Genomic DNA, 490,192 nt, shown 5'->3' with positions numbered 1-490,192 from the left:
CGATAACACTTTGTGGTCCTCGAGGTGTTATATAGATTAAGGTAGGTATTTTTAGTGTCCAGCATATCGCGGCTTACTGAATCCGGCTAGGATTGCGAGATGTACCGGAAAGATAGGGTGCTTCGTGCTGGGATTCGCCTATGTTAATATCCGGGTACTAGAACGATAAGAATTGCTCTATAAAGAGTCATAAATCAGCAATATTGTACAACGCGAATTAATATGATCGAATTCAAAGAATTCATTTTTTTTTTTGAAGAAAATCCATTATCTTTTTTCAGGAAATCTACGGAAAGTTATCGGTAATTTTGGTTTTAGGTTTGCTTCCATAAAGGCCTGAGCAACACCTACCTTTCTAGAATAATCTCTCTTAAGCAATCAATCATAAGGTTTTATATTCGATGGAACTTCTAATCCGCACGCGCCGTCCCTGACATGTAGAACAGACGCATACGGAGCCCCCTATCTCAATTAACATGCGACCAAAGTTTCCACTGGGGTTGGGTCCCGATCTTTGCTAAGATTGCTCGCACCACAGCCAGCACCACGGGGAGGTTGAGAATCGTAGTTGAAAGATAACAGGTGTTTTGACCACTACCCGAAGGTTGGGTGTATGAGGTCTCGAGTTGCTCATTATCTACCATTTGTCAGCCAAATTGAAACCTGAACGCTCATAAGACCGCTACGGGCAGGAGACGTGGACGTTGGTCGAGGAGGACCTGCGTGCACTTGGAAAAATTCGAGCGACGAGTGTCAAGAACCATTTTTTGGCGACGTGCAGGAGAACGAAGTGTGGAGGCGAAGGATGAACCACCAGCTCGCGCGACACTAGCACGAACCCAGTATCCAGAAGGTGGTGAAGGCTGGCCGGATACGCTGGGCAAGACATGCTGCCGAGAATACCGGTCGATGGTCTTGCAAAACAGGTGTTCGCTGTGAATTCGGTAGAAACGAGACGAGCAGGGGCGCAACGAGCGATGTGCTTAGATCAAGTGGAGTATGATCTGACGATTGTTGAGTGAATTTTAGGAATTGTAAATAAAATAAAAATAACGTTCTGAATCAACCTGAATTCAACTTGAACTAACAGATAGTAGTTTCTTCCATACAGTTGCACTTTTTGACACGGTTTTCAAAACTATTTTTAAAAAGACTATTGTCGACTTCTCCATAAAGAAATAACGTACCAAATTGGTTCAAATATGTTTTTGTAGGCTATAAGGGAAAAATACAGAAGAATTTTTTTTTTGCTGTTTTGATGAATTTTCGAAATTTTCGTTGAATACTTCCCATTAATTTTTCCACAGTTTTTAAATAAACCATCTTGGCCCATCTTGATATCGATTTTATCCAACGTTACAATCCTTATGGGATCATCATGAGGGACTGTAATTTTATTATATGTTGACACATTTTTATAAATCAGTTCACTAATTATGAAATTGCTTAACGCAAAAATATAGTCTTTTTGTTTTGGATTGATTCGGCTAATCAGATAAAGCTGTCTTGAATCGGCACCAGCAGGCACTATGGGGCATCTCCATGAAAACTGGTTGGCATAAATGGCCGGCTTTCGACCAGACCGAACTGAGCGCCATTAGAAAATTTAAAAACAACAGGAACTAAATCTCGAGTTATTCATATCTTAGATCGCAAAACCGAATACGAATAATTAAAATGAATTCTTTTAATTGAAAAATATTGATTCTAGCTCATAAACATCAAAGATTTTGTTTCTAGAAGAAAATATTTGCACATGAAGTTCAATTGTATCGAAAAAATGCTGATGGCGTTCAGTTTGGTCTGGTCAAATCCCGACCAAATATAACTCCGCCAATTGAAGTCCTAGAGGGTTACTGTCTTCGGAAAAGTTGCTCGGGATGTCGAATACTATCTGATGTCTGTGGCACAATGATTTTTCATCACAGACGGCTGAATCTAGGTTTGAATTCTCTGGCTATCAAATGGTATACACGACACGTCATTCAAAGGAAGTGAATTTTTAGATTTTTGGCCACCACTTTCCCCATAGTGATATCGGCAGCAGGCAGTTGTTCGTCGACCATTGGTGCACAGTAGTCTGAAAATTGAAAAGCCAGTCGGAAGTAAAATGAATGCTTGAAATAATTTAAAAAATCATGAGTGTATTATTGGTAAAAATTCATTTTATATATCTCTCAAGCGCATTTGTCATCTTTCTTGGATTCTGCTTTTTGATGGTAATCAAATCATTTAAACAAGGTCGTAAACTATAAAATTTATCAGAACTCACTGTGAACGGGAGGATAAACATTTTAAAATCTTCTTAAAGAATGATTACTCCGGAATAGGACAGCTCTCCTAGGCCTAAAATATATAATAACAAACCTATTTTGTATGAGAAGGTAAGTGATCTGACTCTTCGTTCGTACCGTTATAATGTTGAGTTGTAAATTCATATGAGAATGGGGCCCACTTCCTCACGGAAGACCACCCACCAAGTCTTGGTTTGCCCAGCTCAATGAGACTCGGACGTAAGTTCCTTTTTTGGTTCCCTATTTCGGGAAAGAAGCAGAAGGGTCTTTGAAAAGGGATCCGTACTTCGGCTTCGAATTCGAATCCGCCCCGAAGACGAGAACAGCCCGCAAAATCACGGAAAGGGATGTAATTCGTTGTTCAGTAAAAAGTTAAACTAGAGAAGTCTGAAAACTAACGGACGAATTGCCATCCTCTTAACTTGCTCAGGAATGGGAAAAGACCGTGATTGGATTCGCAGACCCCCTTACCAATGCCCTAATTATGTCATCATCCCCACGTTAGTGTTTCCGGCTAAAATACCTGAGACGATTTGAGTTAGGTACGTACATTGGATCCTCTTTATTCTGGCCTCTACTGTCGTGTGTTTGTGTTACAATTTTGTGTGTGTTTCGATTTTGAACTGCTAGTGCTGGTGGAGACGCATGGTATTTCGTTCCTTAGACGGTGTGCTCGATCTTGATTTTCCCTTACTTACTTACTTAATGATCCCGCGCCGATCCTCCGGCGCATAGGGCCGTGGTAAAAAACCTCCACTGTTGACGATCCGGAGCCAGCGTCTTCACCTGGTCCCAGTCAAGATTCTCGTCGACAGTTCGGATTTCAGCGGCTAGGCTTCGCCGCCACGAGTTTCTGGGTCTGCCTCTTCTTCGATGTCCTTCTGGATTCCAATCTAGCGCCTCTCTGCAAATCTCGTTTTCATCTTTTCGCAGCGTGTGCCCAATCCATCTCCACGTACGTTCCCGAATCTCGATTTCTAGCTCCCTTTGATGACACCGGCGATGCAGTTCCTCATTCGAGATCCAGTTGCCAGGCCACTAAGTACGGATGATATTCCGCAGGCAGCGGTTTACAAATACTTGCAGTTTTCGCGTCGTCACCGCATATGTGCACCAAGTTTCGCACCCGTACAACAATACAGATTTGACGTTTGAGTTGAAGATTCGGATTTTTGTTCGTAGAGAGATCTGGCGTGACCGTCAGATGTTTCGGAGACTCGCAAACGCAAATCGGGCTTTTCTGATCTGGGTTTCGATGTCTTTCCTGGTACCACCATCAGACGTTATCTGGCTACCAAGATACTGGAAGCACTCCACTTTCTCGACTTGTTGCCCAGCTACCATGAAACTGGAGGGAATTGCTGTGTTGATCTCCATCGACTTGGTTTTTCCGACATTGACTTTGAGACCTGCTGCTTTGGAACTTTCGGTGAGATCGTCGAGTTTGCTCTGCATGTCCGGTTGTGTTTGGGCGAGCAAAACAATATCGTCAGCCAGGTCAAGGTCGTTAAGTTGCTCCATTGTTGAAGGATTTCACGGCAATCCTCGGTTCGGTGCACAGTCGATCGATCCATTCAGAATTCATCCATTACGATGAGAAAAAGTAGCGGTGATAAGATACATCCTTGTCTCACTCCAGCAGTTACCGGGATTGGTTCGGACAAGACACCATCGTGCAAAACCTTGCACGAAAATGCCTCGTATTGTGCTTCGATGAGATGGACTAGTTTCTCTGAGACCCCTCGTCGCCTTAGAGCCGCCCAGATGTTTTCATGGTTAAGTCATTCGTAGCGTTGTGATGTGGTCCACACATGATCGTCCGGATCGGAATCCAGCTTGTTGCCGTCGGAGTGTAGCGTCGATTTTCTCCTGGATCCTGTACAGGATCACTTTGCAGAGTACTTTAATGGTTGTACAGATCAGGGTAATGCCTCGTCAGTTACCGCATTCTGTCAGGTCTCCTTTCTTCGGGACCTTTCAAGGATACCCTGCATCCAGTCGGCCGGGAATGTTGCAGTATCCCAGATGTCAGCGAAAAAACGGTGCAACATTTGTGCTGACAGGGCAGGGTCGGCTTTCAGCATTTCAGCAGGGATGCAATCGATCCCAGGTGCTTTGTTGGATTTCATGTTTTTGATTGCCGCTTCTATTTCAGCCAGCGAAGGCGCTTCCGAGTTGACGCCAATAATGCGGATTACTGCTGGCGCTTCGAGCTGCGGGTTCTGTTGGCCATCGCTATTCGTGACTCGGAAGAGTTGTTCGAAGTGTTCAGTCCATCGTTTGAGCTGATCTGTTCGATCGGTCAATAACTGACCTGCTCGGTCTTTTAGCGGCATTCTTGCATTAGTCCTTGCACCACTGAGGCGGCGAAAAATTTCATAAAGCAATCGGATATCTCCATTGGCGGCGGCTCTTTCTCCCTCTGCGGCTAGGATGTTTGTCCAGGCTCTCTTGTCTCGTCTACAAGCTCGTTTAATTCCTTTTCCAGCTCCGCATATCGTAAGCGGGTGGCTGCTTTGGCTGACCCGGTACATGCCTGCTCAATACCGACTTTCGCCTTTCTCCGATCATCGATCATCCTCCAGGTTTCATCCGACATCCATTCACTTCTTCTTCCACAAACTTTACCGAGAGTACCATGGCTCGTCGTGATAAAGGCATTCTTGATTCCACACCACTGTTCTTCGACTGTTCCGTCTGTCGGCAGCTCCGAGGCTCGGGATTCTAGCTGTTCAACGTATGCCCTTTTCACCTCTGGGTTCTCCAACCGGCGGACGTCGTATCGACATCCGACTTTCTCCTCGCGCCGTTGGACACGCGCAACTCTTAGTCAAAGATTTGCAATATAGGCATTGGACTTTTGCATCCTATTCTATGGCTATATATTGGAGTTCCCATAATTTGATTTTATTTCTCAATATGACCAACCTACTCTAATTTTGAAAATTTTCCACTCAACAATTTTCACCACATTCATCCTAGGCAGACAATTTCTACTCGCAGAGAAAAATCCCCTACTGCAAACTTCAATAACATTTTCAAGTGGCCGGGAAACGGGAACCGTTATCGATCAATATGGCGAAGGATTAGTTTCGCAAAGTGACATCCGGCCGTAGTTTGATAACCGTCGATTGGTACTCTGGTGGTGTTTATTCATACTCCGCCAGGAGTCGGGAATGACCTTTGGGAGTGGTCCAACGAATCTAATCTAGCATCCATTAGTCGTCGTCGATGGTTGATGATGATGATGATTATGGCGCGGGTGCTTTCAATCGAGATAGCAAAACCGCCCTTGTCGTTGTTCGTTGTCGATGATGTTGCTGTGATGTGTATGGTTGCAAAACTTTATCAGCACGCAAACAAACCGTCAGAATTCGAAATAAAGCCGTTTGTAACAAGCAATTTTGAGGGGCATGGCTGTCGGAATATGTAGTTCAAGCTCATAATGTCAACTTCAATCGGTCTTATCTTGTCTGAGACTTTCACGTTGCAACACAAAAAATAGCGAGGGAAATTAAAATTACTCACGTTTTTTTGTGATTGTGATTTCTATTCAAAACGATTTTTTATCATGCGTATTTGAACAGTACGTTTCATTAACACGGAGCACAATGTCAGGGGTGAAGATTAATCTTTACGATTTCAGAGTTGATAAGTACCAGGAAACGTTAACATTTGCCATTGATTTTTATTGCTTGAGAATTCGAAGTGTGAACAGCAAGTAAAAATTATTACAAACTTCCTATGAACAGTTATTAAACATGTCGAAAAACATAACTTATCATTTATTTTTAAGTGAACAAATTATTTACATGCTGGGTCAAGCCTTTTATTGCCGAACAACGATAGGTAAGGGAGCATAATAAATACTCCTTTTTTCCAAGGAAGTACGAATTTTCTCAAATAAATTTTCATGAGGAACAGTTTCGTAGTTCCTATAGTATACATTTTTGCTTAAAAATGAAGTCTCCTTATCATCTTTACAGAAATATAAAAAAAAACAACAACAAGGTTCTCAAGTGACAAAAATATTATAGTTTTTGACTACCGAAAATAAGCTTTTTTTAAATGACATTTATTAGTCTTTTAATCATTACATTTAATCAATCCGATGAAGATCTTCGGTGCTGTGTGAACGTGGAAGCCGCAAAATCCTTTTCAGAATTTTTTTGTTTTGAATCCTCTGGATGGCTTTTTTCCTCGTCGTGCAGCAGCTAGACCAAATCGGAACTGCATACATTATCGCTGGTCGGAACACTTGTTTGTATATAGCATCTTATTCTTCAGGCACAATTTGGATATCCTGTTTGTGTGAACGGATTAAATCAAAATCGCGGCATTTGCCATTTAGCGTGCAGGAAGTCAGTCAGTCAGCCGGTAATCAAGCGAGCGTGTGTGTGTTCCCCTGGTAGTTCGTGATACGGCAGTTCACCGGTTTTGCATCTGAGCTTCGGAGCTCTGGACAGGTCTGCACATTTGGCAACCATGACAGGTGATTTCTTCGTTAAACGAGAATCTTAGTTAAACGAGAAATTATAAGGAAAATCGAACCAAAAAAAGAAAACAAACGATTCACGTTGAGAAAATGATAATCAAAGCAGCTTAGAAATCAAACACTTTTATAATAACCCTTTACGCAAAAAACGTAATAAAATGAGTAATTCAAAAACTCCTTAAGCGAGAAGTAGTTGAAGGAAAAATTCGGTGCTATATGTGATAAATAACATTATTATTTATTGAAAAATGAGCGGCTAATGAAATAATGCTGAAATAAGAATAAAAATGAAATATAGAACTAGTCGTAAGGACAGCTTGATCATGTTCAAAATTTCAAGCGAGTTGAGAGGACAGCTTGAAATTGGGAGGCGAGTTGAGAGGATAGCCTGAACGTTTTAGAAACAATTATGCGAGTTGAAAAGATAGCAGAAAATTTGAAGGCTAGTTGAGAGGACAGCCTGAGTTATTGATGGAAAAGACAAGCGTGTTGAAAGGACAGCTTGAAATTGGAAGGCGAGTTGAGAGGACAGCCTGAGTTATTGTTGAAAAAACACCACGAAGTACAACTTTAAAAGGACAATCACTTTTAGTGTCGTACGTAAAAAATTGGTGTTTTTTATTATTCAAATATATTAAAAAAAATTCGAAAGGCATTAAAGTCAGGAATCGTGACCGTAATTGATTGAACCTTTTCGTTTTTAAGAATATAAGAAGAAGGTACTCTTATCAGAATTAATATGAATATTTGCTCATTACCGATGTTATGAAGGACATCGAATGAATTGGAAATTTCAACTTTTTTGGGCGATGGACCTGAATTAGGCTCGGCAATCCGTTTTCTTCCGGCTCTTGAGCCGGTCGATGACTTCTCCATGCTGGAAAGAAAAGAGAAATTAGAATAAAAGAAAATAAAAATAATTTTAGCTCTGAAAAGTGCTGATTGAAAAACAGGTAAGGATAAAATAAATAATGTAAAATGTTCCTGCAGATACACAGCAACGATACGATGCTCCGGCGTACGTGTCGACGGCTCAACGGTACAGATGGAAGTGACTGGTACCGTTGATAATATACTCGTAGCAGACATTGGGCTGAGGGCGACTAAAAATTATCGACTTGCATTTTTTTTATGTTCAACTGCATCCTATTTTCGGAGCACCACAGGAGAAGCTCGTCGATGTCAGATTGAAGAGCGTGGCAATCTAGAACCGATGAGATTATTTTGTAGATCTTAAGATCATCAGCATATAGCAGCTTACAGGATTTCAGACGGAAAGCCAGGTCCTTAACGAAAAGAACAAATATCAAAGGGCCTAGAATACTGGCTTGCGGGACACCTGAGGTCAAACCATAAATACGTGATGTATTGATCTTGACAGACGCTCTTCGATCGGTCAAATACGATTGAAGCCTTTCGGTCATTCAAGGAGGGAGACCCATGTGGCCCAGCTTTTCAATGGCAAGTCGATGAGGAACTTTGTCGAAAGCCTTACTAAAGTCAAAGTAGACTGCATCCACTTGTCGACGCTTCTCGATTTCGGTCGATAGGAAGTTGGTGAAATACATCAGGTTTGACACTGTGGATCGCTTCTTAACGAATCCGTGTTGATAGTCAGAGATCAAGTGACGAGTGGCGTTATAGAGCACCGAGTGAACCATGCTCACAAAAAGTTTGGCTATGCAACACAGATTGGTGGTCTTCCATACCGCAGGAAACTTCCGTTCGTGAAGAGAGCGATTGAAAAGCAGACAGATAGGCAGCTTTAATGATTCTGTACATTCCCTCAAGAATACTGGTGAAAGAAGATGATCTCCAGGACCTTTTTTGACGTTCAGCTTTTCCAGCTCAGATAGGACATCACGTTGCGTAAAGTTAAAGGATGGTAGCGTAATGTAATGCGTAGGAATACCCTGTCTACTTGCATCAGAAAGTTCAGGTGAATTGGGATTGCTCACGTATTCTTCAATAAAATCTGCGGACACTGCGGTATTTTAAATTTTCTTTATGCTGTTGGGACTTGGAACGTAGAAAACGCTTTAGAGCCTTGCGTACAATATTTCGAAGATGCCGAAGTTCAGAAGGCCACCACGGAAGTTTGGTTGTGTTGAGACGTCTCCGCTTACGTGGAATGCTATTCATGACGTCGAAAAGCTTTTCGTAAAACAGCACCGTTGCGTCATCCGTTGATTTATCACCGAGTTACTCAAGCCCGTTGATCAAAGACAGCCTTTGATTCAACACAGTATAGTCACAACTTGCAAAGTCGAGCTCTAATTCACCGTAGTTTGTTGGAGAGTGTGCGTCACAGTTATTATTAATGGTAACACAGAGCACGAAAGGCTTGTGGTGTGCATCTGGTCTCCTAAGACTTTAATGGAGTTCAGTCACTTCAACGTCACAAGTGTCACTTACAAAAGCGAGATCAAGAATACGGTCATTTGCGTTCCGTAGAGAGTTAACTTGACTAAGTCCAGTAACCAACATCGATTCGTTGAATGTTGACTCTGCTTCGGTCGATGCATTAGGTCGGTATATAGGTAGGTATATAACAGTTTAGTTCCGTGTCATAAACCCAAACAAGTCCCGGTAGATTATAATTCCCCAGAACAACGACTGTGTCGTTTTCAGAAGAAAGCCTGAACAGCCGAAGCGTGCAACGAGTAAACTTCAGCAGGAGAAGATGGCCGTATGTAGATACCACAAAGATGAATCGTGGACTCCGGGAGTTTCAAAGTGGTAGCCACTAGTTCCAAGGGGCTAGAATCACTCAGCGTGACCGATGAACAATGCAAAGACGACTTAACAGCATAAGCACACCTCCACTCCGAAGAATGAAACTAGGTTGAACGTTACGGTCACATCGAAATACTGAATAGAGCGAAGTGAGCTTGGAAATAATAACGTCATGGCATAACCAAGTTTCCGTTAGAACGATTATGTCGTAATCGCAAGCAGCCGCGCTGAGATAGAAGTCGTTCGTTTTCGTTCTCATACCTCGGACGTTCTGGTAGTAGATTGTCAATTGACGCCGGGAAAGGCTGGAGCCAGATGCACGATGCTTTCTGTGTGTTCTAGAGAAGCAGTTGGTGTGAGTCAGACAATGGTAGTACACCCGCCAGGCTTTTTTTTTATTAGTTGATCACCCAGGTGGTAAATCCTTTTTACGGATTGCATTCCAAGGCACAGCGAGCCACCGCGTCCCCTCAGTTTGCTACTCTGGGTCCATGGGTGCAATTGGACGACTCATGATACTATATACCCCTACGCCATAAAGTCCACCTGGGGCCTCTGGCCATAATTCCCATCCGGACCTGCAACGAAGGCTATACCCGAGATTGGAGACCATACTTGCGCAATGCGCTCCACGGCAAATACTCGTTTATACGTGCTACACCAGCAATCGTCATCCACTCATCCTTTCACGACTCACGGGTTGGCAGTCCGTCTGCCGCTACTCGTGACTCGAGTCCCACATACGGCCTCTTGTCACAATTCGAGACGTCTTGACCCGTCTCTCCTCGTGACTCGAGACCTTCTCACGCTCAACCTCTTGACACAATTCGAGGCGACTTTACTCACCTCTCCTCGTATCTTGAGGGTCCTCACTCAAATCGTCTCTTGACCCAATTCGAAACGAGAACAACTCGCCTCTCCTTGGGTCTGGAGATATCCACACATCCTACTGTTTCTCCGTCTCGACTCTTCGAGACTCAACCTGAGACCCATCCACTGGGTGCCACATGTTACGGCACAAGGCCCCTCTATCTGTCGTGAGTCAATCGTATCCGCAAATCGGGGCCAGGAACCTCCCCAAAAGGCAGATCGATCGAAACCCGCTCAAACATTTGGTCGTCCCGCATATCGGGGTCGCGACTACCCGATACACGTTCCGACCCTCCCTCTTGCAACTGAGCACTGGTACCGAGGGGCCCAGTTGCACCACGTGTTTGCCACACTCGGCACGCAGCTCGTCGGCGGGCTGGCTGCACCAACTGTGACGTGTAGTTCTCTCGGCCGTACGCCCACAGGTGACAAGTCTGTAGACACGTTTCCACTCTGCACCACGGGGAGGTGGAACTACGTCGCAGAGCTCGCAGAGCAGGCTGCGTCGAGTTTCCGGTATAGGTGTCTCTTTCGGCGCTGGATTCTCGGATGCGAGCGATGGACTCGAATTGTTCCACGTAAGTGCTGCGAGAAGAGAAATCATCAAGAGAGAACGTCGCTCTACAACCATCAAACTCACCTGATAAAGGAGCTTGGGAGATCCCTAGACCAGGTCCACACGCAGGAGCGGGGTGACTTTGATGGCTGGAACCAGATGCGTGATTCTTAAAAAGACCGGGTACAAGCTCGACTGCGGTGGAGGGCCCAGAGACTCCCATAATACTCGGCTGCAGGCACCCCGCTGATGTTGAGCACGAAAAAGTATTTGTTGGATTGGCAAAGTCGTCTGTGGTATGCATGCTGAAGCCCGGAAATACTTGAGGCAGGCGATTGAGATGATAGTTTGGATACATGCCTGCGGGTGGGATCCGGAAGACCCTTTCTCGTTCCACAAAGACAGGATCGGGATGAAAGCGGCTGTTGATGATGGACGGCACGACTGTTTTGGGTGGTTAAGGGTCTTCCTTATGACTTCCGCAGGTGCATTCCGGTAGAGGTTCGGAGCAGGTAGGGCTGGTATTTACTTTCATTATCATGAACATTCCCAAGTAACCAAAAGTTCCAAAAAACAGGCTCTTAAAAGCTTACTCAGCTTTGTACAACGAATGAGTAGCATCCTACTCAGCTTCAAATTTTAGTTCTTATCGATACTTTTAAAGTTCATAATAGACCCTAAGTAGAAGGTTATTCAGCCTCCACATGAGACTTCGAAAAAAAAAAAAGATTAATGAAAAAAGAAAAAACCTTTTCTTGCTATGGATTTTTAAAACCTTTTAATTTTTAACCTGATGTTTGCTTTAACTGTGAATGAGTTTCATACTTACTTTAAAAATTTGCATGCTTGAAGATTTGAACCTGAACCAACGAGGTGAACACTGAACACGCTACCTCTGTACCATGGCCAATGCTTAGATTGCTGTTATTTTAAACATGAATATGAAATAAGCTAGGAATTATAGACTTTTCAAAGCAGGCGATATTAAAAAAATGTAAACATTCGTACTTGATTACCAAAGGATGTATAAACTTTTTTCAAAGCAAACTAGGAGGAATTGAAATTGAACGTGAGTGTTTTTATGTTTTAAGTTGTTTTTCGTGGTTCATTTTCTTTCTATCTGTTTTTTTAAATTTTAGTTTCAAAAATGGAGAGCGCTTAATTCCTCATCAAGGGTTCTCCCAACCGCGATTATGGAAATTTGCGGACCTTGTTCAACTATAAAAAAGGCAAAGAGAAATTTCGAACCCAGCTTATTCTATTGAAGAATGAATTGCCACTAGTTGCGAGAAGTTACTGTCGATACAAGCCGGTATCTACGTTGCTCTAGTGCAAGAAAATCGAATTGGAAACGAAAAGATGTGTTTTTTTCGGTTATGAATATTGTTTGAAATGCAAAACAATGTGAAAATTTTTTTATATTTATGTCATTTTTTCATTTTGATTTATTTGTGGGTTTAATTCGTTGTTCTTGTAGAGACGAACCAGCTAAAGGCTTAAAGTCTCTCTAATAAAAACAAAAAAATCGGTGCTCGTATATTCGAAGTTCTGATATTCTGTTCTTGACTCTTGTGAAAAATCGAAACGCTAACGTTTGTATTGAAGTTCTATAGAAGTTCCTCATGGAACCAAAAAGTTCGTAACAGGTTCTGTTTGGAACCAAAAAGTACGTAATAGGTTCTGCATTGAACCAACAAATTCGTAAGAAGTTTGTAACGAAGCACGATAAGCCTAATTGAAATCTGGATTTTTTAAGGTACTTGGAACGCACAAAAATGTTCTATGCTACTTGTTTAGACTTTTTATGTTCGGCCAGAAGTCCAAATCAAGCACCTATTTTCATTTCTGTCGAGTACCTTTTATTCAGCCAATGTGAACTTCTAATGCACAGGATTAAGTATCTACATATGTGACTTTTGGTTACTTGGGTTGCTGGCATCGTGATACGACGATGAACATTCGCTGCAATCCGAAAGAGCATCAGGGTCATTAGATGTTGATACTTGCCTGCGAGGAGAGTTCAAAAGACCCCATCCATTTCCACGAAAACAGGGCCGAAGAATTAATCTATTAATCTGTATTACTTGGAATATCATCAAGTTCCAGGAAATTTGAGCGTCAATTGGACTCTCAACGTTAAAATTAAAATAATGGGCAGACTAAAATTGTTAGGTTAATTTTTGAGCTTTTTCTGCGTTAGTTAAAAGAAGTTTAGTTTAGTTGTATTCTGTCCTGTAATGTTGACTAACTTTTCAATTTGATTTTTGTTTGCTTTTTTTTTATCTAAATTTAATTAGTGTTTAATTTTGACATGAATCAGCACGTTCTGTTTTGTATTATCATAATCTACCTTGATTCATCGTCAGTTATTTGTCTTAATTTTAATAATTTATGGCTCTGTCTTGTCTCTGTCTCTGTCTGGCTTTTCTTGTTTGAAGTTTTATCTTGGTTTATTTAGTTTAGTAAAGTTGTACCTTTTTCATATATTTTATTTAATTTCTTATTCGTTCTTTTATTGTTTCTAACTTTAAGCAGTAATGTCTTGTTGCATCTTGTTTTATTTTTATTATGATTTTGAAATCTTGCTCAGTCTTGTTGTATCTTGTTTCATGAAGTTTTTTTTTCTTATATCGCGTTAATTGCAAAAAAGACCTTGTAAACACTTAAATAGTCATCAGTGTCACAGTCGTTCTTCCTTTACTGCCGAAATCTTTAAAGTAACTTCCTACAAGAATATTAGTCGTCATAGTTGTAAGATGAATAAGAGAAAATGAAAAATACGAATTAAAATATTAATTTAGATACTTCTCAACACGTGCTAATGAATGGCGTGCATGCTATTAAAATGCGAGCATGGAAAAAAACCCGGCTTCTTCGATGGCAAAACATCTTTATGTAGCGCGATATATTTTACCTATAATAGCAAGTTCACTGGTGTTGGGAAAAAGTGGTAGAAATTTTGACTTTTGAAAATTTTACCATGCAAGAATGGTTTCAAGATCCTGGGGCGTTGTATTTTTTTACAACACTGTTTCTATTTCAGCCGTATGTGATAGAAATATTGCTATTTTTGCATCACAGCATGCGAAAATGCAACACTTGTTGTAAAAAAAAACTAGAAGGCCACAGATCTTGAAAATGTTTTTGCATGGCAAAATTTTCAAAATGTACCGTAAGTGTCAAAATTTCTACCACTTTTTCCCAACACCAGTGAACTTGCTCTAAATAGAACGACACTTGTGCAAATCTGGTCATTCTAAATTCGGATGCTGTAGTGCGAGCATCACAGAAACGGAACTTCGAGAAGACGGCCAACAGGAGAAGGAAAACCTCGGTTTACGACAATAGTTATTTGAAAACTTGTGTAGCATTTTGAACAGACCCCCAATTATGAAATAGTTCTCAATTGAAACACCCCTGGTTCGGAAAAAGTGGGAAATTTCCCGAACCCATTCGGTTCTTTTAGAAAAATCCCATTTTCCCCGAATCATGCGCACTTCTTCGGACAGAAATCGCACCATGTCAGAATGAAGTTTCCTCCATCACGTCACGATGACAAAACAATAACAAACTCGTAAAAACAATCCCCTTCCACCAAAATTCCGTCTCTCTCAGTTTTTGTCTTCCCTTCAAATGGTGGGAAGGTTTGGTTTGACAGTTTTTCCACTAACAAGCTTTTCCTCGGTTGTTTTTTCTCTTTCTTCTATCTCTTGAACCTGCAATGACACCAACACACACACAGGGACAGCAACTTTTCTCCGAAACGTAAGCTTTCGCTCCCTTCCTTGCTGCTGGCAAGAGCGTAAGGCTGCCAAAAATTTTCCCATCAGGTCGGCCATCATGGAAAAGTTCTCCGGAAAAATCAGTTCGAGGTGAATTGTCCTGCGGAAAAGGACGACTGTGCGCGCTTTGAGAAATAGTTGAAACAAGTTTGCTGGTGCTTTCCAGGAGTTTTTGGTGGAAATAGTTTTCTGGGAAAAGTGGCAGATTTTTATCTGCAGAGTTTAGCGGCGTTCAAAATGGGCCTGGATTCTGGATGAAGATTGGTTTCCGAGACGGATTAGTTTGCAGGAATCTGGATTTGGAGCAGAATGTTCCATAGCAGGAAAAATTTTTGAATTAGGGCTTAGATTTTTTCTTACCAAGCACCGTCTGGTTGTGGTGGAAAATGTCAAGGACCGCTCCCTTGAAACTGGAGCGGATGAAATTTGTGCTGAACAACGGTTGGTTTCCTGTGTGAAAGTTTGGCCAATCCGAATCTTCGGATGTCCGGAATGACTTCGAACAATCACGGGATTGAGTTCTTGATCTTGAGTTTCATCTGAGGACGCCCCTAGGTCTCCAGAGCTCGTGCGACCCATTGGGGGTTCCAGAAAACGAGGTTAATTAGATTAAAGTAAAACAAGAATCTCACACAATCGTTCACGGTCGATGAAGAGCTGCTGCCTGTTTTCGAGTGTTCGAGTGTTTGTATTTGGCGGTGGCGCTCTGTGAGGGTGTTGTATAAGATTTACTTAATCCTGTGAGTCCCCTCCTCAAGAGAGTGTACTTCAAGTGGACCTACCACCCTCTAGAAAAACCACCCTGTCACAACTCCCTCATCCACTATTTTCCAACAAACTCACACACAGGCTCCAAGAGCAATTTTTCAATTCAACGAGGAGCAGAAGAAAAAAAAAGTGTGGAAGCAGAAGTGTCAAGTGATTGAACCGCGTGCTTCGAGTGTTCATCACATCGTGTTTCTTGTGGGAAGCAGAAGAAGAAAAAAAGTTGAAAGGAAAATCCTGCGGAAAGCCGAAGGAATTTTCGTGGTTGCGTTCCATGGAAATGAGCAGTAGAAGAAAAGGCAAATAGAAAACCGTGCAACAACCAACGGAAGCAAGAAAGAGAGGGAGAAAAAAGAGGGGGATCAAGTACCGAGGCGGGGGTCGAGAGGAAGAGCAAAAAGTGAATGAATTACGAGCGCTAACTAAGCCTTAATGCTGCGGGAAGGACGACCCGTCAAAGTGGGATTGTGTCAGGACCATATTTATTAGCGGGCGTCCTGTCTGTGGAGTATCTACCGAATGACAACACAGCCCAGTAACAAAAAAAAAGGTCAAGTGGGAGCAGAAGCAACGATATTAACACCGCAACTGAAGAAGCTGGGAATCAAATAAAAAAAACGTCGGCTACTGTTGGCAGGATCAAGGAATCGAGTAGAAGAATCAAGTGAAGAAGGTGAGAATCAGTGTGTGAGGCGTAGATTACCAGTACCTACCTACCTATCTTGTTGTTATGATTATTTCTTTTTCGAGCGAAGTTTCTTTCTGTTGCTATGAAATGAACTTTTTTTTTCTGGTGGGGAAGAAGATGATTCCGGGTTGGAGGTTGCAAGGTAATCTTATCACTATGAGAGCAGGAATTATCGTTATAAATGCAAATTGAGCGAACTTTTGATGGCCGAGAATTATGCCTGGTTCAGGATGAAGGATCTGGAACGTTTTCGGGGAGCTAATTTTCTTGTTACAAGACGACAGAAAAATTCTCACTCAAAATTTTATAATACCAAACACGACTCAAAATTATTTGATTTTTTTAGCTTGGTAAAATGCATTTCCGTTGACCTGACTTGACATCCGTTTGATTATTTTTTGCGGTTTAATGTAATTTAACGTTTTCATAAACAAATTGGTTGGGCTTGTGATATAGCTTAGTTGGAAAGTCCTGAGCCTCCTGAGCCGATGTCCGCGGGTTCGAGCCCTAGAGTGAACATCGAACTCAGTTGTACTAGATAAGTTTTCCAGTAACTGTCCGCAACTGCAACGTTGATATAAAATTGCGAAGGCAACAAAGATGGTGTAACGATTTATAATCGAAACAAAAAATAAGCAAATTGTGACGATCTGTCAAGTGATTTTTGAAAAACCGTCCAATAAAGAAGTGCATCGACTTTGATTTATGGGCGGCACCTGAATCGTAGAGGGGAGATAATGGCATAATGGCCATCTTAAGGAAAACGCTTATTAAACCATAGAAAACAGCTATAATATGAGAATAACATCATTGTTTCGTGTTCGAACACTAAAATAGTTTATTTTTTAGTTGGCTTAAACTTGAAAAACTAGATAAAAACGTTTACAACAGCATTTTAAATTTTTTTGCCAAAAGCTGAAAACCAGTCACTGTAGGGGCTGGGCTAATGAGAGCTCACCCTGGAGCAGTATAAGCACCATTAATTGGGGCACGATGAGCGTTTTCTGCCGGGGAATCTAGTAGCGAATTCAACTTGATGACGTCAGGTGAGCCGTAGATTCATCAAACAAAGCAATAACAAAATAATCTAGGTCTGTTTGTAGAATAAAAACAATTCACACACGCTAATACATCATGTTTCTGATGCTTTGTTTGACGGATGATGCTACTAGCCGTAAACAATTAAAAAAAAATCAATCATGAATGGTAAATGGATCATCTCGAACAGGAATCGAACTCTAGTCTTTTGATTACCTCTCCGACACCTTACCAATAGGCCACGTCGTCAGATGTAAACTATAATTCAGTTGACTACATCGAATTGAGTTCGCTGCTAGATTATATGACAGAAAACGCTCATTGTGCCCCGAATAATAGTGCTCTGTTCGCCCCGGGCCAACAATTTCAAGTAAAAACTTGTTTAAAAATTGATTAAAGTGAAAAATCAATAATTTTATGATGGCGAAAATTGAGAGACAATATGTACGTACATCATGTTGCAGTGCGTATATTATAGATCAAGATGATTTAAAACTTATTTCGTGGTGCTAAAAAATTTAATATTTTCGTCACTTGAGAACCTAGTTGGTTGTTTTTAATATCTCTGTAAATACGATGAAGAGATTCCTTTTTTGTGAAAAATTAATACTATCCTCAACAAATCCTCGTGATTTTTTTTTTAAGAGAATACATTCTTTTATAAAAAGAGGAGTGCTTATTATGCCCCTGATGCTCGTTATGCCCTCATCTCCCTTACATTTCCCTTAACTAAATCAAATAAACTCTAATTTTCGATCTCTCTCTTCGTTTAGCAGTCAATTTCATTTTTTTCCTCACCGATAATATTCCCTTTTCGATAGTTAAAATTAATATGCCCATTTATTGTTCAACCGATCACACTCATTTCAAATAAATTAATTCATACAAAATATTTTCTAGTGAATGGAAAAAAATAGATTATTCATTAGATCGGACATTTTTACCCGTTAGAGTTCCTGAGGTGTCAGTTTGAAACTCCTGACTGAAACTGCTATACCTCTCTTGTTTCTCAACCGACAACCGATTTGTATGAAATTTATTGTAAACCTCGTGATGATCTCAAATATGTTTCTCAGACAATATTCTTCTACAAAACCTCAGTTTCGCGTTATTAATAGTCTAAGAAAATTAATACAAAAACAAGCATCGGAAAAAAACTGTAGAAAAACTACGAAATGCTCAAAACAATTTTCACTAAGTGGTCAAGAAAGCCTCAGTTCGAAGCAGTTGCGCTTTAGAATATATTTTTTTGAATTTTTTATTCACAAAAATGCAGAAAAAATTAATGTGAAAACCGCACATTTTAATCAATGAACCGACAAATTTATTTAAGTCCCATTTTGAAAAGAGAATTAGAAAATTGACGTTATTTGGCTTCATTAGATTTTCAAGATATAAAACAGAGATTTTTATGAAATTTAAATGGTTGCTGTTTTTTAAACTATTCGTCAATTTGTAATTTCTCAAATTTTAAAATATGATAAATAAAAATGTTAAATACTTCCTAAATATTCATTAGTCAGTACAAACTACGGCTAGCAACTGCTGATTTGTTTTCAAAAGTAGGGAAACTGGGCGGATAAAACGGGTTTGTCGTACCAATAGAATATTTTGGCGTGAAACGTTGCCCACACGCAAAATAATCTGCACGTAATGGCTTCGTGAAAAAGTGTATAATTTTTATCCAATACATTTTCACGTAGATGCTATCAAATCAATTTGTAAAAACGCCCCGATAAGAATTTGCCCTTCATGGAAATCACCTACAAATTACGTGAATTTTTAGTGAGTTCAATGCGTCACGTTAATGAAAGCTACGGAAAGTATTTTTTCGCCTCTTAATGAAATTTGGGTAGTTTTGTATTGCTTTGTATTTTTGTTGTTGTTTATAGCGATGAAAATTAAATAAAATTTTATTGTGAATAATTTAACTTTATTGACATAATATTTTGGTAGAATCACTAGCACTATACACTTCAGCTCCTGGAGCATTTCCAACGCAGTGAAATCCTGTAAAAATTGGAAAGTATTTACTAATGAACAATAAAAACTAAAACGAGAGTTGTTCTGCAGAACATTTTAATCGGACAGTTCCCCAAAACTAAGTGACCGCAACCAGTTCCAACGGAAGGACACTCGCATCCAGAGCCATTATTATCAAAAGATGAAATCCGAAAATTAATTTGTTTTTATTAAGAATCATTATCACTTACCAAAAAGTTTAATACAATTCGAATAGCCAAAAATCCTCTTTGTCAATATACAGTTCCTCTTCCAGGAACGATGATGAATGAGTGAAAACAATTCTATTAATCTTTACTACAGCAAAGTCAGCAGATTACAATTCCATTTTCTGATTAGAATTTACCTCTACGCGCTTGAGGAAAATGCAAAAAAGCGGACTTCAAATTATCCACTTAGACTTTACGTGATACTCATGAGTCAGTTATGTGGAAATAAAATGGTTACTACAACTCTTACGTAGGATCGATGTGATGCAACGAACGCTTAGTTTACGTGAAAAATCCCGTAAAATTAATTTCTAAATTATTTGGCGTGTATACACTCATTTCTAGAGTTCGTTTTGATTAGGTTGTATGAACCACTTAAGGCGTTTCGAAAAAAATGCTTTGGAAATTTGGAAACACCTTTTTAATTCTAGTTTTGAAGAGGCGCCGATGTGGTCTAGCGGATAGGCTGGCGCAAGTCTGATTTGAGTATACCAGGCGTACTGGTTCGTTTCCCGGTATCGGCAAGAAAACTTTTGGGTTCGATTAGTGGCCGACAAGTATGATGTGTTCCCCCTTATAACTGACTGTTGTTCAATCAGTTGCCAGTTGGCCAGGTATATACACGGATGCCGGAATACCTGTAAGTAAACTAGCCCACCTGAATGACTCGTTCTTCCAAAATATACCTACATCAACACACGCAATACATTCGCTCCATAACAGTTTCTACAAAGCCATGGGGTCCGTTGCATTGGATATTTGTCGAACTTAATAATCTAAGAATGCATGTGAGCACTTAGATAGGCAGAAATTGCGGTGAAACCGGGTACGCATGGTGGAAATCCAACATACATACAATTACTTTTGAATTCTAGTTTTGAAACCTTCGTTCGGAATTGTCCGAAAATCTGGTATTTAATGTATAAATTGATAAAGAATATGCCTTCGTATTCGATACGTGCATTAATTTTGTTCTTAATAGTCAATGTGTACTTCAAACTTTTGCATTGATTGTTTGACTCACACGTCTTTTTGCAAATTTATGAATCCCATCTTGATGAATGATGCATTTGTTCAATACTTCGATATTCCGTTGGAAGTTGTATGATGTTAAGTTTGACACTGGGAACACTGGGAACCGTTAATTTAACATGGATGTGCTCACTTAAAGGTTTTTTTTTAAATTAGTGGTCAAACCAGGTGGTAAATCATATTTACGGATCGCATTCTAAGGCAAGGCAAGCCACCGCATTAATGAGTCCAATTAGTGACTCATGATGATGCAATGCAAGTAACAAGTAACAAGCAACAAGTAACATTGTACCCCCTACGCCATAAAGTCCACCTGGGACCACACAAGCCTTGAATTCCCATCTCGAATGATCCTTTTATAGTATGAGGTCTATTCGCGCTAGTACGCTCCAAGGCAATGCTCATTAACGAAACCACTTCCAGTAATGCCTGAGAACCGACATCTCCTCGCAATGACTCGAAGTTCCATCACAAACCGCTCCTCTTGGCGACTCGAAGCCTGATCTCTTCTCTAACGACTCGAGATTCGACCCCTCCCCGCAATGACTCGAGGTTAAAGTACAAATACCTCTCCTTAGCACGACTCAAGACCCGATCTCTCTTCTATCGACTCGAGATCATGCTTGTCAGCGTAATGGATCGAAGTAAACACGTATTACCCTTCCTCTTGTCTTCTTGCGACTCGAGATCCGACCTCTTATCGTGAAGACTAGGGGCTAACCATACAAACCTCTCCCTATGAGAAGGTCTGGCCTCTCCTCTAACGAGCCAAGGCTAGGCCTTTTATCCCCAAGATTCGAGGTTCGCCACCTTTTGCTTGTCGCGTGCTAATCAAGAGCAGCGTATCCTAGACTCGCGCCTGTTACAGCACTAGCGCGGGAATGCAAATACTCGGATCCTACTCCTATTCGAACGACTCGCCCGGCGTCGAGAGCCACTCTACTCGAGAGTATTCCCCGATCGTAGAATAACCCTTTACTAACAGTTTCTACTGCGAAGAAGGTAAATCTTACATTCCTACATTACATACATCTTACATTCTTTTGGCCTGCAACCCTAGGATTTTTGGCCCCGCGGCTTTTTCTGTCCGTTGTGTGCCAGATCGAGAGCAGCTTGTCCTAGACTCGCGCCTGCCATGGCACACTTTCGGGACTTTCAACGACAGTGACGACATCCTACAATGACTTGAGAAGCTCCCTCGGCATCGACAACCTCTCTACCCGTGGGTATCCTCCGACACTGATTTACCCCCTTCCTAAGAGGTTCACTGCGAGTAAGGTATTGTCTGATGCCCGCAGTTTCCTCGGAAGGAAACGGCATTACTCGGATACTCCCTGACGGTAGGGTATTCTACATCTGTTCGCGAAACACCCATAAACTTCACTCCGCAGAAGATGATGATTCGATCAAGAGATCGGACGCACCTAACTCAGATGCTCTCTGATGATGGAGTAATCCTACTCCGTTCGCGGACTGCCGAACTCCCCTGCAGTTCAGTCATGATCCGGGTGAACCCATCGCCCATCATACACATTCTCTGCACCACGTTGTCCCCACACCACACTATCGTGTGGGGCCCACATACGGCAAGCATGTTGGCCTCAAACCTCGAACAGGCAAACACCAAATGTTCGGGTGTCTCCTCTTTATCACCACAAGATGGGCAATATGGTTAAGCCACATGTCCATACCGGTAGTGATACTCCATGATCAGTTAGAAATTGCGTCATATGGAAGTCCCCTGATCAAGCTCCCGATGTGCGAGATATGACAATGGGTTCACCTTCCTTTCGCTGAGCTGTCCCACAGTTGTTACCAGTTGGATATCGAGTCCTCATTGGCGAGATCTCGTACGTTAGACGTGCTTTTGTTGTCGTAACAATAGACATCTTCCTCTAACAAAACCGAGACGGGTATGACGCCCGCCATTACGCAAGCAACTTTGGGCGGGGTAGGTTGCACTGTCTTCTCAAGGCCGGCACTTCGTGCACAAGTTGAGTCTGTCGTCGATCATCACTCTTAGGTACTTAATTGCGCATTTGGACACGATATCATACGGACCAACTGCAATGGTGCCTGTTTGGGGTGAGATCAGGTTAGTGATCAGCATGATCTCGGTTTTGTGGTGAGCTCTACTTAGGCACTTGGAGTGCTTCTAGCTTTCCACTTCCTGGATTGCTACTGTGGCAAGTAACTGTAACTCCACTGTTGATGAGCTGTTGATGGGCTGTTGAGGAGTTCAGCTCCCGATGGGAGGCCAAATGGCGCTGTTGATGGCATTCTTCACGTCCAGAGTGATCTCCGAGAGAGTCCATCTTCACTTTCAGTGTATCGCTAGAGTCGGTTCTGAATCATCTCCTCCAGGACCTTAATCGATGTGTCCAATAAACAGATCGACCTGTACGCCGTAGGGTCTCCTGGAGGCTTACCCGGTTTTGGCAGAATGACTAATTTCTGCCGCTTTCACGTATCACGGAACACCCATTCCGTCACGCATCGTTGCAATAATGACCGGAACATTTCAGGAAACTCCCTGATCGCGGCCCTCACTGCGACGTTCGGAATGCCGTCCGGTCCAAGGGCCTTTCTTGGTTGAAATCAAAGGTAAATTTATTGCAGTGTTGTTTTTGCTGTTTTTGTATAAGTATTGGGGATTGAAAGGAGGCTGACAGGGGTTCTACAACGAATGACTATAAATGAATCCAAACAGGGGTTTCATCGGGGGCAGATTGGACTACGGCATGCTCTGATACAGCTAAATTAGAGGACTAAATCTTAAGGCTAAATTCTTACGAATGGTTGATTAAACTTAAAAAAGCCAAAAAAAATCTCAATATTCTAGGGCAAATAAAAAACGCAAAAACCTTGCTTAAAATGACTTTCAGTTATTAAAACAAACATAACGAAATCGAACGCATGCCGTTTGGCAGAAAAAGTGCACCCCATCTTTTCAAAGATTGATGGATGGTCTGCAGTCTTTAAGGGTATATATGGACGATAGTATAGACGAAAAATTGGCCTCAACCATAACCTCAAATTTTTATTTGCTGGCGGCCTCACCAGTGATGCTAGGTGCTTTACTAAAATCAGCATTTGTTTGTTTTAAATTAATTATAATATTTCGCCTACATGTTCAGATTATTTGAAAAATATCCACATAATTCGCTACATCGTTTAAGTGTGCGATACAGACAGTTATTATTTAGTTCAGAAAAAGGATGCTTTTAATTTCACATTCAAATAGAAATCTACGGGAAGTTGCAAATTTCTCAGTACTCATGAAAAGGTTTTTCAATAACAATGCGATTGAGAAAACAAAATCATTTTCCATGTATCAATGCACTTGGCACCCCTGAACACCCAAAAAAATCAAAACACGAACATCTGTGTATCGCTTTTCCACAGGGCGAATTTGTCGATATTAGTACCGGAAAATTGCGTGTATCATGGCCCTTCCCAAAAATCGATTCTGTTATCCCATGGTTAAATGTTAAGGCTAAGGCCTCCTGCTAAAGTGGTGTTTGTGTAGAACTGTCAATATGTCCTAATATGAGTCGATGTAACTTAGTTTGGGTAAAATAGTAAAAAAGAATTTTTATTATTTCTTTAAGACAACCGAATAACGAAGAAACATTCAGTCTCCAAATCAAACGTCATGAATTCAAACGCCGTTCGGCATAAGAAACACGCCTCTTTTTTTTAAAGTGTGATGAGTGGTCTTTTTTCTTTATGCAAAGGTTTACTATCACTCCGTGATGTGCTAGCAGTAGGTTCAGTCACGTAGCATGAATTGAGACTATCCAATCAATCTACTGTAGATCTACTTGATTCTATAATAACCTTAAATATAATCTCTCAACGCTAGATCTAGTTCAATAGCTTCAAAACAAAGGTAAACTATACGTTAATGTCGAAAGTCAAGAAGTGCTCGATCAAGAACATTTGTTTTACCACGTCATCGTAGCGCAAAATACGGCGACTTTTATGCAAGAAGTGTAGCGGTACCGAAATCATTACCAAATGATTTGACCATAAAAAACTGAATTAGTGTTTAGAAGAAGATATCTTGAGCACTTTAGTTTTAGTTAAGTGAAAAATTGCAAATCTGAAATATTAGTATCATATCCGATAGACCTTGTTCTGTTGGACTGCCTTCTTTTGGGGTCATTTTAAAATTTCACAAACCCTGAGGTCTGAAAATCATTGTTTTGGTTCAAAACTCTTCCATGATTTTTTGCAGGATTTTTAGAGTAACGATTACTTGAGTTAATTTAAACTTTAAGGTTTGTATGGCACAATTGAAAATTTTGGACTGAAAAATGAACATAATTTTTATTTCTTCTGTGTAATCAAGCTTGCTAGTAGTTTTTTCTTCCAATTTATAAACTCTCTAAAGAATATTTTCCGCTTAACAACTTTGTCGAAGACCGTAACTTCTTATCTTATTATACAAACAAATTATCAGGTGTCGAATGGGGGCATGTCTTTTGGCATTGAAAAACAATAATTTTAATCGAAATCACTACTGGGTGCCTAGCGAGGTATTGCATAACTACTTTTCGTGCAATAATTTGCGGGGCACCAACAGAGATGTCCATTGAATAATTGTTTTTCAATGCCAAAAGATGCACCTATGTTTTACAGCTAATTACTTTTTTGCCTAATAAGATACGAAGTAACGTAGACAAATTTGTTCAGCGAAAAATTTCCTTTGAAAAATCTATAAATTGGCAGAAAAACCATAAGCTGGCTCGGCTCCACAGAATAAACAAAAATGATGTCGATTTTTCAGTAAAAAATGTTCAATTTTCCCAAACAAACATAAAAGTTCAAATTTTCTCATGTAAACATTACTTAAAAATTCTTCAAAAGATCATGGATGAGTTTTGAACCAAAGTAAAGCTTTTAAGACCTCAGAGTTTAGGAAATTCAAAAATGACCCCAAATCGAATCAGTCAAACAGAACGAGGTCTATTGGATATTATACTTTTATTTTTTTGATCTCTTTGTACTATTGCTAAGTAGTTTTACTTAAAATTTCATCAATTTCAATCTTTGCATACCAAAGTTATTCTCAAAACAAATGTCGCATTTTTGTCGAACACATTACTTTAAATTGCCAATGTTAAAAAATGAATAACTCAACACAAAAAGATAGCAGTTTTTTTTTAGTTCTTTTCTTTAATTCGGAGGGTATCCATTCTATCTCAAACACTGTGTGTTTTAAAATAAATCTTTAACGATCAACTGGGGAAACCCAACTGTCAAACCATCAAACGCCAAGCGTGAGTCACTCAGAGATAAGACTCTCTCTGGATTTATTTGTTCTTGAGATGTTGTTAAGGTTTTATTATACTGACTTAGTTATCTAGAACAAATTTAGCGAGATTTATTTAGCCACCTAAGTTTCATAAGTGCAACAAATAGTGACTTTTGACTGTAGTAAAAATAATCAAATAATTTCACCACAATCAGATCCTTTGGTTTGCGAAGTTTATCAGGTCGAATGTCGGACTCTTTCCGATTAAATTTCTTTGCAGTGCACATGAAGGTTGCCTAAAATAATTGTGTAATTATTATTTCTCGAGTTTTGTGAATTGAACCTTAAATTATGTGATGCTATTGCTAAAACATCAACGAATTGTAACATTTGAACAGTTTCATCTAAAAAAAACAGCAGTTTTCATTTTCAATGTCTAAACAATTTCAGAAGCCCAAAATCAAGACATGAATCAAAGCAATCGTAAGTTTCCGTTTAATCGATTGCTTTGATTCAGTAAAATTATTCAACCAAGTAGGCTCACAACGCATATTAGAACAAGGACATCCAAATGAATAATTTTGAAAACCTGCACAAAATTTTAAAAAAATATGTAAAATCTGTGAAAATTTTTTTTTTGTAGAGAAATGAATCCAACTTAGATGAAATTTCAGGGACTAGATAAGAGAAAATCGATGTTGAAAAACATGCGAAAAAAATTCGCCTTGTCTCCCGGTGAGACTTGAACCCACATCTTGCGCCTCTCCGGGGCCCATGTATTAACATTCTACTACAGGAGACCAACCTGGCGTATGAATATTATACTGGTTGAGTGTCGATGTCTATCGGAATGAAGGGAATAGTTCTCCCATGTGATCATAATCATTTTTCTTGGTCTATTTCTATTCCCATCATTTCATCTTACGGTAGTTGGAATCAAGTTTGGACATTTTTAAGCACGGCAAGATTTGCATTGAGTCAAGACCCATCTCTGGGTCGCAATTTAAAAATCTGTGAAAATTTTGAAAAATTGTTATCTCTGTGTGTGACGATATGTTGCTTAAAATTGTGTGAAATTGAGGATTTCTCTGATTTCGGCAACCATGGACCAATTATTCATAACAACTAAGACAACTTATAATTCATAAAGATGAGATAGAAGATGGAATTATGAATACAAAATAAAACTATTTTACTCGATGGTTGAAATGAAAGTAACAACAGTAAGATTGATTCGTGTATTGGTATTTTGGTTCCCTCAAGCGAATGTTACTTGAACTGGGTACTCACCTAAAATCAATGCTCAGAGTATACCAGCTCTAGGAAGAATAGTTATGTGTCCCTTTTTCTATGAGTTTATTTTTATTTGCTTCACAACAGTTTGAAACGTTCGATATTTTTTCTAATGAAAAATAAGCATTCATAAATGCTAGAAAAACCATTCCTTAAAAATATTCTTTAACAGCAAAATTGAGAAATCCTCAAACTAAGTGCGAAAAAATCAACAAATTATGATTAATTTGTCCAGGAAGTTTGTTCCTCAACGAAAAGAGATCCATCTTCGTAAAACATCCCTCGAAACCCTTTCGACAAATATGGTAATATGTTAGAAAAGAAGTCGAACCGGAAAACCCAATTCCGAGTGTGCTTTTCATCAGCAGCGTGGGGCCTCCATCATTCGTTTTTCTTCTCCTTTTTTTAGCAAACATCTCAGCATCATCAAAATTCCGGCTCCCTTCCAAGATCCTCTTCTTTCACATACTCGAACCTTCATATATGGGAAATTCTCCAGAGACTTCATCCCGATTCTATTGTACCTACTGTGTGCATGGGTAAATCTGATATTGGGAGCTGCCTTTGTCGGATGCAAAAACAACAACAACAACAACGGCAGTAAAAAAAAGGAAATACACAAAACGGAAGTAGAAGACCTTTTTCTTGGGCACAGAAAAGAAACCCTGAACCCTGTCTCTGGTTCAGCATCCTTATCACAGCAGCATCCATTTGTTCTCGCGCCCAAGTAAAGTGTGTGTTTCTGTGTGTGTGTTCGATTCGAAGATGCCTTTTCTGGAAACCAATATCGTTCGTACGATATCAAGAAACCCGATGCGAGAGATCTTGTGTGCCGATTTCGTTCAAGTTCACTCCCCAGAATGGTCCGGAATATGGATGTAGAAGGTCCCATCGGGGTGCATGAATTTCCATTCATCGCTGCAAGGCTTTTCCCGTGGAAACCTCTTTTCATCATCCTTGTTAGGAGTAGGTGCTACGAAGAAAAGCGATAAATTCACTATCGCAATTCAATAGAGACATTAGCAGGGGTTTCTTTCCAAGATTTTTTTTTTTCATTTTTGTATTCTAGCAAGAGGCTCTGGTTAAGATACTGAACCACTTGTGGAAATTTCAATTTAGCTCTGTGACTAGGATCGATTCATTGGTACCGTTCTCTTGGCCAAGGTTAAAGATTAAAAATTGTAAACCCAGTGACACACCACACCCATAGTAGAGGTTACAAAAATCAAATGCCGATTTTGCAAAAATCCAGCCGAAAATGCGCTGTAAAGTTTGCTGTTCCAAAGATGATATGATTGGAAAACCACTACTGATGAGGACTCGAGCTCCCAAGCAAAAGGATGCATAACCACTACATTTAAGCGAAACAATAAAAACATCTTTATGGGTTTTTCCTCCTATTGGATAATTTATCCCAAAATAAAAAATATAGTGAGAATCAAACTCACTGCAACATTCTCATCTCGGCTTGCCAGTCCGAGTCTCCTCCACCTGAGTCGGTTAGCACGCAAAAGTTACCTATCATAGTGCTTGCCACTGCCGATTACCAAAAATCGCACTGCATTGGTCGCCCGCCGTTTGGCCGATGTTTTTTCAACCTCCTTTGTCTTTGATGAGAAAGAAATGGGAATTGGAGGGGAATGGGGTGGTAATGGAAACTAAAAACTGTTTTCTATTGCCGGCCGGTTTTTTACATACACACGCACAGCTTATCTTGGCTGGTGGTTGGAATTCCGGTTCACATACACAAAAAGCGCATTCGACAATATCCTTGGTGTCTGATTGTTTCCATTCTGCTTTTTCTTGTGATGGGATATGTTTTATTTGGTTTCTTTTAGATATGTACAATGCGTTTGTACTGGGAGAACAATACCAGTTATTAGAAAGCTTTTTAATGCCTGTCCGGCATAGAATCTCATACCGATAATTCCACTTCCAAGGAAGTTCATAATTGGGGTAGAGTCTGATTTATGGGTGGACACATATGTATGTGTTTGCTTGCGTTATTTTGATTAAATTTTGATTAATCTGTCAACGTCGACAACACTGGGAACTTGTTTAAGATGGTGTGAACTGACCGCTAAGGTGATATGATGATGATATGATATGTGTGTCTAAATTCTTGGAATATTGTTTTTATTATTTCTTTCCTATAATGTTTGCTGTAAACTCAAACTCAACCAGAAACTAACTGCTCAGAAATTATTTGAAATCATTTTCAGCAGTTGCAATTACAAATTACAACAGTGCCAGTGGTGATTTTAAGACTGATTTATTGAAAAATCTCAAAAGGATCAAACAGCTCAAATACCAGTGTTCGGCACAAAAGCACTAATACGCTATTCGCTAGTTAGTCCGCTAACTTTTTGTTAGCGGTTTAATTTTGCCGCTAAGTTTGGATTGATTTAGCGAATTGAAAAGTTCCGCTATTGTTTGGTTCCACTAATTGAAGATCGCTAACTCCCATAGATTTGTATCAATCTTTCGAATTCTTAGTGATAGAATAAACTTTTTTTCAATAATCAAGTCTAAGTCACATTGTGCATCATTCTGATTGCTTAATTGGATTCATTGGAGAAATGCGTACTAGAGTTAGAGAAAAGATGTTTTTAGTGTCATTTTTCTCTCTTTAAGCACTTTATTAACAACTTTTACAGAAGAAGATAACAATAAAAAGTGTTAAACAATATAAAACGTTTTTCAACATCTCTTCATCAGCATTTGTTTTCAACTGGTTGAGCTATTTACTTTCAACAATACAGTTTTCTAGAGATTTTACAGATCAGTTCATATAAAAATAAGATAAAGATAAGATAAGATAAAGATTTTAGATGAGGATTATGAAAAATAATGCCAAAACAAAAAAAAAAAAACAATGAATTGCACAAAAGATTATTTGCAACAAAATTGCATAGTATCTACCTTGCACAAAACCAATTAATCGAGTAAATTTTTAACCAAAATTGAAATAAAAAAAGAGATATAGCTCCCATTTTCCACATTCTGTTCTTTTGCTCTTTCTTTAACTGTTCGAAAATCGTTTGTTTTAATTTATAGAGCACAGAAACTCGTTAAAACTCCTATCTTTGACGGTTTTGGTGTTGCTACGATCAATTTTTTTAATTTTAAATTAAATACTTGAAACTTCATTAATTCTCTCTTGGGCAGTTGGAAAAATCGAAAAGGGGAAGTGCGTGCCTAAAGACAAATTTAATATTTGTTCTGGCCTTAATGTTGGTAAACAGTTAGCGATTAGCGCTTTAAGCTTAAAGCGATAACTTTTTTGGCACATTTAGCGTATTTAATTAGCGATCGCTAACTTTGTATGAGTTAGCGATTTAATTAGCGGCGCTTATTTTTCAGTTAGCGATGCCGAACACTGTCAAATACACTTGCATATTTTAAAACTGCCTAGAGCAGTTTATCGGTTCAACCAAATTTCTGTACCAGAAATTCTAAAGATGATCTGATATTTGCTTCGTTGAACTTTTAAAGGACTCCAGAATGTGAGAGTTTTGGCACCGTGATTATACTTATTTTAACAACGAATTTTTTAACTGTTTCCAAAACGTACATATATTGGTCGCCGTTTTTTAGCATTAATAGTTCCGAAGTTTTTCTTGAAATATTAAAAAAAAATTAACCAAATTGAATGAATCTTTTTTCGTGATAAATATATTCAAGTTAAAAAAAATGTATGGTTTACTCAAGAAATTTAAACAGCTATTGATAATTTAACTTATAGAGCTTGAAAACGATCTTGAGCCTCTTGAAAATTGAAACAATTTCAGAGTTCTAAGAAATCGAGTTACCTATATGTTTCAAAAAACTAAAACTAAAAATTATCGAAAGCAACTATTCGTTTTTTCCACCAATGAAATTTTGACAAAACATTAAAGGTTACGGCTTATCTAAAAATCAAATCAACTCTTTTTACCCTAGCAGCTCAGCCACAGAAGAAAATTTTACTCGGAGAGATTCAAAAGAGCGTTTTCTTAATTGAAGCTCTAATGGTTTTGGGTTCAGAACAGCTTTTAACTTCGAAATAATCGATGCAGTTTCCTGAATCCGTTCCAATGCTGTTGAACTTGATAATATTTTCATCAAATTGGTAAAAAATGATTTTACAATTTTTCTTTGCCTTGTTTGCCACACCGTTTCACCACAATTATCGATACTTCTAAATATCTAGATAAGTGGAAAAAATTAAGGTTATTCCTATTCCAATGAAAAGTAACTCCACTAATATTACAAAAGTTAGACCCTTCAGCATTTCAGGTTCGATTCCTAAAATTTTCGAAAAGTTATCAAAACAGCAAGTTAAGCTAAATTTAAATGAAAACAATGAAGAAAGAATGATCTAAAACCTGATTAAAAATGTGTCAGGATACATTTTTAATCAGGTTTTAGATCATTCTACGGTACCGAGACTGCGCTAATGAAGATACACATTGCCATCGCTTAATCGATTGATCAAAAAGGTATTACCTTATGTTTGAAATGCTTGAGGTTGCAAGAATCATTTAAGCATAAATCCAGACCAGAGAAATCCTGGCTATTTTATCTTGAAACCTGACAAAATCTGAACATTTGATTTCAAGATTATCGACAAAAATCCGAGCCTTAACTGGGAAAATTTGGTCAAAACCTAGGAAATAGGAAGTTAAAAAAAAACATTTAAAAAAAATTTCTAATTAGCAGAATTTAAATTGTATTTTAGGTTTTCTTAAAACGTTTTATGATAAATTTTATGAAACTTTCTCAAAAAATTCCGTTTTGGACGCATAAAAAAACAAGATGTGTGGTTAAAACATCTTGTTTTTTTAAATTTTATTTAAAAATGAAAATGACAGAAAAACCAGGCAAAATCCGGGGTTTTCCGATGAAATCCGGGCAGTCGGGCCTGACCGAACTTTTCCTTCATTTTAAATTGTAAAACCCTGTCAAACCCGGATAAAATCGGACAATCTGGCAAGCCTAATAATGTTGCTGATTTTAATTGTTCACCCTAGTCTGATTAACAAGTTCATAACACAGTTTTACTTCTCAAAGACTGCTGCTGTTCTTCTGAAATCCTATTTGCAAGGATGGTTCCAAGCTGTATCAATGGATAATGATTTTTCATATTTTTTCTTGGTCCTATATTGTATTCACTTTTTATCAACGACTTACCATCGGTGCTAGAATGTATATTTAGAGTCTGAAAGCGACTTTTGAGTTTCGAAATTAGACAGAAAGATGAACTATGGTGAGGAAAGTAATCTTTCTTGGGACCGTTTTATTCTAGCTCAGTGTGGAAAAGTCTATGGCTCTTTGAAGAAACAAAATTCAGCTACTAAATTTTAAGATGTGCATCCGAAACTAAAACTTTTCAAACATTATGTGATTTACGTATGTTCATTAGACTGCCCCAAATTTGTATGGGAAATTCAAAACCTGTGAAATGTTATGCGCTGCAGGTTAAAATTGATCCTAGGCCTAGTACAAGATCTCATGCCAAATTTGGGCCAGATCGGATCACGTTTAGGGGTCGCTCAACGAGCCTGAAGTTTGTATGGGATTTTGAGACATTTTGTTCGGGTTAAACATGAAAAACCAGTTTTTCATCAATAACTTTGGTTCCCGTCGGCCGATTTCTTTCAAAAACGGGTTTTCTAAAAGCCTAAATTATGAAAAATATTTCATCCGAAAACTGGATTTCAATTAGAGTTAAGATAAAAAAGTTATAAGGCTTCAAAAATGGTTGAACTTTTTTAAGAATGGTATTCATCACTGTTAATGAGTCGAGGCGGTCGAACAAATTGACGCCTCATTAACAGTGCTGAATACCACCGTTAAAAAAGTAAGCCCATTTTTGAAGCCTTATAACTTTTTTATCTTAACTTTTATCGAAATGCAGTCTTCGCATGAAATATTTTTCATAATTTAGGCTTTAAGAAAACTCGTTTTTAAAAGAAATCGGCCGACGGGAACCAAAGTTATTGATGAAAAACTGGTTTTTCATGTTTAACCCGAACAAAATGTCTCAAAATCCCATACAAACTTCAGGCTCGTTGAGCGACCCCTAAACGTGATCCGATCTGGCCCAAATTTGGCATGAGATCTTGTACTAGGCCAAGGATCAATATTAGCCTGCAGCGTATAACTTTTTCGAAAGTCGGGTTATTTGGGGCACTCTAATGTACATTTATTTATTTATGGTTTATTTACTTATTCTAATGCATTGGTATATTGTACATTGGTAATTTCACACCAATACATGTTTTTTGGATTCTCATCTTCTCTCTCTTCACTTTTTCTTGAGAACGAACGACAGGAGAGAATTTCGTCCTTATTTGACCCAATCGAAAAAAATGAGATATAATTAAATTGACAAAAATGACAAAAATGACAAAAATGACAAAAATGACAAAAATGACAAAAATGACAAAAATGACAAAAATGACAAAAATGACAAAAATGACAAAAATGACAAAAATGACAAAAATGACAAAAATGACAAAAATGACAAAAATGACAAAAATGACAAAAATGACAAAAATGACAAAAATGACAAAAATGACAAAAATGACAAAAATGACAAAAATGACAAAAATGACAAAAATGACAAAAATGACAAAAATTACAAAAATTACAAAAATTACAAAAATTACAAAAATGACAAAAATGACAAAAATGACAAAAATGACAAAAATGACAAAAATGACAAAAATGACAAAAATGACAAAAATGACAAAAATGACAAAAATGACAAAAATGACAAAAATGACAAAAATGACAAAAATGACAAAAATGACAAAAATGACAAAAATGACAAAAATGACAAAAATGACAAAAATGACAAAAATGACAAAAATGACAAAAATGACAAAAATGACAAAAATGACAAAAATGACAAAAATGACAAAAATGACAAAAATGACAAAAATGACAAAAATGACAAAAATGACAAAAATGACAAAAATGACAAAAATGACAAAAATGACAAAAATGACAAAAATGACAAAAATGACAAAAATGACAAAAATGACAAAAATGACAAAAATGACAAAAATGACAAAAATGACAAAAATGACAAAAATGACAAAAATGACAAAAATGACAAAAATGACAAAAATGACAAAAATGACAAAAATGACAAAAATGACAAAAATGACAAAAATGACAAAAATGACAAAAATGACAAAAATGACAAAAATGACAAAAATGACAAAAATGACAAAAATGACAAAAATGACAAAAATGACAAAAATGACAAAAATGACAAAAATGACAAAAATGACAAAAATGACAAAAATGACAAAAATGACAAAAATGACAAAAATGACAAAAATGACAAAAATGACAAAAATGACAAAAATGACAAAAATGACAAAAATGACAAAAATGACAAAAATGACAAAAATGACAAAAATGACAAAAATGACAAAAATGACAAAAATGACAAAAATGACAAAAATGACAAAAATGACAAAAATGACAAAAATGACAAAAATGACAAAAATGACAAAAATGACAAAAATGACAAAAATTACAAAAATGACAAAAATGACAAAAATGACAAAAATGACAAAAATGACAAAAATGACAAAAATGACAAAAATGACAAAAATGACAATTTTTGTTGTTTGCAATTAAATACATTAAAATTTTTGTAATCGCGAAATCAAAAGCCGGAAGTACGTATGTTCGCTAAAAAGCAAAAATCTTAGCTGGACAATCCTTAAACATTTTGAATCCTTCCTGATTGCATAAGGAGATCAACATTTATATTAATTCATGAGAAATTCATGAAGGATAGACTCATTCCCCATCTCCATGCCTGATGCGATCATTTTTTATAAAATTTATATCCTTAACAGTTTCATTAAGCCATGTCTCGGTCATTCAAACTATGGGTGGTATGAAAAAAACCTAGTCATTGCTTTTGCTAAACTAAATCGAGCAGTCGAGCAGTCGCTTAAAGCAATTGCTTCGGTTGTTATGAATAAAGTTTTTTTGACAGCTGTTTTCTCAGTCAGGAGCTTTTACTTTTAGAACAAGCTAGTTTGGTATGAATAAAGCTCAAATCTGAAGCAATTGCTCGACAAATCTCCTAGCAATTGCTTTATTTTTTAAGCATGCTCGGTAGCAGACTTTTCCAATAAAAAATTCTTTAATAACGTCATGAATTTATCTAATTAGCAATATTTCACTACAAAACAATTCAAAATGGCATTTTCAACATGGATAAAGAAAATTCGAAGTGATAACCCAACTTTTTTCATATTCCTGTCGTTGTATAAAATCATTCGTCTAAGATAAAATTAAACAAATCAATTAGTAAATATTTCAAATTAAAAAAAAATCCGGCTATAGCGGAAAAAGTCCCAATTGGCTCAAAGTAAGAAATAAATTGTAATAATTTAAAATATTATACAGATCTATCATTTTTATATAATTTTGTTATAATCCTAAGATATAAAAAAAATCTAAATTAAAATGCGCGCCTATTGCTATTTTTTTATACATCGGATTATCCCGATCCGAATACATGTGGAAGAGCTTATGATAAATATTAAAGTTAGGCTATTTTTTGTTTGACAATATTCGAATATGTTTTCATTTTTCTTTAAACATCAATATACGAGCACGCATTTACCAAAAAAATTTCGGTCGTTCTTACACCCACCAACCGCTTCGTCGACTTCAAGGCTACTTTAGCCGGACTTTTAAATTTCCTGATCGTCTTCTTTCATTTTACTTTAGAAAACTTCAGATTCAGCTGGTTCAATAGCTGTATTTTTCGAAGCAAAAGCTATGTTCTAAGACTTTAGTACACATCCGTTAAGCAAATGTTTATTCATACCAAACTAAGCAAATGCTTTGGACTTTTGCTTTGATTGATTTCGAGCTAAGTAAAAGCTATCGAAGCAATTGCTAAATCTTATTCATACCACTATATGTCTTTCGCAAACTGACGAGCACATAGGTTTTGCACATTTATGAGACATATATTGAGCATTCATAATCCGTCAATAACAAAAATTTTCACATTTAAAAGTTAAATCAATGATGTATTTATTTTAACCGTCGATGAATTCCATTGTAAATATCAGAACTGATATAACTTTTTCGTCTAATGAAAAACGAAGGTACGGTTATCGACAAAGTTGTTCAGCGAAAAAAAATCACAATTGGCACAAAATCATAAACAGGCTCGGTTCCACAGAACAAACAAAAATGATGTTGATTTTTCAGTAGGGGAGAGTGGGTTACTTTCAATATCTCAGATGTGTGTTGAGATAAAAATCTCAATCCAAGTGCCAACGTCGTCGCTTTGCGTAAGCAAATTTTTCTCTATGATGTTAACTTAAATAAGCACCATATGCTTCTTTTATTTAGCAAGCTTGAAAAACAAAAAAAAATTAACTTTATTTTGCTGTTTTTAGACACATTCAGAACTTAAAATACGTTTTTACTATCTGTAAAGTTTTCTTATGCCAAATGAAGGGTTATGAAAAATATTTTGTCCATCCTATATGATGAATTTTTCCGAATCTATTACGAGCCAGGTTTTTGAAATTATAAGATCATATACAACCCTCTTTTTAATTTCATCATCTAAAATTACTTTAAAACAACGAAATGAATTATGAAATTACAGTTTTGGGTCAACTCATAAACTTTGCATGTTATTTGGTCAATTTGGATTTGGTGGACCACGATTTCCCACCATTTTTCAAAATCCTAAAAATATTTCTTTTCTAAAACAGTAAGAACTTGGGGAAAATATCTTATTAAAAACTTTAAAAATGATGCTTTATTAAACGTTAGAAATGTAAAACCATACCATTTACTTTTTTCATTTTATCTTAATATATAAAGATGAGTTGGGCAATATATGTTTGTATATATATATGCACCTAATTCAAATCCACACCGCTTAACCGATCAGCTTGAAATTTGGTACAGTGATGTAAACGGACATGAGAAAGGTCGAGGAAATAGTTTTGAGCCCCTCCCACATAAGAAAAGGGACCCTCCCATACAACTTACGTTTTTTTCCCACAAACCAAAAGTCATGGCACCCATTTTGTTAACCGATTTACGTTTCATTTGGCGGGATGGTTTTCACCATCACCATGGGCCAGGCATTAGAACGACCATCCGAAGTTCACGTGTACTGGAAAATAAATCAAAGCTTGCTCAGCATAAAAAATTTAAAAGAAGAAATTTTGGCGGGTGTTTTTTTCCTTTTACTGTTCAAAGCACGTGGTACCGGTGCGAGGCATTTGATTGCAATAATGAGCCTTCATTTGGGATAAAAAAAAACTACTCGCCTGTTAGAAATATATTGAGAAAAAAAGCGGTTGAGAATCTACTAGAATATGCAGTGTGTAAAGTATGGATACATTAATTCATGTTCATTATGAATCGACTTCTTCAGTTGAATAACTATTTGGACTGAAATCTAATGTTCCAGCTTTTAGGAACCATCCATTTGCTTATTTTCGGAACTCCTAATAGGGAAACAATTTATAAAACTGAGGGTTGTAAGTTCAAGGCTGCGATCTCAACACTTTGATTGCCGTGTAGGAATTGAATTTTTAATAGGAATTAAACAATTAAACGTTCAATTTATGCAAAAAATTAAAACCAAATCCAACGCACGAGTCTTTTAGTAATTTAATCTGCAGTTTTTAGTTTTGTACAATTCAATTTGATTTGTAAATTTTTTGATTTTAAATTATTATTGATCACCGATGTGTTCAATTCTACCATCCAATTATAAGAAAACTTGAAAAGCACATTGAAAACATGCAGAGGAAGTCACAAGGTTTCAGCGGAAATGTATTTAGAAATTTTCAAGTACAAAATAAAACTTTAATGGGTATTCCTTTCTACGGGGAGATCTTGAAAAGAGGTCGCTAACATTTGTTTACAAGCTTAATACATACAGCATGTGATTTTCACTAGATAACCCATGGAAAAGATAAAAAAAAATGTTATCATTTAATAAAATAAAAATGGTAATTCAATTCAAGCTTCCTAAAAAATGGAGGGTATAAAATAAGGTTGTCAGAATTGCTGTATCGGGACTAGAAATTCCAGCCAATTTTATCGATAAACCTGGCCAAATCCCGCATTTGATTTCAAAATGTTCAAGCCGATATCCTGGCAATATCCGGGCAAACTTGGTCAAAACCGCGGAATTATTCAGTAAAAATAATGAAAAATATACTTGCAATATTTTTTTTTTCAACAAACCATATCAGCAGATTTTAAATTGTATATCAAGCTTCCAAACACGAGTCATGATTATTTCTAAAACTTGCCATTTAACTTCTTTTGGAACGTAAAAATTAAAAATTATAATAATAATTATAAAATCTTTTATGTTACGTTTTAAAAATGGTGTGAATAAATTTAGACAAAATCCGGGCTTTTTGCAACAAAATCCGGGAAACAGGGCCAGACAGGACCTACCTTAAATTTTGATTCAAATGTTTTAGCAAATCTGGATAAATCCGGGCAACCTTGCAACCTTAGATTGCAATGTTTTTCGTGATAAATAGAATGGATAAGGACAAGGGAAATTATTTCAAATTTCTATTAGCAAACCTAAAAACTATTAGTTATTCAATAATATGAAAACGATAAACTTTGCTTATAATCCCAATTAAAATTTTAAGAAGACTAACAAAACTTACAAAGCTCACATGGCCAAACATGGTCCAATTTGTTATGATGATGAACAAAAAGCTTTCAAAATTTCAAAAAGTCAAACGACTCATTTCGATTTATATTTTATGTGAACCCGAGCAATGCCGGGTAAAATCAGCTAGTCGTTTATAATAAAGAAGTTATGGAGCATAGAAAAAACGTGTTCCATGATTCTCCACTCTCCCATACAAAATATTCAAATTCTCATACAAATCTGAAAGCTTAAATTTACACATGTAAACGTTACTTAGAAGTTTTGCAAAAAAAACACGGATGTGCATTGAATCAAAACTAAGCTTTTTGGAGCCCAGTTTTAAAGAAATTCAAAAATAACACAAATCGACTTACATGCATAATGTCTGGTCAACAAACGTAAACTCAACTCTCTCAGAAAGTCAGCAAAAGCTTTTTGATGCTATCAGACCCAGGAAATTGCATGTTACAGTTGATTAGTTCAATGTCCCACTTTTTTTCGACCATGTGTTTTTAAGTGTCAAAATATTGTATTTATTTATAACTCGTTTACTTGTTCATTTCTAATGTAGAAGCTTGTTAGTTTCTTAGTTATCAATGATTGATATCACTTAAAAGAAAGAATAGTAGAATAAAATTTTGACGACAGTGAATTCTTTGACAGGCATTTTTTTTTCAAAAGCACGTCAAATTAGGCACATAGTTGTAACAACATTCGGATGATGATTTTTACCATTTTTATCATTTAGAAAAACCCACTAAGCTGGTTTCTTAATTTTTTTTAGCATTTTTTTTAGAATGATAATATCATGTTCAGTTTTTTTACTTATTTTTCTTTAATCGTGTTCGGAGTCCTTCGGACATGTTTTTGTCTTTTTTGTGAGTAATCGACTGAACTAAAGAAATGTATCGAACAAAGATTTCCCCCATTGATGAAAACCTCACCCTGGTCTTTTCGATCCCCGGTATTAGATCTAATCCATCGAAAATGGTTCAGTGATAGCTTCTTGTGGTTGTAGTTTCTCCGACAGACAAAATCCAACAAACAACCATAACAACAAAGACCAAACCACACACTGAGTCCTTGTCTGTAGGACCAGAGTTTATTCGACACTTGGCCTCTGGCAGCTTTCTCTCTGATGGTGGTGAATTTCCCGCATCACATGGGATAACAGGAAGCTTCTCCTGCTTCCTAGCTCATCGTAGAAGACAGGACGACAGAGCCGAAAATTGGCCCCAAAAAACTCCAAAAGCAATCACATATCCTCGATTGGGGGACAGGAAGGATGAAGGGGACACTTGTAGAAGCTTTTGCTGCAGAAAATAGTGCCGAGGGTTGGAGACGGCCGAGAAAATATTTTGTCGGCTATAGCCATATTTTTTCTTCTCAATGGCGCGTACGGTATTATCCCTAGGAAGGTGTTGAAATTTTGAACGAAACGTCCATAACCTAACAGAATCATTTTAGATTTGAGTAAACACTTTTTAAAAACCAGTTAATTCAAACTAGTTGAAAAAAAAGTACTTCAATGAATATTGAACCAATTTAAGAAACACACAAAACGTGTGAATAAGCAGAAAGTTCGCGAATGACAGACGATGCCTCGTCGACCAGTCGGGATGACACCACCGGAAGCAAAACCGCCTACGCAATACAACCTGGCAGAGACAGCAGCAACAGCAGATAAATAGGATGAAAAGTTTTTCCGTTTTCCGGGGATAGTGTATGCGATATCCCAGGCCCCCGAATGGGACATGCCACATGATCAAAGGCAAGCGGACGAACGAAGGAACGAACGAAATAGCTTAGTACAACACAGCTCAGCAGCAGAGAGAATGGGGTGATTGGAAGCGAAAAAATTGGAACAAACAACCCCCCATTCCTCGATTCCTCCATCCAGGCTAAACTTCTTTCCTAGTCATATTCCTCAAACCCCATCCCTCCCTTTGCGATCCAGTCGGGGATGAATAATGTGCACCAGGCTTTTAAAGACTTTTATCTAGTTGCTTTTATTAGTTTTCTACTTTTTTTTCTGCTACTGCTGCTGCCGCCAGTCGCTTGATCCTTTATTTTCTGTGTTGGTTAGTTTTTTTTTCTGTACATCGTTATTTATGATTGCCTGGTAGATTTAAAAGCATTTGCTTTACGGTGTGTTTGCGTTAACTTATCCTGTCGAGAAGCAGTTAATAACACCAGAGTTCCTTTGAACTTTAAGTTGAAAAAAAGATGAGTGTTTTCAGAAAAAACACGGTCAAAATAACAAAACTGTCTAGAAATTATTGATATGCCGACTTTCACGAGAAAATGAGTACCTTCAAGAAAATTTCGTCTTTTAAGGAACTAAGATTACCAACTGGAGTTTAACCTCACTTTAGGAAATTTGAATCAACAGTCCCTTTTAAGAACAAGAAAGTCATCTCAGAAATACAAGATTTCCTTCAAACACCTAGCTAAGATTTTTTTAAGGAGCTGAATAGTCCTTTCAGAATCTCAAAAGTCTCTCCAGAAATAGAAGAAGAGTTCGATCTTCAGTTTCTGAAATGACTTCTGAGATCCTAAAGAAAATATCAAGCTCATAAAAGGATTGTTGAGAGAAATTTAAGGTAGCTAAAGGAACATTTGAATTATCTGAAATGATTTTTTTGGTCCTTAAAGGAACGTTAAAAAACATTACCGATCGTCAGATAGTGAGGTGACCCATTAGGAACTTAAAATAAAGAAGCACTTCAGGAACTTCAAAGTCCCTTCAAAAATTAGAAGTCTCTCCAAGATCCTGGATCTCAACCTTGAACGTGAGATTCCCTTCTGAGAACGCAAGAATACTTCAATCCAAGAACTATACATACCTCAGGAACTCAAAAGTCCCAACAAGAACTTATGATCCCTACCAAACATTTAAGGCCGTTAAAAATTCCGTTAGGAACTCAAGATTATCTTCAAACATTTAAATTAAAATAGCCTCAAGAGCTCAACAAGTTTTTTTCGCACTTCAAAGTCTTCGGTTGAATGTTTGAGTCTTGCTAGTTTGAGAACTCTTTCAGGAACTCAGAAATCCTTCTCAAAAGAAGTCCTTTAGTTTAAGGGAAATTCTGACAAATCATCAATAGAGAATATCAAGTTTTTTATGAGAACCTCGAAGATAAGTTTTTTCTTTTAATCAAGTCTACCCTTCAAAAAAAAGTTTGAAATCTCTTCACTACTTCCACTATCTAAGAATAAATCTTTCAACAACTTATCTATTCTGTAAGAATACGTTGATCTTTCATAAGATATTTTGAGATAAATGTAAAAACATCTAAGTTCACTAAGCTGTTCTTTTAATTTTCATAAACAAACAAATCTCATTATCTATCATCTATCTTTTCTTCAAAAAGCGAACTAGATATAAGCACAACTGTAATCAAACAAAACGAGATTGGCTCCTTAAAGCCTAAAACTATGAGCCGTTTCAAATAAAGAATTTACATAAAAAACAAATATCATTAAAAGAGCACAATTTCTTCGGAATATAGTTTTTCAAAAGTGAAAAAATAAGAAAAATGATAAAAATTTCAAATATGACAAAAATGACAAAAATGACAAAAATGAGAAAAATGACAAAAATGACAAAAACGACAAAAATGACAAAAATGACAAAAATGACAAAAATGACAAAAATGACAAAAATGACAAAAATGACAAAAATGACAAAAATGACAAAAATGACAAAAATGACAAAAATGACAAAAATGACAAAAATGACAAAAATGACAAAAATGACAAAAATGACAAAAATGACAAAAATGACAAAAATGACAAAAATGACAAAAATGACAAAAATGACAAAAATGACAAAAATGACAAAAATGACAAAAATGACAAAAATGACAAAAATGACAAAAATGACAAAAATGACAAAAATGACAAAAATGACAAAAATGACAAAAATTACAAAAATGACAAAAATGACAAAAATGACAAAAATGACAAATATGACAAAAATGACAAAAATGACAAAAATGACAAAAATGACAAAAATGACAAAAATGACAAAAATGACAAAAATGACAAAAATGACAAAAATGACAAAAATGACAAAAATGACAAAAATGACAAAAATGACAAAAATGACAAAAATGACAAAAATGACAAAAATGACAAAAATGACAAAAATGACAAAAATGACAAAAATAACAAAAATGACAAAAATGACAAAAATGACAAAAATGACAAAAATGACAAAAATGACAAAAATGACAAAATTGACAAAAATGACAAAAATGACAAAAATGACAAAAATGACAAAAATGACAAAAATGACAAAAATGACAAAAATGACAAAAATGACAAAAGTGACAAAAATGACAAAAATGACAAAAATGACAAAAATGACAAAAATGACAAAAATGACAAAAATGACAAAAATGACAAAAATGACAAAAATGACAAAAATGACAAAAATGACAAAAATGACAAAAATGACAAAAATGACAAAAATGACAAAAATGACAAAAATGACAAAAATGACAAAAATGACAAAAATGACAAAAATGACAAAAATGACAAAAATGACAAAAATGACAAAAATGACAAAAATGACAAAAATGACAAAAATGACAAAAATGACAAAAATGACAAAAATGACAAAAATGACAAAAATGACAAAAATGACAAAAATGACAAAAATGACAAAAATGACAAAAATGAAAAAAATGACAAAAATGACAAAAATGACAAAAATGACAAAAATGACAAAAATGACAAAAATGACAAAAATGACAAAAATGACAAAAATGACAAAAATGACAAAAATGACAAAAATGACAAAAATGACAAAAATGACAAAAATGACAAAAATGACAAAAATGACAAAAATGACAAAAATAACGAAAATGACAAAAATGACAAAAATGACAAAAATGACAAAAATGACAAAAATGACAAAAATGACAAAAATGACAAAAATGACAAAAATGACAAAAATGACAAAAATGACAAAAATGACAAAAATGACAAAAATGACAAAAATGACAAAAATGACAAAAATGACAAAAATGACAAAAATGACAAAAATGACAAAAATGACAAAAATGACAAAAATGACAAAAATGACAAAAATGACAAAAATGACAAAAATGACAAAAATGACAAAAATGACAAAAATGACAAAAATGACAAAAATGACAAAAATGACAAAAATGACAAAATTGACAAAATTGACAAAAATGACAAAAATGACAAAAATGACAAAAATGACAAAAATGACAAAAATGACAAAAATGACAAAAATGCCAAAAATGACAAAATTGACGAAAATGACAAAATTGACGAAATTTATAAAAAAAATGACTTGTCTGACACAAGTTTGGTCATTCTTGTAATTTTTGCCATTTAATTTATTTTTGTCATTTTTGTCTTTTTTGTCATTTTTGTCATTTTTGTCATTTTTGTCATTTTTGTCAATTATTTCATTTTTGTCATTTTTGTCATTTTTGTCATTTTTGTCATTTTTGTCATTTTTGTCATTTTTGTCATTTTTGTCATTTTTGTCATTTTTGTCATTTTTGTCATTTTTGTCATTTTTGTCATTTTTGTCATTTTTGTCATTTTTGTCGTTTTTGTCATTTTTGTCATTTTTGTCATTTTCGTTATTTTTGTCATTTTTGTCATTTCTGTAATTTTTGTCATTTTTGTCATTTTTGTCATTTTTGTCATTTTTGTCATTTTTGTCATTTTTGTCATTTTTGTCATTTTTGTCATTTTTGTCATTTTTGTCATTTTTGTCATTTTTGTCATTTTTGTCATTTTTGTCATTTTTGTCATTTTTGTAATTTTTGTCATTTTTTGTCATTTTTGTCATTTTTGTCATTTTTGTCATTTTTGTCATTTTTGTCATTTTTGTCATTTTTGTCATTTTTGTCATTTTTGTCATTTTTGTCATTTTTGTCATTTTTGTCAGTTTTGTCATTTTTGTCATTTTTGTCATTTTTGTCATTTTTGTCATTTTTGTCATTTTTGTCATTTTTGTCATTTTTGTCATTTTTGTCATTTTTGTCATTTTTGTCATTTTTGTCATTTTTGTCATTTTTGTCATTTTTGTCATTTTTGTCGTTTTTGTCATTTTTGTCATTTTTGTCATTTTCGTTATTTTTGTCATTTTTGTCATTTTTGTCATTTCTGTCATTTTTGTCATTTTTGTCATTTTTGTCATTTTTGTCATTTTTGTCATTTTTGTCATTTTTGTCATTTTTGTCATTTTTGTCATTTTTGTCATTTTTGTCATTTTTGTCATTTTTGTCATTTTTGTCATTCTTGTAATTTTTGTCATTTTTGTCATTTTTGTAATTTTTGTAATTTTTGTCATTTTTGTCATTTTTGTCATTTTTGTCATTTTTGTCATTTTTGTCATTTTTGTCATTTTTGTCATTTTTGTCATTTTTGTCATTTTAGTCATTTTTGTCATTTTTGTCATTTTTGGCATTTTTGTCATTTTTGTCATTTTTGTCATTTTTGTCATTTTTGTAATTTTTGTAATTTTTGTAATTTATGTCATTTTTGTCATTTTTGTCATTTTTGTCATTTTTGTCATTTTTGTCATTTTTGTCATTTTTGTCATTTTTGTCATTTTTGTCATTTTTGTCATTTTTGTCATTTTTGTCATTTTTGTCATTTTTGTCATTTTTGTCATTTTTGTCATTTTTGTCATTTTTGTCATTTTTGTCATTTTTGTCATTTTTGTCATTTTTGTCATTTTTGTCATTTTTGTCAGTTTTGTCATTTTTGTCATTTTTGTCATTTCTGTCATTTTTGTCATTTTTGTCATTTTTGTCATTTTTGTCATTTTTGTCATTTTTGTCATTTTTGTCATTTTTGTCATTTTTGTCATTTTTGTCATTTTTGTCATTTTTGTCATTTTTGTCATTTTTGTCATTTTTGTCATTTTTGTCATTTTTGTCATTTTTGTCATTTTTGTCATTTTTGTCATTTTTGTCATTTTTGTCATTTTTGTCATTTTTGTCATTTTTGTCATTTTTGTCATTTTTGTCATTTTTGTCATTTTTGTCATTTTTGTCATTTTTGTCATTTTTGTCATTTTTGTCATTTTTGTCATTTTTGTCATTTTTGTCATTTTTGTCATTTTTGTCATTTTTGTCATTTTTGTCATTTTTGTCATTTTTGTCATTTTTGTCATTTTTGTCATTTTTGTCATTTTTGTCATTTTTGTCATTTTTGTCATTTTTGTCATTTTTGTTATTTTTGTTATTTTTGTCATTTTTGTCATTTTTGTCATTTTTGTCATTTTTGTTATTTTTGTCATTTTTGTCATTTTTGTCATTTTTGTCATTTTTGTCATTTTTGTCATTTTTGTCATTTTTGTCATTTTTGTCATTTTTGTCATTTTTGTCATTTTTGTCATTTTTGTCATTTTTGTCATTTTTGTCATTTTTGTCATTTTGGTCATTTTTGTCATTTTTGTCATTTTTGTCATTTTTGTCATTTTTGTCATTTTTGTCATTTTTGTCATTTTTTTTCATTTTTGTCACTTTTGTCATTTTTGTCATTTTTGTCATTTTTGTCATTTTTGTCATTTTTGTCATTTTTGTCATTTTTGTCATTTTTGTCATTTTTGTCATTTTTGTCTATTTTGTCATTTTTGTCATTTTCGTCATTTTTGTCATTTTTGTCATTTTTGTCATTTGTGTCATTTCTGTCAATTTTGTCATTTTTGTCATTTTTGTCAATTTTGTCAATTTTGTCAATTTTGTCAATTTTGTCAATTTTGTCAATTTTGTCAATTTTGTCAATTTTGTCAATTTTGTCAATTTTGTCAATTGTGTCAATTTTGTCAATTTTGTCAATTTTGTCAATTTTGTCAATTTTGTCAATTTTGTCAATTTTGTCAATTTTGTCAATTTTGTCAATTTTGTCAATTTTGTCAATTTTGTCAATTTTGTCAATTTTGTCAATTTTGTCAATTTTGTCAATTTTGTCAGTTTTGTCAATTTTGTCAATTTTGTCAATTTTGTCAATTTTGTCAATTTTGTCAATTTTGTCAATTTTGTCAATTTTGTCAATTTTGTCAATTTTGTCAATTTTGTCAATTTTGTTAATTTTGTCAATTTTGTCAATTTTGTCAATTTTGTCAATTTTGTCAATTTTGTCAATTTTTTCAATTTTGTTAATTTTGTCAATTTTGTCAATTCTGTCAATGTTGTCAATTTTGTCAATTTTGTCAATTTTGTCAATTATGTCAATTTTGTCAATTTTGTCAAATTTGTCAATTTTGTCAATTTTGTCAATTTTGCCAATTTTGTCAATTTTGTCAATTTTGTCAAGTTAGTCGATTTTGTCAATTGTGTCAATTTTCTCTTCCTACTAAATCAACAAAATTTTGAACAACGGAAATAATACTTTTCGAAATTTGTTGGATGTCACAAAATGAATTGCAGCCAACCCCCAATAAGATACCCAAGTATCGATTTGCATTCCGCTTCCAGGTCAGGTAGGAACTGGCATCATCAGGATTTCGAGATCCTCTGAGGTCCTCACCCTCAGCTCAGAGCTCGTTTCCCAATGTCCTGGATCAGGAAAAGCAGGAAATCCCCAAAAGGTATCCTTTTACCGCATCGGTTTTTCCGAACGAAAGTCACGTCCTCCACGGTTCGTGCCTGAGAACTTCAACATCACATAAATATTCGAAACGTCAGGCACAATCATTTTCTGGTGTGTCTCGATATTTATGGATGATCATAAATTTTAATTATTGTTGAGATACCTACTTTTGGAAGGGAAATTCTTTGGTGCAAGTTTGTCGAAAGAAAAGATTTTCAGCTAACAGATTCCATGCGAAGATATTAATTTTTTTTACAAGAGATTCCTACAATGCAAAAAGCATCCTATTTTACAATCTAACAAATGTGAGTATTTGAATAGATGGGAAAAACCATTCGAATCAAACTTATCTGAATGTTTTACGTCTTGCAAAAAACGAGTGTATGCATCCAATGAGAAATGACCCATATGGAGTTTGAACTTAAATTTTATTCGGGTCTTCTATTCCCTATCCAGTAGAAACGGTAACAAAAAAAAAACTGGTGACTTCTTTCAGAACATGATGCTACCTTGTAGCTTTTTCTGATGTTCAGAGAGTGTGGAAACTGGCAAAAAATAAATTTCTCTGTTGTTTCCCATTTCCATCGGTTTTTCCAACGATGCAAATCCTCACAATGGAGGAAAATCTTTCATCAAAGAACATACATAGGTACATATCTCACCACTCATAAATCCCGGTATCAACAAGACTCTGGCAATTGACAATTTATTGCAGAGAAAGGGCATTGTGAATTGGTATAAACAAGCTTTGTGTTTTTAATCGATTTAGCAGTATATCTATATGAAACTTGTAGAAATATATTTAGAGCTTTTAGAGTATACATTTTAGAAAAGTTCCTTTTTATACGTTTTTTTCAAGTATTTTATTTCTTAATTTTTAAAATTCTCGATAACATAATTTTGAAGAGTTCCTCAAACCCAAAACAAGCAAAAATATTGCTAAGGCATCTTTCCCGAAGAAAGTCTGCATCGAAAAAACCTTTCCGAGGACTCAACATTCGTGGCTTTTCTTAAATATTCATATTGATATGTATCTTCCAACACCCACCATCCTCCTTCCCATTTCCCATTTCCAATTTCACGTTCGTTTCGAGGCAGCCTCGAAGTTGTCAATAAAAATACTGGCTGGCAATGGAAAATGGGCCGATTTCAATGTAAAACCTTCTCCGGTCTTTTGCTCTGTTGATGTTGGGCTGCCTGGTGCTATTTTTTTGATGGAAAAAGAAAGGCGACTCGAAAGGATTCAAACCCCGAATGAAAGGGCTCAGCAAATGGAAAAGGAAATTGTATCGATATTTTTAGCGAACGAACGACGTTCTCGTCCTTTTCCCTTATTCTTGCCCACCTACCGCAGCTATTTAATTTCACAAGTTCGACCAACTCACGGCCATTAAAGTCATATCTTTGTATGCTAGTGAAGTTAGTTTTATTTTCTATCTTGGCTTTCGTCTTTCATTTTTTTTTTTGTGGAAAATGTGTCCTGTATCAGTTTTCCCGTGATATTCTCAAATGGTTTTTTTCTCCTTATTCTCCCCACTCAAATGAATAGATGTCCACAAAATGTTGCCATTTGGTTCAGTTCGAAAAATCTTCTTTTATTCCATCTTCTCCTGTTTTGGAAGTTTCGTTAACATTTTACAGTGTTTCGTCGATGTAGGACAAGTTTTGGAGAGGAATCACGTGGCGGCACTTCGAAAACTAGTAATGACCTAACTTCGGGAGTATTTCTTTCGCAGAATTTTAGTCACTTAGGACTATCAATTGAATGAAGGTTAATATCGTTTTTAATTGGTGGATAAAAAACTAATCGAAATGCTGAGACATTTTTTTAAATATTTCCCAAATTTACATTTTTGAAAAAAAAAAAACAAAATACTGACAGTAACTGTAGAAAAATCTATTTTCGCTTCGGGGACCTGAAAATTATTATCACAGACAAATACAGACATGACTTTTCATACAATAATCGGTTCAATTTTCCGCAAAAGTGATGGCACTGCCATCTGGTATCGACATAGCCCCTAGTTTGTGAATTACACGGAATTAACCAGGCAGCCATGAAATCTTGACATTCATATTCAGTCGTAAATAAACATTCAATGATTGCATCGGTTCCTAGAAATTTACTCAACTTCCACTTGTGAAAAGTCTGTCAAATCCCCCGGGCTCGCATACGATAACAGCCAAGGCTATATCGATTGGATCATTTTATTGGAAATTCTGATTAAACTTTGTTCATTGGTACTTCTGCTGATATAATTCGCCGCCGGATCTCACGGTTGGTGTCATTGTCTGCGGTCACATCTTCCCAAATTTTGCATTAGTTGATGAAAATTGGAAAAAGAAAAAAATCGTAACAATTCCTTTCAAGAATATTTAAGCGTTGCTGAGGCCATTTTACTTGTGTGATTAAAAAAACACTATTCAGTACTTGTTTGTCAATCGAACGTTTTTTAATTTTACACGCTTGGACGGAAATTAATACATACTCAATAATTATAAGTTTTGTCGATATAATTTAAAAAATTCACGTTTTTTTTTTTTTTGTATATTTTTTCATCAAGCGATGTTTTTTTTGTGCTCGAATACGTTATAAGGCAATACACTTGTTTTCGAATTTTTGCTATCAAATGTTCGTACTGCTCAAAACTGATTCAATTCAGTTTTTCACACTTTTTATTACTTTACTATTAACATTATATTAATTACCATCATGAAAAATTGGGGTTTGAGTCAAAATTTTTGACTAAAATTATATTTCTGTAAGACATTCTCGGTAATCGGTCGCTTTCGGTAGTCGGACGTGTGGTGACTTTTATTCTCAAAAGTCCTATTTGCTTCCAAACTTACCATTTTCACTAAATACTCCACCACCGTACACAGGTCTAAATTTAATGTTTTGCTTTCTTCAACTACACAACTTTTCTTTTCGAAATTGGAATACAGAATGCTCATAACATCCAATTCATTCACCAACCTTCACTCACACAGCTGATTCATTCTTCTCCGCTCTGTATTCATTCAACTTAATTTCTCTTAAGCGTCACTCAATGTTCATCCTTTTCCATGAGAAATGTACACTCTTCGATCAATTTAACTAATTATCCTATCCTTTTCAACCATTCTCTTGTTTTAAATATAAATCGATAATTATCAAAATCCCTGTTAACAGTCAACAATATTCAACTTGATACGACCTATAGAGAGTGCATTCATAGTATTATTCAATATTTGTTATGAAACTGTCAATTTATAATTAAAATGAAACATAAATATTTTCTCCAGGCTATATCTACCACATTCGCCTTCTTCTCTACTCTAAGAACGAGCATATATATACATATATACATTTTTTTTTGCGGTCACGTGATTTATTACGGATTATTTATTCTGATTTTGTAATCGATATTATGTACATGTTAAAACTATTAATGTGATCCAAAATTATTTCAAAAAGCTTGTCTTGGCTTCTTTTTTTTAACGGGATCCAATATTATACAACATAGTAAAGCTTGTTTTGGCTTCTTCTGTAAAGATCTTTAACATATATGTAATAAAACAATGTCCACAAAAATCTGTTCATCGAAACTAAGAAAAAGGTAGTAGGTAGGTAGGTTCTGTACAGTGTATATAGGGTAAATGATCTTGAGCGGAACTAGTCAAAATCTGATCTTGAGCGGAACCATTTACTTTTCCTAAGATCTAGGCAATGATTGTTTATGAATCTTATCAAATTGTTGAAAAAACACTTTTTCAAGATCTTTTCATACAAGCATTGACATTTTTGCTTAAATTTATTAACTGAATTAATGATATTAGAAGATTTAAAAAAATACCCATTTCTGCTGCAATTTCCATCAATCTACGCTGACTTTGAACGTCAATTTATGTCATCCTTGACCGTTGAAAACTGATTCTCAATTAATAAAACGGTAGAAAAACTCATAAAAAAAGCATTATTCGGATTTTTGTTACAAGTTTTCCATCAAAATATCAGATAATGGCGTAGCTTTTAAAAGTAAAATATGATCTTGAGTGGAACCATCTTTGATCTTGAGTGGAACTACTAGCTTCCGAAATATACCGCTAGGTGCGCTGCCTTATGCCTTATGTCTCACACGCGGTTTTTTACCCCTGAATGTATGCAGCACCTTTGTATTTTTCTTATAACATCAGTTTTAGGGACAGAAAAGAAGTAAAATTAAGCTCGAATAGAACAAAAACTAATTAATTGATGTAACAGCGTACCAAAATAGGCACACAAAAAGTTTAATTTCTTGGGGTACAAGAAATGTGTTTTTGATTCTTTTTTTCAGAGTGACGACGGGAAGAAGGTGGAAGGCTTTCATACATATTTTTTGGCATAATTCGAGAACTAATGAAGCCAATAAATTTAAGTCATTATTTCAGAATAAGAATCAATCTTCATTGCCATTACTATTCGTAACTTTAAGAAGTAGCTTTCTTTTAAAGAGGTTGTTTAAATGTTCACATTCCAATTGAAAACGATATACTATCTTGTAAACAAAAGTTCAAATTGTTTTACACACATTCCTTCTGTTTTACAAAGTGTAGCAAAGCTCACCGGGTTAGCTATTTTATAATACTCCACGATTCAATTGGTGGCATGGTATTGAAAACCTATCCGATTCCCTTGTGTTTGACTTTACACTTGAGCTTGAACTAGAAATCGGTTTGAGAAATAATTATTTTATCAGTTGAGCTAAATATTTAATGTTTCCATAAATGTTTAATATAAATAAATATTAACGTGATTCATAAGAAACTGAAATTTATTATAAACTTTATGCTATGAATGAGTTGCTTAGAGCAAAGTTGCCGAAATCACAGAAAAGTCTATTATTTCACAAAATTTTGAGGAAACTTTTCAAAACCAATCTTATGATTTGTCTTGGTACATCTTTGTACCGGAGATTGCGGGTTCAAGTCCTGTCGGTGAGCCTTTGTATCTTCTTCGAAAGTTTCATGATATTTACGGCTTGTGTTCTTCCATTCTTTGATACCTCATGTTTCTCTAATACTTTCCATCACCTACGAAATTTAGGAAACTTTTATCACAGCATCTGTGTCACAGAACACGAGATTTTGAAATATTTACAGAGTTCACAGAATTTTAGAATTCCGAATGGATTTCCATAATTGTATTTTTTTTTTGGTCAATACAAAATTTAGGTTTCTTACTTTGAATTAGAAAAGTATGAAAAGATTTTCAACGTTAACTGATTTTCCCAACTAAAATATAAAAGAAAAATTATGAAAAGATTTTCAACGTAAACTGATTTTTCCCAACTAAAATATAAAATTGACCCAATTTATCATGAGTTTCCAATAAAATTAAAGGAAGAAATAATAAAAATCAGATTTTTTTCTAAAAAAACATTGATTTAGAGCAATGTACATTTTGTTTTGCAAAATCTGTAATTAAAGGCATCTTCTTTTGTATTACTCACTTTGTCGTTACCTTCAAAAGTTTTTCGGGGCAATATGACCCTAAACACGCACATTCCAAAAATTAATCAAATCTACTAACGAATTTAATTTGTGAGATAAAAAAACTAAAACTTGAGTTTAGAGAATCGATTCTTTCAAAAAAGGATACAGTGAATCAAAGTGAAAATTTGACTTTTTTCAAGCAAGAAACAAATATGAACAGATATTTTGAGAACAACTTTGGAAACGCTAAATTTCTTTTTTTTTTCGTAAAAACATTAATTTTTGAACTTTAAAATCTTCAAAGATGAAATTTAATTGAAGTTTTCACAGTTACACATGTATTAGGAATAAGAGATATTAAAGATGTTGACAGAAGGAAATGGTTCCGCTCAAGATCATATTATAGTTCCGCTCAAGATCAGCGTGGTTCCGCTCAAGATCAGAATTCTTACTTCAGTAAAACAGCTCTAGAGTTATAAGGATTTACTCTAAAATATTCTAAAAATCATCATTAAAAAGTAGAAACCAAGATCTATCCGCTGAACTGAAAAAAATTTTGTTCGGGTATAACCCAAACCCATACCGCTTCATCAACTGTTCCGAGTTGCGTCGAATTAAGCTAATTAGTTCCGCTCAAGATCATTTACCCTATGTATATATTTTTATTTTACTGCTGTATATTGTGGAATCTCATTTTGATTTTTATCAACGCATTCAATGAATTGTTTGAAGCTATGGACATTAAACAGTATAATCAATAATTCTTTATATCTTCTGAATGACAATCTATTTCAAAGCATATTAGCATAAATTTATTTTTAAAACCCTATCAGAATAAGCAACACGATAAAACTAATTGATTTTTTTAAATTAAATAGGCACACATTTTTCATTTGTCCATCTTCTTTGAAAGCTTTTTTTCCATTTTGTGCAGTGTGATATCAACAAAGTTCTTCTTAAAACAATGTAACACATATTAGTTTAGTGATACCATAAATAGGTAGATCTTATTTTTCAACATTTAAACGTTACCCACAACTGTATGAATTCAATTTTACGTGTATGTAGACCGGCAAGCCAGTTTGGCTTCATTGAAGTTCCATTTTCTTATTGGAATGGCTATGTTCATTACCTTTGAGTTCCACGATTTGTCAATTATCAAGTCACTCACTTGATTGACAGATTGATTGTGTACATCGGATTTTTGTTTTGGTTTTCCGATCTTCGCAGGATCCAGAAAAAGAAAGAATTAAGAAAATTTAAATAGTTATCCATTGTGAAGAATCTTCGCGAGTAGCTGCACCGCCACAACTCCATCACGGCAGAAAAATGAAGGCTCGAGGAACTAGGAATCGAAGTACAGAATTGGAAAGAAATTCAGATTCTAGGGAAAATTTCACAGGACAGAAAGCACCGCAGCAATCTAACGGGAATGTATACGCAAAACCAGGAGTGCATTGACATCTAAATCAAGCCTGAGCTCAGTCAACGAACAACATCGAACAGAAGAGTGTTTCGATTTGACAACGCATGCATACTCTTGAGAATCGGATCGGACTCTTTCCAGCTGTTGATAATTGGTTTGGGAGTTAGATTAATAACATGAAGTTCATTATTAATATTTAATTTAATATTTTAAGCGTAGATTACTGCTATACTGAAAAGTAAGGTGGTATCTACACACTGCCACTCAGGAAAGCTCGATGAAGGTTCAATCACTGTAGACACCATGCTCCATGCTACGCAAAGATATTGAATGAAATTGCGGTGAGCTAAAATTTGAACGCAGCATTCAAGGTGTAGGAATGAATCCTTTCGGCAAATCTAGGGACATGCCTTCGTTGATTAAACCGTCTAGGAACAATGTCGCACTAATATTTAACGGAATTGAGCCGATGAGGCCGTCGCGATTCAATCTAAATTGATTCTCCACATTTTGTAACAAAATGCATTGTTATTCCTGATAAACACTACGATCAACAACCGAGCTATAAGTTAAGAACACAAACCTATTGTTTCTCACCTGATTAATTCAAGTCTCAACCCTCGTTAGATACCTAAATGAAGTGACATACATGGGACTGACTGAATCACTGGAACCGTAAAACAATGACACCACGACCATTCAATATGGATTGTAAGCTCAGTAAGAGTGCTGTTCCGTCATCTAATGTGATTTCAAATCTATGCTGCTTCACTTGAACCAACTCATAAATAATTTTTCAATACTGATCAGGTCAACATATGAACAATTTTTAGTTTTATGGTAGCTGAAATCGTTAGAAAGCATATTGCTGAAATACTGACACCTCTTTATGAAGCCCGAATCAAGGTGTAACATTATTTGAGTACTACTTATTCTTACTATTCGCGCTATTCTCACTACTACTTCCATTGAAAAGACGAAGTGTCTTGATGACTCGGGAAGGCTTTTCGACTTTTTTTATGGTAATACATTTATTTAGAAATTCCAAAAAATGTCCATTGAAACATATTATTTGATAAAAAGTATTATTTTACTACTCGGCAACTTCAATCGAACTACAACCTAGAACTAAAATCTGTTGAACTATAGCTGTTGTTGCCCAATTCCATCCAAAATACCTTTTTTTTTTAACCATACCATTTGGGCTAAATCTGTACCAACAAAATCAAAGACCTCAAACGAGAAGTCGAATGAATATCTTAGTTAGTCTGTGCCTTTCAAAGCTTGTTTGTTTCAATATATATGGTACATCCAAATGTGTTCTTTTCTATTTCACACTGCTAAAAATTATTTGTTTTGTTAGGCTATTGTTATTTTTTTTAATTATAAGGTTTTTTATTATTTTTTTTATTTGTTAACTTTTAACACATACTATAAACTCTTCAAAAATCGATTTTTTTTTATTATATGGTCCTTTGATTTGGTTTCAAAACTTTAAAACATACTTCAAACTCTACTGAACTAGTTTTGACGTACAATGATGAAAGACTACTATGAGAATGCACCAAATCTTAAGAATTTGGCTCAGCTCAAGCATTTTTATGAAATATAGGCGGTTTCAGCAAAGCTTTTTGACAAAAACACTAACTGTTGGTATGTACATTATTTACATCATGATGAAAAAAAAAACCCCTGAATGACCATTAGCTGTCACAAAAAACACTTGTTTACATTGGTCGGTTTAAGATTATTGATTACCTTATATATAGTCCAATTATTTTTGAAGCAATCGCATATTTAACAAAAGCATTCCTAATTAACGATTTCTATTGTTACTAATGTTACCTGTAGGAGGTTTTAAGAGATGAATTTATTAGATTTTGAACTGTTTATTAGTTCATTCAAGCCTCATATCTCGAAAGTCGTCATTTATAGTTTCCTTTGTTTTCTATTACATATAACGTTTCATATTGTTTGATGTGTGCGTTCTCGCACCAAATCGTGAGAATTAATTGAAATATTATTTTTCTCTGTTCGTTTGGAAATCAACGGGACTTAACATGTCGCTTTATAAAGTTGATTAGGACTTTACCTCTCGCAAGTCATTATTTATCGAATCTTTTCATAATATTATCATTAAGACTTGACCTCTCGCCAGTCATATTTGCCGATTCATTTCATACAATAATTCATACAAAAATTCATACAATAATGCAACGATTCCATCTCATTTGATTTGTGACCTCTCGCACAAACCAAATGGGGCTTGACCTCTCGCAAGCCTTCTTTTGATGAATTGATTTGGACTTGACCTCTCGCAAGTCGTCTTTTATTGTTTTTATGTTTTTATCTTGTACATGTTATTATTCATCTCATTTGATATGTGACCTCTCGCACAATCAAACGGGACTTGACCTCTCGCAAGCCATCTTTTGATGAAATGATTAACTAGGACTTGACCTCTCGCAAGTCGTCTTTTCATACTATTCTTTTGTAACATGTAACGATTTCATCTTATTTAATTTGTGACCTCTCGCACAAACCAAACGGGGCTTGACCTCTCGCAAGCCATCTTTTGATGATTTGATTTGGACTTGACCTCTCGCAAGTCGTCTTTTACTGTTTTCATATTTAATACAACATGTTCTTATTCATCTCATTTGATATGTGACCTCTCGCACAAATCAAACGGAGCTTGACCTCTCGCAAGCCATCTTTTGATGATATGATTTGAACTTGACCTCTCGCAAGTCGTTTTTTTTACTAGATTTCTGTTTTCGGATTTAAATATTGATATTCAATCTATTATTATTTCATCTCATTTGATATGTGACCTCGCGCACAACTCAAACAGGACTGACGCAAGCCATTTTTTGATGAATTGTTTTGGACTTGACCTCTCGCAAATCATCTTTTATCGATTCTTATTTTCACTTTGTAATTTTAGTTATTCACAACTATTAAGTCTCAAATGATTACCAAACGGTTGCACACATAACAGAAAAGTTAGTCTCTGGTTTTTTTCGTCGTATCAGTGAGTGTCATATTCTTTAAGAAACTCAAAGCAATTATTGTTAACAATATGGCCAATTTTTTTTTTTTTTTAGAGATTAATCAAGTTAATAAAACAACTTAGAATATTCCATTTCCAAATCTTTCCCTTTTATTGTTTTAAACACCACGAGAAAGACACACTACTGCTATAAGACAACCTTTACGTTAGTTTATCTTTTAGAACACATCATAAAACATCCAGTAAGTTTAAAATATAATGATTGATAAATTTTGGATTCCAAAGGAGTGGCATTACTGTCAATAGAACAAATGAAACATAAGGAAATTCATTATGCAACCCAATTTAATTCAAAATGCAATAGAATACTAGTTCCAGTCCATCCACAGATACAATTTTGAAGCCGATATAATGATCTTTGCTACAAAGCCTTAGTGTTCAGAAGTATTTGATCATTGCCCAAACTCAATGAGGATATTCTGAATTAAATGGAAATAAAACTCTAGATAGTAAATGCTGTTAGGCTCATATCAACACATTTCATCAACATGTAAACATGTTGGTTTGGCTTTTGTTACTGAAATCAATGTTCAATCTCATTACTGATTTTTTTTAACTCAAATTTATTTTTGAAAATTATTTCTAATTGTAGGTCGTGACGTAATACCACAAAACCCATTTGATTTAGACGATTCCGAAAAACATGGAAAAACATTTCCATTTTCCCTTCCTCCCATAGCACATTATTGAGGGAAACTATTTTCCATTCATAGATGATTTTTCCTTCGGCTGGAGTACGTTCAGATTAGTATAATTTTTAATCGTTACTGAGCAATATTATATCTAATTTTCACAATTAAACGATTAACTGCCATAATCTTAAATATTGATGGCTTAGTCTTTCTCGGTTAAATATTCTCCAATTATTAGGATTTTTTTTTTAACAGAGGGCAAATGCCCACGAAGGCCAACTCCTCTTTTAACAAATAAAAATAAATAGAATAGACATTTATTTTTGTGATTTTTTTTTTAATTAAAAAAATGTTTTAATGCTATTCATGCAAATCAAAACATAGTTTCATCAATCATCTTTTTTTTTAGAATTAGAATTTCAAACTTTACAGACCTTAGTATAACCAATTATTTAAATCACTTTACATCAACGAGACTCTTCAGAGGCAATAATTTACTCTAGCATTACATTGTCCCAAACAGCACCAGATTGAAACTTCGAAACAACTTTCTCAAAAAAAATTAATATGAAACCAATTGATTAAATACCAGCACTTTTCGTCCAATGTGCCATGTATGTGGCGATTGTCAACTGAAGGTCATCAAATAGAAAAATGATGGACGAGCAATAAATAACTATCATTACCCCAAATCGACTTGAGAATCTTTGAAGCAGTTCCAATTGAAACTACGTTTTCTAAACTACTTTGCAAAGTTGATAGTTAATACACATGGCAACACTGCAGTACGACTTCGCATGATGGAATTGTATCTCGACCATTCAACAATCAACGCCATTTTGATTTAAAAAATAAATTACCAATACTCACGTTTGAGAGCGTTAACTGCGCCATTGTGGTGACTTTTATTCTCAAAAGTCCTATTTGCTTCCAAACTTACCATTTTCACTAAATACTCCACCACCGTACACAGGTCTAAATTTAATGTTTTGCTTTCTTCAACTACACAACTTTTCTTTTCGAAATTGGAATACAGAATGCTCATAACATCCAATTCATTCACCAACCTTCACTCACACAGCTGATTCATTCTTCTCCGCTCTGTATTCATTCAACTTAATTTCTCTTAAGCGTCACTCAATGTTCATCCTTTTCCATGAGAAATGTACACTCTTCGATCAATTTAACTAATTATCCTATCCTTTTCAACCATTCTCTTGTTTTAAATATAAATCGATAATTATCAAAATCCCTGTTAACAGTCAACAATATTCAACTTGATACGACCTATAGAGAGTGCATTCATAGTATTATTCAATATTTGTTATGAAACTGTCAATTTATAATTAAAATGAAACATAAATATTTTCTCCAGGCTATATCTACCACAGGACGCACTCTTGGGTCACAAGAGGGTCCGATTAACCAGCGAGTATTGTATATTAAAGAGTCAGGTCAGAGAATATTTATGAATTTTGGTTTGAGCGAATCATGAATAATCATCATGAGAATGAATCAAATTTGTATTTTTCATAGTTTCACATCTACCGTTTATGTTTGGAATTCTCTGATAGAATAGGGTTACCAAATCCTACTAAGTCAAAAAGAGTTCATTGAAATTAACTAAGAGAGTAAGACACTGACAATAATAATGGATTAACATTAATGGATTTTCTTTGAAAAATACTCTTAAGTTACTAAAAAACATAAATATCTATAAGCTATTAATAATTTGTTAGAAAATTTTCAGTGATTTTCAATAATGATTTACCGAAACAAGAATAAGACTCTACTCCAAAAATGACCACCCTTGGAAGTGGAATTATCGGCATAAGATTCTATGCCGAATCGGCACTGACAAGCTTTCTCATCGCTGGCATATGTCTGAAAAAGGCCAAACGAAAAATATTTTCTGACTGACTCAGTTAGTGCACTGGTTAACTTATCGGACTGGCAAGTCGAAATAAGAATGTTGCGTTGGGTTTGATGCTCCCTTATCCCTTCGTTTCAGAAAGTAACAAATTTGCAACAATTAATGTATGGAAAAAATGAAAAATCGGATTTTATTTTAGTTTTTTTTCTTGATGTACTCACCATCTCCAACTGTCAAACATGATTTTTAAGGAAAAATAAAAATTCATGAAATGAAGGGATATATGTTTATTTTTTTAATGTTTTTCTGGTTTCGCTTGAATGCTGTGGTTGGGTCATTTTGCCTGAGAATTAGAGTCTTTGTGCCAGTAGTGCATTTCCATCCATATGATTTTAGTACACCCATAGAAGAGGTTGCAAAAATCCAATGCCTACTTAGCAAATCTCTGTGCCTAAAATGCGCTGAAAAATGTACTGTACTGTACCAAAGATGATATGATAAAGACTCGAGCTCCCAAGCAAAATGACACATGACCATTAGGGGGAAGTCGTCTACTACCGGACACTTAAGGTTTTTAAGCAATAACTGCAAAAATAAATTTTAGTAAATATTTGTTCCTCTTCTGATTTGAAGGGTATCAATATTATGATCACTTAACTATATTAGAAAAAAATTAATTTACAACATATTCATATGGAAAGAGAAATCATTTCATGTTAGTTTTCGCTCATTTCCAAAAGTGTTGTCTATGGCCGGACACTACGAATTACTTCACCAAAGTTGTCACCAATGGCACAAAAACGTAGCAAAATGACTGAAATCACTTGCGCAGATCTTGTGAGTATGTGTTTTCCAATACTAAACGTTCTATGAAGCCAGTCATAAAAGTTTTTTTTTGACAAACCAGAATTGAACATTTGTTTCGAAAAAACTAGAGAAAAATTCTCTATGGCCGGACAGCAAAATCTAAAGGTTCTCAGAGGACCAAAATAGTTTCGTTATTGAATCCTTATCTTCTGCTAACCATTTGAGGGTGCTATAGAGATGAAAAAATGAAAGTTTCAAGTTAAAATCATCTATAATTTTGAATATTTTCTTGTCCGGTAATAGACAACAACTTGGTGTCCGGTCATAGACAAATCGCATTTTTTTTTAATTTTCCTAATATTTTGTTTGAATTTCCGTTTTGTTATCTCATATCTACTGTAGTCGAAAGATAACCAATCAACGATGTCGTTCATGTGCAATTCAAATTTAACAAGCCGAAAAAACTGACCACAATACAAATGCAAAGTTTAGGCGATCCTCTCCGTACTACTAGGCAAAAGCTTTAGATGCCTATCATTGGTTTACCTTTTCAGATTGGATTACCATATTTCAAACACCATATCAGGCTACTATTTACTTTATTTTCTTGGTGTTAAAACATTATAAGGATATTGTGTTTTCGAAAAATCTATGTTGTCCGGCCATAGACGATGTCCGGCCATAGACGACTTCCCCCTACATTTAAGCGAAAACAGTTAAACATTTATGGGATATTCATCCTATTTGATAAAGTAACTCAAAAAATTTATAGTGAGCATTGAACTCACCGCATTCTCTCATCTTGGTTTGCCAGTCCGATATCTTACCCAGTGCACCATCTGAGTCGGTTGTATAATTTCATCCTCCAAAGAAGTTCGTTATTGGAGTAGAGTCTGATTTTGGCATAGTACTCTTTTAAAGAGTTAGCGCCAAGGTGCATTGAAATTTTGCAACCTCTTCATTGGGTGTCCTGAAGTATTCAAGAAACCTGTTGAATATTGTCTATTGTTTGGGAGTTTAATGCGTAGTCAAAGGCGCGGTATTGCCTTCACAGTTAATTTCGACTTCTGCAAGCTGCATTTCTGCAAACAGGATTTTGAAGTAAATTGTTGGAGTTTACACAAAAAAGTATCATCAATCAAATAGGGAAAATCCGTTATATTTGTGATCCCAAAAAATGGTGTCTGATTTTGATCCATCCAAAAATATAGGCAAAACTGAAATGCCGTTCAATGAATGCGTAGAGAGTTGGATTTCTTTTGATTTCTTGTAAAAGAAGAGAACACAAACTGCATGAACCGGACGACATAAGACTGGTCTTTTAAAAAATAAATATCTTAAATAAGTAAATTCCTGAAAATTACACCAAAAGAAAAGTAAGCTCTAATATCGATCTTAAAAGAGTATACGTGCTCTTGAAAATGTACGTGTGATATGCTAGGACAAACAGTGGAGGAGTGACTGCAGTTTCAATGAACTTAACAGGATGTGGCACTATCGCAAGCCTCCAAAACAAGACAAACGGAATCGAAACGAAACACAACATCAGCTAGCAGCTGTCAAAACGTGAATACCAGAGATTGCGCATATCCTACGTTTTCAGTTTCTTTCTCTCGAGCCTCACAGAATCGAATCACTTCCACTTCCAAAGGACAAATTCTCTCTATGAATCCGCATAAAGCTCTCATTTTTTTCGTATCCTTAAAGCAAGTAACATAACATTGGGCAATCGAAACAGCACAACGTTTTCCGTTTTTGTTTGCTGCTTCAGGGAAAGTTGTGAAAACCGAAAAGTCGAAGCAAAAGGAAAACAACACAAACTCAACCGGGCAGGAAAATTGTTCCAAGCGACCGAGTCATTGCTGCTGACTGAACGCAGGAGGAGCGCTAATAAAGAAAAACGAGGGACTTTTATTTTCCCCGAGTGCGGGAAGGGAAATTTTCAGCATTGTCCTCCCTGCCCTGATGCCAGTAATAAGTCGCAGGAAAAATGAAAGTTTGTGCGAGTCACGTACCGGCAAAGTTTCACCGAAGCGATTGACTTTTATTTAACTTGTGTAAAGTTACGAGCTAGAACAGAGTAAGTAGAAGCTTCTCCTGGAAGAAAGTAGCTACGGGGACAATTGATTTACCGAGTTAAAAGCTCCGAAGTTGGAACTTCAATGGAGGTTGGTAACTGAGAAGATAAGTCGTTAAACCGACGGTACCTGACGTGAAGATACTTGCTAAAAAATTATCTTCGAGGGAAATGGAACTTTGATAGACGTTTTTAAACGAACAACATACATTTTGAAACCCGAAATTAATGAAAAACGGAAATTAATCTATGTCGGGATGATGGAATTTAAAATGAATCTGATTAAACAGTGAAAGAACAAATTTTTGCCACAATTAGCTTAAAGTTAATAACAAATTCTACAAAAAAGAAAGCTGAGGGCTTCAAATTTCAACAAGTTTTATTATTAAAAAAATACTGCAAATCAAAATTGCAAGCAAAGATTAAGAACATTCTGAGTAATTGAGAGAAAACTATTTAAATAGAGCACAAAAATTACTGAAATATCTGGTAAAACGTGGTTGGATATTCATTATTTAATGAAAAGAGACAATAAAATGATGTACAATAATAGAGCAATTGTTAAGAGCGAATCAACTGATGTATGATCCAAAACATTCTAAAGTTATGTTTAAATCATATCATTTTCGAATTCATGGTGTAAAAATTGTTCATCTAATTCAGTTGAATCCCAAGTGCAGGATTTGTCCTTTTTATTTTTACTTCAATTTTGCTTGATTTTTATCATTTTTTTTTAGTTTTATTGTAAATTTTGCCAATTTTTGTAATTTTTGTCACCTTTTTCATTTTCGTCATTTTTGTATTTTTTCTAATTTTCGTAATTTTTGTATTTTTTGTATTTTTTGTAATTTTTGTAATTTTTGTAATTTTTGTAATTTTTGTAATTTTTGTAATTTTTGTAATTTTTGTCATTTTTGTAATTTTTGTAATTTTTGTAATTTTTGTAATTTTTGTAATTTTTGTAATTTTTGTAATTTTTGTAATTTTTGTAATTTTTGTAATTTTTGTAATTTTTGTAATTTTTGTAATTTTTGTAATTTTTGTTATTTTGGTAATTTTTGTAATTTTTGTAATTTTTGTAATTTTTGTAGTTTTTGTAATTTTTGTAATTTTTGTAATTTTTGTAATTTTTGTAATTTTTGTAATTCTTGTAATTTGTGTAATTTTTGTAATTTTTGTAATTTTTGTAATTTTTGTAATTTTTGTAATTTTTGTAATTTTTGTCATATTTGTCATTTTTGTAATTTTGTAATTGTAGTATTTTTTGTAATTTTTGTCATATCTGTCTTTTTTGTCACTTTTGTCATTTTTGTCATTTTTGTCATTTTTGTCATTTTTGTCATTTTTGTCATTTTTGTCATTTTTGTCATTTTTGTCATTTTTGTCATTTTTGTCATTTTTGTCATTTTTGTCATTTTTGTCATTTTTGTCATTTTTGTCATTTTTGTCATTTTTGTCATTTTTGTCATTTTTGTCATTTTTGTCATTTTTGTCATTTTTGTCATTTTTGTCATTTTTGTCATTTTTGTCATTTTTGTCATTTTTGTCATTTTTGTCATTTTTGTCATTTTTGTCATTTTTGTCATTTTTGTCATTTTTGTCATTTTTGTCATTTTTGTCATTTTTGTCATTTTTGTCATTTTTGTCATTTTTGTCATTTTTGTCATTTTTGTCATTTTTGTCATTTTTGTCATTTTTGTCATTTTTGTCATTTTTGTCATTTTTGTCATTTTTGTCATTTTTGTCATTTTTGTCATTTTTGTCATTTTTGTCATTTTTGTCATTTTTGTCATTTTTGTCATTTTTGTCATTTTTGTCATTTTTGTCATTTTTGTCATTTTTGTCATTTTTGTCATTTTTGTCATTTTTGTCATTTTTGTCATTTTTGTCATTTTTGTCATTTTTGTCATTTTTGTCATTTTTGTCATTTTTGTCATTTTTGTCATTTTTGTCATTTTTGTCATTTTTGTCATTTTTGTCATTTCTGTCATTTTTGTTACTGGTCATTTGTGTTCTTATCTGGTGTAGTTTATCATTTAAATTTAATTTTTCCATATTATCTAAGGGTTTTTAAATCATTTTTTTTTCAATGAAAAATTTAGTCAGATTTATTTAGATCATTCCAATGGGGGTTGCATAATAAGGGTTTTGTGATTTGTTTTTTTTTTTATTTTTTTCATGCTTCAGCGCATGCTATACATCACCAGAACTATCATTAAGCTAAAATCTAGCTATTTTGCCCTGTTTATTTTGTTCAGTTGAGTCTCGGTTTTGATCAAATTTGCCCGGATGTTGACTGGATTTTTGGTTGTCAATTTTTTATCCAATGCTCGGATTATGCCAGATTTTTGAATGAAGTAGCTCCGTTTTTCCAACCGGATATGTGCTGGAAATTTTTTTAAACCTTGCTCATACCCATATTTTGGGGATTTCATGAGATTTCCAATAATTTACAGCATTTTCAAGTTGAGCTGTAATTCACAGCTTCGAGGAGAAAAGCGGATGCCGCCTTGTTGGATTAATCATGGCAATGGCGTCAACAAAATTTTTGTCCTACTAGTTGAGCCCTTTCACTCCATACTCATATTGTAGAGACCACTTCCAGTGATTTGAAGTATTTCAAACATTTTTGTATATTTTTTTCTCTTACTCAAAAACAACACATATGACTTATCAAAATGTGTTGAAATAGGAATTCCAATTCAAATATGTCTAAAATAGCCTGAGCGTGTTCAGTTTTGACATCTTGGTCGAGAACCATCACCTCGCTTTATCACGGTTTTTCAAAACCAAGCGCTGCGTGCTTTTGTAAAACATGTCAAAAAAATCTTGCAACAACCTTCAAAAATTAGTTTTATTGGAGTTTTAATAAAACATTCAGAACTCTTTTTCAACAACTTAAATAGTATATTTAGTAAAAGCTTTCTTGGCGTTTTCAGATCTACCTAAAAACAAATGGTTGAATCCTGAATCTTGGAATTTTCCATGACCATAGTAAAACAGTTACTAGCTGCATATTAAATGCCATAATAAAATCATAATAAAACATTCAAAAGCTAGTGGAACAAAATTGAGTTTGGTTTCTTGTAGGAATAAAACGAAATTTTAAAAAATCGTTTGTTTGTGATGAAAATTTATTACGTACTTAATCGACAAATGATTTACTTCTTGATCACACAATGTTTAAATTTTTCTCGATTACAAATTAAATATGTAGGACCCCACGGGTCAAAGACACTTCCGAGATCTTTCTTTCAAATAAACCTAGTTGGCTTTACCTGTTTTACTTGGGATGGGAGATATACAGAGAGTGTATCGATAGAAAATCCCGAAGTCGACCGATAGAGCTCGACGTGTACGCATGCTGGAGCCTATTTTGTCACGTTCACCGTGGTGTAATTGGCTAACGCGCCGTTGTACTCAAGAGGAAATCGTGGGTTCAAGTCCCGTCAGTGAGCCATTGTATCTTTTTCAAAAAAAAAATCATTATATTTACGGCTTATTTTCTTTCTTCCTTTGATATCTGAAATTCCTCTTATCCTTCTATATAATCTTTTTCATTATAATAAAATCCTACTTAGTGTCTAAACATTTGCCAAAATGCCAATTGAGATTAAATTAATATCTTATCCTTCCCAAAAAGTCGATTTTCGCCAGAGATATCACTAGATCTCAACGGTTCTTAAAATTCTGAGTTATTTGACATCTAAATCAAGACTTTGATTTTCCTGATTTTCTTTGGTATTTTTTAGGATAAAAAAAATTGTCCCAAATTATTAAATTCATTACGAAACCAACGTGTAAGTTATATTCCTGTCCGATCTTTCAAACCAGTGGCGAAAGCTCATGTAACACCACGCCCCTGTTATTTAAGAAAATTTTCAAACAAAATCATAAAAGTTAACCTCACAGAGATGAAATTTCCATTGAACATTTCTTATCAGATCATAACAGTTTACTCACGGTATAAAGCCAGTAAAGACCCTCTGGAGCTATTTAAGATAATGGCGGACAAAGTGGAACAAAATTGAGTTTGGTTTCTTGTAGGAATTAAAAGAAATTTAAAAAAATCGTTTGTTTGTGATGAAAATTTATCACGTACTTGAGCGACAGTTGATTTACTTCTTGATCACACAATGTTTAAATTTTTCTCGATTTCATATTAAATATGTAGAACCCCACGGGTCAAAGACACTTCCGAGATCTTTCTTTCAAATAAACCCGTGAAAGACTGGGTCAATAAGGCGCAGCACCTCCATTCGGTTTATCCAGCAGAGACTCCACGTGTCGTCAACAAGGCGAGACTCTCTACATATACCTAACTTACCTAGGTAGCATCGTTCGGGAAAATCTTGCTCCTGCCTCGCCTTACACAATCTATTATCCAAATTCGACATTTGTTTGGTCACGCTATTCCCCTGAATTGACTGTGTAGAGGCCTACCTCGCAACACGATCGCTGGCTACTGGCTGGCATCTTGCCCGTGTTCCTTCTGCTTTTGTTCTGCTTGCTGCTGCTTGCTGCTGCTCACACAGTTCGTTCGGTCTCATTAGCATAAAACTTAACGAGATACTCTCGTTTGCCGAGTAAATTTCGGGAGCCTTTCTTTTCCGTTCCTTTCCGTGGTCCTTAGTGAACCGAACCAACTTCGAAGGGACGTACGTACAGAAGAAAACTCGGTAAGATGACTACGCTTTGGAAAATTGGCAATGGCGACGAGAAACGGCGGAAAGAAAGCGTCGCCCACATTTGCCAAATTTATTGCATAAATTTAGGAGTCGCCTGTTTGGCAAACCCCATAAGATAGTGGAAGGACGAAGAAGAAAAAAAAGTTGAGGGAACAAGGCTGGAACTGGAGCGCTTTCCACCTTTCCTATGAGCAGTCCTGTGAGCCCACCCAGTCCCAAGACCGGGCACAACCGATGCCAATTTTGTATGAACAATGAATGAATGGGAAGGTGGCGATGCGATGCCCCTGCTTTCGCGTCTCGTGTCAATCGATTTCTGAGCTGGGTGGGAATTTGGAAGGGCTATTCTCGAGGGCTGCCCGACCGGTGTCAGTTGGGAAATTGGGAAAAACGATGATTTGCTTGAAAACGTGTCAAATAACGCGCCCTGTGCTTTCAGTACCTTCGATGTGATCTGGAGAACTGATTGCTTTGGATGGGTTTTCTTTCTCTTGGAGGAAAATTGGAGCTCAACTCTTGTACAGTTTTTGAAACTTAAAAAAAGCATTTTAAAAATATTTTATACAATTTTTATGTAAAGTACAAAAAAATCCAAGTTTGATTGTAAAATGGCAAATTAATTTCAAAGTCGTATTTTTCGTGTGCTATTCACGTATCTGTGGTTTTTTGGACAAAGATATTACCAATTAAGTAAGACAAGTTTTTTTTTTTAATATTCTTAACTTCTTGAAATTGCTGTTAGTGGTGTTAGTTAGTTAGTTGATGTCATTTTTGGTACAAAATAGGTGAACTAGAAAAAAAATTCAACACTTTGTTTTGTGAATAACTTTTAAATGGATGGATAGAAGATGATGAAATTTCTTTTTGGAATGATTACTTGTACAAAATTGGATGACAATATGTCAAATGGTTTCTGAGATAGCGAAGCTCATTGACAAATTTTTGGTAAAGATCAAGAAAGATCCAGGAAAGTTTCAGCGGAAAACCCTCAAACAGCTGGAAATAAACTATTCGACCAAAGTCTGACTTCATTTCTACAAGGTAGAAAGGTTGCCTGGGATAAAATCATCAAAATACGGTGGTCAAATTGTGCGAAAAATATTTATACCGCTAGTGGGGAGTTATTCTGAAAAAGTAATGGACAGCAAAACGAACTCTTCAGCTGGCAGCTGGCAGGTTTTCACCCCGAATCTTATCATTGACAAGTCTTGCCTGTATTTGATAGCTTAAGCTCTCTCAGTCTATCTCTGTCTGTTGAGATAAAGATTTAAATCTAACAGGTATTGTTGTAGCTGTGAAGAAGCTTATTCCTACATAAGTTGTTGACCTGTGTAAGCATTTATACCTGATTTTATTACCCCTATAAAAAAACATGTACAGACTCCGTTCGTATTGGGCAACATTCGATTTTGGCAACGGTTTTTAGAAACAACATTACGTAATCAATGACGCCATAACAGGACCAAAATAATTGAGACAAACTTAATAAATGCGCATTGATGTTCTTTAATGGTGGTAAAATAGAACAATAAAGAAGAAAATTGAAAAAGTAGGGGAGAGTGGGCCACTTTTTATTGCTCCATAAATTATTAAAGACAAAAGATAAAATGAATAATATAAATGGTATGGTTATCTACATTCCTTACGTAGCTTTAGGAATTATTTTTATAAATTTTCAATACGTTAATTTCCCCAAATTCTGATTTGTTTAAAAAAGCAATGATTTTTGCATTTTGGAAAATGGTGGAAAACTGTGGGCCACTAAATTTAAATTGACCAAATAACATGCAAAATTTATGAGTTCCCAAAACTGTAATTTCGTAATCCATTTTGTTATTCTAAAGTTATTTCAGATGATGAAATAAAAAAAAAAAGTAATGTATGATCGAAAAGTTTCAAATACCTTCCTCGTGAACGTTTTGGAAAAAAAAATTATATAAGAAATCTTTACAGATAGGATATTGAGTTATGAATATTCATTAAAACACCAAAATGAAGGTGGCCCAGAATACCCCACATTATGTGGCTCATGATTCCCCAAAATAAATGATTTGGAAATTGGTTGCGTTTGAGTGACTTGTTGTTTAATTATGAAAAAATTCTTTTCCATGTAAAAAAGCAAGACAAAACTGAGATTATAAGGTAGAATGAAAAAAATAAATGGTATGGTTCCCTACATTCCTAATGTATAATTTGGTAATAATATATATTTTTTTTAAATAAATTTTCTCAAGTTCTGACTGTTTTCGAGAAAGTTGATTTTTGGATTTAAAAAAAATTGTGGGAAATTGTGGGCCACCAAATATAAAATGATCATATAACATGCATAGTTTATGAGTTCACCCAAAACTGTATAATTTAGAAAAAATCCGTCAAGCTAGCTCAGTAGCAAGAAACTCGAGTTCGGTCTCAGAGCTGGCTCACGGCTTCGTGAAAAAACTTCACACAAAACACTATCACAATTCTTTCACATAAATTAAGAGAAAATTTTATTTTCAGAGCCAAACGACATAACTTGATGAACCTTGACGATGAAAACCGCATGATGTTTCTCAAATCAGACAAATTTCAGACGTATACATTTTTAATTGAAGTTTTCAGCGATGAATTTAATGAATATGATATTTTTGAAACACAAAAATAAATAATCACAAATCCCGAAAATAAATTGTATCAGCCCTTTTTTATGATATCTGGAAGAATTCAACAGTAAAAAAAATCATTGAAAGCTCTGTCCTTTTTTTTTATCACAAATTAAATTCAATTACAAACTTTGTGCTTGGTATTTTTTTTGAAATACAAAGTAATTTAAAATTTGTTTATCTTATCAAGAATTCTCCCTTCAATTCATGATTTAACGTTTAATCTTCAAAATACCAAATCTTTACCACATAGAATTTTGGTTATAATGATAATCAACAATACTAATGATTTTTTTTTAAAAATCGTTGATTATACATCTTATTTTTTTTCTGACTTAGTATTTGGACCAAACCAAGGACTTTATTTTCTGAAAAAGAAATATTTATTTTTAATCTCTATAACTCCGATTTATTTGTTCTTTATCTATTTTATTTCTGTGCACTGATTTTTGTGATTTAAATTTTCCTTGTGGTAAGCATGAAATTGAAATTCAGAAAATAATTTGGAATTCATTTTCTTGTATTCCCAAAATATTGAGCTGTGTGCTGTCTATAATACATTTTTAAAGCAGTTTACTTTCTTAAAAATAGAAACATTATTTAGAAAAGTTTCAAATAATTAGACAAAAATTTAACATTAACTTGAAACATGAATTTTGTTTTTTATGTATTCTGTACCTACTTGTTAATTTACTTACTTTTTTGTGAAATTATTTTTAAATGGTATTGATTTTTTACGGCCTTAGCGGTGAATACTATGTTTTTTTCAGTAAGAACATTTAAGAGGGGGGGGGGGGGGGTAGGGTCTAACGGGTATAAAAAAACACCATTTTCACGATTTTTTTCTAGAGCTATCGTTCAAACAAATGTATTCTAATTTTTTGCATTATACAAAGCATTGTTAAAAGAACATTTAGTAATTTTTGCGTAGAAAAATATTGAAAAATGAGTCGGTGACGGAGCACTTTCGAGGATGCCTTTTAGAAAACAGGATTTGCGGTGGACACTGTATCTCAGCACAGAATTATCTGAAGTCAAAAAATCAGAGCAAAATATGTTTAATAGATGTTTTTCTGGACCCCAAAGTTTTTATTTAACTTAAAAAAATTTTCATGAAATTTTTGTGGCTGTTTGAAGTAAAAACTACGATTTTTCACGAAAAAATCCGCCATTTTTCACCTGTAAAATCTCCCCAAAGTAAAAAAAAAAAACAAAAAAAACGTTGGGGTCTGGTATTTTATATGTAGAAAATATGTTCCAAATTTTAAAAGAATCGGATAAGTAGTTTTCAAATGACGATGTCCACGGACTATAAAAATGTGCTTTCGAGAAAAACGCGTTTGAAGTTTCTGCTCTTGCTTTCTTGCAGTATTAGATAGGAGGAGATAAAGGCCAATAATTTCTACAGTTTTGCTTCAATTGACTTGAAAATTTGATACAACATTCTTGAAATGTTTTACAATAAGAAAATAAAAAAAATAAAAATCGATTTTTTGTAAGTGTTAGACCCTACTTCCCCCCCCCCCCCCCCCCCCCCCCTTAATAGAGGTACGTTATCCAATAAACGGAAAAATTGTGCCTAAACTTTACAGATAGGAAAAACATATTTTAAGTTCTGAATGTGTATAAAAACATAAAATTATCGATGGCCCAAGATACCCTTCAAAATGTGACCCACGATTCCCCACAAGCTATGAATTGACAAAAAAGTTATTAGCCGTTTAACAGGGGTATGTCTTTTGGCATTGATAAACAATAAATTCAATTGACACCACTGCTTGTGCTCCCCAAAGTATTGCTTGGAAAGTAGTCAAGCAATACCTTCCAAGGCACCTGGCAGTGGTGTCAATTGAATTTATTGTTTATCAATGCCAAAAGACATACCCCTGTTAAACAGCTAATCACTTTTTTCGGGATGAATAAGCCAGTGATGCTTAAAATCCCTTGAGAAAAAAAAAACTAATCACTTTTTTTCAATTAGATACGAAGCTACGGTCTTCGACATGTTCAATGGAAAATTTCCTTTGAAGAATTTATAAATTGGTACAAAAACCATTAGCAGGCTCGGTTGCACAAAAGAAACAAAAACGATGTTGAGTTTTCAGTTCAAAATATTCAATTTTCCCATACAAACCTAAAAGTTGAAATTTACTCATGTAAACGTTACTTAAAAATTCTGGACCAAGACGAAGCTTTTTAGACCCCAGGGTTTGAGAAATTCAAAAATGACCCCAAATCGACTCAGTCTACTGACCCATGCAGCCCATGGCGATGATGAAAACAAACTCGCCTAAAGAAACGAAAATCGGCTGACTTGGTTTGTGCTTTTGGTTTGTGTGAATAAAACCGAAAGTTGTATGGGAGGGTTCCTTTTCTTAGGTGGGAGGGGATGAAAACTATTACTAAAACCTTACCATGGTCCAAACACATAACTGTACCAAATTTCTGGCTATTTGGTTAAGCGGTGTGGATTTATAGCTGCATACAAACAGACAAGCATATATTAAAGCATGGATCATTACAAATCTGGACGCACTGTTTATTATACCATAGCGCTTCTAGTTGTCGGATCTAGATTTTTTTTTTTACAATACTTTGTTCGGAAATGTTTCCTCTATCAGTGCTGAAAATTTCATTACGATTCGTTTTGTTCCAAAAAAGTTACACGTGATGGAAGCCGCGAGACGAAAATAAATCGCAATAATCGCAAAATCGTTAAAAATTGTCAAATCAACCGTGTGCAGCGTTCTCAAACGTTTCAGTGAGATGCACACTATCAATCGGTAGGTTCATACGAAGCGTTATAGTGGACCTAAGAATCAGAAACTGCATTTGAAGGTGTTGAGAACGATCAAGGAAAACACAGGGTAGTCGGACTATGACATTGCCAAGAAATTCAACGCCGACCGGTGCACCGTCAGCAGAATTCGTCTACGCGAAGGAATACGATCCTATCGGACCAGTAAGCAACCAAACCGGACATTAAAGCAGAATTTAGTAGCCAAAGGACGTGCCCGCAAGTTATACAAGAAGATTCCAACGAAGTTCGATGGATGCATCCTCATGGATGACGAAACGTACGTGAAGATGGATTTTGGGCAGCTTTCTGGCCAAAAATAATGTAAAGCCACTGCAGTGGTGCACTAGACTGAGTCGATTTGGGGTCATTTTTGAATTTCTCAAACCCTGGGGTCTTAAAAGCTTTGTTTTGGTCCAAAACTCATCCATGATTTTTTGCAGAATTTTTAAGTAACGTTTACATGAGTAAATTTGAACTTTTAGGTTTGTATGGGAAAATTGGATATTTTGTACTGAAAAATCAACATCATTTTTGTTTCTTCTGTGGAACCGAGCCTGCTTATGGTTTTTTTGCCAATTTATAAATTCCTTCAAGGAAATTTTCCGCTGAACAACTATGTCCAATATCATAACTTCGTATCTTTTTAGACAAAAAAATTATTAGCTGTTTAACAGGTGTATGTCTTTTTGGATTGATAAACCATGGATTCAATTGACACCACTGCTGGGTGCCTAGCGAAGTATTGCAAGACCACTTTTCATGCCATATTTCGTGTGGCATAAGCAGTGGTGTCAATTGAATTCATGGTTTATCAATCCAAAAAGACAAACACCTGTTGAACAGCTAATAACTTTTTAGTCTCAAAAGATACGAAGTAATAACATTCGACAAAGTTGTTCAGCGGAAAATTTCCTTGAAGGAATTTATAAATTGGCACAAAAACCATAAGCAGGCTCGGTTCCACAGAAGAAACAAAAATGATGTCGATTTTTCAGTACAAAATATCCAATTTTCCCATACAAACCTAAAAGTTCAAATTTACTCATGTAAACGTTACTTAAAAATTCTGCAAAAAATCATGGATGAGTTTTGGACCAAAACGAAGCTTTTAAGACCCCAGGGTTTGAGAAATTCAAAAATGACCCCAAATCGACTCAGTCTAGTGGTGCACTGCACTGGTCATGGTGATGTCCCCGGCAACTTCAAATTCGTTTTTGCTGATAAGTGTGCAAGAAAGTGTTTGATCTGGCAAGGTATTTGTAGCTGCGGACGAAAAATTCCGGTTTTTGTGAAAAACTCCGAAATTTACAAGGAGGAATGCCTGAAAAACTTTTTTTTTTCGTACATTAGATCTCACAAAGGACAGTTAAGTTTTCGCCAGATGTGGCAAGCTGCCACTACAGCTAGGAGGTTCTACAGTGGTATTGGGCCAATGCAACGGGTGGATTTTGTCGAAAAGGACATCAACCCACCCAACTGCCCTCAGATCCGCTCTATCGAAAAAATTGGGGTAATTGTCAAGCAGAAGATGAAGAAGAATGGTAGGACGACTCGGGATGGACCAGAGATGAAGAGATTGTGGAACAAAATGGCCGCTGAGGTCAGCGAATAGGGTGTTCAAACTATAATGAGTGATACTCAACCAAAAGTTCGAAAATTCATCAAAACAACATCGGAATAATTTTTTTATCATTTTTCCTTTAAAGTGCAATAGAAACCCTACATTTCAAGTACAAAACATTTTTATTTCGTTTACATAGCTCCAGTGATCCATGCTTTAGTCCAACTCATCTTAAAATATTAGATTATCTTATTATTTTTTATAGGATTCTATACCCCACTCCCGGGTTAGAGGTCCCGGAGTTTAGATTTCATGAAAACTAACAATGTTAGTGACAGTGGTGTGATGATGTGACGATTATAAAAATATTGTTTTTTACGATTGAATTGAATTTATTTTTTTCAATTTTTAATTACCGAAAGTAAGAACGAAAAAAAAAATAAAAAAAAAATTCAAATATAATTTTTATACTAAACACATTCCAAATAGTCTTCATCATCACCCCGCGTTGAACTTACTAGAACTTCACGCAAGTTGCACGTGATGTTCACCAAGCAAAAATTCCTTTTATGGAAGCGTTTACTTATTTCATTCATACATGGTACATGAAAATCAACTGAATAAAAATAATGGAGTCTTTCACGTAGCAGCTACGTGCAGATTATTTTTGGTGTAGATTTATGAAACACTCATAACAGAAAATACGCTCTGCAATAAGAGTTCCCTCAGTTATCCCTCAGTACATCCCTCAGTTACTATAATGGTTGTAAAATGGTGGCCAACGTGATTTGCGCTTTTTAGCTCAACAATCACTGAGAGAATCTTCCATTAAACCATCAAGGGTCTTCAAGTCAAAATATTGCATTCGTAGAAAAGACTGCGACAAGAAATTGTTGACAGTCGTATAACAGATTCTGGTATTATAGCTGTTTTTGAAAAAATTTCTACAATGCACAATGGGGAAAAATGTATATACCGTGTATATTCAATTTCTACCCTTTTTCACGAACCAAATCAATGAAAATATTTATACTTTCCTTAGTGAAAGTGTCCGGATAACCGATTGAACATAGTTTAAGACGCTGCACAAGCTTACGAACCGAGATGAAGTGCTTTTATAACCCTTAATTCCCCTACATACACATTGTAAACTATCCAGAAAAACACTGGTAAGGAATAAAAAATTTCGAACAAACACAGACCTATATTGTGTATTTTTTTTTCGAGGAATTGAATGAAGGTTATTTGACCAACAGCACGCAGTGTAAATTGGAGTTGTGGCTAATTTTACCCTCAATTTCGCTATATTTACCAATTTAATATGAACAAAGTTAGTTCGGGCTTGAGAATTTTTAACCAAAGGAGACTTATGTTATTTGATATTTAAAAAAAACGAAAGAAGATTATTTGAGCCACCGCACGTATCGGAGAATGAAGTTTTGACTGGTTTTCCTTGAATACCTTAACATTTTTCAAATATTTCTTAAAAAATGCCCGTTTGGAAATGGAAACTTTGAACCAAACGATCTTATGTGATTTTTTTTTCACGAGAAATCGAGCAAAGGCTTTTGGAGCCACCGCACGCATTGTAAATAACTCCAATGTACGATGCGTGCGGTGGCTGAAATTAATTCAATTTCTCGAAAAAAAAAAACACACAAATATGGTCTCACTTGGTTAAACATTTTCTAGTTCGAACTTACTTTTGTCATAATTAATTGAAAAATAAAGAGAATTGAGGGTAGAATCAGCCATAAATCCATCTTCTGAAGCGAGTGGTTGCTCATATAGTATTCAATCGATTTCATGGTAAAAAATTAAACAAGATTTTTATATTTTTGTTTAAAATTTTCAAGTCTAAATCATTGCTTTTCAGAATTGTTTACAATATAGAAAAGAATAAGAGGTTAAAAAGGCACTATATCTCCGTTCGTAAGCTTGTGCAGCGTCTGCAACTATGTCCAATAGATTTTCCTGACATTTTCACGAAGGAAAGTATATTTTCATAGATTTGGTTTATGTAGGAGGCCCGTTGTGCAATGGTTTTCTAAAGACAAGCTTCGGAATTTTCGAAGTTGATTACTAACCTATATCAACCCTTAACTCCATATGAAACCATTAAAATAAGGTGAATTTCTACATCCAGCCATTGAAAAGTGCCCTTTTCAAAACGTAGTTTCATGTTACAAATGAATCTTCCTAAATCTTGAGAACCACCGCTCAGAAAAGCGAAAAATTCCTTCTTAGAGTAAAATGAAAACATTGCTCCCCAAAACAACTTTGCTCTCGAATAGGTCCTTTGCTCTCTTCTACTCTCTCCATCCAAATCCATTTAACGTGAGTTGGAGGTTTTCCCTCGCTTCTCACCGAGGAAAAACTGGAAACGTCATTCGATTTTCGCGACGTCAGGCTGGCCACAAACACATTCAGTCAGTCAGTCAGCAGCAGCAACGAACTAGCAAGGCAGCCAACAATCCAGTCAGTCAGTCAGGCAGGCAGTCAGCAATATCCTTTTCTGACTGAGTGGTGGTTCCACTTTTTTTTTTTAGAAAGTTACAAGGAACAAGAAACGTTTCATCGGGTGCCAATTGTGGGTGAAAGAATTTCGTTCTGTCAAGTGGAAATTCGGACCATTTTCCCAGTTTGGTTTTTTCGAGAAGGTTTCCGGAAGTTTGGAAAGTTTTACTGTGAATCTCGATGAGAGCTCCAGTTGGGGGTGGGAATCCCAGCGTAACAATTAGCTCCAGCCTCGATATGGGGCATCCTGGCGGCGGCCCCAGGATTCAAGGCCTCGGAAAAGTCGAAGGACGTGTCACACTGAACACTGGTTTTCCGCAAAAGCGGTTGATACCGAGAGATTGAATGTTTGTGAGTGTTTTTTTTTAGTTTCGGATGGGTTTTTGGGGTCTTTGCAAAATATCGATGTTAGATTTAGAAGCTTAGAATTCTGGTTTTGATCATACAATTTTAACGAAATGTTTTCTCTTTTCTCACCTTGTAAGGTCACTGGGGACTTAAAGTTCCAAACGGAAGGATCCTGTTCGAGGAAGGTGGAATCGTGGAACATCGGAAGCGCCTATAAGGATTTTCACTGAAGGTGTTGAAGGATTAAAGGAAAAAATTGAAAATGGAACAAGAGTGTAAGATAGTGCAATGAATTGATGTGTAAGCTTTAAGTGTTCATCTACTTGATAATTGTGCTATGAGGCAATGGAACATTGTTCATCGGAAGTTGTGAAATTTAAACGTTACGGATCGACCATAAGGAATCGATAGATTTTATCTGCAAAATGTGCGAAAATTCAAAGTGTGTCAAAATCTAGCGAATCGTAGAGGAAGAAAAGTGTCTTTCCATCATATTTCACCTCGACCTCACATACTCGAAAGCAATTTTCTCATCGGAAAAAGTTCAACCTTCACCCACCCCCACTTGCTCTCTCTGGAAACGGATCCCGCATGGAATCAGAATGCTGCTCCGGAAAATCTGCTCGTTTGCGGTTTCCCTGTATTGGTGATGTCCGGTCAAAAGAAGCGAGCGCGAGCGAGCAGGGAGAGAGGGAGTGCGAACACTCGACAAAACATTCCTCAGCTCACGACACCACGGTTGGCCACAGTATCACTTCCGCTTGAGGTCGCGTAACTTCCACGAATCCGTCAACGAGTTGGATGACAACACAGAGAGAGAACAAAAACGCGCTCTCGCAGCCAGAAGGAATTCCGAAACAGTCGGGGGCGAAAGTGAATAATCATCACGATGAGCTTCGGCCGCTCACGACTCATTGCCGAAAGTTTCATCTCAACATCAACAACAACCCACGATTGTCTCGCCGCTCACCGGACACCCAATCGGAATACACTTAGTCGTCGTCCTTGGTGGTCCTCGGCTGCTGGTAGTTGTGTGCGCCAGTTCGGTTCACGAAATTTGTTCCACTTTCGGTGCGGCGGAGAGGTTCAGTGTCACTGTCACTGACCGCGTTCAGTAAACGAAACAACGTGAATCATTTCGAGTGAGATTGTATGCGTAAACAACAAAACCTGCGAACGGAACAATGCTAAGGAATTCCACGTCAAATTCTAAATATGTTCAATAGACCACTAATGCTACAAAACAGAAGTCCTATAAAAAGTAGTAGGCGAATGCAATTCAAATTCTGATGACAAAACAAATCTTCTTAAACAAAAGAAAAGATTCCAATTTGGATTCGAGATTGATAAAGTCTTAATAGAAGAAAAGTGTAAACGAAGGCAGAATAGTAAACGAAGGGAAAGATTAGTCAAAAAATATCACTAAAGAAGTAGGGGTGCGAATTGTGCTGAAAAGAATCCTATATTCGATGTGGGGGGCAAATACAAAAATAGTGAATCGATATAAATACAGTGTGGTGGGGAAACACAGCAAAAAGTGTGTAACGTATTCGATTGCTTCAAAGTTGGAGAGTTGGCCGACTAAGGGAGTGAGAAAAATCCGAAAAGTGTGAGAGCACGCTAAGAAAAGCCAAAAAGAGAGAGTGTGGTAACGAATTGCGGGTGCAAACCGAAGTGAAGGCTAATCGTGAGCTTGTAGAAAAGCTCATCCAAGTGAGTAGCAGCAAGCAGTTGGGGGTAAATAGGGCAGGATTTATCGTTGGAGGAAACGTAAAGCGAAGGATAAGAAAGCAAAAGAAAAACTTCGAGTGTGTGTGCAAACAGAAGAAGGAAATTTTCGTGCCGTCTGAAACAAAACAGTGCTGTGAGCGAGTGTGGTGCAACTAGAAGGAGGGAAAACCAAATTCATAAAAGAAGAATCACATAAAAAAGTGAAGCTGTAACTGTGTGTTACCTTCCAACTGGTTTTTTTTTCTCTCAACTTCAACGGGTGCAATTTATGAGGATCATCGTTGGAAAGCTGCAAATACACCTGGCCGCCGTCGAGGAGCGATATGTGCTAATGTATGAGGATGAGTGATGGATTTTCCGCTCGTTGAGGATAATAGTTTACATTTGGGATAACGCTAGCGGAAAAGGTGAGTGAACATTACTGTGTTGCAATTGCTGCTTCGACAAGATTTTCGTTTTATATGAAGGTTTAACTATGCTCAATGAACATACATATCTATAAAAAAGTTTAACCATTTTCATCATTTCAAGATTAAAAGAAGATAAGCTCTTTTTATTGTAATACAGAACTAGTGCAGACCCTTTTTTTCATAAAATTTTACAAACGTTACATTCAGTTTTCTTAATGCGTGTTTCACGTTGTTTTACAAATTAAATTTGTTATTTCAACCACACCTTAACTCTAAACGATGGATAAGGAAAAACTTCAACTAACTTTAAAAAAATACGGTGAATAATCATTTTATGGCAATCCTTACGTCAATCAATTTTCTGCAAGTTTCTAACAAATTCAATTCTAGACAGACAAACAGACAGACATATAACTTGACGTTGCTCGTAGCCAGGGTAACGCATTTTGAAGGATCGTAAAATCCTTTGAATGCCGAGTACTTAGGAATACACATTTGAATATCGTCGGCATTTACCAGCACGAATACATAACTCTAGGAATCTGGTGCATAAGAGTGAAGAAAAAAGGGGGTCCCAAGTGACTCCCTTGCGGCATTCGATATTGATGACCGAAAAAGTTGTGCATCTCTCGACATATAGCTTTCCAAAAGACCGGAACAAATACCTACAAATTTTTTATAAATTCTTCGAAAATAAAAACAGTTGAAAGATCTAAAACCTAGTTCTAGAAGATGGAAATTGTATCACCATTGTATTTTAGATTTTTTTTATAATATGATCTAATAGCGTTTTCGTTTCTCCAAAGGCACGGGTGTAAATTTTTTTTTAATAAACAAACAAAATCGTCACCCGAGATGTTGCAAATATATGGTTGCTATATTCATCCTCACGCTCACCCTCAAAACTGACAACTTTTATAGATCGTAACCGCCTACTTAAGGGTCAAAACTCGGGCAAAATTGGTGAACTTCTGAATGAATAAACAAACACAATGACAACAGTTAGAGCGAAATTTACATTGGACCAGGAGAATCAACATGAAGAGTGTTCTGAAGGATCACTTTATGAATTTGCGTTGGATCGGGAAAACCGACTTGAAGAGTGTTCTGAAGTTTCACTTCAAGAATTTACGTTGGATCGGGAGGACCAACTTGAAGAGTTTTCTTAGGGTTCACTTTATGAATTTGCGTTGGATTGGAACGATCAAGATTAGTAGTGTGCTCAAGGTTCATTTTATGAATTTGCGTTGGATCGGGAGGGCCAACTTGAAGAGTATCCTGAAGGTTTATTTTATGAATTTACGTTCGATCGGGAGGACCTTCATGAAGAGTGTTCTGAAGGTTCGCTTTATGAATTTGCGTTTTTTCGGGATGACCAATATGAAGAGTCTTTTGAATGTTTACTTTATGACTTTGCGTTGGATTGGGAGGACCAACATGAAGAGTGTTCTGAATGTTCACTTAATAAATTTTCGTTGGTTCGGAAGCACCAACATGAAGAGTGTTCTGAATGTTCACTTTATAAATTTTCGTTGAATTGGGAGGACCAACATGAAGAGTGTTCTGAATTTTTAGAGCGAAATTTACATTGGACCAGGAGAATCAACTCGAAGAGTGTTCTGAATGTTCACTTTATAAATTTACGTTGGATCGGGAGGACCAACATGAAAAGTTTTTCTGTAGATTCATTTTGTGAATTTCCGTTAGACTTCACAAGTGTTCTGAATGTTCATTTTATGTATTTGCGTTGGATCGAAAGGACCAACATGAAGAGTGTTCAGAATGTTCACTTCATGAATTATATTTTGACCGGGAACCAACTTGAAGAGTGTTCTGAAGGTTCTCTCTATGAATTTTTGTTCGATCGGAAGGACCGTCATAAAAAATGTTCTGAAGGTTCACTTTATAAATTTGGGTTGGACCGGGAAGACTAACATGAAGAGTGTTCTGAATGGTATTTTAAGTTCTGAATGTGTATAAAAACATAAAAATATAGGTGGTTCAAGATGTGTGGCCCACGATTCCCCACAAGCTATGATTTGCAAATTGGTTGCGTTTGTGTGACTTGTTGATGTTTCATCAAAAATTCCTTTTCCACGTGAAAGATCATGACAAAACTAAGATCATAAGCGTATGAGCATATTTTTGTTATGCACTTTAGGTTCCCCATCGATGAAATTAGCGGGTGTATTTTTAATTATGAAAGTAAATTTTTCTAACTTTTTTTAGCTTGATAAATAAAAGAAGCATATGATGCGTATTTAAGTAAACAACATATAGAAATATATGCCCACGCAAAGCGGAGACGATGACAGTTGGTTCGAGATTTTTATCTCAACACACATTTGTGATGTTAAAAGAGGCCCACGTTTCCCCATGGCCCACGATACCCCACTCTCCCCTACATGAATAAGCATAAGAAAATGTAAATTGCGCTTACAGATATTGTTTGTTAAAAGATCGAAAAAAAGAAATGTTACATATAGCAGTTTGCATATACTCAGCTTGAAATTTTGTAAATAATTTTGTTTTTGTGAGAAGGGGGGAGATGTGTAGTCGATATTTGCTTGCACGACATTCTCTCGGCTGATACCTAGGCCTTTCCGGGTAGGAAATCTCTCTCCATCGTCCTAACAACACGCAAACACATGATGGCTGAGCTGTCGTGTCGTGAGAGGTCGTCAGTCAACGAACGATCTTCAGTGAGGCAGGACGTGTGTTTCCCGCTCAAACGACTATTGCTAAGCAGAAGCTTCACAATATTCAGCTATAACAATAAATTTTTAAGCTGTACAATTACATTTGATACACTTGATGATACATCGCGAAGAAATCTGAAACGGAAATTACCACACGAATTCTTACAAATATTGCATCTCTGAGTAACTGAAATTCTGTTACTGTGTTCATTGAATAATTTTTAATTATTTAACTCATAACATTTCATAGCGGCAAGCGAGATACCTCAGATACGATAAATACACCTAAGCTAATCTAGGCTGACTGTGAAGAGGAGCTGCGACTGTTTTGCCTCCTCTACATAATCAGTCAGTGAACCTAGCAAAAGTTTATCTGATCAGTTTTGAGCTTCCTACATAAATTGCCCTCCGCTTATATTTTACACTATCTTTTCACTTCTTCTATCAAGCGCACTCGCTTCATCTATCCAGCTATATTCTACCTATTGTCTTGAAAAATTCAAACTTAGAATGGATTTTTAAAAAGCGTTACCAGATTCACCCAGTAAAAAACAGAACAATAAGCCGGTTAGGGTCACATTGACTCGGATAATTGTTTTGGTTATAAAATTAAACTGAACCGACTTTCATAAACACTATCATTTTGAAATTGTCTTAATGTATGCTATCATACGCTTTTTGAAAATTCGAGTGTTCACGGTCTTCATAAAACGGCCTTAAAACTTAAAAGGTCCAAAAAAAAAAAATGGGTGTTTTTAAAGATAACTCATTTGGTTAAAGTCGTTTTAAAAATTCTTAATTGATGTGAGTTCAGTTCGATTAAGAGATTGAAATAATAAAAGTGCTTGGTTTTTTGACCACAGCTGGTTGTTTGAAAAGTTCATTAAACCAATTTTTCAAAGATTTTGTAACTATATTTCAATGAAGATCAAGTAATTTTCTTAAGAAAAAAATAACCGTTCTGTTCAATTATATTCAATTCCAACCGATAGTGATGAAGAAATAATGAAGAGACTGATAGAGTAACCGATTCATGTTAAATCATAGATTTTCATTGACTTTTACTTTACGCTTTTTGCTACCCTGAGAACAACTACTCTGAAGTTTTAAATTTCATTTTTGAGTAATATTATAAGAAATCAAATACGATACTTCAATTAACTCAGGAATTTAAAATCTGCACATTTAATCCATTTTAAGTTGAAACACGGCTCAGCGAATTTCTGGAATCTCTTGTTGTATGTTTTTCGCAATTCTAAATATGATCAAAATACCACAAAAATATTAAAATTTAGTCAGTTTTCGTTGGTTTCATGATGTCATATATTAAACAATTAACTTTTAAGCACAGTTTTATAAATATAAACTAATTATTCAATAAAAAAAACAATGGCTTTCAAGAAGAAAATTAACGATTTTTTATTTTTTTTTCCATTATTTCCATTTATGATATACGACATCAGAAAACAAAGCCTTTTTTTACTTTAAATGAATCTTTAAATCAGCCAAAGTTTAGCTGACAGCTGTGAAATTTCATTATTTCAACTAGGATGGTCACGATCTTTGATTCCAAACGCTATCTTTCTGGCCATTCGGGTTTCGGCTCAATTTTCAGACACCAAAAAAATTTTAATGTTATAATTACTTCCAAATAGATAGTGAACATGTAGCTGATACCTAAATGATATTTTTTCATGAAAATTGGTTCAGTAGTTTTGAAGATACAGCCAATAGTAATCCGGGTCTTAACCGACAAGTTGTCCCCTTTTTTAACGTCAAAACAAACGTTACAATGTTTTATTGAAATATTCTTGAAAATTGATACTTATATTCTTTTTTCAACTAACATAGGATTCAGACCCTTTGTAATAAATATCCAATTAAGATTTAATGTATCACTGATGGGTTTTAATTAAAGTTTTTTAAACAGAGGCACAAATCACCCTTTAGAAAACAAGACACCTGCTCTTTTGAAATCCAAAAAGTGTATTCTTATAATCCTGAAACAAAGATGCTTCAATCAAGCCTTTCTGGAGCTCGAAATATAACAGTTTTGCATTCTGCAGATATTAAAAAAAAAACACTGTGTCTCATCACTATTTCGTCAACCACTATCTTGTACATCATGCTTAGGGAAAAGTGTTCCTAAATGCGCCTAGCGGGTTAAGTGCGCCTACAGCTGTTTAACGGAACACTATATCTAATCAATGCATTTTGAGGGTAATACGCTTTGAACATAAGGCATGAAAGAATTTTACTAATTCACAAACTAAATTTTTCTTAATCTATACAAGGTTTTGATAACTTTTGATGTAATATTTTGACTTTAAAAATTTATACCTAAAGAAGAAGGTTAATGGTTTTTGAGAATTATTTATATGATCATCAAAAATACAACAAATTTTAATTTTTATGAAGGTTTAACCCCTCTGTGCTCTATGCAAGTTTTTAAAATGCCTCTATATTTTAAAAACTAGTAAAATCTAAGAAATTTCTGAATTTTGTTATTAAAACTTAGAATGCAAGCATCTTAAGAGAGAATTTAAGATCTCTAAATATATTCGATAATGTTTTTCTTGTGGGTTTCCGTAGTATTGTAGGGATGAGATGAAGGATATGCAGAAAATAAATCAAATTTAATTAAAAAGAAAATAAAATAATACACAGTATTAAATAATCTTGTACACTTACATGTTTTAGCCTGCAAATAATTGGGACAAGTTATTTCTACTAAATTTACATGACTTTAAACGTAATGTAAATTCCCGATAAGAAATAAAGCCATTGTGAATTAACATGACCATAACAATGAAACCGTTCCGATTCATTATTCCTTTTAAGTTTTTGAATCATTATTTTATCAACTTCTAGCCATCAGCCTTATAACAAAGCAAGCTTTTGAAAAGTAATGAAAAATTGTTTTCAACATCATCCATCCAAAAAGTATTAACGAAACTGAAAAGAGCATTCAGATACACCCTATATCAGGATCGTTTCACAAACACACACCGAACGGCTGACCGGTAGGCAGAAAGTTCGATTTGCGCCAATAAAAGCTTTTTCAAATCTGGAGCTCGTGGATTTCAAGTAAACATTAACATTTCGAATATCTTTTTAATCATTGTCAAGTTTCGTTAAAAGGCTGAGTGCAAGAAGTTGATGAATAATGAGCCGGAACGGTTTCATTGTTTTGGTCATGTAAATTCACAATGGTATTTTTTTTCTTTTCGGGAATTTACATTAATTTCATTAATGTAATTGCAGACTTCCAACAGCTTTTTGGAACACTTAAATATTTAAAGGTTTATAAAAGTAAATCAGCGAATTATTTGAAACAACCGTTGAAAACTTCCATACCGATAATCGATTTTGCTGAAACGTACTCAAAAACTTTGATTTTTTTTGGTTTCTTTGTGAAAATTGTTAAAAAATCCGGGCAATATCCGGACTTTTTTCGCGATATCCGGGCAACCGGGCCGGACCGGACTTTCTCGAAATTTTGCATCAAATATCCGAGCAAACCCGGATAAAACCGGGCAATCTGGCAAGCTTAGTTTAAAGTCATGTAAATTTAGTAGACATAACTTGTTCCAATTATATGCAGGTCAAAACATGTAACTGTACAGGATTATTTAGTACTGTGTGAAGATAAATAAATTAAAGCTAATGACTATGCCAACGTTTGTTATTTTGGCAACTAGGCGAAACACACATAACAAAGTGAGTCATGAATCTATTCTTGTGAGTTAAAGACGTGCCTAAGTGAATCTCTGAATTGAGATTCATAAGAATCGTGAAATCACAAAAATGGCGTGGTTGTTTGAATAAGCGCAGATTGTCAAGACTGCTGCTAATGAAAATTTATTTCTGATTCGGCCTTCGGTAGATAGACGGATTGGCACAGGGAGCACAGATTTTAATTTTTTTTTGTTTGTTTTGGTTTGACTTTCCGGTGGAAAAGATGGAAATGGCTAAAGAAGCGCAGATTTCTAAGGCTACTACTGCTGATTGTTATTATTTGGCCTTCCGGTAGATAATAACGGAATTGGCTTAGGAAGTGCAGACTTTTAAGGCTGCTGCTGCTGATTGTTTGTTATGATTTTGCTTTCCGGTGGAAAAAGACGGAATGGCTTTGGAAGCGCAGATTTTTATAACTGTTGCTGCTGATTGTTGTTTGTTTTTAGCTTCCCGGTGGAAAAAGACGGAAATGGCTGCGGAAGTAAAGGTTTTTAAGGCTGCTGTTGCTGATTGTTTGTTTTGATTTGCCCTTCTTGTGGGAAAAGACAGAATTGGCTTAGAAAGCGCAAATTTTTATTGTTTGTTTTGATTTGCCCTTCTTGTGGGAAAAGACAGAATTGGCTTAGAAAGCGCAAATTTTTAAGGCTGCTGCCTCTAATTTGTTATTTTGATTTGGATTTTAAGGCTACTACTGCTGAATTGGCCTTCTGGTTTGGAAGGCTGTATCTAAGAACACTATCGAATTATTCCGGATATCATAAACAGACAGAGTGAAAAAAAAACACAGTTCAAGAAAGCTGTTGCTAAGAATGTGAATTGAGATCCATAAGAATCGTGAAATCACGCCAAGTATGGCAAATATTACTTTTGTTTAATTCCATAAAATTAAAAAAGACATGGAATTTGATAGAATTAGAGCTTTGTCGTGTGCTAGTTATAAGTGTCAAGCATTTTTAATATTTTTTTTTGGAAAATATTGCAGAAGAAAATCTAATTTTGCATAATACATAAATAGGCGCATTTAGAACACACAGTTTCAGATTCGAAAATTTTGACAACTGTTATAATAAAATCGTTTTCTCGAAAACTAAAGGAGATGGAGAAAATAACTCTAATGTGTAAAAAAACAGATGTCTGTTCAGGTCTATATAGATGTTATAAACAAATTTGATGGAATATTAGAATTAGAATTAGAATGTATCTCAGCCCTATGCGCCGGTCAATCGGCGCTGGACCCTTAGAATAATCAATGGATGGATTAGATAAAATCAGTATTTTGCATAATAGGTTTATGTGTCAACTTATGAATTTTCTAAAGGAAATTTTCCGCTGTATTTACAACTTTGTCGATGGCCGTAACTTCGTTCCTTATCAGAGAAAAAAAAGTTATTAGCTGTTTAACAGGAGTATATCTTCTGGCATCGAAAAACAATAAATTGAACTGACATCACTGCTGAGTGCCTACACACAAAAAAAAAAGCATAGTAAAATTACTAAATCCGTGGTTTAAACGAACAACAGGCGACCATATTTTTGAGTCAAATATGTTTTGTTGTTTATAATACCTTACGCATAGCTCTTTTACCATGTGCTCAATTTGGCTGCGCATAGTAAATTCGACTGCGTTTTAGTAAAATTGTCAATGAAATGATGCATTGTTTTACTTCGTCCCTAGTAAAATTAATATGTTTCATGATGAAACTAGTATGTGTTATGATAAAGATTAGGAGGAGCAAGGAGCTTGATTTAAATAGTAAAATTACTATGTATGTTTGTTTGTTTATTTGCATGCATGCATTATGGCATTATTTGAAACATGAAAACTCACACTTCCGACACACGTCGGTCAATGTTAGTGTGTTCTCCCGATGCTCTGGAATGATTTTCAAAGTTATGTAACTATAAAGCAGCTCAAAATAAGTTTTTTTTACAAACGGGTTTGATGATTAATGATCCTGAATTAGTGTAAACAACAAGAATGTTTACCATCGTAAAATTATCATACGCACTTATGTTTTTGAGTCAAATATGTTTTGTTCTCAAAAGTACGATGTGCGTAGTATTTTGTTGATATGAATTGGTGCCACAATGTCAAAATTACTATGCGGACGGTAGTTGTGATAGAAATTATGATGAAATTATCATGACCATAGTATTTTCGACAACAAACATTGAGAGTTATCGAAAATTACCAGGTACATAGTAATTTCAATATTGTTTCATGCGCACTTTCACAAAATCGATGTTAAACTTTTCGTGGTTGAAAATACTATAGCGCTGAAATGGTAAAATTATCATGACAGCGTCTTTGGGATGACCACTCAATTTTTTTCCGTGTAGCGAGATAATGCATAAAAAGTAGTCAGGCATTACATCACTAGGCACCTAGCAGTGATGTCAATTGAATTTATTATTTTTCAATGCCAAAAAACATACCCTCTAACATAAACCTCTAATAACTTTTTTGTCTAATTAGATACGAAGTTACGGTCTTCGACAAAGTTGTTCAGCAAAAAATTGCCTTTAAAGTTGGCACCAAAATCATAAGCAAGCTCGGTTCCACACAAAAAAACAAAAATGATGTTGATTTCTCAGCACAAAGTATTCAGTTTTTCCATTCAAACCTAAAAGGTCAAATTTACTCATGTAAACGTTACTTAAAAATTCTGCCAAAAATCGTGGATGAGTTTTGAACCAAAATAAAGCTTTTAAGACCCCAGGTTTTGAAAAATTCAAAAATTACCCCAAATTGACTCTGGCTAATACCACTCTACCGTCGAAGAATACTTTAAGCAAATTCTTGTTGCTTGTTTTGATCAAAGTATTTTTCGTAGAGCTCAATTATTGTTGATACCAATTTCGCAAATGTAATACAAAATGCAAAACTAAAATCTTTGTCGCTCACCGGTCTCTGGAGCCACCCAACTTTATTTACATTCCGATTACATAAACCAAATGTTACAATTACACATGCGAAACGTGACAACGGCCGTCGATGTCATCATTTAATGGCAACATCATCACCGTGTGGTACTACGAACGAATATCGACCTTCTTTTCTCGAGGGTAGGAATTTTAAACTGTCACGATTCCGCTCTCCCACCCTTGGTTTTACTCAAAGCTCGTTGATAAGGTAGGCACCTAGAACGTCGTCAGCGACAACTCTTTCATTGGCACCTCTCGCTCTTTCTGTCAAGCTCCATTTCAAGCCATATGTGCCAGCAATGGGATCACGTTTTGGTGGGTTTGAATTTTACGCCCACCTATGACGAAAAGCGGGTCACAAATTAGTCTCGCCGTCATCCTGTGCCGGGTATATGAGTGGCTGTTTATACGTAGAGATATGTATAACCAAAACGGATTCCTGGGGGCTTGTAGCCTTCTTGTTTGTCCGGAGAAGGCCCGAGATTCACAGGAAGCTATAGACATATATATATATATACGAACCATAGGATTACAAAAGCACAGCCTAATCCTGTGTTTATGTACACAACATATTGTGTGGACCTACATGCGTGTTTATATACCTGAATGTATACATGCGTTTGTGTCATCGAGCGAGTGATTCATTGCCCTGTGATGTGGCGTTTAAAGTTTAATTAAATTTATTCAACAACGAATTTTGGCAAAGGACACACACAGATCGGCCAAACAACCGGCTGGCGTTGGTTCATCGTTCGTTCCCATGGGTCGACCCATTTTTGTGATGACAATTTCCCTTTGGGGGCCGAAAATCGTTGGTTACAACATCTAGACTTAGTTATGTAGGTATATATGTTCTGGTGATGTGCTCATTGAATCTACCAGCCAAACGACTAAACACCAGGCAGCAGACAGCAGCAGTATGAGATATACTTTTAAATGTCATGCGATGGCCCCTCAAAAAACGAGCTGTGCTGGAGCTTAGGTTAACCAACACCTATATTTAGTAGTAGGATGGTGAAGATACGCCACATCCCCATATCGCTATAGCCTATTTGCCAGTGTGTTGTGAGTTTTGTTTATCGACCGTTCACAGACTACATGATTAACTAATGAAAACCGCGGGGAAATTTGGCTAATACCAATGTTTGACTGTGTCATGCAATCGGTTTGGTTCCCGACCCGGATCGAAATACGCAGTAGGGTGGCGCAAGACCGAACTTTCTAAATCAGAATTTCTCTGGGCTAAGCAGCTTAAACAACACGGTCAGAAAATTATTGAAGTTGATTTTGTGAACGGAAGTAATTTTAAGGTTTTGTTTCAGTTTTTCATTTTTCGGTCAAGCTTTTTTGAATGTTCAAAGAGCTCGGAACCCTTCGATTCAGTCGCGCTGAATCCAGCCAGACGGCAGCAATCGTCCTGGCCTTGAGTTCGATTGTGGCAATGAGGTTCTTCAACCTGCACTGACAGGCAATTATTCAAATCTCGTCGATCTTCCTCTTCGTGATGAATTTCTCAGCTCCAATGACAGAACGCACTCTATGGAGTGTCCTATTATGTCTAATAACGATTTAAAATGAACAGTTTTAACAAGAGTCAATCTAGTATTTATTTTTCAATTTTATGTTCTCTATAGTCTTCTTTAACAAAGAATAAATATTAAAAATAATTGCAGTCAATCGTAAAGGCCAGAGATCGAATTTTTTATCGAAGACTGCTCATTAGCTTCAGCACAGACTGATAAGCGATTTATGCCACTTTTTTCCAGTCTTTTGTTAAGTTTTCGATGGAATCTGAAGGCTTCACATATTCTCTCAAATACGATTTGGTAAGGGCAAAAAATTTCAATCATCGGTCTTGATGAACTGATGCCAAATCCTACCAAAGCAGTACTGGGTGTTCATGCTTGGTTATCATGAGGAGCAGGCGACGGTTCAAGCACTCTCGGACGTAAGGGGAGATCCACGTTTATGGTCACATCCTTAACTGAGGCAGTTTTCTTACTAATGTAAGCATGCATGACTTTCCGGTCCAAAGTTTTGTCCACCGAACCCGGTTTTCGTCCAATTTTGTTTTTTTTTTTCATAAAGCTTACAAAAGTACTAATAAACAAACGGCGGAGTCTTGATTGTCATCCGACACGGTCTTTCAGCCACTCCAATTGACGACTAATCATGGAACGATCAGGAATTAGAGTAGATCCGAATCGATCTGGGTACTCAGAAGCTCTACGTTGGGGTTTTGTACCTATCCCTTGATCGTGCCAAAAACGCGACCTTCGCAGAATCGTTTTCCCGCGGCCTTTCCCGATCATGTTCCCTAGCCATTCCTGAAGACGACATTCTAATTATTGGCGACTTCAACATGCCTGGACTAAAATGGTGTCCCTCCCGGGCACCTAGAGGTACTCGAAATGTGTTACATACTGTACACTCCGAATACTGTCAACATCCAGAACAACACAGATGAGAGAGCAATCTCGTACGGCGGAGTGTTTCACTCTCTACCAAACACTAGAAAGCGCTCATGGATGCTGGGTTCGGGCTGTAAAGAAAACCCCATGAAAACCCAAACAATAATAGCAAATTGTGAGTTTGTGCAGCGGGCTTGGCTTAGAAGTTAGAGCTTAAGTCTTCTAAGCCAGAAGTCATGAGATCGATTCTCGGACATGGCAAAGATCTAACAACTGGTCGCAGTGGTCTCTCCTAAAGATACTAAAGTACCATCAAGACGCCATTCACCGCCCAGTTAAGCGGTTTTTCAACTTCAAACATGTGTAATAAAAAAACGACGGCAGATTTTTATTCGCTTTCTTTTCCAATACATCCCAAAACTGCTCTACTTTAAATAAAAAAAATTGTGGAATGCGAAAAATGTACGCTTTTCAAAATAATTAACTAAACTTTGGGGTGTTCAACTGGCCCTATTACCGCCCACTCGACTTTTCCGGGTATCGATAATGTTTTCTCAAGGAAAAACTATCTAAACAACACGGAAACTGTTCTTTTTAGTATTTTCCATACAACGAGCTGTCAAAACCATTTTTTGGCTTTTTAGAGAATACATTTTGTGATAGTTTTTCCGCAAATTTAGTACAAATTTTAACAAAGTGCGTTGACTGACAAAATGATGATTCCCGGCAAACAACCTCAAGTAACCGGTTACTTTCAGCGATAAAACATCATTTTCTAACATAATCAAACTAAATGCTTCTTACAATTTACACATTTTACACAATACATGCGTTAAAAACAAAGAAATTGTGCGTGACCGGTCATTAGGAACCCACACTTTTTTTTATACACCAATTATCGCCCATCACTAAACGCCTCAAAAAACAACAACTATTGAAAAAATCGAAAATTTTTTGATGCAAATCTATTCTACGAAAATAAAACTATCGTTTCAAGTCGATTTTAGGTCCAATAGGTACTATCTAGTAAACAAAAACCCTTTTTGCCCTAGGAGTACAGTAATGCTTAGTTCGCTAACAGGCGTCGAATTCAATAATTTGACCGGAAACGAAAAACCAAATATTTTATTTCTGGCTATAGTTAGCATAATTAAGTGATGTTTTTTCAATGAAATGGTCGAACAATGACGCCGACACAGAACACAGGTCTTATATTTGGAGAAAACATCCCAGTTTTTTCAAAATACACACAAAAGGGTGATTTTGGGCGGTAAATGGTGTCTGGGCGGTGAATGGCGTCTTGATGGTAAATACAAAGAGGCGCCATCCAATCCGTTAGAAAAAAAAATACATATAAAGCAAGCCTGCGGACAAATCTGTCAGACGCAAGTAACACTGTTACTTTCGTTCTAAATCTCTAGCGTAACTACCAAATGTAAACAAATCGAGTTGAACGCATTTTACTTAATTATCGCGGTTTCATCTTAAACCCACATAAAACTTTTAAAAAATTGACGAAATTCAATTGGGCTAAACTGCCTGTTTATGCATTTCCGTTGTAACATGAAAATGCGCCTTTTCAAATGGACGAAACTTCTAGGCGTAACTAAAGTCGAATAGGAAAAAAAGGCAAAACTCGACAATCTCTGGAGTTATTGAAAAATGTGGAAAACACTGGATCCTTTTTTTAAACGATATAACTTTATACGGTTTCATTTTAAAAGATTTGCTTGATGTTCATGTCAAAAATTCTGAGTTTAGTATTTCAAGAATCTAAAGATGCAAAAATGTATCAAATTCCGTCGCCTTTTTAATCCAGTTTACAATTTTTTTTAACGTGACTGAAACACTTCTGATGCTTCATTGTTTGAAAAGTACGGTTTTAACACCACTTTTAGCTTTCTTTATGGTCAAGATCTAAAAATTAAAAAAACAACTATTCCTATCAACCTTAAAGCTTCCAATATCAGCTTTCTTGGAGCTTCTTCTAAGTGATTTTTTGGGAGCACTTGTGTATTGTCTCTCTTCCGAAGTATGTTTTTGCTGAATATTGTCGTAGAAGCATATTTGGGTTTCTCCAACTATAAATGCTGCTGCAAGGGCAGGAATAATCAATTTGAAGTTTTTCTCTCATTATAGTATTAAGCATATGACATTAACTGGAAGAAAAAAGAAAGTCAGAATTGTTACGATTATTTTCTCGGCGTGTTTGCTACCACCTATTACCAGATAGTTGTAGTATCCAGTGCGTTATTGAATAATGAAAATCAAGATCAGTTAAACATAAAAAATAACCAGTTTCTCGCAGATTCGATCAATCCTTCTATTTCTAAAAAATCAAATCGTTTCAGTGAACTTTTCATCTAGGCCAGGATAAAAACGCTTGTTTGCCTCATTAAAAATGATGAAGGACATCAATCGAAGCCATAGCTTAGCGTATTTTCAAGAAATAATGGTATGGGCCATTAGACCGCTGCAAAAAATTACTTTTTGCGCCCATATCTTTCTTCGATGCCTTCTTGGTCACCAAGCATTAGTTTAAAATTTGATTGATTCCTGAATCAATCAAACACGTTGAAATTTTGTATAGAAATTTGTATGGAACATGAAATGTTTGCATTTTAAGTCGCCCAGAAAACTCAAATAAAAGTGAAAAGTGATGTCCTTTTTAGTAGGGACATCTAAAGAATTTTTATATAGATGGATAGCTCGTGCTCGTGATAGGCATGAGCGGAACGAAAATTTGAAATGTGAAGATAATGCTTCTTTATGAATGGAACGACTGTTTTGGTTGATTTTTTTTAGGGATTTTTAACGGCTATCAGTCTCGGATTTTTAAGTAAAAACGACTGTTTTTTACTCCAACGTTTCGATCCTTATTGGATCTTCATCAGGGGCTACAATTTATTGTTAATTTAATGAAAATCGACTTTGAATTTTGTTGGTGCTTACCGATAAAGTGTCGTTTTCTTGTTAAGTTTGATTCGGCTTATCTTGAACTGCTGTCATTGGGTTTCTGTGTTGGATTATGTTGGTTATAATTTTGTGTTTCATGTATTTTAAAGTTTGGTGAGACTTACTGCTGACGAATTTTTCGTAGAATATTCGTTTTTCTATTGAATTTTGGGAGTTTTAAAATTTTCTGCATCCGAACTTTGCACTGTGGACTGTTTTGGTTTTCGAGTTGTTTTTAAATATGGCGTTCATTAATTTGTGTTGGTGTAATTTAATGTTTGTGATGTTGTGTTTTGATCCTTGGTATTGTGTTTTGCTTCTTGGGTTTTGATTTTTTCCAAACACTGAAAAATATTTGTGTATGTTGAGTGTAAAATATCTGTATCCTTTTTAATGTTAACTGATGATGATGTTGTTTTTATGTGGCAGCTTTCCAGCATCATGAGTTTGTTTTGATTGTCTCCCCTGTCGATGATTTTGGCCTTATCGATGTTGAACAGGTGGTGCATAGCTGCTTCATGTTCCAATAATGCTGTTTGCTGCCTCAAAGTTGTTATCTCGTAATCCTGGTCGGTGCATCCTCTGTCCCACAGTCGTTTTAGCTCGTTCGTTTGTGTTCTATGTTGTGACATCCGTTGTTTCAGTTTTGCTATAGTACATCCAATATAGCAGGCGTTACATTTCCGTTCGGAGCTGTTTGAATTTTCGGTTTGGTCTGGATTACCATTGCATTCAATCTTGTACACAACATTAGTATGCTCGTCGTGCGGAGTTTTGTCTTTCACGACCGGTAGAAGTGATCCGATCGTTTTACTTTGTTTGGTTGCGATTTTAATATGTTTAAAACCTGGACCTAATGTTTTTGTTATTTGTGCTGTTAAGCCATCAATATATGTGAGAGATTTATAACATTTTATTTCGTTCTCTTCCATAGCTGTCGGTTCAATTATTTTTTCTCCTAATTTGTTAATGATTCCATTGATAAGTGTGATTGGGTAATCATTCATTTTGAGGTGTGTTTGTATAACTTTTTTTGCGTTAGTTTTATCTGTATTGGATGTGAAATCGAAAACTCTTTTCGCAAAATTATATGCTACGTTAATTTTTTGATGTAGTGGTTGAAACGACAAAAAGTTCAAAAATCTTCCGGAAGCGATTGGTTTCATGTACCATTCCGTAGATATCTTACCATTTGTGTTTCGGTGCAGCATTAGGTCCAAAAACGGTAGGTGATCATTCATCTCCATTTCGACGGTGAATTGGATGTTTGGATGTTGTGAGTTGAACGTGTTTCTGATTGCATCTACTTGTGTTGGTTCTAGTACGAGGAATAAATCGTCTACGTACTTTTTGATGTGTTGGGGTGGCACTGCGCAGGCTTCAATTGCGTCGTCGAGTAAGTCATCCAGCACCAACTCGGTGACAGGCGAAGCAATTGGGCTTCCCATAGCGAGGCCTGAGATTTGTTTGTAGTACACGTTGCCGAAACAGAAGTAGCAGCTGTCCATGCATAACTCGACCATCTCCCAGAAGAATTGCTAGTGAAAACGACAGCAGCAACAAAAACAAACAATCTCCACCTCGGCTGGGGCTGAATAAAGCCGGCCATAGACACCAGATTTGCACAAATGCGATGGAATTCTGTCACTGTGAATACGATTTGCATCGTGTATTGCGCTGTTTGAATGATTGCGCAAACAGTTTGAGTAAAATTGGTCGGGATCGAAATATTTTGTACAAATCATCCTCTGTGGCATGGTGTATGATGCTGTTTGCACAAACTTTAGGCGATTGTACAAATGTGGTGTAGTCCCGTGGTGGCCCGTTTTACTCAAACACAATGCAAATAGTATTCAGAGCGACTGAATCTCATCTAATTTTATCGCATTTATACAAATGTGGTGTAGTCTATGGTCCACTTAAAGCGGGTTGGCTTGTGCAATTTCGATGATTCCACGACGATTGTTTGATTCTATGCCTGCCCCGACACACGATACAAACATTTTTCGTGCGAACACAAACGATTGCTGGCGAAAACAACAACAGCAACAAAAAAAAACATCTCCACCCCGGCTGGAGCTGAGTAAATGGCCTGGATTTGGTACAAACAGCACCATGCACCATGTCACAGAGGGTTGTTTGTACAAAATATTTCCATCCGGACCGATTTTACTCAAACCGTTTGCGCGATCATTCAAGCTGTGCCATACACGATGCAAATTACAGCGACAAAATTTCATCGAATTTAATCGCATTTGTACAAATGTTGTGTAGTCTATGGCCGGATTAAAAAACGCTGGTAAACGCCGGCTGGCGTATAGCAACAATTGTATGCTGTTGCGCACACAGATGTTTGTGTGCGTGTGAATGAAGCCCATTCATTCATTCATTCAAGCAGTCGGCGTGTTCGCCATTCCATTCAGATCCATTCCATCCGTCGACAAGTTAAGACGTCAATTTGAAGTTAAGCCAAGTGTGTTCCATTCTAGAAGTTTTTTCTTCCATCGACCGATGCGTCAAGTATAAGATTCCTCTCCATTTAAGTCATTTAAGATTGTGTTAAGATTCCTTCCTTCCATCCTATATTAGGAGTTAAGTTTCAAAGTTTGGTATAAATAGTATAAATACATGTAAATAGAAAACATTTAACATTAACACTGATATTTAGAAAATCACAGTCAATATCATCGGTGCTTTCAGAAAATTTGCAGCACTGATTGTTATTTTCAAAGGTTGCAAGGAATAGTGTTATTCACGAAGAAACATACACTGTAGATTATTAACAAGCAAGTTCACTAAATTGTTAGTAACTAACCTCATACTTCTATTGTACTTCTAAATGATTAAAGAATTTTCCCTTATCAAATATTATAGCTTTTAAGTTTCTGTCAACACATACTTAACTTCCATACTAAGTTCCGGCTTTTTCTTCTTTGAGCGCCAAAAATAATTTAAGTTAAAATCGGGAGAGAAACAAGAGAGGTACAGTGATTTAAACCGAGAAGTGTCAAATCGACACTCAATGTCTGTTTCAAGAGTTTTTTTTCTAGTCTTTCAAGGTGCGTCCAATAATAAAACTGATGAAGAAACTTTAAAAATGAAGAATGAAAATCATTGCAGTAAAAAGTTATGGAAGAATAAAGTTAATGACGCACGCACACTAAAAATATAGTACGTTAAAACTGAAAAAAACTTTATTACTTTCAACTGATGTTAATATTTTATCTAGTCGTTAGAGTGATTTTGTTGAGGCTGGCACTTATGCAACAAATCCAGCAGAAATCTAATAGAATCAATCATATTTGCTTTCGTTTGGAATTAGTTCAGTCATCAATTAGCATTCAGTCGGATTCGACCCCACCGACTGCTGGTCAACTGAGCCAATTCCTAGCAATATGATTCTCTTGCCTGGCTTCTTTGGACCGAGAAATAGGAATGTCAATAGAAACTGACATCCTACAATTGCAATGATTCTCACCGGCCTTCCGGAAGTAGTCGATGCGACCCCGGTCTTCGAAACCTGAAGGCATGCAATAATAGACTTTCAATCGATTTGCGGTTTCCACGCCTCCAGGTGCTGCACTTCAAATTGCTCACCGGATTGCACATGGTTTGGTCCCCAACGATTGGTCGTGATTTAGCACTTTACTGCTGCTGCCTTCTAATCCCCTATGAAAGTGGCCAAGAAATATGACCAACCCTGGAATGGGTGTGGGTGGTGAAAGGTCATTCTGTCATTTTCCCAACCCAAAGTCAGTTGAACCAACCCTCGACGAGGGATGGAAAATTAAATCGTACACACCAGAAACATTTGTTTCACTAAAAGTCGTGTCTGGTTGCACCGAATGGTCAAGACATTCGGATCCATTTGGGTGTGTGTCCGGGACCGATGATTGGCATTGGCAAATTGTAGGCTAAAACCGGACCAAAACCGAACCACAAAAGCACAGACCCGGAGTCACTTTGCTCCTGGAAACGGAAGCAACAATTTGCATTTTCGGCCAAACAACTAAAACCCCATCCATTCATTGTGGTGGATTCGGATTTCAAAGGCTGTTCCCTGCTGTTCGGGGAGGATTTGTTCCCGAGTCCGGGGCTTCGGGAAGGATGTTGTCAGTTTTGTTGCTCATTTTGGTTTTCTCTGTCCTGACTTTGTGTGTATGTGTCTGTATGTGCGTTGCTATTTATGTTGCTCTATCGGATTCAGATCTGATTTCAAATTGCACGCAACCGTTCAGTGCATCCTTTCCGAGACAGGTAAGACATCGGTTAAGAATCGAACGTTCTCCTTTCTTCGTGAAATGGAAGAACAAGGAACATCCGGCGATAAGCGAAGGCCGGATCCTGGTGGGTGGATGGACGTTGGCGGGATGTTCAAGCAGTTGACGTTTTGATTTTGATGCATTGCATTGCATTCATTGGTTGGTTGAAGTTGGCAGGCATAAAGATGATGATTGTCCTTGTTGAAAACGATCAGCACTGAATTGTTTCGAAGCTTGATTGACAGACTCGCTGCATGGAATATGATTAATGGGGATGAAGGAACATCTTGTTTTCTTCATTCGCTTTTCTTCATCGAATATGGAATATACGATTTGTAGCAGTGATAGACACGTTCATTAAAATATACGACAAAAATTAAGATTAAATTGCAGCTAAAATCGAAATTTTAAGATTGTTTCCTTGGTCAAAACAGAAAAAAATGTCATGTCAGATCGTTTGTTTTGATGTTAAATTTTTGCTGAAGCTTCAAGATAAAAAAATCGGTCAAATGAGAGTTCGAGTAGGCGTTAACTCACGCGGACATTTTTGGAACACTCAACATTTCCCGGAGAAGCTTGTAAAATACCACTTCAGTTGTTCAAAAAAACAAACCACCTGCATAAAGTCAATTTAATAAAACAATCAAGCCCGTTTAAATCACTTCCACTGGTCAGTGTTTCAGTTGTCCATATTCAGCGTTTGGTAAGAAACTCTACGCTTTATTCTTCCCTTTGATCCAGTATGTTTTGCGGCCTTTACCACATGTTTGGCCTGGCCGTACTTATCTCTGCAATGCATACACGCTAGAAATTATTGAACCATTTACGGTTCAAAAATAACCATTTTTGACCTTTTCCCGGGAAATGCCATTTTGTGAGTTTTCCATGAGAAGGCATAAAATGACTTCTGGGGGAGAAGTTCGAATATAGTTAATTTTCAACCGAATGGGGTTCTGGAAGAGAAGCTAAAAAATGGTTATGTTTCAACCGTTTCAAATTATCGAATAAGGAAAATACGGATTTTCGTGTTTGTTTGTTTATTCTTGTAAATAATACTGCTCTCCATTTTAATAAAAAGATATTTTTACCGAAGTAAATAAAAAATTTGAATTTTCAAGCGGGAGCAGAAAACTTCAGGATATGATCGAACAACAACAACAGCCTTAACATCCACAGTAGCAGAAGTTCTCCCGTGATGGAAGTGGTGATCTCGTGTACCTTGGTGAGTGAGCCGTAGCCCTAGCGGAAAGGCTGTTCCAATATGCTGTTATTTAAGGAGGTTCATCTTCGACCAGCAGGTGATGTGTTTCCAAAAGTGATGGCCCGTTTAAGCTCCTTCCGGATAGTAAAAGAAGTTCGTAAGAGAAAAACTTTTCTATCACCTGCTGCTGCCGGAGGAAGGGTCGGAGGATCTGTGCTGTTGGATTGCCCTAATGGAAGCAGCTTAGTAGGAGCGTTTTGATTGTGTCATTCAATCTTCCAGTAGACAATTAGTTTGTTGAGATTAAAGTCATCTGGCGCTACTGACGTGTTCTGAAAAACAAAAAAAAAATCATTAAGTAACCAACCTTCCCAGACAACCATTTGGTGGGTATATCAAATTTGCAACACAAATATACGTGTAAACATATCGTATATAATGCAGCAAAACCAGTATATACGTATCATTTTTGAGGCCATATAGGTACATTAGCACACCTATTCTTGATTTGGATTGTTTTGTCGTAATAAAATCATGCAATGCATTTAAATACGATAAAGGATATGCATGGGCCGCACATTGTAGGTGCAGATATATGAAAATGAGTTTAAATAACATTCAAATGATATGATCTGTAAAATAATATACGACTTCTGGTTGTTTGGGTTGGTAATTCTGGGGAAGAGCTATTACCTTTGCAAAAATAATGGGAATAGTTATCATCGGAAGTATCTTCCAGTTCTTGATTTCGTAAGGTACCTAAAATCTTTCACATAGAGTGATTAATATGATTTTTCTTCTTTTGTCTGCTGCTGCTGATGCCAGGTAACGTTTGCGAGTCCTCGCAATCTGATTGTTTCGATGCAATTAGTCCACCTGAAGCGCTATCTATTGGACCTGAAGCGATGTCCATTCGGTGCCCTAAAATTGTTTTTTTTATTATTAAGATTATTGTTATGACGAAAATTTACAGCAAATCACTTACTTTTCATGATCTCCTAAGGATTCGATATGATTAACTCGCAAACTTGATTGAGTTACGAAGGAAAATAGATTTTCATAAACGCGTTCGGCTGCACCTTTGTTCGCTTCCAAAATGGCGATGATAAGACGTCAAGTTATTCAACCATTTTGTGGTTTATACTCGAGAAGTTTCAAAATGGTTGAAATTTATTACGGAAAAATTCAAAAAAAATAACCATATTTGAAGTTTTGAGGCAAATGTCATAAAATGGTTATTTTTGAACCAAATATGGTTAGATAAAAACGAGCGTGTATTTGAATGTAACAGAGATTACGTTGAAAAGAAAATGAAGGACGCAAGTCTTTCATTTTCCAGGATGCTGTGCTGGTAAAAGAAAAAGAGGAAGAAGTCACAAGGTCAAATCAAAAGAGAAGTAGATTCACAAGTAATCTTTCGTGAATCGTAATGCGTACATGAATCTCGTAATGCGTAATTGGCTCTATTTTGTCAACACATTGTTTCAAAGCGTCTTATTTGTTTCGAAACCGATCCCATTATCGATAGGGGTTTGTAAAACGTGCAAATTGAAAGGTAATGCAGGGGGATGACATCCTGGTTTTTCTTGCGAGCAAGAATCTTTTTCTTCTTTCTATCCATCGGGAAAGACGTTAATGGTTTTATCCTCTCAAAGCAGTACACAGTTGAAAAAGTCAAAATTTCAACTAATGAGGAAACAGAAAGATTGATGTGTTATTGTGTTATCAACATACTTCTCTATCATATGACATTCAGTTCAGGTCCTTGACTGTCAAATGTCAGGTTTGTGTATTGCCCAAAAAATGTTGGGCCTCAAACATTGATGGTTGTCAAATTGAATGACAAAGGATAGGAATGGCATCCCCTGATGCCAAAAAAGCTTGATTTTTTTTTTAATTCACAAAATCTTCTTTCTACCCATATATTTAAAGATGCTTCTATTCAAGATTGCTTTTTTTAGAAAACGTTATTCTACGAATCAGATTCATTTTGTTAATACTGACCAAAGGAGCATTCATTTGAACGGGATTTTCCAATTTCAAAAAAGGTGAATGACCCTACTTTGGACTGAAAGCCTACTCTGGTCCCAAAAGGCTTAAAAATTGAAAATAATTCAGATTAGATTTATGATAAAGCTAAGTTCGTTTAGAAATGGGACAGCTAAGAATGCGTGTAGCTCAAAAACCATTCATTTGATCGAAATACTTTCTATGAAGGAAATGAAGATAATCTTATGATAATTTATTAAAAAATTTGGAAAAAATATTTATTGTTTTTTGTAAGAAAAATTTCTACTTTATTCTTATCTAACTTAAATTTTAGGTGGCTGTATCCTCTTCCTTCAATTTCTGCTATTATTTATTTGAGTCTTTGACTACTGCCATACAGACTTAATATAAAAAACTAACTTATGAATAAGATTACAATACTATTAAAAATAAGTTAAAAATTAGTTCACATCACGGATTGCACTTTTAAACGAAGATTTAGATAAATGAAAGTCAAATAAGTGCGAGACAACATTAAAAGCTTGACAACATCGGTGTAAGGGGTGATTTTGTCCAAATACTGTTCTGCTTATTGGCAACCAAAAAATCAACTGGTTGCGAAGTTGTCGAGCTGGAGCGTAGAGGTTTAAACTCTGGAGCAGTTGGAGACAGTCAATAGCGTTGGTCAAAATATCGTAGATGAAGATTCGTTGCAGATAGTTTCTTCTTTGACTCAAAGGCGTCATTGATAGTAGGCCACACCTCTCAGAGTAAGGAGGTAGCCGTACGGGATCTTGCCAGGGCAGACGGCGTAATGCGTACCGCAGAAATTTTTTCTGGATTCTTTCAATCCTGTCGCTGTGGACGGAGTGGTAGGGTGCCCAAACTGGAACTGCATATTCTAAGACGCTGCGTACTAGCGAGCAGAATAAAGTTTTCAATGCGTACGGGTCTTCAAAACTTGACGTATTCCGACGAAGAAAACCGAGCAAAGCAAAGCCTTTGGCTGTAGTCGTCGCGACATGCTGGGAAAAAGTGAGCTTTTGATCAAAAGTAACCCCAAGATCTTTTATGGAGGTTACCCTTTCGAGTGAGCTTCCACTTAAAGCGTAGTCGTAAACGATTGAGGATCTACTTCTAAAGAAGCTTATACACTTACACTTACCGCCATTGACTTCCATTCCATGTATATTGCACCACGCCAGTAATCTGTCGATATCATCTTGAAGCGCAGCGCAATCTACTATTGAATCTATGATTCGATAGATTTTCAAGTCATCAGCAAACAGTAGTTTCGGTGATTGAAGGCATGATGCTAAATCGTTTATAAACAGCACGAAAATAAGCGGTCCTAAGTGGCTGCCCTGCGGTACACCAGACGGCATGTTGAACACAGTAGAGTGAGTACCACGAATGTTGATAAAACCTCGACGGTTAAGCAGGTACGACGACAACCATTTTGTTACCCATACAGGAAAGCCGTAGCGAGTAAGTTTTTCTATGACGATTCTGTGTGGAACTTTATCGAAGGCCTTGGCGAAGTCAATGTATATTGAGTCCACTTGCAGTTTCTTATATGTTGCGGTATGCAGTTCGCTGGCATAGCACATTAAATTTGTCAACGTTGACCTTTTCTTGACAAAGCCGTGCTGGACCTCCGTGAGTAACGGGACAGCTGCAGTATACAACCTTTCGTACATCAGCACTTCAAAAACTTTAGAGAAGCAGCAAAGAATTGATATTGGTCGGTAATTTTCTACACGATGAGCGTTTCCAGACTTATGAATTGGAGAAATAGATGCCATTTTCCAAAGAGCAGGAAAGACACCTTCCGATATCGATAGATTGAAAATCATGCTAAGTGGCGTGGCAAGTGGTACAGCAATTCTGGAGACCAACGACGTTGGGATGCCATCAGGCCCCGAACCTTTCGAAGAATCCATAGATACCAATACTTTTAGAACCTCCTGGTCTGAAAATACGGGCTGTGGGAGTCTAATGTCACGGTTTTGCAGTGTTCCAAAGTAATCGTTAGTGCAGTCTGGAGACATGAAGACAGTGCTAGAGAAAACTCATTCGTCTTGGTGCGCAAACCGCCTGCATTCTGGTAGTACAACGTGAGTTTAGCGTTCGGTTTCTTTGTGGGGAGTTGTGTAAGAGCAGATGCATCGAAAGAAGCTGGTACTAGCGGGGGTTGAGTATCAGTTACGGAAGTTTCATAGCGCAATTGAAAATCAACGTAGGTAGGTCCAATTAGATTGGAGTCGCGAACGGTGTTAATTGTTTCGGTTTGAAATCCATTCGGGGCTGCTTCGGGTTCGGGAAAAAACGATCGGAGGTACTATCAACGAACTCGCGGAAACGGATACCTGCAGGCCATGTTTCTGACGACAGAGCTTTTTCTTTCAAATCCAGTGAAATGCCAACTTTGAAAGAAACGAAAGACAAAGTGCTGACCTCTTTGCCCTTGGGAACCAACTTTTTCAGCTGAACTTCCTCAGTACCAAGTTGCGAACGCACAAATTGCAAAACGATTTCCTCAGATGCATTCGGAACAATGCCCGATAAATAGAGCCAAAATGACGGAGGTGTAGAAAATAAATTATTTTGAGTAGCAATTTCGTTGTTGGCTGCACCAGTACCTACAGCGCACAGTAGATTTGGCTGACGAGTGCTGATACGGTCAAATACTGGAGGTCTTTCCCGACGACGCTTAAGGTGCGCGGATGAAATTACAGCAGACCGCACTGATGACTCAGTCCTTGGATTGAGATTTGGTGTGGTACAGACGTTCACCGGAAGAGGATTGGCTCGTAACTCAATTCGAACTTCTTGAAGTATACTCTCACGAATTTCAGTCTTTAGAGATTCTTTCAAGGAGTCGATGAGCGTGTTGTTGGCAACGTTAGTAGACACCAGAGCATTAGAAAAGCGTACTTTGGCAACCATAACTTTACAGCTGTTGCACATCCATACCAGATGCTCATTTTTACGAAGGTCCGCTCGAGAGTTATCATGTAGCCCAGAGCATTTTAAACAAACAACAAGAGAACAAAAAACTCCACACTTCACAAATTCCCCGTCGAAGGTGATAGCACACTTCGCACAAAGATTCGTCATTGTGAAAAAGTAGACTTGTTAAGTTGGTGGTTAACGAACCTGACGTTTAGATGGCGCTGCTATGTGACGTTTGATGTAGTCTCTGCTAACGGTCCAAAAATGACGTTGACTTGCCTTGTTGTTGTTGGTGGTGTGAGTAGAACGTTGTTTGTTGTTGGTTGGCTGTCTCGCTGCACTTATTTACCTTCTGCGGGAGCTCGGGCAAAGTGTAGATGCCACACCAAAGTGGGAATGCGACGGATGATTGTTTACAGTCGAGAGAGATGTCCTTGTCTCGCCGGCCGGGGATATCGGATGATCAATAAAAAGAGCAGCAGAAATTGGTGATTTATTGATGAATGCGGTGGTTACAGGAGATTACAATTTCGGATAAACGGTAGTTTTCTGTTTTTTTTTATGTTTTTACGGTTGTGTCGAGCAGGACTTCGGGTGGGTATCGCACTTTAGGGTGTTGAGCTCAGATCGATCCACGGCCTCGGGTAGGCGAAAGGTGGGATTGGTGGGACACGGTGGGAGAGCAAGTGGCGGCGACACTATGGCTCGATCATCCACAATAGAGCCAGCATAATCTTAAATAATTCAAGCCTTTACCTGCGAGAACCGTGGAGATCGTTATGCTGGTGGGTAGCCGGTAGTATCGGAGAATCGGTCAGACGGTATTTGGAGCAGCTTGGAACGAATTGCTTAGCAAAATATTGTTTTTAAAACGGAGCGAAACGGTGATGTAAACAGAAGAAACAGTGCTGCTAGTTCAGAAGAAAAACCTACTTTTCTCTTTTAAAAGAAACTTAGGGCAATTTGGTGGATTCAGCTGTTTCGCCACTGAAAACTGTTTTTACTGAAATGTGTGCTGGAAAAATCTGACAAAAACGAAGTAAAACCATCATGAGATTGAACTTGCGAAGTGCACTACTTTTTTAAGTTTTTAAAAACAGCGAAAACCAAAGTTTTCGTTTTGAAAATTGTTGTTTGTTTTCCTCAGAAGCAGAATCGTGGCAAATCATTATATTTTTTTACGAAACAACCAGCAAATACATACTTGAATGTGATAGGGACCTGACCTGAAATGTTTTAGGATTTAAACGCTGGAATTTGTATGAAAAAGCGTTTTTCAAAAGTTTTGTTGTCCATCAGAAATCATCTGTCTCATTGCTCGATACCGGCGATGTAGCTTACGAGCTCTGGAACCAGCAAAAATTTGTTGTATGAGGTTTGGTTTAAATGACTCATAACTAAACAACACTTTTAGCTATTCAGAGAAAAAAAAATTGAGATATTTCAGTGATCTACCAAAGTGTTTTTTGCTTATTAAAAATTAAAAATTCTGGTATGAGACTTGACTTTCCTGATGGCCTTTAACCGAAGTTGCTGATCATGAGCTTCACTCCAATTTATGAACATTTTTGACAGTATTAACAGACTTTTCCATCACTCACTCACAGTAATTTTCTTAATAACAACGGTTTTTTCAGCTATCGATTTGATAATGATGGATTTTGACGGAAACTGTGCATTTTTTTTTCTTTTATTCTTACATCGTAAATATCTCAAAAACGCGGAGATAAAAAATTTTTGAAAAAAGGTCGAATAGTTCATTTTACAGGCAACCAAATTCAGTCAAAATTTTGAATGTCCGACTACAAGGAAATAAGCTATCAGCAAAAGAAAGTGTCCAATTTCTAAAAGAACTAAGCTTTATTCTTATGAAAACAATCAAGTTTTAATCTTCCTACATGCTCTCATACCGCTATTTGACTATTCTATAAAACTCTACAAAAAAAATTATTCACTTATCAAGAGTTCTACTTACCTTCTTGAAGATTTGAACTACGGTTCTTGGAATTGACAATTGGATACTCCTCCACGAAGTCACAATCGATTCGATAATTGGAGGATTTTAAAATCTGAATGTACAGATAGTCGAAATAATCAAAACTAACGTAAATTTCCAATTTCAAAAATACATTCATCAAAATTTTGAAAATAACGAATGAAATTCAAAAGGAAATTCCTACAAAAAGCTCCTGTTTGAATTCAATAATCCCACCGGAGCCTCATCAACGATCAATTCAATATGTCCCATCCCATTCGTGAAGCTAATCTTCATCGACGGCTCGCTTGTTCGGGTTTTTCCAATATATGTGGAATTGTGGAATGAAAGTAGCTAGTCCATTTGCCCCACATATTCTGCTCGGCTGCACTATTTCATCTTCATAAAGTTGTGTGTTCCAGTTTTGCCCGTTTCTCCGGTTGCCGGTCTTGTATGGATGTTTGGACCAATAATGCTCTGAAAGAGAGATTCAGGAAAGTTTCAGGGACACGGACCTAGTTTTCACCTTTTCCGCAGAATGGTTTCTTGGAAGGTTACTCTTACTTTATTCAGTTTCTCAGATGTGTTCCAGAAACTTCCGCAATATCTTCGAAGTAGAGATGAAATGAAAATGCAGGCTATTACCCCAGTTCGGATGTGAGAACCTAATCCTTGTTGCAGCCCACAAGACCATTGCTCATACGTATATCCAACTGCTACCCCTGAAAGAGGCTAGAATGTGGGAAACTTGGTAATCCCTACATGGTTTCTATGGGGGTTCATCTTGTTTTTCATCTGCTGCCGTAATATTTCCACCATACAGTTGGTCGAAAGGGATGCTTTGCTGATACCTTCATACATATGCGGTTCTTTGGTGACCATGGAACTCGGGCAGATGTGGCCCACTTTTCTCGGATATCGGCAACTAGCTATGGCAATGGTTGTTTGGTGGAAAAGATGGTGGCAAAGGTTGTTTCCTCTTCTTTTTTTCTACTAGCTTTAATATGCGATTTGGGATGAAACTTCCCCCAGTGGAACACTCTTGAGAAAAATATAACCCAAGTTTTACGTTTAATGATAAACTTCAGCTCGGTAGTTTGTTTACTCACAATAAAAATAATTTATTGCCACAAACTACAGTTTTTAAAGTGTTGAATATTAAAATTGATAACATTTTTAGTAAATATTTTTCGATATAGTTGGACAAACAAATAAGGTACACTTTTGTTTAGAAATAAGGCCTTTCGAAAATGTAGACTATATGTTGAAAAGTTGTCTATCGACAGTTCTAATTCTAGATTTTCTAGTTTCACGAAAACAAAGTTGTGGTGTTCGTGTCACGCTCGCGTGCATCCTGCATGAATGTTTATTTTATTCAACAATATTTATCACATCACGTGATGATGAAGCTTTCTAGAAAGGTTATTCTTTCCACATTTTCCCCAATGGTATGATAATTATCACTAGACCCTAGGCTTGGGGCTAGCTCAACATTTCCACAGCGAATGCAACCGATCCAAAAGCCGCTCCCCAGCTGCCTGTCGTTGATGTTGTTTTTTATTCATTCGTTTCCCTTCAAACAATTAATGTTTTCTTCAAATACACACACATATGTTCACATTCTCAGATCCCGGTAAGCCCCCCCAGAGCTCAACACAGCGCCATCTCTCGGCGACTTACTTGTCAAAACCTATACCTATAGTATAAGCGGAGAAAAAAAAACTCTCAATGAATGAAACCCGCTGCTGTCACGAACCGAAAGTGGAATCCTGTGAGCGAAGTAGTATTTATGGAAAAATCGATACCAATTTCCCTTCCTTTTTTCCATACACTGAACTGCATTTCCCTCTCCACCGACTTTCGTCTCTGACAAAGTTGAATGGTGTATCTCTCAGGCTGGATGTTTTTAGATGACTTAAAATTTAAGAGGACTAAAAAATGGGATTTGTTGTCTTTTTTACGTGACTGAATGACTGAGTTGGATGTCAGATGACAAACCAACGACAGGGAGGGAGATTGATTTTACAGTAAATTTTCCAACTCGAGGATGATGGAGGTTTATTCTTGTATTCTGCGTTACGCAAGTCGACTGCCTGTCGGGGGAGCACGTTTGCGTTAATTTGTTTTAGCGAATATGGGGATCAATTTAACGCCTCGGTGTTTATGACAATTCAATTACCAGGATAAATTTTTGCATTGAAACATTTGGATACAGATTTGGAGGAAGAATAGTTCAAGAACCAATGTATGTACTGCAAGCAATGTCACATGACAATTTGGTCTTGTTAAAAAAGTAACAAATTCGTGCAAAATAGCATTAAGGACTTCATACAGCTAATGAGTGAAAACACAGAAATTCAGTCTATTAACCATGTTGGATTTTGGTAGATAATTACTAGAATGATCGTTCTGCAGGTTGGAATGATCTAAAAGAGCTCAATTTCTATGAATTATCGTTGAAAAAGCAGGTTTCAGTGGTGGAATAGAGTTATCTTTATTCATGTTTCGTCTGTGAGGTCAGTAGAATCTTCTATTATATAAAATTCTCTTGTAACGGTGTTTGTAGTACTACTCCTCCGAAATGACCCAAACGATTCGAATGAAATTATTTTTAGAATATTCTGTAGCCATGCGAATCGGTTTATATCGAATAAAAACAACACAAAGTCGCATCAGTTGTCCGTAATAATTAAATTTGTAGTTTTTTGAATGAAATAAAAGTCATGGCTTCCATTTTTATGAGTTTTTTTTCCTTTGGGCGGTTTGTTTTTCGTCTCCAAGGTCGAGGCGTCGCGAGCAGACGTCGTTAAAAGATAGTAACCATGGCATAGCATACTGATCAGTGAGAATATTTTGGCGCGTATTTCTCAACCAAGCATATTTTCAATGCAAATGGTGGCGATATGAAGCCTTGATGTGATTTTTTTGTTCTTGATTCCTAGCTCATTTCTACAGCACATGGTTATGAATGACGCCAAGATGTGACTCAGGTTGACATTTTGCTGATCGAATAAAACATATAATATTTGTTTTGCCAAAATCTGAAATTGAAAAGTCGGGCATCCATTTTTAGAGATTTTCTTTTCTTCGAGGGGTTTGTTTTTCGTCTGCATGGGCGAGGCGTCGCTAGCAAACGTCGTAGTAACCAAAGCATACTGTTCATTGATCGCTGGACAAATTAAAAAAATAGGCGCCTATTTCTCAACCAAATACCTATATTTCTCACGCACGTGGGGGCGATATGCAACCTAGATGTGTTTTTTTCTTGCTTATTTTATTTGTACACAGCACATGGTAATAAATGACGCCTAGATGTGACATGGATTGATATTTTATCGATCAAATCAAAACCATATAAAGGATTTCAAATATCAAAACCATTTTTAATTCGTGTTAATTTAAGTAGTAAATTGTTGCCAAAAAATATGAACTTGGTAAAGATAAATATGAAATAATGTTATGACACTTTGAGGACGTTTGAAAATAAGAAATTGGGAAGCTTTACATTCAATTTCGTATAATCCAATACGCGTAGAATGCTAGACACATTAACTGAACAAGAGTCTATTCTCTTCTAATTTGTTTAATTATAGAGGATTTTAACCAACTTGGCCATTCGTCCTCTCAACAAGAGTCTGTTCTTTGAAATAGATTAGATAGAATTGAAGTTTTAAAAGGTCGAGTGAACTATTTGATTTTTTGCCAACGTAAATTGAAGTTATCAATAAAATAATCTAATTTTTAATAACAAAAAGTGAGGATATGCATTTTCCGGAAGAACTTCTAACTATCAACTTCATGAACTGGATGAATTTGAATTTATGATTTTTGAAATAGCATCCAATAAAGAAATGCATCGACTTTGATTTATGGGCGGCACCTGAATCGTATAGGGGAGATAAGGGCATAATGGCCACCTTAAGGAAAACGCTTATTTAATCATAGAAAATAGCTATAATATGTGAATTACATAATTGTTTCGTGTTCGAACTCTAAAAAAATCTATTTCCTAGTTGGCTGAAACTTGAACAACTAGATTAAAACGTTTACAAAAGCATTTTAAAATTTTTTGCCAAAAGCTGAAAAACAATCACTGAAGGGGCATAATGAGAGCCCCCCCTGGGGCAGTATAAGCACCATTAGTCGGAGCACAATGAGCGTTTTCTGCCAGGGAATCTAACAGCGAATTCAACTCGATGAAGTAACAAAATAATCCAGGTCGGTTTGTAGAATACAAACAATTCACACACGCTAATGCATCATGTTTCTGGTACTTTGTTTGGCGGATGATGCTACTAGCCGTAGAATGTAACAATAAAAAAAATCGTTCATGAATGGTAAATGGAAAAAATCATCTCGAACAGGAATCGAACTCTAGTCGTTTGATTACCTCTCCGACACCTTACCAATAGGCCACATCGTCAGATGTAAACTATAATTCTATTGTCTTCATCGAGATGAATTCGCTGCTAGATTCTACGGCCGAAAACGCTCATCGTGCCCCGATTAATAGTGCTCTGTTCGCCCCGAGCCAACAACTTCAAGTAAAAACTTGTGTAAAAATTGATAAAAGTGAAAAATCAATAATTTTATGATGGTGAAAATTGAGAAACAATATGTACATCATGTTGCCGTGCGTACATCATCGATCAAGTTGATTTATAGATCATAAGAGATTATTTCGTGGTGTTAAAAATTTAGAATATTTTCGTCACTACAGAACCTAGTTGGTTTTTTTATCTCTGTAAATTTGATAAGGAGATTCCTTTTTTGTGAAAAATTAATACTATTGGAAAAACGAAACAAATCCCCATGAAATTTTATTTAAGAGAATACGTTCTTCTATAGAAAACAGGAGTGCTTATTATGCCCCTGATGCTCGTTATGCCCTTATCTTAGGGTTGCCATCCGTACCGCAAAAGCGGGACATGTCCCGCTTTTTTAGAAAATGTCCCGCCGTCCCGCTTTTTTCTCAAAATGTCCCGCTTTTTTTCTGAGAACACTTTTGTCGTAGACTCAACCCTCTCCGATTCTACCACTTTAAAATAGTTGTTCCAGGCTTGTGAAAAGGCTTCTTAAAAATATCTCTTCGATCATTTTCAACTTCTGTCATTTTTTTCTAGTCTTCTTTTATTTATCTTTAATTTTCAAAATTAGAAATGTTTTACTTGAGGAAAATGACATTCATCGATAAGGCTGAAAATTAAATAACACCTTTATGATATTTTACTGACTTACACTGGAAGAACCTAAATATAGCCTGAATTTAAACTCATGGGTTCAACACAGAAAACCATTCAAATATAATGTTTTTGTGTTTTCCTTTCTCAAAATAAGCAGCATTTTTTTTAAAGTTTATGAATGACAAGATAAGATAACTCGTTTAGTTCTTATCATTTATGGTTGCCAAAATATTTTCCGGACATATCCGAATCGAGAGAATCCGCATGCAGCAAAAAAGTTTTTTAGAACAAAGGAATTTTCCTTTGTTAAGTGACCAAACAAAGGAAAATTACTTTGATTCTGGGACAAAATCATTGTTTCTAATCTGTTTTCCTTTCTTCTTTTTTTTTTAATTTTCAACCTTAAATCTGGGCACATCCGGCATATTTGATCAAAATCTTGGGATTTTTCAATAATCAACAAAAAGAACACACTTGAAAATATTATTTCTCACGCACGTGGGGGCGATATGCAACCTAGATGTGTTTTTTTCTTGCTTATTTTATTTGTACACAGCACATGGTAATAAATGACGCCTAGATGTGACATGGATTGATATTTTATCGATCAAATCAAAACCATATAAAGGATTTCAAATATCAAAACCATTTTTAATTCGTGTTAATTTAAGTAGTAAATTGTTGCCAAAAAATATGAACTTGGTAAAGATAAATATGAAATAATGTTATGACACTTTGAGGACGTTTGAAAATAAGAAATTGGGAAGCTTTACATTCAATTTCGTATAATCCAATACGCGTAGAATGCTAGACACATTAACTGAACAAGAGTCTATTCTCTTCTAATTTGTTTAATTATAGAGGATTTTAACCAACTTGGCCATTCGTCCTCTCAACAAGAGTCTGTTCTTTGAAATAGATTAGATAGAATTGAAGTTTTAAAAGGTCGAGTGAACTATTTGATTTTTTGCCAACGTAAATTGAAGTTATCAATAAAATAATCTAATTTTTAATAACAAAAAGTGAGGATATGCATTTTCCGGAAGAACTTCTAACTATCAACTTTCAAACTAATTAAGCAAACTATCAACTTTTACAAAAAATGTATACATTATTTCTTCATCTAAAAATTGTTGGGCCCAAAAAAAATTTTGATTAAATAAACTTAACTTTTTTTTAAATCATTCACCAAAACTGTGTACACGTTTACTGTTTATTTACACCCAATTCAAGTACAAACTTAACATGAAAAGTGTGTTTTTGTTTTACATATTTTGGCTATATAGAAGAGATTTTTGATTCACTTTTTTGTTGAAAAGTTTTTTTGTGATTAATATTCCAGGGGCAGCAGATTTTTATGATGAACTTTTAATATGACCTGATAGTGTTAACAATAATATGAATTCCTGTAATTTCTTAGGTGGAATAAGTGAAAACGCGCAATTTAGCTATGAAACATCTACAATTTAAGAATTTAACCTTCAAAATGGCCAGAAAGGATATCCCGAGTGCTGAATCTGAAGCTGATATTCTAAATTATTATAAAGGTCTTTGTAAATCAAGGTCTTTTGGTTGAACAGCATTCAGTGAAATTAAGTGAAAAGCATTAATTTATTCCGGAGAAAAACTTAGGATATAGCAATGAAAGTTGATAAAACAGACAAACTAGAACAAGTATTAAACTAATTTTAAAGTTTTTTCACTGACGCATCTAAAAAGACCTATGTGTTTTCACTTGCCCCAATAAATGGGACAAATATATACTTCGATATTGCTTTTTGTCAACATAACTAATTTTTTTTTTTGAAAATATTACTTTTTCCAGAGCATATGAAAGTTGAACTGTGGTGATATTCGTAAGGATTTGACCGGTGTTTCATTTTTGAAAATTAAGATTTAAAGTAAAAAAGACACATAATTTTTATTAAGGTTTTGTTTATATGATAATTTCTAGGAAATAAAATAAACTCATGAAACCATCGTAGCCTGAACCGATTATTTATTTTCAATCTATTAAATTTTTAAAAAAATCTGCTTATCAATTAAATGTTATTAAATCTTAAAAATATAACGTAATCCTGAATGAAATCGCAGATCACTACCAACAATGTTCAGGAAATTTAGAAATCAGAACTGCTTGAATTAAAATCTTTAAAATAATGGGTGAATATATCTATACATATGTTTTCTTTTTTTCAAAACCAATCGTTTCTTTGATTCATTGGGTTAAAGTTCAAAGGAATTAATTTGCATTTTTGCTTGAATAAAAAAAAGGAATTAGCAATACACAAAATCACCAGATTTAATGCCATGACAAGTGCTGTTGGGAACACTTTAAGTTGAAATGTCTAAAGTCTATAACTTAAGTATCAGGCAAAACTTTTTGGAAATGATTTGGTGAAATAATGGATTTTAATTCAAACTGCTTCGAAGCATGTGAATGGTGAATAATAAGCTGTTTGAAAATGGTTAGTAAAAAATCTTTTCTTCCGTGTTTCATTTCTACAGCTCAAAAAAATACACCATCCAAAGCTTATTGGGAGCTGAAAGCGCTACGTTAGGCAAAATATTCGGCAAATACTCCAAAAATTGTCCCGATATTAAAAACAATACAACAAAACGAAATAAATCTACTGAATAGAATACAGCAAATGAAACGTACATATTACCAACATACAGTTATTGAACAAGTTACAAAAATTGGATTTTAAAAGACCCGTTGAGTTTAAATTCTTTGGTTCAATTTTGATAGAATTGAGCGGGACGATTCGAGTAAAGGGAAAGAAGGGAAATGTAAAGAAAACTAGGAAAAATAGAAAATGGACGCCAAATTGAACATGGTAAGACGAAGTTTACCGGGCCTGCTAGTAAATTCATAAAATTCTTTCTTACCTTATGTTCTAAGCGTATCACCCTCAAAATGCATTGGTCAGATAAGCTGTCTAGTCAGCCATTTCATCAAACAGCCGGAGGGTCATTTAACCCGATAGGCCCATTTAGGAAACCTTTCCCCTAAGTAAGGAGTTGGATATCGTCCTATTTGTATTTTTCTTATCGTTTAAGCCAGAAGTTAAAAATATTTATTGTCATTGCTTTCACTTTGGTAGGTAAATGCAGTTTTTTCGAGTTTTTTACGATGATTCTATGATGCATATGAAACGTAGAACAAAGTTTGTTGAGAAATATACCTGCAAAAATGTTTGCTGGGTAGGAAAACCTTTGTCCATTGATCGAAAAAAAACTCAAACTCGGAAGAAATGAATAAAACTTTTTATGTGAATCTGTGCTCTATGAAAAATGGTAATTAATGGTTACAATTCTAAACTAACCTATAAAATCCTCTACCAATATCTGGATGAATGCACTTTATAGCACTTTTTAACCCGTTAACGTTCCAATTTCTGCGTAATAAAAGCCGGAAAATTCCAAAACCATTCGGATCCGACCGTTTTTTTACTCTCCATCGCTCAAGTGTGCGAGTAGCACAAAAAAAAAGGTAAAGGGCAATACACGATTGATTGGATTTACTGCATTTTTTGCCGGGGTTACTCGAAAACCCTTGATCCAAAAACTTGCCCAGCACGCCCATCGTCAAAGTAGTAGCAGCAGTAAGAGTTCGATTTTTTTGCAAGCCCACTTCAGGTCCACTCGGAAGCACTCATTTGAATTTATGATGTGTGGAAATTGGTCCCGGAAATTCAATAACTGCTTCCCAGAGTTCGAGGCGTTTTTTTTTTTCGGCTAGGACACCTGACCCACTGAAATTGGAACTCGGCGAATCCATTCGTTTTTTTTTGGCTAAAGAAGGAAATGGAAGCGTTGGTTTTTTTTTCTCTCTGATGAAGCTCAAGTTTTTTGCCTTGACATTTGCCGTCCTATATTTTACGATGCCGTTAAATGTTCTGCGACTAATGGGTGAGATTTGGGCAGTCGATCTGTGTTTCTGTTAATATGGTTCCGAATGTATATTCTCCGGCTCCATCTGATTGTGTCATCAACAGTTATGCCATCATAAATTTGCCGGATTGATTTGACTTGTTTTCGATGAGCTGGCGCTAATTGAGTTGGCAAGAAGGGAGGAAGATTGTTCCGGTGGTCAGTGATTGGCGATAGCAGCTGGAATTCTGCGAATCATGAGATTTTATGGCATTAGTACGTACATATAAAGGTACGTACGAACTGGAATTAATAACTTTATTAAAAAAAAACTCCCGAAGAAGTTCTTCCCAAAATCGAAATTTTGAATAAACTTTACACACATTTACAAAGCACGACCACAAGCTTGTTAATGAATTTCTTGTAAAAAAAGGGCATAGGTATTCCATTACCTTTGAAAACTTTCCAAATATGGAAAATTTCAGTTTGAATTTCACTTCAACCTTGTGATTGTGTATTACAACTTCCTGACGCTGAGCCAAAGCGAAGTCTTGATACTGATCCTATACCGGAGCCCCGATTCTGATTTTAATCCCGATCCAAAATCTACTCTTGACTCTGATGTGAAACTAAATACAACTATAGACTGAGTCGATACGGGGTTATTTTGGAATATCTCAAACCTGGAAACTATAAACCTTCGTTTTTGTTCAAAACCCATCCATGATTTTTTGCAGAATTTTTAAGGAACGCTTACATGAGCAAATTAGAACCTTTAAGTTTGAATGGGAAAATTGAATATTTTCTTCTGGAAAATTAACATAATTTTTGATTCTTCTATAGAATCGAGGCTTCTTATGGATCTGACTCTAATTTATTAATTCTTTAAAAGAAATTTTCCGTTGAACAATCATATCAAAGATCGTAACTTTGATTCTTATTAAACAAAAAAGATATAATCTGTTTCATAGGCCTTTGACAAAGTTGTCTGGCAGAAAATTTTCATTTAAGAATTTATAAATAGGCTCCAGAACCATTGGCTCGATTCCAAATAAGAAATTAAAATGTTGTGGAGTTTTCAAAACAAAATATTCAATTTTCCTATGCAAACTTATAAGTTCAAATTTACTCATGTAAACGTTGCTTAGAAATTCGGCAAAAAATCATGGAAGAGATTAGGATCAAAACAAAGCTTTTTTACCCCAGTGATTGAAAAATTCCAAAGTGACCCCGAATCGACACAGTCTAATAGATCCATGTTCTGATCCGGAACCTGATCCTCATCTCGATCCCAGTTCTTATCCTGACTGTGGATCCTGTTTCCAGATTATGATTATAGATCTCAAACCTGGACTCTGACCGTGAACCTGAATTTGGATCCTGATCTTATCTATCTGATCTTAATTTTTAAGGTAATATTTCTTACGTAAGATTTTTGGAACCCCCCCCTACCCCCCTAGTAAGAGATCGTAAGCAAATGTGAAACCCCCCTCACCCCCCCTATGTGCTTACGTAATTAGTGAACAGCCCCTAATCAAGACAAAAAACTTTTTGAACAATCTTACTCTGAATCCCCTGGAAAACCTGAAACCGTACGTAATCTGAAGAAATGTGTAGAAAAAGCTTATTACATCGAATTTATCGTGAAATCAACGGGATTTGTTTGATGCTCAATGAATGAATCACGTTCACTAGATTTTGCTTGGATTCGATTGCCTTCATCTAATGATATTGTGTGCTTAAGGAACTTTTCCGAGTTTGCTTCCAAGGGGCCCTACAAAAACATTTTATTGATCAAATCAATCAATCAGCCAAAATCAAACCAATTCGGAATGGGATCGAAACTCACCGAAAAAAGCGTTTTGTTGTTGGGGACCGCTGACTTGTTCGTTAGAGTCCAACAAACTTCCTCGTCTCGTAGCTGGCGGATGCAGACATCAGGTACGCTTCATTTTTCTGATGTTTTCCTCCAGCGGTGGAAGAACAACAAGAACCTTCTTCAGCTTAAGGTTTTGTCCTTGCGATGCCGAAGCTAACAGAAGAATTTCTTGTCCATGGATTTTGCTGGCGCATAATCGCTGTCGTTTTCGAAATTTTTGCTCGCGTTTTTTCTTCTTTTTTCCACTGCTGCTGCTGAACTACACGCTTACGCACAAATACCTTTTTTTTTTATTAAAGTCTAGCTTGCTGGACAAATATTTTTCATCAATCATAAAAGTATGGTAGAATAAATGATATCTAGCGTTGAATATTTGAAATGAAACATACAATTGTAGTTGAAGCTATCATATTTACAGTTGCTTCAATTAAACCATTAAAGATGAATGTATAATATTTATAGTGAAATGTGAAAGGTCAACCGGAAATGTATAGTTGAATCTATTATATTTATGGTTGAATTCACAAAATAAATAATAAAATTGTAGTTGCATCTGTCATATTCACAGTTGAATCAATTATAATATTACTGTTGAATTTATCATATTTATTGTTGATTGCGTAAGGTCAAGTTTATAGTTAAATCTATTATATTTATGGTTGAATGAACATAATCAATCATACAATTGTAGTCGGATCCATCATATTTACAGTTGAATCAAATATACCATTACAATTGAATCCATTTTATGTATAGTTGATTGCGTAAGGTAAATCAACTGATTACAGTTGAGTCTGTTATATTTCTTGTTGAATGCGAAAAATCAACTACACTTTGATGATTGGTATAATAAGCTGAAATAATTGAAACAACAGTTGTAGATCTGGAATCCTGATCTGATATTATGACCCCTAGTTCTGAACCGCAGTCTGATTAGGAACTTTAATTTTCAGATCATAAATGTGATTACATATTTTGTTTTTGACCCTGAATCCCGGGCCATAATATGCGATCGTTGCATATTCTGGATCTTAAATTTTGATTCTAAACCTGGATCCTTATCTTCGCTTTCGGAGTCTGATTCTGAATCCTTATTCCTAATCTGGAATCTTGTATCCTTATCGCAAAATCTGTCGTGATTCCCGATGTTGGATTATGATCCCGATTTTTGATTATTTACTCTTGCCTGATAACAGATTATGAGTATGTGATACTGAACCTCAATCTTTTGTTCTGATCACGGATCCTGATCGTAGATGTTGATTTTGGAATCAAATACTGTTCTAGTATGGCGGATTCTGTTCCCGGATTCTTATTTATTTTGAGCTAGTTCTGAAACCTGATGATTTTTTTCCATTTTTTGTTTAGGCAATGCAAAAATACAGAATAGAAAATGTGGAGGTACTCCAATGAAATTAATTCGCTCAAAGTTATTTCACATAGAACGTTATTTATTTAAAATCATAAAATCCGAAAAAAAGTCCTAGGAGCAAATTTTGTTCATGAAGATTGAACAAAGTCTGTTGCCTCCTGAGTTGATCTCCGTGAGTTTGAGCTCAAGAGTTAACATCGAACCCAGCTGTACCGGATTAGTTTTTTTTATGATTGTTCGCAAAATGCATCATTGAGAAAAGTGATGACACAAAAATGTTAAATCGAGTATAATAATAAAAAAATAGAACAATTAAATTTGGATTTTGGATGCTTCATTTGAAATAACAACTTTTTGTACTAACCTAAATAAGCAAGCATTTTTTTAACCACAAGCATAACCATTTTAAGTATTAGTGAAAATGTATCAAAGATCCAGAAATAAGAGTACCAAATAAGATTTACGGTTCAATTAAGGATTATGTTCTACTCTTGTAAACTCGAATAATATTTCGGATATAAGTTTGATTTTTTTTAAGAATCTGCAATACGAATAATGATAAGTATTAAATTAAATTTCCAGCTGAATTGCAATGAAAAACTAAATTTTGAATCAAGAATCAAAGTTACGAGACCGATTTCCTTCAATTTGAATCCCTAGTGAAATTCTCATATTGATATTTTAATCTTGATTATAAAACTTAACGAGTTGAATCTAAATACGAATTTAAAATTTTAATTCCAAGACTGAATTCTACATTTTGAACCTTATTTCAAAATGTGAATCTAATTCCAGATAAAGAAAATCTTTCAATTTCAATCCAAAACGCGAAATTTGACCTAAATGCTCTACCAGAAATTTCTTACCTCATTCTTAATTTATGGGTCTCAATATAGATTGTTTTCAATTATTTTCCTGTAATTGAAGTTGTAAATTGAAACGAAAATTTCTTATGGTGTGATTGTTTCAGATTTTTCAATTCTGGACTCATTAAACTTTCTTATGATTCAATTCTGCATATGAGTTGAGGATTCAAATTTCAAGTCTCAATCTAAGGGTTTAGTTTAAAATATTTTCTTTTCATTTTCCAAAATGATGAGTTTCGATTATGAAAAATCCATCTTATTTTAATTTGAGATGCAAAACAAAATTCGAATCAGGATTTTATCCCTAAGATGGTCCACACTGAAAATCAAGAACAAAAAACTGGCTAATTTCTACAATTTTTTCATTTTTGTTCAAACCTTGTATAAACCAGGCATATTTTATCAAAATTTTCTCCAGAATCCAGCCAATACCTAGGCAAATTTCAGAATTATTAAAGTCAAGAAGAAAAGCACTTGAAAAATTGATTTTTTCATCGAATCAAATCTGCCGATTTAGAAACATATTTAAGGCTTTCAAAAATTCGTTCTTGTTTATTTTGATAAAATTTGTCTAAAAACTTTTTTGGACGCAAAAAACATAATTCCAATGACTTAATTTCGATTTTTGTTTGATTTTGCAAATAAAGAGAAAAAATCTATGCCAAATCTGGGAAATCTGGCAAGCTTTGTCTGACTTTTTGAAGTCTGTTAGACTTTTTGAAGTCTTACTTTTAGAATTAAATATTCGGGACTAATTTACTATCAACAAGTAAGATTTTTTTTTGAAAAATTGTTGTAAAACTAAGGACCTGAGATGAAGTTTAAGGTTTTTTATGAAGTTCTGAATCAAGATTGTAGCTATAGACTCATTTAATTTGTTCATCGAAATAATCGACCTGGAAGATGTTTTTAGCTTATGATTGGCTTTTTACGGTCTGAGATTTTAATCAAACAACATTTAATTTGAAATTTCCGACGTGTCAACCATTTTTTGTGGTCTTTCTTAAAGGAATTTACAGCAGACAGATAATTTCCTTGAAAAAGAACACCAAAAATGGTTGAAACGATGGGTTTTTTCAAATGAAAAGTTGTTTGATTTTAATCTCAGACCGTAAAAAGCAAAAAATTTCAAGCTTAAATTTTATGTTTCGCGAAAAACATTTCACTCGGTTGTTTTCAACCCTCATGAAGATGGGGGGTAGTTTTAACCCCAAACCCCCTCCCCCTGTTCCTACGACCATGTTCCGGGTTCTGATGCTGATTCTAATCTCGGATACTTAAAATAATCCAGTATTTTAGATGTTTTTTCTTATACTAAATCCTGGATCTTAAATGATGGTACTAGAACTACACCCAGCAACGTGACCCTGAATCCTGATCAAGATCTTTGATCCTGTATTTTGATCTTGGATTTTGATCTCGGATTCTGGTCTTGATTCCAGATTTTGATCCTGAACCCTAATATTGATCCTATTCATGTGTTTTATTTTCTAATTCCGGACTTTTTCCCGAATCTTGATTTTGGCTGAACTGACATTATGATACCGGGTCCGTATCATAGATTTTAACCTCGGATTCTGAACTGCCTTGATCCCGGATTTTCAAACTTCATTGCGGATTTTGATCCTAATATCCAAATATTGGATACTTGACCCCACTACTGAATGCTGTTCAGGATCTTGAATCCCTTTTCCACAATCTACCGATTCTGAAATCAGATGACAATCCTGAACCAGGATCCGATTTACGGCTTCTTATCCTGATCTCGGATTTTAAACTGACTCCAAATCTTTATCTTGGTGGGAATAGTTAATCTTGATCCTGGATACTGATGTTGGAATTTAAATCTTTCCTGAGATTATCTTATAATACTGGATTAATATCCTAAATTCTGATTCCGGGTACTGATATCGGAATATATTTCTGCAAGATCAGTTTCAGGGTTTTTATTATATTCAGGAAAATGTTTCACAAGTATCCTTATAAATTTAAATTGGCTTGGATACAATGTCTTTGATTCAGGGTGTCTTTCAAGTAACAATTTTTGTGACTCGAAATTTATTCGAAAATATTTTCTTTGAGCCCCCTCTTATGTAAGACGTTATTCTACGTGGTATTATTTTTTCTTTTAATAAATTCAAAGTTTCATCCAATGAATGCCAACTCGGAATGCAAACTTTTCAAGAAACTTTCCGAAAGTCTGCATCGTCAGGCGAAGGTCAGGAAACGCTCCCAAGAAACCCTAACAGTAAAGTTTCAAAACTTCCTGAAGCCAAATGGTCCTAAAACAACCAACCAGCTCAAACTACCGGTTTCACCAATACAAATAATTGATGTCGAAATTCGATTTACACATTTCCGAACAGTGTTCACCTTCCGGTCGGCTTCAAGGTATGATGCATTGTAAGTTGTACTAGGTATCACCCACCAAAAACCACCCCCATCCTACAATTTGCCGAAATATAAAGAGGAAATCCCTTCCAAATCGACCATTCGCCCCCCCCCCCCTCTTTTTCACCGACTAATTCAAAGAAAACCTCACATTTGAATTGCGTGTAGCTGCCTTTTGATGTGGCAGCTCTCTTTCACCTCACACGGAGCGATTTCGATTTTTCCTCAAAGGAAATCGATACTATCGATTGTGACCCAAAGGCGTTTTTTTTTCTGGGTGTTTGCCTTCACAATTCGGATTTCAAACTAACTAAACACGCAATCCCGGACTACGATGAAGACGACGATGGATTGCTGCTGTAAGACGGGAATTGAATGACAAGGATCGAATCGGACGGAGGTGGTGTGGGAGGAGTAAGATTCTGAGAAAAGTGTACTGCTGTAGACCTTTAGAAGAAATGTTTTTCATTCTGACCTAACAAGATTCATTAATGTATCATTTTTTTGGATTCTTCTTTACTTTGTTGTCTTTCCTTACTGCTACTGAAGTAACTGATCCTTGACCCGTGGTAGTCAATCAATCAAACTATGATTGGTTTCGATGTTACTTTATTTCGAATCTGTCAGTGTGAAAATTGGGGGGAAATTCTTATTTTTTCAATAATAAAAGGATTTACCTCCAGTTTGTTTTCATTATGCTCCAGAACTTATTCATGGACTTAATGAATTCATTTTTCTTTTCTTAGATCAGACATAATCCCAATTAAAATCGAAGCGGAATAATTAGGGGGATGAAAATGATCAGTTTGTTTGATTGTTGACACTTTAAACCAAGTATGAACTGGTCTGGTGTCCCCGTTTTAGAGACTAACTGATTTCTAATTGAAATTTTCAATGCTTTCAGCAACATCCAATTTAAGCGAATTGCTATTTGAAGACCAAATCAGCGAAACATTTTCTCGAACAATAGAGTGGCCAGATTCTTGCATGTGTAATGCTACTGCAGATCTAGGATTCTGTAGGTAGGATTTTCTTCTTTGAGTCAGTTCTAGCTATAGCCATGTGTTCCTCGAAACTATCTATCAGTTTCCTTTTAGTTTGTCCAATGTACACCTTATCATAGTCGGAACCATGATTCATCTAGGATGGTGATCTCAGATTGGCAAAAAGTAGACTAGTGTTGGGTGCGGAGGAAGGGGTGGAAAACAGCCGAAATTTCGACAGCTAGCTGTAGGCTTATTGCTGGCTGGCTGGGATGCCAGGTGTCCAAATTTGTTTGTAAAACACGGACTTTTGCCATTTGTTGAGATATTGCTCAGACAAAGATTTTGCCTTGTTTTTTTGCTAATTTAATCCACTGAAACGAAAAAAATCTTCCGGCTGTGTTTCGGCCAGTTTAGCTAAGTTGGACGAGGTTAGATCGATAGACTGCTTAGCCACCTTGGCCAGGGGTTGGCCTTCCTTCAGGAACATCCGATCTTCATCAGGATGAAACTGTTGCTTGAGGAGGACCACCGTCTATTGCCATCGTTTCTCCAGAAGATCCAGTCGAGCAATCCGGACTGATGCGTATCATTTCGGAGAACCAGATGGAGCTTTTGGCCCTATTTGGTCTTCAATAAGCTTGTGCACAGACATATGTACACAGACTTTTTTTCCCAAATTTCTGATTTTTTATCTCAAATACCTGGCATCCCTGAATCCCCTTTTTTGTAAACACTTCAGCCAGCTGTCAAAACTTTTTTCAATATGACTAAAGGTGCAATTAGATATTTGAGATCACCTTACTAGATTCATCTTGGTCGGAACCGCTGATTTTGTAAACACCAGATTTATGAAGGAAATATACTGGACCTTTAGTCAATCCTAAGAAGGATTCCAGTTGATTATTTAACCAAGTGAACACTAGCTCAATACCAAACTTTGATAACTTTTGTCGCAAGTCAAGTGCGTTGAAACGGTTAAATTCCATGGATCTTCGTTGAAACTCCTTCTGAATGGAAGTTAGAGTAGTGAAAGATTTCTAATGAAGCAGGATGGCTTAGGATAACAGGATTCATTAGGATGGCTTAAATGGATCTACTTTGGTATCCATTTTTAATAGCCGTCTGGAAAATATATTGAAGCTCCTTTTCTCTTCCTTCAGTTGAGAGAGGAATGGAGTTTATTCAATGGATCATGTGATGAAACGCCGCCATTTTATGCTGGAACGAGTGGCTGGAGGTTCTCGGTATGACCCTCTTGAAATTCGTCGGCTTCAAAGCCGTATGAAAGTAGGGGGGGGGGGGGGGGGGGGAGGGGGAGGAATTCGAGACAATCCCCGACTTAGAGGGGCCCCCGAGTAAAAAAAAATATCATTACTTCAAATCTACCAAGTACTAGGAATCTACGAAAGGAGATTAAAACTATAAAACCGGAATTAAAACGTCAATTATAACAGCTAAGAGAGCCCCCTTGAAATGAAATCTCGAATAATTTCAAACGAATATAAGCTAAGAGGACCCCTAGAGTGAGTATTGCAGAGTTTTTCGGCATTAATAAAGGATGAACTAATCAGGACCAATATTTGCAAAACTTGGTATAATATAAGCATATGATCTAGATTTTTTTTAAACAAAATCCGGAAAAAATTAGGCAGAATTCAGTGACTATCTGAAAAAAAAAATCAAGAAAGAAGTGAGGAATAATACTACAAATTTTATTTTTTTACCGGAACTCGTCAGCAACGTTAATATCATTTTCCAAACTTCCAAAAAAAAAAACAAATTAAGATAAGCTAGCTCATAAAATTTTGCCCTAATTTAATCTTTTTCTTGTGTAAAAATCCAGCAAAATATGGACTTGTTTTTTTATTATTTTGGCAACCTGTCAGACCATAGTTTGCTTTACTTGTTCACTTTACAATGAAAACTTGTGTATTTATGTCCGAAAAAAATCTTGAATGTCTACATTCCACAACAAACAACAATCACTTTCTCTTATTTATTGAATTAAGAATATATTTATGGAACTTACAACGAATGAAGCGTTATGTTTTGAATATGAAATATTTCTCAACAGTAAAAAAAATGTTAAGGCTTTTCGGCGACTGGAATTACTTTTTATTGTTTGTTGAATGTTGAACAATAAACAGTACCTAATTTTCAGTTTTTGAATGAAGTCTTACAGTACAGAAAAGATAAAGCAAAGAAAAACATCCCCCGTTTTAATTAAATTCGAATATCTTGCACATTCGCAAGGTATATTGCTTTTAATTTAAACATCAATTATAACGGTATTGCTGGGGAATTTATAATTGATATTTTCATAAATGGATTTGAAGATTTAAAAAAAAATCCTGATCTAAATCCGGACAATATCAGAATAAAGGTTGGCAATAACTGAAATTCAAAAATATTTATAAAGAACTTGACGAGAAACATTGAAAATCAATGGGATTTAAAGTTATAAAACCGGGCAATCTAGAATGCTCACTTTATAAGCATAAGTATGGCATGGCCGTAGGAACTAAGGGAACTATGGGGGTTAAACACCCCCCCCCCCTCCCATGAGGATTCAAAAAAGCAAGTTCAGATCAACACTCAAAATTTTGAATTCATAATCAAAATTGTTATAATCGAGTAAGGTTTTCCAAGAGCAACAATCTAGACTAAAAACTAGTTCCCAAACCTCAAAAACACCTTTCAAGTTCAAAATTCTGTTCAGTTTTTCGAAATTTTCTCACTTGTTCATAAAAATTCAGATCTGAATATAAACTTTAAATTTAAATTAAATCCATTTCAGATGTTCTGGTTCAATATAACCATAAACAAAATTGTATTTATAAGTCGTATTTTGGATTCTGTATCCAGTTTAGGATACTTGATTTTCAGTTCGAATAATCATCAAGAATTAGAAATGAAAAGCTGCTTTTAAATTCTGGATCTCATTTGTTTTTGCATTTCATATCAAATTTGAATCGTGTTTTTTGAAAATAAAATGCATTTTCAATATTTTGATAATAGTTTTCCGCATATGAAAAAAAAATTGTTTCATATTAAAATTTGAATTTCCAAATGGCGACCCAAAATTGAAAACTCAGATTCAAATCCATCATTTGAAATTCAGATTCACAAAACAGATCAAAAATAAATAGTTTAAATAGTGAATTGTGATTAAACAATCAACATAAAATTTTTGAGGAATTCAAGAGATCATGAACTTAAAAATATGCTTGTCCATGCAATTTCCAGATTTTTTTCTATCCAAATAGGTTTGTACAGTACACACAATTCAGTTGAAAAAAACTTATAAAAAGTAGAATTTGAGTTATTTTTTTAAGTTTTGTTTCATGATAAATCCCTTATATTGTAAAAAAAAATATCCACAGGATTTTCATTATGCAATTGATTCTTTATGAAAAATATTTGCTGTTAAAAAAACATGTACCTGATCTTCACTTGAAAAATCTGCATAAAATTCTATATTTTCACGGTGTAGCGTTTAACATTATTAACATTGCAGTTTCAAATTTCAAACTAAAATAAAAAATTTGGTTCAAGTTTGCATCAAGCAAGTTTGACACGAAAATCTTCTATCTCTTACTTTTATTTTTAAAAACTTTATTTATTTTCATCGATGGTTAAAATCTTTGAATTTGCAAAAGAGTTTGGAACATTAAGCTAGTTTAATTTGGGCATACATTTAGTTTTTTTAAAAAGAAATTAAAGGATCTCCTTAACAAATATTTTATGCTCTAATCAAACAAGTTTGATCTATCAAACTCTTAAATAAATTTATAGATTTTAACCATCGATGAAATCGAATTCCCTATTTTGTTACATAAGGTTTCATTATAAAAAAATTTGCTTCAATCATAATTTCGTTTTGAGTTTTTTAATTCGTATATTGTTGGGCAAAAAATCAACGGTAAAAATCAGTCACCAAATCCCCCCCATGAGTCAGTTCTTCCTACGGCCCTGAAGTATGAGTATGAATAATGCAAAACTATTGTTAGCTCATTGATCATTATTGAAGTTTGCAAAAAAAAAAGTTTTGTTGATTACATTTGGAAATACTGAAATTTTTTAATTTCATTTCTATTCCAATTTCTATTTTAGATAAGGAATTGAAATTGAAACTTCTTCAACTGAAGTTTTCCACAACTGATTCTGATGATTGATTCTTTCATTTTAAAATTTTCTTACTAAAGTAAACATCCCTAATTCAGCATATCATTTTCCAATTGATAATTCTCAAATTGTTTTAAAAACAGATAAAGATTCAGTTTATTGATATTGTCAAGTCTTGTGTTGTTTTTTTGAGTTTCATGGTTTTCTAAATTTTGGGAACTGGAAATCATTGTTGAAACTTCTAAACTCATTTGTTTTTAATGATTTCTGATTATGTGTCTTTAACATCTTTTCTACATTCAGGTTTTGTGTTTTTAAATTTAATTTTTTGTCCCGATTAGAATAACTATTTAACAAATTTTTCTGTTTCCAATATTTGACATGAAATTTAAAACAGTAATCCGTACAAAATTTTTAAACTTTCAACACATTAGATTATAACGATTTTTTTCTGTTCATGAATAATTGAAAGAAAATTTATATTTTTAATGATAAGTTTAATTATTCTTCTTTGCGCTCATTGTAACTTTGTTTCTCAAGTTTTTACAAGAATAAAGTTTATAATTTGTTTCTAGAATATTTATTTGAAGATATTTTTTTTAATTTGAGACACTGAATTGTGGTTCTTGATGAATTCTGATTTCATGGCTGGAATTTCACATTTGAATTCTTATACGGAATTCACGAAGATACGAATATTTTTTTATTTTTGCAAATTTTGTACTCGTAGTCTAAAATCTAATGTAACTTTCCAATTGTAATGAAGGAAATATTTATCCTGTTTTCGATGAACACATACCAAGCTCGCAACGATGAAATAAAATTATTTTAATATCTATCTTTGCTTTTTCCTCAATTAGAAAATTTTAATTACTGTAAGAGTTATCATATAAATTACGCATCGAACTTTGAAATTTAAAGCTCTTAAACGAGTTTTCCTTTTCGGTTAGTTATCATAATATAAAAAAAAATGATTCGTTGCCCCCTCCCTCTGGAGAAAAATTGCCCCGGACACTCCTATCGCTTAAACCAGCTTTCTATAAATTTTTAATTGGAATTGGCCTTCATTTCTTCATATCAGAACGTCCAGGGAAGGTAATTTCCTTTCTTCTTTTATTTCGCAAACGTATTTGATATTCTCATGCTAACCGTTTATGGATGTTAGAAGTTTTTCAAGAAAACATTTGGTTACTATACTACACACAGATACCATCGACGAATCTCCACCATTTTTCGGGTAAATAATTTTGATTTTCAAGAGTAATATTCCCAGAAAAATTCGGTGGTAACTAGATTTATGAAGACTAAGCTATCAAGCTTGAACTGAAATCAAAGCTTAAAATTTCAAATTTTCTTATTTTGTTTTGATCGGAAAGATAAGACTAGCGCGCTTTGGACAGATGAGACATTATAAAAGGTGTCCTACATCAAACAGCATCACTTTGCAAAAGCTGTAGGAAATATTCAAATATATCATACTTTTGCTTGAAAATTTTCATGAAGTTATTCAGCTTACTTCATGAAAGTTTTCAAGCAAAATGTATTGTTTACACTTTACAGCATATATTTAATTTTTTCTAAATTTTATAAGTTGAAAAAATTAGAGTACCTCAAAGATAAATGGCTCAATTAAGTCTAAAACTGCAATAAAAATTCAGATTCAAATTCTTGTTTTATTTTTTTTTTTCAGAATCAGAAATAAAAAATAGAAATTCAGGAAAATTGAATTTCCAAGTTCAGATTCAGATTGATATTACTAATGCACATATAGTGTTTGAAATTCGAAATATAAAATAAATGAAAACTTTGAAGCAAACATCAAAAATAGGATTAATACATTATCAACACTCGCTTCATTAACCAATCCTTTCATTGTCATTAGTCTTTATAGTCTTGCACTAGCCAGATTAGAAATACGAAGTAAATCCAACTCAACTTGTTTTGAGAATAAGCACGCTTCCTGAGAAGTTTGTATACATCTTGAAGCAATTTTTTTTATAGTAGGGGAGAGTGGGGATACTTGATCCCCTTTTCTTATTTTCACCATATCTTTTTGGAAAAATTTAGCAACTCGTCGTCTTTGACATTTTCTGACAGCTTGTAAATTCAAGTTTCTATACTCCAAAAATTAGAACGATACTTGAATCCGTTGATGAACAAGAAGCATTTTCGTGGGAGTAAAAAAGTTGCGATATTTCTGAAGTTAGGGGAGACTTGATCTTTTATTCAGGAAGCCCTAATCCTTGTATAAAAATCTAACAAAACCCCAAAATAGAATGTTAATTGACTATTTTGATCATGTTTGTTCTCATTTCACAATTTATAGCAGACATAAGAAGAAAATTCTATCACTTTGTCTCAACGCTAATAACATTGCATACTTAAAGACGCTATTTTTTATAATTAATAGAAAATTAATTATTTTTGCTCTTTTCTTCAGACAATTGTTTGATCAATATTAGTTTTTGGATAAATATTAGTAATTTCGTAATCAGCAATCATAACGATCAATTCAGAAGAAGAATATGCCGTTTGGAAGGGGGATAAATTGTACCCAACTCTAGGGGATCAATTGTACCCATAATCAACATTTTAGAAAACTTTTTCTGAAAAAAGTTGAGAGTTTTCCATTGCTTTGAAAATATGGCATTATGAAGTTCATTATACGCTCGAACGATTGATACATTGAAACAAATACTTTTTTCATAATTTTCTATTAAAGGAACATTTTAAAGTGATGAAAAAAGATCTGCAAGTTAAATTTTGTGAAATTTTTCGAACAAAGTTCAAACAAACACTTTACAACAAACAATTATTTTGTTAAAATTTTTTAAACTACAAACATTGTTATTTTGCTCATTTTGGCACATTTTTCTAGAACATTTGATCTTTGTAAGACATTCCAGTTTCGAGATATAGCTAAGGAATCACGTATCCCCAGGGATCAAGTATCCTCATTCTCCCCTACATATTTCATCACCAGTGAAGTTCACAAGCCTCTCATCTCTTACAAAAATTTAGGCCAACTTCAATCTTGAACACCATATCAATTGTTTCTAACATCTTTTCTGGAATTATGTAAGTTTTAATGTTGTTTTTAACAAATTTCTACAGATCTGCACATGCAAAGAATCAAAGAGTTTTCAAAAAGGCAATATTCATAGAAAAACAAATTGGAAAAATTTGTGTCATTTTAAGTTGCTTTCATTCTCTAACCATTAAAGCCCTTCTGCAAACTCTTTGTTTCAACAGGGATTACGGTTAGGAAAACGAGCTAGTTTATTAAGGAAGAAATTTGGAGGGTATTGATTTGCCTTCAATATTTTACTCGATCCATTTTTATTGGACCTTTATCAAATGCCTCATAGAAATAGGAGTTTCCTTAGGAAATGTCTAGGAGCATAGGAGGTGTAGGAAACTCATGATCGCACCATTTACCAAAATGGATCCTGATCTCTACCTTTCACCAACTAACACAACCCATCCTTGGATACTTGAATATGGATTCGCAGACGTATAGACGGTTTCCATAGTTGGTGATACTAGCTTATATCTGGTTCTGACTATTTCAAAAAAAATTTTTTTTTGAGTGCAGTAGCGAGAGGTTGCTAGTTGAACTTAAAGAGTATCTTACTAATAATCCTTCCTTTTTCCCCATTGACTACTAGGACGTGGCCGGCGCCGTTATTAATCATTTCAAAAAACGGAGAGCATGAGTTTTGTACATTGAGAATGAACTGCTAATCCCAAGCACCATTCTTTTGGACTTTGTGCAAAATTGATGGCCTCGATTAATCACGGAGTAGCAACCATTGGCGACGTGGAACTTGTTCTGCTTAGCCACGCCAGCGATCATGGAATTCGAAATGTAAAGTTTGAAAACAAATGTAAAAAATACGAAGTGCCTCTAGAATCAATTTAAAAAAAACTGTAAGTGAAGCATTTCGAGTTCAATGATTTAAGGTGGATATGAGTAGTCAACCAAGCTAAGCTAAGCTAAGCTAATTTCTACAGATCTGCACATGATAATCCAAGAAATAATTCAAGTTTTTCAAACGAAACAGTTACCTGATTCAGGGTCGACAAAAAGCGTCAATGAACATACTCAATTCGGCCTTATTTTTTTAAATGATTCCGTTGATTTCCATGAACCGGAGCACCCATATGAATATTAATAATTTTAATTGCTGGGAATCGATCTAATTGGTTGCTGAAGGCACGTAACGCAGCAATTCATGTTCTTGGGAGCGATATGATATTGGTTCGAGCAATCAATACTAGGAAATATGTATGCGCTATACTTATAAGTTTCCTTCAATAAAATTAAATTTGCATCCAACTGAGGAAATTCGAAGCCAGAATTCTGAAAAACAAATTTACCAATTTGATTTTTTTTTATTTCACCTCAAGTTGCCGCAAGCACTACTAGAATGGGATCAAACTTCGAACGGATGAACTATTGGAAGCACCATCCCCGTCACTTCCGGAAGCAGCTGCACTGTATCCAGCAAGGTTGCAAACATTTTCCGGAATCCATCCCTGCACGACATTCTTCAACCAGTTGAGGAATCCGCTGTCTTCATCCTGGCGGGCACACCACCACGGCAAAGTCCAGGGAATCTGAGGAGCAGCCAGGGTCACCCCGAGGACCAACGTCAACGAAACTAAGAGCACCAACCAGTTCATGGTTTCAAACTTGCCGGAACCTTGGAACAGGCGCGATCTTAAATAGCCGGAAAATCTTCCAATTTCTTGCAACGCAAATGAGTTCAAGATCAAAAGGCAGTACCCGGGTTCGTCACTTGTTGATGTTTGGCAAACGACTGGGCCGAGTTGCGTCTCATCGTCGCCGTTTGCTCAGCTGGGTGAGGAAGCCGCCACTTGATTCCCGATTCCCCATGAATTTATGGATGAGCTAAGGGGGATCAAAATTGATCTTCAACACGTATCGGCTCGAAACTTAAAACTAATTGCCTACTAACAACCGGGAATGCTGGAACAGCACCCGCATCTCACATGCATACAGCAAATGCAACGACGGCTGATGCGTCTACAGATCAATCGCGCTGCCTGCTTGCGCATGGGTGCTGAGGCGTAGTTGATCTTGATTAGAGGGTGTTGCGCAGCTGCTTCCGATTGCAGTGAGAAATCTTTAACACGCGTTAGTTTGCGATGATTCACCATCAGCTAAATTGCTGGTTGAACTCTCCAGGGCAGGTATCGCACTGCAAATCATTGCTTTTTGAGCAATGAAATGCGTCAAATAGGCGGTGCAATACTATGTTATTAAAAAAAAAGGGAAAATGTGCTGTTCGAGAAGCGTGTTACGGAATTGGGGACCTAAGTGCAATTTCATGCGAGTTAACCAAATTTATCAGAGCTTCTAAGATCATTGACTTCATTTTGTGTATAGAAGAACTCATTAGCGGTTTTCGAAAAAAAAAAAACATTTTTCAGCTAGATTTTTACGATGACTTGAGTACTTATTTTTTTTAGAAGAAGCATTGGGTTGATTTTAAAGTTGGATAAATAGTATCGGAGAACTCGTACAAAATTATTTAAAAAGTTTCTTTTGTACATCAGATAAGCAAAAGTATTTACAGCGGAGCTTAAGAACAAATCATTTCTAAATTTTTTCCCCTTTTGGATTCCACTTTTTGATTTATGAGATTAAAAATAATTCTAATATTCATAAAAGAAGATTTCCAAAAATGTTTAAAAAAAATGATCAAAAGAACTAACAGGTTGTTTTTTTCCTCATTTGAAGAGATAAAGTGAAATATATTTTTTAAAATCTTCATATAAACCAGTGGTTTTCAAAGTTGTCCCTTCCAGGGCTTCCAGGGGGATGGTTAGCTCAATTTTGAAATTTGGGTGGGAGGGGGGGCGTTGGAAGGTTTGATATTTGTTTCAATGTATTTTCTTAAAAAAACTAACATTTCTGTTTATCAACCATCGAAAAAATCTGTGACTACCCTTTTACATCTGTGATTAGAAATAGCTTTTTGGAAAGAAAATTTGAAAGAATGTTTTTAAGTAAGAGAATTTTTATTTTAAGTTCTTACTTGTTCGTCTTCATTCCAATTGGGCCATTTGCATTCGATAAACTTTTAATCTTTTCGGTTATTACTGACATTGCCGGAATTCAGTTATTAAAATCTAATTTAAACTTTACGACCCGTAAATGCTCCAAAACTTTGAACAGGACTCAAATTCAGATAACAAGAATTAAAACTATTTTTTATGTTATTCCACCAATATGACAGTAATAATTCGTGTTTTATAGAAGCTTAGATGAAAATTTGAGTCTTAGTTATTGTGCTGGAACCGTCCGAACCGTAGGAACCATCTGAACCGTAGGAACCGTCTGACTTATGCAAACCGTCTAAATCGTTTCAATTAACCCAGAAACTAAGAAATCTTGACACTTGATGCCTCATAATGCTATCTTCGTGTTTTATAGTTTGTATTCAATAATGCAAATTTATGGTTTTTTTTATTTACGACACTTTACCATCCCTGTGGCATTCGTGTCTGCGCAAATTTATGGTGAATATAGGATTTTGTTTGCCAAAATTTAAGATACATATATGGTTTTATATCAAAACAAACTATTAATTCAGTTTAATTAATTATTCAGCAAATTTTACATAGAATTAAGTGTTTGCTGGAGGAGTGAATGTTTTGTGTTTGGTAATTTTTCATACATTTTTCGAAAATTTGCATTTTTCTTTCGGACGAAATAGTATTTAAATAAAATTCTAAAACTCTGGAAAATGGCTTGGAAATATAGTTTGAAATATGAAGAATCGTTTTATTTTATTTATTTGTAAATTTATGCAACTTAAGATTACAAATCTTTGATTTGTAACATTTTGTATGATAATTTGTTTAATGATTTTTCTATTACCGTTTCTGAAAATGTGCCTACTTCCAATGGACTTGTGTACTATTTTGAATTGTTTAGTTTTGCCAATAAACTCTCCCTGAATCCTCTTCCTTAGCTGATTCCAGTTAACGATACCTCGAACAACAAAAGAACTATTATAGTTAAAAGAATTGTGGATTGGAATTTGAGTATTGTAAGAATCGTTTGACATTTTAAAATTTAAATCGACCATTTACACTTACAATACTTCTTACCCCTTTGGATCTGAGGGCCTCACATAGATTTTAAGGAATTTTGAGTTAAGTCTTCCAACAACATGTAGCCAAAAGCTTATGGTTTTCAACGATCCAGTTTATCTTTATTTTAAAATTTTCTGAAAATTTGTCCATAAGGGCGTTGAGCTCAAAAATTTTGCAAAAGGGGGCGGTGAGTGAAAAAAGTTTGAAAACCACTGGTCTAGAACATATTACCCTTTCAATACTCAGCAAACCCAAGAAAATTTGTTGCTTCACTCCCATTTCAAGTGGATACATTTATTGAAACAATTTCACAACAATTATATAATTTGTTAAAAATTTTCATCTCAGCAAATTCTTGCCATTTGTTGCACTTCATTCTAATTCTCAAAAAAGAAAATGATAATTTTATAGAAAGTCAAAAAAATTGTATTTCCTACACCCTTCTCTAGCATGGACTTGAACAACGAATGGCAAGTTCATTGATTACATATTCAAATATCAAAAATATTTCAATTGTTTTCAAGCTAGAGTCTTCTGTCAGGAGATTTTCGCATACATTTTCTGAGTCTTAAAGGCAGTTTTTGAAGATAAAGATATTCTGGAATCATCCAGAGAAATCTCTCACGAGAAAGAAGAAACATTCTAGAAATAGGCGATGCATTTTGACCAACCAACAAAGCTTTTTGACCCTCCCCAGGTGCTCTTTAAAGATTCAAATGCCTTGAATATGTAAGGCTATTGCTTTTTTTTCTCCCATAAGTAAGGCTGGATTTACCCGGATATTTAATACACAATTTGGGAACAGTCCGGTCCGGCCTGGTGACCTGGATTTCATTGATAAAAAGCGCGACTTTTGCCCGGATTTATTCACTTTATTTCTCATATCAAACAAAATAAAACAAATTTAGTTTAATTTTTTTTTATTTATGCCTCCAAATCGAAATTTTCTGAGCGAGTTTTATAAAAATAATCATGAAAGGTTTTTTGGAAGCCAACAATAAAATTTAGAATCTGCCAATGAGTTTTGATAAAATTTTGTTTTAAATTTTTTATTCATGATTTTTGTTGAGTCATTTTTGGGTTTAACAAAATTTGTCCGAATATTACCCGGCTTTATGGTCGTCGATTTTGGAATCCGATGACCATATTTCGCTAGGTTTTTATTTAAAATTGCCTGGATTTGTCCAGCCCGGAGACATGCCGAAAATATTCTGCCAACCTTACCCATGAGGGTACCGTAGAGCGCGTTATTTTAAATCCAGATCACTCCTGCATCAAAATATTAAAAAGGCTCAATGAAAGGAAAAAAATGCAAATCTACTTACGTTATCTGGCCAGGGGGTATTGATTTTTTTGCAATAATTTTCGCTCGTACACTTTTCTATTGGATTATATTATGAATACAATCATGTCCGTAGCCGTAGGAACGGGAAAGGAAGGAGGGGAGGATTTAGGGGTTAAACACCCCATGACGTTCCAAAAAGCCAAGCGAAATGATCTTCTCTTAACTCAAAATTTTTAATTCTTAATCAAATTTTAAGAAATGACTAAAATGATTCAAGTGTAATAATCTCGACTAAGAACTAAAGCCAGGTCTTATTCTAATTCCAGGTCCGCAATTCTACTACAGTTTTTCGGAAAATTTCTCACTTGTTGGAAGAAATTGAGTCCCAAATATCGAATTTGAATATAATAAGACTAAGCTTGCCTGATTGTCCAGATGTTTTCCGCCTTTGTTAATTTATTAGCAAAATCAAACGAATATTTGAAATGATTCTTTTGGATATAAATCTGTATTTCGCGTCCAATTTTTTTGAGCCAATTCTATCAAAATTAACACGAAAATTTTTTTAGAAACTTATAATATTATTTAAAATTGATTGATGTGTTTTTATATAAAATCAGGTGAAAATAAACATTTGTTTGGATGTTTGTGATCAGATTTATAATTCTTTATTCAGTTTTTTTGCTTTTGAAATCCAGTTTGAATCATCGTTGGGAAAAGAAACCTGATTCAAATCTTTGTTTTATATTTGAAACCTCAACGAGAGGCATTTTGCAGAGTTGAAACTTTCGAAAGTTTCATAATGGTGATCCAGAATTGAAAAACTCGAAACAGTTTCTATTTATATTTGCAAATTTAATTTCTAATAAATAACTGAAGAAAGAATTCATAAAAAATATGGCAAAAATTCAGAATTCAAATAAAAGATTTCTGGTTGAAGGTTTTGATACAAATTTCGATTGTTGGTTTATAATTAAAAGAAATTATTATCCGGATCTTGGATAAAAAATTCGTTGTCAGATTTTAAACTCAGGCTTCAATAAACATATCAATGTGAGAATTTCATTAAGGATTCAAATTGTAGGAGATCACAGTTTCATTTAATATTTTATCAGAGTCAGTTTGGAAACACAAACCAAATAAACCACAAATATAAAATAAAATTAGGACTTATTTGGAAGATTTCTTCCATTAAAATATAAAGATGTTAGTTTTGAAAAATTATTCTCAGGATTTTTATTATAAAATGAATTATTTATGAATTTCTATTGGTCCAGGCACTTGTATTTTATCTTGGAGTGAAAATAAGCCTGTAAATTTACTTTATTGCAAATAAAAGACATTCCTTGTCTTTGTCGGCTAAGGCTTTACAGATTGAATCAATTATTCAAAAATATAGTTTCTAATTATAATTTTAAATTTGAATCGAGTTAACAAGAGTAGAAAATGAATCTGACTTAAACTGCAAATATTTTGGGGTTGAATGGAATAAGGTTATTATTGCTTTTTTAAGAAGATACTAAAAGCTGTTCTCTAACATGAAACCTTGACAATTTATTATATTTATTTTTTAAATCTTTATAAAAAAAATTGCATTTTTAGGACTTCATTTCGAAAGTTAGGATTTAAAATGAGAACCTAACTACCTAAGGAGTGTATTCGAAAAAAAATGCAGCACTTTATTTTGTGAGTAACTTTTGAAGGCATAAATGAATATTTATAAAAATTTCAATGAAGCTACCTTGTAAAGTAATGTGCACGTAAACAAAATTTAGTGACAATCTGTCAAGTGGTTTTTGAGAAAACGTCCAATACTAATTTCTATGGACAATGTTGGGCTATATCGAGAAAAAATCCAGAGAATTTCCAGTGGGAGACACAAAAACGGCTGGAAATTAACTATTGGACCAAAGTTCACATGCTAAATTGTTTAAGAAGTCTTATAGGATCCATCAATGAGCTAAAATTTTAATAAAAGTAAAGATAATTGATTCCATGAAGTGAAGGGAATGTGAGAGGTTTTTTCAACCTCAATCCGGAAATATGAATAGAGGAAGTGGTAAAAAAAAGTCAAATTTCTGACAGGTCTGTCTACCTGACTCATAAATAGGCCTGACTACATTCTACAAGGAAGAAAAGCTGCCCGCCGCCGGTAAAAATAAACAACATACGATGTTCAAATCGTGAGCAAAATATTTGGACTTCTTGTGGGGAAATATTTTTAAAAGTTTCGTAATGGACAGCAAAACGAACTCTTTAGCGGTCCCCGGGCAGGATTCCAACCAAAAGCTTTTCGTTAACGAGTCTCGCCTGTATTTTCCAGAGATAAACAAAGAGAAAAAATTGAAAGATTTGATGTCTAGTACTTGAAGAGGCTAACGAGCTGTGGAAACTGCAAATAACTCAGTCTTTCATAACGATTACCACGATGAATGGCTCAAAATACAAAGAAAAATGCCTCCAAATGCAACCATTTGCTCTTTTTTTTTTTTTTAAATATGTCTTTATTTGTATCAAATCATGATAACACTTATATAACATTATTGCATTAAACTAGGTGTTCAGCTCAATAATGAACTGTTCATAGCCCTATAAGTAACTAGATTATAAAAATTTATTTATAAGTTTTATGAAATGAATTTGCGGCTTTATCGGTGAGGGTTAAAGAGTTGAAATGAAAGACGGATAGAAGAACAGAAGAAAATTCTAAGGTGGTGAAAAGAGCGAAGAGCATTTGAAATAGAAGCTTGACCACATGCTAAATTCTTTGTCCCACATCAATTAACTGTATTGAAGAAGTAGTACCCAATAGAGAAGGCACTACATTTTTCGATACAGTTAATTATGGATGGTTCGACCGCCATGTGAGTGTGCACATGTGCCGAACGGACAAAAAATTTAGCATGTGGTTGCTCTGTTAAGTCTTCTATTGTGCGATATCGTTCCATCGATGGCTAGGTAGATTTCTTATTTTCGTTTTGTGCGGATGTTCCAACTGGATTGAGTTGTCGCATACGGTCAACGGTCAGAAATCTTGGCCTAACTATTTTCGATTATCGGAACGATGTTTTGTAATTGATTTTTATAGCCGAATTATTTTTTTTATTATTTAAGAGGAGAGATCACCGTGAATTTGTTTTATGAAATGAATTTGCGGCTTTATCGGTGAGGGTTAAAGAGTTGAAATGAAAGACGGATAGAAGAACAGAAGAAAATTCTAAGGTGGTGAAAAGAGCGAAGAGCATTTGAAATAGAAGCTTGACCACATGCTAAATTCTTTGTCCCACATCAATTAACTGTATTGAAGAAGTAGTACCCAATAGAGAAGGCACTACATTTTTCGATACAGTTAATTATGGATGGTTCGACCGCCATGTGAGTGTGCCATGTGAGTTAGGCCAAGATTTCTGACCGTTGACCGTATGCGACAACTCAATCCAGTTGGAACATCCGCACAAAACGAAAATAAGAAATCTACCTAGCCATCGATGGAACGATATCGCACAATAGAAGACTTAACAGAGCAACCACATGCTAAATTTTTTGTCCGTTCGGCACATGTGCACACTCACATGGCGGTCGAACCATCCATAATTAACTGTATCGAAAAATGTAGTGCCTTCTCTATTGGGTACTACTTCTTCAATACAGTTAATTGATGTGGGACAAAGAATTTAGCATGTGGTCAAGCTTCTATTTCAAATGCTCTTCGCTCTTTTCACCACCTTAGAATTTTCTTCTGTTCTTCTATCCGTCTTTCATTTCAACTCTTTAACCCTCACCGATAAAGCCGTAAATTCATTTCATAAAACAAATTCACGGTGATCTCTCCTCTTAAATAATAAAAAAATAATTCGGCTATAAAAATTTATTTATAAGATTTAAATTTGCTGAGCGCAATCAAGTTTTTAATGTAGGAGAACATCCTGTAATAGCAAAAATATTTTATACTTAAAACTAAACACTATCTTAAAATTAAACTAAACATAAAGAGAACGAATCTCTGCGATGGAAGACTGCATCGATTTGCCTCTGCAGTTGGAGATGATTTTGTTGGCCATCTCTTCGATAGATTCAATGCCTGCAATCCGATGAAGATCTTCGGTGCTGTGCCAAGGTGGAAGCCGCAAAATCATTTTCAGAACTTTGTTCTGAATCCTCTGGATGGCTTTCTTCCTCGTCGCGCAGCAGCTAGACCAAATCGGAACTGCATACATGATCGCTGGTCGGAAAACTTGTTTGTAGATGAGCATCTTATTTCGCAGACACAACCGGGATTTCCTGTTGATGAGAGAATAAAGAGATTTAGTGTATTTATTACATTTAGATTGAATATCTTCAATGTGATTTTTAAAAAAAAGATTCCGATCAAGTGTGAGTCCCAAGTACTTCACGTGATCAGACCATTCTAATGAAACCCCATTAAAAGTTATGGAATGATTTTCATTAGGTTTTAAAAAATTTGCTCTTGGCTTATGGGGAAATAAAATAAGTTGAGTTTTGGAAGCGTTAGGAGAAATTTTCCACATTTTCAAGTAATTCAAAAAGGAATTTAAATTTTGTTGCAATCTACTGCGTACCACCCGTAAATTTCGACCTTTTGCTGAAAGCAAAGTATCATCAGCAAATAATCTTCTACCTTTTCCTTCTGGTACATCAGGAAGATCAGAAGTAAAAATATTGTATAAAATTGGCCCAAGTATACTGCCCTGAGGGACACCAGCTCTAATGGGTGTCCTTTCAGAGCATGAATTTTGATAGCTTACTTGTAAGGTTCGGCTAGTCAAATAATTTTGAATAATTTTGGTGAGATATACAGGAAAATCAAATCGAGCTAATTTAGCTACTAAACCTTTGTGCCAAACACTGTCAAAAGCTTTTTCAATATCAAGAAGAGCAACACCAGTTGAATAACCTTCAGATTTGCTAGCGTTAATCATATTAGTTACACTCAAAAGTTGATGTGTAGTAGAATGTCCATGACGAAAACCAAATTGTTCATCAGGGAAAATAGAATTCTGATTAATGTGAATCATCATTCTATTCAAAATAACTCTCTCAAATAGTTTACTTAAAGAAGGAAGCAAACTAATTGGTCGATAACTTGAAGGCTCTGAAGCACTTTTTCCAGGTTTCAAAATTGGAGTTACTTTGGCATTTTTCCATTTATTGGGAAAATAGGCCAAGTGAAAACATTTGTTGAAAATTTTAACTAAAAAATTTAAAGTGCTTCCAGGCAACTTTTTAAGAAGAATATAGAAAATCCCATCTTCCCCTGGAGCTTTCATATTTTTAAATTTTTTGAAAATCGATTTAAGTTCATCAATATTTGTCTCACCAAAACTTTCAAACACATTTTGCTTAGAAAGAATATCATCAAATTCTAGGGAAATTTGAGCATCAATTGGACTTACAACGTTTAAATTAAAATCATGAGCAGACTCAAATTGTTGGGCTAATTTTTGAGCCTTTTCTGAATTAGTTAAAATAAGTTTATCCCCATCTTTCAAAGTAGGAATTGGCTTCTGGGGCTTTTTCAAAATTTTAGTTAATTTCCAAAATGGCTTTGAGTAGGGTTTTATGTCCTCTACTGCTTTAGCAAAATTTTCATTACGAATGAAATTTAAACGACGTTTGATCTCTTTTTGAAGGTCGCAATAAATTAATTTCAAATAAGGATCTCTAGTACGTTGATATTGGCGTCGACGAATGTTTTTCAGTCGTATCAAAAACTGAAGATCATCATCAATTAAAGGTTGATTGAATTTATGTTTAACTTTAGGTATTGAAGCGGCTTTAGCATTGACTATTGCAGTTGTCAAATTTTCTACAGCCAAATCAATATCTTCTATTGAATTCAGTGGAACGTTTACATCTAAATTACGTTCAATAAAATTCATATATCGCTCCCAGTTAGCCTTTTGAAAGTTAAAAGTTGATTTTAAAGGGTTTTCAATGGGACTTTGGGATAAAGAAAATGTTACTGGAAGGTGGTCTGAATCGAGGTCCGCATTAGTAACTAATTGACTACAATGCTCGCCTAAATCCGTTAGAACCAAATCAATTGTGGAGGGATTTCTAATTGAAGAAAAACAAGTATGCCCATCAGGATATTCAACAGTATAATAACCTGCAGAGCAGTCATTAAACAAAATATTCCCATTTGAATTTGATGAAATATTATTCCAAGATCGGTGTTTTGCATTAAAGTCACCAATAATAAAAAATTTAGATTTATTTCTGGTGAGTTTTTGTAAATCTCCCTTCAAAAAATTTTTCTGTTCACCGCTACATTGAAAAGGCAAATATGCGGCAACAATTATAATTTTCCCTATAGAAGTTTCTAATTCAATTCCAATTGTTTCTAAGACTTTTGTATTGAAAGAAGGAAGAAGTCTAAATTTGAGACGACTATTGATGACAATAGCTACACCCCCACCTTGTCGATCAAGTCGATCATTTCGTAAAATTTTAAAGAAAGCATTGCTTTTCAAGTTATTGTCTGGCTTTAAAAAAGTTTCAGTGATGGCAGCAATATGTATGTTTTGAGTTTTCAAAAATAAAAAGAACTCGTCTTGGTTAGCCAGCAAAGATCTAGCGTTCCAATTCATAATATTTAAACATCTATTTGGATCCATGAGGGAATCGTAAAGTCATAATAATTTTGTTAGCATAATTAAAAGAAGTTTGGAAAGCTTCAAACATTGAATTTGCTTTCAACATAAGTTGCATCATTTCCATTAAATTTTGATGCAAAAATTTTAATTTTTCCTCAGTAATCTCACCCAAATCAACAAAATTGTTAGAATCAGAAGAGGAAGGAGAAGAAAAAGTATTTGAATTTCGGGGATTTTCCCAAGCCTTCGCATGAACGTTGAGACTTGGTTTTTTCCCATTTTTATTAGTTAAACCTGAAGAGGGCAACCCATTTTCAACCACCTCTGAGAACGATAAACAACGAGTCTGGGGCGCAGAATCAGCACAGGTAACATTAAAATCACTTCGGGTATTACCCAGCCGTGATTCCAATGTAGACCGAGGCTGAATGCGAACAGGCAGGTTGTTTGCCGGCCCGACGTGTGAAGACGAAAAAGAGGAAGGAGGAGAAGAAACTTTTCTGGAAACTTTGGGATTTTTCCTAGAAGCAATAATTTTTGCCCTGATGGGACAATCTAGCGAACTCGAGGAATGATTACCTGCGCAATTTGCACACTTAAAAAATTCTGTTTTTGGCTTATCACCACCAAAAAGGCATTTAGATTTTTCATGATCGAATGAGCCGCAAAACATGCATCTGGCATTCATTCTACAATTTTTAGTGCCATGACAAAAAGCTTGACAACGACGACATTGCGTAATATTTTGAAGAAAATTGGTAGAAGATTTACGAAAAGGTTCGAATTTGACTCGACAATGAAACATAAGACGAGCCTTTTCAAGAATTTGCAAATTATTAACCTGATCCTTTTTAAAATGGATCAAATAAAGTTCAGGAGCAAAACCAACACTACTGATATTATTCGTGTTGGTTCTTTTCCTCATTTGAATTACTTGAATTGGAGAAAAACCTAACAAAGAATTTAATTCAGCTGTGATCTCATCCGGTGTCTGATCGCCAGTGAGACCACGAAGTACAACTTTAAATGGACGATCACTTCTAGTGTCGTACGTAAAAAATTGGTGTTTTTTATTATTCAAATAATTTAAAACCTTTTGAAAATCATTAAAAGATTCCGCCAATATACGAGCAGTTCCCCTTCGACCGATCTGAAAAGAAATCTTCACATCCTTGACGGAAGTGACGAGTTCTTTTCGAAAGGCATTGAAGTCAGGAATCGTGACCGTTATTGGTGGAATCTTTTCGTTTTTAAGAGTATAAGAAGAAGAAGAAGGTTTCTTAGTACTCTTATCAGAATTAAATATGAATATTTCCTCATCACCGATGTTATGAAGGACATCGAATGAATTGGAAATTTCAACTTTTTTGGCAGATGGCCCTGGATTAGGTTCAGCAATCCGTTTTCTTCCGGCCCTTGAGCCGGCCGAAGACTTCCCCATGCTGGAAAGAAAAGAGAAAATATGAATAAAAGAAAATGAAAATAATTTTAGCACTGAAAAGTGCTGATTGAAATACAGGTAAGGAAAAAATAAATAATGTAAAATGTTCCTGCAGGTACACAGCAACGATACGATGCTCCGGCGTACGTGTTGACGGCTCAACGGTACAGATGGAAGTGCAACCATTTGCTCTGAAAAGCACTTTAACAGGTTCTACAAAGTTTAAGCTGTGTTTTGGTTGGTTCTGGAATCATGCTTTTAAGCGAAAACTGAGGTGGAGTGATAAAAAGTCAAAAACGTTGTTTTTGTGCCGAAAGAGGACCATCGGCTAAATTTGTCGTAACTTCATCTAAATTCAAAATTTTGAAGGTCAATGAAGCTACAGAAAAAGCAATCAAAAAAGTCTTGATTTGGAAAAAGGGTTGTTCATTGTATACGTTATAGATCGCGCGTCGTCTAAAAACTCTTCATAGGACGCTATTTCAAAAAACCACATGATGAAACGTCACAAAAGTTAACACATGTAAACATTACATTATATACTAAGTCAGCTTCGGTGAAAATTTCATCAAATTCCATTTATGCATTCAAAAGTTATTCACAAAACAAAGTGTTGCATTTTATTGTCGAATACACACCTTATTAGCCTATCTTAATCTTACAACGTTACTTGATCAGGAAAATAAAACTTGAAAAACCTTAAACACTGCAGGCTTGTATTAATCATTGAGTATCAGACGATTTCTTTTAAAATGTGCAAATGGACAACAAGACTCGGTGCGTAACGAAGTTGGAGTTTGAATGAGAAGTGTGTCAGTATCGACTGTCTTCTTTGAAATAAGCCTCTGAAATCTTATAATATAGAAATCATTTCACTTACTTCCGGTGTGCCCCAAGGTAGTCACTTAGGACCGATTATCTTCTTAATCTATTTTAACGATGTGCTCACACTCTTCGACGGCCCGAAACTTTGTTATGCTGATGATCTTAAACTGTTCTACGCCATAAACGGTCAGGACAACTCTCGCAGATGGCAGCCTTTTTGCGCGAAGTATTTCTTAGGAGATGCATCCATTGCGCGGGTAGACCACATCAATGATTTGGGCGTTATACTTGACCGTAAGCTGGAAATCAAAACACATTCGAACTACGTCGTCGATAAAGCTTCTAGAAGCCTCGGAGATATTACAGCGATTCCTCGATACGGTTGTAAATTGGTGTGGCCTTAAGCGTCTCAAAGAGCTGTATTATAACATTTGGACGCAAGAAATTTCCATTTTGGTACGACTACAATATCCAGGGTGAATTTCTACATCGTGTTGATCAAATAATGGACCTTGGCGTTGTTTTGGATAGTCATATGACATTTAAGCGTCACTGTGCTACACTTGAAAGGGCTAACCGAATGCTGGGATTTGTCATACGTTTGAGTAAAGAATTTACAGATCGTGTTTGTCTACGAACTCTGTATTGCTGCCTGGTCCGTTCAATATTAGAATCTGCAAATCTGGTGTGGTGGCCATTTGAAGCTACATGGGTATCGCGTTTTGAAGAGATTCAACGAAAATTCGTTTCTTATGCTCTGCGTGATCTACCTTGGAATAATCCTCGAAACCTGCCACCTCATACACAACGTTGCGCTTTGCTTGGCCTTCCCAAGCTGTCGAATCGCCGTTCCATCGGTAAATCACTGTTTGTGGCGAAAATTCTCAGAAACGATATCAACTGTTCTTGGATACTCTCCCGCTGTTATATTTATGCCCCAAAAAGAGCTCTACGAAATCGTGACTGGCTTTAACTGAAATCGAGAATACACGCTATGGCAGCAACGACCCCTTACGTTCTGCAAAAATTAGCTTCCTACGCCATTATGCTCTTTTTGATTTTAATGTCTCGACTGCTACATTTAAACGCTTGATCGAATCTAACATAAGTGACCAGTTAAGAAACAACTTATTAGAAAATTCATAATGTACGTTTAGGTTGATTTAGTTTTAAGTAAACCATTTAGACACTTACGTCAGCTGGTTTTTTATAAGCAATTAACAATAAACAATAATATACCTTTTAAGTTACATGCTCAGATAGCTATTTGAGAAAAGTTGCAGATGCTTTTGACGAATTTCGCGCCAACTCGACACAGTACCTGGCATGACCCTCTCAGAATTGAATGAAAATTTGTGAATATATTTAGCCCTCACCCAATTAAGGTACTTGGCATACTTAGTTTTCCCTAATAAGATCATAACTAACATGTGAAAAGAACCAAACTTCTCAGGCTAATTTTTTTTATTAAAGTTTTTTGCTCGAAAATTAAAATTTCTTTACAAATGTGGTTCACGTGAAAGTTTTTGAACTATAATTGTATTTTATTAACAAAAAATCCTACACTGAAAATTGCCCTGAAAATTATTCTCCACCACAAAAAAAAAACCTGGAGTTCCGAGATGACCATTTTTTTGAATCGACTTTCAATTTTTAGTTTACATTTTTTTTCAATGCAGGATTTTAAATTATATTTTCTTTCAGTTATTATAATCGAAGCTTTTATTTCTTAGAAATCAGTACAATCAATTTAACGAAGAAGTTTTTGAATTAATGGTTGGAACTCTACACTGAAAAAATAAATCACATGATTTTTGTTAGCAAAACTTTTTTTCCCTTAAATATACACAAGTTGCAATGCTTGGACGAATTGTAAGCTTTGTTATTACCGAACTTAGAAAGAAAATTTCATCAAATTCTGAGATGGCATTTTTTGGTAAATTGAGTTTCAGGTTTTAAAATGCATTTTTCTCAGTCTAGGATTCAAAAAAAAAAAAAAAAAATTTTATTTTTCTTACAATTCAATCATTTGTTCTAAACACTCTCATGAACCCCATTTGTGTAGGAATTGCAATTTTCGAGCTAAAAATGTTTATAAAATTTTTATCTGAAAAGTTTGGCTTTTTTCAAATATTAGTCTACATAACTAATGAAAAAATTAAGTATGCCATGTTGCTTTACTAGGAAAGATCTTTATGCTCATTAAGTTTCATTAAGTTTTGAGAGGGTCATGCCAACTTCGTGTCGATTTGGCGTGAATTCCGTCTTTTGTTTAGTTATTGATTTCTCATATATCCCCATACAAATAGTATGGAAAAATATAAATAAAAAAGATAAAATTTTTTCTTCGCTTAGTCCAAAATCACTTGTTGTCCGTAGGATGAAAATATTCACTTCAATAATTTTAGGAATATTACAGTGTTGCCAAAATTATTTATAATTTTTAATGGAAATTTTTACCATTTTTTCAGAAATTTTTCAATTTAAGGCGTTTTAGGGTCACTTTAGAGTTGTCATATCAAAGCGAAATTTTTTACAGTTTGTTACCTTGATAGAAGGATTATTTTTAGGGGGAGGGGAGCAGTGAAATTTAGACTTTTAAAAGCTTTCAAATAGCTAAGGGCCACCCTACTGGTCGTATCAAATACATACACATCAAATCAGTTTGTTTTAATATTTTTTTGACTTCTCTGACAATCTTACCTTCTCTAATTCATTTCCAATAGAAAAATACTAGGACTTAAATTAAAGTCGTTAAAAGATAAAGAGGAATCTATAAAATGTGAGGAATATTTTCAACAGTAATTCTCATAATTTTCTTTCGTACCATTCTTGAGCACGAGCTGATCATTTAAATTTTAACGGTCGCCATTGGAAGAGAAGAATCAGCAAAAATTGCATAAAAATGCTTTAGAGATCCTAGATAAAGTCCTGGGCTATTTGCTTTCGCTTTTATTTAAAAAGCTGTCCTGGTGATCGTTCGTTATCTTTCCTCTTTTCTTAGATCAGACAAATAATCACTAAACGTTTGTTAAGAAACGGAACGTGTATCGAAATTTCATTCTGTGAATCACAAAATATACCTCTTGTAATTGGCTGTGATGCCAATGCCCATCATTTTGTATGGGGTAGCTCAGATATCAATCTGAGAGGCTTAAATTTAATGGAATATTTAAGCAGCACTGATTTAGTAATTCTAAATGTAGGAAATAAACCAACTTTTGTTAGGTGTGACAGAGAAGAGGTGATTGACATCACACTTTGTTCTAGAACAATTTCTCAGGAAATTTCAAATTGGCATGTGCCTAACGAAGAATCGATTTCTGACCACAGGTTTATCTATTTTGATCACTCAGTTGAGTTTTTAGAAACAATTACATTCAGAAACCCAAGAACAACTAATTGGGACCTATATTTGGAGCATCTTGCTACTAAATTTCATGGATATACACCTGAAATTACTACTCCTTCTGAGTTGGATGAAGTGGTTGCAAAAACCACCGAAATTATTTTAAATTCTTATGAAGAAGCGTGTCCCTTACGAACGTTGAAATTCAACAAAAACAGTACACCATGGTGGAATTCAAATCTCAGTAAATTACGAAAAAACTGCAGACGCTCTTGGAACCGAAGGCGCACGGAAGGTTTTGATGCTTTCAAGTTGGCTCGCAGAGCTTACCGGAAAGCAACAAGAGCTGCCGAACGCTCAAGTTGGCAGAGCTACTGCACAAACATTTCAGGCTTGCACGAAGCAAGTAGGTTAAATAAAGTCTTAGCCAAATCAAAAGATCATCAGGTTTCATACCTTAAAACCCCTAGTGGTGATTATAGATCAAACGACGAAGAAACATTAAGTTGTCTATTCAATACTCACTTTCCAGGATGTGTTGATAAAGATTCATCGATAGAGCCTGAGTTCTTTTCTGGAAGTCTAGATTCCTTGCATTTTGCTCGGAAAATAGTTACTACAGAATCGATCAAATGGGCAATCGATGGTTTTGCTCAATACAAATCTCCTGGAAGTGACGGATTATTTCCAGTTTTGCTTCAAAAAGGTTTCGATCATTTCAAACACATATTAAGAAAAATAATGATAAGCAGTTTTGCTCATGGATATATTCCTAAACTTTGGCGGCAGATAGCCGTGAAATTCATCCCTAAAGGGGGACGATCATCATACGACGAAGCCAAAAGCTTTCGTCCTATTAGTCTAAGTTCATTTCTATTAAAAGCACTTGAACGTTTAATTGATCATCATATCAGGCAAGAATACCTTGTCCAACATCCGCTTAATGTGACCCAACATGCATACCAAACAGGAAAATCAACATTAACTCTTCTGCACAACGTAGTACATAATATTGAAAATAGTTTTTCACAGAAAGAATCATGTCTAGGAGCATTTCTAGACATAGAAGGAGCATTTGATAATGTCTCGTTTACATCAATAATGGATGCGGCACTACTTCATGGAGTGCCTAGTGTTATAACTAACTGGATTAGCGCAATGTTAAGTAACAGGAATCTTCATTCGTCTTTAAGACAGGCTTCAATAACAAAAGTTAGCACACGTGGTTGCCCACAGGGAGGTGTACTATCACCCCTTTTGTGGAACCTAGTTGCAGACGGCTTGTTGAGAAAACTCAATGACCGTGGAATACCAACCTATGGATTCGCAGATGATTATCTTCTGCTGGTAAGAGGTTTGTGCATAAGCACATTATTTGATATAATGCAACAAGCTCTTCGCTCTGTTGAACGATGGTGTTCTCATGTAGAACTGTCAGTTAATCCTCTAAAAACTAATATTGTATTATTTACTAAAAAACGCATCACCCGCGGGGTGCGCCCTCTGCTGTTTTATGGTTCCGAAATCACCGTGTCTGATCAAGTTAAATATTTGGGTGTCATTCTTGACTCCAAATTAAACTGGTCAGATCACATCGAATTCAGAATCAAAAAAGCATGCATGGCCTTCGGACAATGCCGACGTGCAATCGGGAAAAACTGGGGACTCAAACCCAAACATATTCACTGGATTTACTCCACAATAGTAAGACCAATTCTGGCCTATGGGTGTCTAGTGTGGTGGCAGAAAGGAGAAGTTGCAACAGTTCGGACTAAACTAAATCACCTTCAAAGAATGTGTCTCTTAGGGATGTCCGGATCGTTCACAACAACTCCTACTGCAGCACTAAAAGCTCTGTTTTCTATCAAACCTCTACACTTGTTCCTAAAACAGGAAGCCTTTTCATGTGCTTTTCGTCTACAGGCAGTTGGTCTCTGGCTGTCAGGAAATATCGAAAGATCATCGAGTCATACAAATGTGTGGTCTGAATTAGTTAGATTAAACAAGTTTAATCTAGCGCCAAACGATTTAACACTCTCGAGTAGTTTTCCCTACATGGGGTTTAAAGTCAAATTTCCTTCTCCTCAAGAATGGTTATCAGGTTTCGTAGAGGACCAAATGTCCTCTCATATTGTATTCTATACTGGCGGTTCATTATCAAACGGCCGTGCAGGTGCAGGAATTTACTGTCACGAGTTGAACATAGAATATGCTCAACCTCTAGGAAAATATTGTACAGTCTTTCAGGCTGAGCTATATGCTATTATGTATGGAGTGCAAATTGCACTTCAAAAGAAAATTATGTTCAGAACAATTTATTTCTGTTCAGATAGCCAAGCAGCTATCAAATCACTCAGTGCTTCCAGTTCTAGATCAAAACTGGTTATCGAATGCCGGAAAGCAATCGAAGAACTTGCTGAAGGCAATGGATTAAACCTTCTATGGGTACCCGGACATAAGGGAATTTTTGGAAACGAATGCGCCGACGAACTCGCTAGAGCTGGGTCGGAAAAGGAATTTTACGGACCAGAGCCGGCTGTCCCAATATCACCATGTTGGTTCAGAAACCAAATTCAAACTTGGTCCTCTAACCAGCATGAACGATACTGGGAAGAGTTGGACACTTGTCGTCAAACTAAATTATTTTTAGGAAAACCATCTCCAATCATATCGAGTTACTTATTAACTCTAAATAAATTTCATTGCAGCATCTTGATCAGAGCACTCTCCGGTCATTGTAAACTCAACTATCACATGCACAACATTCAGCGTGCTGAATCTCCAGTATGTGGTAGTTGTGAATCAGATGTGGAAGATCCCTTCCATCTTATATGTAACTGTCCCTCATTTGCCAGACTACGTTTTTGTACTCTGGGATCTTACGCTTTAAGCGAATCTGAGTTTAAGAAATTAAACTTAAAAAACATTTTATCATTCCTTACCGAATGTAGAAAAGAGCTTTAATGCTAATAATCCCAAGTGGAAAGGCTTTATGCCATCTTAAATAGATTGAATTTATTTCTTCCTTTTATAGGTTTTTCAGGTTTCTCAGGTAAATGATGAAACCTTGGATAAAAAAAAGGCTAGGCACAATTTTCCCGTATGTTTGGATAACGTGCCGCTATTAAGCCTACCCCCATTCTGATACCTGATACCTTGATAGAAGGATTATTTTTAGGGGGAGGGGAGCAGTGAAATTTAGACTTTTAAAAGCTTTCAAATAGCTAAGGGCCACCCTACTGGTCGTATCAAATACATACACATCAAATCAGTTTGTTTTAATATTTTTTTGACTTCTCTGACAATCTTACCTTCTCTAATTCATTTCCAATAGAAAAATACTAGGACTTAAATTAAAGTCGTTAAAAGATAAAGAGGAATCTATAAAATGTGAGGAATATTTTCAACAGTAATTCTCATAATTTTCTTTCGTACCATTCTTGAGCACGAGCTGATCATTTAAATTTTAACGGTCGCCATTGGAAGAGAAGAATCAGCAAAAATTGCATAAAAAATGCTTTAGAGATCCTAGATAAATTCCTGGGCTATTTGCTTTCGCTTTTATTTAAAAAGCTGTCCTGGTGATCGTTCGTTATCTTTCCTCTTTTCTTAGATCAGACAAATAATCACTAAACGTTTGTTAAGAAACGGAACGTGTATCGAAATTTTCAAAATTAACTCCCAATCAGATTGTTGTTCGGGTAGAGTTGCTAAAAGCATTGTCCCGCAAAACCTGACAAGCCTAACTGACAGAACAGAAGCAATCCACACAAGAAAAAACGACGTTCTAACGTAACAATAACCGACTTGAAGAGAGCAAATCTGTTTTGAATGGAGCCCAAAAGTTGACGAAAACAGACTGGATGGATGGAAAGCTGAATTATGGTAACAAAATAAGAGCCTAGGTGGGTGATTGGTGGGAGGAAAAAGCAACTAAACACCTTGGGGCCACACGGAGTCGAGCACTTGGAGTATGCTTCATTTCGCTCCGAAGCGAGGGAAAACTCCTGGAGGTAAGATTTTTTTTTGCCGTTTCTGAAGTCGTGGGGGGATGTTGCTTTTATGATGGAATGGGGGGATGCTGTCAACTTGTTGTGTATAGACACACGTCTTTGTGTTGTTTGCTTAGAGTGAACCGGTGTGGCTCCTTTCAGCTTCCGGTGGCTCGAGTGAGTCTCGGAAAGAGGCCACTTGTCACACTTTATTCTGCCTGGTTGATCGTTGTACCGAAACAAATGGAAAAGCTTTTCACTCCCGGATCCCGTTTTTGTACACCTTCGGACGGTCTTTTCCGCCATGAAGTCTGTGTTAATATTGAAGCTAGTTCAGCATAATGTTTGCCATTTTGCAGCTAGCCGGTCAGGTTGAAGGATGTTCAAGAAGTTTTCGTTCTTCATTGAGAATTTTGTGCAGAGGATGAATATGTTCAAATAAGGGTATTCAATGGAACTCTCAGAAAAATAGAAAATCAATTTTCCCCTTTAAGATTGGAAAATTAAAATTATTATTTAATATCAATCTTAGGTTTCTGAGTTGAGGAATTTTGACATTTACTTAAAAAACAAATTAGTTGATGTGATTACCATTTTTTTGTGTTCATTCTAAATTCTCTTAGCATTATTTTTTCATTCAGTATTCTTCCAAGAGGCCAAACTGTTTTTTTCAGTTCTTTGTGAATGTTATAAATTCAATGTCAAAATTGTTTAAATGACGCCCTGATTAGAAGGCTATAACGCTTAATTTTAATCTCAAATACGAACACTTGTCCCAAAAAAAAACATTAGACCACTTTCAAAACTGACACCGTTTGTGCCAGCTCAAAAGAGGAAGCAGGAACAAGCGGAAAGCACAGAACCCCTCCTAGCGATGCGCTGCCATTACGTGTTTCCGGAACTTTTGGATGGAAACCATCTCACGTGTCTTTTGGCACTTTTCTCTCGACGGTGTGTAGTGGCGTTCTATGGCGTTTTGTGCAGCAAACCAGCAAGCAAAGAAGCAAGCAGCATTTCATTTCAGGATATGTCAGAATCGCTTGACGGATGATGCCATAAAAAGTATATTAAAACAACTATACACACTTATTTTATCTGGTACGGTGTTCTTTTTTATTCGCTCATTCGCACGACGGCTTCCAATTGGTGAGGAGGTGAGAAGCCATTTGGAGTGATGCCAGGATTTTGGGGCAATCCGGAATGGGGAATTCATAGCTGCTCGAAGCAAGACATCAGAAGGAATATCAGTTAAAACAACCGCTGACAGCTATTAATTTACGGGTGAGAGATAAGCTTTTGTTTCGCGAAGTTCAGTCATGGATGGTCAAATAATTGTTTATGGCATGTCTAAGGATTTTGCTTTGAATAATCAACTTTTTGAAAAACCCCCATTTCATCTAGTCACATCGAATGTTTAGCGAAAAAACAGATCTTTTTGAAGGTACGCAAAAAAATTATAAAAGTAGTCCTGAAGATGTGTTCTGAAATCTACCCCTAACTATGTCAGCTTTAATTGTATGAGCATGGAGTATGAAGTTGTTCAACTTTTCATCTGGATTATTATTAAATTAGTATCTATATGTTTCAGGGATTCAATTTTCTAGAAAGCTGCGGATACTGTTATATAAAGGGTGATCGGAACAAAAGTGGTCAAACTATATTGCTTTTAAATCGATTTTTTTATTTAAAAAAATCACAGTAGGTATCTCTTTTTTGGAGTTCAACATGTATAAAAGACGGAAAAATACTCTGTTAAGATTCTTGTCTACCTAGTCCAAATTGGAAAGCCTATCAATTGACGCCTGCCATCAGATTTTGTACAGATTTCTTTCTTCGCCGCAAAATTCCAGTTTGCTTTAAACTGTTTTTCGATGCCAACAGTTTTTTTTGGGTCTTCTGAAGGTTCTGCTTAACTATCAACAAATATTTTAGATTTGGCGAAGTTTTGGAATGTTGGGAGGCTTCTTATCCTTGGGCACAACCTGAATGTTGTTAGCGCCATACCACTCCATGGCCTTTTCCCATTATGGAAAGATGCCAAATCCGGCCAAAACAGCACTGAAAAGCCACGGTCCTTCAGGAAAGGCAGCATACGATTTTGAAGACACTCTTTCACGTAAATTTTCTAGTTGACGGTCCCGGTTGCAACGAAAATGTCACTTTTCAAATCACAGGTACAGATAGCTTGCCAAACGAAATATTTCTTGGCAATATTTGATAGTTTAATATGCTTGAAAATGTCTGCCACCTTTGCCTTTCCGATTGCTGTGTAATATTCTTGTCCCGAAAGCTGTCTAAAGTCTGCCTTGGGGTAGGTTTCGTCGTCCACTATCACGCAATCAAATTTTTTATTCAAATCTGTTTTTGCCATTAAGTTTTGCTTATCGTTGCGATTCGCAATTAATACCTCCATATAAGTCGATAGTCCGAATCGTTTTTTAGCTTCATGCATGGTTGTAGACTATATTGGTTATTGGCGGTATCTCAAAAAGATAACAATTTGAATGGTTTTTGAGCAACTGCAACTGCAAATAAGTGAAGTGCATTTTCAATGAAGTTACAGATATATAATTTTTTTTTTGGAATTGGTATGAACCAGTATCTAATGATTATTTACAATCCATCGTAAAAACAAGTAATACAAATTTCATTTGTGAATGTTCCGTGGGCTGCACACGGAAGGCCTCGAGCTGCGCTTTGCTCATCCCTGTTTTAAATTATTTGAATTTTCGAAGAATTTATCAAATTAAAAAAAAATGTCTCAAACTTCATTTATTTACCATTTCTGGATTTTCGTCGAAAAATCGAAGGGGGGAGGAGGTGACAAACAAAGAATTTGATATTTGTTCCAGCCTTATAAAAGATATAAATTACAAAATCTAATTATTGGACTTCTAAAAAGAATGTGTTGTCCATGCAAACATCCAGTGAAAATAAAACATTTCAATAAAATAGCATTACATTTTCACAGAAAAAAAAACAAATCTATAGAAACGTATTTCCATGGAAATGTTTTTCCAATTAGCGGTTTGTCTCTCAGAAAGCCATTCTGCTTACTCGGAGAAATGTAAGCAAAAACAATTATCAAATTCTTTCCCACACGGTGATAATCATACTAATGTATAGGGGAGAGTGGGGATACTTGATCCCCTTTTCTTTTTTTCACCATATTTTTTTGGAAAAAATTAGCAACTCGCCGTCTTTGACATTTTCTGACAGCTTGTAACTTCAAGTTTCTATGCTCCAAAAATTTCAACGAAACTTGAACCCGTTGATGAACTAGAAGCATTTTCGTGGGAGTAAAAAAATTGCGATTTTTTTGAAGTTAGGGGAAACTTGATCCCCTATTGAAGGAGACTTGATCTTTTCTTCAGGAACCCCTAATCCATGTATAAAAATCAACCAAAACCCCAAGATAGAATGTTAATTGACAATTTTGGTCATGTTTGTTCTCATTTCACAGTTTATAGCAGACATAAGAAGAAAATTCTATAACTTTGTCTCAACGCTAATAACATTGCATACTCAAAGGCGCTGTTTTTATATAATTAAGAGAAAATTAATTATTTTTGCTCTTTTCTTCAGACAATTGTTTGATAAATATTAGTTTTTGGATAAATATTAGTAATTTCGTAATCAGCAATCATAACGATCAATTCAGAAGAAGAATATGCCGTTTGGAAGGGGGATCAATTGTACCCAACTCTAGGGGATCAATTGTACCCATAATCAACACTTTAGAAAACTTTTTCTGAAAAAAGTTGAGAGTTTTCCATTACTTTGAAAATATGGCATTGTGAAGTTCATTTTACGCTCGAGCGATTGATACATTGGAACAAATATTTTTTTCATAATTTTCCCAAGTAAGGAACATTTTAAAGTGATGAAAAAAGATCTTCAATTTGCATTTTGTAAAATTTTTCAAACAAAGTTCAATTACTCAAACATTTATTTTGTTAAAAATTTTTAAACTACAAACATTGTTGTTTTGCTCATTTTGGCACATTTTTCTAGAACATTTGATCTTTGTAAGACATTCCAGTTTCGAGATATAGCTAAGGAATCAAGTATCCCCAGGGATCAAGTATCCTCATTCTCCCCTACATTTTTTCAACACTTTTTCGCATTAGCTGTGCATTTAGTAACTTTCTTTGAGCGCAGCGATTGTTTAGTATTACTGTTACAATTCTATCTTTAATATATGAGGAATAAATTTCTTGAAAACCACAAATTTCAAGACAACTTATTTGTCTCTGCATTAGTACAAAACCACACAAGATCTTCCTACTTGAATAATATCTGATTTCGATCACCAGCAGCCATCAGTCTGGGGCTTAAAAAAAATTCCTTCACAATTTTACTTCAAGACGGCCCACGGCCTTCCGGTGATCACTTCCATGAATTACCGTAAACTGTAGGAACTTTGATTACCTGGGTAACTTTTATCAACATGAAATTTTTGCAGATAATCATCATTAATTAAGTCTGAAGTTAAAATATCTGAAAACTATTTTCTACGCTTCAAAGCCTATAAATTGAGTTTCAAATAGCCTTAATTTGGATTGTAGTTGGAGAGTTTTTATGTTACTTAAAATGTAGCTGTGAAGTTTTAAGATATCTGTTTTTTTTTAAGACTCACATACAAACACCTCTCTTGATAAAATGATAGCATTTAGAAACAAATGGGTTGTTTCATGTGAAAGTTTATTTTTTTTTTCGTTGTATGTCTATAGTTTTAGGGTTATTTTTATGGTCATTATGTGATAATTTTGGATATAAGGAAACGGACATTCTATATGAGAAAGCCTGTATAGAACAACTGGCTTAAAACCCTATCAAATGGTTAAGTTTGAATAAAAAAAGAACATAGGAACAGTGGAAGAACCTAGGACAAAAAATATGGACGGAGAAAAAACGCGTGTTGTTCGCATGAGAACGTATGGTATGCTTAAGGTTAACGAAAGATCATCGTTCTTTTTAACAATTAATTTGAAGATATCTTGCCCAAATTTGACTTCGTCGGCTCGTCGTAGTTAGGGAAACACTTACTCACCTGTTCGACCTTGATTCCTCTAACCCAGTTATAACCCGTATTTTAGATGCTATTTCGGTGCACGCAATAAAGTTAACCAAATTTTTATAGAACAGCGAAAGAGGTATATTGAACAATATTCAAGAGTCTAACTAACTTTAATTGAAAGTATTGAGATGGAAAGCTTATATTTATTAAAAAAGCACTTTATGACTTACTACCCAGCAAACATTTTTGTAGGTATATTTCTCAACAACTTTGTTATACGTCTCATATACATTATAGAATGATCGTATGAAACTCGAAAAAACAGCATTTACCTACCAAAGTGGAGGCAATATACATAGCTATTTTCAAATTCTGGCTTAAGCGATAAGAGTATACGATTTGGACGATATTCGACACCATATACATACATACTGAAAGAATTCAAGAGAGCACAAGTTTTTCTCTCTCAACGCATGTGAACCGTTGCCAGCGACAATATTTGCTGCCTCTGTCATTGGGCAATTCTTGCAAATACACAAATGATTTTTAGCAATCTGGTTGCACTGATGGTCGCAGAGAGTAAAACAAAGCTTGACCCACGCGGGAGAAATCAAAGGAATGGAATTCTCTTCAAAATCTGCAAACATGGCGGACTTTTTATCATATCCGATTTACCCCATTTAATAGGACTTCGAGTAACGATTGTTACGACCTTTTACTTGCGTTAGTCTGAATTACGATTCGTAGTAACGTTTTTAATGACTTGAGTCATCATTTTAATGCGATTTCATGTTTGCTGGGTACTTGCTGCTTCTGGACTCGTCAATGCTGCCGGACATCCTGCTGGAACTCGTTGCCGTGGTACCATGTGTCTGGATTTTGACTAGGACTTTACCAACAACCTGGCGTGTTGTCAGGGTTCCTTTCTTGGCCTCCGATTCCCTTAGAATGGTCAGTCAGACGCGCTCGACCCAGGCCTACTTCCGAGATTGAGATGGTGGATGAAAACCGCGGTTTTTGTGGTTAGTCCTTGGCCGTATGTTGACGGACGGCTTATCGACCCCCTTGGGAAGCACTAGGCACTTATTTAGCTACGGTGCCTTAGTCAAATTGCACTTATTGAGTTAACAACCACCAAGGTCTCAACTTGGGCATATAGTCCAAGTCACTGGCCCTCCTATAGGAGCCCTTTCGCTCCAAACCAGAAGAAGAAGAAGAAGAAGAAGGTCTCAACTTTCACTACCTTGGATGGTGGATAGTTAGTTGGTGGTCGAACGACAATTAGCGGACTCGCGTTGGTGCGTCGGCTTTATCACCTCTTCCGGTACGACCAATCGGTGATGTCGACGATCCTAATTGGACCACGTCATCCCCTTGGTGTTTCCGCACGTGGCTCGGATTTCGTATGTCGCAGATGGTGTATCGGCTAGTCGTGTTGGCATAACAGTAGAGTCGCCCTGATCTGCAGTACTGAGAAAAAAAGACTGCTATTTTCCAATTTTCCAATACAAATTTCCCAAATCATACTTATATATAGGGCTTGTGATATAGCTCAGTTGGCAAGTCTGATGTCTCCTGAGCCAATGTCCGCGAGTTCAAGCCCAAGAGTAAACATCGAACACAGTTTGTACGGATAAATTTTCAATAACGATCCGCCAACTGCACCGTTGATAAAGTCGCGAATGCCATAAAGATGCCGACTTTAATCGAAACAAAAAAAAACTTATATATCTAAATGTATATGTTGTGATATCAATATGCCGTAATACTATTTTGTATCGGAAACTGATAACATAATCATCTTTATTCTCGTCAAGTCATTTGATCAAGTAAGGTTACATCAGTGATTGATATGTCGGATTAACCATCCGTCATAGTGGCAACACTTCTATTATGATTTCCTAACTGTTCACCTTGCATCTATTCCAGTGAACACTGCAAATTCGCTCTTCATCGATTCTTAGAACAATAGCGAATTGACGTTCTCTCTCACTTGCGCCTCTCTGTTATTGTTATTGTTTACATTTGCCACGTGGTTCGTCAGTTTATATAAACCGCCGCGGAGTAAACATCACCGGTCGTCGCGAGTGAGTTTAAACAGTATATTATCACTTGAATATGTATATTTACCAATATTTTATCATTGTTCAGGGCAAAACTTCCACCGAAATGCATTAAATGCAGGTTGTAGGAGGTTACGAGCTAGGATCTACAGAAGAAACAAAAATTTTTAGAACTTTCAGTGCAAAATATTTAATTTTTCCAAATAAAGCTAAAAGTTCAAATTTGCTCATGTAAGCGTTACTTAAAAAAATTGAAAAAAAAAAATCATGGATGAGTATGTACCAAAGCGAAGCTTTTAAGACCTCAGAGTTTAAAAAATTCAAAAATGACCCCGGATAGATTCAGTCTAATGTAAACCTCAACGTCCAAGGTCGACCAAGCCCGCTTGTCCAGTAGTAATAACAAAGTCACGATCGACGGCGACGAGCTGGAGTTAGTCGAAGACTTTGTCTATCTCGGCTCACTAGTGGCCGAAGACAATGACACCAGCCGTGAGATCCGGAAGAGGATGATCAGCGGAATTCGTGCCTGCTATAGACACCATAAAAAACTGAGGTCGAGAAGACTGAGCCTTCGCATGCACATGCTGCTCATTAGACCGGTTGTCTTATACGGGCACGAAACATGGATATTGTTCGAGGAGGGCTTGCGTACACTCGGAGTATTCGAGCGATGAATGTTAAGAACCATTTTTGGCGACGTGCAGGATAACGGAGTGTCGCGGCGAAGGATGAACCACGAGCTCGTGCGACTCTACTGCGAACGTAGTATCCAGGAGGCGGCGAAGGCTAGAAGAATACGTAGGGCAAGATATATTGCGAGAATACCGAACCAGCGCCCTGCAAAACAGGTCCGGTAGGAACAAGAGGAGCAGGGGCGCAACGAGCGAGGTGGTTAGATCAAGTGGAGCGTGGTCTGGCGAATGTGGGATGTCCTAGAAATTGGAGAATGATAGCCATGAACCGAGTGAATTTTAGGAATTATGTGCATCAAGCTATGTCATGTCGTGAGGCAGAAAACTATGGAAATAATAATTAAAAAAAAAACATAACCGAACGTGGTTTTAAAGCTCGTATTTTTAGTAGGTTAAAGTTCTTAAAACCCTAAATTTTGGCTTGAATACAACTGCATATTAATGCTAGTGCTGATTCTAATTTTGAACCACAATTTTCTCTCTACGTAGCTCATCATCAAATATGAGTTTGAATCGTGGAAATGAATCTTATTTCAATGATTCAAGACATATTTTTGTTTGGATTTTGAAATTGAAATTGAAATTTGAAATTTTGAATACTGTTTTCAACCTGAATTCCAAACTTGTATCATGAATGTGAAGTTGGATTCGGAAATGAATTCCCATTGGTGCCATTTTCCATGAGGTCATGCCCTCACAGTGGCTTCTTAGAGAACACAAACTACTCAAACATCACTTTTCACTCGAAACTCATCGACAGAGACGGCATGCAGCGGAATTTCCATTTAAAAAGTTTAAAATTGAAAAAAGAAATCCCTCCAGGCAGCGGCCGCCGCACCGATTGGCATCGAGCCAGCTGATTTATATTCAAGCTCTCTATATCTGGAAGCTGGCTGATCTCGGCATCGATGTCGCCAGCATCTTTCTGCGAGCCCTTTTTCGATCCACTGCTCGATAGAAAGCTGTTGTTATTTAATGCACACACATCATCAGCCAGCATCGTTCTGTCAGCAGCTCTTGGAACAAACCAGCTTCTAGCTGAACGTTTTCCGACGACAACGCTGGGAAAGCTAATTACTTTTTGGTCCACCAGTTGGCATCGAAACAGCTGCAGTTGGCAAACTCAAATCCACCCACACACACATTCAACCTAACAAAGTTATTCAGAGCTGCCACAAATCCCTGTTTATGTCATGGACCCGGAGCTAGAAAAGAGTTCAAAGTTCATCACGGGTTATGCACTTTTCTTCCATGTTTGTAGCTTATAGCTTGGCTTAGCTCTGATGGAGAAAACTTGTTGTGGGCAGCAGATAGAAAATGCAAATTGGTACTTCTGTATGGCATACGGGATGAGAACTTTTCATCTAGGCCTTACCTAGAGTTGAGTAGCTAAAACTAAGACAATCTGTTGTCTCCAAGTTGGCAAAGATGTTGAACCTATTAATAGCTTAGATTAGATTTGACGTTGGCCAACATATTACAGGCAGCAAAGTTACTCTCATTAAATGCCCGATTATCATTCTAACGAAAGAGCATGCAAATTTGCATAAAGTGTGTGTAGGTGTAGATGAAATCAAAGAGTTTGCAACTTTCAACTGCATCCGTTCCGAAAGACTTTATCAAGATCACTTACAGCTCGTTAGTCTTGTTAGTTTTCCGAACCGACTGCCAATCGTAAGTAGTGAGTGCTTTCTTGCGAGAGTTTTCCCAGCAATTTTCCAACCCAAACGCCCTTCAAAAGGCGTCTGAAGCAATGAAGGCACTTGGAAACTCGCTTCATTAGCTCTCATTTTCCGGTGCTCATTCCACCAAATGAGGTTTTTCCTTCGATTCGATGGGATATCGGACCACCTTTGATTTCGAATTGCGAACCCGGCGAAGAAGTTGCATCCGGTTGTTGGTGGGCTGATGAATGAATGCGAAATTTACTACTTACTTGGAATGTTGATTTTGTTTCATCTTCCTTCTTTTTTAAGGGGCAATCGAAAGGGAAGGGCCCAGCTGGGAAGATTGTAATCACTCTTTGAGAGGAAAAGGAAAATCAACGGAAGAATAGCAAGGAAGATTGATTGTTTTCTGTTTGTTGGATTTTTTGATAATGGAAAAAATGTTTAAAAAAAAGTGAGTCTTTTCTAAGACCACGGATAACTTTGATTGTTGGAAAAATTGTTATTAAACATTCTATACATTTTTTCAAATTTTGTCCAGCATTTTCAGGCTACATGAAACCCTAGAAATTGATAGTCGAAACTTTATCCGTTTGGCAGTTCTAAATTAAATGCTTAGGAAAATTTTGACATTCGTTGGAAATTTTAAGATGATTTTATTAAATTTTATAATTTTTTTATGAGCTTTTTCCTCTAAAACAGAGAAAATTGAGGGGTTTTTGTCTTCGAATTATATGTGTTTCTAGAGGAAAAAGCGCATTATTGATTTCTAGTTTGTAGAAAATCTATTCAAAACTAATGTTGAATTTATATATTAGTGGAAAGCCAATAATTTGACCTACAAAACCCACTAAAATAATGATACGATTTCGTCCGAACTCTTAAGGTTATACTTTACTGAAAAAAGGCATTATTTTGAATACTTTGTAGTATATCTCCTTTCTTAGTTGAAATATGTATTTGAAATGTTCCACAAAATTGTGTGTTTCAACAATTTGAACAACTTTCTCAAATATATCAAGTTTGTAAATCGTATACTTAAAAAGGTATTAAATAAAAACTCAAAATTACTTTTTAAAATGCTCGTAACTTTTATGATTTCCATGCGATCTTGATGGTGTCTACAACAAAGTTTCTTAAAATAAAAAGATCAACAACTTTTGTGGAGACATAAAGTCTCTAAACTCATTATTTCAAGAAATAATTTTTTTTTATTTCCCTTCCAGGTGGAAAAATCACTTTTTTCTTTCAAGAGTTTGATAGATCATCAAAAAATATAAAAAATTTGCGAAGACATCAAATGTCTACCGTTTACCGATTGTTCGCAAATGCAAATAATTTGGATCGCTTATTAGGTGCATTTACCCCTGTGTGCGCCGCTGGCGTTTACATCTCATGCCAATGACGTTGAAATATTGAAAACTAATGATTGGAGTAAAGGTTGAACTTTGGGTGTATCTAAAGAAAAATCGGTTTTTTGAATGAAGTCGAAATTTGTTTTATGGATTCTTTTTGCAAAAAAAAACAATATTTTTTTAAGTATTTTTTTAACCCGAGTTTAAAAAATCCACAATACTTAATTTGAATTTGGATAAATTTCAGGACTTCAATATATTGCAAATTGGGTTGCCTTTATTTGCCATTTCGGAGAACATTTTCGAAGATGGGAAACACATTTATTTCAAATTTGACTTCTAAAGTAAAAATCTATAGGTTTATGAAGTTTTTTAATATCTCATTGAAACTTGAAGCTCGAAGCTTTCGAATATAAAAAAAAAGCTTTCAATTTCTAGGAATTGCTCCAAAACATGATTAAATCTAGTTTTTTTTAGTTATCCTTCTAACGTAAGGTTGCCAGATTGCCCGGTTTTATCCGAGTTTGTCCGGATATTTGAAACAAAATTTCAGAACAGTTCGGCCCGGCCTGGTTGCGCGGATTTCATTGAAAAATTCCCGTATTTTACCCGGATTTTTCCACTTTATTTGTCAATTAAAAAAAAATTAAAATATGTTGTAAATTTGTTTTATTTAGCCACCAAAACAAAAAATTTTAAGCAAATTTGTTTTTAAATTTTGACGAAAAAAATGTTTTTCTTTCAACTCTTTTATTTTAACTTTTTTTGAGTAATTTCAGGGTTTTGACAAAATTTGAGCGGATATTGCTCGGATTTTTGGTCTCGATTAAGAAATAAAATGCCCAGATTTTGCCAGGTTTTTTTTTTAAATAAAATTGCCCGGATTGTCCGGCCCGGATTGTCCGGCCCGGATACGTGTTGAAAAAATTCTAGCAACCTAATTCTAACTACAGATCCATTGGTAGAGTTCATAAACAACCGTTTTATTCTTCTGTTGTTATAAGAAAAAACACGATTAAATACATTTGACGGTGGATAGTGGCCTTTCTTAAATTCTGTAAAGTATTACATGAGACCCAAAATAATAAACAAATGATACAGTTTTAAATTATGAATCAATTACTTATGATGCTGAAAATCCACAATGAATCAATAATGAATTCTTAATTTTGGATAATTTGGAACCAATTGATGATTTTTGAATGGCTAGATCCTGGAAAATCCTATATGATCTCGTTCCTTACCAATTTTTTTTAAATAAGTATTATCTTAATGTGGAATAACAGCGAATGGCAATTTTTTTTATAAATAATAGAAATTTGAAAAAAATTTATACAATTTTAAAATGATGCTCAACCATGTGTTTCAAATTACTCATCATTTGCACTGAGTAATCACTAAAGTGAAGAATAATATTGAAAAGTTTGACAACAATAAAAATATACACAAAAATGCAAAATTAACAAAATTTAAATAAGACAAATTTTTGAAAATGGACTGAAATTACAAAATTGTCTTAATGCCAAATTTGTCAATTTTGTTATAGGTATGTGTCCATTTTTTGAAATTTTGTCTTTTGTTACTAGACCAAATTGAAAAAAATTAAACAAAAATATTAAAAAATGTGAAAAATAACAAAATTTGCAAACTTGACAAAATAAACAAAATTAGCATAATTTGAAAATTGACAAATTTGACAAAAATGAAAAGTAAAAAATAAAACAGACAAATAAGCTAAATGGACAGACTGACGAAATTAACGAAATCGACAAAAGTGATAAAACTCCTCCTATAATCATTTTGATCAATTTTGTAATTTTTTTTTGAATTTGGTGATTTTTTTTTCAATTTTTTCGTTATTGTCATTTTTGCCATATTTCTCAATTTTGTATTTTTTGTCAAATTGGAATTTTTGTCAATTTTGTCATTTTTTAATTTTTTTCTCATTTTTTGTCATTTCTGTTATTAAATTTTTTTCATCCGAAGTTCAACTTGATCAATTTTAGAATTTGTCAATTTTTTATAATGTTTGTCTTTCTTGCCAATCAAAATTTTGCCAATATTGCCAATTTTTAATTTTGTATTTTTTTCGATTCTCCAAATTCTGTCTATTCAGTTTATTTTGTTAATTTTAGCAAATCTTGTCATTTTTTTTTCCAATTTTCGAACATTCTTGCAATTTTTTAATTTTTGCAGTTGCGTTAGTTTCGACAATTCTATAGATTTCGGTAATTTATCATTTTTGTCATTTTTTTTTTAAATTTATTATTGCATATCATAAAACTTAATATACTGCGAACCAATTCAACAATTTAGTTATTGAGTCATTCTTCGTTCTTGAGCATTAACGACCCAAGCAACCAAAAGTCTCGTTAAAAAGGTCGAACAGAGCTTAATCAGCATAACCAATGTGCTGAAGTTCCTTTTATTCAGCCCAAAATTTAAGTTCTTATTGAAACTTTGAAGTTCCATTACAGATTTGAACGGCCTTCTATTCAGCCCACAAGTAAACGTTTAATTAGCGAAAACAAAAAAAAATAATTTTCCTCTCCTCTCTTACTATGGTAAGCCCATGTAGTGCTGCCGGTTTCTCGGCATCCATCTTTATTCCTCCCATCACCTCCCCCAATTGATCTGATTTAATTGCTTTGTTTTTAACTTTGAGCGATACATGCCGGCACGCACGCCAGTTCTGCTACACAATTATTTGATTCGCTTACTCAAGCAATCAAACAACCTAATGGAAAAAATTAGTTCTGGTACCAGATTTGAACCCGATCCTCCGAGATGATAGCCGAACACGCTGCCACGACGCCATGCCTGGATATTGCCTTGCCGGCAGCTGAAATTTGAAGTGGTTGTAAGTTTCCTAAAATACCCGCAAGGGCAGCCAGCGGCCAGCAGCAAAGATGCATCATGCAAGATGCATAAATCAATCATCCGTTAAAATAATATCGGTTTAAAAAAATGAAATTCCATGTTTATAACTGTTAACCATAAAATTATACAATTTCTTCTTTCTTCTTTCTTCTTCAAATTTTATTAATGAATATCTTCAACTGACTTTCAATGTGTGATAAATTCATGGTAAGTTAATACAGTTGGACGAAAATTTATAAAGTCAAAGTATTTATTCTTTTCAAAAACAATCATTTGCGAGTTAGCTTTAAGTTGTTCTGAGTTGAAATTTCAATCAAAATTATACATTTCAACAATTTCCGAGCTCCAAAAAATGATTTATTTATTATATGCCCTTTTGTGATGTTCGTTCACATTACATATTCATGTAATGGCGGACATGTCTCAAAAAGGCTATTTGAGGAACTTTTTGGAACTTCGAGTCCTTAGAAGGCCATTTGAGACCCAATATGTAACTTTTATTCCGAATGATGCGATTGTCATGTCACAAAAAAGGCTATTTGAGAAACTTCTTGGAACTTCAAGTTCACAGAAGGCTATTTGAGGAACTTCTTAGAACTTGAAGTTTACAGAAGGCTATTTGAGACCTAATTTGTAACTTTGATACTGTGTTGGTGCGTTTGACATGTCACAAAAAAGCTATTTGAGGAACTTTTTGGAACTTCAAGTCCATAGAAGGCTATTTGAGACCTAATTTGTAACTTTTATACTGTGTGGGTGCGTTTGACATGTCACAAAAAAGCTATTTGAGGAACTTTTTGGAACTTCAAGTCCATAGAAGGCTATTTGAGACCTAATTTGTAACTTTTATACTGTGTGGGTGCGTTTGACATGTCACAAAAAAGCTATTTGAGGAACTTTTTGGAACTTCAAGTCCATAGAAGGCTATTTGAGAAACATTTTGTAACTTTCATGCTCACATTAGAGAAAAATCGGTACCAATTCCCTTTGAAACCTTTGTTCAGCGAAATTCGAACTTTGGAGGAACGAGTTTAAGTAGATATGAGACTTTTGGTTGCTTGGGGAAGAATGCTCGATTGGCAACAACAAGATCAGAACATTCTACTGGATAGCCTCTACTGGATGTACGGTGTACAACGTGGGAAGAGTGGGAAGAGAAAAAGTATCGGAAAAAATGAGTCTCTTTCGAAATAAGTATATCTCGGGTAACAAGCCTCAAGTCAAACGACTTGTATTGTCGACCTTTTTTTTTAAAAAAAAAATAAAAACAATAATCGAAATTTCAAACGATTTTGTTTTTTTTTTTTCATTCTTTTATAGATTGAACAGGAAAAAACCATTTTTTTAGTTAAAAATCATTTTAATTGTTTTGCCAAGTTTCGGAAAAACGCAAAGAAAAAGAAGTACAAAAACTCACACTTTTACGCACAAATATATAGACATCGTCTTTTTTTTCTTTTCTTTTTTTTTATAATAGCGGCCCACCACACTCCCCCTTCACCAAAAGTCTCAATTGAGCCTCCTGGTAATGGACGCTACTGTTCTCAGCATGTCTGGCAGCAAAAGGCATTAAAAAGTTATATGCGAGCAAAATTTAATTCATGCTGAGAACGCATTAATAGGTTATTTAATGCGGGGAAATGTGACGATACTAATTAAACTAACTGACACCATGAATCTCAATGGAAAGAGATTTCCTTTTAAGAAATTCATGTTAAAATTAAATTTTACTATTCTTTACAACAACAATAAAACAAATTTACAAAAAAAAAATAAAATTAATAAGATTTTAAATGTTATACTAAATTTTACATAAATTATTGCTACAAAAATTTAAAAATAGGTACTTAAGACTAACTTTGTTCGACTTTTTTTTAACGACTTAATTTAGTTTTGAATATTTGGAGTAACTTGTTTTTGAACATGGAACGAGAATTGGTTTCTTTTAATTCGTTAGGTAAGGAGTTATATTTTGTAGGACCAATGAAAGAAATTCGTTTCTGACCTAAACTAGTAGATGATCGACATCGTTGTAATTGATTTAAATGGCGAGTATTATGTGTTCTTATTGCAGTCGAGAAATGAATATTTCGGATGATCGTTGTTGAGTGTAAACTATCAAAGACGTACATTATAGTTTGAAAGTCACAAATGTCTACTAGAGGTAAAATATTATGGGATGTAGTTGAGTAAATGAGTCTAGTTGGATAAAGCAAAGGAAGCTTGTAGATATTTTTTAAACACCGATTTTGTAACGTTTGAAGTTTTTGGAGATTTGATTGTGATGCGCGTCCCCAAACTAGTATAAGATAATTTAACAAAGAGTGAATGTGTGCATAGTAAAATTTGAGCAGAACATGTTGAGGTATGAAGTTTCTTAATCTCCAAAGTACACCACAGAGGGGGGAAATTTTTTTCTCTAAATTTTGTATGTGGCAATTCCAAGAAAGAGTTTCATCTAAGTGTAACCCGAGATATTTAAAGTTCTTGACCTTGAGTATCACAAACTCGTTAAGGTGTGGGTCCCGGTGGGGAGGTAAAATTTTTCTAATAGAATGAAATAACATGTACTTTGTTTTTTTGTAGTTTAATGAAAGAAGATTACTGTTAAAATACATGGATAACAATTTAAGATCATGTTCTAAATTGTCTATGATTGTGATTGGGGATTTCCCTGTATAGAAAAGAGCTGTATCATCAGCGAATAACCTTGCTGTCCCTATTAGTGGAGACATCGTCTGAACTCGTCGACCTGATTTGATAGGGACCTATGAAGGTAGGTTTACGACCCATGATTAATGATCTCCAAAATTAACCGATAACTCAACCTTTCTGTAAGAAAGACAAAACATGGAAAAACTTAAAAAAAAATGATTTAAACTCAAGAAAATACACAGGATAAAATTTCTTGCTCACAGCTAATATTAAAGTAAAATGTTCAATGTTATCAATAACAATAAAATAACTTATAGTTTCTCGATTTTCGGTTGATTTTTCTCGGTGATTCTAAAATAACTTCCATTTAGTTAACGTTTCTTTTTACTTTATTAAAAAAAATTAACCAGAACTGTTTCTGGTGGGGGGGGGGGGTCTGATGGGGTAATAAAAAATAATGCAAAAAATAATAAAGTGGAATAAACTGCATGGAAGCTTGCATGCAATGCAATTGCATGCTATATCATTGCACAAAACCTACAAATCAAGTACTTTTTTATCGAAAAATTCGAAAAATTCGGAAAATTCAAATATACAAAAGAGGATAAGACACCCATCTTCCACAACTTGTTATTTGCTTTCGTTATCTTTCGAATATTTATTCATTCCCCCCTTCTTGTTTTTTGGAAATTTCGAAGGGGGGGGGGACAAAAGAAGAAATTGATATTTGTTCCAGCCTTATGCTGGTTGTTTCACCAACACTTTTCAGTTTTGGGAAAATAACAAAAACGACCATGTTTTTCGACAGGCTACCCGTTTTTGTACCGAGGAAAATTCAAATTTTCAAGCTATCTACGCTTTAAGGCAAAGAAATTTAGGAAAAATATGAAAACTAAATGTTATTTTTACTGAGTCAATTATTATTACCATTTTAAGTACGTTTCTGAGCTAAAAATTTTGCAAACATACTTTTTGTTGGGTTTTTTTTCGGATTTGAACTACTTGTAAAACTGCTGCAGAAATCGGCAGCATCGATATAAAAAAAAAGCGTCATTACAATCATAAACATGGTTGTTACGAGGCCCCTCGTTTGACAACCAACCTCGACCATTAGTTTGACAGCAATAGTAGTAGGATAGATTAGTTCATTCCGAAATCTGTTAAACTTTTAAAGTTAGGACTGGGATAAGCTCTGACACATGAGACATTAAAAGACGCGAGATAAGTATACCTCAGGAAACAAGTCTCAAGTAAAACGACTTGTATTGTCGACCTTTTTTTGAAAAAAAAAATGTTATAAGCTTATAAGAAATTGTTGGGATAATTCCGGTATCATTATCTTTACAAGTGTGCCTTCTCATAATTCCTTTCCTTTACTTGCAACAGTTACCAGAGTTTAGTAAATGTAAGATAGATTTTCATTATGAACCAAACAAAATCATTATTGAAATTAATGATTAAATTAAAAGATATCTTATTGAAAAGTTTAATATAAGTTTCATCGAAATATGCTTGTTGAATAACAGACAATTAAAAAACATTATATTGATTACATTGTTGTCGTCAGCTTTTAATGCTCATATTGGCAGTGTTATTATTTCTGGACAGCAATGCATTCATCTACCAGTTATCCTTTTTCATTGGAAGCCAATCATTCACATTTTCCTCTGTTCTCAGTGATATATTATCGCCACCTGTTCATTGAATTGATTGTTTCGTAAAACCTTTTTCGGTGATCCATTTCAGCCAGCAGCTGACGCCATTTTAATTGCCAGCAAGTTTAACAAAAGGAGGAAATCGAGTAACGACACAGAAATATGAAAAAAAATCTTAATTCGTCAAATGCTCTCATTCAATAACGTTGAATGAAGATAAAATTTTAATCTCCTGACCTCGATTCCGAGCGCATTCAATCCATTCATGTTCCAACTTCTCTTCACATTTGTTCAGTCTGCCGCCCCATTCTCACGTGACGAACAAATCAACTTTTGCTCCATCATTCTGGCTGGGATGGACCTACCCTCGGGATGGAATCATTTCGATTTCTGGTTCGATGATCCGGGAAACCCACCTATCGGTCAGGAAGCTGTGCTGTGATACCACCCCCGCTTTTGATGTTATCGGGATGATTGTTTCTCCCTCAACGAAAAAGGCAATGGTCCTGATGATGGCACTGCTGGTTGGCTGTTTTATGGGCAAATCGTGGATGTACTGCTTGGTTTGAATCGATCGATTGGCTTCTGATGGAGCTTGTCTGCAGTCTGCAGCAGCAGTCGTCGATGAAAATTTTATCCTCCCCCCTTCAAAACCCCAAATTGCTTTGAGGAAAAATAGTGAAATAAAAAAGCTACTACGGATATCATGGGAAATCGATTTCGGTCGAACCATAAATAAGCGTTTTGTATCGTAAAGTTTTGGCAATCATGTTTTGGTGTTTTGTTGCTTCGTTCAAATTCGGTTTATTTTTACAGTTAAATGCATTAGCGAATTATTTATGTTCTAACTCATTAGGAAGAAGGTAAAATCGAAATAAATTGGAAAATTGTCAATATTGACTAAATTGACATAATTGACAAAATTGACAAAATTGACAAAATTGACAAAATTGACAAAATTGACAAAATTGACAAAATTGACAAAATTGACAAAATTGACAAAATTGACAAAATTGACAAAATTGACAAAATTGACAAAATTTACAAAATGGACAAAATTATCAAAAATAAAAAAATTGACAAAATTGACAAAATTGACAAAATTTACAAAATTGACAAAATTCACAAAATTTACAAAATTTACAAAATTTACAAAATTGACAAAATTTACAAAATTAACAAAAATTACAAAATTTACAAAATTTACGAAATATTCAAAATTTACAAAATTTACAAATTGATTAAAATTGACAAAATTGACAAAATTTAGAAAATTGACAAAATGTACAAAATTAACAAAATTTACAAAATTTACCAAATTGACAAAATTGACAAAATTGACAAAATTGACAAAATTGACAAAATTGACAAAATTGACAAAATTGACAAAATTGACAAAATTGACAAAATTGACAAAATTGACAAAATTGACAAAATTCACAAAATTGACAAAATTTACAAAATTGACAAAATTGACAAAATTTACAAAATTTACCAAATTGACAAAATTGACAAAATTGACAAAATTGACAAAATTGACAAAATTGACAAAATTGACAAAATTGACAAAATTGACAAAATTGACAAAATTGACAAAATTGACAAAATTGACAAAATTGACAAAATTGACAAAATTGACAAAATTGACAAAATTGACAAAATTGACAAAATTGACAAAATTGACAAAATTGACAAAATTGACAAAATTGACAAAATTGACATAATTGACAAAATTGACAAAATTGACAAAATTGACAAAATTGACAAAATTGACAAAATTGACAAAATTGACAAAATTGACAAAATTGACAAAATTGACAAAATTGACAAAATTGACAAAATTGACAAAATTGACAAAATTGACAAAATTGACAAATTTGACAAATTTGACAAAATTGACAAAATTGACAAAATTGACAAAATTGACAAAATTGACAAAATTGACAAAATTTGACAAAATTGACAAAATTGACAAAATTGACAAAATTGACGAAAGTGACAAATTTCACAAAATTGATAAAAAATGGACAAAATTGACCAGATTGACAAAATTGACAAAATTGACAAAATTGACAAAATTGACAAAATTGACAAAATTGACAAAATTGACAAAATTGACAAAATTGACCAAATTGACAAAATTTACAAAATTGACAAAATTAACAAAAATAAAAAAATTGACAAAATTGACAAAATTGACAAAATTTACAAAATTGACAAAATTCACAAAATTTACAAAATTTACAAAATTTACAAAATTGACAAAATTTACAAAATTAACAAAAATTACAAAATTTACAAAATTTACGAAATATTCAAAATTTACAAAATTTACAAATTGATTAAAATTGACAAAATTGACAAAATTTAGAAAATTGACAAAATGTACAAAATTTACAAAATTTACAAAATTTACCAAATTGACAAAATTGACAAAATTGACAAAATTGACAAAATTGACAAAATTGACAAAATTGACAAAATTGACAAAATTGACAAAATTGACAAAATTGACAAAATTGACAAAATTGACAAAATTGACAAAATTGACAAAATTGACAAAATTGACAAAATTTACAAAATTGACAAAATTGACAAAATTGACAAAATTTACAAAATTTACAAAATTTACAAAATTTACAAAATTTACAAAATTAACAACATTTACAAAATTTACAAAATTTACAAAATTTACAAAATTTACAAAATTTACAAAATTTACAAAATTTACAAAATTTACAAAATTTACAAAATTTACAAAATTTACAAAATTTACAAAATTTACAAAATTTACAAAATTTACAAAATTTACAAAATTTACAAAATTTACAAAATTTACAAAATTTACAAAATTTACAAAATTTACAAAATTTACAAAATTTACAAAATTCACAAAATTTACAAAATTTACAAAATTTACAAAATTTACAAAATTTACAAAATTTACAAAATTTACAAAATTTACAAAATTAACAAAATTAACAAAATTTACAAAATTTACAAAATTTACAAAATTTACAAAATTTACAAAATTTACAAAATTTACAAAATTTACAAAATTTACAAAATTGACAAAATTGACAAAATTTACAAAATTTACAAAATTTACAAAATTTACAAAATTTACAAAATTTACAAAATTTACAAAATTTACAAAATTTACAAAATTTACAAAATTTACAAAATTTACAAAATTTACAAAATTTACAAAATTTACAAAATTTACAAAATTTACAAAATTTACAAAATTTACAAAATTTACAAAATTTACAAAATTGACAAAATTTACAAAATTTACAAAATTTACAAAATTTACAAAATTTACAAAATTTACAAAATTTACAAAATTTACAAAATTTACAAAATTTACAAAATTTACAAAATTGACAAAATTTACAAAATTTACAAAATTTACAAAATTTACAAAATTTACAAAATTTACAAAATTTACAAAATTTACAAAATTTACAAAATTTACAAAATTTACAAAATTTACAAAATTTACAAAATTTACAAAATTTACAAAATTTACAAAATTTACAAAATTTACAAAATTTACAAAATTTACAAAATTTACAAAATTTACAAAATTTACAAAATTTACAAAATTTACAAAATTTACAAAATTTACAAAATTTACAAAATTACCAAAATTACCAAAATTTACAAAATTTACAAATTAAACAAAGTTTACAAAGTTTACAAAATTGACAAAATTGACATAATTGACAAAGTTGGCCTTAAGAAGAAATTGACATTTTTTTTTTTCAAAATATCTCAATTGGTAAATTAAATTGTCACAACTATGGAAAAGGCTTGAAATGTAACGAAATTGACAAAAAAGAAATGTGAAATTTTCTTTGTTCGTTCAGAATTTATGAAACTTTGCAACAAAATTGGCTCGTATTGACCACAAACTTTCAAAACACTGATAGAAAAATAACGCTTGCAAAATGAAAATAAGCAAATAGTCACATAGAAGCCAAATTCATTAGAGGCAAATTCATAATTTTCACAAAATTTGTTCAAAATTCACATGAAACGATGCAAAAATAGATAAAAAGTCGATATAATTGATTTTTTTTATTTTGTTGGAAGTTACTTCACCCATCATCAACATAGAACATATTAAAAATCAATTGAAATCATATTGACTAGAATAAAAAATTAATAAAACATCAATTTATCATTTCACATTCAAATAAACATTAAAGTTGTCATAAAACTGATGTAAAATTAAAATAAATTGACGAAAAATTAACTCATAATTGTATTGTGTTTCAAATAGTTCAAACAAAAGTGAAAAAGAAATCATAAAAATGTTTGTCATAAAATGGTAAAAAATATATAATAAAAAGTATAAAGGACAGGTCAGGTCACTTTTATTCTTTGCTCCACATCTTCTTTATCACAAAAGATTAAATGAAAATAGGATTTGGTACATTTTTATCGTATCATCGGGCAATATTTTTTTACGATAAATTGTTTTAAATAAAGTATTATTTTTCAAATGACTTTTATCGCAACACACATCCGAGATATTGAGAGAGGCCCACGTTTCCCCATGGTCCACGATATCTCCTTATCAAATTGACACAAAAAAAATACATGAAACTGGAATACAATTTATCTGGAGAATATAAAACCTTGAAATAATTAACACAAAACTTATCAACCAATAACATTAGATAAATTTCAGGTAATTAGATAATTTACAATAAATACACATAAAACAAAAACACTTCGAGCTCCTTTAAAAAAATGAAAAAGTGATAAAAATTGTCAAAAAGTGAACATAAAATTGACACAGAACAGAGAAAAAACAAAGATAAAACTGGGAATATTTGAAACTAGTAGGTATATTAAACAAATTGAAACGAAATTAACGAAAACACTGATCTCGTAAATGAAGAGATATCATTATGAAATAAAATAAAATTGACAACAAATTTTCATACTTAGTTGGTGAATACTCAATTTAAGCTGATAATATCTATTTGATTTTCAGACGAGTTCAGACAAAATAGACTCATACGATGGAATTCCATTTTTTACTGATAGATGGGTGTAGATTTTTGAGACCATCAAATTAAGAGTAAATAATTTTAAACTTCAGTCCTTCTATTGATTTTGCAAGATGATTTTTATGCTTATTTGACTGTATTTCTATGTTATTGATTGAAGATGAAACATATCATCAAATTAATTAGAACTCTTATACAATTCAATGATTTAAGAATTTCATTACCTCAACGTTTTTTTTTTGCTAATTTCAATCTTTGATGTAGAAAATGTCCACCTCCCGTTTCTAAGTTATTCAACCCAACGTCCTAATACAATAATTAATAGCCCCATTATCGATGCGACAATCGAGTCATCAAATTCGGAAATTTAACCAATAAAAAAGAAAAGCCACCCGTTTGATGGACAGGACAACATTATTGATCCAACAATTATCATACGGTTTCAGGGGGCGGTTTTCCCCCGAATCTGGGTTGATTTCCACAGACAGAAATCCCGTCTCGACCCGACCCAAAAATGGATAAACCTCTGGCCGGGAGACGTCATGTGGGTTCGTTGTGATTTATTAATGACCTATCTGTCTCTATTGGTTTCTATCTGTGTATGTATATGCATGGAGCCACCCTCACCCAAACCAGCTTTCTTCCAGCTCTGATCCTTTCATCCTGGCCATTACAAAACCCAATGTTTGGTCAGCGCAACCGCAACTCGCGAGGATGATTATCAATTTTTGGTTTTATCGATGTTTACCGATCCGGGATTGATAGTTTGCAGTTGGGGAAAAAGGTAGAAATTGGAAGAAAAGGGTATGAATAAAGAAATTTACCAATTTTTGGAAGGAATAAGAGCGGATTTGATGATTTAAAATACGAATTTTTTAACCTAATAAATATCGGAACTGAAAACAAGTGAGAAAATTTAAAAAAATATAACGTTGTGTGATTATTTCTCGAACGGATTAATTCGGTCAACCTGATGGCTTTTCACTCAATGCACAACAACCCATCTCTGCAGGTGGTTCGGTATTTATATAATTTTCGATACCCTGCTAGGAAATCCCAGCTCTGGGAGTTCGATTTCAAAGCCTTATAGGTTAGCAAAGTACCGGTTGCTAGAAGGTAACAGATTGATTTGTAAATAAGTAATATCCGGGGACCGTTTTGATGGCGAGTCTGACCACACATTTATTCAACACGTGGAGCAGTATTAATTTTTTTTTTGAACATACATTTTGAGTAAGTATATCAAAATGACATTCCAAGCCATCGACGACATACAAGTGGATTGGATAATAACCTGAAACCGGAACCAATATCGTAATTGAATGACGCAGGAATTCCATCGTACGCATGAAGCGTCTTCCGTTTTTATTTGTCTGTCTGTATCAACGAGCTACCCACAACATAGGAACATGAAACGAGTCCACGTTTTTTTTTTTACAAACGAACAAGACACGCGGAAAGCTCAACAGATACGTATCCAAAAGCTTCCTCCGGCTTCCGATATGTGTCAAATTCAGATGGGACCCTTGAGGCGGAGTACGTTTGTTGTTGTATGGCTGTCTCATGTGGAGGGGCTTGGGTCTCGGTCACGTAATGCCAACGTGTGGAAATGACGGATCCTTCTGGAAATGGATTCGTCATCATTATCATCGGAAGAGAAAAAATACATAATTTCAAATGAAGGTTTTCCGTTTGGCGAGTTTTATCGGCCTTGTATAATGTGCTGATTTGAACCGGGAAGCTGATGATAATGAAATAGATGTTATTAAAATGTTTTTATTAATTTTTTTTTTCAAAAACAGCATAATTAATTTCAAACTCTATCAATTGATGATGAGATGACTCAACTGATGCCCTCTGATCTGAATCTACTGCAATCATGGCATGTTGGCATTTTTGTTACATGTAGAGGAGAGCTCGCTGCGATCATTAGTTGATCTTAAGAACAATATTCCTCCCATTCACTCGGTCCATGGCAGCCGTGTTCCAATTTCTTCAGCATCTCACATTCTCCGAATCACGCTTCACTTGGTCTAACCACCTCGCTCGTTGCGCCCCTGCTCGTCTCGTTGCGTCGCGCGAGCTCTTGGATCATCTTTCGACTCCACACTTCGTTCTCCTGCACGCCGCCAAAGATGTTTCTGATCTATCGTCGCTCGAATACTCCAAGTGTGCGTTCCTGCATTCCATCCATCGTCGCCTTGATCAGTCTTGTCAGCTTCCCGAATAAATCGTTCTCGTCCATGGTTTTTCACAGCTCGTCACGGTCAATCGTGTCGTATACGGCTTTGAAGTCGATGAATAGATTATGTGTAGGGACTTGGTGTTCGAGGCATTTTTGGAAGATTTGCCGTAATGTGACGATTTGGTCCGTCGAAGACCGTCTCTCCATAAAACCGGCCTAATGACTTCGCATGAATCTGTTTTCATGTGGCGTTAGGCGGCGGAGTTGGATTCGGGACAGCACTTTGTAGGTGGCATTTGGGACAGTGATCGCTCGTTAGTTCTCACCGTACAATTTGTCGCCCTTCTTGTAGACGGGGCATATTACCTTTTCCTTCAACTCCTACGGTAGCTGTTCTGTGGCTCCAACTCGTCATTGGCAACGCCGGCGATGTAGCTTTCTCCCATCGTCTTGGTCTTCAGCATGTACGCCGTTCATCTTTTGATCACCTTACGTTTGTCCGTCAGGATGCCCCCGTCCTTATCTAGGCACATTTAGGCTTGCGAAACAAAGCCTTTGCGGGATGCGTTGAGTATCCGATGGAACTTTCGTATTTCTTGGCAACAATGCAGCTGCACCAGCTTCTCGAGCTCATTCTACTCCAGGGGGCATTTTTTCTCCTGGAAAATTCGGACTAGCTGCCTCTTCCTCTGTCGGTGATTTTCCACGTTTTGACGATTTGACGGTTTGAGGCCCGTGCGGCACCCTATTCATCGAACACCCTCCTACACTCCTCGTAGAACCATCTGCCGCGACCTCAGGTTGCTTCATTCGTGCGATATTTTACCAAGGCGGGCGTCGGTTTCATGTGTTGTTCACTACGGAGAGTTTTGGGTGCATCTTCACCATCACCAGATAATGGTCTGACTCGATGTTTGGCGCCTCGACAGGATCTGACGTCGATGATGTCTGAGATGTGCCGACTGTCTATCAAAACGTGGTCGATCTGTGATTGCGTTTATTATGGTGCTAGAAAAAAGTACTACGTGCGGCCATTCGTTTATAGGCGGCGAAATCTATGGGTCTGAAAATTAAAACCGTAATTAAAAATTCTATAAAAATCATAAATCATTAAGTGAAATTTCATAAGAAAAGCTAAAACCTGTGCAGCGGAATGACACAATAAAATAAAATACACAATACACTGAACAGGAATTACCATACCATACAACCATACAACACTTACAAAACACACACCTGAACACTCCAGGACTCGTATTAATCACTAAAAACAATTTAGACGAGCCTGGAGGAAAATCCAAGAGGAGGGAAAACTACGACCAACAACTTCCTCCTCCACTTGGATCGAGTGTATCTGTAGTGAATCAAAGTAGACTTCCGCAAGTGTCTTGCGCGTTTACTACGGGATATCATTACCCCACGCGTTGATCCGAGTAAAGGAAACGGAAGGCTGTAGCCACGATAGCGCCGATATCTATCGGGCTCAGCTAGGAATAACGGAAGAATTGACCGTATCGGAGTTAGGCGTCTCCACGATACTCTGACCACACTCAGCCGCATCGCTCCTTGAGCCAGGTCAACAACGGGGCTAGAATCACGATAACGCCGAATTATTTCGAGTCCAGGAGCGTAGACGGTTCCGACTGGTTTCTTGATATTGTTAAGCAATATCGGGCACAGTCGAGTAGCGAGCTGTAGGCCGTCAGTAAACCCAGGCGGCATCCCTTAATCCGGTGCAGGTGCACGAATATTGTTCCGGAATCTGAAGTCTGGCATCGAGGTACCGATTTCCCCTGGAAAGCGTTTGCGGTCTTTCATGCGGTGCCGCAGAAGGCAGTACAGGACCTAGAATCGGGAAAACTCACACGACACACCACACACTAAACCAAAAGTTGATTGTTGGAAAACAAGATAAGGACAAAGATCAGGTTAGAGAACAAGGGAACATGCCGAAAAATTATTAAGAATAATAAATTGATCTATTTTCGGCACTCTTACCCTTGAATTCTTTATTGAGCTAGAAAGCCAAGTTAGAGAGTCTTTAGAGAGTCCATGTGGCTGAACGGGCTGTGGCCGTAACACAAGAGCTTGCTACAAGGATAAGAATCGGAATTGCAAAGACAAGAAATGATATGACCACTTTTTTTTAGTTTTTAAGCCAGGTGGTAAATCCATTTTACGGCTTGCATTCTAAGGTACGGCGAGCCACCGCGTCCCCCTCGTTTGATACTCTGGGTCCATGGGAGCACTTGGACGACTCATGATACAATGCTAAGGAACACTGTACCCCCTGCGCCATAAAGTCCACCTGGGGCCACTGATCTTTGTTCCCACCTCGAACTGTTTGACATACTTTGCTTCAAAGGTGGAAGGTCAATTCGCGCTAGTGCGCTCCAAGGCAATACTGGTTTCCGAATTCTCTGTCAGCAATACCTCATTCTAACACAACTCGATGCGCAACCCCTCCTCTGACGAGTTAAAACCCGACAGCTCATCGTGTGAAAGACGTTCCCATGTAGCGCAACTACTAACTTTTTGGATCTAGTCCAGGAAGTCCAGAAAAACAAAGCGAGTTGTCGACGACACTTCCTCTGTTCGAACACGCGGATCAGGAGACCAGCCTCCTAAAACACGTGTAGGACTCAGACTCCTCCGAACTTTCTAGTATTGACTTAAGTCACCACTCAGCGCGACTACTCGATTTTCAAATCGGGTGCTTTACTCCCCGAAGCGCAAATCGAGCTGTAGAACTCATCAGGTCGCACTCGCGGTTCGGGCGCATCAATTCCGGAAACGCGTGTGGAACCCAGACACCTCCGGCATAAAACTGTGTCTCACTAACACTGACGTGTAAAACACGTCTCCAAGTGATCGGCCCACCATTCACCACCACTTTGCGCATCTACTCGTTTTTTGAGCCGGGTCTTTACCCACCAAAAAGCAAAACGAGTTGGCGATCGCTCTCCCTCCGTTCACGTCAGCATTTCAGGGCCAGACCCCCCAAACGCGTTTTGGACCCTTACCCTCACACCCGAGTACTGATACCTAAGTACCCGGGTGCACCACTTCTTCCGCGCAGGTTTGGCAGACCCGTCGACGGCCTCTAGTGGGTTTAGTGATAGATCTCTTGGCCGTACATCTGCAATACGCCGGACTTACAGACACGTTTCCGCCCTGGACCACGAGAAGGTTAAACTACCAGCCCAGAGCAATGAATGATATGACCACTAATCGAAGGTTGGGTGTATGGGGTCTCGAGTTGCCCATTGTCTACCATTTGCCAGCCACAGTTGATCTACATATTCGGGTGATTACTCGGCGTTACTATTCTATCAGGCTCACCTGCACTATTGATTTGAGTAACAGTTGATTGCTGATTAAGCATTTTGTCCCGATCAGGTGTGATATCAAAGATGATATGATCTTCTTAGCACTTATATGCAACCATAAGTCTTGTGAGCTTATTAACTTTCACCAAAGTAGAGTCCCGTTTGCCGCTCGTAGTGTTGGTGATGTTTGCTAACACCTTTCAGTTTTGAGATCAATAACTTCAGAAAACGACCATGTTTGTCGGCCGGCTGCCCGATTTTTTGTTTTTGAGTATATTTTTACCGTCTGATCTGTACATGCGATAAGTAAGTACAGAGTGTGCGTGAAAAATGTCAAAAACAGTTTCAGATGCTCATTTTTTAGAATCTTCAGAACCGACAGTCACTGTTTAGCCTTTTGAAATGCTATTTTGTTGAACAATGGCCGGTTAAGAAACCGGTTTAAAAGGAGGGTGTCCCACATCGAATTGCATTACTTTGCAAACGCTTTAGGAAATCAACCATTGTAAATTTTTGCTTGAAAATTTTCATGATCAAAGCTGGGAATGTATTGTTTACAATGTATTTTTTTGAATTTTCTGTATTTTCAAATTTGAAAAAAATGAAAGTTTTCAAAAAGCAACAGTATAAATTTATATTGCGGAAACTTCAGAAAAAAAAACTACAATCTTTCAACGGGGCGTGAGAAAAAAAACTTGAAGTTCTGTGAGCATCTCAAAAAGGACAATTTTGAGGAAAAACCAAGAAAAGATAGATTTTGTATAGAAGAAGCTGTTTCCAGATGTTGTACTAAATTTTACAATTTAACTGACAGTATTCACGCGCAGATCTGAAAAATAATCTGAAAACCATTCTTCTGTCTGCCTTCTGAGTTTGAGAAGATGTCTTACCATTTTAACTTTGATGTCAGCAAAACATTTTTGCAATCTTTCAAAAACAAACTTACCTCAAAAAAACTTTCTTATTTAATTCTTCTGTTGTTTTCCTATATTGCAAGCTTTTAATCGAATGATGACATTAATTGTCTCGCTCAACACGTTTGTTGCCAATTGTATTGCCGGGCCCGAACAAATTCCCGGAGCGTGAAAGTTCAAAGACAAACTCCAAGATTTCCAAGCTCCGGCGTCGTTATTGGTTCATTTGAAAGAAGGAGATACTCAAAACTGTACATGGAGATAATGTTGCTAGTTCCCAGCAATCTTTCATTTATTTCATTGTGCAATGTTGATTACCTCGAACCAATCACGCAACCATTATTTCATAGGCAAGAAGGGGCCACAGGTGGACTGTTCTTGAGCTCAAACTCAAGAACTCCGAGATTTTCAAACTGTGTGGCTTAAGTCACAGTCCGTGGCGAAAAGGATAGCCTTCATGTCTTCTAAACCAACGGTCATGAAATCGAATCCCGGTCACGGCATACATAGTACATTTTCTGAGGGTTGGTGGATTTAGTATTAGAAAGATGCTAGCCATCATATCCTCGAAATATGTACGCTTAGAGTTAAGTTAAAGAAATCTCTTCGAGGAAACATCAAGTTCCATTGAGATCCTGTATGTGTTAACTTAAGTTAGATATCGTCACCCGTTCTTTACGTGACGGGCCCACCCCGTCTGATCTGGCGGTGTATGTGTCATAAGCATAGATATGCAACCCATGAAGAGTATTCAAACTTGTTGAAAACGCAGGTTATGGTGGTGGAATAGAGTTATCTTTATTCAGTTTCGTCAGTGAGGTCATTAGAATACAACCATATTAATTAGCGATAGCTAATTGTCACTTCCCAAGTAACAATTTTAGCTTTATTATGGTCAGCAAAATATCGTTTGGACTATCGCATTAATCTTCATAAAAAGCTAAAACGCATTCTATAACATCACCTGGACTCTAATAAAGCCAAAATCAGGCTATTTGGCCCTACCCTAGAAACGTCATCAAGACATATAATTGTAAGTCATAAATGTTGGTCACCAAAGCTTTTAAAAAGCTATTATAAAACATGTTAGAAATTTTTGTTTTTTTCGGTTCTGTCAGTTCTCGGAGTTTTTTTTTTATTTTTTCCAGCAACCATAATGGTTGATGAATGATGATTGCATTATTCAGATATGATCTGGTAAAATTAATAGCTAAAAAAAACCAATGTTTTAACCATATATTGAGCTTCTTTTCTACTGCCAGTCAAGATTTTAGGTAAAATGTATATGAAATAGTATCTTAAAATAAATGCGCCTCGTCAAATCTGATGGTCAATCATGATGGAATTGATGGAAAAAGGCCTGAAAATTTTTTTTCCAATGCTTGCATTGTGAATCCATCAACATGGCGTCATTTTGTGCCCTTCGATTTTGCAACCAACATGGCGTGAGTCAATTCATAGTTTTATTATGGTTTAATGATGACCCCAAAAAAAGCTACGATTTGACGTTTCTCTCGCAAGCCAACCAATTACACGCTAAGGTTGAGTTCCTCATTTCTGAGTTGTTAATCATTAGTACAGTAAATGAGGACAGACTTTTTGAATGAAAAGGGATTGGTTTTGAATGACCCGTGGAATAAATCATGAGTTGAAGTCAAATTTCGTTGTATGGCGCCATCTTGAAATCCAAGATGGCGGCTTCCGCTTAACTTTAAAATGGTGTAAATGACTTGAAATCGCATGAAATCCCCAACAAAATGGGTATCGGGTGAAAGGGCTAAACGAGTAGAAGTTGAATTTCGCTATCAGACGCCATCTTGAAATCCTTAATGCTGACAAAAAGTCGCATTAAACCACCACTACACGGGTATTGGGTGAAAGGGCTAAACTAAAAGTCGATTTTTTTCTTTCCGACGCCATCTTGAAATCCAAGATGGCAGCTTCCACTGAATTTAAAATACTGTTAATCAATGGAAATCGCTTGAACACAACTTTTTTCACGTAATACTACATTAAAACTACTATTTTAAGACAATTTAGATCATTTTAAATCGCTTTTATTATTTTTTCATCATGTTTCTAATGCATTTAGCACTTTTCTTGTTTTGTTTATAGTTTTTGTTTTTTTTTTGCCATTTATGTAATTCTATTATTCCTATCATGCTATTATGTTTAAATTGTATTGGTCTTATTCTAGCGAAAACTATAAGGTTATGTTGTTTCTGTTAACCGTCTGATTTAGGCACATGTGCCAAATTCGATGTTGCGAAAATCGAATGTTGCCAAAAACGAACGGGGTCTGTATTGTGGTGGTTTTTGTGGGATTTTCAGTCACTTACAGATTTTCAGAGAAACGCGAAAACAGATATTTGACTTCTATCATTTTGCCTATTTGGGAGTTTCATGCTATTTTCATTCATTTACAGCATTTTTAAGTTTAGCTGAAGCCACCATCCTGGATTTCAAGATAGCGTCAGAATGCAATAATAAACTTTTTATAGCTTATCCCAATTGACAAACATCCATATTTTGCAGGTTTCAAGCGATATTCAATGATTTAGAGCATTTTTAAAGTTTATAGAAAGCTGCCATCTTGGATTTCAAGATGGCGTAAGATAGCAATATTCGACTTATACTCGTTAAGCCCTTCCACCCACTACCACCTGGGTTTCATGTCATTTTAAGTCATTTATTACATTTTAAAGTTTAGCGGAAGCCGCCATCTTGGATTTCAAGATGGCGTCAGATAGCGAAATTCAACTTCTACCGGTTGATTTCTTTCAACTTATACCCCTATAATATAGGTTTAATGCGATTTTCAGTCATTTACAGTATTTTCAAGTTGAGTGGTAGCCGCCATCTTGGATTTAAGATGGCGACGGGCAACGAAATTTGACTTCTACTCTTTTTCTACTCTCTTATTACTTTAACCTAATAACCATATTGTGAAGGTTTCACGATATTTTCAGTAATTTACAGCTTTGAAAATAAAAGCGGAAGCCGCCATCTTGAATTAATGATGGCGTCAAGCAACAATTTTTTTTTCCTACTAATTGGGTCCTTTCACTCAATACTCATATTGTAAAGATATTCATAATCCAAACATTTTTTTTTATTATTCACTTTTCTTAGACTTGCTTTGACCTCAAACTAATAAGGTATCTTTCTCTACCATTCTTGCAGGTGTGCGGAAATGCGCTTAGGGGGCGCCCCCGGTGGCGGAGACCCCCTAGCGATGGGTGCCGGGAACGATTACGCCGAGCTGTGCGACCTGGGCCCGTCCCGCTGGAGCTCCAGGAGCGGCTACCAGCAGGTGAACTCGCCGCCGGTCAACTCGATCTACCACCACACTGGCGGCGGCGGGGGCGGCAGTCTAGCTGGGGTCGGCATTGGTGGCGTTGGCGGCGTCGGCGTCGGCCCTGGCACTGGTGGCGGATCCATCTCCGGATCCATGCCCGGTGGCGGCGTCGTCGGGAGCACCATAGGCGGCGCCGTCGGCTCCAGCTCCGGGGCCACGATCCGGTCCAACAGCTTCGAAGCCGAGGACGTCATCGGCCCCTACGGGAGCACCCGGATCGGGAACAGCACAAGCTCCCTGCGCGGACGATCAGGTTTATATTACTCACCACCCGGTACTTCATATACAATAGTAGAAAGAGAAAGACCACACTCTCCTCATTATTATTATAACACAGCCGGTGTCCCTTCCAAAGGAGGTTCATTGCCAAGTAGAAGTAGTTATTTAGAGTCAGCTAGCTTAGGTGTTTCAACTGGTGCAGGTAAACTTTAGTCGACTCGAGACAATATTAATAATACGTTTTCTCTCGTTACTCGTTATTTCTTCTCCCCTGCCCTCTCTTTTTCATTACCTCAAACCTATAGTGTATTCTTAGTCACTCTCCCCAAGTTGCTGCTGGCATTTTTTCACTCCCCCTTTTAATCCCTACTTAAAACCATATGTTACCCAACCATCTTATATAACTGTTGTTACTCGTTACATTTCCCAGTTTACGGAATGCGATACATTATAAATCACTTTATTTAAACCTGTATTGTCACCTTCGATCGTGTACTTTTGATCTTGCATCCGTTCATCTATTTATAGCTGATGAAATCAGTTTCACTCTCCCTACGCATACTATCGTGTACTGTTCCCCTGTAATGTCGTTCGGTATGATAACTTTCTATCTCTTCCTCCTCGTTCATTCCTTCGCACGGTTGTTTTGTGGTTCCGTACTCTAGTTATCGAACAGTAAACGATGCGTTGTATTGGTTTTAAGCTCCCGGTTATAACGTATCGTTTACCGCTATTTTGAAGCTGTTGAACTAGATCTAGCGTTGATAGATCATTTAGGGTTATTATAGGAACTAGTAGATCTACAGTAGATTGATTGGATAGTCTGAACTCATGCGATGTCACCGTACTGTTCATACATCATCGAGTTTTAGTATACCATTGGATATAGAAAGCAGACCGTCCATCACTCTTTGAAAAGATAAGGGGTGTTTCTAGTGCCGAACAGCATGCGTTTGAATTCATAATGTATGGTTTGAAGAATGAATGTCATTCCTTGTCAGTTTTTTCATCTTTATATGGTAAAACAACAAAATTGTTTTCCGATGAGCTCTTTTATTCGTTACAAACCCGGTTGTCTTCGATAAATTGTAAAAATTTTGATGTTTTATAGTTTACCCGAACTACGTCAAATAATATAGACAGCAAACCACTCATCGCTCTTTGAAAAGATAAGGCGAACTTTTTGTTCCAAACGGCATGCGTTCGATTTCGTAAAGGATGTCATTTCAAGCCATGTTTTTGTCGGTTTGCTCTAGAATACTGAAATTTTTGTCTGTTGACCTTTTTTTTGAAAAAGTTTTAAAAAATCATTAAATATTTGAAATTTAACTCAAATTACGTTTACCATTCGTATGAGTTCAGCCTTGAGTTTCTAGTCCTCTAGTTCAGCAGCACCTGAGCATGTCGTAGTCCCATCTGCCCCCGTTGAAACCCTTGTTTTTTGGGTTCGTTGAAAGTCCATCGTTGTAGAACCGCTGCGCACTAAACAGCTGTCGGCCTCCTTTCAAACCCCAATACACATACAAGAACAACAACAACACTGCAACAATTAACCTCCCAACTTCTTCTTCCATGCACATAGCTAACAGTTTGTCTTAAATTTGTTGACCCCTTATGCTCATTTCTATAGTTTTACGAGAGCAACTGGAACATCCGCAGTGATGAGTCCGAATAACGTTGAAATTTTTGTTTTCATAGAAACTAGTGAAACATCCAGTTGTAATCGTAATAAAGCAAATACCATGGCATTTATTACTGCTCAATCTATTTTCTGAACGCAATCCTAGTATGGTGCCTAGAATAGCTCGTTACTCTATCTAGTTCTTTCATACCCCAATCCAGATGTACAAGTTCTTCTCAAGATTCGTGAACTACTTGTAGATTATTTCTACAAGAATTTTAATCTTGGGCAGACTTTTTCATCTAGTATAGAATCTACAGTTTCAAACTATCCTCTTAGTATCATTATCCACATAGACTATTACACTGAAGAAAAAAATCTGGTAAAATTACACTGCTTGCCATTATGTCTTGATAAAGTTTTCGATAAGCCTCTAATGAAAAAGGAAATTTAAGTCGATTAAAATTCGTATTCGAGAAAACACATCCTATCCTTTATTTACACGCCCCAACACCCAATACTCTACAACCTTTTCCTATAACGATAATATTAATTGAAATAATAAAAATCAATAACCAAAAGTCAATTGGTTTCCCTAAAGTGCGCGGTTTCCTGTAAAGAATCTATGTTCATTCGATGTTGCCTGAACCGTTGTGATAAAAAGGAAAAAAAATCTCTCTTCTTATGTAGTGTGCAAGTGAATTCGACCTGACGTTCATCTTTCTTCCGATGGACGACAACGGTGATCTTCAAACCTGTTCTCGTAGAAATCGTAGCTCGTACCTTCAGCGGCAATCTTCGGTTTTTCGTTTTCCCCTGTGTGCTCCATGGAATCGTTGTTGATAGCGACGTTCTTCGTAGTGATGCCCGTGTTGATAATTGTTGATTGATTGATTGATTGACCCGTCCTCTTCGAAGCTAGACGAAGATCTCCAAAGAAGTTTTGTTCGACTATTTCTATCAGCCCTCTTCTACTTCTTACAACCCCGACTGTATGTAGGTTTTTTCTTTCTAATATTAAGACAACGAAAAACATTTTGAAACGATCTGTTAACTTGAAACAACGCCTTTCCGCTTCTCTTCTTCTTCTTTCTCTTTCTTAACAAATATAAAAAAAACAATCTTCCGGAACCAAAAACCCAATCTCCTTTTTAAACCCTTAAAAATTCTTCATAACATTGCAAAAACAATCTTAATGAACTCCAAAAAAAAACAAAACTCGAACCAAAACACCAAATTCAGGAACAGTTCCAAATTCTACCAGACATAATGGTAAAAAGCGGCCTATCTCGCCAGAGCAGGTCATAAGATTGTTTAACACAGCTAGTTCGTCTTCTTCAGTTCCTACTAGTTATCATAGCAATGGCACGCGGCACGATCGAGGCCGCCGCAGTCCTGCCAGCAGTCCGCCTTCTACCACCCACCAGGTAAGAGATTCCTCAAAAATATTATTATTTGATTCCAAAAACTTAACTTGTTCGTTTTCGTTTAACAACTCATTGAACAACAGATCTACCGAGATCGGGAACGGGATCGAAGCATTCCGAACATCCACCAGCTGACGACGCGGACGGTCAACATGTCCCGGGACCAGCAGACGGATGCCAGCCATGGTTTTGGCATCTGCGTCAAGGGGGGCAAGGATTCCGGTGAGTAGATTTTTTTTAAATGGTTCTTCCGGTCTATTTTCCTTTAAGTTTCTTCACAAACCTTAAAAAGTTTATTGTTTTTGGAAGTTTGAAAAAAATCTATTCATGTAATTTTCATTCGACCAAAACTTGGATCGGAAACTGTGTATAACTAAGGTAGAGGGCTTTTATCCTGACTTTTCATGAGAACGATTCAAATATTTGACTGACTTTCTGAGAATAACTCTTTTATACCTCAACCCACACTTTGCCGCTCGTAAAAATAAAAAAAACTTATAATTCCGTGTTTCAACTTACAAGTAGCAACATGGAAACTTAGCCAAATGGAATACTATGGAGTTCAAAACTATGGACTTGCCTTTGTCACGGCAGACATTCGGGACTTTGAACGCTTCAACTCGGATGATTCCTGACAGTCACGACATGATCGAGACCGAATCGAGAAGCTTTCTACCCGTGGGTATCACCCAACAGTGCGTGTGGGTACGACGGATTCTCCGGACGATGTCACCGAGATCGACGAGGTTTTCGTCGGTACGCATCTTTTTATTTGTTAGTTGATCACCCAGAGGGTAAATTTTGCAATTCTGCATTGCATTTCAAGGCACGGTGAGCCACCGCTACTCTGGATCCATGGGTGCAATTGGTCAACTCATGATACTAAGCACTCCTACGCCATAAAGTCAATCTGGGCCCTCCGCTCATAATTCCCATCCGGACCTGCATCGAAGGCTGTACCCGAGATGTGAGACCAAGTTCGTGCTTAAGCGCTCATCGGCTAACTCAATTTCAAGTCAAAACTCCAGCATATACGATGTTCAATCCAAGACTAACGTCTGGCCTTTACTCATAACTCGAGGCTTGCTTGGTTCCCACGACTATCGTGCACTCCGCCTCTGTTCGAGACCACTGCAAGAGGCCAATGATCTCTCCTCTAACGACTCGAGATCTTGGCTCCGCTTGGTTTGGCTCGAGGCCCTCTCCATTATGCCCGTCCGTGTTCCGAATCGAGAGCAGCTTATCCTGGACACGCGCCTGTCACAGCACACGTCCGGGGATTTACGAAAAACTACTGCGATGATTCCCGGCAAAAACGTCATCCCACACCGACTCGAGTGACTCACCCGCCGACGACGTGAAGTCACCCTACCCAAGAGTATTTCGCGGCGAAAATACTCTTCCCCCTACGAGTTTAACTGCGAAGAAGGTCAAGTCTTATCCCCGCAGCTTCCCTCGTAGGGAGCGCGTTCTACTCAGATACTCCGCGGCGGTGGAGGTATCCTACACAAGGTTCGCAAAGTACCTTACAGTAAAGTCTTATCTTTGTATGCTTTACTGAAAGGATCGGACGCACACTACTCAGGTGCTTCTGACGAAGGAGTCACCCTACACCGGTCGCGGACTGGTGCTGCAATTCCAAATCCTCTGCAGGGTAGTAATGATCCGGGTGAACCCATCGCTGACCACGCGCCAAATATTGGCATCCTCACACATCATCCGCACGATGTTGTCGGCTTTCGTGTCTGGCCCGCAGGCAGCAAGCATGTTAGCACGTACCCCTTCGAACCTCAGACAGTTGAACACTACGTACTCATGTGTCTCTACTGTGTCACCGCAGGTTGTGCAGAATGGCGAGGCCACATGTCTAAACCGATGCATGGTGGTACTGCTTAAAGTATACGTGACCAGTCAAGGACTATGTCATGCAGAAATCCACATCTCCATGTCTCCAGTCCATCCAGGATCCGATGTTAGGGATCAAGTGCTGGGTCCACTGTCCACGTTCCGAGCTGTCCCACTGGTGTTACTAGTTGGACATCGAGGCCTCTCTGGCATGTTTCCGCACATCAGGCATGTGCCTGTGCTCGCAGCAGAAGATATCTTCCTCTTGCAAGACCGAGATGGGCATGACCCCCGCCACAACATCAACAGCCACATTACTCACAAGTTCATCAGCCGCTGCACACTGCAGAGATTTTGCAGGTTACATTGCCTGCTTATAGCTGCCGCTCCGTACCGCAAAATGGACGAGGTCACACTCGCCAGGACTTTCCTTCAGCTGCAGCGGATCGCCAAGTTATTTGACATGGCCCGTGAGAGGGCTGCCATTGCCGCTCTTTTACAGGCGTAGTCGACGTGGTCCGTAAAGTTCAGCCAGTCGTCGATCATCACCCCCAGGTACTTGATCGCACGCTTGGATTCGATTGCGCACGGTCCACCTGCAATCGTCCCTGATTGTACTGAAATCAGGTTGATGATCAGCACCATCTCGGTCTTGTGGTGAGCCAGACGAAAGCTCTTGGAGCGCATCCAACTTTCCACCTTCTCAATAGCTACTGTGGCGAGTAGCTAGACTTCTCCGGTTGATGGGCCCGATGCCAGGAGAACCACGTCATCGGCGAATCTCACAAATCTCTTTTCCGTGGGGAGAAGCAGTCTCAGCAGTTCGTCGTAGACAATGTTGCACAATACTGTGCCAAGTATCGATCCTTGTGGAACTCCTGTCGAGACACTAACTGTTTCCAGTCCCTCGCTGGTCATATCCTGTAGTTGGCGGTGACGGAAGTAACACTTCACCATCCTATAGATATATGCCGGAATCCTCATATGAATGAGAGACGACGCAATCACTGCCCAACTGACGCTGTTGAAGGCGTTCTTCACGTCAAGGGTGACCACTGCGCAAAACCGGTCTCCTCTCCTTTTCTTCAGTCTGGCTTCATCTGCCCCTTCGACGACACGTCGAATGGCATCCACCGTACTGCGGCCTTTTCGAAAACCGAACTGTTTATCTGATAGGCCGTTCGCACTTTCGGCGTAGAGCTGGATCCTGCTCTGTACCACCTTCTCTAACACCTTTCCAGCAGTATCCAGAAGACATATCGGGCTTGTCCGGTTTTGGCAGGAGCACCAATCGCAGCCGCTTCCACACGTCTGGGAAAACCCTATCATCCACGTACTGTTGCAGTGAAGACCGGAATGTTTCAGGATGTTACATGAGCGCGGCCTTCACTGCTACATTAGGGATGCCATCCGGTCCCGGGGCTTTGTTCAACTGAAGGGACTTAGCGATGACGTGCAGTTCCTCCAGCGAAATCTGCTGCTCCTCACTTATATCCCTGTCGTATGGGACCCTCGGCCATGTTACTTTTCCGTGCTGCGGGAACAGCTCGTTTACGATCTCTCGCAGTTTGTTCGGACACGATTCCTGTGGCACAACACCGCTCCGCGTTTTGGCCATGACAATCAAGTAAGCGTCGCCCCAGGGGTTGTCATTGGCGTCCTCGCAGAGATCCCTGAATCATGCCTTTTTGCTCACCTTGATTGCCCTGCAGAGGGCAGACCTGGCAACTGCGTAGGGCACTCTTCGAGGCACTGTCATACCTCTTCTACCTGCCCGCGTACGTGTGTCCACTCGATACCGGACCGCAATAGGTGAGCGCATTGTTTACCGTCCAGTTGCTCGTCCTGCCCGGACTACTGAAGGTGACGTCATTGATGGACTCGCTCCCATTCCTGTGGTAGGTCCTTGTATCACCTACATTCCCCAGGTCTACGTTCACCCTATCCAGATGATGTACCCTGGAGCTTGTAAGGTGACTACTCCATTCGGTGGCCCACGCGTTGAAGTTTCCGAACACAACCCACAAGGTCGTACATACCCGCCATTGTCACCGCTAGCTCCGCAGGGGTCTAAAGGTCCTGAAGCTCCGGGAAGCTTAGGAGTTCCTCGACTTGAGCGAAAGAATCTCCGCTGTCTACAGGCGTCCTCACCGGCTCGGCGAGTTGCCTAGCCGGCGAGCGCCTTAGCCCTCTCCTGATTAACGGATATGGACAATCGTACTTCTCCGCCAAATTTGCTTCCATCCGCTTTTTATTTTTGTTGATGTTAGAGTTCATATTTGATGTCACGAGTCGCGAAGTAAATATACAGTCGACTGCGTCAGTGACCTGCTTATCGCAGGAAGGACTGGAATACTGAGTGGGGTGTGTCCTGGTGCCCCACAGGAAACCGTTTGGGACTGGCGTGACTTAACGACCCACCAGCCTTCCAGGTACATCGGCACGGTTCAGCGTTATACCTTCACCAAATGGAGTCTGTTTCTAATAGTTGTTCCATGTTTTTAGTCCGAATTCATATGCAAGGGTCATCATGAGAGGGGGAGGGGGGTGGGGTTGTGTAGTTCCCTCGGCCGTTCATCTGCAATAATGCAAACACGTATTCACTCTGCACCACGGGGAGGTGGAACTACTTTACGGTCTTACTTTTTTTTTTTTAGTTAGTAACCACGCACAGGTGGTAAATCCCGGTTTACGGATTGTATTCCAAGGCACGGCGAGCCACCGCGTCCCCCAAGTTTGCTACTCTGGGTCCTTGGGTAAAATGGGAAGACTTTTGATATATTCCGTGTATACCCCCTACTCCCTAAACTCCACCTGGGGCCGCAGACCTGGTTCCCACCTCGAACTGTTTAGTACACTATGCTTCAATAGTGGGAGGACTATTCGCGCTAATGCGCTCCAAGGCAATACTCATTAACGAGACCACTTTAAGCAAAACCTCTCCTCCTTACGACTCGACGCCTGAACTCTCCTCTAACGACTTGAGAACCGACATCTCCTCGCAGTGACTCGAGATTCCCACACAAACCTCTCCTCTCCGCGACTTGAGGCCTGATCTCTCCTCTAACGACTCGAGATCCGACCCCTCCTCGCATCGACTCGAGGCTACCTCTCCTCTGCACGATTCAAGGCCCGATCTCTCCTTTAACGACTTGAAATCTGACTTCTCCTCGCAATGATTCGAGGTGACCACTTGTACCCCTCCTCTTGTTGATAAGGGGCCTGATCCCTCCTCTTACGACTCGAGACCCGACCCCTTATCATAAAGACTCGGGGTTGACCACACAAACCTCTCTGCCTGAAGGTTTGAGACCTGACCTCTCCTCTAACGACTCAAGTCCCGACCTTTTATCTTCATGGTTCGAAGTTTGCCACATTGCCCGTCGTGTGCCTGATCGAGAGCAGCTTATCCTAGACTCGCGCCTGTCACGGCACACGCGCGGGACTTAACGCAACGACTCGGATGGTTCCCGACGAAGACGTCATCCTAATCCGACTCGAAAGGCTAACCCGGCGTCGAGAGCCACTCTATTCGTGGGTATTACCCGAACGTGGAATAACCATTTCCCAACGATTTCCACTGCGAAGAAGGTCATGTCTTATCCCCGCAGCTTCTGTCGTTGAGAACCGCTCTACTCGGATACTCCCCGAAGGTGGAGCATCCTACGCACGAACGCGGCGCACCCACGGCATCCGCTACGCAGAAGTTATTGTCTTATCTTTGTAACTTCAAGCCGTGGGGTGGGACGCACTCAACTCAACAGCCCCCCGTCGATGGGGTCAGTCTACTCCGACCGTTGTCCGGTCTTCTTTATCCCCCTTGGCTGGCAACCCTAGGATTTTTGGCCCGCGGAGTTTCCTGCCCGTTGTGTGCCAGATCCAGAGCAGCTTATCCTAGACTCGCGCCTGTCACGGCACACATTCGGGACTTGGAACGCTACGACTCGGATGTTTCCCGACGGTGACGACATCCTACACTGACTCGAGAGGCTCGCCCGGCATCGAGAGCCTCTCTACCCGTGGGTATCCCCCGACAGTGGTTAACCCTCTTACCTCGAGATCCACTACGAAGAAGGTAAAGTCTTATCCCCGTAGTTTCCCTCTTAGGAAGCGGCACTTCTCGGATACCCCCCGACGTTGGGGTATCCTACACACGTTCGTGGCGCACCCCTGACCTCCACTACGCAGAAGATGATGCCTTATCTTTGTAGCTTCGATCAAGGGATCGGACGCACACTACTCAGATGCTCCCCGTCGATGGAGTCATCCTACACCGTTCGCGGACTGCCGTTGGTTCCAGCTTCTCTGCAGGGCAGTCATGATCCGGGTGAACCCATTGCTGACCGCATGCCAAGTGTTGGAATCCACACACATCCTCTGTACAACGTTATCTGCTGTCTTGTCAGGTCCACAGGCGGCAAATATGGAAGTACGTACCGCCGCAAACCTCGGACAGACAAACACCGCATGCTCGGGTGTTTCCTCTTCATCACCACAATCTGGGCAATATGGCGAAGCCACATGTCCAAACCGGTAGTGGTACTTCATGAAGCATCCATGACCAGTCAGGAATTGCGTCATATAGAAGTCCACTTCACCGTGCCTTCTCCGATCCAGCTTCCGATGTGCGGGATCAGACGATGGGTCCACAATCCTCTCGTTGAGCTGTCCCACAGATGCTGCCAGTTGGACATCGAGTCCTCATTGGCGAGATCTCGTACATTGGGCGTGTCTTTGTTGTCGTAGCAATAGACATCCTCCTCAAGCAAAACCGAGATGGGCATAACACCCGCTACTACACAGGCGGCTTCGGACGACATGGTCCGGTATCTGCTGATAACCCGCAGGTTCATCCGCCGCTGAACGCTGCTTAGTCGCTGCAGGTTACAGCTTCTTCCCAAGGCCTGCCTCCAGGCCGCTGCTCGTACCGCAAGATCGATGTGGTCACACTTCCCAGGATCCGCCTTTTGCTGCTTTGGATGGCCGAGGAGTTCGGCATTATCCGTGTGAGTGCGGCCGTGGCCATTGCCGCTCTCTTGCACACGTTACCGACATGGCTCGTAAAGCTGAGCCTGTCGTCAAACATCACCCCTAGGTACTTGATTTTGCGTTTGGACACGATATTACACGGGCCAACGGCAATGGTACCTGTTTGGGGTGAGATCAGGTTGGTGATAAGCACTGTGAGATATAAGAGGAAGAATCATGGCAAATGTTTAATAAAGTCAACCAATGCAACTGGCACCACTATTTGCCAGCGTTGTTAGACCTGTCATGATTGATATCTTTCTCGCTCGAATCCTCTCCCTCCCACCAATGGGCATTCGCCACAAGCCCATCGTTCATCAGTCTCCTCGTGTGTTGTGCGCCAGAACGGTCGTGCGCTCTCGCCGCACTGCCAGAAACCGAAAAGACATCGATCGGATAAAGCAATTCCGGGTCGAAGTGCTGGTGCTCCGGAACGAGCCCCACAAGCACCATCTCGGTTTTGTGGTGGGCTAGACGCAGGCACTTGGAGTGCATCCAGCTTTCCACTGCCTGGATAGCTACCGTGGCCAGTAGCTCAACCTTTGCTGTTGAGGAGCCTCTCGCCAAGAGGACTACATCATCCGCAAATCCTACGAGTTCAGCTCCCGATGGGAGGCTCGTTCGAAGAAGTTCGTCGTAAGTGATGTTCCACAGAACCGGGCCGAGTATTGACCCCTGTGGAACACCCGCCGAAACCTCTCGTGTTCGCAAACCCTCGCCGGTCATATACTGCAGTTGGCGATTGTGGAAGTAACTTTCCACAAGCCTATACAGGTATGCCGGGATCTTCATTTGGATGAGCGACGACGGAATCGCTGTCCAACTGACACTGTTGAAGGCGTTCTTCACATCCAGAGTGACCACCGCGCAAAAGCGGAGCCCTCTCCTCTTGGTCAGCCTGGCTCTGTCCGCTACTTCGATGACTGAGCGGATGGCATCTACAGTGCTGCGACCTCGATGGAAACCAAACTGTTTCTCCGAGAGTTCGCCCTCGCTTTCCGTGTATCTCTGAAGTCGGTTCTGAATCACCTTCTCCAGGATCTTACCCGCTGTATCCAGTAGACAGATCGGCTGATAAAGTCTGTTTCATTTAATATTGGAACACAAACAATTGCGTGTAGTTCAGTCATTTATTAACGAATTCATAATTTGTTTTTCATACAAGTGTAGCATTTTCTTTACTCTTTCATAAAAAAAAATTAAAAAAATTATTCATTGCTGTTTCGAAGAAATTCTCGTACTTTTCCCGTAATACGGCACATTAGGCGGCGCACACCCTTTTCGTCCACCGTTTTGGCGATTTGATTCCACCAGTTCTTCATTTGAGTCATGTTCCTAACAAGTTTTCCCTTTGCCTTAAGCCTCCGCTTCGTGATTGCCCAGTATTTCTCTATCGGCCGGAACTGGGGGCAGTTTGGGGGGTTGAGGTCCTTCGGTATTACGCTGACCCCGTTCGTTGTGTACCATTCCATAACCGTTTTGCTGTAATGGCAGCTTGCGAGGTCCGGCCAAAACATTACTGGACGGTCGTGGGCACGAATAAACGGCAGAATCCGTTTCTGTAGGCACTCTTTTTTGTAGACTTCTGATGTCATTGTCTTGTCAGTGAGAAAGACTTTGGTTTTCTGTCCACAACTGCATATCCCCTGCCAAATCATGTACTTGCGGGCGAATTTATCCGCAAACACGAACTTAAATTTTGCAGGTACATCCCCCCGAGCCGTCGCCAAATAAAATTTTTGACCTGGGATTTGCCCAAAGTCCGCCTTCACGTAGGTCTCATCGTCCATCAGAATACATCCGTCGAACTTGGTCAGCACTTGGTCGTACAGCTTTCGAGCACGGATTCTGGCCACATTGTTCTGCTTCAACGTCCGATTTGGCTGTTTGCTGGCTCGGAATGACCTTATTCCTTCCCGGAGACGAATTTGTCGCACCGTACTGTGAGCGGCCTGGAGCTTATTGGCCAAATCGCGGTCTGAAAGATTGGGATTCCTCTTGCCGGCCTTGATGACTTTCCCACGCAGTTTCCGGTCGACAGTTCCACTCCGACGCTTCGAATGCGGCTTCCGAGCCGTCGTCAATGTTTCCTTGTACTGCTTGATAACACGCCATACGGTATTTCTGGGCATTTTAAGCTGTTTAGCTAGCTTCGATGCCGACAACAATGGATTTTCAAGAAAACTGTGCACAATTTGATCTCTCCGTTCGGCTTCCATGGCGGTTGTTTACAAAATGCTATCGTTTGGTGTCAGACATAAATACATGGTGAAAGGTAATGAATTTCTCGACACGTGGGTGAAAAAAGTTTCCAAATCCGTCCACTAGGAGCGCCACAATGAGCAAAAGAATTTATTCCAATATTAAATGAAGCAGACTTTACGCCGATGGGTCTCCTGGACGCTTACCTGGCTTTGGCAGAAGGACGAGTTTCTGCCGTTTCCACGTGTCAGGGAACACCCGTTCCGTCACGTATTCGTTGCAACGATGTTCGGAACATATCGGGCAACTCCCTGATCGCGGCCGTCACTGCGACGTTCGGAATGCCGCTCGGTCCGGGGGCCTTCCTCGGTTGGAGAGACTTGGCGATCTCGCGAAGTTTTTCCACCGTTATCCGCTCTTCGGCGCTGGTGTCCCAGTCATACGGGACTGTTGGCCAGCGGGTAACATCGTGCTGTGGGAACAGCTCATTGATGATGACTCTCAGTTTATCGGGCCACGTTTCAGGTGGTGCACCCCCACTTTCGCGGTCTGACTGCACCAAGTATGACGTGTAGTTCTCTTGGCCGTACGCCTGTAGGTGTCGAGTCTGTAGACACGATTCCACTCTGCGCCACGGGGAAATCCCTAGAGATCTGGGGAAGATGGGGGGGGGGGGGGGAGGGGGTGAATCCAAACGAATTGACATCTGGTCCGAGCGTCCAGGTTTTTAATCCGGATCGTCACCTCTTTACAGATGACACGTGCCTCAACCTTTTCATCAAAAACTTTGGCCGCTTTGGCCATGAAGATTCAACTGGAGTTTCCCGTGCCGGTGCGGGTTCGACGGATTCTCCGAACGTTATCACCGAGATCGGCGAGGTTCTTGCCGGTACGCATCTGTCTTAAGACAGTTTGGCTTTTTTTTCGTCTCCGCGTCCCTGCGCCTCCCATTTTTACGCGACAGAGACAGTACAGTCATCTAGACTGTACTGACTCAGACGTGGGGTAGGGGGTATCTCACAGGCGCTTCCCTCTTGACTCAATCGACCTATCCAGGCTTATCTGATTGGTCGAGAAGGGTCTTCCTAGGGAATTTGGATCGGGTCTTCCTCGACCCAAGAAAAAAACCTCCTCAACCTCCTCCTCAAAATCGCAGACCAGAGGAGCTTTTACGGATTACACAATTGTGGGTTAACTGGTCACTATCTCCTTTGTGTATATCTTAACGATATATCGTTCACTGAACTACTGCATTGTTTACGTCAATTGACAGATGAAGGTGAGAGCTAATGTATCCACAAAAAATCTACTCAAAAATCGTCAAAAACAACCCGACATACTCTGAAATTTTTTGCATTTTTTATGGGTCATACTGTAGATTGTTGGTCTGGAGTGCTTAATTTGTGCTAAAAGGTTTTTTTTCTGTGACTTTTGAGTACGTCTGTAAAGAAGTATTGCTGCAACTTAATATTTTTTCAACTCGCTAGAGGTTCAAAAAGAAATAACCTTTTTTTTAAAGTCACTTTCAAAAGCAACAAAACTTCAAACTTCCAAATATGTTAGGTGTACTCTAAAAACTAGATGATGGTTAAAATATAAACTTAAGCTTGAAACGAGTACATTTTGAACCGTAATAACAAGTACTTGCCACGCAACAAGCCGGCAACACGTGTTGGTATGAATAAAATTATTGAACTATTTTGGTACAATTGAAAATTGCTGAGCACAGTAAATAGATTAAAAATAACATTGCTCGCTGATTGCATCACGCAGAATTGTCTCTGGTCTGAAATCGCTAGATTCCAACAGTATGGAACCGGTACCACATTGTTCAACAGGTCATCGGAAGTGGAATTCCGTGACCGCAGAGTGGGCCCGATAAAAATTCCGTCAACCTAGGAAGGAAGGACACCCTCTGGTGGTTGTGGAGGAATGAGTTGAAGGGAAAAAGCAATTGTACAATATAATGTAACTGACACCCTTCCATGGCTTCCTGGCCTAATCCGGTCCGGTGTGGAACGTTTTACTTTTAGCTATTCAAACTATTTTGATGACTTTTACACCGACGCTCGGGCGGGGACAATCGCTGCCCCGCAGTTGCAATCACTAGAATGGTTCAGAATTGTAGGGTATCGCTATTAAAATGACGATAGGCTGAATCGTTTGGATGTAAACCGAAGTTTCGGATAAGATTTGTTTTCCGATATGAAACTGCTGCTATCGGCAGCAGTCAGAAGTCTACATCCGATGTCAAACGACAACACATTTGAACTCACGCCTAGTAAAATTTGGTGGAGCCAGCCTATCGGTGCCTATCAGTCGAAAGCAATCAGCGTGAATCGGCGTCGTAAAAAACCCAAAAAACTATTCCGCAAACTCAAACGTCCTATACACGAAACGAACTAAATATACGGCTGTATATTTAGTCAAAGAGGTAGGATACCAGACCGGTTGAAGACAAGGACAACTCAGGGCGATAACGAAAATTTCCGTTCCTAGGGCCTACGCGATAGGAATGACGACAACGATGAGGCGCTTTGGTTGAATTTAAGGGATCAGAAGGGTGGTAGAAAAAAAACTAGAACCAAACAAAACTGTGACACTGGTGACTGGTCTTGGCCAATAAAATCGGATTAGGGTTAGGCTTATGGGTTGGTCCGGGTTGGGGATCATCAAAGGACGAAGACAAAGACCAATGTCAGTTGAGGGTGGTTTGTTTTTCTTTTCTCCATTTCAAATTTGGAATGGGCCGAACATCTAAGCTCAATGGGAAGATTTGTGCCAGATAGATAAGCAGATAAATTGAAACGTCATCACTATTGGCAAAATGAAACTTGTGTAACAGAAAATTTCATCACGTATGGCGACCGTCAAAAATATTTTAAGCAGATGAACTTGGAAGTCATTATTTTTTTCTAAATAATAAGTGTTAACAACAGAAATTCTTCACGTATGGCGACCGTCAAAAATTTGTTTGTTAAGCTTCATCATGGCTTATTATTAGTTTTGAAGTCGGAACCTGAGTTTGAAGTCTCAGTTTGAAGTCAAGGTCGATAATCAAAAATTGAAAATATTTTGCATTTCTATAAATTATGCCATGAACATTTTTGTTTTCTGTTAAAAATTTGAATCACAAAAATTTCGAAATAAAAATAAAACAATTTATTCTTTATCATTTAAATTGAAAATCTTCATGAAGACTATTTCTCCTCTTCTTTCTCATTTCCCCCCGAAACGCATTCGTTCCCAGTAACAGGTGTGTACATATCGCGCATCGAGGAAGGTTCGTTGGCCGAGCGGGCTGGCCTGAGGCCCGGGGATTCAATTCTGGAAGTCAACGGAACGCCCTTCACCTCCATCAACCACGAGGAGGCGCTCAAGGTAAGTAGCGGATCGCGCGGACCGTGTACGTCAATCGATTTAAATTGTTTTTCGTTCACAAATATTACGAATTACTTACTAATTACGTTTCATTTCTCACCAAGCGCGTGTTGGCACTGAAGAGTGTTTTGATTTGTAAATGTATCTCTAATTGGTTCACAAATCAGATGAGTTTTGTCTTTCTGTTTTCTATGAGTTTCGAAACACACAACGTTTTTTTCTGGATTTTTTTCAAATGCATTTGCATGAAAGCGAACTTCAATTGCCAAGATTTCCTCCCATTATCGGGAAGCTTTTCCAACTCTGATTGTTTGCTTATGCTGAGTGTTATTTTGTTCGATTGAAGCAATCAGTGTTTGAAGAGTTAAATGACTTTGATATTTTTCTGTACATGTACCATCGATATTCCTCATTAGAATAAACCTGTTCTAGGATGAGGAATACGTTTCAAGACTAATTAAAAACAAAAGAAAAAGAAGAAGGAAAACCTTTGGCAATAGAATGATTCTTTACTATTTTCCCAGTAGAATTTGCTACACTTATTCAACCTTTTATCTACATGCACTTTCAAGCACTTTTTTCCTTGAATATTCACAGTTTCTATTAAAACTTTTTTGTGTGAACTAATCATTTTATTTTTTTTTATGAATTTTCAAATATCGCTTGAAAAGAAGAGCAGAGTGAGATATCTCTTATCAAACGCAAATCAAAAATAATCATGGACAAATACTTCAAATAAACAGATTCAATTTCTTCCAGTTCAATAGGCTTGTCAGTCTGTGTCGACGAACTGAAAAACTGACAGACAAGCTGACAAGCTGACAGACAGACAGACTGACTTACAGACTGACTGACGGACTGACTGACAGACTGACTGACAGACTGACTGACAGACTGACTGACAGACTGGCTGACAGACTGACTGACAGACTGACTGACAGACTGACTGACAGACTGACTGACAGACTGACTGACAGACTGACTGACAGACTGACTGACAGACTGACTGACAGACTGACTGACAGACTGACTGACAGACTGACTGACAGACTGACTGACAGACTGACTGACAGACTGACTGACAGACTGACTGACAGACTGACTGACAGACTGACTGACAGACTGACTGACAGACTGACTGACAGACTGACTGACAGACTGACTGACAGACTGACTGACAGACTGACTGACAGACTGACTGACAGACTGACTGACAGACTGACTGACAGACTGACTGACAGACTGACTGACAGACTGACTGACAGACTGACTGACAGACTGACTGACAGACTGACTGACAGACTGACTGACAGACTGACTGACAGACTGACTGACAGACTGACTGACAGACTGACTGACAGACTGACTGACAGACTGACTGACAGACTGACTGACAGACTGGCTGACAGACTGACTGACAGACTGACTGACAGACTGACTGACAGACTGACTGACAGACTGACTGACAGACTGACTGACAGACTGACTGACAGACTGACTGACAGACTGACTGACAGACTGACTGACAGACTGACTGACAGACTGACTGACAGACTGACTGACAGACTGACTGACAGACTGACTGACAGACTGACTGACAGACTGACTGACAGACTGACTGACAGACTGACTGACAGACTGACTGACAGACTGACTGACAGACTGACTGACAGACTGACTGACAGACTGATTGACAGACTGACTGACAGACTGACTGACAGACTGACTGACAGACTGACTGACAGACTGAGTGACAGACTGACTGACAGACTGACTGACAGACTGACTGACAGACTGACAGACTGACTGACAGACTGACTGACAGACTGACTGACAGACTGACTGACAGACTGACTGACAGACTGACTGACAGACTGACTGACAGACTGACTGACAGACTGACTGACAGACTGACTGACAGACTGACTGACAGACTGACTGACAGACTGACTGATAGACTGACTGACAGACTGACTGACAGACTGACTGACAGACTGACTGACAGACTGACTGACAGACTGACTGACAGACTGACTGACAGACTGACTGACAGACTGACTGACAGACTGACTGACAGACTGACTGACAGACTGACTGACAGACTGACTGACAGACTGACTGACAGACTGACTGACAGACTGACTGACAGACTGACTGACAGACTTACTGACAGACTGACTGACAGACTGACTGACAGACTGACTGACAGACTGACTGACAGACTGACTGACAGACTGACTGACAGACTGACTGACAGACTGACTGACAGACTGACTGACAGACTGACTGACAGACTGACTGACAGACAGACTGACTGACTGACTGACAGACTGACTGACAGACTGACTGACAGACTGACTGACAGACTGACTGACAGACTGACTGACAGACTGACTGACAGACTGACTGACAGACTGACTGACAGACTGACTGACAGACTGACTGACAGACTGACTGACAGACTGACTGACAGACTGACTGACAGACTGACTGACAGACTGACTGACAGACTGACTGACAGACTGACTGACAGACTGACTGACAGACTGACTGACAGACTGACTGACAGACTGACTGACAGACTGACTGACAGACTGACTGACAGACTGACTGACAGACTGACTGACAGACTGACTGACAGACTGACTGACAGACTGACTGACAGACTGACTGACAGACTGACTGACAGACTGACTGACAGACTGACTGACAGACTGACTGACAGACTGACTGACAGACTGACTGACAGACTGACTGACAGACTGACTGACAGACTGACTGACAGACTGACTGACAGACTGACTGACAGACTGACTGACAGACTGACTGACAGACTGACTGACAGACTGACTGACAGACTGACTGACAGACTGACTGACAGACTGACTGACAGACTGACTGACAGACTGACTGACAGACTGACTGACAGACTGACTGACAGACTGACTGACAGACTGACTGACAGACTGATTGACAGACTGACTGACAGACTGACTGACAGACTGACTGACAGACTGACTGACAGACTGACTGACAGACTGACTGACAGACTGATTGACAGACTGACTGACAGACTGACTGACAGACTGACTGACAGACTGACTGACAGACTGACTGACAGACTGACTGACAGACTGACTGACAGACTGACTGACAGACTGACTGACAGACTGACTGACAGACTGACTGACAGACTGACTGACAGACTGACTGACAGACTGACTGACAGACTGACTGACAGACTGACTGACAGACTGACTGACAGACTGACTGACAGACTGACTGACAGACTGACTGACAGACTGACTGACAGACTGACTGACAGACTGACTGACAGACTGACTGACAGACTGACTGACAGACTGACTGACAGACTGACTGACAGACTGACTGACAGACTGACTGACAGACTGACTGACAGACTGACTGACAGACTGACTGACAGACTGACTGACAGACTGACTGACAGACTGACTGACAGACTGACTGACAGACTGACTGACAGACTGACTGACAGACTGACTGACAGACTGACTGACAGACTGACTGACAGACTGACTGACAGACTGACTGACAGACTGACTGACAGACTGACTGACAGACTGGCTGACAGACTGACTGACAGACTGACTGACAGACTGACTGACAGACTGACTGACAGACTGACTGACAGACTGACTGACAGACTGACTGACAGACTGACTGACAGACTGACTGACAGACTGACTGACAGACTGACTGACAGACTGACTGACAGACTGACTGACAGACTGACTGACAGACTGACTGACAGACTGACTGACAGACTGACTGACAGACTGACTGACAGACTGACTGACAGACTGACTGACAGACTGACTGACAGACTGACTGACAGACTGACTGACAGACTGACTGACAGACTGACTGACAGACTGACTGACAGACTGACTGACAGACTGACTGACAGACTGACTGACAGACTGACTGACAGACTGACTGACAGACTGACTGACAGACTGACTGACAGACTGACAGACTGACTGACAGACTGACTGACAGACTGACTGACAGACTGACTAACAGACTGACTGACAGACTGACTGACAGACTGACTGACAGACTGACTGACAGACTGACTGACAGACTGACTGACAGACTGACTGACAGACTGACTGACAGACTGACTGACAGACTGACTGACAGACTGACTGACAGACTGACTGACAGACTGACTGACAGACTGACTGACAGACTGACTGATAGACTGACTGACAGACTGACTGACAGACTGACTGACAGACTGACTGACAGACTGACTGACAGACTGACTGACAGACAGACTGACTGACAGACTGACTGACAGACTGACTGACAGACTGACTGACAGACTGACTGACAGACTGACTGACAGACTGACTGACAGACTGACTGACAGACTGACTGACAGACTGACTGACAGACTGACTGACAGACTGACTGACAGACTGACTGACAGACTGACTGACAGACTGACTGACAGACTGACTGACAGACTGACTGACAGACTGACTGACAGACTGACTGACAGACTGACTGACAGACTGACTGACAGACTGACTGACAGACTGACTGACAGACTGACTGACAGACTGACTGACAGACTGACTGACAGACTGACTGACAGACTGACTGACAGACTGACTGACAGACTGACTGACAGACTGACTGACAGACTGACTGACAGACTGACTGACAGACTGACTGACAGACTGACTGACAGACTGACTGACAGACTGACTGACAGACTGACTGACAGACTGACTGACAGACTGACTGACAGACTGACTGACAGACTGACTGACAGACTGACTGACAGACTGACTGACAGACTGACTGACAGACTGACTGACAGACTGACTGACAGACTGACTGACAGACTGACTGACAGACTGACTGACAGACTGACTGACAGACTGACTGACAGACTGACTGACAGACTGACTGACAGACTGACTGACAGACTGACTGACAGACTGACTGACAGACTGACTGACAGACTGACTGACAGACTGACTGACAGACTGACTGACAGACTGACTGACAGACTGACTGACAGACTGACTAACAGACTGACTGACAGACTGACTGACAGACTGACTGACAGACTGACTGACAGACTGACTGACAGACTGACTGACAGACTGACTGACAGACTGACTGACAGACTGACTGACAGACTGACTGACAGACTGACTGACAGACTGACTGACAGACTGACTGACAGACTGACTGACAGACTGACTGACAGACTGACTGACAGACTGACTGACAGACTGACTGACAGACTGACTGAGAGACTGACTGACAGACTGACTGACAGACTGACAGACTGACTGACAGACTGACTGACAGACTGACAGACTGACTGACAGACTGACTGACAGACTGACTGACAGACTGACTGACAGACTGACTGACAGACTGACTGACAGACTGACTGACAGACTGACTGACAGACTGACTGACAGACTGACTGACAGACTGACTGACAGACTGACTGACAGACTGACTGACAGACTGACTGAGAGACTGACTGACAGACTGACTGACAGACTGACTGACAGACTGACTGACAGACTGACTGACAGACTGACTGACAGACTGACTGACAGACTGACTGACAGACTGACTGACAGACTGACTGACAGACTGACTGACAGACTGACTGACAGACTGACTGACAGACTGACTGACAGACTGACTGACAGACTGACTGACAGACTGACTGACAGACTGACTGACAGACTGACTGACAGACTGACTGACAGACTGACTGATAGACTGACTGACTGACAGACTGACTGACAGACTGACTGACAGACTGACTGACAGACTGACTGACAGACTGACTGACAGACTGACTGACAGACTGACTGACAGACTGACTGGCAGACTGACTGACAGACTGACTGACAGACTGACAGACTGACTGACAGACTGACTGACAGACTGACTGATAGACTGACTGACAGACTGACTGACAGACTGACTGACAGACTGACTGACAGACTGACTGACAGACTGACTGACAGACTGACTGACAGACTGACTGACAGACTGACTGACAGACTGACTGACAGACTGACTGACAGACTGACTGACAGACTGACTGACAGACTGACTGACAGACTGACTGACAGACTGACTGACAGACTGACTGACAGACTGACTGACAGACTGACTGACAGACTGACTGACAGACTGACTGACAGACTGACTGACAGACTGACTGACAGACTGACTGACAGACTGACTGACAGACTGACTGACAGACTGACTGACAGACTGACTGACAGACTGACTGACAGACTGACTGACAGACTGACTGACAGACTGACTGACAGACTGACTGACAGACTGACTGACAGACTGACTGACAGACTGACTGACAGACTGACTGACAGACTGACTGACAGACTGACTGACAGACTGACTGACAGACTGACTGACAGACTGACTGACAGACTGACTGACAGACTGACTGACAGACTGACTGACAGACTGACTGACAGACTGACTGACAGACTAACTGACAGACTGACTGACAGACTGACTGACAGACTGACTGACAGACTGACTTACAGACTGACTGACAGACTGACTGACTGACAGACTGACTGACAGACTGACTGACAGACTGACTGACAGACTGACTGATATATTGTCTGGTTCTTCGGCAAAGTGTCAGCTTGAAGATTTTTTAGTTTTTATTTAACTTCAATGTGTTTGATGCTTTGTTTTAAGAAATTCCGAACTGAAACTGACTCTTTTTTCCACAATCGTGTGAAAATTTTTGATTCGCATTTGATGCCTTCAACCTTTCCAAAAAAAAACAAATTCGTTTGCCTTTCTCCATTTTAAGTTTTTACAAACAAACAGATTTCAGATTTCACAGATTTCACCGAGATTAAGTGTGAGTTGGGCGGCTACTGCTTTAGGAGGAACTTTACATCCACATTCATTTGCATTTCAAATTGCTTCATTTTCTCACACTTCCTCTCCAAAAGGATTTCTTAAGCCTCGAAGGACTTTTCAAACCCAAAGGTTTATCCAAATGGATTGTGTGTGTGTGTTTGGGGATGTTTGTGGATCTACATAGCTGTGGCATTGCTGAGTTGCTGATAGTGACACTCTTTTATTGGAAACTTTAAAAAAGATGGTGCTCTAGGGTGGAAGTTTTTCTAAAATGTACTTTCTTGGTGTAAAAACAAACATTTGGATTCAAGATTTTTTTTTAATTTGATTAACGTTCAGCGAAAAAAAAAACATTTTTTAAACTTTAGTTTTAAAATTTTCAAGCTTCCTTTCATAAAACTAAGTAAATCCTATGACACCCTAAACTGATGGAAAAAAAACAAACGACAAATTTCCAGCTTCTCGGCAATTCCCTTTGCTGCAAAACACACTCTCTTACTTGGCGATGCAATTGACGTGTCGTCGTCTCGGTCGATGGAAGTGAAAAGTATTCTTTGAGTCTCGAGGCACCAATTTTCCCGAGGCCTGGGAGCTGTGGTGGGCTCTATGTAGGAAGACTTTGCTTTGCCGGAAGTTGAGTAGACCACCAGACTTCCCCGGCCTCAAATAGTGGAACAACCGGATTCCGCAAAACATTCTCCGGCATCAAAGTTTACCGGATGGGAAGAGAACCATCATCTCCCTGTCAAGCCCACCCGGATTGGGAGCAAAATGTTCAAGCCCACCAGGAAAATCTTCCCCGGCATTATGTGCAGATTATTGCCGAAGACGACGACATTTCCTCGGGATGAAAATTTGCAGCGGTTTGTGTTTGGCGCTCCCTGGTAAGAAAGCTATTTTATGATAATCTTGGCCTCAGACGGAATTTTCTGCGGTAGGCAAAGAAAAACTGTGGTGGAAAAAGAGAGAGAGAGAATGCACTTTAAATAGGACGGATAATACTTATTCCAGTGCAGTAGTAGGACGGTGGCTTATGAATGCTATTATGCTAATTTTGTGTTTATTTCTTTAGACATGGGAACTGAAATCGCGGAGAAAAACTAAGTAACTCAAAGGTGCTATAACCTTTTTCAAACTAATTTGAATACCAAATTAAAGTAATAAAGAAGCTCAAAAGATCAGAAGACAATTCCAGTAAATTCGTAATGAATTAGACTTAAAAAATGTAATGCAAAAGTCTCTCAGTATTTTCAATCTATTCTTAAATCAGTCTGTTATTTAGGCTGTCAATCAGTCAGTCTGTCAATTAGTCTGGTAAAAAATCTATCAGTCTGTCAGTCAGTCTGTCAGTCAGTCTGTCAGTCAGTCTGTCAGTCAGTCTGTCAGTCAGTCTGTCAGTCAGTCTGTCAGTCAGTCTGTCAGTCAGTCTGTCAGTCAGTCTGTCAGTCAGTCTGTCAGTCAGTCTGTCAGTCAGTCTGTCAGTCAGTCTGTCAGTCAGTCTGTCAGTCAGTCTGTCAGTCAGTCTGTCAGTCAGTCTGTCAGTCAGTCTGTCAGTCAGTCTGTCAGTCAGTCTGTCAGTCAGTCTGTCAGTCAGTCTGTCAGTCAGTCTGTCAGTCAGTCTGTCAGTCAGTCTGTCAGTCAGTCTGTCAGTCAGTCTGTCAGTCAGTCTGTCAGTCAGTCTGTCAGTCAGTCTGTCAGTCAGTCTGTCAGTCAGTCTGTCAGTCAGTCTGTCAGTCAGTCTGTCAGTCAGTCTGTCAGTCAGTCTGTCAGTCAGTCTGTCAGTCAGTCTGTCAGTCAGTCTGTCAGTCAGTCTGTCAGTCAGTCTGTCAGTCAGTCTGTCAGTCAGTCTGTCAGTCAGTCTGTCAGTCAGTCTGTCAGTCAGTCTGTCAGTCAGTCTGTCAGTCAGTCTGTCAGTCAGTCTGTCAGTCAGTCTGTCAGTCAGTCTGTCAGTCAGTCTGTCAGTCAGTCTGTCAGTCAGTCTGTCAGTCAGTCTGTCAGTCAGTCTGTCAGTCAGTCTGTCAGTCAGTCTGTCAGTCAGTCTGTCAGTCAGTCTGTCAGTCAGTCTGTCAGTCAGTCTGTCAGTCAGTCTGTCAGTCAGTCTGTCAGTCAGTCTGTCAGTCAGTCTGTCAGTCAGTCTGTCAGTCAGTCTGTCAGTCAGTCTGTCAGTCAGTCTGTCAGTCAGTCTGTCAGTCAGTCTGTCAGTGAATCTGTCAGTGAATCTGTCAGTCAGTTTGTTAGTCAGTCTGTCAGTCAGTCTGTCAGTCAGTCTGTCAGTCAGTCTGTCAGTCAGTCTGTCAGTCAGTCTGTCAGTCAGTCTGTCAGTCAGTCTGTCAGTCAGTCTGTCAGTCAGTCTGTCAGTCAGTCTGTCAGTCAGTCTGTCAGTCAGTCTGTCAGTCAGTCTGTCAGTCAGTCTGTCAGTCAGTCTGTCAGTCAGTCTGTCAGTCAGTCTGTCAGTCAGTCTGTCAGTCAGTCTGTCAGTCAGTCTGTCAGTCAGTCTGTCAGTCAGTCTGTCAGTCAGTCTGTCAGTCAGTCTGTCAGTCAGTCTGTCAGTCAGTCTGTCAGTCTGTCATTCAGTCTGTCAGTCTGTCAGTCAGTCTGTCAGTCAGTCTGTCAGTCAGTCTGTCAGTCAGTCTGTCAGTCAGTCTGTCAGTCAGTCTGTCAGTCAGTCTGTCAGTCAGTCTGTCAGTCAGTCTGTCAGTCAGTCTATCAGTCAGTCTGTCAGTCAGTCTGTCAGTCAGTCTGTCAGTCAGTCTGTCAGTCAGTCTGTCAGTCAGTCTGTCAGTCAGTCAGTCAGTCAGTCTGTCAGTCTGTCAGACAGTCTTTCAGTCAGTCTGTCAGTCAGTCTGTCAGTCAGTCTCTTAGTCTGTCAGTTTGTCAGTCAGTCGGTTTGTCATTCAGCCTGTTATTCTATCTGTCAGTCTGTCAGTCTACCAGTTGGTTAATCAAAAAATAATGCTGTCAGTTGAACTTTAAGTCGGTTTAAGATAGTCCGTTTTGCTATTCCTTATAAATTGATGGATTATTTTAATTAAAATCAAATTAAAGCCTGCAACTTCCAATCGGCTTTCAATTGATAGCAAAACGAAAGGAAAAACCATCGACATAAATCACAGCATGACCTCCGTTCGGTACAAAATCGGTTAGTGTTTCCGTTAGCTTTGTACAAGCATCTACGCCCATTGGCCTCCGTCCGCCTTCGACAACATTGAAAGACTTTTTTTTGCTTCTTACCAGTCCCCAAAATTCCAGCTCGAGCATCGAAACCGGAACAAACATAATCCATTTAGTGTCGGAACAATTACATACAGAATTAAACTCCCTTTCTCATCCGGTGGGAAAAGAGAACTTACTGGCGACAAGTCGCCGGAGGAAATGGTAAAGTTTTTTTCCCCATTATTGGTGGAGTAAAAGAATCGGGGAAGGAAGGGGAGCTTTTGCTTGTTGCACTTAACGAGTAGGTACCTACTTTCTCTATTTGCTTCTCTGTCTCCGGTGTCCTTTTTCCGGAGCTGCTCCTGTTATTTGATACCATTTTGGCAACGTGCTCTGGGACCTTGGTCTAGGTCCAGCCAAACATTTGCCATAGAAGCAGGGATTTGTCAAATACTTGGTTTGGCCGTAAATCTTCTATTTTTTCTGCTTTCGTTTTTTCGTTCCGTTTTCCCAATCCTGTTGGGGGAGAAACCAAAACTTAGTCCAATCCCCGAGGAGTTAAAACGTATGCAAAGTAATTACGAATTGTTTCTTGTCACTGCGGAATGCTCGATAAAATTGGTTCAAAGATTCGATTGAAATGAAATTTTGTTTTCCGCATTGCAGAATGAGATTATCAGTTTTTCACTAATGTTACTTAAGCCTGTACTTCGAAAGGACAGTTTCATTTAATTTCTAATTTTACATTTGTTGAGTTTCTTGGTCTTAAATTCGTAGTTTTTGAGTCCTTTTAGTTTGTTTTGTAGAAATCTGCTTTTCTTCAACATTTTCAAATTTCGGCACCTCAAATCACCTTTTATTCTTCGAAATTTCTTCGTGTATTCTGCCAGTTTTCTTCCACTCGGAACTCGGTCTTCCCTCCAAACCTATCTCTATCTATTTCTGTCCTAGTTCTATTGCCATGTTTGCTTTTTCTTGTTTCTTTTTCCACCGTGTAAAAAACCCCGGTGGTAATCACTGTAGAGATGTGTGCAGATCCTGAAATCGTCGCGGCAGATCAGCATGACGGTCCGAGCGCCTCCCGGTTCAGCGAGTTCGATCATGAACAGTTCGGCGGCTCCGCTTCATGGCTTTGGGCCGCCTCCGAGTGTTGTGGGCAGCACCAGTCGACTGGCGGCAGCCGTGGCCGATCCGTTGGGGACCTCGCTGGTCGGCGGAGTCATCGGAGGTCCAGCATCGGCTGTGATGGCAGCTGGGGGAGGTCCCGTCTATCCGCCGCCCCCGAACCGGCAAACCTGTTCCTGGATGGACCGACAAGGGAGGCCGGCCTCGCCCCCCTACGAGTACGGCGGGCGGAGGCCGGAACGGAGGGATCGGTGAGTACATTACAGTTAGCGTTGATTTTGTTTCTTCAAAACTATTTATCAAAATTTGTTGGAGTCATTTGGTGTTTATAATCTTTGAACTTTTATTAACATATCGTCAAGCTTGTCAGAACTTTTCTTCCACGTACCCGGCCGGGCCGTGCAAATCGAGCTATTTTATCTTAAAACTTGGTTAAATTCGGGTATTTGAACTCAAAATTTTCAAGCAAAAATAAAGGCAACATCCGGACTTATCTAACACAACATACATCTAAAGAGTGGTTTTGACCGTATTGAGTCCGAAGATGAGAGAGTCTCAGCCTTTCCTGGGATCGGATAGTTCTTAGAGGAGCATTAAACGGTAGAAGTGATAACAGTTCTGGACAATCCACGTTATTCTGCGAGATGTCGAAAATGGAGAGTCGTTGTAAGAATACGCGCCTTGATGCCAGGCAGCGTCGGTAGATTAAGTAGCGAGCAACGTTTTTCCTAAGCGGAAGTTCAAGGGCGTCGTTCCAAGGTAGCTGGCGTAGAGCGCATCTGACGAAGCATCGTTGTACTCTCTCTATTTTTTCGATTATACCGCCTGATATGGTGCCCAAATTTGCTCTCCAAATTCGAGAATGCTACGCACAAGGGCACAATACAGTGATTTCAGACTGTAGAAGTCACTAAAAAACTGCGTGTTCCGTCGTATGAAGTCAAGAACTGCGAAATTTTTGGCTATTGACCTGAAAATATGCTGGGAGAAGCTGAGCTTGTTGTCTAAAGTGATACCAAGGTCTTTGAGGACCGATGTGCGATTCAAGTTAATCGTTGACATTTTGTACTCGGAAGTGATGGGACTTTGTTGTCGAGTGAACGAGATGGTGATACAGTTGGCAGTATTCGGAGTCATGTCGTTTTGATGGCACCAATCTAGCAGACTGTCAATGTCCTTTTGGAGAGCGCAGCAGTCGACTAACGAAGAAATTGTTCGGAAAATTTTGAGGTCGTCGGCGTACAGCGGTTTTCTGACTTAAGAGTAGCATTCAAATCGTAGATTAAGAGGAGCAATATCAGTGGTCCCAGGTGACTTCCCTGAGAAAATCCCAAGGTAATTTTGAAAGGTGTCGAGTAAACAGAGCCAAGTCGAACGAAAGCAGCTCGGCCTACATGATATGAGGTTATCCAAATGCAGAGCCAATCATTAAGATCCAATCGCCGCAATTTTTTAACAGCCAAAACATGCGGTACCTTGTCGAAAGCCTTACTCAGATCTACGTACACGGCGTCAACTTGTTTATGTTTATCAAGCCTGTCAACTAATTTCGATACGCACGTCATGAGTTTAGTGGTAGTCGATCTTCTTTTCATGAACCCATATTTATCTTCAGAGATTGTATGTCGCACAGTTTGGTACAGCACATCATAAACGAGAAACTCAAAATTTTTCGGAAAACAGCTCAGAATCGATATTTCGCGATAATTTTCCGCTCGGTGTATGTTTCCAGCTTTATGAATTGGAGTAATTGAAGCAGTCTTCCACATCCTGGGAAATACAGCCTCCTCTAGCGATTTGTTGAAGATTATCGAGAGTGGAAAGGCTCGATTTTCCCTAAAAAGACGATGTCTAAATTTTGAATTCTACACGGGTGACGGAAAGTGCTAAGTTTTAACAGATTAGTTGGACGTTGTTGGCCGCTAACCACTTCAGGGCTTTTTTCCGCAGTGGCTTGAGATGAAACCTGGCCGAAAACATCTCGGAACCTATCGTTGACATCAACTTCCTGATAGATAGTGCCGGTTGTGACTAAAATTCTACCTTTATCTGCACATCAGAATATCGCCTGCCCAACTAGATTTTTTGTCAGATCGCTTCTCCTTCTTGTCGCCTCGTTAAGATCTTGAATTTAGACATCGTCTTAAGCGATTTGAGACTCCCTTAATGTTTTTTTTTTTTGTAAATTCTTTATTTGAAACGGCTCGTACCTTTAGGCTTTAAGCCAAACTCGTTTTGTTTGATTACAATTGTGCTTATAGCTAGTTCACTTTTAAAGCAAAAAGAAGATAGATAGGGAAATATGAAAATAAAAAGAATTATAGACGAAGATCAATAGCTTTTAGGAAAAGGTATATTTCAAACATATAGTCCAAGTCTATGACAGCCAGCATATCTCTCACTGGAACATAGGGTGGTTTTCCTCGGGCCCGAAGGGAGTCTATCAAATTTGTTCTAGCGACAAGATGGACCTCGCACGACCAAACAATATGCTCGATGTCATGGTAACCTTGGCCGCAACTACACAAATTGCTGCCAGCAATATCAAAACGATAGAGTACCGCGTCTAAGGAATAATGATTGGACATGAGACGGGAAAATATACGAATAAAATCTCGACTCAGGTCCAATCTATTAAACCATGGTTTAAGGCTTACCCTTGGGATAATCGAGTGCAGCCACCGACCCAACTCATCGTCGTCCCATATGCGCTGCCAGTTGACAAGAGAGTTTCTTTGAACTAAAAAGTAAAATTCGTTGAAGGCGATTTCACGCTGATACGTGTCGCCTTCCATCGCCCCCACCTTTGCCAGAGAGTCTGCCTTCTCATTACCCTCTATCGAGCAATGGGAGGGAACCCAAACAAAGGTGATGGTAAAGCGACGTTTTGATAAAGCACTCAAACTATCCTGTATCTTCTCGAAGAACAGAACTCAGACTATCCGTTACAATAAAGTAGTGCCCAACTGGCCTTGAAGCGATACTGTCCAAAGCCCAATGAATTGCTGCTAACTCTGCTATATACACAGAGCATGGTGACTCGAGGCTGTAAGAGGCGCTAGATATTTCGTTGAACACTCCAAATCCTGTTGATTCCTCTATAAGTGATGCATCAGTAAAGTACATTTTATCAGCATCGACGTGTCTATATTAAGCTTCGAAAATTCTTGGAATCAGAAGTGGACGATGCGGATCCGGGATTCCACGAATTTCCTGCTGCATGGACAAATCAAACTGGACAGAAGAATCCTCGTAGTCTGGGATACAAACACGAGCGGAAGAATACGAAGAAGGGTTTACCTGCATTGTCATGAGGACATGGTATATAGACATAAATCTGGTTTGAAAATTTTGCTCAAGAAGCCTTTCAAAATTTACAATAACCAATTGGTTCATGACCTCACACCTGATGAGGAAACTCCCTTAATGTTAATTTGTGGTAAAATTCAGCAAAAAAAGAGCAAAGATATTTAAACTGGGGATCGTTTTGAAAGATATGCCATACGAAGCTTCGAGGAATTATTTTAGCTGCCCTGCAGGTGTGTAAATGAATTATTTGTTTGAAAAATCATTGTAGGCATCTTTCTGTTTTAAAGTGTATTTATGTGTGAAAGTCACAAAATAAAACTCAGTTAAGATTCCAGTCGACCAAGTCAAAATTGGCGAGCCTTTCATTTGACCCCTGCCATCAGATTTTGTACAGGCACCTTATCCACTTTCATCGCCGCAGATCACCAGTTTGCTTTAAGGTGCTCTTCGCTGCTAACATTTTTTGGGTCTTGTTAATTTTTGCTAAACTAATGTCCAATATTTTTCGATTGGGCGAAGTTCTGGCATGTTGGCAAGGTTCTTATCCTTGGGCACATCCTGAATGTTGTTAGCGGCATACCACTCCATGGTTTCTTTTCATAATGGCAGGATGCCAAATCCGGCCAAAACAGTATAGACAAGTCATGTTTCTTCAGAAAAGACAGCCAACGCTTTTGAAGACACTCTTTCACGTAAATTTTCCCGGTTGCAACGAAAATGTCGCTTTCCAAGCCGCAGATACCCAGCCAAAAATTTGGTAGGTACATCCTATGATATACGTACATCTATGTCGACACTAATCATCGTATATGACGTAAGAAAAAATCAAACACCTACCAAAAGTGGAGGCGATATTAGGAGTGTATTCGAAAAAAGTGGAACACTTTTTTGTGAAAAATAGCTGTTTTTCTACTGGTTTTGTGTCTCCTGGAACTTTCCTGATTTTTCTTGATCTTGCCCAAAAAATTTGTCATTAAGTTTTTGTATTGAACGCTATCTCAAAAACCGCTTGACAGATTGTCACTATTTTTTTCATACGTACACATTATATTACTAGGTAGCTTAATTGAAGTGTTGCAATTTTTTTCGAATAAACTCCTAACGTACATGTTTTCGTTATTCAATGATTAACGATTTTGATAACATCATATGTGATGATACTTACGATGTACAAAATATTTTGGTACTTTATGTCGCATTGGCGGCATGTTGTATGTTACATTCATGCACATTGACGATGATGGGATGTGTCGCGTCTCTACTAAAGCACTTTAGCTCGGGGAACTAAATGACAGTCGACATTCTGAGAAGGCGCAATTGTTGGCGTAGAATAATGAGATCATCATAGCATTGCTCAAGAAAAATTGATAGTAGCCATTGAAAATTATCAATACGTTGTGCTAAGTGCAAGAAGTTTGTAAATCTTATTATATTTAGGCCTGAATCGATTGTACACGGAAAATAAAAAAAAGGTAAAATTTACCTTTTTGCGAGGTGAATTTTTTCCACCCCTCTTTCGAGGTAAATTTTACCTTTTTTCAATTCACCTAGCAAAAAGGTAAATTCTACCTTTTTCGCATTCACCTAGCAAAATAGTAAATAATACTGTTTTCCCATTTACTGATTTAAAAGGTAGATGCTGGTTGGTTTGATTGCAATGGTTTCTTCAATAAGGATAAAAAAAAATACAAAATTAATTCAAAAATTATATTTATTGAAGATAAATAAGGACTGGTAATTCGGCTTCGCGTTCTTCTGAGCCGCCATGGCCGCTGAATCCTCCTGCGTTGCGTACATTCATGATCTCCTCCGTTCGCCTAATCCGGTCAGGTTCGGCTTTTCCGGCTGGAGGATGACGTGGAATACACCGTCATCCGGTGCCGATCTGGAACAAAAGCAATATATTATGACGACAACCAGCACAACTAAATGATATCTAAGAAAACACTTACCATTCTATTCCGATTTTCACATATAAGGCACACAACAAAACTTGTTCCTGAATGACAAAACAACTTAACCTCAATAAACGGGTTCGGCAAATTGTTACCTTTTTTCGAGAAGAATTGTACCGTTTTGTTTAGCTCAAACCAGGTCAACTTAACCTCGCTACGAGGTAAGTTTTACCTTATTTGGATTTACCTTTTTTTCTAGGTGAATTATACTTTTTTATTCAGCTCAATTCAGGTGAACTTCACCTCGCAACGAGGTAAGATTTACCTTTTGTGGATTCACTTTTTTTCTCGGTGAATTGAACCTTTTTTTCCAGTTCAATTCAGGTAAACTTTACCTCGCTGTGAGGTGAGTTTCACCTCGAAGAGGTAGAAGTTACCTTTTTGGCTTTCACGAGCGTTCACCTTTTTATCTCGGTAAATTTTACCTTTTTATTATTTTCCGTGTAGTCCGCCGGTGAAACACACAGTGTGTAAATGAAATAGTGCCAATACCACAAGATCGCTTAGCGTTTAAAACCAGTTGATGAAAGCACAAATCAATTGCCACAAACATACTTACCCGTGAAATCTGAAATCATATTGCCCGTGAGGGAGAATACTTACCGTAAATACTTACCTGGAACACACCACCTGTAAGAACAACCTAGAAAGAAGAAGTAATTATACTATCACTAAATCAACTTCATTACCTTCAGATACTGCTGCTTGCAAACTAATGAGCAGCCAGAAAGAGTTGAGAAGTTGACCCAGCAAACATTTTTGTAGGTATATTTCTCAACAAACTTTGCTATACGTTTCATATACATTATAAAATCATCTTATATAACTCGAAAAAACAGCATTTACGTACTAAAGTGGAGGCAATATACATACATATTTTCAACTTCTGGCTTAAGCGATAAGATTTGTAAAAATTGGACGATATACAACACCTTTTACCGTACATCCTGACAGTATGCGAGAGAGCGCAAATTTTGCACTCATTGCATGCAAACCGTTGCCAGCGACAATATTTGCTGCTTCTCTCATTGGCCAGTTTATCCAAATGGACCCTCTGATTTTTAGAAATCTGGTTGCACTGCTTATCGCAAAGAGAACAACAAGGTTGTTTTCTCATTTGAATCCTGCACGCGGGAGACAAATTTGCAAACATGGCGGACTTTCGTCATATACGAGTCGGTAGACTTTAACCAACCATTTTTACGATCATTTACTTGGTTTGGTAGGAATTACGATTCGCATTAACATTGTTAACGAGTTGAGCTGACACTTCTAATGCGATGTTATGTTTGCTGGGGAATGAGATAAGAAGAGCAGGAAAATCAATAAACGTAAGTTATTATTAAGATTATGTAAACACAATTAGTAACACACAAATGAATTGTAATTCTAGGATTTTTTTAATACATCTACTATTAATCAAACGGAATCGTCTGTTGCCTCACTCAACGTCACAAACTCACAGGATGATTGACAGTTCCAACAACACTTTATGCGATGTGTGTTTTACCGTTTTACGACTTTAAGCGATCTCTTGATAAATTGACGATTAAAGTCATCCTTTATGCGAGGTGTGTTGCAATCTTATACGATGTTCAGAGATTTGTGATGTAGTCTTGTACTATTTGTACTATTAACCGATTTCGTGATTTCTTTAAGTAACACTTTGTGTGTATTATTGTGATTGATATACGACTAAGAAATAATAATTTACATGGAAATAAAATAAACTGTTGAATTTATTTTTATTAACCTTTTTATTCCAAAATTCTTCTCACTGATATTCTTGTCCTTCTCCTTTGACTGCTCTAGATGACGGATTTATTCGAAAAGTTTTCAGTTTCATTCAGCTTTCATTTACGACACCTTTTCAGCTTTGTTCAGGTTGGGTTGCTCATCAATTTTCTTTCGATTAACCGGCGGGATTTTTGTTGTAGCCTAGTAGGGCAGAGCAGATATATATGAAAAAAAAAATATCAGTGAAGTTTTGTTTTCAACGATTTTTTTTTCTCTAAAACTTACCTTTAGTTGTCAATTCACACAAAATTATAATCCAGAAAGAAAATTGCTAGCACGATCGCAAAAATGCACATCTGCATGACACGCGAAGTTTTGATATGACATGATATGATGATGAGATATGGGCGAACCCTAGGTATCTGCTTAGAAGAATTTGACCGATTATACGATAGTTATTATACTTGTTATAATACTTGTAGCTACAGTTGCGTTCAAAAAAGAATGAAATCGCATTAAGCTGCGCATCCCCTTTCCAAATTTGACAAGCTGCCATTTCTCTCTCGGTTTATATTTTTTCATGAAAATTTCACACAATTTAGTTCAACTATCCAACTAACACTCCACACAATTTGAAGTCTTTTCAATGACGAGAAACAAAGATACAGCTTTTCCCGTAAAAAAGGGAAATTTGGAATTTCTTCACTAAATTAGCTGTATCTTTGACAATTTTCATCGAAAAATCTTGAAATTTGGTCTAAAGGTGTAAAAATGTTTGACCTAATATTAGGCCAAGTTTCGTCAACATCGATGAACGTGATCAAAAATGGTGCCGGATTGAAAATGAGGTTCATTATCGCTCAGCAGACGATTTCATTCTTTTTTGGACGGATGTTTGTATAGAAAACATCGTAATCCATGTATTCTTGGTTTTATCTTTCTCAAAACCAAAAGTTATCAAAAAGAATGTTGTAAATTGCTAAAAACTTAATTCGTACTTTGTTTCGAAAGAGAGAATGTTTCAACAGGGTTTCAAAATAAGAAAAACAGAGTTTTAGAAATGACCTGCTAATTATACCGATACATAAATTTGATCCACAATTAAAGCGAATATTCAATTCGCTCTTTTGTTTCAATACCAGCTCTGTTGGAACAATTTCTATTTCTTAACAAAGCAAGGATGAAGTTCATATCCATTTACAACATTCTTTGTAATGAATGTTGGTTTTGTGGAAGAAAAAACCAAGAATACTTAGATTACGATTGTTCCATACAAACATCCGTCCAAAAAAGAATGAAATCGTCTGCTGAGCGATAATGAACCTCATTTTCAATCCGGCACCATTTTTGATCACGTTCATCGATGTTGACGAAACTTGGCCTAATATTAGGTCAAACATTTTTACACCTTTAGACCAAATTTCAAGATTTTTCGATGAAAATTGTCAAAGATACAGCTAATTTAGTGAAGAAATTCCAAATTTCCCTTTTTTACGGGAAAAGCTGTATCTTTGTTTCTCGTCATTGAAAAGACTTCAAATTGTGTGGAGTGTTAGTTGGATAGTAGAACTGGATTGTGTGAAATTTTCATGAAAAAATATAAACCGAGAGAGAAATAGCAGCTTGTCAAAGTTGGAAGTGGGTGCGCAGCTTAATGCGATTTCATTCTTTTTTGAACGCAACTGTATATCGGAAAGACACGGTGCTAATTTGCCTAGAAATTGATACGCGAGACGATGCTTATGTGGTATTCCTTACAAATTTATCAGGAGTCATTTATGATTTCGATTCAAAAAATTATTTGTGAACCCTACTTAAGAAATCTTAAACGACCGTTATAAGATTTCATTTGATTATTTGACATCGGTAGAACTAAATACTCTTCATCCAACATATCGTAACTCAGTCGTATTTCATTTGGATGTTACATAAGGTTGCCAGATTGCCTGGTTTTATCCGGGTTTGCCCGGATATTTAATACAAAATTTGGGAACAGTCCGGCCCGGTCCGTTTGCCCGGATTTCATTGGAAAATGCCCGGATGTTGCCCGGATTTATTCTAAACTTGCCAGATTGCCCGGTTTTATCCGGGTTTGCCCGGATATTTGATGCACAATTTTGAGAAAGTCCGGTCCGGCCCGGTTGCCCGGATATCGTGGAAAAAGTCCGGATATTGCCCGGCTTATTTCACAATTTTTACAAAGAAACCAAAAAAAAATCAAAGTTTTTGAGTAAGTTTCAGCAAAATCGATTGACGGCATGGAAATTTTCAACGGTTGTTTCAAATAATTTCGCTGATTTACTTCTATAAACCTTTAAATATTTAATTGTTCCAAAAAGTTGTTGGAAGTCTGCAATTACATTAATAAAATATTATTTAATTTTTTTTTGCATTTTTTCTTTGCTTTTATATATAATAACATCTCAATTTTGCCCGGTTTTTGCCCGGTTTTTGGATTTGAAAAATTGAAATCCATGCCCGGATTTTGCCAGGTTTTTTTGAAAAAATGCCCGGAATTGCTAGGCCCGGATGGGAGTGGAAAAAATTCTGGCAACCTTAATTTATTCACTTTATTTGGCAAATAAAACAAACAAAAAAAAACTAATTGTGTTGTAAAAATTGAAAACTTATGCCTCCAAAACGAAATTTTTGAGCAAGATTTATAAAAAATAATCATGAAAGGTTTTTTGGAAGCCTTTAATACGATATAAAATCTGTTGATGTACTTTAATGAAAAAAATTTTTTTTTAGTATTTTTTTCTTGATATTTGTTGACAAATTTTTGGGTTTTGACAAAATTTGCCCGGATATTGCCCGGATTTCGGTCGTCAATTTTAAAATCTGATGCTCAGATTTTGCCAAGTTTTTATAAAAAATTGCCCGGATTTGTCCGGCCCGGATAGGTACTGAAAAAATTCTGGCAACCTTAATGTAACATCTTCTACGATGAATATACGAAATGGTCAAATGGTAAGTGTACATATTTACGATTCCGTTTTGGTTTGCATCCATATATGAGTTCGGCGATGAATTCATTTACGATTTCATGTTGGCTGGGTACAGACAGCTTGCCGGACAAGATATTTTTTGGCAAATTTCGATAGCTTAAAATGCTTGAAAATGTCTGCCACCTTTCCCCTTCCGGTTGCTGTATACTTTTTACTTTGTACTTTTGTCCAGCAAGCTGTCTGAAGTCTGCCTTGGCGTAGGTTTCGTCGTCCATTACCACGCGTTCAAACTTTTTCAACAATGTCGTATAGGGGAGATGGGGGCATAATGGCCACCTTAAGGAAAACGGTTATTTAACCAAAGAAAATAGCTATAATATGGAGGTTACATTATTGTTTCGTGTTCAGACACTTGAAAAGCCTATTCCCTAACGGGCTGAAACGTGAAAAACTAAATGAAAACGTTAAAAAATGCATTTTTAAAAATTTTGCCAAATGCTGAAAACCAGCCACTGTGGAGGCATAATGAGAACCCCCCCTGAGGCAGTATGAGCACCATTAATCAGAGCAAGATGTGCGTTTTTGCCGGGGAATTTAGCAGCGAATTCAATTCGACGAAGTCAGGTGAGTCGTAGATTCATCAAACAAAGCAATAACAAAATAATCTAGGTCTGTTTGTAGAATACAAACAATTCACGCACGCTCATACATTAAGTGCTTTGTTAGGAGGATGATGCTACTAGCCGTATAATGTAACAATAAAAAAATCGATTATGAATTGTGAATGGAAAAAAATCACCTCGAACAGAAATCTAACTCTAGTCTTTTGATTACCTCTCCGACACCTTACCAATAGGCTAAATTGTCGGATGAAAACTAGTCAAGGTGTGGCGCTATAAATCAATTTTAATTCGCTGCTAGATTCTACTGGTGCTCTATATGCCCCTAGTCAACAAATTTAAGTAAAAACGTGTTTTAAAATTGAAAAAAGTGAAAAATCAAAAAATTTTTGATGGTAAAAATTGAGAAACAATGTGCACATCATGTTGCAGTGCGTACATTATAGATCAAGGTTATTTTAAGATCATAAGAGCTTATTTCGTGGTGCTCAAAAATTATAATATTTTCGTAACTTGAGAACCAAGCTAGTTTTTTTTAAATATCTCTGTAAAGATGATAAGGAGATTCCATTTTTTGTGAAAAATTAATACTATAGGAAGTACGAAACAAATCCTCATGAAAATTTATTTAAGAAAATACGCACTTTCGTAGAAAAGCGTAGTTCTCATTATGCCTCGGGTGCTCGTTATGCCCTCATCTCCCCTACTGCTTCTTCAGCTTCTCTTTTTACTTGCCGATGATATTTTAAGCACGACTTGGAACTGTTTTATCGACTAGCTCCCAATATGGGCCAGTTACAGATTACTGGTCATAGGTATCCGTTTATATTCCGTAGAGTTAACAATTTGTACGAAGTTATTTTGTATTCTTTCAAACTCCGTAGAATTTACAAATTCCGTTTTCTTTGTTCAAATACCTGATACATTGTCTTGATGTATCAGGCTGTTTGAAACCGTTTAATACTTTTTGTATCGCTAATGCAAATGAGCCGAATTTCCTAAAAAATATAAAAAATCATAAATTTATCGCCAAAGTTATAGGTTTGCTAAAATTTCAATTAAATTTTGGTAGTACTTACAAGACAAACGAATACCGCTGAGATCCGTAATCCGTTGCTTACTTTTTAAAACGAATACAATTTTAACGTTAATCGAAGAAAACAGATGTATTATTGCAATAGAAATACCTAAACCTACATAATCTCCAGAAATTACATCTTCCATCGTAACATATTTTTTTGCTGTGTTACATTGTTTCATTTTTTTGCATGTGTGTTCGTTTTACGTCGGAAAACTTATAGAATCTCGTTAACCTATGTTTTAGGGTGACGGAATTCGATCCCTTGACCCTTTGGCTAAAGACACGTTCGCAATCAGGCCACAGCTTCCGAAATCATATTTTTGTCTTAAGGTTTTGCTTGACGTTTCTATATGGAATCATTACCTTCTTATAAGTCGATAGTCCGGATTGTTTTTGAGCTTGCATTTAAAACACTTCATTGAAACTATTTCTTGGTAAACCGTTATTTATATTCAATTTTTAGATTTTGCTAGCGGATTTCTTCAGAGTATTTTAAACAATTATTTTTTTAAGGTGAAGTTTAAACTTTCAAAGATATTATGGAACGTACCATTTACAATTTTAATATTTTAGTATATCAACCATCATATTTTGAAGCTGTTGTATGACCGCAGTTCAGCAAACTTATATTGTAATTTCTTAATTTTCACGTCGAAATAGAGCTGCTTGGTTGAATTTATTTAGATTCCGTGCTTTGCATTGGCCTCACGAATCCTTCTTTCTCAGCCAGTGAAAAAAACCGAAAAGGTAAATAAGTTCCACTCAGTGGTCCTTGGAGTGAATAAAAAATTAACCTCCTGCAAAAGTGTGCTAGCACATCTACCTACCTACCTAAGGGTCCAGCGCCGATTGACCGGCGCATAGGGCTGAGATAAAAGATCTCCACTGCTGGCGATCCGGAGCCAGCGTCTTCACTTGCTGCCAGCCAAGGTTCTCGTCAACTGTGCGGATTTCAGCGGCTAGACTTCGCCGCCACGAGCTTTTGGGCCTGCCTCTTCTTCGATGCCCATCTGGATTCCAGTCAAGCGCCTCTCTGCAAATCTCGTTTTCATCTCTTCGCAGCGTGTGCCCAATCCATCTCCACTTACGTTCCCGAATCTCGATTTCTAGCGCCTTTTGATGACACCGGCGATGAAGTTCAACGTTTGAGATCCAGTTGCCAGGCCACCAAGCGCGGATGATGTTCCGCAGGCACCGATTCACAAAAACTTGCAGTTTTCGCGTCGTCACCGCATATGTGCACCAAGTCTCACACCCGTACAGCAATACGGATTTGACGTTTGAGTTGAAGATTCGGATCTTAGTTCGTAGAGAGATCTGGCGTGACCGCCAGATGTTTCGGAGACTCGCAAACGCAAATCGGGCTTTTCTGATCCGGGTTTCGATGTCCTTCTTGGTACCACCATCAGGCGTAATCTGGCTACCAAGATACTGGAAGCACTCCACTGTCTCAACCTGTTGTCCAGCTACCACGAAATTGGAACGATTTTCTGTATTGATTTCCATCGACTTGGTCTTTCCGACATTGATTTTGAGACCTGCTGCCTTGGAGCTTTCGGTGAGGTCGTCGAGTTTGCTCTGCATGTCTTGTTGTGTTTGGGCGAGCAAAACAATATCGTCTGCCAGGTCAAGGTCGTTCAGTTGCTCCATGGTTGAAGGATTCCACGGCAATCCTCGGTTTGGTCTACAGTCAATCGATCCAGTCAAGATCTCATCCATTACGATGAGAAAAAGCAGCGGTGACAAAATACATCCTTGTCTCACTCCAGCAGTTACCGGGATTGGTTCGGACAAGACACCGTCGTGTAAGACCTTGCACGAAAATGCCTCGTACTGTGCTTCGATGAGATGGACTAGTTTCTCTGGGACCCCTCGTCGTCTAAGAGCAGCCCAGATGTTTTCGTGGTTCAGTCGGTCAAATGCTTTTTCGAAATCAACGAACACCAGCAGAAGAGAGTCCTGGAATTCGTTGATTTGTTCCAGTATTATTCGTAGCGTTGTGATGTGGTCCACACATGATCGTCCGGATCGGAATCCAGCTTGTTGCCGTCGGAGTGTAGCGTCGATTTTCTCCTGGATCCTGTTCAGGATCACTTTGCAGAGTACTTTAAGGGTTGTACAGATCAAAGTTATGCCACGCCAGTTACCGCACTCTGTTAGGTCTCCTTTCTTTGGGACCTTTACGAGGATACCCTGCATCCAGTCGGCCGGGAATGTTGCAGTATCCCAAATGTCAGCGAAAAGACGGTGCAACATTTGTGCTGACAAGGCAGGGTCGGCTTTGAGCATTTCAGCAGGAATGCAATCGATTCCAGGCGCTTTGTTGGATTTCATGTCCTTGATTGCCGCTTCTATTTCAGCCAGCGTGGGCGCTTCCGAGTTGACGCCATTAATGCGACTTACTGTGGGCGCCTCGAGCTGCGGGTTCTGTTGGCCATTGCTATTTGTAACTCGGAAAAGTTGATCAAAATGCTCAGTCCAACGCTTGAGCTGATCTGTTCGATCTGTCAGCAGCTGACCTGCTCGGTTTTTCAGCGGCATTCTTGCATTAGTCCTTGCACCACTAAGGCGGCGAGAAATATCATATAATAATCGGATATCTCCAATGGCGGCGGCTCTTTCTCCCTCTTCGGCTAGGGAGTTTGTCCAGGCTCTCTTGTCTCGTCTACAAGCTCGTTTAACTGCCTTTTCCAGCTCCGCATATCGTAAGCGGGCGGCTGCTTTGGCTGACCCGGTACATGCCTGCTCAATTCCGACTTTCGCCTTTCTCCGATCATCGATCATCCTCCAGGTTTCATCCGACATCCATTCACTTCGTCTTCCACAAACTTTACCGAGAGTACCATGGCTCGTCGTGATAAAGGCATTCTTGATTCCACACCACTGTTCTTCGACTGTTCCGTCTGTCGGCAGTTCCGAGGCTCGGGATTCTAGCTGTTCAACGTATGCCCTTTTCACCCCTGGATTCTCCAACCGGCGGACGTCGTATCGACACCCGACTTTCTCCTCGCGCCGTTGGACACGCGCAACCCTCAGTCGTATCTCGCCAAGGACGAGGTGATGGTCGGATGCAATGTCTGCGCTTCGTTTGTTGCGGACATCAAGAAGGCTCCTTCTCCATTTTCGACTGATGCAGATGTGGTCAATTTGATTTTCTGTTCGGCCATCTCGGGATACCCAAGTGACCTTATGTGCTGGTCGATGGGGGAAGAGCGATCCACCGATCACCATGTTGTTGTTGCCACAAAATTCTACAAACAGCTCTCCGTTTTCGCTCATCTGTCCTAGACCATGGCGCCCCATGATGCGCTCAAAGTCCTGATTATCGGAGCCAATCTTTGCGTTGAAGTCGCCTAAGTGGATTTGAATGTCACCCTTCGGAATTCTCTCAACCACGCTGTTCAATTGACTGTAAAACTGCTCTTTCTCCTGCAAATCGGCAACGTCAGTTGGCGCATAACACTGGACCATTGTAAGGTTTCTAACCCGTGTTCTGAATCTGGCTACGATTATTCTTTCGTTTATCGGTTCCCATCTTATGAGGGCCGCATGGGCCTGCGGGCTTAACAGGAAACCAACTCCTCGTTCCCGAGTAGCATGTTCTCCTCGTATGCCAGAGTAAAGCAGTACTTGCCCGGACTGTGTCTTGTGTTCTCCAGTGTTAGGCCAACGGACTTCGCTCAGTCCCAATATCTCTAGCTTGAGGCGGCTAGCTTCTCTAGCAAGTTGAGCCAGCTTTCCTGGCTGGGCAAGGGTCAAAACATTCCAAGTTCCAATTCTAGTCCGTGTTTTCATGCTAAAAGTCGTTGCCAAAGTTCCAATTCGGTTATTTCTTCTCTCAGTTTCTGTAACAATATAAGGTATCAGGAGCAGTAGGTTGTTAGCCTAAAGTCCCTATCCCGCGATGGGGCTGCCATCTTGGACTTAGCTGGCGGGAGCTGCATTTCATAAATTCAGCCGCTTGCTGCAAGACAGACGCTGTTTGAGCCGCCCCTGACCTGGAGAACAGACGCTCGGTTGTTGTTGCACGCCGCCCCTGACCTGGGGAACAGACGCGTGCGGCCACCTTCTCAGTCTGCATGCGACCAAAGCATCCACCGGGGTTGGGTACCCGATCTCCGCTTAGGTTACTCGCACCCCAGCCGGCACCGCGGGGAGGTAGAGATAGGAGTTGTGAATAAGAGGTGATATGACCACTATGGGGTCTCGTGTTGCACATTATCCACCGTTTACCAGCCGCTAGCACATCTGCAGTACAGTTTCATTCCGGCCTTATATGTTGTGTTTTTTTTTATCGAAAGAAAAAACAGCAAATGCAACCTGGATTTTGAAATACTTTGTATTCTATTTGATTTAAGAAAACAAGTTTCCATCATTGTAGCAGCTACAGTGTTGCAACATTTGGCCCATTACTGTAAGCCAGGTCAGCACTAAGCCTGCATCTGCACCTCAGGAGGTTATAACTTTATAAGATGGTCAGCAACCATCCAAGACTTACGACGAGTCCCAGATAACGGGCAAAGCTACCAAAATGTGCATGTCCTGTGGCCGAGTGGCCTCATCCGGAAGTCCACACCGGCATTAGTCTAAAAGAAAACAAACCATCCATGGCCAGGGTCTGGGTGACGGCAGCCAGGAGCGGAAATGGCCTCCAGCTAAGTTTGTGTCCGTGTTGTCGAGCCCATCAATTACGGCAACAGCTGCAGAACGTCCTGTGATGCGACTGTCCAGCCGAGGAACATGGGCAACTTTATGCCTCACACTGCAGAAACCAGGTTAAATTTACGACCTACCTCCATGCTAAAGTGTAGACTAGTAGGACTAGTGTGTTTTATTTCTATTTTTTTTCTCATCTTCCGCCAATAACTCCAACAAATTTAACTACCGACTTGTACCAACGTTTTCGCACTAAAGCAAGGTTATGTCTTTCATTTTTTTTGTTCATTAAAAAAAAAATCTAGAGTCCGACGGGTCGAATTGCTAATAGAGCCGGGTCAATCCCTGGGACTGATGATTCGGGGCGGCGTCGAGTATGGATTAGGGATTTTCATTACCGGCGTCGATAAGGATAGCGTCGCGGACCGGGCAGGACTGATGGTAAGATTAAGAGAAAAAAATGGGGAAAATGGTGACAACCCTTTAAACTTCATCTTCATCCCTCGAAACAGGTCGGCGATCAGATCCTGGAGGTCAACGGGCAGTCCTTCATGGAGGTGACCCACGACGAGGCCGTGAGCCAGTTCAAGTTCCACAAACGGATGTCGCTGCTGGTTCGGGACGTCGGGAAAGTGCCACACTCTTGTACCACCGTTGAGCCGGAACCGTGGGACGCCTACAGCCCGACCGGTGTGAGGTAAGGACTGTTAGGATAAATATTAAGCCATCAATAACTAATTCTGGTAAATTTCTCAAATATTTAAAAAATTAAAAAAAACATTTTTGTTGGTGTCGATCAATACCATCATCAGGGTCAAAATTGTCGTTTATGAATCTCCAGTAAACATAAAATCGCATAAGGGATGATAACTCAAATCGTAAACAAAGTTACGAAGCGTAATTCCTACCAAATTAGTAATCCTAAAAATGATTACTAGATGTCGATATAAATCTCATATGATCCACCATGTGTGTAGATTCTAAAGACAATTTCGCTCAGTTTGTTCGAGCGCGTGGGCTTCAAGTGAGAAGATTGCTAAAAATCAGATGGTGTATTTAAAAGAATTGTCCAGTGAGAGATGCAGCAAATAGGCAACGGTTCGCATGCGTTGAGAGCAAAAACTTACGCTCTCTTGCATTCTATAAGTTTGTACGAATAAGGTGTAAAATATTGTCCAATTCGTACTTGAAATTCACATCACTGTCGTGATTTTACGAATCTCAATTCAGAGATTCACATTGTCGTGATTTTACGAATTTCAATTCAGAGATACACCTAAACACGTCTGTCACTCGCAGGAATAGATCAATGACTGACTTTGTTTTGTTTGTTTGTCAAGTGCTGCCAAAATAGCAAATGTTCTCATAGAAATTTATTTTATTTTATTCATCTACAGGGTTGCCGAATACAACTATTATTTTATTTTATTCCTTATTAAATTTGATTTATTTTCTGTATATTCTTCATCTCATCTCTACAATTACTTTAGCCAGAAGTGCCTCCACTTTGGTAGGTAAATGCTCTTTTTATGATTCTCATACGATCATCCTACAATGTATATTAAAGGTATAACAAAGTTGTTAAGAAATATCCTACCTTCCAAAATATTTTAAGTTTTATTTTTATTTTATTTTATTTTTTTTAACAGAACAAATGCATTACATACATGAGATTTGTTTCAAAACTCCGATAGCATTGGCCTTTAAGGAGTTGTATGGTGGATACAAAGTGAACTGCGTATACAAATTTTGGGAACTAAATTAATATCTAACTTTATATGTATATCTGAGTGATAATTTATAACAAAATAATTGTTTTGTCAAATTAAAATGTTTTTTAATTGAGTTAGAGCGAGAAAATATTACATGACTTTGATAGTATTAATGATACTTCTTGATTCAGTAAAAAAAATGACTGATTTTTTAAAATAAGTATTATTATTGAAAGGCCTACGTGTCTTTTAAGAAAATTAAACAACTTTACCTTTACCTTTACCTTTACCTCTGAAGGCTAAGGAACGATCTCCAATCGAAGAACATATTGAAGAGTGAAGTAACATATTTCTTTTACGCGTTGAATATTGATGATTAATACGATTTAATGATATATTACAGTGAGTACTATTTGTCATGCTTAAAGAAATGAAACTAAATATATGCAGAATATACAGGCCTCTGGCAGGAATAATGTCATTTTTGGTCATTTATTAATAATGCGTAGCATTTTGTTTTGAGCAATTTGAAGTTGAAGATAGGTTAGTAGAGAATGGTATGGAAAAGGGAGTAGTAAATAATTTGAATAATAAAAGGCGGAATTCTATGTTTACCTTTATAAACTACTAGCTGACCCGGTAATCTTCGTTTTACCTTCTAAAGAATAAATCGAAATAAATGTTTAATTTCATCTACACGTCCTTAACTGCACCGTGCTCGCGAATAGATTCTTATGGAAATTATAACAAATAAAGTTGAATTTGTATGGGCACCCCCTTTCATAAAAAGTGAGATTCTTGAAACTATTATACAAACCATCTCTGACCCAAAAAACTGTCGGATACCGAATTTCACTTCATTCCGACCGACCATTCATACGTGATGTTGTTCAAAGAAAACGCATCCATTTTTATATATAAGAAGATGTGAGAGATAACTTTGTATGGGGACCCCTCTTTCATAAAATGTGAGATTCTTGAAACTATTATACAAACCATCTCTGATCCAAAAAACCCTCGGATACCAAATTTCACTTCATTCTGACCGACCATTCATACGTGATGTTGTTACAAAGAAAACGCCTCCATTTTTATATATAAGAAGATGTGAAGAGATAATTTTGTATGGGGACCCCCCTTTCATAAAAAGTGAGATTCTTGAAACTATTATACAAACCATCTCTGATCCAAAAAACCCTCGGATACCAAATTTCACTTCATTCTGACCGACCATTCATACGTGATGTTGTTACAAAGAAAACGCCTCCATTTTTATATATAAGACTAGCTACCCGGTAAACTTCGTCAAACCTTTTACTTAAGGGGGGGGTAGGGTCTAACGTAAGGTTGCCAGAATTTTTTCCACTCCCATCCGGGCCTAGCAATACCGGGCATTTTTTCAAAAAAACCTGGCAAAATCCGGGCATGGATTTCAATTTTTCAAATCCAAAAACCGGGCAATAACCGGGCAAAATTTAGGTGTTATTATGTATAACAGCAAAGGAAAAATGCAAAAAAAAATTAAATTAATATTTTATTAATGTAATTGCAGACTTCCAAAAACTTTTTGGAACACTTAAATATTTAAAGGTTTATAAAAGTAAATCAGCGAAATTATTTGAAACAACCGTTGAAAATGTCCATACCGTTAATCGATTTTGCTGAAACTTACTCAAAAACTTTGATTTTTTTTTGGTTTTTTTGTGAAAATTGTGAAAAAATCCGGGCAATATCCGGACTTTTTTCACGATATCCGGGCAACCGGGCCGGACCGGACTTTCTCGAAATTTTGCATCAAATATCCGGGCAAACCCGGATAAAACCGGGCAATCTGGCAAGCTTAGTCTAACGGGTATAAAAAAACACCATTTTCACGATTTTTTTTCTAGAGCTATCGTTCAAACAAATGTATTAAAAGTTTTTGCGTTATACAAAGCATTGTTAAAAGAACATTTAGTAATTTTTTCGTAGAAAAATATTGAAAAATGAGCCGGTGACGGAGCACTTTCGAGGATGCCTTTTAGAAAACAGGATTTGCGGTGGACACTGTATCTCAGCACAGAATCATCTGAAGTCAAAAAATCAGAGCAAAATATTTTTAATAGATGTTTTTCTGGACCCCAACGTTTTTATTTAACTTAAAAATATTTTTATGAAATTTTTGTGGCTGTTTGAAGTAAAAACTACAATTTTTCACTTAAAAATCCGCCATTTTTCACCTGTAAAATCTCCCCAAAGTAAAAAAATCAAAAAAGAAAAACGTTGGGGTCTGGTATTTTATATGTAGAAAATATGTTCCAAATTTGAAAAGAATCGGATAGGCCATTTTCAAATGACGATGTCCACGGACTTTAAAAAAGTGCTTTCGAGAAAAACGCGTTTGAAGTTTCTGCTCTTGCTTTCTTGCAGTATTAGATAAGAGGAGATAAAGGCCTATAACTTCTACAGTTTTGCTTCAATTGACTTGAAAATTTGACACAACATTCTTGAAATGTTTTACAATAAGAAAATAAAAAAATAAAAAAATCGATTTTTTGAAAGTGTTAGACCCTACCCCCCCCTTAATAAATCGTTAGGAAATTTTTAATTTGATCTACCCGTCTTTAACTTCTTGGTGCTCGTGAATTAATTTTCATGAAAATCGTCTTATACTTGATTGAGTTAGGCCCATTTCAAGTTGATATTGTATGGGAGTTCCCCTTCCATCAAAATTGAAATTCTCGAAACTATTATTCATGCCATCTCTGACCCAAAAAACCCTCGGATACAAAATTTCACTTTATTTCGACCGTCAGTTTGTGTGATGTCAGGACACTTTATTTTCATTTTTCGCAAAACCATAAATGGTAGGCAATGTCTCCACCAGATAGCGCTAATTCACATATTTTAAACATCCAACTTTTATCATACGATTCTGTTTGTTTATAATTTCGTGACAACAAGAAACTATATCTAGAATAAAATCCACGAGAAAAGTGTACGAGCGGAAGTTTTTGCAGCAAAACAATATCCTTATCAAAAATTATAAGTCTATTTGTATTTTCACCTATCGTTTTGCTAAAGGTATAAATCTTTTGTTTCAGAACAGATCTAAATTTGTAATTACGTGCTCTGCAGTACCCTCATGAGAGAAAAATGAAGCAATGACCTTACATAACCAGGGCAGTTGAATTTGTTTTGATGGTTTCGAAGCTGTAAGGATTTAATCCAGACTTTGTTGATTGGCCAAAATACATCTTCAGCATTTAGAAGATACACCGAGAATCTACTAACCGCCTTAGAATATTTTATCTTTTTGTGAAAGATTTCTTTGGATGATTTCAGTATACAAACTTTCAAAATCTGCCTTAAAGCAACAAAAAGTGAAGACTAGCTTTAAGACTATTGAAATATTTTTGTATTTATGAATTTGTCGTTGGTCTTAAAAATACATGCTAGAAAATGGGGGAATGAAATAATTTTCGATTTTCGATTTTCGATATAAGATCAAACTTGAAAATTTTAAACCAAAATGGCAGAATTTGTCTAGGACGAGAAAAATTACCAAATAATTGTTCCTAAATTGCTCCAAAAATATATTCACTTGAAATGGAAATGAAACAACAAGTTTTCTTGGGTTTGCCGAGTGTTGGAACGTTAATATGTTTAAGAATTAGGAAAACGAAATCATCCGGACAATGCGTGGTTTTATACATGCGTAAAGTTAGGCCAGAACAAATATCAATTTCTATTCTTTTGTCAACCTCCCCCCCCCCCTCCTTCCACCCCCACTTTAGGGGAGGAATATATAAAGTCTGAAGTATTTTATGGAAATTTCAAAATTTTATGTGCAAAAAACAAATCGTGGAAGATGTATGTTTGATTTTATTGAACTTGTTTCGATAAAAATACTTCATTTATAGGTTTATCTGCAACTGAAAAATCTAATGATGAAATAAGATGTCTTCACTGTGAATTTGCGAACTTCTGAAAACGTTTTTGAATCTTTCCCGAAACTTTAGTCGAATGGCATCATTTTTGTTCTTTTTCATGCTGCCATTAATTACACATTCTGATCTCCGTAGCCTTCAGACCCAATCCTCCTTCAACTTTGAGCCCGACTAATTTTTTCGCTAACATTGTTTTTATTACACCAAAATGTCATAGGCATCATAGATCATTTGATAAAAAACAAAACGGTGGCAATGTTGACCCTAGATTACAATGTAATCACTTTGCAAAAAATCAACCAATTTTTCTTCTGAGTGTCCTGGCTGTTTGTCTGTGCTATACCTATTGTTTTATTTAGTTCATGTAGAAGGCTATCTGTATGCGTGTAAATAAAAAGATCGTCCAGAATGACTCTTAAAATCTTACATTAGGTCACAACTCTATAACTAGGGAAAGTTTTGATGATTTCTAAGTGATTAGGAGTGCATCTTTGAGAGCTTTTGAAAATTACTAAGTTTAATTTGTCTAAGTTCAAAGTCAACTTATTTATGCGATAATAGTCTTTCAATAATGTAAGGTCAGATTAAAAGTTATTGTCGTTTTTTTCAGAGCTAGTTTTATTGTAGAAGAACACAGAATTCTCAACAAATGATCGATGAATACCTTTAAGAAGTATTGCAGCAATATCATTTCAATAAATAGTAAAAAAAAACAGAGGTCCGAGAACAGATCCCTGGGGAACGTCAATATCGATTGATGTTAAATAACTACGGTAGCCATCAAAGTTGACAAATTGAGATCTTTCTGAGAAATTGCTTTCGATCATGTCTGAAAGAGCACCACATATTCCAACAACACTGGTATATCAAGTAATGGGCCGTCGTGAAATAATATCTCGAATAGTTTAACTCTTGTTTAAGTTAAAGGGGCTCAGGATCGCTCCTGATGGCATGGATCGATAGCATCAGATATTCCGAGATTAAAAAAAACCGCACACATTCCGAAACATTACAAAACATAGTTAACCGTCTCTGCTGGTGGTTGGTTAAAAAAAGAGGCCGAACCTAGAGCTAAATTTGTCTTGACGCTTTGGAAAACCCGAATGTTTTTGGCGCGCATTACATCCGTTAATGCGCGCAGCATCGCCATGTTGCTACTGGGTCTTTTTCGCATATTAGGGTGGTTCAGTGGCTCGTTCGTTCCAGAACAGGGGCACCTACAGTAAGCTTTGCAGATTTTTTCGTAATGATCTGAAAAAATCTAGGCATTTGATTTCGAATTTTATTTGCACAAAATCCAAAGAAATCTAAGCAGAATCCAATAATTTTTCGAAAGAAAAATTTAAAAGTAAATGAAAAAAAATAACACCAAGAATTATTAAAAATTTTTCGTCAAAACTCGTCAGCTGTGTTCAATTTTTTTTTTATAAAAAAAATCAATTTAGATAAAGCTAGCTCAAAAAATTGAGCCCAATTTGAGTTTCCTTTATTTTAGGTAATAGAAATAAATCTAGAAAAAAAAACTGACTTGTTTTTACAATATTCTGCTTGCTTCACTTGCGCACTTTACTTTAATGACCCGGGTATGTCCATAAATTCCGGGTAGTTCGGAATGCTTGCCCTACAATAAAAAGCACAAGCCAACAAAATTAACATTTTTGTGATGTGCAAAGAATTAAAGAGCCTATTTTAACTAATTTTAGGACGCTGATTCCAAATCTGCCATATTCTAGCAGCTCTTTTTCTCGTGAATACTTGAAAATAGGTAAAGATTCAATAAAGAAATTTGTGAAATTTTGACAAATCTCCCAAAATCAGATATTCGAACATAGGCACCAAAAATTTCCTATAAAGTCTTAAATTTCTCAATTTTGTATTTGAATTTCATTTGTATTTTTTTCTAATCTTGTTCACAAAATATGATTTTAATAAAATACGAGACACTGAATTGTGGTTCTGAGAAAAATCTGATTTTAGGTTTAAAATCATGAACTTGTATATCTGTAGCTCCATGGAATGAAAATTTGTTTCTTTGGAAATATTTTTTCTGACTTTGTATTATTAGAGATCTTTATGTTACTTTCCAATTTTCATAAAAAAGTGTATTTTGATTTCGATAAAAGACATAAAAAACATTATTGAGAAAATGAAAAATATTTTCATTTTTTTCTAAACTAGCGGATTTAAATTTACGATAGAGCTTTTAAATAATTTGCGAATAGAATTTTGCTTTTAACAGCTCTAATAAGAGTTTTTATTTTCGATAAGTTTATTAACTCTTCTACAATGTTTGCTTGTAATGTATTAACAATTATTGCTTGAAGAAGTAGATACATACCATAAATTACCTTCCATGCAGTTATAATGAAAAGTGGAAGTCAATATACTGAACTTATTTCCTGTTCTTCTGAATGGTAAATATATTATATGAAAACAAAAAGTCAATTCAATCAAATTTGCCCCGGGCCCACGATGGCTTATTTCGATCCTGCGATATATAGAACATATTATTTTTGTTGAAATTACGACAATTTTTAAAAATGGCAAAACAAAGATGACGCTGTATGAAAACTCTCGGCTTGGTTTGATTATCGAAATGCGTTAACAGAGAATTTGACTTCAAATCACTGTATTTCGTGTTTTTTGTTCATCTGTGTTTTTCTCCGATTTTTTTTAAATAAATTTCGTCAACTTGGATGCTTTTACGCAATTTTTTTTATTGAAAAAAATACATCTCGTCACAAAAACTAATCCAAATTGGATACTTATACTGTATTTGTTTATGCCGAGTGTTGCACTAGTGTTGCACTAGTGCACACCTAGGTGCTGTCAAACTGTTTGTTTATTCGGACGGTGTTGCACTGGTTTTGACCTGGTGTTGCACTGCCATCGGGCGGTGTTGCCCCGAAAATTTTGTCAGTGTTGCGAGAGAGTGTGTGAGTGAGCGAGGTAGCAATACACTGGCGACGATTTGTGTTTGTTTTTATCGGGTACGGTGGAACACTCCACGAGTGGAGAAAACAAATACAGTATTAGTCATGCAAGACAAAACACGATTTGTTCAATTTTCTTCTTTTTCAGACATATACATGAATTTCTCTCTGTCTGTACTCTATAGAATCGAAAACTACTAAACCGATTTACGTGAAACTTGGCAGGAAGAAGCTTCTTAGAAGGTTCTTATAATAGTTTGACACCCCTCCCTCTTACTGGAGGGGGAGGGGGGGTCTCTCGAGCAAAAGTAACAAGTCTTCATAACTCGAAAATCGCTCATTTTAGTGCTAAAAATTACTTAATCTCAAAGCTGATAATTGATTTAACCAGCATCCAGGAAAATTTAAAGAAGGTAGAAGGCTGCCCTGCTCTAGTATTGGTACAGACTGTGTCGTCACAATCAGGAAAAATCTATTAATTTACTAGGAAATTTGACTTTTTCGTTGATAATTCGAAGAATTTGCTGGAAATTTCCCACTTTTAAATCATGACTCTAGAAGGATTCTTGCACTTGATGATCGGTACAAAAAAAGTTGGATTTTCGAGTAATTTTTATATAAAATAGGCCATCGAACTTCGAAAAATTGGTGAATTATTTCTACTCAAATTTGCAAAACTTTAAAATTAGTTCAAAGTCTTCCATGCAATGCTCAAGTTTGCGAAGTTTAAGATCCTTATTACAATAAAGTAATCAAAACACAAACTTTTATAAAAACCATAATTATTTATTGACATTTTAGTAAATTGCGTTAACCATCGTTAATTGATGTTAATTGTTCTACATAAGAATTGAAAATGGTAAACCGATTAGATAAAAATCATGACATCAGTTGACCACTCAAAAACTACCAGCTAGACCTTTTAAAAGCTGATTTTTTTTTCATTTTTGCATGTTTGCAAGCCCAATCAAAATTAAATTGAAATTCATTTTTGTTCTAAACCGTATTTTTCTTTGAAATTTCTGCCATTCCCATATCAATTTTCGATACATTCGTTTTTGTGACGTCCAATATGGCTCGCGACCCTACCTTATTTGAATATTTCTTGAACCAGAATCGAATATCATAAGATTTTATGAAAATTATTAATTTAACCCTCTATTCACTCTACTGTATACTATTTATTAAGTACCTACTTAAGAATTCAAACAATTTTAATGCATGAAAGGTTGAATAAGCAACATTTTAAACCTGAAAAATTTAAAAATAACCTCATTTTTTACACTATTTAAACATTGCAAACTTTTGAAAAAAAAACACAAATTTATTTTTTTAATAAAAATTGCTGAATAAGAGGTTAACAAATTAGACAAAAATTTGTTTTCTAAATGATTTATTTACTACAAACTTGAAAAAGTTATTTCTTGGTTATAGGAAAGAACAGCTCATATAACTTTCAATAAACTTATGAAATATTAAGATATACAATAATATCTATTTCAAGATGATAATTTTTACATTCGCGGTATCTAGAGTTCAGCCCCCAGAATGGCATTAGATCAGTCTAGCATTTTTTAGATTATTTGATTTGAAATGATTTCATATGTAAGAGCTTTTTTCAATAAATCTTTGGTTGTTTCTCAGAAACAGTTTATCACAAAACAAACTTAAATCATAACCCTGTTTTCAGCACTTTCAATGTACTTTCGATTCACATTTTACATTCATCAAAATTCTTCTATTTTCTTTCAGAACCCGGCGGAAATGTCCCGTGTCGGCGATGGTGGAGGAGAAAGCCAGATCCTTATTACCTCGTCATCATTTTGCTAACTTATCATATTATATAGCGGAATATGGTGCTAGAGGAATGACCATAGAGGCCTTCGTATCTGTTTTATTAGAAATGTTAGATACACCCGAAAAGGTATGAAATGAAATTTGGTGTAGCTGTTGGATGATTCTTAAATTTTATTTTGTTTTTTTTTTTTACAGCATACTTTAGTAACAGAAATAAGAGAACTAATTTTTCCTGAGGATAGAACGCGATATGACGAACTTGTATATAGGAGAGGGAGAGACATTTACGGTGATCCACTAGATAGGCATAGGGTGAGTAGAAAGTCGCAAATTTCTTTTTCCCACAGCAATTACCAGCCAGTAATTATGTTGTCAACGGTGGAAAATCCTGCTGAAAAATAACCTCGACCTCGATGCCGTACCGGGGTTCAACTTTTATTCTAACTAACGGCCGAGCTGTGGCAATGCGTGATAAATTTTCCTAGCCCATAAATAAAAAAAAATGGAGAAGGTATGATGGTTGAAGGCAAAGCACCTCATTAGACATCAATTAATTTTCCCATCAGACCTATCCTTCCGGTTGGGCTTTCGGGAGGAACCTTCGAGACGATGCGCCCGGTGTGTCGAGAAACTAGAAAAGGAAAAAATGACACGAGAATACTAAATCGTTCGTTAGTAGTCCGTAGTCTTGGGGCGCAAAAAAGTGAGAATGCTTACTGGAAAGGACCAGAACTTTTCGGGCCAAACGAACCCATTTTCGCGTGACTGAATTATTAAAATACTTTTTTTTTCGATACAGCAGCAGCAATTTCTCGAACTGACCACCGCCACCGGGATTAATGCGAAGAAATAACTACTCAAAAAAGAATGAGTCATTTTGGGGAGGCGAATACTTTTTGTTGTGTTCTGAAGTCAATTCTCAGGGACATTTTACAGCAAAAAACCTTCTTTGTTATATCAAATTCAATAAAAGTATTAAAAATCAAACCAATTTGATTTTTTTACAAATGTGTGCTGAAAGGATGTGGTATGAGGTTCCAAACTGATCAAATATTGGTCCGAAGAACTGATGATGATCTAATGATAGTATTTTTGAACTGATCTTCACCCAGGTGGTTATTTTATCTCTAGTTATGAAGGACCACGCCTCTCCCGTATCCTGATTCCATAAATACGATAGATTGCCTCATGGTCACAAAAATCCGATGTGTTTAAGTATCAAAATTTTTAGGTTTAAAATTGTTCCTTGCACTGTCAGAAGACTGCATGTCAGTTAAAGTTTATTTGATCAACTCTAAAGCTTCCTTCATTGGAACAATTTTTTGCCCATATTGTGGCGCTCCAAGTGAACGGTTTTTGAAGCTCTTGGCGCCCACGTGTCGGGAGTTGTGTCAGCCTCACGTATGTATTTTTGAAAAAATTGTGCACAGTTCTTTGGAAAATTCATTGTGGTCTGCATCTAGGCTAGCTAAACAGCTGAAATTGCCCAGAAATACCGTATGGCGCGTTATCAAACGGTATACGGAAACATTCACGACGATTTGGAAGCCTCAAGCCAATCGTCAGAGTGGAACTTTCGACCGGAAACTGCGTGGTAAAATTTTAGAGACGAATATAAGGAATTCCAATCTGTCAGACCGTGGTTTGGCCAGTAAATTTGGTGCTGCCCATAGTACCGTGAGGAGAATTCGACTCCGGGAAGGAATCAAGTCGTATCGAGCTAGCAAACAGACAAATCTGAATATAAAAAAGAATAGTGTGACCAAAATTCGTGCTCGGAAGCTAAAAACCAGGTCCTACTGACCAAGTTCGACGGATGTCTTCTGATGGAGGATGAAACCTATGTCAATGATGTCTTCGGGCAAATCCCAGATCAAAAATTTTACTTGCCAACGGCGCGGGGGGATGTTACAGCCAAATTTAAATGTGTTTTTGTAGACCAATTTGTACGGAATTTTATGATTTGGCAGGGCATTTGCAGCTAAGGCAAAAAAAAAAACAGTTTTCGGTACTAACAAGACAGTGGCTTCGGAACTATACCAAAAACAGTGTCTCCAAAAACGATATTTGCCGTTCATTCGATCCGATCGTCGTCCAAGAATAGTATGCACAGAAAGGGGTCGTTTCGAAAAACCTTAACCCACCCAACTGCCCCCAAATCCGCCCTATTGAGAAATACTGGGCCATCATGAAGAGGAGACTCAAGGCAAAGGGAAAGGTTGTTAAATCCATCAATCAGATGAAGACCTGGTGGAATAAGATAGCTAAAACGATGGACGAAGAAGGTGGAAAAAATCGGGAATTCCATCAAAATAGTGACGATCAATTTTATCCGTATTTTTTTCTTAAAAGTATGAAGAAAACGCTACATTTGTATAAAAAAAAACTTGAAATCAATAATAAATAACTGAAATACAGAAAATTGTTTGTGTTCCAATTCGAGCGTATCGAAAATAAGTTATAAACACATTTTTTTTTTTTTCATTAAATTGATTTTATTGATGATTCAAACAAAGAAACAGTGCGGAAGTGTTTTAAAAAGCTTATTCATACAGTTTATGAAGAAATACAGTTTCAATAGGTTTTGTACAGCTGATTGATCACACTTCTTGACCGCAGCATTCCAATTTTTCTTGAAAAACCGCCATGGAGCTGTTGGCCTTACCATCCTTCTTGAAAACTCTCTTGAAGATAGCCCAATTTCGTTCTATGGGGGGAAGCTGGGGGCAGTTTGGTGTGTTAATATCTTTCTCAACGAAATCTACATCGTTATGCTCAAACCATCTAAGAGTAGATTTAGCGCAGTGGGATGACGCCAAATCCGGCCAGAACAATGGTGGAGTCGTATGTTTCTTATATAGTGGCAGCAACCTTTTCTGCAAACACTCCTTTTGGTAGATATCGGCATTTATTGTTACTTTTGTAAAGAAACTCGCCGACTTCAATCCGCAGGAGCAAATGGCCTGCTACACAAGCACTTTCTGACCAAAATTTTTCACCTCAATCGACTTCTGGTGGTCACTCACATCCTTCCCAATAGCTGCAGTGTAGAATTGCGGTCCCGGAAGAGTACTGGAATCCTCTTTTACATAAGTTTCATCGTCCATGAGAATGCATGTTTGGGTCAGATGGTCCTGGTTTTCTGCCTCTTCCTGGCAAATCATCAAACGTATAGTGTGAAACTAGGCCTTCGACTAGCTCAGGACTCCAGCCAATCTCAGGGTCGGCTCGTCGTAGCTAGGAAATACTTATAAACCTGTTCGATGTCGTTACCTCCCACCCAGTTATAACCCGTATTTAAGGCTTTTCGGTGCACGCAATAAAGTACCAAAATCTTTAAGGGGCAATTAAAATTATTTGTATTGAGCAAAAGCAAGAAAACTTAGAAAAAATACAAATCTAATTTATTATAAAAAAAAACCCTTTTTTGACTCACTGCTCATCTCTGCTGCTTCTGGACACTTCGTTGCCCCGGGAATCGCTGCCGTGGTACCACGTGGGATCGCTGTCCGTGAACTTGGCCCAGTTCACCAACGATCGGTGATGTCGTTTGGCCCTCTGCCTGCCTCCGGCGTTATGGCGGAAGTTGCCTTGACCTCGAATCGTTATCCGGTAACTGTTGTAGCTAACCAAAAACCGCAGTTCTTTTTCCCGAGCCGTAGGTTGTCGTACGGCCGGGAATGTCCTGCCGTATGTAGACGGACGGCGTGTACTGAGCCGTATGGTAACGGACTGCGGTCCAATCTTCTTGGAGTCGCGGGCACTTAACTTTGGTTGCACCGTGCCTTTCGCTTAACAAAACTGAGCACTCAAACAATAACCAAGGTCCCAAATCGGAAACGACACTTGGTTGGCGGAAACGGATGTTGGCGGGATAAAATGCGCGCACAACGATTGGACGACACTTCGGACGCGAACTCCAAGGTATCAAAGAGGCCGGCCAATGGTGCTTAGGCCTTATATAAACTCCGCCTGAATTGGAGATCGGCAAAGCCGATGCATCTGATTGGGCCACGCCATCTGAGGCGATGTAGCCATCTCGCTCTTTTGTTGTGACATGTGTCAGGAAGTTTGATGTTCTAGCAGTTGAGTCATCCTGAACTGCTACATGGAAAAGAAACTGATATTCTCCTAACTTTTATTCAAATGCCCAAAATTATTTCATTTAAATTTAATGTTTATAATAATAATTCTTTACAGCGTGAATATTTACATTTAATTACATTTTATGTTTATCAGGGCAAAACTGCCACCAAAATGCATAAAATGCAGGTTGTAACCGAGTAGGAGGTTACAAGTGCTCCCCGAACTTGTGAATGATGGATTTTACGCTCGCCGGATGAATGCCGAAACGTTTCGCCACTTCATTCATCGAGATGCCCTTCTCTCGCATCCAAGTGTCCAACACATGAATTTTAACTTCTTTTTTAGTTCGCGACGTTTTGGGAGAAACGAATGTTTAAACGTAAACAAAGCACTTGTTCACTCTACACATACAGGTGAGGTGAGCACAGTTGTGCGCATTCACGCGTTAGTAAGTAGAAGGCCCAAATATGTTTAAAGTGAATTTTCGATACACTCCTTATCCCTGTTAAAATCCCTACGTTTGGAATCACCCTATTCTCTTAGCCCCACCACTGCAGCTGATTGGCCATCGAAGTCTCTCATGCTTTGTTCGTCATATTTCCCTCGTCACTATTGCAAATAATCTAGCGTAACATTTCATAAGAGCGAAACTAACAGTTGACTCGAAACGAGAAAAATGCGTTTGACATTTTTGAACATCTTATCAAATCCTGTTCAAAGAATCGACCACTTTTTGTTCAAGAAAATCAAAAATGTGCATTATACTCACTTATTGTTCGTTGGTTATCAAGAACTTTAACTTTTTTCACTAAATTTCAGATGTTTTCGAGTTTCGCGTTTTTTTTGTTTTCGATTCCAGTTACGCCTGCAAGTTGGTTTCGAAGTTACGCTCTTTGGTCCTACACGAAAAAACTAACTAGGCCGTTTTGTCACACACGGTCAACTCAGTTACGCCTATTGGTCCTACACGAATAGAAAAATTAACCCCATTATGAATAGGCGTTACTTCACGTTCCAACGAAAATGCATCAACAGGAAGTTTCGCCGCCCAATAGGCGATGGAAGCGCTGACGAATTTGGGTGATGGTTTTGTATTAGTGCAAGTGGGATGCAGCTATAATTTCACCCAACTTTTGACAGTTCTAAAGGGTTTTTCTTAAGGAGAGAAAGAATAATTTTTCGATTCCTTCGCCCATTGAATTTTATCAATTTTTTGAAAGTTTTAAGTGATTTTAAATTTAAACCGCGTTTATTAGGTAAACCCGAGCAAACTTTGATGCCCAAATTGATAGCAAGCTGAGACCTTAAGAAGGTGTCAACAGCGAACTGATAGCATCCTCTGGTGTTGAATTTTGAGCGAGAGCTAAATGAGGCATAAGTAAGGTTTCAAAAATGTTTTCCTGATAGCAAATTAAGACCAAAACGAGGTATGAACTGCGAACAGGAAACAAACTTTAATGTAGAATTCATACTGATAGCAAAATAAGCCATCATTAAGGTATCCGGTTTTTAATAAATTATAAACCTGGACCAAAATTAATATAAAGCATCATTTGCTATAGCTAAATATGGCATCGTTGTGGTATCCCTGATTCATCCGTACTTGAAAATGAATCTGTTACACGCTCCCGTTTACAAACTTTAAATTAGGTGTTATAGCTTATAATGGTAGTTCTTTGGATCCCCTTGACTTTTAATGTGAATTCTTAAAACTAAGTTTTTTAAATGAAAAAATAAACAATTTTGAGCTTATAATGCCAAAATTTTGTATACATTTTAAATACAATTTGGTAAAAATTTTAGATGTTTCGAATTTTATTTTATACTGTTTTGTTCCAATGAAAACTTAAAATTAAAAAAAAGATTTTCTGTCATATGCTCCTTTGTTTCTGAGGACTAAATTTTTTTTTTTCGTTTTGAATAGTTGAATAAATATATAAAATCTCTTTCATTAATAATTAAAAATCAACTATTTATATAAATTAAGGACAAACTTACACGTGATCGAAGTTTGTATTGGGAAAAAATAATAAAATAGCAACGAATAATACTATAAACAGTTTCACATCAACAGTTCCCGAAAGAGTATTATCTCTGTAGTTATTGTTATACCAAACTTTGTTTCAAGTTTATTTTTTTTAATTTTAAAGTGCATTTAACAATCAATTTCAAACAAAATGAAAATAGATCGAGAATAATTGAATGCGCTGGTTACTTATGTTTAAAAATTCGCAGCTTTAATCCGATATAAAACCTTTCAAATTAACCTAACTTTTTTATAATTCTCACTTACACATAGTTTTTTTTGGTCGCCATTCTGTAAAGCTGGCATCACAGCTTGTTTTGACCAAAACATGTTTACGTTTCAAAACGTTAAACTGCGCGCGCGGAACGGAAAACAGATTTAAATAGAAATTTAAAATAAAGCGCTATAACTATAAAGTTAAGTCCATCATTTGTGACAGAGTGCGAACGTGAAGTGGCCTTTTCTAAATAACCAGATTCGATCCGGTGTTTATTTTCGATGGAGACGGAAGCGAAGCGATGATTCCGTCCGGTGGAGAAACGCAAGAAGGAGGTTATTGTAGCATGCGGATCAGAACCATCGAATTTTTTTCTCCGTTTGAGACGGACTTTAGCAACAAAAAATGGCCATCTAAGTAATCCAATCCGGCTCAGAAGCGTACTCCTGGAGGAGATGGAAGCGTTGACTTTCCGGTGGAGGAACGCCGGAAGTAGGAATTTTGGATGTTTGAATCACCATATCCGGTTTTTGTTCTCCGTTTGCAACATGAAGTTAGCACCTAAATAACCAGATCCGGCTAAGAAACGTTTATTTCCGAAGGATATTGCAGAAAAACTGCCGGAAGAAAATTTAAGCATGAAGACTAGCAAGGCTGGATGCTGGCGCCAGGTAAGCGATGATCACAATGCGATTGCGACTAATTTCATCGTTCGCATTTGTCCATAAGGTTAGTTGACCTAAGAAATGAATAGCGAAAAGGTACTTATGGAATTTTACATCGGGCAAACGTTTCACGGAACTAAACGTTTGCACAGAGGTAGGAAAAGGTTTTGATCTGACGGCAGCGTTCACATAGATATGAAAAAAAATTTAAAACATCAACAATTTTTCGGCTGAATTAAAAGTGCTCGATATCGTAAAATATATGAAAAATCGAACACCTAGACAACTTTGAAACGCGTATTCTCAGAACTATAATTTGGGCTCTAACACCTTTCTTCCATTATAACCCTAAAACAGTTTTTTTTTTGCATTTTATCAGGCAGTAAATTAAAAGCATTCGATTGTGGTATGCCCTGTATTCTTCGATCCGTTTTTTTTTCAAGGAATTTAACAGAATTAAGCGTTAGTGTTGATGATTGTTGTTTATTCTGGAGATTTTTAATTTTCACTTTATTCGTCCATTAGCGTTCGGGTTTATCAATAACTTATTAAAAACATCTAGTGATACTTTATATCACTTCAAATTTGGAAGCACATTTCGAACGCCTTTCATAGGCAACGCTTGAAACTTGGATTTTTTTTTACAAATTTTTGTTTTTTTTTTTCAATTAGCAATGAATTGTCTTTTCTTTTCAATTAACAGAATTGTGTACACAAAGACGTAAGTGTTATCTGATTTCTTATTCATGAATTATTTTTGACATAGTGTGGATAATATAAATTCAGGCGTTTTGTGAAATACACCACAAGGCATTTGAAGCGCTTGGGATCAGAAGTGTGCAAGTGCATAAACGATAGTTTCGAGAAAACGCGCTTAAAGTTGTGGAGGTGCTCGATATATCATGCTTTTTCGAATTCGAGCAGTTTTTATTTAATCAAAAAAGTGTTCAAAAAAATTTGAAAAAAATTGAGTTTTGCATGTACATTGAAACATGAAAAATCGTTAGGTATTCTTAACTCAAAATTAATAATAATGCTGAGAGCCTGAAATTTAAACCAATATTAGAATTGAAGCTCTCAGGATCAGAAGGGTGCAAGTCCAGAATTATCAATTCTGAGTTAAGTATACCTAAAGATTCTTCTTGTTTCAATGTACATTGATGTAAAACCCGATTTTTTAATAATTATTTTGAACATTTTTTCGATTGAATTAAAACTGCTCGAATTCGAAAGATATATCGAGCACCTTCACAACTTTGAAGCGCGTTTCCTCGAAACTATCATAAAGGCACTTGCACCACTCTAAACCCATGCGTCTCAATTATTCACCTCAATTGCTAAGACGTAGCATAACTTTAGGCGATAAGGTTACTCGAGCAAACTTCTGTATCGGAAAAGTGATCAAATATTGCTATCACGTCCTGAATTTTGCTCTTATTATGGATGACTTAAGGTGGTTGACACAGCAAAAATAATTGCAAAATTTTAAACACGAATGAAGAAATAATCTCAAATTTTATTGTATCGAGACCTTTACTTTACCTCGATTTGGTGTTGTTTTCTAAAAGTTTTGAAAGCATAATGATGCTTAATTTTGCTGTAATGGAAAATTATGTGATTCCTTATATTGGCATTATTATGCTCTCCAAGCTCTCGAAAAATGAGCTGTAGTTAAGGTCTCACTTTTAGCTAAATTTGGTATCAATTTGCTAACCATGTATGGAAAGTTTTGCTCTCATTTTTGCTGTGTACCACCTTATGTCAAGCAAAATGAGAGCAAACTCGGCTCTCAGGGCGTGATAGCACAATTTGCTATAATTTTGACATAAAAGTCTGCTCGGGAAGTGGAACCGCATACATCCGGAATGACCGTTATCTCGATTCGTTTACTTTTGCAGTTTATCCTTTTCACATGTTACGCTAGAAATGACCTACTCTTGCAGAAGCAAGATCTTCCTCGCCAGTAGACAGCTTTCTGCTGTGGAATCTTGAGCGATTGATTGCCAGCCAGATGCTGGAACGGTCAGTTGTGCTAGCGATGGCTCAACGTCGCTTGTCTATCATACATGTCTCATTTTCGATTGTATTGTCGTAATAAAATCATGCAATGTATTTAAATACGATAAAGAATATGCATGGGCCTCACATTGTAGGTGCAGATATACGAAAATGAGTTTAAATAACATTCTATATGATATAATCTGTTAAATAAAATACGACTTCTGGTCAGTGAATCAAAAATCGCCTACTGTCGAATGATAATGACAATGTCCCAACTTAAACTTTTCGTGACAAAAAAAATTAAATCTTTGTGATTTTCATACGCTCGGAACGATAAAGACATATTTCTTTGCTGATGGATTCCGATAATATTTTTTCAGAACATTCGTTTGTGCTATTGAAAAATATAAGGATAAGCGGTTCCGAAAATACCAACTAAAAGGTATCGGATCATAGCTTGCGAGATAATGAAAGAAAGCTCGGCCTCAGCATGACGGATATTGATATTATAAGCGGTTCGGAGACACTGGGTCGTGGCCATGGCCGATCTGGCCGGTTCTGGAACGAAATATGTCAAATTTATCGGATCGGGACTTGCGACATATTGATAGAAAGCTCTTGGCCTCTTCATAAACGACATCGATAGGAGAAGCGATTTGAAGAGAAAAACAAAACTATATCAAGATGAGATATTTGATATTAAATGTTTTCCTATCAACATGAGATATAATTAGGTACTCGTTAGATGTATAAATATCTCAAATTATAACAAAAAGTTCATGCATGAATAACTAAATTCTATTAACCCTTGATAGCATCATATCAAGATTATATCTCAATCAGATAGGATTTAGATCACCAAAAATGCAAAAATATGAGTCTTGTATACAAGTATGCAATCTTTGTCTTAAAAGTTTTCAGAAGTATGCAATTTTTGACTTGTACGAACATTTTTATGCATTGTTTCCAATTTGAACAAATCATGAAAAGTTCGGATACTAGCCAGGAGATTCGAATCTGGATCAGCAGGTTGAGAGGCTTGCACCATGGCTGGTGCAATGGAGTGAGACCTTCAAACTTCCAATAAAAGTTTTCGAAGTATTTTGTTGCTCGGCAGAAAAAAACAACTTATTGTATCAAAAGAGATATAATAATTTTTTTCGAAGCGACCAAAACGAAGATTTTTATATCATAGATATATCTGGATAAGTTAAGAATATCTCGTTTCGATGGGTTTGTGTAGTAATTTTGATATGCTCTTCTTATCGGGAAATGGGAATCGGAAGTAGGGAGTAAGAAGCAATGGAAGCCGAATAGAAGTCAAAATCAAGCTGCTTACGCCAAACCAAAAACTCGAAAATTATATGAAACTGCTGTGTGGAGAATCGGTGGGGGTTATCATCGACAACAAAACCTGTAGCAAATTTGATTATTTACAAAACGCTTCCGATTGACCAGTATTACACTTTTCGGGATGGCCAAAGTATTGAAGAGACGGAGAAATCAATTTTGTTCCAAAAATTACGGTAAAATGGCAATATTTTGTCCTCAAACATATGAAATGGCCCTCAAACGTATGAAATTGTCCTGAAACGTGAAATTTTTTGGGTCCATATAAAATCATTTTTGAGAAACATGTGTAGCCTACAGATTCTATCGCAAGCTTCGCAAAAGACTGAAAAGAGTCTGTGCAGAAGCTAATGAGCAGTGTCCGATCAAAAACTCAAACACTGGCCTACGATTTACTGGAATCTAATTCTTGAATGATTCACTGTAAAAACAAGAGTGCAGAGAACACAAAAGTTAAAGAAAATTGGATTTGTTCCTAAACTGTGTCTATACTGCTCATTTTGAATCGTGCTTTGACATAATGAAACACTTTATTATCTAATATGATGAATTTTTGAAGTTGAACAGCATTTTCCCAAAGCAGTTACTGATTCTAGCTGGTAATTGAATCCAAGTAGATGAAAGCCTGACTCGAATGTCTATAATAATTTTACTTCTTCTTCCATCCACAGAGAAAAGATCATTTACCTCATTCGCACGATTTGCCGGTAAGTAATTGCAAAACCTTACTCGAAACATCCGTTTATTTTTCTTAATTCATGCAATCATATTTCAAAGAAACTATTTTCAACCTTGATGCGATATCTTCACTCACACAAAGGGTTTTGTTTACTTTACTCGTTTTTTTTTTAGTTTTCACAATTTTTATTGAACCACCACCACAAAACACACACTTTCACTTTTTTTTAAAGGTTTAGCGCAAAACAGTTGCTGTTTCATACAATTCGATCGATGATTGAAAAAAACTGTTAGAAATAGATTTTATTCAAAATTTTAGAAACGTTGTTTTGGTTTTTCGGAAGCATAGTAAGGACGGAAGCATTGGTCAAAAGTCGAACATTTAACGTTTGGACTGAACAAGTTTGAAGCAGTAAATGTCTAACACCATGCTCTGATATGCTGCTAACTTTTTATTCAATTTTAAAAACTTACTTAAATTTTTTTATTGCTTTGTTTAATGTTGAAATCGATTTTTGAATCAAAACTTTGCTTCAAGCTGTCACTTTACGCTTGTTTGTTATTCTTATAAATAATTTCGATCGACTGTAGTTGTTTTTGAACTTTTAAAATGCCAAGCATGACAATCTGAAGCTTAAATTAAAAAAAAAATATATCAACTTTTGAAAAAAAAACTTTTTGGCTCCAGAGGGAGCCATCTGATGACAACAACATTGATGACAAATCGCATTGGTCAAGTGTTGGGATTATGAAAGAAAAACGAACGATAAGCTGAAAAATCCGCAGATTAAAATATCACACTATTTGATGACAAAACCACCAGTGGAGAAAGTTCAAGAACAGTCATCTTTCTGGAGTACTGGCTTAAGACTTGTTTGATTATTACACTTGAACGCTTAATGGGTTAAACAAAATCAATTGGCCTGTTTATCTATAAAAGAACTAGACAAGTATCTGGTTGTTGACCATCTCTTAAGATGGTCAGTGACTTATTTGATAAAAGATGAGTGTTTCATAAGCTAGAAATTAGAAAACGGTTTCCATGGACCGAGTGAGTTGGAGGAATATTTTTCATCAGGTTATGTCGTGAGACAATTCATAATCTTGAAGAAGTCACATCAACTTGATTGTTACAGTAGACTAAGTCGATTTGGGTTCTTTTTTTAATTTTTCAAACTCTGGGGTCTAAAAAGCTTCGTTTTGGATTAAAACTCGCCCATGATTTTTTTGCCCAATTTTTTAGTGACTTTTACATGAGTTAATTTAAAATTTTAGGTTTGTATGGAAAAATCGAATATTTTGTTCTTGAAAATCAACATCATTATTGTTTCTTCTGTGGAAACGATCCTGCCTATGTAAAAGTTCAAATTTACTCATGTAAACGTTATTTAAAAATTGTGAAAAAATTCATGGATGAGTTTTTATCCAAAACGAAGCTTTTTTTACCCCAGAGTTTGAAAAATTCAAAATAAAAGCCAAATCGACCCAGTCTTTTGTTACATTAGAACTAACAGAAGGTAGAGTGAGAGCCTATAGAGGGAAATTTAACAAAATATTTAGGTATACACCAAGCTGAAAGTTTTAAAGTCCTTTCAGAAATCCAGAATCGTTTCCAATTTTAGTAGAAAGCTTGTCGAAAAAATGTGCATTTTTTTTTTCAAATAAAAAGCTTCTGTCATCACGTAACCATGATGGTACTCTAAAAGTGTGTCCAATTATACTTTTATTGACACATTTATATGCAGAAGACTCTCGAACTCTCGATAAAAAAAAAAACGACAGTTGTAATCATCGTCTGTTCAGCGATTATTTTTGAGCACAACCTCTTCAAATCAATCAAACAAGTATGATTCACAAACAAACAGTCATGTAACAAGTTTCTCAAGGACTTGAGACACTTGAAAGTATTATTTTATTGAATGAAACTACACAATGAAATTGGCACAAACGGATGGGTTGGATATTTTTTCTCCTAATTAGCTATCGAGATATAATCGTTTCCGTTTGAGAAATATTTGAAGTCGATTTGATAAGAAAATGACCCATTTGATGTTTTTGATTTGTTTATGGTAAACCAAACAAAGAAAGTCTCGGTTTTCGAGCATCATTTGACAAGTTTAGAATTTCGATTAGCACATGAGTTTATTTTTATTTTCTGGTTTTCAAAGGCTAAACAATATCTCTTGTCTGAAGATATGTGTTTTTAAGGCTTTATCATTTTCGAAAATCTGTTACAGCATCGAGAAAGGACTTTAGTTTTGGCAAACTGAAGCTTGAACTGAATTTTCCTAAAGGAAACGAAAAAATGATTCCCAGAACGTCTCGAAACCATAATCTGCTTGATTCTTCTGTTTGAAGTAGGAGAAAAACTAGTACTCTCTTTTGCCAATCGATTGTGTTACTACGTATACTATCACCATAAATTTGAGTGATAATGTTACTCGTAAAAAGACGCATGTGGAAGCGCCAAACTTTCTCGTTGCTAACGCGAAAAAGTTTTATCACTCTCCTAGTTGAGTTCAAGATCTTACAAATGAAATTTCAGCTCTTCTTCTTTGACGATATTAATGTTAGTTATGGTTGTTTTTGGTTGTTTTTTCTTGTTCGATCATCGAATAGAGTTTTCTCTATTTTGAAGTTTATTAATTCTGAAGGCTGATTCTGTATTACGAATTTTTAGATCAAAGTTCTGATTATGCATAAATTTTTCGAATGTATTTCTGAATTGAGATATTAAAATCGAATGCCTAATTTTGATAATATATTCTGATTCAGAATGCTAATTCTGAAATCTGATTCTAAGATGTGATTCCAAATCTAAAACAACTCTAACATCTAAACTCAAGTGCTACAAGTCAGACACCGCGAAACAGATTTTCAATTTTTCACGTGTTCGACGCCATGGCACGTTCTGATGTGTGCCATGTGCCAAGCTGATTGAAATCCATCGTTCTGCCGTGCCGACACCTAGACACTACTTCTAAGCTGTCTTTAACTAGGTGTGTCGTTTCGTATTTCATCATGTGAGATAGTGCTTTTCCTCAATTGGCGCGACGATTTTCTATGGAAGTTTTACCCTCAAACAACAACGTGGAGGGTAAGACGATGGGAAGCCGGCTGGCTGGCTGTTAATGCATCTTCAAATGCATTCATATGGCTGATTGAATTATCTTATCTTGCGTTATATAGGGTAGGTATTTGGTTTTTTTGCGTTTCTGAAATATTAAAAGGGTTAAACTACGAGTGAATACATAAATAGTTATTAGCTTGACCTTATTCGAGTAAGGGCTCCGAATATCAGAAATTCAAGTTCATGAACATTTTTTAAATTCTCAGTCTCGGTTTATCATAATTCGGAATCAGAGATCATAGTTCAGGTACCTATGCCAGGAGATAATACATACTTTTTCTTTCGCTTTCAAAAATTTTCCGGCTTAAATTAAGATTGATTATTTCAACAAAACCGTTTGAATTTTTCGAATGCTAACAAAGAATCTCGTTAGAATTATGTATTCAAAATTATAACCATAGACCGTGCATGTCTTTTCATATGAGTATTCATCGAATGCGTCTTTGATGCTTCTAGGCTTTCAGCGCTAGTTGATCTAGTGCCCGCTAGGTGTCATGCAGATGAGTAAAAATGGTTTATGCTGTTGACCGTACCTTGTCTCTGGTTTGTAAGCACGTTGGATTTGGTCTTTTTACGACATCATTCATTTTCCGTCTTTAGCGATCAGGAAGGTATGAAAAATATTTCGTATTTCGATTTTTCATCAAAGAAAATGTTAGAAGTTTACACTATCGTTATTTCATAAACAAGCGTTTTGGATATTTCTCGTGTACTTGTTTGCTTAACTGTTGACCACTTTCACAAAATAATGAATTCAAATATATGGATTTATTTGATTTGGAAAAATTTTAATTTTCAGAAGTTGGTTATATCCAATGAGGTTGTTTCAAAAAGCGAAAATGAGTGAATTCACGTCACAAAAATAGGACACTTTTGAATTTTACGAGAAAACTTTGACATTTCTAACAAAAAAAAATGTTCTTTGAAAATGATGAGACGATTCTGAAACACCAAATTTTAAAGAATGAGTGAATTAACGTCACATAATTTGTTTTTTTTTGTTAAGTTTTCAAGGGAAATGTGGTTTGAAAGATTTTGACCCTCCAGATGGGCGGATTTTTAAAAATTAAACATAATTAAGTTAATTTTAGTTTAAGTTCGTTATTTAAAAAAAATGGAATAAAAAAACTTGAATTTGGTGCCAGTTAAAATTAGGAAAAAGTGAGGAAAACATACTGAAAATTTATCATAGTACAAGAAAAAATAACAAAATAACACTTTTAAAAGTGTACTTAATATTTGAAGGCTCTAAAGAATGGTTCAGAATAACTTGAAATTACGTGACGTTAATTCAGTTCACTACCCTGTTCTGTTGAAACCGAGTGAATTCACGTCACAACTTTAAAGAAGCATAATTTTGTTTGTTGTAGTTCAATCGAGAAGCTACGCACATCATTTTGTAGAAAATTAATTTCACTACAACTTGTTCGAAGACACCGATATCCTATTCTCAAAGAGAGAACAGGAATTCAAAGAGTTATGTACTGAAGTCAAATATGGTCAATTCTAGCGCGGATTCACGTCTCAAAGTTATCAATCACAACACAAACAACTCAAAAAATTGTAATGCGAAAATCATATTCATTTTGAAGAAAATTCAATTTGTGGCCATTTTCTACAGTTTTTTTTTTCATTTTCAAGTGAATCGGTGATTTCTACAATGATAACAGTTCAGAAAAGTCCGGAAAAGTGATTTCACATCACGGTGGAATGTGTCTTAAGCTATTCTTCTTTATTTTAATTGGTTATGTCAAGGCCTTTGGATGAAAGATGTAGATTATATAATCCATGAAAGGTTAGTTTTGTGAATTTGTTTGTAATTTTTCTTAAACAACCTGTGAATAAAAAAAATTATACGTAGAACATTTTTTCGATCACAAAAACGTTAATAACGGACACTTTTTAAGTTAAAATGACAGCAAAATATCATTTTGTGCATCAATGCGTCAACTTTTTATGGTTTACATATACTCGTTCATAGGAAATGATTAATTTGAGTCGGTAAGTCCTCAAAATAATACCAAATATTTGTCCGTGCCACTGGTGCTCAATTTACATAAACAGTGGATTGCCAGGAAGCATGTTCAAAATTAATTGAGAAAAAAAATCACAAAAACCCATCCCACATTAGCAGGAATCATTCGATTTAGCAAAAATTCGGCATGAATCATAGAAAGGGCAGAATAAAAAATTCCTTCAAATTTGGTTGAACAAAAATGCAGATGTTCAATTAATCTAAGCACCAGTGTACAGATTTTTTTTTTACAATATTTCAAAAACTTGTATTAAGGACCTTTCTTATGAACGTATATACGTTTTAATGACCAGAAGGATTGGTGTTGAAACTAGTGCTGTCGGTACGAACTTTTATTTACCCACAGTACAAAATGAATCAAAAATGGTCATTTATTTTTACCAAACTCTAAAATCACTTTTGATTTAAAAATCTGTCACAATCTTTGATAGCATTCTTCTGTACTTTCAATTTCCAATTTGCATTGAACGATTCAAAAGCTGTGTCATAAACAACAACAATAGAATTTTATATTCTAGAAAACCCCGATTTTTGGAAAAATCCGCAAAAAATTTCCGCTTTATAAACGGACGAGTTAGATATCGGTAAAATTCTTAAGGAATTTTGAGACTCTCCAGCGATGATCGGTACGATGGATAAAAAACTACCAAAAGACGAAATCTCATTCCGGATTCCCAATTTCATGAGATTGAAGTATGCAAATTGAAGTTGCCTTTATGTGATTATTATGTTTTTATCAAGAAATTGAAACCTGTTGAGGGAAAGATAAGGTTTTTATAGAAGAACCGGGGTGAATTCCATAAAACGCTTGCTTATGACTATCACATTGCTGATACAATGAAATGTGTTTTCTGAATTCCTGAGTTTGGATTTAATTTCTTTTAATTTATTCTGGGGGATGATTTGAAATTCAGGCTTGTGCTGAAAGTTTGATTGCAAAACAATGCATTATTTGAAAGTTCATCTCAAGTTTAAATAATAAATCAATTACCTGTAAATAAAAAAAAAAAAAAAGTTTTTCCATCAAGTTTCAAAAAGTCAATAAAAATTCAGATTTTCAACCAAATTTGTAAACTTTCTTTGTTTCAATAAATTTTTTTCGGTAAAACTAAAAATTAGGATTGTATGATAATATTTAAGCAAAAAAGAGAATTTTAGAATTAAATAGAAGTCGTTTAAATATTGATTTTCATAATTTAGCTTCACGAGGGAAAATAATCGCAAATATATTTTGGAAAATCATAAACTCTGAATTTTAAATTAAGAGTACCTATTAAAGTTGATAATCTGAATTTTCCTGAAATCCTTTTTCCTGAACTCCTTTTTTATCTGTCCTTTCCAATTCCTTATTAATTCTCAATTTCAAGCTCGAAAGTTATGCTTGTGATATAGCTCAGTTGGCAAGTCAGTTGCTTCCTAATATTTTTTTTCAATAACTGTCCGCCAAATGCATATATAAAGTCGCAATGATATAAAGTCGCGAATGCCATAAAGATGGTAAAACGACTATAATCGAAAATAAAATAAAATACTTTCACAATTGCAAATCTGAAAGTTAATTTAATAGGTACATCATGTGTATAACCATAATTAATAGAAATTTAAATCGAGAAATTCAAATTTTGAGTTCAGCCAAACGCTGCTTATAATAATGGTAAGCTGTTGTCGATCCTTTGTTCAAATTAAATTTCAACTAACATTGTATTTATTTTTCTAACGGTTTGCGAAAGAAAACAAATTTTTATATTGAATCTGGGGAAGATGGCAAAAAAAAGGAGGAGAATTTTGATGAAGGTTGAGTGTTTGATGAAGTTGAGTTGAATTTGTTTAAATGTTTTCTCAAATATTAAAAATAATTAAAATAAAAACCTACAGGACGTAATTTCTGATCAATATCAAATGAGAAACTAAATTTGATTATTTTTGTTTTATTGTATTTAATCGTGAATCTAGATAGAATCGTGATTATATTAAATCGTGAATAAATGGTTCAGATGAACAAAATTTCAAAATTTTCTACAATTTTTACCGAAAACACTGAAACGTTCAGTAATTTCAGCGAATGAACAGCGTATTACGCGCGATGATTCGAAACTCGCATCATCTCGCGTAGTACACAGTGTATCTTCAGCTGAAATCACCGAACGTTTAAAGGCTTTCGGTAAAAATTTTCGAAAATTTTACAGTTTTTGATAAATATTACTAACATTTCTATTAATCCACAAATTTCCGGTTCATCGGTAAATTATCGAGCTTTTTCAATTTTTTCAGAAACATTTACTGGTATTCCGGTAAAATTTATTGGTGTTTTGGTGGAAATTACAGGAATAACGGTAAAATTTACCGGTTTTTCAGTAAATATTACCGAACTTTTATAGCTTTCCTGTTGAAAAAGTCAAGCTATTAGTAACAGATGTTTCGATAATAATAACTGGTAATAATAATTACGTGGCGTAGAGGATAGCCTTCAAGTCTTCTAAGCCAGCAGGTATGAGAACGAATCCCGGTCACGGCATACATAGTAAATTTGCTGTGGATTCGTGGTTTTAGCATTTGTAAGATGCTAGCCATCATACCTTTGAAAGATGAACGCTTAAAGTTAAGAAAAAGGAACTTCTTCGAGGAAACATTAATTTCATTGAGATCCTGACAGTTTGCTTTTCAGGCCCGTCACTGAGAAGAATAGCTCAAATGTTATGAACCTTGTAATAAAATTTGATTCTACAAAATCAAACACAACACTTTCAGTAGCTAAAATATACTAAATTTGATGAATTTGGTACAGGGATATAAATTGTCGAATTTTTGTGTTTCCCGGCTTCGATATCTTCGCGGTCCTTAGTGTGATCAATTTGAAAACTAGTGATGTTAAAGGATTCATTCAGGGGAAAAATAGTTTTTTATTTTCGGTTTCAAATTGACAGATTGAATTTTCTGAAGTCAAGACGAATATGTATTTAATTTTTTCGACTTGGTTACAATGGTTGTACGAGCTGCTGGTAAACATGTGTTTTATTTTCGTCAAGAAAGTCTTGTTGTTATTGCTTGAAATTATATTAATAATTAACATTTTGTCCCGATAATTCTTGATTGGTCCCGAAATCGGAGAATTTTAGGAACAAGTTATATACTTCTTCTAACTGCTTATGAAAGAATTCGATCAACAGGATACCCAGCGAGAATATCATGCAAAATTTTTACGCAACATTTTTATCTAAAACCAAAACTCATTCCAGAAAAGGAATTTTCCATTTATTAGCCTCTAATCCCAACTAATTAATGTCGATTGTCCACAGCACCGAAACTCCGGGTGAGACTTCAAATCAGATTACCATCATCAGTGCTGGACACAAATTCCGTGCAAAACAGCAAGGATTACAACCAACCTCAGGCCGAATACGTGCGTTCGTTTGAATAGTGCGCGCGTTAAATCGTTACGCTTCCATACGCAAGAAGCATGGACTTCCGGTGTCCGAAGGATTTCCCGCCATTTTGGAACAATTGAAATGTGTAACTCGGAACCAATGGGCAGCTATAAAAACACAATCCATTTCCAACGGTTTCTCTGCAATTGCAGTTTTTGATAAACGACCCAGAAAATTAAATGCGATTTTTGAGGCCGCTCAATAATGACCGATCGCGCTTTGGGTGACCTTTTCTTTTTTTTTTGTTCTCCTGAGAAACCGAACGGCTGTCATCAAAGTGTTATTTATTCCGGAAAATCGTCCCGTTATGAATACATAGAACGACGTTGATGTTTTTGGCAAAAGTTTGGCCGACCCCTCGACCCCTGGGTTAGAGTTTTAAAATTTCCATCCGAAGGGTCAACCGATTTCCCCTTTCTTTTTTTTTTGCCGTTCTCACGTTGCTCCGGGATCAAAACTTTGGGAAAATGGTCAAAATTGCGTATTGTCTTTGCACGCCGGCGCCGCTGTGAGATCAACCATTTGACCCTCGCCTTGCCACATTGACCGACCTTTTGTCAACGCCTGAACTTCTTCCGGATGTTCTTCTTCCTCTGGTGACCCATTTCGAGCGACCTTTTCCACCAATTTACAGATCAATCAACGGGTCCTGGTCAGCTAGCTAGCGCAGCTTCTCCGGATTCGAAACAGAAAATCCTCCACGAAAAGGGGAATTTACGTTTGCGCACACCAAATATCCTTACAACAATGGGAACCGTGAGCATTGGCCTTAATTATGCCCGAATTCAGAACGGATTTTATGCTACAGATCTTTAGAAAAGCCGAAAATTTGAAATCGATGCCGAGAAATTCCGCAACATCTCACAAAGAAAAACTTTTCATCCGGGGAGGGGTCAAATGGCGTGAAAAGCTGCTGTCAATTAAAATTTATTGCCCAGCGCAAACTTTTATGGGGCACTGTGATTTTTTTTTTGTTTCCAAAAATAGGAGATTTTTGAAAAAGGAGTTTTATAACAAATGGTAATGCAACAATAATCGCTTGACCCCTCGCGTTGAATTTTGGGCCGGGCTTTCGATTGATATTGAGATGCGAAAGGAGGTCAAATTTTAAGCGGGTCGGGGCAGCTGGACTTCTAACGGTCTGTCCAAAAATTGGCGGAAAGTTTTTGATAGCGTTCGAGGTTTTAGTCAATTTCGCAAATTTTACCTAGGTATGAATAATTTCAGATTAAGATAAGATTTAATTAATATTTCACGAACTAACTTTTGCCCTTGTAATCTTCAAATCGTTTGGACTTGATTAAAATTATTAAAAGGAATTCTAAAACTAAAAAAAATATAATAACCAGAAAATAAAATAAAACTGCTGTAGCAATTATGTGAATATAGGAAGAATTGAGATAGAGTAATGCTGAAATAAGGCATAAACCAAACCAAAATCAAAACTGAATTGAAAAGTAAGAACCACATTATGTTGTATCAAAACAACACGAGAAACATAAAGTAAGAAATACAGAGTGACATTGAAGTTCCTGTAATTTTCTATATACACTGCCGGCCAAAAGTTTGGGATCATCCCCTCAATTTCATGAAAATTTCTATCGGCCATATCTCAGCCATTTTATTACATATAGAAATTCTTTTGATCTCATTCAAAAGATCGTGAGAAAAAACTTCTTTAAATGTATTTGACAAAGTGCAAATATTGAGTTTATATGACTTTAATTTAGCTTAAAGTTGGAAAATGTATTAAAACCGAATATAAATTCAAACCCGATCATCTCAGGGTGGAGTGGACCAAATTTCAAAATTCAAGTTGCATTCGGATCCTTTTTTCATACTTATTAAAATTAATTTGTTTGATTTTGTGCAAAAAAATTGCAATGTGCTTAAAATATATAAAAAAGCTACTTAAGTGATCGTCCAAAAGTTTGGGATCATCCCATAGTGTAGTGTAACGGTCTAATATTTGAGATCAGTTTTCTTAAACAAGCACTTTTATTTCACGCATATATCTGTTATCAAACAACGTATTCTTCATCTGGTTAGCTGATTTGGAAGCTAATGAGTTGAACTTGCTTTATGAATATTTAGTTGAAATATTTTTAAAGACTAACTTCTTTAGAAATTAAGCTAAAGTTTCATCATTTTCTGATGATTTTCACAAAATAGTCCGACCGTTAAATAAAATATGCAAATTTGTTTTGACCAGTTATTAGAAGTAACAATCTTAAAATCATATGATTTATGTTATCACTATTTGATGAAAATCATCAGAAAATGATGAAACTTTAGCTTAGGTTCTAAAGAAGTCTTCAAAAATATGTCATATCCTAAAAGCAAGTTCAACTCATTAGCTTTCAAATAAGCTTACCCAATGAAGAATGCGTTGTTTGATAATAGAGATTCACTTGAAATAAAAGTGCATGTTTTAGAAGACTGATCCCAAACTTTTAGCCTTTACACCATACTATGAGGTGATCCCAAAATTTTGGACGATGACTTAAGTAGCTATTTTATATATTTTAAGTACATTAAAAACTTTTCGAATAAAATTAACCAAATGTATTTTAATAAGTATGAAAAAAGGATTCGAATGCATTGCACGCAAATTTAATTCATATAAACTCAATATTTACACTTTGTCAAATACATTCAAAGAACGTATGGCTTACGCTCTTTTGAATGAGATCAAAATAGTTCTAATATGTATCAAAATGGCTAGATATGGCCGATAAAAATTTTCATGTTTTTGAGGAGGTGATCCCAAAATTTTAGCGGGCAGTGTATACTTCAACAACCTTAAACTTTTTTAACATACAATCGAATGGGATCTACCAAATAATAGTAACATCCATGGGAATCTTGGTTATCAGGTTGCAAGAATAGCTCAAAATACCTTCCTAAGACCTCCACACATTTTTCAGAAGTTGAGAATGGGGATACTTGATCCTTTTTTTTATTTGTATCATATCTTTTTGGAAAAATTTTGCAGATCACCATCTTTTGCATTTTCTGACAGCATGTTATTTCTTATTTATTTTCTGCAAAAGTTATATCGATACATGAACCCGTATATGAACAAGAAGTGTTTTCGTGGGACTAAAAAATTGTGATAATTTGAAAGTTATAGAAGACTTGATCCTTTATTTAGGAGACTTGATACTTTAATCCGAGAGTCCTTAGTTTTGGAAAAAGTCATGCAAAATCTAAAGATTAAAGTTCAGGTGACTTTACGGCTATATTAGTATTTATTTCACAGTTTCAAGTGTAAGACAAAAAGAATTCTAAAAGTTTGTCTACTACCCTTCATTCATTGCATACTTAAAGGCGCAATTTTCTTATTTTTAGATAACAGCATTTTTTTATTCCTTTTTATCAGGAATTTATTGAATAAATAATAGTAATTGAATGGATATTAAAAATTTTGTGATAAGCATTGATCAACATCCATTCAGAAGAAAACTTTAACTTCAAGGACCTCAGGAATGAACTGAACCCATAACATACATTTGGGAAGACTTTTTCTGAAAAAAATTGCGAGTTTACTATTGCTTTGAAAATATGACATTAAGATGGTTATATGATACTCTAACGATTGACATATCCAAATGAATATTTTTATGATAACTTTTTCGTTTGGGAACATTTAAAAGTGATAAAAAAGATCTTCAAGTCACATTTTGTTAGATTTTTCAAACAAAGTGCAAACGCAAACAATAAAAAAATTTGAAATTGTTTGAGTAACAAGATTGTTGTTTTGTTCTAGTTGGCAAGTTTTTCTAAAACATTTGATCTATTTAAAACATTCCAGTTTCGAGATAAAGCTGAGGAATCAAGTATTCTCATTCTCCCTTACCTATTTACACCGCCAGTGGTCAAATAACCTCTAACAGTCTTTCCTCTAAAAAACTCTTGTTGTTTAACCGATTTTTACAAAATTTAAAGTTTTGGAAAGCTTATAAAATATGTTTTCCAGACAATATTCAATCACAATCATTTATTTTAAAGTTATTCAAAGTCAAAGATTTTTATTTAAACCAGCTTCGGAAAAAAGCTGTAAGTCAGCAATTGAGAAAAAAATGTAAATGAATGTAAATACATAAGTGCTAATAATCATACTAAATTTCCGTTATAAGCTTTCAAAAAGTTAAATTTTGTAAAAACCGGTTCAGAAATAAGACAGTTTTAGAGGAAAAGTGTAAAGGGTCATTTGATCCCCGCTTCGGCTTACCGGTTTAAATATGTAGAGCACATACTTTTTACAAAAAAATGTGTATTTTGAAAAAAAAAATCATGTAGAAAACTTGCGAAAAATACAATTAGGTATAATAGAAGTTATAGTCGATTGAAGTTCAAAAAATTTCATTTGACCCCCTCCGGTACGTTTAGTTATAGAACGGAAAAAAAATGAAAAAAAAAAAACTTAGGGGAATGACGTTGCTTAGACTTCTTATTAACATTGATAGCAAACCCAAGGTGGATTCATATATACATACATACATTTTTTTATTAACATTGATAGCATTACACGAAAAAACACACAACCCAAAACCATAGCACCACTTCGAGTTTTAGTCTCAGCTAGAACTATATCTAGGCTTGACCTTCTGATAACGTGTTCGATTGTCACCACGAAGGTCGAGGTTCGATCTCGAGGACGGGCAAGTTTTTTCCAAAAAGTAATTGGATTACTTGAGTTACCATTTTGATGTATAATGTAGGAAAGAAGCAATCGAGCAGCAAATTGAACAAATCCCGGCAAACCAAAATTTGTCGAGTTTGGGATACGGCGCGTGGCGTCATGGCGGCACCATTAATTGAATATTGTAAATAATCAAAATAAGCAAATGATATAAACTGATGTGTAGGGTAAAATTGACATAGAAAGAGATTTTTCCCCCTCGTTTTACGATTTTTGGAAGCTGAATAAAAAAGCCGCTGGAAGCTGAATAGAAGGTCATTTAAACTTATTTTGGAACTTTAAGGTATCAATAATAACTTAAATTTAGAGCTGCATAGAACGTACTTCAGATTAATGATGGGGCTGAGTAAGCTGTTTCGTACCTGTTTTATGGGACTTTTGGTTACTTGGGTATTTGCTATGATACATGGTACTTTGAAATATATACCTACCTAATAATAGTTAAAATGGAACAAAGTTATGTAAATAACTGACAATTGTATAAAAATTTTCAGACAATAGCATTTTTCTTTGAATTGATAACACTAGTTTACAAAATTTTAAAAAAATCGTGAACTTGATTAACTGACCAACATTTTTAATGTAAAATCGGGCGCTGAATCCGAAAATGAAATTCAAAAAAATCTCAGTAGAACCGTTTTTGAGTTATGCTTCAAATATGAAATTTCGGAAAAATTAAAAAAGTTCTTGTACTTAGATTAAAATATCTCGGACGGCACAACAGTAATTCGAAATCCCTCTTTTGTATATTGAAGGTGAACAAATTTGCTATCGATTATCTGAACACTGTTTTTGCGTTTGACCAACAGTATTGTTGATATTAGTGACTTTATGAGAGAAAAATTTATAAAAAACGCATATTTTTAGAGAAAATTTTGTTTCAACGAAAGTTTTAGACTCAATGGTAACATTTAAAAAATCTGATTTTCTTCTGCCCTTAAATGTTAATTCTTAACAAGGATTTCAAGTGGTTGTTTATCAAAATCGGTTGAAAATTGAAGAAGTTATGGCTACTTTACCATAACTGTATTTTTTGCAATTTTTAATAATTTAACAAACCGCAGTACACTTATAATAGTATAGGAAGAATAACACATGGTAAATCTCACTCGCTCCAAGTCAAAATTATTTATTAGCTTACCAGAAGGTCACATGCCAAGTTTCAGGAAGATCTGACCATAGGGAGGGGTTGCTAAGTCTCAAACGTGAATAAAATTTTGAGGTATTTTGCCCGGAAGGAACGAAAAATACTGGTTTTTCATCAATAACTTTTTTCATCACTGGCCGATTGTTTTTTATGGTTGATTTTCTTAAAGCCTAGGTTGAGACAATTATTTCACCCGAAGATTGCAACACAATTGGACTTGAAGTAAAAAAGTTATTGAAGTTCAAAGGCCGCAAATTTTGTCCAACACGCAATGAGTACTTTTTACGCATTGCGTTTTATACGAGAATTTTTGACCAAAATACAATCTTTGAACCGCAATAACTTTTCTGTTTCAAATCCAATCGAGTTACAGTCTTCGGGTGAAATATTTGTCTCAACTTAGACTTTAAGAAAATTAACCATAAAAAACAATCAGATAGTGATGAAAGAAGTTATTGTTGAAAAACCAGTGTTTTTCGTTCCTTCCGAGCAAAATACCTCAAAATTTGATTCACGTTTGAGAATCAAGCAACCCCTTCCTATGGTCAGATCTTCCTGAAACTTGGCATGTGACCTTCTGACAAGCTAATAAATAATTTAGACTTGAAGCGGGTGAAATTTATCATGTTTCATTCTTCCTATACTATGATAAGTGTACTGCGTTTCTTTAAATTATGAAAAACTACAAAAAATACTATTATAGTAAAGTAGCCATAACTTCTTCAATTTTCAACCGATTTTGATAAATAACCACTTGAAATCTTTGTTTTAAATTGACAATCAAGCGCAAAAGAAAATCATATTTTTCAAATGCTACCGTCGAGTCTAAAACTTTCGTTGAAACAAAATTTTCTCTAAAAATATGCGTTTTTTATAAATTTTTCTCTCATAAAGTCACTAATATCAACGATACTGTTGGTCTAACGCAAAAACAGTGTTCAGATGATCGATAGCAAATTTATTCACCTTCAATATGCAAAAGAGGGGTTTCAAATTACTGTTATGCCGTCCGAGATATTTTAATCTAAGTTCATGAACTTTTTTATTTTTTTCGAAATTTCATATTTGGAGCATAACTCAAAAACGGTTCTACTGAGATTTTTTTGAATTTCATTTTCGGATTCAGCGTCCGATTTCACATTAGAAATGACCTTCAGTTTACTGAGTTCAAAAATGCTGTAAACTAGTGTAATTAACAAAATTATGAGAGAAATATACACTGCTGTATTAATGTAAATTACTATATTTGGCTTTTCATCATATCTAGAGGTAATATACAATGGGCAGTTTTAACGATTTAAAATCAAAATTGGATGATATTTTTGCTTTGTGTGACCTTGTTTTGTGCAATTCGAACAAAAATCCAAACAATATGACTTGTCACCACAAAAATATGAAGTCTGTTAAATTATTTATTAATTGTTTAACGTAAGTAAAGAAAATATTACATTGTTTGCTTTCCACAAAAAGGATCGATGAAAATTGTTATTCAATGCTCATTATTTATGGTCCAGATCAAAAAATCCAAGGCAAAAATTTGTTTCGTATGAACCCGAAGAATCGATCTTCAATCTAAAGCACTTTTTTAATAAAAAATAAATGGTAAACATCGAACAAATTAATGGTTTTAAATACCATTCTATATAATACTGCCAAATTTTCATAACTTTTTTAGTATGCAAGCATCCTGTGTACGTACATACACGGAGCTTTTTTAGTGAGGTTAAGCGCAATAGCCTACCTGTTATTCTCCTTGTTCTATGGTTGTGATCAAGGTTTCAGATATTCGTTCAGAAATCAGAATGGTTTTTCAAATCCGATCCTAGTCAACAAAGAATTCATTCCACTACATAGAAAATTCGCAAATTCGCAAACAAATTGATTCGGGGTAAAGCCAGAGTAACCAATTACTGAAAACCGGGAGGAAAAAAATCAACAAGGAACGCTAGGCACCATAAACAGGACGGAAAATCATAAAGCATATAAAGTTAACTAAGAAGGCGCCCTTCAGTTGCATGTCTTGATTCGTTCGATTATATATTCTGTGGTCTGTCACACCGCTTCTGTGACGAAACTTTGCTCAAAATTCTATATTAATTTACAGATTTTTTTTTTGTGATTTTGGCAACCTTGATTGTGGTATTACATAAAACGGAATGTTCGCAATTTGAATATGGGTTTGATGTTATATAACAATGATTATAATAAAAAATACATCAGGATCTTTTTTTTTGACTTAACAACTTATTGAAATAAGTGCACTTTTTTTTTAGTTGGTAACCACAGGTGGTAAATCCCGGTTTACGGATTGTATTCCAAGGCACGGCGAGCCACCGCGTCCCCCAGTTTGCTACTCTGGGTCCATGGGTACAATGGGAAGACTCATGATATACTCCGTGTTTACCCCCTACTCCCTAAACTCCACCTGGGGCCGCAGACCTGGTTCTCACCTCGAACTGTTTAGTACACTATGCTTCAATAGTGGGAGGTCTATTTGCGCTAATGCGCTCCAAGGCAATACTCATTAACGAGACCACTTTCAGCAAAACCTCTCATCCTTACGACTCGACGCCTGAACTCTCCCCTAACGACTTGAGAACCGACATCTCCTCGCGATGACTCGAGTTTCCCACACAAACCTCTCCTCTTCGCGACTTGAGGCCTGATCCCTCCTCTAACGACTCGACATCCGACCCCTCCTCGCATTGACTCGAGGTTTACCTCTCCTCTGCACGATTAAAGGCCCGATCACTCCTCTAACGACTTGAAATCTGACCTCTCCTCGTAATGACTCGAGGTGACCACTTGTCCCCCTCCTCTTGTTGATAGGGGGCCTGATCCCTCCTCTTACGACTCGAGACCCGACCCCTTATGATAAAGACTCGGGGTTGACCACACAAACCTCTCCGCCTGAAGATTTGAGGCCTGACCTCTCCTCTAACGACTCTTCATGGTTCGAGGTTTGCCACCTTGCCCGTCGTGTGCCAGATCGAGAGCAGCTTTTCCTGGACTCGCGCCTGTCACGGCACACGCGCGGGACTTAACGCAACGACTCGGATGATTCCCGACGAAGACGTCATCCTACACCGACTCGAATGGCTCGCCCGGCGTCGAGAGCCACTCTACCCGTGGGTATTCCCCGAACGTGGAATAACCCTTTCCCAACGATTTCCACTGCGAAGAAGGTCAAGTCTTATCCCCGCAGCTTCTGTCGTTGAGAACCGCTCTACTCGGATACTCCCCGAAGGTGGAGCATCCTACACACGAACGCGGCGCACCCACGGCATCCGCTACGCAGAAGGTATTGTCTTATCTTTGTAACTTCAAACCGTGGGGTCGGACGCACTCTACTCGACAGCCCCCCGTCGATGGGGTCAGTCTACTCCGACCGTTGTCCGGTCTTCTTTATCCCCCTTGGTTGGCAACCCTAGGATTTTTGGCCCGCGGATTTTCCTGCCCGTTGTGTGCCAAATCGAGAGCAGCTTATCCTAGACTCGCGCCTGTCACGGCATACATTCGGGACTTGGAACGCTACGACTCGGATGTTTCCCGACGGTGACGACATCCTACACCGACTCGAGAGGCTCGCCCGGCGTCGAGAGCCTCTCTACCCGTGGGTATCCCCCGACAGTGGTTAACCCTCTTCCTTTGAGGTCCGCTACGAGGAAAGTGCAGTCTTATCCCCGCAGTTTTCCCCTTCCCACTTCCAACTTCACCGTGCCTTCTTCCGATCCAGCTTCCGATGTGCGGAACCAGACGATGGGTCCACCTTCCTCTCGCTGAGCTGTCCCACAGCTGCTGCCAGTTGGACATCGAGTCCTCATTGGCGAGATCTCGTTCGTTGGGCGAGTCTTTGTTGTCGTAGCAGTAGACATCCTCCTATAGCAAAACCGGAATGGGCATGACACCTGCCACTACACAGGCGGCTTCGGACGATATGGTCCGGTATCCGCTGATAACCTTCTAAGTCGCTGCAGGTTACAGTTTCTTCCCAGGGCCTTTCTCCAGGCCACTGCCCCGTACCGCAAGATTGATGTGGTCACACTTGCCAGGATTCTCCTTTCACTACTTTGGATTGCCGAGGAGTTCAGCATCATCCGTGTGAGTGCGGGCGTGGCCATTGCCGCTCTGTTGCACACGTAGTCGATTTGGCTGAGCTGAGTTCAACGGTCCAATCGCAATGGTACCTGTTTGGGGTGAGATTAGGTTGGTGATTAGCACCATCTCGGTTTTGTGGTGGGTTAGACGCAGGCTCTTGAAGTGCATCCAGATTTCCACTGCCTGGATAGCTACCGTGGCCAGTAGCTCAACCTCCGCTGTTGAGGAGCCTCTCGCCAAGAGGACTAAATCATCCGCAAATCCTACGAGTTCAGCTCCCGATGGTAGGCTCATTCGTAGGAGTTCGTCGTAAGTGATGCTCCACAGAACCGGGCCAAGTATTGACCCCTGATATAAGTACACTATAATAGGCAAAACTAGTAGCGCCCTGGTAGAATTGTATGGGATTTTCATTGTAATAAATTCCTCAAAAAATTTATCGGAACTTCAGTGTTGAAGATTTAAGGCGTATGGTTGATTTCATTTTCTCAAAGAGACCAAAACTTTCATCATGTTTAGTAGGACCTTACTTCGACCCCGCCAAATCGTATTCACACGCGGATTCTGTGTTCAATGAGCATTCGATCGGAAGACTACTTACAATTATTCATCATTTGTAACACGTTAAACATCCGTACGATTACTGCTCGATTAAGACAGTGAACTTTTTCAGTGAAAGTCTTACAATCGAAATTAGGTACAAAAAATATAGTTGACAATTTGTTTAAAATTCGGCTTACGGATTAATTTAAGTGCCTTCTGCATATTTTACCAATAGGAGGAAATAACTACGCCATCTGTCGCATCTTTAAACCAACTTGTTGCTGCTAAGAGATGACGGTACAGTAACGAGCCTGATTTTCGGGCTGGTCGTAATAGAATTATACAGAGTAAACAAAATATAAGAAAAATTTAAATGAAAAGTTTAGTCATTATAGTCATAAAGGTAAATATGAGTGTATGGACTCAGGTACTTCCTTAATTCCAAATCAATGAATTTATAACACAAACACAAAAGACTTGTCTTGTTTTTAAACTCTCTATCACCTTCTGATAAAACGGAATATCTAAATAGTTTTGCGAGTATTTGCAAACCAAATCAAAACGACCATTCAGTTGGGTGAAACTTCCAGAAGGAACTGGAAACGAAAATAGAAAGGGAAAAACTCGGAAATATAAGAAACTTACGGAAAAAATGTTGTGTTTTTGATAATCAACGAACAATAAGTGAGCAATATTCTTGGAACAAAAGTTTTTGATTGCTCCAATAGGTTTTAAAATCAACATATTCTGAAATCTCAAACATGTTTCTTTCGATCCGAGCCAACTGCTAGTTTCGCGCTTATGAAATTTTATGTGAGTCTTTTTTTCTGGTCGTGAGGTTTGACAGCTCTCAGCGCTAGTGGTGACATCTTTTTGTAAAATAGTTTCTTCCAACGGTCCATTGATTATATACTTTTATTTATGTTTATAAATAACGTTTTGTTTCAAGGTTTTTTCGAAAAAAACTCAATGTTGGGCGTTTATTTTCGAACATGTAAGTTTCTGAAAAATAAATTTATTTGTTGTAGTGTTAATGCTCTTCTAACTTCTGTATAGTATTATATTTCTTTCTGTGAACATATTTTTATAATAACTACTACTAGTCACTTCCACGATCACTAATAAAGTCAGTAGCTTAACCCATTACTCAGTGGGAACGTAACCATACTAACTTTCGTCGGCCCTTCATCATCCACTGGTTCCGGGAGCGAAGGCTGCCTATCAGATTTCTTCCACTTATTCCACAAATTCAGGGCCGGTCTCAAAAGACAGTAGTACAGCAGCTCGATAACGCTAACCAAACTAAATCCCATAAACAATCCCAACAGCCCTCCACAATTGGCCACAAAATCCGTCAGGGTGTATAGCTCACTTCGTCTGGAGGCCAGGAACGAAGACTTCTTGAAGTAGATGTTCAACCGGGTGATGTCACTAGGAAAAAATTGTAAGTGATATTTGGTAGGGAAACAATTGTGTCGTAAAGATCTTACCCTCCGTAATCTTCCAACTGTTTGAAGGAAGATCTTCTACCGGAAGTTTTGCTGGATTCAGATTCCGTAACTTCAAACTCGTACTGGTAGGAAATGCAAGCCGGCAGACAGTTACAGCTGGCCCAAAAAGTCGGTTTACCCTCATCATTTGGGAGACTCATCTCTGTAAGTTCTTTTTCCGCCTCGATAACACACTTGATGTTACTCATTTCGCACTCAGCCGTGTCATTAGTGTGTGGCATTGAAAAACGGACGCAGCCACACCGTTGAAGAGTGTATCGGGTGAGGCACTCAAGTTCACAATTTTTCTGATTGTAGATCTGGAAGTACTCGAGCTGCCGATCCTGATTGAAGATACATTGTCTTCTTTCTGGACTCGTCTTTCGAAGTTTGCTGGAAGTTGTTATAACGTGGGGTTTGAGGACTATGTTGACTTCATAGTTCTCCTGAACCAGAATGTAGCTTTTCATAACCCTGGGATAGACATCGGGAGGATGTATAAACACTTTAAACCCCTTGGTAGCACTCCGACAATCGAAATCGTTTTCGAAAATATCACTGGCCAGAACCATTACCAATCCTTCCTGAGGACTAGCTCCCAAGGCACGAAACGGAAACGCTTCAAAGCCAGCACTCGGTGGATATCCAGATTCCCGGGACCAGTTTGTAGATGGCGCCTTCCAGCCGTTCAAATTCTGCAAAAACTGCGGCCTCAGAAGATCCGATTGATCCAGCCCGTTAAAGGTGAAGCAGATCCCTTCTTCGGTCATACTTCGGAGGAACCAATCCTCGCAATCGTCTAGATTATTGCGCACCTTACAGTGACCCATCACGTCGTCCTCGGTGAGCGCCAAATCTTCAATCAACGTCGAATAGCTGAGATTGCTGGTTTTATTGGGTAAATGAAGCTTCAGATAGAACATATTGTCCAGGAACGACTGATCACAAACCTGTGCCATTGCTAGCATGTCATCAATCCTTAAAAGAAAGAAAAAACAAAACCCAATTAACCCATCTCACAAACTGCGAACCACTTCACAAACCTATCAGTGTCATTCGTCCACGAAGTTTTATTGATGAAAGCTTCCAGCTCCTGGCTAAAGTTGAGCCGCTCGGGAGTTGCCTTAATCTGGGGACAAATCGTTATCGCCGGAAATGGAATCTCCCAAATCGGAGTGTAACCTTCGGCAAAACTCAAAATCACCGGCTTTTCGTCCCATTTTTGGTAGATCTGCCCGATGTAGAATACACAACCAATAATCGAGGTACACAGAACGACCGTCCAGATCAACCGCTCCAGATTGGACTTCTTCTCCAGATACTGAATTCCATGAATGGAAGTGTTGCAGCAAAACTCCTGGAAAAGTGATTTCTGCATCCTTTCGCTGGGACAGGTTTTTGCGGAATGGCACTTCCTATCGGGACCGTGTCATCAAAGTGGGGCTTGGGCTTGGGAGTTTGCTTTAACCCTTGGATAGTTTTCCCATAATGGACCTAAACAAACAAGGAGTTGTCCAAAGACTAATGGAATTATTAAGGGTTAAAAGTAATAGAGCACCGTGCCCGGTGTGGTCGAAGTGATTAATTTGCACGGGGAAACATGCAACAACTTAACATCGACGTGCACGTCCTCGTGCATGTAATTAGAGTAATGTTGAAATATGCTTTCACCGGAAGTGTTGCTGGGCCCATTCTGGGCGGAAATTTCCTTTGCAGTTCATTGAAGTCTGTTAGAAAAAAATGTGGGGTACAATGGGGTAGGAATAGCATCTTACGTATATTTTTATTAAATACTTTTGATGGAATAAAAATAGAATAAATTTTCATTAAACTGTAAAAAAACATAATAAATGTATTAGGGTGGCAAAAACTGGCCTGAGTTAAATTTTAGCTCAATCGGACTTGATTTAGGGATGTTTCATAGCTCTGAAAGTTTTGGTTTTATTACCTTCAAAAATCACCAATGGTGGGACCAAAGAAAAATGGAAAAATCGAAATTTCAATTTTGTTGCCAAATGACTTAAACATGCATAAAATTTCGAAATCTTGTGTTATCTCTAAATAAATTATGTCACAAGTCAACTTAAAAAAAATTAATATCTCCTAAGAGGGGTAAAAAATTCGGAAAGTTCCCAATTTAAATTTTGATGCCGAATGAATTTGAAATGCATAAAAAGTCGAGATTTGATAATGTCTCGAAAAAAAAATTTTAGCGAAAAAATCAACATTCTGGATCTTCGGCCGTTTTTCGGAATTCCAACTTAGTGCCAGAAAGTCACATACATTTCTAATTCATTTGACATCAACATTAAAATTTCGATTTTTAAAGTCGATTTTTGACAAAAAAAAAATCCTGATAATACCAGATTTCGAAATTTCAAGCGTTTGAAAGTCATTTGTCATAAAAATTTGAATTTACATTTTTCCGATTCCCTTTGGTGATTTTTTAGGAACAAAAATCCGAAACTTCGAACATTTCGAGACACCCCTACATCAAGTCCGATTGAGCTAAAATTTTGCACAGATCAGTTTTTTGGGCAAATCTACAAAATGTTTATGCCACCCTAACATGAATTCATCCGAATATGTTAGGTAGTCACCCGAGAAGAATCCAACTTTACAAAGTAATCGAAATGTATTAAAGTACTCCTTGTAAACCTGATTTTTAGAAATTAGTTATCTTATTCGTTCGCGTTTCAAGGAGAAAATATGGTAAAATAAAAAAACTCTCATAAAAATAACTATGTACCTAGTTATTGAACAACAAAAATATGTGTTAGAAGAAAAGAAACTTTGCTCAGCCTTTCAATTTGTTATTATCTGAATTTAATCTTCTTTGCGTTTTCAGAATGAACATTGTTTACACCACCGTACTCTATTCTAAATGTTCACTCACCTTGAGATAGGATGTTGATTCCGATCCATTACCATTTCATTAACTCTTGTTGATTGTGGTAAAAATAACTGATTTTTTTTTTTAAAGAAATGAAATAGATTAACTAATGCTGATTTAAGATAATATTCATTAAGAAAAATCATGCCAGTTACGAGATCAACCTATTGTTACTTATAATCTTGGCTCATTAGTTATACTGATTTGTGAACCCAACACTTAACTGTGACAGGCGAGTAATGAATATTAACAAAAAGCTATGAACCAGATCATCTGGTGTCTGCGAGTGCTAGATTGTCAGAAGTCTGTGTTTTTTTGCCAGTTCACCAGCGACATTTCTATAAATTTTATTTAAATGGACAATATCGCCACTACACGCTGGGCCACTTTCAACCATTAATGTTTGAAAAATAACCATAATGGCAGTTTTGTGGATTAAGCCGTTTTCAGCGAAAATTCATAAAATGAGATTTCAGAGAGAACTTGCACTATGGTTATTTTTCAATCGTGCTCTCAAATATGGATAATGCTTGAAAAATAATCGTTTTTGGGAAAAGATTCATTCTTTTCGAAATAAATGGAACGTTTTCGTAAAAATAATTATTGGATTATGCATTTATTTGAACATCAAGTTCAACTTATTGACCGCATCACTTATAATAATCAGTCTTCTGACATTCAGTCGAAAGTGGCATCCATCCAGTTCATATCCGGTTCACTACAAAACTTCGAATTTTTTTTGCAATCCTTCCACATTCCTGTGAGTCTCATGATGAGTTTATGAGCACCATCAAAGTTGAACCTGGAGTAGACAAACCAGCTTAATTTGGATTCAACATCATCGGAAGTTATCCGGAATCGCTCTTCAATCAACTGTGCCATATAATGAGTCTCTGTTGAAATTCGCATCGTTCCTAAAATTAGAGGAAATAAATCAAATTTGATTTGGATACAAAACTAATCTCTGCATTGTCTCAGGCTGATTGGAGCTTGCGTGGTCAGATTCGTACGAACTATTTCAACTGAACCTTAGACCAACCACAAAATTCAATCGTTTTAAATGGGGGGCTTTTTCTCAATATCAGGGAGCCGGAAGACCATTCCTTTAACTCTCCCGGACAAGCCCAACTAGATTCATTTTTTAAGCTAAAAAAACTTACCTTTAGAAATATCTTGAAATTGTTATTCTGCATCCGGGTCGACAATTTTCGTTTTCGGGTGTGACTTTTCAGGCGGCTGTGCTTTCTTAATTTCTGTTTCCAGTTTCCAAGTCGCGGAGGAGGATTGCTCATTCTATTTTCTTCCATAGCGAGCACTCGGAACCAAATCGCTTGACCTAAATATTCGATATAATCAGATACCAACTTTATTAAGAATAACCTTTCACCTCATCGATACTTACAATACAATTGTTTCATTGGAGCCGGCAGCTCATACTTCCCTATTTCTTGTAGTAAACTTGGCGATACCGTAAAAAAACAGGAAAAACCTAAGCCGACACCACTGACGCGTGACAAAATTTACGAAGAAATCAAAAACAAAGATAAATTTTCAGTCATTAAAATGCTGAATTTTTAACCATTTTACAAGTTTTCTGCAGAACTTTCTAAATGGTTGAAATTTAACGATTGGCTATGGTTAAAAAACAACAATTTTTGAAGTTCAAAGAGAAAAACCAAAAAACGGTTAAAAACTCGAAAATGGTTATAAAAAACGAGCGTGTACGCAAACCTTGGCGATTATATGCACGTTGAGCCAGGCTAAACCATTTGTGCTTGAAAATTAACCATAATGGTAGTTTTTCTGAGATAACTCATTTTACGACTTAATCGTGATTTCTGAGAAAACTTGGATTACGGTTATTTTTTAACCGTTTGCTAATGGTAGATGAATCCATGAATCTTGCCATTTGCTCATGCACACGCTCGGCCATATTGAACCATTTATGCTTGAAAAATAACCATAATGGCAGTTTTGTGGATCAAGTCGTTTTATGAGTTTTCAGTGAAAACTCATAAAATGAGATTCCGGGGAGAACTCGGATTATGGTTATTTTTCAAACATTTTCGTAAACAGTGAAAATAAGCAGAAATTCGGCAGAAAAATAACTTAATAGATGTAGAATGACAAAGATCAATTTCGTGTTGTTCATAAAAGCTTTTAATTCACAATAAATATATTATGATGCATCCAAATATAGAAAAAGAGATTGTTCTTATAATCTAACCGGCATTTCCACAGTCGGATGTTGGCAAAAAAAAAGTACAAAATTAGTTCACATTAGCAAGGAGGAAACGAACGTTTTGATTTTGTTTGTTAATCGTATTTTACTGCTTGGTTTTCACTTGCAGCTTTCAGAATCGGAAAGCTCGCTGGGCTAGGGGAAGTGCTCATTTCTGCAATGAAAAATTAAACAGAAAATTGTTAGTGTCGGTTTCCGTATCTCTACCCGGTAATAAGACAACCTCCACAATTGGAATTCACCTTCCGCAAAGCTAACCTGGGTACCTGCTGTTATCTGTTCCTGCAGCTCTTTTAATTAAAGCTTCTGTTCTGGATCCAAATGAAGCAGCCTGTGGTTCAGCACGATGATGTAAAATTTTCCTTTTAAATTGTGACGTGGAAAAATTAGAAGATGTTTTATATTTTTTTACTCATTTTATTAACTAGCAGATACTTACGACTTGCTTTATCAGGAAATACTCTGTGAGTCAGAAAATTAACTTATACACAGCTGTAAAAAAAAAAACAAAATCTAGTGAAACGCGCGTCCAAAAATGGCAGCTGTTTTTTCATTCATATTACGGTTGAAATTTAACCATTTTCGATTTTTTTTTGCACAGAACCTCTGTCATTTGAAATTGAACCGGACTTCATGTTTAAAAACAGCAATAATCGCAATTGTTTTGAAAATCTTAGAAAATGGTTCAAGAAAAGTCATTAATGGTTGAAAAAATATGAGCGTGCAAATGTTTACAGCGAACGGTTAGTTTTTTTTTGGTAAAAAGTGTTTCGTATAAAGCAGCTTGAGCCATCAGAAACACCGCCTGTTGGTTATCTCCCATCATTTCAACAGAAAAGTCTACTTGATGGGATGGAATGAAACAAATCATTTATGTATATGTGTAAAGCAAATATGTAAGCAATGTTTGAAAATTTACCTTTGATGTTTGGTTCCAAATGGTTTCCTTTTTCGTCTTCGTTATTCTTTAAAGTCACTTTCGAATTTTCGTGCAAAAATCTTCGGTATCAGACCACAATTTGCGCCATATTAATGGAAAAACCGAAGTTTTCAAAACATAATCAAAAAGCTGTTGAAAAAACTCAAAAATGATCATGAGGAAATGAGCGTGTGTCTATTGGTGAAGAGGCCAAAATGGAATCAAAGAGATTCTACCAAACCAAGAGCTTGTAATTTACATAATCAACTGCTGTGAGGAGAATCGGTGTGCGTTATCATCAACGACGAGACATTAAAATGCTTCCGATTGACCAGTATTATTTGTCTTTTTTTCGAACATTGCATAAAAAGAAATTATTTTAAGATTCATTAATAGTCAAAAAAAACAACAACTGCTCTGAAGCCCGTTTGGTTAATGGAAATCTGCATTTCTTCTAACAATGAATGAGCTGGCCACGGAAATAAATTGTAGTTAATATTTTACTTGCTTATTGCAAACAATTAGCTACGCAAAATGTAATACAAAAACCAATGAGTAAAATGTACTCATTGCGTGTTAAACGACAATTTGTGACCAAAATACAATCTTTGAACTGCAATAACTTTTTTGTTTTAAGACCAATCGACTTTTAGTCTTCTGATTAAATAGTCTTTATTAAAATTTTAATAAAATCAACATAAATAAGCAATCGATTGGTCAAGAAAAAAAAAATTTGATGAAATACCAGTTTTGGATCCTTTCTCAGAACACAATGCCGACTCTGAGACACACCTTTCACTCTTGAGATTCAGTGTAACCCCTTCCCGTTATCAGATTTAGCTTTAATTTTGAATATGGCCTCCTGATGATTCCCATAAAACATCTTAGTCGTTTTTTGCAATTATTGCGATTTTCAAGTAAGTATTTATTAAGTCGAATTTGATAAATTGAATAAAAAATATCCTAAATTATGTTTTTTATTGAATTGAACCGTAAATAGATCTTCACACGATGGAACAAATAACATGTTTCATTCAGCAAAATTAAAGTGCACAAAAAATCGCAACTCTTTATAGGATTTTGTTTTAATTTTACGAGGTACACATTTTGGTCAGTTTTATTAAAAAATTTTGGAAAAAATTGTTTTTCTACAAAATAGCCTGCTGATATGAAAATTTGATACAAATTTTGTACATTTTTTCTTTTTTGAAGTGTAGTTTTCAACCCAAACAAAATTTAAAAAAATATCAAATATATGAATTTTGTGAAAATTTTGTGAACCTGAATTTTTTTAAGAACAAATCTTCAAAAAGTGAACATGTTTTTTTAGTTGGCCCATACAAAAGTTTGTTTTCCACATTCTAATCTATCATTTGGAGGGTGAGTCCCCAGATTTCCAGACATAATGCAATTTTGGGACACCCTACTGTTGAACTTTAAAAAGATAATCACCGTTTTAATCACCGCACGTACTTATAATCTTTTTTGATTGATATTTTTCGGTGAGCGCAAGACGAAATAAAAATCCTGTTTTTTAACGTTTTCGGCCTACTTAACTTTCGGCCATCCTCAGAAAAAAACTTTTTTGCCGCGTGTTTCCTCAAAGGCCGTCTCACGATTTTTTTTACTTTTCATTTACCGTGGTTGAATTAAAAGGAATCTTTCGATTGCTTTGATTCAGTTGAATCATTCAACCAAGTAGGCTCATACCACAACAGAGGGAATAAACTTAATCAGATAGATGTATGGGTTCAAACATTTGAAATTTGCTGAATCTGAAGAATTTGAGTTTAAAGTTTTTCTCGACATTTTTGCCTAAGTCTACTTATTACACCCACTTTTTTGTTTAGAAGTCATTCTGTGCGCTCTGAAATTTCTGAAGTACATAATTTCAAAAACATAAAAAAGGAAAATTATAAAATTATTACCCCCTTGTGAATAGAGACAATTGTTAATCTGGGTGATAAAATCTGCTAATCAAAAAGTAACAAAAAAGCGTTTTCGAAACATTGACTGTTTCAAACGTTAAACAGTGCATTAGACAACATAACGTTATTCATCGAGCATATTTTTCTAAATTTTTACAATCCTCAATTAACACATTTTCCATCACCCATGCCAAATGGGAATAAAAAATCTCTAAAATCTGCTTTGAATAGCCAAAGAATTTATCGACTTATATAATAATGAAGCTCAAGAATGGTCAAAACCAAAAATCAATAACCAAACTCATTTCAAGCTTATTTTAATTTTTTGGATTTCTTTCTTCTTACAAATTTCCGTACAAAATTGAAACGCGTCGCGCTAACTCAGGAATCGATAAAATCATTTCAAATTTTACACTGATGCTTTGTGGCCCAAAAAGGATCGAAAAAAAAAAACATATGGTGCAAAAAGTCATTTTTTGCAGCGGTCTATTGTACACTATAGATCTAGATGATAAATCGATCCCTGGAGCATATTTTTTGATGCTTGTTATAAATAAATTTTTTTCGATACTTGAGAACTAAGTTGATTTTTTTTTAAATTTTTCTGTAAAGTGTACAAGATGGTTGCTGTTTAGTTGAAAAATTCATACTATAGGAGTTACACAACTGTTCCTCAAGAAAATTTATTAAAGAAATTACGTACTTCCGTAGAAAAAAGGTGTGCTAGTTTCGCCCAGGGTGCTCGTTACGCCCTTATCTTCCCTAACGCAACAAATATAGCTGATTTCTACGGTTATCATTTCTATTACGATTTTATGTTAGCTGGGTTATGTCCTTATCTCCCCCAAATTTGAGGTTTTTGGCTTCATTTGTTTCTCAAGCAAAACGATTCGTCCTTTGAAATTTTTCAAGTCTTCCTACAAGGAAACCAGAAAAGAAGGTAGGGGTCTTTTGACGGTAATTCCTCACTTTGTATGTAAATTGAAATCCAAAACGTGCACCGGTCACGATTTAACAGCCATAAGAAAGCACTTTATCCAACTACATAGCTATGTACATCTACTCAAGTCATTTCAAAATGAAACCGCGCATATCGCAGTTCACGGTTCGACAGGTGCCTAGTTACTTTATTTATTGGGATCGGACATCTGGACGACACACGTTGCCCAGTAATCGGACACAAAATGAACCATCATTGGCTATAAATTACATCAATTCGCCTCGGGGCGGCCAATAGAAACTGCATCTAGGAGAGAGGTGTGTACTGTTTATTTAATAACTCCGGTAAAGTGATATTTAACAATTCTGCGCAGCTTGTGTTCCTTTACTATACCAAATCGGATTCAGTTCGAGGCTTGGCAGAGGGTTTGGTCGAAGGAGGAGGTGGCGCCACCATCAGCAGTCGGACGGTTATGAAGTAGAGCAGTTCGATCAGACTTAGCAAACTGGCTCCCACGAAAAGTCCAATCAGTCCGCCGATGCTGGCTATCAGGTCCGTTTCGCTGAACAGTTCTCGCCGCTTCCATGCGACAAATTGTGGCGTTCGGAAGCCGAGCCACAGGTTTGTGGTTGTGATGCTGTGGAAACAAAAATCAGATATTAGTAATGTAAGGTGTCATATGTGATATGTTTTGGATTAACATCATTTGCATTTCTCTCAAATGTTAGTTAAAGCGGATTTTTAATTGATTACATTCTTAATCCAAATAATTTATGGATTTTGTAGACCACCGTGAATGCAATCTAAGGGCAGAAACACAGTGCACGCGAGCGATTCGCACGAAGAATCGGGCCTCATTTGAACACGCTGAAAACTGGGAGACCGTTTACAGTGCAAGCGACGCGATTCGTACTATTCGCGCGAAATACCATTTCGAAAATTATTCGTCGCAGCAGTCGCGTGAATACTTTGTTTTGGTTCATATGAACATGCACTGAGATTATTTTTTCGGCAGTTTTATTTGAAAATATATCGCTTTTTTTTTAATAATAAAAACATGATTTTCTTTGATGGTTCAACTAACTTTTTAAATGAATTCGAAGCAGAGGCCAATTTCAACTATGACAATTATTTGTTAATTTCGAACTTGTAATTAATTGAAAGATCTCCACTGGCTCCGGATCGTCGACAGTTGAAGTCTTTTAAGGAGGCCCTATGCACCGGGGTTGTAATTAATTTCACTTACTACTGATAGGATTTTTTCCAATCCACTTTAAATTTTTCTTTTTAATATCCAGAAAAAGGTAAATTTTATTTGTGCAATCCGTATCATGAGCAAGGATAACGATAAAATTGAATGATAAATATGAATCTAGAATAAATTTATTTTATATTGAAATGCTTTTGAAATAAAATATTTGGTGCTTATTCTGCGAATCACATGACATGCGTTTGAACTGCATCGGCAATATAAACTTTTGCTGTACTGGTGCCGACACTTGAAAGATGTTTGATAGATGTCTGGTCAACATGATTTGACGTCAGTGAAAGTCGTCAGCGCTGATATTGATGAGAACTCCGGTTTGAGGATTCAGCGATAAAAAAATTCTTGGGTGGTTTTATGACCCTGTTAACAATTTTAAATGAAAGACACTTTCGAATTATTTTATCTTTATTTAAATAAAAATAACCCCTCATAAGTTAATGTACCAATTCTCTATAAATTGATTTATATAAATATCCTTTCCTTTCCTATCCATTTAGTTTTTTTCAGTATAAATCGCATCGCACTCGTCGCGTGCACTGTGAACGATCCTGAAAAATGTTCGCGCGAAATTCATTTCAGGTTCATTCAAAAATTGCTCGCTCGCTCGCTCGCATGCACTGTGTTTCTGTATAGTGTTATTATCTGAATAAATTTGTTTTATGTAGTCGCCGAATCAATCTTAAGAAATAATTTAGAAACTTAGAAACCTTAAACTTATATTTCAAAATTGCCGAGAAAAATCTGTGCGAATTTGACATTTTGAGATATCACCTAAAAATTTGGTGATGGTTTTTTGTCAAGCAAAAAAGCATCAATTTCATTAAAAAGTCATGTAAAATGGATTTTTTTCAACATTCTTATGAAAAAAAAACTCAATTAACATTAACAAACTTATCATGATTTTCCAAACAAAGAATTTTTTGCATATTGACAAAACCCTGTGTTCTGTGATACACATTCTTTGATGAAAATTTGCTTAAAACTCTGTGAAATAACCGATTTTCCGGTGTTTATGCCTCAGAGCAGAGGATTACTTATAATTAAAGCTTGCCAGATTGCCCGGTTTCATCCAGACTTGCCCGGATGTTTAATACAAATTAAGGAACAGCTCGGCCTGATTCAATTGCCCGGATTTTCACTCGATTTTCACACTAATTTTTTTCAAAAACGAACAGAAAACTCGTTTCGGGTAGGTATTTTTTGCGAAAATATTTTGACAAGTTTTGTCCAAAAACGATTTTATGGAGACCAAAAATACAATTACCAATGTTCTGATGTGTTTTTATAAAAATTCAATGTTTGAATTTTTTTTCTTAATTTATATTGAATTATTTCTTGGTTTTTGCCTGAATTTGCCCGAATATTGCCTGGTTTTATGAGTAAAAATTTTTGTAATCATTTGCCCGGATTTTGACAGGTTTTATTTCAAATTGCTTTAATATTCCCGACTCGAATACGTACGTACTCTGGCAACCTTAGTTTAAATGCATAAAAATTACGTTTGAGAAAACACGCGTTAAAGTAATCTTTGGACAGTTATAAGCTTTGTATGAAAATTTCAGATTTATACGTTTTCACTCCTCCCATAACATTTTATTGACACAAATAGCAATACAAATTCTGGAAGCAATTCATTCGGTCTTGAATAAGCGAACGAGTTTAAGTTATGTTTAGAAATTTGAATGGGATAACAAAATTTTTCATTCGAAAATCGCCATAGATTTACTGAAAATTTCTAAAACAAAATTTAAAATATTCCTTAATTCCTTGCAGTACATTTCATGTAAACAAACCTTACCTTTACTTCGAAAAAGATATTCGATGTTATGCAAAAATAAATTTCAAAATTCATTTTTTTAATTTTAGCGTTTTTGGCTGCTCATTTTAAAGCTGAAATGAGGATGAAAATAAAAAATCGCAAACAGCCAATAAATTTGTTGATTTATTTCACATTGACAAAAATTGAAATTTGTAAAAGATCAAGCCATAAAAATCTACCATTTTTAAATAATTTTCATTCAATCAGTTTTTTTTATTTTGAAATGGGTATAACTTTTTTCGTGAAACATCTAGCTTCTTCTCGTGTTGACAAAAATGAAGCTTAGAATAGAACAAATCAATAATTTAAGGAAACCTACACATCAAGCTTATTTGAATTTTCTGTATGATTAATTACGCGAAAATGTCTTCCTTCATACAAATTTCCATACAAAATTGAATCGCGTTGCGCTAATTCAGGAATCAACCAAATCATCTCAAATTTTTCATTGATGCCACAAGGCATCGAAAAAACATATGGGAACAAACAGTCACTTTTTCCTGCGGTTTAGTTATCATGTTGCGCTTTTTCCATACATCATTTGCGAAATTGTTGTTTCAGTGTCGTTAAGTGTGAATCTTGAGAAATTCAATTTATCTACTAATTTACTCTAGAAATATAATCAAACTCTGGTTAATTACTTCTGCACATGTTTTTGCAATGTGAGGTTTTCAAAGCTCAGAGAATCTATTTAGAAAATCAATTTTTTTTCTTCTGCCTATATGTTTTAAACAGTTTTTTCGATCTGTTGAATTTCAATCTAATACATTTCAAGTAAACAACCTTCGTTAAACCGTGGTTGTTTTCAATAAATTTAAAAAATGCACTCTTACTGTAGATTGCTGAAATGTCCCGCAAATATTTATCCGATAAGCCAAAAGTGTTGGCCAGCTAAGAGTTATTAATACCTTACCTTAAGTAACAAATTTGTGCTAGTTTCAGAACTCGTAAGCAGTATAGTAGGGTTTCCCAAAATTGCATAAATCTGGAAATCTGGGGGTTCACACTCCAAATGGTAGATTTGGATGTGATTTAATTTGAAATTTGTTTAACACACAATGAGTACATTTTACTCATTGCGTTTCATATGACAATTTTCGACTAAAACACAATCTTTGAACCGTCTTAATTTTTTTTTTTGTTTCATGTCCAATCGAGTTGCAATCTTCAGATGAAATGTTAGTCTCAATTCAAAATTTATTAAAATAACATAAATAAGTAATCGATTGGTGAAGAAAATAGTGATTGATGAAAAACCAGTTTTTTATGCTTCCTCAGAACACAATGTCTCAGAAACCTATTCATTCTTGAGATTCAGTGCAACCCCTTCTTGTTATCAGATTTAGCTAAATTGTTGACTATGGCTTTCTTATAATTTCCTTGCATACCATAACTATATGCCAGTTTTAATAAACAAACTTGAGCATTGAAGAGCAAAGTCTCAATTTAATTTTGAAGGAATGATCCAATTACAAATTACATTAAACTATTAAATATCATTTGTTGACAAAGTTAAAGAAACAATAAAGATTTTTTCATTCTTCGGAATGAGGATAAGAATATAGAACATGATTCTAAAATTAGAGTTCAAACTTGAAATCAGTTTAAGAATAAAATAGAAATAAAAATAAAACTAAATTCAATAACAAAAAGTTTCAAATTAAAATCCATTTCCAGAGCTTCCAGGAAAAGGTTGAATAGTATAAATAAAGAGAATTTTTTGTCGATTCATTATAAGAAATGGCTTAAACTTTAGTAAAAAATGATGAGCATTGTAATATTTAATCAAATCATTCATTCATCTCAGCAAAACAATACTTCAAACCTCAGTTATCAAATGTTAGCATATAGTACTGAATTTTCAAGTGGAAAAATAAAAAAAATTATCCGTTGTTTGTTATTGGATTTTCAAACTCTCTGGATAAAGTCCCGTACTTGAATTTGAATCACGTTCAATATTTAGAACTTTTGAAAATTGGTGTATGCTTATTTTGCAAGTGATGAAGGCATCTGACAACTTTGTTATTCAAAATATGTATTTGTTATACCAACGGGCCGTGAAAAAAATTAAAATAATGTGTTTTACAGACGCTGAATTACAAATCCTAAATAAGTTTATTATCGGGCCCGTCCTGGTTTAAGAATTGATAAATTTTGAACATTTAATATAGTTTTGTAGTTTTGATAACGGTTTAGAGCAAAACTTTTATTTTTTTTCACCTCTGGGGCCCTCTTTATCTAGGGGGGGGGGGGGGTGCAATTTCCCCAATTCTCCCCCCCCCCTCCCCTCTCTTAATGCGGCCTTAACATGATAATAAATCATTAATAACGAAAACACTATCACCGGGAAACAAATACACTGTTTAAACGATTCAAGTTTCGAAAACACACTATGGAACCCATATAACTAGCTAGGGTACTACCGTTGCATGATGTTGCAAATTTGCAACAATTAACGAAAACCCATTATATCAGACAAAAAACAAAAAAAAATTCTCAAATTTGGTTTATTATGTGAATTACTTTAGTGGGAATACGAAAAAAAAATTCTCAATATGAATTACACTAGGCCAAAAATTGGAAAAATAAGGCTTTTTCCACATTCCATATTTTTCAGATTCAAGTTGGTTTTTTTTGTACCTTCAAACACTGAAAGCAATTTTTTTTAATTGAACGTGATCTTGAAGTTAGAAATATCATTTCTATCGAAAAAAAATTTGACTGTTTAGCTAAATGTGAAATTTAAAACCGTTTTAATTAATTGTTGCAAATTTGTTACTTTATGAAACGAAGGGTTAATCCGGCCTTGAAAATAAACCAAAAGTTAGGGCTGCTATATTATGGAGGCAGTTCAACCATAAGATAAACTCTATCAAATCTGTTTGAAGATCTCTTGAGATGTTGATAAGAGCTGAGATTTAAAGTTTTATTGAGAAAAATCATATATTTGTACTAATTAACCTGTTATTTTAGGATATCGGCATTTTACAAACACAATGGGGGCATACAAAAACATTCTCTTCTTCCACTTTCTAATTATTATGAAACCATCATAAAAGCTGAAATATGTTCAACATTTTAAATTAATTTGAATAGGAAACAAAACCAGCCCAAGTTTTTGTTTTGAGCTACTTTGCATGACATCAAAAGGAATCAAAACGTTGTATGAATATAATAAATAAATAAATAAATAAAAAATGAGTTTGTTAATTCATAAAATGTTTTCTTGCGTTATGTTCAAAGCGTATCACCCTCAAAATGCATGGATTAGATATGTTGTCTTGTCAGCCATTTCGTCGATCGGCCGAAGGCGCATTTAACCCGATAGGCTAAGGTTGCCAGATTGCCCGGATATCTATATATATAAAAAGCAATTTCTGTGGGTTTGTTTGTTTGTTTGTTTGTTTGTTTGTCCTCTATAGACTCAGCCGTCTTTAGAGCTAGAGAGTTGAAATTTGGCATGGATGCTCATTAGGACCAGGAATGATGAAAAATGTTTTCAGAATTTCGGTTGACCCCTTCTGAAGGGGGTCGTCCATACAAGACAAGTATTGTTTTCGCATTTTTCACGTTATTTTTCGTCAGATCATGATGAAAATGTGCACGTTCCAGGTATTGAATTTCGGATCAGGGGCCCGCAAAAGGGGTCGTCCATATTAACTTTTCAATATTTTTGTGATATTGACGTTAGTGTTCATAGGATTGAGATAAAAATTTGCACTCGGCTGGTTTTAAGGACGAGCAATCGATTGCCGGTATTAAATTTTGTGTAGAGGGGCAGCCAGAGGGGTCGTCCATATTCACTGTTTGCTATTTTTTGTAATACTGACGTTATTATAAAACGGATTCAAATGAAAATTGGTCCACGATAGTTTCGAATGACAAGCAATCGATTCAATGTATCGAACTCCGTGTAAGGGGTCGGCAAAAGGGGTAGTCTATATCAATTTTTCAATATTTTTGTGATATTGACGTTATTATGAAATTGAGAAGAAAATTTGCGCTCGTATATTTTTAGGGACACGCAATCGATTGCCGGTGTAAAATTTTGGCCAGTCAAAGGAGTCGTCCATATTAACTGTTCGCAATTTTTGCGATATCGACGTTATTATACACCGGATTCAGATGAAAATTGGTACACGAGAATTTTGAATGATGTGCAAACGATTTCAGGTAAATATCAAATTTTGTGTAAGGGACCGGCAAAAGGGGTCATCCATATTATCTTTCCAATTCTTTTGTGATATTGACGTTATTATACATCGGATTGAGATGAAAATTTGCACATAGAAATTATTAAGGACGAACAATTGATTCCAATTGTCCAATTTTGGGTCAGAGGTCGGCCAAAGAAGACGTCCATATTAACTATTCACTATTTTTTTGTTCTGATATTGACGTTATTATGCAATGGATTGGTTTGAAAATAGGCACACGGGAGTTTTGAAGGAAGGTTAATCGATTAAAATTTTAAAAAGAGGTCACCGACCTGCAACGATCGAGTCAAAATTTAAACACTGTTTATTGGGGTTGGGACGGTCAATTGATTTCTGATTTCAATATGTGTATCAAATGACAAAAAAGGGGGTCTTATTTACTGTCGAATTTTCTTTGCAATAATTACGTGAGTTTGTATCGCATCGAATCGAAAATTCATAAACGGTGGTGTTTTGGCACGGTCATTTGATTCCTGATTTCAAATTTAGCCTAGCAAACGACATAAAATGTGATCGTACATATAACGTGTTCAACATTTTTGAAATTATTGCTTAAAAATGCATTCGAAATTGAATCTGGAAAATGCCTGTAAATTGACATTCATTCAAACTGTTCATGACATATTCTAAATTGAAAGCGAAACGGAGTTCATATGGGATCAGCTAGTTAAACATAAAATTTGACAAAAGTCCGGTCCGGCCCGGTTGCCCGGATTTCATTTAGAGATGCCCGGATTTTGCCCGGATATATTCATTTAAGTTGCCAAAACAAACAAAAAAAAAATTATGATGTATTTTTTTTATTTATGCATCTAAAACAATTTTTTTAACAAGTTTTATAAAAATAACCATGTGAACCATGTACCTACCATTAAAAATAAACAAAATTTAATTATTCAATAACCTTGTCTCCTTCCTCTGAAACCGCTTGGTCGGAAAAACGGTTACATCCGCATCATAGGACAGCGCCGTACAACCCGGCAGGCAATCATCCTCCGGATGCGGATACAGTTTGACCCGATTGAACAGCATAATATACTCCAGCTCCTCCTGTTCCGCCATCCAACAGTAAGAATCCTCCCGCGCAACACTACAAGTGGTTTCGTTTTCCCGCCCAGGGATCGGAAACATGGAACATCCACAAAATCGACTTATGTAATCGTCGATCGATTCCAGTTCACAGTTTGACTCTGAGTAATGAGCGAAATATTTCAGCTTCCGTTCCCCTTCGTAGTAGCACTGCCTTTTTGTGGGAACATAGTCTTCGAGTTCCTCGGAAGTTGTAGTCATTCGAGGGGTGATGTGGAGTTCCCCATCCTGATCGGCGGGCATTTCGTAGTAAACGTTCGAACTTTGAGGATACTCATTCGGTGGGTGCAGGATAATTTGAAAGGATGAAGTTGTGTTTGGACGAAGACGGTTTGCTTCCGGGATGAATCTTTGTTGGATAACGACGGCCACTCCATGAAGAGTTCCAATTCGGAAAGATCTGATCGGGTAGGATGGAACCTGTTTACTGTCGTTGTAACCGATTGCCAGGTTCCATTGGGATGTATCCGAAATATTTCTCAAATAAGGGTAACTGGAGGCATTTCTCATAACTTCCGTATGAAACATTTGCTCTGCTTTAAGAACATTGAAACTTGCGCACAATACCTCACCAACAAGAACTTCGGTTACTTCACACACTTTATACGGATAGGCATAGAACATACACTCTACCCGGAATTCACTGGAACTGTAGTTATGAATCTCTGGACAAATTGTAATCGCCGGAAAAGGAATCTCCCAAATCGGGGTCATCCTTTCATCGATGGCAATTATCACCGGAGTCTGTTGCCACTTGCGGTAGATTTCCCGGGCCAAACTCGCACAAACCCCAATCGAAGTAAGAAAAATCACCACCCACACCATTTTCTCCCAACTGTGGGGTCTCTCCGGAGCCAAATATTGCAAACCATGAATCGAGGTGCTGGTACAATATTCTTGGGTCAAAATTCGAACCCGAAACACAACCCTTCTCAAAACTGCTAGGATCATCGCTACCAGATCAGCCCGAGATTCAACCGCGACTAACCCAATTTGATCGAATCGCGCCAGGTGCAAGTCCTAGGTTCAGATTTTAGTTGATCCTCGATCATGCGGTTATACTAGAACGAAACGTGAATCTCACGATTCGGTGGCATTGAACTTTAGCCAGGTTTTTCCGGAGGCAGATGGGGTAACGCGTAGCGCATGGACGGACGCGCGGACCCAGATTTATATTGCGAACGCGCGTGGGGTCAGGTCAACAAGAGAGTGTTTTGATCCGCTCCGATTGAACGATGTGAATGGATCAATGAATCAATCGAGAAGAGGGCAGCAGCTGTGCTAAATGGATACGATCGTAGGACGGGACGGGCCTTTTCTGGTCGATTCGCGATTCGCGCGGGCATTGTAAATCAAACGGCAGCTTTTAGCTGACCCAAGCCATTGTGTGGTGACAGTTTTACGCGAGATAGGATATACGATTCCACTGGCTCGTAGTTCTGACGTTTGATTGAGCTCTATCTTTTTCTAAGGAGTGCACTTAGAACACTTTACAGCACTTAGGAACCCACGATGACTCGCATTCCAGCACGATGGCGACTGACCTCTGAACTCATGGACGGTGGATTAGATGCTGTTGTAGTTAAGGGCTGCTCGGAAAGTTATTAGACGAGTTTCCCACCGAGAGAACGCGGTTTGAGGATGTTTCAGTAGTTCATAACGACTGTGGAGATAATTGAATCAGTACTCAACTGTTGAAGGAACTTTAATTTGTATAAATTATCCACTTTTCCTTTTTAGGAACTGTTTCCACCCTTGAATCAGTTATTGTTTATCGATTCACAGTAATCGAAAAAATGGTATGGGTCTATGGAATGCCTTTTCTAAAATCGTTCTTAAACTAGAATAATGTATCACCTAAGTAATTTATTTTGTTTACCCTTCAAGCCTACTGTGGTATTTTAAACATATTGCATGAATTTTTTGAAGTTATTCATAAACAAAAGTTGCGATTAAAATCAATAGAGATGGGCTCATGATATTTTGGCAAAAATTTTAATTAAATTTTTTGTAGAGAATTGAGTTCTTCTGTGTAAGTTGAAATTTCAGGGACTAGATAAGATGAAAAGATTTCTCAACAAAAAGGTTTCGCTGACTGAATGTTTAAGTCAAGACCCATCTATGGGTCGCAGTTTAAAAATAGAAATAAGGCGGTGCCAAACACCAAATTTGGCTGGATATCCAAATACAGCAAACGCGTCATTTCTCATCATAACTGACAACCCGTGCAGTATATGAGAAGACAATGCAAATCTTGCCGTGTAATGTCCAAAAATTGAATCCAACAACCGAAATGACGAAGACGAAATGATGGCAATAGAAATAAATCACGAAAATGATGATGATTACATGGGAGAACAATTCCTTTTATTCCGATAGACTTCGACACTAGACCAGTATAACCTTAATACGCCAGGTTATCTCCTGTAGTAGAATGTTAATACATGGGCCCCGGAGAGGCGCAAGATGTGGGTTCAAGTCCTACCGGAAGACAAGGCACATTTTTTTTGCATGTTTTTAAACATCAATTTTCATCTCATCTATTCTCCAAAATTTCAACTTACACAGTTGGACTCAATTCTCTAAAAAAAGTTTCGCTGATTGAATGTTTGAGTCCAAACCCATCTATGGGTCGCAGTTTAAAAATTATTATGAAATTGTTGAAATGTTTAGGTCTTAACGGCGACTGGAATTATTTATTACTAGCTTTGTTGAGATTTGAACAAATTACAGTATCTAATTATCAGTTTATGAATGAAGACTTGCAGCACAGAATAGGTAGAATAAAGAAAAACATCTTTTATTGTTGTTAGTTTTATGATCATTATTGAAATTCGCGAAAATCAATTAAAAAAAAATTATCTCCATTTGAAAACAATGCTTAAATTGGTCCATTCGGCCCTACTGAGTTTCTTTACTGAATTTTCTTTCCAATTTCTATCTTAGATCAGATATTCAAATTGCAACTTTTCCAACTGAAGTTTTCTACTATGGATTTTATTTTTTTAGTCAATGTCCTGGATTCAGCATATATTTTTTCCAATTGATAATGCTCAAATTGTGTTCAATACAAATATAGATTCTATTCATTGACTAAATCAGTAATTCAGTTGAATCATTCAACAGAGTAGGCTCACAACACAATAGAGTATTCATTGACATTTTTGTGTTGCTTTTAAGTTTGATTATTTTCTAAATTTTGGGAACTCTAAACTCATCTGATTTTTCTTAATGATAACTGATTATATGTTTTGAACATCTAATCTATATTCTGTGTTTATGTTTCAAATTTTTTTTTCACATTCGGAATAACTTTTTGACCATTTTTCTGTTTCCAACATTTGAAGTGAAAATAAAAATCCGCATCACATTTCTAAAGTTTCAACACATTACCTAAGTGCAATTTCACTTGTGTTGGGAAAAAATAGTATAAGTTTTATCAGTTTAGCACATTTTGAAAACCTTACCATGCAAAAACATTTACAAGATCTGCGTCCTTCAATCTTTTGACAACACGTGTTCTATTTTCGCATGCTGTGATGCAAAAATAGCAATGTTTCTATCACATACGGCTGAAATAGAAAGAGTGCTGTAAAAAAATACATCGCCCAAAGATCTTGAAAACATTTTTTCATGGTAAAATTTTCAAAATGTGATACAAGTGTTAAAATTTCTACCACTTTTTCCCCACATGAATGAACTTTCTCTCATAACGATTTTTTATGTTTTTGAATATTAAATTGATATAAAAGTTATATTTTGAACTAAAAATTTAGTTATTTGTTCTTCGGCTGACTTTGACTGACTGTAACTTTATTTCTCAAGTTTGTAAATGAATTGCATTTATAATTTGTATGTTAAATATTGCTTGTGATATATATAAAGTGAAATAAAATTCGCCATGGACACTTGGACCGATGCCAGTCACAAGGTGGCTAAATTTCATCAAGATTTCTGATAGTTGTAATAGATTTAATTCATTTCAATAAGAGTAATTTGAGTATTTTAGATAACAAATACTGCATAAACTGATTAAAAGCATTTGAAATATGCCCTTTATTTCAACCCCGGTATGAGAAAAGTTAATGTACCAATAATCAATTTTGCGACACTCTACATCGTGTGTATGTTTATATTGCTCGTTCAGACTTATTATGGATTTTCTCAACTCTTCAGGAAGAAGAAAAAGCACTACCGCAAACGTCAAACATGGAAACTGAACTTTGAAACTGAAATAAATCTTCAGAACAATTTCATGCGTTTTTTACTTAGACAAACATCATGTTTTAGAATCGTTCATGATATTTCATCAACATTTTACACCATATAAAAATACCAATACCAATAAACTGCACATAAAAAAACGTTCTGTTTGGAACATTGTTAACCTAAAGCACTTTGAGAAACTTGAGATAAAACTTCAATCAAAAGGAAAAAGAAAAATAATGCAAAGCAAATTGCGAATTGTTTTTCTCCGTATTTTTATACACAAAATCGAATACAATAAAAGGTATTTTTTTTTAGAGGCGAATGAATTCTAAATTTAAAGTCTCTATAAAAATAAACAAAACAAACAAACAAAAGGTATTTTTCTTTCAAACTTTGAATCTTTTTGGCAAATTTTCGTGTTCGGAACAAATTGTCAAAAACTTATTCAAAGTTCAAAAACACAAAAAAAAACAAAGTTTAGTTTTAGTAAAAATACAAAAAAAAGTTTAGCATTAAACATCTTCTTTTGCCAGCTTTCTCTTAGTTGCTGATTTTCTTGATTTTTATCCGCAAGGATGATTTATTTCTTAGGATTTTTCAATCTTTTTTTTTGAATAACGATTTAAATAACGACTGAAAAACTTTGAGAGATGAATCATTCTTGCAAATGAAAATCCCAAAAAGAAACGACTGAAAAATGATGCTTAAAGATGACCTTAAAGATCACGTAGTATTTATACATGTTTATTAAAGATTCAAAAATTGTTTTACGGAAAAAAATCCTGAAACCGAGAAAATAATTAATTAAATATTAAGTAAAAACCAACTACGTGTCAAACAGCTTTGCTACAAATCCCCATTCCACTCAATCAAACAACTATTGTGTATCGTTTGGGCACTGAATACACATTCCTTCGACAATCTAGTACAAATATAATTTTTCTTCGTCGGAAGTTGGAAGTCAGACTTCCGAAGATTAATTAAGTGCTGGTGCTAGTGCGATAGAAATATTGAATAGAAACTGAACTTGAAATCCTGAATTTTAATAAATTTAATTAACACATGCATTCAACATTATCACATAATATTCAGTACAAATAATGTTTCAAATAAGTCATAGATGTTTCAAAGTAACCGATTCTTATCGATATCTAATCATTTACAAAACTCGCCGAAAAGTCGATTCATTCATTCAAATAATTATTTAGTGCATCTTAAAAATCGATATACAGATTTATCAAATGATGATTTGTTTTAGTGTTTCTCGGCTACACTGACGATAATGCAACCTATCAGCAGAGCTGTCAAATAACGGTTGTCATATTTCGGGTCCAACTACCGTTGCGTAAATCCAATTTTTCTCTGAATACGCAATACTGTTTCCAGGTGTAAAAAACGCCGTAAAGTAGACAAGCAATTCCACTGAGCAAATATTCATATTCCCTTGCAAAAAAGGAGGTGAAAATGTTCTTCTCGAAAACTAAAAAAAGTTGGTGTCGAAAGCTTAAATTGAATGTCCAAAACTAGACCATCGAGAGGTTTTAGTAAAATGATAATAAAAACGTTGAAATTTTTTATCAATAAAAAAGGTAGATAATATAGAAAAAAAGTCTGATTCATAGAACCAATCATATTTGAGCTGAAAAATATTAGTCAAATTATTCATTTACATGGTTATTCTGTCTGATAAAACATGCAAAAATTGTCGAAAACTAGGTATTTTACACATTAATTTTAAAACATATTGATGAATGCAAGTTAGATATCCTTTGTTAAAAAGGACTACACATTTATAAATTTTAATTAGTTTACTATTTTTTTTTAAATGTGTAAATCAACAATAAATTTCAATATGTGACACTATGGCCGTAGGAACGGAGGGGGGAGGGGGTTTGGGGGTTAACCTCGCCCCCCCCCCCCTCCCCCGTGAGGGACCATCAAGAGCAAGCGAGGTAAATAATCTACTCTACACTCAAAGTTATAAATTTTTAATCAAATTTTTTGACTCAAAACTGATGCCAAAACCTTAAAAATAAATCCCAGGTTCAAAATTTAGCTACAGATTTTTAAAACTTTATCTCTTATAGACAGTAACTCATCTCTTAAAACTAAATTTTAGTCTGGTTCCTGATAATCAAAATCGAAACTGTATTTGTGTTTTCGCATATCGGACTATGTATTCAGTTTAGGATTCTTGATTTTCGGTTTGAATCATCATTAAGAATTGAAATGAAAAGCTGTGTTTAAAATCATCGTGTAAATTTGGTTTAACATTTCTTTCTTCCTCTTTGATTCATGATTTCCGAAACTCTACGCATTAATAACATTCAGTTAATATTTTTCTGTATATGAAAAAAAATTAAAGTTTTTTTTTGTCATATTCAGATCTGAAGTTTATAAACTTTTTTCTGGTGATAGATTCAGAACATAACAAAGCTTCAAAATAGCGATGTATGCTTAAAATTTAGATTTAGATTCAGTTCGAAAATGAGTTCCACAATCATAAAAAAAATTATCAAGATGACTATTTCGGTAAGGATCTAAATTGCAAGAGATCTCAGGATGACAATTGTTAGTTCGATTTTAGAATTTAACCAAAGTCAGTTTATTTGGACAATACAGCTGAAAATGACAAAAATTTATTTCAGTTATAGTTCACTTTGGAAAAAAATCCATCCACAAGAAATGATTTTAAATGAAAATTAATTGATGATAAAGGAACATGTATCTTTTCTTGAAGAAATTGCAAGGAAATCCATATGTTTGGCGTATTGCTCAACATTGTGAATATAGCAGTATTTTTAAAAACCAATTTTCAAACTAAAGTCTTTAACTATATTCAGGTTTGTATAAATCCGATTTGTACCGCAAAATTTTAATCTTTTACATTTACCTTTTAAAATTGGATTTAGTTTTTGAAATTCCCTTCGAGGTTTTAGGCTTTTTTTTAATAAAAACTTAATTTAAGTTCAAATGAAATAAGCAAAATTAAGCTGTCCAGATTACCCTGTTTTTTCTGGACTTCCCCGGATATTTTGTTAAAAAAAAATGGGAAAAGGTTCAGCCGCCCAAATATTGTTCAATAAAAAACCTGATTTTGTCCGGATTCATTCATATTTTAATTGAAAAAAAAATTCATCATTATAATTTTAAATTTTGTTGCCTTAAAATGATATTTAACAAACTAGATTTATTAAAATAAACATAAACGATTTTTTGGGAGACTGAAGTCCGATTCATAATTTGGGTCTGTTTTCAGTGAAAATAAATTATCAATTTTTTTCTTGATTCTCGACTTTCCTGAATATTCACTGGATTTAGGTTTGAAAATTTGGAAATGTCCGAATTTTGTCAGGTTTTAAATAAAATAGCCCCGATTTGCCTGGAAGTTCATCTGGCAATCTTAAGCTAAGTTCAACAGATTTTGATTTAAATAAAAGATTTCAACCATTGATGAAAGTTAACTTCCTATTCTGGTGCTAAAGGATTCATTATACAAATCTTTTTTATCATTTGAAAGATTTTAGGATTGTTTGAGCAAAAATGTCAAAGAAACGAATAGGTCACTAAAATCTTTTATCTAAATAATATCATTTTCCCTACACTGATTTAAAAGATAAATGCTTTAGGAATGAAATTTACATTTCAATGAACTCCAAAGGTCAATAACAGCTCATCCGATCAAAAATTTCTAAAGGGGTTTTTTAAGCCAGCAAAATAATATTAAATTTCGCAAGACATGTCACGTGACTCGCAGAATAAGCCCCAGTGTTGTCAATTAAATTGATTATTTTTCAATGCCAAAAGACATAGCCCTATTCAACAGCTGATAATTTTTTGCCTAATAAGATAAGAAGTTACGTTCTTCGACAAACTTGTTCAACGGAAAATTTTCTTTAAAGAATTGATTAATTTGCACAAATCCCATCAGCAAGCTCGGTTCCACAGATGAACTAAAAATTATGTTGAGTTTTTAGGACAAAATATTCAATTTTCCCATACAAACATAAAAGTTAAAATATACTCATGTAAACGTTGCTAAACAATTCTGCAAAAAATCATGGATGAGTTTCGAACCAAAACGAAGCTTTTAAGACCCCAGGCTTTGCGAATTTCATAAATGGTTCCAAATCGATTCAGTCTAATGGCCATCTCGGGCCGTGTAATACTGTTCACCCGAATGTGTTATGTACTCAAACTTGCAATAGGTTTTGTTGTAAATGATAATGCACACCAATTCTCCCAAAAGCATTTGATCATGTTATCTACGAGCTCTTGGTTTGACGGAAGTAGCTTGTTTTTTACTTTGCTTCGGTTTACTATGCTTCTCTTATGTCTTTGGACCCAATCTTACTTTGGCACGATGGTCAGTGCGTAGAGGGGATTTTATTTTCTGGCTACATCCCAAACTGAGGCAGTTTTCTTACTGGATAGCGTAAGCACGCATGACTTTTCGGTCCAAAGTTTTGTCCACCGGACCCGGTGTCCATGTTTCCGAATCGAATTTCAGACCTCTCCGACCTCGCCACCTTCTTCAACTCTCCAAAATTGTGAACACTAAACGTACATCTTTAAACATAAGATGGCTAGCATCTTACAAATGCTCAATTCACCAGCGTAAAAAATGTAAACATGCCGTGAATGAGATTTGACCTCATAACCGTTGGCATAAAAGACTTGGACCGATTGGAATGCTAGCTATAATAGCTGCTAATTGATCGGTGCAGACTTGTACCTTTTCCTCAAGAAACTGAAACAAATTTGAATCAATTTCATCAATCCAATAACGTCAGATTGTAACCAAGCTATTTGTCGAGACTTATTTCCACATATTATTGACACAGACTTTCACTCCATTTCGATGGAACCATAGACCATAAAGCGGAAGTAAATCATGAAAGTTCGAAACTGTCTGTTATCCGAAAAGTCAACCCAGTAGAACAAGTAAGACCATTACGATAACCGCATTTTAACGATTTCCCCGATTTTCTACAACAACCCGTCCGCAGTCCCAGTAGAATGTAGTCCAATTATGCAAATCGGTGGTCCCAAATTGGCCCAGCCGGTCAAAAACTGACCGCCAATCGTCGGACTGACTGACTAAATAACTGGTGTGGCTAGTCGAAAGTCAACTCCGGCTTTTGACAGCACCCACTCACGTAAAAATCGCATTATCAAGCAATTTTCCACCTCCAAGGGGCGACAAATATTTGTCAACTTTGGCCATCTGGGGCGTCTTGCTTTTCTACACTTTCTTTCCATTATTCGTTTAGCCATATGTATTCTTTCATACTGTCCCGACTGACTTGGGCCGGTGTTAACAGGAATGCAAGTTTTCGCAACCTCATTGCCCTTGGGTGTGGCATGCGCCATATTCTTTGCTTCAATTTTGCCGATCCGGGACCAGACGGCGCATGCCAAAGTCGGTCTCGGACATGAAAACCCAAAAATTATCGATGGGTTTCATCAAAACCAACTCGTTCAAGAGCGCTTCTAATGAGCATGACTCGTCCGAAAGTGAGCAACCGAAAACCTGCAATGGATCCGAATTCAAGAATATTGATGATCGTTTTTTTCTGGGTGCTGTTGTTGGATTTAAAGGGAAGCAAATAGAGCCAATGAATAAGTCTGTGGGTTTCCGTCGATTCGAATCGATTAATCATATTTTAGGAACTTTTTATTCGAACCTCAAAAAGATTCTTTTGTGCGTGGGATCAAAGAAAATCAGATGTGACATATGGTAGCGTAACAAAGTCACTCGATTCAATTGACAATGCATTTGAAAGTAAGTATTTGTTCAAGCTGCTGGAATTTGTTTTTAACGGTCTATTTCAGAAGAACCGAAGAAAATTTTCGTAGCACCTTGGTGGTTTTATGAGGAATAAAAATCTTTTATACTTGAGTTTTTCTTTATTTTTGTTTTTTTTTGCCTGTATCCGGAACTGAAAAATAAAATATTTTTATGCACAGCAGCATAATTAAAGCAGAAAATATAATATCAATTTCTTGAAAAGTAATCATAATATCAATGTTAGAACTACGACAAAAAATAAGAGTAACAAACAAAAACAAAAGAGAAACAAAAAATTAAGAACACGAAATGGAGGACAATGGTCACAAACAAAAGCTGAACAGAATTAGTTTTTATTTTAATTTAAATCGGTAGATTTTTTAAGATATGTATGTATTATTAAAAAACGATTTTTAAATTCAAGAATATCCCATAATATCGAAGAAAGCATACACAAAATTTGCAAAAAATATATTTAATAAGTTTTATAGAAATTCTATTTTAATTTTCCAATAAGTCAATCACAAACATCATTTTTCACCTAATAAACAATGTTTGGTAGAAATTTGCATATTTTTGTTTAGAAAAAATCAACAAAAAAAAATCCACTTTATTAGCCCATAACTTTAGAACGACTAAAAATAACGGCTTTTAACCTGTTCAGTTGTGTTATTCAGTAATCAGTTGCAATTTTTTTTTTTTTATTTTTTGAAAATATGTTCTAAAATATTTAGTACCGTAAGCTAAATTTTCATAATAAAGCCTTGAGTAACAAAACAGGGAACTTATTTTATCTCTGGCGAAATATTTGAACTTGCTCAAAAGTCTTGTAGATTAAGTTATTTTTATTTGAACATAGAATAAATAAAAAAAATTCACACACATATATAGGATCTCAGTGAACCTTCATGCTTCATCGAAGAGATCAAATTTTAACTTAACACTAAGGCGTCTATCTGTCAAGGATATGATGGCTCGCATTTTACAAATGCTAAAACCACCATCCCACAGAAAGAGTACTACGTATGCCGTGACCGAGGTTCGATCTCATAACCGCTGGCTCAGAAGAGTTGAACGCTATCCTCTAGGCCACGGTCGGCGGCTTTGAAAGCTTTCAATTTCATAAAAAATATTATTCTTTTCTCAAATCAAAAAAATCACACAAATCTATCAAATGAATGAATGAAATTGATGATATTTTCAGGGATACTACCTATTAATATAATGTTGACATGTGCAAAATGTTCTGGCAATCTGACCAGTAGTTTTTGAGATCCAAATTCATAATTTTTGTTTGAAATTTGGCTATTGAAAAAATAGTAAATATTAATAGTTTAAAACAATACTCCAAGAAAATGTTAAACTTTTTGCAGATGCTTTTTAAAGTAGCGATAGTATATTTCTTCAATTTTCATTATTTAAATTCTTTGAATTGGTTTTTAATTTTAATAAAAATCCGGTTTTTTCTATTCAACAAAACCAGCAAAATAAACTCAAATTGAACGTTTTATTTTTTATCAGTTGAAATGTGTTGAGTTGATCTGATTGTGAAGATAAATTCGAAATTTTGAAATTGAATTTCAATCGAAACTATAAGTCCACGATTGTTTGCGATTTGAATTCCTGAAGTCATTTTTTTTTAAATTATACAACCTGATTCCGGATTTCAATCAAAATTTCAAATGTGAGCCAATGAGTGAATTTGATTTCATGAATCCCTAATTAAAATTCTGGTGTCTGGGTTCAATTTGCATTCATTATTTAAATAAGGCGAAGTTGTGATAAATCGCGCCGAATAGTTACTTTTACTAATTTCACTAAATGATAAAAAAAAAGTTGTTCCAAGATTACGTAATGATAACAGCTGTTTGAGCTGCGAGACGAATTCGCTATAGCTCAGAGACCTTATCTAATAAAAACTAGAAAAATGCTCCTTTAACAAAAAATAATTATTTTCCAGGTTTCTGAAAACATAGTTTCATATAGTTTCTGTAGCCTTGAGTGAAACAAAGATGCTGGATTGATTTTAAAAAATGTAATCGAAGCTTGTTAGAAACAATGAATTTTTTAACTTGTCTTAAACAATTGTATTTGATAAATCAAATATTTTCCATGAATATGGATTTTCGTCGTAATAACATTAAACAACTTCTATTGATTTTTCAGCAAAAAAATGGGTTCTAGAGGATTATAATATGAGTTTCGAATGATGAATCTGATTCTGAGTTATCCTTAACTGGATACCGAAATCAAAGTATGAAAACAAAAGTACAAATTTGATTTAAATTGTATGGAACCAACCATAGAACCTACCAATAATCAATTTAATCTGATTAGAAACATAGTATTCAGAACTAACTTAAATAAAAAAAAATGAACTGAATCAAAGCAATCTAAAGATTCTTTTAATTCAACCACGGTAAATGAAAAGTTCATATACCAGTATTTCGATAGCAACTTACTACCTTCTTCAATGAACGTTTTCGATTGATATCAATCGAAAACGTTCACTGAAGAAGGTAGTAAGTTGCTATCGAAATACTGGTATATGAACTTTTCATTTACCGTGGTTGAATTAAAAGGAATCTTTCGATTGCTTTGATTCAGTTGAATCATTCAACCAAGTAGGCTCATACCACAACAGAGGAAAAAAAATGAGAAAATTTTTGAAAACTGTATCAGAATTATGAACCTGGGTTTCCTAAGTATAAGCATCAATTTTGCGGCTCCCCGTTCCTACGGCCATGCCTTCAATTATTATCACTTTTCTCACTCTCGAGAATTTTTTCTCTGAAATAAGAAGAAGATAAAAACCAAAACTTCTAAAAACACATTTAATATTTTTCTTGAACATAGGGTTTGAATAACCTACGAGCCTCAGAATTAAAATGCATAAGAATACTTAGTTATTTCAGGAAATTTTTTAGTCATTTAATCAACTCATTTGTCACGAAAAAATATTTGAAACAATATCTGAAAAAATATGTTATTCTTTGTACTAGTAAAATTTTAAATAAAGTCATAACGTCATTCATTCTTCTATTAAGAAGAACTAAATTTTCACAAACTCCTGTTTCAAATCAAACTGGAAAACATTATTCGGAGCAATCAAGTTGTCTGTTACAAAAATAAGGTTTAGTTTTAGGTTTATTGAAATATTTTCGGAATGTCTAGTATCAAATGTCCTTATAACGATAATTACGAAACCAAATCTATGGATGGAACTTAGTTAAGAAGCTTTGAAACTTAAACTTAAACTAGGAGGGATTTAATCTTTAATCCCTTTTCAATGTTAACTGTTAACAATTAACGATGTTTTTTTTTTTGGCACACTAATCTTTGTTTTATAGGAACGATGTTTTGATTGATTCTACGTTTCATCATTCTCAGGGAATTCTGTATGTATTTATGAGAACCCACCAGTGGCTGATAGAACTTCTGATCCATGTCAGAATGGGAAGTTTCGATCGCATATTCAAATTTTGCTCATGCATGACTCATCAACAATAATTGCATTACAACCACGCAGGGATGCCAGGTGGTTTTGTCAAAAATTAGGACACAATGAAGAAAAATATCAGTACATTTTAAAGACCATTTCAAAAAATCTGAACATTTTATATTTATGCCTCCAAAATGAAATTTTTTGAGCAATTTTGTATAAAAATATACATTATAGATTTTTTGAAAGCTTAAAATACGATCTGTCGATAAGATTTGATGTATTTTTTTTAATTTTTTTTTCTTGATTTATGTTGAGCAATTCTTGGATTTTGACAAAATTTGTCCGGATATTGCCCGGATTTTCGGTCGTCCATTTTGAAATCAAATGCCCTGGCTATGGGTAAGTTTTATTAAAAATTCGCCTGGATTTGTCAGGCGAAAAATCTGGCAACCTTAGTTTCTTAATACTATTCCTCCTTATCATTAAACCAATCCCAACGAAAAACGCCAAACGGCCAAACAAAAACTAAGCAGAAATTTCAGTCAAAACATATTTTCTTGAAACGAACAGTTTTACAAGTAGGGGGAATTTATTTGTAGCACATTAAATCTATTTTTTCAGCGGGAACTGGTGAGGTGGTTATATATTTGCGATTTTATTCCTCTTTTGGAAAACAGTTTTTATTTTTTTAATTGAGCCATAGCAAAACGTTAAAAAAAACACCAATCCCCCTTCAAATACGCTTAGCAACAAATCAATTAACTTAGTCACTGCAAATTTTATATAGCAATTTATTCAAAATACCAAGACCTTCAGCTACTTTCAATAATCAGAACTTGTATAAACACATCTGGCTCCCGTTTTTTTTAAATATACCTCTAAAAATTTAATTTTGAAAAAATCATATTATCAACATTTTCGCTGATACGGAGAAAACCACGGGCGATTCCATTCAGCCAAAGCCTTCTCACTTTGCAGCACCTTTCTCAGAAAGTTCTGTTAATTTGATTGATTTCAATATTTTAAAATTCTGTGTGTTATTCTATTCTTCTACTTACAATCTACCGTTTAATGTGAAACTACTGTGTTTATGTGAAGATTATAGTTCACATTTTTCTTCCCTTAACATCACTATGATTTTCAAATCACTGTGGAAAATATAGTGAATAGGAAAAAGACAGATTGGCTTAGGAAGCGCAAATTTTCGAGGCTGCTGCTGTGGATTGTTTGTTTTGATCTGGCCTTCTGGTGGAAAAAGATGGATTGGCTTAGGAAGCGTCGATTTCTAAGGCTGCTGGATTGTTTGTTTTGATTTGGCCTTCCGGTGAAAAAGGCGAATTGGCTTGGGAAGCGCAGATTTTAAGGCTGCTGCTGCTGATTTTTTGTAATGATTTGGCATTCCGGTGGAAAAAGACTTAGAAAGCACAGATTTTTAAGGCTGCTGCTGTTGCTGGTTTTGTTTTGGCCAACCAGTGGATAAAGACGGAATTGGCTTGGGAAACGCAGATTTTTAAGACTGCTGCTACTGATTGCTTGTTTTGATTTTGCGTTCCGCTGGAAAGACGAATTAGCTTGGAATGCACAAATTTTAAGGCTGCTTTTTTTTGTTTGTTTTGGCCTTCCGGGGGAAAACATGAATTTGCTTGGGAAGCGAATATTTTAAGGCTTGCTGATTGTTTTGTTACAGCCATCTGGTGGAAAAAGACGAATTGGCTTGGGAAGCGCAAATTTTAAGGCTGCTGCTGCTGATTGTTTGAATCCATTTTTTTCTGGTGGAAAAAATGGATTGGCTTGGGAAGCCCAAATTTTAAAAGCTACTGCTGCAGATTCTTAGTTAAGATCTGGTCTTCCGTCGGATTAAGTCTGTTGCTGTTGATTGTATGCTGTTTTTGGTTAGGAAAATAAAAGATTTTATTGAGAATAGAGGTGAGAAAGAAAGTAGTGATAAGATGAAAGATCTGCAGAAAATAAATCAAATTTAATAAAAATAAAATAAAAGAATAGTTGTATTCAGCATCACTGAAGATAAATGAAATCAAATAAACTCCTATGGCAACGTTTGTTATTACGGCAACACGAGACAAAACAAACAAAACAAGGTTAGTCATTGATCTTTTCTAGTGAGCGACAGTCGTGTCTGAGTGTATCTCTGAATTGAAATTCGTAAGATTCGTAAAATCACGACACCGGTGATTTTCATTTGAAATATTGCTTTTCAGTGGAAATAAGCTTTTAATGATTTCTTAAGTGAAACTTTTCCAGATGCTTCTGTTTTTCGCCAAATCCGTTGCAAAAAAAATGAAAAAAATGATTCTTCTACAAAATTTAATCCTATTAAACTTTCATAACTTCACAGCTTCAACAAACTGGAAAAGAGGAAACAACGAGGAAAGGTCATTTTAATATTTTTTGAAGACTCGTGAAAGCATTCTCTTGAATTCTGTTTAAGAAATAAAAAAAATCAAAAGGGATTTGTTTCAAGAGACTGGACGCTTGGTAAAAAAAGAGCTCAATAACATACAAATCATTGCGAAAAATTCCGATCGATTAATCTCTCAACAAAAAGGGAAAAAGCGCGCGCGTGCGCAACCACATCTCGCCACTTCCGCAGATCGTAATCTTTGATCCCTGATCCTCCGCACTTACTGATCATCTCCTGAAACCAGGACCCTGTCAGCAACAACGTCTTCAACCCCTGGGTCAGCAGCCCGGGATCATAATAACGTTAAAATTGAGCATCTTCGGTTTCATAAGTTGACCCAAAGTCCCTTGTAAGACGCCCTACCGAGCGAAGAGGTCTCGTCGTCGTCGTCCTTTTTCGAGGCTCGTGTTCCTTGAACCTTGCAATCTCACCTTTTCCGAATCTATCCTCGGTGATGGACTCACACATTGTGCAAAAATCGGGAAGCATAAATGTCGTAATAATGGTTATTGTTACCTTTCGATTGTTTGATGGCTTTTTTCCTTCTTCTTTCAATATGTGTATTTGAAAGGATCGCATTCACTGGATGTTTAAAGATTTGATCCTTGTGCTTGCCAAGAGGGGACGAACGGTTTTAATTTCTATTCGGGTTTCTGGAGAGAGAGATTGTCCCGCTGGACGAAAACGATCGATGATTTTTTTTTCCTATTGCCCGGCTGCCTACACATGATATTTTTATTCCTTTCTTCCTGTTTTTGGGTTGATCCTCGATAGTTCTGCTAAATCGAAAGGCCAACGTTTGGGTGATGAAGATTGAATGGAGATTTCTCTTCCGTTTCTCCTCATATTTGATTGTTGTGCTATGCGTTCATGAATGAAATCAGTACCTACCTACTGATGGTTAAGTATTCAAAGTCTAGAGAGAAAAGGACATTTTCTTCCTGTTATAAAGGTTTCCACTTCCAAGAACGTACGAACAACAACAATAAACAACAACCAGAAAACGCACCAAAAATAGCACCGCCGCGCCACGCGGTAACAAATTGAGGCGATATTCTTTTGGGAAGATCGTCTTGAAGGATGCTGGGTCTTGGGCACGAGGATAAAAGTTATCCTTCGGGAGGACCCACATGAAATGTGTTTGAGGAAGTGCAAGCTGCTAGGCACACGCGTCTTAGCGCTCGCGTTTTCGGCTGAGGCGTGCCCGAAGTATCGTATCAAATTTCTTGCGTAGGTAGAAGAGCACGTTTGGTTTGGTTGAGAGCCCTAGACTTGAAATAGTCAATTGAGTGTGACTTTGATTGGGGTTTTTTTCGTTCTATTTTTTCAGTTGAAGAAAGTCAACTTTCGGGTTCGGAAGGGTTGTGTTATTTTGCCCCCTCGAAAGTGTATAAATAGAACTTTATGTGAAGGTATGGTTAGAAAGTTGAACACATTGCTACCGGAATCAATTACTTTTTGCGGAATCTACAGTCCTAAATACTGTTGCCAAACTTGTCTAGAAGACTTAAGATTGAATTGACAAATTGCAATGTCACGATAACGATTTCAGTTACAGCTAAGAATCATTTCAACGGAAATAAAGACAAAACATTCCAAGTTCCACTTCTAGTCCGTGTTTTCATGCTAAAAGTCGTCGTCAAAGTCCCAATTCGGCCATTTCTTGCCTAAATATTGATTAATTAAGAAGTGTACAGTATCACTTATGAGAATCGAACAATTTATCAATTTTTAGCAAAAAATACAGAACTGTGTAGTAACCAACCAAAACATAGCGGAATTTTTTTTTCTGGACCGTCTCTATCGTTTCGATGTGAACGGATTGGTTAGGTGCCTAAACAGGTGCAGCGTATTCCAGGACACTTCGTACTAACAAGCAGAATACTGTTTCAAGGGCATATGGGTCTTCAAAGTTCAGTGATTGGTAGGCACGCTTTCCTCGAATCTAGAGTTTTCTAGAAATGGCCTAAAGTGAAAGCTGGAAGAAAGTGCAGATGTGTCCACCGAAATTTTGGAAAATTTCGATAAGAATATCTAAGTGTTATTCCGCTGAAAAAATTGCAAACCGGTAGCTGCAGAAACGAAGTGTTTACACGTTGATTATAAATTCTATTTTCGTGTGGAAGTCTGAGGTTGCTAAAAAAACGCATATTATGAGGAGAGTGAAAAGGTTTAGAAGTAATTTTGACCCTTGAAAATATCATAGGGTTAGTTGTTCTACCATGGACCTATACGCAACTTTGGTCATATTTGTCAGAAAAATGATTTTAGTTAACTACATTAGACGTCTTAAAAAAAAAGATCAATTATAATTTCTCTACGAAGTTTAAAATTTATCAATTCTAGAGGTTTTCTAATGTAACTTCTTTCTTCAGGGCAAGAAATTTAGCGTTATTAAGGAAGTGCAATTTCAATCAATCTACGTGGTTGAGCAAATATTGTTTTATCATTATAAGCAGAACCCTATGAACAATTATACTCGCACTTGTTTGGAAGATAATGAACTATTAAACTAATATTTGCCATGATAACTGCACCTTTTTGGTGCAAAAAGGCACAATAATTAATTAATTATGAACGGTTGCATACTGGAGCAAAACTAAAAATATTTTCCGTATTATTCCATATTTGGACCCAACATAACCAACAAATGTTCCCACACGCTTCGTGTCGGAGCTCAACTTTAAGAAATTAGAGTCAAAATTGATAGTGTAGTTTTTTTTTGTTTCGATTATAGTCATTTTACCATCTTTATGGCATTCGCGACTTTATCAACGTTGCAGTTGGCGAATCGTTATTGAAAAACTTATCCGGTACAACTGTGTTCGATGTTTACTCTCGGGCTCGAGCTCGCGGACATCGGCTCAGGAGACAAAAGACTTGCCAACTGAGCTATATCACAAGCCCAAATTGATAGTGTAGTGAAGATACGAATACGATACGAATTAAGATAAGACCCAAGGAATATTTTAATAAGGTAGTGCCAAGAGTCGTATTGGATTTTTTTTTGTGACGTCACAAAAACGATTATATCGAAAGTTTATATGAGAATGGTAGAAATTTCAAAGATAACCACGTTTCAGAACGAAAATGAATTCCAATTTCATTTTGATTGTGTTGTAAGGCTTCCATTTCACTATGTTTTGAAGTTTTTTGGTCCTATGAAGATTGCATTTTTTTTTAAATTTTATTAATGAATGCAATATCACCTTAAAGCCAAAATGCGCAAAAATTGAAAAAAAAACAGCTTTAAAATGGTCTAGCTGGTAGCTATTGAGTGTTCAACTGATTGTCATGATTTTCATCCAACCGGTTTATCATATAAAATTCTTATGTAGAACGATAAACATCTATTTAATGATTGTTAACTCAGTTTACTTAAATGCCAATAAAAGATTATAGTTTTGTATAAAAAATTAAGTTTCAATTTCTTTATTGTAATGAGGAGCTTAAACTGCACCACAGTCTTGATCATTTTCATGGAAAGTTTTGCAAATTTGAGTGAGGAAAATCCACTATTTTTTTTCGAACTTGGATGGTCTATTTTATAGATAAATTATTCGAAAATGCTACTTTTTTGGTTTCGATCTTGAAGAGCAAGAATCTTTCTTGAATAACATGTTTTCAAAGTGAATAATCAACCAAAAAGGCAAGGTTCCTAGTAAATTAATAGATTTTTCGTGATTGTAACGTCATAGTCTGTACCAATATTAGAGCAGGGCTGCCTTGACACTATCTTCTTTAAATATTCCTTGGAGTTTTTTTGTGTTGATAGTCAAAGAATGTTCAAAATTGAGTTAGGTATGCATAGAATAAGGTTGCCAGAATTTTTTTCACTACCATCCGGGCCTAGCAATTCCGGGCATTTTTTCAAAAAAACCTGGCAAAATCCGGGCATGGATTTTAATTTTTCAAATCCAAAAACCGGGCAAAAACCGGGCAAAATTTAGGTGTTATTATATATAAAAGCAAAGAAAAAATGCAAAAAAAATCGAAATTAATATTTTATTATTGTAATGGCAGACTTCCAACAACTTTTTGGATTACTTAAATATTTAAAGGTTTATAGAAGTAAATCAGCGAAATTATTTGAAACAACCGTTGAAAATGTCCATACCGATAATCGATTTTACTGAAACGTACTCAAAAACTTTGATTTTTTTTGGTTTCTTTATTAAAATTGTTAAAAAATCCGGGCAATATCCGGACTTTTTTCACAATATCCGGGCAACCGGGCCGGACCGGACTTTCTCGAAATTTTGCATCAAATATCCGGGCAAACCCGGATAAAACCGGGCAATCTGGCAAGCTTAGCATAGAACAAATCACAATTTATCCTTTTCATTCAGCTCAATTTTGAATGTAAACTTATTACCGTGTACATTCATTGGAGTGTCACTTGTATGTTTTCAAAAGGCTGTAGGAATGTAAATTGTTTATTTCAAACATCCTATTATTTGATGTTTTTCACATTTTTCTGGCTTTCTCCGCCTTCAATTCTTCTCAATACAATCTTAAACAATATAAAACAATTGGAGTGAATATTCCATGTACACCCTTTCTGAATTGTTAAGCCTGGATAAAAACAAACATGTTTATCTGTGGACATGAAACGAAGATTCAGTAATATTTTAGCATTCGACCATGGATAAAAGGTGAGTTTTTCGATAAAAAATTAACTTTCTCGTTCTAACGTGCGTGAATCCAGACAACCAGTGGGACAATCTTCCGGTTTTTTTCCGATTCGAGGATCAAATGAGCCCATCTGAATCGGAACATCCGGAAAGGTCCGCAGGGACCGTTCAGTATTACAAGCAAAGAGAAAAACGAGTAACGTTACGGTGCCAAGAAGGATTTACGGCATAACTGCTATGGATGAATGTATTGAACAAATTAAAGATAAAACAATGATCATTTATCGCGCTTCGAAAGATATCGGGATACCAAAATTGACGATAATGTACCGGTTGAGTGGAAATTTTAAAAACAGTCCTACAAAGGGACCAGCAATAGTTTTGTCTTTGGAAGAGGAGAAAAAAATTGTTCGCTGGATTAACGAGATGCACGAAAAGCTCCGGTTACAGCCGCCACTCTGCGGTTCAAAGACAAACACTATCTCGATGAAAATCCAGAGAAAAAAAATGCCATTTCCCGAGGTAAGAGTTAAATGGGTTCATGAATCATTTTCATTTTATACGCGTGAAATTTGAGTTATTGTGTTAAAAATAGAACGATAAAAATTTCATTTTTCGTCAAATATAGCTTTATTTCAAAAACCACTGTTCTATTAATGAAAATGGTATTTAAATCAAGTCTAGCTCAACATTCCATAAGGGCAAAACTAGCAGTTAGCTTGAAACGAGAAAAATGCGTTTGATATTTCGGAACATCTAATCGAATCTTATTTTAAAAAAATCGACCACTTTTAGTTGAACAAATTAAAAAAAAAATGCATTATATTCACTTATTGTTCGTTGGTTATCAAGAACTTTTTTCACTAAATTTCAGAGATTTTCGAGTTTCGCCTTTTTTTGTTTTCGATTCCAGTTACGCCTGCGAATTTCGCCCAATTTATCGGCCCTTTTGTTTTGGTTTTGAAGTTTCGCCTTTTGGTCATACACAAAAAAACTAAGTAGCCGTTTTTTTTACACACGGTGAACTCAATTGCGCCTATTGGCCCTACACGAATAGAAAAATTAACCCTATTTTGAATAGACATAACTTCACGTTCCAACGAAAATGCATCAACAGGAAGTTTCGCCCAATTGAATTTTATCAATTTTTTGAAAGTTTTAAGGTATTTTAAGATGAAACCGAGTTTAATAGTTAAAGTTAAGGTTGCCAGAATTTTTTCCACTCCCATCCGGGCCTAGCAATTCCGGGCATTTTTCAAAAAAACCTGGAAAAAACCGGGCATGGCAATTTTTCAAATCCAAAAACCGGGCAAAATTAAGGTGTTATTATAAATAAAAGCAAAGAAAAAAATGCAAAAAAATGGAATTAATATTTTATTAATGTAATTGCAGACTTCCAAAAAGTGTTTGGAACAATTAAAAATTTAAAGGTTTATAAAAGTAAATCAGCTAACTTATTTTAAACAACCGTTGAAAATTTCCATACCATTAATCGATTTTGCTGAAACTTTCAAAAACTTAGATTTTTTTTTTGGTTTCTTTGTGAAAATTGTGAAAAAAAACCAGGCAATAACTGGACTTTTTTCACGATATCCGGGCAACCGGGCCGGACCGGACTTTCTCGAAATTTTGCATCAAATATCCGGGCAAACCCGGATAAATCCGGGCAATCTGGCAAGTTTAGTTAAAGTGCAACGGCGTATATCCAGAATGACCGGTAACTCGATTTGTTGATATTTGGCAGTTTCGCTCTTATGAAATGTTAAGCTAGAAATATAAAATGTTGTTGTCTGAACACTAGTTTAAAGTCTCTGTTGTATCTTACGCAATACGTTACCTGGTTAGAAAAAAAATTCAAAAAAAAAATTTTTTTTTACGAACTTTTCGTAAACATGCTTTAAATCCTTCACTGGAAAAGCTAACATTCGATATGCGTATCCTTTTTTAAATGAAAATGACCAACACTACAGTATTTTTTTGTAGAAAACATTGAAAAAGGGTTTTTTTTTTGTCAACATAAAACAAGCTGCCGGCTGGTCAACAAAGTTGACCAATATTTACCGAACACCAAAAAGAAAAATGCATCACAAAATTTAGCGCCCAGTCAACAGCATCCGAACAGGGTAGAAAAACCAAGTATGGAAAAAAGCAGCTGTCCAACGACAAAACTCAAAAGCACCACTGTGGAAGGTACCGGGCCATCCTGGACTATCGAGTGCGATCGAGAGGACTTTGTTGTAATACACACCACCGTATCGAGGAAACGGTCTGTATTGGCTTTCGAAAAATCTGTAATGAGCTGAAGAGGGATTTTTTTCCTTCTGGTTTTTGGATTGCAGTTGCCTATTTTACTAGTATTTTTTTCCTCCCAAAAACTCTCGATAGAAATTCGATGTTGGGTGCTGTCCTTTTACGTGAGTTCCCGTTCGTTATTTCCACTTCCAAGGGAGTCTAAGGGTCCGAACGGTTATTTTTTTCCAGTTACTTCTCCTTTCCTCCTCGGGTGACATATTTTACGAGTTTGTTTGCCCATCGGATCCCGAACGCTGAATGTCCTGTCGCCTGATGGAGGAAAACTGACGGCTGCCGCGTGCCAACATCGCGTCGATATTTATATTTAGAAAACACACGCACCCGGAAAAATCCTTCCTATGGTTCACTGGCAGCTAGGAATGAGTCCCTGCCGATTGAGGAAGGCGGGAAGAGTGAAGGTGTTGGCCATCAGCTTCCAGTTTTCCTACTTCGGTGAGGTTTTTTTTTTGCTAGTTATACTAAATAGTGAGACTTGAGGCTGGTCCGATTCTTTTCCATCTGGACAGCTTTTCCAGTTTTCCCAGTTTTCCGCTTCCAAAATTTTGAGTGGGTGCGCGTGCGAGAAATGATTTACTCATTAGGACCACATTACTAGGGGCTACATGCGAGTACATTCCGAAGCATAATTTTTTTGTTCATATTTCTATCCTAGGTTTTCCAGGATAATTCACTCCTGTTTGAAACATCTGACACTTTGCATGCTGAAGATTTTAGATACGCATAGTGGGACAAAAACATTAAGAAGGTTTACCAATTTGTCCAATAACACAAATTTAAGGGTTGTTAACTTGATCATTGTTTTGTATTAAACTTACGACAAAATAAGTGATCCAACTGTATATTTTGGACAATACTTGTTCCAGGGCCGTAGGAAGTACAGGCTCATAGGGCGGGGTAAGGAGGTTTTGATGACATTTTTTCTGTAACATTTTTGCTTAAAAAATGGTTGAAAATGTGTGGATTTTATCTAACTATTCAAGTTCAAGTTATTATTTTCTTTATATTTGATACAAATTTTGGGAAAAGTTTGGCTCGGCCCGGTTGGCCGGATTTTGTTTTTATTTATTCACTTTATTTTCAAAATCAAACAAAAAGCTTAAATTGAAACAGTAAAATTTTGGATTCTCACACTCAAAAAAGTAACTTTCTCAACAAGTTTTATCAAAACAATCACGCACGGTTCTCTAGAAGCGTTAGAAACGTTGATCTGTTTATATAAAAAAAAATGTTTCAAGGTATGTTCTTCTTATAAATTGCCTAAATTGCCTAGATATTTCCCGGATTTAGGGTTAAAATTTTGAAATCAAATGTCCGGGTTTTGCCAGTTTTTTTTAGATAAAATAGCCCGAAGCCCGGAAACGTGCGTGAAAGTTCTGGCAACCTTAAATTATTAGTTATAATTTCGATAATGAGTCCTAGAAGTTGCCGATTTTTTTAAGAAACTTTCAAAAATAAATACTGGATTTAGAAGGCCTCATTATGTAACACTTTTCAACTTCAATGGCTTCTAAAAAATTAATGTCTACAGATAGTTATACAAAAGTTTAAAGGTTGATGGGACATAAAATTAACGTAGTCAGAAAAATTATTGGTCTCACAAGTTATTTTTAAATTACCGTAATCCGGGGTAAGATCACTTTTTTCAATATTTTTCGATTATTTTTTCTGTTAAGGGGAATGTGGCATCTTTTATATTTTTAAAGCCTGCACTTTAAAGACTCCTATGAACGTAAATCATGTTTGCAGAAATTTATTTGACGACTTTTAATTTGGTTTAAAAATCGATTTAGTCTCTGTTAAGAATTTGATATTTTGGGGTGACATTGATCAGTCTCTATTTTGACGGTTTTATCGAATTTCCTCGATCATAAAGGATACAAAACAACTTCGTAATATTTACAAATGCTTGTTTATCAATTTTACCTTGCTTTTTAACGTATCCTTTCAAAAACATTTAATTCGAAGAAAGAACAATGATGCTGCATACATTTAGGGGCGAAAATTATAACAATTGCTAAATTTTAGTTTCAAAATACAAATGAAATTTGACCTTCACACATTCTCCTAGGCCCTCCCACTTTTTCCATTCTCATTTTTTCCTTCAAAGGTAACCATTTGATAGGGTTGCTATCCATTTTTTAAATACGGGTTAACTCTTGGAAAATGTCCTTATTATTTAAATATAAAAAAAATATCATTAAATGGCTATAAAAATAGCACTATAACTATACATATACAAAGCAAAAAAGTTGTTCTTTCACATTTAACAACCCGTTTGCTTTTAAATGCTTTTTGGTATCATCAGGAGAGCTGTTTGTTTGCGAGCCTTGGAAAAATAAATATTTTAAGATTTTGAAATTACATTTTTACTAACAGAAAACAAATTTCAAATACAAACCAAATTTTGACTCAATGAATAGGCTTTCGAACGTAGAAAACAGTTTTCAAATATTCAAACTATAGACCGAGTTATGGATGATCATGTGAAAAAATTCGTTGTTGGTCAAAGTTTCCCCGTTTGACGATACCAAAAACATGCAGTTTTCACCTTACAAATAAAAAGAGGTATCTTTTAACAAACTTTGTTTTCAATGAAAAATCAAATAAAAACGTTTGAAAAATTTATAGTTTTTGATATATTTTTGATGTCATAAAGCGTAAAGTACCAATTACAGTAATTTTTGGTTTTGTTTGGATTAAAATTTACATTTTTTCTGTCAAAAATGTTTTCAAATAAAAGTCATAACTCATAAAAAAAAAGTCATAAGTTTATTGCATACATTTAGGGGTAAAAATACTACAAATAATTTATTTTTTTTGCCACAATCAAAATCAGCAATTGTTAAAATGCATCAAATATTCAGAAATATCAGTATTCATTAGTTCCAAGCGAAATTATTCAATGCTCTAGTAAACTCGATAGAAATTTAAGATTTTTGTATAAAACGAGGAATCTGCAATATGCATGGTGTTCAACAAAAAACCAATAAAATATATGTCTAGCAGTATTTTTACCTGAAGATTAAGAACAGTTCTTTTCTTTGAACTGAACTCAGATCTCATTGATTTTTTTTCTCATTTTTACCTGGGTGTTGTTTCCTAACTGACTCTGATGAAATAGAAAAATTAAATTTTAATCAAGTATTAAAATTATAAAACTACTATTTTCTGTCCCTATTTTAAAGTTCCTGTCAAATTTACACTCTCAACTAAAACCAATATATCTTGCTTGTTTCCCAACCAATTTTACAAAATTTTAAGTTTTGGAAACCTCGTAACTCAAATATGTTTCTTAGACAATTTTCAGTAACAACTCTCAGATTTCCGTTATTCAAAGGCTAAGAAAAAAATCCGAGAAAACATGCTTCGGAAAAAAGACTGTTGATCAGCTACGGAATGCTCTAGGGAAATTTCTTTTTGTTTCCAAGAAAGCTGAAGTTAGAAGATTTGCGTTTCACATAAGGATAAAGTTTTTAGATTTTTTTTAGATCATGACCACGAAAAATGTGACCGTCAATGGACCGTCAAAATTGTTTAAGTCCTACCAGATCAATTTTGAAAAAAGAATTCACAAGTTGACGTAGTTTGGAACAATTTCGCATCTTTAGATTTTTAAAATACGAAACACAGATTTGTTAATAAATTTTCAAAAGTAGCTCTTTTCAAACTTTTTGTCAATTTGCAATTTCTCAGATTTTCTTGAACTTAAATTCAACTTTGCACTGGATTTTGAATCTATATTCACACAAGACTTTCACAATAAATTTATGCTTGTCAAAAAAAATTTCATACCAATTCTGAACGATTTATGTGATTTTTTTTTGCATTCCGTAGCTGATCTACAGTCTTTATACCGAAGCATGTTTTACGGATTTTTTTTTCTTTGACTCTGAGTTACGGAAATCTGGAGTGTAATAAATGAATTAATGACTGAGATACATATTTGAATTTCATTACAAGTTTTTCAAAACATTAAATTTTGTAAAAATCGGTTGAGAAACAAGAGAGATATAGCTGTTTCAAGCGAGGAGTGTCAAACTGACACTCGAGGTTTGATTCGGTAGTTTTTTTTTCCTGGGGGGTTCATTGTGTGTCCATAAATTTTGTTTTAAATTAAAGATTTCAAGAACTCATTAAGGTCCCCAAAGAAATTTGTCACCAAACTTCCAAAAGTGTCAAATTGGCACTCAAGTGCAAATTAGGGCTAATGAAATTCTCAAATTGAGATTTCAATCTTAGCTTCGAGCTGAATCTAAATATGAATTTCAAATTTAAATTCTATACCTGAATTCTGCATTTGTAAGCAGAATTCAAAATCTGTACCTCGAATCAGAAAACAAATTTTTAATCTAGGTATATTCCAAATAAGCGAAATTTAACACTTGACTAAAATTAATTTTTTTTTATTCAATAAGAGTCAGTTAGGAATAAACCGCAGGTGAAAATGAGAAAAAAACATAAAATGAGAACTAGGTTAAGTTTAAAGAATCCGTACTTTGAGACTAGTAACTACGAAATATATGTTTTGAGAATTTTTTGTTAATAAAACAGATCTGATTCAGAACCTTCAACCAAAATTCTCTTATTTGAATTCTGAATTTATGGTTTTCAATATGAATTCTTCATTCAGTTATTCATTCGTTATTCAACTTTCGAATCTGATTAAAAATTGAGAATGAATAAAATTCTGGATTTAGAAACTTTCTCAAGTTTCGATTCTTCATAAGATTTAAGGGTATAAATTTTAAATTCAAACCTCAAAAATGGTCCGAAATTCTTTTTCGTATCAGAATTTTGCCCTGATGATGATTCAAACTGATAATCAAAAACAATAAACTGGGTACAGAACTCGAAATCTGAACACAGACCTCGAATTTTTATTTTGTTTAGTAAAATTTGGAACCATCTTGACAATTTCTTGCCAACATTCATACCTTGCAAAATTCGGGCATTTCATTTCAAAATTTATCCCAAAATCCGATCAATATCTATGCAAATTTAGGAATTTTCAGTAAAAATCAACAAGAAAACCACTTGTAACATCAGTCGTTTTGAATCATGTTTTTACCTTCAAAAATTGGATAAAGTTTATTTTGATAACACAAATTTTGGACGCAAAATATGTTATTCTAATGACAAAATTTGAATTTCTGTTTGATTTTGAAAATAAGGTGAATAAATCTGGGAAATATCCGGGAAATCTGGCAAGTTCAGTTTAATCTTATTTAAATTCGCTTTTCGGGACTGAATTTCTATCAAAAACTGAAAATTTCTTTTGAAAAACTGTAGAAGAAGTGAAGACTTGGGAAAAAATTTCGAGGTTTTGGCCTAAGTTAGTTCTGAGTCAAGATTGTAACTCTTGAATAATTTTATACCTTCATCAAAATTTTATTGAAAATTTTAAATTTTGAGTTTTTCGAGAACATTTTGCTTGGCATTATTGGACCCTCATGAAGGAGGGGGGGTTTTGATCCCCAAAACCCACCTCACACCTCCCCCCTCCGTTCCTGCGGCCGTGATTTGATCCATCTTTCTAACAAACTGTGATCAACCATTTGTCAAATCTGTAATTTAAAAAAAAAAACAAGACAAACTATTTCTGCAAAGCGGAAAATAACGCACTGATTTACGATTAAAATGATGAAATCATAGATGAACGCAATCTTTTAGTTCTACATTTCTTAAGTTCACGAGTTGCCCTAGTAATGAGCCACTGTCCGACTATTAAAATTAGATAAAAAATCCTTTTTATTTTTAAATTTTCACAAAATACACCACCTTCGCTTTCAACACGTTTTTGACCAGTGTGCTGCGCAATGTCACAGGAGTGTGAAATTAGTCTAGCGATGTTTCTATCAGTAGAACTTTTTGTCCCTCCCTTATGGTGCCGACCTAGGGCACTTGAACTGTTAATTTTCTCGGAAATATTTTAATGAATGTGTGCTGCCGCATATAGGCTGATCGCAGACAACAGACAAGATGAAAATCGAAAAAAATATAAAAGAAAAATGAGGATCCCATCGGAAAAATGTTTTTTATGGCTGCGTTTTACAAAGAGCGTAAGATCGAATTTCTGGTACCAGCAAACGACGACGAGTAGTCATCACATTAGTTGTCGGGTGCAGGCCAAACGACTTCAAGATGATTTTTGTTTTCCGTAATTTACGATTCGGAAAGGCTAATGAGGTGAACGATTGAAGAGACCTGCGATGGCTGTCCAATTGATCCTTCAATATTTTTCTAACTTAACAGAAAATTTAAAACTTTAATTTATTTAAAATTATGATATAAAGTTTCTTTTCGCATAATGAACTCATAATAATTTTTTTCATCCATCTGGCTCTGAGTACCTCATGTTATGAAATTGGTATCGTGAATATTTTTTTCATATGAATTACTAATAATGTAAGTTATTCAAATTCATAATAATCAAATAATAGAACCGTTACTATACTTATGCAAAATTACTTAATTAAAACTAAGTTTTTTTTCTCACAATAACATTGATTTTCCCACGATGCAGGTGATCACTTAATAACAAACAATCAACACTAAATCAACAAATGACAAACAAGCTGTTAGTCAATTTCAACAAAGCATAAAAAATCTCCCCATGAATTATTTTTCCTTCAGTTTTGTATATAAAAAAAACCCAAATATCAGATTTATCTACATGTGTAAAAAAACGCCCTTCCCACCGAATTGACTGATTAACCCCACTTGACTCAAAGATCACATATCTCGTTTTGATTTCTCACTCCCCTAATAATAAGCTACCATTTTTTTCCAACCCTCCAATCGAATCAAAATTACGTAATGAAAAAATGAGTCACTATAAAAACCGCTGAAAAAAAACCTAGTTTTTTTTCCAAAAAAAACTTACTTTCGTAGAAAACAATCTCCCCTCGTGTTCAGCATCCCAACCATTTTTTCTACCTTTTTCAAAAAAAAAATCCCCTGAATTTCGGAAATATATCCCGAGGGAAGCGAAATATGAGATATCTTCTGTTATTTTCTCCTCGGTCTCTGGCTTCACCCCTCGAAATCGGATGTAGGTATTTCGAATTTCGTTTAGGGGCCGGACCCGATGTGTGGGTATGAATATAAAAAAAATATCCCTCCGGATCAGTAGAGATCATCGAAATCAGATGCCTCTGATCGAATGAAGGAGAAGCTGAAGGCGAAAAAAATCTACTCGTATGGCACATGTTTTTGGCTTTTTATTGATAATCATTTTTACGGGTGAGCGTTCATTGTTGTCGGTCGTTTTTTTTGCTTTGCATGGTTTTTTTTTCTACGAAATATTGCGAGTCAGGTAGATGTGTGGTAGCTATGGAAAAATGGATCAGTACCACAATGAGACCGAAACAGGTGATGATTTTGCAGTTGGAAAGCAAAAAGAATTTATACGGTTTAGGTACAGAAAAATTAACTATTATGCACGAGTATGAAAGTGAGTTTTGAATGATTTCGTACTAAGCGTGTGTATCTCAAAAAGAAGGAGTATTTTATAGGTATTCATCCTATACTAATTGGCTGGCAGACTGTACGCAGACTTGAATTTAGTTACAGACGCCTTCCATAGCTGATAAGACTTGCTTATCTCTGTTTTTGAGTGTTTCAATTTAATCTTTTGGAAGATTCAGTAATAAGGGATAGCAAGTTTAACCTAAAGAGTATATTATTTGCACTCCTTCCTTTTAATTTCATTGACTACTAGGACGTAGCCGGCGCCGTAATTGATCCTTTTTCAAAAGGTAGAGCATTAGTTTTGTGCATTGAGAATGTACTGCTAATCCCAAGCACTATTCTTATGGACTTTGCACAAAATTGATGGCCTCGACAAATCACGGAGTAGCAACCATTGACGAAGTGGAACTTGCTCCGCTTACACGGAGAAAAAAATATAGATATATCAGTTAAATTACACGTCTACAGGAATAAGTATGGTTGTTTGGTTCTGGCCCGAAAATTCGATCAAGCCAACTATCAGATTACGCGATGCCACAAAAGGATAAATGGCTGATTTAGCAATCGCATCAGAATCGAGAATCCAACAGGAATTTTTAGCCCGAGCCCTTAATATATTGCACTATTTTTTTTCATGATTAGTTACTGTATAAGAGCGCTAGATAAAGTGGTCCAAAATAAATCCGTTACGCTATATTATTTTTGAGTACAATAAAGTTTTGAAATCAGAGACTATAAAAAATCTCTAGTGAAACATCTAATTCAGCCCTTTTGCCTAAAGTTGCCAAAAATCGACCCTTAAGTATCCGAATTTTTGTTTCAAATGGGGCGGTCGGTTTGCGAGGGTGAAATCACCAACCGAATAAGACATGGGTTCGATAAATTATTTATTGAATAGCAAAATACGGGAAGGAAAAAAAACTGTCCCTAAAATCAGGACTCCTGTCCTAAGCCGGCTGCAGACCTATCCCGGTGAGTGCCATCGTCCAGCAAGCGGATCGGACAGACGTCGTCGTCGTCGATCGGTCGATTTTCGGACGGCTGGACGGTTTTTCATGTTTTTTTTTTGCTTTTCCCGTCTAACTAAGCCTGTGTTTGTGTGTGATTATTCGGGTATTGTTTTGCAATGCTTTTTTTTCGCTTTTTCGGGGAACCTTTTAGGCTCGCTTTTGTTAGTGACAACATTGGACGTGTGCTAGCACGTTGTTATCCACTGACAGTTGGACAATTAAAGGGCCGATTGTGGCTCATTTTTATCAGCCCAAAGTCCGTGTCCGTTGGTTTTTCAGAGATTCTTTACTTTTTTTATTGCACGGAAAGATCTGAATCGGGAACGTCTTCCAGGGAGGAAGTAAGCTGGAAAGATGATCAATAAATTATGGATGTCCTTAGACCAGGGGCTTTGAAATGGTTTGCTTTTTTTTCTTTGGTTCATTCTTTGCCAAAGGTGCATATGGTCAGATTTTTGTACCGCTGCTTGTGCTTTCTTTTTAGTAGGAAATTTAAAGGTCCAGTTTACTCTTTGTTCGCCTTTGTGCGATGCTGCATTTGATCGATCAATAAACACACCGGATCACCACCGGTCCTGCTGCCGGTTAAATCAGTTAGAAGCGGACCATTTGGTAGAGAATCTGATCGAGGGATATTAGTGGATTCATGGAATTCTTACAAAAAAAATGCTTTAAAGACAACTTTATGTATTCTAAAGAAGTGCTGCCTTACTAAGCCAGGTCGATGAATTTTACGTTCTTTATAAAGACTTTCAAAAATCTCACTGAAAAAAACCTGAATGCTAGAAACTTTATCATTTCAATCTATATCTTATGTTCTCAGGTTTTATACACCCACAGATCTGCTTTTACTCCAATCGTGACATCTTGATATTTCACCGTAATTGGCATAAATGTAACACAATTGGCGATATATCCCATATCCCATCACAAGACAAAGGAGGATGATACGACTACCGGCCAAGTGCCAGCCAACCAGCGAGTAAGGCGGCTTCGTGGCAAAAAAAAAATTTCCTTGTTTCAAACCACTGACAAATAACCACCGGACAAGTCGCCCAAACAAAAAAACTGCCAAACAAAAAAAACTGTTACGGTGATGGGCCGTGGTAGAATATGACAATTAACCCTCGTCCTCCAACTGACTCTGGTAAAGTGGTCGGACAGGCAATACAAAATCAGAATGTTGTTTTGAGCTCGATGCTCACTTTCCGTATAGGCATTTTTTATTTTCTTCTTAATCATTCGAATGCTTCGAAAAATTTCGTTGAGTTTGATTTTTTGTATATTTTTGTAAATAATCAGTGTCAGTTTGAAATATTCAGTAGAAGGCAGTTGGTCTTTATATATTAGGCTCTTTGCAGGTTCATGAGATTTAACTATCTTTATTTTCAGCTTTGAGTCAACATTGCTGACAGTGGAAAAAAGATCCATCCTTTTAAACTAGGGATCAGCATTTTTAATTCCTCTGTATAAATAACTGTTTTTGATTTTATAGATATCTTTATTTATTGATATGGCATGTGGAAATTTTGAAATTGGTCGATTTTTGAGTAATGAACCAACAAATCTTCATGAAAAACAAACACTGATTTTGAATCAATTTATTATTCTCAAATCAATCAAGGATTCAGATTTTGCCCAGATTTTATAGATTCAGAGATGAAGAACTTTAAAAAATTCATAGATAACATTACAATCGTTCTCGTAACAATCGTTCTCTCACTGTTCGGCTGGGCAATGAAGAGTCTTTCGTGTTCCAGGATAACTCCGGAGTGCCCCAAGGAAGCAATATCGGACCGCTCCTGTTCTGCATTTATTTCAACGACGTCACATATTCTCTTCCATCGGGCTGCAGAATGCTTTACGCTGATGACCTGAAAATTTATCGAAACATTGAAAGCTTTAGCGATTGCTTGGAGTTGCAGCACTTGTTGAGCAAATTCATGGTGTGGTGCGATCTGAATTGCTTAACAGTCAGTGTGGAGAAATGTAACGTCATCAGCTTTACACGGAAGAAGAATCCGGAGATTTGGAATTACACACTCCAAGGTTCCCCACTTGAACGAGTTCCTGTAATAAAGGATCTAGGTGTAATACTGGACTCCAAAATGACATTTGAACATCACTTGAGCCATGTAGTAGCTAAGGCGAACCGGAATTTGGGTTTTATTTTGCGAACTACCAGAGAATTTACCAAATTACGCTGCCTACGGACTTTGTATTGTGCCTTGGTTCGCCCGCATCTTGAGTCAGCGGCAGTCATCTGGAGCCCTAGTCACGCCAACTGGATTCACAGAATCGAATCCGTTCAATCTAAGTTTACCCGCTCAGTACTACGGCTTCGCCCGTGGCCGATTCCGGAACAATCTCCCTCATATACGCAACGATGCTCTTGGTTGGAACTGGATACCCTTGCTGATCGACGAGAATACATGAAAGCGGCCTTCGTTGGAAAATTGCTACTCGGAACATTGATGCACCAAACATTCTTGAGAGGATTGACTTCAACGTGATGCCTAGACAACTAAGAAGTCGCGAATTCCTTCGGCTTGGTTTTCATCGTACACTTTACGGCCAGAACGAGCCTATCCGTGCAATGTGTGTAGTGTTTAATGATGAATTTAGCGAATTTGATTTTAATATGACCCCGGATATGTTTGTGAACCGCTTACGGGCTTCAATGTTAAGATGATATCGTTTTATTGTAGTACTTGATGTTAGATCTTATCGTTACTTTTATTTTCTGATCCACTATATTTAATGTGTTATGTAAAATCCCTTAAACTAGTTTTAAATATCCTGACAAACTATTGTATCGTTCATGTATTGTATTTGCTACATTCATCGATGGGTTTTTATGCCTTGTGCTTTTCCCATCCCATCCATTTAGACTAGTCGTTCGATGGATTAAAAATAAATAAACAATAAACAATAAACAAAACTATTTCTGACACCGCTGAAAAAAGTCTTCGAGTGTTTGATATTCAACATTTTAATTCATTTAAGAACTTCAAGAAATATCTAAGATTCAATTTATGCTTAAATTTCAATTCTATTTATGCAAAAATATGACAAAATTATGACAAAAATATGACAAAAAATTGACAATGAAATGACAAAACATATAAATATTATGATAAATGTGGTAAATGTATGACAAAATAATGACAAATTTTTTTTAAAATTTGACAAATATGACGAAAATGTTACTATAGAATGTAGAAAAATTTTCACATATGTCAAAAGAATGACACATGTGATAAAAATATGACCAAATGTTCAGCAAAATATGACAAAAATGACCAAATTATGGCAAAAATATGACATACGTGGCTTGGAATTCATAAAAATATGACAAATACAAAAAATATGACATAATCATGACAAAATATTGGCAATCAAACAACAAAAACATGACAAGTGTGGTATAAATATGATGAAAATTTGACAATAAAACGACAAAACATGACAAAATTATGATAAACTAGCTGACCCGGTAAACTTCGTTTTAGCCGCTCCTTAAAAAATAGTTGGAAAATGTTTACAGTTCTTTAACTACCTCGTGCTCGTGAATCAGTTTTCGTGAAAATCAGTGTTCGGCACAAAAGCGCTAATCCGCTATTCGCTAGTTAGAGCGCTAACTTTTTGTTAGCGGTTTAATTTTGCCGCTAAGTTTGAATTAATTTAGCGAATTGAAAAGTTCCGCTATTTTTTGGTTCCGCTAATTGCAGATTGCTAACTCCCATAAATTTGTATCAATCTCTCGAATTCTTAATCAAGTCAAAGTGACATTCATTCTGATTGTTTAATTGGATTCATTGGAGGAATGCGTACTAGAGTTAGAGAAAAGATGTATTTAGTGTCATTTTTCTCTATTTGAGCACTTTTTTAGCAACTTTTACAGAAAAAGATAACAAGGTGTTAAACAATATAAAACTATTTTCAACATCTCTTCATCAGTATTTGTTTTCAAGTGGTTGAGCTATTTATTTTTCACAATACAGTTTTCTTGTAAAATCTCTACAGATCAGTTCATATAAAAATCAGATAAAATCACTATTGTAGCCTTCGTTTAAGTTCAAATAGAAATTGTTTAAACATTTGACATTGCTCCGGCAAATTTGAAAAAGGGGAAAACAGGTTAAGGATTGTGTAAAATAATGCCAAAACAAAAAAAATGAATTGCACAAAAGATTATTTGCAACAAAATTGCATACTATCTACTTTGCACAAAACTAATAAATCGAGTAAATTTTAAACCAAAATTAAAATAAAAAAAGAGAGATATAGCTTCCATTTTTCACATTCTGTCCTTTTGTTCGAAAATCGTTTGTTTCAATTTATAGAACACAGAGACTCGTTAAAACTCATATGTTAGACAGTTTTGGTTTTGCTCATATAATTTTAAGAAAGTACGATCAATTTATCTAGTTTTAAATTAAATACTTGAAATTTCATTAATTACCCCTTGGGGAGTTGAAAAAATCGAAAGGGGGAAGTGTGTGACTAAAGAAAAATTTAATATTTGTTCCGGCCTTAATATTGGAAAACAGTTAGCGATTAGCGCTTTAAGCTTGAAACGATAACTTTTTTAGCACATTTAGCGTATTTAACTAGCGATCGCTAACTTTGTATGAGTTAGCGATTTAATTAGCGGCGCTAATTTCCCAGTTAGCGATGCCGAACACTGGTGAAAATCGTTTTCAAGTTGTTTCAGTTTTGTCCCGTTTACAGATGATTTTGTATAGGAGCCCCCCTTACATAAAAAGTGAGATTCTTGAAACTATTATACAAACCATCTCTGGCCCGAAAATCCCTCGGATACCAAATTTCACTCAATTCCGACCGACCATTCATACGTGATGGTGTTACAAAGAAAACGCCTCCATTTTTATATATAAGAATACGGTAAAAATATGACAAATTTATGAAAAATATCGACAAATATGACAAAACTCTAATAAAAATATGACAAAAATTTTACAGTAAATTGAAAATAGACTCCGTCAAATTCTTTAAAAATATGAAAAATTTGGTATCTGTCAGTTTCTTGACATTTTCATCACATTTTTCATTACTCTGCCATGTTTTGTCATTTTATTGACAATTTTTTGTAATTGTTTTGAAATATTTGTCTGATTTATGCGAAGATTTTGTCTTATTTTTAAATATCATATTTCACATATATTTGACAATGGATTATCAATTTTTCGTAATTTTATTGTTGAATTTTTTGTCATAATTCAGACATATTTTGTCATATTTGTCAATTTTTCGTAATAATTCATTTAATTTTTTGTCATGTTTTGTCATACCAATGCCATAATTTAGTAGTAATTTTGTTATATTTGTAATTTTTTTGTCTTATTTAGTAGGTTTTTTTCATGTTTTGTCATTTTAAATTCAAATTTTTGTCATATTGAAATAAAAGTTCAGTTATATTTGTCAGATTGTTGTCATTTTATGACAAATTTTAGTCATTTTTGTCAGATTTTGGTCTTACTATTGTCATAATTGTGCCATATATGATTTTACCACATTAATCACATTTTAGTCATTTTTCGATTACATTTGTAAAAAATTTGTCATATTTGACAGATTTTCGTCGTTTTTTACAACATTTATTTAATTTTTGTCATTATTCATTACCATAAATTCCACCTTCTAGAAATTGATACTCATCTCATAAACTCCCGTCCTACCTATGAATAATCGTATAGTCTGAGCGGTTTTCACGAATCCTAATTCTTAATTTGCAAAAATGGCATAAACAAATGCCTAATGAAATTATTAGTAAAATTTTATGACACTGATTGAATGCTAAAGCTGCATTCAGTGTCCAAATAACAAGAGTGACAGAAAGGCTTACACGCTCGATTTGTAAAAACCATTTTTGGTTCAAAAACAACCATTTGCTCACCTTTCCTCTACCCAGGGGTAGAAAACATAAGAAAAAATCAGAAAAAAGCGCTCAAATGTCAAATTGATCTGATTAAATCACCGACCAGTAAGCAGATACCAAATTTTCTTTCGTTAGAATATTTATTCTTATAACTTTTGTTAAGTCTTTGAGAGAGTTTTGTATCAGATCAGTTTACAAGTATCACCAAACAAAGCATGCCTCATCTACAAAACAATAGCTTATTGTTGATTTTATTTGGTTCCGGCACGAGTTTTTTGTCATAAACGATTACAAATCTTTTCAAAAAGTGCTCATTTTTCTGTCGAAAAGTTAAAAAATGGTGCAAAAATGTTGCAGCGAATTTCTATTTGCCTGAACCTATCCTGTATAAGTGATTTTTTGACATTTCACACAGAAGTCATTAGAAGTCAGTAAAAAAGAATTGCAAATTGTTCTTGGACAAATATGGGACAGTCAAAAATTAGTTTTCAACCTTTATTGTTGTAGTTCAAAGTTCAAAGGTTTAAGATTGGTAATTGAAGCATCTTCAAGAAGCCCACCTTTAAACCGTCATTGCTGCTTCTTTTGCATCTGCGATTATCCACAGGACTGGATCATGTTTGGTCAATTAACAGGTGAAGAAATGGAACCCAGTGTGGATTTGTTTTGAAAGCCGTTCAAATATTACGTAAAGCAATTTTTGGTCATTTTTCCGACGTTTTTTCGTTTTTCAAAAAACGTAACACCGCAACACAAGGTTGAATTTTTAATATTTTTTTTTGGTTCATGCTACAGAACTTCAAAAATGGTTCAAATGTTTATGAAAAAAAAATCGTTTAAAAAAACCATTTTGCCAGTTTTACACCAAAACCTATAAAATGGTTACTTTTCAACCAAAAATGGTAAAGTTGAAATGAGTGTGTAAATGAAAGACCGAGCCGAGCTGATCAAAAGCTTTTATACCTACTTGTTGATGTTTCTATTCCATCAATTTCAGTTTAAGCTATTTACAGTGATAGAAATGTAGGTCAATAAATTTGCATCACTGGTTTGTATGTAGTGGCCATTAGACCGCTGCAAAAAATGACTTTTTGCTCCCATATGTTTTTTCGATGCCTTTTGGGTCACCAAGAATCAGTGTAAAATTTAAGATGATTTGGTTGATTCCTGAGTTAGCGCAACGCGTTTCATTTTTGTATGGAAATTTGTATGGAAGAAGAAATTTTTTCACAATCATCCAGAAAATTCAAATAAGCTTGAAATGAAGTTGGTCTTTAATTTTTGGTTTTGAATATTCTTAAGCTTCATTTTTTGCTTCTATGACAAGCAGCTAAGAATTTCATGAAAAAAGTTATAACCATTTCAAAATAAAAAATCTGAATCCATTGAAAAGTATTTGAAAATGGCAGACTTTTCTTGCTAGAGCTTTTAAAAATTTCATGAAATGTTTTTGCAAATGTTATACAAATCAATAAATTTCCTGGCTTTGCAAACCAAATTTTGAGATTTTTTATTTTTATCCTACGGTTTCACAGCTTTCAAATAAGCAGTCAAAAACGCTTAAATTTAAAAAAATATTTTGAAAACAAAAATTTTATATAACGTCGAATATCTTTCTTGGGGTAAACGTAAGGTAGGTGGTTTGTTCACATGAATTGTACTGCAAAAATCAAGAAGTATTTTTCATCCAAAGTTATATTTTTTGAAACTTTCAGTACAGCTCTAGCGATTTTTGAATGAAAAATTTTGATTTCCCATACAAATTTCCATACAAAATTAAAACTCGTTGCGCTAATTCAGGACTGGATGGATCGCTTCCAAAATTTTAATTGCTACTTCTGGCAGCAAAAACAACCAAAAAAAGTTATGGGTGGTGTAAATATTTAAGAATTTAAAATTTTCATACAAAGCTTGCAGCGGTCTAGTGGCCATGTTAGCCCATTTTGAGCATACAGGCGCAGACACCAGATACCCAGACTGACCACTGAAGGCTGATTTTGGCGCTTGTTCCGCAGCGCTATCTACTTACTTACTTACTTAATGATCCCGCGCCGATCCTCCGGTGCATAGGGCCGTGGTAAAAGACCTCCACTGTTGACGATCCGGAGCCAGCGTCTTCACCTGGTCCCAGTCAAGATTCTCGTCGACAGTTCGGATTTCAGCGGCTAGGCTTCGCCGCCACGAGTTTCTGGGCCTGCCTCTTCTTCGATGACCTTCTGGATTCCAGTCAAGCGCCTCTCTGCAAATCTCGTTTTCATCTTTTCGCAGCGTGTGCCCAATCCATCTCCACTTTCGTTCCCGAATCTCGATTTCTAGCGCCCTTTGATGACACCGGCGATGTAGTTCCTCATTCGAGATCCAGTTGCCAGGCCACCAAGCGCGGATGATGTTCCGCAGGCAGCGGTTTACAAATACTTGCAGTTTTCGCGTCGTCACCGCATATGTGCACCAAGTTTCGCACCCGTACAGCAATACGGATTTGACGTTTGAGTTGAAGATTCGGATTTTCGTTCGTAGAGAGATCTGGCGTGACCGCCAGATGTTTCGGAGACTCGCAAACGCAAATCGGGCCTTTCTGATCCGGGTTTCGATGTCTTTCCTGGTACCACCATCAGGCGTTATCTGGCTACCAAGATACTGGAAGCACTCCACTTTCTCAACTTGTTGCCCAGCTACCATGAAACTGGAGGGATTTCCTGTGTTGATCTCCATCGACTTGGTCTTTCCGACATTGACTTTGAGACCTGCTGCCTTGGAGCTTTCGGTGAGGTTGTCGAGTTTGCTCTGCATGTCCGGTTGTGTTTGGGCGAGCAAAACAATATCGTCAGCCAGGTCAAGGTCGTTCAGTTGCTCCATTGTTAAAGGATTCCACGGCAATCCTCGGTTCGGTGCACAGTCGATCGATCCAGTCAGAATCTCATCCATTACGATGAGGAAAAGTAGCGGTGATAAGATACATCCTTGTCTCACTCCAGCAGTTACCGGGATTGGTTCGGACAAGACACCATCGTGCAAGACCTTGCACGAAAATGCCTCGTATTGTGCTTCGATGAGATGGACTAGTTTCTCTGGGACCCCTCGTCGCCTTAGAGCCGCCCAGATGTTTTCATGATTAAGTCGGTCGAATGCTTTTTCGAAATCAACGAACACCAGCAGAAGAGAGTCCTGGAATTCGTTGATTTGTTCCAGTATGATTCGTAGCGTTGTGATGTGGTCCACACATGATCGTCCGGATCGGAATCCAGCTTGTTGCCGTCGGAGTGTAGCGTCGATTTTCTCCTGGATCCTGTTCAGGATCACTTTGCAGAGTACTTTGAGGGTTGTACAGATCAACGTTATGCCTCGCCAGTTACCGCACTCTGTCAGGTCTCCTTTCTTCGGGACCTTAACGAGGATACCCTGCATCCAGTCGGCCGGGAATGTTGCAGTATCCCAGATGTCAGCGAAAAGACGGTGCAACATTTGTGCTGAAAGGGCAGGGTCGGCTTTCAGCATTTCAGCAGGGATGCAATCGATCCCAGGTGCTTTGTTGGATTTCATGTTTTTGATTGCCGCTTCTATTTCAGCCAGCGAGGGCGCTTCCGAGTTGACGCCATTTATGCGACTTACTGTTGGCGCTTCAAGCTGCGGGTTCTGTTGACCATCGCTATTCGTGACTCGGAAGAGTTGTTCGAAGTGCTCAGTCCATCGTTTGAGCTGATCTGTTCGATCGGTCAATAACTGACCTGCTCGGTCTTTCAGCGGCATTCTTGCATTAGTCCTTGCACCACTGAGGCGGCGAGAAATGTCATAAAGTAATCGGATATCTCCATTGGCGGCGGCTCTTTCCCCCTCTTCGGCTAGGGAGTTTGTCCAGGCTCTCTTGTCTCGTCTACAAGCTCGTTTAACTGCCTTTTCCAGCTCCGCATATCGTAAGCGGGCGGCTGCTTTGGCTGACCCGGTACATGCCTGCTCAATTCCGACTTTCGCCTTTCTCCGATCATCGACCATCCTCCAAGTTTCATCCGACATCCATTCACTTCTTCTTCCACAAACTTTACCGAGAGTACCATGGCTCGTCGTGATAAAGGCATTCTTGATTCCACACCACTGTTCTTCGACTGTTCCGTCTGTCGGCAGCTCCGAGGCCCGGGATTCTAGCTGTTCAACGTATGCCCTTTTCACCTCTGGATTCTCCAACCGGCGGACGTCGTATCGACACCCGACTTTCTCCTCGCGCCGTTGGACACGCGCAACTCTCAGTCGTATCTCGCCAAGGACGAGGTGATGGTCAGATGCAATGTCTGCGCTTCGCTTGTTGCGAACATCAAGAAGACTCCTTCTCCATTTTCGGCTGATGCAGATGTGGTCAATTTGATTTTCTGTTCGGCCATCTCGGGATACCCAAGTGACCTTATGTGCTGGTCGATGGGGGAAGAGCGATCCACCGATCACCATGTTGTTATTGCCACAAAATTCTACAAACAGCTCTCCGTTTTCGCTCATCTGTCCTAGGCCATGGCGCCCCATGATGCGCTCAAGGTCTTGATTGTCGGAGCCAATCTTTGCGTTGAAGTCGCCCAAATGGATTTGAATGTCACCCTTCGGAATTCTCTCTACCACGCTGTTCAGTTGACTGTAAAATTGCTCTTTCTCCTGCAAATCGGCAACGTCAGTTGGCGCATAACACTGGACCATTGTAAGGTTTCTAACCCGTGTTCTAAATCTGGCTACGATTATTCTTTCGTTTATCGGTTCCCATCTAATGAGGGCCGCGTAGGCCTGCGGGCTTAACAGGAAACCAACTCCTCGTTCCCGAGTAGCATGTTCTCCTCGTATGCCAGAGTAAAGCAGGACTTGCCCGGATTGTGTCTTGTGTTCTCCAGTATTAGGCCAACGGACTTCGCTCAGTCCCAGAATTTCAAGCTTGAGGCGGCTAGCCTCTCTAGCAAGTTGTTCCAGTTTGCCTTGTTGGGCAAGGGTTAAAACATTCCAAGTTCCAATTCGTGTCCGTGTTTTCATGCTAAAAGTCGTCGCCAAAGTTCCAGATCGGTCATTTCTTTCGGATTCCGTAACAAGTTATGAATCGGGAGCAGTAGGTTGTTAGCCTAAAGTCCCTATCCCGCGATGGGGCTGCCATCTTGGACTTAGCTGGCGGGAGCCGCATTTCATAAATTCAGCCGCTTGCTGCAAGACAGACGCTGTTTGAGCCGCCCCTGACCTGGAGAACAGACGCTCGGTTGTTGTTGCACGCCGCCCCTGACCTGGGGAACAGACGCGTGCGGCCACCTTCTCAGTCTGCATGCGACCAAAGCATCCACCGGGGTTGGGTACCCGATCTCCGCTTAGGTTACTCGCACCCCAGCCGGCACCGCGGGGAGGTAGAGATAGGAGTTGTGAATAAGAGGTGATATGACCACTATGGGGTCTCGTGTTGCACATTATCCACCGTTTACCAGCCATCCACCGTTTACCAGCTATCTACGGGTTATCGTAAAATTGTATAAAGTTATTTTTTCTTTATTATTTTTTTGGTTAAATTTCGAACCAGTTTTTGAATATCGCACGTGTAATTGATTTTATCCATGGGTAAAATAAAACAAACGTGAATTCGTCAAATCAAAATCAAAACATTAAATGGATTTAGGCCGATGACATAGTGAGTGCGATGCGATGCGAACCGGCGAATACGATTCAATGCGGCGAACCACATTTGATGAAAATTAAACCTGACATACTCAACGCGGCAAAGCAGATGTCAATTTGTTCCGCCGCTCGAGTTCGCATTGGCCGCGTTCGCTAATCGCATCGCATCGCTCTCACTATGTCATCGGCCTTACTCACACAGACATACGATATTTGACATTCCATAAAACGACAAGAAAATCAAAATGACTTTCGTTTGCATCAAGATAATACTGTTGTTTTACCATTCAAAATTTGTTTTGGTGGTGTGGAAAAGCATTGAAATCGATATATAAGTTTAGCTACAGCGAAATTATTTCTTATTTACTTGGCAGCGGTTAAGGAACATTAATATGACCCTTATTCAAAATTATAGTTTCTTGAAGAATAGATTAGAATTTAGTAAACAAATTACTTTAGAAATATGGTTTTAATTTGAATCAAATAATTTGGTTGAATGTCAAAGGTGAACAAATTTCGGAAGCAAAGAGAAATGGATTTGAAACATACATTTTGAAATATTCCAAATTCAGTGCAGTTTTTCAACAATTTTTTTTTCGAATAAAAATTTTTAAGTTGACATTTCTCACGCGCTCTTGCTCTCGTGTACGGATAAGGAAGGGGACAACAGTCTTAAAAAATGGTCGCTTTTAAGGTTAATTTTCTAGTCCAGTCCAGAATCATTCCAAAAAATTTGGCCTGATTGGTCATTACAGTTGTTTTTGATATTTCTCACGCACATTTGAGCAGGGAAAAATACCCGGTAGACAAACACGGTCGTTTCTGAGGTTATTTTTCTAAAAAATTATAAGTTTAGTGAAACTGCCAGCATTATATCACGAACATTTCCAGCGGCAAATAGGATTCAAGATCTTAGCAAAACATCACATTTTAATAATATTCAGCATTTTTTTTACATTGTCTAAACACGTTCCAATCAACCCAACGTGAATGTCAATAACTTATTTCACCCCTCAAACCTATCTAGGTACGAGCCAAGAAACGGTTAAGATTAATTAGAATTCAAGTTTTTCGAGGAGTTATATGTAGTTTATATTTTTGGTCTGAGTCAACCTTTCAGATTAAGACGAACAATTCCGAACTCAATGAATTATTTATAACAGACATTATAATCTTCATACTGTTACTAAGCCGGATAAATTAATTTTGAAATCAAAACTAAATCTTAAAATTAATTGGCTCTGAACTAAGGACCGCTATAACGTTACGTTTGTATTTTTTTCATCTCAATCGATCAACAGTCTTTGTTTGTATAACATTCATCTCCTGTTATGATACAGTAAATTAAAGTAAACAATTAACATTGAAGACGAAAACGATAATGAAAATATTGGAGATAGAGTTTTAAATACTAATATGTGATTCAATCAAGACGGTTGGGCTTGTGATATAGCTCAGTTGGCAAGTCTGTTGCTTCCTGAGCCGATGTCCCTGAGTTCGAGCCCAAGAGTAAACATCGAACACAGTTGTACCGGATGAGTTTTTCAATAACGATCCGCCAACTGCAACGTTGATAAAGTCGCGAATGCCATAAAGATGGTAAAACGACTAAAATCGAAACAAAAAAAAAAATCAAGACGGTTTTTATTTGGCTCGTTAATTATCAAGTGTATTTTTTTTCTTGATGAAGCACAGTAGTTTCACGATGCCCCGTCAGATGGCGTATGATTCTGGGCGACTTTTAGTTGTATGGATTCAAGAGCCTCTGATCAGTCTGGGTATCTGGTGTCTGCGATACATGTTAGCTCCGATTGGCATTAAAAGTTTGTTTCCTCTTCTTTTTGTGTAGTTTCAAAGATATAAGATGCAAAATCTGGCACTGTTCCTGCAAAATTTATGAGTCAAATATTGTTAATCTTTTTTATTTAGTTATTATATTCTTATTACGAATAAGTTTATCATACTCTGTAATCCAAAGATTTTTTTCAAATCGGGAAAGGTAACTACCACCATCGATTGTTTTCTTCTATCATGATTTATTATATTGTTCAAAGAACAATGGTGAACAGTTCCCATCACCAGTGCATTGAGCAATTAAAATTTCCAAGAAGTCAACAGGCAAAACCTGTGAGTCATAAAAAGTTGAATAAGGTTCGCAAAAGAACTGCTAACTGTTTCATCTCACAATCTATCGGGAAAATAAAGTTTAGAAAACGGGCCGAAGCCTTTCTGCAGCAATCAAGAACCAATGCTGAGTAACGGGTAGTCAGTCATCGGTCGGTATTGTGGAAGTACAAATCGATCATATTTTTTACGACCTGAACCTGAGCAAACAAAGCGGAATAGATTGTGTCCACAAGGAAGGAACAGTCCCTGAGGCAGACCCCAAGTCGAGGTCAAAGAAGCAGGGGGAGGATAAAAAGTAAGACGAAATGTGGGCAGGTCAGCCTTACCTCGAATGTTTGTTTTTCCACCTCGACTCCTGGAGCGAGAGGTAAAACTTTGGGTGACTGCCGGGGGATAAAGGCCGGGGGATAAAGGCCGGGGACATCCTCAGTTCCAGCCCTTCCGAGGGACGTCATCAATAAACTAGCCTTTAATCCCAAAAAGGGAAGCAGTAAAAAAGTAGAGAAAAGTCGAATTTTTCAACACTAATTGGTGCCATTGAGATTTAATTTTTGACTGAATTGTCTCCCGGGTGAAAGGGCTCAGTCGTCCCTAGAATTGCGGAACGAATCCAAGGCTAGCCAAGGATCGACGTTCGATGAAAGAGGGCGTCAATTGTACATCACCCGTGCCGTAAAATCCCAATAAGGCAGCACTGACAGGACCCGAAGATCAGACGACGGGCCGACTTCAGCAGCCGGCACAGTGCTAAAGGATTGAAAACTGTCTCCTGGTCGGAGCCTTTCAGGATTCGTTTGGATCGTTTTTAACTTTTACTCTTTTTATCGCTCTTTGTCCGCAGTGATCGGCCGTATTTGCACTTCGATATTGCACTGTACGTCATGTTCCGTTATGACCCAATGTCGTAAAATCTATCGGCCGTCGAACAGTGGTGGTAGCCTTTTTTCTTGGACTCTCCCAGTGGTGATTCAGAAACGTCTGGCAAAAGGATTAGATTTGGGTTGTAAAAAAAAGCCGTTGAACTACGTATATTTCAACGCTAAGTAGACACAGTTGAGATCTGGCTAGACGAAGCTTATCAAAGTTCGTCCAAAACTTATGAAACTTCGTATTATTCATAATAACTCTTGTATTTACCACTTGAGGAAATCAACTCTTTACTTTTTTTCCTACATTAAAGGATGTCCAGGAATATTTTTTTTAGCCGCCTGGCTTCACTGATTATTATGATTGTTTTATGGTTGTTTTTTTCATAGTACATACCACAGATTTTTTTAATGTAGAAACTCTGGGAAATGTTTTGATATTTCACTAATCGTGTGTTCCTAAAAAAACACTAATTTTAAACAATCCTGAGAGCTCCGTTAAAACTACAATAGAACACGCACTTACGCGAAACTGGATGCCAGGTTTGAATATTGAAGCTAAAATATCCTACCCAGCAAACATTTAAGAAGATATATCACATGAGCAACAGAATTATTCAAACAAATATACCATATGAAAAGATTATATAAAACTTACCAAAATAGAATATACCGTGACCGGCCCTAATTCTGCGCAGTCCCAAACTCTGCGCATTCTCATATTCAAACAGAAATATTTCAAGATGTGATGAACAAAATATCAATGAAACAAGCTGAATCTCTTCAGTTACTGTTTATCTTCAAAATGCTTCCAATTATTTTGAAATCTGATGAATTGTTCGCGAGAAATGGAAAAAATCAAAATAAATGTAGGAAGCAAACGTTGGAAAATGGCCGTCGTTCGCAGTACAGCTTAAGTGTTAGGAAAACAAAAAGATCAAATGAAACAGTGTTAAACACAGTTTTCTCATAGGAAATGCCTTAACGTGAAAGGTAAAATCATTCTGAACATGACTGCTTAAAATTTGAGAAAAAAATGGTTCTATCAAATTAAAACATTGATTTTACCAATGCGCAGAATTTGACACCATTTGTTTACTTATGTTCCTAATGCGCAGAATGAAAACCACCGGAGAGAACTGATGTTAAAGCTGCGAGGAATTGAATGCAGGGTGTAAGGAGACTTTTAATTACAGTTTTCTTATAAGTTTTATGAAGATTGAGTATCCGTAAAGTTGTTGGAAGTTTCTTGGGAATCCCTTCGAATCTATATGTGTTGTCGACAAATAAAAGGAAATCTTGATTTGCGTTCTCTATCGTTTTCGCGTGTTAATCGTTCAGTCCCAACTGTACATACTGTTCCGACGTACAGAAGCAGTTCCGGCGGGTCACAAAATCGCCCCAGCTGGGGGAACTACGTGAAGCTTCTCTCGGTTCACCCGCTCACTTGCACTCGGTGACTAACGGATACTGACTGATAGTAAGCCAAATGAAGCAGCGCGTAGTTCCCCCAGATGGGGCGAATTTGTGGCCCGTCGGAACTGCTTCTGTATGTCGGAATAGGCTGCACTGCACACCAACGAAACAAGTTAATTTGACCAGATCCGGCGAGGAACATGATCGGTCAACAAATATTTGGTAAGCGAGCTGCAGGAAAAAGGCATCTGCAAGTAACATATAGCAAATGTAAGAATTAAATAGTGAAAGAAAGTGTCACATAAGCATCAAAGATCCAAGGCTTGAATTGGCCCTTTTTCATAGTTTGCAATATTTAACTAAGCGTAAAACATGCTTTTTAATACATTTTGATCAAATTAAATGTTTGTCTTACCAGCACGGAATGGTATATTGGTTTTATTTGGGTGCGCAGAATATGGGACATATGCGCAGAATTAGGAACAAATTGAAAATAGTGCGCAGAATAAGGGCCACCTGCATTTTTCAAAATGTCCACATTCTTGCTTCAAAACTGAGCTCTCATTATTTTTGCCGTTCAGTTTGTTAGTTAGCCCAACTGTACACGAAATTTTGAAGAAATTCATTGAAAGGTAATTTTTTTATAACTTAAAACATTTGAAAAATCCTTAACTGCGCAGAATTAGGGCCGTTCACGGTAGCTACAAAAATGGAGCCGATATATCTACAATGAGAAGATTCCAACGATTCGATTTCCCCACAAAAAGCAAAATAAACGATTTTAAGTACTAAATTAGAGTAAAACGAAGAAAAAAATTTCCTCGACCGAGATTTGAATTCCAGTCTTCCGTTTTCGCTGTCCAATACTTTAACACGACGCCAACTCATCAGTCGATATGATCCACGCTATAGCTCTATAGGTGAGATTTTCTTTTTGACGAACCGGTCAAAGGAAGAGACCGGATGGAGTGTCAATCGAAGGACCGCCCATTTATCGTAAATCAGTTCGCTTTTACAGGATCCGGCAATTGAACTGCTTTAACAGTAATTATTTTGTTGCACACGAAACAGTATAGAACGACCCCTCGTCGCTTTGTTTACATTAAGTCTTAGCTATAATTGGATGTAAGTGTTACTTTTGTAATCAGGTGTTATCCGGAAAAATGAATCTCGAACAGAAACGTAGCGCTGTGGTTACCTTGTTCCTAGCTGGCAAACGGCAGAAGGACATAGTTCGTGAGCTGTCCGATATAAGTGTGTACACAAGTTTTTTTTATACCGTACAGTTAAAAGATACCTGGAGACCGGAAGTGCAAAAAAAAAAACGGTATGGTGGGGGACGCCGACCTACTGTGGTGACACCTGCCATGGCGAAGATCGTCAAGAAGCGCTTTAAGAGAAATGCTCGTCGTAGTGCCACTAAATTGGCAGAGGATCTGAACATATCGGATCGAAGTCTCCGTCGGATCCTGAAAGATAAACTTCAGACCAAGCCCTTGTAACAGGAGGTTTCTTATGGTCGTCGCCATAAAAAAAAATCGCTGTGCTGGTGCAGCACCTTCCACACAGCCGGAGGTGTGGCTGGTATCGCACCGATGACGCGCACGACATTGCCGTGTCGGATATTATTGCTGAAGTCGTTTTCCTGCTGCTTGTGCAGCATTTCCCTTGCTGACGGAGGTGTGGGCGTTCCATGTTGCTGTTGTGCACCTTTTGAAGGAACTGTTGATGCTGGCTCCGAAGTCGGCGATGATGGAGTGGCCATCTGTGCCACGATCGCCGTTTCTGTTCTCCGTGGGGATGCGGAGCAGAAGTCCCGAACCTTTTTCCAGACCCGCAGGCCCAAAAGCCTCCGCACTCGATCGAGCACCACACTTTTCATTCTAATTCTTCTCCAACACTGACCTCCGGAAATATTGATGACAATTGACCAGTTTTTTTTTCTTTTTGCTTTTTAGTTTTGCGTCAACTATGGGCTGTTGGGTTTTTCAAAAAAAAAGTTCGATACAGTGGGCCAAATCTGGTCGAACAAGTTGGTTTATTTTTGATTAGGGTTGGGTCTTTTAACTGTATTTTTGCTCAAATCACACCATAATAAATGTTCTAAAAATCAACTGTAACACCCTACACGATCCAAAAGGTTTAAGACCTTACGGTGAAGCAGAAACAAGAACGGGTAAATAGAGCAAAGGCGCTGCTGAAGAGGGCCGTGGAAAGAAGGTTAGAGAATATCGTGTTTACCAACGAGAAACCCTTCACTGTACAGCAGTTCGTGAATAAGCAAAACGACAGAGTTTGGTTGCCAGACAGATCACAAAGTCAAACCGACTTGCTGACGGCCACCCGGCGACAGAAACCAGCATCGGTGATGGTTTGGGCCGGAATCACCTGTGATGGCCGGACTGCGCTGGTTTTTGTCCCTGAAGAAGTGAAGATCAACCAAAATACATATCGGGAACTAGTTCTACAGAATGTCGTCGAACCGTGGGCACGTCGACATTTTGGTTCCAGGGATTGGGTTTTCCAACAGGACTCGGCGCCGGTTCACAAAGCGAAGAAAACCCAACTTTCATTTCGAGCTCCGAGTGGCCGGCGAGTTCGGCAGACCTGAAACCTGGACTTCGCTGTTTGGAGTATGTTGGAGGCCGAAGTCTGCTCTTTTTTTTTTTTAGTTGGTATCCACAGGTGGTAAATCCCGGTTTACGGATTGTATTCCAAGGCACGACGAGCCACCGCGTCCCCCAGTTTGCTACTCTGGGTCCATGGGTACAATGGGAAGACTCATGATATACTCCGTGTATACCCCCTACTCCCTAAACTCCACCTGGGGCCGCAGACCTGGTTCCCATCTCGAACTGTTTAGTACCTACACTATGCTTCAATAGTGGGAGGTCTATTCGCGCTAATGCGCCCAAGGCAATACTCATTAACGAGACCACTTTCAGCAAAACCTCTTATCCTTACGACTCGATGCCTGAAATCTCCTCGAACGACTTGAGAACCGACATCTCCTCGCAATGACTCGAGATTCCCACACAAACCTCTCCACTTAGCGACTTGAGGCCTGATCTCTCCTCTTACGACTTGAGATCCGACCCCTCCTCGCATCAACTCGAGATTTACCTCTCCTCTGCACGACTCAAGGCCCGATCTCTCCTCTAACGACTTGAAATCTGACCTCTCCTCGTAATGACTCGAGATGACCACTTGTACCCCTCCTCTTGTTGGTAAGGGGCCTGATCCCTCCTCTTACGACTCGAGACCCGACCCCTTATCATAAAGACTCGGGGTTGACCACACAAACCTCTCTGCCTGAAGGTTTGAGGCCTGACCTCTTCTCTGCTCTAAGAAACATGAAGGTGTGCAGGTCCTGAAGCGACATCTCGTGGCAGCCTGGGATGAAATACCACAAGAACACCTGCGGCCCTCACACGATGCGTTCCTCGAACGTCTGCGGCGAGTGGTTAAACTCAAAGGCGAACAAGTCGAACTTTACCATTGAATTTTGAAAAAGTAATTTTTTTTTCAAGAGAAATTGAATGAATTTTAAATACAAAGTTGTTGTTTTGATCATTTTATATGTTTATTTCAATGTAGCACTTCAATTGCCGGAACCTGTAGATATCTCAAATCGTTAATGTCGAAAAAGCATATTCTAAACTTTTTGGAGACATATTTACGAGTTGACAAAACTGCTATCCGATTCAACTTTTTTTGGGCAAAGCTTGTCGTGAATGAATGTTTGAAAATCACTCAATACCAACGTGTTTAGGATCGTTATTGAAAATGTCTTAATAGTAGATTTGAATTATCATTTCTATTACGATTTTATGTTAGCTGGAATACTCATTATCAAGCCAGTTTTACTCAAAATTAGCTTCGTGCTATTTTGAGATGTTAAATATGCACTCTTCGTCTATATTCTACAGGTTGTTACATTTTTGCTTGTTTGAAGTGTGTGTGTAAAAGCACGTTCTCAACCCACCGGGCTCGCTTATTCGAAAATCTTCAGAAAAAAGTTGTTCTAGATCCCCCCGATCGATTTTTTTTCCTGAATGGTGCGTTGTGTAGGGGAGAGTCTCCTTTGTATGGTTGCAAATTTTCAGAGATGCTGATTTTTTTTTTTCTTGATATTCTTCAAAAATAGACACCGTTAAGTTTATATGAGTAAATTTCACATCAGATGAGAAGTATTGCAGGTCCTTAAACCTTCGGTTTTGAATGTTTTGATCATTTGAGTCCAAATTTTCCCACTGTTTGATGCTTAAAATCTCGCAAACATTTAAGTAGCTATAATTTTAAGCTGTTTTGATATACGTTCCATATACAATATAGAATAATTGTATAAATGTTGGAAAACAGCATTATCTACCAAAGTGGAGGCAATATACATAAATTCCTTTTTTTCTAAATCGACGAAAATTTCACGAATTGGGCGCTATCCGACACCTTATTCGTACCTTTCGGAAGAATCGTTGTTCTCTAATTGGTCAATATTACTCGATTCCCATCTGATTTTAAGCCATCTGGATGCACTACTGGTTGCAGCGAGAAAACATTACGAAGATTTTCTCACTTGAATCCCGCGCGGGAGAAAAATTAGTTCAAAATTTACCATCATGGCGGACTTTCTATCATATCCAATTCAAACTGACTTCAGACGAAATTTTATACGAACTTTTCACTATGCAGTTGGAATTGCGGTTCGCAACACCATTGTAAACGACTTTAGCTATCATTTCTGATACGATTTCATGTTTGCTGGGAATGAATTATTTGTATTTTTTATAACATGATAAATATGTATCTTTTCCGTGAAGAAATTGGGTCAGATACATGAGAATTCCAACCAATACGATATTAAACCGGAGAAAATCGCTCATGTTTTTCGAGAGAGACGAATGTAACATTTTCTTTTCCTTAAATGCCTAAACATGCCTCCAAATCGTTAAAGTTCAACTTCTTAGAAAGTATTCCAAGGGTAGTCAACATTGAAATATGTTTTAGGAGCAATAGAACCTGAAAAAAGCTTACGAGGTCTGAGAGTTTACTCCGTCTAAATATTATCTAGAAACCTAATTTAATGGGCTTCAAAGTACTCGTGAACACTAGTTGGTCATTAGATTTTGCTTTGATCGATTAAGTTTTTTTTTTCTTAAATTACAAAGATTTCCAAATTTTCTGTGAATTTTTATTTCTGTATTAAGATGAATTTATCTCATTACAGTACTCGCTTGTTAATCGTACGGTCGCCAGTCTCAAAGTGGTTAAAAATAATCAGTAAAAAAATAAATTTTTCAAAAAACAACCTTAAACGGCTTAGTAAAAGGAGAAAAAGCAAAATGATGTTGGAATTTGTTTTTGGTTAATAACATTTTTCACCGACTATAAAAAGGTTTGTTTAAATGTTTAGCCTCAAAATAAATGCATAATTGAGACTTTTTCATAGAATTTCGAGAGATACCCCATACATTTTTAACGTTTTGACGTTTATTACTTAACAGCAATCTTCTGAACCAAAACCGAAAACCAAAACCAAAATAGAAAGGGACCTGAATTCAAGTTGAGTTTTATGAGAAGGCTCCACAGAAGTTGACATTTTCTCAATCCCTTAAAAACCTGCACTTCTATTATTAAACTTTGAAAAATGTCGCTTGTACATTAACAACCTTTAGGTTAATATGCTGATTAAACCACGATGTGTCATTAAATTTAGATTTTAAAACTTAATTAGAAAGTTATTCAGCGGTACAGTAGTCTTCAAAGTAACGGGAAGCATTGAGTTAAATGAAAAAAAAAAAATCATGAATGAATATATTTCCCCAAACAGATGCTGCAAATGAACAGTGAAATTGGCGGCACGAGTCCTCACTTTAGAACCAGATTTTGTGGCATTGATAATTTGAATATTCCCAACATCTTACGACCCTCGCAGTCGTGACTCGCAACTTCCGCCACAAACCATCATCGATCATAATCTTTGACCCCTAACGGCTAACGATCAACACGAGACTAAGGAGGGGGTTCATGAATTTAAATCCAAAAAATTTCAAACCCCGCTTTCTTATTGCGTAATAATTCTTGGGAAGATACCTTTTTTTTTCAAATTCCTTAGCACGCGCCACAAGAAAACTTCCTGACTGGGGTGTCGAGGATTGTAAGGACCAGCATCAAATCGGGAAGGGAAGATGGAATTTCTTTCTTTCGCCCAACGAGGGATGCACTCTCTGATGAATGTGTTTCTTTTCAATTTTGGAAAGATGGGTTCTTTTTCTTGATTCCCAACTTTGCCACGTGTGATCTGAGAAATTTTCTTAGTCGAAGCATTCAAGTCGAGGGTTGGACGTTTGACTTATGGCATTGGAGGTCAAATGTGACTCAAAACGTTACGGTAAGAATTTCCACTTGAAATTTTCAGTTTAAAGGAACAAGCGTTTGACGCATACGCGAACATTAGCAGGATGTTGTTAAAATATTTTGTGTGAAAGTCACCGTTAACTGTCAGTTCTCGTTTGTCTGTCCAGAATCTTTGAAAGATGGAAAAAAATTCTTAGCAAGTTTTTTTCAATCCTGTTACCCAAAATATCAACCATAAATCAACGGAATCCCATCGGTTCTCCGGGAATTTCGATCTTTCCGAAAAATAACACCTTGACCGGTGCAACATTTTTACGCAACTTTTAACCTTTCAAAAAAGTGAACCGTTAATAGGATTAGAACTACGGTTCTCCCGATTCCTCATTATCGATCAATGGTCCTCCATTATCCTTCCGCTACGCTTGTTGAACTTCTGTTGCGTGGAATTTCGGCACGAAGCAGAAAAAAACCTACCTTCAAACCGAAAGGAACGTGTTGAATTGCGTGAATGCATTTGCTGCTTTCTACGGGTTTCCTAGCTTGAGAACCCGAGAAACGAGATCGATAATTATGCATTTCTTGACCCTCGAAAAAAAAACACCACGTAGGTAGATCCCGTAGATAATCCGAGCTTTGCCTGTGCCATTTGGCACCGGACTCTCCAGATTTCCAACTCCATTCGAATGGAAAGATTCTTTCGGTTAACGATCGTTTTAGGAAAAAAAAATCAACCTCATTTCATGAATATCTAAATCAGACTAAATCTAGAAAACGTGCCCAATTGTTGATCTGAAATCTAGCCTAGATCTGATTTTCGTTTTTTTTTCACTAAAAGATTCAAGAAAAAAAAAACTGTCGCAAGTTAATCCCATTCGTTGCACCACGTTCGGGTGAGCTCTTTGTTGAAGCATTTCAAAGGCTTTGATCGTATTAGAGCTTTGACAAGAGCGATGAAATTTATTGTTGACGGAATGCTTTAATTTCTGCAGAATTGGCGTGAAACGATGCTAATTGAGATATCGTGGCACCAATGTCGAAAGCAGCTGTGAGTAAATATTAAAATTCCCAAAAAAAAAATACAAACTAAAATAGCTTTTGTAAAATTACGCTATGCTAAGGAATATGGATTATTGTGACAAGTGATTATTTGTGGTGAGCATAGTGAAGTTTTGCTTTGAACTCCGGAAATCACATGTAGAGGACTCCCTAAGTAATTGAACAGGCTTTTAGAAATAGAACTCCGCAAGAGTATTCTAGAGGCTCAAAGTATTTAAGAAGACCGGAAAATTTTGAACCCAAGTTTTCATTTCGGAAACACAAGCTTCATTTTTATTCATAAGCGTTTAAAAAATGGTTATGAGGAAAGCTTCCTTGCCAGTTGTAATAGAACTAACATTGTTACTTGGCATTCCTGATGCTTTTTGAAAGAGTACTTTGTATTATGTACAGTTCAGGATCCTTCACACATGATACAGAATTTCACCTTTGATCGCAAAAAAATCACAATCATCTGGTCCCATTCACCCCTTTCATCGATTTCCAACACCGGCTGGCTGGATAACCAAATCCAAAATTATTTCATCTGCCGTTGGGTATCATGTGCCTAAATATCCAAACCGAAAAAAAATATGCATTTTCGAAACCAAAATGTGCATTCTTCTATTTTTACACATGCAACCAAACCCTTGGCACAAATAAAATTCACCCGAAAAATGTTCGTAGGTGGTGACGATATTTATGTATAAATGCAGTCGTTACAATTTCCCTTTTCGGAAACCACAACCAGTGTAAGTCCCGTGCCCTTTTATCCATCTATCATTAAAACACACATTGCCCACCTCTTTCCGTCGAGCAAAAATATACACAACATGGGACGATACCTATCCGATATCCTTTGAGTTCACCCACATTTTCTCGGTCCGGGGATGGTCCAACCGAAAATTTAAGCGAGCGAAAGCTGCCAAATCATCCTCAATCTCGTGCTGCAGTCGAGTAGAGTCGAGACACCACAACAACAGATGTGAGGAAGATTTCCTCTAGGACTTCTCTCTTAGAATGTTTTTTTTTTCGTTCCTATCTGTTGGAACGCACTTTTGCAGTTTTGTTTTCCCGAGTTTTGTGTCCTTCTGCTTGTTTTGTGTTGGGTGCAAGGACCAAAAATAGAATTAATGTTTGCACGCGTGTTTTGAAGATTGATTCATTGCGTTTTTCCTCTATTTTCGAACCGCAAATGAAGGACAGCTGTAGCTTATGGGCCAAATGACCATCCGAACATTAAAATACTTGTTGTTTTGAACATACCTTGTAAGATTATTGAACACCAGAAAAGTTGTTTTATGGGCTTGTTATATAGCTAAATTGGCAAGTAAGTTGCCTCTTGAGCCGATGTTCGCATGTTCGCGCCCCAAGAATACAATTATACCGGATAAGTTTTTCAATATCTGTACGCCAACTGCAACACGTTGATATAAAGTCGCGAAATCCATAAAGATGGTCAAACGACTTAAATAGAAACAAAAAAAATCATAGCATTCAAGGATCTTTAACTGCAGTTTGTGTACCTAAAATTCAGCCTTTATGCCAATCGTTAGTAGGAGAGATATGGGTGTAACGAGTACCCGGGGCATAGAAAGTACTCCTCTTTTCCACGAAAGTACGATTTTTCTCAAATAAATTTTCATAAGGAACTGTTTTGTAGTTCCTTTAGTATTGATTTTTTAGCAAAAAAGAAATTTCCATATCATCTTCACAGAAGTATTTAAAAAACCAACTAGGTTCTCAAGTGCTGAAAATATTATCATTTTTGGGCTCCGGAAAATAAGCTCTTATGATCGTAAAATCATCTTGATCAATAATGTACGCACCACAACATGATGTACACATTGTTCCTCAATTTTAACCATAATTTATTTTTGATTTTTCACTATAACCAGTTTTAAAACGTGTTTTTACTTTAACTTGTTGTCTCGGGGCGAACAGAGCACCATTGATCGTGACACGATAAGCATTTTCTGCCGTAAAGCATGGATCACTACAAATCTGGACGCATTGAGAAGGGAGCAATGTAAACGAAATAAAAATGTTTTTTACTCAAATTGTAGGGTTTTTACTGCACTTTTAAGGAAAAATAATAAAACAATTATTCCGATGTTGTTTTGATGAAATTTAGAACTTTTCGTCGAGTACCACGCATCATAGTTTGGACACCCTATTCGCTGACCTCAGCGACCATTTTGTTCTTCATCTCTGTTGCATCCCGAGTCGTCCTGCCATTCTTCTTCATCTTCTGATTAACAATTGCCCAAATTTTTTCGATAGGGCGAAATTAAGGACAGTTGGGTGGGTTGACGTCCTTTTCGACAAAATCCACCAGTTGGCCCGATACCACTGTAGTACCTTTTCGCTGTAGTGGCAGCTAGCCAAATCTAGCGTAAACTTTACTGGTCCTTAGTGAGATCTAATGTAAGGAAAAAACATTTTTCAGGCACTCCTCCTTGTACATTTCGGAGTCTATGGTCTTGTTTTTTTTTAAAAAAAAACGGGGTTTTTCGTTCGCAACTCCAAATATCACAAATATCACTTTTTTCTGCAAAGTTATTGGCAAAAACGAATTTGAACTTGATGGGGACATCACCCCGACCAGTGGCTTTGTAAAATTTTTGGTCAGGAAGCCTCCCAAAATCAGATTTCGCGATTTTTGAACCAGACCACATCGGGCTTTTGACGTGGGTGTCCAAAATTAATTTTCGTCTCGCGGCTTCTATCACGTGTAACTTTTTTGATACAAAACGAATCGTAATGAAATTTTCAGCACTGATCGAGGAAACATTTCCGAACAAAGTACTGTTAAAAAATTCCAGATCCGACAACTAGGAGCGCCATGGTATAATAAACAGTGCGTCCAGATTTTGGATGATCCATGCTTTAGTATCTAGCAGAGAATTCAACTCGATGAAGTCAACTGAATTATAAGGAGTGTATTCGAAAAAAATGCAACACTTTGTTTCGTTTATAACTTTTGAATGCATGGATGAAAATTGATGAAAATTTCAGTGAAGCTACCTAGTAACGTGATGTGTACGAGCACAGAATTTAGTGACAATATGTTGGAGCAAAAATAGAGATAGCGTCGAAAACTGAAATTCATTGACAAATTTTTTTGGGCAGAAACGAGAAAAATCCAGAAAAGTCCCAAAAACAGCTGGAAATCAACTATTGGACCAAAGTTCTCATGGTAAATCGTTTAAAAAATCCTAGAGAGTCCAATAATGAGCTAAAATTTGAATGAATGTGAAGATTGTCTCTCGCCTGAATTTCCCGGAGATAATTAACCCTTTAATGAATGACTTTTTTAAATGGGAATATCAGTTATTGATTCAGTGAAATAATAACATTTTAATACGAATAACACAACTCAAGAGGTTTGAAGTCGTTCTTTTGAGTATTGTAAAAGTTATGGGCAATCAAAGTTGAAAATATTTTTTGAAATTCTTCATTCATTTCAACACGATTTTGCAAATTTCTTCAAAACCTTCTCAATTGGGTGCAGGAAGGTGTTTGTGATTAATTGAGGTTAAAAAATTTGATAGAATTTGCGAATCTGAAGAAATATCAGCAATTTCCCAAAAACTACTTTTTTCGAAAAATAAATAAATTTGAATTTTGCATTTTTTCCGCCTACTTTGTTCGATATCTCACAAACACAATGAAAAACCGTAATAAAAAATACCATGAGCTAATTCCTTTTAATCTCAAGAACATTTTTTGTCCAAAAATTTCCGCGCGTTTCCGAGATATTTGGATTGAGATTAGTGTTGTTTTAAAACAACACTATGCATTAAAGGGTTAAGGATACAAAAAAAAATCAAAAATTTAATGTCTAGTACTTGAGGAGGCCAACGATCTGCGAAAACTGCAAATTACTCATTCTTTCGTAACGATTGACAGCATGAATGGCTAAAAATACAAAGAAGACTGCCTCCAAATGCGACCGTTCCCTCTGAAAAGCATTTCAATAGGTCCCACCAAACTTATACTATGAAAGTTGGATCTGGAATCGTACCATTATGCTAAAACGATGGTGGAGTGTTAAAAAGTCAAATATGTTGAATTTGTGCTGAAGGAAACAATCGGCAAAATTAGTTATAACTTCAACCCAATTCAAAATTTTGAGTTATTTTGAAGGTCAAGCTTCAGGAAACAGCAAACGTAATCAAAAATTGCCTTGATTTTAAAAAAAAAGGTGGTTATATAATGCATACTATATAGACGGCGCACGTGTTGCCCAAAAATTAAAGTTGAAAAATTTCTTCATCAGACGCTATCTCAAAAACAACTCGACATAACATCACCAAAGTTTGCGTATGTACATATTACACTACCAGGTAAGTTCGCTGGATTTTTTTTAAATTCCTTCCATGCATTCAAAAGATATTCACGAAACAAAGTGTTGCATTTTTTTTCGATTACTGAACTTACCTTCTAACTGAAAAATTTTCAATGTACTAAAAACAACTTGAAAAGATTAAAATTAAATATTCCATAACAAAATCTTTTTTTTTCATAAATTCTGGTAATACAATACAAGAAAGTCGATTGATATAAGACATCCTTTTAATTTTTTTTCGATGATTTTAAGAAAATGTAAGAATTTATCCTATCAGTTTCAGAATTGAATGCAATCAGTTTTGTGATTTAAAGTAAATTGTATTACAATCATAAAAACGGAAGAAAAGCTTAGGAAACATTGAAAAACACCAGTATATTTCACGCTCAGTTGCTAAACGGAACTTTTCAAAGAATTAATTACGATTACTCCAACTTTAAATTAGATCCAACTCTCAGTTTCATAAGTCAGAAGCAAGGATCATATTCAATTATATCATCGAGCTCAATAATATAAAATCATACATTTTAGTTTCTAAATAAAACTGAACGATGTCACAAAAAGATAAAAATAGGCTTTTTTACCGGACAGCAGATTTAAGAAACAATTTATCAAGCACGTGAATATTTTAGATTAAAACAACATGAATTCAATTAATCAGAAAATAAGATCAAGATCAATAAAGACCCATCTTAAATATTAACGTTTATTAGAAGATGCAATTTCAAATTCATAAAGCCAGATTTTGAACGTTAATTAAAAAAAATTAAAATTAAAGTAAATTATCCATTTTAGATTAAGCTCCTTATTTTACGAGTTTAAATTACAAATACTCGGAAATGACTTTCTTCTATTGAGTATTTCAAATGCTAGAAGAAGAATTTATTTCAGCAAAACAAAAATGAAAACAATGAATTGAATTTGACCCCTTATTTGAAAACATAAGTTCAATGATCAAAAACGTTATTTTTGAATTCCCCACGTAAATCGAAAGTTGAAAGCACCCTTTTGTAAAATCCTCACAGTGCTAATCGCAACCACTCACAGATAATTGAAACAAGATAACGAATAAATCAATTTCGATGACATTTTCAAACATTATATTGATTCAAATAGTGTTGCTGTGAAATAGGATTTTTGAGACTGTAATATTTTTGATCAACTCAACCCCGCCAATTAACTATAAGATTTAATAAGCCTATTTAATGGAAAGTCATAGGAAAAAGAAAGCCATTTATAAACATCGATTAAATTCTTTATTCTGCAGTTGTTTCTGTTTTGTCCAATCTATATTTTCATTTTTTCCTACGTCCATGTTTAAAGAAGATTTCAATGTATTAAAATGCAGTGGTGAAGGAAAATCTAAAAAATCTACACTTTTTTTTGAGGATTCCTGAAAAAACATGATCAATTTTATCTTGAAATCAACCTTCATAATATTTTTAATAACTTGGCCGGATAGAAGTTTTCAAACAGAAATGATGACGAAAAGATAATCTTCGTCCATAATTAAGATGAAACTTGATAGATTTAGTGTTCCTAAGTTAGCGGAACAGAAAATTAACGGAACTTTTTAATCAGCTAGCTCGCTGAAAATTGTGATGAATGGGGGAGTGGATGGTGGAGTGGTGAATTGGAGACCTAGAAATTATCGAAACTCGTATAACGATTCGGGGAGCATGAGGATACTTAATGCTTGGGGATACTTGATACCTTCGCTATATCTCGAAACAGGAGTGTCTAACAAATATCAAATGTTCTAGGAAATTGTGCCAAAGAGAACAAAACAACAATGCTGTTATCTCAACAAATTTCAAAAATGTTATTTTTCGAGTTATTGAACTTTGTTTGAAAAATTTAACAAAACGTGATTTAAAGATCATTTTAATCATTTTAAAATATTTCTCTCATGAAAATAAAACATAAAAATATTGATTCCAGTCAATCGTTATAGTATAATATGAGCTTCATAATGCCATATTTTCAAAGCAATAGTAAACTCTCAATTCAATAAGCAGAAGTTTTTCAATATATATATATTATGGGTATAGGTAGATGATCCCTAGAAGAGCCCAAAAAGATATATTTTTCTTCTGAATGGATCGTGATCATTGGTTATCACGAAATTACTAATATTTGTGCAATAACTAATGTTTATCCAGTGATTACCTGTTATATAGGACTCAATGTGCTGTATTTATATTGAAACTAGAAAATTTCGCCTTAAAGTATGCAATGAAAATAGGGTAGTAGACAAACTTTTGGAGTTCTCTTTGTCTGATATCTACGAACTGTGAAATGAGAACTAATTTGGCACTAAAAATCACTAAACCATTTATCATCGGATTTTCCTAGATTTTCACCTAGGGTAAGGGCACCCTGAATTAAGGATTAATTTTCCTTAAAGGATCAAGTCTCCTGTAACTTAATAAATATCACTTTTTTTAGTTTTACGAAAATGCTTCTAGTTCATATACGAGTTCATGTTTCGTTTCAACTTTTGGAGCAAATAAAATTGCAATAACACCCTATCAGGAAATTCAAAAAACGGCAAGTAGTTAAATTTTCACAAAAAGATATGATGAAAATAAGAAAAGGGATCAAGTATCCCCATTCTCCCCTATAGTTCTGGATTAATTACTGATACAAAAGTATCCCACGAAACTTACTTTCATTGACATATGGGCTCAGAAAAAATAATTTAATATCATAGACAAAAGCTCAACAAAGTTTGCTGGGTCTTCTAGTTTTTTTTTTACAAATTTTCGCCTAAGTCAGCACTTGAATTGGTACCGACAATTTTTTTAAAATCGTCACCCCAGTGCGGCAATCTTCACCCACGGTGACCACGAGGATGGGGTAAGAACTCAAAAAGTTAATCCGTTAAACCGTTTCTAGTCATACTATTTAGTAGTAAAGTAATAGTCTAGTAAAACAACGCGAAATGTACTCCAATCATTTACATATAATTCAAGATAGTTCAGTTTGCATTGCTACATGCGGAATTTTACCTTTAAACCTGGTTTTCACTTCTCGGGAAAATGAACGTGAAAAATCTCATTTTGTCAATCAATAAAAATCGCGACGCAACTATTTAGTGTGTCTAACATGATAGATGGGAGATAGATTAAGTTTGCCAGAATATTTTCAGCACGTATCCGGGCCGGACAAACCGGGCAATTTTTTATGAAAACCGGGCAATTTTTTATGAAAACCGGGCAAAATCCGGAAATATCATATCTAAATTAACGACCGAATATCCGGGCAATTTCCGGGCAAATTTTGTCAAAACTCAGATATTACTCAACAAAAGTCAAGATAAAAAAAATGAAAAAAAAACTCTTTCATCAGGCAACATTTCATAATTATTTTTGCAAAATCTGCTCAAAATTTTTTGTTGTAGCTAAGTAAAAAAAATTAACAACACAATTTTTTTTTGTTTGATTAGCCAAATAAAATGAAAAAATTCGGGCAAAATCCGGGCATTTTCAATGAAATCCGGGCAATCGGGCCGGACTGGACTGCTCCCCAATTTTGTATCAAATATCCGGGCAAACCCGGATAAAACCGGGCAACCTGGAAACCTGAGAATACATGGGAAATGGTTGATATATGAAACTTGTCTTGTTATTTAAAACCTCCTTGAGCTTTTTTTTTATTCCAATTCCCCCCAGTTTTTACCGCGAAATGTTCATCATGGCAGGAAAATCGGAACAAAAACAGTTCTAGGAGGCTTGAATCAACAAGACCAGTTGGATTATTATCTTTAAACTTTAAATGTTTCACGTTCATTTTCACGAGAAGTGTAAATGGGCCTAAAACATAAAGAAAAATTATAGGGTTAAATAAGATATTTGGAGTTTTTTTATATCAAAAATTGATATGGACCATTAGAATGTTTTTTAAAGCATCGAAACATATTACGTTTTTTAGCTCAACATAGAATTGCGGAGAAAAATCTCCAGAACCCACTTATGAGACAAACCTTCCTACGGTTCTGTCATTTCGGCTTCGAGGACTATGAATGCTTCGATAGAATATCAAGAGCTGCTCTGTGGATTTAAGATGTAGGTACCTAGATTTTCAGAACTACATGCTTGATAATTCAATGATTAGGCTTGATTTTCGAACTTAAAACTGTGTAAAAAAATATCCAACACACTTAATGTGGTAACATATATCAATTCCAACTATGGAATTTAAGAATTCCAAAATTTTAATATTTCGATTGTGGATTAATATTTCTCAATACTTATTCGAAATATAAACACAGAAACACTAGTTTTAAAGTTTGGATCGACTTTGGAATAATTTATTTTCAGTTTTATGATAAATAGGAATGTCACTTAACACTACCAATAATGATAATAATAATAGTAATAACTGTAAATTACAACAATGATTTACTTTACCCCTGAGATACCTTCTGTTTTCAAATGCATTCAAAAGTTCCCTTTTTTGTTAGTCTTTCTTAAAGTATTCTTTGATTTTGCGCTCTTTTGATTGTTTAGAATGTTTTACACTTTTCTGTACACTTCTTGTTATCTTACTTTTATTGGATCAGCTTATGAAATACTCTTTGATTTGTTTTCTCAATTTTCTGAAAAATGAGAACCTTTTCTACTGTCAACACGCTTATGTTATACGAAAAAAAAATCAGTCTTCCCCTTGTTCTTATTTGAATCTGATCTGAGAAATATAACCCCATAAATGGCAACAACGGACTAGTTTGTACATGCTTCCTCCTTCTTTTCTATCTTTCATCTACCTGGAACTATCACCGTGCTCTAACTTCTATTTATTGGTTGCGGCAATAACAGCTTTTCTCCTTTGTAGGTATAACTAATATCTACAATCCACCTATTCTTGTGCAGTTTTGAATCGACGAAAATTATTGTATAAGATCAAAACTCCTAATGAGCCTTCCTTGCAATATGCAAAAAGAACCCAATCCGATCCTCGCTCTTCTCACCGCACATGTTACACTTGTAAACGTCGTCGTACCCATGATAGCCCATATGAATCGTATACAGCACATCGTCCTTGAACGTAATATCGCAGTACTTGCACTCGAAGCTTCGCGCCGGAGCATTCGTTTGAACACCGGCCTCAACGACTGAGCTCTTCGATTCGACAGGGCTGCCGTTGAAGCTCGTAGATGGTTTGCTACTTTGAACGTTGGATTGCTGCAGCTGCTGGTCTCCGCTTTCCGAGTGTTCCTCATCGTCGGAGTTCTCCATTGGGGAGGCTGGTCGCTGTTCCTGGTTGTGGTGCCGTTGAGTGAATTCGTTCAATCGTTCCAACTTGAAGGCACGACCTTTTCGTCGGTTTTTACCGGTGCTTCCAGTGCTGGTGGTGGTTGTAGCTGGGTTCGTTGAAGTGTTCGAGGTAGAAGGGGTCGTTGGAAGTTGTTGCGATTGGTGGTTCGGGATGGGTTCCGGGTGGTCGTTTTCCGGTGCGGAGTCCGATTTAAGGTCGGAGCTGTCGGCGGCTGCTGCGGTGATGTGTTTCAGGAGTTCTTCGCCAAGGTTTGAGGAGGCCGATGAGTTGATGGCTGAAGGGACGGTGGAGCTGTTGGAGGTGTCTTTCGAGGGTGATTCGTGGTCTTCGGTGTTGAGCTTGTCGTGGAATTGGTTGGAGAATTGTTGGTGGAAGTTGGGCGAGAGTTGAGCGATGGCGGCTTGTTGATCTGCGAACATTTGGAAGTTGAGGTTCAGGTAAGGGAATAGTGGGAGGTTGTTGGAGGCAGCGTTTTTGAACATGTGAGCTAGAGGGTTCGGGAGAAGTTGGTGAGGAAGAAGGTTTCGGGAGATGTTGCTGGATTGAGCGGATGGTGGAGTGAAGGGGTTTTGGAGGGTGTTTTGTTGATGATTTTGAGGAGTAAGCGGGGTTTGATGGGAGGATTGGGTGGGTTCCTGTTTCAGGTCGGTGGGTTTCGGATGTTTTGTGCGAGGTCCTCGACGAGTTCCGTAGACGTCGATGATCGGAAGTGGGTTGGGGGTGCCGTCGAGGTTCAGGACTACGTCCGGTTTGTGGGCGTACTTTCGTAGATGGAGTTTCAGGGAGTGGCAGTATTTGGTAGCGTAGTTGCAATCGGCGCATCGGTACTGGAACACGTTCGAGTGTGACTTCATGTGTGAATTGAGCATCGACTTGTTGACGCAGCTGTAGCTACACTTGGGACACTGGAATGGTTTGGATCGCTGATGGTTTCTGAGGTGGTATTCGAGGTGGTGCTTGTACTCGGTCACGAAGGGGCACTTGGGGCAGCTGAGCATCTTCTCCGGCTTGATGTGGCTTCGGGTGTGTTCCCAGAAGCTGAGCTTGGTCACGGCAATGAACTCGCACTGTTTGCACTTGAACTTCTTGACCTTTCCGTGGCTGTTGATCTTAGGTTTGCGGATGCCTTCTTCGTCTTCGCTTCCGTCATAAGATTCTTCGCAGTCCGATAGATTGTCGTCGTCCTTCTCGGGGGTTTCGGCGATGTCTTTGGGGGATTTCGGTGGTGTCACGTCCATCGGAGGGGTGTGAGTTGGAGTTAGGGTCGAAGACACGTACGAAGATTCCGGTTTGTTATAGTTACGGTTTGGGGTTGTCTGTCGAGCTAGCTGTTGCTGCTGTTGAGGAACAAACATTCCTGAATATCCGGGTGGCGTCAAAGGGTTGAATCCCAGAGGATTGTACCCGTGAAGCATTCCGTTGCTGGCCTTGGGATCATAGTACTGACTACGACCGTTCATGGAGTCCATGCTATCGACGCTCTGCGGGCTGGTGGGACTCGAATGGGACATCGGGGTGTCCTGTTGGGAGCTCATATGCGCCAGATGATGGGAATACTGTTGTCCGTAGCTTCCGGATGCATCCAGGGGCTCGCTCTTGATGGTCATATCGTACCAATTGGCCATACTGGACTGCTGCTGTTGTGTCTGTTGTTGCGATTGTGACTGCTGCTGCAGAGTTCCTCCTGCTAGGATAGACTCGTAGTTCTGCATCATCTACAGAAGACAAAAAAAGCAAAAAGAGAAACCAAGAGAAGCCATTAATAAAACTCGCTCGCCATGTTTTTGCCAAAATATGTGTATCTGGTAATGGGGTAGATTTCCCGTTTTTTTTCTCTTCACAACCATTTTTGCTCATACGTGAAAAAGCGAGGGTGCCACATCAGTACTTTTGCCGGAATAAAGTCGGGACGATTATTTTTATTTTCCCCGCGCGTTTTGGGCTTTTTATTTACTTCAGCCGATGGATGGAAAGTCGGTGGGATGAGTTTGCATCATGTTTATGTATTTGTTTGTTGGATTCCCGTTTTTGCGAGCCGCGAGTTTTTTGCGACGCTTGTCGAAGGGACACGGAAAATCGATAACCCCAGTATTTTGTGTCATTTTGGGAAGTGGATTTCTGTCGCCATAATTTTGTTAAAGTGAATTTTTATTCTTGACTGACAAAAAACCCAGTTTCAAAAACTTAAAACAAATTGAAAAATGTTATAAAATCAAATTCCTTGAAAAAGTCTCGATAAAATGTCGAAACGTAGAAACTTTTTTCAAATTAATTCATAATATTTAAGTGATTTTCAAATTTAAAACATCATTTTAGAGAACATTTAGACACTTTGGATCCCGTTGTCTTAATTTGATGTCCTAAAAAACCATTTGATTTTGCAAAACGGCAAATTATACGTCACCATCCCAGATCAGGGCCTGGGTAAAAACCAGACACCAGATTGCGACTAATCCTTTGAAACAAAGGGTCCGAAATTGTCTCAACCGGATTAGTCCTGAAGCTGATCCAAAACATGCCCGAGAGAAGAAAAAAAGGGCCAGCAAACGAACGGGGTCCATTACCGAGTTTTGTTTATTGTTTTACGGTCCCTGAACTCATACACATTGAGATGAGCAAAAAGTCATCCCTCGAATTTGGAAATTTTCTTTTTGAGGGAAAAAAGAAAAACAAAACCTTGGTGAAACAAAACCTCCTAAAAAGAGGGATTCCTTCGCTTTATGGGGAACTAATTTGAATATTCTCACACAAAAGCGGGAGGGAAGGCAGAAAAACTTCAGTCAGGGTCATAAAATTTCCCTTTCAGCTGACAGCTCGTAAAATTAGTGCCCTTGCCCCTAGGAAGGGGACTCTCTCAGAAAGAAGGCAAAACGGGGTAACGGGCAGAGATTGCTCCAGTTTCGGTTTCGGAAAACAACGGGAATTTTATGGTTTCCCAAATTTTGTTCAAGAAAAAAAAACCCTCAAGGATTTTTGAAAGCAAAAGTGACTTTTCTACCTTCTCCCAGTCGGCTGTCGGCTTAAAGGAACGCCTCTTATTTGCTTTGGAACTTTTTCAGGGTAGTCAAATGGCCGGGTCCTAATGAGGCGAAAGTCAAAACTGGACCGGGGTTGTAAAAAAACCAGGGGGGTTGTAAAATTTCCTGGAAGAGTTGACCTTTGGGGTGGTTGTAAAAACCGCTTGTTTGTTTTAAGGTTGATCAGTGTAATGTTTACCTAGATTTTTTTTACAGTTGAACACGTTGTTAAATTTTCCGTTAGGTTGTCGATTCAGCTGATGATCTCCGTTGGCATTGCTCAAATTTTGGTAATCCTTTTTTCCGTGTTTGATCACTTTTTTGAGAGTTATTCCGTTTTTTGTCACTTTCTTATCACGTTTTTAAAAACTTTGGCTTTTTTTTTCTTTGGGTTATCACTGATAAATTTTGAACTGTTTTATGCAGCTACTTTGAACTTTGGTTTTAACTGAGTGTTTTCCACCATCCGTTACGAGTATTTGATTGTGTTTAAACTAATTTTTAAAAAAACTTAGTATTTTATTGTAAAAATTTCGTTCCACGGTCCACGGTTCTGCCGAAATTGTCAAACAACCTTACTCGCCGCCAGCGTTTTAAAAACTGATCTGAGATTTCCTCCGATGACCCCGACTGCCCAAAAGTTGACGACACGGGCCCTTGTATGAGGGCAGTTTTTCTTTCAAGTTTTTTTTTCTGCTGCTGCTTCTACCTTCTCCCTTCCTCCAACGGCACTCGTGCCAAGATGTAGGGAAAAAGGGAGAAAAAGCGATCGTAGTAAACCATTATTATGATTTTTGTCGCCTACAACTCTGTTTATGCTTCCACAGTCGGAGGAACTGGTTGCTGAGTTACTGCTCCCTACATACAAAAGCATAGTCACCCATACCACTTAAGTGAGTATCCTTTAGCTTTACAGCAGTGGCTCTCACGGGAACTCACGCCGAACTTCAACCACTTTAACCGGATCTCTCCCTCTCTGTTTATGTTTAGGTTTTCCTTTGAGTCCACACACGGGCTTGTGTGGTTTTTCTTTTTCCCTGGGTGGATTCAGGGTGTTGATTTTTTTTCGTTACGAACCGAAATCGAAAGTGTGATAATTTGGCTGTTTATGTTGTTCTTGCACTGCTGACAGGAGGGAACTCTCCCTAGCGCTAGAAGGGAACTCAGCGAACAATCGAACCGTATCAAATCGAGTGAAGTTTAGGTTATTTTTTTCGTAGTTCGTTCGTTCTGTTTTTCCTATAATAGGTTCCTACTACATCTTTGCCACCGGAGTGTGTGGGTCAGTAGCATTGAACTTGGAACTTGGAATTTGGTTTCCAGAAGCAGACGACGGACTGCCACAGTTGCTCCTAATCGAGGGGAAGCGATTGGTGGTTTGAACGTCAATGCTTCATCCAGCCCATACTGGAGCAATCATCGATGGAGATGTCAATGTGGGCTCACATCGTGATGACAAATGTCTGTTTCCGACGAATTTGGATGCGTTTCAAGTGATGCAAACTGTTGTATAGCAGTTTCTTCTAAACAATGAAAAAAATAACGATTCAAAAATTAAATTAGAAGGCTTAGATACATACTACTTTTTTTATGATTCAATTCTTATATTTTATCCTTAATTTTTTACTCTTCCAAAAACTTCAATGGAACTCTTATTAAAGTTTTTCATAGGGACTCTTAAAGATATTGTAGAAAAGCTGTCAATTTCTTTTACCCGTTGCACATAGCTTTCTAAAATTTTGAAAGGAACCGTTAAACTGATTTTACTTTTAACGAGAACTATAAAACATTTTGTAGTTCAAATTCATAATAACAATTCTCAAGATCACAAGAATAACAATGAAGCTGGAAACGAAAAAAACTCTATGGCTTTAATGCTTTCCTCATGGAGTAGAACAAAACGACTTTGAGAAGCACTATTCACTAACAACTATGCAGAAAGATGAATCTGAATTTAAATAGATATTAGTTCTAAATTCATAATTTCCTTTTTAAAATTCAATTACCGCAGAAAACTTAAAAATATGTTAGCAAAATTATTTTAATCTGAAAAATCACGAAATATAGCTTGAAATATGAAGAATCGTTCGGAACAGTTAACTTCAAATCCATCTTTTTAGCACTTTTACCCCTTTGACTCTGAGAACTTCAAATAGTTAACGAAATCTTTTGCATAAATAAAGGATGTCGTTATTTTTTTATGCATTTAGGAATCATTTGTCATCTGAGTTATGATGATCGATTTGAAGATGTGATTTTAAAATTAAGTCTTTTTCTACTATACAGGCCGGTGCGAAGGATCCATGGGGGGAAGGAGCTTTAATTTAGTTAAAAATAACAACAATAACAAAAATACAAAATGAACCTGCAAATGGATTTTCTAACATCATTTTCTTATTCAAAATTATCACACAAACTCTAAAATAATAATGATAAATTAATCTTCCAAACAAATCACATTAAAAGTTTCATAACATCGATATTTTCGGTAAGTCATTGGTAAAATTTTCAAAATGATCTTTCTCATTCTGAACTAAAAATATGCTTCGAAATGAATTGTAAGCAGTGTAGTTTTGAAATTAGAAATAAATATTCTCAAGACGCAGATTTAAAAAAAAAATTGAATTCTAAAATAAATGTCAGATAAGGTAAAAAATTAACCATGATAAATTGTTAGGAGCATAATAATTGTAATTTATTATTCATCTTAATGTCGCCAGCAGGGCAGTGGAGATCTTTTATCTCAGCCTTATGCCTCGGTCAATCGGCGTTGGACCTTTTTGTACGTATGTTTAATTACATTTCCTTGCTTCATTTTCAACTGGGTTGATTGAAAAAACCGCTGTAGTGTTTCAAATTTGAAAATAAAATCAATCGCGATTTGAAATGTCAATTTTTAATAAGAAAAAAACAAAAAAAAATATGTTTTTGGAACACCAATTATTTTGAATTTAAAAACATAGACGAAATTATTAAAAATATTCCCAAAAATAAAAATAGTTTGACTTTAAAATTCGATGAGTTTATTTAAAAATTGAAATGAAAACTGTACAATAAAATTTGTTAAATTCGTTTGAAAGTTGAAAAAATGTTAAGATTAGTAAACAAGTTTTTTACCATTTAAGAAGGATTTTTTTTTTCAATTAACGCATCTAACCATTATAAAAACATATTTTAAGAATTCAATTGATAACTCAATGGAGAAGCATTTTGGTGCTTGAATTTTAATAATTAATTGATAGGTAGTAGCGTTCTAAGCTTGAATATTTTGTCAAATTTTAACTGTCACATTTATTTTTTGTGATATGGGGTTTTAGAATGTGTCAGTTTTAAGTGAAATCAATCATTAAACAACTGATAACTGATCAACTATCAAACCTATATTTAAGAAAAATTGGACTCGGATTTTGTTCCTTCAAATAAGGATTAATATTTTAATGATGATCATCTTCAAAATCAAAATTCAACAGTTTTTAAAAATTTTGGAAAATATGATTAGGTTCAAGTTTTTTGACATTACTGCAAGAACTCTAGAAAAAATCTTGATTTCATTCAATAAATTTGTTGAAATCTGCCAAATGATGAGAATAATGCTTTAAAAAATATCAAATATTCAATTTGATTTTAAACCTTTTTAATAATTCGATAAATAATTTTGTTAGAAAACTTCTAAAACTTTTTTCGTAGAACCTCAAATTACTTTAAGTCTTTAAGAAAATTGATAATTGATATAAAACCTTTTTATATAATATGTAATTTTTTGTTTTAAAAAGTGCAGAACTTTCTTAAATAATTTGACCATATTTTCAAAATTCATTGCAGTAGTTTGTTAAGGATTGTTCAAAAAAGATGGTGGACGTTGAAACACAACTAGATAAACAAATCAAGAAATAATAAATTTTAAGGCATTCAAGTTTTATCCAAATTTGAAACAAACAACATAGATTTGAAATATCCAGAAAGTGCTCTAACCAGAGACCATCTTTTTACAACACAGCTTTCGTGAAAGATTTCAAATTATTTTCAATCTCATGCTGGAAATTTTAAAGCTAATGAGTCCTTTTATTCAAGTTCTCGAAATTCAAATTGAGCTAGAAATAATATTAATAATTCCAAAAATGCGCATTAAACACGGAAGTTGATTTCTAAAACCATTCTATTACTTATGACCATAACACAAACACGAAAAAATAGAAAAAAATACTGATACTATTCAAAACAAATCAGATTTGACGTTTCGAATCAATGCCATTTCCAGCAAGTCATAAATACAATGACGTTACTTGATAAATAAATTTCAGCTATTAAGTTTACATCAATATTTTAATATTTCTGAAACTCTAGAAAAATAAATCGAAATAAATTTTCGATTAAACCAGAAACCAAAGCTTCTGACATAAGAATCACATAAATGAACAACATCAATTAAAACTCAGATTAAAAAAAATCTTATCCGAATTCTAAAGTAAATTTCCGATCAGGTAAGAAAATAATAATGAAAAAATTTTTTTCAGAAAAACTATAATAAATTTTGTTTATTAATCATCTTTATTTACATTACTTTTCTTCATTTTCAATTGAATCTTTATTTAAAAAAAATCCTCTGAAATATTTTGAATTTCAAGAAATAATCCAACGTGATTTGAATTGTGAATTTAAGAGATTTTTTTCGAAACACATACTTGAAATAAGATGAAATGCTATTCAAAGAAGAAGAACAATTTTACTTTAAGAGTGCCAGTGAGCAAAATCAGAATTAAAATAATTTTTCATATTTAAATTCTTCCAGTTATTAAAGAAAAATTTAAAAAAAATGTCATTTCACAATAATAACTTCAAATATGTTTAAAACAACATTTTAAATTTATCATTGAAAGCTTTTTCTGACAAAGTACAGGTTGTAAAATGGATGATTTCTTGTATTATCAACTCGAAACTGATAAAAATAAAAACAACGAATTTGAAGAATTGTTGTAAATATTAAAAATACAAAGCAAATACTAGTTTAATTGACTTAACGCAATAAAATTTTGCTTTTTCGTTACTATTTCTACTAGCTACTAAAAAAAATTAACGATTCAAAAAAGGTTATTTAAAGTATTAAAATGAGTGAAACGTTTATAAATTTTCAAATGCAGGTTTAATAGTTAAAAACTTTAGGTATCAGATATTTTGTCGCCATTGAAATTTTGGGTCCTAGAAAGGACAAAAGGTAGGAACATAGATTTTCTAATCAAAAATTTGAAGGTTACATTTTCAAAACACAAAATTCACCATTGATGATCTAACAAATTTACAAGAAAGAAAAAAAATTAATTCATATTTTGTTTAAAAATTAAGTATATTTATAATTATGGAATGATGATGATAAGGATGTTGACAATAATGAATGATCCAAAAAAAAAAATCACAGTTCAGACAAAATTGGAAGATTAAATCATTTAATCATTACAAGCGTTTCTGACACTACTGAAAAAAATTATAAAAATATTTTTATTTCGTTTTAAAGAAATTGTTCAAGCCTTAATTTGATTTTTGCTTTAAAATTATAATTCAATTTTATTTTTATTGCTGAATTAATAATTAATAATTAATTTTGATGTTTTGGAAAGTTTAAAATCGATTTGAAACCTTAATTAAGATTTTTTTATGTTTTAAAGTTTTATCAAAAAAGTTTTCTTAGATAATTTTTACTTATTTTCAAAAGTGATTTCAAAATCAAAGCTGTTTGACAGAAAATCAATTGCAAATTTAAGTTCAGGGCACCCTATTCAATCAAAATTAGCTCTTACATTATTTGCTCCTCTGAAATGTGAATTTTGTGGCCTTGAGCATTTTATCAAAACCCTTCAAAATATGGAGTGAAGCATTCAGAAGAATGAGAAACAAAAAATTCAATTGAGGCTTTAATTGGTTTCTTGAGGAATAGTTCATATCAGCATAAAATTTTAATGACAATAACTACTTTTATAATCAAAGTGATTAAATGGACACTAGTTTTAAGTTTTTATTTAGCTAATTCTGTTTATTACCGTGAGTATCCAACACCTGTAACATGGTAATCAAGTTGTGATGTGTAAAATAAATATTCAAATTAATGAACTTTTAAGTTGGTTGATTTGAAATTTTGAACATGTTCAGTTACACTTCTTAGAAAAAAATTCATTTTATACATGAGGTGGGATTTTGTGTGTCAGAACTTGAGCTTCAAAACAAAAGGCTAACGAAATTGCAAATCGAAGTCATTATATTAAAAATTAATTTCGAGTCGTGAACTTAAAATAAAGTCGTAAAATGAAATATCTTGGTCCTAGAGTGATTTAAGAGAAAATTCCGCCAAAGGCGAGCTTATTTTCTAACATGTATGTTAACACTTATTGGGATCAAGTTATTTCCTGTTAAGTTCATTTCATATACTAAAAATTTTAATTTAAAAAAAAATTTCGTGGGAGGGATAAAATTTACTTCAAAGTGAATACTATTAGGCCAAAACGTTTGAAGGAAATTTAAAACATTCAAGCTGAGTGAAAATTTAAAAAAAATCTTGTGTGTTTTGTTTGTCAATCTTCAGAAGAAAAGTTGTTCAAGGCCACTCGATCTGGGGCAGGAAGACTGAAAAAAAGGAAAAAAATGTTAAAACGTAAAATTTCTTATCAATCTACCGACCAGTACGAAGGTTCAAATTTTACTTTCTTATATAGTGATTTACAATAAAAAAAAATTAATGCTAAATAGCACCTGTTTTGCATTCAACAATTATTTGATAAGGTTTGGTTTTGTTCTAGCACATTTTTGCAGGTTCATGTGTTGAGACTTATAATCATAATTGTTTGATTAATGGTTTTTATAAAAATAGTCAAAATAACAGAATTAGATTTTTGGTATATGGACAGCTGAACAACATTTTTATATAGTTCAATATTTATGTCTGTTTACAACAGAGTTGTCAAACTGACATTGGATTATCTAGCTGGTTTCGATGTTTACTTTTGAAGCTGTTGCAATTTACTCATAAGACATAAATTAAGCGACTAAATAGATCGTTTTTGTATCGTTTGTCACAGAGTGTTCTCTGTGACAAATTTTCAGGGATGCTGTTTTTTTAAATCGTTCTAATTAAGAAACCGTGAAATAAATACAAAAAATTATGTATTTGAAGTGCAAAAAATATTACAAAACGATACTTACAGTTTTCTGCATTTACAAAGTTTGCAAACGATAGAGACTCAATTATAACCCTTTTAAAAGAGTCCAAAGTTAAAATGAACCGTAAATAAATCTATGTCGATCAAGAAAAGCTTTCCATGTTCGAAACAATATTGGATCATAATAAATTCAGAATCATAAATGTGAACTTTTATGAAACAAATATAATTTTGAATGAATTTATGAAAAAATCAAGACTTTCTAAGCTTCCAAATGAATTCTTTAGATCTGCAATACGATGTTAGATGAGAAAAATATGAATGAGATGAATTTGCATGTTTTTAAAAGAATGATCCCAAACTTTTGGCCGAAACACCATACAAAAGGGTGATCCCAAACTTTCGGACGATAACTTAAGTGTCTATTTGATTAATTAAAAGTACATTCTTAAATTTTTGTACAATTTTTTTATTGTGTTTTTAGAAGAAAAGAATAAGGATTCTAATGCAACTCAAATTTTGAAATTTGGTTCACCCTATCCCGAGATGATCGGATTTGAAAATTAAGTGCGATTTTTTCAAAATGTTCTTACATTAGGTTCAGTTTAAGGTACAAAACTAAAACATTATTTCTGGGCAAAATACTTCTGAAATAGCTATTGCTTATTATCTTTCAAATGAGATCAGAAGATTTGCAATATGTCTTAAGACGGATGAGATATGAACGATCAAAATGTGCATGTTTTTAACGGGTGATCCCAAATTTTTCGACCGGCAGTGCAGATACGTGTTTCCTGGTATATCTTATTTTTAAATTATTTATTTTAATAAGATTCAGCGTATCTTTTGTTCTAAATGATATTTCGATAAATGTCGAAAAAAAACTTGTACAATAACTTTAATTTTTTTTTTCTTTATTTTAAGAGACTTTCAGCCTTTGGCTGATTCGTCTCTAACTTGTCCAATAACTATGATTATGAAAATTCTACGTACATAACTACAGAAATAATCCTTCGCGCGGATCATCCAATTGATGCGAACTCATCTTAAGAAAGAAGTTTATATTTATTCTTTCATGATTTTTAGGAAAATAATTCTTCGAAGAAAGTTAATTTAGTGTTGAATCACATGTTTGTATCAAAGATGCTTAAGTTGATTGTCTTTCCGATCTAAATATTTACTTACTTCAAAAATTCAAAGAAAGTTCTCTGAGCATTTGAAGTTGAAATTATTGTTAAGGGTTGTGTAACATTAAGGAAAATGTTTGCATTTTTCTTTAAAAAACAATTCTAAAACGAAGATTTCTTGACGATTGTCGAATGAATCGTGACCAAAAATGAAAAATATGTCTGTATTTCTTGGATTATAAGCTGCTCTACTGAACAAAACGATTCAATGTTTAGTTGAGTTTAAAAAGAAGATTTATCTTATTTTTAACAAACCCTCTCATTCGAATCCTTCTGTTCAGTCAATCTCAATTCATTTCTGAGGGACGCCATTTTCCTTTCCCGACCTCATTCTTCCGTGATATAAAAAACCTTCCTCCAATCAACGTCCAGCACTCACCGAATCCTCTCTTCAGGTTCGCCTTTTTTATAAGCGAACCGGCAGTCAAAAAACCCGGAAAAACTTTCTACCCAATGGCGTCACACGATTGCGTGATATTACGCCACACCGCCATCGAGTATATAGAATTCAACGAACCACGACGAAGCGCCTCTGATGTAAACAACCTAAAAAAACGCTCAACCTCCCCGGAAAACCTAAAAACGCACGTTCTCTAAACATAAAAAAAGCCCACTCAGTTGGAATGATTCGGAGTTGGTTCGAAAAAGCAGCATAAGAGGGGGAAATCAGAATTCCCTGTTTTTGCTGTGTTTTGTTGCCGTCTGGATTTTCTCCCCCCTCAGTCGAATAAAAGGGAGAAGCTGAAGCACGAAAAAAACCCTCGTATCGCACGTTTTCCACATATAAAATAAAATAAAATAAAAATGCTTCATTCCACCGTCATGATGCGTACGTAGTCCTCCAGCCAATCGTTTTGGTGTGGTTTCTTCTGCTATATACTGGCTGGAATGATGACGAAGGGCTAGGGGTTTCGTATGTTTTTTTTCTGGCTGTTCGATCCTTCGAAGGTTTTTCTATTCTTTGAGGCAGATGAAAACGCCGAACGCAGCCGTCGTCGTCATCAGCGTTATTTTTCCCCCTTTTTATTTTTCCAGCATCGCTCGAAACATACCGAAATTGTATTTTTCTACTCATTCAAACTACCCATACAAACAGCACACATCATTTGATGTGTTTTTGTTATGAGCTACAGTCGCATTTGTCTAGCTAGGGCCGATTTAATTTAAGCGAATGGGAAAAAACACTTCCCTGGGGGATGGTTTTATCCCCCCATACCTCGACCGGATTCCACCCCACAAAAATAGCAACGTTTCGTTCGAACCACCCCGAGAGTTGCGAATGAATGAATGAATCGGAGGTTTTGGGGTGTTTTTTATATCATTACTACACACCGATAACTTTGGTGGGTCGGGGGAGATGATTGCTACTTTGCGGACTAGGGATGTTAAGATAAAGTTTTTTTTTTCGGATATTGGAAAATTGTGTTTTAACTAAAACACGAACACAAGATTGAAGTATAGTAGTAGTCCTTTAATCTTACACCTTCATGATCGAAAGATGCACCAGATTATTTAAAATGTACGAAAAAATTATTATTTTCGACTAATATATTCATATCACTTTCGGGGATTTGAAGTATATCAGAAATTTATAAACATACTTTATTAATTAACTCAAAAACAACACACATGACTTATCAAAAATGTGTAAAAATGGCTGTTCGAATTCATAAATGTGCTATCTAGCCTGAGCGTATCCTTTTTGACACCTTGATCCAGAACTGCCGTAATTTTATGACGGGTTTTTAAATGTTTTTTTATGTTTTATTGGAGTTTTAATAGAGAATTCAGAACTTTTTCTAAACAACCTAAATAGTATATTAAATAAATGCTTTATTAGCGCTTTCAGAACTACCTGAAAACAATGGGTTGAATCAAAAGACTAAGAATCTTATCATTTTCACGACCATAATAAAACACTTAAAAGCTGCCTTTGAAATGCCATAATAAAACTTTCCTTTTAGTTTTTATATTTCAAGTTTTCATTCCAGTTTTCTTGTTTTGATTTCTTTTCATGGATTTGTAGTAGTATGATTGAAGTAATGTTAAAACTTTTTTTCCCTCGGGGGCCCCCCTAAGCCGGGGGGCCCGGGGCGATTGCCCCTTTTGCCCCCCCTTTAATCCGGCCTTGCAGAAACCCTTAAGTTTGCTTTAATGATAATGAAAATGTATTCAAGTTAACATCACACAAATTAATATAAAATTTTCACTCACCCATATGATTATTTTTACCATTAATTTAACCAGTAGACCGTTTTAAAAATAAAACTATGTGGTTCAATATTTTGTAAAATTAGCTGACCCGGTAAACTTCTATTTACTTTCTACTTCATAAATCGCTGGAAAATATTTAACTTCATCTACAGGTCTTTAACTTCTTCGTGCTTTTGAATCAATTTTCATGAGAATTCTTGAAATTCCCATCTCTACTTGTTTTTGTATGGGAGCCCCCTTTCCATAAGAAGTGAAATTCACGAAGCTTTTACGCAAACTATCTTGACCCGGAAAACCCTTAGATACTAAATTTCACTTCATTCCGACCGTCCTCTTATACGTGATGGCGTTACAAAGAAAACGCCTCCATTTTTATATAAAAGATAATAAGCCGCAACTTTTTTCACTGATCTCAAAGCAATATTTTGTTTTTATTAATATAGGAGAGTGGGGTAACGTGGGCCATGGGGATCGTGGGCCACTCTAAATATCTCAGCTGTGCGTTGAGATAAAAAAAAATCCCAATCCAACTGTTATCGTCATCGCTTTGCTTAAGCATGTTTTTCTACATGCTGTTGACGTATCAAATTCTTCTTTTATTTTAGACCTAAAGTACATAAATAAAATATGCTCATACGCTTATGATCTTAGTTTTGTCCTGTTCTTTCACGTGGAATAGGAATTTTTGATGAAACATCTCATTTTCGTAGGTGATGGAAAAAAAAATAAAGAAAGAGAGCTATCAATGAAAGAAAGAACATAAGCTGTAAATATTATGAATTTTTCGAAAAAGATACAACGGCTCACCGGCAGGACTTGAACCTGCAATCTCCGCTTCAGGTTCAAGTCCTGCCGGTGAGCCGTTGTATCTTTTTCGAAAATTTCATGATATTTACGGCTTATGTTCTTTCGTTCTCTGATAGCTTATGTTTCTTTAATTCTTCCCATCACCTACGAAAATGTGATTATTTTCAGGTACAAAGATGTACCAAAGCGATTTCATAACATCAGTATTGATGAAACATCAATAAGTCAGACAAACGCAACCAATTTGCAAATCATAGCTTGTGGGGAATCGTGGGCCACATTTTGTGGGGTATCTTGGGTGACCTATATTTTGGTGTTTTATACACATTATGAATTAAAATACGTTTTTCCTATCTGCAAAGTTTTCTTATGCCAAATAAAGAGTTGTGAAAAACAAAAATAACGAACAAAAATCCTATATAAGGAATTTTGCCGAAACGTTTTTTTAATTTCTCCAACCCTGGAGTCTAAAAAGCTTCGTTTTGGTTCCAAAATCATCCATGTTTTTTGCAGAATTTCTAAGTAAAGCTTACAAGAGAAAATTGGAACTTTTAGGTTTGTATGAGATAATTGAATATTTTGCACCGAAAAATCAATATCATTTTTGTTCCTTCTGTGAAACCGAGCCTTCTAATGGTTTTTGTGTCAATCTATAAATTCCTTAAAAGGAAATTTAATTTGCTGAGAGTGTTTTTGGGTACAAAAAGATGGATATCCATTTTGTCCTCCGTTTTAGTAGTGGAAGATATTTTAATTTATTTATTTTAAAATCAACAGATCATATATTCATTCAAATGATATTATAAAATTAAGAGACTAACTACAAATACAAATCTACACTAAACTTGGAACACCAAGATTCTTCTTCGGAATACATCCCTCGAAACGTCCTAATCAAAATGTTCTGAGAAGCAGTTGAAAGTCTTAAGGACGCAAGAGTTGGCCCCGTAATTGTTTAGTTGAAGAGGAACGAAGAGCTGAAGATCCCGAACCTCGAGGTCGGACGCTAAGTGGAGGAACTTCCAAAAGTGCGGGAGAGTCGATTCTTGATGAAAGCAGATCAGCGACGAAATACTCACAAGCGACGGGCATGCAGGGTGTCGATCAGGCGGCAACGGCTTTCGTAGCTGGGAAGTCAAAAATAGTCTTGCCAGTTTAAGTGTAGAATGGCATAAATACCTTAAAAAACGTCATCGAATGGCTTTGATGGGATCAGAACCGTTTGGACAAAATGGGCACCAAACCGCAGAAGGATATTCAAAGATCAATTGAACCAAACTACAGTAAAGACTCTTCAGGCAGTAGATGCCCTTAAAGTCCTTCGTCATTCGGAATAGAAGACCCAGGCTTCTGAAGGCCTTGTCAACGATATAGTTGGTATAAGTCTTAAAATCCAGCCGCACGTCAAGACTCACACCAAGATCTTTCACGTGTTGCGTTCGAGAGATTACATCGTTTCCAAGGAAATCAACGGCTGAGAACGGGCGCCGTATTACTGCGCATTTACTACGGTTTAAAGGTATGTAGGCGATTGGCATCACATTAGGAGGCAAAGAAGTTAAACTGGTTCTGCAGGAAGTTCGGGGGAATCTTCGGGGCCATTTATAGAGTAGAACAGTTTCAAGTCGTTGGCATATGCTTTTTTTTTGGTCCATCGAGAAGTTGCAGCACGTCATTGAAGTAGACTTTAGGGACTTTAGGCTAACAACCTACTGCTCCCGATTTGAAATTGTTACGGAATCCGAAAGAAATGACCGACCTGGAACTTTGGCGACGACTTTTAGCATGAAAACACGGACACGAATTGGAACTTGGAATGTTTTAACCCTTGCCCAACAAGGCAAACTGGAACAACTTGCTAGAGAGGCTAGCCGCCTCAAGATTGAAATTCTGGGACTGAGCGAAGTCCGTTGGCCTAATACTGGAGAACACAAGACACAATCCGGGCAAGTCCTGCTTTACTCTGGCATACGAGGAGAACATGCTACTCGGGAACGAGGAGTTGGTCTCCTGTTAAGCCCGCAGGCCTACGCGGCCCTCATTAGATGGGAACCGATAAACGAAAGAATAATCGTAGCCAGATTTAGAACACGGGTTAGAAACCTTACAATGGTCCAGTGTTATGCGCCAACTGACGTTGCCGACTTGCAGGAGAAAGAGCAGTTTTACAGTCAACTGAACAGCGTGGTTGGGAGAATTCCGAAGGGTGACATTCAAATCCATTTGGGCGACTTCAACGCAAAGATTGGCTCCGACAATCAGGACCTTGAGCGCATCATGGGGCGCCATGGCCTAGGACAGATGAGCGAAAACGGAGAGCTGTTTGTAGAATTTTGTGGCAACAACAACATGGTGATCGGTGGATCGCTCTTCCCCCATCGACCAGCACATAAGGTCACTTGGGTATCCCGAGATGGCCGAACAGAAAATCAAATTGACCACATCTGCATCAGCCGAAAATGGAGAAGGAGCCTTCTTGATGTCCGCAACAAGCGAAGCGCAGACATTGCATCTGACCATCACCTCGTCCTTGGCGAGATACGACTGAGAGTTGCACGTGTCCAACGGCGCGAGGAGAAAGTCGGGTGTCGATACGACGTCCGCCGGTTGGAGAATCCAGAGGTGAAAAGGGCATACGTTGAACAGCTAGAATCCCGAGCCTCGGAGCTGCCGACAGACGGAACAGTCGAAGAACAGTGGTGTGGAATCAAGAATGCCTTTATCACGACGAGCCATGGTACTCTCGGTAAAGTTTGTGGAAGAAGGAGTGAATGGATGTCGGATGAAACTTGGAGGATGGTCGATGATCGGAGAAAGGCGAAAGTCGGAATTGAGCAGGCATGTACCGGGTCAGCCAAAGCAGCCGCCCGCTTACGATATGCGGAGCTGGAAAAGGCAGTTAAACGAGCTTGTAGACGAGACAAGAGAACCTGGACAAACTCCCTAGCCGAAGAGGGAGAAAGAGCCGCCGCCAATGGAGATATCCGATTACTTTATGACATTTCTCGCCGCCTCAGTGGTGCAAGGACTAATGCGAGAATGCCGCTAAAAGACCGAGCAGGTCATTTATTGACCGATCGAACAGATCAGCTCAAACGATGGACTGAGCACTTCGAACAACTCTTCCGAGTCACGAATAGCGATGGCCAACAGAATCTGCAGCTCGAAGCGCCAACAGTAAGTCGCATAAATGGCGTCAACTCGGAAGCGCCTTCGCTGGCTGAAATAGAAGCGGCAATCAAAAACATGAAATCCAACAAAGCACCTGGGATCGATTGCATCCCTGCTGAAATGCTGAAAGCCGACCCTGCCCTATCAGCACAAATGTTGCACCGTCTTTTCGCTGACATCTGGGATACTGCAACATTCCCGGCCGACTGGATGCAGGGTATCCTCGTAAAGGTCCCGAAGAAAGGAGACCTGACAGAGTGCGGTAACTGGCGAGGCATAACGTTGATCTGTACAACCCTCAAAGTACTCTGCAAAGTGATTCTGAACAGGATCCAGGAGAAAATAGACGCTACACTCCGACGGCAACAAGCTGGATTCCGATCTCGACGATCATGCGTGGACCACATCACAACGCTACGAATCATACTGGAACAAATCAACGAATTCCAGGACTCTCTTCTGCTGGTGTTCGTTGATTTCGAAAAAGCATTCGACCGACTTAACCATGAAAACATCTGGGCGGCTCTAAGGCGACGAGGGGTCCCAGAGAAACTAGTCCATCTCATCGAAGCACAGTATGAGGCATTTTCGTGCAAGGTCTTGCACGACGGTGTCTTGTCCGAACCAATCCCGGTAACTGCTGGCGTGAGACAAGGATGTATTCTATCACCGCTACTTTTTCTAATCGTAATGGATGAGATTCTGATTGGATCGATTGACTGTGCACCGAACCGAGGATTGCCGTGGAATCCTTCAACAATGGAGCAACTGAACGACCTTGACCTGGCTGACGATATTGTTTTGCTCGCCCAAACACAACCAGATATGCAGAGCAAACTCGACGACCTCACCGAAAGTTCCAAGGCAGCAGGTCTCAAAGTCAATGTCGGAAAGACCAAGTCGATGGAGATCAACACAGGAAATCCCTCCAGTTTCATGGTAGCTGGGCAACAAGTTGAGAAAGTGGAGTGCTTCCAATATCTTGGTAGCCAGATTACGCCTGATGGTGGTACCAGAAAAGACATCGAAACACGGATCAGAAAGGCCCGATTTGCGTTTGCGAGTCTCCGAAACATCTGGCGGTCACGCCAGATCTCTCTACGAACAAAAATCCGATTCTTCAACTCAAACGTCAAATCCGTATTGCTGTACGGGTGCGAAACTTGGTGCACATATGCGGTAACGACGCGAAAACTGCAAGTATTTGTAAACCGCTGCCTGCGGAATATCATCCGCGCTTGGTGGCCTGGCAACTGGATCTCGAATGAGGAACTACATCGCCGGTGTCATCAAAGGGCGCTAGAAATCGAGATTCGGGAACGTAAGTGGAGATGGATTGGGCACACGCTGCGAAGAGATGAAAACGAGATTTGCAGAGAGGCGCTAGATTGGAATCCAGAAGGTCATCGAAGAAGAGGCAGACCCAGAAATTCGTGGCGGCGAAGCCTAGCCGCTGAAATCCGAACTGTCGACGAGAATCTTGACTGGGACCAGGTGAAGACGCTGGCTCCGGATCGTCAACAGTGGAGGTCTTTTACCACGGCCCTATGCACCGGAGGATCGGCGCGGGATCATTAAGTAAGTAAGTATTGAAGTAGATCAGGAATACTATTGGCCTTAGATGACTTTCCTAAGGCGCGCCTGATGAAGCTGAGAACTGCTTCTAAAAACCAGTTGAGTGTAACTGCGGAACCAGCCAAGAAGAGATCCACAAAATCCTAAACGTTCGAGCTTTCCGATAGCAATATCACGGTTCACCTTGTCGAATGCGGCAGACAGATCGGTATAGATGGCATCAGTTTGAGATTTCTTAGCAAAACTATCATGCACAAACGAGGCAAAGGTCAGTAAGTTAGTTGTAGTTGATCGTTGAGGCATATATCCATGGTGGTCGTTGGTGAAGTTATGCTTGCTAAATTATGACTTGGTCAAGCGAAGCTTGGAAGATAAGCCTCACAGAAGTCAGCTAAAAGTCATAAAACGCTTCAGGAAGGTAGCTGGTATCCCATCCGGGCCCGTAGAGAAAGAGTTTTTGAGCTTAGTGGCTGCTTAGTAGTGTATCCTCGACAGTAATACCATTTAAAAGGCCCAGTGGTAAACCACTCCTGATAGCATAATCCAGTTGATCGTCGGTTATTGAAGATGTATCAAAGATGCTCGAGCCTCGAGTATTTATTGGCAAAGAGATCGCAGATTCCGGAGTCAGAGTTCGCCATGATGCTATAAAGGAACCTGTAGGACGGTGTTCCAGGTTCATTCCGCTGATTCTTTACGTGATTCTCGAAGGATTTTGGGCTAGTTTTTAGGTTTTGCTGAATCCGGCTAAGATGGTTTTGATAGCAACGTTGACTGGCTATTTTATAAGCGGAGTTGAATTTGCGATATTCTTCCTTGGTATGCGGAAATTTGTGCTTGTTGTAATTTGTCGCTTTCAGTTGTCGTAAGGCTGCCGTAGCTCATAGAGTCCGAGGACTAGCATTGGCGGTGCGTTTCGGCACATGACGGTCGATTACGTAGTTGAGGATGTGCGAGAAAGTTTCGGCTTCAGCATTAGGGTTTGCTAGTTCGAGCTCGTATTCTTAGTCTATGATGGCCAGTACGCGAGAAATGATATCGAAATCGGCGTTCTTGTAATCTAAGTAGAAGGGTGTGAGTTTATCAGCGGGGGTACACAATCTAGAGATATCGAATGTAACCAGTAAAGTCGGGTGATGTGTGACTACTTTAACTAGCGGTGCAGGTGCTGATTTGATAGTTGGGAAACGGAACCCGTCATTGACGAAGCAAAGATCAACGTCGACGATTATGTCATCTTCTGGAGTGCAGAAAGAGCTTATTTTAGAGATACAGCGTGAGAATGATTTAGCCCTAGCTGACTCTAGTAACATCTCTCGATCGATCAGGAGGCAAATATACTACGCCAACGTGAATCTTCCGGTGGCCGAGTTCGATGCGGAACCACACAAGCTCAAGACTATGCCAAGATTCATCATCGATTGACGATTAGCAAAGCTCTGAATTTGAACCTAATGGCATGTAACACCCCACCACCTGTGGTCATTTTGCTGTTTCGGGGGCTTCGGTTGCAACGAAACATTGAATAATCGGGTCCAAAGATCTAGTTGAAGAGAGTGCGATCGTTCGACCATGTTTCGGTGAAGGTGATAATATCGTAGAAGGAACATGAAGTAGCGAGCAGATAATCAGTCACGCAAAAATTGATACCACCGACATTCTGACAGTAGATGTTGATGAAATCAAGCGATTCTGATGCCGATCTGTCACTGAAATGGTGAATACCGTCACGCGGAGGAAGGCAGTCAGGAACAACCTACTTGCCTGGTAGAACAGGCTGGAGAACCCCTACGCCACAGACGAACTCAGGACCGGGACGACTGGTGACGCTGGCAGGAATCAGCTAGACTGAGTCGAAGGGCACAGGGGTCTCCATGAGGCTCGATACGTTGCGTCCCGGTGATGAGAACTCAGTACCAGTTGTGATGATCTTGGGGTGCGATGTAGAACATACTTTGACACAACTCTAGAACTCAGTACGTCTCAGTGGTCGAGCAGTTAGCGTGGTAAGACGGTAATCGCTGGTCCACTGATGGCATGGGTTCGATTCCCATCTCGGTACTGGGTGTTAAATGTTAATCTTAAGTTATCAGTCTGTAAAGCCAAAATCGGCTAAGACGGTGTATGTCTTTGAAAAAAAAAGAACTTATCATGTAATTAGAGCCAAATGTGGCAGGTGATGTTATTTAGATAAAAAGTAGGGGAAAGGTTTCCTAAATGGGCCTATCGGGTTAAATGCGCCTACGGCCGTTTGACGAAATAGCTGACAAGACAACATATCTGCATTTTGAGGGTGATACGCTATGAACATAAGGCAAGAAAGAATTTTATGAATAGACCAACTATAGAAAATTTGGAAATTCATACAAGGTTTTGGTACCTTTTGATGAAACATTTTGACTTTAAAAAATTAGACCTGAAGAAGCTCAAAACAAAAAGTTGGGTGGGTTTTGTTTCTTATTCAAATGAACCTTAAAAGTAAAACAAATTTAAGCTTTTATGATGGTTTCATAATGATGGGAAAGTGGAATAAGAGAGTGTTCTTGTATGCTCCCATCATGTTTGTAAAATGCCGCTACCCTTAAAGAACAGGTTAAATAGAATAAATATATGACTTTTATCATTAAAACTTCAAATCTAAGCTCTAATTAACATCTTAAAAGCAAATCGATGATCTCAAAACAGATTTTATAAAATTTATCTTAGGAATGAAATTCCTCCATATGACGGCAACCCTAAATTTTCTTTATTCCATAAAGTTATAAAAGACTTAGATTTTTATAAAACTTCAGCTTTGTCGTATGAAAGTTATCAGTTTCTAGCATTTCTAATTAAATTATACGAAATTATTACCAAAAAACCAGAAATTTGGCTTAAAACATAAATAGGCACGTTTACCCAGCACGGTTTGGGGTTCGGCTATTTTGACAACAGTTATAATAAAATCAATTTTTCAAAAACGGAAGGAGATTTCAACAAAAAAAAAACTACTCCAATGTATAGAAAACAGATGTCTGCTCATGTGCATATAGTTTTTGTACACATATTCGATGTAATATTTGATTTGTAGGTTTCATTGTAAATTTATTTACTAGAAGTATTAACTACGGTTGAGATTTCGGTGGAATCTGAATATAGGCAAATTTGGTAAATTCAGTTCAATGTAAAGTTTTAATAAAAAGCATTTATTAAACACGACAAGCTAAAAGTAGTAAAGCCTATGCAGCATCCCTAGTTCGTTCCGAAAATCGTTACTATAGCAACCCTAGAACCTTTTTTTTCCTTGGTCCCTATAAAATGGGGGAGTGAAGTAAAACGACCAAAACAGTACCCCAGTGGAAGGCAGAAAAAACAGATTTTCGATTTCCCAAAAACTTAACGTCAGTCGGTGATGCTGCTGGCGGGGTGATGGTGAGTGGAAAGCGGTATGATGACTATAGGAAAAGCCATCAAACCTATTCGGTTGTGGGATACTTTTTGCTAGGGGGAAGAGGGTTTGGGGTGCACCGTTTTTCCTCATACTTCTTCTAGTTTTGAGAAGAAAAAAAATGAGCGAGGGTGTACATAAGAAGGTCCTGCAAATGTTTCTTTACCGCACTTGAGGGACTACTTTTGTAGGTGGTAGTGTCTGTGTATGTGTCGAGGAAAACATAAAACGCAGTCAGTTAAAACTCCGAAGGGAGCCACCGGACGACATGGGAGGTATCACGTTGTGATTTTTTATGTTTTCAAATGGGGAGGAAATAAACCGATACACGGAAGTAAATAAGATTGTGACTAAAAGAGTGGAGCATTTGTGGGTGCGTTAACGCAATGAAGTTGGTCAGGGGCCGTTCACATACCACGTGGACAACTTAGGGGGGGGGGGGGGGGTATGGAAATGTCCACGCTTGTCCATGGAGAGGGGGATAGGGGTTTGGGTCATGTCTACGTGGACAAACATACTTTCAAAATATTTTCTAAAGGTGAATAAATATTAAGATGATTAAATCAAAATCCTAAACTAGCATACCTTTCCAGTATAAGTTTAAAGAATAAGTAGTTACTTGAAAGTAAGTAATAAATATGAGAATTAAGAAATTTAATTTTTTTTTTATTATTTTATATCAGGACATTCTTATTCGGTTTCACAAAATCAGCCATTTCTATAACAAAAAAGACAAAAAGTGGTGTTTTCTAACTATCAAATTATAGATATTTGAATTAAAAACTTTTTCAAATGTGTCCACGTGGACATCCGGGGAGGGGGGTAGGGGTTAGCCAAATGTCCACGCTTGTCCACGGAGGGGGAGGAGGGGGTTGAAAATCACATTTTTCTGTCCACGTGGTATCTGAACGGCCCCTCATGAGTAAGTTTTACAGCACGTGACTGTAGTATTACATTTCTCAAGTTAATTGAGTTAAATCAAGTCAAATCAAAATATTAACTAATACGAATGAAAAAAAATGTAGTGAGTTATGATCGAATTCTTCCTTCAATTTTAATTTTTGGAAAAAAGTCTGTTTAATACAACAATATTAGAAAGTATTAACAATTTTAAAGAAAAGCGATTAGCCATCATCCTTCAATGTTATTACCCAAAAAAATCACAAACCCGCTGATTTTGACTTCCAACCACCATTTCTAATCGACCACCGGCTACCGGCAACAGTTTCGATGCTAATCTCAAATTACAAAATAATCCCGCACTTATCATAATTCGGCACGGTATCGACATTTCAAAACAATTTCCAAAAATGGCTTTCAGCCTCATTTCGGCTCACAGAAAAAATCTTTCCTAGATGAAATGGTCGATAATTTACGTTGTGAATGGACCATGTCCACACACACGATCAGGAGAATTTCGCCCATTTCAAACTGGAAATTGACCGTCAAAAAAATGGGGGTTCTCATCGAGCCAGCATTAGGCTTGCGAACGGTTCCCTCCTGAAGGGGAAGATTGCATCTTTTTCCCAAAAACAGTATTAAATTTTTGGCCACTTCGTGTGAGGGTGGGCGCTGCAGCAATAATGGATTTTGAGGAATAAATTATGACTGGGATTAACGATTTCTGGGCAATATTCGTCTCTGGAAATGATGACGCATGTCAGCGCATTTGGAATCGGAAGCCCTTGTCCAGACAAGTTTGTCGTTCCTTCTCTGGCTGTGCGTTATCATCTTCCGGACATCTTTACGGTGCGTGATGGAAGTTTTCTGTGTGCTTGAATTTTGTTAAGACGATCGACACTTGTTCGCCGACAAACGAAAAGTGGTTCTTTTTTGTGTTGATTTTTGTGCGGCTCTCAATTATCTGTGAATCAACAGAAGAATCGACTCGTCGTCGGTCCCTATCGCAATTGTCAATGAACTTATCAACATTGTTTGGAGATCAGAAGTTTTTGGAACTTTGGAAATAATTTATGGATGTTTGTTTTGTTTTTGTATTGATCTAAATTGATGATCCATGTTTGACAAAACATTTGATTCTCTAAAACATGATTATACTTCTACTGACAATATTATTTATATTTTTTTTGTAAATACTATTTGGCAATGGAGTTGAAACATCAAATTGATGAAACTCTCGAATCATTGTGGAAAAGTTGCGCAGTTACCTGAATATTTTTGCAATTCCCTTGATGAACGCACTTTCCTTCATCGAATGAGGGTGTCAATTAGGGAACAGAATGTGTCTGGCACACCTAAGACCAAGCCCACCAATGGTTGCTAAACCTCGAATCGAGTACATTCAGCAACATATCTATCAACCCATCATCGCACCAACAGTCGCTAACTTGATTCGAGAAATAGCATTCGAGCAGTAGGTTGTTACAGGATGCGTTTATGTAGCAACCCGGTAGCAACGCAGCCGATCGTCGTTATGAGAAAATAAACAAACACAAATAGCAACCTGGATGGCAACAATAAGTGCGAAAATCAGTAAGTAGATAAAATCGCAACCAATCAAAACATCAAAAATACCGACCGAAATAGCAACGCCCGGTGGGTTTGGTCTAATGAGAATATTTATTTGGCTAGCTTAGAACAACAAAATGAAATGAGCCACTCGAGCTTTCACGTTCGAATACCCAAGGGTTGCTGAGATACATATTTAAACAGCTGAATCGGCAAATTGTTTGCAAATGTTCTGTCACTTAGAGCAAGTTCACTGGTGTTGGGAAAAAGTGGTAGAAATTTCGACATTTTGAAAATGTTACCATTTAACATGGTTTTTTTTTTTTTTTTTTAAATATGTCTTTATTTGTACCAATTCATCATTACATTTATATTACATTATTACATTAAATTAGGTGTTCAGTTCAATGATGAACTGTCCAGAGCCCTATAGTTTATTAATCACTATAATTTATTTATTTGAATTAATTTTGCTGAGTGCAATCAAGTATTTTTATGTAGGAGAACATCCTGTAATGTCAAAAAATATTTTAAACTTACTACTAAAAACTAAAACTATCCTAAATTAAAACTAATTATAGAGAGAACGAATCTCTGCGATGGAAGACTGCATCGATTTGCCTCTGAAGTTGGAGATGATTTTGTTGGCCATCTCTTCGATCGATTCAATGCCTGCAATCCGGTGAAGATCTTCGGTGCTGTGCCAAGGTGGAAGCCGCAAAATCATTTTCAGAACCTTGTTCTGAATCCTCTGGATGGCTTTCTTCCTCGTCGCGCAGCAGCTAGACCAAATCGGAACTGCATACATTATCGCTGGTCGGAATACCTGTTTGTAGATTAACATCTTATTTCGCAGACACAACCTGGATTTCCTGTTGATGAGAGAATAAAGAGATTTAGTGTATTTATTACATTTAGATTGAATATCTTCAATGTGATTTTTAAAAGTAAGATTCCGACCAAGTGTAAGTCCCAGGTACTTCACGTGATCAGACCATTCAAATGAAACCCCATTAAAAGTTATGGAATGATTTTCATTAGGTTTTAAAAATTGAGCTCTTGGCTTATGGGGAAATAAAATAAGTTGAGTTTTGGAAGCGTTAGGAGAAATTTTCCACATTTTCAAGTAATTCAAAAAGGAATTTAAATTTTGTTGCAATCTACTGCGTACCACCCGTAAATTTCGACCTTTGGCTGAAAGCAAAGTATCATCAGCAAATAATCTTCTACCTTTTCCTTCTGGTACATCAGGAAGATCAGAAGTAAAAATATTGTATAAGATTGGCCCAAGTATACTGCCCTGAGGGACACCAGCTCTAATGGGTGTCCTTTCAGAGCATGAATTTTGATAGCTTACTTGTAAGGTTCGGCTAGTCAAATAATTTTGAATAATTTTGGTGAGATATACAGGAAAATCAAATCGAGCTAATTTAGCTACTAAACCTTTGTGCCAAACACTGTCAAAAGCTTTTTCAATATCAAGAAGAGCAACACCAGTTGAATATCCTTCAGATTTGCTAGCGTTAATCATATTAGTTACACTCAAAAGTTGATGTGTAGTAGAATGTCCATGACGAAAACCAAATTGTTCATCAGGGAAAATAGAATTCTGATTAATGTGAATCATCATTCTATTCAAAATAACTCTCTCAAATAGTTTACTTAAAGAAGGGAGCAAACTAATTGGTCGATAACTTGAAGGCTCTGAAGCACTTTTTCCAGGTTTTAAAATTGGAGTTACTTTGGCATTTTTCCATTTATTTGGAAAATAAGCCAAGTGAAAACATTTATTGAAGATTTTAACTAAAAAATTTAAAGTGCTTTCAGGCAACTTTTTAATAAGAATATAGAAAATCCCATCTTCCCCTGGGGCTTTCATATTTTTAAATTTTTTGCAAATCAATTTAAGTTCATCAATATTTGTCTCACAAGAACTTTCAAATACATTTTGTTTAGAAAGAATATCATCAAATTCAAGGGAAATTTGAGCATCAATTGGACTTACAACGTTTAAATTAAAATCATGAGCAGACTCAAATTGTTGGGCTAATTTTTGAGCTTTTTCTGCATTCGTTAAAAGAAGTTTATCCCCGTCTTTCAAAGTAGGAATTGGCTTCTGGGGCTTTTTCAGAATTTTAGTTAATTTCCAAAATGGCTTTGAGTAGGGTTTTATGTCCTCTACTGCTTTGGCAAAGTTTTCATTACGAATGAAATTTAAACGACGTTTGATCTCTTTTTGAAGGTCGCAATAAATTAATTTCAAATAAGGATCTCTAGTACGTTGATATTGGCGTCGACGAATGTTTTTCAGTCGTATCAAAAACTGAAGATCATCATCAATTAAAGGTTGATTAAATTTATGTTTAACTTTAGGTATTGAAGCGGCTTTAGCATTGACTATTGAAGTTGTCAAATTTTCTACAGCCAAATCAATATCTTCTATTGAATTCAGTGGAACGTTTACATCTAAATTACGTTCAATAAAATTCATATATCGCTCCCAGTTAGCCTTTTGAAAGTTAAAAGTTGATTTTAAAGGGTTTTCAATGGGACTTTGGGATAAAGAAAATGTTACTGGAAGGTGGTCTGAATCGAGGTCCGCATGAGTAACTAATTGGCTACAATGCTCGCCTAAATCCGTTAGAACCAAATCAATTGTGGAAGGATTTCTAATCGAAGAGAAACAAGTATGCCCATTAGGATATTCAACAGTATAATAACCTGCAGAGCAGTCATTAAATAAAATATTCCCATTTGAATTTGATGAAATATTATTCCAAGATCGGTGTTTTGCATTAAAGTCACCAATAATAAAAAATTTAGATTTATTTCTGGTGAGTTTTTGTAAATCTCCCTTCAAAAAATTTTTCTGTTCACCGCTGCATTGGAAAGGCAAATATGCGGCAACAATTATAATTTTCCCCATAGAAGTTTCTAATTCAATTCCAATTGTTTCTAAGACTTTTGTATTGAAAGAAGGAAGAAGTCTAAATTTGAGACGACTATTGATGACAATAGCTACACCCCCACCTTGTCGATCAAGTCGATCATTTCGTAAAATTTTAAAGAAAGCATTGCTTTTCAAGTTATTGTCTGGCTTTAAAAAAGTTTCAGTGATGGCAGCAATATGTATGTTTTGAGTTTTCAAAAATAAAAAGAATTCATCTTGGTTAGCCAGCAAAGATCTAGCGTTCCAATTCATAATATTTAAACATCTATTTGGATCCATGAGGGAATCGCAAAGTCATAATAATTTTGTTAGCATAATTAAAAGAAGTTTGGAAAGCTTCAAACATTGAATTTGCTTTCAACATAAGTTGCATCATTTCCATTAAATTTTGATGCAAAAATTTTAATTTTTCCTCAGTAATCTCACCCAAATCAACAAAATTGTTAGAATCAGAAAATGAAGGAGAAGAAAAAGTATTTGAATTTCGGGGATTTTCCCAAGCCTTCGCATGAACGTTGAGACTTGGTTTTTTCCCATTTTTATTAGTCAAACCTGAAGAGGGCAACCCATTTTCAACCACCTCTGAGAACGATAAACAACGAGGCTGTGGCGCAGAATCAGCCCAGGTAACATTGAAATCACTTCGGGTATTACCCAGCCGTGATTCCAATGTAGGCCGAGGCTGACTGCGAACAGGCAGGTTGTTTGCCGGTCTGACGTGTGAAGACGAAAAAGAGGAAGGAGGAGAAGAAACTTTTCTGGAAACTTTGGGATTTTTCCTAGAAGCAACAATTTTTGCCCTAACGGGACAGTCTAGAGAATTCGAGGAATGATTACCTGCGCAATTCGCACACTTAAAAAATTCTGTTTTTGGCTTATCACCACCAAAAAGGCATTTAGATTTTTCATGATCGAATGAGCCGCAAAACATGCATCTGGCATTCATTCTACAATTTTTAGTGCCATGACAAAAAGCTTGACAACGACGACATTGCGTAATATTTTGAAGAAAATTGGTAGAAGATTTACGAAAAGGTTCGAATTTGACTCGACAATGAAACATAAGACGAGCCTTTTCAAGAATTTGCAAATTATTAACCTGATCCTTTTTAAAATGGATCAAATAAAGTTCAGGAGCAAAACCAACACTACTGGTATTATTCGTGTTGGTTCTTTTCCTCATTTGAATTACTTGAATTGGAGAAAAACCTAACAAAGAATTTAATTCAGCTGTGATCTCATCCGGTGTCTGATCGCCAGTGAGACCACGAAGTACAACTTTAAATGGACGATCACTTCTAGTGTCGTACGTAAAAAATTGGTGTTTTTTATTATTCAAATAATTTAAAACCTTTTGAAAATCATTAAAAGATTCCGCCAATATACGAGCAGTTCCCCTTCGACCGATCTGAAAAGAAATCTTCACATCCTTGACGGAAGTGACGATTTCTTTTCGAAAGGCATTGAAGTCAGGAATCGTGACCGTTATTGGTGGAATCTTTTCGTTTTTAAGAGTATAAGAAGAAGAAGGTTTCTTAGTACTCTTATCAGAATTAAATATGAATATTTCCTCATCACCGATGTTATGAAGGACATCGAATGAATTGGAAATTTCAACTTTTTTGGGCGATGGACCTGAATTAGGTTCGGCAATCCGTTTTCTCCCGGCCCTTGAGCCGGCCGATGACTTCCCCATGCTGGAAAGAAAAGAGAAAATATGAATAAAAGAAAATGAAAATAATTTAATTTAATTTTAGCACTGAAAAGTGCTGTTTGAAAAACAGGTAAGGAAAAAATAAATAATGAAAAATGTTCCTGCAGGTACACAGCAACGATACGATGCTCCGGCGTACGTGTTGACGGCTCAACGGTACAGATGGAAGTGACCATTTAACATGGTGTTTTCAAGATCTTTGGGCTAACGAGCCTATAGTAAACAAAGAGACGAAATGTAACGATTTTAATTTTTGGATTTTCTGTCAGTGTCATTCCAATTGAGCAAAACCAAGCAGTCTTAAAGGCAGACCTACAGCAGGGTTGCAAGCACATTATTTCAAAAGGGATCAGATTGCGCTTCTTTGTTTACTATAGTTTCTTTACTTTGGGCGTTGTATTTTTTACAGCACTGTTTCTATTTCAGCCGTATGTGATAGAAAAATTGCTATTTTTGCATCAAAGCATGCAAAATTACAACACGTGTTGTAGAAAAACTTGAAGGCCACAGATCTTGAAAATGTTTTCGCATGGCAAAATTTTCAAAATGTGCAAAAAGTGTCAAAATTTCTACCACTTTTTCCCAACACCAGTGAACTTGCTCTTATAAACGGGGGTTAAATTTAATTAAAAAGCCATGAGAAATTTTTAAATTGTGACATTAACACTTTAAAAAAATGTCTTTCAGGACCGAGAAGCAAGAAAACGTTTTTGACGATTAAAGAAACTTGTAGCGAACTTAATACGAAAAGTTGGGAGTTGATGTGTTTTTCAATGAAGTTTTTACTATAAAATGATCTTTTAACCAGGTTTCAAGTTCCATTCGGCACCATTTGGGAACTTCTTCTCACCTAGGGTGATGCAGATACCGACTTTGTGTTTTTTTGACTTGCCTGTTTTTTTCAAACTCATTTTGGAGTTTTGAAATTTTTGTATTTAACCCTTCGTTTCATGATTTTTTATTTTCCCCAAAAATTATTTATAACAGTTGGAAACGATGGGTGTCAAGAAAAAAAATTAAAATAAATAAATAAAATACGGTTTTTACATTTTTCCATACATTAATTGCTGCAAACTTGTTACTTTATGAAACGAAGATTTAAGAATCTATCATGTCTTAGTGGTAGAGTATAGAACTCGTAACTCGAGGGGCTGTGATTCGCATCTCTATGTTGGTTGACCACAAAGTAACCGAAGCATTCATAATGCTAAGAAAACTTTTAAGAACATGTTTAATGCAACTTTTGGTTACTTGGCTACTATGCCAGCTGTAAGAGTCGTGTATTTCGGAAGCAAACTAGAGTTTCGTCTGATGATGACTTAGATGGTGTCTGGCTTGACATGGGAGGTTTGGGGGTTAAATCTTCCCATGCCCAGAGAAGATTCCTCTTAACTCAGAATGAACTTGAATTATTTTATGAAAGCTTAACATATAAGTGAAATTGACTGGGCCCAAAGTAACCAAGAGTTCCGTAAAAAGGCATCTTAAAAGCTTACTGAGCCCTGTTTTAAGGCTGTATAGCATTCTACTAAGCTTAAAATTTAAGGTTTTATCGATATTTTCAAGTTTCATAGTCAAAGCTGAGTAGAAGGCTATTCAGTCTATGCATGAGACTTTGTAAAAAAAAAAACTGGCTTCCCCTTTATTTTTGTCCTCTAAAATTTCTTTTCTAATTTTAATGAATTTAATTCATACTTGAAAAAATTCTATGCTTGAAGATTTGAACCCGGACCCGTCAGATTAGAGCTGAGCACATTACCTTTGAACTATAGCCAGTGCTTGGTTTGTTCTTTCTCAAAACAAACAATTTAATTATCTTTAGGATTAACTTTTTCATAGTAGACAGCACAATACAAAATGAAAACATTTGCCTTTCACGAAACGATGCATCAAACAGTTATATTCCGGATCTCACAACAGTGAATGTTAAAAAAAATCAGTAGTAAAGATTTTACAATCTTATTAACATCGAAAAAAGGATAAATACGACATTATGAACCCGAAAGCTGGAGGTCAAGTTAAAACTTGATTAGCTGAAATATAAATTATATTGCAACATGAAAAAATTTCTTCATGTGCTTCCGGTTGCGAGAATTTTTCCTCAACGCCAGCCAGTACTGAATAAACTAATGCCACTGATATCTTAATTAATACTCAACCAATCGACCATCAATTGACACATGGACAGTCGAGTTTTATAGCATGGGTGGCCAACATTTTCAACAGGCGGGCCGAATATCAGAAATGAGATTGGCTGGCGGGCCAAAAAAAAACAAATTTATCTGGAGTATTAAATAAAATTGCCTAGGTCACATCGAGTAAAGATAAAGCTTGCCATATTTTCCGGTTTTTTCCGTGTTTCACTCATTTTCAAGCGGATTTGTGCCAACGTAAGAACTTAACTACACAATTAACACACGACGTCGTGCGTTAATTGTGTTTTCCGTGTTTGCCAGGATATTAATAAAAAAAAATTGGGAAAGGTCTGGTCCGACTCGGTTGCCCGGATTTCATTGAAAATTGCTCGGATTTATTAACTTTTTTTTGCCAAATCGAACACAAAAAAAATCAATTGTTCTGTAATTTTTTTTCTAAGTGCATTTAAAACGAGACTGCGATTTTGCCAGGTTTTTAGATGAAAATAGTCCGGATTTTTCCGGCCCTGATACGTACTGGAAAAATTCTGGCAACTTAAGTATAGATTCATCTTAATAAGTCATTTTTGTTGCTTCATATTTTTACAAATTTTGCTCCATTTGAAAAACAGTATAAAATATACAATACGAAATGAATTATCCTCCCAACTTATGTATGTACATCAATCTTTTCAAGGCATTTAAAATCTCATCCCTTTATTAATTCCAGAAATGTCAAATGGAGTGACTCCAATGGACATAAACTTAATTTATGGTCTCCAAATAAAATAAAAATGACCGCCCATTTTCCAAAGTTCTCAAGTTTACTGTTTACCTTTGAAAAATTTGATGAAAAAATTAAAAAAAAAAACGCAGAATGGTATTGTCTAAAGAAAAGTACCGTTCGCGAACTCTAGTTATATAAAAAAATTGATTTTTCAAAGTCCGGACCTCAACCTCAACTCGATCCTACTCTTTCTAAAATTTTCAATATCTAGATTTTACTAGTACATTTGAAAAGCGTTCTATGAACAAGATAAATACGAATTTGAGTCTTTTTTAATCATTGCACCTTTTCCAAGTCAAAATTTAGTTAAAAAAAGTCATTCCTCTGAGAGATTTGTCAGTACCAAACCGGTTCTAGTTGAATTTTACTCACTAACCAACCGTAAAATCTGTCTAGTTTTTTTTGATTGATGTTTATAAATACAGAGCAATAAGTTGATTAAAATTTATTTGTATTTGGTTTAATGTTTATAATATACCTTTTCTTTGTACAAACCTAGCCAACAATAACAATTTGGAAAAAATTACAGTGCAAACTTTCAATATTTTACAAAAATTACAAAAATTATTAAATTTACATGAATGAACGAAGTTGGGGAAATAGAATTCATGTTACAAATGGTTGAACTTATTGTAAAAGTATAATTATAGTTATGATGTTAATATGCTTTGGTGATTTTTAACGATTTATGATAATGATACGATCGTACTATCTTTCAGAGACTATCCAAACTCATCAATATTGAAACTAGGGTCCGCTTGAATGCTCTTCATACCAATGATATGTATTCACCAAAACTCAATCAGGAAACATTGAAAAATGTGTGATGGAATTTACAAAAAATGTGTCAAATACCGTACGACATTGATAATTTAAAAGTTGTAATTGTAATTATTTTTTCATACAGTGACGGTAACCTTTCTTGTAAAATTGTATGAAGCCTGCAGAGCCAAAGGTGAATAAGTGCAAAAATGATCAGTTTTAAGTAAATAATGCCAAACGATCTCCATGTTTTACTTTCGAAAAAAATTGCAAATGTTTGAAAAATGTAGGAGAAATTACCAAACACAACAATTTAAAAGCATGTTTTCTCGAAATTAGTTTTTTAACCCCTTTGGTCAATTCATAGAGATTTTCATATCTTTGTTTTGAATTTAGTTAGAGAAGATTTAGATATATTTTTCCAAATGATATACGCAGACCTAGAAAACCGATCAGTTCTTAGAACATAACTTTTCCAAAAAGAACTTCGCGGGCCACAAAAAGTTGGTCGGGGGCCACATGTGGCCCGCGGGCCATGGTTTGGCCACCCATGTTTTATAGGATTTTTTGTTAAAAATGCAGAAACTCAACTTTTTATACAAGCAAAGAATTGCGTTATTATTTTAAATCACGTAATTGTTTTTATACAGTTTTTTGTCTAAAATATTTTTCCTAATTGTCAGCGATTGTGAAAAAAATCTCTTTTAAGAAAAAAAAATCCATTCTATAATCTAATTTAAAAATATTCATAATAATTCACGTAGAAGATTAATTTGAGTCCTTCAAGGAACCAAAAATTTCGTAAACAGTTCCACATGAAACAAAAACGTTCGTAGAAAGTTCATTAAAGAGCACAATTATCACGAATGAACTTTCAACTGTTGATAAGCTCTAAGGAATTACATAAATGTTTTATGATGCTTTTTTGGACCTTCTATGTTCGTCCAAAGTTCGATTAAAAGCACTCGGGGGAAACTCTCCAGAGTACCTTTTATTCAGCCAAATGTGAACTTCAAAAGTCCAAAATAGAGTAGTTAGTCGACTTCTGGATACTTGGGATGTGTTTTCAAGTGTTATTCTTTTTCTGATCGGATCTTGGTAGAATTAAGAAATCAAATGTTTGGATGTTGCATGGTATTAAACTAAAATAACCCTGATTTGTCCGGATGTGTAACTTGAGAAAAATATCTCGTAAGCTTAAGTTAGAATCATTCCAGATTTGGTGGTCAAAAATTCTATAATAAAAATGAAAATTCGAGATCTACGATCAGTTTTCTGGTTTGTATCCAGTTTGTTATTCTTGATTTTCAGTTTGGATCATCTTTAAGACGAAATTCTGTTTCGAATCTTGGTTTTGCATTTCTAACTAAAATAAGCTGTATTTATCCAATATCTCTCAACATTGAGGAATATTATAACAAAGTATGTAAAAAACAAACTATTTTCGGGATTTGGTTTTGTAGTTTTAATCCCTTATTCTTATGAATAATTGAAACTTTAGAAAGTTTCATAAAGTTGATCCAGAGTTGAGAAAACTGAAGTAGCTTCATTATTCGCAATTTAAATCAGATTCAAAATTACGAAAAAAAAATTAAGAAAAATTCATATTAAAAACCAGAAATTGAGAATTCATACTAGAGATCTCTGGTTAAGGATTTTGAATCAGAACTTCTGATATTTATTTCGTCAATGTGAAATTTAGATCCGAAATTTAAAATTAATTTAAATTTCGATTCAGAGCTCAAAGTTAATTTTTTGTTACCAAAATTGAAATATCAATGTGAGAATATCATTAAGGATTCATATAGCAGGAGATGTGTTCCAGAACCAAAGTTTTTTATTCAATCAGAGCTTGTTTGGAACCACAAACCAAACCAAAGGAGAAAAAAATAGATGAGAACTGGATTTATTTTGAAGATTTCGTTCTTTGAAGATTTTTATAAAAAACTGAATTTTCAATGACTTATCCGTTAGGTAAAAGTTCAAGTGTAAATATATTTTGGTAATTTGTTATTTTACATTGTGTTTCTGACAGATTATTCAAAAACAAAAAAAAATGAGGATAGGTTTATGTTTTCGACCGGGAATGATATATGGTAATTTTATTTTGGCTTTTTCGGTCTCGAATGTAGATCAAACAACGGTGGTTTTTGAAATATCCACCGTTGTTTGATCTACATTCAAGACCGAAAAAGCCAGAATAAAATTACAAATTTTTTTTACTAAAATCTTATGTTTTAATTGATTTTATAAGAGTAGGTGATAAATCTGAATGGAACTGCAAACGTATTTTCTTACTATTATTTCTTAATATTTAATACATTTTCATCAAAGCTTAAATGGGTTTGCGTCTGGTTAACAGGAGTTAGCTTATTGCTTGCTAGTTTTAGGAAGTAAATGCACATAGTTTTTTTTTTTTTTTTTTTAATGAAGCCTTTAAATCCATTATTCATTTTTTAAAGTTTAATTGAAAAAAAACTCCTAAAACCCATTTTTGAAAATGATGATTTCTAATAAATAACCAATTAAAATAAATAAAAACTTGAACCCGAAGAACTACATACTTAAAAATATCCAAGGAATATAACATGAAAGAGCTTGGGTTGAAGGGAATCGGATGTTTACATGTATGAATACTGGTCTTGGCATGTACATAAAAATCCGGCCCCATCTATGTTGATTGTTTACTGTAGCTTTACATTTTCAGCCTCGTTTCATGATACTGTCATCCAAGAAGTGTTCAAAAATCAATGTGAAAACACATAATTTTTAGACATAGATCTTTTATTAAATTCAATTATCTAACTACACTTTCTTTGAGGACCTAATTAATAACAAGGGATAACCCAGGGGTGGAAAACAGAAGAAAAAACAAAAAAAGTGCTTAAATGTCAAATTGATCTGATTAAATCACCGACCAGTGAACAGGTATCAAATTTAGTTTCATTAGAATGTTCATTCTTGAAACTTTTTTAAGGTCTTTGAGAGAGTTTTGCATTGGATAGGTTTACAAGTTTCACCTAACTGAGCATGCCTCATCTATGAAACAATAGCTTTGTTGATTTTGTTTGGTTCTGGATCGAATTTTTATCATAAACGATTACAAAACTATTCAAAAAGTGCTCATTTTTTCTGTCGAAAAGTAAAAAATGCTGTAAAAATGCTGCAAGCGAATTTCTAGTTGCCTGACCTAGGGGATAACACATAATTTCACACACGTTATTTGCACAATCACGATCACATTTTCCCGACTGTAGAATCGTCTGTAATCAGCTAAAAATTTGCCGCCGCACAATTGAAGTAATACTATTCGTCACTTGTGAGTAGGAATTTTCAGCTTCCAATTTTAAGTAAGGTGGATTTTCCCCAGGATACTGCAGGATGCCACCCAGTCACAGCTGTTGAATTCCTGTAAAATTTAAATCGACAAATAATTCAATCCAATGTTATTCAAAAGTCTTGGTTAACTTCAGAGTAGTTGAACACTTAAATTTTAACTTACCTTAATGAAGACTTCTGAGCGCAGCAATTAATTCAAAAGGAAGCTAAACAGCAACAGAAAAAAAAGATCATGTAAAATCAAAACAGACATCGCATGCCGACACTGCGTTTCAGCATGCATTTTCATGTTATTTTTCGTCCTATGCGAAGATGCTATACTCTTTTGTAAAATTACTTGTAATGTAGGATTACATTTTCTTATTTGTGTAAACCAGCTTCATATAATTATATATCTATCCTCAAAGGATCGATGGATGGATATATTTTGTAAAGAGATGTCAAGAGATGAGGTGATGTAGAGAAAAAAAACAAATCTATTGTGTTTGTGCTACAAATTTACTGATTTGAAAATAAGGAGGCACCTGAGTACATACAGTCAGTTATTTACTGCCCTAAGATAACTCAAGTTTCAACTCAAGGATTCACTACAAACCACAGTAAAATTCCGTTTCGAGCTTACAGGAATTTTGCAAAATTCACTTAAAATAACAGGAGACTGTCGTTTCAAACTACAGGATCATTTGACAGTTGTTTTCCTGAGCTGTTTTTCGGTCCTAAAATTGTCCTGTAGTTTCAGCTGTTGAAAATACAAGAGGGAATCGTCTCGATCACAGGAGAAAAGGTTAAGTGTGTACACGCTTTCCGTCTTGCTGAGTCTGCCATCCCTTCCTCAATATAACACATAAGGATTTTTTTACTGTTTGAACACTTAAGTATAATTCTAAAATATTTTTCTACTTTTACGAAACAGGGGATGGGATAACCTTAATATTTTCTTGTGAAAATTAGTACGGAAAACTAAGAAGTTATTATACGAAACTTGACCAATGCGTTTTAAACTATCTATGCTTCTACAAAAAAAAAGCTTAATTAGGTTAGCTTAACCGAACACAGCATTTACTAAACTTAGGCACATTTTTTTATGCACAGTACCCCAGTATTATTACACCGAATCCGTTAGCAAGTTACACTTTAATACACCAAACAGCACACGTTTTTAAAACAAAGTTTACTCACCACTGTTTGACACCAACACGATTCAGAAATGATTGCCAAGATCATTTCTTCGTTTTTTGCTACCTCTCTCGCAGTTACTTAACACGTTCGTCGCCAAGGGACCCATAAACGGGTGACGGCTCTCTCACGCAAGATAGCCGCTCCGTTCTGTCACGCGTTGTAAATCTGGAGCTCTATCACTTTACTTTCACGCTCCGAGATTTTTTTTCTGGGTGACGAACGTGTTAAATGCAGCTTCAAGTAGTTCGAAATGCTCTCTCTTTTTCACATTTTGCTCTTGATCTCAGTAACATTCTTCCAAGCCGTAACATTTTCAACAAACTCATTGTGGGAGACGAAAATATATTTTTTTTTACAATAAACTCTCAGTGTATTTTTCATAAAATCAAAGGTGAAAGTTTTCGATGTCTTTGATCATTGAAAGAGATCTGACGTCGAAAGCATACGATTTTATTTTAATGTAGATGTAGTTTTTCCGCTGCTGTAATCTTTCGCCTGGCTCGATATCTTTCTCAAACAAAAAAATCTTCTAAGATGTAAATAACTTTTCCCACCTTGGAGTAACATAGAAACGAAACCAATGGACAGTGTCCTCCCGTAGCAGCAGGAGTCACACTCTCTTCACGCTTTGCCTTATTTGTCGGAGGATTTTTCTCAACACCATATCAAAAAATCAACAACAACAGCCAACCAACACCGTAGTTTATGGAATGCTCTGGGAATGCCTTTTCTCCAAATGTTTTCAATTCGGTAGAAGTAGTTGGATTTCACTTTTGAACTAGTGCTTTGCCTCCCTCCAAAAAGTAAGCGGAGAACCATCGCATCAAAAACAAAACCATGGAACGTCGAAACGTTGAGTTCATGAACACCTTGCCCCCTCAAAAGAAAATGTGTTTGCGAGTGCGTGTGTCCCAGCAAAAAGCCAACGTTGAAGCGTATCTATTGGATTGATCAATTGATATCTACTCCTATCACTGCATCAAAACGAGACAGATCAAAATTTTGAGCAATCGTTCCCCAACCTTTTCCACCCGTTCCGTTTACAGGTGTCCGACACGGATCTGGAAGTAATCGAGGCCACCGGTCGTGGTCACGCGGAGAACTCGTCCAACCCAGCCGCGGCATCGGCCATCCCGGACATTCGCAATCGGTACAGGGAGCCATTTTTGTTTTTGTTTTCTTGTTACTTTTTTGTATTGTTTTCGTTACATTTTTATTTATCTATGTATATCTTTACGAAAACTTCCCTCCGTGCAGACCGCCGGCTCCGCTTCCGTACCGCCCGATGTCAGCCGGACCGATTCTGCACCATCATCCGCAGACGCATCGGCATTTGAGCGAAATGGGTCCCGGTGGAGGCACTCCGAGTCGCCTCTTTGGTCCCACTTCGCCTCCATCGTCCGCCCTCGGGGGCCTTCTAGGGATGAACCGACACAAGATCTCCTCGTCCTCGAGCGATGTAGTGAAACAGTTGAAGAGCAAGGTGAACACCACGAGTTTCAAATTAGTACTTTGAACTTGAATGAGAGCAGGGAGTCTGCACCCTAAACCGACATTGTCTCTCCAGGAAAACCGATCCAAACACATAATGAGAGCATAAATTCGATCGAAGCCAAACATTTTCCACCACAGCTACACACTCGACATGTCAACACCACAAATGTCACCCACTGGAATAAATTTTAAAAAAAATACATTAGAACAGTACAACCTATTACCAACAGTTGGAAGGCCTTAGGCCGATTTCATATTATGTCCAGTTTCAATGTTTAGCGCCAGCTCTTGTTAGAGTTTTAAAATTTTCTACAAGTTTTAATATCATTTTGAAAGTTTCAAACTATCATCGACATTACACCAGACATTCTTCCTTTTCTACACTTTAGGTTCAGATCATATTGTAGCGATATCAACCGTCGATATGCTTACTAACTATATTTTGCTCTTCTACCTTTTTTTCTCTCCATATTTTTCTTCTTCCTGAACAGGATTATAATGATCCGTCACGACCTAGGAGAGGCAGCGAGACTCAACTGTCAAGGGCGGATTATGACTCGGTAAGTTATTCCCAAAAAAAATAGCATTTTCATAGCGTTAAAACTAAATTCGCCTATTCAAATGTTCATTAGTCAATAACTCAGCTGTAAAAGACCAAACTCAGGCAGAGATGTTTTTCACAAAACGAAGGTCTTTTGGATTACCAAAACACGTACGTCACTATTGGACCCATATTCGGGTGACGGGTGCATTTCCTAGGAGGCTCCGTCACATCAAAAACGGGAGACGCTCTCTTACTACAGTAAGACGTTCAGTTTAGCCACACGTTGCAAATCTTAGAGTTCTTTATTTTCTCGCTCCGAGAATTTCTTTGGAACCGGCTGTTAAACTACCAAAATGAGCGTGTTAATTTGACAGTAGATCAGGCAGTATCTTTTCCGCTCCTACATTCACGTCTACGTCACTTCTCAACCGAACCCTTCGTTTTCCGTTCCTAATCTCATAGTTCTCTCTTTGCACAAGTTATGTCATATTCAACAGGTAAAGCTAATACCGATGTACAATTGTATTTGTGTTAGGACACATCCTCTTTAACACATCCAGATTTGATGAGGCTCATAGCCTTGAAACCATGCAGGATTCACATTTTGTTTAACAGGAAAATCATCGCTCCAACAAAAACAGCTTCCACTACATTTATTTTCGAAGCTTTTTCAGAAGCGCGAAAACCGCTACTTGTCGTCTCGAGTATTGTTTTCGCTATGTCTGGGATGATTAGCATTTCTACAGGACTCCCATTCGTATACCTTAGACTTCAGACAAACTCTTGAACCAGTATTCTATTTTGTGAGCACTATACTGGAGTTCTTGTATGGCAACCGTTCTCCAATTTCTCGGACATCCCACGTTCGCCAGATCAGGCTCCACTTGGTCTAACCACCTCGTTCGCTGCGTCTGGGTTCACCATAGGGTCTTGTTGTTCAGCCCTCTCATCCTTCCACACTCCATTCTCCTGCATGCCGCTCGAATACTCCGAGTGTACGCAGGTCCTCCTCGAGCAATATCCATATCTCGTGCCCGTAGAGAACAACCGGTCTAATGAGCGTCATATACAGGTTACACTTCGTGCGAGGGCTAAGTCTTCTCGACCGCAGTTGTTTGTGGATTCCATAGAAAGCACGACTTCCGCTGATCATTCGCCGCCGGATCTCACGACTGGTGTCATTGTCTGCGGTCATTAGTAAGCCGAGATAGACAAAGTCTCCTGCTATCTCTTGTTATTACTGGACAAGCGGGTTCGGTCCGGTCCGAGAAGTTCCGGCTGTCCATAAAAACGTGGTCGATCTGTGATTGCGTTTGGTACGGCGATCTCCAGGTGTACTTGTGTGGAAGGCGATGCTGGAAAAAGGTACTACGTACGGCCATTCGTTTAGAGGGGGCGAAATCTATTAGTCTGAGACCGTTTTCGTTGGTCAGCTGGTGCGCACTGAACCATCCAATTATCGGTTTGGATACCTCCTCCTGGCCGACTTGAGCGTTAAAATCCCCGATGACGATCTTGATAATTTATGTTTTGGACAACGGTCGTATTCACGATCCAGCTGCGCGTAGAATTTGTCTATGTCGTCACTGGTGCTTCCGAGGTGAGGGCTGTGCACGTTGACAATGCTGATGTTGAAACCGGCCCTTGATTCTCAACCAGCACATTCGTGGGTCGATCGGCCACCATCCGATCAATTCCATGTTCCAAGTTTTCAATCGCTAGCCCCTTTTCATCGCGTGAGTCTTTGCCGATTTCCATCCGAAATTTCTTGATCGTTGTTCGTTGTTTATGTTTATTTGTAGTCACGGGCTCGCAACGCCCGCAGCTAACCCCACTATTTAGCAGGAGGTCCCTCGTGAAGTTGCTGTTTTGTGTCCCGAATATCACCAGGACGTTGTTGCACCCCGCACGCCGCCTCTAACATGGAGAACAGACGCGTACGAAGCCCCCTAACTCAGTTTGCATGCGACCAAAGCATCCACCGTGGTTGGGTACCCGATCTCCGCTAAGGTTGCTCGCACCCCAGCTAGCACCACGGGGAGGTAGAGAATCGGAGTTGCAGACAGGAGGTGATATGACCACTACCCGAAGGTTATGTGTATGGGGTCTCGAGTTGCACATTGTCTACCGTTCACTAGCCAAACATGATCAGTTGTGTTATTCTTTTTTTTTTTTTTTCCTGTAGGGGAGAGCCCACTGCGACCAGTAGTTGATCTATTGTGGTGTTTACCCCGCGTTACTATATGCTGTCAGGTTCACCTGCACTATTGATTGGAGTGACAGTTGATTGCTGACTAAGCATTTTATCCCAATCGGGTATGATATCAAAGATGTATGATATAACCTTCTTAGGGCTGATATGCAACCATATGTCTTGTGCGCTTATTAACTTTGCCCCAAGTACTCGCTCTCTCCTATTTAGGAGGGCGCAGCAGTTGCATAGAAGATGCTCTGCAGTTTCTTTTTCGAACCCGCAGAACCGACAGTCATCGTTCAGAATTATGTTTATCCTTTTGAGATGCTGTTTTGTTGGACAATGTCCGGTCAAGAGACCTGTGTAAGTACTTAATTCGTGCTTACTTAAGTTCAACATGTTTTTTGAGAGTTGTGCGCTTGGTTCAATGAATCTTTTTGCCTGGGTTGCTCCCTCCGCTGTTTTCCAGTTGGAAACAATAGTGGTGCTTTCCCAGTTCTTGAGCTCCATAGTCAAGGCACTTCTCGATACTCCGCAGAAAGGTTCAGGTCCAATCAACAGTCCCTGAGATCCTTCCCTAGCTAGTTGGTCTGCTTCTTCGTTCCCTAGGATACCGCAGTGGCCTGGTACCCAGAATAAAGATACTCTGTTCCTTATGGCCAGGTTTCTTAGTGCAACTATACACTCCCAAACTAGTTTGGAGTAACATGTGAACGTACTTAGTGCTCGGAGAGCAGCCTGGCTGTCAGAGAACATGCAGATACTTGTGTACCTGTATCCCCTTTTCAAACAGGCTAAAGTGCATTCTAGAATGGCTTGAATTTCAGCTTGGAATACTGTTGGCCAGTTTCCCATAGGAATTGAGATCCTGAGTCTAGGTCCGAAAACCCCTGCCCCAGTTCTTTTATCCATTTTTGACCCATCAGTGAAGAATAGGATCGATCTGGGAGGAACCGCAGGTCCACCTGACTCCCACACGTCCCTATCATTGATAGTTACATTGTATGGTATGTCTAGGTTGAAAATGGGCTCCATCCAGTCATCATTTTTCACAATAAGTGAGTTTAATTTAAATTTCTTTAGGATTTTGAGGTGTCCTGTAAGATCTCCTTCATAGAGAGTTTTGTATTTGGAGAGTCTCAAGGCACTACGTTCCGCCTCTAACTCAATGAATTGATGTAGAGGCAGAATATTTAGTAGTGCATTTAGAGCCTCATTCGGTGTGCTTCGCTTTGCGCCAGTTATAGCTAGCGTTGCAAGTCTTTGGAGCTTCGCTAGTTTTTTCTGGGCCGTAATTTGCATAGTTTTGGTCCACCATACTAAGGAGGCATAAGAGATTTTGGGTCTTATAATAGCTGCAAATATCCAGTAGATAATTTTCGGCTGTAGTCCCCATTTTTTCCCTACTCCTTTGAGGCAGACCCATAGAGCTGTTGTAGCCTTAGCGATTACATGCTCTATCTGTGGGTTCCATGATAGCTTTGAGTCTAGTACTATGCCTAAATATTTCACTTGTGATTCGAGGTTTAACACTTCCCCATCTAATGTTAGAGGTTTTAGTGTAATTTTTCGTCTCCTAGTGAAGGCTATCACAGTAGTTTTGGAAGGGTTTATATTTAGTCCCTCTTCCCTGCACCAAAATAGTGCGTAGTTGAGTGCAGTTTGCATTCTATTAGACAGCACATTCTCATGTTTTCCCCGAACTATAATAACTACGTCGTCTGCAAAGCCAATAACTTCGAATCCCATGGATACAAGTTTGTTTAGGAGGTCGTCCACTATCAAGGACCACAACAACGGTGATAGAACCCCGCCTTGGGGACATCCCTTCGTTGGTGTGGCTTTGATTGTAAGTCCTCCCAAGCTTGCATAAATGGTTCTGTTTATTAGCATCGCACTAGTCCAGTTAACAATTGTGTTATTCGAATTAAAATGTTATTATTTCACTGAATCAACGACTGCTATTCTCATTTAAAAAAAAGCCATGCATTAAAGGGCTAAAACTAGAACCTCAGTCCAATGACCCAATCAATCTGAATACTTTTTTGCGAAGCCCACAGCCCACATGTAAGCCAACGTGCCATTCATACTTATCAACTTCAGAGTCCATTCTACGTACCGTATCGAGGATCAAAAATGACTTGCTAGGAAACACTTTTTTACAAGGTGGAAATTTGACTTCATATCATCGTCTTTTTCCTCTTTCTCCTTTCCCTTTTTTGTCAACTTCAGACTGGTGCGTAAAATCCCGAGACGTGTGGCGATTAGATAACGCTGTCATTACGTGAGCGAGTGCATCCAACATTGTGTTGATTTCTCCTATCGCCCATTTTGGTAGAGCGTTTGTTCCAGCAGAAGTTGTCCTATTTTCCTCGCTATGATTCAGATTTAGCTGGATATCATCCAATTTTACTGGCTTGCCTTTGCCTTTTTGTATATCAGCCAGTCCAAGCCACCAGTTTCGTGGGCGTTTCCATCCGCCTGCCTACAAAGCATGCATATTGCAATCTCAAGCGAAGTGTCTTTCTTCTCCTTCTCTTCAGCAACATCGTGACCGGTTGGGTCCGCTGCAGCTTCGGAATTGGTGACCAAAGTCCCAGCTATTCAAGCAGCATTGCATTTGTTTCTGTATCCTGAGCGCAATTCTGAAGTGCTCCGCTGACCACCTAACTCTTACACTTCCTACCGTCAGTAGCGTGTTGACCGCTGGTGATGAGAGAAGAAACGTCGCAATCTGCATTCCACCATACGCCTATCTTAGTTTTAAAGCTACTGATTCGATGTCCTGCGATATTTCTCGGACAGTCGCTTTATCGCCTAAGGTGTTTTCAACAAGCCCCTTGAAATTGGCGAACTTTACCGCAGAGTCTCGTAAGGTAGTCCGCCTTTTAGGTGCGTCTTGTTTTGGTGATGCTCTCACCAAGAGCAGATAACTTTGGCTTTGCGCGTAGCTTCCCGAACAAGTTTGCATATGTTGATCCTTCTTTTACTTCAACGATAAGGGTATCACCCCCGGACATCACCCGTTGAGATTTGGGTTTTGAGGGTGGTTCTGGCTTTATGAGGACTTCTATTTCTATTACGAACCATTCGCCAGCCTTCAGCACTGCGTTCTCCGTTGGCATCCTCGTAGTCCGTACCCATCCTTTTTTGGAGGAATCGTTTACAAACGGGGGACTCGTGATCTCTTTTCGCGGTTCTTCTCGGCTTGGATTCCTACGAAGGTCCTTGAGAAGCAACCAATTTTGCTTCCTCTAGGTCCTTCTCCGCAGCCTCGACTTTCCGCACCAGCTCCGTTCGTTCCTTGACGGCACTCTGCAAAAGCACCCTCAATTTCGGAACCCAGGTCTTCATGTTCGTGTGCAAGTTGTTGGTACTTCGCACAAACTCCTGCATCTTGTCGACCATGTCGGCTGCTTCCAAAAGGTCACATTTGTTAATGCCCCTTGATGCATCTCTTCCAGCGACTGGCACCTGCTCCTCTTGATGGGAACCACTGAGGTTTTCAGTGGACCTATCTACGGCCGGGCTTTTCCCCGCTTCCCTTCCAATCAAAGCTCCCGTGACCAGTCAAGAACTGCGTCATGCAGAAATCTACTTCTCCATGACTTCAGTATGAGCAGTACTTAAAGTATAGTTATGCAACCCATAACTGTGTTGGCACCACGCACCACGCATAACGTTCATCTTTTCTCCAGATTGATTTTCCGCAATCAACAGCGTTCCAGTTTATCGTGGCAGTCAGAAACAAATATTCAGGTTTTTCACAGTTTTACCTGTTTTTTAAGCCTTTCAAGAAGAATTGCATTGTATAATCTGTAAAAACCAATTGGCTAGGCGCCTGGTGGTAGTTTCAGCGTTACCACCTCATTATATGGCATTCCAAAGCACAGGTACGAGTATGGAGCCATGTGGGTTATCCGCCATTAGGGCAGAACATCGAAATTCGGTTTCAGTTCCGTAAGTCTCAGTCGAGCCGATAACGTGGGAAGACGGTAATGGTAATGTGTAATGTTAATCTTAAGATCTTAAGATCTTAAGTTCCGTCTCACGGTCATCACTTGGTCGGCCACCTCGCTCGTCGCGCTCCTGCTCGTCTCATTCCTAACGGATTCGTAGCTAACACCTGTATTGCAGGACAGTCGTCCAGCATTCTCGCAACATGTCCTGCCCAGCGTATCCGGCAAGCCTTCACTACCTTCCGGATAGTGAGTTCGCCATAGAAATTTTGGCATTTTGAAAATTTTACCATGCAAAATTTGTTTCAAGATCTTGGGGTGTTGTATTTTTTTACAACAATATTTCTATTTCAGCCGAATGTGATAGAAATATTGCTATTTTTGCATCACAGCATGCGAAAATACAACACGCGTTGTAAAAAAACTAGAAGGCCACAGATCTTGAAAACGTTTTTGCATGGCAAAATTATCAAAATGTGCCGTAAGTGTCAAAATTTCTACCACTTTCTCCCAACACCAGTGAACTTGCTCTTAGTAAAATAATGAATAACAAACAAGTTACAAAAACTACCTAAATCTACACAGTCCTTGATACCATTAAAAATTTTCTTCGGAAAGTGGCCCTTGAAACGTCGAGATCGAAGTACTCAGCAAAGCGGTTAAAAGTTCTACAAATTCCTATTAGAGCGCTGTTGGCTCCGTAGTTGTTCACTCGAATTGGAACATAGAGCTGCAGATTTTGGTTCCTTAATCCTCGGGGTCGCACACTGAGGGGAATAGCTTCCAGCAACACGGGAGAATCAATTCTCGACGCGAGGAGATCCGCTACGACTAAAACACGTGCAGCGTTTTGGCGGACATGAAGTGTGTCCAAATCAATTAAGCGGCAACGGCTTTCGTAACTAGGTAAACGAAACGAATCTAGCCAGTTCAAGTGTCTCAGGGCATACCGCATGAAGCGCCGCTGGATAGCCTCAATTCGTTCGGCTCCATTCTGGTAAAATGGGCACCAAACTGCTGATGCATATTCGAGAGTAGAGCGAACTATGCTGCAATACAAGCTATTTAGGCAGTACACATTTTTAAACTCCTTGGTTACGCGAAATAAGAAGCCAAGACTTCTAGAAGTATTATCAACGATGTAATTCGTATGAGTCTTAAACTCCAGCCGATGGTCTAGGTTAACGCCCAGATCGTTGATGTGGTTCACCCTGGCGATGGTTTCGTTACCAAGAGTGTACTCCGCTTGCGAGAAAATGAAATGACAGCACATTTACTCCGGTTCAGAGGCAGGCAGTTGGTGTCACACCAGTGAGCAAAGGTATTGAACTGCCTTTGCAAGAAATCGATGTCCTCTTGGCCGATGATGGTGTGAAAAAGTTTGAGGTAATCAGCATACGCAAGTTTAGGTCCATCAAGGACAGTGAGTACACCATTAAAATAGATGACAAAAATTATCGGTCCCAAGTGGCTTCCCTGAGGCACGCCTGAACAAGCGGAGAAAATGACCAGTTTGAACTGATAACTTTTGTCCCGTTAAGTAGCTTTGAAACCAGTCCAGTAAAGATCCACAGAATCCTAAGCGTTCGAGTTTAGCGATTGCAATATCGTGATTTACTTTATCGAAAGCAGCAGACAAATCAGTATAGAGGACGATGTGAAAGTCAGCAAATTTGTTGTCGTGGATCGTTTTGAAAAAAATCCGTGTTGATCGTTGGAAAAGTATTGCTTCGTGGACGAGAAAATCGGATCCAGAACAACCAATTCGAACAGTTTTGCTATCGAACAGAGAGCTGAAATGCCACGGTAATTGTTTATATCTTTCTTTTCTCCTTTCTTGTGAACAGGGAACATGTAAGCTTCATTCCAATGCGAGGGAAAGATTGCGAAGTCCAGCGAAGCTCGAAAAATATGCCTAATGGGAGTCAGTAAGTGTGGCATGAAACGTTTCAGGAAGATAGCTGGTATCCCATCCGGACCCGTAGATGATGAATTCTTAAGCTTTGCTGTCGCTTTCAAAATGGCTGCGTCATTGAATGTGATACCGTTTAAGGAAGAATCTAGAGGTGAAATATTTCTTACAGCCATGTCCAGTTGCTCTGAGGAAATGGACTCCGTTGTGAAAAAGCTTGATAATTTCTCAGCAAAAAGATTACATATTTCAAGATAGGTGTTTGCTGAGTAGCCATTCAAGAACATTTGAGACGGAAGTCAGAATGCTTTCCGCTGATTTTTGACGTACTTCCAGAAAGATTTCGGGTTGGTTTTAAAATTGCGCTGTAGTCGATGAAGATAGTTCTGGTAGCAACACCTGCTGCTTTTTTTTGTACGCTGTGTTTAGCTTGTGATATTTTTCCTTTGTGCGGATGGACTTGTACTTGTTGTAGTGTCGAAGTGCACGGTTTTTAGCCGTCTTCAATTGTCGCAGTTGGTTATTGACTCAGGGTGCTCGAGGGTTGGAAGGTAAGCTACGTTTCGGAACATGACGATCGATTATGTAGTTCAGTATGTTTGAAAACGTCACAGCGGCAGCATTGGGGTTAGAGAGATTGAGCTCGTTCTCCCATTCGATGGAACCTAGGACGAAGGAGATAGCTTCGTAATCGACGTTTTTGAAGTCCTGGTAGAAGGAAACAGTTTCCTCTAAGGTGGCGGTAATGTTAGTGACATCGAGTGAGACCACTAAAGCTGGATGATGAGAAACAACTTTGACGAGAGGAGCAGGAGCTAAATCAATTGTCGGAATCCTGAAGCCTTCTTTTACGAAGCAGAGGTCAAGCATACGGCCGTTTTCGTTTTCAAATCTGTTGATCTGGCACAGAGTCGCGGTGCTCAAAGAGTCCAGGAAGATGTTGGAAGGAGCCGAGAAATAGGAGCGCATAGGATCTGGGAACAAAAAGGCACCGTGGGAAGGGCACCATTTCAAGCCAGGCATGTTGAAATCCCCGATAACAAGAATGTTTTTTCGGGGAGCAGATTGAGCTTACTTTGGAGAGGCAGCGCGAGAAAGACTCAGCTACAACCAGTACAGTTTCCGGTCAACGAGATCAATGCGGGCCCAAATAAGTTCCAAATCGTTCCAGGAAATGTCTTTAATCAGCTGAGCCATGAGCCTGGACTTTACGGCAAGTAAATCTCCGCCTCCAGTTGATTTTTTGCTTTTCAAGGGGCTTCGATCGCAACGGAATACTACATAGTCTGGGCAGATAATTTGACTGGATAAGGTGCGGTCGTTTAGCCATGTTTCTCTAAAGGCGATGATTTTGTAGCAGGAACTTGACGTGGCAAGGAGGTAGTCAACCAGACAGGAATTGACACCACCGACGTTCTGGTAGTAAACGTTGATAGGCTCAGATGTGTCGGGTGCAGAATAAGAACCAAGATCCCTGGAAATGCTAATTCCATCACGCGGAGAAGAACAGTCGATAACAGCGTACTTGCCTGAAAGCGCAGGCTGGAGAACCCCTTCACCACAGACGAACTCAGGGCCGGGACGACCTTTGTCGCTGGCAGGAAACAGCGCGACTGAGTCGAAGGGCTCAGGGGTCTCCGTAGCAAGGTTGCCGAAATCACAGAAAAATCTTTATTATCACAGAATTTTGAGCAAAATTTCGTCACAGAATCTGTGTCACAGAACACAGAATTTTTAAAATTTTCACAGAATTCACAGATTTTCTAAATTTTGTACAGATTTCCAACATCCGAAATTTTTATGTCACTTTTGAATTTTTATTTTTGACTATAATTTAAGAAAATATGAAAAAAAGGTAATGTAAAATGTTTTTTTTTCTATCAATACTGTATTTTTCAATTTGTTGATGTTTCACATGATTTCTGCAATGAATTTCGTAGAACTAGCGTCACAGAAAACCGTCACAGAATTTTAGGTTGAAATCACAGAATTCGAGATTTTTTTTGTCAAAAACACAGATTTTTCTTCGGCAACCTTGCTCCGTAGTTCCTGGTGCGTTGCGTCCCGGTGCTGAAGGCCCAGTTGATATAACGGAGTATGGATGATTTTGCAGATTGTAAGCCAGTTGAATATTATCCTTTCCAGAAGTTTACCAGACAAATGGGTCTGTACGAAGCTGGACGCCCTAGGGGTTTCGCCGGTTTCGGTAATCATACCAATTTTGTCGTTTTCCACAGGTTGGGGAAAGATCCCTCATCACTTGATCATGATGATCACTTGATCATCAGCAATCAGTTAACTAACCTAATGATTATTTGATTGATGAAAGTTTTGTTAGTATAATGTACAACTTAGAGGTAGTTTTAAAATTCATGTAGACAATATTGTCCGATGGAATACGAATACAAATACAAATACAAATACTTTTGTGACATCATTCAAAAACATATCCGGAATGGACTGTTCCGCCATTTTTAGCTCTGCATTTGAAATTTCATCCGGACATGCCTAAAATGTTCTTTCAAACCCCCATAAAGTAGGCAATTTAGCCGTTTGAACTTGTTCAAGGTTGAAGATCCCCAATTCTTATTTTGAAGTGTTTTAAGAACGCATTTCATCTGATATTTTCAACCTGTCACAAGCTTTTTTTCTGGTTCAGCTTTCATGAACCTTCAATAGACATTTCGGATGAGGCATTATATTTTGATTATTTTTAAGCTCCTAAATGACCTATTGCTCAATTCATTAAACAGATTCCGGACTGATGCAAATGAATCTCGATTGGATCATTAATTTTCTACTTTTCTCATCCACGCTCTCAAGGATCAGGTAAGCCAACTAATTCGTGCTTTGCAAGTGTGTGTGTTTGTAATCTTAAAGCATATCAAAAAGATACCCCGGTCATATGGTATTATGAATCTTGAATTAATTTGATTTAAGTTTATGTTTTTTAAACAGAAGAACAGCTTAAATGAGGTATAGGAGATTAGAATGAATTTGTACAAATGAAATTAGTAACATTAGGGATTTACAGCAAATATAAAACTTCAAACAATGATACTTTTTCATATGTTACATAAAGTTACGGATTGACACTCAAGAAAAATCAAACACTGAAACAAAAATAAACTGTAGAGGGCTAGCCATTGTATGAAGTCCAAAAATTCTAGTTCTAGTAAGTTAAAACAAACTACATTAAGTTAATGTTTCTAAATTTCATTGAATTTAATTCTATTTCTAGAAGTTAACATCGCTAGAATAAGGTTTAGAACATTAGACTTTTAATATCCGATTAAATTTTCCTAGATCTCCTAGTTAATTTTCCTAAAAGTAGTTCGATTCAATCTTTTGTAAATTCGTGTTAAGTTTCCTTTCCGATAACATTTTATCAATAGAACGACTCATAAAATCACCTCCTTCATCTTTGTTCTCTCTGTGCGCGTGTGCGCGCGTGTCCGTTTTCGTGCGTGCGTGCGTGCGTGCCTGTGTGTGCGTGTGTGTTCTCTTTCACGTGCGCGCTATCCTCCTTCTCTGACACGTGGACACACCTTTTTACAGGGGAGCTACTTAGATGGATTACGATCACATTTAGGTGGCTTAACGCAACGAGTCAAATCTTGGTACTGGGGAAGACCTCTCGTAAGTGCAAACTAAAAACTGAAATGAAACGATCCATTTTTCTTTTTAGCAAATCAAATCTGCAATTATTTATGTTGAAGTATTTAAAGATACAAAATACGTTTTGAGTCGAATTCTTTCGTTGTTGATTATTTGTGTTTGTGTTTTTCTTCACATTTCACTCGGAAGTTTTGGATTTTGACTTTTCTACTTCTTTACTTCATGTTTGGTTTTTGGATTTTCATTTTTGTCATTTTTCCTGAGCAATTCGACCATTTTTAGTTGTCTGTTTATGGTTTACTTTTCTCTCCTCTTGTTTCACTATCTCCTTAATTTCACCGATTTAATCTCCGAAGTAGTGTGTTAGCAATTCGATTCGAATCCGTGTTGTCCAGTTTGAAAAAAAAAAGAAATTTAGTCTGCACCAGTAAAGATATATTGCGAAGCACGAATTGTGTCCATTTTTATAAATATGTGTAATTACCGACCAGTCGCAAAATTTAGATTTTTTTCTTCTCATAAATAGTTCAGTAAATTGCTTTAGTTTAAACAATTCCTAGTGCATCCGCTGATAGCTTTTATGTTTTTAATAGTTCTTGATGTTTTTCAAAAATCATTTAATACTAAGATTTTACCGTCTGTGTTCTGTTACTGTTTCAACACATTTTTTACTCTAAATGTTTTTACTCCCAATAGTTTGCATGGTTTTATATTGAAAAATAATCTTTTAATAAAAATATCATTGGCAACAAAAAAAATCACGAAGAAAACGTAAAATTTCCTATCCGAAAAGAACTAACTCCAATATTTATACTAATGGACACTGTTATTCCGATCACGATTTTTGACCTTTTTTTTCAACAGTTTTATTATCAGTGTTTTTAAGTATTATTTCATATGAACTTGTTTTAGACAGAAAAAAATTAAAAATGCTTTTCTTTTGCACTGAGCAGCATGAGGCACCTCTTTCGTAGTATCAACGATTAAAAATACTTACCCAAACTTGTCACAAGATCGGATTACAGTCCAATCCCCAAACACACATCAAACATCGAGCGAATTTCATCCAAAAGCTCATAATTAGTTACTTAGATATTGTTTTATTATAACTAATTTTAGAAACGAAAAGCTAGATCACGATTTTTATATTATTACTTTTCAAATTTGAATATTTGCTGACAAACTGCCAGAATGACTGACAGTTTGAATGAAAGAATGCCTGAAAGACAGAATGAAAGAATGATTGAAAGACCGACTGAGAGAAAAAAAAAACACTGACAGACTGATTAAACGATTAACTGACAGACTAACTGACAGACTGATTGACAGACTGTTTGACAAACTGACTGATAAACTGACTGACAGATTGATTAACCGATTGACTGACAGACTAACTGACAAACTGATTGACAGACTGATTGACAAACTGACTGATAAACTGACTGACAAATTAACAGACCGACTTAAAGACAGACTAACTGATTGACAGAATGACTGACAGACTGACTGACAGACTAACTGACAGACTGACTGACAGACTGACTGACAGACTGACTGACAGACAGACTGACAGACTGACTGACAGACTGACTGACAGACTGACTGACAGATTGACTGACAGACAGACTGACTGACAGACTGACTGACAGACTGACTGACAGACTGACTGACAGACTGACTGACAGACTGACTGACAGACTGACTGACAGACTGACTGACAGACTGACTGACAGACTGACTGACAGACTGACTGACAGACTGACTGACAGACTGACTGACAGGCTGACTGACTGACTGACAGCCTGATAGACTGACCGACTGACAGACTGACTGACTGACAGCATGAGAGACTGAATGACTGACAGACTGACTGACAGACTGACTGACAGACTGACTGACAGACTGACTGACAGACTGACTGACAGACTGACTGACAGACTGACTGACAGACTGACTGACAGACTGACTGACAGACTGACTGACAGACTGACTGACAGACTGACTGACAGACTGACTGACAGACTGACTGACAGACTGACTGACAGACTGACTGACAGACTGACTGACAGACTGACTGACAGACTGACTGACAGACTGACTGACAGACTGACTGACAGACTGACTGACAGACTGACTGACAGACTGACTGACAGACTGACTGACAGACTGACTGACAGACTGACTGACAGACTGACTGACAGACTGACTGACAGACTGACTGACAGACTGACTGACAGACTGACTGACAGACTGACTGACAGACTGACTGACAGACTGACTGACAGACTGACTGACAGACTGACTGACAGACTGACTGACAGACTGACTGACAGACTGACTGACAGACTGACTGACAGACTGACTGACAGACTGACTGACAGACTGACTGACAGACTGACTGACAGACTGACTGACAGACTGACTGACAGACTGACTGACAGACTGTCTGACAGACTGACTGACAGACTGACTGACAGACTGACTGACAGACTGACTGACTGACAGACTGACTGACAGACTGACTGACAGACTGACTGACAGACTGACTGACAGACTGACTGACAGACTGACTGACAGACTGACTGACAGACTGAATGACAGACTGACTGACAAACTGACTGACAAACTGACTGACAGACTGACTGACAGACTGACTGACAGACTGACTGACAGACTGACTGACAGACTGACAGACAGACTGACAGACTGACTGACAGACTGACTTACAGACTGACTGACAGACTGACTGACTGACAGACTGACAGACTGACTGACAGACTGACTGACTGACAGACAGACTGACAGACTGACTGACAGACTGACTGACAGACTGACTGACAGACTGACTGACAGACTGACTGACAGACTGACTGACAGACTGACTGACAGACTGACTGACAGACTGACTGACAGACTGACTGACAGACTGACTGACAGACTGACTGACAGACTGACTGACAGACTGACTGACAGACTGACTGACAGACTGACTGACAGACTGACTGACAGACTGACTGACAGACTGACTGACAGACTGACTGACAGACTGACTGACAGACTGACTGACAGACTGACTGACAGACTGACTGACAGACTGACTGACAGACTGACTGACAGACTGACTGACAGACTGACTGACAGACTGACTGACAGACTGACTGACAGACTGACTGACAGACTGACTGACAGACTGACTGACAGACTGACTGACAGACTGACTGACAGACTGACTGACAGACTGACTGACAGACTGACTGACAGACTGACTGACAGACTGACTGACAGACTGACTGACAGACTGACTGACAGACTGACTGACAGACTGACTGACAGACTGACTGACAGACTGACTGACAGACTGACTGACAGACTGACTGACAGACTGACTGACAGACTGACTGACAGACTGACTGACAGACTGACTGACAGACTGACTGACAGACTGACTGACAGACTGACTGACAGACTGACTGACAGACTGACTGACAGACTGACTGACAGACTGACTGACAGACTGACTGACAGACTGACTGACAGACTGACTGACAGACTGACTGACAGACTGACTGACAGACTGACTGACAGACTGACTGACAGACTGACTGACAGACTGACTGACAGACTGACTGACAGACTGACTGACAGACTGACTGACAGACTGACTGACAGACTGACTGACAGACTGACTGACAGACTGTCTGACAGACTGACTGACAGACTGACTGACAGACTGACTGACAGACTGACTGACTGACAGACTGACTGACAGACTGACTGACAGACTGACTGACAGACTGACTGACAGACTGACTGACAGACTGACTGACAGACTGACTGACAGACTGAATGACAGACTGACTGACAAACTGACTGACAAACTGACTGACAGACTGACTGACAGACTGACTGACAGACTGACTGACAGACTGACTGACAGACTGACAGACAGACTGACAGACTGACTGACAGACTGACTTACAGACTGACTGACAGACTGACTGACTGACAGACTGACAGACTGACTGACAGACTGACTGACTGACAGACAGACTGACAGACTGACTGACAGACTGACTGACAGACTGACTGACAGACTGACTGACAGACTGACTGACAGACTGACTGACAGACTGACTGACAGACTGACTGACAGACTGACTGACAGACTGACTGACAGACTGACTGACAGACTGACTGACAGACTGACTGACAGACTGACTGACAGACTGACTGACAGACTGACTGACAGACTGACTGACAGACTGACTGACAGACTGACTGACAGACTGACTGACAGACTGACTGACAGACTGACTGACAGACTGACTGACAGACTGACTGACAGACTGACTGACAGACTGACTGACAGACTGACTGACAGACTGACTGACAGACTGACTGACAGACTGACTGACAGACTGACTGACAGACTGACTGACAGACTGACTGACAGACTGACTGACAGACTGACTGACAGACTGACTGACAGACTGACTGACAGACTGACTGACAGACTGACTGACAGACTGACTGACAGACTGACTGACAGACTGACTGACAGACTGACTGACAGACTGTCTGACAGACTGACTGACAGACTGACTGACAGACTGACTGACAGACTGACTGACTGACAGACTGACTGACAGACTGACTGACAGACTGACTGACAGACTGACTGACAGACTGTCTGACAGACTGACTGACAGACTGACTGACAGACTGAATGACAGACTGACTGACCAACTGACTGAAAGACTGACTGACAGACTGACTGACAGACTGACTGACAGACTGACTGACAGACTGACTGACAGACTGACTGACAGACTGACTGACAGACTGACTGACAGACTGACAGACTGACTGACAGACTGACTGACAGACTGTCTGACAGACTGACTGACAGACTGACTGACAGACTGACTGACAGACTGACAGACAGACTGACAGACTGACTGACAGACTGACTTACAGACTGACTGACAGACTGACTGACTGACAGACTGACAGACTGACTGACAGACTGACTGACTGACAGACTGACTGACAGACTGACTGACAGACTGTCTGACAGACTGACTGACAGACTGACTGACAGACTGACTGACAGACTGACTGACTGACTGAAAGACTGACTGACAGACTGACTGACAGACTGACTGACAGACTGACTGACAGACTGACTGACAGACTGACTGACAGACTGACTGACAGACTGACTGACAGACTGACAGACTGACTGACAGACTGACTGACAGACTGACTGACAGACTGACTGACAGACTGACTGACAGACTGACTGACAGACTGACTGACAGACTGACTGACAGACTGACTGACAGACTGACTGACAGACTGACTGACAGACTGACTGACAGACTGACTGACAGACAGACTGACTGACAGACTGACTGACAGACTGACTGACAGACTGACTGACAGACTGACTGACAGACTGACTGACAGACTGACTGACAGACTGACTGACAGACTGACTGACAGACTGACTGACAGACTGACTGACAGACTGACTGACAGACTGACTGACAGACTGACTGACAGACTGACTGACAGACTGACTGACAGACTGACTGACAGACTGACTGACAGACTGACTGACAGACTGACTGACAGACTGACTGACAGACTGACTGACAGACTGACTGACAGACTGACTGACAGACTGACTGACAGACTGACTGACAGACTGACTGACAGACTGACTGACAGACTGACTGACAGACTGACTGACAGACTGACTGACAGACTGACTGACAGACTGACTGACAGACTGACTGACAGACTGACTGACAGACTGACTGACAGACTGACTGACAGACTGACTGACAGACTGACTGACAGACTGACTGACAGACTGACTGACAGACTGACTGACAGACTGACTGACAGACTGACTGACAGACTGACTGACAGACAGACTGACTGACAGACTGACTGACAGACTGACTGACAGACTGACTGACAGACTGACTGACAGACTGACTGACAGACTGACTGACAGACTGACTGACAGACTGACTGACAGACTGACTGACAGACTGACTGACAGACTGACTGACAGACTGACTGACAGACTGACTGACAGACTGACTGACAGACTGACTGACAGACTGACTGACAGACTGACTGACAGACTGACTGACAGACTGACTGACAGACTGACTGACAGACTGACTGACAGACTGACTGACAGACTGACTGACAGACTGACTGACAGACTGACTGACAGACTGACTGACAGACTGACTGACAGACTGACTGACAGACTGACTGACAGACTGACTGACAGACTGACTGACAGACTGACTGACAGACTGACTGACAGACTGACTGACAGACTGACTGACAGACTGACTGACAGACTGACTGACAGACTGACTGACAGACTGACTGACAGACTGACAGACTGACTGACAGACTGACTGACAGACTGACTGACAGACTGCTGACAGACTGACTGACAGACTGACTGACTGAAAGACTGACTGACTGACAGACTGAATGACAGACTGACTGACAAACTGACTGACAGACTGACTGACAGACTGACTGACAGACTGACAGACTGACTGACAGACTGACTGACAGACTGACTGACAGACTGACTGACAGACTGACTGACAGACTGACTGACAGACTGACTGACAGACTGACTGACAGACTGACAGACTGACTGACTGACAGACTGACTGACAGACTGACTGACAGACTGACTGACAGACTGACTGACAGACTGACTGACAGACAGACTGACTGACAGACTGACTGACAGACTGACTGACAGACTGACTGACAGACTGACTGACAGACTGACTGACAGACTGACTGACAGACTGACTGACAGACTGACTGACAGACTGACTGACAGACTGACTGACTGAAAGACTGACTGACTGACAGACTGAATGACAGACTGACTGACAAACTGACTGACAGACTGACTGACAGACTGACTGACAGACTGACAGACTGACTGACAGACTGACTGACAGACTGACTGACAGACTGACTGACAGACTGACTGACAGACTGACTGACAGACTGTCTGACAGACTGACTGACAGACTGACTGACAGACTGACTGACAGACTGAATGACAGACTGACTGACAAACTGACTGACAGACTGACTGACAGACTGACTGACAGACTGACTGACAGACTGACTGACAGACTGACAGACAGACTGACAGACTGACTGACAGACTGACTTACAGACTGACTGACAGACTGACTGACTGACAGACTGACAGACTGACTGACAGACTGACTGACTGACAGACAGACTGACAGACTGACTGACAGACTGACTGACAGACTGACTGACAGACTGACTGACAGACTGACTGACAGACTGACTGACAGACTGACTGACAGACTGACTGACAGACTGACTGACAGACTGACTGACAGACTGACTGACAGACTGACTGACAGACTGACTGACAGACTGACTGACAGACTGACTGACAGACTGACTGACAGACTGACTGACAGACTGACTGACAGACTGACTGACAGACTGACTGACAGACTGACTGACAGACTGACTGACAGACTGACTGACAGACTGACTGACAGACTGACTGACAGACTGACTGACAGACTGACTGACAGACTGACTGACAGACTGACTGACAGACTGACTGACAGACTGACTGACAGACTGACTGACAGACTGACTGACAGACTGACTGACAGACTGACTGACAGACTGACTGACAGACTGACTGACAGACTGACTGACAGACTGACTGACAGACTGACTGACAGACTGACTGACAGACTGACTGACAGACTGACTGACAGACTGACTGACAGACTGACTGACAGACTGTCTGACAGACTGACTGACAGACTGACTGACAGACTGACTGACAGACTGACTGACTGACAGACTGACTGACAGACTGACTGACAGACTGACTGACAGACTGACTGACAGACTGACTGACAGACTGTCTGACAGACTGACTGACAGACTGACTGACAGACTGAATGACAGACTGACTGACCAACTGACTGAAAGACTGACTGACAGACTGACTGACAGACTGACTGACAGACTGACTGACAGACTGACTGACAGACTGACTGACAGACTGACTGACAGACTGACAGACTGACTGACAGACTGACTGACAGACTGTCTGACAGACTGACTGACAGACTGACTGACAGACTGACTGACAGACTGACAGACAGACTGACAGACTGACTGACAGACTGACTTACAGACTGACTGACAGACTGACTGACTGACAGACTGACAGACTGACTGACAGACTGACTGACTGACAGACTGACTGACAGACTGACTGACAGACTGTCTGACAGACTGACTGACAGACTGACTGACAGACTGACTGACAGACTGACTGACTGACTGAAAGACTGACTGACAGACTGACTGACAGACTGACTGACAGACTGACTGACAGACTGACTGACAGACTGACTGACAGACTGACTGACAGACTGACTGACAGACTGACTGACAGACTGACAGACTGACTGACAGACTGACTGACAGACTGACTGACAGACTGACTGACAGACTGACTGACAGACTGACTGACAGACTGACTGACAGACTGACTGACAGACTGACTGACAGACTGACTGACAGACTGACTGACAGACAGACTGACTGACAGACTGACTGACAGACTGACTGACAGACTGACTGACAGACTGACTGACAGACTGACTGACAGACTGACTGACAGACTGACTGACAGACTGACTGACAGACTGACTGACAGACTGACTGACAGACTGACTGACAGACTGACTGACAGACTGACTGACAGACTGACTGACAGACTGACTGACAGACTGACTGACAGACTGACTGACAGACTGACTGACAGACTGACTGACAGACTGACTGACAGACTGACTGACAGACTGACTGACAGACTGACTGACAGACTGACTGACAGACTGACTGACAGACTGACTGACAGACTGACTGACAGACTGACTGACAGACTGACTGACAGACTGACTGACAGACTGACTGACAGACTGACTGACAGACTGACTGACAGACTGACTGACAGACTGACTGACAGACTGACTGACAGACTGACTGACAGACTGACTGACAGACTGACTGACAGACTGACTGACAGACTGACTGACAGACTGACTGACAGACTGACTGACAGACTGACTGACAGACTGACTGACAGACTGACTGACAGACTGACTGACAGACTGACTGACAGACTGACTGACAGACTGACTGACAGACTGACTGACAGACTGACAGACTGACTGACAGACTGACTGACAGACTGACTGACAGACTGCTGACAGACTGACTGACAGACTGACTGACTGAAAGACTGACTGACTGACAGACTGAATGACAGACTGACTGACAAACTGACTGACAGACTGACTGACAGACTGACTGACAGACTGACAGACTGACTGACAGACTGACTGACAGACTGACTGACAGACTGACTGACAGACTGACTGACAGACTGACTGACAGACTGACTGACAGACTGACAGACTGACTGACAGACTGACTGACAGACTGACTGACAGACTGACTGACAGACTGACTGACAGACTGACTGACAGACTGACAGACAGACTGACAGACTGACTGACAGACTGACTTACAGACTGACTGACTGACTGACTGACAGCCCGATAGACTGACTGACTGACAGACTGACTGACTGACAGCATGAGAGACTGAATGACTGACAGACTGACTGACAGACTGACTGACAGACTGACTGACAGACTGACTGACAGACTGACTGACAGACTGACTGACAGACTGACTGACAGACTGACTGACAGACTGACTGACAGACTGACTGACAGACTGACTGACAGACTGACTGACAGACTGACTGACAGACTGACTGACAGACTGACTGACAGACTGACTGACAGACTGACTGACAGACTGACTGACAGACTGACTGACAGACTGACTGACAGACTGACTGACAGACTGACTGACAGACTGACTGACAGACTGACTGACAGACTGACTGACAGACTGACTGACAGACTGACTAACAGACTGACTGACAGACTGACTGACAGACTGACTGACAGACTGACTGACAGACTGACTGACAGACTGACTGACAGACTGACTGACAGACTGACTGACTGACAGACTGACTGACTGACAGACTGACTGACAGACTGACTGACAGACTGTCTGACAGACTGACTGACAGACTGATTGACAGACTGACTGACAGACTGACTGACTGACAGACTGACTGACAGACTGACTGACAGACTGACTGACAGACTGACTGACAGACTGTCTGACAGACTGACTGACAGACTGACTGTCAGTCAGATTGTCAGTCTGTCAGACAGACTGACTGACAGACTGTCTGACAGACTGACTGACAGACTGACTGACAGACTGAATGACAGACTGACTGACAAACTGACTGACAGACTGACTGACTGACTGACAGACTGACTGACAGACTGACTGACATACTGTCTGACAGACTGACTGACAGACTGACTGACAGACTGACTGACAGACTGACTGACAGACTGATTGACAGACTGACTGACAGACTGACTGAAAAACTGACTGACAGACTGACAGACAGACTGACAGACTGACTGACAGACTGACTTACAGACTGACTGACAGACTGACTGACAGACTGATTGACAGACTGACTGACAGACTGACTGACAGACTGACTGACAGACTGACTGACAGACTGACTGACAGACTGACTGACAGACTGACTGACAGACTGACTGACAGACTGACTGACAGACTGACTGACAGACTGACTGACAGACTGACTGACAGACTGACTGACAGAATGACAGACTGACTGACAGACTGACTGACAGACTGACTGACAGACTGACTGACAGACTGACTGACAGACTGACTGACAGACTGACTGACAGACTGACTGACAGACTGACTGACAGACTGACTGACAGACTGACTGACAGACTGACTGACAGACTGACTGACAGACTGACTGACAGAATGACAGACTGACTGACAGACTGTCTGACTGACTGACTGAAAGACTGACTGACAGACTGACTGACAGACTGACTGACAGACTGAATGACAGACTGACTGACAGACTGACTGACAGACTGACTGACAGACTGACTGACAGACTGACTGACAGACTGACTGACAGACTGACTGACAGACTGACTGACAGACTGACTGACAGACTGACTGACAGACTGACTGACAGACTGACTGACAGACTGACTGACAGACTGACTGACAGACTGACTGACAGACTGACTGACAGACTGACTGACAGACTGACTGACAGACTGACTGACTGACAGACTGACTGACAGACTGACTGACAGACTGACTGACAGACTGACTGACAGACTGACTGACAGACTGACTGACAGACTGACTGACAGACTGACTGACAGACTGACTGACAGACTGACTGACAGACTGACTGACAGACTGACTGACAGACTGACTGACAGACTGACTGACAGACTGACTGACAGACTGACTGACAGACTGACTGACAGACTGACTGACAGACTGACTGACAGACTGACTGACAGACTGATTGACAGACTGACTGACAGACTGACTGACAGACTGACTGACAGACTGACTGACAGACTGACTGACAGACTGACTGACAGACTGACTGACAGACTGACTGACAGACTGACTGACAGACTGACTGACAGACTGACTGACAGACTGACTGACAGACTGACTGACAGACTGACTGACAGACTGACTGACAGACTGACTGACAGACTGACTGACAGACTGACTGACAGACTGACTGACAGACTGACTGACAGACTGACTGACAGACTGACTGAGAGACTGACTGAGAGACTGACAGAATGACTACCAGAGCAATTGGCAGAATGACTGACAGACTTATAGTTTGGTTGACAGACAGCCTGGGAGACTGACAAAGTGCCTTTATTATTTATTGATTGGAAGTTTAATTTTTTTTAATCTTCTTCGTCCTTTAAAAGGTTTTTTTAGTTGGAATATAAAATGAGTTTAAGTAGTTCATATTTATTGATTAAAAACGGTTTATTTGGCTTTTGTTCCTAGATTGAATTTAGTTAGAATTTTGGTTTTTTACTTAGAGGAAGAAAAATTTTCAGGTAGATTGGCTCTTATAAGTATAACAGAATAACACCAACCAAACGAGAACACCACACACCACTTCGTGTTTCAAAAGTTTTGTGTATTCAGAATTTCGGTTAGACCAGGATCTCACCAACACATCGAAAGAATCACACTTTCTCATACACATACAGACACATTTCGATTGCCACAGACAGGAGATAAACATCGCCTTTCTATAATTTCTTTTGAATTGTCTCAAAATTTGTGTTTGTCTTAGGTTTGTACAGAATCAGATTCCACAAACGTGTTTCGTCATGTGAAAGTCTTGCGTTATATGTTTTTTTTCAGTTATAATTTTCTAGCATTTAACTTTAAGAGCGTCAAAAAGTGAAGTGATTTTTAAATTTGTGTTTCTTTTTCCGCCCCCCTTTTCTCTTCGTTTCACCACAACCAACAACCAACACACACGCCCTGTCGAAACAATTCACAACACTCTAACGTGAAACCCCAAAAAAAACCTATAAAACACACATAACTCGTCAAATGTTGAACACACTTGTTGAACCGAAAATCATCATTAGGAACTAGCGACAAAGTTATCTAGAAGTTTTGATATGAAAGACGAAGGTGGAACGCTTTTAGGGTCATCCGAGGCAGGTGTCAGGCGGCATCAGGTAAATCTGCGTGTCTTGTCTTGTCAAACTGTAGAAAGCATTGGCGGTTTTTTGCTACGAGCAAAAAAAATAGAAAGGGCAAAATGGTGTGGAAGCGAGACACGTGCTGAATTAGATCCGGCTAGAAGTAAAAATGTTGAAACCAATTTTGTAGGAAAAAAATAATAAGAATCAGAATTCACAATAAACCATCTTTGTTTGAACCAGAATATTCAAAATCAGAACTCAGAACAAGGAAACAAAAGCAACAATCAGTACTACAAATCAATTCAATTCAAATAAGTGAAATTTACTGTTTTAAATTGATTATTGTCACAAATTTTTAAAGTATGCTAATGCCACGTGCCTCGCTTCCGATGTTTGCTCTAAGAGATAGTGAAAGATTTTCGGCTAGTCGAGCTAATATAAATCAGTGTTGGCTGTACTTTAGAGAATTTTGCAAATAGCAACCAAATGCGTTTTATATTGTTAAAAGTGAACGCGTTATATTGTCTTTGTTCAGTAAGAATAGTAACTCATTCACATTAAAATCACCCATTCAGCCGTAGCTAATTTTGAGGGTATTTATAAGTTGAGAAACATTAACATTACACATGTAGTCATAGCATTTCATGAAAACACTCGATCATACGGTCGAATTATCAACCATTTACTTTTCCAACGGCGCTTAGTAGCTTAGAAGCCGTTCCGAAGCTTTTCGTAATTTTCAACTTTATCAACTTTGGCACGTTAGCTAGATACTTTTTACGAAGTTTTTCAAGTACATTTTTTGATGTAGTTTTATACTAGTAGTTTTGGCACGCTGTTCTCGAATAGTTTCTAGTTCTGAAACCGAAATATGCAATATAAACAATAAGTAGTTTTGTTTTTGATAAAATATGCAAAAAAAATGCTTCATTCTGTTTGACCAGTAATTCCTTAAACACATATTGATAATTTACATATTTCTTCCTACAATTCTAAAGTGTGTTTCAATAGCATAATGAACTGTGACCTAATTGTCGGCTCTTAGAAGGAAATGCCCAAATACAAACATAAATGAAGCATTGTTTTTGCATTACTCTTAAAAAAAAAAGTTTCAAATTCTAGCGATGAACTGCATTCCAGAAATTTTCTATTAAAAAGAAAGGTTACTGAATCTTTCCTGTTTTGCGTTCGAATCATTCGTAGATTTACAATCTTTTATTATGCTTTAGTTTCATAGTTAGCAACTACTGTTTAAGTTTCGATGAAAAAGTTTGTTTATTTGCAGGTATAGGTTGTGGAATTGAATATCATTGAATTACTCGCTGTGCTATGTTGAACCATTAAAGCTTGGAAAATAACCATAATCGGGAAATTTTATTATGGTTATTTTTCAAACGTAATACTAAATCTTAATAATGGTTGCAAACAAAAAAAGGGAGCGAAATTCTTTCTTATATGAATCAGAAGGAATACTAATGGAATTCAGATTAAATTTTTGAACGTACTACAATAATCAAATTTTGATTGTTGCTTATAATTCGAATAAGGTGATATACAATAAACTATAACAAACAACATTTGATAAGAAAGTTATTCTGTGATTAGTACTGAAACTGGACGACCAAACAAGCTGCAAACAGCCACTTTCCTTCCAACAGGAATGTCCATCGGTGGGTTCTAGAGAATTACCATGCCAAATAAAACCTGATGTTACCCACAGCTAAGAATATATCAAAACGTGTAATCTGGAAAGAAAAACTTAAATTGATTTGCTGGAAATTAGCCTGAGGGCACAAAACGCACAAATGTTCATTTTCTACGTTATTCTGGGTTCCAGTTGTGCTTCGGATTCTCCTAAATTCGTTAATATAGCCCAAGCACCCAGAGTCACATATAACAGGTACTAAAAGGTTAACTCAACCCCATCATTGATACGAAGAACGTTATATGCAGTTCAAAATTGAAATTCTTATTGATACTTTCAAATTAAAAAAAATCCTAATGATCTTCTATTCAGCTTCCAGCGACTTTTTTATTCAGCTTCCAACAAATCGTTAAATGAGCAAAACAATTTCTACCTATCTAAATTGCACCCTTGGCATCGGTTCATATCACTTTTTCTTGTTTATTTTCTATGTTCAGTAAACGGTGCCACCATGATGCCACGAGCAGGATTCCAAACTCGACAAATTGTTCAAATGCTTCTCTCCTACATTTCCTAAATAAATCGCATCAGAGTGGTCACGTCACTCAAGTACCAAATTACTTATTGAAGAACTTGCCCGGCTTGGGGATCGAACCCTGATCTTGGTGGTGAGAATCGAACACGCTACCACAAGCCCACGCCTAGATGTTGTTATAATTGAAACTAAAACTCGAAGTGGTGGTGTGATTTTGAAAATGCACTTTTTGTGACTTAATTAATACCGTTTTGAGCACTTTTGTGCCCTTTATGTGCCTTCAGTTCCTTACAACGAACATATAAATCATTTTTGCAACTTTCAAGTTCAATGATGAGTACATATAGTTTACTTGTGAAAATTGGTCAAAATAAGTCCCGGTTGAGCACTTTTTTCTCCTTTATGTGACGTTTGTCCCTTACAACGTACATAAAAATCATTTTGCAACTTTCAAGGTCATAAATGAGTACACATAGTTCATTCATAGGAATTCGGCAAAATAAGTCACATACAACGCACATATTAGTTACTTTGGCAACTTTCAAGTTCATGAATGAGTACATAAAGTTCACTAAAGAGAATTGGGCAGTTGATTTGTAAGCGCCAGATAACGCTCCCATCGAGGTTTTAGGGATTGTTCGCAGGTAGCGTAGATTTGGTTGATGTAGAATCGCAGTGGGTATCATTTGGGTGTGAGGTTTTTTCCCCAAAAATGCAACCTTCGAAACGACGACAGCGCCACACGTCAATAGCACACAACTACCATGCCTCATCAAACCACAACCAGATGGCTGACACCTACGTTACCGAAACCGCTTGGTAGCCAACAACGATCGACAGCGACGCCTGAAGAGAGAAATACGAAATGCGATCGGGTTCCGAGAGAGGCGAAGGCAACGACCTGAACTGATGGTTCAAGGCCGGTCAAAATGCGGCTGCCTGGTGCTGGTTCACTTTTCCAACAGCATTCAGCGCGAATAGTTAAACCGCAAAATCAAGTTGGAAGTGTTGAAGAACTCACAGCCAGACACCAGGTAAGCCAGTGAACCGAAGAACCGCCATTTTGTATCCGCCCTAAGGACTTGATTCCTAATGCAAGTTCTCTCGCAACTAGGACCCCTTTTGGTTTAGGCCAAAACTAGGCCAACCATCGATACGGTTCCGGATTGGCAACGGTCGCGGATAATTGCCGTCCTCCAAAAAGGCGAACCCGACCCTCAAAGGCCACCGACGTGTGACTTACCACCTTGGTGTGTCCACGCTCCGAATCTGCGCACACGGAAGGTCGAACGCAAAAAGGGTTCCATCCAAAACCAGACCGCTTACCCGATCGTAACATCGCGTCCGGCTCCGTTTGTTCCTGCAAGAGTTCCGGGACATTCTTCGTGTCAACAAGGGCGAGGCCCTACAGGTTAGCCTAGCTTTAAGAAAGTGGGAGGTACAAGGCAGTGGTGCAAACACGTTCAGAATAAAGTAACGAGAAGTGCAATAATAAGGGGTTTTCCGATCATTTGAGTGACATTCCCTGCGACTTGCTTTGGATAAGCGTGCCGCCCTGAGGCCCATAGAAGGGAGTCCCTAATTCGCCGGTGGGGGGGTAATAGCAACATTTACAGATTCTCTTTGTCAGCCAATATGTAACTTTCAAAGCCTTCATTCAATTAAATATGTAACCTTCGGTTGCTTGAGAGGGCCATGCACATACGTTCGGGAACTTGTTCGGTTTTCAGTGAGTGTTGATCCTCCGATTAGTACCGGGCTGCCGGTCCGGGCATTTCCGAAGTTGTTTAAAGTTGCCGGAACAAGCTTTCTTTTTCTGTCTGATGATCAGAAAATCAATCATCAATTTTCTGTGGACCAAAAATTCCTGGGTTCAAATCGATTTGCAGTGGGGAGGACTCTAGCGAAGAAAGTGTAATCCAACAGTTTTTCATCATGAATGATAATTTTTGGTAGATTTATTCATTCTTTAGCCAATCGTGTCGGTTTTTTGAATTGAATGAATTGAAACGGCTTGATATCTACAACTTCCTCTAGCTTTTTTAAATTTGTGCATAAATTTCACTCTAACAATCAAGAAATTTACATACCAAATGCAAAAACCAAGTTATTTAGTTTAAAATTTGTCGCTGAATCGTGTGGGGTACACCGTTAAGTGCTCAGCTTACGAGAATAGCCGGAATCACCCCGATTTCCCCTAAAGTCGAGCGGTATGTTGAAAAAAAAAATCATTATAACAAATGACAGGGCAGGTTGAAAATTCATTGTTGAACCAAGTGATGTACACCGCTAAGCGTGAAGTTGAAAAAACATTGTATCACACGAAAATGCATATGGACAGATGAAAAAAAACATTGAATCAGGTTGAAAACTCATTGCCGAATCGAATGAAGAACATCGCTTAGCACTGAGTTAACGAGGAAAGTCTCCCCTATTTTCGCTAAATTTTTTCATAAACCCATACAAAATGAACCAAAAAATAGTAGTAACAAATGAGAAAGCATCAGAAAAGGTACAAAAATATTAAAACATGTGTAAAACTAACTGTTGAATAAAATAATGGACACCGCTTAATTTCTGGTGATGAATGAAGTCCTTAGTGCCTAAATTTTCCCTAAATACTTGCAATACTCATATTTAAAAAAAAAATGTCTTGTAACATCGAAAATGCAAGTTATGGGTCTTTGGCTGTGATAGACTTTTTAAAAAAGCAACTTTCAATCTGACGGTCAACCAAAGACTAACTTGATCAATCAATTTATTTCTTTATTTATATCAATCAAATACATATTTTTCTTACTATTAATGATGCGGTTTCCCCACGCGCCGATAGCGTCAGCATAAAATGTGCCTCTTGATCCCGATGCGTCGCTGAATTTCTGCTGTCGTATGATTTAGGCTGGTTTAGATTGATATGGGGATAACTTGCATCAGAAAGTGCAGAGAAACAATTGAACCATGTGAAAACCAATTGTTGAATAGAATGATGAACACCGCTAAACGTTTCATTGACGAAAAAGCCTGGATCGCCCCTTTTCTCCCCTAAATTTGAACGATATTTTGTGGAATTGATATTCAAATTGGTTTAAACATCATGAGGCTCTTCTCGTCGATCCAACAGTAACATTTAAAACAATCTCGTTTATTACAAGGACTTTTCTTAATATAATTCGAGAATTTAGGGGAAATGGGGTCGATTAAGGCTTTTCTCATCAACTGAGCGCTGAACAGTAATCATCATATAATATATCAGGGAGTTTAGAAGGTTTAGCAATAAACTAGGTTCTATTTAACAATTAGTTTGATGCATGATTCAATCAGTTTTTTTTGCGATTTCTGACGCATTCTCAATTGCTACAAAGCTTTTTCCAAGTATATAGCACAATTCTAGGGGAAATTGGGGCGATTGGGGCGATTGGGATTACTCGCATTACTTGAGTTTTAAACGATGCTTATTATCAGATTGAACAGTAAGTTAATACCTGATTTAGTTCTTATATAACCTTTGCTGATGATGTCTCCTTCGGATATTTTAAATTATATTGCATGCAATTATGAATGAATTTAGGGAAATTGAATAAAATGAGACTTTTTTCGTAAACTCAATGCTAACCCAAGTAACAATTTTAGCTTTCTGATGGTCAGCAAAATATCGTTTGGACTATCGCATTAATCTTCACAAAAAGCTAAAGCGCATTCTATAACATCACCTGGACTCTAATAAAGCCAAAATCAGGCTATTTGGCCCTACCCTAGAAACGTCATCAAGACATATAATTGTTGGTCATCAATGTTGGTCACCAAAGCTTTTAAAAAGCTATTATTAAACATGTTAGAAATTTTTGTTTTTTTTCGGTTCTGTCAGTTCTCGGAGTTTTTTTTGTATTTTTTCCAGCAACCATAATGGTTGATGATTGCATTATTCAGATATGATCTGGTAAAATTCATAGCTAAAAAATCCAATGTTTTAACCATATATTGAGCGTCTTTTCTACTGCCAGTCAAGATTTCAGGTAAAATGTATATGAAATAGTATCTTAAAATAAATGCGCCTCGTCAAATCTGATGGTCAATCATGATGGAATTGATGGAAAAAAGGCCCGAAAAAATATTTTCCAATGCTTGCATTATGAATCCATCAACATGGCGTCATTTTGTGCCCTTCGATTTTGCAACCAACATGGCGTGAGTCAATTCATAGTTTTATTATGGTTTAATGATGACCCCAAAAAAAGCTACGATTTGACGTTTCTCTCGCAAGCCAACTAATTACACGCTAAGGTTGAGTTCCTCATTTCTGAGTTGTTAATCATTAGTACAGTAAATGAGGACAGACTTTTTTAATTAAAAGGGATTGGTTTTGAATGACCCGTGGAATAAACCATGAGTTGAAGTCAAATTTCGTTGTATGGCGCCATCTTGAAATCCAAGATGGCGGCTTCCGCTGAACTTTAAAATGGTGTAAATGACTTGAAATCGCATGAAACCCCAACAAAATGGGTATCGGGTGAAAGGGCTAAACGAGTAGAAGTCGAATTTCGCTATCAGACGCCATCTTGAAATCCAAGATGGCGGCATCCGCTCAACTTTTAATGTTTAATGCTGACAAAAAGTCGCATTAAACCACCACTATACGAGTATTGGGTGAGAGGGCTAAACTAGAAGTCGATTTTTTTCTTTCCGACGTCATCTTGAAATCCAAGATGGCAGCTTCCACTGAATTAAAAATACTGTTAATCAATGAAAATCGCTTGAACACAACTTTTTTTCATGTAATACTACATTAAAACTACTATTTTAAGACAATTTAAATCATTTTAAATCACTTTTATTATTTTTTCATTATGTTTCCAATGCATTTAGCACTTTTCTTGTTCTGTTTATAGTTTTTGTTTTTTTTTCCATTTATGTAATTCTATTATTCCTATCATGCTATTATGTTTAAATTGTATTGGTCTTATTCTAGCGAAAACTACCCAAGCAACCAAAAGTCGCGTTTTTACTTAAAGATGGAACTCCGAAGTTCACATTTGGCTGAAAAAATGTTTTACGGGAACTTCAGGTGACTCTTGTCGCGTAAAAGTTACTCAGGAACTTCCATCGCCCTTTGAAAGGTTAAACTATCGATAACAGAACTTCTAGGCGCTTTCAATGGAACTTCTTTCAAGAAGGTCGATAACGTTCGCGTAACATTCCAAAACGCACCATTATGATACTTGAAGGTGTTTTAAAGAACCTATATGGGAAATCTAAGCGACATGTCAAAAATGTTTTTCAAGAAGGTCGATAACGTTCGCGTAACATTCTAAAGCGCACCATTAAGATACTTGAAGGTGTTTTAAAGAACCTATATGGGAATTCTAAGCGACATGTCAAAAATGTCTGTCAATTTTTTGTCATGGTATTTGTTTTGTTTATATCTGTACTGATATTTACAAATGGAATTCAAGATTTTTTCGAATTTTTCTTATAAATGTTAAATAAGATATTCGAATAAATTTTGATGATGCGAATTTTTCTTTTGATTCACATTGTGTACTGAAAGTCCTTTGAACGAAATAAGTTACCTTCTATTGACCAACCCACTCAATCATCTCAAATGACATTAAGTTTAAATACTAATCATTACAGTGGCAATTAGCTATTGATGGATTGGTCGAGAGGCTGGTGAGTTTCATTGCAACCTAGAGAGCAGCGGTTCAATTCTCTAGGCGTGTAAGCAGCTTTTGTAATCAAAACAATATAATCAAAATCAATGAGATAGACCATGATAGACCGGCAACCTAGCAATCTGACATGTGGTTGTCAGAGCAATCTGTCACTCGGATTTTTTTTTCGGCGCGTAGAAGTTTCTTGACATTCTCTTAGAAGCTGAATAGCGTTCTCTACAGCCACCTAAACGAACTTGAAAGTAGCTTTAAGAACTTAAATTTTGGGCTGATTAGCATTCTCTTCAGACACAAACGAGAGCTGATTAAGCTTCTATGGAACCTTTTTAAGGGAATTCTGGTTGCTTGGGTATATAGTTATGTTGTTTCTGTTAACCGTCTGATTTAGGCACATGTGCCAAATTCGATGTTGCCAAAATCGAATGTTGCCAAAAACGAACGGGGACTGTATTGTGGTGGTTTTTGTGGGATTTTCACTCACTTACAGATTTTCAGAGAAACGCGAAAAGAGATATTTGACTTCTATCATTTAGCCTTAGCACCCAATACAATATATTTTGGAGTTTCATGCTATTTTCATTCATTTACAGTATTTTAAAGTTCAGCTGAAGCCACCATCTTGGATTTCAATATAGCGTCAGAATGCAAAAATAAACTTTTTAAAGCTTATCCTAATTGACAAACACCCATATTTTGGAGGTTTCATGCGATATTCAATGATTTAGAGCATTTTTAAAGTTTATAGAAAGCTGCCATCTTGGATTTCAAGATGGCGTAAGATAGCAATATTCGACTTCTACTCGTTAAGCCCTTCCACCCATTACCACCTGGGTTTCATGTCATTTTAAGTCATTCACTACATTTTAAAGTTTAGCGGAAGCCGCCATCTTGGATTTCAAGATGGCGTCAGATAGCGAAATTCAACTTCTACCGGTTGATTTCTTTCAACTTATACCCCTATAATATAGGTTTTATGCGATTTGCAGTCATTTACAGTATTTTCAAGTTGAGTGGTAGCCGCCATGTTGGATTTAAGATGGCGATGGGCAACGAAATTTGACTTCTACTCGTTTATTACTTTCACCTAATAACCATATTGTGAAGGTTTCACGATATTTTCAGTAATTTACAGCTTTGAAAATTAAAGTGGAAGCCGCCATCTTGAATTAATGATGGCGTCAAGCAACAATTTTTTTCCTACTATTTGGGCCCTTTCATTCAATACTCATATTGTAAAGATATTCATACCACTTTCGGTGATTTCAAGTTTTCAAAGATGTATTTTTTTTAATTTTAACTCAAAACAAACACGCATAACTTACCAAAAATGTGTAAAAATGGGAGTTCCAATTCAAATATGTGCTATCTAATCTGAGCGTGTCCTGTTTTGACATCTTGATCGAGAACTGTCACTAAGTTTTATGACGGTTTAATAATCATGCACTGAGTGCTATTATAGAACATGCAAAAGAAAGCTTAGACCAAACTTTTAGGTTTGTGTTTTATTATAGTCTAAAAAGAGCATTCATAACTCTTTCAAAATAACTAAAACAGCATGTTTAATAAAAGTTTTATTAGCGTTTTCAAAACCATCTGAAAACATATGGTCGAAAAAAAATTATAAGCATTCTGCATGACCATAATAAAACCGCCATAAAACGAGCTGCACAAAAAAATGCCATAGTTAAACCATAATAAAACTTCCTAATGCTAGTTGGCATAATCTGTGTTACTTGGGTTCTGTGCCCTTTATGTGACTTAAGTTTCTCACAACGTACATATGAATCACTTTTGCAGCTTACAAGTTCATTAATGAGTACATTTAGTTCACTCGTGGAAATTGGTGAAAATTAGTCCCGTTTCGAGCACCCTTGTGTGCTTTATGTGACTTTTGTTCCTTACAACGTACATATTCATCACTTTTGCAACTTTCAAGTTCGTTAATGAATACACATAATTCATTCATGGGACATTGGGATGTATATGGGACATATACAACGCACATATTAATCACTTTTACAACTTTCAAGTTCATGAATGAGTACATAAAGTTCACTAAAGGGAATTGGGCAGTTGATTCTCTTTGTCAGCCAATATGTAACTTTCAAAGCCTACATTCAATTAAATATGTAACCTTCGGTTGCTTGAGAGGGCCATGCACATACGATCGGAAACTTGTTCGATTTTCAGTGAGTGTTGATCCTCCGATTACTACCGGGCATTTCCGAGATTGTTAAGGCTGCCGGAATAAGCTGTCTTTTTCTGTCTGTGGATCAGAAAATCGATCATCGATTTTCTGTGGATCAAAAATTCCTGGGTTCAAATCGATTTGCAGTGGGGCTGACTCCTGCGAAGTACTATATTTTGTAACTGATTAAGATACAATTATAAAATTGTCATTTTTAGGTACTTAAAACTCAACCTGTTTTCTAACTACTTAAATTTAATGCAGGTGCCCAATAGTATTTTTTTTCTTAACTCACCCTTTACGCTTTGAACACCGCTTCAAAATCAAGCATCTTATTCCGATACATCTTGTTCTTAGTGGGAGGTCTTTTCGGAAGTTTTTTTCCGCTGCGGACGAAAGTTAATTTAATTTTCTAAAAGTCTTAATTAGCCCAAACTATCGAACCGCGGAGAAAACAATGGTGGAACGAAAATTTTCGTTTGTCATTGAATTTTCATTAAGTTTTTTGGTTTCCCGTCAGAAACATTGAATATTCTTAAAATTTAACAATTCATTCCCAAGCAACCAAAAATCACATATTTAATTGAATGAAGGCTATGAAAATTACATATTGGCTGATAAAGAGAATCATCTGCCCAATTCTCTTAAGTGAACCTTATGTACTCATTAATGAACTTGAATATGCCAAAGTGATTAATATGTACGTTGTATATGACTGATTTTGCCCAATTCCCATGAGTGAACTTTATGTACTCATTAATGAACTTGAAAGCTGCAAAAGTGATTTATATGTACGTTGCATAGGACTTAAGTCACATAAAGGGCACCAAAGTGCTCAAAACGGGATTTACTAAGTCATATAAAGGGCACAAAAGTGCTCAAAATATGATTTACTAAATCACAAAGAGTGCATTGAGATGCTTCCAAAATCAAATCACCACATCGAGTTTTAGTTTCAGTTTGAACTACATTTAGGCGTGGTCGGGGTTCGATTTCCAAGCCGGGCATTTTTTTTCATTAAATAATTTGTAATTGAGTGACCATTCTGATGCGATATATGTAGGAAATGTAGAAAAGAAGCAAATGAGCAATTTGTCAAGTTTGGAATCCGGTGCGTGGCATCATGGCGGCACCGTAAACAGAATATAGTAAATAATCAAGAGACGGTGATATGAACCGATGCCAAGTATGCAGTTGAGACAGAGAGAGATTTTTTGCTCATTTAACGATTTTTTGTAAGCTGAATAAAAAGGCCGCTGGAAGCTGAATAGAAGATCATTAAGACTTGTTTTGAAACTTGAAAGTCTCCATAAGAACTTAAATTTTGCATAGAACGGAGTTCATACCAATGATGGGGCTGAGTAAGCGTTTTTGTACCTGTTTTATGGGACTTTTGGTTACTTGGGTTGGGGTTAAAAAAATAAATTTCGACGTTTGAAAAGAAAAACAAAAACACGGATCAATAAAAATCGAAAATGGTTCAAAATAACCGAGCGTGTAAAACTGACTGAGCTAGATTTTTAAATACTAATGTAAAATCATCTTCAGCCTTGCCTTACAATAAAAAAACGCTAGTAAAATTTATGTTTTATTTTAAATTTACCATTTCATTTTGGGTTTTTTTTTCGCAAAAAGAAAAATTCATTCAATTATTCAATTGTCGAAACTGAAAACTTGAGCGAATGCAAAATATGGTGAACTACTTACCTTCTAAAAATCAGTAAACAATCTTTTTTTTTTAGATTTCATTTACAAATTTCAATATTGCAGGCTGAACTTAATTCTTATTAAATTTACTAATGAACAACGCTCTCGTGGCTAAAAACTTCATTTTGCGGATTGTTATCATTTGAGTAAAATTTCGTTCGGCCAGACCGAACTTAGCCTTTTGAATCTTATTTTTCATTTTACCTGTTGGAATGGTAAGATTTTGAACTTTGAATGATAAAAGAAGATTTCTTTTCTTACTTACTATCGTTTAGAACACAACTGGTAAGTTGAAATCTGGAATATTTCTCACTTAGAATGTTAGAAATTCACATTTGGCTGAAAAAATGTCACGTTAAAGTTACTCAGGAACTTCCATCGCATTTTGAAAGGTTAAAATATCAATTACGGAACTTCTAAGCGCTTGTAATGCAACTTCTTTCAAGTTGGTCGATAAAGTTCGCTTAACACTTTCTACACACCGTTCAAGATACTTCTAAATAGGTGTTTTAAGAAACTTTTTTGGAAATTCTGAGCGACATGTCAAAAATATCTGTCAATTATTAGTCATGGTATTTGTTTTGTTTATATCAGTAGTGATATTTATTTATATCAGTACTGATATTAGTGATCAGCAGTCATATTTACAATGGAATTCGACGCATAAAGAAAAAAATCGTCGAAGGTTGAAATAACAGGTATAGTAAGAATTATTCGGATTTTTACGATCGTTGAAATTTTATTTTCGTACATTTTCCATCATTCACCGCTGTTATTGAGGAGTAGACTGAGTCGAATCGGGGTCATTTTTGAATTTCTCAAACCCTGGGGTCTTAAAAGCTTCCTTTTGGTTCAAAACTGATCCATGAATTTTTGCAGAATTTTTAAACATCGTTTACATGAGTAAATGTGGACTTTTAGGTTTGTATGGGAAAATAGAATATTTTGTACTGAAAAATCATCATCATTTTTGTTTCTTCTGTATAACTGAGCCTGCTCATGGTTTTTGTGCCAATTTATAAATTCTTCAAAGTAAATTTTACACTGAACAACTTTGTCGAAGACCGTAAACTCGTATCTTATTAGACAAAAAAGTTATTAGCTGTTCAACAGGGGTATGTCTTTTGGCATTGATAAGCAATAAATTCAATAGACACCACTGCTGGGTGCCTTGCGAGGTATTGCATGACTACTTTTCATGCCATACTTCGCGGGGCACAAGCAGTGGTGTCAATTAAATTAAATGTTTATCAATGCCAAAAGATATACCTCTGTTGAATAGCTAATAACTTTTTTGGCTAATAAGATACGAATTTACGGTCTTCGACAAAGTTGTTCAGCGGAAAATTTCCTTCCAAGAATTTGTAAATTGGCACAAAAATCATGAGCAGTTATACAGTTATACAGAAGAAACAAAAATGATGATGATTCTACAGTACAAAATATTCAATTTTCCCATACAAACCTAAAAGTCCAAATTTACTCATGTAAACGATACTTAAAAATTCTGCAAAAATTCATGGATGAGTTTTGGACCAAAACGAAGCTTTTGAGACCCCAGGGTTTAAGAAATTCAAAAATTACCTCTAATCGACTCAGTCTATTGAGGAGGGTATCTGCTTTCTGCTGGCTATTTGGAATTCAATCTGCATTCTGGCGCAGTGTTTTGTGTGATTTTTCAAGATTCAAATAATTTTTTGATGATGAACATTTTTATTGTTATCTATTAAGTGTACTGAAAGTGACATTAATTTAAATAAATTACTTTTAAATACTGATAATAACAGTGGCAATGAACATGAACTATAGCTGGATTGGTCGAGAGGCTATTGAGTTTCATTGCAACCTAGAAAGCAGCGGTTCAATTCTTTAAGCTTTTGAAATCAAAACTATTGGCGTTTTTTTTTTGATTCCGGATTTGGCTCTGGAACCGTCAGAATAAAAAAACGACTTTCGGATTTCGAGTTATTCCATACGCAGGTGTGCGTGAGAACGAGCGCAATGTTTACATGCAGCTGTCATTTTGTTCTCCCTTCTGGATTTCTTCATTCGGTTCTTCACATCCGGATTGCCTTTTTTCGTGTCCGGATTGCACTGGGCAGCAGATAGTACGATTTTGCTTGGCTGAGAGGTTCAAAATCGTAGCAATAATCATTTTCCCGATCATTATTTCAACTGTTTTGCTTTCAGCCAAAAACGGCTGTTTAATGTTTTGACAACAACGTTGAGAATATTGGTGAACTTCTCGCAAAACTGACTTTCTTCTCAGGGCGACTCCGTCCGTTTTTCGAGTGAACCTAGGTTGCCTCTCGAGCAATAAATGAGCACGATGACAGCAGTTGGAGCGAACCTAGGTTGCCACTAGTTTGCCTCCAGGTGAAAAAGAATACGGTTTATAAAATTAAAATCAAAATCAATATGATAGACCGGCAATCTTGGAATCTGTCATCTGGTTGTCAGAGTAATCTGTCAACAGGATTTTTCTCGGCGCGTAGAAGTTTTTTGACCTTCTCCTCGAGGCTGAATAGAATTCTCTTCAGTTACTTAAATGAACTTCAAAATGGCTTTAAGAACTTAAATTTGTGGCTGAATAGCATACTCTTCAGACAGAAACGAGAGCTGATTACGCTTCTCTGAACGCTGTTTAAGGGAATTCTGATTGCTTGGCAATAATAAAATACAATTTTCAATAGATCAACAAATATCATAACATAATCAACTAGAGGCCTCAAAATACAATCAAAATTAAATTGTAAATCATTTCGTTCTAGAACGTGTTTGCCTTTGGAATTTCTGCCATTCTCTTATAAATTTTCGATACAATCATTTTTGAGATGTCACAAAAAAAACAATATTGCTCTTAGCACCAGGTTATTTAAATATTCGTTGATTACATGGCAGTTTTCTCAACACTTTGGATCGACCAGAGTGAACTGATATCATCACAATCATATCGTTATTAAAATTTATTTTCTCCTAAACGTAGAGCCATGAATCAACCAGAAACTCCTCAATGTCTTGATAGGAGTCTAAATTTGTTGGTAAAATGACTAAATATGATATCTTATGAAATGATGCCAATTGGTAGGGCAGTGAAGTTTGAACTCAATTACCAATCTCGAAATAAAGTTCATGGTGTTCAGTACGGTCTGGTCAAACCCCGACCAAGTATCCTAAAGCTGGCCTGCTTAAGCATGCTTGGGCGTCAAATACCATATTATCACCTTTTTCGTAGTTTAAACATTCGCTCCATAGCGTCGGAAAGAGATCCGAATTCTCGTTAATTCTGATAATCTGAGGAGGCGCATCGTTAAGGGGGGGGTAGGGTCTAACACTTTCAAAAAATCGATTTTTTTATTTTTTTATTTTCTTATTGTAAAACATTTCAAGAATGTTGTGTCAAATTTTCAAGTCAATTGAATCAAAACGGTAGAAGTTATAGGCCTTTATCTCCTAATATCTAATACTGCAAGAAAGCAAGAGCAGAAACTTCAAACGCGTTTTTCTCGAAAGCACATTTGTAAAGTCCGTGGACATCGTCATTTGAAAACTACTTATCCGATTCTTTTCAAATTTGGAACATAGTTTCTACATATAAAATACCAGACCCCAACGTTTTTCTTTTTTGATTTTTTTACTTTGGGGAGATTTTACAGGTGAAAAATGGCGGATTTTTAAGTGAAAAATCGTAGTTTTTACTTCAAACAGCCACAAAAATTTCTTAAAAATATTTTTAAGTTAAATAAAAACGTTGGGGTCCAGAAAAACATCTATTAAAAATATTTTGCTCTGATTTTTTGAATTCAGATGATTCTGTGCTGAGATACAGTGTCCACCGCAAATCCTGTTTTCTAAAAGGCATCCTCGAAAATGCTACGTCACCGGCTCATTTTTCAATATTTTTCTACGAAAAAATTACTAAATGTTCTTTTAACAATGCTTCGTATAATGCAAAAAATTTGAATACATTTGTTTGAACGATAGCTCTAGAAAAAAAATTCGTGAAAATGGTGTTTTTTTATACCCGTTAGACCCTACCCCCCCCCTTGAGGGAACAACTTGAACGCACTCTGTCCTGAACGAGGGTTTATATTTGCAGCATTGCAGGCGCTTTTGAAAGCATGTCAGGAGTCAGGAATGTGCTGCAAATGCGCGATGAACCGCAATTGATGAAATTGTCAATTTGTTCAAGCTCGCATTGGCCATCGGCATTGGCATCGCTCATCGAGCAGTTTAGATTCAATAGAAAAAGTTTAAAAAAAGGTAAAAAATGAGTTTAGCACCATGTAGTTATAGATTGAGATATCAAAACTGATTATTATAGCTCTTACATCCTTGTGATCCAGAGAACCTTTAATAATATCTGGTATGAGAATTCATCCATTATGTGCATCTAGTTTTATGTTACAGTTATTTTAAGATATACGCATCAGTTCTGATGTGAATCGGTAAAATTTAATTGAAAAGCGTTAAAGCACATGAAACTATTCGCAAAAATTTATTTTGATTGAAACTTTCTATTTTTATTTTTTTTTTTCGTTTCGACTAGCCGTTTTATCATCTTTATGACATTCCAACCTTTTATCCACGTTGCAGTTGGCGCCTTGGGGTACAGCCATTGAAAACCCGTGAGGGATTAACTTCAAAATTAATTTAGAACCCATCTCATCTGATTTACGTCACTTTTAACAGTTATCAGTAGTAGTTAGATTTTTTTTTTCAAGTAGAATAGTTATATGAATTTTGATTACTTTTGTCTGGAAATGCAGTTCATCGATTGACAAAATTCTAGAAACCAACATAAAAAATTTAAAAAAAAAAATACCAACATGTGTCGCTATCCAGCTAAAAACATGACATCCACCAAGCTCACTCAATAGCAACTAAGACAATTTCCAATTTCGCCCACCCAGTCGATGCAGCGACTGCCCCTGGACCAGAATGGGTCCGCGTTGGAACCTTCCCTGGACCAGGCCCCGAACATTGTACCTGACCACCGCGGCAACCTGCACATCACGGTGAAGAAATCGAAACCGATCCTGGGCATTGCGATCGAGGGCGGCGCCAACACCAAACATCCGCTGCCCCGGATCATCAACATCCACGTAAGAGGAGTTTTTTTTTTGAAAATATCTGTTTTCGATTATTAATTTTTTTTTTAAATTTAAATTTGAATTAGGAACACGGGGCAGCATACGATGCCGGTGGACTGGAGGTGGGTCAGCTGATACTGGAGGTCGACGGAAACAAGGTCGATGGGATGCATCATCAGGTGAGATCCTTCTTAGAATATTCAGAAGAGTTTTCTAAAATTGACTGTTTTTTTTTTCTTTTAGGACGTCGCACGACTGATAGCGGAATGCTTCGCCGCACGCGACAAAAATGACATCACGTTTCTAGTAGTCGAAGCAAAGAAATCAAACCTAGAACCGAAACCAACAGCATTAATATTTTTAGAAGCATAGCATTTGCTATCCCTGCCGGCTAGCGATCCGGATAATCCTGAAGTGCCAGAAAAAGGGATCGACCTTACCGCTGATAGAATGATGAAGTGAACATTTTTTTTGTTACACGAACGAAAAAAAAAACGATTTCCGTTTCCGTTCGCTTTCCGTTTCCGTTCGCTTTCCGTTCCATTTGCTTCTGTTGGGTTTTCTTTGGCTTCAGCTTAAGTTCTTGTGTTTTCGATGCATTGGATACCGAATTTTCCAAAAGGAAATGTTTTCAAAGCTTTGTTTACTTATTTTTAAAAGTTTATGAAGATTTGAAAGAAGTCTTGAAAACAATTCCTTGACCCTAGAGCTTTCATGTTAGTATTGTTTAGTTTTACCTTAACTCTTTAACAAAATAGCACTAATTACACGTACTACACTTATAAGCTAGAATGAAACTTTAAGATTAAGAGCTGGATCTACTCGGGCAAAGGGTGATGTGTAGAGTTTGGTGAGCTAACTTCACTCACAAAAACAATGTTATAGTTAAGGAAGCAAAAGAAACGCAAAATCACTGCCGTTATTATATAGATGTTGTGACTGTTAGACAGAACGAATGATAAGAAATTTTCAATTCTTTCTATGCTCAGTTAAACTGGAAATCGGAACATTTCTGCAAGCAACTTTTGATTTGCGCAAGCTTGCGGACACAATCATTCTAGGCTTCCTTTTAGTAACTTTGCACACGAACGACACAACCCCAAGTATTAGCGCTCTTTATCGTTTTCTGTACTTCCGTTTTAAGTTAGTTTGTTTGATTTACTCGTTATGGTATCAAAAGAAAACAATCAGCAGAAGAGAGATGAGAGAAAGAATTCTTTATTCGCGGTAATTCAGAGATATTCTAGCCGTCAGGGATGTTACACTGGAGAATAGAAGTGTAAATAACCATCCATTAAACAGCAAAACAAACGTAAGATCAAGAGAAAACAAGAAAAAAAAAACAATATGACCCAATCACGTTTGAAAACACAACTTTAACAAAACTGAAAACCAAACGTTTTTCAGTTAAGTCAAACACATGACACACTGCGCATTTCTTACAGAAAGCTTTCAAAACTGCTCGAGTAACGCTTAACGTGGCCCAGCTGAAAAGCGCCTTTGGGTAGGCAACGTTTTTGCGATACCGAAGCAGCCCGGGGAAAACTTCCTACATAGGGATGCTCGCAAAACATTCACACAAACAAACCAAAACAGTACAGTGTTGATTCGATAACCGTCACGCAGCCAAAAGACGACTTCGGGTGTAACCAAAGAGTAATAAAACTTGCAATAAATCGAACGAATCGTCCGTTTCCCGGATGCCGAGCGACGATTCCGAGACAGCATCTGAACAAGTAAACAACAATTAAAAATTAAAGAGAGAAAAAAAAACAAACAACCGGGCAAGCAAAGGCACGATTAATCAAAGTACATAAATAAATAAATTCGTTATTTGTTGACTCGTGGGTAAGTGCGCTTTTTGTTTTCGAACTTTTTCGTTTTTCGGTTCCAAGTAAGCGATTTTAAATAGTACGCGCGTAAATTTAAACAGCAAATTTAACCAGTTAGCTAACTATGTAGTTATAAACAAAACAAAACAAAAATACGACACGATGCGTGTGTATTTTGGCGGAGTATACTCCACCAAAGTGTGTGCTTTTATAATCGGCTAGTGCTCAAACGTGACCGTTAGTTGGGATTCTAGCTTGGAATGAAATGACAGCTGACAACCGCCAACTGTCACGTTTGGGCAATCTTTGTTGACAAATGCTTGCGTGAATTAAATTTAACAAAAAAAATAGATACGGTTAAATCTTTACTGCTCGTGTGATAACGAATTTATCGGATAAGTGACACAACAATCATTGACAGACTGACAGACAGACAGGCATACAAATATTGGCAGACAAACAACACAAAATCACCATAAATGTCATCACCATCACGGACAGACTTAGCAAAAATTCGAAACAACAATCACAAAAATGGTATGAGTCTAAACACATTAATGCTGCGTTCCTTGTTTTCATTGATGTAAACAAAAAAAGAAAAAAAAGACAAAACCCAGGAACAACCATGAAAGTGAAACGATGCCGCGCAAGCGATCGTTGAGCGTGTTCTAGGGAATGATTGTGTTTTTGCTGATTTGCTAGTAGCTTTGTAAATTGTCCTGAACTTGTATCCTTCCAACGACGACGTCGACAACCGCAACATCAACAACAACCGCAAAACAACAACCGCAAATCAAACAACTGGCAGCCTGTGCAACTGTGTGTGTGCGTGTGCGCGTCTGTATTTGTCTGTAAAATATAACAACAATGCTTCAGAACATTAGCGCCGCAGCGAGCTTTTATCGAATTTGACCGCGGTCGGAGGTGCTTGGCAAAATGCGTAGCGTGGTGTGCTGTTATGCCGTGTAATAGGGAGGCTTCAAATTTCCTTTCCAAATAAACAAAAAAAAAAGATGTTGCCTGGCAACCGACATCCCACTCCAACGAATACGCCGCGAAACGAAACGAAGCAGTCAGTGTTGCCAGACAACAAATGCCAAACCAAACCAAAGTAAACGAGTTGCCCGACTATAGAGTTTGAAGCTTTCCGCTTGTTTTGTGCTTAATTAAATGTAAGGAACCTCAAACAAAAATTGATCTTCCGAATGGCTAAACAAACAAACAACAACCAGAAAAAAAACCAAGAACGAAACGAAAATTTGATACTCTAAAGCGAAACTCAATCTACCTTCTAAATACAGAAACATTTGAAGTAATTTAAAATAAAAAAAAACCTAACAAAAACAGAAACACATGAGAAAATCAGTAACCACGTGCTTATCGGCACCCACAGTGATCACAAAAAAACCCACCTGAAGGTAAAATGTTCTTTCAAAAGTTAAGAAACAAAAAAACAAAACAAAACCCGCGCAAACCGGTAACAAGGGCAAAAACGTAAGGAAAACAAATCAGTGAAACCAGAGCGCTTCACAAACAAGGAAACAATCATAACCGAACGAAAAAATGAGAAAAAAACGTACAGCTTAACGATGTGCTTGTGAAGATTTAAAAGTTGATTTAAAACAAATTTAAAAAAAAAACTACGATATAGAAAAACATGTTACGAAACGAATGTGATGAGGCAACCAATTGAAGTAGTTTTTGCGATTCAAAAGCTTCACCACGACGGAACAATTGTAAGTTTCAGTGAGAACTTGATCTATTATTTCGATGGAAGCTTGCTGTGATAAATGGTCGAAAAAATACAGAACGCAAACGTGGAAATTAGTGAAAATCAAGCTCAATTCTGACTGGAGTTCATATTTTCTGATGAAACTTTTGTTTGATCTGGAAAATTCGTCGATTTCTCATCTTACTTAATACACATTTTGAACTCGATTTCCAAATTCGAATGGTGAATACGAATTCCAAATTCGAATTGTAAATCTGATTTCTGAAGCCGAATTCTAAATGCTAATTCTGAATCAGAATTCTGAACTCGAATTCTGAATCCAAATTTTAAATCTAAGTTTTGAATCTCAATTTAAAATTCGAAATCTGGATCCGAATTCTGAATCCGACTTCTGAATCAGCATTCTATTTTCGAATTCCGAAACCACATACTGAATCCAAATTCTGAATCAGAACTCTGAATCCGACTACTTAATGCTAATTCAAAATCCGAATTCTGAAACAGAATTCTAAATCCGAATTTTGACCCGAAACTCTGAATCCGAAATCAGAATCATACTTCTGAATCCGAATTCTGAATCCGACGTTTGAATGCTAATTCTGAATCCGAATTCTGAGTCCGAATTCTGATTCTGAATTCTGAATCCCAATTCTGAATCCAAAATCTGAATCTGAGAACTTCATCAATACTTAAAACGAATACTTAATCAAAAGTCTGAATCCGAGTTCTAAATTCGAATTCGGAATTCAAATTCTGAATTTTAATTTTGAATTCGACTTCTGAATCCGACTTCTGAGTCCGACTTCTGAGTCTGACTTCTGAGTCCGACTTCTGAGTCCGACTTCTGAGTCCGACTTCTGAGTCCGACTTCTGAGTCCGACTTCTAAGTCCGACTTCTGAGTCCGACTTCTGAGTCCGATTTCTAAATCCGACTTCTGAGTTCGACTTCTAAGTACGACTTCTGAGTCCGACTTCTAAATCCAACTTCTGAATCCAAATCTGAATCCGAATTCTGAATCCGACTTCTGAATCTGCATTCTGAATCTGATTTCTGAATCAGAATTCTTAATCCGAATTCTGAAACCGACTTCTGAATTCGACTTCTGAATCCGACTTCTGAATCCGACTTCTGAATCCGACTTCTGAATCCGACTTCTGAATCCGAATTCGGAATCTGACTCTGAAATCCGAATTCTAAATTCTAATTCTGATTTAAAATCTGATCGAAAATTGGAATCCGCATTCCGAAACCGAAATCTGATTCCGACTTCTGAATCCGAATTATGAATCAGAATTCTGAATTCGACTTCTGCATCTGAGTTCTGATCCGAATCCTTAATCCGACTTCTGAATGCTAATTCTGAATCCAAATTCTGAATCCGAATTCTGAATGCAAATACTGTATCAGTATTTTAAATCCGAATTCTGAATCCAACTTCTGAAGCTGACTTCTGAATTCAACTTCTTAATCCGACTTCTGAATCCGATTTCTTAATCCGAATTTTTGGTGCGAATTCTGAATTCGGATTCGTAATCCGAATTTTGTTTCCGAATTCTGAATCCGAACTCTGAATCTGATCTGAATTCTGAGTTCGACTTCTGAATCCGGCTTCTGAATCCGAATTCTGAATCAGAATTCTGAACTTGAATCCAAAATCCAAATTCTGAGTCCGAATTTTGAATCCGAATTTTGAATCCGACTTCTGAATCCGACTTCTGAATCCAAATTCTGAATCCGACTTCTGAATCCGACTTCTGAATCCGAATTTGGAATCCAAATTCTTAACCTGAATTTTAAATCTGAATTCTTGATCCGAATTCTGAATCCAAATTTTGAATTCGACTTCTGAATCCGAATTCGGTATTCGACTTCGAAATCCGAATTCTTAATTGAAATTCTGAATAAGAATTCTGAATCCGAATTCTGAATCCGAATTCGGTATTCGACTTCGAAATCCGAATTCTTAATTTAAATTCTGAATAAGAATTCTGAATCCGAATTCTGAATCCGAATTCGGTATTCGAATTCGAAATCCGAATTCTTAATTTAAATTCTGAATAAGAATTCTGAATCCGAATTCTGAATCCAAATTCTGAATCCGAATTTTGAATCCGACTTCTGAATCCGATATCTGAATCCAAATTTGGAATCCGCATTCTGAAACCGAATTCCGAATCCGACTTCTGAATGCTAATTCTGAACCAGTATTTTAAATCCGTATTCTGAATCCGGATTTTGAATCCAACTCTTGAATCGGACTTCTGCAACCTATTTCTTAATGCGAATTCTGAATCCGAATTTTGTATGCGAATTCGGAATCCGAATTCTGAATCTGATCTGAATTCTGAGTTCGACTTCTGAATCCGGCTTCTGAATCTGAATTCGAAATAAGAATCCTTAAACCAAATTCAGAATTCGACTTTTGAATCGGACTTCTGAATCAGAATTCTGAATCCGAATTTTGAATCCTAATACTAAATTCGAAGTTTGGATTCGAATTCTGAATCCAAATTCTTAATCCAAATTCTGAATTCCTTTTTTTTTCTTTTTTCTCAGGGATTTTAAACCAAGTAAATTCTGAATTCGAATTCTGAACTAAAGTCCAAAATCCAAATTCTTAGTCCGCATTGTGAACCTGAATCTAAATCCGATTTCTGAATCCAAATTCAAAAACCAAATTCTGAATTTCGAACTTCAATTCAAAATCCGAATTCTGAGTCCGAATTCTGTACCTGAATTTTGAATTCGAATTCCGAAGCCGACTTCTGAATCCGAAGGTTGGATCCGAATTTTGAATCCGACTTCTGAATCCGAATTTTGAATCCTAATACTAAATTCTAAGTTTGGATCCGAATTTTGAATCCAAATTCTGAACCTGAATTTTAAATCTGAATTTTTGATCCGAATTCTAAATCCAAATTCTGAATCCAAATTCTGAATCGAAATTCATTATTCGAATCCTAAATCCGGATCCGACATCTGAATAAAAATTCTGAATCCGAATTCCAGAGCCGAATTCTGAATGCGAATTCTGATCCGAATTCTGAATCCAACTTCTGAATGCAAATTCTGAATCAGAATTCTTAATCCAAATTTTGAATCTGAATCCTGAATTCGAATTTGAAATCCGAGGTTTGGATCCGAATTCCGAATCCGACTTCTAAATCCGAATTCTGAATTCGACTTCTGAATCCGAAGTCGAGTAATGAATTCGATTTCTGAATTCGAACTCTTAATCCAAATTCAGGATCTAACATCTGAATCAAAATTCTGAATCCAAATTTCGATACCTAATCCAAATTATGAATCCAACTTCTGAATGTGAATTCAGAATCAGAATTTTGAATCCGAATTCTGTATCCGAATTCTGTATCCGAATTCTGTATCCGAATTCTGAATCTGAATTCTGAATCCGAATTCTGAATGCGAATTCAGAATCCGAATTCTGAATCTGAATCCTGAATCCGACTTCTGAATCTGAGTTCTGAATCCTTATTCTGAATGCGAATTCTGGACCCAAATTTTGTATTCGAGTTCGGAATCCCTATTCTAATCTGAATTCGGAATCCGGCTTCGGAATCAGAATTCTGAATAAGAATTCTTATTCCGAATCTGATTTCTGAATTAAAATTTCGAATTCGAATTCTGAATCCGAATTCTGAATCCGAAGTCTGTATCCGAGCGAATCCAAATTCTAAATCTCTATCTGAATTTTTAGCATCAGATTTCCGTTTCAAAATTTATCATCGGGATTTTGAAGCCGATTAGCGAAAACTGAGTTCCAAATCCTTTTCCGAATTCGCATTATGAATCTGGAATCCAAGCTCCAATTCACTCAAAAATCACTTTATTGAATTCATCATCAGAATTGAAATATTTTCCAAACGCGAAAAACTTATGCCGAAGTTTTCGTCTTGAGTTGATGATTTTTATTGCCATTAACAAGCAGTGATGCCAGTTTTTTTTTAAATTTTTTTAATCTTTACAGAATAACTTTTTCTTAAAAAAAACTAGACACCCAGTCAGATTTTCAAAACAAATTGAATCATTCGTATTCGATTCCAAATAGATCATTGCGACACTCAATGGAATCTTATGACCTAAACAAAAGAAAGGGAAAGTAAACAACTGCATGAAGCTTCATATATAGCATCTTTGTGCGCATAGAATCCATATACCATAGAACTCAAAACAGTCTGATCGATGTGTAAGCAAAAAAGGCAAAGGGTTTATTGAAATTCTAACAAACAACTCCAAGTCAACGAGCTCTGGAGTGAGTGTATGTGTGCAGAAAAGACATAAAAAAAACTGACGAAAACGATGAATTATAAAACGTACGAGTGATGTAAATAGACGGTGCATTTATACAAAACTAGCAGATCAGTTAGATAAGGGCAAGGTAACAAATCAATGCTACATTATCGCAATAGCAAACTCAACGCTGAATATCTCATTGTTTAAAATAAACAAACCCATTTAATAAAACAAGATAAAGAGAAGTAAAAAAAAACAAAAACGCATATACTCAATCCAAAAACAAAGCAAACAAACACAAACAAAACAAAATACTAACTTATATGAATGTAGCAGTGAAAGGTGAAAAAGGTAGCGTATCTGTCACCGTTTTCTCTTTTCGCAAAAAAAAAAAAACAACTAAAAGAGATAGCTAGCAGAATGGCGACCGCGCATTGTTTACGTGTAGGCTAAGGCAAGCTGTTAAACGAATACTAGGGTAAGCGAGAGAGAGAGAGAGAGAGAGAGAGAGAGAGAGCGAATGCGAACGAGAGAGAAAATTCGAGGAGTTAAATTGAAGCGAGAGAAAGCAGAATCACTCGTACTTACCGATATTAATCTATATATACAAACAAACAAAAAAAAACTCAACTGCAGAAAACAACAGCTAAAGTCGACTAAAGGAATAGATTTTTTTAAAACTCGAGCTGATCTCCAGATCAACCAAACTCACTGTGAATAGTTCATTATCGGAGGCTTAAACTTACATACAACAAACAAACAAAAATATTCACCAGTAAACAGAAAAAAAAATCTTAACAAACAGAAACGAATTGATGTTTTCCACATGGAACAAAACCAGTATAAACAGATAAGTTCCAAATCAAAGACAGAACCAGAAAACACAACCTCAATGTTTCGATTACACCCTCAAGCGAATATAACCGAATGAAAACAAACAAAAACAAAAGATATTTAAAGTAGATCAATCCACAATCGGGACAAAAAAAATCCTTGAGGAACGATATTGTTGTTGACAAATTATATTTTTAACAATCGAATGAGGAATTTAAAGTTCGTTTTTGTTAAATCGCTTCCGGAGCTTCGGTCACAAAATTCCAATCAAAACTCACGCAAAAACTGTACAACTATTGTTTTCTGTTAGACAATTCGGACACCCTAAACATTTTCGGTACCAAAAACACTGGACACTAGCCCAATTGCTTCATCTTATCTGCAAATTAAAAACAAATGTATGAAAAAAAAACGGGAGCTAAAATCTGCAACCATCAGTAGCTGTGTCAAGAAACCTTTGTAATATACAAACAAAAACATCAACAAAAAACATGTAAACAAACCAGAAACATCTACAACACGCTAAACTGCGGCTAATCGAAAGCAAGGGTAAACTATACTAAGAATAAACAAATAAAAAAAAAATAACAAAAACAAACAAAAAATAGATCATAGCAAACAGCCGCCGATTCGAACAGAAATCGTTAAGTTTTTCAATTATTAAATCATTGTAATTATATATTATATATACCTGTATAAAATAAAGAAGAGAAGAGAAGAGAGAAAAAAAAACAAAAAGACAAACAACCTAATTGCCACACTGATTATGTTTAAACCTACAACTGATCAGTCGAAAGAGAAAGAAAGCAAAACTGTTGCGAGAATGCGAGCGCGAGAAAATAACGATGATGGAAGGTGGGAAAACATTCGAACAAAAGAAAAAGAAAAACAGCAGGTGGAAAAAACAAAAACAAAAGAAAAAAAAACAATATATATATGGAAACTATTATCAGTTAACAATTTCTTCTCGGACTGCACTGGTTGGTGGTAAGAAAAAAAAAAACAGAAAAAAATTCACTAACCACTAGCCGAACTAGCAGCGCGCGCGTCAGTGGTAGGAAGAGAGGAAAACAAACAAGAAGAAAAAAAAATGTTGTGCGAGAGAGAGCGCTAGGAGGGAGTTAGCAAACCAAAGTATTACCGAAATGCGAAAATATATTAAAATGAGAAAAAATAATGGGCGGATTTTTTTTTATTGCGATGACATCTATGGGCACCGAAGTGCTTCTGACAGTTGAGCAATGAGAAAGACATTAGAAAATAACAAAACAAACGAGGTATTAGTGAAAATTAACATTCTTATAGAAAGATGTTTCTATTGTTTTCGGAGAAAAGTTTACACTTGAGTATTGAGTATACATTATTGCTCTAGTCTCTGGAGATAAAAGAAGATATAGAAGTAGCGTACACGGAAGTCAAACAACTTATTCATATCAGATTTGTCACATTTTGGCAAGAACAATGCCTGTTCGGGAAGACAAAATAGACAGAAAGTCACGGGAGACCCTTGCAGTCATTATTTTCAGTGAGAAATTTATACTTGAGTACCGAGTATTCATTACTGCCAAAAAGCGTTTATGGGATGAATCATCTTAAAGAACGAAAATCCCGGAATGAAATACTGCCAAGCGAGCAACTGACAGGTACAATACAAGAAAAGCAGAAGACATTACCAGATGAACGATGAGTCAGAGTAAATATGCATTTTTGCCGAAAAAGGTTGCCATTATACACACTACCAAAAAAATCTGTAAAATTACATCACATATGATGTAAATAAAAAGAAGCATCATATATGACGGATATAAAATTTTGCAACGTGTAAAATAAAAAATGATGTAAAATTTAGCAACGTGTAAAATAAAAATGATGTAAATTATAAAATCACTAAATGTTGGAAGAAAAACATTCCAATTGGAATTTGTTTTGTTTTATTTATTGTTAATATATAATGATTCAATACTGAAATTTTCACGTCTCTTAATAAAAATAAAACTCACCTATAATTAATATGATTCATTTTATTTAGCGGCAAAATTTTTTTAACACACATTATATTTTATTTCTTTTATTTTTTCCGCGAAGTACCGGATCCAATGTTGAACACCGTGGATCCGCTTCCAGGACCGCATCCCTGCTTTTCGGATATCTCCGGGAACCATCAACACCGATAAACTTACTCGTGCGCGGGGAAAATACTTTGGCGCACGACTTAACAGTTTTTGTCACATTTGTTTGGTCTTGTTCTTCACAGTTTATAATTTTACGTGACATTATCACGTTCAGTGTATTGTAATATTTCATGTCGTGTAATTTTGAGAAATTTCTAATTCAGTGTTATTGAGAATTTCGTGTGACCAAAAAAAAAATTGTAAAATTACATCACATATGATGTAACGAAAAAGAAGCATCACATATGATGGAATTTTCAGTGCGAGTTGAATATTACACGTCTGCAATCTTCAACAGACGTGTAAAATTTGAAAGACATGTAAAATATTAAGACGTGTAATATTTAATTCGCACTAAAAATTCCGTCGTATGTGATGCTTCTTTTCATTTACATCATATGTGATGTAAATTTACATCAAATAATCGCGTTCCGTGTCAAGTAATATTTGTGTCATTAGAATTCAGTGCTGTTAAGGATTCAACAGTTTTTATTTTGTAAATTTACATCAATAAATCGCGTTCCCCGTCATGTAATAATAAAGGTTTTCAATTTCAGTGTCGTTAAGGATTCAGATTTTTTTTCTGTGTATCCGACAAGAAGTTCACACTTGAATATCGGGTATACACACGCTAACTTTTGGCTACCCCTTAAAGGCGTAAAATTGACCCGTTATTGAGAACCTCCACTATCTGTCAAATAAAGGGTCATTTTAACGGATCAATATTACCCTTTATTTCGGAAGGCTTGATTCCCTTCAAAAAGGGTAGTTTTGAATCTTGTCATATTTCAAACGTTTCATTTGCGGTCGTGAATCGTTGTAAGTGTTTTATGATTATTTAATGTAGACAATATTCATGAACATTAAGATATTAATTTGAATAATTCCCGCTACAGATGATCTTGGAATTAGGAAATGGTGTTTCTTCACCTAATTTGCAGCACAAAGACGGCTTCGTATCGGCACTTCAACCCAGCCGATGTTGTCGGATTCTAACGTAAGCATTTTCCTTCAAATTTATCAAGCAATTTTCATATTACTGGAGACTTAATATTTAGACTACATATTGGTATTTTCAACTATTTCATTCTTTGTTGCTACTTTGGCAGCATGATTGGGAACCCTTTCTGGTTGTTTACATTTCGGTTTATATGGAGCTCTCGATTTCTCTCAGGAAACGTACTACATTTTTTAGTAGATCCACGTCTTTTTTTATCGTAAATCTGATAGATGTTACGCAAATTATCAAGTTTGTATTTTTGCCTTTTCAGAGTATACTTTACGCAGGAGAAAATTACATGTTCGGAGTTATCTGCTACATTGCATGTTTCACAAGTGCCTTCTTCAGTGATTTTCATTTTGTTTAGCCAAAAGTTGGAATAATCATGACCGGATAGTAAACGATTTAGTGTTCGGACTTCTCTATTGTCGAGTGGTAGTTTGTGGTGCCAGGGTTTTTTAGGTATTGTGTTGCTGATCTGGAAGAACTTTCGTCCTTTTCCAAGTTCATGAGTGTAGTTCAAGTACCATTGTTGCGCCGCTTCTTCACTTAGTGACCCAAAGAGATTTATCGCATCATGTAATAATATTTTGTTGTTACAGATCGTTTGGTTGTTGATTCCTGCCTTGGCAAGTTGGTCTGCCATATCGTTTCCATTTACACCAGTATGTCCGGGTATCCATTGGATTGTTGTTCCTGTTTTCGCAGTCAAGTCTAGGATCTGGTGAATTACCTCATCATGCTCACATTTGGCGATACTATTTTGTATCAGCTCACATCCTGATTTTGAGTCCGTCATGATAACAGCCCCCAATATATCGTTCGTGGAAATGTATTTTAACCCAACAAGTATGGCTTGCAGTTCCGCAGACATAATGCAGACGAATTGTCGCAGACGGAGGTTTATTTTTCTGTTTCGTGCTTCGTGATATATGCCAATACCGCACACCTCGCCATCACTAGAGGCGTCCGTATATATGATTTGTCGATTTGTGTATTTTCCATCTATGCATGATAAGGTAAGTTGTTTGAGTACTTTTGTTTCTGTATTCTTTTTAGGCCAAAATTCGTTGTTAAGAGTAGTGCATAGTCGTATCGTTGTCGACTTTTGATGAGCGAGGACATCTCGTTGAAAATGTTCTCGTTGTTTCGGTAGATCTTTTCTATTAGCGAGAGTCTGTTTTCATCAGTTCTGTTAAATTGTTGTAGTTGCTCCCAAATTGGGGTCTTCCCGTAACAATGTTTTGCCACTTGCCTTCCAATTACTTTAAGCCTTCTGAATTGTAGTGGAGGTTGTGCTGCCAACGCATGCAGAGTATTTATGGGGGTTGTTTTGGTACAGCCCGTAACTTTCCTAAGACAGGCGTTATTTATTTTATCTATTTTTGATAAGTTAGAGGCACTTGCGGATCCGTAGACACTCGCGCCGTATTCTATGAATCCTCGAAATAGAGCGTTATATGCCATTCCGAGTGTTTCCGGATGACTTCCATGTTTAACTCCGCTTATCACCTTGATCATACTGAGCCGCTCAGTTAGTTTTTGTTGAAGTTCTCTGATGTGAGGACCGAACCTTAAAGTTTTGTCTAGTAGCACACCAAGGTAAGTGTGCATTCTTACTGTTTCGATTCTATCTTGTTCGATAGAGATATTAAGACTTTTGTTACCGTTATTAAAGACCACTGCCTTGGTCTTTTGAGCATTTATAACAAAGTTTAGGGTCCTAGCCTTGTCTGCGAAAATATTAAGGAAACGTTGGCCTCGGTCATCGATTTCAACCATGTTTCTTCCTTCTATTATCACCGCAAAGTCGTCTGCATATTGGACGAGTGTTACTCCTTCTACTTTTATACTGTGAAGTGTGGCTGTGTAAATGTTAAACATGGTGGGCGATAGAACGTCCCCCTGTGGTAGTCCTTGGCTGACCTGTCGTATTATATTTTCGTTTCCGACTCTGAATTGAATGGGTCTGTTCGCTAAGAATACAACCATCCAACTTGAAAATTCCGGGGGTATGCGGGCGGATAGCATTGTTTTTTCTAAAACCTCTATTTTGACTGCATTGAATGCATTGGACAAGTCTATGAACACAACTGCAGCAGTCTGCTTGTCATGTCTCACCTGAGTTATTTTGTTCGTGACAAACTCCAGACAACTAACCGTTGATCTGCGTTTACGAAAACCGAATGAGAGTTTAGGAATTACATGCAAGTTTTCTAAATGCTGTTGAAGCTTATCTAAGACAGCTGCATTTAGTATCTTGAGTCCACAATTTACAAGCGAGATAGGTCTGGTTCCCTCAACGGTTTCTGGATTCTTTCCGGGTTTTGGGATAGCAACAATTTTTATTGTCCTCAGTTTGTGGGGTATGGAGCCACTTCTCCATATTATATTCAGGTCCCTAATTAAGCTATGTTTGACCTCATGTTTAAGCAATTTAAAAAAGCTGTATTTAATTCCATCTGGGCCTGGCGAGGAATTGCCTCTTCCCGATAGAAAGGATTCCCAGAACTCTATTGTGATGACGTCATATGATGGTTTGTAGCATGGTATCAGATCGGAGAAATTCTCTTGGGGAAAGTGTTTGTTTAAAAAATGTTGTGCCATTGTTGGGTCATCATGCACTAAAATGTTTTCAATTTTTTTCTTTTTCCCTGTCAGTTGCCTTATTTTTCCCCATATCACTTTCGACGATGTACGGGGGTCAAAACTAGCTACAAACTCTTCGAACTTTTTCTTTGATGATTCAATTTTCTTTTTAATAAATACAGCTTCGGTCCTTTTCAGTTCTATTAATTCCTTCATGCCCCCGTTTCTGTTGAAGGCTATCCTTGCATCGCGTTTTGCCTGCCAAGCATGCTCAACCTCGTCACTCCACCAGAATTTGGGAGTATAACTGATTCTTTGCCTAGCATTTTTTAGAATCCTTTTCGACGTTGTTTGTAGCTCTTGAAAAGTTGATACTGTTGTAAGATCGATTTTACTATAAGCTTCCTGTACTTTACATTCGTTAATGAAGGTTCTTGATGTCAGTGGGTTTGCTATGTCAATATTTGTTTTGATTGCTAGATGCCTACTTCCGAATCCGTAGTCTAGCACTTTCATTGATACGGTCTGGAAAATTGGCGGGGTGACTAGTACTAAATCGATCGTTGATGGCCTTTTTCCTAGCTCTGCTGGGACAAATGTCGGTTTGCTATCGTTCAATAGGATTATATTTTCCTCGTTAATCAAATCAAATAGTGCTTGCCCTTTACTATCCGAATGAATCGGATCCCAAGAATTGTGATGAGAGTTAAAATCTCCTCCCACAATTACTTTTGAATAGTTTGAAAGTTTTTGGAATAGCAATTTTAGGATTTTTTTTCAAATCTTCATGGAATATATTGGGAGCTGCATATATGGAAACTACAACAATCTCGATCTTAACTATCTTTCTAGCGATAATCTGAATTTTTGGGAAAGTAGGTGTCTCTACCTCACATGTTTTTAGCGTTTTACTGATGATTAAACCGGCTCCGCCGTACCCGTCATCTCTCGAATTCAGGTAGGTGAAAAACCCTGGCACATGATATTTTTGTTTACCTAACTCGTGTTTGGTCCAAGTTTCAGATATTAATGCAATATCATATTGATTATTAATAAGCGTTCTGGATAGCTCTTCTCGGTTCTTCTCAAGGCTTTGTATATTAAGTTGAAATAATTTGAGGTAATTGTTCATTTTTACTTACGTTTATCGTTACATACTTAGGGTTGTCCAATATCTCCTGTCTCCTTTTGGCTCCATCGTAGGTTCCCAATCTGGTTTTTCCTGTATGCGTTTACGCTTTGCTGACTAGCACTGCTGGTTGTATTTTCGATCATTGCTGATTTCTCCACGTTTTTATTAAAATTCTGCATGATTTGTTGCTCGATGTTTAGCTTTCTTGTATTCTCAAGGTCCTGCGCCCAGCGTTCAAACTCGGTGACTTTGAATTTGTTAAAAAGAGCCACTCCATTTTGCTCTTCAGGCCCTTCCTTTTTCTTCTTCTTGTCTGCGTATACCTGAACCTGGTCGGCATCCGGTCTTTTGAATTTCTGCGGTTTGTACTGCTGGGGATTTATTGGCTTATATGCACCTTTTGTCATCTTCGAATAGCTTTCCGGAAGAGATGGAAATTCTTCAGCGTTATCCAAAATGTCGTACCGGTTTTGGGTCAGTGTGGGGTTCTGCTCTTTAGCCTCAAGGTATGTTAGCGTTGTTTTAGCCATTATTTGCTTGATGTTTTTCTGACGAATCATTTCTGGAAAGTTGGGGTCAGATGTTTTATGCGCGTTGTCGTTCCGACAGTAAAGACACTTTATATTATTTTGGCAACTATCCTCATCTTCTTCATGTTGTTGTGAGCATTTGTCGCATCTCTTTTTGGAACGGCAATTTTGAGATCGATGGTTGTACCTCAGGCATTTCATACACAAAATGGGTTGGCTTACGAACGGTCTGACTGAGTTTATGCAGCAAAATAAGCGTACTACCTTTGGCAACTTATTGGCTCTGAAGACTATACTTATCCTGTGAGTCGGAATCTTATTATCTTCTCCTCCATATCGATGCAGTCGGTGGATTGCCAGGATGGGATATTCACTGCTGATGTTTTCGCTAATTTCGTTGATGTCCATTTCTACAGGGACACCCGTTACTACTCCAGATACCGACACGAAACTCCTGGGAATGTAGGCTTTGTAGTTGTTTGGCTTGAGCGTTTCGTCTGATTGCAAATTGTTTGCCGTTCGGAAGTCTTTAAGAAAAACCAAGATCCTATTTCTACCTAAAGCCCGCATATTGTCAATACTGTTTTTGTAGTCCCTTTGTTGGCTGAGCAGTCTTCCTAAGGAAAGTTAGTTTATTTGAAGAACTCCTTTCTTGTCGTCATTCAGCTGTACGATAACTCTGAAGGGTGCCATGTCGTTCTGGTTGTACTCATATTTTGTGAAAACTTTTTCAGGCTGTCCTGAATTTTTGTCAGGAGGGTCCGCCATGTTTTGGGTTATGGGTCACAGTTTTCTTTCACACGTTTCAATTTGATTTCCGATTCTAATCGTTGTTTTCTGCTGGTTTTCACTTGCACTTAAAAACGATTTATCCGGTGACTGTACGTCGGGGTCAATTAAAAACCGAAATTTTCTTAAAATGCGTTTTCCAATTTCAAAATGGCGTTCTGTATAGACACGAGTAAATAAAACCACGTCCGATTCATTCGAGATCTACCTAACCAATTACTGCCAAACTCAAACGCCTAAACAAACGAGCCTATAGTAAACAAAAAGACGAAATGTCACGATTGGAATTTTTGATTTTCTGTCAGTGTCATTCCAATCGAGCAAAACCATGCAGTCTTACAGACAGCTGGGTGGCAAGCTCATTTTTTGAAAGGGATCTGATGGCCTTTTTGTTTACTATAGTCTCTTCAGACTAAACTACACGGAAAATAATAAAAAGGTAAAATTTACCGAGATAGCAAGGTGAACGCACGTGAAAGCCAAAAAGGTAAGGTGAGGTGAAACTCACCTCACAGCGCGGTAAAATTTACCTGAATCGAGGTTGGAAAAAAGGTACAATTCACCGAGAAAAAAGGTGATTACAAAAAAGGTAAATCTTACCTTATCTTAGCTGTTTTTTCGTTCAGGAAGGAAGTTTTGCTTTGTGCTCAATATGTGAAAATCGGAACAAAATGGTAGTGTTTTCTTAGATATCATTTAGTTGTGATGGTTCTTGTTGAAAACTTTGCTTTTGTTTCAGACCGGCCCACAGAGCGAAGAAGGACATGAATGTGTTAAAGCAATCCAGAAGGATTCAGCGGCCATGGTGGCTCGGGAGAACGCGAAAGCCGAATTGTCACGAGCCTGGCAAAGGAAGGACTTGTCTCAACCGGTTTTTTAAAAACGGGGATACATTTCAAATAATAATATAAGGTGAAAGTCCCAATTTATTTAAAATAAATATCAAATTTTGAATGAATTTTGTTTTATTTTTTTTAGAGGAAACCAATCAAACGAACTGGCATTTACTTTTTAAATCAGTGAATGGGAAAACGGTATTGCTTTCTATTTTGCTAGGTGAATGCGAAAAAGGTAAAATTCACCTTTTCGCTAGGTGAATGAAAAAAGGTAAAATGTACCTGGATGGAATGGAAAAAATCACCTCGTAAAAAAACTTAAATTTTACCTTTTTTTTTATTTTCCGTGTATGAATCTGACGGATTTCGCGCCAAATCGACACAGTATTTGGGATGACCCTCTCAGAATTTAATGAAACTGTGCGTGTTAAATCCTCACGTAAATAAGGCACTTGGCATACTTGGTTTTACCAAAAAAGATCTAGACTAACATATGTAAAATACTTCAAAATCATACACTGTGAAAAATCCTTTTTCAAAACTTAAACTCAATTTCCCAAAACATGCCATCTCAGTAATTAATGATTTTTTTTCTAAGACGGGTAATAATATGTGTTATTATAATCGATGCTCTTGTTTTTACGGAATCGGTACAAACGATTTAACGAAGGAATTTTTCAATTAAAGTTTAGAAATCTACACTGAAAAAACAAATTACATGATTTTCAAAAAAAAAATCATGAAAACATTTTTTTCCTTAAATATGCACAAGTTGTAATGTATGGACGAATCGTAGGCCTTACCTTTCTTATAAAAAAAATCATCTTATTCTGAGATGGCATTTTTTGGGAAATTGAGTTTTAGTTTTTGAAATGCATTTTCTCAGTGTAGGATTTAAAAAAAAAATGTAATTTTCGAGCTAAAAATGTTCAAACAATTTTTACCTGAAAAGTTTGGTCCTTTTCAAGTGTCACACGCAGAAAAAAGATTTTTTATTTCAAAAGAAAGTGCCGCAAAAACAAAGGATTTTTTCCTTTGATTTTGGGATAAATAAAAATTCCATTGGTTCAAGGACATTTTCCTTTGTTTCAAAGAATTTTTCTTTTGAAAAATCTTTGAGTCAAAATCTTAATGCTTTGAAACAAAAAACAGTTTCATTTGATGCAAAGTTGTTTTCGTTTGCTACAATGTAATTTAGATTTAGATTTAAAAGGATTGGTTCATTGAACCATTTTCCTTTTATTCCAATTGGAAGAAATATTTTCTGTTGTTCAGAAGTTCCTATTAGGAATTTTGAATAATAAAAAGAAACAATTTACATCTTAAATTCATTTTTATTACAAACTTAACACAAACACTGGTTCACTATAATGGAATTAACCGATCCTAAATTTTGGCCTGAGGGCATTCTTCTTGGACCGCTCAATAGACTTCCGGAAGCAACTTCGGTCATCCAACTGGTGATTACCGCTGAAGATCGGGCCGAAGATAATCAGACCGCTGGATTTTGGGCGGAATCAGCCGTGGTCCTGTAACAATGCAAGAGTATATTAAAAATCTTAAATATTCACTTTTTGACTAATGGATTAACACGCACTTACCATGGTATGCATTCCTCATCCTGAATCCTCCTAAATAGCTATATCTGATTCACTAGTTTTGATTTTTAACACGACCGGCCAAACTTTATTCGAAATTCGGTACTTGCTCAATCCAAATTATCTTCTAAGTTTGAAGTTTTAACTCAAAGAAATTATTCCTTTCTGTTGAAAACATTTTTCTTTAGTTGAAAGAAAATTTACTTTGTTTCAAAAGACATATGCAATTGAAAAAATGTCTTTTGAATCAAAGAATTTGTTTAAAATCAAATTCCAAAATTATTCAGTTCAAAAAATTAATTCTTTCTTTCAAAAATTATTCATTTGAATCAGAACGAGAATTCATTGATTCAAAGAAAACAGGAGTTTGACTAAAAAAACTGAGTGTTTTGAATCAAAGTCAGTTTTGTTTTGTATCAAAATCCAAGTTTTCTCTGCGTGCAGTCTTCATAATTTTTGGGATAACTTACTATGCCAAGTTGCTTCACAAGGTAAGATTTTATGCCCACAAAGTTTCATTGAATTCTGAGAGCGCTGATGTGGTCTAGTGGATAGGCTGGCGCGAGTCTGGTAATCCAGGCGTACCGGGTTCGATTCCCAGTATCGGCAAGAAAAACTTTTGGGTAAATTGCCGACAGGTAAGATGTGTTTCATTGTACAAAATAATTATATATTTCAGAGGGAATGCATCTGGGGTTAATCTGAAGAGACTATTGCAATCGGAGTGGATTGCCAACCATTGTAGGTCTCTGAAGATTGGATGACTTCCCTCGACGAACCATCGGCCGTGGAAGCCTGAGAAGCAATTCGAAGGCCAAGCCATACAGACATAGGCTGGACCTTGCTACCGATGGGGGAACCATACATACATACATACATACATACATACATACATACATACATACATACACAAAGTTTCATTGAATTCTGAGAGGGTCATGCCAACTTCGTGTCGATTTGGCATGAAATCCGTCATATGTAGCTTTTAAAAATTCCCGTACTCCAATATTTTTCAATTCAGAGATGATAATGTATGTAGATTTCAACTGTAAGATGAGGCAGCGATACATAAATACAGAAACACCAGAGTGACAAACAGATAGAAAGATAAGTAGACTGAAAGACAAAGAAACAGAAAGATAGAGCGATAGAAAGGCAGAAAGACAGAAAAACAGATGAAAGAAAAACAGAAAGACAGAAAGATCGAAAGACAGAAAGACAGAAAGACAGAAAAACAGAAAGACAGAAAGACAGAAAGACAGAAAGACAGAAAGACAGAAAGACAGAAAGACAGAAAGACAAAAAGACAGACAGACAGAAAGACCGAAAGACAGAAAGACAGAAAGGCAGAAAGACAGAAAGACAGAAAAACAGAAAGACAGAAAGACAAAAAGACAGAAAGACAGAAAGACAGAAAAACAGCAAGACAGAAAGACAGAAAGACAGAAAGACAGAAAGACAGAAAGACAGAAAGACAGAAAGACAGAAAGACAGAAAGACAGAAAGAGAGAAAGATGGAAAGACAGTATCGCAGAAAGACAACAAGGCAGAATGACAAAATGACCAAATCGAAATTAAATGAATGGGAATTATGAGGAAATGTCATCCATAAAAAACGCAACTCCCATAATTTAAAATACTTCATCTATTTGATCGTTGTAGACTAAACACTTCAGAAACGATTATCTACAGGCATTCACATTGTTTTCTAATCCGCAAAATATGCTTGGCTGGATTATGGTAAAATATTCACAACAGTTACTTTAAGGGCCACTAACAGGGTCCCCAACATTGAATGTTTCCTCGCTCGCTCTTCCACAAACAAAAACATACACACATCACTATTAAGTTTCGACAACAACAAAAATTAACACATAACGATAGATTTCTATCGGCGAATCGTAACCATTTGTTGAGCTTGCGGTTGATCCTCCGCATGGGTTCGGTTGCGGCCCAAACAACTGGAGAAAGCCGTATCGCCTCGGCCAAAGTTCTCTCCATCGACCAGAGATTGAGGCATTGCTTTTCCACTCGTTTCCGGTAGAAACAGGACCCACGTTCCGGAAATGAGTGAGATAACGCCGAAAATAACAGCCGGAATTTTCGGGTCGAACGAATCGAACAGGATGATCATGGGGGTGGCAGCTCCAGCCAAACGGGCACACATCGATCCCAAACCCATACCAGAGTTCCGAACTACAGTTGGGAACAGCTCGGCTGAGTAATTGTAGATTACGGCGAACGACCCGGCAATGAACAGCTTACCGAACATTACAATTGTTGTAGATTCGATACTTCCCTTGGTCAAATAGGCGGCCACTATACAACAAATTCCTCCAACGATCATCAAGGAGCTGGTTATAGACCGACGACCTAATTTGTCCAACAGGAAGCTGATCGCGATATAGCTTGGCATTTCGACAATGGCCATCAAAAACAGAATCAGGAACGGATTTCCTCCAAGTTTTCCGGAGCTCAGCGACAGTCCATAATAGGTGATAGAGTTGGCAAACCAACATAAACAAACATTCAAAGTCATTTTCCGTAGGTTCGGCGTCTTGAAAAGATCAGCAAGGCCAGCCTGGCTTGGAGCTGCTTCCTCCTCGAAGTGTCCTTTATCCTTGGACAGATAGTATTCCTTGTCGACCTTCAGACCGCGGCCGTTCATCTTGACTGCCTTGGCGATGATGTCGATGGCTTCCCGGCGGCGGTTTTGCATCCACAACCATCGCGGAGATTCATCCATCACGAACCAGTGGGCAATGAACAGCAGTCCATGTAAACCATAGATGACCTGCAATGGAAATCGAAAATTTGATTTCAATAATATTTTTCGACGGGCTTAAGATTTATAGGAGAAAAATTTTATGCTTTGCGTGACAAGTTCAAATGGTTCTCTGGTCTGGTCTGGTTGGAACGAGAAACGAGATAAGAGATTTTCTGAAAATTTTCCCGAATATTTTCATATTCTATGCGAAATTCGGTGTTTTACTCAAACTAAGCTATGATGTTTATGATATTTTTCATCACATTAAACACAAAAAAAACTTGAACGTTTCAAGTTGAAACCTTCAAATACGATTTAAACGCTGCTAATGATACATTTCGTAATTTCATTATTATATTGATATTATCTATATTTTGATTAGATTTATCCGGGTATTATGTGGTTTTTCCATTGAAAATTTTAAAATCAATTTTTGTCATAGACTAAAAGATCATTCACAATGCACAAAACTTCGGTTTTTCCTTTACAAAAGATCATTAACGGCCCCAGACAACCATTTGGTGGGTATTTCAAATTTTCAACACGACTATACGTGCAAATATACGTTTAAACATATCGTTTAAAATGCAGCAAAACCAGTATATACGTATCATTTTAAAGGCCATATAGGTACATAAGCACACATATTCTTGATTTAGATTGTATTGTCTTAATAAAATCATGTGATGTATTTAAATACGATAAATAATATGCATGGGCCGCACATTGTAGGAACAGATATACGAAAATGAGTTTAAAGATTTTTCGCATTATTTGTATCATATTTTCTCTTCCAAATTTAGTCACCTTAAGAACTACACTACCTGATTACTGGTGAAGACTTTTTGTTAGTAGCGTTTCTTAAAAAATCCAACTCTATGAGAAGGTGAGTTCTTCTCGAGCTGCAAAGATAGATCAACTACCGGGATGATGGACAGCATTGTCTGCCCAAGCAACCCAAAGTCGTATATTTACCTAAACATTTTTTTTCTGAAATACTCACGCTATATTTCAATCAAATCTTAGAGACAGGACTATATCCGGATTGCCTCAAAAAAAAAATTTTTTTTTTGGTTTTAAAATTGTTTTATTGATGTCTAATATAAGATAAGTTTACATATCATATCACGTCTCTAAGTTTAAATGAAATTCTAACGCTGAAACATCTAATCTGCTATTGCTTGAATCAATAAAGCTGATGTATCTACTTAGATATTTTAATATTTTCAATTTGTTTTCTTTGCTGAATGTGTTTAAGACTGGTCGAAATATATCTTCGAAGTTTAGTGTTCTACGTCTATTAAGAATTTCGCTGATTTTCGTTTTAAATACGTGAAAGGCGTCGTTCAATCTGGGGCAGTCGCAATATTTGTGTCTTATCGTTTCAGTCTGCCCGCCGCAGTGCTCGCAGTTCTCGTCGTCAGCTCTTCCAATTGTATGTAGGAGTTGTCTGCAAATAGCCTTTTCATTCGTCCACAGATACAGCTTTTCTTTCTGGGCGGAACTAAGCTTACGCATAGAAATGTTCCTCCAAATTTGTTTCCAGGCGATGGTCGGGTTTCTTCGTTCAACTCGCGGTATCTCAGTGTGTGTCAGGAAATGGCAGTAGATCTCGTTCGCACTATGTCTTCGCTGCAGGTCTGCGTTGGCCATAACTGTTTTATGGTTTTGATATCGGGGAGACTAGTTGGGGCTGCCGTATTACTTGCTATCAACGCACTATAGTAAGGCATGGATGCAGTTTCTGCCAAGTGTCTATGTATCAAGAGGGATTTACATTTCAGGCTTGGTAGGTGAAAGTTAAGCCCCCCTTGATCGATTTTCCGAGCAATTTGTTGCATAGGCACTCGCGCACAGTGTCCTTTCCAGATGAAGTTCCCACACATGGACGTTATTTTTGCCACATGTTGGGAATTTGGTGGAAGTAAAGAGGCAATATACCACATTTTTGAGTTAACGAAAGTGTTAAGAAGCATAACTTTTTGTCCCACACTCAACATGCGCATCGAATGAAGCCATGTAAGTTGAGTGATTTTTGAAACTAGTGAGTTCCAGTTCATTCTGTTCATCACCCGAATAGAGTTAGCATACATCACTCCCAAGACCTTGATTGTGTCTGTTGTTTGAAGCCACGGTACACTTATCGGTTCACCACTTAGAAACCCAACATCTATAGCAGTAGTCTTGTTGAAGTTTAGCTTAGCCCCCGATACCAAACCAAACTGTGTAAACAAATTTTCTATAAGTTCTATTTTGTTCACTGTTGTCACTATCACACTTATATCGTCGGCATATGCTACTACCAAATCCTGACCACACACACGCTCAATTCGTGATAGAAGAGGTTGTAGATATAGCACGAAAAGATGCATGGAGAGAGGATCTCCTTGCCGCACAGATCTCTCAATCCGAAATGATGCCGATAGATGACCGTTGATTAGTAGACGTGAAGATGATCGCTCAGCAAATCTGATGATAAGGTTCACCATATCTCTATTGAGTCCCAGAGAACACATGGTATTCTGCAGGTATTGGTGATCTACGCGGTCGAACGCAGAATCCAAGTCGAAGGAGATCAGTTTCCCTCTCTGTTTACGTTCGATGAGGGACGCTATTCGATCTTTGAGAGAGAGTGTCGCCTGAAAAATATTTCTTCCTGGATTTGAGCATTTCTAACTCTCGGTGAGAATATGGTGTTCTACCATCACTTTTTCCAATCGGGTTTTCAGTATACGGGAGACAAGTTTGTAGTCGCTATTTAATAGCGATATTGGTCTGTAAGACTTCACTGTTTCTTCGTTGCACTTTTTTTCACTAATACAATTATTCCACTCACTAGTTCCGTAGGTATGTTACCAGCAAGGATCTCGTTCAGTATGAGATTTAGCTCACGATGGATAACGTCGAATGTTCGCAGGTAGAATTCGCGCGGTATACCGTCGGGGCCAGCAGCTTTCCGTGGTGCACTAGTTTTAATTGCGGTCCGTATTTCCGCAGTGGTGATTTCGTTCATGCAGGCCATGTTCGCTTCGCTGTCGTTCGGTATTGTATTGGCACATAAAAACTGGTCTTCAGCATGTTCGTCTCGGTGGCCTCTCGCGTACAGATTTTGAAAGTGGCTCAATAACGATCTTTCAATTTCTTCGGGTTCTTGCGTTATAATACCTTGACTGTTTTTCAATCGTGTGATTAGTGTTTGTTTTCTCCGTCGGTCACCAAGCTGGTATGACGATAAGGATTCACCTGCAAGGTATGTTTCATTTGGGCGAACGAAAAGCGAAGTGTAGCGACGTTGATGAAGAAGCATCTCGGATTTAATACGATTGATGGTGGTTAATAGTTGGGGGTTTTGGTAATACTCGTTATATGCCCGGTTTAGATTGGCATAAAGACGTTGTTGTTCGAAATGGAAAAGATTGTAAGCAATGCTAGATTTCCATCGAAAAAAACGTTTTATTTTTTGCTTCGCGAAACCTATCCACCATTCAGTCCATGAGGAGAAGTTTCGTCGCTGTCGGGTCCATTGACGCCAATGTGATTCAAACTCTTCAATGTTTTCAGCTGTTAGTGTGTGTGGTTGAATGGACCAATAGCTATTACCTTGTGCTCGGCCGAGAGATGGAAGACATATTCTTGCTGTTACACCCTTGTGGTCCGAGAAGCAGCATACATGGGTATTGATGGATCGTAGATACGTTCGGAGGCTGGAGCTTGTATAGATACGGTCTAGACGAGCTGATGAGTTGTGTGTTATATATGTGTGTCCAGACTCTCTAGGAGACAACTGAACCCACACGTCTAAAAGTTTCATTTGTTGTTTAAGTGCCTGGAGAGCTGGACTATTACTATTGGTGCCAGTGGCGTCACGGTTGCACAAAACACAATTGAAATCTCCTGCTATGATTGTGTTTTCGGTACGATAGCGAAGATAATACGGTAGTGTAGAGTTGTAGAAGATCTCTCTTTCTCTGCGGTACGCACTGCCAGAGGGAGCATAAATATTACAGAGTGTTGTGTTGTTTACTCGTGTAGTGATAATTCTCCCGTCTAAGCTTTTCTCGACGTGTGAGAATTGTATGTATTGCTTAAGAGCTATAGCGGTTCCTCTTCTTGAGTGATCTATGTTGCAGAGGACGTTGTAGCCTGGTAGGGACAGGTTGTTGTTTTCGACTTCTTGTAAGAAAATGATATCGAGATCCATCGTTCTCACAAAGGTTCTCAGAGTGTTTAATTTATTGGTGTTGGTGATAGTGTTGATATTAATAGTTCCTATGTTATAGCTACCTGTGTTCATAGTATCATGTCTTCATCGGCACTCTGTCTGCTCTTTTTGTAGAGTGGTTTGTTTCGGCTGGAGCGCAAGCTGGTTGAAGAGGTGGCAGAATCATCAGTCTCATTTCCGTCGGGTAGTTTTCGGTGCAAAGTTTCGTGTTTTTTTACAGCGGCTCTGGTTATCGGTGGTGGCATTATGGTGACTTTCGAATTATCTTCAAAAGTAAGAGGTTTCATCTGCACGAGCTGAGGTTTTCGGTTTTGTTGAGTCGGCGATTGTACAGCTGCCGGGGTATGGTCCGTGAAGGTTTCCTTGGGGGCTGATGGTGGTATTGGGTTTGGCTGGTTCGAGAGGACTTTTGCATAGGAGAGTTTGTTTTGATCGGCAGCAAGTTTTTGCACCAAAAGCTTTTTGTTTTGAATGCAGGGTATACCTATGTGGACGAATTCATTACAGTGGGAGCATGTCGGTTTCTGACCTCTGTAACTGATAGCTACTTATTGGGAATCAATATTTATTATCGAGGGAATGTTTTTCTCAACGATCATCCTCGCAATTCTCACTCCAGTTGATGTTCCACCAAACAGATATTTATCATCCCACAGTTGTTCGCGAATCGATAAAATTTCCCCGTAAGAGGCAAGTGTATCAGAGATGTCTTCATTAGAAGTTTCTTCGGCGAGATCGAAGATTTTAACATCAACAGCTCCATCTTCCATGATAATGCGCAGCTTGTAGGCTTTGCCCTCGATCACAACGTTGTGTTTGTTGTCATGCTGTTCTACGATTTGTTCAGCAAGTGCCAGGTCAGTGACCTTTAAAGTCTGCTTCATTTAATATTGGAACAAATTCTTTTGCTCATTGTGGCGCTCCTAGTGGACGGATTTGGAAACTTTTTTCACCCACGTGTCGGGAAATTCATTACCTTTCACCATGTATTTATGTCATAACACCAAACGATAGCATTTTGTAAACAACCGCCATGGAAGCCGAACGGAGAGATCAAATTGTGCACAGTTTTCTTGAAAATCCATTGTTGTCGGCATCGAAGCTAGCTAAACAGCTTAAAATGCCCAGAAATACCGTATGGCGTGTTATCAAGCAGTACAAGGAAACATTGACGACGGCTCGGAAGCCGCATTCGAAGCGTCGGAGTGGAACTGTCGACCGGAAACTGCGTGGGAAAGTCATCAAGACCGTCAAGAGGAATCCCAATCTTTCAGACCGCGATTTGGCCAATAAGTTCCAGGCCGCTCACAGTACGCACAGTGCGACGAATTCGTCTCCGGGAAGGAATAAGGTCATTCCGAGCCAGCAAACAGCCAAATCGGACGCTGAAGCAGAACAATGTGGCCAGAATCCGTGCTCGAAAGCTGTACGACCAAGTGCTGACCAAGTTCGACGGATGTAAAGTCTGCTTCATTTAATATTGGAACACAAACAATTGCGTGTTCAGTCATTTATTAACGAATTCATAATTTGTTCTTCATACAAATGTAGCATTTTCTTTACTCTTTCATAAAAAAAATTAAAAAAATTATTCATTGCTGTTTCGAAGAAATTCTCGTACTCGTACTCGTAAGAAAACTGTGCACAATTTGATCTCTCCGTTCGGCTTCCATGGCGGTTGTTTACAAAATGCTATCGTTTGGTGTTATGACATAAATACATGGTGAAAGGTAATGAATTTCCCGACACGTGGGTGAAAAAAGTTTCCAAATCCGTCCACTAGGAGCGCCACAATGAGCAAAAGAATTTGTTCCAATATTAAATGAAGCAGACTTTACGAACACACATGCATGTCGTTTGCTCGGTTGAATCATAGTTACGTTTTCACGTGTTAGCTCGAGCTGCTGCCCGATAAAGTTGTGTATTGCTTCGTAAGCCGGAGGCTTTGGAATGTTCGAGAAATCAATACGAAAAGTATTTTCGCGACGTGCCATCTCGGAATCGAAATGCGCGAGCTCGCGTCGCGACACTTGACCCGAATTGGTAAATAGAAAGCGTTATTAATAGCCCGTGTGAAACTTCGATTTACTATTCGCTTGTAAAACACGACTGAACGTCTCGAAAGTTTGACGCTAACTGCAAACATGGGACTTCTAAGTTCACTTTTGGCTGACAAAAGGTGTTTTGGGCCTTTAACGTGCCTATGTTGCATACAAGTTATCTAGAAACTTTCAGCGCCTTCTGAAATGTAAAAAAGTTGATAACGGAACTTCTAAGCGATTCCTATGCAACTTGTCCTCTCACGCTTTCAAAATGAACCGTGCGTCTGTAATGGACTTCTAGAAACTGTAGCATTTTAAACAATATTGGATAATATAGTCTCAGCTTGAAATCGATCACGAGAGAACAGCAATCAACAAAGGGAACATAATACCTTGTATCAAGAAGGGAAATAAATGATATGGTCAGAAGTTCTTGGATCGTTAACCCGAACACACGGTTTTTATTTATTTTCCGTCCGACCTCCACCACTCTAACTTAAACCCCATTTTTTATGTTAAAACAATTGGCGACGAGGATATAAGTTCTTTTTTTACAACAAGTTGGTGATTTAAAGTATTTTAGTTCGCGTGTGGTGGACGAATTTTTGTAAATTCGTAAAAAAATCATTTTTTGGTCGACGGAAGTGCTCGGTTTTACCGAGAGTTTTGTTGAAAACCACGTTTATCCTTAACAAAGGATCCATTGTTCAGATAAGGTATTGTACCCTTTTGAAAACCCATTGTTCTGTGATTTTTTTTATTTGACAATTCCTTAAAAAGGTTTTTTTTTGTCCAGAACAATTGTTAAACAAAACATTGTGGAAAGAATTTGTCCCAAAAACAAGGTGATTTTTTTAGACAATTTTGCAAAAAATTAAACAACTACCTTGAGAGTGCACCACAACTTTTTTTTTTCGCCACGAGATGAAATTTTTTTTATGCGTGTACCATTTTGCTTTGCGATTGTCTCTTTATTCTCTCTTTTCGCTTCGACATTTGAAATTTGACATCTTTCACTCACACAGTGATAAGGAAAAAATCAACTGTGGTAAAGTCGAGTCAGCAAAAATTTTCATTTTGTGAAATTATTTTTTGGATAAATGGTTCGAAAGTCCGTAATTTTGTAATTTGTTTGCCCAGAGGGGTAGTGAATTTTGTTGGGTTTGCTGATTTTTTGTTTGTTCAATCAGAAAGGATTGAATTCGTGTGGTGTTGTTGTTGCCGTTGGAGTTGCTGTTGTTGGATCTTGCTGCTGTTGGCTGGTGTCGGTTGTTGCTGCTGCCCGGGAATTTTGCTGTGCTACTTTTTTTTGGCCGGAATTGCCATTTGCCGATGTGGATCACCTGCTTCCTGTACGATTTGGTGGATTGTGGTGATTTTATCACAAATTTTAAAATCATTTTTCATTGCGACCGGAGCAGATCGATGTAAGAGTTGGTCCATTAGGGTGGTTCAGGTACGTAATATTTTCCTTGATTTTCATCTTTTTCATCGTCATTTTATTTTCATACTTAATCATTTTGAAACACTCAAGAACCATATTTGGCATATTTTTACAATATTATTTTTTCCATTTTTGCCAAATTTGAAATTTTTTTAAATTATTTTTAAATTTTGCACATTTTTAAATTTTGCACACTTCAGAATTTTATTTTACCATATTATCATGGCTTTAACTGCAACCATGGAACCATATATTCCTGGTTCAGTACCTTTTCGCAGTATCTTGAGCAACTGAAGTTCATATTTGGTTGAACATAATGAATATACTGAAGCTAGATACAAAGTTTCCTTTCTGACTATGTGTGACCAGGAAATATAATCTGAGCTGAAAAAACTATTTCCTGGACGAAACTTCCGAGATCTCACGTATAAGGAGATCACGGAAGCACTTAAAAAACGTTTTGATAAATCGGATACGGAGATTCTTCAGAGCGAGGAATTTTGGACTAGGCGTCAAGGTGATTACGAGTAGGCGGAAGACTTCATTTTAGCCGTCATAGTTTTAGCGGAAAAATGTAACTTGGGAGAATTGAAACAAAGGGGAATTCGAGACATGTTGGCGATAGGTGTAAATGATGAGGAACTACAGCAGCAACTATTTAATGAAAAGGATTTGACAGCTGAAAGAGCTGAGCAATTGATACTGAATCATGAACATGCTATGATTCGCACTCGTTTTCTGAGCAGAAAGAAGGAGAAATTTCACGTCTTGGTTCTCGCTTCACAATAATCATCGCGTTTAATCTTCAATGTCGTCTAATGCTTTCAGAGGTAGACATCGTAGCCGGGAAGGAAACAGTTTAAGAAATCGTTCGTTTTCTTCACGAAGCAGGAGTGGAGATAATTTTTCGAATAGAAATCGCTTTAATAACGACAATAAAGTTTTCGTTTGTTTTTTTTTGTAAAAAGAAAGGACACACAAGAAAATTTTGCTATCAACATAAACAAAATAACAGAGATACGAGAAATCAAAACAGCGTTAAATTTTTAGATACTCCTAAATCTCCTGTTCCAATTTTTAAACGTTTGAAAGCGGATTTGGATACAGACAGCGATGAAGAATTGGCTTGTCTTATAATTGCATCAAGCGCTAAGGCAAAGTCAAACGGTCCTTGTTATGTTGAAGCTCTTATTGAAAACAGACGTCTTACAAGGGAAATAGATTGCGGATCAGCGGAAAGCGTGATTTCTGAAGAGGTATTTTTCAGAAATTTTAAGAATCACAAGTTAAGCCCATGTAACAAAAGATTAGTTGTTATTGATGGTAAAAGGCTGCAGATTTTAGGAATATTTGAGATAAAAGTGCAAAATTTGGATTTTCAACATATATTAAATCTGAAAGTACTGCGATGCGACAACGAGTTCATTCCATTGATAGGGTGCACATGGTTGAACGTTTTGTACCAGTATTGGGGGAACATTTTCGCTAAACATCATTTTCCTAGCGGAAGCGTGCATTTGTTGAAAGAAGATAAAACTGTGGAAGAGGTTAAGCGTATGTTTTCGAATGTGTTCAATAAAGATTGTTCCTGTCCAATTTCTTTTTTTTTTTTTTACCTTTAAATTGCCCGCCACACTCCCCCACACCAAAAAACTCAATTGAGTCCCCTGGTAATGGACGCTACTGTTCCCAGCATGTCGACAGCATACAAATAACAAAACGCGAACAAGACTCTACTCATGCTGGGAACCAAATTTTTTTTTTAAGCTATATGCGAAGGAATGGACGAGAAAAAATATCTAAATTTACGTTAACGTGTGAATCTCAGTGGAAATATATCCTTTTAAGAGATCCACAGAATACGACAAAAATTTACAAAATTAAAATAAGGTTAAAAGATATGAAGAAAAAAATTAAAACTAAGGCTGTCTTAAAACTAAACTAAAAAAAAACTGAACTAAAATAAAATATTTAAAGGTAAACAAAAAAACTAAAATTACTATGACTGATACGATGGTTGGTGGTTAACGAACATGAATTACTTTGAGATATTGTATCAAATTTGTTTTAAAGGCGGATCGACTGTTGATGATTTTGATTCGATTGGGTAAACTATTATATTTGGTAGGCCCAATGAAGGAGATTCTTCGTTGACCTAGTGTAGTCGATGATCTACTACGCTGAAGATGACTTGATTGTCGGGTATTATGGGTTCGGACTCCCATGGTAAAGCTCATATTTCTATTAGTTGAAGAATGAAGATTATCAAACACAAATAAGATGGTTTGTAAGTCACACATTTCTGTAAGGGGTAAAATATTGTGGGATCTTTCAGAATAAAGATGGAAAGTTGGAAACAGTAATGGAAGATTAAATATTGTTTTCAGGCAACGGTTCTGCAGTGTTTGTAGGCGTGTTAGTAGGGATACAGATGCTCTTCCCCAAAGAATGATTAAATAATTTAGAATAGAATTGACAAATGCGTGATAGAATTTTAGTAAGACATGACGTGGCACAAATTGCTTTATACGCCAAAGGATTCCACACAGTGATGAGACCTTGCTTTCCAATTGCATTATATGATATTTCCATGATAAGGTGTCATCTAATAATAGCCCAAGGTATTTGAAGTTCACAACTTTCTCAATCACGTTATCATTGACTACAGGATCTTCATGACTGGGAACTATTTTTCTTGCTGAATGAAACACCATATATTTTGTTTTCGGAAAATTTAGAGTAAGAAGATTTGCATTAAAATATCTCAAAAGAACTGTAAGATCTTCTTCAATTTGCTTAACAATGAGCCTAGGACATTTCCCTGGATAAAAAAGGGCCGTATCGTCTGCAAACAGTCTTGGGATGCCATGTAAGGGAATGTTCTGGATATCATTGACATAAAGCAGAAATAGCAGCGGTCCAATATTACTCCCTTGAGGGACTCCAATGCTCATGTTTTGTAAAGAACTGTTGGTATTATTCACTGATACATATTGTTTTCGACCTGACAGATAACTGCGAATAACATCGTTCGCAATTCCCCGAATCCCATAAGAATCTAGTTTTTTTAACAGTATATCGTGGTTCAAGGTGTCAAAAGCCTTTTTTAGGTCTAAAAACAAAGTCCCGACTATGTTTTTTGCATCTATGTTTTCGATTATCGTATCGACAAGTTCACAGGTAGCAATTGAGGTGCTAGAACCAGCTCGAAATCCATACTGTAGATTATAAAGGATATTATTTTCTTCCAAGAATTTATTCATCCTATTAATCAACATTTTTTCAAATACTTTGCTGAAAATACTTAAAGTAGAAATCGGACGGTAGTTGTTAACATCAAGACTGTTTCCTGCCTTGAAAATTGGTACGACTCTTGCTATTTTGAGAAAGTCAGGATACTGTCCTGTTTCTACGATTTTGTTAAAGCATTGACAAAGAATTCGAGAGAAATCATCGCAGTTTCCCTTTAATAAGTAAGTAGGGATCTGATCGTGGCCACAGCATTTTTTGTTTTTAAGAGAATTTATAATTAAGACCACTTCGTTTTTTGTTCCCGGATATAGGAAAATGGAGTTAGAGACACGATTAGTAAAGGATAACGGGTCAGATTCAGGATCATTATGAATAGTTGTTGCTAGATCTTTACCAATTTTCGTGAAGTGATTGTTAAAAGCTTCGCATACTTCGGGGTTTGTCTCGAGAAGGATATTATTAACTTTAAGTTTCATTCCATTATTAGAATTACCTTTTCCTAAAATTGAGTTAATGCCTTTCCACACTTTGGAGCTTGTTGTGTTGCTGAGCAAATTTTCATAGTAGGAAGCTTTACATTTCTTCTTACATTGTTCTACCTTCTTAGAGATATGTTTTAACATTTCTTGTAAGTGTGAATCTTGGGGATTCCGTTTTAAACGTTTTATATAATTATTTTTTATTTTGATTAATGTACATAGATCAAAAGACATCCATGGGCAAGGCTTTCCTTTCAATTTCATTTCTCGTGTTATTTGTTTGGTACATTCCGATACTAGTCTATCGTAAACGGTACATATTTCTTTCAAACAATTCTCAGGATTTTCGATAATTTGTACACTTTTAAGGTAATCAGAGAATAAACTGTTTAATCTTGCACGATCAATGATATTTTTATGCAGAATAGTTTTACATTTATTTGAGAACAATCTTAGAGTCGTAATAACTTGAGAGTGGTCACTAATATTATTGCCGATAGTGTCGTTTCTAACGAGTGCTAAATCACTGTGCTTGCAAATAACGTGATCAAGAACATTTTTACTCCTGGGTCTTGTGAACAGTGTGTTCGAACATACAAAACCGTAGGATTCTAAAAGTGATATGTATTTTTGTACGTTACTATTGCTAGTCATGTTAACAGGTAGGTTGATGTCACCAACCAAGAAACAAGAGTGATTCTGGGGAACGGAAGACAACAAATTTTCAAGAATTGGAAAAAAATTCATAACAGGAAACGATGGAGGTTTGTATACACCATACACATCGAAAATTTGGTCTTTTATTTTTATTTCAATGCCAATGCAGTGGGAACCTTCAAGATATAAATTTTTTGTAACTCTACAGTTTAAATTTTGTTTAACGTACACTGCAAGGCCTCCGTACGACTGCTCTCTACATGAAAAATATGAATTATATCCAGGTATGTTATACAACGAACAATTTTCTTCCTTCAACCACGTTTCGCTTATAACAATCACATCAATACACGCATTTATAGATTCAACAGTTTGCAAAATGCTGTCGAATTTTTCAAAGTTATTCATGCTACAAATGTTCCACTGAAAGATACACAAATTATTTTGATGATTGATTTGAACTGAAGAATTGAAATCGTCTACAGTTACATGATATTTATTAATAACTTGATCCATTTTGGATGAATTACAAATATGTTAAGAGAAAAACTAGAAAATTTTTATATTAAAATAATAAACAAATGTGTGTAGATTATGATCTTTTACGTTTAGGGGATGGTGTCAAATGGCTAGATAGTGAAACATTGACTTCAGAGTTCGCCAGATATTTGCTCTTCACCCGAGCCAGATCATTTCTATCTTTAACTATTTCAGGTTTAGAATTAGTATCTTTCTTTACAAGTATTGCTCCTCTCCTACCTGGCCAAACGTATTGCAAACCTAAAATTTTTTGAGACTCGCGAAGATCGTTCAAAAGTTCCATAGAAAATGAAGTTAATTCGTCTCGAAGGGTAACGTTGAAACTTTTACCATCAATTACAAAGTTCGGATCTACTGTTGAAGAACTTAGTTTACCAAAAGTTTTTTTTTTTAAGAAATAGAGCTTCTTTAACTGAAATATCCTTGAAAACTATTTTTATAGGTGCTAAACGATCTACAGTTTTTTTCGAAGAGTACAATCTGGTAACGTTTTCAAGTTGATCCGGTTTAATATCAAACCCAAATGTACGACATGTTTTGCAAACTAGCTCAACAGTATCTTCGTTGTTGGTAGATGGAATCCCAAAAAACATAGCATTTTTAGATATTGAGTCATTATTGATTTTATTCAAGTTAACTTCCAACTTATGCACTTTGTTCGTAAGTAATGCCTGAGAGCTTTTCAAATCGGAAACTTCGCTCTTGAGGTTCTCATTCTCGACTTTCAAATCTTTGAAGTCGGTTTGAATTTCTTCAAACTTCGAAGATAGAAAGTCTTGAGAAGCCTCAATTGCAGCAGTAACCGATTTGAACTCGTTTTTTATTACCTGCATCTCCGTTGCCACAGCACTCTGCACGGTTATTTTGAGCTCCGCGCTTATAGCAGAAATTATAGATGAGCTAGATGATAATTGATTCATTTGTATAATTTTAGCGTAAATTTCAGAGCAGTTAGGACTACAGAAGTAAATACTATCCCGTATCTTCCGAGCGGCACTTCCCACAATGTTACGGCATCGAAAGTGTACACAAGAAAAGCAATAAGCAATTAATTAAAGCAATTAAAGGTTTTGAGGGAGATTTGATTCCGAAGGATGACCGACCGATTTTTAAGATAGCTTATGGAGTTCCTTTACGTTTGAGGCCATGAGTAATGGAATATTTGGATAACTTGGAGAAAGAGGGAGTGATCACACCTGTGCAGGCCAGTGAGTGGGCTTTACCGGTGGTTATTTTGGTAAAAAAAGATAAAGACAAACGTTTAGTCATTGACTGTAAGGTGTCTATCAATAAGGTGATAGTACCTAATACTTAGGTACCCTTTACCTCTTGCCCTGGATTTATTCGCTGCTCTGGCTGGATCAAAAATGTTTTGCTCTTTAGATTTGTCTAGAAATTTTGCAAGGCATTGACAAAGTTTTTTGTTATTTGGATGACATCTTGGTAGCGGGAATGTGAGTATAGAACCTGGTCTCAACTGAAGCGTGAGCTAAAGCGTGAGTTTCTGCCACCGGACTTGGACTTTCAGTTGGAATTGCAAGCTTCCAACAGAAGGCAAGGCCGGGGGGAAAAATTCATTGACTTCTTCCACGATATGATTAAAATTTTCAATTCTATGATCAAGCCTCTTTCTGAACGAAGACGATTCGCCATTATTTGGAGGAATCTTCGTCATGAGTACAAGAATGCCATGACAGGCGCTAATATTCGCACTCTGGCTAAGCTAAAGCGATACGGTAGAATAATCGATGAAAATAATTGGTATCTTCATTCAAAACCCAAAGAAAATTTTAACATACCGCGTTCGAGAGAAGTCAATGAAATATATACAGCAGAAGATAAAAATAGATCCGAATCTAATCAAACCAGAGTTTTTCACAATTCAAATTTCCAACAGAATCAAAAACCGAAAATGAAATCGGAATGGGAACAAAAATCGCGAAAACAGTATGAAGATAGAAGAAAAAGCGTAGTAGAGAAGAAAGAAGATCAGTCAGTCATGGAAGGATCCAGTGAAAGCACGTTGCAAAAGCTTGTAGATGATAACAAACGACCATCCATGGGGGTGTGTTACAATTGTCGAGAATATGGACATTATTTTGCAATATGCCCTCAGGCTAGAGAACAGTTTTGTAGGCTATGTGGATTCCACGGTGTGCTTACAAGTTTCTGTCCAGTTTGTCAAAAAAACGCAACGAGATCAACCTGAGAGGGCAAGTTGACCACTCAGAACCAAATCCCTCAAACATCCATCCAATTACAGACACTTTTGAAAGCTGTGAAATGAACAATTTTTCACCTTTTTCTGAAAGCGATTATCAAAACGAACCCGATTTGAATGAATTATATTTATCTAGGGGAAAAGTTCATATAACGCCCCATGTGGCTAATACGCGCCACCTTTGTTTTGAAGAATCTGAAACATTTGAAGCCTGCAAAATATTACCAATTTGTTCTAAATGCTGTGATTGTTCATGGCAAGTATGAATTTTCCCTTAAAATGCTCCTTTGTCGTGATAATTTCACAATTTAGGTTTTTCGTCATTTTGATCTAAATTTTAAAACACTTTCAATAAGGTGTCACCAAGCAGAGAAAAACGAATAAGACAATATTTTCTGACACATCGATAGAGGAGAATCTAAACTATGATTTTATGCTAAAAAATCATACTGAACTCGCAAAGGTATGCTTTTTATGGGTATGTTCTATCACGGCCCATGCGCTCGTTATAACGCGCCAATCGTAGTAGGCTGAAAATAGCATTAATTTTTCAAAAAGGCCAATTTTCATTTGAAAATGAAGAAAAAGTCTAAACCATATTTTGAGCGTTAATTCAGCCCAGAAAATCTACTTTTAATTTTTTTCAAAATTTGGATTAGTCCATTTTGATTTTCTTTTCAGTCAAAGTGTCTGTAAGTATTGGTGTGTTTTTGGTCTTCGGCTGCTTTCGGGTGTGTTCGGCTGCTAGGCGCATATTGAATACACAGCGGCGCGTATTTGCAACACAGTTTTGTTCTGTGGCTTTGAATATGGTTTTTGAAAATCAAGTTTTTGAAGCAGCTATAGCAATTTGAGTAATAAAATATCATAGGCATTTATAGAAAACACTTTTCTTCGACGATTGCACCCATTTTCAACACAATTTGTACGTGGAATGCATAGAAAATCAGCGATTCGCTTAGGTGGCGCATAATAGGGCATGTTCCCCTACCAGAATGGAGACGCACGGCCATTTGTTCGTGTGAAAATATTAGGAGGAGAAGTGAAAGGATAGGACTGCTAGATAGTGGAGCACAATGCTCTGTTCTAGGCCTAGGATCTGATTCATTATTGAAACAGCTTAAATTAAAAACCCATTCTAGTTCAACTACCTTACTCAACGCATCTTGGAAATCATTGCCTGTGATCGGTTGTGTTGATTTACCTTTTGAATTCGATAACAAAATTAAAGTTATAGCAACGTTAATCGCACCACAACTTAATCGAAGATTTATAGTGGGAGCCGAGTTCTGGCAAGCTTTTAATATCCGTCCTACTTATTGATGATCACTTATTCGAAATCGATGAGATAGCTACAACAAAACAAGAAATTCAACTCACTAATTCTCAGAAAGCTCAGTTAGAGAACATAAAGAAAATGTTCAAAGTTGCCATCGAGAGAGAACCCCTCGGTGTAACACCATTTATTTCTCATAAGATCGAAATAGCAGACGAATTCAAACATTTACCACCTATCCGAATAAACCCATACCCAACCTCACCGCATATGCAGGAGAAAATAAATCGAGAGTTGGATAAGCTTTTAGCAGAGAGAGTTGTAGAGAAGAGTAATAGCGATTGGTCACTGGCCACAGTTCCGGTTATCAAACCCTCAGGGGAAATAAGACTGTGTCTTGACGCCAGGCGGCTCAATGAGCGTACGAAGAGAGACGCTTACCCTCTTCCGCACCAGGAGCGGATACTATTTTCAGCTTACTACGATTGGCGCATTATAACGAGCGCATGGGCCGTGATAAAACATACCCATAAAAAGCATACTATAGCGAGTTCGGTATAATTTTTTAGCATTAAATCGTAGTTTAGATTCTCCTCTATCGATGTGTCAGAAAATATTGTCTTATTCGTTTTTCTCTGCTTGGTGACACCTTATTGAAAGTGTTTTGAAATTTAGATCGAAATGAAGAAAAACCTAAATTGTGAAATTATCACGACACAGAAGCATTTTAAGGAAAAATTCATACTTGCCATGACCAATCACAGCATTCAGAACAAATTGGTAATATTTTGCAGGCTTAAAATGTTTCAGATTCTTCAAAACAAGGGTGGCGCGTATTAGCCACATGGGGCGTTATATGAACTTTTCCCCTATTTGTCGACAATCGATCTAACGAAAGCTTTTCTTCAAATACCCCTCGAACCAAACTCGCGCAAGTACACTGCTTTTGCCGTGCTGGGGAGGGGGCTCTTCTCATACACCCGTTGCCCGTTTGGTCTTGTCAACTCAGCATCCAGTTTGGTAAGATGTCTAGATATCGTTCTAGGGTATGGCGAGATGGAGCCGGAAGTCTTCGTTTACCTCGACGATATCGTCGTGGTAAGCGAAACTTTCGAAGGCCATGTCCGTGCGTTAGAGGAAGTAGCTAGCCGTCTGAAATCAGCAAATTTATCGATTAATATAGACAAGTCAAAATTTTGTATGAATGAACTCCCTTACTTAGGATATTTACTGACACCCGAAGGCCTAAAACCAAACCCGGACCGTATTGAAGCGATCGTAAATTACGAACGGCCAACTTCAATTCGAGCCTTACGGCGTTACTTGGCAATGGCTAACTACTATAGGAGATTCATTCACAACTTCAGTGTATTAACCTCTCCTCTCATGAACCTCCTACGTAAGAAACCTAAATCCATTGTGTGGAGTGAGGAAGCAGAGCGATCTTTTATTAACATAAAAGAGAGTCTGATTTCTGCTCCTATTTTATGTAACCCCGATTTCTCAAAAGCTTTCCAAATACAGAGCGATGCTAGTGATTCAGCGATAGCAGCTATCCTGACACAGCAACATGAGGATGGAGAGAGAATCGTAGCATACTTCTCTCAGAAACTTTCCCCAGCCCAGCAAGCTTATGCTGCTTCTGAAAAGAAGGTCTAGCCGTGCTGTCTGCATAATGAAAGGGAAATGGAGAACTTCATCGAGACTTAGCCGCTGGAGCATAGAGCTACAGGGCTATGATCTCACAATCAAACATCGTCGCGGAAAAGACAACATAGTGCCCGATGCACTATCGCGGGCTGTTGAGAGCTTAGATGTCTCCAACACCGCTGATTTGTGGTACACACAGATGGTCGCGAAAGTTGAGGAAAACCCAGATGAAAAATTGGATTACAAAACAGAGCAGGGAAAACTTTTAAAGTTCGTACCTACGCGTAATGACGTTCTAGATTACACCCACGAATGGAAAATCTGTGTGCCACTTAAATCGCGAGACAACGTGTTGAAAAAGATCATGACGAATTCATGCATGCAGGTTACGAGAAAACTCTAGATCAACTTCGTAGATTGTATTTCTGGCCGAAGATGGCAGCCACCGCGCGAAAATATGTTCAAAACTGCGAAATTTGTAAATCGTTAATTCCCGCGAACACGTCAAAGAAGACTGAAATGGGGAAACAAAGGCTAGTCACAAAACCATTTCAGATTTTGTCAATTGACTATATACAATCCCTTCCGCGCAGTAAGTCCGGTAATGCTCATTTACTCGTGCTGTTAGATTTGTTTTCGAAATGGACAATAATGATACCGGTTCGCAAAATATCGAGTAGTGCCATTAAGATCATCGAAGATCAATGGTTTCGAAAATTTTCCGTTCCTGAAATAATTATTTCGGATAATGCTTCATGCTTTATGAGCCGCGAATTCAAGAGTTTCTTAGACAAGAATTCGGTGAAACATTGGGCTAACGCGAGACATCACTCTCAAGCGAACCCAGTCGAGAGACTCAATCGTAACATTCAGACCTGTATTAAAACATACGTTAAAACCGATCAGCGAATATGGGATACGCGAATATCAGAAGTAGAATACGTCATAAATACAACGAAGCATTCCTCAACAGGATTTAGCCCGTATAGGAATTTGTTTGGCCACGAAATTGTCGAGTGTTACCGTTCGTATTTATGGAGTCTTGAGTTTGTGCTCGTTTCCCACTATACTTAAGGTAGACTCATTTTGAATTATATTTAAATTTATACAACACTACAGACAAACCCCTCACTACAGACAGTATAACACTTAAGTTGTATAAATTTAAATATAATTCAAAATAAGTCTACCCTAAGTATAGTGGGAAACGAACACAAACTCAAGACTCCATAAATACGATCGGTAACAAACTTAAAGCTTAAAGCTGAACTTAACGCGGACAGGAAAAACCTACTGAGAAGAGCGACTTTCGTCGTTTTATGAGGCTGGATTATTCGGCCGAAAGCCATGGACTTTAGGCCGAATGGATTGTTATCTGACCGAATAGGTGTAAACATCAGATGAAACTTCTATCGATGTGATAGAGATCAATCGCGGTTAAAAGAAGCTTTTTGAGTGATGATTAGAGTATCGCAGTGAGTGACTGGTTGTACGAAGTCTTTCCTCAAAATTCGGCCTTCGAAGCGTTGATTTATCAACATGCACACCAACACCATGCAGCCATAAAGCCTGATCAACCCACAACCTGAGAGCCAACTTGGAAAGTTTATTGCTACTGAGTCACCTCGGAACGAAGAGGGAGATGCGATAGCGAGGCGAGAGCAACGACCCGAACTCTCGGTTCAAGGCCGGTCAAAGGCGGCTGGCTGGTGCTGGCTCACTTAGCTAAAAACTATCGCGGTGTTCATAAGAAACTAAAACCAATAAGTGCAAATTATAGCCAGACACCAATCCACCGCCAAAACCGCCATTTCGCTCTTGCCAAAAGACCTGCGCTAATGCCCGTTTTCTAATTGGAACAGGACCCCTACGTTTGGGACAAGAATTCCTGGTTTAGGATTCTACCAACCATCCAAAACCTCCTTTGAATAATCGCTACATGGCCTACCGGTGACTGTCTGTCGATCTCATATTCCAAAGCTTGAGGCCCAGACGAATACCCACCAGGCATCACGTCCGCAGGGCCTTTAGTAGATTGCTACAGTAGAGAGACATTAACCATCATCAGTAGCGTTAGACAGGGCTTGGCCCAAAAGGTACCGCGCTCTAGTTAATCGATCATTTAACAGTCAATAGTTGGTGTAAGATATAGTCTGAGTTGAGAAGTGCTTAGATTGGGTTTTTCTGAGTCTATTCTGGAAGCTCCCTGCAATATTTCATTGATAAGCGTGCCGCCCTAAGGCTTAGAAAGGGATTCTCTTACACGCCGGTGGAAGTGGTAGGTCTAATATTTACATAGGACACTAGGCTGAGTGGGTTGTTCGGCCGATGGACGTTACACCGAAAGAATATTAGGCCGAATCATCATCAGGCCTAATGGACGATAGGCCGAATAGTCATTAAGCCGAATGGATGTTTTTCAACGTTTGGACCAGTGAGTGTGAGCTTGAGCATCTATTCGGCCTACCATCCTTTCGGCCTAGTATCCATTCTAACTGATATCGGCCTAGTGACCATTCGGATTAACGATCTTTCGGTCTAACAGCCATTCGGCCATGTCGGCAAGCGTTAAAATGTCTTATCGGCCTTGCATCCTTTCGGCCTAGCCTTTAATCGGCCTGATGAATATTCGGCTCAACAACCATTCGGTTCAACGACCATTCGGCTTCATATCCATTTGGCCTGATGAACATTCGGTCGAAAAATATTCATTCGGTCCCATTCGGTCTATTGTCCTCGTCGGCCGAACATCCTTCGGCCTATTAAACCGTTCGGCTTAGCGATCTTCGGCTTTACATGGTTCTGTCGAATGTCTGGGCCGCTTTTTTTCGGATTGGGATGACCTAATGCGATTTGAAGAGAGACCACACATGAGGACATGCTGAAGACATTTGTCTATGAGCATTGTCGTGGAGACCTTACGGTTTCAAAGTAAAGTTTCATCATGCTTTTGAGGGGAATCAAGGTCATTGGCTCCAGATGGAAGTAAGGGGTAGACGTACATGGGCCCGAAGTATCAACCTGGGGGAAAGGAAAATCTTCCAAAAACATATATAACTATAATCTGATGTTATTATTTGATACCCAAAGATTTTTAATCTCGGAAACAATCGTAATGAAGCTTCGATGACTTCGATTCCTCCTTACCTGTAAAATTTGTCGATCATGGATGATGGCACCCCACCCGGCAACCAGACAGATACCGAAGGCAAACATCGCCTGGAATGTAATGCCGCACGGTGTTCGTTTACTAGGTCCCACCAGCTCCATCGTTAGCACAAACCCGGTAATATAACTTCCGGCACTTCCAAAGATTCCGTACAGATACCGTATCACCAGGAACGAGTAGTATTCCGGTGTAAATGCAACGGCCACTCCGAGTATCAACTGCAGCAGACCGGACCAGCAGAAAACTTTTTTCCGCCCGACTTTATCTGCTAGGCCACCCAGCCAAACGGCACCGGTGAAAACGCCCAACATGTAAATTGTTTGAGCAAGGGCTCCCATCCATCGTCGATCGCAAACCAGCTCCCATTCGATCGTCCGGGATGACTTGTAGTATTCGCTGCTCCACATGTAGGATACGCAAGGCACGGTTTGGTTGCCGCTGGTATACATGGAACAACTATCCAGGCTCCCGTCGCTTGTCAATGGTATGTACTCCTTGAGGACATCAAACGAGTGATCCGCGTAGCTTCCATTAACCGTATCGAGGCCATCAATGAAACACCGATGTTCCGGAACGGCTGCAACCGTCACTAGAGACAACATGTGGAGGCCAGCCGTTAAGGCAGCCATCAGATGTAGCGCGAACTGGAATCCTTGGTACCGACCGAAGTCGCCTGATGGAGAAATAGATAGAAAAAAAAATACATGAGACCAAACATTCGACACGTGTTAATTGATCTGTTATTGTAGCCGTCCCATTGCAAATGGTGCAAATTCATGGACTATTTTAAGAACCGTTTCGCGGGGGCGCGTTTTGGCGCCCGATATGAGCAAAAATATTTGCTTCCTGAGCTGAGCTCCGAGACCGTCACCTATTTAGACCAGCTTCATAGCTAAATAACTAGCGTAGGTGACGATTGTGACGTCCATGTCGGGCGAGCTCTGAGTGATTGTGCAACTATTTGCGATCGTTCTTTGTCGATTGGGGTAACGAATTGAGGGGCTTGTTTATCGGAGAAACATTATTTACATAGTAACAAATTCGATTTTGGCTGTAACAATCGATTGAGTATCTAGTCATAAGAAAAAAAAAATACAAACATGCAACGTTTTTTGAAAGCAAACCAAATAAAACAATTAACATTCGGTATGCGCTTGAAAATACAAAAACAGGATGCACTTTGCAGTTCAGTGCATCGTAAGTAAACTACCCCATAAAGGCTTTGCGTCAATAATTTGATTGACAATATTCCGCAAACATTACCTACAAAGGAACGCAATAAACTTGTTAAAAGGATTGCAGTTGAGCGTGATTTTTATCAACTTGTTTGCGTTTGAATGCCGCCCCATCACTTCGGTTCTCATTTGAATGTTATCATTTTGTTTTTTTTTTCTCGCGCGATCTTCTAAGAAGATGATGCTGGAAGTCACATGGGCTATGTTGAAAATTGTCTGTAGAAGACAGTAGCTGGCGTTAAGCGTAATTGGACACAATTGGTGGACGCAGTTGATTGAAATTTTGGATGCGAATCAATTTAAGACTCAACGTCTTGAATGGACTGGCGTTTATGCTGTTATATGTGTAGAACTGACTCTTAAATTGATTCAAATGACTTAAGCAAATTGTACAGTAGCGATCAGTTAACAAGCAAACTTTGTTGAAGCAATGTTTCGGAGGTAATTTTTGCAGCAACGAATTTCTTAGAACACACGGAATCATAGAAAATTGATGATTATGGATAGTTTATGACGTTCAGCATTGCGGCTGAGGCAAAAACAGCTTATTACCATATGTCACTTGATTTACGAGTCATTTTTGCTAAATGAAACATGATTCCTACCGTCAACTGGGGCAACATTCAACATTTTTCAACTTCAATGGCTTCTAAAATCTTAATGCCTACAGATAATCAATCCTTTTGTGCATCTAAAGTTTTAAGGTTGATGGGACACCAAATTGTCGTAGTCAGAAAAATTATTGGTTTTACCAGTTATTTTTAAATTTTCAAAAACATGCGATTTTCACCCTACTAGAAAAAGGGGTAAGTTGCAACAAACTCTGTATTTAATGAAAAATCAAATGAAAACGTTTGAAAATTTAAAGGGCGGAGGGGGGTCTAACGTAGGGTTGCCATTGGTCCCGCTTTTTTGTTGAATGTCCCGCTGTCCCGCTTTTTCCTCAAAATGTCCCGCTTTTTTTCTTGGAAAACTTTTACAAACTAACACTGGAAAAAATTAAATTTTTGTCTCAATTTGAATTCTGTGATGAACAGAAAATCATTCAAATACGTCTTTTTTCTAAAAATAAGCAGCATTTTTCATAGTTTATATAAGACAATACTGAATAACACTTAAGCTCTTAGCATTACAGTTAGATTCTGATTCAGTTAAGTGTTCTTGGAGAACGCTTAATCAATGTATGAAGAGAAAATTGTTAAAGTTGCCTCTAAATAATTGTAGATTATAGAATTAAAGGGATTATTTTTTTTGCCGGAGTTCTAATTAAATTGCCCTATATTTTACACCACCTTTTCCGACTCAATTGTCCAAAGTATATAAAGATGATAGTTTTTTTTTGAGTTTTCAAATTTTTAAACAAATTACCCAACAAACTTATTTTTATACAAATTACACAAGGTTTTTTATCCGCTATCAAATCCGCCGTTTACATGTACGACTTGAAACATTCTCTCTCTCTAAAATAACGTGTTAATTCGCGACAACCGTTCAATATCACGTGTAAAAAAAAACTGAGCAAAATCAATCCGCGTTAAGAAAAACTTTGTGTACTCTCTATGAACAACTTTGACTGAAGGCTGAGGGTAAACGTTTAAAAGGTTTGGCTACACAATTAAGCTTTTTTAAGAATTTCTTTAATGTCCCGCTTTTTTTTCGTGAAATGTCCCGCTTTATTCAAAAAGTATCTGGTAAGCCTAGTCTAACGGGTAAAAAAACACAATTTTCAAAAATTTTTTTTAGAGCTATCGTTTAAACAAATGTATTCAAATTTTTTGCATTATACAAAGCATTGTTAAAAGAACATTTAGTAAGTTTTTTTCGTAGAAAAATATTGAAAAATGAGCACTTTCGAGGATGCCTTTTAGAAAACAGGATTTGCGGTGGACACTGTATCTCAGCACAGAATCATCTGAAGTCAAAAAATCAGAGCAAAATATTTCAAATAGATGTTTTTCCTGACCCCAACGATTTTATTTAACTTAAAATAATTTTTTATGAAATTTTTGTGGCTGTTTGAAGTAAAAACTACGATTTTTCACGTAAAAATCCGCCATTTTTTATCTGTAAAATCTCTCCAAAGTAAAAAAAAAAGAAAATCGTTGGGGTTTGGTATTTTATATGTAGAAAATATATTCCAAATTTGAGAAGAATCGGTGAAGTAGTTTTCAAATGACGATGTCCACTGACTTTAAAATTGTGCTTTCGAGAAAAACGCGTTTGAAGTTTCTGCTTTTAAAATTATGCAGTATTAAATAAGAGGAGATAAAGACCTATAATTTCTACAGTTTTGCTTCGATTGACTTGAAAATTTGGCAAAACATTCTTGAAATGTTCTACAATGAAAAAATAAAATTAAAAAAAACCGATTTTTGAAAGTGTTAGACCCTACTCCCCCATTAAAGGCAAACTATCATTTATCGACAATAGGTGTCCAATAGGGTGGGTTATGTCGAATTTCGAAAACTGACACTATACATTTTGTAGATTGGCCCAAAAAACTGACCTGTGCAAAATTTCAACTCGATCAAATTTGATTAGAGGTGCCTCAAAGTTTCGATTTGTTTACCCTCAAAAGAGGTGACCAAATGAAATGGGAAAACCGAATTTTTCATTTTTCTTAAATGAATAAAATGAATAAAACATCGCGATCTGATGTTATATCTGTAAGGAGGGAGAACACGAGAGGTTAACGTTTACAAACTAAAGGGTGATATGGCCAAAATTTGGTCAAGGGAAAACTCGTGTAAATCGGTGAAATCCTTTATTTAAAAAAACAAATTAAATTTCTTTTTCAAGTAGGATTAGTATAAAATTCAGGAAAAAATATTCAGTTGGGCTTCCGCTTTTCCAAATCCGAATTGCCGGGCCTTATGCTTAACCCCTGCCATCAGATTTTGTACAGCCACCTTGTCCACCTTCTTCGCCGCAGAAAGCCAATTTGCCTTGAACTGCTGCTCGTCCTTAGTTTTTTGGTCTTCTTTAGGTTCCGCTTGACAATAGTCCAGTATTTTTCAATTGGGCGGAGCTCTGGCGTGTTGGGAGGGTTCTTGTCCTTGGGAAATCACCTGCACGTTGTTGGCGGCGTACCACTCCATGGCCTTTTTACTGTAATGGCAAGATGCCAAATCCGGCCAAAACAGTACGGAACAACCGTGTTTCTTCAGGAAAGGCAGCAGACGTTTATTCAAACACTCTTTCACGTAAATTTCTTGGTTGACAGTCCCGGAAACTATGAAAATGTTGTTTTTCAAGCCACAGGTACAGATGGCTTGCCAAACCAGATATTTCTTCGCGAACTTTGGCAGTTTCATGTGCTTGAAAATATCTTCTTTCCCTTTCCTACTGCCGTATAAAGCTCCTGTCCCGGAAGCTGCCTGTAGTCGGCTTTGACGTAGGTTTCGTCATCCTTTACCACGCAGTCAAACTTCGTCAGCATCTTCGTGTACATCCTCCGGGATCGCGCTTCGGCCGTCGTATTTTGTTAATCATCGCGATTTGGAGTCACTACCTTCTTGTAAGTCGATAGTTCGGCTCGTTTTTTGGCTTGATGCACGGTTGTAGACGATACACTCAGCTTATTTGCGGCATCTCGGAAAGAGAGGTTAGGGTTTCCCTTGAAACTACCGGCAACTCTTTTTGTCGTCTCAGCGGCTTTCGGTTTTCGATTTCCCCCGATCCAGACTTCCTGGCTGTCGACAAACGTTCCCCAAACACTTTAATTACATTTGTAACGGTTGATTTGGCAACTTTTAGCGATTTTGCCAGCTTTGCGTGCGAGTAGCTCGGATTTCCGCAATGGGCGAGCAAAACTTTGATACGCTGCTCTTCTTCCTTGGACGACATTTTGACAACTGAAGAGTGAATTCCAAAATCAAAATAGGAGCAACATTCTACACACACACAAACACCTTCAAAATGAGGGATGTTCAGGTTTTTAAATGCAAAATCGAAAGAAATACGTCAATTTGATATTGACCAAATTTTGACCGTATCACCCTTTATATAGTTCGATCTCTTGTATCCATGTGAATTTATCTCATAAAAAGCGAGGTTTCCCAGATTAAAGGCATCAATTACTCGCACATAGCAAGCATGAGCAAAACGAACATAGCGAACCGATCTACTGACAACATTCTCTGAATTGGCGACAATTATGGGTAAATTAAAAATCGATTAAGCTGCACAAAGAGCAGACGCTGGCGATATTCGGATTGATTAGTTTGACGAGAACCAATAGAAAAAAAAAGTTCCATTGACGATCAATTGAAACCATGACGTTTGTGTGATCATGTGATCCTAAATGTTATGACATGGTTTGATACGACGAATAAATAACATCCGCACAAAAGAGTAAAACTGAAATTGTATCACAAGTTTGCAGTGATGACTGATTTATTCGAGCAAGAATTAGACGTACCTGTCAGCAGGTAAAAACCAGATACCTCTTATGAGAGTCGTAATTAGCTTGTAATCGAATCAATTTTGGTACGAGAAACCAGTTTTGCCACCTCAATTCACCGTGTAATTTATCATGCGAAACTAGATGCATTTTATGATGCTGTCGATGGTCAAAGGTATAGACCTCTATATTTTTTGTTAATATTTTAAATAATTGAAAATTTCACAAAAAATGAGAAACATTATATACTTTAAAATTGATTAAATTATTTTTTAACATGACATTTTTGTTTGTACTTTTGAAAATATTTTTTAATCAAGACAGATACCGTAATATTGATATCTCAAAATCCCCTAAGGCGTTTTGATTGACGAGAAGTTGATGCAAATTTTAAGTCAATACGAGCTGCTGTCTTCGGGTAGGTTGATAAATCAAACAGACATGGGTGCGATAATTAGAGGTGGATCACTTGGGAAAATAATTCCTAAGCCCCACGCGGCTACCGTGCCTGCCCCGGCATTAATTACTTGGACAAACAAGGGTTTTGGACTGGGACAGCTCATTCGTTCCACATGCGCCAGACAGCCAGATTAATGATCGCTCCTCGTTGGACAAAGTCTAAATAGCTGCAGAGAGAGACACTTCAACAACTTGAGGCAACTTTGAAACGGCTGACGAGATTTACACGTCTTATCTTATCGCGCCAAAGTTTGTGAGTTTTACGGCACCTCGTGAGAAGCATTCTTAAGTCGATGCTCCCCGAACAGGGGGATATTTTTTGAACAAACACTTGGGACATTCCTACTAATTCGTGAAGCATGCTCGGTAAGAAAGTTATGCCATTCAAGGTTATTTGGGTTGTAACGAAGCGAGCTGATAACCTGCGATATGTCGAACTTTGTGCTATCTTAACGAGGGTTTTTATTGGAGTAGGTCAAATGATTAAAATTAGTCACAGTAAAGATAAAACATCGAACTGTAAGATTAAGATAATGCACTTTGTTGTCTGCTTTCTTAATTCTGGACCGGGATGAATACAGCGTTGAGTCCGATATCAGGTTCTCAATGCTTTTTATATGAAAAAATTGAGCCATGAAGATTTTTATCGATGATCTATTCTATATTTTTCGATTTGACCATGTTTTGCTGTGAATCGTTGTTTTTAGTGGAGTATTGGAGATTTGTCGAACTTAATAGTCTAAAGAATGCATGTGAACACAAACATAGACAGAAACTGCGGTGAATCCGTGCACCCATGGTACATACATACACACATTCAGGTATATAGATAAACATATTGAAAAACAATCAATCGATGTGTCCACTTTCGCACTCAACTTCTCTCCAGGCGAGATCTGAATCGTGGGCATACTTTTGAAATATATGCCTTTGACATTGAAGCCCACGCCTCAGGGAGTCTTCAGAGAATCGACACTTGGGTGAGAGGATTCACAGGTCTTCGTTTTAACAAAGGCCCATATCAAAGATTCGAAGGAGCTCAAATTCGGACTGCTCGGAGGCCTACGATTCTTTGATTAAAACTTCAAATTTGCCTCCAGCCTGTTTAGCGTCCTTTTGAGGTATGGTATGGCCTCCATCTTTTGTTGGAAAACAACATTTTCGGGTTCACCGAAGTTTGCCCGATTCCACGGAAGCATCTGATTCTTCAAAATGACCACGTAGATTTTAGTTCTAACTTTTACTTCAGCTTTAATGAAAACAAAAGACATCTTCAATCTAACCCCTTCCAATACCAAAACTATGGTAGGATGCCTGGTAGTAAACTTGAAATTCACATTCTCTGGAACATTCTTAGCCTTAGGATCAATCGAAAAAAGTTTCTCGTCTGAGAACACGACGATCAGCTGATTTTGCTGCATCTTGGAGAGAAATAGCTCCAAGCGCTCAAGTCACAGTGCCTTTTGTTAGTTTACTAGCCGGGCCCATACAAATTTTCTAAGCGAAAAAGTTAGAAAGGAGAACCTCAAAATCTGCAACATCCCAGTTAACATGAATCGGTAGAGAGGTAACTCAAATCGACAGAAGGATCGTTACGATCTCTCTGGCGATTTTGCATCATCTAATCGGTAGAGAGGAACACACAATACGCGTGCCTTGGACGAGTGCCACGAAATTATCTAAGACACGCCCTTCAGAGAAACACACCAACACAATTAGAATCGTATGTTTCCCTTCGAGACGCGTGTTTGCCCGCCAGCGAAGTCGACTGCTACAATTGAAAGCACGCATATAAAAAACACTGGGATAAAATGCGAGCACACCGTACGAGTGTACGATTCAAACTGATTTCGCATGTACGCATTAGTATTCGTTGCCTCTAGGTATCTCGGTAGGACAAACGGAATGAGAATATTTGCGTTCTTGTAGTGTCGCCGAAATAAACCGTTTTATTCTAAGTTCGGTGACTCAACTCTCATTTTTTTGCATGCTCTGTCGATTTCTGAGAGAACGCGCGAACTGGGTAGACGAAACAAGAGAGCCTGGACAAACTCTCTAGCTGAAGAGGGAGAAAGAGCCGCCGCCATTGGAGATATCCGATTACTTTGACATTTCACGCCGTCGCACCGGCAGTTGGGAAAAATATTGAACATTCACCATTCAACCGTCTCCAGAGTTTTGAAGCGGTTCAAAGAGCAGTTGACGTTGAACCACGGCAAAGGAACTGGAAGAAACCGGAACCGGAGAACAAAAAGGCGAAGGGAAAGGTGAAGCAAGTGAAGGTGATTAAAGCAAATCCAAACGTCTCAAGCCGCGATTCGGCTGAAAATATCGGCATGTCGCAGAGCTACGTCCAGAATCCAAAAAAGAGAGCTGGACTACATACATACAAGGTAGAAAACTTACCAAATCACGATGAGCGGCACCAATCGACGGTTAAAACTCGGGCACGGAAGCTCTACGAGAAGATGCTGACAAAATATGGCTGCTGTGTGATGGACGACGAAAAGTATATGAATGCCGATTTTAAGCCAATTCCGGGGTTGAATTTTTTCATTGGCAAGAGCAAGTTAGATGTGGATGACAAATTTAAGAAGAAGAAAATGTCGAAGCTCGCCTCAGATATCTCGTTTGGCTGGCCATCTGCTCTTGCGGACTTAAGAGGGAGCCTTTCGTGACAAAGGGCACAGTAAATGGCGAGATCTACAAATCTGAGTGCCTAGAGAAGGCCTTTTTCCGTTCTTGCAGCAGCACGGCAAAGCTCCGCTATTTTGGCCAGATTTGGCATCATGCCACTATTCTAAAAGTGTCCTGGAGAGATATGAGGCTAATTCTGTCCATTTTGTACCAAAGGACATGAACCCGCCAAACTGTCCAGGGCTGCGCCCGGTGGAGCAGTACTGGGCAATAATGAAGCGGAAACTTCGGAAGAGGAAGAAGACAGTCAAAGACGAGAAGGACATGTTAAGAAAATGGAGAAAAAAAAAACTGAGAAACTGGTACCGGATGACACTGTGAAGACTTTGATGGAGGACATCGAGCGAAAATGCGTCCAATTTTGCACTCAAGGCTCAATCAACTAATTAATCTTTCATTATAAGAAAATTGGCATGACATTTTCGGTGTCGCAATATTTTCGTGTTCGCCCTTTATGGCTACCAAGTTCATGTTATTTCCAGAATTTTGCAATCATTAGATTTTGGGTCTAATTGTTGAGAATTGAATCTACTAAGATGTTTAAATGTTAGCTATTTTACGGTAGTTTTTTTGGAACAAGATATGTTATCTTTTTTTTTTTTTGTAACCTTCCCTGAGTTTAAACTCATTTTTCAGTAAATTTTCACTGTTTAAACCAATTAAAAGAATATTCAATGGAAGGCAAATTCAATCGCCATTCTTATGAAATGAACTTCATCTTTAATGAACACTTAAGAAATATTTTTTTGAGTCTACCATATGCGATCTACGATAGATTTAGTAGGAGATGTTTTTTTTTGAATTGCGAAGATGCAAGTGAATAAAAATGTATAAAATGTTCGGAACATTTTTTTCCGACACTAAAATGTTTGTATTGATGTATTTTTTGAAAAAAAAAATTGATCGTAAAAGCTATAAGTTATAACGTTTAAAGCGACGAGTATCAAATTGACTCTCTAGAGATTGTAATGAGTAAAAAAAAAACAGGGACAGATGAGGGTTACAGGGGAGAATGAGTATACTTGATCCCTGGGGATACTTGATTCCTTAGCTATATCTCGAAACTGGAATGTCTTACAAAGATCAAATGTTCTAGAAAAATGTGCCAAAATGAGCAAAATATTAATGCTTGTAGTTTAAATTTTTTTTAACAAAACAATTGTTTGAGTAATTGAACTTTGTTTGAAAAATTTCACAAAATGTTACTTGAAGATCTTTTTTCATCACTTTAAAATGTTCCTTACATGGGAAAATTATGAGAAAAATATATTTGTTCCAATGTATCAATCGTTCGAGAGTAGAATGAACTTCAGAATGCCATATTTTCAAAGCAATGGAAAACTCTCAACTTTTTTCAGAAAAAGTTTTCTAAAATGTTGATCATGGGTATAATTGATCCCCTAGAGTTGGGTACAATTTTGATGCCCCTTCCAAACGGCTTATTATTCTTCTGAATTGATCGTTATGATTGCTGATCACGAAATTACTAATATTTATCCGAAAACTAATATTTATCAAACAATTGTCTGAAGAAAAGACCAAAAATAATTAATTTTCTCTTAATTATAAAAAAAATAGCGCCTTTAAGTATGCAATGTTATAAGCGTTGAGACATAGTTATAGAATTTTCTTCTTATGTCTGCTATAAATTGTGAAATGAGAACAAACATGATCAAAATAGTAAATTAACATTTTATCTTGGGGTTTTGTTTGATTTTTATACAAGGATTAGGGCTTCCTTAAGATCAAGTCTCCTTCAATAGGGGATCAAGTCTCCCCTAACTTCAGAAAAATCCCAATTTTTTTACTCCCACGAAAATGCTTCTAGTTCATCAACGGGTTCAAGTATCGTTCTAATTTTTGGAGCATAGAAACTTGAAGTTACAAGCTGTCAGAAAATGTCAAAGGCGGCGAGTTGCTAAATTTTTCCAAAAAGATATGGTGAAAATAAAAAAAGGGGATCAAGTATCCCCACTCTCCCCTAATGAATTGTTGGTTTTTTTACAACAATTTTCTTCCTTGCGTTATTGAAATCTTAAAATTGAAAGTTCGGAAGAATAAAATTATACTGTTTACAAAACAATGTGTTGCAAAACAATCATAAGGAGTGTATTCGAAAATAATGCAACACTTTGTTTTGTGAATAACATTTGAATACATGGATGAAAATTGATGAAATTTTCAGTGAAGCTACCTAGTTATGTAATGCGTACGTGAACAAAATTTGGTGACCATCTGTCTACCACTTTGAGATAGCCTCCAATATTGAAAATCATTGACCAATTTTTTTGGGCAGAATCAAGAAAAGTCTAAAAAAATTCTAGTGAGAGACCTAAAAAACAGCTGAAAAACAACTATTTGATCAAAATTCACATGTTAAATTGTTAAAGCAGTCCAAGTAAAGGTTCCAAAAGTGAGTTGAAATTTGAATAAAAGTGAAGATGATTGATTCCATGAAGTTAGGGGAATGTGAGAGGTTTTTTTTTAAGCTCAATTCGAAAATATGAATAGAGGAAGTGATAATAAAAGTCATTTACTGACTGGTTCGTCTAGCTTACTTATACATAGGCCTGACTTTATTTCCACAAGAAAGGAAAACTGCCTACCGGTGAAATGAACAAAATACGGTGGTTAAATTGTGCACCACTGGTGGGGTAAGAGTACGCTTTGGTAATTTTTGAAAAATTTGATTTTTTATCAATGTTTACAAACATAATCAAAACTTTTTGCGTCATACAATCAAGGTAGAGAGCCTTACTTTAATTTGGTTTAATTACTATGATCGATACTTTGTTCTTTGAAGAGATACAATAAGTACACAACTAAGTGCGTACTCTTGCCCCACTTTACTCTAGAGCAATTCTTAGCAAAAGTTCGAAATTTGTGACTTTTTCACTCAGAAAAACATGAATAGTTTTTTAACGACAAGTAATAGCAATACACTTTCTTCTGCAAAGTTGCACATCATAACGTTACGCATCTTTTGATTTCAACGTGGATTGAAAATGTTAATCCAAAGTACACTTTTTTGTGGATTGTAATATTATTTTTCACAAAAATTCATAGTATTGCGTAATTTGAAAAACCATACATACAAATTGAGAGTCCAAAACAGACCCAATAAATTTTTAGTTTAAAACTTACATTATAAATAAAATTTAAAAAATATTAGAGACACATGTTTGATACGTTTTCAAGATATGAGAATGTTGTTAGGACTAAATGTCGAAAATATTGCCTTTTTCCAAAAATCGAACCAGTGCGACCTCTAAACATAATTTTTCTGAGTCGCCGTCATATAAAATATTGTTTCTTACACCCTAAGCTATCATTTGAAGCTTGAGCCCCCGAAATCCCAGACATAGTACAATTTTGGGCCACCCTAATGTACACATTATATTAATAGGTAACTTTGCAAAAAAAATCATCAATTTACATTCAAACATCTACACTCAAAAGTTATTCACAAAACAAAGTGTTGCATTTTTTTCGAATACACTTCTTAATCAGGCGTTTTGAATGTGAAGGAATAGAAATTTACAAGACGTCACATTTGGTTGCATAATTAACTGTAACTGAAGGATCAAAATGCAGTGATTGTCCGAAATTTATTAAATATTTCAGAAATAGTTGTGGTATCATGAAGTCCATGTATCATACGAACAATGTTTTTGATTAGCATCTTAAAAAGTTTAAATTTGGACATTTTTGTCACATAACATCGTGATATTTATTTTTTTTTTTCGTTTTGCACTGTTGTCATTCTCTAAGTCAATCAGTATGAATACGACAAAAAATAAAAGCAAACACTTACAAACAAATTGATTTCTCTTCAAAATTAATACGATTGGTCAATAACAACAACTCTCTATCTTTGACGGCGATGAATTTCTGAATCTTAAAGTCGAATTGCTGTTTGAATGATGTAGACCATCACGAATACGTTAAAGAACGTGTCTCCAAAAAAATCCATGAGATTCCGCTTTTCGATTACCTTTAATTAGTCATAAGTCATAAGTTCTTTGGACATTTTTTGCGCTCACTAAGCTTATCAATTCCATCAGTGGAGGGTGAAATTTTTAATCATATGAACAGATAAGCATTTTCTCGGTAGCTCAAAGATTTAGAAGTTGTTTGAAATTGTTTATTGTTTACAAGTTTAATATTTATAAATGCAAAATCTCACGAGGAACATTTTCAAAAGATCGTTTCACCAGCTAAACGAATCACACTTGTTAGGGTTGCGTCATTCGCAATGCTTATTAATCCAGCATTAGAAAATCGTCCATTCCATTACCAACAACAATTTGACCCGGACTTTAGAATGACAGTAGGTTCATTTCACTTTCTAATGTGCTCTGGTACGCTACAGTTGTCATTCCATTTACCACTGAAACCCATTCAAACGCCAACGAAATTTGCTGCACCAGTTAATAATACCCATCGAGGAGGGATTGTTGCAATCGGTTATTATTGTGCTAGTTCAATTAAGTTTTTCGATTCATGGTGCCAATGTTCCGAACTTTTTTTTTTCTATTTGTTGTCTATGGATCATAAAATGTGCCTAGATGAGCTCGAACCGCATGTGTCGACTGCCGAATGCGCTTCGTCATCCGTAAAATAACACCACAAAAATACCACAACTTCATCCAGCAAACCCCAAGCGAGAGTTGGCGTGTTTTTTTTTTTTGCTGTTTGACTGTTCATTTCTTCTTTGCATCCACATTCAGAGTGTTGTCGGTACGTAAGTATTGCAACAGATTTGCCCAACAATATTCAGAAAGCAAATCGATCAACTCTCTGAAACTTACCCAACATTCCCATCAACTCATCGAGCGTCTGATCGTTCGCCATGGTGACCCGGTTTTGATTTTCTTATTGCAACCGACTTATTTTCTCGTTCACCAAAACACAATCGTTGGTATTTCTTGTTGTTAGGCCCTTAAAAAGGTATCCTCAAAACTGGAAGACCTCCAAGAAACCTTTCCCCGTTTCGTTTGACCACTTCACAACCACACACTCTATAGTCCTCGTGCACTTATCACTAGGAGCTCTTCCACGCTAATGCTGAAACACCCAAGTGCCACGCTAAGAAACCGCGAGCACGTCCGATCCGGCCAAGCTGGAGGATCGATCTGAACCGATTCGCGGTCACTGTTCACTACTGAATTGGGTCGCCCTGCGAGGCTCGATCGTTCTCATCAGTTCCGCAAAAAAGTAAATAAGAACGCCAATTAACAAATCTATACGAATGTCGTCGCCAGAAGTGCCGAGCGCTTGCTACGTTTAGTCCTTATTTTCCCTCGGAGCGCCAATCGATCTGTTTTGCTGTGGAACAACTATGAAATCGGCGAAACAAACTTTGCCGCGGCGCACCCGGAGAGAAATGCCACGCCACAACACGACGAGACGTTGCGTTGAACCGCTCGCGTCGATGGCCAACGCAGAACTTGCGCGACCGCGTGGGGAGATTGTTGCCGCAGAAAGTGAACTGTTATACCTCCTCCTCCGGCTTCACAAAACGTCAAACCGGCAAAATCTTTTCCCCAAACGGCGCGGTCCCTTTGCCGCCGCATTTCACGGTATGAATGGTTCCACGCGAGAAGGCGTCCATCGATAAGCGCGCTCTTGGATTCGCTTTCTGTGAGAGTCGTCGTCGTCACAGTTTGAATGTTTTTTTGAGGAAATAATTACACCAGGCGACATAAATTTTAGATGCGATATGGTTAATGAACATAATAAATAGAATTACTTTTGTTCAAAAAACTTGACTTAACGAGCTTCGCTAATCGGTGCTTAAACCACTGAAACTAG

The 490,192-nt window shown here is 37.0% G+C and overlaps 4 protein-coding genes across 15 annotated transcripts; 1 reads left to right on the top strand and 3 right to left on the bottom strand.

Annotated features, from left to right (window-relative positions):
- The first annotated feature begins 14,802 nt into the window (after positions 1–14,802).
- Positions 14,803–441,826, top strand: LOC129747966 (whirlin). 12 transcript variants are annotated; one of them, XM_055742407.1, is made up of 20 exons: positions 14,804–16,171; positions 77,348–79,348; positions 184,402–184,829; positions 187,758–187,843; positions 187,927–188,065; positions 200,169–200,299; positions 211,412–211,764; positions 228,125–228,260; positions 228,332–228,516; positions 238,146–238,317; positions 238,386–238,502; positions 249,207–249,242; positions 390,278–390,381; positions 390,489–390,714; positions 391,217–391,285; positions 402,893–402,973; positions 415,672–415,764; positions 432,389–432,580; positions 432,655–432,747; positions 432,812–441,826. In XM_055742407.1, exons 3-20 carry the CDS (start codon positions 184,412–184,414, stop codon positions 432,938–432,940), a joined length of 2,760 nt encoding a protein of 919 aa, XP_055598382.1. In that variant the 5' UTR covers positions 14,804–16,171; positions 77,348–79,348; positions 184,402–184,411; the 3' UTR covers positions 432,941–441,826. The 12 variants fall into 12 exon arrangements, with proteins under 12 accessions (XP_055598384.1, XP_055598382.1, XP_055598381.1 ...); XM_055742406.1 differs by having other exon boundaries at positions 187,659–187,843; XM_055742405.1 differs by having other exon boundaries at positions 184,402–184,997.
- Positions 269,336–271,220, bottom strand: LOC129747969 (pickpocket protein 28-like). The gene is made up of 3 exons (XM_055742412.1): positions 270,830–271,220; positions 269,787–270,764; positions 269,336–269,727 (listed from the first exon to the last, which is right to left on the bottom strand). Exons 1-3 carry the CDS (start codon positions 271,162–271,164, stop codon positions 269,424–269,426), a joined length of 1,617 nt encoding a protein of 538 aa, XP_055598387.1. The 5' UTR covers positions 271,165–271,220; the 3' UTR covers positions 269,336–269,423.
- Positions 350,364–354,978, bottom strand: LOC129747968 (protein hunchback-like). Its single transcript, XM_055742411.1, has 2 exons — positions 354,570–354,978; positions 350,364–353,068 (listed from the first exon to the last, which is right to left on the bottom strand). The coding sequence occupies exon 2, from the start codon at positions 353,066–353,068 to the stop codon at positions 350,987–350,989; it is 2,082 nt and encodes a 693-aa protein (XP_055598386.1). The 5' UTR covers positions 354,570–354,978; the 3' UTR covers positions 350,364–350,986.
- Positions 441,827–453,493: 11,667 nt separating the features above from the next.
- LOC129745948 (organic cation transporter protein) lies at positions 453,494–489,903 on the bottom strand. Its single transcript, XM_055739347.1, has 3 exons — positions 489,190–489,903; positions 475,564–476,258; positions 453,494–454,660 (listed from the first exon to the last, which is right to left on the bottom strand). The coding sequence occupies exons 1-3, from the start codon at positions 489,230–489,232 to the stop codon at positions 453,755–453,757; spliced, it is 1,644 nt and encodes a 547-aa protein (XP_055595322.1). The 5' UTR covers positions 489,233–489,903; the 3' UTR covers positions 453,494–453,754.
- Positions 489,904–490,192: the final 289 nt, after the last annotated feature.

This window comes from Uranotaenia lowii, chromosome 2 (genome assembly GCF_029784155.1).
Source record: "Uranotaenia lowii strain MFRU-FL chromosome 2, ASM2978415v1, whole genome shotgun sequence".
Lineage (NCBI taxonomy): Eukaryota > Metazoa > Arthropoda > Insecta > Diptera > Culicidae > Uranotaenia > Uranotaenia lowii.
This window is presented reverse-complemented; position numbering and strand designations above follow the sequence as displayed.

Coding starts and splice junctions, on each gene's coding strand:
- LOC129747966 (XM_055742398.1), top strand. CDS start 184,412: ATGCGCTTAGGGGGCGCCCCCGGTGGCGGAGACCCCCTAGCGATGGGT. Junction 228,261..228,331: donor CGGACCGGGCAGGACTGATG/GTAAGATTAAGA, acceptor CCCTCGAAACAG/GTCGGCGATCAGATCCTGGA. Junction 249,243..390,277: donor CTCATTCGCACGATTTGCCG/GTAAGTAATTGC, acceptor TTCCGTTTACAG/GTGTCCGACACGGATCTGGA.
- LOC129747969 (XM_055742412.1), bottom strand. CDS start 271,164: ATGCAGAAATCACTTTTCCAGGAGTTTTGCTGCAACACTTCCATTCAT. Junction 270,765..270,829: donor TGGACGAATGACACTGATAG/GTTTGTGAAGTG, acceptor CTTTCTTTTAAG/GATTGATGACATGCTAGCAA. Junction 269,728..269,786: donor CAGTTGGAAGATTACGGAGG/GTAAGATCTTTA, acceptor ATTTTTTCCTAG/TGACATCACCCGGTTGAACA.
- LOC129747968 (XM_055742411.1), bottom strand. CDS start 353,068: ATGATGCAGAACTACGAGTCTATCCTAGCAGGAGGAACTCTGCAGCAG.
- LOC129745948 (XM_055739347.1), bottom strand. CDS start 489,232: ATGGCGAACGATCAGACGCTCGATGAGTTGATGGGAATGTTGG. Junction 476,259..489,189: donor TGAGTTGATGGGAATGTTGG/GTAAGTTTCAGA, acceptor TTTCTCCATCAG/GCGACTTCGGTCGGTACCAA. Junction 454,661..475,563: donor ATGATCGACAAATTTTACAG/GTAAGGAGGAAT, acceptor TTTCCATTGCAG/GTCATCTATGGTTTACATGG.